The sequence below is a fragment of the Bombina bombina genome, chromosome 1 (genome assembly GCF_027579735.1).
Source record: "Bombina bombina isolate aBomBom1 chromosome 1, aBomBom1.pri, whole genome shotgun sequence".
NCBI classification, from domain to species: Eukaryota; Metazoa; Chordata; class Amphibia; order Anura; family Bombinatoridae; genus Bombina; species Bombina bombina.
The window spans coordinates 262,376,396-262,953,111 of NC_069499.1; the positions used below are offsets into that span (position 1 = coordinate 262,376,396).

The 576,716-nt window shown below is 39.4% G+C and overlaps 1 protein-coding gene and 1 long non-coding RNA gene across 2 annotated transcripts in view; both read right to left on the reverse strand.

The window, feature by feature from the left end:
• Window positions 1–11,939, reverse strand: part of LOC128637148 (uncharacterized) — a 38,062-nt gene extending 26,123 nt beyond the window's left edge. Inside the window, exon 1 of the long non-coding RNA XR_008399002.1 lies at window positions 11,861–11,939. This is a non-coding gene — a long non-coding RNA (uncharacterized LOC128637148). The remainder of the gene's footprint in view (window positions 1–11,860) is intronic.
• Window positions 11,940–255,315: 243,376 nt separating this feature from the next.
• GJD2 (gap junction protein delta 2) lies at window positions 255,316–261,677 on the reverse strand. Its single transcript, XM_053689774.1, has 2 exons — window positions 261,576–261,677; window positions 255,316–256,159 (listed from the first exon to the last, which is right to left on the reverse strand). The coding sequence occupies exons 1-2, from the start codon at window positions 261,644–261,646 to the stop codon at window positions 255,316–255,318; spliced, it is 915 nt and encodes a 304-aa protein (XP_053545749.1). The 5' UTR covers window positions 261,647–261,677.
• Window positions 261,678–576,716: the final 315,039 nt, after the last annotated feature.

Consider the following 576,716-nt stretch of genomic DNA (forward strand, 5'->3'; position numbering starts at 1 on the left):
GTAAAATATTGTTGGATTCAGAAGTGTCTGGATGAATTTGTGCGGAAAACACTTAATTTTGTGTGTATCTGTCTAAACTAGACATGGATCCGGTAGGATCTGGGTATTTTTCTGTAAAAAAAAAAAAGTGTTGGTTCTGAAAGGACCCAGAAACAAAGCTTTATTCCAGATTAAAACAGCAGGACATGTAGATAGAATTCAAAGCAGAGCATAGTCTGACCGGTTTTGGTCTCCCTGACTAATGCCTAACATATGGAGCTTCTATTTAAGTTACATGCAGCATCTCCTGATTGGGCTAAAAGAAAAGTATTAAGAAAGTTAACCTTATGTATTCAAACACAATTAAACACTGTAGAGTGATTATAGGTAATAGATAAATAAACTAACATACCATAGATGAATTCATCTAATCAGATCCCTTCAGGCATATTCATAAGGTGGGGTGTATATATTATAATCAGTTTAGACGTACGTTCAAGAGAACACTTTCCCGAAAATGAATATCTTATAACCTTGACATAATCTAGTGAGTTAAACGAATATTTGATCCCAGCAAATCAATGGTACCACATTATCATAACTTATTAATGCTCATATTGTTTACAATATGGCTAGATCTAGTAATTCAATATATTCTTTATACATAAATAAGGAATACAAATTGTTTTCAGATTATTTAGTTCACGTTAAACTGATTGGACCATAAGCTCTCACGTTAATTTACAATTGTTACTTCATAGAATTCAGTCATAACTAGATGGTAAAAAGTACAAAAAAACACTTTCGCCTAGATTACAAGTTGTGCGGTAACAGGGGTGCGTTGCTAACCTGCAGTTTATTCTCACCGCTCACTTTCCTACAATGCTGGTATTACGGGTTTTTATCAACCCGGTGTTAACAGGCAAGAAGTGAGCGTAGAGCAAAATTGCGCTCCACACTGCACTCCAATACCAGCGTTGCTTAAGTGAGCGGTGAGCTGGCTGTATGTGCTCGTGCACGATTTCCCCATAGACATCAATGGAGAGAGCCGGCTGAGAAAAAGCCCAACACCTACAAAAAAGCAGCGTAAAACTCAGTAACGCAGCCCCATTGATTCCTATGGGGAAACTAAAGTTATGTTTACACCTAACACCCTAACATGAACACCGAGTCTAAACACCCCTAACCTTACACTTATTAACCCCTAATCTGCCGCCCCGACATCGCAGACACCTACATTATACTTATTAACCCCTAATCTGCCGCCTCCAAAGTCGCCGCCACTATAATAAACATGTTAACCCCTAAACCGCCGAACTCCTGCATCACAAACACTAGTTAAATATTATTAACCCCTAATCTGCCACCCGTAACATCACCGCCACCTACCTACATTTATTAACCCCTAATCTGCCGTCCCCAACGTCGCTGCCACTATACTAAAGTTATTAACCCCTAAACCTAAGTCTAACCCTAACACCCCTTAACTTAAATTTAATTAAAATAAATCTAAATACAAATTCCTATCATTACCTAAATAATTCCTATTTAAAACTAAATACTTACCTATAAAATAAACCCTAAGATAGCTACAATATAACTAATAGTTACATTGTAGCTATCTTAGGGTTTATTTTTATTTTAAAGGCAAGTTTGTATTTATTTTAACTAGGTAGAATAGTTACTAAATAGTTAATAACTATTTAATAACTACCTAGCTAAAATAAATACAAATTTACCTGTAAAATAAAACCTAACCTAAGTTACAATAACACCTAACACTACAATACAATTAAATAAATTCCCTACATTAAATACAATTAAATAAATTAAATAAAATTAGCTAAATTACCAAAAAAAACCCCACTAAATTACAGAAAATAAAAAACAAATTACAAGATCTACACCTAATCTAATAGCCCTATCAAAATAAAAAAAGCCCACCCAAAATAAAAAAAAACCTTAGCCTACAATAAACTTCCAATAGCCCTTGAAAGGGCCTTTTGCGGGGCATTGCCCCAAAGAAATCAGCTCTTTTACCTGAAAAAAAAATACAAACAACCCCCCAACAGTAAAACCCACCACCCACACAACTAACCCCCCAATAAAAGCCTAACTAAAAAAACCTAAGCTCTCCATTGCCCTGAAAAAGGGCATTTGGATGGGCATTGCCCTTAAAAGGGCATTTAGCTCTATTGCCGGCCAAAGGCCTAACCTAAAAAATTAACCCACCCAATACACCCTTAAAAAATCCTAACACTAACCCCCGAAGATTCACTTACCGGGAGAAGTCTTCATCCAGACGGGCAAAGTCTTCATCCAGACCGCACCTTCTATCTTCATCCTTCCGACGCGGAGCGGCTCCATCATCAAGACATCCGGCGTGGAGCATCCTCTTCTATCGATGGCTAACAACGAATGAAGGTTCCTTTAAATTACGTCATCAAAGATGGCGTCCTTTAGATTCCGATTGGCTGATAGAATTCTATCAGCCAATCAGAATTAAGGTTGAAAAAATCCTATTGGCTGATGCCATCAGCCAATAGGATTGAACTTCAATCCAATTGGCTGATCCAATCAGCCAATAGGATTGAGCTTGCATGCTTTTTTTTAATTTTGGGTGGGCTTTTTTATTTTGTTAGGGCTTTTAGATTAGGTTTAATTAGTTTAAAGATCTTGTAATTTGTTTTTTATTTTCTGTAATTTAGTGTTTGTTTTTTCTGGTAAATTAGCTAATTTTATTTAATTTATTTAATTGTATTTAATGTATGGAATTTATTTAATTGTAGTGTGGTGTTATTGTAACTTAGGTTAGATTTTATTTTACAGGTAAATTTGTATTTATTTTAGCTAGGTAGTTATTAAATAGTTAATAACTATTTAGTAACTATTCTACCTAGTTAAAATAAATACAAACGTGCCTGTAAAAAAATAAATAAACCCTAAGCTAGCTGCAATGTAACTATTAGTTATATTGTAGCTAGCTTAGGGTTTATTTTATAGGTAAGTATTTAGTTTTAAATAGGAATTATTTAGGTAATGATAGGAATTTGTATTTAGATTTATTTTAATTATATTTGTTAGGGGGTGTTAGGGTTAGGGTTAGACTTAGGTTTAAAGGGTTAATAAATTTAAAATAGTGGCAGCTACGTTGGGGACGGCAGATTAGGGTTTAATAAATGTAGGTAGGTGGCGGCGATGATAGGGACAGCAGATTAGGGGTTAATAATATTTAACTGCTAACCTACTCCCAGCTGATGAGTGGCAAAAACCACAAAACAGCTGTCACACCTCAAAAACAGGTCTGAAGAATGGGGTTACCAGAACTGACTTGCAACACAGCCCAAACCCAGAAACTTATGCGACAACCAAGCTATGTGCCTAGTTAGCAGGCCGCCTGGAGTTGGAGTTACCTGAAAACTGCCATTTTCTTCATCGCATGACATAACCCACCCGCCTCTTCCAAAATTACTGAGGTGTGACACCCACCCTTACTCTACCCCTCGCTAAGACAGCTCCACAGACCACACTCGCAGACATGGAGGGGTTTAGCTACAAACTAGATGTAGCCTTTAACGATATGAAGCAAGATCTCCTCAACGTAATAGCACTTTATACCTCTCTCCCATGTCTTACTTGTGTACAACAACAGGAGCCAGAAATACAGCCTGCCCATGGCTTAGACAGCTGTGAATCCCAGATCCTGTAAGAGCAGCAGATAAGCATACCCAAAGTAAGAGAGGATGAGTCGCCGGTGGCATATGAGATCAGGCCCGAGCGCAGGTCACGTGGAGCTGCCGCAGATCCGCAATTGTCTATCATGGAGGCCGACATCAAGCACGATTCTCTTACTTCCCGATCAGCACCTGGGGAGCGAGGAGGTAATGTGAGAGGGCTGCAGGAAAGTGTCTCCGGAGCAGAAGCCGCTGGGGACCCAGAGAGAGGCTTCCCCAGGAGATCTAGCTTAGCCCCAAGAAGACGACAAGCCACGCTATTTAGCTTCCACAATGCAGCAGCAGAGATCAGCCTGAAACCTAACAGCCTTATTGTTGGCGGTGTTTATGCCATTTCGGGGGGCCCACTAGAGTGGATGTCACTGGAATCCGGGACATTTGCTGGAGATGAGGTAGCTGTAACAGGGGTTGGCTAACTTTCTTTATCTAATGGCCCCACTCCAATTTGCTTAGTGAAAAATACTAGAAACTGATCTGGAACATAGCTCTCTATACTGAACTGCCCACTCCAGTCTACTTAGCTTCACAAAGATGTTCTTAATCTGGGACGCTTACCTGTATGACGCTGTTAGGCTGAAACATAAGATAAAAACTCCCTCTTATGGTCATCTTATTGTTGGCACATAACATTATATACATAAAAATTTACAATTGTTATTTTAGTTTTATTAGAAAATTTGAGCTGGGTTACTCTGGTGCTGATGAACCTCTAGATTTGCACTTAAATGTTTTAGAAGTGAATTAGGCATATGTGTGTACATGAGTATAAAAGTTCACGTGCCTAGCATCCTAAGAAAAGACCGTCAGCTATACTACCCATTGTCAAACAATAATGTAGGCTGGCGCATTAATATTGGAACTTTAGCTTAGTTACCACACCGTGACACAGCTTACACAGTTACAGACAAATGTTTGTTCATGTATTCCCTGTCTTTCATAACTGTAAATAATGGTTCACATTAGATAATGCACTGTAATTTAGTACTAGGAACTGCATGAAAATAGTTATAATGGTTCTCATGCTAGAGAGTGTGAAAAGTTTTAAGTATCAGCGATACTAATACTGCAAGATGTAGCATTTAATCATAGCATCCATTAGCGAATAACAATATGTAACACGCTTGATGACTTGGCTTGTATGCAATGCTTAGACTCCCATATTATTTGTCTGCTATGTTATAGAAAAGAAGACCAAATTAACTCATTATAACTCCGTCCCCCCCCATAATGGGTCCTTTACCCACTTTCCCCCAATTCAAGCGGCTCTTGCCCGCTGCAATCTTTCATCTCTTTTACAGTATCTTCTTCAGCTATATCCCCCCAAGACCACAGATTTCATATACAATCCAATAGTCTCTTAGCTCTCTACTGTCATACTGTAACTACCCCAGTTTGCAAAGAGTGGTCTACCTAATCCATCTATATACAAAACAGAGATATAGCTGCAATAACCAATAACCTATATATATATACTACTTCTCATAATATATTAAAGAGACCCTATATTCACCCATGTGAAATCCCACCTTCATACCTATCTGACAACACAAAATTACGTATGCGTTAACTGAAAGATAATAATCATCACGTCTTTGCTTAAGATTTATTGTTTACTCTTAAATTGTAATTCTTAACTGCATACCCATGTGGGCTTGTACTGTACTGTATTGTACCGTCTTTTTCTTTGGTTTGTTTCAATAAAAATGTTTAAATAAAATAAAAATAAAAAAAATAAAAATATTTAACTAATGTTTGCAAGGCGGGAGTGCGGCGGTTTAGCGGTTAATATGTTTATTATAGTGGCGGCGATGTCCGGAGTGGCAGATTTGGGGTTAAACATTTTATTATAGTGTTTGCGATGTGGGATGGTTAATAGGTAGTTTATGGGTGTTAGTGTACTTTTTAGCACTTTAGTTATGAGTTTTATGTTACAGCTTTGTAACGTAAAACTCATAACTACTGACTTTAAAATGCGTTAGGAATCTTGGCAGTAGAGGGTGTACCGCTCACTTTTTGGCCTCCCAGGACAAACTCGGAATTCTAGTGCTATGCAAGTCCCATTGAAAAAAGCCTTTACGAAATTTACGTAAGTTGGTTTGCGGTAAGGCCAAAAAGTGTGTGGTACACCTATAACTGCAAGACTCGTAATACCAGCGGGCGTAAAAAAGCAGCGTTAGGACCTGTTAATGCTGTTTTTTACCTTAACGCACAACTCGTAATCTAGCCGAATTATATTATTTTTATTATACAGCACGCTCGAAATGTACATTAGGAGAAGGTGATATAATAATTTATCAAACAAGTGCAATTAAGAGATGTCATTATTTATACCCTCCAATTCATGCCATAGGCACACATCAGGGGATGGAAAAAAAGGTTCACCGCTGCCAGAAGTTGATGATATTAAATTCAGAGTTGAAGCTAGAGGGCAACAAACTCTGTAGCTTGAAGATCCAATATGTTTCCTGTTTGCAGAGTATTGGAAACTTATCGCCCCTCTAGGTAGTTTCTTGATTTGTTCTATTGCCTGCTACCTCAATGTTTTTATGTATTGATGGTTTATCTCAATGAAATGTTTGGAGACAGCAGAACACTGTCTTTCTCTCGAGATGTATGACAAGTGCTCCCTTATTCGTTTGCCAACCTCCCTCATGGTTCTTCCTATGTACTGTTTTTGACAGGCTGCACCAACTAGGTAGATTATGTAAGTACTCTTACAGTTTATACACCCTCTGGTAGAAAATTCCTGTCCAGTGACTATGGATTTAAAGGTTTCAGAACTATAAATGTGGTCACATGAGGTGCAATTTCTCCTTCCACATTTATATGTCCCATTAAAATGTAACCAGGAACTGGTCACACTCTTGTCACTTTTCAACATACTGGCTGCCAGTATATTGCCAAGAGTAACATTCCTTCTTGGAACAAACATGCAACCCTTATCAATAGTTTTTCTCAGAGTTTTTTCTCCCATCAAAATGGGTAGATTTTTTTTGACAATATCACAAATCTCATCATATTGATTTGAAAAGGAGGTAATAAACTTAGGTTTTTGTTTGTCTAGTGTGCAGTCCCGTCTCTTGGAAACACTATCCTCTTTAAGAAGTGACTCTCTATTTACTCCCTGAGTCTCATAAAAGGCCTTATTGATAAAATTTATTGGATAGCCTCTCTGAATCATCCTGTCCCTCAAATTCCTACTCTCCATCTAAAAAGCACCTTCCAGGGAGCAATTCCTTTTAGCATGCAAAAATGGACTCTTAGCTATGCCTTTAAAGACATGCTTCGGGTGTCTAGAGCGAGCGTGTAACACACTGTTCCCTGAAATGGGCTTTCTATAGAGGGTAGAAATGATTTTAGTACACCTCTCATCTCCAGACAGCGTAATGTCCAGGAAATGTATTTTTTCTTTTTGCCATTCAAAAGTGAATTGCAATACCACATCATTGGAATTGAGGGAAGCAACAAATTAATTGGCCTCAAAATGGCCTGAAGACCATACAATGAGCAGATCATCTATGAATCTCAGGTATTTGACAATATGAGCTATATGATCTCCACCACCTCCATAGACGTGGGGCCTCTCCCACCAACCCATAAACAGGTTGGTGTAGGAGGGAGCAAATTTAGCTCCCATGGTGGTCCCATGTCTCTGGAGGTAGTAGGACCCCTGAAACACAAAGAAATTGTGCTCCAGTAAGAACCTAATGACCCTGATGATAAAAATTCTTGCTTCATTAGTAAGGTCTGTATATAGACTTAGATAATAGAAAGCACCAGAGTATAAAAAGGTTGAGTTTTATTTAATCATTAAAACTTAGAGGGACAAACCCCTGAAAACAAACAAAAGACTAACATGTTTCGGCCGGAGCCGTATTCATAGTCCATAAAATCTTTCACACACTGTGAGTTTAAAAAGCCCTCACTGGGCCCTGATTGGTGGAATCATTTTCTTACAATCTATATTTAAAGGTACAAGGGGATAGTTTCATTGGAGATAATTATGTATTGCAATATACACGGTAAAAACCTAGAATATTTGTACCAATATGTTATAGATATGAGCACTATCCAGGTAACTTAACTTGAATTAATCTATTTGTTACAAAGTTCATCTCCGATATTTATATATGGATAGTGTTCATTTCAATATTGAGATAATCCCTTAAATTTATCTGAACAGAATTAAACATGGAAACGCTGAGCAATGTATCATAAAACATCAAATGTATGTTACAAGGTTGTTATTCCTCAACAAACCACTGACATAGTCAAAGCACGGTTAATCTATTTAAATTTCTTAGGATCAATTGTTAGATTATTCGCATTAAGGCCACTGTAAAGTTTATGAATATAAGTGCATTATAGTGACTGCTTTTATTCCTAAATTAAAAGGAGATGTTAAAATACATAAAAATATATACACAATTGTCTCACAAACTAGATATGTAATATATATATAAATAAATGCGTATTGCAAGTTATGCTGATGATTTAGAAGATAAAAATGGCTAACCCTAGCCATAGATGTTAATAATTTTCTAGGGCTGAGGGAATGAACATATATTTATACATTCATATGTCTCATTGATGGTGTACTCTTTTATTATTTTTTATTATTCATATACAATAAGCCTATATGTATATGTATACTTATGCATTAATGGTAGGTTACCTCATTCTGAGTGATCTGTTATATAGACAGATATATATGAAGGTATACACAGAAGAGGGGAGGGGATTGGCTTAACATCAATAGTTAATAAAGTCATACTCAGAATTCAGGCCAAGTGGTATCTTAGTCTGAAGTCTGAATATCCAATACATTTCTTGTCTGGATAATGTTTGAAATGTATCCCCTCCCCTCTTCTGTGATTGCACCTTTTCAATGATTATCCATTTCAGGGAGTCACAATTTTTACCATGTTTTTTGACTAAATGATCAACTATAGGGGTGCTGATCTTTCCTACACTAATGGTTGACAAATGTTCGCGGATACGCGACCGTACTTCCCTGGTCGTTAATCCCACGTACTTCAAATTGCAAAGTGAGCACCACAACAGATAAATACATTAGGTTGTGCGACAATTCAGGCATGATGTAATACTGAAGGTTTCACCAGTGACAAATGATCTAAAGGTTGTATCTACTTGAACATGTTCACAAGCCTTACATTGGGAATATCCACATTTGAATGTTCCTTTGTGCCTCAGCCATGAGGATGACTCCACCGCAGACACTGGTCTCTTTAGCTGAGATGGTGATACCATACTCCCTATAGATTTGTTCTTTCTATAGGAGAACCTACAGCCTTTTCTGACCGTATCCGCATGTGTGTAGTTTATTTTCTACCACTTTCTTATGTTCTTTACTATCTCTCAGAAGTACATCTCTGTCCATATTGGTTACCTCTCTTCTTGTTCTCATGATCACATTCATATTATATCCCCTGTCCAGCAGCCTCCTTTGCAAAGCATCTGCATGTTTCTCAAAGCTTCCTGTAAGAGTACAGTTTCTTTTCAAACTGACAAATTGTCCTTTGGCCACTGAATAGGGGACATGTCTGGAAAGACAGCTCTTGGCATGCAAGAGACTGTTACCAGAGATCGGTTTTCTATAAACCTCTGAAGTAATGAGTCCTGAGGACCATATTCTTAATTCAAGATCCAAATAATACACCCTTGAGCTGTCAAACTCATAGGTAAACCTTAGATTTAGATCATTCTGGCTCAATGACTCAACAAAATCTCTTGCAGCATCGCTGCTTCCCCTCCAAATGAATAGCAAGTCATCAATGAAGTGACAATCCAATCCAATGGATGGCCTAAATGTGTTACTATCTGCATAGATGTGGGACCGTTCCCACCAACCCCTGTACAAGTTGGCGTAGGTTGGTGCAAATTTAGCACCCATCGCAGTCCCACATCTCTGCAGATAGAACTCGATTTCAGATTGGAAGAAATTATGCATCAGTAAAAACTTAGTTACCTCCATTATGAATGATCTGAGGGGCTCACTGTGTGTTGTTTCTTTAACCAGAAAATATTCAATCGCTTTTAGTCCCATATCATGGGGTATAGATGAATAAAGGGCAACAACATCCACAGTGAGCCATCCTAAGTCTTGTGTCCATTCAATCTGCTCTACCACATTCAGGACATGTTTTGAGTCCCTAATATAGCTGGGAAGAATCTTAACCAAAGGCTGTAACACATCATCTAGCCATTGAGACAAGTGCTCCAGCATAGAGCCTATACCACTTATAATAGGCCTGCCTTGGACATTAATAGTCGACTTATGCACCTTTGGTAAATCATGGAATATCATTTGGAACGTATCATTATATTGGAATGTATCATTATCAATAAATCCCTGCTCCAGTGCCCCATCCAAAGGTGCATAAGTCGATGCTGAAAGATTCTGGTGGGGTCCTGACTAAGTTTCTCATAGTTCTCACTATTCCCTAATTGCCTGAGTGCTTCTTCAACATAGTGGGACCTATCCATAAGCACAACAGAACCCCCCTTATCAGCCTGTTTAATAACTATGTTCTCATTCTTGCCCAAGTTCTTTAAGGCTAACTGTTCACATTTCGTCAGATGTCTCTTAGATTGTATTTGGGTGTAAGAGAGAGTTCTCAAATCCCTCTCTACTCGCTTATAAAAGGTTTCAACTATGTTACCCCTACTCTGTACCGGATAAAAGGTAGAGGGGTTCTTAAACTTTTTGCTCACTACTGACATATCTCTGCCATACTCCATCATACTCTCCCTCTCACTTTGCAATTTGCAGTATGTGGGATTAACGACCAGGGAAGTACGGTCGCGTATCCACGAACATTTGTCAACCATTAGTGTAGGAAAGATCAGCACCCCTATAGTTGATAATTTTGTCAGAAAACATGAAATGGCTAATTATTGAAAAGGTTCAATCACAGAAGAGGGGAGGGGATAAATTTCAAACATTATCCAGACAAGAAATGTATTGGATATTCATATTTCAGACTAAGCTGCCACTTGGCCTGAATTCTGAGTATGACTTTATTAACTATTGGTGTTAAGTTAATCCCCTCCCCCCCTTCTGTGTATACCTTCATATATATCTGTCTATATAATGGATCACTCAGAATGAGGTAACCTACCATTAATGCATAAGTATACATATACATATAGGCTTATTGTATATGAATAATAACAAATTAAAAATAATAAAAAAGTACACCATCAATGAGACATATGAATGTATAAATATAGGTTCATTCCCTAGCATATTATTAACATCTATGGATAGGGTTAGCCATTTTGTCCTCTAAACCATCAGCATAACTTGCAATACGCATTTATTTATATATATATTACATATCTAGTTTGTGAGACAATTGTGTATATATTTATATGTATTTTAACATCTCCTTTTTCTTTAGGAATAAAAACAGTCACTATAATGCACTTATATTCATAAACTTTACAGTGGCCTTAATGCGAATAATCTAACAATTGATCCTAAGAAATTTAAATAGATTAACAGTGCTTTGACTATGACAGTGGTTTGTTGAGGAATTACAACCTTGTAACATACATTTGATGTTTGTATATGATACATTGTTCAGCGTTTCCATGTATAATTCAGTTCAGATAAATTTAAGGGATTATCTCAATATTGAAATAAACACTATCCATATATACATATCGGAGATGAACTTTGTAACAAATAGATTAATTCAAGTTAAGTTACCTGGATAGTGCTCATATCTATAACATATTGGTACAAATATTCTAGGTTTTTACCGTGTATATTGCAATACATAATTATCTCCAATGAAACTATCCCTTGTACCTTTAAATATAGATTGTAAGAAAATGATTCCACCAATCAGGGCCCAGTGAGGGATTTTTAAACTCACAGTGTGTGAAAGATTTTATGGACTATGAATACGGCTCCAGACGAAATATGTTAGTCTTTTGTTTGTTTTCAGGGGTTTGTCCCTCTAAGTTTTAATGATTAAATAAAACTCAACCTTTTTATACTCTATTTTACTGGCGCTTTCTATTTTTTTTGTTCATTAATTTTTGCCAGCAGCCAGTAAAATTAGCTGCAGTGCCGCCTGGATTTGTGGTAAAATCGTTGATGCGTAAACTGCACTTACCAGAGGAGAACCTGTAAAGAATTAGATCAGCCAACATATATTACTCCTGAACAAGACAGTGGAACCAAAGGAACGGAACTCCGTTAGCACCCCCCTCCTTTCATTCTGAAGGACCGGTAACATTCAGGAAGTGTAAGCCATTGGTTCAGTGACGTCACCGGCACCACGAGGAGCAGAGAGAGCGCTCAACCGCATTTGGTGGACAGACAGAGATCCAGGAGCAGCAACTGCAGAGGGGTGAGAAAGCCGGGTCCTGAACAAAAGGAACACGGTAACACATTCTTTGATTGTGGGGTTTCCGGAGTGACCAGGGAGAATATGAACTTAAGGAACTGAATGTGTTTGTGCATATCATATCTACTATATATCACCATATTTCTTTATGTGAATACCAGCTCATAAGGAACTGTCAAGCAGGAGTTTAACTCACAGTACATGTTTACAAAACTGTACCATTCATATGTTTGCCACATCCACGTTTTTACTTATTTGATACAGTGGTTGTCATATCTGGGTATCCATACACAGGCGAGCAGTTACTGTTTTTGTGTCTAAAGGAACTTTTGTTTGTTTTGAATTCGACTACATCGATAATCAACCAACTGTACCCCCCCCCCCCCCCCCATTTCCAAGACAGGTATTCCAGTTGTTGCAGAGCATGAGTGGTATCTCTAACATAACTGGGTAGTTGTTTTACTATAGATTGTAAATATTGATCAACCAATTTTGACAATAGCTCAAGTAAAGAACCAATGCCTGCAACTATGGGTCTCCCCTTAACATTTGTTACCTTGAGGAGGTGGTGAAAGATGGGAGTCACCGGGTTATCAACTAAAAGTAAATTAGCCATGGAAGAGTCCATAAGTCCCTCCTCCACCACCTCATCAAGTAAGTGTGATAACTCTTTCTTAAACCTAACCGTGGGGTCACCAGATAAAGTAAGGTAGGTGTCAACATCACTTAGTTGTCTATTGGCTTTATTGATATATTCAGCCCTGTCCATTACGACTACACTTCCTCCTTTATCAGATTGCCTAATGATTATCTTTTTCTGGAAGCTCAACAAGGCTTCACGATCTTTGCGCTCACGTTGTATCCTAGGATCTAGCAAGGGGTTTAACACATCCCTTTTTATCTGCCTCTATCAGGAAAGGCTATCAGGAAAAAAAATGGATAATATCAAGGTAAATGAAACTCCAGGTTCAGATAGAATACACCCAAAGGTTTTATGGTAGCTTAGTACTGTTTTAGCCTAACTTAATAATTTAAGACTCCTTGAGCAAGATTACATATGCAGCGTTGCCCGCAAAAGCCGTCAACGCCGGTTTTTAACGCGGTTTTGGTAACACATATAAAGTGCCGCATATAAATGTGGCACGTATATTTCACCCGTCGTCCACAATTTTTACTCCCATAAGCTAACGTAGAACCATGTCGCAAATCGGTATCACATATTCAGCGTAAGAACTTATGCGGCGAAAATGGAGAAATTTTACTCCATTTTCACCTCGCCACACATAGGCAGGCACAGCAAGCCTTCTGCTGAGTATGTGAGCACCGTAACTCCCATAACTGCCTGAAAATATTAACTAACACCTAACACATGCGCAATATTTATCTACCTCCTGAAAATAACTAACACCTAACGCATGCAAAATATCTATCTACCTGTCAACCGCAATCTCCTACCTCAATAACTAATAAAATATATTAACCCCTAATCCGCTATTAACCCACATCGCAATAAACCTAATAAAGTATATTAACCCCCAATCCGCCATTAGCCCACATCGCAATAAACCTTATAAAGTATATTAACCCCTAATCCGCCATTAACCCACATTGCAATAAACCTAATAAAGTATATTAACCCCTAATCCGCCATTAAGCCACAACTCAATAAACCTAATAAAACTATTAACCCCTAATCCGCCAAACCCACACAACGCATATAACTAATTAAATTACTAAGCCCCTTAACATAGCACCCCCTAAATTAACCCCAATTACCTAAATTAAAAAATACTAAGTTACAATTAAAATTAAAAAAACTAACATTACTTAAAAATAAAAAAAATAAATTTAAATTAATCTAAGATTACAAACATAAAAAAGTCTAACATTACAGAAAATAATAAACCAAATTATCAAAAATAAAAAAATGAATCCTAATCCCTATGAAAATAAAAAAGCCCCCCAAAATAAAAACACCCCCTAATATAATATTAAACTACCAATAGCCCTTAAAAGGGCCTTTTGTAGGGCATTGACCTAAGTTAAACAGCTCTTTTCCAGAAAAAAATGCTAAATCCAGTAAAACCCCCCACCCACCAAACCACCCAAATAAAAGAACCTAACACTAAAAAAATCCTAAACCCATTGCCCCTAAAGGGGTATTTGTATGGGCATTGCCCTTAAAAGGGCATTCAGCTCTTTTAAGAGTGCCCAGAAATCCCTAATCTAAAAAAAAAAAAAAAAAAGACTAACTCTAACCCCCAAATAGGTACTCACCATTCCTGAAGTCCAGCGGAGAAGGTCCTGTTCCAGGTGGTGAAGTCTTCTTCTAAGCAGCTGACATCTTCTACCAAGCAATGACCTCTTCTTTCTTCATCCAGGACCAAGGGGACACGGAGCGGAGATGAGGCAGAGCAGGAAAGGCGACCGCGGACCCATGGAGCCCGGAGGATCCTCTTCGTATGATTGCCGCCGAATTCAAGGTACGCGATTAAATATGGCGTCCCTTGCATTCCTTCAAATTCAAATCAGCCAATAGGATGAGAGCTACTGAAATTCTGCAAAAAGGAGTGCTAAACACCACAGTTTCTATGACAAGTTTTACTAGAGCAACAAAGGTTAACACTTGCAATGCTGTAGACAGGATACAAGATGCAGGCAGGAAACGTAGACACTTGGCAATCAGGACACTTGTGCATGCTACAAAAAGGAGTGCTGAACACCACAGCTACCAGGACAAAAGTTACTAAAGCAACCAAGGATAACACTTGCAGTGCTGTAGACAGGATACAAGATGCAGGCAGGAAATGTAGACACATGGCAATCAGGATACTTGGGTATGCTACAATAATTGTAGGACAAGTGTTACTAGAGCAAACAAGGTTAAAGGGACATTATACACTCATTTTTTCTTTGCATAAATGTTTTGTAGATGATCTATTTATATAGACCATAAAGTTTTTTTTTTAAATAAATGTATAGTTTTGCTTATTTTTAAATAACATTGCTCTGATTTTCAGACTCCTAACCAAGCCCCAAAGTTTTATGTGAATGCCGTCAGTTACCTTCTCCCGCTTGCTCCTGTTCGTGTAAAGGGTCTTTTCATATGCAAAAGAAGGGGGAGGGGGGAGTGTCTTATTTGCCACTTGCAGTGGGCTTTCCAGCTACCTTTTCAACAGAGCCAAACTGACAGCTTCTAAGTAAGTTTTTAAACAATTTTATACTGGATTTTTATATCAGTATCTGTGCATCTTATGGAAGTGGAGGGTCCTCTAGTGGGCCTGTAGCAAAATTAAGGGATAGCTGACTTGAAGTCTGGAGGTTTCTAGAGTGTGTGTATGCTACAATGTTGCAAGTGGGTGGGCGGGTGTACCTCTTGCCTTTATAGGGTCCTGCTCCAGTGGATCCGGCCTCTTCCTGCCTCCAGACTTCGACGAGAAATTTCTGCAGAGCTGGTCTTCTTCCACTTAGGCCTCAGCTGTCATGAAGCGTTCTAGGCGAACTTCTTTGCCTCCCAGGAGATACAGGGATGCTGTAGTTGAGCCTTCTAGGAGGAAGGGACCTGGAGGAGAAAAAGGAACATCAGATCCTGAAAATGTGGTACCCCCTACCCCCCAGAATAGGGCATCCAATAGGCCCACTATTGCTGCTAAGCAGGCTGCTAGAAGGGAGTTGAGTTTTCCCCCTAAGAGCAGGTGTGGGGCAAGGGCTGGCACTAGGGCCGGGGGGAGTGAGTCTAGGGCTGCGCAGGGAGGGGTTAGCAATTCATTAGCCCAGGCCTCTGCTAGGGCTCTAACAGGCGAGGGGACTGTGTCCACTAGGGAGAGTGAGGTGGCAGCATGGCTGCAGCAGGTTCCGGCGCTCCCGCCGGGTGCTCTGGCCGCCGTCCTGTCCCTTGCGCAATCCCTGGCTTCTGCCATGGGGCCGGGCGATGCGCTGCAGGGGCGGGATGTGGCTGGGGGGTCCGGTGGTAGCGGTGGCTTGCCAGGCCAAGCGAGCGTTGGGCCTTCTACGTCGGCGGGGCGTGGCCACGCCCCCGCACGTGACGCGCGACGCGACTCCTCCCCTTCTGACGGATCTTCTGTGGGTGAGGAGCGCGGTCGCACGCGAGCCAGACGCCGCCCTGCTTCGAGACCGGGGACGCCGTCCGGAGTAGCTCCAAGTAAGTTGGGGAGACTCCGGGTGGCGACGACGGTCGCAGGGGGCGGGGGGGCGGGTGAGGGCTCGGCAGTTCAGCGAGAAGGGGGCATGAGGCAGGAGCAAGCAGACCGGAGAGGTGCCATAAGCGGGGGCGCAGATGACGTCACCGCAGGGGTCAGTGCAGTAGTGGTCAATCGGGCACAAGGCCCAGGGCAGCAATCGATATCCAGCATTCAAGGGGGGTCCACTCAGGCAGGGGTTAATTTAGCTCAAGGGTCTGGTCAGCAAACTTTTAGGCAGGCTGGGGCAGCTGAGTTATCTGGTCTGAGGGGTATAGGCGCACATGACGCCGACATCATTGTGGCTAGGGAGGCGGTAAGGCCAGGGCCCAGCCAGGGTATGAACAGGAACAGAGGGCAGAATGGGGGCACAAATGACGCCGGTACCTCTCAGGGCAGGGGCCTCATGAGCATCAGGCAACAAGCAGAGGACAGGCTAGATGCTGGCAGGGGTCAGAATTTGGCATCAAGGCCAGAGACTAATAGGAATGGCCAGGGATCAAGTGGGTTCAGTGAATCAGCGAATGGGCAGCAGTGCCAAGCAGGGGGTGTGATTGTAAGCATGGATGGCACACAAATTGCTGCGACTGTGCAGCGGGAAGTGAGAGAGTGTGTGAGTCAGGCGCTGGGGGCTCAGGAGGACCTGATTAGGAGAGCTGTGGCGTCTGCATTGGGGGTGCATGAGAGGGCAAGGGTAGGCGAAAGGGAGGGCTGTTCCCCATCTGGGGCCCTCATTGCCGCTCAGAGTACTCCCCAGTCTGCTTTTTCTTCACAGGTCCCTACGGTTGAGGAACGCAGGATGCAAGCTGGCACAAGTAGTCAGATGGCAGCTTCTGGAGCCGTTGGGGGGTCTTCTACATCCACAGCAGTTGCTGGTCCATCAACACCTTCTAGTACAATGCAGCTTCCATCATCGGAGGGCGCATCGCTGACGCTACCACAGGCCGGTGAGTGTAACATCACTGACATCACACACACGAACATGGGTTCTTCCTCTAGTGACTCTGGCTCTGATAGTGAGGCAGGGCTGGGTTTAGTGGGAAAGGGACAGCAGCAGATGTTCAGGATGATAAAGAAGTTAGTGGCAGCTCAGGTTCAGGCGAAAGCAGGCGCACAGGGCGTAGTTGAGGGCGACTCTGCAACCCAGGTTGCGGAGGCGGCGGTAGTAGCCGCAGGCCAGGTAGCTCCTCGGAAAGTGGCGGTGCACGGGGACTCTTACCCGTGTCTTGTCCACTCGCTATATGGGCACCTGAAAGCGAAAGTTATCAAAAAGATACAGGAAGGTAGATATGTGAATATCTACGAGCTCTCTCCAGAAGCTTGCAGGGCCAAGGAGAGGGCGGCCGATGGCTCCGGCCCCAAAAAGGTGCGGCGTCAGGAGACGTACGAGGAGTGGCAAGCAGGTTATAGGATATTGGCGTCGTGCTACGTGGATAGGTGGCCGACTCAGGGGCATAACCTCTTTAAATATCAAGACACTATTGGCAATATTTACAAGAGATTTAAAGAAGGCGCATGGCGGGATTACGATGTAGCATTCCGCAAGAAAATGGTCGGCAATCCTATATTGCATTTTGGGACGCAGGATATGCACCTGTGGTCCAAATTGGGGCGCGAGAGGTCCACCTCGCCACCGGCGGTGGCTAGGCCTGGAGCCCAGCGGTCCTTACCCCGCCAGAAGAGACGCGGGAGGGAGTGCTGGAAATTCCAGGACAAGCAGTGTGACAGGGGAGCGAATTGCTCCTTTCGTCACATCTGCAAATTTTGCAGCGGACCACACCCAGGGTCTGAGTGCGCGAAAAGGAGGGACGCTAGCGCACCCTTCCAGAGTAGTAGAGGGGGGGCTGGGGTCAAGGGCCCAACTCCACTTCAAATTGAGAGGATGGCGCCTTGGTTGGCGCTATACCCTGATGGGGAGGCGGCGGTGCTTCTATCGTCAGGGTTAAGAGAGGGTTTTAGGATTCCAGTTAATACCCCGGTAACAGGGTCATGCATACACCGCAATTTGAAGTCGGCTTCCGAATTCCCCCACGTGGTGAGGGAAAAGCTGGCGAAGGAGTTGAGACTGGGGAGGGTAGTTGGGCCGTTCAGAGAGCGGCCTCTGCCGGATCTGGTGGTTTCTCCCTTGGGGGTGGTGCCCAAGAGAGAGCAGGGTAAGTTTAGGCTTATCCATCACCTTTCGTTTCCCAAAGGGGCGTCAGTGAACGACGCAATTGACCCAGACCTCAGCTCGGTGCACTACCAATCTTTCGATGATGCACTGGAGGTGGTGCGGTCACGGGGTCGGGGGGCGCTAATGGCTAAGCTGGACATCGAGTCGGCTTTCCGCTTGCTCCCGCTTCATCCTTCTTCCTTCAGGTTGATGGGTATGAAGTTCGAAGGCGAATTCTTCATTGACAGGTGCCTGCCCATGGGCTGCTCATTGTCGTGCGCCCTGTTTGAGTGCTTCAGCTCCTTCTTACACTGGGTGGTGCAAGAGGCATCCGGGGGCGGGGCTGTGGCCCACTACCTAGATGATTTCTTGCTGGTAGGGGGGGGCCGGTAGCGACGAGTGCGCCAGGTTGATGAGGGTAATGCAGGAGGTTACGACCGATTTTGGGGTCCCTCTTGCGGGAGAAAAAACCCAGGGCCCATGCACCTGCCTGACATTCCTGGGCATAGAGATAGACACAGTAGAATCCCTATGCAGGCTCCCGAAGGATAAAGTCGACCGCCTCCTGGAGGCGGTTCAATCCATCAAGGAGCTGCAATCGCTATTGGGCCTCCTTAACTTCGCAGGCAGGGCCATTCCCATGGGGAGGGTCTTCAATCGCAGGCTGGAGGCCCAATTGAAAGGGCCGCGGGGGTTCAGGCATAGACGCCGGGTGACGGACCAGATGAGGGACGACCTAAGAATTTGGGAGAAGTGCCTGGTCCAATTTAACGGGGTATGCCTTTGGAGGGCTGGGCCCATCTCTAACCAATCCCTGCACCTGTTTACGGATGCAGCTGGGGGGTTTGGCTATGGCGCATATCTGGACGGGGATTGGAGCGCGGAAGCTTGGCCAGGGAATTGGTTTGTCTCAGGTCTCACGCGTAATTTAGCACTGCTGGAACTTTTCCCCATAGTCGTTGCAGTCGAGCTGTGGGGGGAGAGACTGGCCAATCGGTCAGTAATATTCTGGTCAGACAACATGAGCGTGGTGTACGCCATTAACAGATTGTCTGCAGCTTCGCCGGTAGTGGTAACCTACCTGCGACACCTGGTCTTGCGGTGCTTGCAGCTCAATGTTCGCTTCACTGCTCGGCACGTGCCAGGGGTTAGCAATGTTATAGCTGATGCATTATCTAGATTTCAATGGGATCAGTTCAGGAGGGTGGCCCCGAGGGCAGCGGCGGAGGGTCTAACATGCCCTCCTTTTCTTTGGCAGCTGGCAGAGGTTGGGAGACCGTTCTCCCCCTAATCAGGGCGTCGCTCGCTCCTAAGACGTGGGCGGCGTACATGTCGCACTGGAAGGCGTGGGAGCGCTTCAGTGAACAGAAGGGTTTCTCAGTCCATCAGGCGTCTCAGGTACACGTTTTAGAATGGTTGGCGTGTCTGAAGCTAGAGGGTGTGTCGAGGTTGTCAACTCTCAGCAGGTTAGCGACTCTGTCGTTTTTCAACAAAGCCCTGGGCCTGGCAGATTACACTAGTGCTTTCTTAGTAAGGCAGATCTTGAAGGGGTGGGGAGAACTCCCCTCATTGTTACAGGATGCGCATAGGAGGTGGGGAAAGCCTCAAGTGATTGTTGTGCATTTGGGGGGTAATGACCTGGGATCCATCCCAGTGTTGGATTTGATACAGATTATGATTGCGGACATAAAGTGGGTGTGCACGTGGCTCAAGGACGTGCGGATTGGATGGTCTAACGTGGTTGCACGGCTGCGGTGGCGTTACATCGTCACGCAGAGGGCAGCGTATAACGTCCGCAAGAAAGTAAACAGGGAAGTGGGAAGAGCGGTCACGGCCGTTGGAGGTTTTGTCATCAGACATGACACTATCACGGCCGACAAGAAGGCCCTTTACCGACCTGATGGGGTTCACCTGGCGGACGCTGGGTTGGACATTTTTCTGGCTGACATTAAGAAAGCCATCTCATTGGTTATTTAAATTGGAAGTTGGCAATTTCAATAGTTAATTTAGTTGAAGTTCAGGCTATGGTTGGTATCTGACCGTGGTTATATTTAAAAAAAAAAAAAAAAAAAAAAAATTTTTGTATAATTGTTCAGGTTTTATATGGTTGATGTTAGTTAAGGGCTATGTTGGTTAAGGGTGGCGGCGAGAGTTGATGTTCTCTTGTGGCGGTCGGTCAAGGCCCTGGGAGCGGGTACAGAGAGAGCAGAGTGACGGCCCGAACACAGGGGGAGGTGTCGCCCACTAAGTGCCGGCTTAGGGGTTCCTCTCCCTTTAAAGAGCTGCAGGCCGAAGAGCTCTTCGTAACGAATCTCTCTCGCTGTACCAATGAGCGTGCGCAACCCTGTGCCACGCTGCAGACATCGGAGGGGCCTTGACCGGCAATCAGTAGGGGTTAGCTAGTTAGAAGAAGATGCCGCCACCAACTGGAATGAACTTGTTACAAGTTCATTCAGAGGTTGAAATTTGCTGCCTAAGTATTGGCTAATTTAGGCAGAATTAAATTTGGTTTATTTAATAAACGCGACCGTGACCGGTCTTTTCCCCAAGCAGTTGTGTTGTGTTTTTATTTTATTAGTAGAACGTAGGACGTAATAGGAGGTTTATCCCTTATGGAAGTGGAGGGCCCTCTAGTGGGCCTGTAGCAAAATTAAGGGATAGCTGACTTGAAGTCTGGAGGTTTCTAGAGTGTGTGTATGCTACAATGTTGCAAGTGGGTGGGCGGGTGTACCTCTTGCCTTTATAGGGTCCTGCTCCAGTGGATCCGGCCTCTTCCTGCCTCCAGACTTCGACGAGAAATTTCCCCGCCCGCCCGACCCTGGATGAAGGTATGTGGCGGCAGTTAGGTTATGGGTAAGTCTGCCCTCGGCGGGGGTAGGTTTAGTTGAACCAGCCCCATAAGCCCGAGGTTTTAAGATAGTCAACCACCTCTCTCACACGTGTTGGATGACTCGTTGGGAGGGGACGCCTTACCGGGTTGGTAGAATGGTGCCCTAGCTGTCGGTCGGTCAAGGCCCTGGGAGCGGGTACAGAGAGAGCAGAGTGACGGCCCGAACACAGGGGGAGGTGTCGCCCACTAAGTGCCGGCTTAGGGGTTCCTCTCCCTTTAAAGAGCTGCAGGCCGAAGAGCTCTTCGTAACGAATCTCTCTCGCTGTACCAATGAGCGTGCGCAACCCTGTGCCACGCTGCAGACATCGGAGGGGCCTTGACCGGCAATCAGTAGGGGTTAGCTAGTTAGAAGAAGATGCCGCCACCAACTGGAATGAACTTGTTACAAGTTCATTCAGAGGTTGAAATTTGCTGCCTAAGTATTGGCTAATTTAGGCAGAATTAAATTTGGTTTATTTAATAAACGCGACCGTGACCGGTCTTTTCCCCAAGCAGTTGTGTTGTGTTTTTATTTTATTAGTAGAACGTAGGACGTAATAGGAGGTTTATCCCTTATTCTTTATAGTATTGTCTATTACATGCAGTTATATGAAAATGAGTGTATACTGCCCCTTTAACACTTACAGTGCTGTAGACAGGATACAAGATGCAGGCAGGAAACATGGACACTTGGCAATCAGGATACTTGAGTATTCTGCAGCAAGGAGTGCTGAACACCACAGTTTCTATGACAAGTGTTAATAGAACAGAAATGGTTAACACTTGCAGGGCTGTAGACAGGATACAAGCAGGAAGCAAGCAAAAGTACCTAGGACAGTCCTTGTAGAATATCAGGAATCCAACCAGGGTTAGATGCCAGGAAATCAGTCAAAAACAAAGCACAGTGCCAAGAGAATATTCCAGTAGAGAAATCTCAAACAAAGCAGTAGTCAGGAACTAGGAAATCTAAACAGTTAAGTAGACAAGGAATCTGGAAGCAGGGGCTCAGACAGAGTATAACTCTTAATGTCAGGGTGCAGAACTCACAGGAAACCTTCCTTAAATAGCAACTGCTGATTTCATGATTACCTACAGTTGGCATGCAGCTGGAGCCAGAGGGCCAACGCTGCAGGTAACAGAATCCCAGAAACCTCAGCTTGTGAACAAGCCATCTGGTGGTGGAGAGGTAAGACAGCCAGCTGGGAAACAGCAGCAGACAGAGAACCAGGTCCAAGGTTCAAGTCCTGTCATGTTCATGACAGAAACAGGGCTGATTCAGGAAGCTATAGATCTGTCAGTCTGACATTGGTAGTAGGCAAGATACTTGAAGGGATTTGTATTGATTATATTTGTGTAAACAAGATTATGAGTTCAAATCAGCATGGTTGTATGAGGAATATATAATGTCAAACTTATCTAATTAGATTCTATGAGGAAGAAAGTAAAAATATAGATAATGGGGAATAAGTTAATGTGGTATATTTTGATTTTGCAATAAAACTGTCTTTAGATAAAGTGCCACATGAGAGATTATTGCACAAAATTAAAAGGCTGGGAATAGCTGAAATCATTAGTTCATGGATAAATAACCGTATAAAAGACAGGGAGCAATGACTAGTAGTAAATGGATCATACTCAGATTGGACAAAGGTAATCAGTGGAGTCTCTCAGGGATCAGAGCTTGGTCCTGTTCTTTTTAATATTTTTCTTATTGACTTGGAGCAAGGATTACATAATAAAAAAAATTGAAGAATGGGCTGTTAAATGGAAAATGAGATTCAATACTGGAAAATGTAAGGTTCTACATTTTGGAAGTAAAAATAGGCAACATATTATTTAAATGGGACTAGACGTAGCAAAACAGAGGAGGAAAGGGATTTGGGCGTACTTATAGATGGCAAGGACAGCGGCTTCTAAGGCTTGTAGAATACTAGCATGTATTAAAAGAGACATTGTTGCAAGGGAGGAAGGAATAATGATGCCATTATATAAATCCCTGGTAAGACCTCACCTTGAGTATGGAGTATAGTTCTGGAGACCAATCTCAAAAAAAGACATTGCAGAGATGGAAAAAGTTCAGAGAAGGGCCACAAAATTAATAAGGGGAAGGGAGAATTAAAATTATGAAGAGAGGTAAACCAAAGTGAGTCTGTTTTCTCTATAAAAAGGGCGCTTGAGAGGTGATAAGATTATTTTATATAAATATATTAAAGGCCCATATACAGAGGTGGCAGAAACTCTGTTTATTCCAATGAAATCGTTTGTGACAAGAGGTCACAATTTAAGGCTGGAGAAAAAGATATTTAATATCCAGCAATGTAAACGGTTTTTTCACTATAAGAGCAATAAAATTGTGGAACTCATTGCCTAAGGAGGTAGTGAATTCCAATACCTTAGATACATTTAAAAATGGCTTAAATACATTTCTGGCTAGAAATAGAATTCAGGGATATGATTGCTTGTGTTAAATGGGTCACCTTTTAATGGGATTAAGTTAAAGGGTCAGTCAACACCAGAATGTTTGTGGTTTAAAAAGAAATATAATCCCTTTATTACTAATTCCCCAGTTTTGCATAACCAACACAGTTATAATAATACACGTTTTGGGGAGGGCGGAGCTAGACCCCGAAGAGGAAAGTCGCAGACTAAGAAAGCTCTGGTCTCAATTAACTAATTCTGTGAATTAATGTTGCTCCTAGACCACCAATTTGTTTCTAACTATAAAATATAACACTTCGAACGGGAGAACATCTATCCCAACTGTTTACCATCATTTGCTTAAACCTACATTTTGACTTTGTAGATAAAAGTCAGGGAGCAATGACTAGTAGTAAATGGATCATACTCAGATTGGACAAAGGTAATCAGTGGAGTCCCCCAGGGATCAGAACTTGGTCCTGTTCTTTTTAATATTTTTATTAATGACTTGGAACAAGGATTACATTGTAACATCTCTATTTTTGCAGCTGATACAAAGTTGTGTAAGGTCATTAGGTCAGTGCATGATGAAATTGTTTTTGAAAGGGGATTTAGAAAAAATTGAAGAATGGACTGTTAAATGGAAAATGAGATTCAATACTGGAAAATGTAAAGTTCTACATTTTGGAAGTAAAAATAAGCAACCTATTATTTAAATAGGACTAGACGTAGCAAAACAGAGGAGGAAAGGGATTTGGGCATACTTATAGATGGAAGGATAGCGACTTCTAAGGCTAGTAGAATACTAGCATGTATTAAAAGAGGCATTGTTGAAAGGGATGAAGGAATAATGATGCCATTATATAAATCCCTGGTAAGACCTCACCTTGAGTATGGAGTGTAGTTCTGGAGACCAATCTAAAAAAAAAAGACATTGCAGAGATGGAAAAAGTTCAGAGAAGGGCCACAAAATGAATAAGGGGAAGGGAGAATTAAAATTATGAAGAGAGATAAACCAAAGTGAGTCTGTTTTCTCTATAATAAAAGGTGCTTGAGAGGTGATAAGATTATTTTATATAAATATATTAAAGGCCCATATACAGAGGTGGCAGAAACTCTGTTTATTCCAAGGACATCATTTGTGACAATAGGTCACAATTTAAGGCTGGAGGAAAAGAGATTTAATATCCAGCAATGTAAACTTTTTTTCACTGTAAGAGCAATAAAATCGTGGAACTCATTGCCTAAGGAGGTAGTGAATGCCATTACCTTAGATACATTTAAAAATGGCTTAAATACATTTCTGGCTAGAAACAGAATTCAGGGATATGATTGCTTGTGTTAAATGGGTCACCTTTTTAATGGGATTACGTTAAAGGGACAGTCAACACCAGAATGTTTGTGGTTTAAAAAGAAAGATAATCCCTTTATTACTCATTCCCCAGATATGCATAACCAACACAGTTATAATAATACACATTTTGGGGAGGGCGGAGCTAGACGCCGAAGTGGAAAGTTACGGACTAAGAAAGTTCCGGTCTCAATTAACTAATTCTGTGAATTAATGTTGTTCCTAGACCACCAATTTGTTTCAAACTATAAAATATAACACTTGGAATGGGAGAAAATCTATCCCAACTGTTTACCATCATTTGCTTAAACCTACATTTTGACTTTGTAGACTAACCAGATTCGGGTGGCGATACGCCATGTGGATTCCCAAAGCCATCAAATATACAAAGTTGATTGGGCAGATCGAACTCTAACATCAAGCTTACTTGCTTAATGGACACTCCAGAGGGTTGGGGATCAGCTCCAGAGTGAATTTCAATCACTGCGTCAGCCCGGGAGAATTATACATCTGCACCCACTTCTGTGGCCTACCCACCAGGAGACGCACAACCCGGCGCTATCAATTACAGACCCGCTTCTATTACAAACAACTTTGAGAGTTCCTCTGGAGGGTGGGAGATCTGCTCCAGAGGAATCTTTAGTGGAATTCACATCTCTTGCCACACCTGATCTGGCTACATTCCGGAGGGTCGGGAATCTTCTCCGGAGTAGGCTGCAACCATAGTAAGGGCAAATACAGCCATCAGAGAAGTGACCGATAGGCCTTACATCACATAACCCAGTGCAAACATATAGAGACTGTTAGTGCATCCTGACAGGCTAAAGAGCAAATATATAAAATTAAAGCCAGATATGGATCAGACATATAAAGCTTAAATAATTGACACTGTTCATAATTCTTCCATTGGGATCTATTAATCTTGATAATAGCATTCTCTGTCCATCATTTCCCACCTGAGTGCTGCAGGTGGGTCATATTCAATACCCTTTTCCCCACATCACCATAAGTTGGTAAACCTTCCCAGAGAGAGAAGCTAAATATCCCTAATCCTTGCTGAATAAGGTCTTATATACAAGATCAAAAGCAGACAGTTAATGTAAACACTACGTTAAAAATCTAATTCAACTAAGGTGCTAACAGATCTATAGAGGCCCTTTGGGACACGTTTTCTAATCACCTCTGATTCTATTATTTGCTAAGAGACAGGGATACTGTGCACAGAATTCATTGTTGGCCTATGCTAGTTGCACATTTGTTCTCTCATTTGCTTACTGAATTATACTTCTTCTCCCCATATGAAGTCTGAAAACTACATTTAAAATGTCAGCATAATAGCAAGATGACCTGGCAGATCCTACAGACCTAGCCCTCTATCTCCCATTTTTGAGGAGTATACAAAAATCAGGGGCCATCTTAAGCAGAAGTATTCTAATCCTCTAGGCTGTTAAACTGGTGTTATTTAACTGATACGCAGCATCATAATCATGAAAGGACGCACACAATCTGTTAAAGAGTGCCTCTCTAAATCGCAGCAAAAGAAAAAGGCAGTCGAGCCTGAATCACCAACAGACAAAGATTACACTTTGAAAAAAACCTTGGAGATGCGAGGGTCTCCAATTAATACATATAGCACTCAGAACGTTACAAGTTATTGGATATTTTCTTGTATGTGATCTTATAATTTAGGGACTTGGTGAGGAGTCAATGGCAACTCCTGTGTTTTAATAGCCACCCTGCCTTTCTCTAGCTATTTATCATAAACTTAAATAATTGACTCTCTTAGGCCTAGTTTCCATTGAAGTGGTAAAGTTTGGAAACCGTTGGTTAAAAACATTTATCTCCATTAAAGTCTATGGAGATATTTTATGTTACCACCAGTTTCCAAACTTTACCACCTCAATGGAAACTAGACCTTAGTGTGCTAACAGCAATGCTGGAAAATTAAGCTATCATAAGGGAAGCCTTTGAGAGAATCAAACAGGGGATTTAACCATTAGCATTAATATTAACAGAGCAAAAATAATGGAAACAATGCTGGTATAGATTTATTTAAACTGACTGTGTCTTATCATTGATAATAGTGGAAAGATTTGATTATGGTATAAAATTCTTTAAAAATATTTTAAGTTACGATACTCTATAATCTATGATCTTAAAATTGCCAAACATATATGATTAAAAAATCAGTGCACCTGCAAATGTTTAGGGGCCGTAATGTTTAACTTTACATTCATGCTCAAACTATATTATAGCCAATCTTGCAAATCAAACTAAAGGGTATTGAACAATATATACAGTTGAAATACCAAACCCAAACATCACTAGTAAATATTGGGGGACGGTAAGGATTAACTTTATTTTGCTCCAAACTATATCATACCTAACTTTCAGCTAGATTACAAGTTTTGCGTTATGAGTCAAATAGCATCGTTATGGCCCATATGCTATTAGTCTTGTCAGTATAGGTGTATCGCACACCTTTTAGCCAGTCACGCAACGTCAGTACCGCACTTTAAAAAAGTCCTTTTTCAATGGGACTCCCATAGCGCTGGTATTATGAGTTTGCCTGGGAGGCCAATAAGTGAGCGGTACACTTTATAACCACAAGATCCATATCACCATCTAAAGTCAGTAGTTATGAGTTTTACATTACAAAGCTGTACCATAAAACTCATAACTAAATTGTTAAAAAGTACACTAACACCCATAAACTACCTATTAATCCCTAAACTGAGGCCCTCCCGCATCGCAAACACTATAATAAAGTTATTAACCCCTAATCTGCGGCTCCGGACATCGCCGCCACTATTAAAATGTATTAACCCCTATTCCGCAGCTCCCCAACATCGTCGCCACTATAATAAACCTATTAACCCCTAAACCGCTGCACTCCCGCATCACAAACACTATTTAAATATAATTAACACCTAATCTGCCCACACCGCCGCTATAATAAACCTATTAACCCCTAAACCTAATGCCCCCTATCTTTATATTAAAATTACAATGTCCCTACCTTAAATTAAAGCTCAACTGTCAAATTAAATTAATTAATTTTAAACTAAAAACTAAACTAAGATAATTATTAAACTACAATTAAACTAACTACCAATTAAACTAAACTACATATAAAAAAATTCCAAAAAAAGTAAAATAACTAAATTACAAAAAACAAACACTAAATTACGAAGAAGAATTACATAATAGCCCTATCAAAATAAAAAAGCCCCCCCCCAAAAATTAAAAAACCCTAGCCTACAATAAACTTCCAAAGGCCCTTAAAAGGGCCTTTTGTGGGGCATTGCCCCAAAGATATCATTATTATTAGGATTCTATCAGCCAATCGGAATTAAGGTAGGAAAAATCTGATTGGCTGATTGAATCAGCCAATCAGAATCAAGTTCAATCCGATTGGCTGAACCAATCAGCCAATCAGATTGAGCTCACATTCTATTGGCTGTTTCGGTCAGCCAATAGAATGCGAGCTCAATCTAATTGGCTGATTCAATCAGCCAATCAGATTTTTCCTACCTTAATTCCGATTGGCTGATAGAATCCTATCAGCCAATCGGAATTCGACGGACGCCATCTTGGATGACGTCATTTAAAGGTACCTCATTCGTCGTTCAGTCGTCGGCCGAGATGGATGCTCCGCGTCGGAGGAGCGAAGAAAGCAGATTGAAGATGCCGCTTGATGAAAGATGCTGCCGGATGGAAGAAGACTTTGCTGCCGCTTGGATAAAGACATCGCCGGGATGAAGACTTCTTCTTTGCCGCTTGGATAAAGACATCGCCCGGATCGGATGAGGAGCTCGGCCCGGTTGGGTGAAGACAAGGTAGGGAGATCTTCAGGGGGGTAGTGTTTGGGTGGGTTTAGAATAGGGGTATGTGGGTGGTGGGTTGTAATGTTGGGAGGGGTGTTGTGTTCTTTTTTTTTACAGGCAAAAGAGCTGTTAACTTGGGGTAAATACCCCGCAAAAAGCCCTTTTAAGGACTTGTACAGAGCTGGGTATTTTATAATTTAGAATAGGGTAGGGAATTTTTTTTATTTTTGGGGGCTTTATTATTTTATTAGGGGGCTTAGAAAGGTGTAATTAGCTTAAAATTGCTGTAATCTTTTTTTTTTTTTTTGTAATTTAGTGTTTGTTTTTTTTGTACTTTAGTTTAGTTTATTTAATTGTATTTTTAGATAGATATTTGTAGTTTATTTAATTTATTGATAGTGTAGGTCAGTATTTTTCAACCAGTGTGCCGTGGCACACTAGTGTGCCGTGAGAGATCCTCAGGTGTGCCACGGCAGACTGACAACAGTGTGACATATTTATTAAACTTTGCTTGTTTTTTACTCCCAGTTCAGGGGTAGTTTGTAGGAGGCATGGCATAACAGCACAATACATACAGTATGTGTGTGTTTGTGTGTATGTGTTTATATATATGCTGTTTTAGGCTACAATGTGTGATTTTTTTTAAATTTTGGGATGGTGGTGTGCCACAGGATTTTTTAATGTAAAAAAGTGTGCCACGGCAAAAAAAAGGTTAAAAATCACTGGTGTAGGTGTATTTGTAACTTAGGTTAGGATTTATTTTACAGGTAATTGGGTAATTATTTTAACTAGGTAGCTATTAAATAGTTAATAACTATTAAATAGCTATTATACCTAGTTAAAATAATTAACAATTTACCTGTAAAATAAATATAAACCCTAACATAGCTACAATGTAATTATTAATTATATTGTAGCTATCTTAGGGTTTATTTTATAGGTAAGTATTTATATTTAAATAGGAATATTTTAGTTTATAATATGAATTAGATTTATTTAATAAGAATTTAGTTAGGGGTGTTAGGGTTAGATAGAGTTAATATAGTTAATATAAATACTATAGTAACTATATTACTATATTAACCCTAATATAATTAGGGTTAATATAGTTAATATATATAATGTAATAACTATATTAACTATAATATACTTAGGGTTAATATAGATAATATAGCTGGCGGCGGGGTAGGTAGATTAAATTAGAGGTTAATAATTTTAATATAGATGGCGGTGGTGTAAGGGGCTTACATTAGGGGTTAATACTATTAATATAGGTGGCGGCGGTGTAGGGAGGGCAGGTTATAGGGCAAAAGAGCTGTTTACTTTGGGGCAAAGCCCCACAAAAGGACCTTTAAAAGGGCTGGTAATAGAGCTTATTACTTTAGGGATATTAGATTAGGGGTTAATAATATTAATATAGCTGGCAGCGGTATAGGGGGATTAGATTAGGGGTTAATAATTTTTATATAGGTGGTGGCGGTGTAAGGGGTCAGATTAGGGGATAGATCAGGTAGATGGCGGCGGTGTAAGGGGTTCACATTAGGGGATAGATAAGGTAGATGGCAGCGGTGTAAGGGGTCAGATTAGGGGATAGATAAGGTAGATGACGGCGGTGTAAGGGGTCAGATTAGGGGATAGATAAGGTAGATGGCCACACTCCCTCCTCGCAAACACTAGTTACATTTTATTAACCCCTAATCTGCCGTCCTTAACATCGCCGACACCTACCTACATTTATTAACCCCTAATCTGCCGCCCCCAACGTTGCCGTTACTATATTAAATTTATTAACCCCTAAATCTAACCCTAACCCTAACCCCCCCAACTTAAATATAATTTAATTAAAACGAAATTAAATTACTACTATTAAATAAATTAATCCTATTTAAAACTAAATACTTACCTATAAAATAAACCCTAAGATAGCTACAATATAAATAATAATTATATTGTAGCTATCTTAGGGTTTATTTTTATTTTACAGGCAACTCTGTATTTATTTTAACTAGGTACAATAGTTATTAAATAGTTATTAACTATTTAATAACTTCCTAGTTAAAATAAGTACAAAAGTACCTGTAAAATAAACCCTAACCTAAGTTACAATTACATCTAATACTACACTATAATTAAACTAATTACCTAAACTACCTACAATTAATTACAATTAAATTAAATAAACTAAATTATGGAAACCCCCCCCACTAAATTATAGAAAATAAAAAAATAATTACAAGAATTTTAAACTAATTACACCTAATCTAATCCCACTAATAAGTAAAAAAGCCCCCCAAAATAATAAAATGTCCTACCCTATACTAAATTACAAATAGCCCTTAAAAGGGCCTTTTGCGGCGCATTGCCCCAAAGTAATCAGCTCTTTCACCTGTAAAAAAAAATACAATACCCCCCTCCAACATTAAAACCCACCACACACCCAACCCTACTCTGAAACCCACCCAATCCCCCCTTAAAAAAAACTAACACTACCCCCTTGAAGATCACCCTACCTTGAGCCGCCTTCACCCAGCCGGGCACAAGTGGTCCTCCAGAGGGTCCGAAGTCTTCATCCTATCCTGCCAGAAGAGGACATCCAGACCGGCAGAAGGCTTCATCCAGGCGGCATTTTCTATCTTCATCCTTCCGGAACAGAGCGGGTCCATCTTCAAGACATCCGACGCGGAGCATCCTCTTCATCCGATGACTGAATGACTGGTCCTTTAAGTGACGTCATCCAAGATGGCGTCCCTTGAATTCCGATTGGCTGATAGGATTGAGCTTGCATTCTATTGGCTGTTCCAATCTGTCAATAGAATGCGAGGTCAATCCTATTGGCTGATTGCATCAGCCAATAGGATTTTTCCTACCTTAATTCCGATTGGCTGATAGGATTCTATCAGCCAATCGGAATTCAAGGGACACCATCTTGGAGGACATCACTTAAAGGACCAGTCATTTAGTCGTCGGCCGTCGGATGAAGAGGATGCTCCATGTCGGATGTCTTGAAGATGGACCCGCTCCGCTCCGGAAGGATGAAGATAGAAGATTCCGCCTGGATGAAGCCTTCTGCCGGTCTGGATGTCCTCTTCTGGCCGGATAGGATAAAGACTTCGAACCCTCTGGAGGACCACTTGTGCCCAGCTGGGTGAAGACGGCTCAAGGTAGGGTGATCTTTAAGGGGGATTGGGTGGGTTTTAGAGTAGGGTTGGGTGTGTGGGTGGTGGGTTTTAATGTTGGGGGGTATTGTATTTTTTTTACAGATGAAAGAGCTGATTACTTTGTGGCAATGCCCCGGAAAAGGCCCTTTTAAGGGCTATTTGTAATTTAGTATAGGGTAGGGAATTTTATTATTTTGGGGGGCTTTTTTTATTTTATTAGGGGGATTAGATTAGATGTAATTAGTTTAATATTCTTGTAATGCTTTTTTATTTTCTGTAATTTATTTATTTTTTCCATAATTTCCATAATTTAGTATATTTAATTTAATTGTTATTAATTGTAGGTAGTTTAGGTAATTAGTTTAATTATAGTGTAGGTGTAATTGTAACTTAGGTTATGGTTTATTTTACAGGTACTTTTGTACTTATTTTAACTAGGAAGTTATTAAATAGTTAATAACTATTTAATAATTATTGTACCTAGTTAAAATAAATACAAAGTTGCCTGTAAAATAAAAATAAAACCTAAGCTAGATACAATGTAACTATTAGTTATATTGTAGCTATTTTAGGGTTTATTTTATAGGTAAGTATTTAGTTTTAAATAGGAATAATTTATTTAATTGTAGTAAATTTATTTAGATGTATTTAAATTATATTTAAGTTAGGGGGGTGTTAGGGTTAGGGTTAGACTTAGGTTTAGGGGTTAATAAATTTATTATAGTGGCGGCGACGTTGGCGGCGGCAGATTAGGAGTTAATAAATTTAATATAGTTGCGGCGACATTGGGGGGGCAGATTAGGGGTTAATAACTATAATGTAGGTGTCAGCGATGTTGGGGGCAGTGGATTAGGGGTTCATAAGTATAATGTAGTTGGCGGCGGTGTCCGGAGCGGCAGATTAGGGGTTAATAATATAATGTAGGTGGCGACGATGTCGGGGGCGGCAGATTAGGGGTTAATAAGTATAATATTAGGGGTGTTTAGACTCGGGGTTCATGTTAGAGTGTTAGGTGCAGACATAAATTTTATTTTCCCATAGGAAACAATGGGCCTGCGTTAGGAGCTAAAAGCTGCTTTTTTTGCAGGTGTTAGGTTTTTTTTCAGCCAACTCAGCCCCATTGTTTCCTATGGGGAAATCGTGCACGAGCATGTTTTGCCAGCTTACCGCTACCATAAGCAGTGCTGGTATTACAGTGAGATGTGGAGCTAAATTTTGCTCAACGCTCACTTTTCTGAGGCTAACGCCGGCTTGAAGAAAACCTGTAATACCAGTGTTGGCTTAAGTGAGCGATAAGAAAAAAAGGCTCGTTAGCCCCGCACAGCCTTACCGACAAAAACTTGTAATCTAGGCGAAGGTGCGTTACTATATAGTGAACATTTATGACGTTGAAACACAAAGTTGAATGACACTATACTGCAAATATAATAAAGCTGATACTAAAGTGTGGTAAAAGAAACAGCAAAATTCCAAACAATGTTCATGCTTGATAAACACTGTATTGAGTCACATTGCCCTGTATTATAAGCAGTTAAAAGATATTAACACCAAGAAATACTGCACCCGTGGTGATAAGCTGTTCTTTTTCAACAAGTGAATTTCACTAATTCGAGTCCCAACACATATTTAAAGAGACAGTCTCTGTAATTTGGACAAGAATATACCGACATTAATATCAGAGTGATTTGTTGAAATTACATCTAGACTGAAACTTGTCTAATCATATAGCAACTAATGTGTTCAGACCAATATCCAATTCTTGAAAAAGTAACCTTCCATTGTCTGCTATATATTGCGGATAATTTATTATACTATTTTGAATTACAAGCAAATTGTTATTCCAAAATATTATATTGACAGTGTTAATTTACTTTCCACATCAGGGAATAGCACCAACCCCTCTCCACATATGCATTTAAAGAGATAATCTCTTTTATCCTCAACCACGCCATTACTAATACCAGCACTCAAACAATATTGCCCAACCCTGCTCAGGGTTTCATTTGTACATTTGCTCATTTGACCCCCCAGACAACTATATCCCAGCATTATCACTGTTGGACACAAGAATATGACACTTTAGACAAAAGGGACAATAGCAGAATTAGACTTGTGTGTGTGTGTTAAAAGTCACATTAACCCCATTAAAAGTTAAATTTTAGAATTCATTCACACCCCCTTCTTTCTCTTTCTGAGATTTGACAATCACCATTATTAGTGATCAAATTATAAGATCACATAGGAGAAAATATCCAATAACTTGTAACCTTCTGAGTGCTATATGTGTATTCTTTAATTGGAGACCCTCGCATTTCCAAGGTTTTATTCGAAGTTTGTTCAATACACAGTACCACTTTGCTCAACACACATATACTAACAAATATTAAATTGTTAAAATACTTTGAGCCATAAGAAGTTTGAACAAGTTATTAAGTAGTGCCATTGGTTTTTCTGTTGCTTTTCTAAAAAGATTACACTTTGCCAACTACTCCTAGTTCTTCACCTTCAAGCATAAATTCTTCTACAAATGTAGAACTTTTGAAACAAATCAAACAAATATTTCATGTGAAATGAGAGCAGCACTAGCCGATCTCAAGCAAGGCATCAACAGTATAGGTGACAGAACAGCCTCACTTGAGGATAAAATGGATGATATATTTATTATCATTATTATTATACTTTATTTATGAAGCGCCAACATATTCCGCAGCGCTGTCCATGGATATCCGAAGAACTACCAGAGCTCCAGGCTACTGTGAAAGCACAACAACCCCAAATCCAGAAACTTGAAGAAAACTTAGAAGATATAGAAAACAGATTGAGGAGATCAAACATTCACATTAGAAATCTCCCTGAAACTTATAATAATCTGCAAGACACAGTACCACGAATATTTCAGCAACTACTACCAGAGGTAGAAGAAGACCAATTCCTAATGGATAGAGTTCACAGAGCACTTGCTAGACCTCCTGTACCCTCAGCAACTAGAGATATAACTCTTAAGCTACACTATTATCACATTAAAGAGCAGCTGATTCAAGCAGCCCGCAATCTACCTAAAGTGATATTCGAAGGACATCATATGCAACTATATGCAGATCTTTCTCCTATCACCCTTAGGAAAAGGCGAAACCTCAAGCCTTTTGTATCTACATTAATGAAAGCACAAATAAAATAGTGATGGGGCTATCCATTCAAGCTAATATTCGTAGCTGATGAAACATCCTATGCAAGCTCAACCTTAGAAGAAGGACAAGCCATCCTGGAGAAGTTCCAACTAGAAAATTTCTCTACAGAACTGAATAAGTCACTGAAACCCCAACGTAAAGCTCCTGCCAGATCATGGACTCCAGTTGGGAAACATGGCAAACCATACAGATCCGGAAGAGGCTCAGACAGCCCCATTTGAATTGACTCATAACCCCTGAAAAAAGCTCTTATATTCTATAATTCTACAAATATTTACATAAGGACACTACGGTAGGACTAAGGGTATTTTTTGTAAGCTTATGATTAGACATCCTTTACCTTATATATGTTTATTTACCCATCCCTTTCCATATCTGTTGAGTCCGCCAATTCTCCTTTACACCCCAATTTACCTTGATGTTAACTTAAACATGTTTTCATAAAGTTCATGTTTGTCTTGGCATTTTCGATGCAAGCTTGTTTTGATACAGTTTTTTGAGTTCTGGTTTATATTGAATGTTTACTATTTAATTGAAAGCTTTTCTTACAGGCCAAGAATACATATTAATACTATGTCAGAGATGATTTGTGGTTGCTATATATTAGGTGTTCAGGTATATAAATGTATAACCTCTTTTACATCTGCTTATTATCCACTTGGTAAATGTTGATAAATGTATTATCACATATGTTAAAGGACTCCACTCTAACATTAAAAGACGTAATGCCCATATAATTCTTATGCAAGAAGCTTACTTCACTAAAGCTAAAACACCTAAGTATTGGAATAAAGTGTACCCCACACAATTTTATGACACTAGTCAAAAGAAAAAATGCGGAGTTTCCATACTCTTACATGCAGATCTTAATTTAAAAGAAAATGAGACCATTATTGATAAATCAGGCCGCTATATAATAGTTAAAGGTAAAATACACAACACCCCCATCATAATCAGCAACATATATGCTCCTAATGAATCCCAAGCCACTTTTTTAGCAAAAATAAGTAAATTACTAACTGATTGGAAGAAATATAGACTGATCCTAGGTGGAGATTTCAATTTAGTAATAGACCTGGAATTAGACAGAACATCTCAACACACTCAAACCCCAACTAACAAACCTAAAAATATACTTTATGACTTCCTATTGGACCACAATCTAATAGACAGCTGGAGAACGCAAAACACATGAATAAAAGATTACACCTTCTATTCAGCTGTGAACAACTTATATGCTTGCATAGACTATATTTTAATAAGTCAGATTCTCTCCCCTCTGATTATTGCTTCTAAGATCATCACAGCCACATGGTCTGATCATAGTATTGCCCTTACATCATTTACAGGACTAATTGATCCACTTAGAAATAGGAGCTGGACACTCAATCCGACACTTTTCAGAGATAAACTTTGCCTTCAAAAATTTAAAAAGGAGAGCATAGATTTCCTCTGTATTAACCACAACTCAATAAATAATCCATTACATGTTTGGGGTGCCCTTAAAGCTTATACTAGAATACTAATCAGAGAATCAAAACACCAAAACAACAGATCAAATCAACAAATCTTAAAACTAAGGGAAGAAATTTAACAACTGCAAGACTCGCATAAAAAATATCAAGATACAAAGACACTTCAAATTCTTAACTCTAAGAAATTAACTTTAGATAACTTATTGAATGCAGAAGCTTCCAGATCCATAAAACTTATTGGCACACATTATTTTATTCATGCCAATAAACCTGATAGGATGTTGGCCAACAAACTAAAATAAATAACTAGACTAACTTCTATACCCTCAAATCCAAAAACCATCAGGCTTAACCACCAATCATCCACAAATCATTGCAGATTACCAGACTCTTTACACGCTACCAACAAATAATAATATCCCCAAATTAACTTCAGAAACATCAGATTTCATAAGAAGATGTAATCTACCCAAAATAACAACGGAAGATTTAAAAAAACTTAAATGACCTTATTTCCTTGCTAGAAGTCAAACACACCATCAGTAGCCTAAAAACTAACAAAAACCCAGGTCCGGACGGTTACTCAGGCTTTTTTTAAAAGACATTTATTGCTGAATTGAGCCCTACTTTAGTAAGATCCCCCACGAGTTCCTAATAGCACATATAACAGTTATACCAAAACCAGACAAGAATAAACAACATTGTAATAATCACAGGCCTATCTCTTTAATAAATCAGGACATTAAGATTTTCACGAAAATTCTAGCTGTCTGCTTAAACGATATTATGACCAAACTTGTCCATCCAGACTAAGTAGGTTTCATACACAATAGGGAAGCCCCAGATAACATTAGGAAATTAATTGACCTGGTTGATTCCGCTACGGTGAGGGGAGTGCCTTCTCTATTTCTTTCATTAGACGCAGAGAATGCATTTGATCATGTGAATTGGAATTATTTGCATTCTGTTCTGGAAAATATGGGGATTTCAGGGAAATTTCACGCAGCAATATCTTCTAAATACTCACATCCATCAGCATTTGTCAAAATAGCAGGTTACAAATTCAAACCTATCCACATCTCAAACGGAACAAGACAGGGATGCCCCTTATCACCACTACTTTTTGCCCTTAGTATTGAACAGCTAGCAGATCATATTCGACACAACAAAGATATTGCAGGGATTAATATAAATTCAAAGGAATATAAAATTAGTTTATTTGCTGACAATATTATACTCTCTATCACAAAACCAATGATATCCATGCCACTGATATACTCTACCTTACACTCTTTTGCTAAAATCTCAGGGTATAAGATCAACTAGGATAAGTGATAAGTACTGGGTTACCAAAGCACACTAAGAAGCTATTAGACCTTAACTTTAACTTTAGATGGGCAGAACAAGGAATGAGATATTTGGGTATAGAACAGATTCTTTATATAAAAATAATTACACTCCAATGATCTCAAAAATTAAAAAACTATTGGCGAAATGGTAGATTAATAGCGATCAAAATAGCAATACTTCCTAAATTATTATATTTATTCAGGTCCCTTCCCATTAATGTCAATTTAATTGGGTGTCATAATTTGCAAAAATATATTATTTCTTTTATCTGGAAAAGGAAAAGATCTAAGTTTAATAAAACCACACTATGTCGACATAAGAAGGGTGGAGGTGTGGGGCTACCAGACTTACTGGCATACTATTATGCTGCCAGGACAACGCAAACTTCACTTTGGCATAATACCTCTGATAATTTACAATGGGTACACATTGAATCAGATCTTATACAGATCTCGCCAATATACAGACTTTTATGGTTCGATAAACCATATAGACCACAAGCTTGGAGAACATACACTTCAATATCTCATACGGTTACACTATGTGACTCTCTAGTTCCTTAATACTCTCTGATCTCTAAGAAGTCCAGGGCAACTCAATTGATAACATTATCTACAAATTTTAGTCATATAATACAAAATAAATGGGCGAAAAGGGGCTTATATAGAATTGCAGACACATTACAAGGCCATATATTTCTAAGCTACACTCATTATACTGAATTGAACACCCGAGATAAATCAAGCTGGTTTCAATATCTACAATAACGAGCACGAGTAAACAAAGTTTTAGGCAAAGAACCACTTAAGACAATTACGCATCTAGAACACCTATGTCTCTCACCGAAACGAACAAAGGGAACTATCTCAAACTTATATCCACTATTTAATATACCCCCGAATACAGCTAAACTCCCCTTTATGATTAAATGGGAATCTGCGTTTAATTTTAATTGTAGGAAAGAAAAATGGGTCGAGGTATTGAATAGGGGCTCTTCATTTTCAATTTGTGCACACCTTAACCCCTTAAGGACCACAGCACTTTTCCATTTTCAGACCGTTTTGGACCAGGGCTATTTTTACATTTCTGCAGTGTTTGCGTTTAGCTGTAATTTTCCTCTTACTCATTTACTATACCCACACATATTATATACCGTTTTTCTCTCCATTAAATTGACTTTCTATAGATACCATTATTTTCATCATATCTTATAATTTACTATAAAATAAATATAAAATATGATGAAAAAATGGAAAAAACACACTTTTTCTAACTTTTTTTCTAACCCCCAAAATCTGTTACACATCTACAAAAACCCCACACGCCCCCGCCCCGTGCATGGGTGCCCCCACATGTGATCCCACCCCCTTCTGATGCACATCCCCCATCGATGGTCGCCCACCCGCCTCCCTGCAATGGCTCCCACCCACCAACGATCAAGACCATTGATGACTGATGCAGAGAGGGCTACAGAGTGGCTCTCTCTGCATCGGATGGCTAAAAATGTTTATTGCAGGATGCCTCAATATCGAGACATCACTGCAATAACATGAAAGCAGCTGGAAGAGATCAGGATCACTTCCACCACTTGAAAACACTAACGATGTACAGAGTATGTCCTTGGTCGTTAACAACCATTTTTTGTAGCACGTACCATGTGGTTGTTAAGGGGTTAAAGAAAACTATCTAAAAGTAGCATTCAGGTGGTATTTTCACCATACTAGACTACATCAGGTTGACCAAACTAAAACAAAGTGCCTTAGGGGCTGCGATTATCAGGGTACCTACCTACACATGTGGTGGCACTGTCCTTACGTGACTGACTTCTGGACTCAGACATTTAGATTACTGAGTGACTTATTTGAAAAAGATATTGAACTAATCCCTACACAAGCTCTCTTACATAAGCCTATCAAGGGACTACATTCTAGAGCTAATAAACTGGTTGCCTTTATCTGTACAATAGTAAAATTAGTAATAGCCAGATATTGGAAAACCATGATCCCTTCATATCATTCATATTATAAAAAACAAGATCAATTATTACTATCAAATGAGTAGTGCCTCAGCAGATCTCCTTGATACAAAAGATCTCTTTCTTGCACTTCGGGAATCATGGATTTTTTATATAGAAAATAGAAATAGAATTTAAAATGATATTTCAACGGAATTGCTTGAGGGATTGCCCCCAGTCTTGGAAATAAATGTATTGTAATCATGGGATACTGATGTAATGTACTTATATTACTGACATGGATTAGACACAATCTGTTTTTACATTCTTGTACCTTGACCAAATACTGTATTATGTTAGCATTCATTTTCATATGTATGCTCATAATTTTTTATAATAATAATATGTTTTACCTCTGTAATTACCTTGTATCTAAGCTTCTGCTGACTTCCCCCTTATTTCAGTTCTTTTGACAGACTTGCATTTTAGTCAACCAGTGCTCACTCCTAGTTCACTTCACGTTCATGAGCTCAAAGTTATCTATATGAAACACATGAACTAATGCCCTCTAGTGGTCAAAATGCATTCAGATTAAAGGCAGTCTTCAAGGTCTAAGAAATTAGCATATAAACCTCCTAGGTTTAGCTTTCAACTAAGAATACCAAGAGAACAAAGCAAAATCGGTGATTAAAGTAAATGGGGACGTTGTTTAAAATTACATGCCCTATTTAAATCATGAAAGTTTTTTTTTTTGGAATGGACTGTCCCTTTAAGCTCAATTGGAGTTTTTAGTGTAAATCTTCTTTCAACCAGATCCACTATGCTACTCTGATATGTATGTTAGATCCATGCAAATTAATGGTAATAGAAGTGAAACCCTACTGTATGCTAATTTATATGTTCACAACCCTTGGTTCCCTTTAAAGCTATTAAAAATTAGGATTAGAGGAAATTCTATGTTATACCTTTTGAATAGTCAGAAATTTGACTATTCTATAAGAGGATATTGAGAAATTAATTAAATTACTTTTTTTTACAAAGTTGCAACAGCTGTTGCATACAAAGATTGTTCTCCTCTTAGTTGCAAAACATCTTGTAGATACAGTTTATGACACATTTACCAATATCACTCATTACTATTCATATAAATGTATTAAGTTTCCTCACACACATATGTTATTAAAAACACTCACTCCACCAAATAATATTTATATAAATTCTGCCATCATAAAGACTCCATAAAATAAGGAATATAGCTAAACTTCCCTCTATCTTAAAGGGACAGTCAAGTCTAAAAAAACTTTCATGATTCAAATAAGGCATGCAATTTTAAACAATTTTCCAATTTACTTAAATCACAAATTTTGCTTTGTTCTCTTGGCATTCTTACTTGAAAGCTAAACCTAGGAGGTTCAGATGCTGATTTCTAAGACCTTGAAGGCTGCCTCTAATCTGAAAGCATTTTAATAGTCTTTCACCCCTAGAGGACATTAGTTCATGTGTTTCATATGGATAACATTGAACTCATGCACATGAATTTACCCTGGAGTGAGCACTGATTGGCTAAAATGCAAGTCTGTCAAAAGAACTGAAATAAGGGGGCAGTCTGTAGAGGCTTAGATACAAGGAAATTGCAGAGGTAAAAAGTGTATTATTATAACTGTGTTGATTATGCAAAACTGGGGAATGGGTAATTAAGGGATTATCTATCTTTTAAAACAGCAAAAATTCTGGTGTTAACTGTCCCTTTAAGGTACTTCTACAGCGGAAACTAAAAAGTAGCAAAAAGTAACTATTGCATCAAAAGCATAGCTTCAATATTTGCACCATGTTCACTAACTATATCACCAAATGGGTGGATGCTAATAGCCAATCCACAATAAATCCTGAGCATCCACACTCTGCTTGTTCTAAATGATTGATGAGTAAATATATGCAGTTCTTTTCACTTAAGAGTCATTAAGAGTATGAGGAGAACTGAACCTCAAGATTTATTATTTTCATTAACAGTGCCACTAAAATATCCTCTGTATCAACAGAGGCCACTGAGACAAATACACTCACCAACCACTTTATTAGGGGTGAAACTACCGGGGGTGCAGTGTCACGACTGTGACCGGGCCCCATGAGGTCCCCCTTAAGGGGGGATCCAGCTTCAGCAAAAAAAATATATATATTTTTTCAACTTTTTTTTTTTTTTTGCCTGCTCTGTTTACCCATTGGCCATCCATGATCCCTAGATTGAAGATTCCCTACCCTGACTGTGACTGGCTTTGCTGCTCTCTGCTCCTGACTGACCGCACATGTAGTCTGCTCAATCGGCTCATAACTGCACGTGTAGTCAGTCAGTGAAAGAGAGACTGGAGTGACTACTGATGCCTGAACAGGTCTGAGGTGGCACTAAGCAGATGGGGCAAATGCAGAGGCAGCAGAGCGAGGAGGGCTCCGACAAGGGCGGCTAGAGAGAGAGACCTCAGACCGACGACGGCTAGTGAGTATGAGTGAGTGCCTGTCAAGCAATAACATCTTGTGCAACTTTGGAAGTACTGCTTCTTTTTATTGTGAATAAGTTCTGTGGAGAAACACATTACAAGTATGATTGTGATATTTCTTTTATTTTGAATGCATTAGTTCCATCTCTATCTGCAGTGTGTATGTGAGGGAAACTTTTTCGTTTGAAAGAATATTAAATGCACTTTTTTACATAAGATCAAGGGTCAGGCTGATTATGGGTTATTAAAGGCTGCAGCTTCATGGTGAATAGATAGGTTTGACTCTCTATAATCAATAAACTCAGCTTGGCAAGTGACATTTCTAAACCTACTAGCCTGCTTTTGAGTAGATTATTTTTATATCATAGTAACTTTTTAAATTAGTATAAAAGCATTTAACCCCACAAATCATGTCTGAGATATCGGTCAATTCTACACCTACTAAACTGGTTTGTATTAGACTTTTATAGCATGCAAACTTTTTTTATTAGTATACAAGCCAATTATTTTCTATATAAATGTAAGTGTTCATAATGATACATGAATCATTTTTATCTGTAATACCTACACATATACAAAGGGTGGGAAAATATCAATATACTTTACTGATAAGGGGAAATTGCCAAATGATTAATTTCTGACTCGCCCAATGTTAGTGGATATATATAATAATATATATATATATATATATATATATATATATATATATATATATATATATATATATATATGTGTATGTATAAAAAATGTAAAAGAAATGTCATTTTTACACCATGACCAAGGGCAGCACAAAACATTAATATGCCACTGAGGATTCTCACCTCTACAGCCCTTATCCCCTCACTGCAGCCCCTATCCCCTCACTACAGCCCCTATCCCCCCACTACAGCCCCATCCTCCTACTACAGCCCCTATTCCCTTACTACAGCCCCATCCCCTAACTACAACCCCTATCCCCTCACTACAGCCCCATCCCTTCACTACAGCCCCCATCCCCTCACTACAGACCCTATCCCCTCACTACAGCTCCTATACTCCTACTACAGCCCCTATCCTCCTACTACAGCCAATATCCCCAATACAGCCCCTATACCCTCACTACAGCCCATATCTCCTCACTACCATCCATATCCTCCTATTACAGCCCCTATCCCCTCACTACAGCTCCTATCCCCTCAATACAGCCCCTATACCCCTATACCTCAATACAGCCCCTATACCCCACTACAGTCCCTATCCTCCCTCTACAGCTATCACTATTAGGCTATCAGTGAAATTGTGTTTGTCCCTTTCTCATTTTTCTCATTTTAAGTGTAATTTAATATGAATAACAGAATATTTTTTTTTACTCCTCAGACATTATGGTCCATATTGACATGATAGCATCAGGCAGTTGCTGCAGATTTGCCAGCTTCACATCCATGATGCAACTCTCCCATTCCACCACATCCCAAAGGTGTTCTATTGGATTGAGTTCTGGTGACTGTGGAGGCCATTGGAGTACAGTGAACTTATTGTCATGTTTAAGATGATTTGAGCTTTGTGACATGGTGCATTATCCTGCTGGAAGTAGCAATCAGAAGATGTAGTCATTAAGGGATGGGCATGGTCAGCAACAATATTAAGGTAGGCTGTGGTGTTAAAATTATGCTCAATTGGTACTAAGAGACCCAAAGTGTGCCAAGTAAATATCCCCCACACCACTACCACTAGCGTGAACAAGGCAGGATGGATCCATGCTTTCATGTTGTTTATGCCAAATTCTGACCCTACCATCTGAATGTCACAGCAGAAATTGAGACTCATCAGAGCAGGCATCCTTTTTCCAATCTTCTATTGTTTAATTTTGGTGAGCCTGTGAGAATAGTAGCCTCAGTTTCCTGTTCTTAGCTGACAGATGTGACACCTGGTGTGGTCTTCTGCTACTGTAGCCCATCTGCTTCAAGGTTCAACGTGTTGTGCATTCAGAGATGGTATGCTGCATACCTTAGTTGTACTTTATTTAATAAGTGTTTTATTAAAATAAGTGTTTTAAAATAAGTGTTTTTTTTAAATAAGTGTTTATTTAAGCAAACATTCTTCTTTTCTCTTATATTCATTCACTCTGCAAACCCTAAAAGACTCTTCTCCATTTTCAATTCTCTCCTCTACCCACCTGTACCACCCCCATCATCTGCATTCAGTGCTCAAGACCTTGCTGACTATTTTTTCAATAAAACACTTGCCATCCGAAGAAACATCCCAACACAAACCTGCAATCTCCCAACTTTGCTCCCAGTCACCCCCTCTGCCACTCTCTGCACCCTCCTCCCAACCACTGAGAGTGAAGTGGCTTCCCTTTTGTCTTCCTCACACCTCACTACCTGCCCACTTGACCCTATTCCTTCACATCTAATTCCCCCTCTGTCTCACACCCTCACTCCAGCTCTTACTCACATATTCAACCTATCCCTTTCTATGGCTCATTCCCTGCCTCCTTCAAACATGCAAAGGTAACCCCCATCCTCAAAAAACCCTCCCTTGACCCTAACTCCCCTGCAAACTACCGCCCCATATCACTGCTCCCACTAGCTTCAAAATTCCTTGAAAAACTAGTTTTCGATCACCTAACCCAATTCCTGTCCTCCAACTCATTGCTCGACCCCATGCAATCTGGCTTCCGTCCCCAACACTCAACTGAGACTGCCCTCACCAAGGTTACTAACAATCTCCTTTCTGCTAAAAACAAAGACTACTACTCTTTATAATCATCTTACTTGACCTCTCTGCTGCTTTTGACACTGTTGACCATTCCCTTCTCCTACGGACTCTCAGCTCTCTTGGGGTCTGTGACACTGCCCTCTCCTGGATCCACCCTTATCTCTCTAACAGATCCTTCTCCGTCTCTTTTGCAGGTGACTCCTCCTCTCTTTTGCCTCTGTCTGTTGAAGTACCTCAAGGCTATGTCCTGGGTTCTCTACTCTTCTCTATTTACACTTCTTAACTGGGTAAACAGCTATGGCTTCAGCTATCATCTCTATGCTGATGATTCCCAGATCTACCTTTCCACCCCTGCACTCTCTCCTTCTGTCAATTCTCACATCAGCGACTGCTTATCTGGCATTTCCTCCTGGATGGCCTCTCACCACCTAAGAATAAACATGTCCAAGACCGAACTACTTCTAATTCCCCCCTCTAACTCTACTCCAGTTTCTAATTTTTCAATCACTGTTGGCGGCACCACTATCTCCCCATCACCCCAAGTCCGCTGCCTCGGAGTCACGCTTCACTCAAATCTGTCCTTCATTCCCCACATCCAATTGCTCTCTTCAACCTGCCCAACCACCTACGCATAGCTCCAAAATTCGTCCGTTTCTAATTGCTGAAACTACTAAACAGCTAATCCACTCCCTGGTAATTTCCCAACTTTACTACTGTAACAACTTACTAACTGGCCTCCCTCTCTCCCACCTCTCTCCCCTCCAATCCATCCTAAATGCATCTGCCAGGCTAATCCACCTGTCACGACGCTCTGTTTATGCTGCACCTCTCTGTGAGTCCCTTCACTGGCTCCCCATTCACAACAGAGTTAAATTCAAAATTCTCACCCTGACCTACAAAGCCCTCACCAATGCTGCCCCACCCTACCTGTCCTCACTTATCAACAAATATACTCCTGCCCGCCCCCTAAGATCCAACAATGACCTGCTTCTTGCGTCCTCTACCATCACCTCCTCTCATGCTAGACTACAGGACTTCTCTCGTGCAGCACCAACCATCTGGAACGCACTTCCTCGTGCTGTCAGACTTGCCCCTAACCTCTCCTCCTTTAAACGTTCCCTAAAGACCTTTCTGTTCAGGGAAGCTTATCACCCTACTTATTAACAAACTAACTTCACTTAACTAACAGTTGCCCTCTATCTCCTCACTAATATCATTCTCACCTTTGCAGTCCCCACCTCCTGTTTCCCATCCTCCTACCCATCTAGATTGTAAGTTCCCACGGAAATAGGGCCCTCAATTTCCCCTGTATTTTGTCTGTAAAATTTTGTCTTTTATCGTATTGTTTCTCCATTATACTATTATCCTTGTACCCATGGGCAGCGCTGCGGAATCTGTTGGTGCTTTATAAATAAAGAATAATAATAATAATTTGAGTTACTGTTGCCTTTCTATCATCTCAAACCAGTCTGCCAATTCTCCTCTGACCTTTGAAATCAACAAGGCATTTTTGTCTACATGACTCCGCTCACTGTTTTTTTCTCTTTTTTTGACCATTCTCTGTAAACCCTAGAAATGGTTGTTCATTAAAATCCCAGTAGATCAGCAGTTATTTTTTAATTTTTCTTCCCCAATCTGATGCTCGGTTTGAACTTCAGCAAGTCATCTTCACCACGTCTAGATGTCTAAATGCATTGAGTTTTTGCGATGTGATTGGATGATTAGCAATTTGTGTTACCAAGCAATTGAATAGGTGTACCTAATAAAGTGGCCGGTGAGTGTATAAAGCTGTTAATGAGATGGTACTGCACTCTCAGGTACCTGCATTATATATTCCAAGGGTCACAGAATGGTATTGAAGTGATTGTGAGGACAGTGGAACTCTTCTATATATATGATGGGACTGTGATCTTATCTAGGAATAGTGGGGGAAGCATATGCATAAATGCAATAACTTTTTGTCTCTAAATTTCCCAATGTCTTGAAAACATAGAAAAATATATATATTTTGTATAAGCACAGAAATCAAATGATAAGATTTTAGCCTAATTCATAGATGCTTGTGAGGTTGCCAAGGGATTCATTGTAAAAGTGAGATCATGTTTAAAATTCATATGCAAGCGTTGCTTGTCCATATTTTTCACAGTTTCTTTAGTGGTGGAAAATTAAATGTGGAGCACAACATTGCGATTTCGCAAGTGCGATATTTGTGCTCCACTCAGTAATATCAGCACACGCAAATTAATTAATTATTACAAGTAAAGCGCAATGCGAAAATTGCCTGGAAGCATTGTGCTCATGAGAGCGCACTTCTATAGGCTCCAATGGGAGCCTCTTTCTGATGCCAGGGAGTAAGTCGGGCAGCAAATTTAAAATATATATGTATATGAATATATATATATTTATGTGTTTATATGTGTATATACACATATTAACACATAAATATATATGTATTAAAGCATATACATATAAATTTATAGTTTAAAACACAGTCCCCATAGACTGCTATGTAAAGGCACTTTTCAGTGACATTTTCTTTTAACACCCCACATCCCCTCAGTTTAACCCTTTATAACTGCTTTGTGCAGTTATTATTATTTTTTTTAAAAGATGCTCGTATTTTTTATTTTAATAAAGGAACTGTACCCTTTATTTGGGGGCAAATGGGGGATAATTTTTTTCAATTCACCAGAGATCTGACCTCTGGTTAATTGAGTGATACCGCAAGCTCGCAGGAGCATTAACCAGCTACTTGTAATGGCTGCTAATTTAACGTGAACCTGTAAATTGGCAAATTTGTCTGTCTTAGAAGAGGGTAAGTCTAAAAGGGGTAGGGGATTGTTTGTTTATTGTCATTTAATAGCATAGCTTTTTTTGTTATTTTTTTTTTTTAAATTATAATACACCAGTTGCCCTGATAGGGCTTTGCTCTGCAAAATTCTATTTTTTTTTTAAAACTGCCACTGATGACATATTTGATGGAGAGGAAGTGGTGTTGTCATGTAGTCAGATTATTATGTTTACCATGTTTTGTTATCAAGTTAAATCACATTATATTACTGCTATACAGAAGATATGTATGTGTGACATATGTACTTTGTAGTAACTGCCACTCAATATGATCATATTGAATTTTGATTTTTGTTACTTTCCATTCTTCTTTTTCAGGTTACAGTATAAGCAATACAGTATAAGCAATGAGTATTATTAATTAATTTATATTAACTTAAAAATCAAAATAAAAAGAATTCATATAAAAAGTATACTGCAATGCACTTTATGCATCCATTTACCTTCTCCTAAACAAATAAAAATGGTCAGTGACCCGATTCAGCAGTTTTCTAATATATTGTAATAGCTTTGAAAACAAATCCAAAAAACACCCAGGCTGCTGTATGATGTTCTCGCATGAAAATTTTAAATGTTTGGAGTGTGGACCTATATTTGTTACCTGCTAAGAAAGAAATTGTATTGAAAATTAAATTCTGCTAGTAAAAGACTTGTTTGTTGAAGTGAGCCAAATCTAATCTTCTCTGCTTTGTCTACATCTCATATGCATTTTGTCCAATGGCTTTGTTGACCTTGAGATGCAGTTTAATCCTCTCCCTTAACTTGACTGACTGCATCTCCTGCTCTTTGCAGAGAGTTGGTCCAGTTCCAGGTCATTGGTGATCAGAAACTACTGAGAAACTGAAATGAAAGAAAGCTAAAAGTAGATTTTATTAGAAAGATGTGTAATCTAGCCAAGTGGTGAGGTGGCAGGGTTTATGTGTCGGTCCTGCAGAAACTCACTGCGAGTGACTGTCTATTCCAATTAAAGCTGGTGTTTTAACTGGCGTTGTAGATCACTTAAGTCTTAATGGAACCAATGCTTTCTTTTGATACAAGTTTAACTAACCATTTTTTTTTTCAAGTTGATTTCCAGGGGGGCTTATTTGACACTCGTATTCAGAAATGTTTCAGATTTTCACGTAATTTTGGACTTTGCAAATTCAAAATTATTTTTTAAAGAGCAAAGCTTTTAACCTATTTTGAGTTACGTATCTTGGACTACTGCTTACCCAGAGTATTTCCACCCGCTTCTGCTTCCAAGTTGCTACACATCCTCTGCACTGCTGGTTCCACTGACTAAGGGCTAGATTACAAGTGGATCGCAAATATCTCTATCTCAAAAGTGATATTTGTGCTCCACTTAGTAATACCAGCGCACTCAAATGTGCGCTGGCATTACAGGTTGAGTGCAATGTGAGACACCGCATGAAAACCTAGCACAGCGAAGGGGGTAAGTAGCGCAGAGATGGGCAGCAAATATTAAATATATATGTATATGAATATATACATATGTATTTATGTGTTTATATGTGTATATACACATATTAATAGATAAATATACAGTATATAGTGCAAGAAGAAACAGAAACAATTGTCTGGCTCGCATCTCAGCTCAAGCTATAGGGGGCAATTATCAACTGTCGGGTGGACATGATTTGCTGTAGCGAATCATGTCTGCCCAGCATAGCTAAATGCTGACAGCATACTCTGTCGGCATTTAACATTGCGCAAGCATTTCACAAGAAATACTTGTGCAATGCCGCCCCCTGCACATTTGCGGCCAATCGGCCACTAGCAGGGTGGTGGACAAGTTAAGGAGCAGCAGTCTTATGACTATTGATTCTTAATTTTAGATTTTGGCGAGCCGGAAACTTCAGCCGTTCTGCTGTTTATTAAATCCGGCCCTTAGAATCCAACACATATATATTACACTATTCTGCTAGTAAGTATTAAAAATTGCAATAGCATATAAAGCCAGTCACGTGACTGAATCTCAAGTTATACATTCAGGTAAAGTGCTGAAAAACATCATATAAAGGCAGATGATACCGAGTCACACTACACCAATGCTGCACACATAACCCCTTTGGGGAAACCCCCAGAGGTATATCCTGGGCAGGTTCACAAATAGGTATCTAAGTTGACCGGAATCAACTGACACTAAATAAGAACACAAACATGAGCACTCTTCATAACAGATAATGAAACTGCAGAAAAATTTCATAAAGCACATAAAGAATTAGTATAGGTGCAGTAAAGTGAAGGGTTTGAATAGTAAGTATAAGCAGCTTTTATACGTTCATTGCTAGAAATCCTGGATGCAGTCCCATATCAGAGTTGCTGTCGTATTGTAACTTATATACTAATTGTAAGGAAATACATACACTCCAGGGACCAGCACAGAATTAATGACCTAACATACAAAGAAACATCTCTATGTTACTGCTAATAATAATAATGATAACATTGAAGAATTCTTTTTCTTTTTCATGATCAATCCCCTTTGCACTGTTGTGGATATAGTTTCACCCAGTTGCAAAGAAAATGCCTGTCTTGGCTACCATGCGAATGTACAGAAGATTTGCTGGACCTGCTGCGCAGGGAAATATCAGAAGTCCTAAATATTGCACATTGCAGAGTGCACACTGCCCAGGGCAGCACATTTCCTGCAGAATATGAAAGGCTGACAGAAATATTTACAGTACAATGTTGTCTATGCTGGGTGCCATGCTTTCTCAGTTTTCTGAGGCCTTCTGTTTGGAGAATTATGCACATGCCAGCCTATTTATCCCCACCTGGCCCCCTTACCACCACTTACAGGCATCTTGGGGGTCAATTGCCACCCTAACCCTAAACTCAATCTCTCCCTTGCAAACTTAAATTGCTCAATTTCCAAATTGCAATGTTGCAGCAAGTTTTTCTATTAGATATTATTTTACGACTGACTGTGTTTTATTGGATATAGGGCATTGTATCCCATTGTATGGATACTTAGATGCTTTATGGTTTCAACCAGCAGGCCATTTCAATCCATTAAACATATTGCTGCTTTTTATGTATACAGTATCACAGACAATGCTGGTTAAACATGCAAAAACTATAAGTCATTAATGGATAAATGACATGTTGTCAAAGTGAAAGTAAAACATGATGGCTTATTGGTACAGAATAAGTGATGACTGTCTATTTGTTTGCAAAGTGTGCAGTTAACAATTTTATATAGTTTTATTTTTATAATTAAGATTTTTATTTTAATCATCCAAACACATTCTTGCTTAATAACTAAGCATTCTGATAAAGGGGTATTAAACATTTCTTGCTTTTGTGGGGTTAAAGGTTAAGTTAGGGCCCCTTACTTAACCTTTAACCCCCCCCCCCCTTGACATGTGCAATTATTGACCAAGTGACTAAAATGTATATGCACTTTATTCTTAAGTGTAGTCAAATTTGGGAATGTTGTAAAGGTAGTGACACACAGACACACAGACACACTCATACACTGAAACACACATTCACACATAAGGATTCACATATAGACACTCTAGCTGTGATATTCTGTGTTTACTCTGTTACAATTATGAATATAGTTTTGGATCTCAATTGCAGTGTTGCATAAAATGAGTTTGTTCCACCTGAGTCTCTGTATTCAATGTGGATGAATACAGATTAACTATCAGTGAAAAGTTATTAAAGGTTAAAGTTCAACTGGGCACAATGTAACAACACAAAGGCTCTGGTGTTTCTGTTTGTTAGTTCAGGCAAGGTGCTACCTTGTATCAGATAGTGTAGAGATGGAAACAATCCTATTCAGACTTGCTGACAGGCTGCTGACACACTGAATCAGAGTAGGCTGCACTGAAGCTGAATGAACAGAGAGTGATGTCACAAAAGGGGGCGTGGCTAAGTTCCGGTTTTACAATCCAGTTTTCCTCTTTGTAATTGCTTTGGTTTTCTTCTGGTTAGTTGACTTGTACTCAGGAAACAACCACTAAGTGCCAGTGGAGTTGTGGCAAGAAGGAAGCGCAAGATTTTGTAATAGGAAGGTGTGCTGTGAAATATGTTGCGGTCCAAATGTAGCTTCAGAAACTGCAGGGACAATAAATACTGCAGTAGTAGAGAGGAGTTTTAATCCTTAGGTCAGATGTCCAAGTGGCTTAGAGAAAGGAGATTATGTTAGGTTTGTATCCTAAGAAACAACTGCACATACACCTGCTAGGAAGCAGTTTCAATACTAAGCACCTGTTTACAGGAAACATGATACTCTTAAAGACAAAGTGGGAAGGGCTATGAAATGACTGACAGGAGACCTGACATGACCCCCCACCTAAGCAAGCTGTCCCACAGCTTGAGGCTGGGGATGATCCGGATTTAGCCTATGGAATTGCGCCACCAACTTAGGAGCGGAAAGATTAGAGGATGGTTCCCAGGTGCCATCTTCCTCTGTGTAGTTCTTCCAGCGCACCAAATACTGGAGTTCGCCCCTGGAAATCCTAGAATCCACCAGACTTTCAACTTCATACTCCAGCAAATCGGAAGGAACTGAAGTGGATGAAGCATTTGGAGTAGATACTCTAGTTGGTTTTGCCGGTTTCAGTAGTGATACATGAAAGGTTGGATGAAGTTTTGATGACGGAGGCAATGTCAAAGTGACTGCATTCTGGTTAACGAGGATGGAATGAAGTGGAATATCTATGGTCTATTTGGAGTTTGTCTCACAATTTTCTCCAAAATTGAGAGGTGAATTGAGTCACACGATCAGTGGTGATTCTACGTGGGATCCCGTGATATTTGACAACATGTTTCATGAATAAATCTGCAGTTTCTGTAGATGTAGGTAATTTGTGGAAGGGTATAAAGTGACCCATCTTCGTAAAGAGATCTATGACTACCAGAATGGTGTTCTGTTTGCCAGAAGGAGGTAAGTCGACAATAAAATCCATTCCGATATGTTCCCAAGGTTTGGTAGATGGAGCGATAGGCATTAAGAGTCCCTAAGGTTTCTGTCTTTCTGGTTTGGTAGTAACACATACATGACAGGTGTCTACATATTCTGTAATGGACCTCCTCATAGCTGGCCACCAAAACTGTCTTGCTATGATTGCTATAGTTTTATTCACTCCGAGATGACCAGAGATGGGAGAATCATGGTACATTTTAAGTATAGGTTCAACTAAAATGTCAGGTAGGTAAAGTTGTTCACCATGATAATATAATCCATTGGTATGCTTTGTTACCAAAGAATGTGGAATCTCTTTGTCGTCGGTAAGTGCTTTGCGTAAAGATGTTATGAAATCCTGTTGTGTTGACAGATGGATAAAACGTTCTGCTGGAATGATAAAAGATGGATTTGTGCTTTGCGTTGGTTTCGTATCCTTTCTTGACAAAGCATCGGCTTTGCCATTCTTACTGGCTGGTCTATACATGATATGAAAATCAAAACATGAGAAGTAAAGGCTCTATCGAACCTGTCTTTCAGATAGTGTTTTGTTTTTTTTGAAGAAACTCTAAATTTCTGTGGTCAGTGTATATGAGTATTGGAGTAGAAGTCCCCTCAAGCAGGTGTCTTCAGTGTTCCAAGGAGTTTCTTATTGCCAAAAGCTCCTTGTCTCCAATGGAGTAATTCATCTCAGCAGCAGTCATCACCTTAGAATAAAAAGAGACTGGATGAATGGGGGAATCTATCGTTTCTCTTTGCGAGAGTACTGCACCAACTGCAAAGTCAGATGAATCCACTTCTAGGATATACTGCAGCTTTGGGTTTGGAGAACGTAATATAGGTACAGATGTAAAACAACATTTTAGGCATGAAAATGTTTCGGCAGCGCTAGGTGTCTAACGGAACGAAGTAGTCGAGCTGATAAGTTGTGTGAGAGGTCTTGCAATCTTGGAGTAGTTTTTTATAAATTTTCTGTAATAGTTTGCAAATCCCAAAAAACATTGCAATTCTTTTTTTAGTAGTGAGTTCTTTCCATTCTAAGACTGTCTAGACTTTGTTGTCTTGCATTTGGATCCCAGTTGGACTGATATGGTATCCAAGAAATGACACCTCCTTAGTATGGAACAAACACTTCTCTGGCTTAGCGTATAATTGATGAGATCGAAGTCTTGTCAAAACCTTCCTGACATCTTTAACATGTTGTTCCATAGTGTCTGAATATATAAGGATGTCATCAAGATAAATGACAATGCATACATCAAGTAGATCTCTGAATATTTCATTGATGAAATGCTGAAAAGTGGCTGGCGCATTACATAAACCAAACGGCATTACCAGATACTCAAATAAACCGTATCTGGTTCTGAATGCCGTAAGCCACTCATCCCCTTCTCGTATGCGGATTAAATTATATGCGCCACGTAGATCGAGCTTTGTGAATATCTTAGCATCTTGTAGGCGTTCTATGAGTTCCGGTATCAAAGGTAGCGGATACCTGTTTTTGATTGTTCTTTTATTGAGTTCTCGATAGTCTATAATAGGTCTTAAAGACGAGTCCTTGTTCCTTACGAAGAACATTCCCGCTCCCGCGGGTAAGGTAGACGGTCTGATAAATCCTTTCCTCAGATTTTCTTCAAGATATTCTTTCAAATGTGCCAACTCTGGCAGGCTGAGTGGGTATAGGTGTCCAAACGGTATGGATGACCCTGGTATTAACTCAATTGGGCAATCGTACTTACGATGAGGTGGTAAAGTTTCTGCCATCTTTTTGCTGAACACGTCCTGAAAATCAGTATATTGAGGGGGTAGTGTTGGAATAGGATCTGGAATTTGTATTAGTATATCCCTTGGGTAACAGGTTTGTTGACAATAAGTGGAGTTTAGTTCAACAGCTAGAGTTTTCCAGTTTATGCCAGGTTGGTGTAGCCGCAACCATTCTAAGCCCAGTACAATGGGAAACAAAGGTGAAGGCAATACATTGAAAACAATATACTCTGTGTGACCAGTGTGAGTTGTAACTAATAATGGAATAGTACTGTGTGTTATAGGACCTGTGGATATTGTAGTACCATCAATAACTCGAATTACAACAGGAGTTTGCTTAACCACTAGTGGAATTTTATTATTTACAGTGAAATCTATGTAGTTTCCTGTAGCTCCTGAATCTATGAAGGCATCAATCCTCGTTCGGTTTTGGTCCTACTATAAACATAGAGATAGATGACAGTAAGTTGGTTTTAGATCTTTAGGCATAACAGAATGTATATAAGTAAACTTACTTCTCTTTGTACGGATAAGTAGTGGGCAATCCTTCACACTGTGATTAGGGTTAGCACAGTACATACATAATTGTTGTGCTCTCCGACTGCTCCTTTCTTCTGCGTCAGGGGTCCTCGAATAACCCCGATGTCCATTGCTTCTGGAATACTTTTTGATATTGCTTGGGGATTAGGAGACTCTGAATAGTGAATTCGAGGTAACCGCGGCGTGTACTCTGAGGATTGACGTTCTGCCTTCCTCTCTCTGAGACGCCTATCTATTTGCACAACTAACTTCATTAAATCTTCTAGCGTCTTGGGAGGTTCAATGCGAGCTAGCTCGTCTTTTATTGGATCAGACAACCCAAGCCTGAATTGATTTTTCAGCGCTACTGAATTCCACTGTGAATCTGTGGCGTAACGTTTAAATTCAGTGATGTATTCTTCTGCATTTTTCTTTCCTTGTTTTAATGCTCTCATTCTTGTTTCAGCTGTGTTCTGGATGTTGATATCCTGATACAGATCATCCATTGCTTCATAGAATTCATCAAGAGAGCTTAAAATAGGATCATCATTTTCATAGAATTGGTCCGCCCATGTCCTGGGTTCTCCACGTAAAAAGGATATTACCGTTAATACCTTTATTTTCTCAGTATTATATGTTTTATTTCTTAAATCAAATAACAAATTGCAAGCATTTTTAAACTGTCTATAGAGCTTCCTGTCACCATGAAACGTATCTGGTTGAGATACTAGTGGTTCTGGGGTAGTTTCAGTATGACCTGATTTTTGTTGTATTGAATCCTTTATTATTTTATGCAAAGTTTGATTTTCTTGCTGAAGTTCCCTTAACCCTTGATTAAGTTGATCCACACGTTGAGAAAGTTAATAAACATACTGAGGCAGCTCTGCAGGATCCATTTCACTGTTTCTACTTAGTATTATGTGATATTCTGTGTTTACTCTGTTACAATTATGAATATAGTTTTGGATCTCAATTGCAGTGTTGCATAAAATGAGTTTGTTCCACCTGAGTCTCTGTATTCAATGTGGATGAATACAGATTAACTATCAGTGAAAAGTTATTAAAGGTTAAAGTTCAACTGGGCACAATGTAACAACACAAAGGCTCTGGTGTTATAGTAAACAAAGCTTCTGTTTGTTAGTTCAGGCCAGGTGTTACCTTGTATCAGATAGTGTAGAGATGGAAACAATCCTATTCAGACTTGTTGACAGGCTGCTGACACACTGAATCAGAGTAGGCTGCACTGAAGCTGAATGAACAGAGAGTGATGTCACAAAAGGGGGCGTGGCTACGTGCCAGTTTTACAATCCAGTCTTCCTCTTTGTAATTGCTTTGGTTTTCTTCTGGTTAGTTGACTTGTACTCAGGAAACAACCACTAAGTGCCAGTGGAGTTGTGGCAAGAAGGAAGCGCAAGATTTTGTAATAGGGTGGTGTGCTGTGAAATATGTTGCGGTCCAAATGTAGCTTCAGAAACTGCAGGGACAATAAATGCTGCAGTAGTAGAGAGGAGTTTTAATCCTTAGTTCAGATGTCCAAGTGGCTTAGAGAAAGGAGATTATGTTAGGTTTGTATCCTAAGAAACAACTGCACATACACCTGCTAGGAAGCAGTTTCAATACTAAGCACCTGTTTACAGGAAACAGGACACTCTTAAAGACAAAGTGGGAAGGGCTATAAAATGACTGACAGGAGACCTGACACTAGCAGACACGCAAATAAACACACAAACACACTCAGACACAGACACTTACCACTTGTTTACATTGACCTGACAAGTAGTGAGGTAGACTACAGTTTTGTCAAAAAAGGAGATTTACAAGACAAAATATGGAGTTCTGATTATTTTTTTGTCAAGGAAGATGCCAACTATATGATGACAACAGCATGCAATGGCTGAAAGGAAGAGCCTTAAACTGCCTAAACAATCATTTAAAGGTTAAGTGGTGGATTGGTGACTTCCGGAAAGGTCTCATTAGTCTCAAAGTCTGTAGAAAATGTGAATAATCAGTAATAAGGTCAAAATGTCCTAAAAAGCAACAGACAATGGACACACAAACTCAAACACAAACTTGCACATACACCCAAGGAAATACCCACAGAACCAGCCTCAGAAAACACACAAGGATATACACACTCACAGAAACCCAAAGAAAAGACACAAAGACATACATACACACAAAGAGACACACACAGAAAACACAAAGACATACATACACACACACCCTCACTGAGACATCCACAGAAAACACACAAAGACATACACACACACACTCACAGAGACACCCACAGACCACACACAGACATTTGCACAAACCATCACCGAGACACCCACAGAAAATACACAGACATATGCACACACCTTCACAGAGACACCCACAGAAAACACACAGACATATGCACACACCCTCACAGAGACATCCACAGAAAACACACAGACATACATACACACACACATACACACTCACAGAGACACCTGCAGAAAATGCACAAAGACATATGCACATACCATTACAGAGAAATCCACAAAAAACACAGACATTCTCACACACCCTCACAGAGACATCCACAGAAAACACACAGACATACACATCCACCCTCACAGAGGCATCCACAGAAAATACATAAGACATACATACACACACACCCTCACAGAGTCACCCAAAGAAAATGCACAAATACATACATACACACCCTCACAGAGACATCCACAGAAAATGCACAAAGACATACATATACACACACACCCCCTCACAGAGACACCCAAAGAAAATGCACAGACATACGCACACCCTCACAGAGACATCCACAGAAAATGCACAAAGACAGACACACAAATCCTCACAGAGAGACCCACAGAAAAAAATACATACACACTCATAGAGACACCAACAAAAGCACAGACATAAACACAGACACCCACAGAAACATTTACAGGAAGTAAAATTTCTGTACATTGCCATACCCTAAATCAACAGTGTGTGACATGCATGATAAAAAAAATAGCAGAAATTAAGAGATCAATTTTTAAAGAATCATATTTGTAAATGTGCAAGCAAAAATACTTCTGTGAATTCAAAATTGTACATTAATGATCTGTCAGAATGGGTAGATGAAGAAAAGTACTTTTTAAAGGTTGAGATATGTTTAGTGGGGGGGATTTCTCCCATTTTCCCTAACCAAGAGCACCACTTCAAATATGGTGTACAAATGTTCCCATCTGTCAGCTGTACATATGGATTTTGAAAATTATGTACTCTATATGGTCTTGGTGGAACCATAAGCTGTGGTACTCAGTCTCATACCATTAGATCTGGTTAAATGCAGGATTTAGGCTTGTTTGTATGTATTTCAAAATTAAGTCAGCTGTAGTGTAAACTGAACAGCATTAAGTTAACCTGACTCATTTCAAACAATGAGCAATCTTATCCTGAGAATATAACATTATATGCAGATTTAAACATCTTAGATAAAATGCCTCCTGGTATCTGGAAAGTCCTTGCATAAAGGGGCAGTAAACTGGAATGTAATATATATATATATATATATATATACATACACAGGTATATATATATATATATATATATATATATATATATATATATATATATATATATATATATATATATATATATATACATATATATATATATATATATATATATATATATATATATATATATATATATATATATATATATATATATCATATCTGCCAAAAGGACACCTACCATTTGTGTATTGAGGAGGAAATATTTCTGCATGGTTTTAAAAAATATAGAATTTCTAAAACATTGTCAAATAATTATAAATACACTGCTGCATATTTCTAAAAAAAGTGTGTTTTTATGGACTCCTGGCCTCGCCATACAAATACCACACTGAAGTTACAGTCTGAAATTGCACAAAGAAATACAAAATATTTACCACCGGCTAGATTTAGAGTTTTGTCGGTAACGACCCGCGTATCTAACGCTGGCTTTTTTCTGGCCGCACCTTTAAAATAACTCTGGTATTGAGAGTCCACAGAATGGCTGCGTTAGGCTCCAAAAAAGGAGCGTATAGCATATTTAACGCAACTTCAACTCTCGATACCAGAGTTGCTTACGGACGCGACCAGCCTCAAAAACGTGCTCGTGCACGATTCCCCCATAGGAAACAATGAGGCTGTTTGAGCTGAAAAAAAACCTAACACCTGCAAAAAAGCCGCATTCAGCTCCTAACGCAGCCCCATTGTTTCCTATGGGGAAATACTTCCTACGTCTGCACCTAACACTCTAACATGTACCCCGAGTCTAAACACCCCTAACCTTACACTTATTAACCCCTATTCTGCCGCCCCCGCTATCGCTGACCCCTGTATATTATTTTTAACCCCTAATCTGCCGCTCCGTAAACCGCCGCTACTTACATTATCCCTATGTACCCCTAATCTGCTGCCCCTAACACCGCCGACCCCTATATTATATTTATTAACCCCTAATCTGCCCCCCACAACGTCGCCTCCACCTGCCTACACTTATTAACCCCTAATCTGCCGAGCGGACCGCACCGCTATTATTATAAAGTTATTAACCCCTAATCCGCCTCACTAACCCTATAATAAATAGTATTAACCCCTAATCTGCCCTCCCTAACATCGCCGACACCTAACTTCAATTATTAACCCCTAATCTGCCGACTGGAGCTCACCGCTATTCTAATAAATGTATTAACCCCTAAAGCTAAGTCTAACCCTAACACTAACACCCCCCTAAATTAAATATAATTTTAATCTAACGAAATTAATTAACTCTTATTAAATAAATTATTCCTATTTAAAGCTAAATACTTACCTGTAAAATAAATCCTAATATAGCTACAATATAAATTATAATGATATTATAGCTATTTTAGGATTAATATTTATTTTACAGGTAACTTTGTATTTATTTTAACCAGGTACAATAGCTATTAAATAGTTAAGAACTATTTAATAGCTAAAATAGTTAAAATAATTACAAATTTACCTGTAAAATAAATCCTAACCTAAGTTACAATTAAACCTAACACTATACTATCAATAAATAAATTAAATGAAATACCTATAATTATCTACAATTAAACCTAACACTACACTATCAATAAATAAATTAAATACAATTCCTACAAATAAATACAATGAAATAAACTAAGTAAAGTACAAAAAATAAAAAAGAACTAAGTTACAAAAAATAAAAAAATATTTACAAACATTAGAAATATATTACAACAATTTTAAACTAATTACACCTACTTTAAGCCCCCTAATAAAATAACAAAGCCCCCCAAAATAAAAAAATGCCCTACCCTATTCTAAATTACTAAAGTTCAAAGCTCTTTTACCTTACCAGCCCTGAACAGGGCCCTTTGTGGGGCATGCCCCAAGAAGTTCAGCTCTTTTGCCTGTAAAAAAAAACATACAATACCCCCCTCCCAACATTACAACCCACCACCCACATACCCCTAATCTAACCCAAACCCCCCTTAAATAAACCTAACACTAAGCCCCTGAAGATCTCCCTACCTTGAGTCGTCTTCACCCAGCCGAGCCAAATTCTTCATCCAAGCGGAGCAAGAAGAGGTCCTCCATCCGGTAGAAGTCTTCATCCAAGCAGGGCAGAAGAGGTCTTCCATTCGATTGAAGTCTTCAGCCAAGCGGCATCTTCTATCGTCATCCATCCGGAGCGGAGCGGCAGCATCCTGAAGACCTCCGACGCGGAACATCCATCCTGGCCGACGACTGAACGACGAATGACGGTTCCTTTAAATGACATCATCCAAGATGGCGTGCCTCGAATTCCGATTGGCTGATAGGATTCTATCAGCCAATCGCAATTAAGGTAGGAAAATTCTGATTGGCTGATGGAGTCAGCCAATCAGAATCAAGTTCAATCCGATTGGCTGATCCAATCAGCCAATCAGATTGAGCTCGCATTCTATTGGCTGATCGGAACACAGTAGAGCACAGTAGTTAAGAGCTTTATAAACCTGCGTTAGCCCAGAAAGCTCTTAACTACTGACTTTTTTCTGCGGCTGGAGTTTTGTCGTTAGATTTCTAACGCTCACTTCAGACACGACTCTAAATACCGGAGTTAGAAAGATCCCATTGAAAAGATAGGATACGCAATTGACGTAAGGGGATCTGCGGTATGGAAAAGTCGCGGCTGAAAAGTGAGCGTTAGACCCTTTTTTGAATGACTCCAAATACCGGCGGTAGCCTAAAACCAGCGTTAGGAGCCTCTAACGCTGGTTTTCACGGCTACCGCCAAACTCCAAATCTAGGCCTAAGTAAGTTCTACCTCCTCTGCAAATGAAAGTGATCTGCTGTCTGACTCAGGGACACACTGTACAAACTGAAGTGCCAAGTTTGTCTCACACTGTGCATAGTGGTTTAGTGCACACTCAGAAATCCTCTCAAATGCTAATGATTTACTCCTTGTAATGACATTTCCAAACTCAGTAGCAGTCTGCTGTAGTGCCCTCTGGTGGCTGCCAACATTTTTTTAAAATTTGTTTTTAATAATAGTTGTGCTTGCCTCATGGGGCCCCCTGGCCCAATGGGCCCCTGACAGGAGTCACCCCTTTCACCCCATGATGGCAGCCTTGCTGGAGAGGTCAAAAAGGCATATTATGTAACTTAGGTTTTCAAAAGGCTGTAAATTGCCTAAACCATTTATATGATTTGTAGCATTTTATAAACCCTAGCTTATAAAATTTTACTTTTTGACTTCTCTAGAGAGACTTTGCTTATTTGCATCTCTAGGTGTCAAAGCTACAGAAGTCTATTCATTAAGAGGTGAATGCCCGGTGAATTGAAACATTTCAATTCCTGATGACATTAAATATGAATGATGAATGGCAAAACTCAATGAATATCTCCTGCAAGAAGAGCTTTGCATAGTGAATGCTGTGTACAATTCACCTACAATAGGCAAATTGCAGGTGAATTTTATGCAGCATTAATTTGAGCAAAAACTGGAATTCACACGAATGCATTTAACTTTTGAATAGAAGCATTTTTGCATTAAACATGAATTAACAAAAATGTTTCTAATAAAAGCTATAGCTGTTTCAAGAGGGTATTTACAGTAAGTGTGCTCTGTGCATCATAATTTTAAACACAGCACTTGCTTAGAGAGCCTTAGGTGCTTGTATCACCCAATAATAAGTTAATTGCTGACGCAATACAAGCCCCACTGGTGCTCTGAGCAGCTGCAGTATTTAAAATGCAGGTGCACTGAGAATATCTAGATATGCTTCACATACTTGTGCAGAGAAAAATGCTAAAGCTAAACAGCTATAACTTTTACTAGAAGCATTTTTGCCAATGTATGTGTATTGTAAAGATGTTTCTATTCACATTTGTCATTAATCTGTGTGCATTTCAGTTTAACTATGCATTGTACAGGGCCAACTCAGCTCTTCTCACTGGGTTACTCACTGGGTTTGGACCATCATAATACATAGTTAATGAAAGATTTCAAATCACCTACAATTCACCTAAAATTAACCTGCAATTCATCTCTTTGCGAATAGAGCCCTTTTTGAGCAATATATTTTTACCTTTTTTGTTACACCAGGAAATAATTATGCTTACTTACGTGTGAACTAAGCATGCAAATCTTAAATTGACAGTATACACCAAGTTTCATATTACTGTATGTAATAGACACTACTATAAAGAAGAATATGCACAGATACTGATCTAAAAAAATCCAGTATAAAAAACTTTTAAAAACTTACTTAGAAGCTACCAGTTTAGCTCTGTTTAAAAGGTTACTGGAACACCCACTGCAAGTGGGAAATAGCACCCCCCTCCCTTCCTCTGCATATGAAAAGACTCTTTACACAAACAGGAGCAAGCTGGAGTAGATATACATCAGTATTCTCATAAATCTTTGGGGCTTGGTTAGGAGTCTGAAAGTCAGAGCGATGTTATTTAAAAAAAAACTGTATGGGCTATATAAATGGATCATCTACAAAACATTTATGCAGAGAAAAATCTAGTGTAAAATGTCCCTTTAACATTAGACAAAATATGTATCAATGCTGCTTAAAGGGACATAAAATACTAAATAAATCTTAGATCGAAAAATGCATTAAAAGAAAAGATTAGTCTGAGAATAACATGCAGATGTATTTTTTTTTAAAGTTTTATTAGTTGTTTAAATAGTGACAAAGTGTAAAGTTTTAATGTCTATGAAAGAATAGGAGCTGCCATGATGTAACTTAGGTTATTTTCTCTGCTGTGGTCAGTTATGGTCAGTTGTAAATAGGTGACTAGTGTGGGAATATAACAGTGTTCTGCACTTCCATTCTTAACAGAAACCGAAATGCTCACAATTTCCCAATGGAATTACAGTAAAAAAGGGGAAAAATAAATCATGAAAGTATATTGTAGAATTTTTTTATATATATGATTTTATCTCAAAGTGTTTAATGTCCTTTAAAACAAACCACATTGGGTGTTGAATAGGTCCAAGTTATTGAAGTAAAAGGTGTTTTCTAATAGTTGTGGTACAATTTTTAAATTGTCTCAGTGCAAAGTATTATTCAAGTGAATGTAATGTGAAGCAACAGTAAACCTACATGATAGTTGCCTTTTCATTTTTCTAATGGATTGCCTTTAATTCGAAAACTCCACAAAAAGTCAGGCAAGAGACAGTTTTTCTAATGGTCTTGATAAGAATCTAGTGAACAAGAGTTCCAAACCTAATTTCCCATCACCCTTAGGGAAGCAAAAGTATTGTTAGTATAAGGAAGAACAAGATACAGGGGTATTTGGTTTGGACATTAGCTCTGTAGCTTGTTCTATGGGATGATGCTTATCCCGGATGCATATTTTTTACCCAGTTATACTTTTCACGCATAATATGTTTCCTGGCCTTTCTGACTCCATCCAAAAGGACAATCTCAACCTCTGAAATGAGAATTCTCAGTTGATCAGATTTATTAAATCTATTTCCAGATGCACATTATAGTCTGTAGGGAACTCATCCCATTTAGTATAGCTATATTCCTCTAGGAAGACTTGGCAAGGAGGAAGTGGATTTTTCTAAGGAAACACATATGGTATTGAATTGATAGGAACTGATAGTGGGACATGGGACTGCCAATTGTCCCCTTTGGAAGAGGAAGGTCATACTTGTTTCTGCTTTTAGATACAATTGGGGCTTTTGTCAAATATCAGGGGTGTGATGGTCTCAAACTGGGATGGGGAACCTTGGCCCTCTAGATGTTTTAGAACTACATTTCCCATGATGTTCAACTGGACTTCAAAGTGTGTAAGCATCATGGGTAATGTAGTTCTGAAACACCAGGAGTGCCAAGGTTCCCCATCCCTTGTTTAAAAGGATGCTGGGGACTATGTATGTTTGGAGAGGACAGGGATTAATACAATGTTGCAGAGTTTTCAAATCCAATGCCATTCAAATCCATACGAAAACCTGTTTCATGCATTGCTTTTCACTGCCTTCAGTTCCCACCAACTAAACTCAACAGGTCCTTGTATTGAGACAATTTGACAGCAGTGCACAGCACAACTTTCAAGGAACTTTTCACATGTTTTTTGGCCTTTTTTTTTTTATTGTCAACTTTGACCTGATGGAAACCCATTTACCATCTTTCAAATAACATATGTTGGACGTTAACACATGCTTATTTTACATATTAATAAACATGACCATTTATTGTTTTATTCAATTGTTAAAAATATAGCTTAAAGGGAAACCTTCATGTGCTTCATTCTCTTTGTATCCTTTGTTGAAGGAGTAGCAATGCGCTACTGGGAGTTAGCTGAACACATCAGGTGAGCTAATGAAAAACAGTTATATTTCAGCAGTCACCAATCAACAGCTAGCTCCCACTAATACATTGCTGCTCCTGAGCCTAACTAGGTAGGATTTTCAACAAAGGATACAAAGATAAGAAGGCAAATTAGATAATATAAGTAAATTGGAAAATTGTTTAAATTTGCATGCTGTATCTGAACCATGAAATACATTTTTTGGGTTTAATGTCCCTTTAAATAAAACTTTTAAACTATGAAAATGGGAAACAACTTAAATAAAATCAATCGACTGTTTGTTTATGTTTGCAAGTAGGTGTTTGAAATAATTAATTTTAATTAAGCATAATTTTGGTTGGTTTAAACCTCATTCAAACACATCTGGCTGTTTAGTTATGTGGAAACCCCTAAGTAAAACTTTAAGGTATTATAATGGGGGCCCTTTGTTTCTTATTTTGAAAGTGAAATGAAGCATTAAATCTTGCCAATGCCAATATCTGTCATCTCTAACCCTCCTTAGTATGATGTTTACTGTTACTTAAAGGGACACTGAACCCAAATTTTTTCTTTTGTGATTCATATAGAGCATGCAATTTTAAGCAACTTTCTAATTTACTCCTATTATCAATTGTTCTTTGTTCTCTTGCTATCTTTATTTGAAAAAGAAGGCATCTAAGCTAAGGAGCCAGACAATTTTTGGTTCAGTACCATGGACAGCACTTGTTTATTGGTGCTTTCCAATCAGCAAGGACAACCCAGGTTGTTCACCAAAAATGGGCTGGCATCTAAACTTACATTCTTGAATTTCAAAAAAACATACCAAGAGAATGAAGAACATTTGATAATATGAGTAAATTAGAAAGTTGCTTAAAATTGCATGCTCTATCTGAATCACGAAATAAAAAATTTGGGTTCAGTGTCCCTTTAAAGATAAAGCTCATATTTCTGATAATTGTTGATAAAAGCTGCTTCTGACTGCTGCCCTAGTGCTCACACTGCAAAGAGTTAAATGGCTTATCAAGCTTTCTTGAGAACTTTCCATCCCATTAATGTGTTAGTGATTAAGTAACTGCATTAAGACAACACTGAGTGTTTGTAAGGGGATTAGCTTCCTGCTGGGGAAAGCTTCAGCCAAGGAATAGGGACACTGCCTGTTTAAGCCTAGCAGACACATGTAAATTAGTGATATGTGGGGGAACATATTGTGACTTACAATTAACTAATGAGAAATAACATAATTTCTTTGACTAAACATAATACCTAGCACCAAGACCATTCTTTCTAATGGTCTAGAACAGTGTATCTATTCAGTTCCATATCTTGTTTTAAATGGAAGATATTCTAACCTCTACACCCCCCACCAGATAATTTAATGACACTGTAAGACAGGTTTACTAAAGCTTTTAATAACTTACTATCCCTTGATATGACAAATACATGAGATTTGTGCTCCTTAATAAAGCAGTGACTCACATTTATATCTTACCAGTTTGTGTCCTTTTATCAGCTTTTTAGTCATTAACAAAGAAGTAATAGCTTGTGTCATATCACAGTGACTCAATTTTTTATTATGCTCATTAAAAAAACAAGCAAAAAATGGCAGCTTTTCTTTCAATTAGAACTAAGATTCCCCAATGCATGGTTGACCCTTTTTTTCTTAATATGTCTGTCATTCAAAGGACTTTAGTTTTGGTATACAGTAATATAACATTAAAATGCTGTTAATGCTTATATATATATATCATGCTGAACCAAGCACTCATGTAAATCCTTCAATTATAGTGATGCGGTGTGCACTTTAAATCGATTACACATCTCAAAGCAGGAAATGTATATATATATATATATATATATATATATATATATATATATATATATATATATATATATTGTTTAACTTTAGAATCAATAAACTAACAAGGACATTGCTGTATATAGTTACTGAATAGAGTAAATTTGATCTTGATTGAGCTTTTTTATTGTCTAGTGTGAAATTTTGTTATTTACTATAATACACAAACACAGTATAAATCTAAATTATAGATACACATATGAAACTTTTTAATATATATGGCTGTCATGAAAACATAAAACATTCGACTGGATAGGGACTTTTCGACAAGTTATGAATCTCTCACACCCCAATGATCCTCTCCAACTTTCTAACCTTATTCAAAAACGCCTTCCCCACTCTTCCACGGTATCCTGCCCTGACCTTGCTACAAATCACTAAAACAATACTCTCTCCTCTGCACTCGACACCCTTGCTCCTCCAATAATATGCAAAACCCCACGTCGTCAGCTCCAGCCCTGGTACTCTCAGCAAACACGCTATCTACTAAAATGCTCCCATGCTGCTGAACATGCCTGGAGGAAATCCCGCTCTGAACCCGAGTTCATTCTTTATTCTTACTCCTCTGCCCTTCACTTAGCCAAGCAAAACTACTTCTCTTCTCTCATATCTTCTAACTCCTCAAACCCTAAATGTCTCTTCTCCACTTTCAACACTCTCCTCTATCCACTGCACCACCCCCTTCATCTGACTTTAGTGCACAAGACTTGGCAGACTACTTTTTCAACAAAACACTTACCATCCGAAGTAACATCCCACCACAAGACTGCAACCTTCCATCTCCGCCCCCAGTCACCCAGTCCAACACTCTCAGTACCTTCCCCCCAACCACTGAGAATGAAGTGAGTTCCCTAATGTCCCTAATGTCTTCCTCACACCTCACTACCTGCCCACTTGACCCTATCCCTTCACATCTAATACCTTCCCTGTCCTCTATCTTCACCCCAGCTCGTACTCACATATTCAACCGATCACTTACTACTGGTTCATTTCCATCATCCTTCAAACATGCAAAGGTCACCCCCATCCTCAAAAAACCCTCCCTCAACCCCAATTCTCCTGCAAACTACCGCCCCATATCACTACTTCTGCTAACTTCTAAAGTCCTGGAAAAACTAGTTTTCGATCGCCTAACACACTTCCTATCCTCCAACACATTGCTTGACCCCCTGCAATCTGGATTCCGTCCTCAACACTCAACTGAGACTGCCCTCACCAAGGTTACTTATGATCTTCTTTCTGCTAAAAACAATGGCCACTATTCTATACTTATCTTACTTGACCTGTATGCTGCCTTTGACACTGTTGACCATCCACTCCTCCTATGGACTCTCAGCTCCCTTGGCCTCTGTGGCATTGCCCTCTCCTGGATCTACTCTTATCTCTCTAATAGGTCCTTTTCTGTCTCATTTGCTGCCGACTCCTCCTCTCCATTGCCACTGTCTGTTGGAGTACATCAAGGCTCTGTTCTTATCGGTAGCTATGGCTTCAACTATCACCTCTATGCTGATGATACTCAGATCTACCTATCCACCCCTGCACTCTCTCCTTCTGTCCTTTCCCACATCAGCGACTGCTTATCTGGCATTTCTTCCTGGATAACCTCTCACCACCTAAAAATCAACATGTCCAAGACTGAGCTTCTTCTAATCCCCCCATCTAATTCTACTCCAGTTTCTAACTTTACTATCACTGTTGGTGACACCACTATCTCCCCATCACCCCAAGTCCGCTGCCTAGGAGCTACACTTGACTCCAATCTGTTCTTCATACCCCACATTCAATCGCTCTTTTCATCCTGTCGCAACCACCTACGCAATATCTCCAAGATTTGTCCTTTTGTGAGTGCTAAAACTACTAAACAGCTAATCCATTCCCTAGTAATTTCCTAGTTTGACTACTGTAACAACCTACTAACTGGCCTTCCTCTCTCCCACCTCTCCCCCCCCTTTCAATCCATCCTAAATGCCTCTGCTAGGCTAATCCACCTCTCTCCACGCTCTGTATCCACTGCACCCCTCTGTGAGTCCCTTCACTGGCTCCCTATTCACAGCAGAATTAAATTCAAAATTATCACTCTGACCTACAAAGCCCTTACCAATGCAGCCCCCCATACCTGTCCTCACTCATCAACAAATATACTCCAACCCGTCCTCTAACATCCAACAACGATCTACTCCTTGCCTCTTCTACCATCACCTCCTCTCATCCACCTCTCTCGACGCTCTGTATCCACTGCACCCCTCTGTGAGTCCCTTCACTGGCTCCCCATTCACAGCAGAATTAAATTCAAAATTCTCACTCTGACCTACAAAGCCCTTACCAATGCAGCCCCCCCATACCTGTCCTCACTCATCAACAAATATACTCCAACCCGTCCCCTAAGATCCAACAATGATCTACTCCTTGCCTCTTCTACCATCACCTCCTCTGATGCTTGTGTGGCACCAACCCTCTGGAACGCACTTCCTCGAGCTGTCAGACTTTCCCCCAACCTCTCCTCCTTTAAACACTCCCTAAAGACCTTCTTGTTCAGGGAAGCCTATCACCAAATCAGCAACTAATGAATTCCACTTCCTAATAGTTGCCCTCATCTAAGTCCACACTAACATCATTCCCACCTTTGCAGTCCCCACCTCCTGTTTCTCACCCTCCTACCCATTTAGATTGTAAGTTCCCACGGGAACAGGGCTCCCAATTCCCCTTGTATTTGTATGTTAAATTTTGTCTGGTGTCTCATATTGTACTAAATCCAAAAAAGCGATGATTTGAGCACTTGGGGGCAAATATTAAAAAGCAAATATCTTTATTGAAATATAGGTAAAAGCTGCATCTTAATGCAGGTGTACAAGGACAGCAATCTTGATGCGTTTCGCGCCCCCTAGTGGCGCTTAGTCATCGGAATGTATGCTGAAGGTACATACAGTGCACTTAAAGGGACAACCAGCCAATCATTGACCTGAAACAGGTGCAATTGGAAGCCGCCCCAACAGGACACTGACAGCACCTTGAAAATATTTAAAACAAACTTTGAATAATAAAATGGAGGTACAAAAAATCATTGTATGCATACTGACAGGCCATTAGAATTAACACATGAAAATAGAAGGTATATCTATATTAATATATGCATCCTGTATGTTACTTTAAAGATCAAAATAAATACCAAATTGACAATCTGAGATACAAATCCATAGCAAAAAAGAATATGTATTAAATTAAGCCTAGGACGATATGTGTCTGCTATAATTAGTCATGAAGGCATAATGATAAAGATCTGAACATTAAGAGTAATTTTTACAGAATTATGTATTTTGTATGTTAATCTAATTGTTAAATCATAAATTATTAACAACTAGTCCTAAAGCCCGTTCACACGGGCCATTTTTTGCAGGGTACAGCAGTCCCAACCCTTGCGCTCTCTCCCTGCCCCTCTCTTTTGCTCTCTCTCCCCCCTCTCTTTTGCGCTTTCTCTCCCCCTCTCTTTTGAGATCTCTCTCCCCCCTCTCTTTTGCGCTCTCTCTTCCCCCTCTTTTGTGCTCTCTCTCCCCCTCTTTTGCACTCTCTCTCTCCCCTCTCTTTTGAGCTCTCTCTCTCCCCCCTCTCTTTTGCGCTCTCTCTCCCCCTCTCTTTTGCGCTCTCTCTCTCCCCCCCCTCTTTTGCGCTCTCTCTATCCCCCCCTTTTGTGCTCTCTCTATCCCACCCTCTTTTGCGCACTCTCTCTCCCCCCTCTTTTGTGCTCTCTCTCTCCCCCCTCTTTTGCGCTCTCTCCCCTCTATCTCTCTCTCTCTCCCCTCTCTCTCCCCCTCTCTCTCTCTCTCCCCCTCTCTCTCTTTCTCCCCTCTCTCTATCTCTCTCTCTCTCTCTCCTTTCTCTCTCCCCTCTCTCTCTCCCTCTCTATCTCCCCCCTCTCTCTCTCACTCCCCCTCCCCTCTCCCTCCCCCTCCCCTCTCTCCCTCCCCTCCCCTCTCTCCCTCCCCTCTCTCTCTCCCTCCCCTCTCTCTCTCCCTCCCCTCTCACTCCCCCTCCCCTCTCTCTCTCTCACTCCCCCTCCCCTCTCTCTCTCTCTCCCTACCCCTCTCCCTCCCCCTCTCTCTCTCCCCCCCCCTCTCTCCCTCCCCTCTCTCTCTCCCTTCCCCCTCTCTCTCCCCTCTCTCTCTCTCCTCCTCCCACCTCTCTCTCTCCTCCCCTCTCTCTCTCTCCTCCCCTCTCTCTCTCCCCCTCCCCCTCTCTTTTTCTAACCCCCCTCTCTTTTGATCTCTCTGTCCTCTTTCTTTTGCTCTCCCTCTCTTCCCCCTCTCTTTTGTGCTCTCTCTCCCCCTCTCTTTTGCGCTCTCTCTCCCCCCCCCCTCTTTTGCGCTCTCTCTATCCCCCCTCTTTTGCGCTCTCTCTATCCCCCCTCTTTTGCGCTCTCTCTATCCCACCCTCTTTTGCGCACTCTCTCTCCCCCCTCTTTTGCGCTCTCTCTCTCCCCCCTCTTTTGCGCTCTCTCTATCCCACCCTCTTTTGCGCACTCTCTCTCCCCCCTCTTTTGCGCTCTCTCTCTCCCCCCCTCTTTTGTGCTCTCTCCCCTCTATCTCTCTCCCCCTCTCTCTCTCTCTCTCTCCCCCTCTCTCTCTCTCTCTCCCCCCTCTCTCTCTCTCCCCCTCTCTCTCTTTCTCCCCTCTCTCTCTCCCCCTCTCTCTCCTTTCTCTCTCCCTCTCTATCTCCCCCCTCTCTCTCTCACTCCCCCTCCCCTCTCTCTCTCCCTCCCCTCTCTCTCTCCCCCTCCCCCCTCTCTCTCTCCCTCCCCTCTCACTCCCCCTCCCCTCTCTCTCTCTCACTCCCCTCCCCTCTCTCTCTCTCCCTCCCCCTCTCTCTCCCTCCCCCTCCCTCTCTCCCTCCCCCTCTCTCCCTCCCCCTCTCTCCCTCCCCTCTCTCTCTCCCTCCCCCCTCTCTCTCCCCTCTCTCTCTCCTCCTCCCACCTCTCTCTCTCTCCTCCCCTCTCTCTCTCCCCCTCCCCCCATCTCTTTTGATCTCTCTGTCCCCTTTCTTTTGCTCTCCCTCCCCCTCTCTTTTGCTGTCTCTCCCCCTCTCTTTTGCTCCCTCTCTTGTGCTCCCTTTATCTCCCCTCTTGATCTCTCTCTCCCCTCTTGAACTCTCTCTCTCACACCTTTCTTATCTTTTCCCTACCGCCTCTCTCCCCTTTTTTGAGCTTTTTTGAGCTCTCACTGCACAGCCATTCACGGGCCGTCCGGCCCCGCCCCTTCACGCTTGGCCACGCCCCCTCACGGCCCTCGCGCTCGGCCACGCTCGGTCACGCCCCCAGCCACGCTCGGTTCTGCTCGCACTTCAGAGCAGAGACTTAGGGCCTCTCAAAGGCCAGGTGTGTTTGTCCTCGTGCTGTGCTGTGCTGTCTACTGCGCATGACAGCTTTGGACAAACACACTTGGCCTTTTATTATATAGGATTGTGAAAACAATTTTTAAAGTTAGAAAAGAACATAATGTGCTAATATATGAAGTAAATGTATGGAAAGAATACATTAATCTATAAAGTAAGAAATATCCCATTCTAAATTGATACCCTTAGGGTGTCTGGTGTCTAGCTTAAGAATCCAGAAGAGTTCCCTTTTTGTAAGGAGTTTATGTCTATCACCTCCTCTGGTAGGTTTGTGTACCACCTCAATGATGTGCACTCCAAAACTGGGAACACCAGTTAGGCGCAGGCCATTAAAGTGTTTAGCTACTGCTGAATTTTTGTTGAAGTTTTCAACATCTTTTAGGTGCTCTCTGACCCTTTCTCGAAATTCTCGAGAGGTTTGGCCTACATACTGCTGTTTGCAAAGATTGCAGTTGAGTACATACACAAACCATTTGGTTCTGCAAGTGGCATAGAAGTGAATTTCAAATGTTCTCAACGTAATATTGGAATAAAAGTTGCTGCCAATAATGATGGATTTACAAGCTTTACAGTTGAAATTATGACATTTGAAATTGCCTCTACGATTGCTGTGCAGCCATGTTGTAGAATTGGAGTGTGTTGTTTGTATAATTTATTGGTGACTGTGATAATAGAGGGTCATTTTTGAGTAGTGAGATGTGTTTCTTTAAGATATTGACTACGTCATTATACTGATTGGAATAGGGGGTACTGAACACTACTGAGTCTTCTGAAAATATTCTGTGCGATCTCTTAGGTTTGGCTATACATTTAACCTTTGCTTCATGCTGAGCTTTTTCCAGATGACTCAAATCATATCCTCTAGCTAGCAATCTATTTTTTAGATCATTGGATTGACTAATGTAAATCTTATCACTATTAGTGTTTCTTTTAAGTCTTAGAAATTGACTTTTTGGAATAGACCTAAGAAGGTGGGGTGGATGCGCTTACTTGGCATGTAGGATGGTGTTGCCCCAGTTAGTTTTCTCATATTGTACTATCCTTTTACCTTTGTTACCCATGGACAGTGCGGCGGAATCTGTTGGTGCTTTATAAATAAAGAATAATAATAAATAATAAAGTCCTCAACATTTTCTTTATCTCAAATATAAACCTATATCAGACCTCAGACCAGATGCATATCCAACCCTGTGTATGAAAGATTCATGTAGCCAGAATTTGCTTTATACCAGCTGTATTCTTAAGTCATCAGATGTGAGCTCAGGTGCAAGTCCCAATAAAATCATTTTCATCAGATCTAAGATTAGATGAATGTACCCAGAAAGATAGATGATAGGTAGATAAATAGCTAATAGATAAATAGATAGATAAGCAGGGGCTTATTTCTAAAAAAACACACACAAAAGTGGTACAGAAGGTAAACTATGTTACTTATTTAAGCTTCATAAATAAAATGGACACTTCATTTTTTAAATTTTCATATCTTTAACTAATTTAAACAGTGATGTTTTAATTGATTTTGCATTGAACAGAGAAGATAGTTTTTATTAAGCAAATTTTGGGCTAGATTAAAAGTGGAGCGCTAATTTATTGTGTGCCCGTAAATTAGCCCATTTACAGGTGCACGAAAAATAACCAGCCATTACAAGTGGCTGGTTAAGGCTACCGAGAGCTCACGGTAGCAATTAGCGCTCCAAAAATTAACCAGAGATCAGATCTCTGGTTCATTTTAAAAATGTCCCCCAATTGCCCCCAAACTTAAGAGTAAGGTTCATTTTTTTAGTAATCAAAAATGTAGCATATTTTATTTTGTAAAAATGAACTGCACAAAGTTTTAAGGGGTTAAAATGAGCATGTGGGGGGAGTTAAAAAAAAGGCACTAAAAAGTGCCTTTACATTGCAGTGTTTGGGGACTGTGTTTAAACTGTTAATATATATCTATATGCTTATATAAATATATATTTCTTTCATGTAATTAACAAGAGTCCATGAGCTAGTGACGTATGGGATATACATTCCTACCAGGAGGGGCAAAGTTTCCCAAACCTTAAAATGCCTATAAATACACCCCTCACCACACCCACAAATCAGTTTTACAAACTTTGCCTCCAAGGGAGGTGGTGAAGTAAGTTTGTGCTAGATTCTACGTTGATATGCGCTCCGCAGCAAGTTGGAGCCCGGTTTTCCTCTCAGCGTGCAGTGAATGTCAGAGGGATGTGAAGAGAGTATTGCCTATTGAATGCAGTGATCTCCTTCTACGGGGTCTATTTCATAAGGTTCTCTGTTATCGGTCGTAGAGATTCATCTCTTACCTCCCTTTTCAGATCGACGATATACTCTTATATTTACCATTACCTCTACTGATTCTCGTTTCAGTACTGGTTTGGCTTTCTACAAACATGTAGATGAGTGTCCTGGGGTAAGTAAGTCTTATTTTTTGTGACACTCTAAGCTATGGTTGGGCACTTTATTTATAAAGTTCTAAATATATGTATTCAAACATTTATTTGCCTTGACTCAGAATGTTCAACTTTCCTTATTTTCAGACAGTCAGTTTCATATTTGGGATTATGCATTGAATTTTCATATTTTTCTTACCTCAAAAATTTGACTTTTTTCCCTGTGGGCTGTTAGGCTCGCGGGGGCTGAAAATGCTTCATTTTATTGCGTCATTCTTGGCGCGGACTTTTTTGGCGCAAAAATTCTTTTCCGTTTCCGGCGTCATACGTGTCGCCGGAAGTTACGTCATTTTTTGACGTTATTTTGCGCCAAAAATGTCGGCGTTCCGGATGTGGCGTCATTTTTGGCGCCAAAAGCATTTAGGCGCCAAATAATGTGGGCGTCTTATTTGGCGCTAAAAAATATGGGCGTCGCTTTTGTCTCCACATTATTTCAGTCTCATTTTTCATTTGCTTCTGGTTGCTAGAAGCTTGATATTTGGCATTCTTTCCCATTCCTGAAACTGTCTTATAAGGAATTTGATCTATTTTGCTTTATATGTTGTTTTTTCTCTTACATATTGCAAGATGTCTCACGTTGCATCTGAGCCAGAAGATACTACAGGAAAATCACTGCCTGCTGGATCTACCAAAGCTAAGTGTATCTGCTGTAAATTTTTGGTAGCTATTCCTCCAGCTGTTGTTTGTAATAATTGTCATGACAAACTTGTTAAAGCAGATAATATTTCCTTTAGTAATGTACCATTGCCTGTTGCAGTTCCCTCAACATCTAAGGTGCAGAATGTTCCTGATAACATAAGAGATTTTGTTTCTGAATCCATAAAGAAGGCTTTGTCTGTTATTTCTCCTTCTAGTAAACGTAAAAAGTCTTTTAAATCTTCTCTCTCTACAGATGAATTTTTAAATGAACACCATCATCCTGATTCTTTGGACTCTTCTGGTTCAGAGGATTCTATCTCAGAGATTGATGCTGATAAATCTTCATATTTATTTAAGATGGAATTTATTCGCTCTTTACTTAAAGAAGTACTAATTGCTTTAGAAATAGAGGATTCTAGTCCTCTTGATACTAATTCTATACGTTTGGATAAGGTTTTTAAAGCTCCTGCGGTTATTCCAGAAGTTTTTCCTGTTCCTAATGCTATTTCTGCAGTGATTTCCAAAGAATGGGATAAATTGGGTAATTCATTTACTCCTTCTAAACGTTTTAAGCAATTATATCCTGTTCCGCCTGACAGGTTAGAATTTTGGGACAAAATCCCTAAAGTTGATGGGGCTATTTCTACCCTTGCTAAACGTACTACCATTCCTACGTCAGATGGTACCTCGTTTAAGGATCCTTTAGATAGAAAAATTGAATCCTTTCTAAGAAAAGCTTATCTGTGTTCAGGTAATCTTCTTAGACCTGCTATATCATTGGCTGATGTTGCTGCAGCTTCAACTTTTTGGTTGGAAACCCTAGCGCAACAAGTAGCAAATCGTGATTCTCATGATATTATTATTCTTCTTCAGCATGCTAATAATTTTATCTGTGATGCCATTTTTGATATTATTAGAGTTGATGTTAGGTTTATGTCTCTAGCTATCTTAGCCAGAAGAGCTTTATGGCTTAAAACTTGGAATGCTGATATGGCTTCTAAATCAACTCTACTTTCCATTTCTTTCCAGGGAAACAAATTATTTGGTTCTCAGTTGGATTCTATTATTTCATCTGTTACTGGTGGGAAAGGAACTTTTTTACCACAGGATAAAAAATCTAAAGGTAAAAACAGGGCTAACAATCGTTTTCGTTCCTTTCGTTTCAACAAAGAACAAAAGCCTGATCCTTCGTCCTCAGGAGCAGTTTCAGTTTGGAAACCATCTCCAGTCTGGAATAAATCCAAGCCTGCTAGAAAGGCAAAGCCTGCTTCTAAGTTCACATGAAGGTACGGCCCTCATTCCAGTTCAGCTGGTAGGGGGCAGGTTACGTTTTTTCAAAGAAATTTGGATCAATTCTGTTCACAATCTTTGGATTCAGAGCATTGTTTCAGAAGGGTACAGAATTGGTTTCAAGATGAGACCTCCTGCAAAGAGATTTTTTCTTTCCCGTGTCCCAGTAAATCCAGTGAAAGCTCAAGCATTTCTGAATTGTGTTTCAGATCTAGAGTTGGCTGGAGTAATTATGCCAGTTCCAGTTCCGGAACAGGGGATGGGGTTTTATTCAAATCTCTTCATTGTACCAAAGAAGGAGAATTCCTTCAGACCAGTTCTGGATCTAAAATTATTGAATCGTTATGTAAGGATACCAACGTTCAAGATGGTAACTGTAAGGACTATATTGCCTTTTGTTCAGCAAGGGAATTATATGTCCACAATAGATTTACAGGATGCATATCTGCATATTCCGATTCATCCAGATCATTTTCAGTTCCTGAGATTCTCTTTTCTAGACAAGCATTACCAATTTGTGGCTCTACCGTTTGGCCTTGCTACAGCTCCAAGAATTTTCACAAAGATTCTCGGTGCCCTTCTGTCTGTAATCAGAGAACAGGGTATTGTGGTATTTCCTTATTTGGACGATATCTTGGTACTTGCTCAGTCTTTACATTTAGCAGAGTCTCATACGAATCGACTTGTGTTGTTTCTTCAAGATCATGGTTGGAGGATCAATTTACCAAAAAGTTCTTTGATTCCTCAAACAAGGGTAACCTTTCTGGGTTTCCAGATAGATTCAGTGTCCATGACTCTGTCTTTAACAGACAAGAGACGTCTAAAATTGATTACAGCTTGTCGAAACCTTCAGTCACAATCATTCCCTTCGGTAGTCTTATGCATGGAAATTCTAGGTCTTATGACTGCTGCATCGGACGCGATCCCTTTTGCTCGTTTTCACATGCGACCTCTTCAGCTCTGTATGCTGAACCAATGGTGCAGGGATTACACGAAGATATCTCAATTAATATCTTTAAAACCGATTGTTCGACACTCTCTAACGTGGTGGACAGATCACCATCGTTTAATTCAGGGGGCTTCTTTTGTTCTTCCGACCTGGACTGTAATTTCAACAGATGCAAGTCTCACAGGTTGGGGAGCTGTGTGGGGATCTCTGACGGCACAGGGAGTTTGGGAATCTCAGGAGGTGAGATTACCGATCAATATTTTGGAACTCCGTGCAATTTTCAGAGCTCTTCAGTTTTGGCCTCTTCTGAAGAGAGAATCGTTCATTTGTTTTCAGACAGACAATGTCACAACTGTGGCATACATCAATCATCAAGGAGGGACTCACAGTCCTCTGGCTATGAAAGAAGTATCTCGAATTTTGGTTTGGGCGGAATCCAGCTCCTGTCTAATCTCTGCGGTTCATATCCCAGGTGTAGACAATTGGGAAGCGGATTATCTCAGTCGCCAAACGTTGCATCCGGGCGAATGGTCTCTTCACCCAGAGGTATTTCTTCAGATTGTTCAAATGTGGGGGCTTCCAGAGATAGATCTGATGGCCTCTCATCTAAACAAGAAACTTCCCAGGTATCTGTCCAGATCCCGGGATCCTCAGGCGGAGGCAGTGGATGCATTATCACTTCCTTGGAAGTATCATCCTGCCTATATCTTTCCGCCTCTAGTTCTTCTTCCAAGAGTAATCTCCAAGATTCTGAGGGAATGCTCGTTTGTTCTGCTAATAGCTCCGGCATGGCCTCACAGGTTTTGGTATGCGGATCTTGTCCGGATGGCATCTTGCCAACCATGGACTCTTCCGTTAAGACCAGACCTTCTGTCGCAAGGTCCTTTTTTCCATCCGGATCTGAAATCCTTAAATTTAAAGGTATGGAGATTGAACGCTTGATTCTTAGTCAAAGAGGTTTCTCTGACTCTGTGATTGATACTATGTTACAGGCTCGTAAATCTGTATCTAGAGAGATATATTATAGAGTCTGGAAGACTTATATTTCTTGGTGTCTTACTCATCATTTTTCTTGGTATTCTTTTAGAATTCCGAGAATATTACAATTTCTTCAGGATGGTTTAGATAAGGGTTTGTCCGCAAGTTCCTTGAAAGGACAAATCTCTGCTCTTTCTGTTCTTTTTCACAGAAAGATTGCTATTCTTCCTGATATTCATTGTTTTGTACAAGCTTTGGTTCGTATAAAACCTGTCATTAAGTCAATTTCTCCTCCATGGAGTTTGAATTTGGTTCTGGGAGCTCTTCAAGCTCCTCCGTTTGAACCTATGCATTCATTGGACATTAAATTGCTTTCTTGGAAAGTTTTGTTCCTTTTGGCCATCTCTTCTGCCAGAAGAGTTTCTGAATTATCTGCTCTTTCTTGTGAGTCTCCTTTTCTGATTTTTCGTCAGGATAAGGCGGTGTTGCGAACTTCTTTTGAATTTTTACCTAAGGTTGTGAATTCCAACAACATTAGTAGAGAAATCGTGGTTCCTTCATTATGTCCTAATCCTAAGAATTCTAAGGAGAAATCGTTACATTCTTTGGATGTTGTTAGAGCTTTGAAATATTATGTTGAAGCTACTAAATCTTTCCGAAAGACTTCTAGTCTATTTGTCGTCTTTTCTGGTTCTAGAAAAGGCCAGAAAGCTTCTGCCATTTCTTTGGCATCCTGGTTGAAATCTTTAATTCATCTTGCCTATGTTAAATCGGGTAAGACTCCGCCTCAGAGGATTACAGCTCATTCTACTAGGTCAGTTTCTACTTCCTGGGCGTTTAGGAATGAAGCTTCAGTTGATCAGATTTGCAAAGCAGCGACTTGGTCCTCTTTGCATACTTTTACTAAATTCTACCATTTTGATGTATTCTCTTCTTCTGAAGCAGTTTTTGGTAGAAAGGTACTTCAGGCAGTGGTTTCGGTTTGAATCTTCTGCTTATGTTTTTCATTAAACTTTATTTTGGGTGTGGATTATTTTCAGCAGGAATTGGCTGTCTTTATTTTATCCCTCCCTCTCTAGTGACTCTTGTGTGGAAAGATCCACATCTTGGGTATTCATTATCCCATACGTCACTAGCTCATGGACTCTTGTTAATTACATGAAAGAAAACATAATTTATGTAAGAACTTACCTGATAAATTCATTTCTTTCATATTAACAAGAGTCCATGAGGCCCACCCTTTTTTGTGGTGGTTATGATTTTTTTGTATAAAGCACAATTATTCCAATTCCTTATTTTATATGCTTCGCACTTTTTTCTTATCACCCCACTTCTTGGCTATTCGTTAAACTGATTTGTGGGTGTGGTGAGGGGTGTATTTATAGGCATTTTAAGGTTTGGGAAACTTTGCCCCTCCTGGTAGGAATGTATATCCCATACGTCACTAGCTCATGGACTCTTGTTAATATGAAAGAAATGAATTTATCAGGTAAGTTCTTACATAAATTATGTTTTATGTGTGAATATATGTATATACACATATAAACACATAAATATATATGTATATATTCATATATATTTTAACTTTTTTGACCTTCGCTGCGCTAGGTTCTGTGCCTTGATTATCACCATCAGAACAAGGCTCTCATTGGAGCCAATAGAAGAGTGCTTTCGTGAGCACAAAGCTTTCATACAATTGGTGCACTGGTATTACGAGTGGAGCGCAAATATCCTGCTGGCAAAAGCGCAATTTGCTCTCCACTCGTAATCTAGGCCTTTATTGGGTTGGAATGAGAGAAGCAATCAGCAGCTTTCTGCAGCCAGTAACTGTATTGGTGCAGGAATGCCTGCATGTGAAACCTTATTACTTTTGCAATCATTGATAGAGGCATTTTTGCAATCTTACTTGAATGCTTCATAAATCATGAGGGAGGTATTGCGGATTGCAGGTTAGTTGACACAACCTTTTCCCTGGTTCTTGCCCATTCATCAAACTTAAAACAGTATGCCTAGAAAAAGGGGTACACGTTGCATTATGGTTTCCACACTCAGATTATCCACAGGAATCTTAGTTACACTCACACACACAAATACAAACACATATACACACACACACATATGCACTCACACAAATACAGACACATATCCACACACACACACACATACACACACATATACACACACACACACACATATCCACACACACAAATACAGACACATATACACACACACATATACACAAACACACATATGTACACACAAATACACACACATATACACACAAAAACACACACACACATATATACACACACACACACAAACACACACATATATACACACACATACACTCAAAAAACACACACACATATATACACAAACACATACACACACATACACTTTTACATCTGCTAGTTTCATCCTTCTTCAAACTTCATCAATTGGACAGTGAAAAGACTTGTAGGACTCCATTTATCAAGCTGCGTATGCATGAGCAAGCCTGCAGCTGATAGTTAAGAAGCAGCAATCATTAGACCACTGCTTCCAAACCTTAAAATCATCCAGACACGTTCATCCGGGCTGATTGACAGCCCCTACTCGCGCTCTTTTGGGCTAGTGTGATCAAAGGGCAGCATTGCACAAACAGATGCTTGCAATATGCTGCCCACTGTCATCAATCCCAGATGGACAGGTTCATGGAAGCGAACCCTGTGTGTCTGGGCTTTTTTAAATGGGGCCCTTAGTATAAGATGTCTTTTAAAAACAAATTGATGACACGTCACATGATTGGGAGTTTTTCCAGAGTTAGATTTCAGCATTTGCTTTTTCTAGTACAGAATCTAGTTAAAGGAATGCTAGTCAAAATTAAACTTTCATGATTCCGAGAGAGCAGACAATTTTTAACAACTTTTCAATTCACTTGCATTATCTAACTGAACTCAATATTTTATATGCACACTTTCTGAGGGACCAGCTGCTACTGAGCATGTGCAAGAACAGAATATACGTAAATGCATTTCGTGCTGATGGTTCTCACATGATACAGGTGGAAGGAAAAATTAACTATCTTTGAAATTTGTCAGAATTTTTTTACTACACATATTGAATTCAAATTAACGCCTAGATTTAGAGTTCTGCGTTAGCCGTCAAAACCAGCGTTAGGGGGTCCTAACGCTGGTTTTGGCTGCCCGCTGGTATTTAGAGTCAGTCAGGAAAGGGTCTAACGCTCACTTTCCAGCCGCGACTTTTCCATACCGCAGATCCCCCTACGCCAATTGCATATCCTATCTTTTCAATGGGATCTTTCTAACGCCGGTATTTAGAGTCTTGGCTGAAGAGAGCGTTAGAAATCTAACGACAAAACTCCAGCCGCAGAGAAAAGCCAGGAGTTAAGAGCTTTCTGGGCTAACGCCGGTTCATAAAGCTCTTAACTACTGTGCTCTAAAGTACACTGACACCCATAAACTACCTATGTACCCCTAAACCGAGGCCCCTCCACATCGCCGCCACTCTATTAAATTTTTTTAACCCCTAATCTGCTGACCGCAAACACCGCCGCAACCTACATTATCCCTATGTACCCCTAATCTGCTGCCCCTAACACCGCCGACACCTACATAATATTTATTAACCCCCAATTTTCCCTCCCCCAACGTCGCCGCTACCTTACCTACAATTATTAACCCCTAATCTGCCGTCCGGACCTCACCGCTACTCTAATAAATGTATTAACCCCTAAAGCTAAGTCTAACCCTAACCCTAACACACCTATAATTTTTATCTAACGAAATAAAATAAATCTTATTAAATAAATTATTCCTATTTAAAGCTAAATACTTACCTGTAAAATAAACCCTAAGATAGCTATAATATAAATAATAATTATATTGTAGCTATTTTAGGGTTTATATTTATTTTACAGGCAACTTTGTATTTATTTTAACCAGGTACAATAGCTATTAAATAGTTAATAACTATTTAATAGCTACCTAGTTAAAATAATTACAAAATTACCTGTAAAATAAATCCTAACCTAAGTTACAATTAAACCTAACACTACACTATCAATAAATAAATTAAATACAAATACCTACAAATAAATACAAATAAATACACTAACTAAAGTACAAAAAATAAAAAAAGAACTAAGTTACAAAAAATAAAAAAATAATTTACAAACATTATAAAAATATTACAACAATTTTAAGCTAATTACACCTACTCTAAGCCCCCTAATAAAATAACAAAGCCCCCCAAAATAAAAAATGCCCTACCCTATTCTAAAATAAAAATTGAAAAGCTCTTTTACCTTACCAGCCCTTAAAAGGGCCTTTTGCGGGGCATGCCCCAAAGAATTCTGCTCTTTTTCCTGTAAAAAAAAACATACAATACCCCCCCCCAACATTACAAACCACCACCCACATACCCCTAATCTAACCCAAAAGCCCCTTAAATAAACCTAACACTAAGCCCCTGAAGATCTTCCTACCTTATCTTCACCACACCGGGTATCACCGGTCCGTCTAGAAGAGGGTCCGAAGTCTTCCTCCTATCCGGGCGATGTCTTCATCCAAGCGGGGGCTGAAGAGGTCCATCATCCGGCTGAAGTCTTCATCCAAGCGGGGGCTGAAGAGGTCCATCATCCGGCTGAAGTCTTCATCCAAGCGGGGGGCTGAAGAGATCCATCATCCGGCTGAAGTCTTCTATCAAGCGGCATTTTCAATCTTCTTTCTTCCGGCTCCATCTTCATCCCGCCGACACGGAACATCCTTCCTCCACGATGAACTCCCGACGAATGAAGGTTCCTTTAAGGGACGTCATCCAAGATGGCATCCCTCGAATTCCTATTGGCTGATAGGATTCTTTTTTTTTTTTTTTTTTTATAATCATTTATTTATATGTCCAACAAAAAGTACAATCAGAAATAAATTTCCACCTTTATATGCCACGCAGGGTCAGGTGTTAAGGAAACCAAAACGATATGAAACACAACACACAAAAAAAAAGAAAAACAGGATTACATTTCCTTAAATAAATTGGCAGGCAGAAAATAAAAGAAAATACTCTCGTATAGCCTATTTGTACGAAATGTTGGACTTTTATTTAACTAAATGGAGTACCATTTAATCTGCACACATACTATCAACATACATAGCAACCAACGCAAACAAAATCGGGAAAACAAAAGGAAAAGGAAAGAGAAAAAAAAAAAAAACCCTCCCTATCTCCTCCCCTCTCCCCTCCCCCTCCTGCCCCCTTCTCATCATTTTTCCCATTTCCTCTTATCCTATCGTCTCTTGTGACCTACTGATCTTCTTTCCAATTCTAACTATATATTACCCTACACCTCCATTCACTTCATACTTCTCTATAATTAGTTATCCATGCATGTGGGAAAAGATCTCTAGCCACAAGGTCCATAAAAGAATTTGAAGACAAAAATGGAGTCAGGATAACTTTTTGTATAGCTAGAGAGTAGGTTTTAATAATAGGTAACCAACCAACTAGAAAGGTTTTTATTCTCTTTTCTGATATGGTTTTTAAATGAAATGATTCATATATGATTTGGGTTTGAATCTCCTTCTGGATTTGGGATATTCCGGGGACTGTAGTAGATTTCCAATATTTAAGAATATGGTATCTGACAGTTAAAATGATAGTGTTTAAGGTGTTTACGTAGAAATCCCTATTACTGGGGACATCCAACCAGATTATCTCCTTAAGTGATAATGTAATAGATGTCTTGTAATGTACATTAAACCAATATTCCAATTTACGCCATAATTGCATAATTTTCGGACAATACCAAAACATATGTAAGGTATCTGCTTTTGGTTTATTGCAGCGGGGACAAGCCCCGCTGCAGGTAGGATAAAATTTAGCTAATCTTAAAGGGGATAAATAATAATTATTAATAAGCTTTAGATGGGATTCTCTCCAGTTCCTGGGGATTTCACATTTCTTTACACTTGCCATGCTGCGTTTAATTTTACCAGAGTCTATTGAAGGAAAAGAGGAGGTCCAGAATATAGTCAGCTTGTCTAAAAAAATTAATGTTTGTTTAGAGAGCATAATGTCATACATAAGAGAAATAGATGAGTTTCCGGTCGCAAATTTTTGAAAACATACATTGAGATCCGACCATGCCTTCAACCTGCTCACATCCCACTTTCGCGTGTTAATAAAATGGCGCACCTGCAGATACGCAAAAAAGTTGGATCTGTCTAACTGGAAGTGTTGTGAAAGGATTCCAAAGGAAATTATTTGACCATCTTGTGGGAGAATCTGGCTAATATACTTGAGATCTTTTTCAAGCCATTCTCTAAATACTAATTGTTTAAGACCTGGGGAAAATTGAGGATTTCCAGTGATCGGTAAGAATGCAGAGAATGTAAAATCTACTTCCATCATTGTACAGCACTTCTGCCAAGCCGCTACAACATTTCTGATAGAGATTAAGGAAGAAAGCTTATTTGGTAGAGATTTGAGAGGGCAGTGTAATATTGCTTTTAAGGCAAAGGGGGAGACCATAAAAGTCTCCATCTCTAAAGATGACACTAACTCCTTTTCTACGATCCAGTCCACCGCCGTTTTAATTATACAAGCCCAGTTATAGAACTTAAAATTAGGAAAAGCCAGACCAACTTCTTCAAAGTTTTGCATGAGTCTATTTAGAGAGATACGCGCTTTCCTGTTATTCCAGATAAATTTGGAACAGCAGGAATATAATTTACATAAATCTTTGCTGAGAATGAAAAGAGGAAGATTCTGGAGGGGATAACGTAAGCGGGGAAAAATAATTGTCTTAATTAAATTAATACGCGCTGTAATAGATAATGGGAAAACCATCCATAATTCCAAATCTGATTTAATCTTTAGAAGCAATGGTGCGAAGTTAAGGCGATACCAGTTTTTCGGATTTTTATGTAGTATTATCCCTAAATATGTAATTGCTTCTACCTCTCTAAATGGATGGTCTTGCAAACTGTTCCTGGTTTTATTAATCCACATGAGTTCACTTTTATTGAAATTAATTTTATAGCCCGCAAATGAGCTGAACTCGTCTAAGCATTGCAATGTAGTAGGAATTGAATAAAGTGAGTTCTTTAAAAATAAAAGTAGGTCATCTGCATAGAGCAGGATCTTAAGAGTGTAGGAGCCCATACTAATTCCTTCTAATACGTCTCTCAGACGAATAGCTAAAGGTTCCAGTGCCAAATTAAATAAAAGGGGTGACAATGGGCACCCCTGTCTTGTTCCCCGTCCTAAGATAATTTTTTGGGAAAGATGACCATTAACAATAAGAAAAGAGATTGGGTTTCTGTAGATTTTCCGAATAAATTGCAAGAATTGATTTTTAAAGCCAAATTCCTCTAAGACTTTAAATAAGTGGGCCCATTAAATAGCATCAAATGCTTTTTCGGCATCTAACAAAAGAATCGCACAATCATTTGTTAGATTCTTTTTTTCCTTTTCTTTCAAATAATGCGAGTAATCAAGAAAAGTCACAATTTTACGGATATTCTTTATGGACGTCCTGGATTTCATAAAACCCGTTTGGTCTGTATGAATAATATTACCCAACAATAAAGATAACCTGTCTGCTATAATTGCCATCAAAATTTTATAATCTGTGTTCAACACCGATATAGGCCTATAAGAGGCCGGGTCCTCTGGGTTTTTACCTTTCTTGAGAATTAGAGTGATATTGGCGGCTGAAAAGTAAGAAGAGATGGGACTATCCGAATAGAGATAATTGTTAAACAATTTTCCCAATATAGGAATTATTTCCGGAGCCAGTATTCTATAAAATTCAGCCGGAAGGCAATCTGGGCCTGCGGCCTTATTTAATCGCATCTTATCTATCATTTTTTTTATTTCCTCGTCCTCAATTGGAGCATTAAGGGATGTTAGTTCATCTTGGTGAATTTGAGGTAACTTTATTTTAGACCAGAATCTATCTTGATTACAAACATTACTTTCCTGGCTAGAATATAGTTTCTGATAATAAGCGAACAGCACTCTACTAATTCCCGTTGAATCCGTGTGGCATATCTCATTTTCTTTAATAGCCAAAATATAGTTCTTTTTCTTTCTATTTTTTATTAATTTTGCTAGGTATTTAGTTGAATCACCATAAAGACTTCTAAATTGAATATTGATTTTGGCTTCTTCATTTTGGGATTTCTGTTCTAGAAAAACATCTCTTTCTCTTCTCGCCTCCTGGTATTTATTCCAAGAACTTGAAGAGCGGTCCTCAGAGAATTTTCTATAAGAATTTCTAACTCTATTAGATAACTGGATTTCTTGAGCCCTAGCCTTCTTTTTACTATTTATTAGATAACTCTTAATTTCACCTCTTAAGACAGCCTTGGCGGCTTCCCAGAAGATCTCAATTCTATTAAGATAAGAGATGTTATGTGTACAATAGTCCTTCCACTTTTGCTTCAACCAATTAGAGAATCTAGGATTATTCAGAAGGTACCGTGGAAAAAACAGTGACTGCGTTCTCTCTGTGGAATTAGTCGGGGAGAGTAGAGTTAGATTTATTATTGCATGATCGGATATCAATATCTCATCAATTCCTGCGACAGTTTGGACAATCGATAAAGATTCAGAGATCAAAAAGAGATTGATTCTGGAAAAGGTTCTCTAGATTCACATGTAAATGTCAAAGAATCTGGATATTTAATTCTCCAGATATCGACCAATTTAAGCTTTGAACAAAAAGTTCTAAAATATTTGGCCGTTTTTTTTATATTCTTTGGCATCTATGTTACAGAATCTGTCTAATTCTGGGAATAATGTCATGTTAAAATCCCCGGCTAAGATGAGATTCTCCCCTATGAAGGGAAAGATTTTAGTTTTTATTTTTTCCCAAAAACTTCTGCTGTTTTTATTTGGACCATACACATTGCATAGTACATATATAACCTGATTTATCTGGATTCGGAGTATAATATATCTAGCCTCTGCATCTTTATCTATGTGTAAGATTTTATAATCAAGATCTTTATGGAATAAAAACGCTACTCCACATTTCCTATCTGTTCTTGAAGTGGCTATAACCTCACCCACCCATTTAATTTTAAGTTTTACAGCTTCTATATCAGTAAGATGGGTTTCCTGAATATAGACAATATCTGGTCTTTTTTTTGCAAGTGTTTTGACTATGAGTTTTCTCTTCATAGGGGAGGATATACCGCCCATGTTGCAGGACAGAATATTTACTTCAGACATTTAGAAAAAAAAAAAAAAAAAAAAGGTTAAAAATTTGTTTAATCCTTTCTCCCCCTTTTCTTTCCCCTTTTCCTTTGGGATCTCAAAACTTCCATCTGAGGATTTATCTACAATCCACAGTAATCTTCCCAATAGACTCGTATGCAAGACGGGGAGGGAGAGAGGGAAGAGGAGGAGAAAAAAAAAAAGGGAAAACAACAAACTCACATACCCATATTACTCACACACGTATACACTATACATAACCAAGCAACCATGAACATTGTCAGCATAGAACTTAGATCCGTTTTATCAATTCTTACATTGAAATTTTTAAGTTAACAAACTTTTGGATATCTATAACTTCCTGAAAGATAGATATTAAATCCCTCTCCTCCACTATGACCTTGGCCGGATAAACCATACGAGCCTTGAATCCGTTCTTAATTAACTGTTAGCAGTATGGAGCCATTAGCTTCCTCTTCATGGATGTCTCGTTAGAGAAATCCTGGAAGAGTAGGATCTTGTGATTACCCAGCAGAAGAGGACCATTCTTTCTAAACAGTTTCAATAGTTCCATTTTATCTTGAAATTTTAATACTTTAAATATGCACATTCTGCCCTTAGCTGCACTATCAGATTGAACTCTCTTAGGCCCTATCCTATGTGCTCTCTCTATTATTAAGGGTAAACTTTTTGCTGGCATTCCTAACGCTTGCGGTAGCCCAAAAGAAGTAAACTTCATCAGGTCCTCATATTCTACTGTTTCTGGTAATCCCACAATACGTATGTTATTGCGCCTGGAGCGATCTTCCATGTCCTCCAGGCGCAATTGCATATTTTGAATTGTGCTTTCCTGTTTACGGATCGTTGCTTCCTGTACATTAACACGATCTTCAAGATCCGAAATTCTGTCTTCTGCTTCACCGATTCTGGCAGAAAACTGCCTGACTTCGGTAGAGAGAATAGATAATTCAGAGGCCATACTAGAGATTTCATTTTTGATCATCTCAAATTGTGGTGAAAACACAGCTGAGAGCTGTGCTGTCAACATCTGAATGTCAAAAGAGGGGAGGGGCGATTCACTTAACGTAGTATCGAGACTAATGTCACTTGCTTTAGATTTTTTATCCTTTACTTTGGCAGGCATTGCGGGTGAATTTTTTTTCGTCTGTGTGACGAATTTTTCCATTAATTAAGTGCAACAGTGACAAATTAGAAAAAAAAAAACATAGAACAAATTACTAAGAGCCACGCCGCAGCATAGACTCAATAGGCTTCAATTGTGTGTATATTAAAAACAAACAAAATATATAAAAATATACGAAGGAAAAAAAGAAAAAGAAATGTGAGTGTAAGTCAAAAAGACCTTTTTTTTTTTTTTAAAGTGAATGTGTAGATATGTGTATATATAATTATATAAGGAATACCCCCCTGGCTTGGGGAAAAAAGTGAAATGTGAAAAAAACCTGTCAAAGCAGTTATGAAGGCACTATTTTCTCGATAAAGAAGTACCCCCCCTTAATATTTTTTTTTTTTTTTTTTGTGTATAAATCTGTATAATGGGTTTAGTACAAATAAGATATAATAAGCAACAAAAAAAAGTACTAATATATCTTTACATACAATGGAATCTCTATCACAATATTATCTAGTTTGGCTACTAGAGAAGACAGAATGCATACAATCTTTTACAGGCAAAGATCTCTACCAGAGATAGCAATAGCGGAACAGGAAAATACCTGGAGAGCAGAAAACTACAATATAAACTTGGAGGTCAACTTTTCTAGCATACTATAGTATAACTAAACCCATTGTTTAGCAAACATAAATTGTCAAGAAAAAATAAAAAAATACCAAATATTAATGGTTGCAACACATATAGACTTGGTTTAAGCAAAACCTCAGATTTCCACATGAAACAGGGAAATGCTCTTAAATCCTTTGAGGATACTAGTACTTGTATCCCTGCACTAGCACCCTGTTGATCTAAAAAGCAAGTTACTGGTTTTCCCTTTTTCTTTCTTCTTCCTCCTTGTTTCAAGCTTTATCCTTTGCTCCTTTCTTTTTCTCAAAAAACTCTCTTTCACTTAAAACACAGGAAAAAGTCACCTCCACAATAACATGTCCAGGGAGAAACAGCGCTTGTCAATTTATCAAACAACCTGGATCACAGTCGTGGTATTACAGTTTGTCTAGCGTCCAACATGAAGACAGGCCAACAGGGTGAACAATTGACCCTATAACATGAAAGGTCACAACTTCAGACCTGACAACCCGGCAACACTATGGGTAATATGAGGAAGCAAGCAGGGACAACAATAAATAGAAAGCGTGATACTTGCGGCTGTAACAGTCTCTGCTCAGCTTGCAGCGTCTTGATACTGGCGGTTGAAGTTTGCTGTCGAGCTGTTTCTGATTCCTCCCAGACCATAGGAACCCGGTCCACCACTTCGCTGGTTTGCCTGCGCCTAGGTGAAGTCGGACAGCCCAGCACGGATCCCTCCGCGATGCGACGTTCCACCTCACCGGCACTAGCTTCTGTGTTAGCTTCCTATCACATGATACAGGAAGCCGTCCTCGGGATAGCGGGTCCTCTCCTCTGGACAGAAACAGCCCGTGGGACAGTAGTTCCGGAACTCCGGTGTCAGGTAAGAGATGCTGGGATAGGTTTACCCCTGGTATGCTGTCACCAACTCTATGTCTCTGTTAGGTGCTTTCTCCCTCAAACCTCGAACTTTCATTCACATAGGAAATAAAGGCTTCCAGCTTTCAGCCAGGTTAACTTATCTGCGTGCACCACCACACTGGATACCCCACATAGATGCTGGGATAGGTGGTGAGAAAGCTTGGGTAGTAGTTTCAGCGATGGTTAGACACCGCACAGACCTGGAGCATGCTGTTTCCAAGCTCCATCCCAAACGGAAGCCCGGCTGATAGGATTCTATCAGCCAATCGGAATTAAGGTAGGAAAATCGGAACAGCCAATAGAATGCGAGCTCAATCTGATTGGCTGATTGGATCAGCCAATCGGATTGAACTTGAATCTATTAGGGTTAGATTTAGCTTAAGGGGTTAATACATTTATTAGAGTAGCGGTGAGGTCCGGTCGGCAGATTAGGGGTTAATAATTGTAGGTAGGTAGCGGCGACGTTGGGGGGGGCAGATTAGGGGTTAATAAATATAATATAGGGGTTGGCGGGGGTTAGGGGCAGCAGATTAGGGGTTCATAGGGATAACGTAGGTTGCGGCGGTGTATGGAGCGGCAGATTAGGGGTTAATAATAATATGCAGGTGTCAACGATAGCGGGGGCAGCAGATTATTGGTTAATAAGTGTAAGGTTAGGGGTGTTTAGACTCGGGGTACATGTTAGGGTGTTAGGTGCAGACTTAGGAAGTGTTTCCCCATAGGAAACAATGGGGCTGCGTTAGGAGCTGAACGCTGCTTTTTTGCAGGTGTTAGTTTTTTTTCCAGCTGAAACGGCCCCATTGTTTCCTAAAGGGGAATTGTGCACAAGCACGTTTTTGAAGCTGGCCGCGTCCGTAAGCACCGCTGGTATGTAGAGTTGCAGTGGCGGTAAATATGCTCTACGCTCCCTTTTTGGAGCCTAACGTAGCCCTTCTGTGAACTCTAAATACCAGCTGTATTTAAAAGGTGCGGGGGAAAAAAAGCATGCGTAGCTAACGCACCCCTTTGGCCGCAGAACTCTAAATCTAGCCGTAAGTGTCTTATTGTTATGCATTTGATTATGTAATTTAGTTCTTTAAAGCTTCCTTATGGCTGAATACCACCAGCACTGTTACCCCTTAAATCAATGTGAACTACAACTTTCTTACCTTAACTTGCTATATATTCTTTATATGCCTATATAAACCCTTCTAATCAAACTTCAAAGTTAAAAATATAGGTTGAATTAAGAGGTATAGGGGCCTATTTATGAAGGTGCGGCGGACATAATCCGATATTGCGGATCATGTCCGCTGCACATCGATAAATGCCAACAGCATACGCTCTCTGCATTTATCATTGCACCAGCAGTTCTTTTGAATCGGCCACTACCAAGGGGTGTCAATCAACCTGATCGTATTCGATCGGGTTGATTTCTGTCCGCCTCCTCAGAGCAGGCGGACAGGTTATGGTTCAGCGGTCTTTAGACCTCTGCTTCATAACTTCTGTTTCCGGCGAGCCTTCATAGGGAGCTTGATAAATATGCCCCTAAGGCTATCAGCTAGATAACACCTTCAGATGTATCTATGCTAGAGATATTAATATAAATGGTTCAATTACATGTACTAAAACAACTTTGCAATATACTTTCATTATTTATTTTGTTCTCCTTTCCTGTAATTTGATTCTGAATATTGTGGGCTTTCCAATTCATTTTAAACATGGAAGTACAGACACAGTTATATTCCACACAGTCATTGGTTGCACTCTCTAGTAAGCCATTTATAATCATTCCTAATTGGCCTCAGCAGAAAAGGTAACTTAAGTTAAAATATGATGGTGCCCACTGCTTTGTGGACATTAACGTTACCCTTATTTTTGGCTATGCCAAACGGGAATGGGTAATAAAGGGATTATCAATATTTTTAAACAATAACAATTCTGGAGTAGACTGTCCCTTTAACAGCCTGACAGAAAATGTGCTTTCTGATTAACAAAATAGGCAGACAGTAACAGCTTTCCTATTGTTACCCATATTAAGAGAGGGTGGGGTCCCCATATAGCAGCAAGGCCCATATAAGAGCACTGCCCACTGGACATTTGCCAGCTTTCTTGTTTGCAGTAAAGAATGCTCTATTTTATGATGTCTTGCTCTCTCTTTGGCATTTCCATCTCATTTCCACCATCTTAGATGTGAACCTGACCCCTTGTTGGTGTTATTAGGAAATATATATCTCATAACAAGGGTCCTGGAAATAAAGCTCTCACAATTTGCTGTTGCCTTGCAAAGTGTTGAAAGGGTCTTACTGCTCTTTGCCAGAGATCATTTATAATATTTTTTTATCTTTTAGAAGATGGTGAGAATCCACATGTGGGATTAAAGTCCAATACACTAGGAAGAGGCAAAATACCTAACATTGGACTTTAGTTCCAACAAAGAAAATGGGTAGGATACCCCTTTAAGCACTAAATTTGTTCATATGTGTGTATATACATGTAGGTGTGATCACTTAATAAAAACAAAAACTTTATTTAAACTTATTAAAAATGGGTCAAACACATTTAAAAACAGGTGGTCTGTGGTTAAATAGATTATAGTGATTAACTAGGCAATATCTGCCTTATAACAACATACTGATCAGGTAGTATAAATGTGTTAGATAGCTTGACTAGATTGGCTATCTCCACTAATTATACAGATCAGATATATTAATCTATGAGTCCATATAACCGTAAAGGGTGTTCAGTTTTGTGTTTATTTGTGCTTCAAAATGAAGTACTGTGGTCACAGTCAGCTTTGATAACATACCTGCTATAGGTTTCTATGTTTCTCTGTGTCAAGTGAGAGTATACATCCCAATAAATGACTTATGGTTGATAGTTTCAAGTATTCAGACAGATTATAGTTTATTGGTGGTATATAAAATTTAAATCAGTAACGGCTAGATTTGGAGTTTGGCGGTAGATGGGGTGCAATAGCAATGCGTGGTTTATGTCTAACGCACGGCATTGTTTTAACGCCGGTATTTAGAGTTAAAAAAAAACATCTAACGATACTCCTAACGCGTGTATTTCACACGCGGAATCCTGCCCGCGTTAGACAGTCTCCCATAGAGATCAATGGAAATGAAAACAAACACGCTTTTTTCATCTAACACTCGATCTCGCGAGAAATAGACACAGCTCGGTCAAATGACGCATACCACATCATGCACAACAATAACACGCCGCAAATGTCACAACAACAATCACTAAACAAAGCACATAAGCATTACACATTCAGAAGCGGGGGAATTTTATTTAAATAAAATACAGGAAATACGCATATACTTTAAGATGCGGAAATACGGAAAATAACAACAATGAAAAAAATACAAAAACATGCACTAGAAAAATAATCGCATTCAATATTACTATATATTAGGACAAACATACATATACAACACTTCACTAATACCACACCATTGCAAATTAACATTTAAACATAATACTATTGGACAATGTTTTAGAAAACGAGCACTATGACATCATTGCATTCTACACATTCCACAAATACTAACTCCAAATGAGCATGCGCAAATTCACACACCTAATACACATTGCACAAATAATAATTACTAATAAAGCACACCTGAACACAATTTACAACGCAAACCGGTACATCATTAAACATTTACACAGGGTATATAAGCACCACACAAGCATGGCTTCTTTCACTGTGTTGCTGGTGGGTTTTTGGAGATTGGAGCTTAGAGATTTTGTGCATTATTGTGAGTCAGTTAGTGGTAGTGAGAGTTAGTGGTAGTGGGAGTTAGAGAGTTAGTGGTAGTGTGAGTTAGAGAGTTAGTGGTAGTGGGAGTTAGAGAGGTAGTGGTAGTGGGAGTTAGAGAGTTAGTGCTAGTGTGAGTTAGAGAGTTAGTGCTAGTGTGAGTTAGAGAGTTAGTGCTAGTGTGAGTTAGAGAGTTAGTGCTAGTGTGAGTTAGAGAGTTAGTGGTAGTGTGAGTTACAGAGTTAGTGGTAGTGTGAGTTAGAGAGTTAGTGCTAGTGTGAGTTAGAGAGTTAGTGCTAGTGTGAGTTAGTGAAAGACAGTTGGTTTGGGTGAGTGTGCGAGTGCTTTTTCTGTACACTTAACACATTTACACGCAAACACATTCAATACATACATACACTTATCAATAACACTACATACACTCCATACCCCATACCCTCTCATACTACACTCCATACCCCATTCCCTGTAGTCCCATTCCCTTTCATCCCATTTACTCTTATCCCATACCCCATCCCCTAGTTACATTTAGTTTACATATCCTCCTTTTAGTCTTCTTCTTCATTTTGTTCATTTAAATACTCCTTACCCTCTTTTATTTATATCCCTTTCACACTTTCAGCACTTATTTTGGTCTTTTTAGTTCTTTATTTTGACCCCCTTTCATTTGATCACACTCACTTTTTGTTTGCTTAGTTGGGGTTTAGTTTAGGGAAGAGATGGAGGGCAGGCAGGGGAGAGGTAGAGGGGGGAGGAGAGGGAGGGGGAGAGGAACAGGACAGGAAGGGGGGCAGGAAGCGGGGGTGGAAGCGGTGGGTGGACCCAGCCACTTGGTTCAAGATGAACAAGTGGCTGGGCCCAGTGGCGGACAGAGTAGGGCTTCACAGTCCGGGAAACAGAGGGCATCGTCACAGGGGAAGGCCAAGGCGACTAGGGAGGCGAGGTTTTCGATGGAGGAGAAGGAGGCCCTCGTAGAAGCCTATATGGCCAGGTATAGGAGGCTGCAGCATCAGAAGACCACCCAGACTGAGAAGAGGAAGCTCTGGCATGAGATAAGGAATGCAGTCAATGCAGTGGGTGGCCGGAACAGAGATATGGACTCTATTAAACATCGATACCGGGACTGCAAGATGGATCTTAAGAAAAAGTTAAGCCTGGAGGCCCGACATGCCGCAGGAACCGGTGGCGGCCCTGCACTGGAAATCGATTACTGCCGATGGGAGGAAATGTTGCGTCCAAGCATCTCCGAGGTGGATATAGTCGGTATCGGAGGAATTGATACCGGGAAACTGCCATTCTCATCTGACGGTAAGCTCATTTAAGAATAAATTAACATACTAATGTATTTCAAGGGACACTATACGCAAACCTTTACTTTCATGATTAAGGTAGTGAATACAATTTTAAACAACATTCCAATTTACTTATATTACCTAATTTGATTCATTCTTTAGATATACTTTAATGAAAAAATAGCCATGCACACGGTGAACCAATCACAGGAGGCAGCTATATTCAGCTGCCAATCAGCAGCTTCTAAGCATATCTAGATATGCTTTTCAACAAAGAATATCCAGAGAATGAAGCTAATTAGATAAGAAAAGTACATTAGAAAGTTGATTATAATTGTATGCTTTGAAATCATGAAAGATAAAACATTGGGTTTCATGTCCCTTTAAGGATCAGATTAATGCTATTACGTTGTTTACACGCATTCACAATTACTTTGCGGTTACATCAGTATCTAGGCTATAGGTTAGGTGTGCATTTAAACAGACTGAAAACAAACGCTAAAACATTCAGATTGATCAGAGATATCACAAACACGGTTTAGAAAATGTGGAAATCGTATTGATTGTTAGATTTCAAAGTGGATTAATGAGGCTGCATTTGTAATTGTATCGTAAGCTAAGTAATTTAAACCTTTATTTTGAAATATGCTAATATATACATTTATTTCTTTTTCAAATATACAGAGTCTGGGGAGGAGGCAGCACAGCAACTACCGGCTCCTCCTTTTCCCCGGGATGAGAGTGGTAGCAAATTAAAATAAACACAGACAAATGATTAATTGGTGAGAAACCTTTGATATCATTGATATTACAAAATTGACTTTTTTAATAATGCAAAACATTATTTGTTTTCTAAACTGTCCGTTTAACATAATGACATATGCTAACATATAATATTTGCAGATTGTTGGTATATCTACATGTACTTGTTCAAACAATAAATATTCAAAACAGATTTATATTGACGTGTTAAATAAAGTCTATTTTCTTAAAGAGACATTATTGTGTTAATTTTTTTTTAGAAAGACATTTGTTTTAACAATGAATATGGTTTAAAGTCCTTTTAGGAGTGGGGGGGGGAATATGCTAACAATAATATATTTGGAGATTAACCAATGTGGAACTCTCTATTGAAAATATAGATGAACCCCCATTACAACCGTAAAACAAGACAATACCCCATCATTAACATATGAAAAGACCCTTTACACAAACAGGAGAAAGCTGGAGATGGTACTCACATGAAACTTTGAGGCTTGGCGAGGAGTCTGAAAATTACTTACATTTTATTTGAACAGAAGCAAAATGAGACGTGTATTTGTTAAACAATGGACTATATAACTAGAGACCAAATAAAATATTTTGGTTTTTAATGTGAGTGTCTAATGAACCTTTAATAAAATATACGACGAAATTACATTTAGAATAAGTCGGCATCATATATTTAGCATATGATAAAGATAAATGCATATTGATTACTTTATTCTAACACAATAGCACATATTTATGAATTAGATATCTTTAACATTAAACACAACAGTCATTTTTCATAAAAAGGAACATATTGTTGACAAACATATTAAACAACATGGACTATAGAGATTTGCACTTACCTCGAAATATCTTATGCATGAAAACATTTTGCTTTCGTTCGTTTATTCAACCAGACATCCAGCAAAAGAGAATGTGGTGGTCTTTATCAGCTATGGGTCAACAATGTAACATGATGCAAACAATCCATATTCGCCATGTTTTTAAACTTGTCTTCTCATTCACAAACGTGTTTAACGTGCACAAACAAATATTGCGGGACTACGTAATACAATCAGGCGTTTTTTTACCTTTGCATGTGACGTCTTAATTAACATGGCGCCTCCTTGATCACGTAAGAACGCAATCCAATAAAAGGCGCATTCTTGATCACGTAAGAACGCAAACCAAAAAAAGACGCATCCTTGATCGCGTAAAAACGTCAGTCAATACAAGGAATCATTGGACAGCCTGGCAGGTGACGTCTTAAGCAACATGGCGCATCCGAGATTGCTGAAAAACCGCAGCCAATACAAGGACTCAGTTGACAGCTTGGCATATCAATAAGAAACGTATTTATATTTTAGTAACTAGTATGTGTCTAGATTGCTATCTAGGAATGTCACGAAATCATGAATCATCTTTTCGGACTTGACTGTCCCTTTAACTATAGCTATGGTGTATATCTTTAACATTTAAAAGATACACATGATAAATACATATGCCATTGATGTTTTAAGATATGTTTAGATTGTTTTGTAATAACAATAATGACACATGTATTGATCAAACGTGTCATTTATTCAAGTTGAAATATGGTCAGCCTACCTATAGCCATATATGGGAGGAGAAGTATTTGTTTAAAATATTTTTAAAAACATATTCCTCATCTAAAATATGCGCATTACACACAGAGATTGATTTGGTTACACTTTTACAATAAGATAGAATAGAAAATGAAATACATGTGCTGTCAACATTACAATAAGATTGTTTATTAATAAGATTATATGTCCTTGTTCATGTAAAAAGGACAAAAACACTTTAGAAATGGAAATCCATTCATTAACAATTGTGCTCACCATCACTTAAAGGGACATGATTTTTATTTTTAAAAAGAGGATACACAGAGACAATACTATTTCAATAAAATGAACACTTTACAGGGATTATAGCATTGTATCAATCCTCAGATCATTTGTTAAAGGTGCATCAATTCATGCAGAGTTTATAAATACACACATGGATGTGAAATTTGAAATATACATATATATACACAAATAACAATCTATATATACATATATAAAAGAATTACTATGCTAATCATAATCATGCAATGATAAAGCTTTTAGAAAAATATATAAAGACAAATAATAAAATTACATTGGAGATGTTAATCTTAAAGTCATTTACAATTGTATTACATATATGATTCAGGAAACACCATTATTTTTGGTAGGTCCCTTTAAGGATCAACCAGATAAACTAGAGATTTCAATCAATGACATGAATAAGGAGGACAAAGAATCGTGCAATGACATGTCTTTTATTAGTATGTCAGAAAACATCAACAACGTTTATAAATAATCTGGTAAAGATCAGGAAAATTGGAGCCATATGACAAGGTAACAGAGTGCATCACAGTCCATGAAGAGAGTTGCCAAGGGCCAGCATAGCCCCATTGGAGCCATATGACAAGGTAACAGAGTGCATCACAGTCCATGAAGAGAGTTGCCAAGGGCCAGCATAGCCCCATTGGAGACATATGACAAGGTAACAGAGTGCATCACAGTCCATGAAGAGAGTTGCCAAGGGCCAGCATAGCCCCATTGGAGCCATATGACAAGGTAACAGAGTGCATCACAGTCCATGAAGAGAGTTGCCAAGGGCCAGCATAGCCCCATTGGAGACATATGACAAGGTAACAGAGTGCAACACAGTCCATGAAGAGAGTTGCCAAGGGCCAGCATAGCCCCATTGTAGACATTTGACAAGGTAACAGAGTGCATCACAGTCCATGAAGAGAGTTGCCAAGGGCCAGCATAGCCCCATTGGAGCCATATGACAAGGTAACAGAGTGCATCACAGTCCATGAAGAGAGTTGCCAAGGGCCAGCATAGCCCCATTGGAGACATATGACAAGGTAACAGAGTGCATCACAGTCCATGAAGAGAGTTGCCAAGGGCCAGCATAGCCCCATTGGAGCCATATGACAAGGTAACAGAGTGCATCACAGTCCATGAAGAGAGTTGCCAAGGGTCAGCATAGCCCCATTGGAGCCATATGACAAGGTAACAGAGTGCATCACAGTCCATGAAGAGAGTTGCCAAGGGCCAGCATAGCCCCATTGTAGACATTTGACAAGGTAACAGAGTGCATCACAGTCCATGAAGAGAGTTGCCAAGGGCCAGCATAGCCCCATTGTAGACATTTGACAAGGTAACAGAGTGCATCACAGTCCATGAAGAGAGTTGCCAAGGGCCAGCATAGCCCCATTGGAGCCATATGACAAGGTAACAGAGTGCATCACAGTCCATGAAGAGAGTTGCCAAGGGCCAGCATAGCCCCATTGGAGACATATGACAAGGTAACAGAGTGCATCACAGTCCATGAAGAGAGTTGCCAAGGGCCAGCATAGCCCCATTGGAGCCATATGACAAGGTAACAGAGTGCATCACAGTCCATGAAGAGAGTTGCCAAGGGTCAGCATAGCCCCATTGGAGCCATATGACAAGGTAACAGAGTGCATCACAGTCCATGAAGAGAGTTGCCAAGGGCCAGCATAGCCCCATTGTAGACATTTGACAAGGTAACAGAGTGCATCACAGTCCATGAAGAGAGTTGCCAAGGGCCAGCATAGCCCCATTGTAGACATTTGACAAGGTAACAGAGTGCATCACAGTCCATGAAGAGAGTTGCCAAGGGCCAGCATAGCCCCATTGGAGACATATGACAAGGTAACAGAGTGCATCACAGTCCATGAAGAGAGTTGCCAAGGGCCAGCATAGCCCCATTGGAGCCATATGACAAGGTAACAGAGTGCATCACAGTCCATGAAGAGAGTTGCCAAGGGCCAGCATAGCCCCATTGGAGCCATATGACAAGGTAACAGAGTGCATCACAGTCCATGAAGAGAGTTGCCAAGGGCCAGCATAGCCCCATTGGAGACATATGACAAGGTAACAGAGTGCATCACAGTCCATGAAGAGAGTTGCCAAGGGCCAGCATAGCCCCATTGTAGACATTTGACAAGGTAACAGAGTGCATCACAGTCCATGAAGAGAGTTGCCAAGGGCCAGCATAGCCCCATTGGAGACATATGACAAGGTAACAGAGTGCATCACAGTCCATGAAGAGAGTTGCCAAGGGCCAGCATAGCCCCATTGGAGACATATGACAAGGTAAAAGAGTGCAACAGGCACAACAATAAACAGAAAAAAAGGCCAAATGGCAACCATAAAAAAAACATCAACATGTGGACGGAGGATTCTTATCTGCGCCCTTGGAGCATCTCCAGATCCTCCACTTACTGGTCATCCCCTTCATCGTCCTGTGCATCGTCTAGCATTGAGTTCCACCGCCTCATCTGACGTAGAGTCATATGCTGAACCTGCTGGGCCTGCATGGTGTCGGCCATCCCTCTCAGGACAGCTGCTCAACACGGCCTGCTCTATGCGTGCTAGACCTTCGAGCGTGAGCCATGTTGAGTCACAGCCTAAAATAAAGAAAAAATCAAATATTAATGATAATTACACAACAGACAAAATAAAAAGCAAAGATACATTGTCATCATAAAGACAAATAATTATTTAAATTAATTTGTTGACATTGATTATTTACACATGAAATATGTTATTCAGACAGACCTAAACCATTAAATGGACATTTTATTCCAACATGTTGTCCCCTTTAATTGGTTTTTGATGATCCACTTTTACAGCTTGAGTGTCTAAAATCTTGTTAAAGGATTTACATTGTACTTACATTAGCAATTTTAAGATTTTAGTTATACTGTGGTAGGCACACCTATCCTTAAACATTTTGGCGTTGAGGACAAGCTGCGTAAACATAGCAACCAGAAGAAATTACATTCCCACTGGGTTATACAAGAGATAATGTATGAACATTTGTACATAAATTTTTGGATCCAAATAGTGGTGATTGGTATATGTAGTGATATCAAATTAAAGGGACAGTAAACCTAAATATTTTAGTTACTGATTCAGATAGAGCATGACATTAAATAGAATTATTCATTTACTCGTATTCTTTAAATGTTTGAATTCTCGAGCTATATTTTAAATGCAAGAATGTAAGTTTATAGGGCAGGCCATTTTTGGTTATCAACTTTGGTTGTCCCTGCTGATTGATGGATACATTCATCCAACAATAAAGAAATGATGTACAGATTTTTTTGGAAAGAAAAAAAAAAAAGGCATTTCTTTGTTTCAATAAAGATAGCAAGAGAATGAAGAATAATTGATAAGAGTAGTAAATTATAAATTTGATTAACATTGCATGCTCTATTTGAATCACAAGAGAAAAATTTTCATTCAGTGTACCTTTAAGTATCTTATAATGTTGATTTTGAATGATACTTACAGCTGTGCCTGGGAAGGACAATCCGACACCCAGGACAATGAAGGTTGAGACAGTGGGGAGGGATGGGATTGGGTTGGGGAGGGATGGGATTGGGTTGGGGAGGGATGGGCTGCTGCTCTGGGGTAGCCCGTACAGCTGGGGAGTGGTGAGTTGGGGGCTGGGCAGCTGGGGTAGCTGTACGGGCCAAAAGACGGGGAGAGCGGCGCAGGGGGATGAAGGGGCGTTTTTTGGGAGGGACAGGATAGGAGAAATGGGAAGGGCCGGGAGGGTCTGTGGTCTGTGGAGGGGCAGGGGACTGGGCAGGGGGCTGGGCAGGGGACTGGGCAGGGGGCTGGGCAGGGGACTGGGCAGGGGACTAGGCAGGGGACTGGGCAGGGGGCTGGGCAGGGGACTGGGCAGGGGAGGAACAATGATGACCAGAAGAGGAGGATCCATCTGAAATAAATATTATAAATATATTAACATCTCATACATCATGAAATCCAATCAACGCATTTCAACTTGATTATGTTTGCAATATACTTAGAAGTGTGTTTGAATTTATAAACAATGATGACATGAGGATATGGTATGCATATAGGCACTCAGATGAATATCAATAACTGTCTGCACAATTATAAAATTATTATTGTGGTTTGGCCTAGAATATGCATGTGACATCATGATGGCATGAATTTCAAATCCAAATATTTAAACAAATCCAAGTATATCTTCATGCTGCCTGATATATAAAGGGGGCAGTAGTGTATTTTAACAGACAAATAATATTCCTTTTTAAAGTGCAAAAGCTGTAGACTTTGAATGTCTTCAATAAAATGATTTCCAATAAAGCAACATGTTGGAAACATGTTAGATATATTTCACATACCATCAGACTTCAAGGGAGCCTCTTCCTCCTCCGTCCCACACGTTAAATCAATCTCTGTGAAACATAACATGTTGTGTACACGTTAAGATCAGATATTGTAATATATGTTACTGTTGCTCAAAGACACACATCAATGTTGCATTAAAGATATACACACCCAAAGTTATGATTTAGATCATTTTGATGGAGCATACAAATGACATTAGATTTGTTATTCTCAATGATTCACATTTTCAATTTATTGTTTGTATTAATTTTAAAATCATAAAAGCATAGTACATAGAACATTTAAGATTTCTCATGTGTGTATCACTTGATGATTGTTGTCAAAAATGAACATGGAAACAAACATATGCTATACATCTTCTGAATAACAAAGGTGTAGACTAAGAAAGTTTTAATTATTAATCTTTCAATATTCAAATAAAATTAATATATAATCAGAGGAGTAAATTATATGTTTGTTTCAAATGTTATGCTTCATCAGAATCATGCTCATAATATTGATTACCAATACACCTTCAATGACATATAAATGAGTCAATTGACTTACCAGAACACCGCAAAGGCAGCTCTGTGTCAGTGCTGGATTCCTCTGGGCTCCCCACACCAACTCTCTCTATGAATGATATAGATATATATTAGTGAACACATTTGGGATAGCACTAAATCACATCTGTATCGATTTATAAAAATAATCAACTTGAAAATATAAAGAATAGAGCAGTCATTAGCAAAAAAAATGCTTGATTGAATCAAGGGGATTCTGTCAAAAATGATGTATTGAACATATGTTTAATTTCTGACTATATTAGACATCAAACTCATCTCATACGATGCTATTGCATATCTAAATATACCCATTGATCAATGTTCTTAAAAGAATACACACAAACCACATTTTGAATAACAGCTGTTGACAAATATAAACAAAGACATGTGGCATATCGAGCCATTTGTGCAATGTACAGTAATCTTGTTTAGGACACAACACATATTGATCACAATTCCAAACCAAATTGATTAGTACAAATATGTAATCATGGTGCTGTTAGAGTATGCTTATATCTATAAAGTAACTCCAACAGTGAATATGTGAATTATATATCAATATTGTCTAATCCAAAGAATGTAAGGATTAATGAATCTATTGTTTATTAAAGGGACACTGACATGATTTATTTCAATCATTGATTTCACTGTTCAAACTGTTCCAAATGATTTTACATTGACTCCTATTATAATTTTAATGTTGCTACATTTTAATCTTAAAGGCAGATAAGCAATATTGGATTCAATAAATATTGTTTGTTGAAGGTATCCACCAATCATCAATAAAAACCCAAGTTGGTCAACCAAAATTGAGCTGCAGATAAACGTACATTCTTGATTTTAAAATACATTTAGCAATAGAATATTTCACATATGATTATAGTATTATATTTAAATGTTGATTAATATTGCATGCTCTATCTGAATGATAACATTAATTATTTTAGCTCAGTGTCCCTTTAATATAAAAATATATTGATTTGACAATGTTGGTGTTAATGAATTCTCTACTCCATATGTTGATGTAATGAATGGGATTGAGCATGCAATTCCAATCTGTTATTTAAGGATATCCTAAGAATTATTTAATTTTCATCTATTAAAGGGACATGAAGCTCTAAATGTGTAATTGTATACTTTTGGAAAATATGTACTACTGTTATCTGAACACATGATTTTAACTTTTGACAAAATGCAAATTTATGCATAAAAAAACAGCCGGATAATACCAGTAATGCATTGTTTAACCTAAACCAAAATCAATATGTTTTTAGAAGAACTAAAACAATAGACTGAACCAATGTAGCTCATAAAATGTTTAAACAAAACAATAAAATCACGTTTAAAAATCATTCAATGTAAAATTTAGTTGGCATGTCCCTTAAATGACGTGATCAATTTCAAAAATGGAATCTATATTTTTAAAATCAAAACATATGCAAAAGTGTGTGAATTTTTTAAAAATGTATACAAATAAGATTAAGCAATACACAAGGGAAGAATATAAATTGGACATTCAAAGTATCTTACATTAAAATTAAGACATCCAGAATAGATGGGATATCTTAAATTCGATAAAAATTCAGAGTAGTCTTACAATGTAATCCTATATTGTTTTTTTTTTATTCTTATTTGTAAATATTTTAATAATCCATTTTGCAGATACATATAAATATTGAACAATGTGGATTTAGTATGTAATGTTCTGCCCATGTTTCTAAGACAAATGTCAATTAAAATGAGACATACCATACTGTGACAAGCCCTGGCTTGAGGATCCAGCACCAACATCCAGATCTGTAATATATTAAATGAGGATTGGATATCATTAATACAAATCATGCCATGTTTAAAATCTTTACATTATTAGCAAATCAGTTAAAATCTATTAATCTTTTGGTAGTCCCATGATTTAATTGTTTCCTCAATTAAATTCATGATAAATATATCCTGTACTCTTATTTTCAATCAGTTGTGTTGTTTACTGTAGCTTTAATTATTTTTTTGTGTTATTTCATTCTCATCAATTGATGGGCATATGTTATTATTTATTTTGATTCTGCTATTTTTTTTTTTTATTATGTATAATATTGAAAATAAGAATACTGTATTCTTCACATATATAATAATTCACATTTCATTTTGACCAACATGTGTAAAGCAATGCCACTTACAGCAAACCCATGTTAACGTGTATGCGCAATTCTAATTTTCACGATCATTGCGCAATGATTCCAAGCAGAATTACGCATCCGTCATTTGACCAACATGTATAAAGCAATGCCACTTACAGCAAACCCATGTTAACGTGTATGCGCAATTCCATTTTCGCGATCATTGCGCAATGATTCCAAGCGGAATTACGCATCCGTCATTTGACCAACATGTATAAAGCAATGCCACTTACAGCAAACCCATTTTAACGTGTATGCGCAATTCCATTTTCGCGATCATTGCGCAATGATTCCAAGCGGAATTACGCATCCGTCATTTGACCAACATGTATAAAGCAATGCCACTTACAGAAAACCCATGTTAACGTGTATGCGCAATTCCATTTTCGCTCTGTGACGCATATTCTGTAGAGCGCAAGAAACATCATTCCTATTTCATGTGTCACTAATCTAAAATCATATATCTAAACATCATATGTAGTGTATGTTGTGAGATCTGTATAGGTTTAGTATCTGACTATATACACATTTTTTAAAAATATAATCAAATATTAAGATATTATATGAAGTTGGATAGTTACCTGGTTCAGATTCTCTATCAGCTCCTCCCAGGCCACCGGACGGAGAAGCAGCTGCCCTGGCCCCCGGGTCGGGACTTTCAGATCCAGCAGCTGGGAGGGAAGAAGAGGAGGCCGAGGATGGCGAGGATCTGAATCTTTTGGGGACCCGGAGAGTGAGGAGCTCGCATAAAGTCACCTCATAAGGGAGTAGGTAGAGTTTCTGCGGGGCCTCTCTTTTGCCCCCTCTTTTACGGGCTTGTACCCACTCCCTTATGAGGTTGACTTTTTTTGTCAAGCGCAACCTCATATCTCCGAATCTCCTCATGATCTGATCCTGGGTCCTCTGGACGCCACACACCAATTGAACCGCATTGGTGATAGACTCCCAGAGGGCCTTCTTAACAGGTGCATCTGTCGACCTCCTCTTGTTCCCAAACAGCTGGGGATAAAAGTCCTGGATGGCGTGGACCAGTGCAGCGCTCTCCTGCTTGGTAAACCTGGGAGGTTTCATGCCTGCCGAGATGTTTGTAGATAGAATAATATACCAGCAGGCATTAGAGAACTGACAAAGATGGCAACGTGTAATGGACTTTTATATGGTGAAGTAAACATGAGATGCACCATGGGACAAGTTATCTGTACATCTGATTGGATAAAAGTTTGAAATATTGTTAGAATGTCTGTGAGACCATCCTGACTCAAGTTGTGTTTGTGTGATGAACTCTGATTGGCCATTCCTTAATGTTTCATATCTTAGCAACTTCCATACACATACCTCCTGGTGGTGCTGTTACTTCATTTTTCATGTAGAAGTATTTGTAACTCATGGGCCTGTCATGCGGATATGTGTGACGCAGATTTAATATCCGTGATCCGTTAAATATTAATGTTTAAATTCTCTTTAAAATCTAATACTGTCACATTATTAAATGTTGTAGACATTTATCGGTTTCATAACGGTCTGTTTCTTTAATACAAATACACATTTAATATTGTATGTCTTTATTGTTCATAAATCAATTTGTTGACTTATTGTGAAGTATTGACATTGCTCTCTTAAATGTATTTATAATGCACATTGATTGTGTGCTATTGCGTGACATTAGACTCTAATGTTTAAAGATGCAAATCTGGTGTTTCAAGATCCGTTTCCCACGCAACATTTCTGAATGTTCAAATTCAGGTTATAATGTCAGTAACTTGGATAATCTGTTTATAGATGTTAAACTACAGGTTTGTTTGTTATTAGTAAATAAACCTCGAGCTTGTATTTGTCTGAACTGCTCATATATGTTATTGTGCAATGGCGTCTTTATTTTTAAATAGACATTACAAACAAACAATTGTATCAAATGATCTGTAGAGGTAGAAAATTGTTTAGACTTTAAAATGTAACTCAATTTATCTTTGTATTTAGATATCCTCAACATAAGAAATTTAAATGCACATGGTTGAGCCAATCACATAAGGCATCTCTGTGCATCCACCAATCTTCATCTACTCAGCCTATCTCGATATGCTTTTCAAGCAAAGTATGTCAAGATAAGAAGAGAAGTAAATACACTCTTTAAATCTCTTAAAGGGACACTGTCCAAACAAATGTAGCGTTCGTGATTCAGATTGAGCATGAAATGTTAAGCAACTTTATAATTTAATCCGATTCTCAAATGTTAAGAATTATCTTGTTATCTTTCTTTGCAAATCAATAATGATATTTTAGATTACGGACAATTTTGGCGAAAAACCTGGGTTGTCCTTGATGATTGTTGGATAAATTAATCCACCAAAAAAAAAAAAAATCTGTCCAGAGTACTGAAGCAAATAAATTATCAATTTAATGCCTTATTTTTAAAGTAATGATAGCAACATCACGAGGAACATTGATAATATGAGACAATTTATAAAGTTGCTTAAAATAGAATACTCGTTCTGAATGTATAAATCATTAATTTTTTAACTGTCTCCCTTTAAGTATATTTTGAGTTCATGTCCCTTTAAGGAGACATTTCACAATAATGCTTGAAAAATCATAAACCTAGGCACCTTCCTTTTGCAAAATTAGTATAACATATGAGTAAAGCATATTTAGATTAACTTCTGGATTGTTTTACACACTGACTGAAATATATATTGTAATGGATGTATTTCGCAGTCTTCAGCTTAGAGGGACATTAAGCTATATGTTATTTATGCTTTTTGGATAAGATTATAATATTTGAACAACTTAATATGTTTTGTTATTCAATCATTAGATTGTAATTATATATATTCTTGGATTAAATACATATCTACATAGGTTATTTTGAGGCTGATTGTTGGTTGCACATAGATGCCTTATGTAATTGACTAAGATATGTGCATTGATGTATCTTTTTCTAAGTATATTTAAAGACTGAATGTAATTCTATAGTACTTTCTAAATATGTTTAAATTCTTTTATGATTTTTTTAAAATTCAATACACTATATACTTTGTGAATGTCCCTTTAAGGACCAAAACATTCGGAATGTTGATTTAACATTGTCAAAAGAAACTAAAGGGGAATGAAAATTATATATAGATATGTGATGTCTAACCCAAGAGGTAAGATTTTAAAAACTACATAATATTAATAACTATAGTTAAATGTCCCTTTAAATGACTCCACTAGAAAATAAAATCTATTAACATGGCATCCAATAACTAGCTTGTGCAAAATATGAAGTTAAATGACCTACCATTTTTAAATTTATAAATTTAATAAAATAATGTTTTTAGATACCTAAGGAAGATACAAAATCTTATAAAATTAATTTTACATTCAACAACACTGTCACTTTAATGTAAGTGAACCACTTCCCCTTCTTAAAAGTGAAACTAAAAAATTTATGTCAAATTCTGACTACATATCCGAAATTAGTTTAACATCTAAGAATTTCACAAGAAAAGCATCGATGGATCTCACTCCCCAATTAATTTAAAAAAGATAGTTTAATTTAATATTCTCTGAATCAGTGGATTTTCTAAAATTAATGCATAATTTGATCTTATGCATGTGCTTGTCAAATAGACAACTACCAGTCATGGGAGTCAAATTGTTTTTTATTGACAGATTATATGGATATTTATTATTATCTGTTCAAAAGAGGGTATTTAATAATAAAATGTTGATTATTACCATTTAAAAATAAAAAGTTTTTTTAACAAAAACAAAAACAATAAAATATTCCTGGAAGTCATCAGATGACAATCTGAAATTAAAAAACAAAATTTTACAAAGTTAATACACACGTTGTAAAATATTCATAAAATACATTTACAATCATCTTGTGTCTATGCTCTAACTTTGTGCATCATTTTATCAAGATATATATGAATTAATTTTTTTGATTAAAAACCAAACCATACACCATTATATTATGTAATAAAAAGTAAATTTAAATATCAGAATTTCTAATTATACATAATAATGTATATCACATTTCAATAATAAATATATATGTATGCTGAACATAAATGTAATATTTCATGTCCATTAAAATACCTCTATATCAACTATAATATGTATTCCTTTTTCTGATTGTGATACCTAAATATCTAATTATGAACTAAGTATGACTAATGTATGTAAGCTACTAATATTCAACATTCTTGCTGTGATTCTTAACTAGCATGCATTGGTAAACCAACCTGGATAATGCATGGTCTTTGAAAGTCAATTCAGGGGTAAACAGTTGATCTTCAATAGGTGTCTTATTCATCATTTCAAAAATAGAGGACTGTGAAATACCATCTAAAAATTAGAAAATAATCTAAGTGTCTGATTGTGATCCCTAAATATCTAATTAGGAACAAAGTATGACTAATGAATGTAAGCTACTAATATTCGACATTCTTGCTGTGATTCTTAACTATCATGCATTGGTAAACCAACCTGGATAATGCATGGTCTTTGAAAGTCAATTCAGGGGTAAACAGTTGATCTTCAATAGGTGTCTTATTCATCAGTTCAAAAATAGAGGACTGAAATACCATCTAAAAATTAGAAAATAACCTAAGTGTCTGATTGTGATCCCTAAATATCTAATTAGGAACAAAGTATGACTAATGTATGTAAGCTACTAATATTCGACATTCTTGCTGTGATTCTTAACTAGCATGCATTGGTAAACCAACCTGGATAATGCATGGTCTTTGAAAGTCAATTCAGGGGTAAACAGTTGATCTTCAATATTATTCATCAGTTCAAAAATAGAGGACTGTGAAATACCATCTAAAAATTAGAAAATAATCTAAGTGTCTGATTGTGATCCCTAAATATCTAATTAGGAACAAAGTATGACTAATGTATGTAAGCTACTAATATTCAACATTCTTGGTGTGATTCTTAACTAGCATGCATTGGTAAACCAACCTGGATAATGCATGGTCTTTGAAAGTCAATTCAGGGGTAAACAGTTAATCTTTAATAGGTGTCTTATTCATCAGTTCAAAAATAGAGGACTGTGAAATACCATCTAAAAATTAGAAAATAATCTAAGTGTCTCCAATAGGATGCCTCCACAGCCTTATTCTATCAAATAGTTGGCACTTACCATGTGAATATGTCTTTGTATGGTTTTCAAGGTCAGCAGATTTGAAAGATAATGCCAGACATGATCCCATTGGTATTCTTCAATTTCAATCTTGTCTTTTTCCACTGTCAGTCTGGGAATTCTTCACTGTCATTCTTCGAATTCTTCCCTTTCAGTCTTTACATGAAGTCATCTCCCTAATGGCATAAAATTGTTTTTTAAAATTAAAATTACTACTACAAGTGTGTGAATCAGTTCTGTACCCCTCTCCCACCCCCCATGTCTGAATCAATTTCTGTCACTAGCTTACTAAGCGTGTGTAGCATCTTGTGTTATGTTCTATCAAGAAGTGTGAAGATGATTCATATTGAGCAGAACGAACCTCTAATGTGTGACATTGAACCATAGTCATGCTAGAGGATAGTTATGCTAGAGGATCCCTTTCTGAGTATTTAAATTTTAAGTAATGTGTAAACTAAATACTAGTTTAGAAAATGTATGCCATATGATGTATTTGTGTATAATTCATGCCAGCAACAGTCCATACATTTATACTTACCAGCTGATGTCCTCTTTAAAAACCAGGTGGCAAAGACTTGCTACAGGACCCAATGACCAGAGCATCACCTATATTAATAAATTAAACACATTTATAGCATTTGATGAACAATCATAACATGTTTGCGCAATTCTCTACTTGTCATTTCCCTAGAGTTCACATCTATTGACAATACTCCAGTCTAACTTCTATTATTTACCGTCTAAAGTGGCGGTTGATGATGTCTGCTCTGACATTGAGCCCCTCGTCCCAGAATGGCCCCTCTAGAACAGGATCATCCTCCTCATCTCTGAGGAGGTTTCAGTGCGCCTGGACGCCCTGCAGCATCCCAGCCCGCTGTGCAATATTATGCAGGACACTACAGACTATAACGATCTTAGCCACCTTCTTTGGGTTGTACTGGAGGGCTCCTCCCGACCTGTCAAGGCACCTGAACCTCATCTTCAGGAGCCCGAACATTCGTTCAACCACCGCCCTGGTTCTCTTATGAGCCCTATTGTAGCGCTCCTCAGACACATCAGTCGGGCTACGCAAGGGGGTAATAAGCCAAGGCCGGCTCATGTACCCAGAATTACCTATAAATTATGAACAGAACATAATTCAAAATGAATCTTCAAAATAGTATTTGGAGTCCAATAAAAGTTTTTGTACACGATAATCCACTAACAAATGTTTATTTTTTAAAAGAATAATCTAGTTCAATATTATTCTCTATCTTCCCATTTCAGCTAAGACATGCTACATATGCGTATTTCTCCTAAACCAGACCTTGTGTAAAATGGCAACTAAATGGTTACATTGCATTCTCTATCTGAGCATTTAAGGTAAGACATGCTACATATCTGCATTGAACTAAAAGTAGACATTAGCGGAAAGAGACAATGACATGGTTAAATTGCATTAGCTAATATCTTCCCATTTCAGCTAAGACATGCTACATATGCGTATTTCTCCAAAACCAGACCTTGTGTAAAATGGCAACTAAATGGTTACATTGCATTCTCTATCTGAGCATTTAAGGTAAGACATGCTACATATCTGCATTGAACTAAAAGTAGACATTAGCGGAAAGAGACAATGACATGGTTAAATTGCATTAGCTAATATCTTCCCATTTCAGCTAAGACATGCTACATATGCGTATTTCTCCTAAACCAGACCTTGTGTAAAATGGCAACTAAATGGTTATATTGCATTCTCTATCTGAGCATTTAAGGTAAGACATGCTACATATCTGCATTGAACTAAAAGTAGACATTAGCGGAAAGAGACAATGACATGGTTAAATTGCATTAGCTAATATCTTCCCATTTCAGCTAAGACATGCTACATATGCGTATTTCTCCTAAACAAGACCTTGTGTAAAATGGCAACTAAATGGTTACATTGCATTCTCTATCTGAGCATTTAAGGTAAGACATGCTACATATCTGCATTGAACTAAAACTAGACATTTGCGGAAATAAAAATAAATGGTTAAATTGCATCCTATAGCTGAACATTACGCTAACATTTTAAAACTACAGTGGCAATTGTCAAACTAATTAACCATGTTGTGCACAAATACTCACCAACGAGATAACCAGGGGGCATTTGTCTTTCCTCAAACGGTCTCCACAGGGACGACTGAGCGAGGATGCGGGCATCATGACAAGCTCCTCCAAAATTCGCACACACATGCATAATCCTCATCTGTGCGTCACAAACATACTGCACGTTGAGGCTATGAAAATGTTTGCGATTTCTGAAGGGCAAGTCATCAATTGGAGCACGCAGCGCAATGTGGGTACAATCTATGGCTCCCAAGACATTGGGCAATTGAGCAATAGCAAAGAATTCCCGCTTCAGGCGCCTCCAATCACCATCATTCTGTGGGAATCCTATGTATTGCTTACTGATACGTACCATGGCGTCCAGAAAGTTATCAAACACCACAGAGAATGTACCTTGAGACAGGCCATGCATGTACATTTCTCCGGATTGAAAACTCCCAGAGGCCTGGACGTATAGACAACTTAGCATCTTACTCATGGCGGGAACAGCAGTCCTTATTCTTATACGTGGCTCCAAATGAGGTTTAAGAAGATCGTAAAGGCCAATGAGCTGTTCGCGATTGAGCCGATACTTATCATAAACCTCAAAGTCGCTCATGTTTTCCAAGGTGGGTCTCACCCTGTAGACACGAAGACCTTGAACCAGACGACCCCTTCGTCTCAGTCTGAGCCGCCGAGGCTGCCTGATTCGATCAACAGCTAGTTCGCCAATAGCAGCACCAGCAGCGTCTACCATGTCATCGTCATCCATCTTTCAGAACAGCGTAACAAGGTATGCACTTGATCCGATGTGGATCACAAGTGATGCTTTGGCCATGTTGTTTGGGGGATTTATAGTACAATTAGTCCAATGGTAGTGAGTTTGTAATGATTGCTAATTGTATTCACTTGTTTGTATGTGAGCGGCGCGAATGCTTTCACAGTGGGCGTTTTTTTTTTGTTTGCTGAAATGTTGTTTTCCCCCAATGAATCTCAATGTCAAAGTGTCAAATATCACACATACAGTGCATGTTTGTAATGTTTGATCATATGCGTAATCAATATTTCTTAAACGCGATCTTATAGTAACAAGCACACGTCCAGGCTAACATGAATGAAAGTGCATAGTTGTGTATAATGTGCATCGAATGTGATCGATCAATGTTGCTGCAATATTGTTTGTAAACGATAAAGTAACAGCTGCCATCTGTAGTATTGTATATATAAGTGATTGCCGAGCTGTCAATATTGTATGCGTCCCTTTAAAATCGCAATAATAATTCAGAACTTCCCGTCTGCCATCTGTAGTATTGTATATATAAGTGATTGCCGAGCTGTCAATATTGTATGCGTCCCATTAAAATGGCACTAATACCGAATAACTTCCGGCTGTCATCTGTAGTATTGTATATATAAGTGATTGCCGAGCTGTCAATATTGTATGCGTCCCATTAAAATGGCACTAATACTGAAGAACTTCCGGCTGTCATCTGTAGTATTGTATATATAAGTGATTGCCGAGCTGTCAATATTGTATGCATCCCTTTAAAATCTCAATAATAATTCAGAACTTTCCGTCTGCCATCTGTAGTATTGTATATATAAGTGATTGCCGAGCTGTCAATATTGTATGCGTCCCATTCAAATCTCAATAATACTGAATAACTTCCGGATGTCATCTGTAGTATTGTATATATAAGTGATTGCCGAGCTGTCAATATTGTATGCGTCCCATTCAAATGGCACTAATACTGAATAACTTCCGGCTGTCATCTGTAGTATTATATATATAAGTGATTTGCGATCTGACAATATTTATTAATTGTCCCATTCAAATCGCCCTAATAATGCTGTTCCAAACTGTTGTTTATGTATATGTTGTATTGTAGTATTGAGTGTTACATTTCTGAAAGGGGCGGTACAGTTGTGAATCTGTAATGTGTATGGTTGAATCTTCTAATGACGTCATCATATTATTAACCTGCCTATGTAGTTCTGAAATCCTCATTGTGTTGTTGTATTTGACTACATTGTTATTGTGTGCTGAATAAAATCTAAATGTGTGCTTTGTGGTTGCGTGATGGGTGATGCGTGTTATGTACATGTACGTATATATTGTGATTGTGTCCCACATATGCTGACTTCTATATAGCGGTCTGGCATTGTTGTTCCTTCCCATAAAGTGACATCTGTAATCTGGTGTAATGATGTTCTTCTTGTACGTAATTCCTAATGGTTTATTGTGATGGAATCATGATGTTAAAAGTACAGTAAAATCCATATGTTCTGTTTTGTGATTCCTAGAGAGAATGTAATGTGTTTTTCCCCCATCATTTGAATGCACATGTATGAGTGAATGCTAAAAGTAATGTATGTGCATCCATGACTGATCATGTGTTAAGCCTATGTAGATATGCTGTTGCTGCAAGCATATGAGTTGAATAAATGAAATGCAATAATAAAGGTATATGAGAGGTGTTTCCCATTGTGTACTGTTTGTGAATCCTGAAATGTTGTAATTTTTTTTGTGTCCGTTTAAATGTGATTTTATTTGTAAAAATGTTTGTTACTAGTGATGTTGATTTGTAGTTGATGTAATGTAAAAGTATGAAACAATTTAATGCTGTTGTGAATATTCAATAAGTAAAATCCATAAGTCCACCATAGGGAAATAGTCATTTCTTGATCTATTTGTCATAGCTGGGTCTAACGCAGAAAAGCATTGATTTTTTTCCTATTTCTAGCACTGGTATTTGGAGTTTTTTTGTCTATGCTATTTGCGTGCGTTAGGGAAATCTGTCTGTCGCGTGCACGAGCACGTCTTCCCCATAGAAGTCAATGGAGGATCCAAATTTTGGTTAATTTTTTTTCAAAGACTGGTTTTCCTCGTAAAGTGAGTGACGTCATGAGCTTGTGTGAAAAAGTAACTAAATCGTGTTCATTTTGTAATAAATAACTTGTTTGTGTATGTAATGTGTTGTATATTGTTTGTATGCATCGATGAGTGTATGTTTGTGATAATCTTATTGGTTAGATGTAGGTATATGAGGGTCTTTTCCCGTGTGTCAATGTAAGTCAATGGCAAAATGGATTTGTGTTGTTTTTTTTCTAACACCCGAGATCTCGCAACTTTGATCCTTTGTATTTTGATGAAAAATTATTAAATCTCAAAAATAAATATAGTGTAGTGTTTGTACGAGTGTAAGTATAGTTTGTGTAATATTTGTTTTGTGATTCGTGGATGTTTATTTTGTCGGTAGATGTTAACTACTGGGTCTGAGCTGTCGGTAGAGATTTGTGCGTTGGGTGATTTTTGAGTGTCGGTAACTAAACTCTAAATACCGGAGTCCGTAAAAAACAAGCGTTAGGAGCCTCTAACGCTGGTTTTGACGGCTACCGCCAAACTCTAAATCTAGGCCTTAATTTCTTAGCTTGATTATAGGGATTTTACCCTCCAGCAATTAAGAAAGCAACGCCTCTCTCACGGTTACCATTAAGAGACGATTATAGAGTTTAATAAAGTTCAACTGGATAAGCAATATTTGCAACACTGTGTACTTATATAATAACCCTAATGTGAAAGGGTTGGAACAGACAGTTACATTTGAACATTATATGGGGAAAACAAAACAGAGCGCCTCATGGTGTAGAAATCAAAGGTATGCAGAAAATCTGATGACAGTGTAAATACTCACAAAATGATTGCACTATTTGTGAGTGCAAACAAACCAAGCTGGGTTTCTCAATCTCCAGCTGACTGTGCAAGGAAAACTCCTCCAAGGGTGTGAACACAAGAGTATTGATAGATGATTGGGATCTTTGTAAATAAAAAACAAATAAACCTCACAATGGTGCAGATAAACGTATGACCCCTCCACTTGGCACTCTTGTTCCATTAAAGAAATACACCACACCAGAAATGGGAAATAAAGGCTGCAGCTTGTTTATTAACCATACACTTTAACAATAATAATAACTTGAATTGTAAACAATAAAGAAGTAAATAACCCCAACAGAGCTTGCCCCTTAAATTCCAATATGCACCTACACCATAAAGGAGACACATCCCTATTAATAACCTCTCCTGTTAAAACCCAACAGGAGGTACACATCACTTAACCCATATCAACTCCCCCAAGGGCAAGCCCCCCACCATGACCCGACACTACCGCCGAGTTCCACCCAACAAGCCCACGGACTTTATCCCCCCCTTTTTTAGGTTAATATTAAACAATTGCAAACCAACTTCATTCAGATGGACACCATCCTTCAAAAAGAAACAACAACCAGATTCACCCTCAAACTCCACATGACTGACACCCAAACCCCCAAGTTTCACCACAAAACTTCTAACCACTCTGTTAATCTTCTTACAAGACCCATCCAATTGCTGACCATCCCAAGCAGCCCTCCATACAACTCTTGGCTCAATCTAAGACCATACCATGACCATACCTGTGCATAGCTCAATCAATCTCTCCAAGTCAAATCAGATTTTATCCATCATTTGTTTCTGAGACATAAATCCCAAGTCATTCCCCCCCCCTGCATGAATTACTAATACCTCAGGTGTACCAAACATTCTGGCATAAGCCACCACCCTAGAAAACACCTGGTCCCACCTCATACCCCTAAAGCCAAACTATCTAACCATCACCTTGCTTCGTACAAAACCCAGCTGCAACCCCTCTTCATTCACTGCCACTGCTTTCCTTACCCAGTAAATATATGAGTGTCCAATTACCCAGCAACGCACCAGACCTGAAAAGAAAGAGCATGAGGTAAGCTTAAGCCATCAAAGAAGGCCTCACATACAACCTGAAAGCATTCGATTGCCACCAACCAATCCTCTTAAACACAGACTCCCCTAAACCCAACCTGTCTGCCTCCTTTGCTGCTCCTATTCTGAAAGAGTGTGACCCAAACTCAGCATCCCCCATTCCCAAGTGCTCCAGGCACCGCCGAAATACAGCCACAAATTGAAACTTGGATAAGGAGGACCCATCCTGGTGTATGAGCAATGGGCCCCCAACCTTAGGCCGAACTCTCAAAAAATCCACTACCATCCCCACAGGGCAGCACGCTCCCCCAATAGCAAATAGTCAAATCATCCTCCCCTTCCCCCTTTGATACATTTTTTATTTCTGCAGCCACAGAAACAAGCAGTCCCCTTCCACCATCACATCAGCTCTTTGCAGCCCCCAGTATCCGTTCTACTCCTACCCACTAGCTCTGAAATGCGGAATGCTGCAAAAAATGCCAGACAGAAAGCTGTCCTAAAAAGCAGACTCTCAAATTGAAAGGCACATATTGAAGGCAGGGTTTCCCCAAAGCCCTCAATAACTAAAAAACCACAGGACATCCCGAACCCTATGTCCCCTGTGCAGGCCACAAACTGCCATACGAACCAATAATGACATCAGTTTGAACAAAAAGGCTAGTGCCATCATCCGTTTAGCCACTACTGACCTTGAGACCCTCTCGCTTATCCACTCCTGAATCCAGGCCAACAATGCCTCCTGTAAGCCCGCCCCCTCAGTCCTCCCTGGTTCCCACTGGTGTACGCCTCTCCCAAACCATTGCCACCACACTTCAGCGTAAGCCACCCATGTAGACTGAGACACAGACCTCCGAACCAAGTCTAAGATATCCATAAACCTAGTTTCCACAGCTCCTCCAGGCAAGAAGCACTGAAAAACTACCCTCCTATTCCGCAGTCCAGCAGCCCATACCCTCAATGCCACTACCAATGGAAAGTGCTCCAGAAAAACTAGATTTTTTGTCAAACCCACTGCCCCCCAACTAACTGGCCATTCTCCCACACACCATTTTCCAGCAAAGTAGGACCCGAAACCATGATCCCCAGGTGCATCTGTAAATAACTGTAAGTCGTCATCGGAAACAGCTCCATTCTGCATCAGGGTTCTACCATTAAACTGCCCAAGTAATTTGTGCCAAGCTTTGAGATCCTCTTTAAGTTTGCTGCAGAGCCTGATTCTATGGTGGGGTGCTTTTATCCCTGCTGTCGTCAGAGACAACCGCCTGCAAAAGACTCTCCGGCATGCAAAATTCAGTTTGCCCAATAGCGATTGTAGGGCTCTCAACGTGATCTTTGAGCACCCCAAGGCTTTAGTTAAGAAGTTCTTTAAATCTTGGAGCTTGCCCTCAGGCAAACAGCATTCCATCAAAACCATGTCAATTTGTATCCCCAGGAAACTCAATGTCGTGACCGGGCCCTCCACCTTTTTCTCAGCTATAGGAATGCCAAAATCACGGGCCACCAGTCGAAAGGTATTCATGATATGCTTGGATAATCCAGAAGATCCCGGGCCCACAAACAAGAAATCATCTAGGCAATGCACCAACAATGATGACCCCACACGGACCCGAGCCACTATTCTATGAAACTGCTAAATGTCTCAAAATACGAACACGAGATTGAGCAGTCCATAGGCAGGCACATGTCAACTAAAAAATCCCCATCAAAGTAACACCCTTACAGGTGATGGCAAGTCGTATGGACAGAAAGTAACCGAAAGGCAGCTTCAATATCCACTTTCCCTAGTATGGCCCCAGGGTCAGCCTCCCTCACCAGATCTAAGGCTCTTTCAAAAGATGTATACCTAAATATATTCTAAATTGGCCCTCCATTTTCTTGGGAACCAGCCCCAGAGGAAAAGGGGGCTGCTAAAAGGGACCCACCATCTGACCCAACTCCACTTCCTTGGCCAATTTACCTCGTACCACTTCCGGATAATACCTGTCCGACCTAAGGTTGCTCTGTGAACAGAATCCTAAACCCCAAACTGAATCCCGATAACAGAAGCCCGCCTCATAGCATACCATTTTAGCCAAAGAGCCATCCTTTCTGCTCTCAATAGCATCCGAGCTTGAAGCAGCACTCTCCCTCCCTGGGCTTAGCCCCAAACTTCCCTTTCTTGAGAGGGAAATGGCCTCCTCAACACCCCAAACACTTGTGCTTGTATTTACAAGCCCCCCAAATCTACATTGTCTGTGAATGAACAGAAAACACAATCCTTTATGAATCGTGACTACTGCAGTTCCATTGGTGGAAGAACCCCCAGCTCCTCCTGCCCCAGTATGAAAGGACTGCCCAGCCTGTAAAGGAGTCATAATCTCGAGCCATATTCCCATGTCACGGTCGGCCCACCGAATCTCTGGCCGCACCACCAACCTCTGCCTAAACTGTTCATTGTACCGCCACCAAGCTATCTCCCCATAAGTATGATATGCCCTAGCTATTTTGTCAAAATAGCAAAATAGTGATGATGCTTGATCAGGAAATCTTTCCCCAATAATACTTGCCAAAATGCAGAAGGCATGCGACCAGTTGCCAAAGGTCTTAGGTAACTTCCTATACCACTTTTTCCTTCCTCCTCTTTTTCTGTTGTTCTGAATTGGGGTCCTCCTTTACCTCCTTTGTTTGAGCCACTGGCAGTAGTGAAAAAAGCTCCAGAAATTCCCTCTTCCAGATTTTTTCCTTAACTTCGGAAGACAGATGAATCCCCAATGGACCGATGGAGCACAAGCATGACCTTCTGTATGCCTGCTCTGACACTTTTAACACTGCCCACTTCCCTTTCACCAGAAGCAGTAGCCACCCCAAGGCTTCCCCCACTGCTAGCCGACCCTTCTCCTGCAACGCCCTCACCACTGACTACTGCCCCACTGTTCCCCATAGGGGGATGGACCCATGCCCCTGCCACTGCAGGCCCTTGCCCCTTTCCTCTGGCTGCGTTACTAACACTTATCCCTCCTGCAGCCACCCCCTGGGTTTTTAAGCTGTGTAACCAAGTCCTTCAGTCCTTTAAGCACTACCTCATTTAAACCAGGCACACCCCAACCTGTACACCCAAGTCACCACCAGCCTCCTCACCAGAGGGCCATGACTCCGTCACCGGTGCTTGCTGAATGCTGGACAAATGTAGTATAACTGAAGCTGCTGCCTGAGCGTGGTCCCTTCCGGACGAACACCTCCCCCTGTCCAACTTCTGATGACCTGTAGAATGAACTAGCTCTCCTGGACGGAGATCTGTCCTATACATATCTCTACCTCTGGTCAGCTGGTCGCTCCAGTTGTGCCCATGATTGGGATCTGCCCCTATCTGGGCACCTTGACCTCCTCCTGGGGGATCTGGATCTCCCAGCCGACCATCTCCTTTGGTCCTAACCACCTGTCGGCCTGGGTGGCCCCGTCACTGCTCCCTGTGCGAGCTCTTCCCCCCTGTCCATCAGGACTCCCGCCCCCCCCCCCCACCACCTCTACCCCTACCCCTCCCCCTTACCTCTTTTTCCCCACCCCTCTCTACCTGTACAGGGGTAAGACATTGAAGGAGCTGCATCAGGACATTCAAGTCCCCTACCTGACCAGCAAATCCTGCCTCCACTGATGTGCCCTCCTGAGGGTCCTCCTCACTGAAGTCACTGTAAGAATCGAGGACCAGCAAAGGATCCTCCGTAATGTCCTGAAGAGATGAAGCATTACTGGGCTGGGGCCCCTCAGTATTGAGTCCTCCATCATTCCTTGTAGTTGGTGCTGTAGGGACCTCTACGTCCGGGACCACCTGAACCCGCCTCCTACTGATTATGTCACAGCTGGCCTCCCCGTGATAAGAGATCGCAGGCTGCTTGATGTCATCGACTTTTGCCTCCCAGCTACCACTACACAGGCCTCTAGGCCCCCACTTACCCCAGCACTCTGAACCTCATTCCCGGTTCTCGCCGCACGACTCCTGGTCCCTCCCCCAGCAGTCCCAGGGGCAGTCAGTGCCAGAATCAAGCATTCTGGTGGTTTGGAGTGCTGCACCGGCCTGGCTCTCTTGCTCCTCCTGGGCACTACCCCACCATTCCCATCCTGATCTTCTGTGCCAGAGCCGAGGAAGACCTCCGGTCCAGCTACGCTGCCATCATCCTCCTCTCCAGCTGTCACCTCTCCATCACTAGGTGAAAGCAAGGCTTCTCTTAGCCATGCCGTCCCTCTACTAGAATACAAAAATACAAAGTATAACAATAAAAACAGATTCATTTCTGCATACCTTTGATTTCTACACCATGAGGCGCTCTTCTTTGTTTTACCCAAAGAATTTTTCCAAGCAAGCCCAATCCGCCAGAAGAGGAGCTGACTTATGGACGTTTGATTATTATCCTATTCACTGTCAATTATTGATATTTTCACTTACATATGAGTGTATAATTTTGCACATTATTTGCACATATAGAGATATATAGTTATTTTATTTTATATTCTTATATTACATTACAATTCTCTATATTATATATATATATATATATATATATATATATATATATATATATATATATCTTTTATTCATAATTTTATGATTATTTATTCACCATATTTATAATAAGCGCCCTCTATTTTTTTTTCTATTTTTTTGGAAGAGTTTGAATTTATTTTTTGCATTTGAACATTACATCACACATTAATATCCATTGAGATAAGTAATGAATTGATATTTATATACCACCAATAAACTATAATCTGTCTGAATACTCAGACAAAAAGTATCAACCATAAGTAATGTATTGGGAAGTATACTCTCACTTGACACAGAAAAAACATTTTTTACTTTTAGCAGGTATTTAGGGCGTTATCAAAGCTGACTGTGGCCACAGTACTTCATTTTGAAGCACAAATAAACATAGAACTGAACACCCTTTACGGTTATATGGACTCATAGATTAATATATCTAATCTGTATAATTAGTGGAGATAGTCAATCTAGTCAAGCTATCTAACACTTTATACTACCTGATCAGTATATTGTTATAAGGCAGATACTACCCACTATAATCTATTTGACCACAGACCAACAGTTTTTGAAAGTGTTTGACCCATTTTTATTAAGTTGAAATAAAGTTTTTGTTTGTATTAAGTGATCACACCTACATGTATATACACAAATATGAAGGAATTGAGTGCTTAAAGTAGTATCCTACTAGTACCCAACTTCTTTGTTAGAACTGAAGTACAATATTCTCACCTAGATACACAGCACAAATTTAATCAAAACAAAAGCATGGCCATGATTTAAGCTTATGTATATTGAGATTGAAAAATACTCCTTCATTTGATACCAAGTAGTGCCATTGGTGTATAACCAAAAAAACACCCAACATATCCAAGCTTTTAAACCCTCTCACTTTCCCATAATTCCTCAGTCAATTTTTAACCTCTAGCAAGGAATGATGGTGAAACTTGAAGTGTTGATCTTCACATTGCTTGCACTGCCTCAGATGGGCCCATGTACTTGAAGAAGTCTTCTGCAGCTAAGTTGAGCACTGTAGACACAGGTGCTGACAGGTAAGTACCATGAATTTTCATAGCCCGAAGGCTATTAGCATGATCATGTACACGTTTCAAATAGCCTGGGCACAGTCATATACGCCAATTAACACTACATACAGTTTTAGGCACTTAAAGTGAATGTAAACTTTGAGGAATGTGTGCCCAGTTTCTAAAGATCCTATTAAAAACAGGGGCACTTTCATTCATCAAAGTTTACATTTCAGCAGTTTGGTTAAAATACTTACCTTTTCTTCTTACAAAGCCAGAGCAGCGCTCCCCCCGCCTGTAGCTCTTCTCTTCTTATGTCAGGAATGACAAATCCTCCGATCACGGCTCCCCCCCCCCCCCCCCCACAGAGCAAACATTGCCTGAGGCCATGCCGTGATTGGAGGAAGCCGGAGCCTTCATTTCTGACCTATGAAGAGACGAGCAACGAGTGGGGAAAGGCTGCTCAGGCTTTGCACGAAGAAAAGGTAAGTATTTTAACAAACGGCTAAAATGTAAACTTTGATGAAGAAAGTGCCCCTGTCTTTAATTGGATTTTTTAAAACCGGGTGCACATTCCTCAAAGTTTACATTCACTTTAAGAGACTTTTGTAAAAATGTTAAAACACTGAGGTACTGTCTTTTTTAAATTTACAACTGTTGGCTTTAGCACACACTGTAGATCTGATCCTTATCTGCAGAAGGCTCTCAAGAGATCAGGAGTATGTTTAACCCTTTGAGGCAGGGGCGAAACTACAGGGGGTGCAGAGGTCGCAGGTGCGACTGGGCCCCTGATCGTGGGGCCTTAATAAAAAACGTTAACCTACCACTGCCTGCACTGATATCATGTGAGTGTGACATGACTACAGGGGTTAGTGTTTCTGTTTTACCCACTGGTGTTTATGTGTGTGTGTATGGTGTGTGTGTGTGTATGTATGTGACTGTGTGTGTATTTATGCATGTATGTGTGTTTGTGTATGTTTGTGGAACCAGCAAATTACAGACCTTGTTACTACAGCATTGGGGGGCAGGGTGTAAACAGTGTCACTATACAGTACCACTATATACAGTATGGGGGGGTGGACCATGTCACTGACTACTGTGGTCACTTTATAAAGTACTGGGCGGGTAGGGTTAGGCCAGCCATCTCACCGGCAGCTACAGACTGTGTCACTAACTTACTATATACAGTACTGGGGGGTTAAATAGCGTCACTATATATATATACAGTAATATGGGGTCAGACCATCTCACAGTCTGTGGGACAGGGTACCTCCTTTTGCAGACATGTAATCTGATTCACATTTTTTCTGTGTTAAATGTAAAAAAAATAAAAAAATATGTATTAAATTCACCTTTTTTGGAGGGGGGAGGGGTGGTGGGGGCCCCTTCTTAGATTCTTGCACCTGGGCCCTGTGGTTTCTAGTTACGCCTCTGCTTTGAGGAGCATTTTTTTTTCTTTTAAAGCTGAAACTGCTCTTGAGATCTCTGGGGTTAATTTTTGGTGCCGAAATAGATTGTTTTCAATCTCTTTCCCTTCACTGACTGGTAACCATTTTGTAGACACACAGCTAGTATTCCAAAGGACATTAGAAACAATGAACACTTTTTATTCAACACAACAGTTTTGTCAAATTGTTATTTTTTTTTTGTTTTGTTTTTTTAATCACGTTTTACTTCTTAAAGAGACAGTATCCAATTATTCTGATTCCCTTCAAGGGACTTTATTATTGCATTGTGTCAACTATACTGTTTTTGCTTAGGAGTAAACTCTTTCTCTACCTTTTATACTGTATTTCTGTGCTGCTATTTACCTGTAAATACTTGACTGTTCTTACTAAATATTATATACTATGGAGAAAACTGGTGCAGCTCACGTCTTAGGACATTAATGCTGACCCCTTGGAAGGGTTCCTTACTGACAACCTAACCTCTTTTCAATAACTTTTGCTATGTAAGGATGTATTGGTGTGTCCCCTCAGTTTTGCCACTTATGCACTGAGTATATGTCCATACTACAGAGGGTCATGCACTATTGCATTTGCAGAAGAATGCACCAGGATTTACTATATACCAGGGTTATCCCTAGGACAACTTTATGGACCTGCTGCCTAATTTGAAGCAATATATCCAGTCTGCAATTTCAGAACTGATGGCTGTCATATCTCCACAAGTTAAACGCAAATGCATATAAAATAGGATTATCAGGGACATCCTAAGGAGCTACCCAAATAGGTACCCTGTACAGTCCAGGAATACAATGGAATCAAAATCCTCCTCTTTTGAAGACAATTGTTCAGAAACCCAAGACCCCCTGTTGATTAAATAGCAGAAGAAGTGTTCTTTACTCTCAGGTTGGAGCACATACAGACTCTCTTTTGGGACATTTTAATAGCTTTTGAGGTTGCGGTTCCTCCATCTTCAGACAAATAATCTGTTAAAAGTTATTTAAATGGACAGTATACACTCATTTTCATATAACTGCATGTACTAGACACTACTATAAAGAATAAGATGCACAGATACTGATATAAAAATCCAGTATAAAACTGTTTTAAAACTTACTTAGAAGTTCTAAGTTTAGCTCTGTTGAAAAGGTGGCCGGAAAGCCCACTGCAAGTGGGAGATAAGACACTCCCCCCCTCCCCCTTCTTTTGCATATGAAAAGACCCTGTACACAAACAGGAGCAAGCTGGAGAAGGTAGCTGACGGTATTCACATAAAACTTTGGGGCTTGGTTAGGAGTCTGAAAATCAGAGCAATGTTATTTAAAAATAAGCAAAACTATAAAAAATTTTAAAAAGAAAACTTTAGGGGCTATATAAATAGATCATCTACAAAATATTTATGCAAAGAAAAAATGAGTGCATAATGTCCCTTTAAGGGAGTTCAATAAAAGCCATCTATCTTCCCTTTACCTGATTCAGTTTCTGACCTAATCACTAAGGAATTGGACAAATCAGGATTTCCTTTTGTTCCCTGCATAAAAATATTCAAGAACATGTTCCCATTTCCCTCTGAAAAATTGAAGGTATAGGAGACTATTCCAAACATGGATGGTGGTATTTCCACTCTGGCAGATCAGACTACGATTAAAGGATCCAATAGAAAAATCTTGAAAGCTTTCACAGACAATCTTTCCAACTGCAGGCTTTGGGCCCGATCCGATATGCAGCGTCGCCCGCAAAAGCCGGCGACGCTGAAATTTGCGCTGGTTTGGTATCCTATGTACGGTGTAACCTAGAAGTTACGCTCGTATATTTCTGCCGTCGCCCATAGTTTTTTGGGCCATAGGCAGGTATACCAAACCAGCGCAGTTTGGTATCCAATATACAGCGTAAGGACTTACGTGGCGAAAATGGAGAAATCTTACTCCATTTTCACCTCGCCACAAAATGCAGCCGCAGTAAGCCTTACGCCGTCTATTGGAGCCCCGTAACCCCCTAAACTACCTGCAAAATACACCTAACACCTAACGCATACGCAATGTCTATCTACCTGTCAACCGCGATCTGCTAAATAATACCTAACACCTAACGCATGCGCAATGTCTATCTACCTGTCAACCGTGATCCCCCGCCGCAATCCCTAATAAAGTTATTAACCCCTAAATCGCCGCACTCGGACCCCGCCACCACCTACAATAAAAGTATAGCCCCCTAATGTGATCCCCCTACACCGTCGCAAGCTACATTACATACCCCCTAATGTGAGTCCCTTACACCGCTGCCATCTATCTTACCTACCCCCTAAAGTGAGCCCCTTACACCGCCGCCATCTATTTTAAAAATATTAACCCCTAATTGAATCCCCCTACACCGCCGCCAGCTATATTAACTATATTAACCCTAATTATATTAGGGTTAATATAGTTAATATAGTTATTATATTATATATATTAACTATATTAACCCTAATTATATATATATTAAGTATAATAACCCTATCTAACTCTAACATCCCTAACTAAATTCTTATTAAAATAAATCTAATTAATATTAATATTATTAATTAAAATATTCCTATTTAAATCTAAATACTTACCTATAAAATAAACCCTAAGATAGATACAATATAAGGAATAATTACATTGTAGCTATTTTAGGGTTTATATTTATTTTACATGTAACTTGGTATTTATTTTAACTAGGTACAATAGCTATTAAATAGTTAATAACTATTTAATAGCTAACTAGTTAAAATAATTACCAATTTACCTGTAAAATAAATCCTAACCTAAGTTACAAATACACCTACACTATCAATAAATTAAATAAACTACAAATATCTAAACTAAAATACAATAAAATAATCTAAACTAAATTACAAAAAACCCCCACTAAATTACAAAAAATAAAAAAAAGATTACAAGATTTTTAAGCTAATTACACCTATTCTAAGCCCCCTAATAAAATAATAAAGCTCCCCAAAATAAAAAAAATTCCCGACCCTATTCTAAATTAAAAAAGTTCAAAGCTCTTTTACCTTACCAGCCCTTAAAAGGGCCTTTTGCGGGGCATGCCCCAAAGAATTCTGCTTTTTTGCCTGTAAAAGAAAAACACAATACCACCCCCCAACATTACAACCCACCACCCACATACCCCTATTCTAAACCCAAACAAACCCCCCTTAAAAAACCTAACACTACCCCCCTAAGATCTCCCTACCTTGTCTTCACCCAGCCGGGCCGAACTCTTCATCCGATCCGGGCGATGTCCAATCAAGCGGCAGTGAAGTCTTCTTCCATCCGGGCGATGTCTTCAATCAAGCGGCAGTGAAGTCTTCTTCCATCCGGCGATGTCTTCTTCCATCAGGCGATGAACCAATCAGCCAATCGGATTGAACTTGAATCTAATTGGCTGATTCCATCAGCCAATCAGATTTTTCTACCTTAATTCCGATTGGCTGATAGAATCCTATCAGCCAATCGGAATTCGACGGACACCATCTTGGATGACGTCATTTAAAGGTACCTCATTCGTCGGGAAGTCGTCATGCCGGATGGATGCTCCGCGGCGGAGGAGCGAAGAAAGAAGATTGAAGATGCCACTTTGCTTGAAGACATCGCCGGATGGAAGAAGACTTCACTGTATCTTGATTGAAGACATCGCCCGGATGGAAGAAGACTTCACTGCCGCTTGATTAGACATCGCCCGGATCGGATGAAGAGTTCGGCCCGGCTGGGTGAAGACAAGGTAGGGAGATCTTCAGGGGGTAGTGTTAGGTTTTTTTAAGGGGGGTTTGGGTGGGTTTAGAATAGGGGTATGTGAGTGGTGGGTTGTAATATTGGGGGGTAGTATTGTGTTTTTCTTTTACAGGCAAAAGCTCAGAATTCTTTGGGGCATGCCCCACAAAAGGTCCTTTTAAGGGCTGGTAAGGGAAAAGAGCTTTGAACTTTTTAAATTTAGAATAGGGTAGGGATTTTTTTTTATTTTGGGGGGCTTTATTATTTTATTAGGGGGCTTAGAATAGGTATAATTAGCTTAAAAATCTTGTAATCTTTTTTTTATTTTTTGTAATTTAGTGTTTGTTTGTTTTTGTAATTTAGTTTAGATTATTTTATTGTATTTTAGTTTAGATATTTGTAGTTCATTTAATTTATTGATAGTGTAGGTGTATTTGTAACTTAGGTTAGGATTTATTTTACAGGTAAACTGGTAATTATTGTAACTAGGTAGCTATTAAATAGTTATTAACTATTTAATAGCTATTGTACCTAGTTAAAATAAATACAAAGTTACCTGTAAAATCAATATAAACCCTAAAATAGCTACAATGTAATTATTAATTATATTGTAGATATCTTAGGGTTTATTTTATAGGTAAGTATTTAGATTTAAATAGGAATATTTTAATTAATAATATTAATATTAATTAGATTTATTTCAATAAGAATTTAGTTAGGGATGTTAGAGTTAGATAGGGTTATTATACTTAATATATATATATATAATATAATAACGATATTAACTATATTAACCCTAATATAATTAGGGCTAATATAGGCCTAGATTTGGAGTTTGGCGGTAGCCGTGAAAACCAGCGTTAGAGGCTCCTAACGCTGGTTTTAGGCTACCTCCGGTATTTGGAGTCACTCAAAAAAGGGTCTAACGCTCACTTTTCAGCCGCGACTTTTCCATACCGCAGATCCCCTTACGTAAATTGCGTATCCTATCTTTTCAATGGGATTTTTCTAACTCCGGTATTTAGAGTCGTGTCTGAAGTGAGCGTTAGAAATCTAACGACAAAACTCCAGCCGCAGAAAAAAGTCAGTAGTTAAGAGCTTTCTGGGCTAACGCCGGTTCATAAAGCTCTTAACTACTGTGCTCTAAAGTACACTAACACCCATAAACTACCTATGTACCCCTAAACCGAGGTCCCCCCACATCGCCGCAACTCGATTAAATTTTTTTAACCCCTAATCTGCCGACCGCCACCTACGTTATCCTTATGTACCCCTAATCTGCTGCCCCTAACACCGCCGACCCCTATATTATATTTATTAACCCCTAATCTGCCCCCCACAACGTCGCCGCCAGCTACCTACACTTATTAACCCCTAATCTGCCGTCCGCATGCCGCCGCCAGCTACATTATCCCTATGTACCCCTAATCTGCTGCCCTAACATCGCCGACCCCTATATTATATTTATTAACCCCTAACCTGCCCCCCACAACGTCCCGCTAAAAATAGTTAAAATAATTACAAATTTACCTGTAAAATAAATCCTAACCTAAGTTACAATTAAACCTAACACTACACTATCAATAAATTAATTAAATAAAATACCTACAATTACCTACAATTAAACCTAACACTATACTATCAATAAATAAATTAAATACAATACCTACAAATAACTACAATGAAATAAACTAACTAAAGTACAAAAAATAAAAAAGAACTAAGTTACAAAAAATAAAAAAATATTTACAAACATAAGGAAAATCTTACAACAATTTTAAACTAATTACACCTACTCTAAGCCCCCTAATAAAATAACAAAGCCCCCCAAAATAAAAAAATGCCCTACCCTATTCTAAATTATTAAAGTTCAAAGCTCTTTTTACCTTACCAGCCCTGAACAGGGCCCTTTGCGGGGCATGCCCCAAGAAGTTCAGCTCTTTTGCCTGTAAAAAAAAACATACAATACCCCCCCCCAACATTACAACCCACCACCCACATACCCCTAATCTAACCCAAACCCCCCTTAAATAAACCTAACACTAAGCCCCTGAAGATCATCCTATCTTGTCTTCACCTCACCAGGTTCACCGATCCGTCCTGGCTCCAAAATCTTCATCCAACCCAAGCGGGGGCTGGCGATCCATCTTCCGGCGGCTGAAGAGGTCCAGAAGAGGCTCCAAAGTCTTCATCCTATCCGGGAAGAAGAGTAGATCCGGACCGGCAACCATCATCTTCCAAGCGGCATCTTCTATCTTCATCCGATGAGGACCGGCTCAATCCTGAAGACCTCCACCTGATCGGAACAGCCAATAGAATGTGAGCTCAATCTGATTGGCTGATTGGATCAGCCAATCGGATTGAACTTGATTCTGATTGGCTGATTCCATCAGCCAATCAGAATATTCCTACCTTAATTCCGATTGGCTGATAGAATCCTATCAGCCAATCGGAATTCGAGGGACGCCATCTTGGATGACGTCCCTTAAAGGAACCGTCATTCTTCAGTTGGACGTCGCCGGATGAAGATGGGTCCGCGGTGGAGGTCTTCAGGATGGAGCCGGTCCTCATCGGATGAAGATAGAAGATGCGGCTTGGAAGATGATGGTTGCCGTCCGGATCTACTCTTCTTCCCGGATAGGATGAAGACTTTGGAGCCTCTTCTGGACCTCTTCAGCCGCCGGAAGATGGATCGCCAGCCCCCGCTTGGGTTGGATGAAGATTTTGGAGCCAGGACGGATCGGTGAACCTGGTATGGTGAAGACAAGGTAGGATGATCTTCAGGGGCTTAGTGTTAGGTTTATTTAAGGGGGGTTTGGGTTAGATTAGGGGTATGTGGGTGGTGGGTTGTAATGTTGGGGGGGGGTATTGTATGTTTTTTTTTACAGGCAAAAGAGCTGAACTTCTTGGGGCATGCCCCGCAAAGGGCCCTGTTCAGGGCTGGTAAGGTAAAAGAGCTTTGAACTTTAGTAATTTAGAATAGGGTAGGGCATTTTTTATTTTGGGGGGCTTTGTTATTTTATTAGGGGGCTTAGAGTAGGTGTAATTAGTTTAAAATTGTTGTAAGATTTTCCTTATGTTTGTAAATATTTTTTTATTTTTTGTAACTTAGTTCTTTTTTATTTTTTGTACTTTAGTTAGTTTATTTCATTGTAGTTACCGACAAAACTCTAAATCTAGCCGATAGTTAATATATAGCTGGCGGCGGTGTAGGGGGATTAAATTAGGGGTTAATATTTTTAAAATAGATGGCGGCGGGTTAGGGTGCTCACTTTAGGGGGTTGGTAAGATAGATGGCGGCAGGGTAGGGGGCTCACTTTAGGGGGTAGGTAAGATAGATGGCGGCGGTGTAAGGGGCTCACTTTAGGGGTAGGTAAGATAGATGGCGGCGGGGTAGGGGCTCACTTTAGGGGGTAGGTAAGATAGATGGCGGCGGGGTAGGGGGCTCACTTTACGGGGTAGGTAAGATAGATGGCGGCGGTGTAAGGGGCTCACTTTAGGGGGTAGGTAAGATAGATGGCGGCGGGGTAGGGGCTCACTTTAGGGGGTAGGTAAGATAGATGGCGGCGGGGTAGGGGCTCACTTTAGGGGGTAGGTAAGATAGATGGCGGCGGGGTAGGGGGCTCACTTTAGGGGGTAGGTAAGATAGATGGCGGCGGGGTAGGGGGCTCACTTTAGGGGGTAGGTAAGATAGATGGCGGCGGGGTAGGGGCTCACATTAGGGGGTTATAGATTTAATATAGCTGGCGGCGGGGTCTGTGAGCGGCGGTTTAGGGGTTAGTGGCGGCGGGGTCCGGGAGCGGCGGTTTGGGGGTTAATACATATTTTATTGTTAGGATAGTGAGGGGGGATAGCAGATAGAGGGTTAGACGTGTCGGGCTATGTTTGGGAGGCGTGTTAGACAGTACGGGTGATTTTATAACTTTAGTCAGGTTTTGTAGGCGCCGGCAGTTTCTAAAGTGCCGTAAGTCACTGGCGACTCCAGAAATTTGTACTTACGCAGATTTCTGGACATCGCTGGTTTGTGAGACTTACAGCACTTTAGCCTCTGGCGGCGGGGGTTCCCTCACTTGCACCGCAAACTACGATCTTTATCGGATCGCGCCCTTTATGTTTAGTCCAGCTGTTAGTGTAGCATGCGTTTTTGCAGCTACTTCAGTCTGGTGTAACAACATTTCTGACCTTATTTCCCAAGAAGCTTCCCTTGAAGAAATTCAAGACTGCTTGAGGTTGGTCATTTGTGATGCAGATGTTGAAATGTTTCATATTAACATGAAAAATGCTGCTTTAAACTTTTCTGGTTAGAAGAACTTTATGGCTCAAGTCATGGTCTGCTGATTTCCCTTTCCAGGGAAGGATTTTGTAAGACAAAAAAGCTATGGGCAGAGCTAAGTCTGCTGGATGTTTTCACTACTTTTATCAATACAAGATACAGAGAGCCTCCTTGCCAGTGTCTCAAAAGTCAGGTCCAAACAAGCCAAAAAGCCTGCTGTTTATCCAAATCTGAATAAAGGTGTAGCCCCCATAGTTCTGATGGGGGTATATTAAACATTTTTTTTAGGAGGCTTGGAGAAAAGTTGATTCAGAAACCTTGAGTACTAAACATAATTCCCCAGAGGTACCACCTCACTCTCAAGGAAAAGCTACAGCAATTACCTTAGCAACTTAGCTTAAAGCTTTGGTTCACTAAGCATACTTGGTAGCAAAAAAGTCTTACACAGAGTGAATTACTGCTCATTCTTCTAGTGCACTTGCCACCTCTGGGGCTTTTAGGAATGAAGCTTCATTGTAACAAATTTGTAAGGCAGCTACTTGGACCAATTTTACATGTTGCTTCTTCTGAGGCTGTTTTTAGTAGGAAAACTCTGCAGGCCACTGTGCCTACTTAGTGCCATACCTGCCTTAACAGTTTTCCAATCTTATTTCATGGTGGTCTTGTGGACCTCACAGCTTGGAGTCCCATGTGAAAGAAAACAAAATGTATGCTTATCTAATAAATTAATTTCTTTCATGATGGTGAGAGAATTTTTTTTATCAGGTAATCATACATTTTGTTTTTATGTTACTTCAGCAATGTCTGCTATACTACAGGAAATTAAAAATGATTATTTAAAACTCCCAGACAGTTGGATATTAACATTTCCTCGATGACTAACTGACCTTTCTATGTATATTTACTGCTACTGCTACATATTGGTCCAGGCTTCTCATTTTTTTTTAATTCTTTTTATTGAGGAAAGCAAGGAATGCATCACATAAAAGGTTATCAATTATACATTTCAGAATCTAAAAGTGTCAATACAGACATCATGATACTAGGATGAGTCCATGTCCATTCTATTTGTTTAAATGTTGATGTCATCTCCCTCCATGTAGAGTATGGAATTCAGAGATGTGAAGGTAATTAGTGTCCACTATGAAAAGTCTGTGTCAATGGTGGAAAAGTCTCTTGAAAATTCCTTTGCCTTCCAGATTTATATCACAATTTTTTAAATGCACATAAACAAACACATACACATTACATAAATCAATAGAGTCAGCAATGTGTTACAAAGGGAAAGTACTGAGAATTGTTTGTGCTGGAAAGAGTGGGATAGGTAGGGAGGATGAGGGATAGTGGAGATTACAGAATATCTGTCAGTAATATCTCACCTCTATCTAGTTTTTCTAAGGACCCGCCCTGAGATTCGTATAGTGAAACCCATTTCCCTCGTAAGGAGGTGGTAAGTAGCAGTTCTGTCTGGGCAAAGGGCAAGAGTATCTGTTGTTGTAACGTGGGTGTAAGTGTCAGGAGGAATTCCTCCAACTTCAAGATAAAGGCCGTAGTCTGTGTGCGGTGTCGAGTTTCACATTAAATTGCACAGTGAATTGTTCTTTATAGAGTTTATATTTAAATTAAGTAACAGATGTGGCCCTTCTAAATGTCCAAAGACATAAGATACAGTTTCTAGCTACCAGCATAAATAGAGTGAGTAAGTAATATTTGCTGGGTATTCCATTCCATTTGAATAGACATATCTGCTCTATCTGTAAGGTAATTTTAATTCCTAGGGTCCGTTGTATCCTAGTCGATGCTTCTCTTATTATTTATATACCAGGCATTTTCAAGACTGTACACTATTCATTATTCACACATTAGTACAAAAAAGCTACAATTATGTATGTACAAATGTTTAAAATCAGAAATATAAACATAAAAACATGTAGCTGTCTGTATGATTATATAAAAAACATAAATATATCTAAAAACTATTATACGAGTGAAGCGGTAATTTGCATTCACGCTTTACCTTCGCTAGACTTCGGCTTTTTGCCAGCATCAGGTAGCGCGCATATTACAAGTTGAAAGTAAAAAGTTTTTCCTCGCGCATTAGCCCAACACGTGCAAAAAGCCAAACTTCAAATTTTGAAAAGGCAGTTCCCCATAGCCTTCAACCAGCGCGCAAACCCATTCGCATTTTCTGCAATTGCGCTAACCTGTATTTATTTTCTATATACATCTGATTTTTTTGTTAAAATATATAAAACTACTTCAAAAACCACTTCTACTGCTTCCTCAGAACCAAGACCTTCTACTGTTCCTGTGGCTATACCTAAAATCCCACTTTCGGACAAATTCGACTGAACTAGTATTGATTGTAGAGGATTCCCTAAATCAATGTATTTTACATTTTTGCAATGACCCAGCCACCTTCCAATCCTCTCAAGCTAAATTAACCTTCATTATATCCATTCTCAAGAACAAAGAGTTGTCTTGGGTTTCTCATTTGCTAGAGAAGAACACAGATGTTCTGAACAATTCTGATTCCTTTATTGACACTCTTACCTCAGTATTCGATATTCCTGGTCGTGCTGCAGAAAATTCCTTGTTAGATCTATGACAAAACAATAGACCAGTAGCAAAATTCCGTACCATGACTTATGAAACCTGTTGGGATTCTGGCACCCTTAGGGCAGCCTTCAGGAAAGGATCGAATGATAAAATAAAAGATTAACTTCCTTAATGAGATAAACCCTTTATTTCCCTTTGTATCCAATTGGATACCCGTTATCACACTACCTGTTTCTCTATCTCCTTCAAACTCTGAGGAAGAACATATGGATGTATCCTCAGTTAGGCTTTCAGAGTCAGAAAGGCAGCAATGAAGACAACAAAGTATTTGTTTCTATTGTGGCTCAAATTCCAACCAGCTTAAAGCTTGTCCTCTTCGTAAGAGAGTAAGAGCTTGGTACTACTAAGCAAGGTTCCTACAATAACTCCTCTACCACGGAAATTCTAGTTCTGTTTACTATAGAGTTCAACAAGCAGACCATAACTTCACAGGCCTTTGTTGACTCTGGGGCTACAGGCAATTTTCTTGATCCTCAGTTTGCCAAGAATTTTGGAGTACCTATTCTTTTGAAATTTCAGTTGCTTAAGATCACCACTTTAGATAGCTCCCCCTCGGTAGTTCTAGACTTTGAAGTATTATAATTTTATTTTATTGACTCCCCAACCAACCTGTAATCTTAGGACTTCTTTTGTTACAGAAACATAATTCTCAATTTAATTGGGCTATGGGTCAGTTGGTCTCCTGGGTAAAAGACTGTTTAGATTCCTGTCTTCGGAAACTGATTCTGCCAAATCTACTAATGGCTAAAGTTAATACATATCCCACCATACCAAAGACTTATTCCACCTTCTCAAATGTCTTTGAGAAAAAAGGGGCAGATATTTTACCTCCTTATAGCCCGTATGACTGCAAAATAGAGTTGTATTCTGGTGCCCCCATACCTAGAGGGCAAACATACCCTCTTTCAAAACAAGGATCCAAAGCAATAGAAGATTATATACAAGAAAACCTTGCCAAATAATTTATATTCTTCCTCTCCTGCCAGGGCAGACTTCTTCTTCATGACTAAGAAAGACAGAAGGCTACACCCATGTATAGACTACCGAGCATTAAATCAGATCTTGATTAAGAATCATTTAGCAGAACATTTTTTATTACTTACAAGGTGCTTGCTACTTCCCTAATTTAGATCTACGCAGACCTATAACTTTTTTTTTTTTTTTTTTAAATAACAACTTTATTAAAAAAAGTTTGAAAAGTTTATAAGTATGTGGAGGCGCAGCTCCACCACTTAAGGTATAACATAAGTTGTCAATTTTGTATAGATTACAATCAAAGAGCACAAAGTTTATCATTGCAAGTTATCTGATGTCTTCCCAAGTTTTATGTAGTCCTTTTTGTAAAGACTGTTAGGAAACTTATTTAGTCATGGGGGGACTCTCAAGATTGCTTCATATTGCAATCCTATTTATTGGAAGGAAACAAAATACATAAAATTCAAAGAAAACAATAAATAAAACAGAAAATAAGCAATAATAATTAATAAATAACAAATAATAACTCGTCTCATCTGCACCCCCATCCAAATCACTCGATTTATGAATTCCAGTCATCGATCCCCACATTACACTTAATATGTTACTTAATGCAACTAGGTTTCTTCAGTAGTAGTTTGTATATAGTAATTCCATGTATGTGAAATCTCTGCGTATATGTCCATTTTATTATGTTTAAGATAATAATATTCTTCTAGTTCTACCAGATCAGAGACCTTCTTAATCCACAAATCCATAGATGGGGCGTCTCTATGTCTCCAATTTTTTGAGATCGGGGCCTTAACACCATTGGTCATAATATTAAACAGTTTAAGATGATGCTTATATTTAATCTTAGGGGGTTTATTCAATAACCATATCAAGGGGTCTAGTGGGAACTGAGTTTCTAGTATTGTGTCGATCTCATTGTTTCGATCTCAGCGACCACTGATCTCCAAAAGTTTTGTATGGTATTGCACACCACCATATATGCGCTGCACCACTGTTTACATGACCACAGCGCCAACATTGTTTTTTCCATGTGTGATATAGACGGTAGGCGTGAGGTACCACCTATGCAACAATTAAAGGTTAATCTCCTGAATGGAGGAGGAGATCAAGGATCTCATTGTAGCTTGGAACATAGATACACTTGTTTGAGGAAGGATGATAACACCTAAATCTGTTTCCCAACTTTCTAAAAAAGGGGGTATATGCCCAGGAGGGTTCTGTATCAAGATTCTATATATTTTAGACAAAGTGTGCTTACTATGCAGGGCCTGGACACAAAGGGATTCAAACCTAGTCAGTGGACTAACCATATTAAATATTCCTATGCTCTCTATGCTTGAGAATAAAGTTTTTTGTTTGTCTATAGGTGAATCAATTTATGAAACATTTGTGTCTATCAAATCGGTTTGTGAGAGCAAAGATTTATTATTGGTCAATGAATATATTGTAAAATCTCTATTAGACGTATTTATCACACTCTTGTTCGTGAAAGGTCTAACCGTAAATTCCCCATTCTCTATCAGGGAAGTAAATGGGGATGGGATAGATGAGATAAAGTGGAACGTTTTTATAGATTTCTCCCACATTTGGAACGTCTCCTGAATCAGAGGATTTGTATATATTAATGTCCTACGTACAGTAGGGCTGCCCCAGCACAATCTCCCCAGATGTGTTTTATATAGCATGAGGTGTTCCAATGGTACCCAACGCTTATGATTAAAATGTATATTCTAGTTTACTATTCTTTGTAAGAAAATAGCCTCTCGATACAATGCTAGATTAGGTACCCTCAGCCCTCCCTGGATTTTGAGTGACTGCATTATGTGTTGGTTTATCCTCTGAGGTTTCTTGTGCCATATAAAGTCGCTAAATGCTTTTTGTATTGAGGGTAAATAAGATCTAGGTAGTGGGATTGGTAATGTCTGAAGAAAATAGAGTATTCTGGGAAAAATGTTCATCTTAATGACTTCTATACGTCCTAGCCATGTCAACTTTTTGGATCTCCATGATGAGAGGTCCCTAATAATAGGGTGCTTAATTGGTAAATAATTTAGATCAATTTTTTTTCGATTTTTGGGGTGAGTTTAATTCCTAAATAGCTTAAGGAGTGTGTGCACCATGTGAATGGGGTGACTTTTTAGTGTTAGCTAAGGAGATGTCGTTTAGGTTTATATTTAATATTTCTGACTTAGTCATATTAATAGTAAAATTTGACAAAGTGTGAAACATGTCAAATTCTGAAATTAATTGTGGGATTGATTCCTCAAGATTTGTTAGTGAGAAAAGCATGTCGTCTGCAAACAGTGAAATCACATACTTCTGAGGGCCTATAGTCACTCCAGTGATTTGCGGGTTTTGTCTAATTTTGACAGCAAGGGTCTCTATAGCACAGGCAAATAACAGTGGGGATAAAGGACATCCCTGTCGTGTCTCATTGAGTATAGGGAAAGGTGAAGAAAGTGTCCCGTTTAATAGGATTCGAGCATTGGGCTGGGAGTATAATGAGAACATTCTTTTAATTATTTGTGGACCCATATGTAGTAAGGTGGCTTTTAAAAAGTCCCAGGCAACACGGTCGAAGGCCTTTTCTGCATCTGTTGATAAAAGAATTGATGGTATATTATTGTTTTGCACATATTGTATCAAATCTAAGGCCCTGACCTTGTTGTCTTTAGCCTCCCTTCCAAGAATGAAACTGACCTGGTCTAAGTGAACAACGTCTGGTAAGATGCTACTAAGTCTGAGGGATAATATTCTCGCATATAATTTAACATCAGTGTTCAACAATGAAATGGAGCGATAATTTGAGGGAAGGTCAGGAGGTTTATTTGGTTTCGGCAGAAGAATAATATGAGCTTCTAGCGCTCTAGGGGAGAAGGCCTTAGATGTATCAATATATTGAAAGTATGTTAACATGTGTGGGATTAAAATGTCTTGGAATACAGTGTAATATTTATGACCGAAGCCATCCGGTCCAGGGGACCTTCCCGTCGGAAGATCTTTTATTGCCACTTTTAGTTCCTCCAATCTATCTTTTTGGTCTGAGGAGATGTGTTTCAATTTCAGGTCTCTCAAAAAGGTATCTATAAGCTGTGATCTCACTGTAGGGTCTTCTATGTGGTTGGTGTTTGGATTCCTAATATTATATATTTTTTTTAAATATGTCTTAAAAATATGCGCAATTTGTTCTGTGGATTTTTGAAGGGTAACCATTTTCATCTTTTATCTGTAATATATATTTCCTATGCGCTCTATGCTTAAGATATCTAGCTAGTAGACGGACAGATTTGTTACGGCCTTCATAGTATTTTTGTTGTGTATATAAATATTGTCTTTTATGTTCTTTGGCTAAGTGGGTTGCGAGTGTTTGCCTTTCGTGAATTAGTGCATTCAATGTGTCTTTATTTGATGGGGTTTGTTTGTGTCTTAATTCTAGTTGTTCAATATTGAGAAGTATCGATGAGATGTATTCCCATTTGTTTTTATTAATATGAGCATTTAATGCCATCAATTTGCCTCGTATTACACCCTAATGCGTCTCCCACAAGATATGTGGGGAAGTGTCAGGGTTAGCATTAAGTTGGTAATATTCAGTTATTATCTTTGATATTTTGAAAGTGTTCTGTTGATCTGTTAGTAAGTGTTCATCTAACTTCCATATATAATCTTTTAGAGGTTTTGATGGCCAAGTTAGGGAGCCTATAATTGAGGCGTGGTCAGATCACGTTATTGGCATAATTTTTGCTGAATTAAAAAGTGAAAGGCCACCTACATCCATAAATATGTAATCGATTCTAGTGTAAACCCTGTGAGGATATGGGAATAAAATGAATAGTCTCTTTTATAAGGGTGTAAGGAATTCCAGACATCCTGTGCAACTATACGTTTAAGGTGGGAGTTAATTTTTGCTATTTGCGAGAGTGAGGTGGAAGAATATCGCGTAGAGCAGTCTATTCTGTATTAAGTGCCACATTAAGGCTTCTGCACATTATTAGCACACCCTTTTGATAATCTAGTACATAATTAGATATTTTTTTCATGAAAGCATGTTGCGTCATATTAGGTGCATATATAGATATAAGGGTAACGGGTCTATTATAGAGCAGACCTATCAAAATAATATATTGACCCTCTTTATCTCTAATGGTCTGTAGTTCTACAAAGGGGATATCTCTTTTAATAATTATCCCTACCCCATGTTTCTTATTTCGGTTATGTGATGCCCAGTAGCATGTGCCATATGCCCGTGCAAAAGTGGAAGGTTCTTTGCCTTTTCTGAAGGGGGTCTCTTGTAGAAAGACCAAATCAGCCCTTTGAGTACGGAAATCCGTAGTTGCCATAGTTCTTTTATTAGGTATGTTCAAGCCCTTTGCATTGACATATATGTGTAGATCGTTGTTTGTGTGGGAACAACTTTGTGATTCATTCACTTTGTGCATAAGATATGGGTAAAATAAGCATTATATTGAAATTTATCTGAAATTATGTTTATTACCTTTAGGTGCAGGGGCGATGGACGAGACTGAGACAAGTTTAAAAATAAATTCACATAAAACAAAAACATCAACAAATAAAACATATAAATTCCAAGGTGTGACATATTGTCAAAAATAGGGTAGCATATCTCCAAGCTCACCTCCAACTATAATACCAATCTGCTGAGCACATAGGAGAGATAGCAATGTTAACATGCTCAATACCTACCAATTATATTTTCCCTTTTTCCTATCTATGTGTAGACAGTGATCATATTTATCGACACAGTTCTTTCATTATATGTCATAGAGGACAGGTGACCTTAGCCACCATGTATAGTTTCAGATACAGGTAATAGAACAGGGGCACCGTCAGCATAGCTTAAGTAGTTATCAATCATGACCCATGTGGTCAAACATGTTCAATGGTGTTTTAAGCAGAACATTTCAGCTATGTGTGTTCAATTAGTTAGTGATGAGTCTTTGCCGTATGGGGAGCAATTTCGGATTAGCACTGAGATATATTTACCTTTCAGGTATAGTTAGTTAATTACATGCTGTCCGATTACTATAGGGAAAAGCAATCTATCAGTTAGTGTCTTTAGCTGTAAACTGTGTTTACAGACTAATCCAATTGAATTGGTGCTTATTAGGTACCTGTCTGATATAGGTTAAACCAGATTTTGTCTCTATATCTATGTGACTGGTATTGATCATCTATTAAACAATTGAGTCCTGACTCTTACTACTCGTGTGCTGTTCCTCCTATTAGCTATTTTGATATTTAAACTTATATACTCAAAAACATGTCTTGAACCATATGGTAACCATAACAACACATCAACAAAGCATCACTGCACAAGTTAAGAATCTTGGGCAAGCCTTTTTATGCATGTCTAACTGCTACTTATATTGGTGCTACCATTAATATACCAACATATTCAAGATTTTGTTAAATTAACAGTTATTTACAAGTATCAAAAGAGAGCCGCATCATAGCCATGCTGCTGGCAATAAAATAAGTCACAAACAGTATTGTTAATACATATCAGTCAGTTTAAAGTTGTATGGGTTGTCCTTTCCCTCTTATTGGCGATATAGTATGAAAGTGTCCACTATTAGATTGCATGTCTCATGGGGTATCTGATGTGTCGTCAGATTTTTTTCTTCTTGTTATTTACTGTGATCTACTGCGATCTTTGAGGCTTAGGCGCCTGATCACTCCTATGGTTGGATGTCTTTGTCTTGGAGATAATTGGTGGAGAAAAGGTGATGTTCAGGCCTTTAGAAAATGAATCCAAATCTTCTGGATCTTTGTGGATATGTGTCTTGCCTTCTCTTTGGACTATAAGATTAAAGGGAAATCCCCAGCGGTACTTCACCTTTCTATCTTGCAAAGTTTGTGTAATAAAACGTATCTCCCTTCTCCTTTCAATTGTCGCAGGGCAAATATCCTGGAAAATCTGGATGCTGTATGTTTGGAAGTTAATCTCTCGTTGTAGTCTAACTTGCTTCCATATTGCCTCCTTGTCTAGGTAATTTGCGAATTTGATAATAATGTCTCTTGGAGGATTGGGTGCTTTTGGCATAGGTTTTAATGCCCTGTGTGCTCTTTCTATAGACATTTCTGTGAGCTTACAGTTGGAATAATGCATTCAAACAATTGTAAAAGATAGAATGGCAATGACTCCATTGTTGCCTCCTCTGGGACCCCTCTTATCCGCAAATTACTCCTCCTGCTCCTGTTATCTAGGTCTTCAACTTTCGATTGAAGAGATTGTATGAGATTTTTCTGACATGTCAGCTGGTGGTTGGAGTCTGATACCATATTATTCAGAGTATCTTGACCTTCTTCTAAGTACTCCAACCTAGCACCCATTTCAGTGATATCTTTTCTCAGAGAGGACATTTCCTTTTTAATAAATGACTTCAGGTCAGCCAGGTCAGATTTAGACGGTAACAGTAAAATGGTAGATTGGATCATAGTGAGTTGATCAGTTTGTGAGGAGGGTGTCTGAAGCTGAGGGTCTGAGTGGTGGGCCTCAGGGATTGTATAATCCGTTATTTGATCTGTATTCTCAGGCTCTTGCTTATGAAAAAAGGAACTCATAGTGCTGGAGTAGATGGCAGCTTTTTATCAGTTTTGATATTCCTTTTAGATGCCATTGAGTCTCCCCTTGTAAAGCCCTGTAGTTCCAATTGATACAGGCTATAATAGGCTTGACCAGGCTTGCAAGTATATGTTAATAGGAAGATATTCTTGTCTTAGTTGTATAAGCCCTTTTAAGTGGAAGTATGTAGCCATTGATCAGTGTGCCCCGAAGGTTATAATAATACTGACCAGCTTTCCAAATATAATTTAATATGAAGACGATCTTGTCTTAACCATAGTAGATTAATTGAGGGCCTGTTTTTCAAAAGTTTTCTTTTCTCCAAAAGTGATAAGTTTGTATGTCCCTTTTATTGTGAGCTATTTCCTTTAATTAATGTGCCTAATAAGTAAAACGTTTAGGCCTCTTCTGTATTTGCAAGTAGTTAACCGGGGGAGGTAAGTGTCAAAAACTTGTATTGCTTACCCTCTCAATCCTTGGTGTATCGATAGTTATATAAAGCTCTACGGTCTTCTCTTTCTTTCAGAAGTGAGTCAGAGCGGTTCAAGTGACCTCCACGTGGGCTGCGACTATGGCCGTAAGCGCTGTTCTAAGGTCGTATCAGTGACCCAGGATGGGTCTGGTCCCTCCAACAATGCCGCTACCCTCCAGGTGATATTCGGATGGCCCCTTGAGCCAGGATGATGTTTTCTCGTTATGGTCTCTGTCTCTTACTTCAGTGAGATCATCCGATACTAATGTTGTTGCGTAGTTTCCCTTTATTCTTCTGTGGCTCTGTTTTCTTCTTGTTTTAGCTCACTATCAGTTTGCAGTGCACCAGCTATCGTCAAAAGGGGCAATTATTCCCCTAAATCACCAGTTTGAAGGTATAAAGTCAGGACATGCTACAGAGCTTCCTCAAAATGCAGCCATGTTCTTGCACGGCTCCGCTCCACCACGCAGACCTATAACTTAATTCGAACACACCATGGTGATGAATGGAAGACTGCTTTTAACACAAGGGCAGGTTATTACAAATACTTGGTTATGCCCTTAGGCTCTGTAATTCCCTATCGGTGAATCAAACCTTTGTCAACAACATTTTCCGGGACTTGCTAAACAAAACTATTATCGTATACTTAGACGATATTTTGATATTCTCTAAATCTTTAAATGAGCACCGTAACCATGTAAAGCAAGTTCTTTGAAGACTATGTAAAAATTCACTATAAGCAAAATTAGGGAAGTGCAAGTTCAAAAAAGAACAAACACAATTTTTTTTAGATATATCATCTCAAAGAATGAAGTTGCCATGGATCCTTTTAAATTGGAAGCTGTTTTCAATTGGCCTCAGCCTACTGCCCTGAAGAAGAGCATACAACGTTTTTTTAGAATTTGCTAATTATTACTGTATATTTATCCAGAATTTCTCTAAAATCACTGCACCTATTTCTGACCTAACTGAGTGAAATCAGAATTGCAAAGAGCAGCCTGACCCGGCCATTGCAGCTTTTGAGAAATTAAAATTTGCTTTCTGCTCTGCACCTGTTCTGAAACCCCAAAGCCGGAGTTGCAGTTTGTTCTGGAAGTTGATGCCTCTGGAGCACTGCTTTTACAAAGAGATCCTACCACCTTTAAGTTTTTATCTATTGGCATATTTTTCCAAATGTTTTTCTCTACCTGAACCTAATTATGATGTTGTCAATAAGGAACTACTAGCTATGAAGTTAGCCGTTACTGAGTGGAGACACTGGTTGGACGGTACTGATACAGCAATACTCATCTTTACTGATCACAAAAACCTACCCTATTTGAAGTCTGCAGAACATTTAAATGCCAGACAAGGTCGGGCCTTCTTTTTCTCCCGCTTCAATTTTGTAGTCTCCTACTTCCCAGGGACTAAGAACAAGAAAGCTGATGCTCCATCCTGTTAGTTTAGCCGGACAACTGTTCCAGTTCTCTAGAGCCCAGAACCAATTCTGCCTCCTATCCACTTCATCTTCCAACTAAATACCTCCTTGCTAAGGAAGTTTAAAAATGCTCAGAACACTAGACCTATCAACATTAGAACCTTGTCTAGCACCCTCTATGTCCCACCAGATTTGCGCACAGCACTTCTGGCTTGGGATTACGACAGCAAAATATTAGGTCATTCAGGCTTACAAATTACTATGCCAACATGTCTGGTCGCCGTCAATGAAAAATGATACCAGAGATTATGTTAAAGCCTGTGTAAATTGTGCTACTGATAAAACATCTCCATCTGCCACCTGGTCTTTTGCAACTGCTGCCAGTACAGAAACAACCATGGACCCATGTTTCCATTGATTTTGTGGTAAATTTGCCTCCCTCTAACCAAAATACCGTGATTTGGGTCATAGTGGACCGCTTTTCCAATCAAGCACATTTCATCCCACTACCCAAGTTACTATCTGCTTAAGAACCTGCCTTGCTTTTCATACAGCATGTTATAGGCCTCCATGGCATACCTGAGGAAATCATTTCTGACTGAAGCCCACAGTTTGTCTCTGCTAATTATTAGGCACTACTATTTGTCTCTCTTACGGTTATCACCCTCAAACCAACGGTCAGATCAAAAGAACAAACCAATATTTAGAGGCTTAACTACGTGGCTTTGTAAACCTTCAACAAAATTTGTCTGACCTTTTACCTAGTCGAACTTGCCCAAAACGCCCACTGACATTCCTCAGTTTGTTGATTTCCTTTTATGGCTGCTGTGGGTTATCACAAGTTTTTTCTGATTGCCGCAGTAATGGCAACTTTTACTTTTGCGTTGGTGATCGTGTTTGGCTTTCCATCCATTACATCTGACTTCGAAAACGGTCCTTATCGTGTCCACAGACATATTCATTTGATCTCATATAAGTTAGCTTTATCTGGTACTCTGCACATTTCGCCAGTTTTCCATGTATCCCTTCTTAAAAATCTTTGCCTCATCCTGCACTTCTTCTTCCTCCGGTATTGATACAAGGAGAGCCAGAATTTGAGGTCTCAAAGATCTTTGACTCTAGATGCATGGGTCACCACTTACAATACCTGGTACACTGGAAGGGATATACTGTGGCCAACAGATCTTTGGTATCCACCAGGCATATGCATGTCACTTCATTGACTGCTAACTTTCATGCTTCTCATCCTAAGTCGGCTTAGGGTACCAGAAGTACTCTTTAATGGGGAGTAGTGTCATGACCAATTTGTTTATCTTTTTTACAGTCGGCGTCTTGCCATTTTTTAGTGTCACTTCATTGTGTCATTTTTAGGCATCGCAGTTGCGTCATTGGATTATTTTGTTGTGATTGCTGTTGCGTTTTCATCTCATTTTTGGTACGTACTTCCGGCTTTAAAAGAGGAGTCTGTTATTTCCTAATTGCCTGAGTATAGTTACTCAGTATTGCTAGTGCATGCACTTTCTACCTGTTTAACTTGATACCTAGCTTTAACCTCAGACTGTGTTTTGACCTTGGCTCTTCTCCATCCTCTGGTACTTTGCAAGCTAGTATCCTTGGCCTACTTTCCTTACTGGCACCTGTACTCTACCAGGTGATTTCTGGTATTTGTGTAAGAATTCCACATATCATACTACAGGTACCACCTTGTATGCTCTACTGTACTTTTCTAGAACCATTGTCTGCCAGAAGTTGTCTAGAGTCTTTTCTTGGTTACTTCTCATCCCTTGCTCAGTCTCTGGGTTATTTCTCACTTGGACACTAACTCGAGTAGTGGGATATATATGTCTGTAAATCATATATACACATATAAATACATAAATACATATGTACACACATATAAACATATTTAAGCAATATAAAACACTAATCCAGACTATAGTGTTTTATTTGGCTTCAAGCCACAAATTGCTCTGTAGACCATTGGAAATAGCTTACTTGTTATTTGTGGATTCTAGAGCAATGGCAGTGTTTATTATGGCTTATCATCTAAAGCAGGGGTGTTTATTGTTATTTTTTTCTCTCATGAGGGCCATATATATATATATATATAGTCTCCTTTTCTTCTGTTATGTGCGATCAGTCCACGGGTCATCATTACTTCTGGGATATAACTCCTCCCCAACAGGAAATGCAAGAGGATTCACCCAGCAGAGCTGATATAGCTCCTCCCCTCTACGTCAGTCCCAGTCATTCTCTTGCACCCAACGACTAGATAGGATGTGTGAGAGGACTATGGTGATTATACTTAGTTTTTATGACTTCAATCAAAAGTTTGTTATTTTACAATAGCACCGGAGCGTGTTATTACTTCTCTGGCAGAGTTTGAAGAAGAATCTACCAGAGTTTTCTACTATGATTTTAACCGGAGTAGTTAAGATCATATTGCTGTTCTCGGCCATCTGAGGGAGGTAAAGACTTCAGATCAGGGGACAGCGGGCAGATGAATCTGCATTGAGGTATGTAGCAGTTTTTATTTTCTGAATGGAATTGATGAAAAAATCCTGCTATACCGTTATAATGACATGTATGTATACACTTCAGTATTCTGGGAATGGTTTTTCACCGGAACTACTCTGTTAAAGGTCACTAATCCTTTTAATAAATATTGTCATGTTAAACGTTTTTGCTGGAATGTAGAATCGTTTACATTGCTGAGGTACTGAGTAAATAAATGTTTGGGCATTATTTTCCACTTGGCAATTGTCTGCTTTAAATTGTGACAGTTTCGTTTCTCCTCACTGCTGTGTGTGAGAGGGAGGGGCCGTTTTTTGGCGCTCTTTTGCTACGCATCAAAAAATTCCAGTCAGCTACTATTATATTTCCTGCATGATCCGGTTCACTGACAGATCTCAGGGGTCTTCAAACTTCTTTGAAGGGAGGTACATTCTCTCAGCAGAGCTGTGAGAATTTTTATTGACTGTGAATAAAAACGTTACTCTATATTTTTTATGTCAAATTTAGTTATTTACTAATGGGAACAAACCTTTGCTAAAAGTTGTGTTATTTTAAACTTGATGCTTTAACTGTTTTTCAGTTCATTATCTCAACTGTCATTTAATCGTTTAAGTACCTTTTTGAGGCACAGTACGTTTTTGCTAAAAAAGGATTATAACCAGGTTGCAAGTTATTGCTAGTGTGTTAAACATGTCTGATTCAGAGGAAAATATCTGTGTCATTTGTTCCTATGCCAAGGTGGAGCCCAATAGAAATTTATGTACTAACTGTATTGATGCTACTTTAAATAAAAGTCAATCTGTACAATGTGAACAAATTTCACCAAACTGCGAGGGGAGAGTTATGCCGACTAACTCGCCTCACGCGGCAGTACCTGCATCTCCCGCCCGGGAGGTGCGTGATATTATGGCGCCTAATACACCTGGGCGGCCATTACAGATAACATTACATGATATGGCTACTGTTATGACTGAAGTTTTGTCTAAATTACCAGAACTAAGAGGCAAGCGTGATCACTCTGGGGTGAGAACAGAGTGCGCTGACAATACTAGGGCCATGTCTGATACTGCGTCACAGCTTGCAGAGCATGAGGACGGAGAGCTTCATTCTGTGGGTGACGGTTCTGATCCAAACAGATTGGATTCAGATATTTCAAATTTTAAATTTAAATTGGAGAACCTCCGTGCATTACTAGGGGAGGTCTTAGCAGCTCTCAATGATTGTAACACCATTGCAATACCAGAGAAACTGTGTAGGTTGGATAAATACTTTGCGGTACCGGCGAGTACTGACGTTTTTCCTATACCTAAGAGATTAACTGAAATTGTTACTAAGGAGTGGGATAGACCCGGTGTGCCGTTCTCACCCCCTCCAATATTTAGAAAGATGTTTCCAATAGACGCCACTACTCGGGACTTATGGCAAACGGTCCCTAAGGTGGAGGGAGCAGTTTCTACTTTAGCTAAGCGTACCACTATCCCGGTGGAGGATAGCTGTGCTTTTTCAGATCCAATGGATAAAAAATTAGAGGGTTACCTTAAGAAAATGTTTGTTCAACAAGGTTTTATATTACAACCCCTTGCATGTATCGCGCCGATTACGGCTGCGGCAGCATTTTGGATTGAGTCTCTGGAAGAGAACCTTAGTTCATCTACGCTAGACGATATTATGGACAGGCTTAGAGTCCTTAAACTAGCCAATTCATTCATTTCGGAGGCCGTAGTACATTTAACCAAACTTACGGCTAAGAACTCTGGATTCGCCATACAGGCACGTAGAGCACTGTGGCTAAAATCCTGGTCAGCTGATGTTACTTCTAAGTCCAAATTACTTAATATACCTTTCAAGGGGCAGTCTTTATTTGGGCCCGGGTTGAAAGAAATTATCGCTGACATTACAGGAGGTAAGGGCCACGCCCTACCTCAAGACAAAGCCAAAGCTAAGGCTAGACAGTCTAATTTTCGTCCCTTTCGGAATTTCAAAACTGGAGCAGCGTCAACCTCCACTGCACCAAAACAGGAAGGAGCTGTTGCTCGTTACAGGCAAGGCTGGAAACCTAACCAGTCCTGGAATAAGGGCAAACAGGCCAGGAAACCTGCTGCTGCACCAAAGACAGCATGAACCGAGAGCCCCCGATCCGGGACCGGATCTAGTGGGGGGCAGACTTTCTCTCTTCGCTCAAGCCTGGGCAAGAGATGTTCAGGATCCCTGGGCGCTGGAGATCATATCTCAGGGATACCTTCTAGACTTCAAATTATCTCCCCCAAAAGGGAGATTTCATCTGTCAAGGTTGTCAACAAACCAGATAAAGAAAGAAGCGTTTCTACGCTGTGTACAAGAACTGTTATTAATGGGAGTGATCCATCCGGTTCCGCGGTCGGAACAAGGACAAGGGTTCTACTCAAACCTGTTTGTGGTTCCCAAAAAAGAGGGAACTTTCAGGCCAATCTTAGATTTAAAGATTCTAAACAAATTCCTAAGAGTTCCATCGTTCAAAATGGAAACTATTCGGACAATCTTACCTATGATCCAAAAGGGTCAGTACATGACCACAGTGGATTTAAAAGATGCTTACCTTCACATACCGATTCACAAAGATCATCAACGGTATCTACGGTTTGCCTTCCTAGACAGGCACTACCAGTTTGTAGCTCTTCCATTCGGATTGGCTACGGCCCCAAGAATCTTCACAAAGGTTCTGGGTGCCCTTCTGGCGGTACTAAGACCGCGAGGGATTTCGGTGGCTCCGTACCTAGACGACATTCTAATACAAGCTTCAAGCTTTCAAACTGCCAAGTCTCATACAGAGTTAGTTCTGGCATTTCTAAGGTCGCATGGATGGAAAGTGAACGAAAAGAAAAGTTCTCTTTTTCCTCTCACAAGAGTTCCATTCTTGGGGACTCTTATAGATTCTGTAGAAATGAAGATTTACCTGACAGAAGACAGGTTAACAAGGCTTCAGGATGCATGCCGTGTCCTTCATTCCATTCAACACCCGTCAGTGGCTCAATGCATGGAGGTGATCGGCTTAATGGTAGCGGCAATGGACATAGTACCTTTTGCACGCCTACACCTCAGACCGCTGCAATTGTGCATGCTAAGTCAGTGGAATGGGGATTACTCAGATTTGTCCCCTACCCTGAATCTGAATCAAGAGACCAGAAATTCTCTTCTATGGTGGCTTTATCGGCCACACCTGTCCAGGGGGATGCCATTCAGCAGGCCAGACTGGACGATCGTAACAACAGACGCCAGCCTGCTAGGTTGGGGCGCTGTCTGGAATTCTCTGAAGACTCAGGGATTATGGAATCAGGAGGAGAGTCTCCTTCCAATAAACATTCTGGAATTGAGGGCAGTTCTCAATGCCCTTCTAGCTTGGCCCCAATTAACAACTCAGGGGTTCATCAGGTTTCAGTCGGACAATATCACGACTGTAGCTTACATCAACCATCAGGGAGGGACAAGAAGCTCCCTAGCAATGATGGAAGTATCAAAGATAATTCGCTGGGCAGAGTCTCACTCTTGCCACCTGTCAGCAATCCACATCCCGGGAGTGGAGAACTGGGAGGCGGATTTCTTGAGTCGCCAGACTTTTCATCCGGGAGAGTGGGAACTTCATCCGGAGATTTTTGCCCAAATACTTCGACGTTGGGGCAAACCAGAGATAGATCTCATGGCGTCTCGCCAGAACGCCAAACTTCCTCACTACGGGTCCAGATCCAGGGATCCGGGAGCGGTTCTGATAGATGCTTTGACAGCACCTTGGAACTTCGGGATGGCTTATGTGTTTCCACCCTTCCCGCTGCTTCCTCGATTGATTGCGAAAATCAAACAAGAGAGAGCATCTGTGATTCTAATAGCGCCTGCATGGCCACGCAGGACTTGGTATGCAGATCTAGTGAACATGTCATCCTGTCCACCTTGGTCTCTACCTCTAAGACAGGACCTCCTGATACAGGGTCCATTCAAACATCAAAATCTAACTTCTCTGAAACTGACTGCTTGGAAATTGAACGCTTGATTTTATCAAAGCGTGGTTTTTCTGAGTCGGTTATTGATACCCTGATCCAGGCTAGGAAGCCTGTTACCAGAAAGATTTACCATAAAATATGGCGCAAATACCTATACTGGTGCGAATCCAAACGTTACTCCTGGAGTAAGGTTAGGATCTCTAGGATATTATCTTTTCTACAAGAAGGTCTAGAAAAGGGTTTATCGGCTAGTTCATTAAAGGGACAGATTTCAGCTCTGTCCATCTTGTTACACAGGCGTCTGTCAGAAAATCCAGACGTCCAGGCCTTTTGCCAAGCTTTAGCTAGGATCAAGCCTGTGTTTAAAGCCGTTGCTCTGCCATGGAGTTTAAACTTAGTTCTTAACGTTTTACAAGGTGTTCCATTTGAACCCCTTCATTCCATTGATATAAAATTTTTATCTTGGAAAGTTCTGTTTTTAATGGCTATTTCCTCGGCTCGTAGAGTCTCTGAGTTATCAGCATTACATTGTGATTCTCCTTATCTGATTTTTCACACAGATAAGGTAGTTCTGCGTACTAAACCTGGGTTCTTACCTAAGGTAGTTACTAACAGGAATATCAATCAAGAGATTGTTGTTCCATCCTTGTGTCCAAATCCTTCTTCAAAGAAGGAACGTCTTCTACACAATCTGGATGTAGTTCGTGCCCTCAAGTTCTACTTGCAGGCAACTAAAAATTTTCGCCAAACTTCTTCCCTGTTTGTCGTTTATTCTGGACAGAGGAGAGGTCAAAAAGCTTCTGCTACCTCTCTCTCTTTTTGGCTTCGTAGCATAATACGTTTAGCCTATGAGACTGCTGGACAGCAGCCTCCTGAAAGAATTACAGCTCATTCCACTAGAGCTGTGGCTTCCACTTGGGCCTTTAAGAATGAGGCCTCTGTTGAACAGATTTGCAAGGCTGCAACTTGGTCTTCGCTTCATACTTTTTCCAAATTTTACAAATTTGACACTTTTGCTTCTTCGGAGGCTATTTTTGGGAGAAAGGTTCTTCAGGCAGTGGTTCCTTCTGTATAATGAGCCTGCCTATCCCTCCCGTCATCCGTGTACTTTTGCTTTGGTATTGGTATCCCAGAAGTAATGATGACCCGTGGACTGATCGCACATAACAGAAGAAAACATAATTTATGCTTACCTGATAAATTTCTTTCTTCTGTTGTGCGATCAGTCCACGGCCCGCCCTGTTTTTTAAGGCAGGTAAATATCTTTTAAATTATACTCCAGTCACCACTTCACCCTTGGTTACTCCTTTCTCGTTGATTCTTGGTCGAATGACTGGGACTGACGTAGAGGGGAGGAGCTATATCAGCTCTGCTGGGTGAATCCTCTTGCATTTCCTGTTGGGGAGGAGTTATATCCCAGAAGTAATGATGACCCGTGGACTGATCGCACAACAGAAGAAAGAAATTTATCAGGTAAGCATAAATTATGTTTTTTGTTGCCCTATAGTGGGAGGACTTCATATCCCATTATTGCCAACAAGATGAAAGTGTATAGACACCATATCCCTTGTGTAGTCAGTGTTTCAAATATGCATGAGTAGAAGTGACTCCATCATGTCACAAGGCTCCCCTCATTGTAAATTTGTGCAGAAGGACACAATTGATTTACCACAAATTCCTTCTAATTAACCAAATATAATAGTAAGGATCTCCTATCGCAGGAAATACAAAGCTTATTTTTATAAGCACCATCTGTGCCTAACTTTTACCTTCTAGAAATATTTGATGAATTTGTGCAGTTTAAAAATAAAAATACAAATTTAAATAAAAAAAAGACTATAAATATGACATTGACAACTTACTTGTTTAACTCCCAAAACAGTCAATGCAGGAGTTCCCAAAATCACTGAGCCTATTTTTAAGCAGATGCCACCTGTCACTGAAATCTGCAGCTCACAGCAAGTGTGTCAGACAAGGAGGGGTTTGAGAAGTATAGTAAGAAAGGTTTCCTTATGCTGAACATAAGCATTGTACAATTTCAAAGCTGGTGCAATGAGATACAAATTCTGATAGCTAACATGCAATGTGTGAGTGCCACTGACTTTAAAACACGGCTGGTGGTCTTTGTGTTTTTGTGATTTGGTTCTAGAGCTATGGAAACTCTTCCTTCTTGTCAATCAAGACTTTGCTTGTGTTTACACCCAGGTATGGTAAGAGTTAATATGTGACATTACTGGAGACTGTAAGACTCTTGAGATGTACATCCCTCACAGGAAAGACTGCAGTGTGAGAGCTCCCTGGAGAGCGGCAGATGCTGGTGTCAGCACAAGATTAAATCCATTCACTGAAACTGCCAGAGAGCAAAGTCAGGAGGAAAGGACAAATGTATAAAGGGGCTTATTCAGTCAGCAGTGATATATTCATTTGAATCCAACTTCAATTTCACAGTAAGGGCTAGATTACAAGTGGAGCGCTAAATGATTGCACTCCCGCAAATGGGCAAATTTGCCCGTTTGCAGGCACGCAATAATTAGCCAGTCATCGCTGTAGCAATTAACGCTTATAAAATTAACCAGAGATCAGATCTCTGGTTAATTTTTATAAATGTCCAAAAAATGTCGACAAAAATCAATATTTATGTGTATGCTTATATACATATATATTTATGTGTTAATATGGGTATATATATATATATATATATATATATATATATATATATATATATAACACATATTAACACATAAATATATATGTATATCAGTATATACAGTATATTTATATTTGTTGCCATCGCTGCGCTAGTGTTCTGATGGCATCAGAACAAGGCTCCCATTGGAGCCTATGGAAGCACGCTCTTATGAGCGCAATGCGAACGTGAGCTAGCATTCGCATTGCTGACAACCCTGTAATACCAGCGCACATTAGCGTGTGCGCTGGTACTACTCAGTGGATCGTAAATATAGTTTTTCCTAAAGTAATATTTAGAGCTCCACTTGTAATCTGGCCCTAAATATATTTCAAATAATGATTTTGAATTTCATTGGTAGCACTTTATGGGATTGGTGCCCTGAAAATTCCAATATTTTATCACACCCGGTGCAGCCTGGTAAGAAATACTTCATTTTAACTACTGAGCTACCTAAGAAATGACACTAAAGACTGCAAAGTAGCACAATAGGATGTATTGTTTATGTATTAGTAAGCAAAATAAAACTTTTTATTAAATAAAATAAAACGGCAGAGAAGCAAAACAAAAACTCTGCTATAAAAGTTAAAAACAAATTAATATGATTCACTCTTATAAATCTGACAAGACTCCATATTACATATATTACATATATAGAAAAGGTAATTAAAGGGGCAGTAAACCCATAAATACACATTCATAATTCAGACAAAATTTTAAACAACTTTCCAATTTACTTCTATTGTTTAATTTGCTTCCTTCTCTTGTTATCCTTGGTTGAAAGGTTTATCTAGGTAAGCTCAAGAGCAGCAAAGCACCTGGGTGCTAGCTACTGATTGGTGGCTGCATATATATGCCTATTATCATTGGCTTACCCATGTGTTTAGATACAAATCAGTAGTGCATTGTTGCTCCTTCAACAAATGATACCAAGAGAATTAAATAACTTTTTATAATAGAAGTAAACTGGAAAGATGTTTAAAATTGTATATTCTACTTAAATCCTGAAAGAAAAAGTTTAAGTTTCCTATCCCTCTAAGGTAATTTGGAGGTCTGTAGGTTTGACAACAAATATATATATATATATATATAGCCAACCTTATACTTATGCTATTAACTGTTGACCAGGGTTCTCACAGAAAATGAAAAAAAGCCTTATAGTTTGTAGTCTGTTAAGTACTCATTTGAAAACATAGAGAGTAGTTAAAAAAAAGAGTAAAAACCCCTGACATGTTCTTATTTCACATAACACTTCCTCAGAGGCTTTACACAGATCTTTTAGCTTCCTTTATTTATAGTTTACCTAAACCCACCTTGGATCATTTATTGGATAGGAGAATAAGCACATATTTAATCTTATACATTGAAGATCATGTCAGTCATCCTATGTGGCCAATAATCTACAAGAAACAAATCAGCTAATCATAACTTACTTTGGATATATTGAATGTTTTCATTAATTAGTGTTCCTGGAAAACACGATTGTACCCTTGGCTGATGGCTGTCACATGATGCAGTGGGAAGGAAAACAGAACTAAAGGGACAGTCAAGTCAAACTTAAACTTTCATTATTCAGATCGGGCATGTCATTTTAAACAACTGTCTAATTTACTTTAATCATCAACTTTGCTTTGTTCTCTCGGTATTCTTTGTTAAAAGCTAAACCTGGGTAGGCTCATAAACTGATTTCTAAGTGGTTGAAGGCCGCCTCTTATCTCAGTGCATTTGACAGTTTTTTAAAGGTCACTGCTAGTTCATGTGTGCCATATAGATAACATTGTGCTCACTCCCGTGGATTTATTTATGAGTCAGCACTGATTGGCTAAAATATAAGTTTTTCAAAAGAACTGAAATAAGGGGTCAGTCTGCAGAGGCTTAGATACAAGGTAATCAAAGAGGTAAAAATTGTATTAAATATAACAGTGTTGGCTTTTCAAAACTGGGGAATGTGTAATAAAAGGATTGTCTATGTTTTTAAACAATAACAATTTTCAAGCAGATTGTCCCTTGACTGTCAGAAAGAAATCTACTACTTTTTTTTAATTCAAACTAAGTGCTTTTGCATTGTCTTTTTATTATGCATGTATTGATTGTGCTATTTCTCTGTGTTTAGTGATCCTTTAATTATTTTATAGCCTGTCCCACCACAACTCAATCACTTAAATTATAGGAAAACATTAAAAAATGTGATTCTTTGTAAAGCCCAAGACTCTCAAGTCTCTGGCCATAATTCAGCAGTTGGCAATGAAGAACCTATTGTTTCAGTGGAAAGGGGAAGGCTAGAAATAGCCGTATCTTGAAAAATGTTGGATGTCATTAAAGTTTAATGGTATATACATAGGGAAACATACATCCAGTGATATGGATTAGACAACCCTGCACATGGGAACATGCATCACAGTAAACAAAACACAGACTGAAGTTATGAGTAATGCAAAACAACCTCATCTGCTCCTAACTTGCCATTGTGCAGCACGCCACCTTGTTTAAAGGGAGTAAACAAAGATAAGTGGCTATATCAGTTTATAAGAAATGTACAAAAAATGTCCTCAGTTTTGTCTGCCGCCAGGGGAACCCCAATTTACTTAGAGGGTGCATAATGCATAGCAAGTGCTTGCATTGGCCCATTGCTTGAGTACTAAACAGCCTAATTGCGCTAGAAGTAACCTGTTTAACCTGCGTCGGGTTAACTTTTTGCTTTCAACTCATAATACTAGCACAACCCGACGTGCGCTAAAAGTTTACTTCTAGCGCAATTAACGCTATAGTGGAAGCAGTAAAAACTAGTAATCTGGCCCTAAATTTATATGTAAATTAAAGAGGAATAAATCATATTAAATATGCACAGTGTATATCGTAATTAAGTATGCCGCAGTAGTGGACCTACTCAACAGAGGGCCCTGGTGCAAAAAATGTTTGGTCCCTCCAAAGAGACTTCAGTAGTAAGCAATATTAACCAATATTAAGCAATCTGTATAATGATTATGAGGATGGATAGATAGGTGGACCTGCAATGTGCACTAATAAAAGGCTCCCCTGCATTAGAATTGTACATATTCTGCACATGCCCTATGTATAGACTGGCTTCTATGGGCCCCCTAAGCACCTGGGCTCTGGTGCCACCGCACTTGCTGCACCAATAGTAGTTCTGCCCCTGGTATGCCGTATGTGCAAAACAAAAAAAGCAAGACATTTTTACTTAAAAGTACAAAATACAAAGCTTAATTGTTGTTTTTTTCATAAAATGAGTCCTGACCATAGGCATTCCATGGGCGTGTACGAAATTTTCTCTCAAATCCCAGCATAATTTTGCAAACATTTTCGCCACTGTTTTTTCTTGCAATTTAAAAGGTGGCAAACGTTTAGCAAAATACTCAAGACACTACTTACTCTGAAAGGAGAACCTAGGAATACGAAAATAACAGTGAATTTAAGGTACAGTGCACTGAAAAGAGCGTCATTTGATTTGTATTAGGTGTAATATTAAAGTCTAAACATACGCCGAGGTCTTCCTCTGTACTTTGTACTCCATTGTGAACTTTTACCTAACAGAGAGCTATCATTATTTCTATGGGTGATATCTCACCACTCAGGGACAGCCAGAGCAAGGGTCATCATGGAAAACCATGTCTGGACTTGCAAATTTTATAGAATCGGCTCCTAGGTCAGGATACCTATAGGCACACTGTAATGTGTATTACTAAGATGAAGGGCAAACGGAATTCATAACAGCAATGACAAATGATCAAAATACATTAAAAAAAATTGTTTTGAGGTGGGCATCCTGAAAGGGTTATTTTAGTAGAATAATGCAGACAATAAAAGTATCTTTTAGCGCACATTCGCATCAACATCATGAAGGCTAGCTTTTGAAAAGAGCTAAAATTGAAACATTTTATAACCAAGCTGCAACAAACAACAAACCACTTTCCTAGCTGGGCACCAGTCTTCACCAGCGTCAGCTGGAATGCTGTTGTAATAAAACAGGCTGGAATCAATTGATGAGAGGCCCAGCTCACCACAAACCCTAACTGGGACACTGAAAGTAAATACAGGGATCCAACAAAGGCCAGGGATGAGACTAAACTTAGTAGCTGATCTCTCTCAAGAACTTTAATCAGCTCCTACAAATTTTTTTAGCAATTAAGTACTAGAAAGTAACTTTAAGTTTATTAATTAAAATATCAACAAAAAGCATACCTTTGTAAAAGTTTAGTCTCGCTATCCAGACAAAGACAAACTTGCATAAGTTACTTAAATGCAGATATCCTGATAGCAGAGGAATCCAGGGTAAAGGAAATAAAAAGTCAGACAGTCCAGGTCAAAGTCTTACAGCGAAAATCAATACAAAAATCATTAAACATATGCAGAGTCCACAAATAAGATAAAGAAATATACTAAGTCAGTCCAAAACAAAGGGTTCATTCATAAGAGTAGTAAGGTGTATCAGAAGTCAAGCCAGCATATCCAAGTAGTAAACTGCCAGTGTAAGAGGTAATAGCTCAATACACAAGCAATCTTATGCTGCAAACACAAAGCTTATAAAGACTACTACAATTAGGGCCTAAACGATCTTCTAGGCCTCATTAAAGGTAAAGTATGCCCTACTGCAGCAGGAACAGAAATCACTCTCCTGGCCAAGTATTTGTTATAACACAAGCAGAGAGGTTGTATTGTATATATGGTAAATTAACAATGTTCTGTCTATAGTGGGCTAGATTACAAGTGATGCATTAAAGTCAGCGTGTGCGATATAGCAATATTCTGCCCACTTTAACTTGCACGCATATTTCAAGTTAAAAGTAAATGCATTTGATTAAGCTCAATATAATGTAAAGCTCATCGGGTTAGAGCAACTGAGTAAAGAGTTACAGTTAAAAAAAAAAAAAGTGCACCGAACACAACATAAATACATTCAAAGAAACAGTTGGGGGTCAATGTATCAAGCTCCGTATGGCTCGCCGGAAACAATAGTCAACCCGAATTAATACGATCGGGTTGATTGACACCCCCTGCTAGTGGCCGATTGTCCGCAAATCTGCAGGGGGCGGCATTGCACCAGCAGTTTACAAGAATTTGATATACATATATACAGTATATATATATATATATATATATATATATATATATATATATATATATATATATATATATACACATATACATATTCTTTAGAGCCCTTTCAACTCAAATACCTTGAAACATGAAAAATAATTTGTATTCAATAATAATATTTCATCATTTGTTTTTAATGATTACTGTAAATATCATACATCCCAATGCTTGTTATCTAGGGGAAAATGTTCTCTGTATTTTTAAATTGATATTCCTATTCATATCTGTATATATCTATACCTGTATATATTTTTATATATATATATATATATATATATATATATATATATATATATATATTACAATAAAATGATCATATATATATTAAAATATATATTTTAAAATAAAAATAACATTTTATTCTATTTGAAGAACAATGGAATGTAAAATATGTATAACATGCTTCGAGTAACGGGTTTCATGCTGTAGGTCTAACACGGTGTCGGGTTAGCACACATGAAGAATTAGTTATCTTAAGGTGCATTATATAAATATAAAATATAAAATATTGAAATATATGAATAATAATCATTAATAATTAATATATTTACTGTAAAATATACTTATATATTTAAATCATTTTTTTAGAATTTTTAGAACATCTATAATAATTATTTACATGAATTATTAATACTTCTCTATATTTTGTATTGTCGGCTTAGTGTGTGAGCGATAAGTGTTAGTTTTTGTTTTTTTAAAGCATGCTCCATTGAAGTCTATAGTGAGAAGTTAACATGGTTGCGAGATCCAAAGTCCTTAAGTTAACATGCTTTAGGTTTCGCTCACACACAAACAGTTTTTTTTTCAACTTGTAATACAAGCGCTAACCCACGCAAGCAAAAACTTTAGTTCAGGCGGTTTTAGTGCTCGAGCGAAAGTGCTAAATAGCACACCACTTGTTATCTAGTCAGGCATGTGAAGCAATTTATTTATTTGGCACTAAAACACATTTCAAGAAATATAGGTTTTCCAAACCACACTTTGTCTCACAGTGTCCTATATTAAACTTCTGGTAAAGTGGGTGTAGATGCACATTCTTGTCAGTACTGAAAATGAGTGACACTTTAAACCTTGTGTAAAGAAAGCATGTTAGTGGCCAGGAACGGAACTACCGGTGATGCAGAATTCGCGACTGGGACCAGGCTACCGCCCTCAGAGGGGGCCCCAGCTGCCTTCAGCACTGCAGGCAGGTGATTGTTTATCCTGCAGGAATCGGATGTCGCATTGGAAAAGGCAGCAATTGCATGGTAAGTGAGGGCACAGCATGCACGCACTGCTCGGATCAAGGGAATCACTGTCAATAGCAGGTGCATTAGCAATAGTTACTGGGGGAGCCTGGAGGAGGGGGCAGCCCTACTCTGTAGGGCAGGGAACACTATGGATCCTCTGTATGTCATGATGATGACTTAGCCCAGTACCCTTGATTGTTTCCTTAATAGGACAAGGGGCACTATAGAACCTTTGCATATCAAACTGGTGACTTTGCCTAGCACAATTGCTACTTTTAGTAGGACAGGAGATGCAGTGTTTGCATGACAGCCTGTTGATTTTACCCAGCATCCTTGTTGCTACAGACAGTGTTTTGCAATATATTAACTGTAGTCCTCATACTTTCTGAAAATACAACAGCTTATTCCTCTAATATGTGTATGTGTGTATGTGTGTGTGTGTATATATATATATATATATATATATATATATATATATATATATATTTCAGCGCTGGACTGACCATAAGAGGCGGAATCAGACTGATATACTACTTGGAAAGTTCTGCTCTGTGAAAAGAATTACTGGGCTAAAGGAAGCTGCACCCAGGTGATAAATCGCCATAGAACAGGCTAACAATGGTATTGAGCCGGCTGTTCATTCCTGTGACTTTGCATCTCTCTATGTGTATTTAGTCTCCCTATGGGAAAAAGGGGAATCCAGACGTGGACTCCTTGCTCAGTGTGCTTAGAAGAACATGGCTACACCTCACTGACGAGGCCCAATGAAGGCCGAAACGATTGTCTGGGGTTGCTGTGTTCCGTGTTCAGAGGGGAATTGTCTGGTATTTTGGTGCTGGACTGACCGTAATAGGCGGGATATACTACAGCAAAGTTCTGCTCTGTAAAAAGCAAGACTGTGCTAAAAGAAGCTGCATCCAGGTGGTAAATCGCCATAGAACAGGCTAACAATGGTATTGAGCCGGCTCTTCGTTCCTGTGAGTGTGCTTCTCTTTGTGTGTATATATATATATATATATATATATATATATATGATACATGCCTTTTTTCTGACTGGGAGCCTCGCTGCACAGCTGATTTCAGATTATAAATGTCCTGATGAAGGCCTGAATGAGGGCCGAAACTTCGACCATGTTCTGTTGATACTATTAATAAAGCATAAATTGGGCTTATGTACAAATCCTGAGAGTGCCCTTTTCTACATGGATTCATATATATATATATATATATATATATATATATATATATATATATATATATATATATATATATATATATATATATATATATATATATATATATATATATGTGTTTGTGTGTGTATATATATATATATGTGCGTGTATATGTATGTGTGTGTATATATGTATATCAATGAATCTGCCCTCCAGGGTCAACCACCTGAGTTTACACTCTGGATATACACTGAACAAAAACTGTGAAGTCTCAGGATTTCTCCAAACATTTCTCCAAACAATATCACAATTTATTAACGTTTCGGGGATACTTCTCCTGAAGAAGGGGAGCAGTATGCCCGAAACGTTAATAAATTGTAAAATTGTTTGGAGGAATCCTGAGACTTCACTGTTTTTGTTCAGTATATATATATATATATATATATATATATATATATATATATATATATATATATATATATATATATATATATATATATAGTGTGTGTATACAGCACATTCAGCTATATATGTGTGTGTATACAGCAAACACAAATATTTTTTTTTAAATTCAATGGAAATTCAAGCAATATGAAAGTGTTTATTTCACCTTAAGGGCGGTATAACTCAGAACCAAATAAAAGGTCGGCATTAGGACCAGTAAGAAAGAAGCCGGATGAAGCCCTAAACGAGTAACCAGTAAGGGTGAAACGTGCATAGCTGCAAGATATTCAAACTGAGGGCTGCAGCTGAGCCCTCATGAACGGACCGGAATAACGGAAAGTAAAGACCGGAAAACATCAAGCGGTTTTGAGTAAGGTCCACTCGTTGAGGGTCGGATTATCACAAGCACAGAAGATAAGTGAGTAACTTTTCTACACATGGAGAATCAAGATATGCTGCAATCAAGGTAAAAACTGTTTTGTTACTAATATTGCCAAAGACAGCCTAGCGAGGTGAGCGGAAGTATAAAATCTCAGAAGCCATAATTCCTTGAGGCGTCGCAATGTTAAACATTTGCAACATAATAACCAAGGTCAATTCTAATGGACTTTGCAGCAGATAAGAAATTGTTACATTTGTTATCCTACCACTAGAGTGTCGAATAACCTTCTCATATAATACCACAGACAACATTATATTTATACGAGCCAAGCAAAAGCCCGTTTAATGGCTACAATTATTTCAACCTTCATGAAGTTAATATATGTTAAGAACAATATTCCGAGTATGATGAATTTGGAAATATAAGGACATTATCTTCATATGGACACAATAATAGTTATAATATTGGCCAATATTTAGCATATAAGTGGGCCCACGTTCGTATTATAATACTGTGTAATCCGGTTTCTTTTCTGAAGTTATTTCAGTAAAACATATTGCGAATGATAATTTCTCTATGTCGTTATTGCTAACGGTTGAATGTGAAGTGTATATACATCTTTTGAATTATTGCACATATAATTTTGTGGAATTATAATAGACAGTGTCCTATGTATGGAATACTAGTTTATTGGTTTATTAAATCCTAAAATATGGTGCTGGATACAGGGAACTAAGTGTGAGAACAAGTTTCTCACACATTTCTTGCTTAAGTATTACATTTAATACCCCTTTTCCCTCCGTGCACAGGGTGGTTATGATATTAACTTACAAGTCAGACCACTCGAATGATTTAGTGTGTTAATCAGATGAAGTGGTGCGAACCAAAAGAATAATATATATATATATATATATATATATATATATATATATATATATATATATATATATATATATATAGTGTGTGTGTATATAGCACATTCAGCTATATATGTGTGTGTATACAGCAAACACAAATATTTTTTTATGTGTTAAATGTTGGGGGGGAAAAAGTATTCAATTCACATTTTTTTTTGGGAGGGGGGAAGCCCTGCTTGGATTCTTGCACGTGGGCCCTATGGTTCCTAGTTTCGCCTCTGTTAGTGGCTTTAGCTACCACCACTCTCTTTTTTGAAATGCTTTGCCATGTGCCTGGAGATCCGTGGCATTGTCACTTGTTCTCTGGATGCTAAAAATAGGAGAACAATTATGAGCCAGAAGAAGTTCTCTTTTTTAAAAAACAACATTTAGTGCTTTGTATTTTAATACATTTTAGCAGTCTATCTGCTAGATTACGAGTTGTGCATTAGGGTTAAAAAGCAGTGTTAAAAGGTCCTAACGCTCCTTTTTAATGCCCGCTGCAGGTAGTCCTGCAGGTATAGGTGTACCGCTCACTTTTTTGGTCAGACTCAGAAATACCGCAAATCCACTTACGTCAATTGCGTATCCTATATTTTCAATGGGACTTGCATAGCGCCGGTATTACGAGTCTGACCAAAAGTGAGCTGTAGACCATCTCCTGTCAAGCCTGGTACCGCATTTAAAAGTCAGTAGTTAAGAGTTTTACACTACAACGCTGTAGCATAAAACTCTTAACTAAAGTGCTAAAAAGTACACTAACACCCATAAACTACCTATTAACCTCTAAACCAAGGCCCCCCAACATCGCAAACAATAAAGTATATAATAAATATATTAACCCCTAAACCGCCACACTCCCGCATCGCAAACACTAGTTAAATATTATTAACCCCTAATCTGCCGGCCCTAACATCGCCGACACCTACCTACATTTATTAACCCCTAATCTGCCACCCCCAACATCATCGCCACTATAATAAAGTTATTAAACCCTAAACCTAAGTCTAACCCTAACATCCCCTAACTTAAATATTATTAAATAAATATAAATAAAATTACTACAATTCACTAAATTATTGCTATTTAAAACTAAATACTTACCGATAAAATAAACCCTAAGATAGCTACAATATAACTAATAGTTACATTGTAGCTATCTTAGGGTTTATTTTTATTTTACAGGCAACTTTGTATTTATTTTAACTAGGTACAATAGTTACTAAATAGTTATTAACTATATAATAACTACCTAGTTAAAATAAAGACAAATTTACCTGTAAAATAAAACCTAACCTAAGTTACACTAACACCTAACCTAACCCTACAATTAAATTAATTACCTAAATTAAATACAATTAATTACAATTAAAAAAAATTATCTAAAGTACGAAAAAACCCCCACTAAATTACAGAAAATAATAAACAAATTACAAGATTTTCAAACTAATTACACCTAATCTAATCCCTCTAACAAAATAAAAAAAGCCCCCCAAAAATAAAAAAAAGCCCTACCCTACACTAAATTACAAATAGCCCTTAAAAGGGCGTTTTGCGGGGCATTGCCCCAAAGTAATCAGCTCTTTTACCTGTAAAAAAATTACAATGCCCCCCCAAACATTAAAACCCACCACCCACACAACCAACCCTACTCTAAAACCCACCCAATCCCCCCTTAAAAAACCTAACACTAACCCCCTGAAGATCACCCTACCGGGAGACGTCTTCACCCAACTGGGCAGAAGTGGACCTCCAGATGGGCAGAAGTCTTCATCCAACCGGGCAGAAGTGGTCCTCCAGACGGGCAGAAGTCTTGATCCAGATGGCATCTTCTATCTTCATCCATCCGGCGCAGAGCGGCTCCATCTTCAAGACATCCCACGCGGAGCATCCTCTTCTAACAACGGCCGACGACTGAATGAAGGTTTCTTTAAATGACGTCATCCAAGATGGCATCCCTTCAATTCCGATTGGCTGATAGAATTCTATCAACCAATCAGAATTAAGGTAGAAAAAATCCTATTGGCTGATGCAATCAGCCAATAGGATTGAACTGGCATTCTATTGGCTGATTGGAACAGCCAATAGAATGACAGTTCAATCTTATTGGCTGATCCAATCAGCCAATAAGATTGAACTGGCATTCTATTGGCTGTTCCAATCAGCCAATAGAATGCCAGTTCAATCCTATTGGCTGATTGCATCAGCCAATAGGATTTTTTCTACCTTAATTCCGATTGGTTGATAGAATTCTATCAGCCAATCGGAATTGAAGGGACGCCATCTTGGATGACGTCATTTAAAGGAACCTTCATTTGCGCCGGATGGATGAAGACTTCTGCCTGTCTGGAGGACCACTTCTGCCCGGTTGGATGAAGACTTCTGCCCGTCTGGAGGTCCACTTCTGCCCGGTTGGGTGAATACGTCTCCCGGTAGGGTGATCTTCAGGGGGTTAGTGTTAGGTTTTTATAAGGGGGGATTGGGTGGGTTTTAGAGTAGGGTCGGTTGTGTGGGTGGTGGGTTTTAATGTTGGGGGGGGAATTGTAATTTTTTTTTACAGGTAAAAGAGGTGATTACTTTGGGGCAATGCCCCGCAAAAGGCCCTTTTAAGGGCTATTTGTAATTTAGTGTAGGGTAGGGCTTTTTTTTTTTATTTATTTTTTTTTTATTTTGTTAGGGGGATTAGATTAGGTGTAATTAGTTTAAAAATCTTGTAATTTGTTTATTATTTTCTGTAATTTAGTGGGGGGGTTTCATACTTTAGATAAAAAAAAATAATTGTAATTAATTTGATTTAATTTTGGTAATTCATTTAATTGTAGGGTTAGGTTAGGTGTTAGTGTAACTTAGGTTAGGCTTTATTTTACAGGTAAATTTGTCTTTATTTTAACTAGGTAGTTATTAAATAGTTAATAACTATTTAATAACTATTGTACCATAGTTAAAATAAATACAAAGTTGCCTGTAAAATAAAAATAAGCCCTAATCTAGCTACAATGTAACTATTAGTTATATTGTAGCTAGCTTATGGTTTATTTTATAGGTAAGTATTTAGTTTTAAATTGGAATAATTTAGTGAATTGTAGTAATTTTATTTAGATTTATTTAAATAATATTTATGTTAGGGGGTGTTAGGGTTAGGGTTAGACTTAGGTTTAGGGGTTGATAACTTTATTATAGTGGCAGCAACGTTGGGGGCGGCAGATTAGGGGTTAATAAATGTAGGTAGGTTGCGGCGACATAGGGGGTGGCAGATTAGGGGTTAATAAATAAAATGTAGGTGTCGGCAGGGAAAACCAGCCAGGGTTGCACACAAAATGTTACAATATCCAAAATCGTTTGGGGGTATAGCCTCCCCTTCTGTCACCCGCTATTACGAAGCAGCTATGCTCACACACATCTCTCACTGGGGAAATAAGGGACTGACGAGTAGATGGAGCTCCCTTGAACAGGCATCCCTACCCAACCACATTTTCCTAAGTGATTTAATCTGGATCCCCCCGCACTGTAGACGCAATCTCAATATTGGAAATTGCATAATAAGGGAATGCTTACACTCCTGGGATAAATTGAGGCACTACTCTGGGATTGCCCCTCACCCATTCACTCCCTCACGGGTCTTCTCCTTGGTCTCCCTGATTCACAACCCAATGCCTGGTCCAGATGACAAAGCTTCTCATATTAAAAAATGGGAAGACATCCTACACTCGTGTTTCCCCCAGCTCATATGGATCTAGGGCCTTTAACCTCACAGCAAAAGCCATTCACTGAACGACCCTTTTTGAATCTTACTATAAACTACTCTCACATTGGTACTTCACGCCCATGAGACTTTTTAGGCTTAACCTAATTCCCACACCTCAATGCTGGAGACTATGTAGAAAATCAGGTGACGCCCTCCACATCTGGTGGGATTGTCCCAAACTCAAACCGCTTTGAAACATGGTGTTCTCCTTACTAGCCAGATTCAGTGTCCATATTCCCAAGTGTCCAGAAACGGCTCTACTACATATATGTTTACACTCTCTCCCCAAGTTCCAGAGCTACTTATGTATATACCTCTTTTCAGCCACTAGACTAGCAATCACTAGATATCATGGCTTATATCAATTCCATGGAAAGAAATTTGTTTTTTATCCTAGATAAGACAGACCTCTTTGAGGCGATCTGGGAAGATTGGACCAACCAATTTAGACTTAACTGGTACCCCAGAACAGACACCTAGGCTACCCTCCAAGTCCACCTAGCCTGATTTTTTTTTCTTCCCATAAAGAGCCTCCCTCCCCTATCTTTCCTAACCTCTCTCTTTCTCTCTCTATGCCTCCTGTAATCTCTTTCGTGCTCTCCTTTTTCCTCCTCCCCCTTCTCTTCTTTTCTTCACTTTCCATATCTTCTCTTGGGCTTCTATTGGCTTGCCTAGCATCTGGCCTGCATCCAACGCACCTGAGACTTTTACTTTTTCATCTGGTATAGATAATATGTTAACAGAATTTTTTTTTATTTTATGTATTACAACGGCTATTCATTTCCCACTGTGTTTGGGAATTTATTTGTAATTCAATTTTCATTACTAATAAAGCTTTGAAAACGGAAAAAAAAAATGTAGGTGTCGGCGATGTTGGGGGCGGCAGATTAGGGGTTCATAAGTATAATGTAGGTGGCGGCGGTGTCCGGAGCGGCAGATTAGGGGTTAATAAGTATAATGTAGGTGTTGGCAATGTCGGGGGCAGCAGATTAGGAATTAATAAGTGTAAGATTAGGGGTGTTTAGACTCGGGGTTCATGTTAGGGTGTTAGGTGTAGACATAAAATGTATTTCCCCATAGGAATCAATGGGGCTGCGTTAGGAGCTTTTTTGCAGGTGTTAGTTTTTTTTTAGCCGGCTCTCCCCCATTGAACCCTATGGGGAAATCGTGCATGAGCACAGTTTAGCATCTCACCGCTAACGTAAGCAGCGCTGGTATTGAGGTGAGATGTGGAGCAAAATTTTGCTCTTCGCTCACTTTTTTGCGGCTAACGCCGGGTTTGTTAAATAGCACACCACTTGTTATCTAGTCAGGCATGTGAAGCAATTTATTTATTTGGCACTAAAACACATTTCAAGAAATATAGGTTTTCCAAACCACACTTTGTCTCACAGTGTCCTATATTAAACTTCTGGTAAAGTGGGTGTAGATGCACATTCTTGTCAGTACTGAAAATGAGTGACACTTTAAACCTTGTGTAAAGAAAGCATGTTAGTGGCCAGGAACGGAACTACCGGTGATGCAGAATTCGCGACTGGGACCGGGCTACCGCCCTCAGAGGGGGCCCCAGCTGCCTTCAGCACTGCAGGCAGGTGATTGTTTATCAGGACATCTGCAGGAATCGGATGTCGCATTGGAAAAGGCAGCAATTGCATGGTAAGTGAGGGCACAGCATGCACGCACTGCTCGGATCAAGGGAATCACTGTCAATAGCAGGTGCATTAGCAATAGTTACTGGGGGAGCCTGGAGGAGGGGGCAGCCCTACTCTGTAGGGCAGGGAACACTATGGATCCTCTGTATGTCATGATGATGACTTAGCCCAGTACCCTTGATTGTTTCCTTAATAGGACAAGGGGCACTATAGAACCTTTGCATATCAAACTGGTGACTTTGCCTAGCACAATTGCTACTTTTAGTAGGACAGGAGATGCAGTGTTTGCATGACAGCCTTTTGATTTTACCCAGCATCCTTGTTGCTACAGACAGTGGTTTGCAATATATTAACTGTAGTCCTCATACTTTCTGAAAATACAACAGCTTATTCCTCTAATATGTGTATGTGTGTATGTGTGTATATATATATATATATATATATATATATATATATATATATATATATATATATATTTCAGCGCTGGACTGACCATAAGAGGCGGAATCAGACTGATATACTACTTGGAAAGTTCTGCTCTGTGAAAAGAATTACTGGGCTAAAGGAAACTGCACCCAGGTGATAAATCGCCATAGAACAGGCTAACAATGGTATTGAGCCGGCTGTTCATTTCTGTGACTGTGCTTCTCTCTATGTGTATTTAGTCTCCCTATGGGAAAAAGGGGAATACAGACGTGGACTCCTTGCTCAGTGTGCTTAGAAGAACATGGCTACACCTCACTGACGAGGCCCAATGAAGGCCGAAACGATTGTCTGGGGTTGCTGTGTTCCTTGTTCAGAGGGGAATTGTCTGGTATTTTGGTGCTGGACTGACCGTAATAGGCGGGATATACTACAGCAAAGTTCTGCTCTGTAAAAAGCAAGACTGTGCTAAAAGAAGCTGCATCCAGGTGGTAAATCGCCATAGAACAGGCTAACAATGGTATTGAGCCGGCTCTTCGTTCCTGTGAGTGTGCTTCTCTTTGTGTGTATATATATATATATATATATATATATGATACATGCCTTTTTTCTGACTGGGAGCCTCGCTGCACAGCTGATTTCAGATTATAAATGTCCTGATGAAGGCCTGAATGAGGGCCGAAACTTCGACCATGTTCTGTTGATACTATTAATAAAGCATAAATTGGGCTTATATATATATATGTGTGTGTGTGTTTGTGTGTGTATATATATATATATATATATATGTGTGTGTATATGTATGTGTGTGTATATATGTATATCAATGAATCTGCCTTCCAGGGTCAACCACCTGAGTTTACACTCTGGATATACACTGAACAAAAACTGTGAAGTCTCAGGATTTCTCCAAACATTTCTCCAAACAATATCACAATTTATTAACGTTTCGGGGATACTTCTCCTGAAGAAGGGGAGCAGTATGCCCGAAACGTTAATAAATTGTAAAATTGTTTGGAGGAATCCTGAGACTTCACTGTTTTTGTTCAGTATATATATATATATATATATATATATATATATATATATATATATATATATATATATATATATATATATATTGTGTGTATACAGCACATTCAGCTATATATGTGTGTGTATACAGCAAACACAAATATTTTTTTTTAAATTCAATGGAAATTCAAGCAATATGAAAGTGTTTATTTCACCTTAAGGGCGGTATAACTCAGAACCAAATAAAAGGTCGGCATTAGGACCAGTAAGAAAGAAGCCGGATGAAGCCCTAAACGAGTAACCAGTAAGGGTGAAACGTGCGTAGCTGCAAGATATTCAAACTGAGGGCTGCAGCTGAGCCCTCATGAATGGACCAGAATAACGGAAAGTAAAGACCGGAAAACATCAAGCGGTTTTGAGTAAGGTCCACTCGTTGAGGGTCGGATTATCACAAGCACAGAAGATAAGTGAGTAACTTTTCTACACATGGAGAATCAAGATATGCTGCAATCAAGGTAAAAACTGTTTTGTTACTAATATTGCCAAAGACAGCCTAGCGAGGTGAGCGGAAGTATAAAATCTCAGAAGCCATAATTCCTTGAGGCGTCGCAATGTTAAACATTTGCAACATAATAACCAAGGTCAATTCTAATGGACTTTGCAGCAGATAAGAAATTGTTACATTTGTTATCCTACCACTAGAGTGTCGAATAACCTTCTCATATAATACCACAGACATCATTATATTTATACGAGCCAAGCAAAAGCCCGTTTAATGGCTACAATTATTGCAACCTTCATGAAGTTAATATATGTTAAGAACAATATTCCGAGTATGATGAATTTGGAAATATAAGGACATTATCTTCATATGGACACAATAATAGTTATAATATTGGCCAATATTTAGCATATAAGTGGGCCCACGTTCGTATTATAATACTGTGTAATCCGGTTTCTTTTCTGAAGTTATTTCAGTAAAACATATTGCGAATGATAATTTCTCTATGTCGTTATTGCTAACGGTTGAATGTGAAGTGTATATACATCTTTTGAATTATTGCACATATAATTTTGTGGAATTATAATAGACAGTGTCCTATGTATGGAATACTAGTTTATTGGTTTATTAAATCCTAAAATATGGTGCTGGATACAGGGAACTAAGTGTGAGAACAAGTTTCTCACACATTTCTTGCTTAAGTATTACATTTAATACCCCTTTTCCCTCCGTGCACAGGGTGGTTCTGATATTAACTTACAAGTCAGACCACTCGAATGATTTAGTGTGTTAATCAGATGAAGTGGTGCGAACCAAAAGAATAAAAAAAAAAAAAATTAAAATATATATATATATATATATATATATATATAGTGTGTGTATATAGCACATTCAGCTATATATGTGTGTGCATACAGCAAACACAAATATTTTTTTATGTGTTAAATGTTGGGGGGAAAAAAGTATTCAATTCACTTTTTTTTTTTGGGGGGGGGGGAAGCCCTGCTTGGATTCTTGCACGTGGGCCCTATGGTTTCTAGTTTCGCCTCTGTTAGTGGCTTTAGCTACCACCACTCTCTTTTTTGAAATGCTTTGCCATGTGCCTGGAGATCCGTGGCATTGTCACTTGTTCTCTGGATGCTAAAAATAGGAGAACAATTATGAGCCAGAAGAAGTTCTCTTTTTTAAAAAACAACATTTAGTGCTTTGTATTTTAATACATTTTAGCAGTCTATCGGCTAGATTACAAGTTGTGCATTAGGGTTAAAAAGCAGTGTTAAAAGGTCCTAACGCTCCTTTTTAATGCCCGCTGCAGGTAGTCCTGCAGGTATAGGTGTACCGCTCACTTTTTTGGTCAGACTCAGAAATACCGCAAATCCACTTACGTCAATTGCGTATCCTATATTTTCAATGGGACTTGCATAGCGCCGGTATTACGAGTCTGACCAAAAGTGAGCTGTAGACCATCTCCTGTCAAGCCTGGTACCGCATTTAAAAGTCAGTAGTTAAGAGTTTTACACTACAACGCTGTAGCATAAAACTCTTAACTAAAGTGCTAAAAAGTACACTAACACTCATAAACTACCTATTAACCTCTAAACCAAGGCCCCCCAACATCGCAAACAATAAAGTATATAATAAATATATTAACCCCTAAACCGCCACACTCCCGCATCGCAAACACTAGTTAAATATTATTAACCCCTAATCTGCCGGCCCTAACATCGCCGACACCTACCTACATTTATTAACCCCTAATCTGCCACCCCCAACATCATCGCCACTATAATAAAGTTATTAAACCCTAAACCTAAGTCTAACCCTAACATCCCCTAACTTAAATATTATTAAATAAATATAAATAAAATTACTACAATTCACTAAATTATTGCTATTTAAAACTAAATACTTACCGATAAAATAAACCCTAAGATAGCTACAATATAACTAATAGTTACATTGTAGCTATCTTAGGGTTTATTTTTATTTTACAGGCAACTTTGTATTTATTTTAACTAGGTACAATAGTTACTAAATAGTTATTAACTATATAATAACTACCTAGTTAAAATAAAGACAAATTTACCTGTAAAATAAAACCTAACCTAAGTTACACTAACACCTAACCTAACCCTACAATTAAATTAATTACCTAAATTAAATACAATTAATTACAATTAAAAAAAATTATCTAAAGTACGAAAAAACCCCCACTAAATTACAGAAAATAATAAACAAATTACAAGATTTTCAAACTAATTACACCTAATCTAATCCCTCTAACAAAATAAAAAAAGCCCCCCAAAAATAAAAAAAAGCCCTACCCTACACTAAATTACAAATAGCCCTTAAAAGGGCGTTTTGCGGGGCATTGCCCCAAAGTAATCAGCTCTTTTACCTGTAAAAAAATTACAATGCCCCCCCAAACATTAAAACCCACCACCCACACAACCAACCCTACTCTAAAACCCACCCAATCCCCCCTTAAAAAACCTAACACTAACCCCCTGAAGATCACCCTACCGGGAGACGTCTTCACCCAACTGGGCAGAAGTGGACCTCCAGATGGGCAGAAGTCTTCATCCAACCGGGCAGAAGTGGTCCTCCAGACGGGCAGAAGTCTTGATCCAGATGGCATCTTCTATCTTCATCCATCCGGCGAGGAGCGGCTCCATCTTCAAGACATCCCACGCGGAGCATCCTCTTCTAACGACGGCCGACGACTGAATGAAGGTTCCTTTAAATGACGTCATCCAAGATGGCATCCCTTCAATTCCGATTGGCTGATAGAATTCTATCAACCAATCGGAATTAAGGTAGAAAAAATCCTATTGGCTGATGCCAATAGAATGCCAGTTCAATCTTATTGGCTGATTGGATCAGCCAATAGGATTGAACTTCAATCCTATTGGCTGATTGCATCAGCCAATAGGATTTTTTCTATCTTAATTCCGATTGGCTGATAGAATTCTATCAGCCAATCAGAATTGAAGGGACGCCATCTTGGATGACGTCATTTAAAGGAACCTTCATTTGCACCGGATGGATGAAGACTTCTGCCCGTCTGGAGGACCACTTCTGCCCGGTTGGATGAAGACTTCTGCCCGTCTGGAGGTCCACTTCTGCCCGGTTGGGTGAATACGTCTCCCGGTAGGGTGATCTTCAGGGGGTTAGTGTTAGGTTTTTATAAGGGGGGATTGGGTGGGTTTTAGAGTAGGGTCGGTTGTGTGGGTGGTGGGTTTTAATGTTGGGGGGGAATTGTAATTTTTTTTTACAGGTAAAATAGGTGATTACTTTGGGGCAATGCCCCGCAAAAGGCCCTTTTAGGGGCTATTTGTAATTTAGTGTAGGGTAGGGCTTTTTTTTTTTATTTTTATTTTTTTATTTTGTTAGGGGGATTAGATTAGGTGTAATTAGTTTAAAAATCTTGTAATTTGTTTATTATTTTCTGTAATTTAGTGGGGGGTTTTCATACTTTAGATAAAAAAATAAATAATTGTAATTAATTTGATTTAATTTTGGTAATTAATTTAATTGTAGGGTTAGGTTAGGTGTTAGTGTAACTTAGGTTAGGCTTTATTTTACAGGTAAATTTGTCTTTATTTTAACTAGGTAGTTATTAAATAGTTAATAACTATTTAATAACTATTGTACCATAGTTAAAATAAATACAAAGTTGCCTGTAAAATAAAAATAAGCCCTAATCTAGCTACAATGTAACTATTAGTTATATTGTAGCTAGCTTATGGTTTATTTTATAGGTAAGTATTTAGTTTTAAATAGGAATAATTTAGTGAATTGTAGTAATTTTATTTAGATTTATTTAAATTATATTTAAGTTAGGGGGTGTTAGGGTTAGGGTTAGACTTAGGTTTAGGGGTTGATAACTTTTTTATAGTGGCAGCAACGTTGGGGGCGGCAGATTAGGGGTTAATAAATGTAGGTAGGTTGCGGCGACATAGGGGGTGGCAGATTAGGGGTTAATAAATAAAATGTAGGTGTCGGCAGGGAAAACCAGCCAGGGTTGCACACAAAATGTTACAATATCCAAAATCGTTTGGGGGTATAGCCTCCCCTTCTGTCACCCGCTATTACGAAGCAGCTATGCTCACACACATCTCTCACTGGGGAAATAAGGGACTGACGAGTAGATGGAGCTCCCTTGAACAGGCATCCCTACCCAACCACATTTTCCTAAGTGATTTAATCTGGATCCCCCCGCACTGTAGACGCAATCTCAATATTGGAAATTGCATAATAAGGGAATGCTTACACTCCTGGGATAAATTGAGGCACTACTCTGGGATTGCCCCTCACCCCTCACCCATTCACTCCCTCATGGGTCTTCTCCTTGGTCTCCCTGATTCACAACCCAATGCCTCGTCCAGATGACAAAGCTTCTCATATTAAAAAATGGGAAGACATCCTACACTCGTGTTTCCCCCAGCTCATATGGTCTAGGGCCTTTAACCTCACAGCAAAAGCCATTCACTGAACGACCCTTTTTGAATCTTACTATAAACTACTCTCACATTGGTACTTCACGCCCATGAGACTTTTTAGGCTTAACCTAATTCCCACACCTCAATGCTGGAGACTATGTAGAAAATCAGGTGACGCCCTCCACATCTGGTGGGATTGTCCCAAACTCAAACCGCTTTGAAACATGGTGTTCTCCTTACTAGCCAGATTCAGTGTCCATATTCCCAAGTCCCCAGAAACGGCTCTACTACATATAGGTTTACACTCTCTCCCCAAGTTCCAGAGCTACTTATGTATATACCTCTTTTCAGCCACCAGACTAGCAATCACTAGATATCATGGCTTATATCAATTCCATGGAAAGAAATTTGTTTTTTATCCTAGATAAGACAGACCTCTTTGAGGCGATCTGGGAAGATTGGACCAACCAATTTAGACTTAACTGGTACCCCAGAACAGACACCTAGGCTACCCTCCAAGTCCACCTAGCCTGATTTTTTTTTTTCTTCCCATAAAGAGCCTCCCTCCCCTATCTTTCCTAACCTCTCTCTTTCTCTCTCTATGCCTCCTGTAATCTCTTTCGTTCTCTCCTTTTTCCTCCTCCCCCTTCTCTTCTTTTCTTCACTTTCCATATCTTCTCTTGGGCTTCTATTGGCTTGCCTAGCATCTGGCCTGCATCCAATGCACCTGAGACCTTTACTTTTTCATCTGGTATAGATAATATGTTAACAGAAAATTTTTTGGTTTTATGTATTACAACGGCTATTCGTTTCCCACTGTGTTTGGGAATTTATTTGTAATTCAATTTTCATTACTAATAAAGCTTTGAAAACGGAAAAAAAAAATGTAGGTGTCGGCGATGTTAGGGGCGGCAGATTAGGGGTTCATAAGTATAATGTAGGTGGCGGCGGTGTCCGGAGCGGCAGATTAGGGGTTAATAAGTATAATGTAGGTGTTGGCAATGTCGGGGGCAGCAGATTAGGAATTAATAAGTGTAAGATTAGGGGTGTTTAGACTCGGGGTTCATGTTAGGGTGTTAGGTGTAGACATAAAATGTATTTCCCCATAGGAATCAATGGGGCCTGCGTTAGGAGCTTTTTTGCAGGTGTTAGTTTTTTTTTAGCCGGCTCTCCCCCATTGAACCCTATGGGGAAATCGTGCATGAGCACAGTTTAGCATCTCACCGCTAACGTAAGCAGCGCTGGTATTGAGGTGAGATGTGGAGCAAAATTTTGCTCTTCGCTCACTTTTTTGCGGCTAACGCCGGGTTTGTTAAAACCCGTAATACCAGCGCTGTCTGCAAGTGAGCGGTGAGCATAAACTGCTCGTTAGCACCGCACAGCCTCTAACGCAAAACACGTAATCTAGGTGAATATTTTTTATCAATTTGATATATATATATATATTGGCGGTCTGCTTTCTCTCTCTCATCCTCAATCTCTCTCTTTCTCTCTCTCTCTCTCTCTCTCTCTCTCTCTCTCTCTCTCTCTCTCTCTCTCTCTCTCTCTATATATATATATATATATATATATATATATATATATATATATTATATATATATATATATATATATATATTGGCTGGCTGGCTGCTTTATCTATATCTATAAATCTATCTATCATCTATCTGTGTATGTATATATATATAAATATAAATATATATATATATATATATATATATATATATATATTTATATACGTACAGTATATACATATATATATTATTATTTTTTTCTTACTTTACATTTTTATTTTATAATCCAGAAATTGCTGAGCGGATTATCCCGGTGTAGATCGAGCCACCACCTGCTGTCTCTGAATAAACATTTCAAATATCCTGTTCGTTGTGATTAAATTCCAGCATATTAAATTTTCTGCCCTCTTTTATTATCTGGGACACTGTGTTCATGACTCTGAACTGGCTGAGCTGAACATAAATTAACCCTCTGATGCCAACTGATTACTGTTTCTAACTCTGCTCTCCTGCTTTTTAGTAAAATAAACAAGTTAATTAAATATGTCTGCATGATAGATTTCATGTGACATATTGGTTTGTGTACTAAAGTAGTAGGATGAAAAATAACCTGCTGCGGGACATACAGTTCCTTTAGTAAAAATGACCTTGGGAACGTACACTTATCATAAACTACCCTTTTATCACTGATAAAGCTGGCTTCTAGGAGGCGGACAAATAACACAGCAGGATATCTGGTAATCGTCCCTCTTGAATCATTTTCTGCTGTATTTCACTGATTTTTACTTTTAAAAACGTGAAGATTTATATTGATGTCCTTGCAAAAGATGTTTTGGTGCTAGTCTGGTAAATTGGTGAAGTTGTGCAAGTTGTGGTGTTCCAAAGTCCAGCATCTTGTAGCCCTGATTGTACAAGAGATTTAAATTGATATGAAAGTTATGAAACCCAATTTTTTTTTCTCTCATGGTTCAGATAGAGCATGAAATTTTAAGCAACTCTCTAAATTACTCTTCTTATCAATATTTCTTTGTTCTCTAGGTTCTTTGCTGCTCCTGAGCTTTCGTAGATAAACATTTCAGCAAAGGATAACAAGAGAAGGAAGCAAATTAAAAATAGAAGTAGATTTGAAAGTTGTTTAAAATCATATTCTTTTCAGGTAACGCTATCTACAACTTGGAGGGAATCGCACATTAAGATTCTGCATATGTCACATTTCACACCGAAAAAAGGCGCACAATGTCAGGTCAGTTTTAACAAGTGCCCAAAATGCCTTCTCCCCTCGGCTAACTTATTGCACATGTTATGGGAATGCCTTAAGACACAGTACTGGTTAAACACCAGCCTAGGCCTTCCCTCTCTGTCTCTCTCTCCCACAAATGTAGTTTTACTTATTCAGGATGAGGGTCTACCCTTTAAGGAGGCTAAAATTATTAACTTTACTATTTTGGCTGGTAGATATTTAATTTTAAAGAAATGGAAAACAAAAACAATCCCGAGTGTAAAAGAAATTAAAAATTGTTTAAAGAAGCAGTGTATTATTGAGCAAGTGGATACTGACTAGCAAAATGACGAAGATGTAAAGAAATTCTTCTCAAAGTGGTCTATATTTATAAAATCTCTCCCTGATAGTGAAATTGAATATATAATCTACCCGTTTAGAGAAACAGAATTAATTCTACTAGGTATATGGTAATCAGAGGTAACTGCCCCTCTCCTTCCCCTCCCCTCTCTTTTTTTTTTTTTTTTTTTTTTTTGTGTACAATGAGTGTTTGTTTGTTTTTTATGTTTAAAATTAGAAAAACACCAACTTGGTGTACAAATACTCCTTATAAGGGGATCAGTAATCTGGATTGTGAAATGTGAAATTTCTGACTTTAAATTGTTTTGCTCTCCATTATATTATGTATCTTTTTTGGCCCTGCGAGGCACAAAGAGGCTGAACCCATTCTGTACACGCTGTTGGTTATAAATAAATAAAAAAAAATAAAAATCATATTCTTTATCTGAATCATAAAAGAAAATATTTTGGTTTCATGTCCCTTTAAAGGGATATGAAATCCCCAAAAATTATTTTGTGATTCAGACAGAGCATTTAAAAAAAAGTTTACAATTTACTTGTATTTTTAAAATTGCTTCATTCTCATGATATTTTGTGGTGAAGAGCTACCTGGCTAGGCATTTGTAGCACTACATGGCAGGAAATAGTGCTGCCATCTAGTGCTCTTGCAAAAGGATACCATTCTTGCCAAACTGCTGCCATATAGTGCTACAGAAATGGGCGGGCTGCTAAGCATACGTCCCTGTTTTTCAACAAAAAATATCAAGAGAATGAAGAAAAGCTGTTAAAAGAAGTGAGTTAGAAAGTTGTTTAAAATAGTCTACATATTTGTTTAAAATCGCATACATTTTATATACATATATACATATACACAGTTGTAATCAAAATTATTTAACCCCGATTGCAAATTTGGGCCACGATCCGATATAAATCAGCGGCCGCAAAAGCTGGCGACGCCAAATTTTGCGCTGGTTTGGTATCACATATACGGCGTAACCTAGAAGTTACGCTCGTATATTTCTGCCTTCGGCCATAGTTTTTTGGCCCATAGACAGGTATACCAAACCAGCGCAGTTTGGTATCCAATATACAGCGTAGTAAGCCTTACGCTGAGTATTGGAGCCCCGTAGCTCCCTAAACTGGCTGCAAAATAAAACCTTACACCTAACGCATGCGCAATGTCTATCTACCTGTCAACCGCGATCCCCCTCCGCAATCCCTAATAAAGTGTTTAACCCCTAAACCGCTGCTCCCGGACCCCGCTGCCACCTACATTAAATGTCTAACCCCCTAATGTGACCCCCCTACACCGTCGCCACCTACATTAAAAGTATTAACCCCTAATGTAATCCCCCTACACCACCGCCATCTATATTAAAATTATTACCCCCTAATGTGAGCCCCCTACCCGGCCGCCACCTATTTAACTATATTACCCCCTAATCTAATCCCCCTACACCGCCGCCACCTATAATAAATGTATTAACCCCTAATCTAATCCCCCTACACCGCCGCCAACTATATTAAATGTATTAACCCCTAATCTAATCCCCCTACACCGCCACCACCTATAATAAATGTATTACCCCCTAAAATACTAAAATGTCCCTACCCTAAACTAAATTAAAATTAGCCCTGAAAAGTAACCAGCTCTATTACCAGCCCTTAAAAGGGCCTTTTGCAGGGCACTGCCCCAAAGTAACCAGCTCTATTACCAGCCCTTAAAAAGGCTTTTTGCGGGGCATTGTCACAAAGTAATCAGCTCTTTTACCTGTAATCTAATCCCCCTACACCGCCGTCACCTATAATAAATGTATTACCCCCTAATCTGACCCCCCTACACCGCCGCCACCTATTTAAACTATATTACCCCCTAATCTAATCCCCCTACACCGCCGCCACCTATATTAAAATTATTAACCCCTAATCTAATCCCCCTATACCGCCACCACCTATATTAAATTTATTAACCCCTAAAATACAAAAATTTCCCTACCAATAAACCTAAGTCTAACCCTACACATAGCCCTGAAAAGGGCCTTTTGCGTGGCATTGCCCCAAAGTAACCAGCTCTATTACCTGTAATCTAATCCCCCTACACTGCCGCAACCTATATTAAATATATTAACCCCTAATCTATTCCCCTACACCGCCACCACCTATATTAAATATATTAACCCCTAATCAGACCCCCCTACACCGCCGCCACCTATATTAACCCTAATTATATTAGGGTTAATATAGTTAATATAGTTATTATATTATATATATTGGAGAGAGAGACACCAGTGTTTCTAACTAGGAGAGAGACACATTGCAGGTGAACTGAGAAAAGATGATAAAACTCTCTCAAGGCCTCCGGCAGTGCTTAGAGACTGACATACTATGAAGGGAAGCTCAAGGCCTAAACACAAGCCCCCTCTGCTTTGTGTCACCTTCTTCTCCTGCTAAACTGATGTGCTTTCATGTGCAAGTCTTTGTAGATGGATATTTTGGTGAAGAAAAAGAAAACATACTTGGTCTTCTCCAGCTCCTGATATTCCAGTTGAGAGGCTACAAGGATCCCATTGGTCACATTGGTTCTCTTCTTCACCAGGAATTAGAAAATATTTTGAATCTACCGCCTGGTTGGGTTGTTTTCGCCAGGTATCAATGGCGTAGTGTTCTCCCTGTTGGCGTTCCTGATTGGTGACCGGCATCGGAAGTGGATCCTCGATCTAGATACCAGCAGCCACAGCCACAGAGAGTCAGCCGAGCGGCTCAGAAGCTTCGGCTCGTTCGTTATTGCACTGAATGTGCAATCTTGTTTGTGAGTACCTGAATTCTATCCTTTGTTGTTTTTTCTCTTCTTTGAACTTGCTGCACCAAGAGCGCCTCTCGCTTTTTGTCTTTTAGGACTTGATTTTATTATATATATTAACTATATTAACCCTATCTAACTCTAACACCCCTAACTTAATTATTATTATTAAAATAAATCTAAATAATATTAATAATATTAACTAAATTATTTCTATTTAAATATAAATACTTACCTATAAAATAAGCCCTAAGATAGCTACAATATAATTAATAATTACATTGTAGCTATTTTAGGGTTTATATTTATTTTACAGGTAACTTGGTATTCATTTTAACTAGGTACAATAGCTATTAAATAGTTAATAACTATTTAATAGCTACCTAGTTAAAATAATTACCAAATTACCTGTAAAATAAATCCTAACCTAAGTTACAAATAAAACCTACACTATCAATAAATTAATTAAATAAACTACAAATATCTAAACTAAAATACAATTAAATACACTAAACTAAATTGCAAAAAAAACAAACACTAAATTACAAAAAATAAAAAAAAGATTACAAGAATTTTAAGCTAATTACACCTAATCTAAGCCCCCTAATAAAATAACAAAGCCCCCCAAAATAAAAAAAATCCCTACCCTAATCTAAATTACAAAAAGTAATCCGCTATTTTGTGGGGCATTGCCCCAAAGTAATCAGCTCTTTTACCTGTAAAAAAAAAGAACAACCCCCCCATTACAACCCACCACCCACATACCCTTACTCTAACCCACCCAATCCCCCCTTAAAAAAACCTAAGTCTAACCCCCAAGTGCTCCTTACCTGTCCTGAAGACCGGCGGAGAAGGTCCTGTTCCAGGCGGAGAAGTCTTCTTCCAGGTGGCGACCTCTTCTTCTTCCAGGATCCAGCCGGCGCGGAGTGGAGGAGTTGAAGACCGATAACCACGGAGCTGAAGACCGTCCACCTGGAACTGAAGACCGGCGATGCTGGAACTGAAGATCGGCGACGCTGGAACTGAAGACTGGAGCTGGAGCGTGGAGGATCCTCTTCATACGATCGCCGCCGTACACTGAATAGGAATTCAAGGTACACAATTAAAAATGGCGTCCCTTGAATTCCTATTGGCTGATTTGAGCCTTCAAATTCAAATCAGCCAACCGGATGCGAGCTACTTTAATTCTATTGGCTGATTTGAATAGCCAATAGAATAAGAGCTACTGTAATTCTATTGGCTATTCTAATCAGCCAATAGAATTACAGTAGCTTGCATCCAATTAGCTGATTTGAATTTGAAGGCTCAAATCAGCCAATAGGAATTCAAGGGACGCCATTTTTAATTGCGTACCTTGAATTCCTATTCAGTGTACGGCGGCGATCGTATGAAGAGGATCCTCCACGCTCCGGCTCCAGTCTTCAATTCCATCGTCGCCGATCTTCAGTTCCAGCATCGCCGGTCTTCAGTTCCAGGTGGAAGTTCTTCAGCTCCGCAGTCATCGGTCTTCAACTCCTCCGCTCTGCACCGGCTGGATCCTGGAAGAAGAAGAGGTCGCTGCCTGGAAGAAGACTTCTCTGCCTGGAACAGGACCTTCTCCGCCGGTCTTCAGGACAGGTAAGGAGCACTTGGGGGTTAGACTTAGGTTTTTTTAAGGGGGTATTGGGTGGGTTAGAGTAGGGGTATGTGGGTGATGGGTTGTAATGGGGGTGGGGTTGTTCTTTTTTTTTTACAGGTAAAAGAGCTGATTACTTTGGGGTAATGCCCCACAAAAGGCCCTTTTAAGGGCTGGTAATAGAGCTGATTACTTTTTGTAATTTAGATTAGGGTAGGGAATTTTTTTTATTTTGGGGGGCTTTTTTATTTTATTAGGGGGCTTAGATTAGGTGTAATTATCTTAAAATTCTTGTAATCTTTTTTTATATTTTTGGTAATTTACTGTTTGTTTGTTTTTGTAATTTAGTTTAGTGTATTTAATTGTATTTTAGTTTAGATATTTGTAGTTTATTTAATTTATTTAATGATAGTGTAGGTGTATTTGTAACTTAGGTTAGGATTTATTTTACAGGTAATTTGGTAATTATTTTAACTAGGTAGCTATTAAATAGTTATTAACTATTTAATAGCTATTGTACCTAGTTAAAATGAATACCAAGTTACCTGTAAAATAAATATAAACCCTAAAATAGCTACAATGTAATTATTAATTATATTGTAGCTATCTTAGGGTTTATTTTATAGGTAAGAATTTAGATTTAAATAGGAATAATTTAGTTAATATTATTAATATTATTTAGATTTATTTTAATAATAATTAAGCGAGGGGTGTTAGAGTTAGATAGGGTTAATATAGTTAATATATAATATAATAACTATATTAATTATTAACTATATTAATAATATATATAATATAATAACTATATTAACTTTATTAACCCTAAAATAATTAGGGTTAATATAGTTAATATAGGTGGCGGCGGTGTAGCAGGGTCAGATCAGGGGTTAATATATTTAATATAGGTGGCGGCCGTGTAGGGGGATTAGATTAGGGGTTAATATATTTAATATAGGTGGCGGCGGTGTAGGGGGCTCACATTAGGGGGTAAAACATTTAATATAGCTGGCGGCTTTGTAGGGGGATCATATTAGGGGGTAATATAGATAATGTAGCTGGCGGCGGGGTCCGGGAGCGGCGGTTTAGGGGTTAATATATTTATTATTAGGAGTGAGAGGGGGGATTGGGGATAGAGAGGTATACGTGTCGGGCTATGTTTGGGAGGCGTGTTAGACAGTAACGGGTGATTTTATAACTTGGTCAGTTTTTTTTATGCGGCGGCAGTTTCTAAAGTGCTGTAAGTCACTGGCGACTCCAGAAATTTGTACTTACGCAGATTTCTGGACATCGCTAGTTTGTCAGACTTACGGCACTTTAGCATCTGACGGCGCCGTATATAAGATAGCTCAAGTTGCGAGCTGAAACTACGGGCGGCGCAGGTTTCCACGCTTGCGCCGAAACCTGCGCCATATATCGGATCGCGCCCTAGGTTTATTGGCAAAAGGTACAGACTTTTAGCTGTTTGCAATGAAAAAATCAAACAAAAGCAATTGAAATTAACTCAGCACAACGAATGCTACAAGTGGTTTCCCCACATTCAACTGAAAATGCAACTTTTAATGAATTCTGCAGTCTCAAAATTATTCAACCCCCTGAATAGAATCCCTCACAACAGCACAAATATGCAAAACAGGTGTTGTCTCACGCACACCTGATGCAGCTAATCAAGGGCTTTATTAGTAGGGATGGGCGAATGTTTCGCAACATTCAAAAAATGAAACGAATTTTAGCACGTTCGTTCGTTCGAATCGAATTTCGAATGTTTACATAACGTTCTAACATTCGATTTTCGAATGTTCGGTTTCGCATTTTACGATTTAATTCGAAAATATATGTTTAGAAAAATTCAAATTTATATTTGAAATAGTATTTCTAATGCTTTCTTTAAATGTAATATTCGAATTATGCAATATTCTATATAAAAACATTCAAAATTATATATCTATTATGTATCAATTTACTAGATTCCCTCCCTATCACATGAACTATTGAACTTCTGAATAGTATTTGTTAAATAGAATGTTAAATTCGAAATTTCGAATGTGGACATTCGATATAATTATAAACATTCGAATTCGAAAGTGACATTCGAAAACTGCAAATAGCATTCGATTATAGAATTTTTTATAATATTCGTTCTTATCAACATTCGGATTTATGATTCGAATTTCGGTAATAACATTCGTTCTAACATTCAAATTCGGAGATTTACACATTCTCCCATCCCTATTCATTAGTTGCACCAGGTGTGCTTGAGCTACAACAGATAAAATACCTGAACTGGCTAGGGTTTTGTTGAGTGTCACGTTTGACTGCATGTTAGAAATAAGTCAAAAGAATGGTCCAAAAAGTTAGGAGAAGAGATCATCGCCCTTAACAAGGAACAGGATACAAAAAGATAGCGAAGGCACTGAATGTTCCTAGAGACACTGTAGGAATCAAAGGCCTAGATTTGGAGTTCGGCGGTAGCCGTCAAAACCAGCGTTAGAGGCTCCTAACGCTGGTTTTGGCCGCCCGCTGGTATTTGGAGTCAGTGATTAAAGGGTCTAACGCTCACTTTTCAGCCGCGACTTTTCCATACCGCAGATCCCCCTACGCCATTTGTGTAGCCTATCTTTTCAATGGGATCTTTCTAACGCCGGTATTTAGAGTCGTTTCCGAAGTGAGCGTTAGAGCTCTAACGACAAAATTCCAGCCGCCTGAAAATAGCAGGAGTTAAGAGCTTTCTGGCTAACGCCGGTTCATAAAGCTCTTAACTACTGTACCCTAAAGTACACTAACACCCATAAACTACCTATGTACCCCTAAACCGAGGTCCCCCCACACCGCCGCCACTCGATTAAAATTTTTAACCCCTAATCTGCCGACCGCCACCTACGTTATATTTATGTACCCCTAATCTGCTGCCCCTAACCCCGCTGACCCCTGTATTACATTTATTAACCCCTAACTTGCCCCCCACAACGTCGCCGCCAGCTACTTAAAATAATTAACCCCTAATCTTCCGACCGCAAATCGCTGCCACCTACGTTATCCCTATGTACCCCTAATCTGCTGCCCTAACATCGCCGACCCCTATATTATATTTATTAACCCCTAATCTGCCCCCCTCAACGTCGCCGACACCTGCCTACACTTATTAACCCCTAATCTGCCGAGCGGACCTGAGCGCTACTATAATTAATGTATTAACCCCTAATCCGCCTCACTAACCCTATCATAAATAGTATTAACCCCTAATCTGCCCTCCCTAACATCGCCGACACCTAACTTCAATTATTAATCCCTAATCTGCCGACCGGAGCTCACCGCTATTCTAATAAATGTATTAACCCCTAAAGCTAAGTCTAACCCTAACACTAACACCCCCCTAAGTTAAATATAATTTAAATCTAACGAAATAAATTAACTCTTATTAAATAAATTATTCCTATTTAAAGCTAAATACTTACCTGTAAAATAAATCCTAATATAGCTACAATATAAATTATAATTATATTATAGCTATTTTAGGATTAATATTTATTTTACAGGCAACTTTGTAATTATTTTAACCAGGTACAATAGCTATTAAATAGTTAAGAACTATTTAATAGTTACCTAGTTAAAATAATAACAAATTTACCTGTAAAATAAATCCTAACCTAAGTTATAATTAAACCTAACACTACCCTATCAATAAAATAATTAAATAAACTACCTACAATTACCTACAATTAACCTAACACTACACTATCAATAAATTAATTAAACACAATTCCTACAAATAAATACAATTAAATAAACTAGCTAAAGTACAAAAAATAAAAAAGAACTAAGTTACAGAAAATAAAAAAATATTTACAAACATAAGAAAAATATTACAACAATTTTAAACTAATTACACCTACTCTAAGCCCCCTAATAAAATAACAAAGCCCCCCAAAATAAAAAATGCCCTACCCTATTCTAAATTAAAAAAGTTACAAGCTCTTTTACCTTACCAGCCCTGAACAGGGCCCTTTGCGGGGCATGCCCCAAGAAGTTCAGCTCTTTTGCCTGTAAAAAAAAACATACAATACCCCCCCCCCCCAACATTACAACCCACCACCCACATACCCCTAATCTAACCCAAACCCCCTTAAAGAAACCTAACACTAAGCCCCTGAAGATCTTCCTACCTTGTCTTCACCATACCAGGTTCACCGATCCGTCCTGGCTCCAACATCTTCATCCAACCCAAGCGGGGGTTGGCGATCCATAATCCGGTCCAGAAGAGGCTCCAAAGTCTTCCTCCTATCCGGCAAGAAGAGGACATCCGGACCGGCAAACATCTTCTCCAAGCGGCATCTTCGATCTTCTTCCATCCGGAGCGAAGCGGCAGGATCCTGAAGACATCCAGCGCGGAACATCCATCCGGACCGACGACTGAACGACGAATGACTGACGAATGACTGTTCCTTTAAGGGACGTCATCCAAGATGGCGTCCCTCGAATTCCGATTGGCTGATAGGATTCTATCAGCCAATCGGAATTAAGGTAGGAATTTTCTGATTGGCTGATGGAATCAGCCAATCAGAATCAAGTTCAATCCGATTGGCTGATCCAATCAGCCAATCAGATTGAGCTCGCATTCTATTGGCTGTTCCGATCAGCCAATAGAATGCGAGCTCAATCTGATTGGCTGATTGGATCGGCCAATCGGATTGAACTAGATTCTGATTGGCTGATTCCATCAGCCAATCAGAAAATTCCTACCTTAATTCCGATTGGCTGATAGAATCCTATCAGCCAATCGGAATTCGAGGGACGCCATCTTGGATGACGTCCCTTAAAGGAACAGTCATTCGTCGTTCAGTCGTCGGTCCGGATGGATGTTCCGCGCTGGATGTCTTCAGGATCCTGCCGCTTCGCTCCGGATGGAAGAAGATCGAAGATGCCGCTTGGAGAAGATGTTTGCCGGTCCGGATGTCCTCTTCTTGCCGGATAGGAGGAAGACTTTGGAGCCTCTTCTGGACCGGATTATGGATCGCCAACCCCCGCTTGGGTTGGATGAAGATGTTGGAGCCAGGACGGATCGGTGAACCTGGTATGGTGAAGACAAGGTAGGAAGATCTTCAGGGGCTTAGTGTTAGGTTTCTTTAAGGGGGTTTGGGTTAGATTAGGGGTATGTGGGTGGTGGGTTGTAATGTTGGGGGGGGGGTATTGTATGTTTTTTTTTACAGGCAAAAGAGCTGAACTTCTTGGGGCATGCCCCGCAAAGGGCCCTGTTCAGGGCTGGTAAGGTAAAAGAGCTTGTAACTTTTTTAATTTAGAATAGGGTAGGGAATTTTTTATTTTGAGGGGCTTTGTTATTTTATTAGGGGGCTTAGAGTAGGTGTAATTAGTTTAAAATTGTTGTAATATTTTTCTTATGTTTGTAAATATTTTTTTATTTTCTGTAACTTAGTTCTTTTTTATTTTTTGTACTTTAGCTAGTTTATTTAATTGTATTTATTTGTAGGAATTGTGTTTAATTAATTTATTGATAGTGTAGTGTTAGGTTAATTGTAGGTAATTGTAGGTAGTTTATTTAATTATTTTATTGATAGGGTAGTGTTAGGTTTAATTATAACTTAGGTTAGGATTTATTTTACAGGTAAATTTGTTATTATTTTAACTAGGTAACTATTAAATAGTTCTTAACTATTTAATAGCTATTGTACCTGGTTAAAATAATTACAAAGTTGCCTGTAAAATAAATATAAATCCTAAAATAGCTATAATATAATTATAATTTATATTGTAGCTATATTAGGGTTTATTTTACAGGTAAGTATTTAGCTTTAAATAGAAATAAGTTATTTAATAAGAGTTAATTTATTTCGTTAGATAAATATTATATTTAACTTAGGGGGGTGTTAGTGTTAGGGTTAGACTTAGCTTTAGGGGTTAATCCATTTATTAGAATAGCGGTGAGCTCCGATCGGAAGATTAGGGGTTAATAATTGAAGGTAGGTGTCGGCGATGTTAGGGAGGGCAGATTAGGGGTTAATACTATTTATGATAGGGTTAGTGAGGCGGATTAGGGGTTAATAACTTTATTATAGTAGCGCTCAGGTCCGCTCGGCAGATTAGGGGTTAATAAGTGTAGGCAGGTGTCGGCGACGTTGTGGGGGGCAGGTTAGGGGTTAATAAATATAATATAGGGGTCGGCGGTGTTAGGGGTAGCAGATTAGGGGTACATAGGGATAACGTAGGTGGCGGCGGTTTACGGAGCGGCAGATTAGGGGTTTAAAAAAATATGCAGGGGTCAGCGATAGCGGGGGCGGCAGATTAGGGGTTAATAAGTGTAAGGTTAGGGGTGTTTAGACTCGGGGTACATGTTAGAGTGTTAGGTGCAGACGTAGGAAGTGTTTCCCCATAGGAAACAATGGGGCTGCGTTAGGAGCTGAACGCTGCTTTTTTGCAGGTGTTAGGTTTTTTTTCAGCTCAAACAGCCCCATTGTTTCCTATGGGGGAATCGTGCACGAGCACGTTTTTGAGGCCGGCCGCGTCCGTAAGCAACTCTGGTATCGAGAGTTGCATTTGCGGTAAAAATTCTCTACGCTAGGGGGGTTAATAACTTTATTATAGTGTCGCCGATGTCGGGGATCAGCGGAATAGGGGTTAATATCTTTATTATAGTGGCGGTGATGTCGGGGAGCGGCTGTATAGGGGTTAATAACTTTTAATAGTGGTGGTGATGTCGGGAGCGACAGATAGGGGTTAATAACTTTATTTAGGTGGCGTGATGTCGGGGGCCGCGTATTAGGGGTGTTTAGACTAGGGGTTTACGTTAGGTTTAAACGTAAATTTTTCCCATAAACATCAATGGGGTTGCATTACGGAGAATTTTCATTCCGCACTTCAGGTGTTATTTTTTTTTCTAACACTCTCTCTACATTGATGTCTATGGGGGAAAGTGTGCACGAGCACGTATTCTCAGCCCTTGGCTTTTGTGCGGTATGGAGCTTAACGCCACCATATCGCATGCACAAGGAGGCTTTTCAGTAACTCGTAATGGCAGCGCTATGGGGGTGAAATAACGCAACTTTTGTTGCTTTCGTTTTGCACGCTGTTTAGCATAAGACTCTTAATCTAGTTGTCTGAGAAGACCAGGGCTTGCTATAAAAAGGTTACAATTTACATGATGAAAATTGCAACATGTAATTTATATATTCTGTTTAAAAAAAAACAACAACCATAGAAAGATATGTAGCTTCCTCCAGTTTCAGCTCCAGATAATAGTAGGGATTTTGACTCATAAAACACCTGGTACTGGAAGGAGGGCAGCACATTTTAGTTTTAAAATTGCCCCAACTCCAAAAAAAAGTGAAGCACAAATGGTGCTGTAGAGTATGTTAAAGTAAGGGTAAAAGGATATATATAATGTACTACTGTCCTGTATGCCCCTCACAGCCTGCACTCTGCCTTAATAGCTATTTTAAAGAACATTATGTAGTTGCCAATCTTTGTAGTAGTTTAAAAAGTCATAATTATTTTTTCTTTTTCTTTTTTCTCACTTATGTTTAGTTTTTACAGGCTTCTTTCCCTCAAATCTCCCATTAGGGTAGGGATTTAGAACTTTCACCCTATAATTGCCCAACTTACAATATCACAAACTTACAATATCACAAACTTACAATATCACGTGCACGATAACCTATCCCCCCCTAGAAGTCAATAAAGCAAAAAAAGTTGGAAAAAACCTAACACCCTACTCGCCTGCTAAATGGCCATAAGACCCCTACTCTCATAACCCCTAAACTGCCATGTAACCCACAGCAAAGTCCCCCCTACACTATTAACCACTAAACAGCCAGCCCCTGCAGCAAAGTAAGTTTCTACACTATTAACCCCTAAACTGCCACACACCCCACTGCAAAGTAACCCACTAACATCTAAACCTCCTAACATAACACCCCCTAAAAAAAACCAAAATAGACTAACCCTACCTTTACAAAACAAAACCTAACTACCTTTTAAAAAAAAAAAAAAAAAACTTACCTGAGAAATTAAAAAAAATCTAACCTTACCTTTAAAAAAAATACCATTACGGTAAAAAACAAACTAACATTCATTTAAAAAAAAAAAAAACTAACATTACTGTAAAAATAAAACCTACTCTAAAAAGTGTCCTGAAAAGGGCATTTAGCTCTTTTGCTGCCCAGAGAGAACCCTAACACTAAACCCCAAGATGGTAGTGAGCAAAGATGAATCCGGACGGGGCCCAATCTTCAGCCCGGCGGTGGTCTTTATCCATCTTCAGCTCTTCATTAACGATCCTCTTCCTGCGATCAACAGACGAACACTGAATTTTGAATGTGAGGTAGTCTTTTTATAAAGGGGTACCCTTGCATTCCTATTGGCTGATTTTATGTTTAAATTCAAATCAGGAAAAAGGTTATGTCATTGGCACTACGTGTGATAACTGGTAGAACGTCTAATTAGACCGGTGCTGCCCCTTTAAGAATTCAATAGTTGGATTTGGAAGAAAAAAGGGACCAGGGTTTAATATATATTATTTAAAATGCAGTTATAATAACTGCTATATACATTCCTCCCCATACAAACAGCTTTAAGTGAGTTAAAATACTGTGGGTCACTCCCCTGTTTCCTGGCCGATATCAGGAAGCGTCGGCTTCAGATGACAGGAGTGACACAACAGCAAAACCAATTACTAAACAACAGACGTGTTTCCGCCATAAACCGACCTTTCTCAATGTTGACTTTAGTGTAACTGATTCAAAATGAGCAAGCCGAAGTGTCCCAGGCTCTTGCCTTATAAACCGGCCTCTAAATTTCCTCAGCCAATCACTATAGCCTCACGTTACACACCCATAATTTCGTCATTCAGAATGGGCGTGTACTAGATTGCTAATGTTAATGCGATTGGCTAGTGGGCGCAGTAGTGTTAGCAGAGCTTCCTTATAGACACCTACCGTTATGACAAAGCATTAACCTGTTAAGTTAAAAAAAATTCAAAAAGGAAATAGAAATATCGTAGAACATTCCATATAGGAGGAGGACTTTAACTAGTTACCAATCTTATGTGTTTACATACAATATAAGCATGCCTATGAGAATAACTGTTGCTATACAGTACATGACATGATCCGAGTAGCGATGTCCTGAAATTATTATTCCCTTACATATGTGATTTCACGTTAGTATATCCTTAGATCATTATACACTTATCAGTAGGAGATCATTATAATTTCTCATTAGTATGTCTATTAGATAGTGTGTAGGAGATTTAAATATGCTCATCATGATTTAGGATTTACGTAGTAGCATGAATCTATTAGATATATGTCATTTCCTAAACTTTAATAGTCTTAAAATCTACATCATTTAGCAAGTATGAAAATATGTACTGATCTTATGGTATGTAGTCTGACTAAATGTCATTACTCGAGGTACACCATGATATCGGATTAACTGTTCCCTTAAAGTGATATTGTTACATTGTACACCCCTATAAATACATAGGAAGTGCACATTGCAATATTGTTCATCTTAGCTTATTGTTGACTTAAGTAAATTATTATTTTCTATAGTGTTACCTAGATTTCCTAACCCTTAATTTAGCTTTCTTATATGTATTTTATAAAAGTTATCAGTTTAGAAACTTTATATTGATATATAGGTATCATCTAATAAAAGGGTTATATGTTTCTATAGGTTTACCTACTGATAGATATACCAATAGTGATGTCGCAAACCTAAAATTTTGCGTTCGTGAACAGCGAAAGCAAACGTGAACTTCCGCAAAAGTTTGCGAACCGGGCGAACCGTCATTGACTTCAATAGGCAGGCGAAGTTTAAAACCCACAGGGACTCTTTCTGGCCACAAAAGTGATGGAAAAGTTTTTTCAAGGGGACTAACACCTGGACTGTGGCATGCCGGAGGGTGATCCATGGCAAAACTCCCATGGAAAATTACATAGTTGATGCAGAGTCTGTTTTTAATCCATAAAGGGCATAAATCACCTAACATTCCTAAATTGTTTGGAATAACGTGCTTTAAAACATCAGGTATGATGTTGTATCGTTCATGTAGTGTAAGGGTTCCGCCAGCTTCACAGTGACAGACCAAACTCCCCATTTAACGCACCGCAAAAAAAATGCAAACAGTCAATTTGCACAACCGCAAACTCCCCATAGATCAATAGATGCAATAGATATATTTGATGATAGATATGATAGATAGATAGATTTGATAGATAAATAGATAGATTTGATAGATAGATAATTTCCCAGACAGAGAATTACAAGACGGGCGGCCTGGGACCCATGGTAAGGTTCCCAGAGGCAGTTGCGGCACCCGAGGCTCTGATTAGAACAGAGCACTCTGTGTATCTGCCCTCGGCAGAAATCGGAACATTCTTTAGCTTTCTGCCTGTCGGCCAAATGTCTGTCTGCCAAATGTCCGTCTGCCAAATGTCTGTCTGCCAAATGTCCTTCTGCATTTTATCAGAGCACCGCGTGCAATCTACTGTGCCACCAGATAGGAGTGGTGTGTTAACTAGTACTATTCTTATCAGTGTAATCCCTGTTACGTCCCCTATCAGGGGACGTGTATATGGCATGGATTTTAGGAACCGGGAGATGGAAAAAGATGCTTGGACACCCAGTACAGGTCGTTCTCCTTCAGCCTTTTTATACGAGGCTCCCCGGCCCTCAACAGACACAACAGCATGAAAGACCCCATATGCCATGACTTCCTTTTGCACAATCGAGTACAGGTATGGCATCGTTTTTAGGAACCCGGAGATAATTTTTAGGAACCGGGAGATGGAAAAAGATGCTTGACCGGTCCTCCTACTTCAAATTTGGGGCACTGCGCGTGCAATCTACTGTGCCACCAGATATGAGTGGTGTGTTAAGTAGTACTATTCTTAGCAGTTTAATCCCTGTTATGTGCCTTTTTTTTGGTTTGGGTTTTGAAGCCACAGTGCAGCACCAATGGCCAGATAAATTAGGCATGTACACATGCCTGAAAAATTAGGTATTGTTGCAGCCGCTGCTGTAGCAGCGGCCAGAAAAATTGATATTTGTTTGACAGTTAGAAAGTGCCCTAAAACATTGCGGCTTGAACCCTATTTGTTGGCGGATAAGTCACGCAAGCCATCCGGCATTCGAAGACAAAATACAGCCATTTTTAGCCCAAGGCAGCTCATCTCATCAGGCCTTTTTTACTCGAATGTATCGCCCAATGTCAGTCCCTTCGGGATCCATCCCTCATTCATTTTAATAAAGGTGAGATAATCAAGACTTTTTTGACCTAGGCGACTTCTCTTCTCAGTGAAAATACCTCCTGCTGCACTGAAGGTCCTTTCTGACAGGACACTTGAAGCGGGGCAGGCCAGAAGTTCGATTGCAAATTGGGATAGCTCAGTCCACAGGTCAAGCCTGCACACCCAGTAGTCAAGGGATTCATCGCTCCTCAGAGTATCAAGATCTGCAGTTAATGCAAGGTAATCTGCTACCTGTCGGTTGAGTCATTCTCTGAGGCTGGATCCCGAAGGGCTGTGGCGATGCATAGGAGTTAAAAAGGTCCGCATGTCCTCCATCAACAACACGTCTGGAAAGCGTCCTGTCCTTGCCGGCGTGGTCGTGGGAGGAGGAGCAACTGCTATTAGATTACACTAGCAAACTGATGTAAATGGTTTTTTTTTTTTAAATTTACACTACTGTTACACCAGATATGAGTGGTGGTACTTAGCAAATAGGCACAGTATATGCTGTGAGCCTGACACACAGGCTGGCAGTGGCAGGCTGGCCTTCTGGCAACTGAAATTAGATTACACTAGCAGACTGATGTAAACATTTTTTTTTAAAAAAATTTACACTAATGTTACACCAGATATGAGTGGTGGCACTGAGCAAGTAGGCACAGTTTATGCTGTGAGCCTGACACACAGGCTGGCAGTGGCAGGCTGGCCTGGCAACTGAAATTAGATTACACTAGCAGACTGATGTAAAAGTGTTTTTTTTTAATTTACACTAATGTTACACCAGATATGAGTGGTGGCACTGAGCAAGTAGGCACAGTATATGCTGTGAGCCTGACACACAGGCTGGCAGTGTCAGGCGGGCAACTGCTATTAGATTACACTAGCAAACTGATGTAAAAGTGTTTTTTTTTAATTTACAGTACTGTTACACCAGATATGAGTGGTGGCACTGAGCAAGTAGGCACAGTATATGCTGTGAGCCTGACACACAGGCTGGCAGTGGCAGGCTGGCCTGGCAACTGAAATTAGATTACACTAGCAGACTGATGTAAAAGTTTTTTTTTTAAAATTTACACTACTGTTACACCAGATATGAGTGGTGGCAAAGAGCAAGTAGGCACAGTATATGCTGTGAGCCTGACACACAGGCTGGCAGTGGCAGGCTGGCCTGGCAACTGAAATTAGATTACACTAGCAGACTGATGTAAAAGTTTTTTTTTTACACTAATGTTACACCAGATATGAGTGTTGGCACTGAGCAAATAGGCACAATATATGCTGTGAGCCTGACACATTCAGGTGGGCAACTGCTATTAGATTACACTAGCAAACTGATGTAAAAGTTGTTTTTTTTAAATTTACACTACTGTTACACCAGATATGAGTGGTGGCACTGAGCAAGTAGGCACAGTATATGCTGTCAGCCTGACACACAGGATGGCAGTGGCAGGCGGGCCTGGCAACTGAAATTAGATTACACTAGCAGACTGATGTAAAAAAAAATTTTTTTAAATTTTGCACTACTGTTACACCAGATATGACTGGTGGCACTGAGCAATTAATCACAGTATATGCTGTGAGCCTGACACACAGGCTGACAGTGGCAGGCTGGCCTGGCAACTGAAATTAGATTACACTAGCAGACTAATGTAAAAGTTTTTTTTTTAAAATTTACACTAATGTTACACCAGATATGACTGGTGGTGGCACTGAGCAAGTAGGCACAGTATATGCTGTGAGCCTGACACACAGTCTGGCAGTGGCAGGCAGGCAGGCAACTACTATTAGATTACACTAGCAGACTGATGTAAAAGTTTTTTTTTTTTTTAAATTTACACTACTGTTACACCAGATATGAGTGGTGTGGCACTGGGCAAGTGGGTCTGGCACACGCGCTGGCAGGCAGTGGCAACTGCAATTAGATTATACTAGCAGACTGATCTTTCACAGTCAAAAAAGTTTTTTTTTTTTTTAATTTACACTACTGTTACACCAGATATGACTGGTGGTGGCACTGAGCAAGTAGGCACAGTATATGCTGTGAGCCTGACACACAGGCTGGCAGTTGCAGGCTGGCCTGGCAACTGAAATTAGATTACCCTAGCAGACTGATGTAAAAGTTTTTTTTTTTAATTTACACTAATGTTACACCAGATATGAGTGGTGGCACTGAGCAAGTAGGCACAGTATATGCTGTGAGCCTGACACACAGGCTGGCAGTGGCAGGCTGGCCTGGCAAATGAAATTAGATTACACTAGCAGACTGGTGTAAAAGTTTTTTTTTTTTAAATTTACACTAATGTTACACCAGATATGACTGGTTGTGGCACTGAGCAAGTAGGCACAGTATATGCTGTGAGCCTGACACACAGGCTGGCAGTGGCAGGCAGGCAACTGCTATTAGATTACACTAGCAGACTGATGTTAAAGTTTTTTTTTTTAAATTTACACTAATGTTACACCAGATATGACTGTTGGTACTGAGCAAGTAGGCACAGTATATGCTGTGAGCCGGACACACAGGCTGGCAGTGGCAGGCTGGCCTGGCAACTGAAATTAGATTACACTAGCAGACTGAGGTAAAAGTTGTTGTTTTTTTTTTTTAAATTTACAGTACTGTTACACCAGCCAGATATGAGTGGTGGCACTGAGCAAGTAGGTACAGTATATGCTGTGAGCCTGACACACAGGCTGGCAGTGGCAGGCTGGCCTGGCAACTGAAATTAGATTACACTAGCAGACTGATGTAAAAGTTGTTTTTTTAAAATTTACACTAATGTTACACCAGATATGACTGGTGGCACTGAGCAAGTAGGCACAGTATATGCTGTGAGCCTGACACACAGGCTGGCAGTGGCAGGCTGGCCTGGCTACTGAAATTAGATTACACTAGCAGACTGATGTAAAAGTTTTTTTTTTTAAATTTACACTAATGTTACACCAGATATGAGTGGTGGCACTGAGCAAGTAGGCACAGTATATGCTGTAAGCCTGACACACAGGCTGGCAGTGGCAGGCAGGCAACTGCTATTAGATTACAAAGGGAAAAAAAGACTGATGTAGCCCTAAAAAGGGCTTTTTGGGGTGCTGTCCTTACAGCAGAGATCAGATGAGTCCTTCAGGACTGTAGTGGACACTGAATACACTAGCCTAGCCATCGATTTCCCTATTAAATTAGCAGCAGCTACACTGTCCCTCCTCTCACTAACAATGCAGGATCAGAATGAATCTAAAATGGTTGCTGCCCAGGAGCTGGGAGGGTCTGGGAGGGAGTGTCTGCTGCTGATTGGCTGTAATGTGTCTGCAGACTGTGAGATACAGGGTCAAAGTTTACTCAATGATGACGAATAGGGGGCGGATCGAACATCGCATATGTTTACCCACCGCTGCGAACGTGAACAAGCTATGTCCGCCGGGAACTGTTCTCCAGCGAACTGTTCGCGACATCACTATATACCAATAGGTACTAATATGATCTTACTTATACTAAGGTAATAAGGTGAATAAGGTATAATCTTTTAATCCATTACCCTCTTATCCAGGATATAAAAAAAAAAATTTGATTGGCTGAGGAAATTTAGAGACCGGTTTATAAGGCAAGAGACCGGGACACTTCGGCTTGCTCATTTTGAATCAGTTACACTAAAGTCAACATTGAGAAAGGCCGGTTTACGTCGAAAACGCGTCTGTTGTTTAGTAATTGGTTTTGCTGTTGTGTCACTCCTGTCACCTGAAGCCGATGCTTCCTGATATCGGCCAGGAAACAGGGGAGTGACCCACAGTATTTTAACTCACTAAAGGCTGTTTGTATGGGGAGGATTACAACTGCATTTTAAATAATATATATTAAAAGTTACATTTTATAAAATAATCTTACATAGGTAGGTTTGAGTGCTAAAACCCTGTACCGTTTTTCTTCCAAATCCAACTATTAAATTCAAATCAGCCAATAGAATAAAAGCTTTTTCTATTGGCTGATTTTAATTTGAACATGAAATCAGCCAATAGCAATGCAAGGGTAGCCCTATATTAAAGGGGTACCTCACATTCAAACTTCAGTCTGCGGCTGGTGACCACATAAAGAGGATTGCTATTGAAGAGCTGAAGATGGATGAAGACCACCACCGCCGGGATGAAAAAAAGAAGATGAACCATCGCCGAGATGAAGATGGAGCCCGCCGCCCGGATTCATATTTGGAGAGTACCATCTTGGGGTTTAGGGGCATATTTATAAAAATGAGAGTGGACATGATACGATGTAGCGTATCATGTCCGCTGCACATCAATAAATTCCAACCGTATACACGGTTGGCATTTATTATTGCACAAGCAGTTTACCAGAACTGCTTGTGCAATACCGCCTCCTGCAGATTTGAGGCCAATCAGCCGCTAGCAGGGGGTGTCAATCAACTCGATCGGATTCGATTGGGTTAATTTCTGTCCGCCGCATCAGAGCAGGCGGACAAGTTAGGGAGCAATGGTCTTTAGACCGCTGCTTCATAACTTCTGTTTCCGGCGAGCCTTCGGAGCTTGATAATTCGGCCCCCAAGTGTTAGGTTGTTATTTTTGGGTGGCTTTTATATTTTAGATTAGTAAGGCCAATGCCCAGCCAAGATAAAGAGCTGGTTTCCTTTATTGCAATGCCATACAAAAGCCCCTTTTAGTATTTTAGTGTTAAAATAGTTTTTTTTATTTTGTGGTGTTTTTGTGGGGGGTTTATAAAAGGCATGACCGTTTTTTTATTTTTGGTAATTTCTTTGTTATTTTTTGTAGGTTTTTTCTTTGTAAAGTTAGGGTTGTTTTTTTTACAGTAATATCAGGGGTTTTTTACAGTAAATGTTAGCTTTTTTTTACAGTAATAATATTTTTTTTAATTTTTTTAAAGGTAGTTTTTTAAAGGTAGTTAGATTTTTTAATGTAAAGGTATGGTTAGTCTATTTCGGGTTGACAAAAGGGGTGTAAGGTTAGGGGATAATAGTGTAAAGTGGTAGTTTGCGATGTGGGGGGCGGTTTAGGGGTTCATATTGTAGTGAAAATGGAAAAACTCTTTATGCAACCTTTGCATTTGTGCAATCGCATTTACTTTCAACTTGCAATACGAGTGCACATTACTACTCAATGCTTCCCAAAGAAAATATGGAAAGTGGAAATTACCGTGAGTTTGCGCAAACATATTCGTGGTAATTTTAACAGCGTGCCCCTTGTAATATGGATTTCAGCGTAAAGATCATCGCGATCGCGTTTACTCTCCTTGCACTTATAATGGCGCTCTACACTCTTAATCTAGGCGTAAATGTTTATTTTAATACTGGCAGCATAAGTGAAAATAAAAAAACATCCTTGTCAAAATGTAAGCTGTGCATTTTTTAAAAAACAACAAAGGTATAGTTCCTTTAGCATCTTGCAAAGTCCACTTCTCCCATAAAGTACAGCTCTATCTGCTCCATTTAAGGCTTTATCACCCAGGTGTTTACTTTTTGTGGACAGTGAAACTCACCCAACACAGTTTTGCATTCAGTGTTTTCACAAACAGAACTACTAAAGTTTTGACAGATAAGCAGGTATTGGTTTTATATAAAATGTTTTTTATAAAAATTACACCGGCAGATTTTAAAGGAAAGGGACAGTCTACACCAAAATTTGTATTGTTTAAAAAGATAGATAATCCCTTTATTACCCATTCCCCAGTTTTGCATAACCAACACAATTATATTAATACTAGTCCTAAAGCACGTGTACAAGGGCCATATTTTGCAGTACAGCTGTCCCACCCCTTGCTCTCTCTCTATCCCCCTCTCTTTTGCTCTCTCCTTCTCCCCTTTCTTTTAGTCTCTCTATCTCTTCTCTCTCTTTTGCTCTCTCTCTCCCCCCTCTCTTTTACTCTCTCTCCCCCCTCTCTTTTGCTCTCTCTCTTCCCCCTCTCTTTTGCTCTCTCTCTTCCCCCTCTATTTTGCTCTCTCTCTCCCCCTCTCTTTTGCTCTCTTTCCCCTTTCTTTTGCTGTCTCCGAAGGCTCCCTCTCTTTTGGTCTCTCTCCCCCCCCCCACTCTTTTTCTCTATCTCTTCCCCCTCACTTTTGCTCTCTCTCTTCCCCCCTCTCTTTTGCTCTCTCTCTCTCCCCCATCTCTTTTGCTCTCCCTCTCTCTCCTTTTCTCTTTCTCTCCACCTTCTTTTGCTCTCTCTCTTCCCTCTCTTCTGCTCTCTATCCCCCTCTTTTGCTGTCTCTCTCCCTCTCTTTTGCTCTCTCTCTTCCCCCCTCTCTTTTGCTCTCTCTCTTCCCCTCTCTTTTGCTCTCCCTCTGTCTCTTTTTCTCTCTCTACTCTCTTTTGCTCTCTCTCTCCTCTTTTGCTCTCTCTCCCCTCTCTCTTTTGCTCTCTCTCTCCCTCTCTTTTGCTCTCTCTTTTCCTCTCTCTTTTGCTCTCCCTCTGTCTCCTTTTCTCTCTCTCTCCACTCTCTTTTGCTTTCTCTCTCCTCTTTTGCTCTCTCTCCCCTCTCTTTTGCTCTCTCTCCCCTCACTTTTGCTCTCTCTCCCCTCTCTCTTTTGCTCTCTCTCTCTCCTCTTTTGCTCTCTCTCCCCTTTGTTTTGCTCTCTCTCCCCTCTCTTTTGCTCTCTCTCCCTTCTCTCTTTTGCTCTCTCTCTCCCTCTCTTTTGCTCTCTCTCCCCCCTCTTTTCCACTCTCTACCCAACTCTTTTGCGCTTTCTCCCCCTATCTTTTGCACTCTCTATCTCCCCCTCTCTTTTGCTCTCTCTCCCCTCTCTCTTTTACTCTCTCCCCTTTCTTTCGATCTCTCTCCCCCCTCATTTTTGCGGTATCTCTCCATCTCTTTTGCTCTCTCTCCCCCTCTCTTTTGCACGCTCTCTCTCCCATCTCTCTTTTACTCTCTCCCCTTTCTTTTGCTCTCTCTACCCCCTCTCTTTTGCTCTCTCTACTCCCCTCTTTTGCTCTCTCTCTCCCCCCTCTCTTTTGCTCTCCCTCCCCCCTCTCTTTTGCTTTCTCTCTCCCCCCTCTATTTTGCTCTTTCTCTCTCTCCACTCTCTTTTGCTCTCTCTCTCTCTCTCCCCCTCTCTTTTGCTCTCTCTCTCCCCCCTCTCTTTTGCTCTCTCCCCTCTCTCTTTTTCTCTCTCTCTCCCTCTCTTTTGCTGTCTCTCTCCCTCTCTTTTGTGCTCTCTCCCCCTCTCTTTTGTGTTTTCTCCCCCTCTCTTTTGAGCTGTCTCCTCCTCTCTTTTGCGCTCTCAATCTCCCCCTCTCGTTTGCTCTCTATCTCCCCTTTCTCTTTTACTATATCGTCTTTCTTTTGCTCTCTCCCCCCTCTCTTTTGTTCTCTCTCTCCCCTCTCTCTTTTGCTGTATCTCTCCCTCTCTTTAACTTTCTCCTCCTCTCTTTTGTGCTCTCAATCTCCCCCTCTCGTTTGCTCTCTCTCCCCTCTCTCTTTTACTCTCTCCCCGTTCTTTTGCTCTCCCCCCCTCTCTTTTGCTCTCTCTCTCCCCCCTCTCTTTTGCTCTCTCTCTCCCCCCTCTCTTTTGCTCTTTCTCTCTCTCCACTTTCTTTTGCTCTCTCTCTCTCCCCCTCTCTTTTGCTCTCTCTCTCTCCCCCCTCTCTTTTGCTCTCTCCCTCTCTCTTTTGCTGTCTCTCTCCCTCTCTTTTGTGCTCTCTCCCCCTCTCTTTTGTGTTCTCTCCCCCTCTCTTTTGAGCTCTCTCCTCCTCTCTTTTGCGCTCTCAATCTCCCCCTTTCTTTGCTCTCTCCCCTCTCTCTTTTACTCTCTCCCCTTTCTTTCCCTCTCCCCCCCCCCTCTTTTGCTCTCTCTCTCCCCCCTCTATTTTGCTCTTTCTCTCTCTCCACTTTCTTTTGCTCTCTCTCTCTCCCCCTCTCTTTTGCTCTCTCTTTCTCCCCCCTCTCTTTTGCTCTCTCCCTCTCTCTTTTGCTCTCTCTCTCCCTCTCTTTTGCTGTCTCTCTCCCTCTCTTTTGTGCTCTCTCCCCCTCTCTTTTGTGTTCTCTCCCCCTCTCTTTTGAGCTCTCACTCTCCCCCTCTCGTTTGCTCTCTCTCCCCTCTCTCTTTTACTCTCTCCCCGTTCTTTTGCTCTCCCCCCCCTCTCTTTTGCTCTCTCTCTCCCCCCTCTATTTTGCTCTTTCTCTCTCTCCACTTTCTTTTGCTCTCTCTCTCTCCCCCTCTCTTTTGCTCTCTCTCTCTCCCCCCTCTCTTTTGCTCTCTCCCTCTCTCTTTTGCTCTCTCTCTCCCTCTCTTTTCTGTCTCTCTCCCTCTCTTTTGTGCTCTCTCCCCCTCTCTTTTGTGTTCTCTCCCCCTCTCTTTTGAGCTCTCTCCTCCTCTTTTTTGCGCTCTCAATCTCCCCCTTTCGTTTGCTCTCTCCCCTCTCTCTTTTACTCTCTCCCCTTTCTTTCGCTCTCTCTCCCCCCTCATTTTTGCGTTATCTCTCCATCTCTTTTGCTCTCTCTACCCCTCTCTTTTGCACGCTCTCTCCCCTCTCTCTTTTACTCTCTCCCCTTTCTTTTGCTCTCTCTACCCCCTCTCTTTTGCTCTCTCTACCCCCCTCTTTTGCTCTCTCTCTCCCCCCTCTCTTTTGCTCTCCCTCCCCCTCTCTTTTGCTCTCTCGCTCCCCCCTCTCTTTTGCTCTTTCTCTCTCTCCACTCTCTTTTGCTCTCTCTCTCTCTCTCTCCCCCTCTCTTTTGCTCTCTCTCTCTCCCCCCTCTCTTTTGCTCTCTCCCCTCTCTCTTTTGCTCTCTCTCTCCCTCTCTTTTGCTGTCTCTCTCCCTCTCTTTTGCTGTCTCTCTCCCTCTCTTTTGTGCTCTCTCCCCTCTCTTTTGTGTTCTCTCCCCCTCTCTTTTGAGCTCTCTCCTCCTCTCTTTTGCACTCTCAATCTCCCCCTCTCATTTGTTCTCTCTCTCCCCTCTTTCTTTTACTCTCTCCCCGTTCTTTTGCTCTCTCCCCCCCTCTCTTTTGTTCTCTCTCTCCCCTCTCTCTTTTGCTGTATCTCTCCCTTTCTTTAACTCTCTCCCCCCTCTCTTTTGCTGTCTCTCCCCCTCTCTTTTGTGCGATCTCCCCCTCTCTTTTGCATGCTCTCTCTCCCCCTCTTTCTTTTACTCTCTCCCCTTTCTTTTGCTCTATCTCTTCCCTCTATTTTGCTCTCTCTCCCTCTCTCTTTTTCTCTCTCTCTCTCCACCCTCACTTTTTCTCTCCTCCCCCTCTCTTTTTCTCTCTCTCTCCACCCTCACTTTTGCTCTCTCTCCTCCCCCTCTCTTTTGCACTCTCTCCCCCTATTTTGCTCTCTCTCCCCCTTTTCTGCTCTCTCTCTCCCCTCTCTCTTTTGCTGTCTCTCTTCCTCTATTTTGCTCTCTCTCTCCCCCTCTTCTGCTCTCTCCCCTCTCTCTTTTGCTCTCTTCCCCCTCTCTTTTGCTCTCTCTCTTTTGCTCTATCTATGCCCCCTCTTTTGCTCTCTCCCCCCTCTATTTTGCTGTCTCTCTCCCTCTCGTTATCCCCCCTCTTCTGCTCTGTCTATACCGCCTCTTTAGAGCTCTCTGTCACCACGGCATACAGCCACGGCATACGGCCCCACCCACGCCACGCATGGCCCCGCCCAGGCCCCACCTAGGCACTCCCCTCCCAGCTCACGTCATGCCCTGTCGGCCATGCCCACTCCACGCCAGATGCTAGGTGAGGTCAGTTGGAATAAGACCAGGTGTATTTGTCCTCACGCGCAGTCTCTACTGCGCATGACAGCTTCGAACAAACACACTTTTAATTATATAGGATATGATTTACCTGTAGCTGGACAGATAGCACAGCATGCTAAGGCACTGTGGCTGAGTTCTGTAGCAACCCAAGGGTTGCAGGTTTAATCCCCGGCGAGGTCCACTCAGCCTTTCATCCTTCCGAGATCGATCAAATGAGCAGCGCCTTGAGACCCTTATGGGTGATTAGCCGTGCTTTACAAGTACCACATACATACCTACTGTATGTGATTACCTTGTATCTAAGCCTCTGAAGACTGCCCCCTTATCTCAGTGCTTTTGACAGACATGTTGTTTAGCAGTCTCCATGGGAGTGAGAACAATGTTATCTATATGACACACATGCTCAAAATGCTCTGAGCTAAGGGGCAGTTTTCAACAGTTTAGAAATCAATTTGAGCCTTCCTAGGTTTAGATTTTCAAAAATACCACCAAGGGAACAAAGCAAATTTAATTATCAAAGTCAATTGGAAAGTTGTTTAAAATTGCATGCGCTATCTGAATCATGTAAGTTTAATTTTGACTAGACTGTCCCTTTAACATTATACATGTAACAACTTTTATGTCCCTTTGTTACCGGAAATTTCAGAGAAAAACTTGCCCAAAGTACTGGAGAATTTTTAGCATTTGTGTTATCACTCCATTTAAACAGAACAGGCTTTTTATTTACCTATATATTTTTAAAGTAGACAACCCAAGGTATTGAGCTAGACCCATTTTGGTATATTTGATGCCACTATTGGGCCTCAATGAAATGATTTACACACAACTACTGCAGTCATATGACAAATGGTTGTAAAAGCTTTTCTGGGATCCCTTTTGTTCAGAAATAGCAGATATGCATGGTTTTGCCATTTCTTTTTGGCAATTAGAATTCCGCAAATTGCAGCTATGCGCGTTACATGAAATACCTGGCAGCGAAGGTGTAAATCAGTTAGCTTGTAAGGTTAATTTTTGTTACAGAGTAGAGATTACCCTCCCAACTGACACCACCCACTCCCTGATTCCTCCAAAACAGTTCTCTTCCCTCCTTCCCCCACCCCACTGGTCACCACAGTTGAGGTACTAGCAGACAGTGTGCCAGTATAAAGTTTAGGGCTTTTATTTTTTTTCTGCAGTGTAGAGATCCCTCCTCAACCACCTCCCTGATCTCCCCCAAACAGCTCTTTAACCCTCCCCCCTACCACTAGTGACAGCAATCTTTATATTTTTTTCTGTAGTGTAGTGGTGCCCCCTACCTCCCCCTTCTCTGGTGATCTTTAGGTTGCCTCCCCTTCCAATTCCCATTTTTACATAGTGTAGATTCCAATCCCTTTCTCTCCCTTCAATTTTTTTTTCTGCATCATAGGGCCCCTCCTACTCCCTCTCTCCCCCTGCCTCTGCCCCTATGCCTCTGTACCACTACCAGCCTCCCTCCTTCCCTCCCACAGTGTCACTGTCTGTAACCATCTGGCATCCGCACCGATTGCGCTCTTTATGAAGACAGATGCCTACAGTTCTTGGGTGTTATTTGACAGCCACGACTGCTGGAGCTTCCTGAAGTTGTGACGTACAGTAGATCTACATTATGCAATACGAAGGGCTTCTTACCACATGACCTACATCTATGTCATTTTGGTCTAATGGGTTAAAGTCAAAATTAAACTTTCATGATTCAGATACTGCATGCAACTTTAACAGACATTCCAATTTACTTTCATTATAAAAAAAACAGTGTTTTTATATGCACACTTTCTGAGGCACCGGCTACTACTGAGCATGTGCTAGAGTTCACAGTGTATACATAGATGACTCTGTGATTGGCTGATGGCTGTCACATGGTATAGAGGACTGGCAAATTGAAGTCAATTTTGAAAATTATCAGAAAAAAATTCTACTGCTCATTTAGGGTGTTATTGCATTGTCTTTTTATCATGCACTTGTTGATTATGCAATCCAGCTGTATTTAATGGTCCTTTAAGATTTACTCTTATAGGACATTTATGACCTTGAAAGCTCGAATTGTGAAAAACAATGAATTCCCTAAGTATTTTCAATGTTTTTCCTAGAGCCCCATCTGTAAACATTATCTTAAAAACATCCCATTTTGAGCAGAGATTTATTCACTGGCTTAGACACTTTCATGTTCCCACAGGGATATCTTAAAAATCTAATCTGTCTCCAGCCCTGAAGAATAAATAATATCGGACAACTCAGCTATAAGACTACATTCGTAAAGATAGTTGTGTTCTTTCATGTTCTTTGACTATCTAATCAAACAGGAAATATACCGATATTATATACCATTACAGCTGATAGTTAAATCATTGTTTTTTCATGAACAAGTAAATATGAGCTAGGAAGCTATATGAAAAAGTACACTTGATTATTGTTGCCTTCATTTTTACCAGTGCAATGTGTGTACGTCTGCTGAAATGAGGTTTGGAAAGAAAGCTCTGCAAAATGTATTAACGCTTTATTGTCAGTCACCCATTTTTACATGAAAAAAGAGCTAGCTTTTGGGTACTGGTCTATATTGTTCGTAACAGTCTAGACAGTCTATTTAATAAAGTGTTTAACTATGTATGTACAGTAAATATTTCACATTCTAATGTTCTTCACATAGGGGAATATGTTCTATGTATTTTTAAATAGATTTTCCCTTTATATATATGTATATATCTATACCTATGTGTAATTATAAATATATAAAATCATCTATTTATACTGTATTAGCGCACATCCATTTTGAAAAGCACAACATGTTTTTTGAACTGCTGCAAAAAACATCAAGAGACAACTATTCTTTTTAAATAAAATTGGGGTCTTAGTCACACAATATGTCCATATTCTGCTTAGCCAGTCACCAACTTACAAGGTGCCCCAATATAGACTGCTCCTAACACTACAGTCCTTTGCCTCAGAGGGCAAAATCATTCCTGCTATATTGGGGCACCTTGTAAGTTGTTGACTGGCTAAGCAGAATATGGCCATATTGTGTGACTAAGATCCCAGTTTTATTTAAAAAGAATAGTTGTCTCTTGCAGGCATTTTTTTTTGCAGCAGTTCAAAAAATATGTTTTGCTTTTGAAAATGGATGTGGGCTAATACCTTTTTGTATTGACTAGGTCATATTGGCAGCACTCCCAAAGATGTGTATATAAACTTTTTGTAAGCTGTGCTAAACCAAATTTTGTAAATATATATATATATATATATATATATATATATATATATATATATATATATATATATATATATATATATATATATACAGGGAGTGCAGAATTATTAGGCAAGTTGTATTTTTGAGGATTAATTTTATTATTGAACAACAACCATGTTCTCAATGAACCCAAAAAACTCATTAATATCAAAGCTGAATAGTTTTGGAAGTAGTTTTTAGTTTGTTTTTAGTTACAGCTATTTTAGGGGGATATCTGTGTGTGCAGGTGACTATTACTGTGCATAATTATTAGGCAACTTAACAAAAAACAAATATATACCCATTTCAATTATTTATTTTTACCAGTGAAACCAATATAACATCTCAACATTCACAAATATACATTTCTGACATTCAAAAACAAAACAAAAACAAATCAGTGACCAATATAGCCACCTTTCTTTGCAAGGACACTCAAAAGCCTGCCATCCATGGATTCTGTCAGTGTTTTGATCTGTTCACCATCGGCATTGCGTGCAGCAGCAACCACAGCCTCCCAGACACTGTTCAGAGAGGTGTACTGTTTTCCCTCCTTGTAAATCTCACATTTGATGATGGACCACAGGTTCTCAATGGGGTTCAGATCAGGTGAACAAGGAGGCCATGTCATTAGATTTTCTTCTTTTATACCCTTTCTTGCCAGCCACGCTGTGGAGTACTTGGACGCGTGTGATGGAGCATTGTCCTGCATGAAAATCATGTTTTTCTTGAAGGATGCAGACTTCTTCCTGTACCACTGCTTGAAGAAGGTGTCTTCCAGAAACTGGCAGTAGGACTGGGAGTTGAGCTTGACTCCATCCTCAACCCGAAAAGGCCCCACAAGCTCATCTTTGATGATACCAGCCCAAACCAGTACTCCACCTCCACCTTGCTGGTGTCTGAGTCGGACTGGAGCTCTCTGCCCTTTACCAATCCAGCCACGGGCCCATCCATCTGTCCCATCAAGACTCACTCTCATTTCATCAGTCCATAAAACCTTAGAAAAATCAGTCTTGAGATATTTCTTGGCCCAGTCTTGACATTTCAGCTTGTGTGTCTTGTTCAGTGGTGGTCGTCTTTCAGCCTTTCTTACCTTGGTCATGTCTCTGAGTATTGCACACCTTGTGCTTTTGGGCACTCCAGTGATGTTGCAGCTCTGAAATATGGCCAAACTGGTGGCAAGTGGCATCTTGGCAGCTGCACGCTTGACTTTTCTCAGTTCATGGGCAGTTATTTTGCGCCTTGGTTTTTCCACACGCTTCTTGCGACCCTGTTGACTATTTTGAATGAAACGCTTGATTGTTCGATGATCACGCTTCAGAAGCTTTGCAATTTTAAGAGTGCTGCATCCCTCTGCAAGATATCTCACTATTTTTGACTTTTCTGAGCCTGTCAAGTCCTTCTTTTGACCCATTTTGCCAAAGAAAAGGAAGTTGCCTAATAATTATGCACACCTGATATAGGGTGTTGATGTCATTAGACCACACCCCTTCTCATTACAGAGATGCACATCACCTAATATGCTTAATTGGTAGTAGGCTTTCGAGCCTATACAGCTTGGAGTAAGACAACATGCATAAAGAGGATGATGTGGTCAAAATACTCATTTGCCTAATAATTCTGCACTCCCTGTATATATATATGGAACAGTACTCCCAGACTGGACCGGGGACACATCACATGACCCTGAAACACTGCTCAGCTATGGTGCTATAGCACTTTCAAAAAGCTGCACTATTTCTAGAGTCACATACAGTCTTGGCCCAGACCAGCCTGGAAGCAAGTCCCTAGGGAAAATTACTAAACAGACATTACAATACACACAAGAATAAAGTCTAGCACTCGCTCACAAGCTCTCAGATAAGTTTAAAAGAAACTGGGAGAGTCAATTACCGCATTTGGCCAAATGGGACAAGCCCAGGTACCAAGTCAAGGTCTCTTCCAAAACCTGGGACCCTAATACAGCCACACAAATGCAGACTCACACACAAATGCTGAGAGCATGTGAGCGAGTGGTAGACTGTATTCTTGTGTATTGTAATGTCTGTTTAGTAATTTTCCCTAGGGACTTGCTCCCAAGCTGGAGCAAGTGCAGCTTTTTGAAAGTGCTATAGCACCATAGCTGAGCAGTGTTTCAGGGTCATGTGATGTACAGTGACCCCGGTCCAGTCTGGGAGCGCTGTTCCGCTTTACTTGTTTTGCTTAAGGGTGATTACAAAAGTCTGTAAGCCCTAACTAGTTCCCAGTTTGTTTGAATATGAGCTTGCACCTGTGTGTGAGCCTGCATTTGTGTGGCTGTATTAGCGTCCCAGGTTTTGGAAGAGACCTTGACATCGTACCTGGGCTTGTCCCTTTTGGCCAAATGCGGTAACTGACTCTTCCAGTTTCTTTTAAACTTAGCTGAGAGCTTGTGAGCGATTGCTAGACTTTATATACCGGTAGGTATAGATATATTGTACCAAAATACCATTAGATATATGTAGAAATATGTATTTATGAAAAATAAAAAAACATATTCTGCTATGTGAAGAACATTGGAATGTTAAATATTCAAATTTTCCTGTCAGGTTAGCACATTTTAGAATATGCGATCGGGTTTGCGTGTGAGTAGGGTGTTAGTTTTCCCCCCCTCTTTTTTCTCCATTCACTTCTATGGAGGCATGAGTTAAGGCCTCCATGATATTCTAAGTTCGTCTTTTTATGCGCATCAGGTTAGCGGGCAAGCAAAAACTGTTTACTTTCAATTTGTAATACGAGTGTTACTCAATGCACACAAAAAGCTTACTTCTAGCGGCCATAGCACTCGAGAGGGAGCGTGAAATACAGTTCCATTTGTAATTTGGCCCTAAATCTAATATTGCAAAAGACACCCATACAGTGGATGATGTTCAGACCAAAAAGAAAAGATGTATCTGCCCTTGTCAGCTGTGGTGACAAGCCTTTTTGATGATTATCAAATCTTGACAAATAAAAAACTATACTGAACATGTCATCACCATCAAATAAATGTAAAACATGAAGAAAACATATCTACAAGATATCGACAGTTATGACAAGCAGAGAGGGAGGAGAGAACACCGGGCTAACAGAATAAGAATGAATGGCCTGGTTAGTTGTAATTTTTTGTGTATTGATACAGTTTTCGGGTGATCAACAACCTTTATAAGTTTAGAGAATTTTGGAAAGATTGGCCCTCATTAAATAGTTACAATCACTGATGTCATATAGTGCCCAAGACGTGCACACTCTTGAACCTACCTCAGTATGCTTTCATGGTGTTTTAATAAACAAATCTAAGAAGAAGAGACACATTTGATAAACAAAGTAAATTTTAAGATATTTATTAAATTGTACACTCTATCTAGGGTTCTTTGTTTTTGATTTTGTCTCCTTCATTAAGCTTGGAAATAACATGAAACCTAGCAAGGATTTCAAGCCAAAAATATTTTATAGTTGATCAATCTCAGCATATTTAGAGTAAAAGATTGTACAATAGTTGCCACCTCAAGTTCATGTCCCCTTTCTTTATCTCTGTCTAGTTATCACTGTGTGTTTATAATAGATGCAGCAACTATCCTGGAGATTTGGGAGCAATACCTGCCTGAAAACCTTAATGAATGGTGCATGAAATAATCTATATAATTTAATTGCTTTTCTTAATAATTGCTGTGTAGTTACATTATTTTTGTAGGAACAGTATTAGTTTAGACTGCTTGTGATTAGGGACCCTGAAACTTTGAAGCAAGTAAAACAGAATTTATGCTTACCTGATAAATTACTTTTTCCAACGGTGTGTCCGGTCCACGGCGTCATCCATAACTTGTGGGAATATTCTCTTCCCCAACAGGAAATGGCAAAGAGCACAGCAAACGCTGTCCATATAGTCCCTCCTAGGCTCCGCCCACCCCAGTCATTCGACCGACGGACAGGAGAAAAAAAAGGAGAAACCATAGGGTGCCGTGGTGACTGTAGTTAAAGAAAGAAATCCATCAAACCTGATTAAAAAAACCAGGGCGGGCCATGGACCGGACACACCGTTGGAGAAAGTAATTTATCAGGTAAGCATAAATTCTGTTTTCTCCAACATTGGTGTGTCCGGTCCACGGCATCATCCATAACTTGTGGGAACCAATACCAAAGCTTTAGGACACGGATGAAGGGAGGGGGCCAATCAGGTTACCTAAACAGAAGGCACCACGGCTTGCAAAACCTTTCTCCCAAAAATAGCCTCCGAAGAAGCAAAAGTATCAAATTTGTAGAATTTGGCAAAAGTGTGCAGGGAAGACCAAGTCGCTGCCTTACATATCTGATCAACAGAAGCCTCGTTCTTGAAGGCCCATGTGGAAGCCACAGCCCTAGTAGAGTGAGCTGTGATTCATTTGGGAGGCTGCCGTCCAGCAGTCTCGTAAGCCAATCGGATGATGCTTTTCAGCCAAAAGGAAAGAGAGGTAGCAGTAGATTTTTGACCTCTCCTCTTGCCAGAATAAACGACAAACAGAGAAGACGTTTGTCTGAAATCCTTTGTTGCTTCTAAATAGAACTTTAAAGCACGTACTACATCTAAATTATGTAACAAACTTTCCTTCTTTGAAACTGGATTCGGACACAAAGAAGGCACAACTATTTCCTGGTTAATATTCTTGTTGGAAACAACCTTTGGAAGGAAACCAGGTTTAGTACGCAAAACAACCTTATCTGAATGGAACACCAGATAGGGCGGATTACACTGCAGAGCAGATAACTCAGAAACTCTTCTAGCAGAAGAAATAGCAACCAAAAACAGAACTTTCCAAGATAACATTTTGATATCTATGGAATGTAGAGGTTCAAACGGAACCCCTTGAAGAACTGAAAGAACTAAATTCAGACTCCAGGGAGGAGTCAGAGGTCTGTAAACAGGCTTGATCCTGACCAAAGCCTGAACAAAAGCTTGAACATCTGGCACAGCTGCCAGTCGTTTGTGTAACAAGACAGATAAAGCAGAAATCTGTCCTTTTAGAGAACTCGCTGATAATCCCTTATCCAAACCTTCTTGGAGAAAGGAAGGGATCCTAGGAATTTTAAACTTACTCCATGAGAATCCCTTGGATTCACACCAACAGATATATCTTTTCCATATTTTATGGTAAATTTTTCTAGTTACAGGTTTTCTGGCTTGTACCAGAGTATCTATCACAGAATCCGAAAACCCACGCTTAGATAAAATCAAGCGTTCAATTTCCAAGCCGTCAGCTGGAGAGAAACTAGATTTGGATGTTCGAATGGACCCTGTACTAGAAGATCCTGTCTCAAAGGTAGCTTCCATGGTGGAGCCGATGACATATTCACCAGGTCTGCATACCAAGTCCTGCATGGCCACGCAGGAGCTATCAAAATCACCGAGGCCCTCTCCTGTTTGATCCTGGCTACCAGCCTGGGAATGAGAGGAAACGGCGGAAACACATAAGCTAGGTTGAAGGTCCAAGGCGCTACTAATGCATCCACTAGAGTCGCCTTGGGATCCCTGGATCTGGACCCGTAGCAAGGAACCTTGAAGTTCTGATGAGACGCCATCAGATCCATGTCTGGAATGCCCCATAATTGGGTCAACTGGGCAAAAATCTCCGGGTGGAGTTCCCACTCTCCCGGATGGAATGTCTGACGACTCAGGTAATCCGCCTCCCAGTTTTCCACTCCTGGGATGTGGATCCCAGATAGGTGGCAGGAGTGAACCTCTGCCCATCTTATGATTTTGGTCACTTCTCTCATCGCCAGGGAACTCCTTGTTCCCCCCTGATGGTTGATGTAAGCAACAGTCGTCATATTGTCTGATTGGAATCTTATGAATCTGGCCTTTGCTAGTTGAGGCCAAGCCCTGAGAGTATTGCATATAGCTCTCAGTTCCAGAATGTTTATCGGGAGAAGAGACTCTTCCCGAGACCATAGACCCTGAGCTTTCAGGGAGTCCCAGACCGCGCCCCAGCCCACTAGACTGGCGTCGGTCGTGACGATGACCCACTCTGGTCTGCGGAAGCTCATTCCCTGGGACAGGTGATCCTGGGTTAGCCACCAACGGAGTGAGTCTCTGGTCTTCTGATCTACTTGAATCACTGGAGACAAGTCTGTATAGTCCCCATTCCACTGTTTCAGCATGCACAGTTGTAATGGTCTTAGATGAATTCGCGCAAAAGGAACTATGTCCATTGCTGCAACCATCAACCCTACTACTTCCATGCACTGAGCTATGGAAGGTCGTGGAACAGAGTGAAGAACTTGACAAGCGTTTAGAAGTTTTGACTTTCTGACATCTGTCAGGAAAATCTTCATTTCTAAAGAATCTATTATTGTCCCCAAGAAAGGAACTCTTGTCGACGGAGACAGGGAACTTTTTCTATGTTCACCTTCCACCCGTGAGATCTGAGAAAGGCCAGAACGATGTCTGTGTGAGCCTTTGCCTTTGAAAGAGATGACGCTTGTATCAGAATGTTGTCCAAGTAAGGTGCTACTGCAATGCCCCTTGGTCTTAGAACCGCTAGAAGGGACCCGAGCACCTTTGTGAAAATCCTTGGAGCAGTGGCTAGCCCGAATGGGAGAGCCACAAACTGGTAATGTTTGTCCAGAAAGGCGAACCTTAGGAACTGATGATGATCTTTGTGAATAGGAATATGTAGATACGCATACTTTAGATCCACGGTAGTCATAAATTGACCCTCCTGGATTGTAGGTAAAATCGCTCGAATAGTTTCCATTTTGAACGATGGCACTCTGAGAAATTTGTTTAGAATCTTTAAATCCAGAATTGGTCTGAAGGTTCCCTCTTTTTTGGGAACTACAAACAGATTTGAGTAAAACCCCAGTCCTTGTTCCACAGTTGGAACTGGGTGTATCACTCCCATTTTTAACAGGTCTTCTACACAATGTAAGAATGCCTGTCTCTTTATTTGGTTTGAAGATAAGTGAGACATGTGGAACCTTCCCCTTGGGGGTAGTTCCTTGAATTCCAGAAGATAACCCTGAGAAACTATTTCTAGTGCCCAGGGATCCTGAACATCTCTTGCCCAATGAGCGAAGAGAGAGAGTCTGCCCCCTACTAGATCTGGTCCCGGATCGGGGGCTACTCCTTCATGCTGTTTTGGTAGCAGCAGGCTTGTTGGCCTGCTTACCCTTGTTCCAGCCTTGCATCGGTTTCCAAGCTGGTTTGGTTTGCGAAGCATTACCCTCTTGTCTAGAGGCTGCAGAGTTGGAGGCCGGTCCGTTCCTGAAATTGCGAAAGGAACGAAAATTAGATTTATTCTTGGCCTTGAAAGGCCTATCTTGTGGGAGGGCATGGCCCTTACCCCCAGTGATGTCTGAGATAATCTCTTTCAATTCTGGCCCAAAAAGGGTTTTACCCTTGAAAGGGATATTAAGCAATTTTGTCTTGGAAGACACATCCGCTGACCAAGACTTTAGCCAGAGCGCTCTGCGCACCACAATTACAAACCCTGAATTTTTCGCCGCTAATCTAGCTAACTGCAAAGCGGCATCTAAAATAAAGGAATTAGCTAACTTAAGTGCGTGAATTCTGTCCATAACCTCCTCATACGGAGTCTCTCTACTGAGCGACTTTTCTAGTTCCTCGAACCAGAACCACGCTGGTGTAGTGACAGGAATAATGCACGAAATAGGCTGCAGGAGGTAACCTTGCTGTACAAAAATCTTTTTAAGCAAACCCTCCAATTTTTTATCCATAGGATCTTTGAAAGCACAATTGTCCTCAATAGGAATGGTCGTGCGTTTGGCTAGTGTAGAAACTGCCCCCTCGACCTTAGGGACTGTTTGCCATAAGTCCTTTCTGGGGTCGACCATAGGAAATAATTTCTTAAATATAGGAGGAGGGACAAAAGGTATGCCAGGCTTCTCCCACTCCTTATTCACTATGTCCGCCACCCGCTTGGGTATTGGAAAAGCGTCGGGGTGCACCGGGACCTCTAGGAACTTGTCCATCTTGCACAATTTTTCTGGGATGACCAAGTTGTCACAATCATCCAGAGTAGATAGCACCTCCTTAAGCAGTGCGCGGAGATGCTCTAATTTAAATTTAAATGTCACAACATCAGGTTCTGCTGAGAAATTCTTCCTGAATCAGAAATTTCCCCATCTGACAAAACCTCCCTCATAGCCACTTCAGATTGGTGTGAGGGTATGACAGAGCAATTATCATCAGCGCCCTCCTGCTCTACAGTGTTTAAAACAGAGCAATCGCGCTTTCTCTGAAATGCAGGCATTTTGGATAAAATATTTGCTATGGAGTTATCCATTACTGCTGTCAATTGTTGCATAGTAACAAGCATTGGCGCGCTAGAAGTACTAGGGGTCTCCTGCGTGGGCAAAACTGGTGTAGACACAGAAGGAGATGATGTAGAACTATGTCTACTCCCTTCATCTGATGAATCATCTTGGGCAACTTTACTATCTGTGGCAGTACTGTCCTTACTTTGTTTGGACGCTATGGCACAATTATCACACATATTTGAAGGGGGAGACACTTTGGCTTCCATACACACAGAACATAGTCTATCTGAAGGCACAGACATGTTAAACAGGCTTAAACTTGTCAATAAAGTACAAAAACCGTTTTAAAACAAAACCGTTACTGTCTCTTTAAATTTTAAACAGGGCACACTTTATTACTGAATATGTGAAAAACTATGAAGGAATTGTTCAATTTTAACCAAATTTTCACCACAGTGTCTTAAAGCATTCAAAGCATTGCACCCCAAATTTCAGACTTTTAACCCTTAAAATGAGGAAACCGGAGCCGTTTACAGTTTTAACCCCTCTACAGTCCCAGCTCCAGCCTTTGCTGCGACTTTACCAAACCCAGGGGGGTATACGATACCAAATGAAGCCTTCTAGGAACTTTTTCAACTACTTCCAGACCCGCACACATGCAGCTGCATGTACTGCTCTCAAAAGTAACTGCGCAGTAATGGCGCGAAAATGAGGCTCTGCCTACTACAGAGAAGGCCCTTCCTGACTGGGAAGGTGTCTAAGCCAGTGCCTGATGTAAAAAAACGTTCCCCAAAGATATAAAGTGTGAATTTCAACATCAAACTGTATAAAATGCCCAAATAAAGCAATCGATCTAGCCCATAAAAGTGTCTACCAGTTTTATAGCCCATATTAAGCCCTTTATTCTGTTTGAGACTAAGAAAATGGCTTACCGGTCCCCAAGAGGGGAAAATGACAGCCTTCCAGCATTACACAGTCTTGTTAGAAATATGGCTAGTCATACCTTAAGCAGAAAAGTCTGCCAACTGTTCCCCCCAACTGAAGTTATCTCATCTCAACAGTCCTGTGTGGGAACAGAAAACGATTTTAGTTACTGCTGCTAAAATCATACTCCTCTCACAAACAGAACTCTTCATCCTTTTCTGTTTCAGAGTAAATAGTACATACCAGCACTATTTTAAAATAACAAACTCTTGATAGTAGAATAAAAAACTACAACTAAACACCACATACTCTTCACCATCTCCGTGGAGATGCTGCTTGTTCAGCGGCAAAGAGAATGACTGGGGTGGGCGGAGCCTAGGAGGGACTATATGGACAGCTTTTGCTGTGCTCTTTGCCATTTCCTGTTGGGGAAGAGAATATTCCCACAAGTTATGGATGACGCCGTGGACCGGACACACCAATGTTGGAGAAATTATGTAGGTTTTTAGTTATTACATTTTTTAGTATAAAACTGTCTATAAATCTTCATCAAGTTGACAGCAAAAACTAATTAATTGATTTTCTGGTAATTTGACTGAGTGGCAGAACATGAAAGCTGAGAGCGTCTATAAAGAAAAGATTGATCCATTATTTAGTTTCAGTACTGTTAAAGGGACATCAAACTAAATTCTTCTACATGCAGAGTATACAGACATTAGTATTTAAACTCTGCATTATAATCGTGTTTTATAAGTTCATATACAGGTACAAAACCCTTTATTCAAACTGCTTGGATCCTGAAAAGGTCTGGATTTTGGAATAGTTTGTTTTTAGAATACATTGCATTAGTAAAATGGGGCAGCTTGGAGAGACTATGGGACTGTCAATTAGATAATACAAAGATACAGGAAGAGAAAAGGGGGCGACAAATTGTAAGCTCCAGTCAACCCATATTTTCATCCTTGTGCCCCTAGGCATAAATACTCCACTCCACTGTCTGGGACACACAATTCATTTAGTAATTCCCTGAAATGCTGCTATAACACTCCTTTCTTCCAGTAAATGCATGTCTGTAGGAAGCAGAGATTAAAGGGATATGAAACCCACATTTTTTTATTATTCTTTACTTTTTCTGGATTTGTTTTACCAGCCTTTTAAAGAGAATGTCAATTTTATTTATTTTTTATTTAATTTTTTTTATTGAGGTTAAACATATGAATAACAATATGCAAAAGTTCAATATTGGAAACAGTAAGTACATCGTAAGTTATTTAGCCATTATATACAGAACAACCAATATCTAAGTACATTATATACGGCTGCACATATATATAGTACAGTTCTATGAAAGAGGCTACTACTGAACTAGATAAGTGAAACCTCATTTTATTTTGATATATGGGATGAATGCACCTCTAATGCTCCAACAGGCCACTCTTGGACCTATATAGACTAAATGGCCCAGATGAGGCGCTCTAATATGCAGTACGGTCACTCTTGGACCTTGGAAAATAAGTAAAATGATAGAGTGGGAATAGTTTGATTATTTGATAACAAAGGTTACATAAGAACCAACATATAATAATTGATTAAATAGCTAAGGCGCCTCAGGAGAGTGGCTGAGCACTCCAATCTAGGGACTGTGCCATATAATAGAGAACTATAAGACTACATTATAAATAATATCCTATTCTAATTTAGTGAGTCTCAGGTGTAAATACAACCTTCATAAAGTATATTAGATAAGGGATTATATCAGGGTTAGGGTCAACTAATGAGAATCTTTAACTTCCCTGGTAGTTGTGTAGAGATTACCATATTACACCCTAAAGAAAATGGGATATTAAAACTGAATAACAATAAGAGAGAAATAAAAATAAAATAAAAACTTATTTCCTCAACAGTGTCACAATGCATGCGGCATATTGGCAGACTCACTGAGTGTAACAAACATAACATCTACATTTAGAGACACTTATGCAATTAAACTATTATTCAAACATCTTTAGGACATTTACCATTACTATTCTCAGCAAGGCTCCAGAGGGGTGAGAGAGCCTACAAAGTGCTCACAGATAACATACCTGATAACCTGTTAAGCCAGTTAAACATAAATTCTAAACCATTATATGCTATATCTAAAACACTGGACTGGTTATAATAGTGGGGCAAAACATATGCAGATCTAGTCTTATTTGTACTGTGCAGGCTACTAAGTATCATGGTGGCATAGGCCCTTCCAAGCAGTCTATCCTACCCCCACCTTCCAAGCACTGATCAGTCTTTGGCTTTTAGAGTGTCTTACCACCGTGGGTATAAAGAAGGGGTACTGCAAGCAAGGCGAGACATCCAGGAAGTCCTTTTCAAGAGCTGCCTTAGTAATTAAGGATTGTCTCAAAACCGGAGTGAAAGATTTGCCACTTAAAATCTTGCAGCAGCTGTCCCTTTACCCGTTCAGGCCAAATTGTAGCGGTCAGGTAGAAAGCATCTCCTAAAGCGGCCTCTGCGCTGCTAGGCTGATAAGGATAATCCAGCTCCATATAGACTCCACATTGTTTCTCGCGTGCAGCCGCAACTGGTTCTGTGGCGTTCCCCACGATAGCGGTCGTCTCATTCAGGGCAGTGAACGTAAAGCATGGCTCCCCAAGATTTTCCTCTGCACATGCTGCGGCTGCCACGTTGTCCTCCTCATCCGACCGGAGTCCCGGCCAGCAACTAGAAGGTACCGCAGAGTAGGTTTCAGCTCCAGGGGTCTCATGGAGCTCAAATATAGGTGCCAGTCTGAGCAGGATCTTCGTTGGGCCTAGGCTCAATGTGGTTTGCGTTATGGTCGAGAGGGCCACCTCCCCATAGGCCCCCCCGGCCAAGCAGGTGTCCGGGTTCTCATCCACCACCGTGCCAGATTTAGCAGGTGTCTGAAGTGTCTCGGTCTGAGATCGGTCTCCCAAGAGAGTGTTCCTTCAGGAGGACATGTACTTGCGTCTCCCATCTTGCCAAGGCTTCCATTAGTTCACAGTGGGTTAGATGTAGTTAGTACAGCAAAGTGATCCCTTGAGGCGGTATCGCCTTGTTAGTGATGGTTTTCTCTTAGAACTATCCTGTTTCAGGATATCGGAACCCCGGAGTTCAGGGGGGGGGTAATATTGCAGCAGCCCCAGACCTACGCTCCAGATCTCTACCAGGAACTTCTGTGTCTAAACTTACTGCGTAGATGCAGAAGTTTGTTAAAATGGCTTCCAATCCTGAGAAGAAGTTTGTCGCATAGCTGCCTCAACAAACATAGGCATGAGCTCTGTCAAGACTTCCACCTTTTGAGTATAGTTATTAAGAGTAATAAATAACAGCTTCAGGATAAGAAATATCTAGATTAAGTATTAAAATCTCTTATGAACAATGTCTAACTCAGAGAGCTTCATTTAGACACGTCTTGCCGCATTGAGTGTAGGCTCCGCCCCCCATGAATGTCAATTTTGATGCTAAATTGCCCGGTTTTTAAAAATTGTATAAAAAATAGGGGCACTTTAATTCATCAAAATTTAAATTTCACGCCTGTTGAGAAAAAAAAAATGTACCTTTTAATCTTCACAGCAGCTCCAGCTTCCTCCGCCCATCGCAAAGCCTCTTCCTGGGTCTAAAATGAGGAATCTGGCTTCCTCCAATCACGGCGTTGAATCAGACACTGATTCCCCTGGGGGGGAAACCGTGATTGTAGGATGACCTATCCATCATTTCTGACATCAGAAATGGCTTGCAACGACTGGAGGAAGCTGGAGCTGCTGTGAAGATTAAAACGTAAGTTTTTTTTCTCAACAGGAGTGAAATGTAAATTTTGATGAATTAAAGTGCCCCTGTTTTTAATCGAATTTTTAAAAACCGGGCACTTTAGCATCAAAATTGACATTCACTTTAAAACTATGCAAAATTGTCTTTATTTACAATTAAATTAAAGCTGTTTTTGCTGGTGACTTTCCCCACAGCCAGGGCCGCCATCAGCCACCAGTGGGTACTATAGCAGAGTGCTAATTGAGCATGGGAAATGTTATTACAAGGAGTAAAGTATTAGCATTTGAGAGGATTTCTTAGTGTGCACTAAACCACTATGCTCAGTGTGAGATAGACTTGGCACTTTGTACAGTGTGTGCCTGATTCAGACGGCAGATCACTTTCATTTGAAGAGGAGGTAGGACTTACTTAGCAAATGTTTTTTATTTCTTTGTGTAATTTTGGATTGTAACTTCAGTGTGGTAGTAGTTGTATGGTGGGGCTAGGGGTCCATAAAAACACATTTTTTTAGCAGCAGTGTATTTATGATTATTTGACAATGCTGTAGAAATTCTATATTTAAAACCATGCAGAAATGTTTCCTCCTCAATACACAAATGGTAGATGCCCTTTTGGCAGATATGTATTTTATATATAGATATATTACATTCCAGTTTACTGCCCCTTTATTCAAGGACTTTCCAGATGCAAGGAGGCATTTTATCTAAGATTTTTACATCTGCATAAAATTTTATACTCTCAGACTAAGATTGCTCAGTGTTTGAAATGAGACAGGTTAACTTAAAACTGTTCAGTGTACACTACAGCTGACTTAGTTTTGAAATACATACCAACAAGCCTAAATCCTGCATTTAACCAGATCTAATGGTATGAGTACCACAGCTTATGGTCCCACCAAGACCATATAGAGTACAGCATTTTCAAAATCCATAAGTACAGCTGACAGATGGGAAAATTTGTACACTATATTTGAAGTGGTGCTCTTGGTTGGGGAAAATGGGAAAAAAACAAACAAACATATGTCAACCTTTTAAAGGTACTTTTCTTTATCTAGCCATCTACCCAGCTCATTAATGTACAATTTTGAATTCACAGAATTATTTTTGTTTGCACATTTACAAATATGATTCTTTAAAAAGTGATCTCTTAATTTCTGCATTTTTTTTATCATACATGTCACACACTGTTGATTTAGGGGATGCAAGGTGCATAAATGTTTCCTCCTGTGAGTGTTTCTGTGGGTGTATGTGTTTATGTCTTTGTGTTTTGGTTTGTGTCTCTATGTGTATGTATTTTTTATCTGTGGGTCTCTCTGTGAGGGTGGGTGTTACCGTGTGTATGTCTTTGTGCATTTTCTGTGGATGTCTGTGAGGGTGTGTGCATATGTCTTTGAGCTTTTTCTATGGGTGTTTCTGTGAGGGTGTTTGTGTGTATGTATGTATGTCTGTGTTTTCTGTGGGTGTCTCTGTGAGGGTGTGTGTATGTCTTTGTGTGTTTTCTGTGGATGTCTCAATGAGGGTGTGTGTATGTATGTCTTTCTGTGTTTTTCATGTGGTTGTCTCTGTGTGTGTGTGTGTGTGTCTTTGTGTGTTTTCTGTGGGTGTCTCTGTGTGTGTGTGTGTGTGTGTGTATGTCTTTGTGTGTTTTTTGAGGCTATCTCTGTCTGTGTTTCCTTGGGTGTATGTGCAAGTTTGAGTTTGTGTGTGTGTGTCCATTGTCTGTTCCTTTTTAGGACATTTTGACCTTACTACTAATTATTCACATTTTTCTACAGACTTTGAGACTAACAAGACCTTTCCAGAAGTAACCACTCCACCATTTAACCTTTAAATTATTGTTTAGGCAGTTCAGGGCCCTTCCTTTCAGCCACTGCATGCTGTTGTCATAATTTAGTTGTCATCTTCCTTTACAAAAAGATAATCAGAACTCCATATTTTCTTTTCTAAATCTCCTTTTTTTACAAAACTGTAGTTTACCTCATTACTTGTCAGGTCAATGTAAACAAGTGTCTGTTTGGGTTTCTGTGTCTGAGTGTGTTTCTTTGCGTGTCTGCTAGCGTGTCTATATGTGAATCCTTATGTGTGAGTGTGTTTGTGTGTTTCAGTGTATGAGTGTGTCTGTGTGTGTGTATGTTAATAACTTTACAACATTTCCAAGTTTAAATAGACAATTAAGAATAAAGTGCATATACATTTTAGTCACTTGGTCAAAAATTGCACATGTCAAAGGAGGGGGGGGGGCCCTGATCAATGGTTGAGTCAGGGGCCCCAAAATTTCTAGTGGCGGCCCTGCCCACAGCTGGGTGTTTTGCTTTCTGCTGCTCCTTATCTTACTTTTTCCATCACAATTAGGCTGTTTAGTACATCAGTTCCCTAATTTTAGAATGACAAAGAGGCCCTTTATCTGGTTTTTAATCAAGTATTATTTGTAAGTCACTAGTTTTATCAGATAGGCTGTTGTTTTACAATTTATTTTCAAGTTGATAATGAGTCTAAAATCTTATAATGATTCTTTGGATTGCTGGATTTACTCTGAAATCTATTTGGTGTGTAAGTTGAGCACCAAATCTTCTCCTTTTATAGGGACATTTATCTCAGAATAGAATCCCCCTCATTAATGAATTAATTAATTAATTAAAAATGAAACAACATTAGAATAAAAATGTATTATTTATTCATCTTTCTTTTGTGTAATATTGTTCTTGTCTCACACTCCCTAAAAGTTTAACTCTGTAACCTAAGTATGATGGAAAATAATGTAAATAATCTGAACCAGCTACATACTTCAAAGTCAACACACTTATTTAAAACTAGTGCTTCTTAAAGGGACAATAAACCCAAACATTTTCTTGATGATTCTGATAGAGGACACATTTTTAAAAAGCTTCCAATTTACTTCTATTATCAATTTTTTGTCATTCTCATGTGATTCTTTGTTTAAGAGATACCTAGGTAGGTAGCGTGCACATGCCTGAAGCACTACAGAACAGAAAAGTGCTGCCATCTAGTGCCCCTGCTAATGTATAAAATTGTTGCAAAACTGCTGCTATATAGTGCTGCAGACACGTGCACTCTCTTGAGCTTACATGTCTGCTTTTCCACAAAGGATAACAAGAAAACTAAAAACAATTGATAATAGAAGTTTATTTGATAACAGAAAATGTTATGTTCTATCTAAATCATGAAAGAAAAAAAATGGGTTTTATGTCCCTTTAACCACGATTCATGGAAATCAGATAAACATACTTACCAGGGGCGAGATACGATATACGGCGTAGTTTTTGGCGCAAGCGAGGGAACCCGCGCCGTCTGTAATTTCACCTTGCACATCGGGCTATCCTATATACGGCGCCGTCAGATGCTAAAGTAGCGTAAGTAGGACAAACTGGCGATGTTCCGAAAAGTGCGCAAATATACATTTTAGTCGTTGCAAGTACTTACGCCAGTCTTTTGTTCACGTAAAGTCTCAATAAAGTGAAGTTTTATGCAAATTTGGCTAAGACTCATAAAAATTACTCGATACTCCATCTAAAACTGCGCAACCTAATTACGCTATTCAAAAGTCATATATAAACCCATGCGCAGCCGCCATTTTCTTTAGTGTGTTTGGATGTTTCATTGAGCAACAGCACACTACAGTGAGTTTAGGATTAGTAAGAGTAGCGAGAGAGGCGCAGCATAATAGTTAAGTCGGATTGTTGTTTGGGTAAGCTTGTACATTTACTTACACTTATTTTCACATATTGCACACATATTGCATACATACATATACAAAATACACCACACTTTTTTTTTCTAACACCTCACACATTTTATTTCAATTTTACAGTGTGATAGGCTGAGTGTTTGGTTGTGATTGTGTGTGATTGAACTGGGACTGAGTGTGAGTGTGTGAGTGTGTGTAGTGTGAGAATGGTAGGGAGGTGTAGGGCGGAGGGGAGGAGGGGAGAGGAGTGGCAGGGAGAGGAGTATTGTAGCAGACAGGAGAAGCAGCGGGGTCCCCGTCAGGGAGTAAGTGGAGTGGGGAGAGGGAGAGCTAGAAGGGATGATGGGAGGGGAGATGCCCGAGAGCCCCAGAGACCAGGCACATCAAGGAGAGAGACAGAGGGTGCACATGTGGACAGAAGGGGGGAGGAGGGAGAGGATATGGAGGAACCCACACCAGGGACATCCCAGGGAGGAAGCCAGGTGGCCACAGAGGAGGAGCGCATGAGATGCCCAAATTTCTCATTTGATAAGAATGTTGCGCTAGTCCAGGCCATCATGGACAACCACAGTGCCCTCTTTGGCCAGGAGAAGGGCAGAGGCGTTGCCCGAAGGCGTAAGGAAGCATGGTCAGCGGTAGAGGAGGCTGTAAACAGTGTGGCCCCGCAGAGGAGGACTGTTGAGGGACTTAAAGAAAGGTGGGATGATTGCAAGAGGCGGGTGAAAGAGAAGATGGGCCAGGAAGCCATGCACCAGAGGGGAACAGGCGGTGGTCCACCCTTGGAAGCAGAATACAACGTATGGCAGGAGACGATACGCAACTCCCTGAGTATCACAGCAGTCCGTAGACTTCCAGGGGCTCGTGACTCACTGGTTGCAACCACAGCACCTCATGCTGGTGAGTAACATCCCACACACCAGTATGATATGTATTTGAGATATAACATCCTTTAATGTCACGCATTCATGTACACAATGAGGAGCATGGTATTTGGCCTACTAACAAAAACATCTACAATTATATTTGACATTAATGCTACTTAACACAATGCAATTCATGATATGAGGTGGAATAGTGCAATACTAACATGTCTCAGAGTAACACAGGCCACAAGCCACATGTTGAGTTTTCAGTAAATGGACACTATAGCCATCACAATACTTTTAGCTCAGAAAGCAGGTTCTGTGCCTACATCAGGCTAAAGTAAATTGTGTGACCATAGTGTCACTTAAAGAACACATTTTCTCCATCACTGACATCACTGACATGTACACATAACTCGTGTATGAAACACATACCTGTATACTGTGCAGATTAAAATTCCTCATAGAGAGTTTGACATGAGAATGAGTATTGTCCCTAGCATGTATCAATGTATATTGTATGCCCACATGGACATATATATGACTGTACTAAGCCACCTCCACCACCAGTCTTCAGGCAGCAACATGGACATTATGCTCCCGGGCATCAGCTGGGTTGGATTGTCTCCGTTGAGGACCCAGAAGTGATGCCACCACCATTGGCATATGACCCATGGCAAGATACCTGGCCTGAGGAACATCCTTTTGGCTTTGAGGGGGAGCCAAGTCAGCCACGAAGGGTCGATGTCTTTACCCCCCAACACAATATCAAGCCAGTCATGGCTTTTCCACACAGGGGATGCCGCAAGGTATGCAAACTGGACAGGCTGAGTGGTCATACACTAGTCGTCAATGGGACTACCAATCCAGCATGAGAGCTCCACCATCTGCTTCCCTTGGGAGAGCTCCACCATCTGCTTCCCTTGGGAGAGCTCCACCATCCGCTTCCCTTGGGAGAGCTCCACCATCCTCAGATGAGCATATAGCTGAGGTTGTCCCTGAAGCACCAGCAGCTGAGGTTGTCCCTGAAGCACCATCAGCTGAGATTGTCCCTGAAGCACCAGCAGCTGTGGTTGTCCCTGAAGCACCAGCAGCTGAAGTTATCCTTGAAGCACCAGCAGCTGGACTTATCCATGAAGCAGATGCAGCTGAAGTTGTCCATGATGCACCAGCAGATAGAGCAGAACCTGCACCTAGAATCACTGCTGCTCAAGAGCCTGTAGATCCACTGTATTCTCCCCTGGGAGAGGAATACATTTCACTCCATGGGAGGCTGATAACAAGCTGCAAAAGCATTCAAAGAGGCCAACAGAGGTTTCATAGGAGCCAAGAGAGGCTACTCAAGCGTAGCATCGAGCTGCAGAGGGACATTGCAGCCTCATTAAATGGAATTGTCCAAAATCAGTCTCAGATGTTGAGAATCCAGTCTGATATGCAGATGCAGATGGACAATAGATGGCGGGAACAAAACCAACTCTTGAGTGTGTTGGTTGAGCACTTCACACACCAGCAGGACACTGCCTCCAGCCTTTCATCTGTGGCCAGCACTCCAGCAGAATCATCTGAAGCTTCCCAAACCAGGAGAACCAGGAAATCCACTCCAGTCACCTCTGCCCCCTCATCCAAGAAGCCTAAAAAAAAGATTATTCTTATAGTTCACCATAAATCTTGTCCTCTGTTTTTTATAATATAATTGTCATCCACATCCATGTGAGGGGTGTTTTAGTACACTAATATTGTTAAAACATATAATAAGGCCTGTGTGGAAATGGCCCAAAAAAAGGTAATATTATCCTGTTTCTAACATATTCTTGTACTATAACTCCCATCCACAATATTTGTTTCTGAAGGGTACATATAGTAATATTCACTTGTAAGATGTAAATCAATGTATCTCACATTCAATATAAATTGACCCATTGGTATATATAGTAGTGATGTTACTGATAGGGTGGGTATTATCAGGTGTTTTAAGTCTGCAGGTGAGAGGTTGTGGTGTGTGTGATTGGTTTAACACAATTGCAAAGAGGCAGCCTTCAAGATGGTGTTATAAATGATCATATGAGCCATCCTAGGTTTTGCTTTCAACTAAGAATACCAAGAGAACAAAGTAAGTGTTCAAATTAAATCTGAAAGTAGTTAGAAATAACATGCCCTATTTAAAAGAAGAAGGTTTTCTTTGGAGTTGACTGTCCCTTTATATATTTTGGCATCAGTGCCAAGCTGTGTTAGCATTAGAATAAATTACACTCTAGTGGGTTCTAAAGAGATGAAGGTAATCCAATTAAAAGTAAATAAGCAAGTATATGTCCACAATGTGATAAAGTACCTACAAGCTCAATCCATTTGACTATTTCAAATACACAAATAAACCTTAAAAAAGCAATATCATAGTATACTGTCCCTTTAACCTTGAGATGCTGCTTAAATGTATGTGTTTGTTAAGGCTTCCAGGGAGTTACGTTGGATTTTTAGTCAGTGCAAGGGCTCCTGCGCGCTGCAATTTGTGGCGAGATGAGAATGGAGTAGATTTTCTGAAATCTGCACGCGTAAGTCCTTACGCTGTATATTGGATACCAAACTGCGCGTGTTTTGTATGTCAGTCTATGGGTAAAAATAATACGGGCGAAGGCAGAAATATACGCGCGTAAGTTGTATGCTATGCGTATATGTGATACCAAACCTGCGCAAAATTTGCCGTTGCCGGATTTTTCGGGCTACGCTGCATATCAGCTCAGGCCCCAGGCTCCTGAAGCAGTTTGTTAGTATTATTTCCAGAGCTTTGCAAACTGCATACTGTTCTTCATAATATTTTGGGCATCTTTTGCTCCAAACAATCATTCTTATATGAGTGGCTTTGTTGTATACGCTACTGCTACATCAGATGGATGTCAGCACAAGAGAAAACAATATTTATACCTTCTGATAAATCAGTGGATGATAAACAATATTTTTACTTGCTGATAAATCAATGGATGATAAACAATATTTATACTTGCTAATAAATCAGTTGATGATAAACAATATTATTACTTGCTGATAAATCAGTGGATGATAAACAATATTTATACTTGCTGATAAATCAATGGATGATAAACAATATTTATACTTTCTGATAAATCAGTGGATGATAAACAATATTTATACTTGCTGATAAATCAGAGGATGATAAACAATATTTATACTTGCTGATAAATCAGTGGATGATAAACAATATTTATGCTTGCTGAAAAATCAGTGGATGATAAACAATATTTATACTTGCTGATAAATCAGTGGATGATACACAATATTTATACCTTCTGATAAATCAGTGGATGATAAACAATATTTATACTAGCTGATAAATCAGTTGATGATAAACAATATTTATACCTTCTGATAAATCAGTGGATGATAAACAATATTTATACTTGCTGATAAATCAATGAATAATAAACAATATTTATAATTGCTGATAATTCAGTGGATGATAAACAATATTTATACTTGCTCATAAATCAGTGGATGATAAACAATATTTATACTTGCTGATAAATCAGTGGATGATAAAAAATATTTATACTTGCTGATAAATCAGTGGATGATAAACAATATTTATACTTGCTGATAAATCAGTGGATGATAAACAATATTTATACTTTCCTGAAAAATCAGTTGATGATAAACAATATTTATACTTGCTGATAAATCAGTTGATGATAAACAATATTTATACTTTCTGATAAATCAGTGGATGATAAACAATATTTATACTTGATGATAAATATGATAAATCAGTTGATGATAAAAAATATTTATACTTGATGATAAATATGATAAATCAGTTGATGATAAACAATATTTATACTTGATGATAAATATGATAAATCAGTTGATGATAAACAATATTTATACTTGATGATAAATCAGTGGATGATAAACAATATTTATACTTGCTGATAAATCAGTAGATGATAAAGAATATTTATACTTGCTGATAAATCAGTGGATGATAAACAATATTTATACTTGATGATAAATATGATAAATCAGTTGATGATAAAAAATATTTATACTTGATGATAAATATGATAAATCAGTGGATGATAAACAATTTTTATACTTGCTGATAAATCAGTGGATGATAAACAATATTTATACTTTCCTGAAAAATCAGTTGATGATAAACAATATTTATACTTGCTGATAAATCAGTTGATGATAAACAATATTTATACTTTCTGATAAATCAGTGGATGATAAACAATATTTATACTTGATGATAAATATGATAAATCAGTTGATGATAAAAAATATTTATACTTGATGATAAATATGATAAATCAGTTGATGATAAACAATATTTATACTTGATGATAAATATGATAAATCAGTTGATGATAAACAATATTTATACTTGATGATAAATCAGTGGATGATAAACAATATTTATACTTGCTGATAAATCAGTAGATGATAAAGAATATTTATACTTGCTGATAAATCAGTTGATGATAAACAATACTTATACTTGATGATTAATCAGTTGATGATAATATTTATACTTAGTTATTTTTGTGCCTCCTTGGTTCCTTTTGACCATGGAATATAATTGCTACTAGGAGTAAGACATTGTTTTTCTACTTTCACTCTTAAAATAGATAGTCTTTGTTATTTTCCAGTTGAAGAGAGGGATTTATTTTGATTGGAAGTTAGTTGACCTGTAATTTTCTGGATCTACAAGAATTACGTAGGTCGCCCACTGGTATCTAAATTTGAAAACAAAATGATTTACAATAATATGATGATGATAAATCAGTGGATGATAAACAATATTTATACTTGCTGATAAATCAGTGGATGATAAACAATATTTATACTTGCTGATAAATCAGTGGATGATAACCAATATTTATACTTGCTGATAAATCAGTTGATGATAAACAATATTTATACCTTCTGATAAATCAGTTGATGATAAACAATATTTATACTTGCTGATAAATCAGTGGATGATAAACAATATTTGTACTTGCTGATAAATCAGTGGAAGATAAACAATATTTATACTTGCTGATAAATCAGTTGATGATAAACAATATTTTTACTTTCTGATAAATCAGTTGATGATAAACAATATTTATACTTGCTGATAAATCAGTGGATGATAAACAATATTTATACTTGCTGATAAATCAGTGGATGATAAACAATATTTATACTTGCTGATAAATCAGTGGATGATAAACAATATTTATACCTTCTGATAAATCAGTTGATGATAAACAATATTTATACTTGCTGATAAATCAGTTGATGATAGACAATATTTATACTTGCTGATAAATCAGTTGATGATAAACAATATTTATACTTGCTGATAAATCAGTGGATGATAAACAATTAGTGATGTCTCAAACATAAAAATTTGGGTTCGCGAACCAGGCCTAGACTTCAATAGGCAGGCGAATTTTAATACCCGCAGGGACTCTTTCTGGCCACAATAGTGATGGAAAAGTTCTTTCAAGGGGACTAACACCTGGACTGTGGCATGCCGGAGGGGGATCCATGGCAAAACTCCCATGGAAAATTACATAGTTGATGCAGAGTCTGGTTGTAATCCATAAAGGGCATAAATCACCTAACATTCCTAAATTGTTTGTAATAACGTGCTTTAAAACATCAGGTATGATGTTGTATCGATCAGGTAGTGTAAGGGTTATGTCCGCTTCACAGCGAGCAGTGTAGGTGATATACCTGCCCTGACCATGCTTTGCAGACCAGGTATCAGTGGTCAGATGGACCCTTGCCCCAACACTGTGTGCCAGACATGCCATTATAGCAGACTTATATGACTTTGGCGCTGCTTTTTGGTAATTAGAAGGCTGCTAAATGCCACTGCGCACCACACGTGTTTTATGCCCAGCAGTGAAGGGGTTAATTAGGGAGCATGTAGGCAGCTTGTAGAGTTAATTGTAGCTTAAGTGTAGTGTAGTAGACAACCCATAGTATTGATCTAGGCCCATTTTGGTATATTTAATGCCACCATTTCACCGCCAAATGCGATCAAATAAAAAAAAAAATTCACTTTTTCACAAACTTTAGGTTTCTCACAGAAATTATTTACAAACAACTTATGCAATTATGGCATAAATGGTTGTAAATGCTTCTCTGGGATCCCCTTTGTTCAGAAATAGCAGACTTATATGGCTTTGGCGTTGCTTTTTGGTAATTAGAAGGCTGCTAAATGCCATTGCGCACCACACGTGTTTTATGCCCAGCAGTGAAGGGGTTAATTAGGGAGCATGTAGGCAGCTTGTAGAGTTAATTTTAGCTTAAGTGTAGTGTAGTAGACAACCCAAAGTATTGATCTAGGCCCATTTTGGTATATTTAATGCCACCATTTCACCGCCAAATGCGATCAAATAAAAAAAAAAAATTCACTTTTTCACAAACTTTAGGTTTCTCACAGAAATTATTTACAAACAACTTATGCAATTATGGCATAAATTGTTGTAAATGCTTCTCTGGGATCCCCTTTGTTCAGAAATAGCAGACTTATATGGCTTTGGCGTTGCTTTTTGGTAATTAGAAGGTTGCTAAATGCCACTGCGCACCACACGTGTTTTATGCCCAGCATTGAAGGGGTTAATTAGGGAGCATGTAGGCAGCTTGTAGAGTTAATTTTAGTAGACAACCCAAAGTATTGATCTAGGCCCATTTTGGTATATTTAATGCCACCATTTCACCGCCAAATGCGATCAAATAAAAAAACATTGCTCACTTTTTCACAAACTTTAGGTTTCTCACAGAAATTATTTACAAACAACTTATGCAATTATGGCATAAATGGTTGTAAATGCTTCTCTGGGATCCCCTTTGTTCAGAAATAGCAGACTTATATGGCTTTGACGTTGCTTTTTGGTAATTAGAAGGCTGCTAAATGCCACTGCGCACCACACGTGTTTTATGCCCAGCAGTGAAGGGGTTAATTAGGGAGCATGTAGGCAGCTTGTAGAGTTAATTTTAGCTTAAGTGTAGTTTAGTAGACAACCCAAAGTATTGATCTAGGCCCATTTTGGTATATTTAATGCCACCATTTCACCGCCAAATGAGATCAAATAAAAAAAAATTGTTCACTTTTTCACAAACTTGAGGTTTCTCACAGAAATTATTTACAAACAACTTATGCAATTATGGCATAAATGGTTGTAAATGCTTCTCTGGGATCCCCTTTGTTCAGAAATAGCAGACTTATATGGCTTTGACGTTGCTTTTTGGTAATTAGAAGGCTGCTAAATGCCACTGCGCACCACACGTGTTTTATGCCCAGCAGTGAAGGGGTTAATTAGGGAGCATGTAGGCAGCTTGTAGAGTTAATTTTAGCTTAAGTGTAGTAGACATCCCAAAGTATTGATCTAGGCCCATTTTGGTATATTTCATGCCACCATTTCACCGCCAAATGCGATCAAATTTAAAAAAAAATTAAATTTTTTCGCAGTTTTAGGTTTCTCACTTAAATTATTTACAAACAGCTTGTGCAATTATGGCACAAATGGTTGTAAATGCTTCTCTGGGATCCCCTTTGTTCAGAAATAGCAGACATATATGACTTTGGCGTTGCTTTCTGGTAATTAGAAGGCCGCTAAATGCTGCTGCGCATCATGCGTGTATTATGGCTAGCAGTGAAGGGGTTAATTAGGTAGTTTGTAGGGAGCTTGCAGGGTTAATTTTAGCTTTAGTGTAGAGATCAGCCTCCCACCTGACACATCAGACCCCCTGATTCCTCCCAAACAGCTCCCTTCCCTCCCCCACCCCACAATTGTCCCCGCCATCTTAAGTACTGTGGTGTAGCATCCCCCCTTAGCCCCCAACCTCCCTGATCCCCCCCAAATCAGCTCTCTAACCCTCCCCATCTGCCTTATTGGCGGCCATCTTGGGTACTGGCAGCTGTCTGCTATTATTTCACAGTCAAAAAAGTGTTGTTTTTTTAAATGTACACTACTGTTACACCAGATATGAGTGGTGGCACTGGGCAAGTAGGCACAGTATACGCTGTGAGCCTGACACACACGCTGGCAGGCAGGCAACTGCAATTAGATTACACAGGGAAAAAAAAAGCAGACTGATGTTCTAGCACTAAAAAGGGCTTTTTGGAGTGCTGTCCTTACAGCAGAGATCAGATGAGTCATTCAGGACTGTAGTGGACACTGAATACACTAGCCTAGCTATCGATTTCCCTATTAAATCAGCAGCAGCTACACTGTCCCTCCTCTCACTAAGAATGCAGCTTCCGAATGAATCTAAAATGGATGCTGTCCAGGAGGTGGGAGGGTCTGGGAGGGAGGGTCTGCTGCTGATTGGCTGGAATGTGTCTTCTGACTGTGAGGTACAGTGTCAAAGTTTACTCAATGATGAGGAATAGGGGGCGGACCGAACATCGCATATGTTCGCCGCCCGCGGCGAACATGCTATGTTCGCCGGGAACTATTCGCCGCCGAACTATTCGCAACATCACTATAAACAATATTTATACTTTCTGATAAATCAGTGGATGATAAACAATATTTATACTTGATGATAAATATGATAAATCAGTTGATGATAAACAATATTTATACTTGCTGATAAATCAGTTGATGATAAACAATATTTATACTTGATGATAAATATGATAAATCAGTGGATGATAAACAATATTTATACTTGATCATAAATATGATAAATCAGTTGATGATAAACAATATTTATACTTGATGATAAATATGATAAATCAGTTGATGATAAACAATATTTATACTTGATGATAAATCAGTTGATGATAAACAATATTTATACTTGATGATAAATCAGTGGATGATAAACAATATTTATACTTGAAGATAAATATGATAAATCAGTTGATGATAAACAATATTTATACTTGCTGATAAATCAGTTGATGATAAACAATATTTATACTTGATGATAAATCAGTGGATGATAAACAATATTTATACTTGCTGATAAATCAGTAGATGATAAAGAATATTTATACTTGCTGATAAATCAGTTGATGATAAACAATATTTATACTTGATGATTAATCAGTGGATGATACACAATATTTATACTTGATGATTAATCAGTTGATGATAATATTTATACTTTGTTATTTTTGTGCCTCCTTGGTTCCTTTTGACCATGGAATATAATTGCTACTAGGAGTAAGACATTGTTTTTCTACTTTCACTCTTAAAATAGATAGTCTTTGTTATTTTCCAGTTGAAGAGAGCGATTTATTTTGATTGGAAGTTAGTTGACCTGTAATTTTCTGGGTCTATAAGAATTACGTAGGTCGCCCACTGGTATCTAAATTTGAAAACAAAATGATTTACTGGAGAATATAAATATTATTAAAAGGTAGGCCTCATTTTACACTGATTCACAATGACAACTGTTACAGCATTGACAGCACTCACAAGTAGAACATTAGGAACAAAAATTACATATTGAACCTTATATGACCTCTCCTCAAAAGGATAAATTAGCACCAATTCAAAATTATCTGAGACTGAATGAGAGACTATTAAGACATTTTTACCCAGGAATTGAAGAGACTTGAAGGGACAGTATTTCAATATTTTGGGGTTAATCATAATATGGTGCTTATTTTGGGTAGATAACGACTTCTAACCATAAGCTTTTATTGACAGGGTATTTTTCTGGTGAGAATACAAAAATTAAATGTACACAATTAATGAAAAACAAAATGATGACATCAAAGGTTGAAGGTCATATGTGTTGATTGACCTCTTTTAATAGTGTGTAATGATGTTAATAGGGGGCATGAGTGAAATTAATATATTATGCTCCAAAACCATAGAGATATGTGTATATGCCTCTCTAAGGGATTTGAACAGTGTGTTTTTTGTGTTATTGATTAACTCTAGTGTAAAAGTAGTGTTTTTTAACAGGCAGAATTTGTATTTGGTGATGTTGCTTCCTAATGTCATCCAATATGGTGGGGGTAATGTTAGTATGCTTTGCATACGTGGAAAACTAATGTTAAATTAAAAAAAAACTTTTTTGGGGGTACTGGGTAAGTGGAAAAGTGCTGTCTGGATGGTTATCAAGTCATTAAAGCTGTTAGTTTTTAGAATGAGAATTTGGATTGTACTAAACCAAACATTTTTCAGAGAACCAATAATTACCAATAATCTACAATGAAAATGGCAGATTGTGATCACATTAACATCAAAAGGGCCCATCTGCAGCCGTTTCACACAGAATAAAAATGATAAATTGTGATTGACCCCTTAGTGTTTTGGGAGAAATAATATATTTTTTTATATTTTAAATTTATTTACAGTGTGCAAGTCTATTATAGTTAAAGGAATAGTGTATTTTAATTTGTTATTTATTTTACCTTGATTTTGTCATTTGAAAAAAGAATTTATACTTACTGATACATTTATTTCCTTCATAACATGTGGGATATATTCCAGCCTATCAGGAGGAAGTCAATAACTCTCACAGAGCTTTAGCCCCTCCCACCTCCTCTCCCTCTCTAGTTTACGTATAGCCGAGCAGAGGAGAGAGACAGAAAAAAAGGTAGGAAAGACATAAAGCAGAGTTACGAGGTGCAAATAAGAACTGTCACCCATATACAAAAATAGGGTGGGGGCTTTGGACTCTCATCAGCCAGAAGGAAATAAATGTATCAGTAAGTATAAATTCTGTTTTCCTCATCGAAAACTAAGGTTCCAAGATAGAAATGATTATACATAATTCATGATAACTGCATTCTTTATAACTCCAGAGTTAGCCAGATACCGATTGTTTGTAAATTGTGCTCCTACTAAGAGGCATTGCAACATGAAATATCCTCTTTGATGTATATTGTGCTTTGTTACTCGCAGTAGGCCTGAGTAAATCCTCAGATAAATATTCCATTTTTTTTTTAAAATAAACATAAGTACATATGTAAATCACTGGCTTTAGTAAATATAGAAGATAGCCGGTTTAAAGTTTAAATTGTATTGAAAACCGAGGTGTCAAGTTAGAAACAATTATACACAATTTATTTTCATTGTGCTCCTTTCAGAGTAACTAGAAGCATAAAGCTAAGTATGCAGGTTAATTTATTATCCTTTGTATAACGCTGAAGGTAATGTGGAATGAGGATCTCATTGTAATATAAAGAGCTATAAAATAAGGTATCAATAAGCTAAATTAGTCAGTCAGAGTTATTCAAGTTGAGAAATATGAGATAGCTTAAAGGGACAGTATACACTCATTTTCATATAACTGCATGTAGTAGACACTACTATAAAGAATAAGATGCACAGATACTGATATAAAAATCCAGTATAAAACTGTTTAAAAACTTACTTAGAAGCTGTCAGTTTGGCTCTGTTGAAAAGGTAGCTGGAAAGCCCACTGCAAGTGGGAAATAAGACACTCCCCCCTCCCCCTTCTTTTGCATATGAAAAGACCCTTACACAAACAGGAGCAAGCTGGAGTAGGTAGTCGAGCGTATTCACATAAAACCTTGGGGCTTGGTTAGGAGTCTGAAAATCAGAGCAATGTTATTTAAAAATAAGCAAAACTATACATTTATTTTTTTTAAAAACTTTATGGGCTTTATAAATAGATCATCTACAAATCATTTATGCAAAGAAAAAATGAGTGTATAATGTCCCTTTAAGGTATATAGATAATATCGGCACAGATAATACTGATACATTGGGAAACTGGCTCTGTTAACTAAAGAGGACTGAAGCAACAAAATTGTTGGAATAGATAATGAATTACGTTACAAATACCTCCAAATATAAGCAAGTAACTGTGAAGTATTATCTGTATATATAGCCTGATACTAGTTGTTTGCAGCTGTAGACTGTGCTTTCTCTAACAAAAGCTTTTTTAAGCATAGTCATGAGGTAAGAGCACAAGTAGATTAGAGGTAAAACCAGTGTTTAATTCATTCGGGGGGTTTGTGTTGTGTTTTTTTTTTTCTCACCCTAGTCTTTGCTCCAGTACATATCTCACAAGATAACCTCACTTCTGTGCACATTCGCTAATCACAGATACATTGGCTCACTCACACCAGGTACTTGAGCCCCTCCTTTTTCTTATCCCATAACACTAATCACATACACCTAGATTACAAGTTTTGCGCTATAGAGGGTTATTAACAATTTTAATTGTAATAAGCTTAGCAAAGAGTTTTTTGACCGCAATGCTCTGGTTGTTTCCTAAGGCTGAATACAATGTGATATGGAAACGGCCAGAGCATTGTGGCCGAGATATGCGTTGCTAAGCTCAGTAAAATTGTTTTATTTTTCTCTTACACGGATGTGTCTTTGCTCTTTTCAAACATCCTTCTGTTACATTTGGCAAAAATAATGGAGATGCTAGTGGCTACCTGTTGCAATTGCCCTTGTAACCCAAGCCTTCAACAAGACAGCGGGAGTCTAGACACCACACCGGAGGTGACGCACCTTCCATCGGCCCAAAGGGTTTTGTTTGCTGTGGATGTCCGATCAGCTTACCTGCCACAATAAGGAGACTGAGTTTTCAGCGTGCTGACTGCTTTTTAAAGGTCAGCCTCCTGTTTGCACATTTTTTTTTTGCACCATGAGGCGCTTTCTTTCTGTTTTTAAATTTTAAATACAAACTTACCTGTTAAATAAAAGTAAAACCTAAACTGGCTTACACTAAAACCTAACATTATAAAAAAACAACTAACATTACAAAAAATAACAAACAAAATTATCCAAAACAATAGAAATTATTCCTATTCTAATACCCTGTTAAAAAAAAAAAAAAAAAAAGAACACCCCCCCAAAAAAAAACCTAATGTATAATAAACTACCAAGGGCCCTTAAAAGGGCCTTTTGTAGGGCATTGCCCTAAATAAATCAGCTCTTTTGCTACAAAATAAAAACAAACACCCCCTAACAGTATACAAACCCCCACCCCCCAAACCCACAAAATAAAAAATAAAGTTAAATCTAATCAACCCATTGCCCTAAAAAGGGAATTTGTATGGGCATTGCCCTTAAAAAGGGCATTCAACTATTGCTGCCAATTAAAAATAAAAAAATGGATATTCTAAAAAAAAAAAAACACCCCAAAAAGAAAAAAACAATTACATAAAATAAGAAACAAATTATTCAAAAAAGGAAAAATTATTCCTATTCTAATACCCTGTTTTAAAAATAAATAAATAAAAGAACCCTAATCTATAATAAACTACCAATAGCCCTTAAAAGGGCCTTTTGTAGAGCATTGCCCTAAATAAATCAACTCTTTTTCTAAAAAATAAAAACAAACCCCCCTAACATTACAACCCCCCCAAACCCACAGAATAAAAAAACCTAACTAAAAAACCTAATCTACCCATTGCCCTGAAAATGGCATTTGTATGGTCATTGCCCTTAAATGGGCATTTAGCTCTTTTTCTCGCCCTTAAAAGGGCATTCAGCTCTTTTAAGACAAGCCCAAACCCTAATCTAAAAAAAAAAACCCTACCAAAAAAACCTTAAAAAAACCTAACACTAACCCCTCTTTAGGTACTCACAGTTGCTGAAGTCTGGCTTGAACGATCTTCATCCCAGCAGCTCCATCTTCATCCAGGCAGTTCCATCTTCATCCATCGAGGGACCGGCATCTTCTTCATCCCTGCGGAGGCGGAGTGGTCGATGCACAGAGGCGGAGGTCCAGGCGAAGTTTGCTTTTTAATTGTGTAACCACCATCTGTCCACAGCTTTGTGTGTTGAGCAGCAAATGTAACCCCCTTTTAACCCATTAAAGGGTACTTTGACTCCATTTTATGCAGTGCTGCCAATCCTGTGTTACCACAATTAGGTTTATTTTAATGCAGCTCGCTGATCAAAGTGCATTAGTTTGTATCATGAGAATATATTTAGCTGCTGTAAATTAACAATTCACATATTCATTCCTTATATATATATATATATATATATATATATATATATATATATATATATATATATATATATATATATATATCTAAGCTGCTTAAATTTGCATACAAAATGTATACATATAATATTACATATATGTCCTTGCTGCTAGAGTATAATCAATTATGTCAGAGAGTTTCTGTAGTGTTCTAAGGAATACAGATTTAAAATGGCATACTCCCCTTACAGTACATTAATACTATATATAGGTATACAATTGTAAAACAGGCATTATCTCTGCAGAGACTAGTTTTATATTACAGAGTGTACAAGATGTCTCCCTGCAGTGGCTCAACTTTGAATATTTATTCCTTCAAGCATGAATATTCACTATGTTATGGTTGCATGACTTTCACAGGGTGATGTACAAATAGGTCACATGCTTGTTTCTGAAAACCATATGTATGGCAGGTTTTTTTTTTTTTTTTTCAAGCCCATACCATATTTCAATTCCTGCATATCATTCATATATATATATATATATATATATATATATATATATATATATATATATATATATATATATATATATATATATATATATATATATATATATATATTAAAATTATGGGGGGGGGGGAGATAAAAAACTGAAATTAAAATCCTCCATGTCTCAAAATTAAATCAATGTAAATATTTGCATAGGAAATTAGTACATCTAAGCAAGTATCCCCGCTTGCTTTCCCCCAGAAATTCTTAATATGCAATGTTTCCAATGCACAAGAGAATTGTGGGTAAGATATGCAAATTAGTGATTTGTGATTTCTGGTTTGCTGTCATATTCCTGTTTAAAAGGATCGCTGTGTTAAAACAGTATTTTTGAAGCAAAAAAACTGAGAATTTGCATACCTAATTTGCATATCTTACCCACAATTCTCTTGTGCATTGGAAACATTGCATATTAAGAATTTCTGGGGGAAAGCAAGCGAGGATACTTGCTTAGATGTACTAATTTCCTATGCAAATATTTACATTGATTTAATATATATATATATATTTATATTAATATACAGTATATAAACTCTAAAGCACAGTATTATTCTGCAGTGAGACAATAACTTGGTTTTACATATCCAATGATTATACCACTGGGATTAAAATTGTTCACACCAGTACTCGCTCACACACACCTCAGAACATAAAAGAGCTAACAGAATGAAAATTAAGTAGCACAGTAAACCTTCTACACCCAGCAGCTCTTACCTACAGAGCACAGAAGGGATTACATTTGCCAGAATAAAACACCAAAATGCCTTAGAATCCACTCAATTAAATTCACAGTAGCTGAAGCTGAAGAAGAGAAGGGAAAGGTTGCCAAGGAGAGGGGGTGGGGCTTATCACTATAACAATTTGCAGGCCTAAGGCTTGTGCAGTATTTTGAAATAAACTGTCAAAATGTAAAATTGTGAAAAAAACACCTTTCCTAAGGCCTCAGTGTCCTCCTGCCCAACTGCACGGTGAGAGATTTAACTGATAACTGCACAAAACTGTCAAAATGCACTGAGATAAGAGGCAGCATTCAAGGGATTAGAAATTAGCATATGAGCTTGCCTAGGTTTAGGTTTCAACAAAGAATACCAAGAGAAAAAAGCAAATTTGATGGTAAAAGTAAATTGGAAAGTTGCTTAAAATTGCATGTTCTGAATCATGAACATTTAATTTTGACTAGACTGTCCCTTTAAGTATTGGTTATAGAAATGCTATGTAAACAATACATTTTAGAAACATATTATGCTCCCAGTGGGGGGAGGGGCGGAGAGGTACTTACATTTTTATGTTCTATTGTTCTCTCTAAGTGATAGTATTATTATGTATAAAGAGATAAGCTAATGAAGTCTACTCTATCTGCAAGATCAGCCCAATTAAGGCTAGATTAGAAGTGGAGCACTATTTAACGCTCCCGCTCAATCATTAACTACATTAGAAGTAAGCTTTTTGTGTTCACCAGGTTGCGTTCATATTATGAGTTGAAAGTAAACTGTTTTCGCTCACGTGCTAACCCGACACGCGTAAAAAGCTGAACTTAGGATATCACATGGATGATAACCTATTCCCCCATAAAAGTAAATGGAGCACAAAAAGTGGAAAAGTACCTAACACCCTACTTGCACGCAAACACGATACCATATTCTCAAGTGTGCTAACCCGACATGAAAATATCAATATTTCCCATTGCAATGTTCTTCACATAGATGAAAATGTTTTATTTATTCCTAAAACATATTTGTAAATATACCTGATGGTTTTTGCAAAATATATATATTTATAAATACACAGAACATATTCTCCTATGTGCAGAACATTGGAATGTGAAATATTTACAGTAAATACACAGTATAACACGTTATTAAATATGAATTTTGCATAAATATATTTTTACGTTTTCATCTACATGTGCATATATGTCTGTAAATACATATATACACATATAAATACATCTGTACACAGCTATAAACACACACATATAAATATATATATATATATATATATATACAGTATATACATATATATATATATATTTATATATATATATATATATATATATATATATATATATATGTGTGTATCTCAATGTAAAAGCTCTTTGCCTTCTTTTTTTTTAATACACCTATACACACACATATATATATATATATCCTATATAATAAAAGGCCAAGTGTGTTTGTCCGAAGCTGTCATACGCAGTAGAGAATGCGCGCAAGGACAAACACACCTTAGAGTCCCTACCTGGAAAGCTGGTGCGGGCGATAGTGGGCGTGGCCGTTGCGAACGTTGTGACGGGGGCATGGCCGGGCATGGCGGGGGGGTGACTGGACGCGGTCACGAGCGCAAGAGAGATAGAGGGGAGAGAGATAGAAAAAGAAGGGGAGAGAGATAGAAAGAGAGGGGGAGAGAACAAAATAGATGGGAAAGAGCAAGAGAGGGGGGAGAGAGAGCAAAAGAGATGGTAATGAGCAGAGAGAGAGAGTGCAAGAGAGAGGTGGAAGAGAGAGAGAACAAAGAGAAGGGGAGAGAGCGCAAAAAAGAGGGGGAGAGAGAGCGCGCAAAAGAGAGGTGGAAGAGAGAGAGCGCAAAAGAGAGGAGGGAGAGAGAGTGCAAAAGAGAGGGGGAGAGAGAGAGCGCAAAAGAGAAGGGGAGAGAGAGCACAAAAGAGAGGGGGAGAGAGAGAGCGCAAAAGAGAAGGGGAGAGAGAGAGCACAAAAGAGAGGGGGAGAGAGAGAGTGCAAAAGAGAGGGGGGAGAGAGAGAGCGCAAAAGAGAAGGGGAGAGAGAGAGCGCAAAAGAGAGGGAGAGAGAGAGAGTGCAAAAGAGAAGGGGAGAGAGAGAGCGTAAAAGAGAGGGGGGAGAGAGCGCAAAAGAGAGAGGGGAGAGAGTGCAAAAGAGAGGAGGGAGAGAGAGAGCGTGCAAAAGAGAGGGGGGAGAGAGAGAGCGCAAAAGAGACGTGGGGGAGAGAGAGCGCAAAAGAGAGGGGGAGAAAGAGCAAAAGAGAGGGGAAGAGAGAGAGCACAAAAGAGAGGGGGAGAGAGAGAGTGCAAAAGAAAGGGGGAGAGAGAGAGCACAACAGAGAAAGGGAGAGAAGGAGAGCGCAAAAGAAAGGGGGAGAGAGAGAGTGCAAAAGAGAGGAGGAGAGAGAGAGCGTGCACAAAAGAGAGGGGGGAGAGAGAGAACGAGAAAGAGAGGTGGTAGAGAGAGAGCGCAAAAGAGAGGGGGGAGAAAGAGCAAAAGAGAGGGGGTAAGAGAGAGAGCAAAAGAGAGAAGAGAGAGAGAGCACAAAAGAGAGTGGGAGAGAGAGAACGCAAAAGAGAGGGGGAGAGAGAGAGCACAAAAGAGAAGGGGAGAGAGAAAGAGCGCAAAAGAGAGGGGGGAGAGAGAGCGCAAAAGAGAGGGGAGAGAGCGCAAAAGAGAGGGGGGAGAGAGAGAGAACAAAAGAGAGGGGAGAGAGCGCAAAAGAGAAGGGGAGAGAGAGAGCGCAAAAGAGAGGGGGAGAGAGCGCAAAATAGAGGGGGAGAGAGAGCGCAAAAGAGAGGGGTAGAGAGCGCAAAAGAGAGGGGGGAGAGAGCACAAAAGAGAGGGGGGAGAGAGCAAAAGAGAGGGGGTAGAGAAAGCAAAAGAGAGGAAGGGAGAGAGGGAGCAAAAAGAGAGGGGAAAGAGCAAAAAAGAGGGGAGAGAGAGCAAAAGAGAGGGGGAATAGAGAGAGCCAAAGAGAGGGGGTAGAGAGAGCAAAAGAGAGGTAGAGCGAGAAGGAGCGCAAAAGAGAGGGGGAGAGCGCACAAAAGAAGGGGGAGAGAGAGCAAAAGAGAGGAGGGGAGAGAGAGAGCAAAAGAGAGGGGGAGGGAGAGAGCGCAAGGTGTGGGACTTCTGTACTGCAAAAAATGGCCCGTGTGAACGGGCTTTAGGACTAGTATATATATATTAGACATGTGCACGTCTGAAAATTTCGTTTAGTTTTGTATCGATTCAGTATTTTTTAATTTTGTGTTTGGATTCATTTGTTCTGTTATGTTACGTTGATTTGGATGGTTCCAACCAACACAAAAGGAATTATTTCACTGTTCTATCTCACTATATTTAATTGTAATATATTTCTATCCGTTTGTTTGTTTATAATAAATATGGAACGGTAAAGGATTTGTGATTAGTCCAGAAAGTTAGGCTATCGGGCCATGGCAATTCGAATAAAACAAATTAATCCAAACTAATTTGGATGTTTCGTTACAAATTAATTTGGATTAGTTTTGTTTCATTAGTAGGGTGATTCGGAGATTTGGATTCATCCAAGTCTCCAAATCACCCTAATTTCATGCAAATTTTGATTTGGAACGAATCGAATTGAACATGTCTAATATATATACCTGTATATACACACATATCCATCTTTAGACATGTATATGTATGTATCTCAAAGTTAAAGATCTTTGCCATCTTTTTTTTTCTAACACCTGGGACCTCATATCTTTGAGCCTTTATAACTTTATAATTTTTTTAATCATTTTTATTAGATGTTGTTATTATGAGTGTAAGTGTACTTTGTAATGTATTTTTGATGTGTTTTGTGACACTTTTTTGATTCACGAAACAGTTAACCAGAGTGCTAAGGATGCTGTAATCATTCTAGCGTAAATCGTGATTGCGCTCAAGCAGTCGTGTTTATTTTTAATTTGTGAAATAAACGTAAAACCTGACATGTGTAAACACCTGCGATAAACCCCTTATCGTTTGCGCATAACTGTTAACGCTTCACTCGTAATCTGGCACTTCATCGGCTTTTGGTTTCAATTAGCAGATACAGCTATTTCATAAACAAATATTTATTTATATATAGGGACAACCAATTTTACAGTACACTGACATTTTAATAGCTTTAAATATAATACCATATTATTTAGGTAAATTTTGAGATGGACTTAGAACATATTATACTGACTTACATTACATAACTAGGTTAATTTGAAAAATGATTTTTGCAGTTGTCCCTTCTGGAACAGACCCCCGATATAGATTGAGGGCTACCTATATTTTTATATATTTTGTGCATCTATACATTGACTTACATACAATTTTGTGTGTGTGCATCTGCATGCTCATATGTAAATAACAGGGGTTTTCAAACCTGTCCTCAACCCTCCCTAGCAGGCTAGATTTTCAGGATTACCTTGAGTGAAAGCAGGTCAATAACCATGTTTACTAATCAGCTGATTATTTCACCTGTGCTCCAGTTTAGATATCCTTAAAAAATCTGGCCTGTTAGAGAAGCCTGAGGACAGGTTTAAAACCCCCTGGTATATATGGATCTGTGTGTGTGTGTCTGTGTAATACATGTATGTTTTGTTATTTATATATATATATATATATATATATATATATATATATATATATATATACATATAGACTGTATATATATATATATGCAGTATATATATATATATATATATATATATATATATATATATATATATATATATATATATATATATATATATATATATATATATATATATATAAATATATGTGTGTGTATGTATGAATGTGTTTTTTTACTGCCGAGTATGAATATTTTTTTATTTGGTGTGTGCATATATTACTTTTTTGATGCCAATCAACCTCCATGTTTAAAATGATGTGCAACTAATGTGTTCACCAAGCAACACTCCCATGCTGCATATATTGCCACTGATATTTTTTTTTGTTTGGGGCATTTTTTCCCCCATTCTGGAAAAAAATATGTAGGTGCCCATGGACTAAGGAGTTTTAGAAATTAGAATGGGAAGGCCTTGTAATGTGGGAATTGGCTGAGGGTTTGTTAAAGATGAGAAACAGATCAGAGGGAGGTTTAGTTAAAGGGACAGTCTAGGCCAAAATAAACTTTCATGATTCAGATAGAGCATGTAATTTTAAACAATTTTCCAATTTACTTTTATCACCAATTTTGCTTTGTTCTCTTGGTATTCTTAGTTGAAAGCTTAACCTAGGAGGTTCATATGCTAATGTCTTAGACCTTGAAGCCCACCTCTTTCAGATTGCATTTTAACAGTTTTTCACCACTAGAGGATGTTAGTTCACGTATTTCATATAGATAACACTGTGCTCGTGCACGAGAAGTTATCTGGGAGCAGGCACTGATTGGCTAGACTGCAAGTCTGTCAAAAGAACTGAAAAAAGGGGCAGTTTGCAGAGGCTTAGATACAAGATTATCACAGAGGTTAAAAGTATATTATTATAAATGTGTTAGTTATGCAAAACTGGGAAATGGGTAATAAAGGGATTATCTATCTTTTAAAAAAATAAAAATTCTGGTGTAGACTGTCCCTTTAATGGGTGGTTTCAATATTTAAGGGGTTAATTGGGGTTCTAGGAGTTTAGTATATTAGAGGGGATCTTGAAGTTTAAGGGGTTATAATATCTGAGGTATTTACTATATAGGGTTACTTGTGATACTATATGAGGTTAATTTTGATACTATAAGCGGTCAATTGTGATGACACCTTTATATTTTAGGGACTATAACACTTACATAACAGCAAATTGGCCAAGGTTGTTCACTGTGATCGGCAGTCAAGTGCATCTAGTAAGTGGTGCTTACAAGCAGTTAGTGGTCTCTGAATAGCAGCAACCTGAGTGTGATCGTGTTACTAAAACAGAAGCACTACACCAAGGGAAGTACAACTTTTTTAATGTCCTTTTAGCACATTGCATGGGAGCTAGCCGTGAAGGTGCTTGAAAAACAGACTAATGTCTCAGCTATTCATTCATACAGTGCAAAATTACAAGCACCTGAAAAAGATTGAAGAACAGTCCAGCAATCTTAGTGCAGCTATAACATTTTAATATAAGTATTAAATATTATGTAATTACATTAAAAAAAAAGTGTATTTAGATATAATATTTTGAATAACCAATGCATTAGTATTAATTAATAGTTAATTGTGAACTTTGTGTATACAAATTGCTGGTGTTACAGAATATTAACATATATATTCAAGGCATTTCTTACTATGGGACAGATTCTCTAATGCTCTCTAGTCTGCCGAGATTATCTGTCAGTACTGTGAGGTCATTTAAAGAAGGTTAGAATAGCAAATTTTAGCTTTAGAGCTGATAATCTCACTATGCAGGGCTCAGAATGTGAGGAGAGACAGCAACATTCCAATATAAGGCTCAATATAAGGCATGATTTCTCTCCATGCTGGCGAGTTTTTGATAATTATGCCCTTTTGAGGGGTGTTATGCAAAGAGACAGCTAAGTAGCAGATTAATATTAATTTCGGTCTTTAATTTTGTAAAAACGTTTTCACAATATCTTATCCCTTTTGAAGGAATGTATTTTGTTTCTTGAAAAAACTGTGGTGTTAATCTATGAGTATTATATATACACTCTACATTTATATTCTTAACATGCAGAGAGAGTTAAATGTTACACTGGAGTGTACAATTTCTTCCTCAGATGCTTTATTATTTGTGGTTTTCAAACCAAGTGAAGAGTACAAGGTCAACGTGAAATTACTTCTCCAACAGACAGGACAGTGACACAAGCAACATGATCTGTTTAAATAAAATAACGCATTGTCAACTGGGATTTTTTTTTTTTTGGCAGTGTCTGCAAAGTTGTCACGATCAAGAAACGTTTCTATTTGTGTTCATACATTGTGAATCTAGGAAGAGCAGATTGCAGATATACAGTAAGGAGGAGGGAACTCTGAACTCAGATAATCCCCTCCCTTTATAAGTATCTTAGGTGACATGTATTAATAGGTACCTGCATGGAATCTGGGAGACTGGGAATCCTATCTACAACTGAGTATCTGTACTAATATGTGCCTGTGTAGAAGTGCTGAAACCTACCTTAAGTTCTGGATAGATTAATTGGACATTAAAGATGTATTTTCCTTTATTACTCCTTAAAGAGGATATTTAAAAATAAATACATTCAAAACTGGTGATCCCATACTTAAAATAAACATTTTTTTTTTCTTCTCTTGTGGAGCACATCATTATTCACCAATAGAGATGTAAGCCAGTAAGCTTACATCCCATGGAGCAGCTGTGTAATTCCTCTTAGTTTCAAAATAAACTTCTATAAAGGGACGGTCAAGTTAAAATTAAACTTCCATGATTCATGCAATTTTAAGCAACTTTCCCATGTACTTTTATCATTTGCTTTGTTCTCTTGGTATTATTTGTTCTCTTGGTTATTAAACCATAAACATTTTCAAGTAGACTGTCCTTTTAACTGACAGAAGTTTGTTAAAGAAACAGGGAAGTAACATTTTTTTTAATTATTTACTCCAGTTATCTAATTGCTTCATTCTCTTGGTTTACTTGTTAAAAATCATACTTAGGTATGCTCAGGAGCAGCAATACACTACTGGGAGCTAGCTGCTAATTGGCGACTGCTCATATATGCCTCTTGGCTCATACAATGTGTTCAGCTCGCTCCCAGTAGCACATTATTGCTCCCTCAACAGAGGAAACTAAGATAATTTATCAAATTTGATATTAGGAGTAACTTGGAAAGTTGTTTAAATTTGTGTGTTGTATCTGAATCATGGAAGAAAAATCTTGGGTTTTTATGTCATTTTAAGCTTAAAATAGATATATTTCAAAAAATATATACACACAAGTACACATGAATACACAATGCAGACATACATGGAGTTATTGACGGAAACAGATAAATATCATGTTTCACAATTCTGTACTCCTCCCAGTTTATATAAAAATACACAGATACAGACATTTATATATATATATATATATATATATACTGTATATATATATATACACGCATATTCTATAGGAAATGCACACATTAACAGACCCAACATACATATAAATGCCATAGATATCCACATACTCAAACTATTAGCATACTTTTACTCAGGACTGGACTGGGACCACATATAGGCCCGGGCATTTAAAGCTGGAGCCGCCCACATCAGTTAGACCTCTGTCAGCTATGTATCCATAATACACCAGATCTCTTGTTCTGCAGCACCTCTGCTTAACAGCCTGACAGAAAATGTACTTTCTACTTAAAATAGGAAGATTGTAACACCTTTTCTATTGTTACCAATATTAAAAGAAGAGCTTCTATAAAGCAGCAAGGCCCACAGAAGTGCACGGCCCACCAGGCATTTGCCCTGTATGCCCTATCGCCAGTCTGGGCTTGCTCATACTGTTACACAGACTAAAAGGCTCAATAATACACAGAAATACATAGCAGTAGCATACATGAGTGCAGTCACACGCATACATTTACATACATATGCAAACACACACAGATACAGGCACTTACACAGATACAATATACACATAACAGACATACATAAGCATGTCCTTGCAAAAACATGTATGAAGACAAAGATGTAAAACCAAATACATATTTTTTTTGTACACCAAGCAATCTTAGCACACAGTCCCACCTGGATAGTGTCTGTAAAAACAAATAAAAACAAGTTATTTATTATTTGCTGAGTGTTAAACATTTGCTTTATTGTATGAAACAATTCCATATTCAATATACAAAGGTGAGTAAAAAATGTCCTGTGACACTGAGACTGGATAGAGCTGGACAAGAAGGCTATGGCACTTAACCCTTTGCCTGCTCGAGTCGAGCATGGCTCTCATTAGCAGCCAAGGGATTAATGTTGTGGTATCAGAGAATAACAGGAAATGGACATTAGTTATCTAGAATTACAGAAAGATTTTGGACCATATTTACCAAGTGGATATTCTTCCTGTGAACAGGTAAAGAGTAAGGTATGGCATTGCTCTGCTCAACAGGAGTAGATTAGTTTACACTATAGCACACAGAGTGGCATTGCCTGAAAGGACAGAGTTTTAAGACTAAGGGGTCTATTCACTAAGAGGTGAATGGCAGGTGAATTGAAACAGTTCCCACAATTAACTATGCATTATGAAGGGCCAAACCCAGTGAGCACCTCCCGCAAGCCTGCATATTGCATAGTTAATGTTCTGTACAATTTATCTAAAATAGGAGAATTGCAAGTAAACTGTATGTAGCATTAACTATGCATTGTGCAGGGCTAATGCAGCTCTTCTTGCAGAGAGAAACTCACTGGGTTTGGCCCTTGATCATGCATAGTTAATTATTTTAATTCACCTGCAATTTATCTCTTTGTGAATAGAGCCCTAAATATTATCTCAACTCTTGGTAAAAGTAGACACTTTAAGGGAACTGTGCATTGATGAAATTTACCTCCGTGCCCTAGTGAGAAATGTGAGGGATTCCTTTAGATGTCCCTCTGATATTATGCCTCTGCTCATGTAAATATGTTTCATGATTTTTGTGCAAATCTCTGCCGATTTGCTCTACGCTGTGAGCACCATGTGTGATCTCTTTGCAGATTCCTCTGCCCTGCCTGAGATTAAAAAAATGTTGTTTCTCGCTGAGAATGTGCAGATTTATCCTAGTGCTGTGCCATAACCTGAGTGAGCACTGTAAGTTACCTTTCTACATATTACTCAGTGACATGCCTGAGTCTTGATTACACCATGCACGAACTTAGTACAGATATTAATCTGCCACTGATCTGGGAAAACTAAAGTGCTATATCCAAAGCATTTTAATTAAAGGAACATTAAAAAACAAATATCATAAAGATATTCAAACAAGTTAAAAGTATATTTTTGCATAAAAGGGTAAAGTTAAAGCTGATGTTGATTTTTTTCTAACGTTAACAGGCAATGCATGTTTGTGCACAAACCATCTGTCAAGTAGATTTCTCACTGATAATAAGAAAAACTTCCACAGCTTTATTAGTGGACAGTAACACAGCCCACAAGCATAAAAAGTGTTACACAAGAAACTGGAATACATTTTAAATTGCCCTTTTAGATACAACAAAGAAAAAAAATTACTTCTTAAAGAGACACTGAACCTAATTTTTTTTTTTCCATGATTTAAATAGAGAATGAAATTTTAAGCAACTTTCTAATTTACTCCTATTATCAATTTTTCTTTGTTCACTTGCTATCTTTATTTTAAAAGCAGGAATGTAAATCTTAGCAGCCAGCCCATTTTAGGTTCAGCACCATGGATAGCGCTTGCTTATTGGAGGCTTACATTTACCCACCAATAAGCAAGCATAACCCAGGTTCTCAACCAAAAATAGGCCGGCTCCAATGCATCTCATTTCTGCTTTTTAAATAAAGATAGCAAGAGAACGCAGAAAAATTGATCATAGGAGTAAATTAGAAAGTTGCTTAAAATTGCATGCTCTATCTGAATCATGAAATAAAAAAAATTGAGTTAAGTGTCCCTTTAATTTCCCTTTAAATAGAATTAAGTGGGGAGGGGCCCTGAGCTGACACAGGACTTAAAGGCTTTGTCATGTCTTTTAATCATCTTTCTAATAATACATAATATCAGCGCTAAACCTATGTTCCTAGAATCCTAGAGGAATATTTCATACAGCATAGGTATCCAGGAAGTAGGACTGAATAAGGGTTTTGGCAATTAGCACCAAGGTGTACACAAGTCACAAGTGTAAAAAATGAGATATGCCAGTGGCCACAAATATATTATACATAAGAGCTGCCTTGAAGGATCTCAGAAAAAAAATACTGGAAATCTAAACACTGAGGCAGCTTACATAGTTATCGAGAAGTTGGCAATGCATGGAATTTGAAATGTGCTGCTACCATGTGCTAAACTGTTCTATTCAACATTGCATAAGTAATTCAATTTAGGTTTCTGCGTTTATTTCTTCATACGCTAATCCCCTTCAGTACTGATCTTATAAAGGAATTGTGAGGGACGTGCATATGTCAGAACTCTGCATGACTTGTGAGTCAGTCACACACATAATGACCAATTCTCCTCCAGCATTACAGGTGCTTATTGAAGGTGATTTGATTACTACTGAAGTTTCATCCAATGGGTGATAAACAACTACCTTTTTGTTGGCTACATTTCAACATAAGTGTTGTTAAAAGTGCTTAATACACAAGCTCCTTCAGCATTAGTTTAATATGGAAACTTCATGATGGGATTTATGCCCATAATAGTTTCAGGGGCTTATTTCCATATATCAGTATTAGTCCTTACATTTTCCTAGAATAGCAAGGAATGACAAAGTGAGTGCTATTGCACATCAGAAACAGTGTATGTCCCTACTTAGGGCAGTGATTAATCAGTGACTCAGGAATAAAAGAAACGGTTTCATTTAATGTCTTTCTAATTTTTGCAATTATCTCACTGGTTGTTTATATGTTTTTGAGTTATGAAGCTAAAAGAGACAGAAGCCCTGAGTGTTATGTACAGCTGCAAGTATCCTCATGGCTACCTGTATATTGAATTACCTGCTAAATTACTGCAATTGTGTAGCAATTGCAATGTAGGGAAATACAAATGTTGGAGATATTTCCCTGGGCTTGTTCACTTTCCAGATCAACTTAAGTAAACATTTATCACGTGACATTAAACAGAGTTGAAATTCATGGAATAATATTTTGTTCCATCCTTAATTAAGATGTGTATATATATATATATGTGTGTGTGTGTACAATAAAAACATTGAATCTGAGTTTAGAACAAGAGTATTTTAGTAACTATGTACCCTAAATATATGCATTGATGTGTAATAGTGCTCTGTAAGTATCTGCATGACATCTTAATCTTACATTTTCTGATCAAACTGAAGTGTTCCCCCTCCCACAAAAATAGCCTGGTGTTCTAAACTGTCTTATCCAGTTAAAAATCTCCTGCTATAGTCTCAATAACATTTTAGCTCCAAGTGTCTCAATCAGTGTCAGGCAACCTGTGGTCATATGATCAAAACACCATTTTGTGTCTAGTTAGATGGTACAATCCTGGGACTTTGCAAATGAGGAGCTGAGCATCTGGCTACTCAGCAACATCTCAACAAGCTAACGGCAGTCACAGAATAATTCAGTCATGCAAAAGGCCCTAACATACTAAAAGATAACCTTTATACATTGTCTGACTAGGGAAACGTACCAAACCTCTGTTCAGCCTCCTTTTTGAGTTGTCCAGCACCTAAATTACTGTGTTAGAAGCAATAATAATAAAAATAAAAAAAATTTGATAAGATTTATCTAAAGAGGCAAAACAGTCTGCATAGCTTAAAATCTGCAATCAAACAAAATATTGCATTGCTTCAAAACAATTTTATCTGCCAGCTATAGCAGCTAAGGACCAATTATAAGCTAGTTTAAGAATAATCCTGCTTGAGTTAAGTGAGTATACTTGCAGCTCTTTAAAAGGACATTAAACTCAAAATTGAATCTTTCATAAAATGTTGAATTATAGAAAATAAAACAACCTTGCAATATAAACCTATTGTTTATTTTGCCTGCTTTCACTGAAAAATACCCCTGAAAATTGTGCTTATTTCATTCTCTACAGAGAAGCAGCAGAGCCTATATCATATTTAAGTAATGGGACATTTTCTGACCCTGCAGCGTTTTACATTGTGATTGTTTAGATAAGAATTGTTTCTGCTACTAATATGCTGCAGCAATAGAGAATCAGAAACAAGAAATCCACCAGCAGAGTGGTTCCCTGTACTGCTCTTGCAAAAAAGCAGTTACATTAAAATTAAGTTGCAACTAGTTACATGATTGTTAAACATATATTTTGCCCGAATTAAATGCTATACGTATATAAAAAATTACTTTAATACCCCTTTAAATTATTAAACCTCATTATTTGTCAAGGACTGGGTTTGGACAGCTCTTGAGTTGAGGTTTTTAGAGCAGGCATTTTTTGTGAGCAAATACATAATATAATTACTTAAATAGAAGATGGATGGCATTGAGATAGAATAGGTATGTATTAATTTTTAGGTTATTTTGTGGGGCTGACATACTCAGTTTCCCAGTCAGACAAGAACATATAAATTATAAATATGAGTATAAAATTTTGTGCAAGCAGAGTTGATCATGCATAAGGACAAACCCTGAGGAACCTTGAATTCAAGTGTCCTCTATATATGGGTATAATCATTTTATCTCTGAAATCTTCTCACCCACCCAGTGGGGAGAACCTTCTCACATTTCTAGGCAATTCTATGTAAGCTGAAACTGTCCTTACTTTTCTTATTGCTTAATCCAGGAGAAAGCTGTTTTTTGTTTTCAGAATATATTTAAATGAAAATGATTACAATGGAAATCCTTCTAAAACAAATACTGTGGCATTTTCAAAAAGTACACAATATGTTGAAAATAATATTAAAAAACAAGTAAATTGTTTTTCAGCCTACATAGAATCTAGCTGGCGTTTGTGTTTTATGATTGAAGGGGTATTTTTTTACAAGATTGCTCTAGGGTGCAAATGCAAATATTATACAGATGATGCTGAAAGAAGCTAATGCCTTCTAACCATTCATTAATTCATATCTCACAAGACTTGTCAATATGAGGAAAATAACACAGAATAAAAATATGTTACACTGCCTTGAAGTGATTATTTTTTCTGTGAAATCTTTTTTTACAAGACTGTATAGGACCTTGTACTGTCAAAGATCACTGTTAGGACATTTTGTTTTAATTAAAAGGGACATGAAACACAATTTTTTTTTTCATGATTCAGATAGACAATACATTTTTACAACTTTACAATTTACTTCTGTTATTAATTTTGCTTCATTATTTTGGTATCTTTTATTGAAGAAGCAGCAATGCACTCCTGGGAGCTATCTGAACACATTTGTAAGCCAATGACAATGGGCATACAAGTTCAGCCACCAATCAGCAGCTAGCTGGAAGCTTGTGAGCCTATCTAGATATGATTTTCAACAAAGGATACAAAGAGAATGAAGCCAATTAGATAATAGAAGTCAATTGGAAAGTTTTTTAAAATTGTATACTCTATCTACATCATGAATGAAAACATTTGGGTTTCATGTCCCTTTAAACAACTGTATTTCTTTTACTAAACAGTCAGTGTTATGCTCCTGGAACATCTATGCCACTCTAAATGAAGATGCTGTTAGTTCTTTGAGCATATATACGAATGTCTTCTCTTGAGTTTCTCATTGATCCCATCCTTATTTGGAGTGACATAGAAGAACTAAATTGACTATGTGTTTAACCTCTTTACATAAAAAAGGGGTAAAAATTAGTTTTGTTTAAACATAAAATAATAATATAAAATAGTGAATCTTATTTGTATACTTTAATCCATTCTTTAATAGAGGGTTACATAGGGCTAGATTACAAGTTAAACATTTTAACTAAAGCATCTTAACGCAGCCAAATCTTTTTTAGTGAACCCTATACCTTTAATGGGTAGCCAGGGATCACTATTAAGATGCTCATAGAGCACATATTACAATTGGTGAGTTAAGTTTTGTGCTGGAGTTCAATCCAAAATACAGCTGTAAAACATAATGCTTTTTAAGACTTGAAATCCACTATTATTAATAGTAATGTTTTAGCGCTTGAGTGGTATCCAACATGAATTTTGCTGCATATCCTCATAGAAGTCTATTATGTGAGGGATTTAGCGCACCTAGGCTACCCAACATACAAATGTTAGCGTGCCCTAGACCAGGGTTCTTCAAACTTTTTCCCCCAAGACCCAGTGCCATGATACCACATACCTTTGCGACCCTATTTTTGTGCTTGAAAATTTATGACATAATATACAAGATAGCTGCAATTTTTGGTAAAGTGATTAAATATGTGTACTTTATTCATGATTGTAGTCAAACTTTTACAGTGTTGTAAAAGGTAGTAACACACACACATACAACACACACAGACACATACACTCTCATACAACACACACACTACACACACTATCATATAACACACACACACACCACACAATCTCATACAACACACACTCTATCATATAAAACACACACCACACACTCTCCTACAACATACAAAACACAAGTCGCAACCCAGTAAACATGGTGTTGCAACCCAGTAATGGGTCCCGACCCTTAGTTTGAAGAACCCTGCCCTAGACTATTACTCCAGCAATAAAAAAATAACTTTGGACTTGATACTTGTTATTGATTGTGCTCAAGCAATGTTGATGCACGATGCCACTAATAATTTTATGCTCCACTTGTATTCTAGGCCATAGTAAAAAGAAAGGGGGGTTTTGTTTAAAAGTAACATGAGATAATAAAATAGTGCATTTTATTTTTACACTTTAATTAGTTCTTTGGTGGATGTGAAAGGCAAGTTGAGCAGAGAGATGATGGCTTCATAATCTTAAGAGATCTGAATCTTAGTTAAAAGTCAGTAGTTAAGAGGATTTTAAATATCAGTTTTTCTCTGTGATGTAATGTAACATTTTTACACCTGATTATTTCTGTTTCTCTAAAATCATATGTTTAGATCTCATAGTATTTATGTTAATAGTGTTAGGTGTCTCTTAGTCATGGGAGTTAGTTGCAGTGTTTGATGCATTCTGGGAGCAGAGAAAAAAGGTGATGAGGAAGATGGGAACCCTTTTGTAGCTTTGAGATAGATAAATGTGTCTGCATTTGTTCGAAGACAGAGGTCACTGAGGACTTTTCAGTTTTAATACCTGATGTGATTAAATGCATGTTTGCCACGTTTCCCCTATACAGACTTGTCCTCTGTAATTGAAATTCTCTGCAGTTCTTACAACCACACTGTTATTAATCATCTAAACTGGTTTTCTGCATAAAGTGCACATCCTGTTGGAACAATGTACAAGCAGAGCAAGAGCAACCAGGCCTTAATATTCAGTGCTCCTGGATTTGATAGAGAATGGGATGTCACAATGAGCAATTATTCAAAGAAACACATCATTCATATGTTCAGCATACTGTATATAGTGACCTGCCTACATACAGTAATATAACCACAGAATCAGGCACTCAAAGTGCTGAGTAGGAAAGTGCTCTGTTTTGCAATGCTGTACAAAAGGATCTGGTATCAAATGTGACGTTCACAAACATTATGAAGATTAGCTACAGGAGCCAGAAATTTCAGCCAATTATCACTGGCAGCTGCTACTGATTTGATATTAACTTTACCAGCCAGTTCATTCCTGCAATGCAATGGCAAACAAGTCCAAGGGCATTCCATGAATCAGACACCCTCCCTTCTCTCCCCATGCTGCATGGGCTCAGTTCTCAGCTGTTTTTCAGAAACATCATCAAACATAGGCTGAGTCACTGGACTGAGTCCTGCCGAAATTAGGCACCCCCATTCTGGGCAAGTCTTTATTCCTGATTTCGTAGATGGATTTCCTCTTGGCCTGCACTCCCCTGACTGCCAACTTGATCTTTCTCCAGCCCAGGTGGTTAAGCTCAGCCAAATTAAGTACAACACAGAGGCCACTGACAGCGAACATGAAAACCAGGAAAACTGTTTTTTCAGTGGGTCTGGACACATAGCATTCCACTTCTTTAATACAAGGATACCTGTCACATTCATACATTGAGGGGACATTGAATCCATAAAGGAAATATTGTCCCACTATGAAACCAATCTCTAAAGCATTTCTGAAGACCACCTGGATGATGTAAAACCTAGAGATTCCTTCCTGACGCTTTAACTTGGACTTGGGGGCTTTAATAGCTGGGTTAGGGATTTCTTTGATCTCCAAACAGTCAGGTTCATTCTCTTTAGTGGAGTTCTCTGTGTTCTGTAATACTCCATTAACAAGAGTATTTTTAATCTTCTTGCTATCCTCCCGTTTTACAGTGTCCTGCTCTCTTTCCAGGGTGAGAAAGACAGTTGAGTATCGCCTCTCCTTCTGCTTGGCAGACTGGTGAACTGAGTAGGTGATAAAACAGAGGCTTGGCGTGCAAACCATGATAATCTGGAAAACCCAGTACCTTATGTGAGAGATTGGAAAAGCCTTGTCATAGCATGCTTGGTTACATCCTGGCTGGAGAGTGTTGCAGACAAACATGGTCTGCTCATCATCATAAACAGTTTCCCCAACGATGGCTACAATAAGAATCCTGAAGATCACAACCACGGTCAGCAGAATCCTAAAATTAAAGACAGTAATTAATTCTCTAGTAACAAAAAACAAAAAAACTCTTGTTTGAACACTGACAAGGTGTTTTCTTCTCAGAAGAGAGATGCTATTGAGTTAAACAGTCTTACAGAAGTATAAAAAAAGAACAACTAAAAAAAATATTCTCTAAAGTGTTATAGCATTTTATTATTTTAATTTTTCTTGCATTTAATTTTATGTAACCATAAAAGGGTTAACAATATATAGTTAAAAACAGCTTTAGATCAGCAATGTACTAGCACTGGAAGTTAGCTGGTTATTGGTGGCATAGATTTGAAAAGTTAATTTTGTAGGAAAATGATTAGATCTTTTTTTTTTCTAAAGGATTATGATTGTCCTCACAGTTATATGATAGCAACAGTGCAATATTAAAATTCTTTAACACATAGTATTTTTTTCGGCACTTTATGTCCCTTTATGACTGTATGTCTGCAACAGGCGTAATCACAGCATCGGTAGATATCTTCCTACCCAAAAGTGCTAACCAAGAACCTATTTATTTTAAAACCTACAGACTTTTTCATGTGTCAAAATGGCATTTGTGCAACACACAAGGTAGTATTCTAAGTAAAAAGATGATGGCATAATATTTATCCAACTAACATATACAGAGTCCACAAAAATGTTACTATTGTGAACTATTGTAGACCTTTTACCTCACTTTTGTCCTAATCTTCAGCAGCAGGATGGTCTCAAAAAAAAAAAAAAAAACACAGTTCTCATGTCCATTTGTTGTAAGCTAACTAATGAGTCCACCTGTCCTGTTGATGATTTTATGTAAATATGGTTTACTGTTTACAGTGACTCAAGGGCAGGGCCCTCTACCCTTATGATTTATGTAAATGTCTTCTGATTATTGTACCCCATAACTTTATACATAATGCTGCGTAATATGTTGGCACTTTATAAAGAAACAATGAAAATAATAATATGAACAACATTTGACCCAAGATTGCTTGCATTAGATCAGTAAGTAAAAATGTAGTTTCCCAATTGTTTAGCATTTCATAACTTGGAAAATGTCAACTAAGGCATTCAATGGAAAAGAGAGGAATGCTGCTCTAAGTCTTAACTCACTCTGTAGTGCCTACAGCAACAGTGCTTTACTCCTTGCCTTCAGCTTCTCACTCATGTAGACTCTAGGACAATTTTCCCTTATGCTGTGATGTTAATCTGCTGTTGCCTTTAGCCACTCTCTGCCTTGCTATATGTACTATACATGGTTTATTTCATCCTCTCAGTTGTCAGTACAATGTAAATATGTTGAAAAATTCATATTGTGTTACCTTCCATATGATATGATTTGAAAAAAAAATCAACTGTGCACAAAATATAATTAAAAATGTTGTTATTGTCAGCAAAAAAAAAAAGCTTAAGGAGAGTATTGATTACAGCCCATGTTGACAATATTGTTATTCAACACACATACTGAAGTCGTTGGGGGGTAGGACAAGGTGACTGTTATGTGTAGGGACATTACTCAAGTTTTTGTCTAAATGTTGGCCATTCTGACAGCAATTTCATTAAGAAACCCTCCATTCATTCTACTAGTTTTCCATGAATATATTAAAAGCCTAATAATTTACATCTGTCAAAATTGCTTTAGATCAAGGGGGTTCAGAGGGATATATAGCAGACAACATCATCACACGTCACAAGGAGGGGCAAGCCTACTGGTGTATATATATATATATATAAATTTTGTAATTGTAGTGGTACAATTGCACATTTGCTACATATATAAATGTATTTATATAATAAACCATATATATATATATATATATATATATATATATATATATATATATATATATATATATATATATATATATATATATATATATATATATATATCAAAAGCAAGATGAGTGCCACAAACATTCATATACACACAAACCCAGAAACAAATACATGGGATCCACACAGAGTCCAACATGCACGAAAAGCATGCACTGTAAACATTGGTGCAAATCTGACAACGGTTCAGAACAAACTGTACAGACTACAGTGTAGAAACAGCAACACTCACCTCTAAAAAAAATTGAATTCAAGATCAGAAGAACAAGAGGGTGTTAGCCTAAAACATTATATTTGTGATGCTGTCTTTATATTGTAATCTATACAAAGAGGGCTAGTACAAGTCATTTCCAAGAAAGAGAAAGAGTCAATGTGTTGTAAAAAGGATAAGCTAGGGGAAAAGGAAAGTGTGAATCATTAATGCAATAGATGACTGCATTATGGCCTATTGACTTTGGGCTGGACAACACTGCTTCAGATAAAGGCTAATAAGAAAAAATTGTGTATTCTTCTTTACCAATTATTAAAATTATACAAACTGAGATTTGTCAATCCATCCGTAAATTAGCAGAAATATTGAAAATAGTATAAAAACATTCATTGTAATCTTCATAGTGTATGACATTTCATTTAATTAGTGGAAGTAAAGTAATAGATTGAGAGTTTAAGCTTGATTTATAAATGATAAATCTTATTTATGATTATCACAAGCCATTAAACATACATAGTAGAGAAGGACATCTATTTATTTTTAGGGTTAGAAAAACATTAATAGAAGTTGCTGGAATCTATTTTTCTGTCATTCAGATCAGATTGTTGCTATTAGAATATTTTGATATATTGATACCTTTATTTTATAGAACTGTCAGTAATGTCACTTATGATATAAGCAAGCCATGACAAATATATCCTGCAAATGTATAAAATAGAACATATAATCTGTAAGACATTTTGTATAAAATATAAAACAAAATTATAAGAAGGAGGTATGTAAACAAAGCCATCTGTTTTCTGTAATGAGAATTTTATTATAATGTTCTCTTTAGTGACTGTCTAAAATCAACTTCTCATATTATTTGTATATTAAAAACAACAATAAGTTCTGCATATATTAACAACCTCATTTAGTTAGGCTTGTTGTCTCAGTTTAATCACTGTGTTGTCACAAATGTCTGGAAACCAGCACCCTGAGGGTTAACAAAGGTAATTTCTATGTATTATTGTAATAGTGTGCATATAACTGACACTGTCAAGGTCTTTCTTGTTTTATAGTTTTTTTTTACTTTACAAACTAACACATTACAAAAAATCAAGATGTGATGATTTGCAATGAGGAAAAAATACTGAGTCTCCAGTTTCTATCATTCAAAATTTTAAATGTGTCTCATTTTGCAATTCTTTGCAGCTTCTCTGGCAATGAAGAGGTTAAGTAGTTCTGACAGCACTTCCTTGGAAAGAAGGAACCTCAGGGAAGGATTCAATCAATCAATTATATCAGGATGATTGTCCAGGGAACATTTATTCCACAGCCTCCTTGCAAGGAAGGTTGTCCATTCGCATCCATGTGAGGAGCTGTCCAGTGCTGAATCTGCTCCTGCAGGGAATCCCGTTGGGCTGCACATTCAGCACTGTATCCTTTCACTAACACATAGCAAATGAATATTCAGTATTTCCTGAAGTTCTGTAGAACAGTATGTAGTGTTTCGCTATTTCTATGAATCACCTTTATTTATCCTCATCATTCTACATTTCACTTAAAAGAGCTTAGTATATAAAGCATTACTCATGGTCTTAAATTAAAACCCAGTCTATCACAGCCTTAACGAGATACCTTTATATAAAGACAGCCCATGCAGGTCGAGTTACAATATGTATAAATAACACATTCTGGTTTTTAAAATGTGTTACTATTCTACTACGGTTCATCTGGTTTGTCACGTTATATGTGTCTCATACGAACGTGATTATAAATAACCTACTTCATAAACACTCAAGGTGATAATTAAAGGAATTTTAGTCGTCATTTAAATATGAATGCACAGTTTTTAACTTAGGTGTGCACTAGCAAATGGTGCGAATTTAGGACAATGTGTACCAGTTTATCTGCCCTTTGGCAGTACATGCCCTGCACCAGTTTGATAGTTATATGGGCTCACACTGACACTACAATTTACAAAATATTTACCTGTGTACTCATGGACATATTGATGCAAAATACGTTCCGCATAAAGTTGTTCAGTCTTGCATTCTTCTCTCATTTACTGTGTTGTGCATGTATGCATGAACTCGTATTTTTTCTGTGCAGCTTCCAATTACCACAATGTTTAGTAATCAGTATAGAAAAGCAGCCCGTCCCATCTAGTCCTCAGAGCCAGGTCTGATCTCTGCAGTCACAGGGTGGGGGAATCTCTTAAGATTTCTGTTCATACACTTAATTTATATAACATTATTTTCTTTGTTCTATATATATATATATATATATATATATATATATATATATATATATATATATATATATATATATATATATATATATATATATATATATATATATATATATATATATATATATATATATATATATATATATATATATATATATATATATATATATATATATATATATATATATATATATATATATATATACACACACACACACACACATATGGGTGTGTTACAATCCTTGAGCTACATTACACACATACATAAACACAAATTCACACACAATGGAGCCCATTGGCAAGCCAAGAGAGAACGAGCAAAGCATTATGAATCCTCTCTATACAGATAGGCTTAATTCCATATGTCAGGCAGAGTATCAGTGCTGTGTGAGAAAGTTGTATAATAATTAGTTGTGACATAGGGAGGAGGTGATTGAAATCTAAACCTTTTCATTGTAGGTTATCATAGCTTTATTTGGAAAATAACATTTCCATTAGAATAATAACTTGTGCACGTAATAGTGAATAACTACTATGTAACCGTTCGTTATATCCTTTTATCAGATAAAGCCTAGAGTAGTATAGTTAGTCAGGCAGCAAGATGATCATTCTAGGTGAGCATTAGGTCTTTCTGATCTCGCAAGATCAGATTCAGTGCTGCGTGAGTGACTCTAGGTGATTTATTTTGCAAAGTGAATAAACTTTCCACATTAAAGCTCTGCAGACACAGTCCCTGTGGATGCAAACTGGTACCCAGCACGTATATATCATGTTCCAGATACTAATGAGAACCATCAATCAATTGGCTGTGGGGGAGTACGACATTGCTCCTGCTTTACAGAAAGAAAAAAAAAACTGCTTCAATCTAACCAGCACATGGCAAGGTAAAATGGAAGTTTGCCATTTTTCATTATATTTATCGATACAGACTTGTAAGTAAAACCACCAATTAATTTGTGTTTTTAATAGCAGCGAGTGCATGGCTAGTCTGTAATCAAGCTAAAAGCCTAATCACTCTATCCTCAAGATAACTAAGCAGGTCACTGCCTAAGTATGTGTTATGTATGTGAGTGTGTTGTTTCAGAGGCAAGACCATGTGAGGAGGTGTACAGCCCCAAATACATTTGCACAATTAGGGTCACTTACCTTCCTATCATAGTACTGTGCTGTTGCACAGCTGCCTCCAAAAGTCTTTCTAATATAGTCCATTCTCCCATCGCTGTACATCCGGAGACCTAGTACTGTGGGAGGCTCTTCCACCTGCTCCTGGGAAAGGCACCGGTTGGAGGTGACCTGTGCTCAATGTAATCTGTTTGCTGATCTGAGATGTCCCTGCATGTGGAGCTGCTCACACTGTCTCACTGCCTGTAATCTCCCTTTAAGTAGTCTATGCTTACGTCACAGACAGGTCCATGGAAAGGAGCCAGAGACTGCCAGTGGCACTGTGCTAAATGTTATTATAGAGAGAGGAGGAGTGGGTTGTAATGCAGAGATAAAACATTAATTTGTGACAGAGTGAACCCATTTAATTGGTTCCTCAGACTAAGTACTGAAGCAAGAAGAACAGAGTGATGCTGTCGATGTGTCTGCATGAGTGTCTATGTGAATATATTTTTGTCTACTGGTCAGCATCTGTAGTACAAGTATTCTTATGACTACCTAAGGTGTATCCAAGTGTTTCTCTAGTGAAACTTAGCTTGTGCTTAACAGTGTGTGTATGTGCTTATATGTTTGTTTGAGCTTTAATATGGCATTGCATGTGTTTCTCAGTGTGTGAATAATTGTGTGCATGTGTGATGGTGTAGTTTATGTGTATATGTATATGTATGTTTTATAAATTGGTGTGTGTATCTGTGATGTGTAGATGCATGTAAAACAAATTGTATGTATAATATAGTTGTGCTTATTTCTGTATGTATTTTCTTTGTGAATAACTGTGTGCATGCAGAGGTGTATATGTGTCATTTTGCCTTTTATTTCTGTAATAACGTATTTCTCTGTGTAGAGAGATGTTTTTATATCTGTTTTTGAGTTTCTATTTGTTGTATGGTGTGTGTTAGTGTCTATGATCCTTTTAGCTTTGTGCTAGAGAATACATGAGAGGGGGGGATTAAGAGATAGAGTTTTTTCCTTCCTTTCATTGGCCAGACTTTTGTTTTGAGGCAGTCATAAAGCTTTGCATTTAAACCATTTAATCTACCTTTAATTTTCTTATGTATCACAGATGATTGTCTCAGTAAATATCAGCAGTAACTTTCTAATCTATTTATTTTTGTATTTAGGAATATTATTATAAAGGTGTAAGATCGATCATATATCATTTGTATCCTTACTACTGCTGTCTATTCTTACTACAACGCATCATCTCCTACTACATGCATTTCAAGTAGTCTGGTGAATATCTTACTGTGCCTTGTTAAATGCAATGAAGTAAAATGCTGTTGTGTTGGTTAAACTGTTTATAGAATATGAATATGAACATAAAGATAATTGTAAATCCTAACACTATTTTCCAGGTTTCTACTTTCATTTGGCAGAACCTGCCAGTTTACATAAAAAGCTTAATTAGATTTTAAGCAGGTACAGAGCCATGATCTATTCATGTTCCTGCTGACTATTTCTACTAAGTGCAATTAAAACATCAAATAAGTGCATTAAGAAGCAAGATTGTAGTTAATAACATTAGCCCTTGAAATAGAGAGATTCCTAAGCTAGTGATCCAATGTTATGAGGAGGTGGCCTACAGCGACTATGAGACGTATGAAAAATAGACCTATAGATTAGAAATTGTGTCTTTATTGAAAAGTCACTTTAATTACTTTATAAAAAGTATTATTATAACGACAGCTCCAGTCTGTTCACTGGGTAATGTAAACACATTTTGTGGAAATGCACACAATCCAAACAACTAAGGGTCTGTGGTGATTTTTACTCTTACGTGTAAGGGAAAAAGTGTTATGTTTGATGGCTTTAGGTTATATTTCAGTGCACCCTGAGTGTACGAATTCTTAAAAAACTTTACCAGAGTAAGAAATACAGTATGTTATGCTTTCTTTGCTTGGTGTGCAGTTGGAATCCCACAACACCTACTGATTGGGGAAGTAAAGATGGTTAAATTAATATAAGCAGGACTAGATCCAACATGGGCCAGGGCCTTTACTGGTTCTATTGGAAATGTAGTGCTTCATACCTGTATTAAAATACTAATTACAAAACAACACAAGGCAATCCCCTTTGCCCTGCCCATGTGTCAGCATTCTTACCCTTCTATCATTGCTTTGGTCAAAGTCTTTGATAGCACAGGTTATATATATGTTTGTATCAACTATCACAGTTTTTACTATAATGCATTGAAATGTTTTTTTAAGAGATATTGGTTTACCGTAAATAAGTGGGTGTGTATCTTTTCCTTCACCTAATTGGTCTGAAGTTTGGTCCATTTAGGATAAAGAAGAAGGTAGAAAAGGAGACACATTGTATCTCTTCCTTACTGATCTTGAAAAAGCCAGGGCGTACTCCAGGAGAAACGTGACAAGCTATTTTGTCCTATCTGGGCTTCTGTAGATGACTGCAGCTGTATTGTGTCAGTTTTTAGAAAGACGGATCAATCAGCTGTTCAGAATTTTTATCGGAAGCAGGACATTTTTGCTTTTATTCAAGGCATTAAAGAACTTACTTCTAGTAAGTAGTATTTTATGTATGCCTGATTGAATTTTAAATAAATTTACCTTGAATCCGGCTTTGCGCTATTCTCTTTTTTTTCCTATCTAACATTGTCCCGGAGATCTTTTGACACCCATAGTTGTTTGCCTCCGTTGCACTACCAGGGACTGAGATGCTCCAGGAAAGCTCTTTTCATGCTTAGCTAATCAATATGCCCACAGCTGATCACAATTGAAGGTCAAATGGCTTTGTGTGTGCCATTGAGAAGGTGATAAGCTACACCTGATTGAGTTTACAAGTAATTTTAGGAGGGGGTGATCCTTTTTCCAACTTAGTGATTCTGTTTTTGAATTGTCTTTATTTTTGCCTGACATGTTGGTATTATATCTTTCACTTAAATGTTATAAGTTGCACTGAGTAATTACAACTGGATAAACAAAAAAAATTGTCTGTCTTTATTTCATGCTGCAAAGCAACAAAATGTGATTCTTTTAAAGGGGGTGATTCTTTTCAATACCCACAGCATGTATACTGTATTGTTAATTATTTAAATATTCCAATTATTTTTTCACAAGGCAACATATTCAAAATAATACTTAAATGAATATAATACAAATATGCTAAATTACTTTAAAGTGATGCAGTATAACTGTAAAAAGCTGACAGGAAAATATCACGTGAGCATCTCTATGTAAAAAAGGAAGATATTTTACATCACAATTTCCTCAGCTCAGCGGAGTAAGCTCTGTGTAAAAAAAATTATACTTCAGCTGCTGCTTAGCTGCAGTTTTTTTTTTTTTTTAAAAAATGAAGAAATGAATGGCAGCCAATCAGCATCAGCAGTGCTGAGGTCATGATCTCTTTTACTGTGCTCTCATGAGATTTCACTTCACTCTCATGAGATTTCATAGTAAACTTCCTTAAACTGAATAGGGAAATAATATGAGTGTGCTCGAAGCTCACTCCCTTGGCTGTCCCGGGACAGACATACTGATTTGCTGCTTAAAGTCCTTTGCAATGGGGTTTGAATACTTAGGACATTTTGAGGTAAAATATCTTTCTTTTTTACATAGAGATGTTCAGGTGATATTTTCTAGTCAGCTTTTTACAACTATGCTGCATCACTTTCAGGTGTTCAACATTTGGGCATCATGGCCCTTTAATAGAAAATAATATAAATATAACATACATATGCATACAGAAATAATACAAAATGTTTAAAATAAAAAAAACACGTAAGGACAATCCTTATGTGTTTGGACCAATTTCATATGCTTGCATTAAAAAAAAAAATCTTTACTAGGCAATGACACATTCAGATATTTAAATAAATATAAATATATGTGTGTGTGTACGTATATATATATATATATATATATATATATACACACACACACACACTGTGTATATATATATATATATATATATATATATATATATATATATATATATATATATATATATAGATAGATAGATAGATAGATAGATAGATGATAGATAGATAGGTCTGTCTATCTATTTATTAAATATTTGTATAGAGCATTTATTTAAATAACTAGCAATTTGGCTTTGAACATACTCAGTTGTTTGTGGAGGAAGCGACCCACAGTTGCAATGAAAGTGAATAACAAACTAAAAGGAGAGATGCAACTGTTAGCCCTGCTTCCCTGTTCTTCCATGGAGCAGTGCTAGGACTTTTCCCTCTGAGTTTAGTAAGCATTTAGGTTTTTCTTTGCTATAATTATTTATCTTTAAAATATTTATTCGCAATGATAGTAGCATAAGTGCATGATGAAGGTGAGGAGACTGTGGAGTTCTTGTACGAAAAGGAAATGCCACCATTATTGACTCTACATGTCAGTTCTGGAAGAAGAAGGTAACACATATAGAAACAAGGATAAGCCATCCACACCCCATTCTGTATCAGATGTTTCTCTAGGGAAAGACTAAAACCTATTCCTGCCAGCCAGTACTCATGATATGCTGGACCTTACATTAAACCAAACTCCTCCCACTCAAAAACGGAAAATCATTATTGATATTTTCCTTTTTTCCCAATGTTCTTTTATGCCATTCAGAGTTTTTAATTCATACATTTAAGCAACCATTACTTGAAAAGGCAGCAACATGTCTATTATTAATTACTGAATGTTCTATGTGTACAATACATTCAGGGTCAGGACAATAATCACTGAAACAACAAATAGAAGAAGGTGCTCAAATGGCACAGTATCTCACCGCAGGGTTCCGTTCTGTACACTGAGAACTTACAGTTATGAGAGAATAAAGTGGAGGGCTTGTTTCAGTGATAAAAATGGCACTTTTTAATAAATGTTTTACAGTGTGAGAAATGTTTAAAAACTCACTACTGTAAACTGAACTATTTATTCATGCAAGATATTATTGTTTGTAGATTGAAACCTTGCAAAATTAAAAAACACCTTTTTTGCAATAAATAATAATAGAAAAAAATGTATATTGAACAATTTTATAGTATAATGCATATAAAAAACATCATACACACATGTACTGCATAGCCATAATCCCCAATTAACCCCTTCTTAAAATAGATGTAGATGTACGTAATGCTGTACAAAGCCCTTCTTATCACATAACATAGATCTACGTTGCAGCTTCAGGATGCTCCAGCAGTCTTGGCTGTCACTTGAAAAGTTTTGTAGGGAGTTGGAGGGATTGTAACAAGCTACATTATGGAAAATGGTAATTGGATGTTGGGGGCACCCTTACCAATTATAGCCAGTGGGGGAGGTAGGGGGCACCACTAAACTACAGAAAAAAATAATAAATGAATAAATAAATAAAATAATAAAAACATATAAAATGGGCACTGGCAGGCAGCTGGCAGTACCTAAGATGGCCACCACTATTATGAGGGGGACAATTTAAAGAGCTGTTTGGGGGGTATCAAAGAGGTGGGAGGGAAAATAGTGTATTTAAATATACCAAAATGGGCCTAGATCAATGCCTTGGGTTGTCTGCGTCTCCCAAATAACCAATCAGGGACAAGCATTAGAAGGGCCAATTGCAGACAAGCTTCCGTGGTATGCATCCCAATTTCACCAATGATTAGAATAAAAATGTGTGGGGTATATCACATGATAAAGCCTCATGCAAGAGAAAAGAAAGGGTCTTGGCTGCTGAATTTTGACTGACAAACTGTTGCCTTGGAACCCAGTCTCTGTAAAGCAAATCTGGGCATAACTTCCTTATCCTCTTACCTCTTTTAATTTATGAGGTAAAAAAAAATACCTCTTTTAATTTATGAGGTGAAATTGGACTTATTGGAGAAAGCTGAGATAATCATTTGGTTATATTGTAACATATGTCAGTGACTATAATTTAATATTTTAAAGCAAATACTTTCATTATTGCTACAGTAATTGAAGCTGGTAATTTTAAAAGGACACTTCGTATTTTATGCTTATATCCATAGTCTTGTGTAGTCTTAGCTAGTCATATAAATTGGCTGTTTGCATTAATAATATATACAATTTCTGATGTTTCTAATTGAAGTTATATAGAATCATTTGTGGGCTCAATAACTTAATTATACTTGTCTGAAAGTTACCTTAAATCTATTGAGACCCAGTAATATCTATGTGAAGTATCTTGGTATATTGTTTATCTAAACACTGTGAAGTTAGTGGTCCATATTCTTGTGTTTTATTGTGGTATTTTAATGTGATTCATTGTGAGTAAGGTTAATTTTAAAGGTATATTTTTATAATCTCTGTTAGAATATCATAACAGCATACGTGTATAGTTGATTCATAATCTAATCTCTTTTCTATATTTATATTTCAATGTGTTTATAAATATAACTAATCTCAAGAATTTAGGAATAATTTTTAATTTCAATTGTTTTGTATATGCATTTTAATTGGGGGTTTGTTTTAAAACATAATAACAAATATTATCTGGAGGCACTGCAGTAGATATTATATTTATTACATTGATATAATATATTTTGCAGTAAATAGAAATTATTATCTCGAAAAAATATATATATATTATTAATTTTTTTAAAAATGTTAAGATTAATTTTTTTTTTCTCTCGTTGGTAAAAATTGTATTAGCGTTTTAATTTATATTGTATTACCAAATACAAAGCCAAAATAATAATGTCTGTTACTAGAAGTGAATCAAATTAATCTATACATAGTATTGAAATATGTTCCCCAAGATTACCCTCACTCAGGACGATGTCCTTAAGATGGACATTATAGGCTACATTAAAAAGAGGTTTAATATTGCGGGTGATTTAAATGAGTATATGGATATGATTTCAATTAAGGCTAAAAATATTGCTATTGATGATGGAAGGTGGAATGAAAAAAAGTGAATTATTTCAAGAATTATTAAAAATAAATCAATGCACAAATCTCAAAAAACGGGATGAACTAATACCAAAATCTTGGCCCCTTGTAATATGCATTATTGAGGAAATGTTTACACTTCTTATATAAAAGGAATTGCAAATACAGGGGCTAGATGATGGCATTCGCTCATCACGCAAGTGTGAAGAGAGTTTAGAAATGGCCGAAAATGAAATTGTTACATTTAAAGGGCCATAATACCCAAATGTTTAAACACTTGAAAGTGATGCAGCATAGCTGTAAAAAGCTGACTAGAAAATATCATTTGAACATCTCTATGTAAAAAAGAAAGATATTTTACCTCAAAAGTTCCTCAGTAGCCACCTCCCATTGTAAAGGATTTCTAAGCAGCATTTTAGTGTGTCTGTCCTGGGACATCTGAAGGGATGAGCATCGTGCACTCTCATCTTATTTCACCAATCAGGTAAAGGAAGTTTACAATGAAATCTTATGAGAGTCAAGTCAAATCTCATAAGATCACAGTAAAAGTTCATGACCTCAGCACTGCTGATGCTGATTGGCTGCTGTTCATTTCTTCATTTTTTTTATTTTTTTTACCTGCAGCTGGGAGCAGTTGAAGTTTAACTTTTTACACAGAACTTACTCTGCTGAGCTGAGGAGATTGTGAGATAAAATATCTTCCTTTTTTACATAGAGATGCTCAGGTGATATTTTCCTGTCAGCTTTTTACAGTTATACTGCATCAGTTTCAAGTGATTTAGCATATGAGTATTATGTCCCTTTAAGCAAGACATGGCCACCTTAGATAAGCATAACCTAAATTTACTAGCCAAAATACAAGAGCTAAATAAACAACTCATGCAAAGCAAGAAAGAACTTAGTGAATTAAAAGACAATGTCACCATAATGAAACTCCCTCTCTTGATAGTGAAAATGATGAAAATAATAATGCAGGTATTTTAAAAACCTTTAAAGAATTAATGAAAAGTGAATTACAGAACTTTAGGGAAGAATTTAAACACATGTCACTGATTGGCTCAGAGATAAACTTCCCACATAGACAATCACCTCATGTTTTAAATTCAGAGAACTGCTACACTTCAGAGGGGAGGACAGTAATTATAGTGAGTCAGAGGGTGGAGCTAGCTACCCAAATAGCCCCCATAATGCTAATATGCATAAGGGTTCTCCCCATAGTAAAAGGGCAGATAAGGAATGCTCCAGTCCCAAAAATAAGGTCCATAGGAAAGCACAAGATATGTCTAATAAGGTATAGGACACCCCTAAAATAATTACTTTCTTAAAGGATGCAGTACCAAAATTTTGCAAAAATGGAACCACTTCTATTATTGACCACTTAGAGAACTATCAAAAATGTTATTTCTACCCTGGGCATTTGAGGTTAAAAATCACAAATTCTTTGCTTCACTCAAGGATATAAATATTCATTCCTGGAGTGAAACAAAAAATCAGTGCAAAAAAGAATTTGGTAAATATCGCACCAAAACTGCACCAAAAATAGCTGTATACGGTTTAAAATGTGGCACAAATCAAAGCCCTATAGAATTCCTTTCTGTACTGAAAAGTGCGTACAGTATGGCCGAAGATTACCCTATATTTGAAAGCTCAGAATTTGTAAATTTATTTTTCGAAGCATTGCCCGCGCACATCAAAACTATCGGCTAGATTTAGAGTTTTGCAGCCAAAGGGGTGCGTTAGCTACGCGTGTTTCCCCCCCCCCCCCCGCACCTTTTAAATAACGCTGGTATTTAGAGTTGTCTGAGGGGCTGCGTTAGGCTCCAAAAAGGGAGCGTAGAGCATAATTTACTGCCACTTCAACTCTAAATACCAGCGTTGCTTACGGAACTCTAAATACCAGCGTTGCTTACGGTAGCGGCTAGCTTGAAAAACGTGCTCGTGCACGATTTCCCCATAGGAAACAATGGGGCAGTTTGAGCTGAAAAAACCTAACACCTGCAAAAAAGCAGCGTTCAGCTCCTAACGCAGCCCCATTGTTTCCTATGGGGAAACAGTTCCTAAGTCTGCACCTAACACCCTAACATGTACCCCGAGTCTAAACACCCCTAACCTTACACTTATTAACCCCTAATCTGCCGCCCCCGCTATCGCTGACACCTACATTATATTATTAACCCCTAATATGCCGCTCCGGACACCGCCGCAACCTACGTTATCCCTATGAACCCCTAATCTGCTGCCCCCGATGTCGCCGACACCTACATTATATTTATTAACCCCTAATCTGCCCACCCAACATCGCTGCTACCTTACCTACACTTATTAACCCCTAATCTGCCGACCGGACCTCGCCGCCACTCTAATAAATGTATTAACCCCTAAACCGCCTCACTCCCGGAATTCGAGGGACGCCATCTTGGATGACGTCATTTAAAGGAACCTTCATTCGTCGTTAGTCCGTCGGTGAGGAAGGATGGCTCTGCGTCGGCTGCTTTAAGATGGACCTGCTCTGCTCCGGATGGAAGAAGATAGAAGATGCCGCCTGGATGAAGACTTTGGACCCTCTGGAGGACCTCTTCTTGCCGGATAGGATGAAGACTTCGGACCCTCTTCTGGACGGATCGGTGATACCCGGCTCGGTGAATACAAGGGAGATCTTCAGGGGCTTAGTGTTAGGTTTTTTAAGGGGGGTTTGGGTGGGTTAGATTAGGGGTATATGGGTGGTGGGTTGTAATGTTGGGGGGGTATTTTATGGGTTTTTTTACAGGCAAAAGAGCTGATTTCTTTGGGGCATGCTCCGCAAAAAGCCCTTTTAAGGGCTGGTAAGGTAATAGAGCTGTTAACTTTTTATTTTAGAATAGGGTAGGGCATTTTTTTATTTTGGGGGGCTTTGTTATTTTTTTAGGGGGCTTAGAGTAGGTGTAATTAGTTTAAAATTCTTGTAATCTTTTTTTTATTTTTTGTAATTTAGTTTAGTTGATTTAATTGTATGTAATTGTAGGTAGTTTAGTTAATTAATTTATTGATAGTTTAGTGTTAGGTTTAATTGTAATTTAGGTTAGGATTTATTTTACAGGTAATTTTGTAATTATTTTAACTAGGTAGCTATTAAATAGTAATTAACTATTTAATAGCTATTGTACCTTGTTAAAATAAATACAAAGTTGCCTGTAAAATAAATATAAATGCTAAAATAGCTACAATATAATTATTTGTTATATTGTAGCTATATTAGGGTTTATTTTACAGGTAAGTATTTAGCTTTAAATAGGATTAATTTATTTAATAAGAAATAATTTATTTCATAAGATTTAAATTATATTTAACTTAGGGGGGTGTTAGTGTTAGAGTTAGACTTAGCTTTAGGGGTTAATACATTTATTAGAGTAGCGGCGAGGTCCGGTCGGCAGATTAGGGGTTAATACTTGATGTTAGGTGGCGGCAATGTTAGGGAGGGAAGATTAGGGGTTAATACTATTTATTATAGGGTTTGCGAGGCGGGAGTGATGCGGTTTAGGGGTTAATATATTTATTATAGTGGCGGCGAGGTCCGGTCGGCAGATTAGGGGTTAATAAGTGTAAGTAAGGTAGCGGCGATGTTGGGGGGGGCAGATTAGAGGTTAATAAATATTATGTAGGTGTCGGCGATGTTAGGGGCAGCAGATTAGGGGTACATAGGGATAATGTATGTGGCGCCGGTGTGCGGTCGGCAGATTAGGGGTTAAAAAATTTTTTATTAGAGTGGTGGCGATGTGGGGGGACCTCGGTTTAGGGGTACATAGGTAGTTTATGGGTGTTAGTGTACTTTAGAGCACAGTAGTTAAGAGCTTTATAAACCGGCGCTAGCCCATAAAGCTCTTAACTCCTGACTTTTTTCTGTGGCTGGAGTCTTGTTGGTAGAGGGTCTACCGCTCACTTCAGCCAAGACTCTAAATACCGGCGTTAGGAAGATCCCATTGAAAAGATAGGATATGCAATTGGCGCAAGGGGATCTGCGGTATGGAAAAGTCGCGGCTGGAAAGTGAGCGTTAGACCCTTTCCTGCCTGACTCTAAATATCAGCGGGTGGTAAAAAGCAGCGTTAGGAGCCCTTAACGCTGGTTTTGAAGGCTAGCGCAGAACTCTAAATCTAGGTGTAATTTAGCTAGAGATTTTGATGAGCACTGCTCTTTGGACTGGCTAATCAAAGAGAGTACAAAGTTATACTCTATTCAGCAGTCCGGTGAACAGGGGGTTAAAAAGGAACCAAGGGCCAGCCTCAAAATTGTTGAGTCTAACAAGAAAACTTATGCGGAAGGGGCAGAGAAAACAGACCTTCCCCACAAAGTTTTAACTTCGCCCCTACCCCATCACGGGTCGAGGTGCAGAGAGGATATAATCAAAAATTGGGGGCATACCCAAACAAATAGTTATCCTCAAAAAGATGAAAACCCACAAGGTTATCGGTACCCCCGTAAAAATAAATACCAAAAGTGGCGAAAATAGTCTCAGGGTAACCAGACACCCAAAGTAAATAGTGCTCCCCAAGACATTAACGCTGAACAAGTTGAACCCTCAAAGACAACAACGTCAAAATAGGAACAATAGCTATGATTTTGAGGGATCCCAAGGATCCAGGAATCAATACCCTGGGACATCAAAAAATCAGTCCATGGGTAAAGATAGCTTGTCCATTCAAGTGGGCTAACTCAGTACGCAAGTAGGTAAATTATGTACACTATTTACTAATATGAGCCAAGCTTTTACAGCTCAGCACCCTAATAATCCTTTTTTAGGGGTACAGCCAGTGGCCAGCAGTGGGCCACAGGCACAGTCATAAATACTGCAGTATTACCTGAAAGAGAGGGGAGAGATATACCAAATAAAATTATAAAAGTCAATAATGGTACTAATCATGTTCTCTCCCTACTGACCGGAAATGGATGATTTAGCAGTGATGACGAGCAACATCAGCCTGGAAGCTCTAACAAATCTCTTCCTTTGCAGTATTCTCTTAACCTTATTTCCACAGATGCAGTGCACATGAGTCTATGATTAAGCGCCACTAGGGGGCGTGAAATGCGTAAGACTGTACTCCTGTGTGTGCCCTTGTCTGGGATTATTTCATGTTTTAATTGGAAATCAATACATTTTTGTTTTTTATTTTTTACTAACCAGTAGTGCTTGCAACCTCCTTTATTGATGCTTTGCACTAAGGTCTGATCCACCTCACGCTATGGCACTCCGGGTACTTTTGGGACAACAGTGGTTTTGAATTATTACCCTGCATGATCTAGAGCAGGGGTGTCCAAACTTTGCTCTCCAGAGGCTTTGGAACTACATTTCCCATGATGCTCAGCCTTTGCTCTCCAGAGGTTTTGGAACTACATTTCCGATGATGCTCAGCCAGCATTTTATCTAGCTGAGCATCATGGGAAATGTAGTTCCAAAACCTCTGGAGAGCAAAGTTTGGACACCCCCGATCTAGAGTCTTTGACCGTCCACCCGAACACCCCTCCTGCACTGCACAGGAACCCTGTCAGCAGAACACTGAATCTATCTGGAAACCTAAAAAGGTTACCCTTGTCTGAGGAATCAAATAACTTTTTGGTAAATTGATCCTCCAACCATGTCTTCGAAGAAACAACACTAGTTGATTTGTGTGAGATTCTGCAGAACGTAAAGACTGAGCAAGTACCAAGATATCGTCCAAATAAGGAAACACTGCAATACCCCGCTCTCTGATTTTATTTATTTTATTCCACAGGTACTACACACAGCTAAATGAGCTAACACCCCACAAGCCTAAACTAAAAGAATTTGATGGTTCACTAATAGGTGTTGGGGTGATTCTCTCAAAGCTTACGGTATGGCGTGGTTAAAATTAAAGCTGGAGAACAAGGTTATAAGGCACCCTGTCATTATAGTGGATCTGCCAACTGATCGCTTAATCATTGGTATTGACCTCCTCAAGCTATTAAGTACCATAATTGATTGCATAAATAATATAATTTGATCACAAGTAAAAAGGCCTATTAATTATTAACGGTCCAGTATGTTTCATACCCAACATAATTGTCATGTGGTGGAAGAGAAACCAGATGCTGTGGAGATTCATTTCAGGAATTACTCTATACCTGAAATCACTATCCTACATATAGATGATTAGACTCTTTTAAGTGGCTCTTATGGTAATACTTTTAAAATTTCGCCTGGAAAGATAGCAAATATTTCCTTAGACAGCGATGTATTAACCATATACCTCCACAAGAGCGACCCTAAATCCCCTAAAGGGGGAGATAATTCGCAATTCCTGTCAGGAATTGCAAATGTTAAGGACAATCTACGTATCCCTATGCAAGTGCATGACTTTGGTAAAACCAAATATGCTAAATTGAACTTATAACAGGAAGCTAGCTATATAAGTGAAGGTTTATTAGTGCAGATCGCTGAACCTAAGGTGATTAAATATCTTTCTCCCCAAGACCACTGTGTTCATGGCCTGGATGACAGGTCTAAAAGCTATAATATCACAGCTAAATGTTTATTATCTATCTCTATAGGTAATAAATCAACAAAGCACCTGTTTTTAGTTTTAAATACTCCCCATAGGGCGGAGTTAGCCACTGAACTGTTCAGACGTGCATGTGCTGAGCTCCTGAGCCCTAAAACCATAAAACGCTATATAAAGATTTATTTTTGGGTTCCTTTGCCCAACTTGCTATCAGAAGCACCGTGGACACTAAATAGGGGCAAAATATTATACCCAACTTGATCTTTTGGGCTCCCCTACGCAGAAACTCTCTGCTACACCGCTGCGGTATACAGACCAGCCTTTCACCGCTCATTGCCGAACTTGCCAGAGAGGTACCCCGAGTGAGACTGCCGACTCCCTTACCACCCAGACCAACTGGCCTGCCTCTCGTGCCACTAACGCCACTTACCACCAGCAACGGACAGACTCCTAACTGGTCCCGCAGCTAGTGCGGCAGCTCTCCACCTACTCCGGAGGGTCGGGGCTCCGCTCCGGAGTAACCGCTCAACCCGCCTTAGCCTGTCCAGCCTCTGATTGAGCCTCATCCTACCGCATCACTCCGGAGGGTCGGGGATCCGCTCCGGAGTGCTTCGCTGCTGTTCTCTCCCACGCGAGTGGGGCTGCCCGGCATTTGGGAGCTCTCCTGAACTACCTCTGAAATAACTGAAGTTACCGGACCTGTGGTTGACCGCTATACTGACCATCCTTAACTCCCGGTGGGTCCGGTGACCCTGAAGATCTGTCAGATTTCTGTGGTCCCTGGGGACCAACTGCGATCCTTTTCCAGCAGGCCTTAAGAAAAGGCGCGAAGACCCGCCATCTTGGGGCCCTCTCACCTTTACGGCTCCTCCGCAGAGTGCCCGGCTGTTTACACGGCTCACGGCCCCTGAGATATACTATCCATCAGCTTTTCCATAAGTGCTCCACTGCAAGACCGGGTAAGAGCCAGCTTGTTCAGCTGACATCCTTCTCTATCTCCTCTGACCCCGGTGAGTAGCCAGCATACATGTAACTTTGTCACACGGCAGCAGATACAATAAGAAGCACCCCTGCTATAGAGACTTTTTCTCTCAACCATACCTTCCCAAAGAAAGTAACTTTGTTGGGACTTACTCATTACCCACGCTAAACGGACCTTACAGTTGTACTCTCACATATACCTAAGGCCACACTTTATACAGAAGAACTTCCAACTATCAGTGTACTGTTGTTGTTCATTTATTGCTGCTGCGTCAGCACAGGTGTCCTTGAGCATCAGCTTAAGGTGGAGTGTTATTTTAATCTGCCTAACAACCTTAATCCTTTTCAGGCCCTCAGACATCGTAGATATACTGGACACACAAAATTGCAATTAATAGCTGCTCTGTCTTACTGCTTGCCTAACTGCTATTTTTCTTTACAGGTTGCTCTCCTCATAATTAATTTGTATTGTGTTTAGATATATACGTGTAGCTGAGCTAGAGAAATCCCTCAAGACTCACCCTTTCCGGCCTGGCTTGTCCAGGCTGGTCACCTCCACTTCCCTTTTCCCCTTCCCTTGGGTCGTATCCCTCTTCCCCGAGTCGAAAGGGAATATTGGTTTCTGGTGCAGTTAGCCCCACAACATTGCTGATGGAGTAGTGTATGCTAACTACCCCTCATAGCAGCACAGGCCACAACAATTCTGTTTTGATGTAAAATATCCTTTAACTATGTAGGTAGCTCCTTGATGCCGTGACCCCAGTCAGCCTGATTTAAGCAGACCACTATAGTGCTATCACTATCCTCAATTTTGCTGAATGTCCATGCAGAGCCGAAAAATGCCCCAAACTTTCAAAAGAAAACAAAAGCCCTCTAATACACCTAAACGTACAGTGGTGGATCATTTCAGTAAACCCCTCTCTAGATCCCTAGCTGGCACAGATGAAGAACTCACAGATGTCAGTGATTCTGCTGAAACCCCTAATGAGACTGCCCTGCTCCAATCAGTGGGGCGATCCCTACGCACTGGTCAAGAGGTTAACAACAACCTTATGGATTCTATTACCACACTCTTGGCCTCTCACCACGACTCCCTCTCTAAGAAATTCGAGAAGAGCCATGCAGATCTGAAACGTGATATAGCTTCTATTGGAGAACGCACTGACACCATTGAACGTAAGCAAGAAGATTTAATGATCGACCATACCAACCTGCTTGGCTACTCTCAGTGCCTAGCTGAACAAATCTCCGATCTAGAGGTCAAGCTAGCCGACCTCGAAGACCGCACCCGACGCAATAACATCCGAGTGAAGGGTATTCCGGAGTCTGTCCTCCCTCAGGACCTAGACAAATACCTACGAGAGTTTTTCACCACTATTGTTGGCCCAGAGGAAGGTCAGGAAATGCTGATTGATAGGGCACACAGGGCACTGAGACCCAGGTCAGCAGAAGGAGATAAGCCGAGAGACGTTGTAGCGCGGCTACACTATTACACCTTTAGAGATAAACTACTCCGAGCATTAGTAGGTGGCAGAAACCTCCCAGAACAGTACTCTGACCTACAAGTCTATCAAGACCTCTCCCCACACACTCTCCAACTAAGGCGCCACTATCAGCCCTACACTAGATTGTTGAGAGACAAAGCCATAAAATATAGATGGGGATTTCCTGTTAAGCTTCACGTCACTAAGGATGGCCACCAATATACAGTATCCACTCCACAACAAGCTAGAGAACTCATGCAGAGGTGGGAATTGTTACCACCAGATCCGCCTGGAGATCATCACGACAAAGATCCCACCAGAGGACTGAGAGCCTCGGCCCCTGAGTGGCGGCCCCTTCCCCAGAGACTAAACAACACCCAGAAGAAACATCAACAGCGATCGGGCCAGACCCCGTCTACCAGTAGTGCCACTGATGAGCCTCACACAACTTAAGATCCCCTTTACTAAGCTCTTCCTCCCGCACCCTGTGTAGGGAGTTACTGTACTTTCCTTTGAGAGTTTAGATATCCCCTCTAGGGGCTATCTTCCCCCTCTAAAGCCACCTTCACGACTGCTCATGGATAATTTCAGCAAAATTTTGTTTATCAGGTTTCTCTACCTTCATATTTCAATTACTGCCTTAGAGTGTCAAAATGATATCATTACTATTGATTGTGGATTGTTCCCTATTTTGATAACATATTCAAACATACTGACATTTTAGAGAGTTTGCTTTCCCTAAGCTTTGCTCTATCCGCAAGTTGACTGCCACGCATCGTAGGCGATGTGGGGCCTGGGGTGTAATTAGACGAAGCTTGACTATAATTTAGTCGTATCACCACCTAACTTTGTCCTCCCCATGCTCCCCTCGCCACGCTGAAGTGTCACTCAAGTGTTGATCTGTTGGGATACTACCCCTTCGTTGATTGTTATGTATTTACAGTTTTACCAACCGGTTCAGAAGTAACGTAATTTGCTATTATTCAGGATGTCCTTACCGCCACTGTTTATGACTTTTTCGCCATTCCCAAATGCATATTCAGATGTCCTGAGAACTTTGTAATGTCACTATTGTTTGTTTTTTTTTTCTTTTTTTTTTTTTTCTTTTTTTTTTTTCATTTTATGTTTCCTTTCTCTAGGAATTTTGCTCTTGTCATCTGAGGGCTGCCACACACTATGGGTGGTGGGGAATGCGGGGGGTAATCAGACGAAATTGGACTTTGGTCCACCGTTTGTTACTATCTGACTTCGTCCTCCCCGCCCTCCCTTCACCACGTTATAGGGTCTTGCATGAGCTCCATTCTTACCATATTACCTTTACCAATGATTGTTATTTGTTTATAGTTGGACTGCCATGTTTAGGTATATTGAATTTCACCAATGCTTGACCTATCTTGAGTTATGTATTTACTATGCTTGAGCCATCACACACTCCAAGTAATAAGATTTATTAGACGCCGGTAGAAGAACCCCAATGCTAGTTTAGATCAGAAGCACGAGCCACAAATGGCTGACTGGGGTTAGGCCTCACACTTGGCCTCCCCCCCCACCTTGATAGTTGTGTTCCCTTGCTATCGCTAGCAAGAGCACTCATTGAGATAGTGTAATATACACATCACACTAAGTCTTGACAGTCTTTGTGACACTATACATTACCCTTAAGTAGGAGAGCGAAGCTTATCTTCCTTTCAACACCTTATCTACCTCCTTCCCCACAACTACTCCCCCTCCTGCAACCTGCTTTTCCCTCCTTACCCCCCCTCCCCTCTCCTCTACCCAAAAGAGACCTCTACTCTGCGAACCCTATGGCTCCTATCACTGTAGCCACCCTGAATGTCCAGGGCTTAAATTCCCCTACTAAGCGAAGTCTCCTGTCCAATTTTTTGAATGCCCATAGATTACACATTGTTTTTCTCCAAGAGACACACTGGAATAAAGAACTTAGACCTTATCGTAACCCAGCTCACTATCCCATATGTGAAACTGCATCTTTCACTGAAAAAAAAAGAGGAGTAGCGATCCTACTTCACAGAGATGTCTGCTGTACTACGGAGTACATAGAACGTGACCCCGAAGGTAGATATCTGATTTTGATTTGTACCCTAAACGGTATCTTATATACCCTGGCTTCAATCTATACCCCAAACGTTAAGCAGATACCCTTTTTGAGAAAGTTTCTAAGGAGATTGAGTGAAGTTAGGAGAGGCCACCTGTTGATAGGAGGGGACCTGAACTTGGTTTGGGACCCCATCTTAGACAAAAAGACTCCTAAAGCTTATTCTACTGACCGCAACCTTAATACTCAATCCAATGCACTGCGCAAGCTCATGTACCAACATGGTCTCTACGACATCTGGCGCTGCCTCGCCCCAACTAACAGGGACTACACCCATCACTCTAAACCACACAACTCCTACTCCAGGATTGATTACTTGCTTTGTGACTCCTGGACGTTAGACCAATTCTGCACCCCACGTATACGACCGTGCCCATGGTCTGACCATGATTTGGTAAGTGTTGGATGCTTGGACTTGCGCCCCCCCGACAGTAGGCCCTCCTGGAAACTCCCAGACCACTTTCTCTCTGAAACAGAAATCCCTCAAATTATTGAGACCGTCTCAGACTTTCTAAGACTCAACGACACGGGCGACACAAGCCAGGAAATATTGTGGGCCTCATTTAAAGCCTATCTTAGGGGTCACTTTATTAAAATGAGCTCAATCCAGAAGGCTAAAAACAAACTCCCCCTTGCAAAATTATATGCTGAATTGAGGCAAACCGAATTGAGTAACAAAAATGCTCCTTTGCCTACCCTAGCTGAACAGATAGGTTCCATCAGAGAACAAATCAACAAGAGAGAGCAGCTTCGGGTCCAAGCCAATCTAGTGAGACTTAAACAGTTATATTTCTACAAAGGGAATAGAGCTGACAGGTTACTTGCCCGTAAACTTCGAGACCGTGCGGTTCAAGCTAGAATCCCCCGGATAACCACACCTGCGGGCGTAGTTCGTTCTCCAAAAGCCATAGGGAAGGCATTTGCTGCCTATTACACATCCCTATACAATTTAAAAAATGAATCCTCAAGGATTGAGGTAGACAGACTGGCTATCCAGCAGTTCCTGGCAAAATTAAACCTCCCTTCTTTGAATGTAGAATCAGTTGATGATCTACTCGCCCCGTTTGACATAGAGGAGGTAAAGGCGGCTATCCTCGCTTTGAAGCCTCATAAAGCACCTGGCCCCGATGGGTTCACGGGTCTATTCTACCGTAATCTTGTCCACCTCTTATCCCCGGTTCTACTACGCCTCTACCAGGAAGTTGCAGAAACTGGAACTTTCCTTCCCGAATACCTGGAGGCTAGCATTCTGGCCATTCCCAAAGATGGGAAAGATCCCTCGCTCTGCGAGAGCTACAGACCAATTTCGCTAATTAATGTCGACGTCAAGGTCTATGCCAAAGTCTTGGCAACTAGACTTGGAAAACATCTACCCTCACTTATCCATTTGGACCAAGTGGGATTTATCCAGGGCAGGCAAGGTACTGATAACACCCGTAGACTCCTAAATATATTTATGGAAGCAGCTGATATGGAATTGCCCCTCCTCACCCTGTCCCTGGATGCAGAAAAAGCGTTTGACAGGGTGAGGTGGGAATACATGTTCTGCACTATGGAGCGTTTTGGGCTCCCCAGAGTGTTCCAGACTGCTGTCGCAGCCCTCTACACCTGCCCGACGGCGGTGGTTAAAGGATTGGGTTTCTGTTCACCTAAATTTCCCATTAGCAACGGGACCAGGCAGGGGTGCCCCCTGTCCCCGCTTCTTTTCGCCCTAGTTATGGAGCCGCTAGCAGAGGCAATTAGGGAAAATATAGGAGTCCAAGGCCTTCAGATACATGATACCCTGCAGAAGGTAGCGCTTTTCGCCGATGACCTCACCCTCTTCTTAACAAACCCGCTAGACTCTTTGCCCCCTCTCCTTGAAATTATTGATACCTTTGGTAAAATATCAAACTACAAAATTAATGTCGCTAAAACAGAGGCCTACACGATATTTGTTGGAGAGAAGGAACAGAGACATCTTAGGAGGTCTTATTCATTTAAGTGGTCTACGATCGGTATCAAACACTTAGGGATATTTCTGTCCCATGTAAAGGACACAGTGATACAGGAGAATTATGCAACTCTACTAAAGAGATTAGACCCTAAGCTGAAGTCTAAGAAATACGAGGAAATCTCATGGATGGGCAGAATAGCTGCCCTTAAAATGATGATCCTCCCCAAATTAACCTACATCATGAGGTGCATCCCCATCCCAGTCCCAGAACGGATCTTACGCGGTTTCCAAACCTTATTCAACTCATATGTTTGGGAAGGCAAGAGACAGAGAGTAGCGGCAGCCACGTTGCAGGCCCCAGTAACCAGAGGTGGGCTGGGCCTACCTAACGTTCAGCTATATCATCAGGCGGCCATGCTTACGCATGTCTCAGCGTGGGGACCTACCTTACCTCCTACTAGGTGGAGGGAACTAGAACAAGCTTCCCTCCCGGCATACATTGATCTTTCAGACCTACTCTGGGTCCCCCAACATTTAGCTACTCGAATACCAGTCTCAAACCAGCTTATCAAAGGTTGCCAAACAACTTGGTTCCAACTGAGACACAACCAATTGATAGCCCCGCATCCGTCCCCCATTCATCCTGTCCTGTCACTCCTACGGGAACTACCTAATGTCAAGCTAGCTCTCTGGAGAACCCATGAGATTACCTCCCTGGGTGACTTTTACCAGAATGAAACCCTCCTCACAAACCAAGATATGATAGCCAGATTTGGCATCCCTCGTCAGCTAGACTTTGACCTCACGAGACTTAGATCCCTTATGAAGGCTTGGGGATTTCTGACTGACAAGATTAGGGCCCCCACCATCTGGGAGATAAGATGGAAAACTAACCAACAACTATACAAACCCCTGACTGCTCACTACCAATCTCTTCTAGGGCTCCCTACCCTTGTAAAGACAAGGCATATGATCTCCTGGGAAACTGAATTGGGATTGACCTTCACTCCGTTGGACTGGTCTAGGGCTATACAACTAACCAAAGCTGCTCTCCATTGTGTCACTCTATACGAACTTTACTTCAAGATCATTACCAGATGGCACCTGGTGCCGACCAAGCTTCGCACTATATACCCTAGCCACTCTCCCCTGTGTTGGAGAGAATGTGGCGAGATTGGCACACCACTACATGTGTGGTGGTCGTGTGATCGACTGAGACCGCTCTGGTCTAAGACCTCTGCGATTTGCGCAGCACTGGAGCTCCCGACACCTGATGCCCCGAGCCTAGCCCTTTTACATATAGGGATAAAAAAGATTCCGAAATATAAGAGATATCTGTTGGTCTACCTGCTGACATCTGTAAAGATGCTGATAGCCAGAAACTGGAAGAAACAACAGCCCCCACGATGGCAAGCAGTGGTTGACCACTTGCACTACATCAAATCAATGGAAGACTATGTCTTCCGCATACACAACCAATCTGCTATCTTTAGTCAGATATGGGAACCTTGGGAAACACTCCTTAAATTGGCTACGTAACTCCCCCTTCCCTTGGCCATTGTTGGCCTGTTCTGGCTGGGTCCCTAGTCGTCCTGCGGGATGTGCCCCGCTGTTACTGAGCTGAGATACCGAGACACAAAATTCCCCCCCCCCCCCTCCCACCTCTGATTCCTTCCCTTTCCCCTACCCCCCCCCCCCCTTTTTCATGTGAGGATATATAGAGTAGATCCTCGCACTCCACCTATCATACATATTTATTATGAACACCTATTAGTTTTCGCACATGACTGTCAGACATCTTAAGTATGGCATACACTGCGATACTTTAATTAAAATATGAAACTTTAATGGTTCCTTAGAATGACCAAAACATCACAACAGATATATTCGGCACGCATTAGGCAATATCTTTATTATGTTTATGAGTTTTATCCTAGATGCATTGTTCCTGATCGTAACTCATTCCTCCTCTACTTGACAGCGTGTAACCTCATTTCGATTTATGTCAAATGCTATTTGTGTTGTTTTTTGGTTTATGTACCCCACTTATTAATAAAAACTTATTTAAAATAAATACTCCCCATAATCAAATATATATTGGCAATGATCTCTTACATAGATATGCCATACAAATAGATTTAATTAACCTTTGCCTCTGGAGCAGGTTAAAAGGGGACCCTGAAGTATTTCAGGATGAAAATACAGCCCTGAATTCAAATCAGCAATTGCCATATGCTGTGATTATGCAGGTGTCTAAAAATATTGTAATCCCTGCTGGGGCTGATAAATTCCTCTTATCCTTACAGGTAAAAAGAGGTCAGAAATTAAAAACTTCTGAAACACTAATTTGCTTCTCCCATAGAATGCAAAATATGGGTATGACAATGACCCATACTCCTCTGGTAAATATTGGAACTCTTCCAATACATTTTAGTGTGCATAACATGACCCCACAGGATATAACCTTATCCAAGGGAACTTCCATAGGATATGCGCCGGAATCAAGTTATTACACTTTTGGATTCCAGAATAATATAATTGGGCTAATACCTGAAGAATACTTAACTGAAGAACAATTAATAGAACAATCCTTTGCATCTATGCCAGATGGACTATTTACCATTCATTCTATTTATCCCTTCAGCTTAGAGGAAGGCATCTGTAAAATTAAAGAAGCCTCTCTAGTATTTGATCAGCCGATCAAAGATCAAGAATACCCCAATACCCAGAGTCATGGGGGAAATGTAAATTATAATCAAGGGGATCCCACCTCTAGGTTGAAAGAAGCCTATGAGATAGGACACCCTGAAATCTTTCCTGGATTTGAGCAAATAGTTGAAGAGCAAATTTCCTTAGCTAATGGCTGTTCCAGTGATGATGAACACTGACAGCTACGATAACTCCTGATGGAGTACAAGGATATTTTTGCTAGGTATTCTTATAACTGTGGGACTACAGACTTGCACATTGCAAGAATCCAAACAGATCCCAAAGCACCACCTGTCTTTGTTAAACAATACAGACTTCCTTTAGCCTCATATGATTCTCTTGTAGAAATCATAAGAAACTTGGAAGAAAGAGTTATTATCCAACAGGTGCATAGCTCTATTCTAGGTATTCTTAAGCCCAATTGACAATGGCGTTTGTGTTCTGACTTAAAGGTACAGTCAAGTATAAATTAAACTTTCATTATTCAGATAGGACTTTTAATTTTATTGACTTTCCAATTTACTTTTATCATCAAATTTGCTTTTTTCTCTTGGTATTCTTAGTTTAAACTAAACATAGGTAGGCTCATATGCTAATTTCTAAGCCTTTGAGGGCTGCCTCTTATCACATGCTTTTTAAATCTCTTTTCAACACAAAGAGACAGAAAGTACACGTGGGCTATATAGATAACACTGTGTTCAGGCACAGAAAGTTATTTAATCAATACAATGCTAAATTTAAGAAAATAGATGATAAACAGTCACAGTCATGTGATCAGGGGGCTGGAAGAAGGTTCCTAGATACAAGGTAATCACAAAGGTAAAAAGTACATTAATATGACTGTGTTGGTTATGCAAAACTGGGGAATGAGTAATAAAGGGATTATCTATCTTTTAAAACAATAACAATTCTATGGTTGACTGTCCCTTTAAGACAGCTAAACAAAACATTGTACATGTCTGGCTGGCCTGTGCCATATATTGACCAGTGCCTAGCACAGATGCAGAGATCCAAAATATTCACTGCCATTGATTGTGTACAGGGATATTGGACCATAAAGGTACATGAAGAGGACCAGTAAAAGCTTGCATTCTCATTCCAAGAGGTCCAGTATGCATTCCAAAGACTCCCGTTTGGATACATAAATTCATGACATGATTTTGCTGTATTCATGCATAAGGCTATGCCTGATGCACTAGAAAGGGGTACCTTATCTTATGTTGATGATGTTTTAATCAAAAGCACAGACTTTGAAAAACACACCACAGAGCTTAAATATGTCCTCAGCCAACTTAAAAGGGCAAGTGTCAAATTATCCCTACAAAAAGCTCAAGGGTGCCAATCTCGTGTAAACTTCTTGGGACATGAAGTTACTTCTGAAGGGTTAAATCCTCAGAAGAAAAAGGTGGAAGCTATAATAAATTCTAAGAACCTAACTAACTTAAAGGAATTGAGATCATTCCTGGTATGACGTATTATTCTCGCAAATTTATTGATAATTATGCAGAATTAGCTAAACCACTGTTACTTCTTCTAAAGAAAGACGTGGAATTGCACTGGAGTGAGACTCAAGAGACAGCCATAAAAGAGCTGAAGAGAAAACTCACTCAAGCACCTTGCTTAGCTGACCCTAAGGGTGGTAAACCTTTCTGCTTAGAAACAGGTTACACAGATATAAGCATGAGTGTTGTTTTGTACCAAAAGCATGATAATTTAAGCAAAGTCATTACTTATGCGAGCAAAACTCTATCCCCAGTAGAAATAAAATTTAGCTATTGCAAAAAAGCCCTCTTATTAACTGTATGGGATCTATAAAATTTCTGCAGCTATATACAGGGTGAGAAAATTATTGTAGAAACGGCCCACCAGCCTATCTGAAAAGTGAGAGAATAAGAGATGGAAATTTGTCTAATAGTCCCATAACAGCTTGGACTCTTTCCTTACAAGGCTGGCCTTTAGAAATTTGCTACAAGCAAAACAAAAATAATCCAGTCGCACAGGGGCTTGCTGAGCTCCAGGACTGTATTGCTAAAGATCATGCGGAACAGTTATTAGAAGGTGATTTCCTGGAGTAACAATTGCTTTCCCTGTATAAAATATACAATGAGGGCCATTGGCAAACATTACCTTGGGTATATGTTGATGGTTGTTCTTACCATGTCACTATTGAAAATGAGTGCAGATTATTCGCTGGCATTGGTATAACTTGGGCAAATGGATTCCCAAACATTTCTGTAGGTTTCAACATTGGACCAAGATCCAGTCAAGTTGCAGAACTAACTGCTGTTCTAAAAACCATTGAGATGGCTATTGAACACGGTATTCATGAATTTGTGATAATTACTGACTAAAATTACGTGCGTAACAGTTTTGTTGAATACCTGCCAACTTGGAAAAGAAATGGCATGCAGAAAACTAACAACAAACCAGTCAAACATGGCAAGTTGTTCTGCAAGATTGATAATCTAGTGGTGTCCAATGATTTAACCATACACTGGAAAAAGACCAAGGGTTATTCCAGGGTTCTAGGTCCTGATAAGGAAGGCAATGATCTTGCGGATTCATTAGCCAAACAAGGAGCCATAACTGGAGAACTCCTTAATATCGACCACTTAATGGGTGCTATTCAGGTAGAAGCCATTACCAGAAACCAGGCCAAACAACAGAGTGAGCCTAACCTGGTACAATGGAGTCAGGATTTTCTTAGTGAGGACCTGATCACTAGTCAAAAGGAAGATCCTGAAAGCAACCCTATCTCAAAAGAGGATGGTATTGGCAAGGAAAACCTAGAATCTTAATGAAATTGAAATCACAATGCAAGTTACAGGATGGTTTGTTAATCAGAACCTCCAAAACTGGCATCCAGCAATGGGTGGTACTGACTAAGTTCAGAGGACTCATGCTTCAACATGCCCATGATGTTCCCACATCTGGCCATCGTGGTGCCAAATTAACATATGAAATATTGCGTGATTTCGCCTTTTGACCGCACATGTTGAAAGATGTTCAAACCTACTGTCTAGGTTATTTAATCTGTCCACAGTTCCAACCCACTGTGCCAACAAATAGAGCGCCATTGCAGAAAAGGGGGATGGTAATGCCATGGTCAGATATACAAATTCATTTTATTGCTCCAGTGACTAGGTCATCAAGAGGTAACAAATACATGTTGACAGTAACATGCCTATTCACTAAATGGGTAGAGTGCATCAGTGCACCTATCAATAGTGCTGAAACATGTGCAGCATTGCTCATCAACCATGTATTTTCCAGATTTGGTTTACCCCAGAGAATCGAATCCGATCGGGGAATCCACTTCACTAGCGAAGTGATGACCAAAATGTGGAAAATACTAGGGGTAAAAAGAAAGCTCCATATTGCATATAGAGCTGCCTCAAGTGGTGGCATAGAGCATTACAACCAGTCCATTGTAAAAATCCTCAAAAAGTTAGTAGTGCTACTAAGATGTCAACTTTTGAGTTGATGACTGGTAGAAGAATGGTTCTACCTAAGCATCTACTGTACCGTACATCAGACCAGAACTTGATAAACTCTGCCAATACGCATCAATATGTGGAGAATTTAAGGAAGCATCTGCAATATGCCTTTGCATTTACTCAAAGGAACTTAGAGAAAGCTCCAACTGCCACTTAAACCTATTATGATCTCAAAACGTCCAAAAGGGAATATAAAATAAATGATAAAGTTTATCTTTATGATTTTGGAAGAGTGTAGGTTAAGGAGAAGAAATTTCTTCCATCATGGAAGGGTCCTTTTGTCGTTACTGACAAAATATCTCCAGTTGCCTATAAAATTAGGATACCTAAAAATGATACTTTTATGGATAAATGGGTCCATATTAATCAGTTGTGAGTGTGCCATCCTAGGAACCAGCTACAAGTCATAGAGGGAGAATGAAGTGTCATATCCCCAAATGCACTAAAGAAATATTGTAGTTTAAAGATGCCTAGCTAATGAGCATAAGGGCTCTAAAATAAAAAAATAAAAAAAATAATGGACTCTCTTCATAGAAGACTGTCTATGATGCATACTGTCAATATACTCACCAAGTACCACTGACTTTAAGCCAATTCAAATACATGTGTCCTACATCTATTTAAAATTGGAAGGGGGAATTATGTCAGGGTACCTGTGAAGTAACCTTAAATAAACTACAGATGTATTATAGAATCTAATATTTCATTTTTAGCTAAAATATATTTTGACATGAATTGTGTGGGCTGTAGCCATGGCAGACCAACCCCCACTTCTTCTTGGTTGCACAGGAAAGAACACAATATTTAGCTTTGAAGCTCACAGCTCCGCAGGGGATAGCAAACAGGGACCTGATAATCAACCAAGCCAGCATACATCATATGATGTCGGAGACAAGAGTGTGAATAAGTCAGATAAGCAAACAGATATTCTTAGAATATAGTAATTAGCACAGACCTGCTAATTGCCCCTGAACCAACTGGATTCACATAAGGCATCTGAACTCAAGTTACCTACAGACATGTGGGAATGCTGTGACTAAGTCTTCAAAAGAAGTTATAGTGACAACATTATTAAAGGGACAGCCAAGTCAAAATTGAACTTTCAGGATTCAGATAGGGCATATAAATTTCAAAGAACTTTCCAACTTATTCTTCATATGGAAGGGCACCAAATCAGAATTAGATTTTTTTATGGAGGGCTTATATGAAAATGAATGGAATATCGATTTAAAATGGGAGTAAAGTCAAAATTCCGTTCTCTTTCTGGATTTGGAAATTTATGTTAAAGATGGTTGTATCCACTCCAGGAACTACTTTAAACCGGTAGATGTTAATAATTACATCTAATTGAATAGTTGCCACCTAAGAAGATGGCTGTTAAATGTACCTAAGATTCAATTTCATAGATTGAAGAGGAATTGTAGTGAAACTGATTCCTTCAACAACCAAGCCAAAACCTTTAAGCAGATAATTTTAGAGAAAACTTATATGAACACCTTCATAAATAAGATTATTAAAGAAGTATCATGCAAAGATAGATCAAAATTCCTCCAATACAAAAAGAATAAGCCCATATCTAAAAATAATCAAGAAGGGCCTATCATTTTAGATTATGGTGTGCAAAATAAAGAAGTGGTTGATATGCATTGAGAAGCCTTAAGGAAATATTCAGGTTTATGGCATGTACTACGTGATAAACCTAAAATAGTATTTAGAAAAGCATCAAGCAAAAAAGACAAAATCACTTCTAGTTTCTTAAGAGAAAGAAAGACCACCTGGCTAAATAGGGATATTAAAAAGGTATGGGTTGTAAGCACTTCAAAGTACAAAATAAAACCATTAAGGATTTCCAAGCCACAAATATAAGTAATATTAAAAATTACCTTGTAGAACAATTGATTACATGCCACTCTAATAATGTAGTGTACCTTTTGGAGTGCTCATGTCATCTACAATATGTATGTCGTAGAAGTAGAAGTCTGTCGAAGCAATTTCAAGAACATATATTTAATATTAAAAAAGCATACGACCCCCATACTGTATTGGATCACTTAAGAAGGATACATAATAAAGACCCTAAACATGTAGTAAAAAACATGGGTATTAAAAAACTAGAACCTTATTGGAGGGGGGAATCTAGCTAACGCATTGGGTAAATCAGAAATTAGATGGATTTTCAATCTGAACACTGATACCCAGTGGGTTGAACAAAGATTTCGAACTTACCCATTTACTGTAACCCCATCAAATTAGTACAGTTTCAAATACAAAATTATATATTGTTCTTTACATAAATGTATTTATTTGTATGCCTATCCATCACCTTAGAATTTAGCACATTGGTTTTGTGCTTACTTTGGAGAATTGTTACCCTCTTTTTTGATTCCATAGTTCGAATCCCTATTAGGGTTATCTATTATGATAAATCGGATTGATTTTAGAGATAATTCTAAAGATAATTTTATATTTTTACATAATTATTTATACAATGATCATATTATCATTCTCTATTTATAGAGAATTAAATTGTGTCTACGGTAGTTTATTGCATATTCACTTAAAAGGCTTTAAACCACTTTGTGAAGTTTCAATGACACAATTGTTTATTGTGCTTAGGTTTAGCATAGAGGTAGAATGTCTACCTTAGAGATTTTATTCTTTACCTTTTCCTTCTATCAGTGGATTGAATCCCTAACCTATTTGGTGGATTTTTATATTTTTTATGTTTGAAAAATGTTTATAAAGTGTCTTTAAATTTGATGTATTTTAAAAATATTATGTTTATAATTAAATAAATATATATATATATATATATATATATAGACAGGTAGAAGAAAGTGCACTCCAAAGGATTTACTTGTTGATCCACTTTATTGTGAATGTTTTCGAGCCTGACCGGCTCGTCCTAAGATAGACAAAACAACAACGACGTTGTTGTTGTTTTGTCTGTCTGAGGACGAGCCGGTCAGGCTCGAAAACTTTCACAATAAAGTGGATCAACAAGTAAGTCCTTTGGAGTGCACTTTCTTCTACCTGTCTATACATACTGTTTGTGCACCCAGGGCATCTGACTGACAAGCTTGGAGTGCACTTTGTCTATATATATATATATATATATATATATATATATATATATATATATATATATATATATATATATATATATATATATATATATATATATATATATATATATATATATATATATATATAGCTATTTTTGCCTGTATTGTCCTAAGGCTTTCATTGTGTTGATTCCTAAATTACTATTCAGATAAATAACCAGTGTGTTACAATCACGTGATTTGAATGACATCAGACAATTTTTTGACAAATCAGAGGATGGCTGGACATTTGAAAGACCCAACACGATGAAGCTCTTTTTCATTGAAAAAGTTGGCGTTGTACCAACGAAACGTACGTCAGATTTTGGACATTACATTGGACTATACATACTTTTGTATCTGAAGTCTGAACTCAGGGGCATCCTTTTCTGATCTGTCTCCCATAAATAGTAATGTAGCTCTCTGTGATGCAGATTCTCACAGAGACAGTAAAATAATTTGTATAAATAAATAGAGAAAGAAAGCATATTATTCTGTCACACAAAAGCTAATATAGCAGTGAACAAACAGGGGAGGGAGGGCAAAAAAATAAATAAAACTGTACAAAATAAGACGTTTAAAACATAAGTAAAAACACATATACACAAGAATCCTGTACCAGTCTAACACATTACCAATCACCGATGTTGAGCAAAAGTAGAATCACTTCAAATATTCAAATTTCCAAGATCAGCACAATCAGCACAAGATCATGGGTGATTATCCCTATCTCAAGAATACAGCAAGTACAAAAGATCCCTATGAATAGCTATTAAGGATAGTATGTTTAACAAGTCTTTCACTGTACACCTTGAGAGTTATTAAAAGGATGAGTATAGCCCATGCTTAATCTCCTAGAAAAATAACAGTAACCATATGCCTCTAATGCTCACTCACAAGTGCACAACGCCTGACGTGTGATTTGCCTACTGATTTGACAGTTATGTAGGTTATTTTGTGTAAAACCTTATGCTTTTTTAAATGTTTTGTGCACTTGTGACTAATTAGTGGCATATGGTTACTGTTATTTTTCTCAGAGAATAAGCACAAGGAGGTGTACAGCGAAAGAATAGTTAAACATACTATCCTTAATAGCTATTCATAGGGATCTTTTGTACTCACTGTATACTTGTGAATAGAGATAATCACCCATTTTGTGCTGATCTTGGAGATTTGAATATTTGAAGTGATTCTACTTTTCTCAAAACCATTGATTGGTAATGCGTTAGAGGTACAGGGTGCTTGAGTATATGTGCTTTTACTTATGTTTTAAACATGTCTTATTTTATACAGTTAGAATAAAGGTTAAGTTTTATTTTTATTTTTTGCCCCCCCCCCCATTGTTTCACTGCTACATTAGCTTAGATGTACAACAGAGCTTATTAGCTTCTATGTGCCAGAACAATGTGCTTTTTTTTCTCTATTTATTTATACTTGTGTTGCTTTAGGCACCGCCCCTTTCTCTGTTACTTGGGTTTAACCATTAGGGGAGTCTGTGGTTATATCCCTTAGTTCCAAGTTTCTCAACCTGTGGTACCCCTGGGGGTACTTGAGGCATTGGCAAGGGGTACTCCAGGGGATGGCCTTAATTATTTTTTTTCCGATGACATATCAAAGAAAGCTGTTTCTCATTTCTACCCTCGAGCTCTCCTAACAGGGCAGAGTGTGAGACATTTCCCTGCCTAGGTTGCACCACTGCTTAATCACTGATTCACCTCAAATGAGTAAAACCTTAGATTTTGGCTTTTTAGTGGCATATGAGGGCTGGAGTTGAGCTTCACTGATATGTACAGAGAAAGTGTATTACTGTGACCAAGTGTCAGAGACAAGTGCCAGATAAATGCGCCACTGTGTAATAGGTAAAGTGCATCATACTGTAGTGTACCACAGTAAAATGAGTAACTGTGTATGAAATGGTTACTAAAAAAGAAAGATGGTACCATAAATATTACTTTCCTCATTGTGCAGAAAAAAGTTCCTCTGTTTTAACCCCTTAACGACACGCGTCATACAGGGTACGTCTTGCACAAACTGGTCTTTAAAGACCAGCGACGTACCCTGTACGACGTTGGGGTTGAAAGCGGCTGGAAGCGATCCTGATCGTTTCCAGCCACTTTCCGGTTATTGTAGTGATGCCTCGATATCGAGGCATCACTGCAATAACACTTTTCCCCATCCGATGCAGAGAGAGCCACTCTGTGGCCCTCTCTGCACCAGACATCGATGCCGCGATCGTTGGTGGGTGGGAGCAGACGTGGGAGGCGGGTGGGCGGCGATCGATGGCTTATCGGTGGGCGGGATCGTGGGCGGGATTGCTGGGGGGCGCGCACGGACGTGCGCGCGTGCACAGGGGAGGCGGGCGGGCGCGTGCACGGGGAGGGAGCGGGTGGGAACCATTACACTATGGAACAGTGGTTTCTATTTAGAGGGAGGGAGGGGGGATAAATATGTTAATCAAAGGGATCTGGGAGGGGGTGGGGGTTTAGTCTTGGGGGGGGGAAGCTAAACTACAGAAAAGTGGGGAAAAAATAAAAAATATACATTTTTTTTGTAAACTGGGTACTGGCAGACAGCTGCCAGTACCCAAGATGGCTCCCAATAATGTAGAGGGGGAGGGTTAGAGAGCTGTTTGGGGGGGGATCAGGGAGGTTTGGGGCTAAGAGGGATCCTACACAGCAGCATATGTAAATATGCTCCCCAAAAAAGAAAAGAAAAAAAAAAGATACCTTTTATTTTAGTACTGGCAGACTTTCTGCCAGTACTTAAGATGGCGGGGACAATTGTGGGGTGGGGGAGGGAAGAGAGCTGTTTGGGAGGGATCAGTGGGTCTGATGTGTCAGGTGGGAGGTGGTGATCTCTACACTAAAGCTAAAATTAACCCTGCAAGCTCCCTGCAAGATCCCTAATTAACCCCTTCACTGCTAGCCATAATACACGTGTGATGTGCAGCGGCATTTAGCAGCCTTCTAATTACCAAAAAGCATTGCCAAAGCCATATATGTCTGCTATTTCTGAACAAAGGGGATACCAGAGAAGCACTTACAACCATTTATGCCATAATTGCACAAGTTGTTTGTAAATAATTTCTGTGAGAAACCTAAAGTTTGTGAAAAAGTTAACATTTTTTTTTATTTGATCGCATTTGGCGGTGAAATGGTGGCATGAAATATACCAAAATGGGCCTAGATCAATACTTTGGGATGTCTTCTAAAAAAAAATATATACATGTCAAGGGATATTTAGGTATTCCCGACAGATATCAGGGTCCCAATGTAACTAGCGCTCATTTTGAAAAAAAGTGGTTTTGAAATAGCAAAGTGCTACTTGTATTTATGGCCCTATAACTTGCAAAAAAAGCAAAGAAGATGTAAACATTGGGTATTTCTAAACTCAGGACAAATTTTAGAAACTATTTAGCATGGTTGTTTTTTGGTGGTTGTAGATGTGTAACAGATTTTGGGGGTCAAAGTTAGAAAAAGTGTGTTTTTTTCCATTTTTTCCTCATACTTTTTAATATTTTTAATAGTAAATTATAAGATATGATGAAAATAATGGTATCTTTAGAAAGTCCATTTAGTGGCGAGAAAAACGGTATATAATATGTGTGGGTACAGTAAACGAGTAAGAGGAAAATTACAGCTAAACACAAACACCGCAGAAATGTAAAAATAGCCCTGGTCCTTAAGGGAAAGAAATTGAAAAATGGCCGTGTCCTTAAGGGGTTAATGTAAGAAGCACATTAATTGCATATAATTATTAATATCAATGGACTATATATCTGTGTTTTATGTGTTTTATGTTATTCTCTGTTGTAATATTGCCAAATATTAAATTTTGGAAAACATAAAACAAATAGCAGATTGCTATATATTTACTTCATTAACATATCTGATACAAGCTTGTGAAATCAAGTGATACACATAATTTCCATGTTTGATTATGTAAAATATGCTATAGTTGGGGTACATAGAAATCAAATGAATGCCTGCAGGGGTACTTGCTACAAAAAGGTTTAGAAACACTGCCTTAGTTTACTCACTGTGCTGGACTTGATCCAGGACTTCCTCTTTTGTGCACTTAAATAATTTCTCAGTTTTCGACAAATACAAACTGAAATATTTTCACTTCAGGATAAAATGTGTTTGCTCCTAATTTATTAACATTATTTTTCTGTCAGTTAAATAAATATATTGTGAATTTTAAGCAAACCTCCCCTGCATAGGCAGCTTTCAAGATAAATCAGTGAGAACTACAGGTGTAAAATGTTTCTTGCATATAATAGACTGGGAGAGAACTTCAAACACATCTAGAGAACAACTCTTTCTTTCCTAAGATATGGTGAATCCACAACGTCATCAATTACTAGTGGGAATTTCTCTCCTGTCCAGCAGGAGGCACCATAGCAAAGCTGTTAAATACCACTCCCCTTCCCATAAACCCCAGTCAATCTCTTTGCCTCTGTCAATGGAGGCAGTGAAGTTTGGTGTCTGAAGAAAATAAATCCTTTATGGGGATAGTTTTCCCTGCAAGAAAGGATTTGGGTATAGCCGTAGTCCATGTGAATCTCTGCCGCAGAGTAGTGGTGGCTTTTAAGCAGTTAGGAAGTTGTAAGGTTGTGCTTACTTTCGCCTAGATTTAGAGTTTTGTCGGTAAAGACCCGCGGTGCTAACGCTGATTTTTTTCCAACACACCCTTAAGACAACGCTGGTATTTAGAGTTGTCTGAATGGCTGCGTTAGCCTCAGAAAAGGGAGCGTAGAGCATAATTTAGCTCCACTTCAACCCTAAATACCAGCATTGCCTACGGTAGCGGTAAGCTGGAAAAACGTGCTCGTGCACAATATCCCCATAGGAAACAATGGGGCTGAGCTGGCTGAAAAAAAACCTAACACCTGCAAAAAAGCAGCGTTCAGCTCCTAACGCAGCCCCATTGTTTCCTATGGGGAAACGCTCTCTAAGTCTACACCTAACACCCTAACATGAACCCCAAGTCTAAACACCCCTAAATTACACTTATTAACCCCTAATCTGCCGCCCCCGCTATCGCTGACACCTACATTATATTATTAACCCCTAATCTGCCGCTCCGGACACCGCCTCAACCTACATTATAGCTATGAACCTCTAATCTACTGCCACTAACATCGCCGACACCTATACTATATTTATTACCCCCTAATCTGCCCCCCCAACGTTGCCGCCACCTACCTACACTTATTAACCCCTAATCTGCCGACCGGACCTCGCCGCCACTATAATAAATGTGTTAACCCCTAAACTGCCGCACTCCCGCCTCGCAAACACTATAATAAATAGTATTAACCCCTAATCTGCCCTCCATAACATCGCCGCCACCTACCTACAAATATTAACCCCTAATCTCCCGCCTGCAACGTCGCCGCTACTATAATAGATTTATTAACCCCTAAACCTAAGTCTAACCCTAACACCCCCCTAACTTAAATATCATTTAAATTAATCTGAATAAATTTACTATCATTAAATAAATTTTTCCTATTTAAAAATAAATACTTACCGGGGGCGGAGCCTAGCCACAGACAGAGATGGCAGCTTTCTAAAAAAGCTCTGAGGCCCCTGCCGTGCAAACACTTAAACAAGTGCATCCACAATACAATGCTACACTAAATAATGCATTTTTCAAACGCCTAAATTGACATACAGTGGCCTGAGATGCTTTTAGAATAATTTGCCTGCACATGATACCCACGGAGCTGAGGACTGGAACAGTCGCGCCCGGGCCTGTCAAGACCTAACTACCGCAAGCAAACACCCCTATCTGTCAGCAGGCCTTACCGGTCGGGCGATAGATGTCGCATTAACAGAGCGGACCTCAGTGACATCCAAGACAAGTGGAGCTGCTTCGGTTCCGGTGTCGGCCTGAACCGAGGGGAGCCGGTGCGCTCCTACGCTGACTGCCTGAGGCCTAGCGCCGACACCGAGTGAGCTCTCCGGTATACTGAGCCTGAGGGGATTTACTCACCTCACCATAGGCGGCCACCTAACGATCCGGCCCAGGGGAATAACGAAGAGCGGATCCGGCTGGGACACTTCAACGGCCCCACGTGGAGATCGCACGCACAAGGGAAAGCTGACTACCGCTGACCCATAATCAGGTAGCGTGCACACTTACCCCTAATTGACCCACTTCTAGAAGGCCCCCCCTGGGTTATCTGACAAAGGGGCTGAGGAAACAGAGTCTACAGCACCTCCGCGACTGCCTGACAGGCTGACCACGCAACTGCATAGGCCACGTTACAAAATAAAGCCTTGATACTACTACGGATCTTGCAAACAGCACACACATTACCATAGGCTCTGGGGTAATAGCACACAGCTGCAACAAGCAACTCTCAAACACTAATGCTTTGAGCCTTGGGAATTCCCTGCAGTGCTCATTAAATACACAATAATTTGAAGTGTTCCCAATACAGCACAAAACAAGTGCCCCTCAGAGGAATAATTAACTGTGGGAATTTTGTGTTCAGGCCCACCACTCCACATTAGTAATACACTAAGCAGACCAACTGTGCATATGTGATGTCCAGTAGAAGACAGACCAGGCCTCCCAAAAACCCTCAAACTACTATGATGGACAGCTATTTGATAGCCACTGACCCAGCAACCCCTTCAGGGAGACCTGAAACGCACCATAAAGATATGACAGCACAGGCTCATGGCTCTAATACAGTACCTAATCATCAGAACTGTGTAACTAAAGAGGACCTTAAACTCCTTTCATCAAAAGCAGATATAAAAGAGGCTATGAGGGACTTTAAATCCATGTTCCAAGAGATAAAAAAAGATATCTCAGCTGTGGACCGCAGAGTAACTCAGGTAGAGGAAAAACATGTAACACTCAGCTCTGATCTCCAGCATCAAGCCAGCTTCCTTCAGGCGCAAGAGAGCACAGTGCATACGCTAATGGAGAGAATAGAGGATCTTGAGAACCGCAGTCGGAGGAACAACCTCAGGCTGCGGGGAGTTCCTGAAACAATAGAACCCCCAGACATACAAGAATACATCCAAGATTTTGTCAAATACCTCAGAAATGAAGTGGCGGGGCCTGAGATCCAGATTGAAAGAGCACACAGGGCGCTGCGCCCCAAACCTCCAGGGCGGGCGCCACCCAGGGACATCATCTTAAAGCTACTCTCTTTCAAAGAAAAGGAGGAAGTGCTGAAACTGGCCAGAAATAAGCAACAAATAATATTCAGGGGAGTGGAGCTGCAGGTGTACTCAGATCTGAGTCCAACTACCCTTCAAAAGAGGAGAGACTTAAGGTTCGTCACATCTGCCCTGAAAGCCAACAGAATCCCATACAGATGGGGCTTCCCCACAAGCCTCATAGTCACCAGGAATAATGCCACACATGTCCTCAAGACACCAGCAGACCTCCCGGCGTTCAACCAAGCACTGGGCCTTAGCATAAGACTTCCTACAAGGACCCCTGCGGTCCCAGAGGGCCCAGCTGATGGGGAACCCAGCGGCTTGCAACACATACAAGACTGAGCACAAGGGACAATCTTACGCCATCATTGGAATTTGATGACTCGCCTGATCCTAGCCCCAGGACCAGGCCTGGGAAACATCATTCTGGACTTTGGGAGTCGCTTCAGATAAGTTATTAACCTGTGATGTGGAATTTTGTTTCATTGCTTGGCCAGTGACAACCCCTAGGGTTGAATTACTAAATGTTTAAGATAATGATATTGGATAAATGTATATAGTTTGTGAATCACCACTGTTTAAGCACACCCTCACAGGTTTGGACAGAAGCATATAGCTTTCACACAGCTCAGACCCTGACGTCGACTAGTCCCCCCTGCTGACTGAACCCAGAATAACCTTTAGACTCCACTACAAAATAACAGACTTCCCGCCACTACACCTTAACAAAGCTGACGTCAAGCAAGACACCCAACTAATATTGACAGCCTATTGAGAATAAACTAACAGGGGAAAATTATAGGAAGATACATCCAATGTCCAGGAGATAGCCGACAGCAGAGAACATGACGCAACTACCACCCCCTTATTGTATACCCTGCTTCCAAGCAGTAGACGCCCCAATACAGACCACACCTATTAACCACTTGACCAACAGGTATTAGATGAGAAAACCATAGATATATTATACCACAACCATAGATGATACTGTGTTGGATAACATGTGTGATCCAAATACAACTGTGGTAGTTGACCTTCTATGTAAGGATATGTAGATGAAATACACCTAGTCTGCCCCGGGCCTTGACAATTTAGTAACAGGACTACTGACCCACGCCTGAGATTAAGTGACTAGTAGACCGTGGGGGTTGTTAATGTCAAGCTACGACTACAGTGATGCAGGAAAAGTCGTAAAAATGCACTTTCTAGATGCACTTGTTACTGTTAATGTTTATTCTAAAGAAAAGTTTTTATAGTGTAAGCCGGCAGGGACCACTACCCCTGCTTTAATTGTTTATTGTTTGCAATTGTTTTTTATTAGATTGTTATAAATTTGTGTTTCATAAGATACATCTCACCTTCATCATTAGGAGTGTGATACACAGGTTGGATCATCCTCAGACTCACCTCAGGGTGATATAATCTATATCTTTCCCTCCCCCTCTCCTTCCTTTGCTTCAACCCTATACTAACCTTCTTCTCCCCCCCCTCTTGCCCCCCTTCCCCTTACTCATCCACTTCCCTCACCTCTCCCACCCCCTTTTTTTTTTTTTTTTTTTTTTTTTTTCTCTTCCTCCCCCCTATCCTACCGCCTTTGATAATGGCGACCGCTCACTCGAGAAAAATGCCCCGCCCCATGGAGTTGATCTCCATAAATGTGAAGGGCCTAAATAGTCCAGCTAAGCGTTCCATGGTGTTTAGAGACCTACACAGACAGGGGGGTGATATTATCTACTTGCAAGAAACACATTTCGCACGGGGTCATGAACCTCGTTGGTTTAATCGTCACTACCCCTTAGCTTTCTTCGCCTCCGGCCCAGGGAAGAAAAATGGGGTGGGTATACTCTTCAGTTCAGACTTGCCATTCAAACTGACACAAGTACATAGCGACCCAGAGGGTAGATACCTGATCCTTACAGGCTCAATCCATAATAGACCAATAACACTAGTTAATATTTACTGTCCCAATCAATCTCAGCAGGTCTTCTTACACAAGGTTCTAAATAAAGTGCTTGAAGTACAGTCGGGCATTTTATTTCTGGGGGGAGACATAAATGCCTCCCTAGACCCAACTTTAGATACCTCTGACGGTGTCTCCAGCATCCCCCATAAAGCTCTCAAACGTATATCATCCTATCTCAGAGACGCAGCACTACATGACATTTGGCGATCACAACACCCCTCCTCTAGGAACTTCACTTTCTACTCCCATCCCCATAGAAAGTACTCCAGAATAGATTACTGGTTTACAGATGCGACAGGACTCACTATCACCACGGACAGTAACATACTTCCAATCACTTGGTCCGATCATGCCCCCGTCACCTGCACGGTGGCTTGGTCGGATACACCAGTTACGCCTTACATCTGGAAGTTGGATGATCTCATGTTAGATGACCCGGCTTTCAAGCGGGAAGTGGAGATAGCACTAACAGAATTTTTTCAAATTCACAAAGACTCGGGTTCCCAACCTGCCACAGTATGGGAGGCTCATAAATGCACGATTAGAGGTCTCTTCCTCAAACAGAAAGCCAGACTGGTCAGGATGAGAAGAGAGAAATACCGCAATCTGCTCCTTGAAGTGGATAAAGCGGAAAGTGCACATAAAAATGCGCCCTCGGATGATACACTAACTAAGAATCTGACGCAAGCAAGAGCTGCCCTCTTGAGATTTCTTCAAGTGGACCAGCAGAGGGCGGCATTAATCTTAAGACAACAGTTCTTTGAGCAGGGAGATAAAGCCGGACGATTGCTGGCCAGAGCTATAGCACGGAAAAAGAGGAAGCATTATGTGCATAGTATGATCCACCCGGACGGGGAAACTAAAGAAGATGGTAAATCTATCGCTGAGATCTTCGGATCTTATTATGGTACACTATATAACATACAGAAACCAGTAGACGTACGGGAAGACCCCGCCCCTCAAGCGCGCGAGACACAAAAAATACTTGACTATCTCGGGAAAGTGGATGTCCCCAAACTCTCGGTACAAGACTCAGAGGCCCTGGACTCTCCATTCACAATGCTTGAAATCAAGCAAGCCATTAAGGATTTAACACCTGGGAAAAGCCCAGGCCCGGATGGATTTGGGGCCAAGTACTATAAAGTTTACAAAGAAGCCCTGGCACCTGAAATGCTGATCCTCTTTAACCAACTATCTGACTCACCGGTCCTACCCAGCTCGATGCTAGAAGCCCATATTGCGGTGATCCCCAAACCTGGTAAACCAGATAATAGACCAGAGAACTACCGTCCCATATCGTTGCTGAACTCAGATATTAAGATCCTGGCAAAGATTATATCTAATCGCCTCAATAGACACCTCCCACAACTGATCTCAACGGACCAAGTGGGATTTGTCCCGAGGCGCGAAGCCAGAGATAACACCCTCAAGACTCTTCAAATAATAACCTATGCCCAAAACACTACTACCCCACTGGCCCTGGTCTCTACGGACGCCGAGAAAGCGTTTGACCGGGTCAGTTGGGTGTTCATGCAACACACATTGGAGAAATTTGGCTTCGGCCCTAAATTTATAAATGGGATCATGTCCCTATACTCGTCACCAAATGCGAGGGTCAGGGTAAACGGTACACTCTCCAATACCTTTTTAATTCGTAATGGGACAAGACAGGGCTGTCCCCTCTCCCCGCTCCTGTTCGCACTGACGATCGAGATCCTGGCGAGCAAAATCCGCACAAATCCAGAAGTAAAGGGTATTTCTGTGGGGGACTCTGTACACAAGCTGGCTATGTACGCCGATGATATCCTGTTAATGATATCGGACGTAAGGGGGTCTCTAGTGGCAGCCCTAGATGAGTTCACATATTTCGGAGAGGTATCGAACTTTCTTTTGAACCTCACAAAATCTGAAATTATGAACGTCACAATCCCTAGCGGGGAGTTCAGGTCACTGGAAGGTAAATGCCCACTCCAAATAGCGTGTGGCAAAATGAAATATCTTGGCATCTATCTGACACCAAGCATAAAGGAGACTGTGGATGCGAACTACAAAAGAATTAGAGATGAGATCCTTAAAGACCTGTCAAACTGGAAGAATAAAACCATCTCCTGGTTGGGTCGCATTGGGGTGGTCAAAATGAATGTTATACCACGTGTGCTTTATATTCTACAAACCATCCCATCGTCCACAGCCTCTCATCTTATCCACCAAATACAATCTGCCATAGAATCCTATATATGGAGAGATATGAAGCCGAGAATCAATAGGAAAACTACTTTCCTGCCGCGAAATAGGGGTGGACTGGGCATACCAGACCTACAGGTATACCAGGCCGCAATATCCCTCCAAAGATTGGTGGAGTGGTGCCACAACTCAGAGCAAAAGGCTTGGGTTCACATAGATAATATGATACTAGGAAGAGGGAACGTCGGAACCCTCGCTTGGATCACACGTGATGGAAGACCTTCCACGATTCGTCTATACCCCATGATAGCAGAGGTTCTCTCAGCTTGGGATAAATTGGTTAAAAAAAACCCACATATCTCTACCCCGTTCTCGCCGGTTACCCCGATCAGAGAAAATCCCGAAATGGAGTTTCTACCAAGAACTAGTCTCCCGAACAAGACCTATGGTCTTAGAGATTCAGCAATATACAACATACTCCATCAGGGTAAACTGAAACCTCAGACAGAACTAACTGAATGGGATAGCATAACCTTTAGTTCATGGTTTACTGTAGCTCAGGTCAAACACTATATTGACACACACGAAGCGAGATTAGACCTGACGAGACACAGAACATACTTTGAAACCCTATGCACAGCGACCTCGCACCCTACCCACTTGATTTCACAGCTCTACAAGTTATTACAACAGGGTGGAGACAATTACCTGCCAGGTTATACTCAGGCATGGCAAAAGGAGCTAGGTCAGGAGATAGGGCACAAAGAGTGGAATAAAATCTTCGATAAAACAAGGCGAGCCTCAGTATCTGCCAGGGTCCAGGAAACGCAGTATAAACTACTGAGTAGGTGGTACTGAACCCCCAAAGATTGAAACACATATACCCACATGCGAATGGGGGATGCTGGAGAGGATGCGGGGAAAATGGCACTCTCCTGCATATCTGGTGGTCCTGTCCCCTGCTGATCCCTTACTGGAATGATGTAATGGCAGAAATGAGCAGGATCCTTGAAATAATTGTCCCCCCCAACCCCAGCTACCTGATCTATCACCAATTACCAAAGATCACTAGAGAAGACAAATACCTCCTTTTTATACTAATGCTCAACGGAGCAAAGAACTTGATCCCCATTTACTGGAAGAAGCAGACCATCCCTAGTATTCAGGAATGGAAAAACAAAGTCACTGACCTGCTGAGACTTGAAAGATACCACTATCTTAAAATTGGGAAACTAAGCACACACGAAATGATGTTGCTAATCTGGGAGGGCAGAGGACTCTGATTAATTAGTAAACTAATTATGATAAATACCGTAAACCGTAGTAGCAACAGGCCCCTTTTTTTTTTTTTTTTTTTTTTTTTTTTTCTTTTTTCCCCATTTCTCCACTTGACCCCCTTAAACTGAGCCGATCACCTCTCCTTACCCTACACTAGCTTCTACCCCCCCCCACTTACCCTCTCGCGGAACATAGTTCTGCCCACGACTGAGCATTGTGGATCGATTACTAAACCTATATTATAACTGTAATCAATAACGACTATCATTGAACAGCTGAAGTTTAATGTTTATGCAACATAGTCAGTATACAATTCTATAGTGTCTGATGAAGTTTTTTATGCTGTTTGTTCTGAATCATTTGTTATTAACCGCGAAATGCTTAGGTGTGATACTGTACAAATATATAGACTCATGTAAAATTTATATGACACAAAGTACTTACATTATTGTTATGTATTTATCACATTTCGCCAATAAAGCTTTTGAAAAAAAAAAAAAAAAAATACTTACCTATAAAATAAACCCTAATATAGCTACAATATAACTATTAGTTACATTGTAGCTATTTTAGGATTTATATTTATTTTACAGGCAACTTTGTATTTATTTTAACTAGGTACAATAGCTATTAAATAGTTAATAACTATTTAATAGCTACCTAGTTAAAATAATTACAAAATTACCTGTAAAATAAATCCTACCCTAAGTTACAAATACACCTAACACTACACTATCATTAAACTAATTAAATAAATTAACTACAATTAGCTAATCTAAAATACAATTAAATAAACTAATCTATAATACAAAAAACAAACAAACACTAAATTACAGAAAATACAATTTTTTTAAAAGAAGTTTAAACTAATTACACCTAATCTAAGCCCCCTAATAAAATAAAAAAGACCCCCAAAATAATAAAATACCCTACCCTATTCTAAATTAAAAAGTAATCAGCTCTTTTACCAGCCCTTAAAAGGGCCTTTTGCGGAGCATTGCCCCAGAGTAATCAGCTCTTTTACCTGTAAATAAAAATACAATACCCCCCCAACATTAAAACCCACCACCCACATACCCCTACTCTAACCCACCCAAACCCCCCTTAAATAAACCTAACACTAACCCCCTGAAGATCTCCCTACCTTGAGTCCTCTTCACTCAGCCGAGCCGAATTCTTCATCCAAGCAGAGCAAGAAGAGGTCCTCCATCCGGTAGAAGTCTTCATCTAAGCAGGGCAAGAAGAGGTCCTCCATCCGGTAGAAGTCTTCATCCAAGCAGGGTCTTCTATCTTCATCCATCCGGAGCGGAGCCATCTTTCAGCCGACGCAGAGTCATCCTCTTCAATCGACGGACTAACGATGAATGACGGTTCCTTTAATGGACGTCATCCAAGATGGCATCCCTCGAATTCCGATTGGCTGATAGGATTAAGGTAAGAAAAAATTCAATCAGCCAATCAGATTGAAGTTCAATCCGATTGGCTGATCCAATCAGCCAATTGGATTGACCTCGCATTCTATTGGCTTTTTTTTGACGGTAGGAGTCTTGTCGGTAGTGGCTGTACCGCTTACTTCTTCCAAGACTCCAAATACCAGCATTAGGCAAATCCCATTGAAAAGATAGGATACGCAATTGACGTAAGGGGATCTGCGGTAGCCTGGAGTCGCGGAAAGAAAGTGAGTGGTAGACCCTTTCCTGCCTGACTCAAAATACCAGCGGGCGGTAAAAAGCAGCGTTAGGACCCCTTAATGCTGCTTTTGACGGCTAACGCGAAACTCTAAATCTAGCCGATAGTTTCCTAACACATTGCTGCCCAAAGTATAGAAAGCCAGAGTTGGTTACTCTGTTCTTTCTTTTTTTCCACAGGTCTCTGTTAGGAGTTTGTGTCTTTTCACGCCTTGTGAGCTGTCTTCCTGCTGGACAGCTAGACTGAAGGTAAGTGCTTTTTTTATTTTCTAGGTTTAGGAGACTTTGCACTTTTAAAACATTCATTATTTATTTTCTGCAGTTTTTAATTTATGTGATTTAGGAATCCCTTGAATAGGATTTGATAGGCAGTATGCAGGCACTATGTGATTTGGGATTTGCACATTAAGACCGTTTTTGGCAAATGTTTGTTTTGTTTCAATGGTAACGGTTTTTGCTATGTCTTTTTCAAATTGCGCACCTTTTTTCTTGTCTGCCAGATGTGCTGGTCATGTGATCCTTGTGTTTCAGTTATATGGAATGGATCGGAGTCTCTGTGTTGTTGCTGCAGTCTGTCTCAGTGTATATGCAGTTGTATATGCAGTTATGTAGCAGTCACTGTGTCCTCTTCAAGTCTCCTGGAATTGCAGTAGGCACCTCAGTACTGCTAAGGTGTAGAGGTTGTCAAACTTAGCTTTTTTTTTATAACGTTTTTGCTTTTTTCGTTTCTCTTAAAGTTGTCCTTTTATTCAAATTATTTACTGGGGCTGATTTTTCTTAGCTATGGACATGGATAATGATGATATTGTTTTTAATAAATATTTATTATGTTTAGAGGCGCAAATTGTTTCTCCTTTGCAATTTTGTACTACTTGTTTAGATAGAACGCTACAATGTAAAAAAATGTATTGCCTTATGAGCCTAATGTCTCTCAGGATGATGCTGTTCAGGCAGTGCCGCAGCCCTCTCCTCAAATGTCCCAAGCCTCTATGGCTTCACATGCAGTGCCCTGCAGTTCCTCTCAACCTCCTGGTAGGCTATATTTGCCTGCAGATTTTGCTACTCAGATATCTTCTGCGATATCTGAAGCTTAATCTGCTTTTTCTGTTTTAGGAAAACGCAAGAGGAAAACTAAATAATAGATTGTAAAGTTCCTGTTTCAGCAGCTTCTATACAGGTTAATCCTCATCATAATTCTACGGAGGATGTTACCTCAGTTCCTTCTGAGGGTGAAATTTCTGATTCTGACAGTGTTAATCTTTTGTCTGAGGTGGAAGAAGTAAGCTTTAGGTTTAAGCTTGAACACCTTCATGTTTTATTAAAACAGGTTTTGGCTACTTTGGATGATTTTGACTCTTCTGTTGTAGTTAATCCTAAGAAATCTAGTAAGCTTAATAGATTCTATGATGTCTCCCCCTCTACGGAAGTGTTTCCTGTTCCAGATCGTGTGACAGAGATTATTGTGCAGGAATGGGAAAAACCAGGGATTCCGTTTTCAGTTTTTAAGAAGATGTTTCCTATTGCTGATTCCATTAAGGATTCTTGGCGCACAGTGCCTAAAGTAGAAGGGGCTGTTTCTTCTTTGGCTAAGAGAACAACGATCCCTATAGAGGATAGTTGCTCTTTTAAGGATCCAATGGATAAAAAGCTGGAGGTATATTTAAGGAAGATGTATGTGCATCAGGGTCTTTAATGGCAACCTGCAGTTTGTATTGCCACAGTGACAAGTGCAGCATATTATTGGTGTGATGCTTTATCTGAATCTATTTTAGAGGAAACTTCATTGAAGGAAAATCAGGATAGGATTTTTTAAGGCTCTTAAGCTAGCTAATGCTTTTATTTCTGATGCTAATATGCAAGTTATTAAATTGGGGGTTAAGCTGTCTGGTTTCTCTGTCTTGGCTTGCAGGGCTTTGTGGCTTAAGTCTTGGTCAGCTGATGTTTCCTCCAAGTCTAACCTTTTGGTGCTTTCTTACAAGGGTAAGACTTTGTTTGGGCCTGGATTAGCAGAAATAATATCTGATGTTATTGGTGGAAAAGGATCTTTTCTACCACAAGACAAGAAGATTAGATTTAAGGGACATCAAAGTAATTTTCATTCCTTTCATAATTTCAAAGATCAAAAGCCCTCCTCCTTTGCTTCCAAACAGGAACCATCCAAGTCATCTTGTAGAAACAGTCTAAATAAACTAAGAAACCCTCAGCGGTCCGGAGTCAGGTCACATGGGGGGCAGACTTTCCCTGTTTTTTTGGGAGTGGTTACGAGATGCCCAAGATCCATGGGCTGTGGGCATTGTTTCTCAGGGTTACAAGATATAATTCAATTTTCTCCTTCCCAGGGGCAGGTTTTACCTCTCAAGGTTATCTGCAGATCAGGTAAAAAGAGAGGTATTCTTGAACTGAGTTCAGGATCTTTTCTCTCTGGGAGTGATTGTTCCAGTTCCAGTAAAGGAACAGTGTCTATGATTCTATTCAAATCTGTTTGTAGTTCCCAAGAGAGAGGGAACTTTCCGTCCCATTTTAGACCTAAAGTGTCTCAACAGGTTTCTCAGGGTGCCATCCTTCAAAATGGAGACCATTCAATCCATTCTTCCTTTGGTTCAGGAAGGTCAGTTCATGATGATCATAGACCTAAAGGACGCTTATCTTTATGTTCCTATTCACAGGGATCATCACAAATTTCTGAGATTTGCTTTTCTAGACAAAAACTTTCAGTTTGTGGCTCTTCCGTTTGGCCTTGCAACAGCACCCAGAATTTTCTCAAAAGTTCTGGGGGCTCTCTTGGCAGTGATCAGGTCTCAGGGAATTGCAGTGGCACCTTACTTAGACTACATTCTGGTTCCAGCACCATCTTTTCAACTAGCAAGCTCCCATACAGAGATCTTGTTATCTTTTCTACGTTCCCTCTGATGGAACGTGAATCTGGGAAAGAGTTCCCTTGTTCCAGCTACAGGGGTTGTGTTCTTAGGGACTATAATAGATTCCCTATCTATGAAGATTTTTCTGATGGAGGTGAGGAAATCCAAAATTCTCTCTGCTTGCCTCTTTCTTCAGGCTATGTTTGACCATCTTTAGCCCAATGTATGGAAGTAATTGGTTTGATGGTCGCTTTCATGGACATCATTCCTTTTGCTCTATTCCATTTGATAGCTCTGCAACTATGCATGCTCAAGCAATGGAACAGAAACCATTTGAATCTGTCCCAGAGGATAGACATGTTAACAAGAGACTCTCTTCCGTGGTGGTTTTCAGGACACATGCTTCCGGAGACCTTCTTGGGTGATTATGACCACGGATGCCAACCTGTTAGGTTGTGAAACAGTCTGGGACTTGTTAAAGGTGCAGGGATTATGGACTCGGGAGGAGTCTGCTCTTCCCATAAACATATTGGAATTAAGAGGGATTTACAATTCTCTGATAACATGGCCTCAGTTGGCTTTAGCCCGATTTATCAGATTTCAGTCAGACAATATCACCTCTGTGGCTTACATCAACCATCAGGGAGGAACTTGGAGTTCCTTAGCCATGAGGGAGGTGGCTCGGATTATTCAGTGGGTGGAAGTTTGTGATTGTTGTCTATTTGCAATCCACATTCCAGGAGTGGACAATTGGGAAGCAGATTGTTTCAGCAGACAGACTTTTTATCCCGGGAGTGGGCTCTCCATCCGGATGTGTTCTCTAGGTTAACCCTCAAATGGGGGATGCTGGATTTGTATCTGATGGCGTCTCTGCAGAACGGCAAGCTTCCAAGGTACGGTTCAAGGTCAAGAGATCCGCAGGCAGCTCTGATAGATGCTCTGACAGTGCCTTGGAGGTTCAGCTTGTTTATCTGTTTCCTCCATTTGCTCTCCTTCCACAAGTCATTGCTCGTATCAAACAGGAGAGAGCGTCGGTAATTCTAATAGCTCCTGCATGGCTTCGCAGGATCTGGTATGTTGACCTAGTGAACATGTCATCTCTGCCTCATTGGAGGCTGCCTCTGAGGAAGGACCTTCTAACTTAGGGTCCTTTCTTCCATCCAAATCTTGTTTCTTTGAAACTGACTGCTTGGAGATTGAATACTTAGTTTTGTCTAAGCGTGGTTTTTCTGAATCGGTCATTGAGACCGTGATTCAAGCTTGCAAGCCTGTTACTCTGAAGATTTACCATAAGGTATGGCGTCAATACCTTTATTGGTGTGAATCTAAGGGCTACCCTTGGAGTATGGTTAGGATTCCTAGAATTTTGTCTTTTCTCCAGGAAGGTCTGGAGAAGGGGTTGTCAGTCTGTACTCTGAAAGGTCAGATTTCTGCTTTATCTATTCTATTGCATAAGCGTTTGGTGGTTGTGTCAGATGTTCAATCTTTTTGTCAGGCCTTGGTCAGAATCAAGCCTGTGTTTAAGTCGGTTACTCCTCCTTGGAGCCTTAACCTTGTTCTTAAGGTTTTGCAGCAGGTTTCGTTTGAGCCAATGCATTCCATAGATATTAAATTGTTATCTTGGAAGGTTTTGTTTCTTGTTGCCATCTCTTCTTCGAGGAGAGTTTCGGAACTCTCTGCTTTGCAGTATGATTCTCCTTACTTTATCTTTCATGTGGATAAGGTGGTCCTACGTGCTTGGTTGGGGTTTTGGTTAGGAATATTAATCAGGAAATTGTTGTTCCTTCTCTCTGTCCCAATCCTTCTTCTCATAAGGAGCATCTGTTGCACAACTTGGATGAAGTGCATGCTTTAAAATTCTATTTACAGGCAACTAAGGATTTTCGCCAGTCTTCTGCCCTTTTTGTTTGTTTCTCAGGAAAGCGTAAGGGTGAGAAGGCTACTGCTACTTCTCTTTCCTTTTGGTTGAGAAGTATGATTAATTTTGCTTATGAGACTGCTGGACAGCAGCCTCCTGAGTGAGTTACAGCTCATTCCACTACGGCTGTCTCGTCTTCTTGGACTTTCAAAAATGAAGCTTCTGTGTTACAGATTTGCAAAGCTGTAACATGGTCCTCTCTGCGCACTTTTTCTAAATTTTCTAAATTTGATACTTTTGCCTCATCTGAGACTTCTTTTGGGAGGAAGGTACTTCAAGCAGTGGTTCCTTCTGTTTAGGCCCACCTGTCTTTTCCCCTCCCTAGTCATCCGTGTCCTCTAGCTTGGGTATTGGTTCCCACTAGTAATTGATGATGTTGTGGACTCACCATATTTTAGGAACGAAAACATAATTTATGCTTACCTGATAAATTGATTTATTTCCGGATACAGTGAGTCCACGACCCCACCCTTATATTTAAGACAGTTTTTTTTTTACTAAACCTCAGGCACCTCTACACCTTTGTATTATTCCTTTTTCCATTGCCCTTCGGTCGAATGGCTGGGAATTATGGGAAGTGGAGTGGTATTTAACAGTTTTGCTGTGGTGTTTTGCCACCTCCTGCTAAACAGGAGATATATTCCCACTAGTAATTGATGACGTTGTGGACTCACCATATCCGGAAAGAAAGAAATATATCAGGTAAGCATAAATTATGTTTTTCTGTCCAAAACTGATAGGCTTATTTCACATACTCTGACATATACAGTATAATCCTAATTTGTTAACATTTGACAGAAACATTCAAAGTGTAATCAGAATTTGCAAAATCACAATCCTAAATACACTGCTGTTTACAAAATCTAAATCAATTATAACATAAAATAGAAAATGAAAATATTCCATGTAATAAAACATAAAGGACAACATATGCAAGTAACATACAGTAAATTAGAATACAAATCAGAAAGTTTAAGTGCAACAAAACCCTCATGTCATGTAGTGTTATATTGTACTGTGCTTGTTTGTCCTTCACATCCAGAAATGGAGGAAATGCCCCTTAGAGAGAGTGATTATATTTTAGATAGTCTCATCTGAGGAGAAAGCTTTAGACAATCGGTCCCCATGTGAGGAAAGAATGAGAGGAAGGCTTTTTTTCGATTGAGCCCAATACAAATATGTGTCCCATAGAAAATAGAAGCCGAAAATAAAAATGTTACACCCAGTTTCCATTCAAGGTGCAAACAGGAAAATAACTGGGCCAGATTTTTCACTCATACGCAAACCCTGCCAGAAGTAAACTTTTAACGCACATGGGTCAGCGCACCTATTTCAAGTTGAGAGTTTATTGTTTTGTACAAAAGCAAAACCTGCAACATTTATACAGATTCCTAGTGATCTTATAGTTATATGGCAACAACCCTTTTGAATATATAATGGTTTTGTGTAGCTACTATGTAGCAAATACAGTTCAACACACTGAGCACTATGGAAAGCTCCTATGCAGCACAAATAATAAATTCACTTTATGGAAAAAGTAAATATCCTTAATGCAATAATGACTTATACACTAAGGAAAAAGTAAATAAACTTTAAACTGAGTTCAGGATCTTTTCTCTCTGGGAGTGATTGTTCCAGTTCCAGTAAAGGAACAGGGTCTATGATTCTATTCAAATCTGTTTGTAGTTCCAAAGAGAGAGGGAACTTTTCGTCCCATTTTAGACCTAAAGTGTCTATACAGGTTTCTCATGGTGCCGTCCTTCAAAATAGAGACCTTTCAGTCCATTCTTCCTTTGGTTCAGGAATGTCAGTTCATGACGACCATAGACCTAAAGTATTTGGTCACCTACAAACAAGCAAGATTTCTGTATCTCCCAGACCTGTATCTTCTTCTTTAAGAGGCTCCTATGTCCTCCACTCATTACCTGTATTAATGGCACCTGTTTGAACTTGTTATCAGTATAAAAGACACCTGTCCACAACCTCAAACAGTCACACTCCAAACTCCACTATGGTGAAGACCAAAGAGCTGTCAAAGGACACCAGAAACAAAATTGTAGACCTGCACCAGGCTGGGAAGACTGAATCTGCAATAGGCAAGCAGCTTGGTGTGAAGAAATCAACTGTGGGAGCAATAATTAGAAAATGGAAGAAATACAAGACCACTGATAATCTCCCTTGATCTGGGGCTCCACACAAGATCTCACCCCGTGGGGTCAAAATGATCACAAGAACGGCGAGCAAACATCCCAGAACCACATGGGGGGACCTAGTGAATGACCTGCAGAGAGCTGGGACCAGAGTAACAAAGGCTACCATCAGTAACACACTACGACGCCAGGGACTCAGATCCTGAAGTGCCAGATGTGTCCCCCTGCCTAAGCCAGTACATGTCCGGGCCCATCTGAAGTATGCTAGAGAGCATTTGGATGATCCAGAAGTGGATTGGGAGAATGTCATATGGTCAGATGAAACCAAAGTAGAACTGTTTGGTAGAAACACAACTCATCGTGTTTGGAGGAGAGAGAATGCTGAGTTGCAACAAAAGAACACCATACCTACTGTGAAGCATGGGGGTGGCAACATCATGCTTTGGGGCTGTTTCTCTGCAAAGGGAACAGGACGACTGATCCATGTACATGAAAGAATGAATGGGGCCATGTATCGTGAGATTTTGAGTGCAAACCTCCTTCCATCAGCAAAGGCATTGAAGATGAAACGTGGCTGGGTCTTTCAGCATGACAATGATCCCAAACACACCATCCGGGCAACGAAGGAGTGGCTTCATAAGAAGCATTTCAAGGTCCTGGAGTGGCCTAGCTAGTCTCCAGATCTCAACCCCATAGAAAACCTTTGGAGGGAGTTGAAAGTCCATGTTGCCCAGCGACAGCCCCAAAACATCACTGCTTTAGAGGAGATCTGTAAGCAGGAATGGGCCAACATAACAGCAACAGTGTGTGACAACCTTGTGAAGACTTACAGAAAATGTTTGACCTCTGTCATTGCCAACAAAGGATATATAACAAAGTATTGAGATGAACTTTTGATATTGACCAAGTACTTATTTTCTACCATAATTTGCAAATAAATTCTTTCCAATTCAGACAATGTGATTGTCTGGATTTGTTTCCACATTTTGTCTCTCATAGTTGACTTATACCTATGATGAAAATTACAGGCTTCTCATCTTCTTAAGTGGGAGAACTTGCACAATTGGTGGCTGACTAAATACTTTTTTGCCCCACTATATATATTTATATATACAAGCAAAGTCCAGAGCACAATACCTGGCTTAAGGGTATATTATGTGTCCAGAAAAAAGCAGGCAACACAGGAAACTTTGTAAACAGGAAAGGATGGCCATTAAGGCACTTTCAAAAGAAACAAATATTGTGATAAGGCCCGCCGATAAGGGTGGTGCCATAGTCATCCTTGACTATGACAAATATAGGAAAGAAGCCCACAGACAACAATATGATGGCATAACATATAACAAACTTTCAGGAAATCCAACCATAGGATTTAAGAGAGAGGTAGATGAACTTTTAAGTCTAGCACATACAGCTAACACCATAGATGATGATACTGGTCATTTCTAAATGTGGACAAACCCATATGTCCAATTTTATATCTGCTTCCCAAGATACATAAATCGTTAGATGATCCTCCTGGCAGACCTATATTTTTTGCCAGGGGTTCCCTCTTTCAGCCTCTTGCTGAATATATAGATTTTTTCCTCCAGCCCGTAGTTCAAGCCACTTAATCATACTTACAAGACGCATTTGAGCTCATTAAACTTTTAAAAACATTTGAGATTGATCACAACAGGGACTTACTCGTCACCATGGACGTAGTGAGCCTATATAAGGTCATTCCCCATAAACATGGCTTTACAGATGATTAAGGAGCAGCTGATCACCAGTGAACACTATGCTGGCCCCCCGATAGAATTTTTGTTGAACCTGATGGAGTTGTGCTTGGAAAAAAACTTTTTTCGTTTTGAGAATGATTTTTTTCTCCAAACATTAGGTACGGCCATGGGGTCGAGTATGGCCCAGTCTTAAGCCAACTTATATATGGCACAATTTGAACAATATAATGTGTTTAATCCACAGCACAACTCCATCAGATTCTACCGAGATCTACTTGTCTTGAATGACCCAGTGCACTGCTACGAACGTCAATCTTGGCTACCAAAGGCAAAATTGGGTTGTTACAGATGTGGCAGTTGTGCGACCTGTAACAACATGGTGACCTGTAACAGTTTTCATCCCTCGCACACCAACAAGCAATTCAAGATTCAGCACAGACTTACGTGCACATCAGATTTTGGGGTCTATGCGATTGTTTGTCCGTGTTCATTATATTATATAGGAAAAACGGTGACTACCTTCAGAGAACGGCTGGCAAATCATAAATCTGCTATACTCCAGGCCATCAACAAGGGCAGTTCGAAACAACCAGTCGCAAGACATTTTCTACAAGCAGGACATTCAGTATCTATGTTGAGAGTGATACTTATCAATCATGTTCCACGTTTGAGATGAGGGGGTTATATGGCTTTGGCCTTATTACGATCAGAAGCAAAATGGATTTTTGATCTCGACACTGTCAGTCCTAAGGGCTTGAACACTATGATTGACTTTGGATGCTGGTATAAATGACTGTCTTAAGGGAATCCCCTCTATGGGATTACAAATAGTTTCTACCTACTTCATAGGCATGAAGGGTGCTACCAAATTGCGTGGGCTTTGGGTGTAGTTTTCCATTGATACCAGGTGTATAGAATGGTTTCTATTTAGGGTTCACTAATAAGTGTGTGTCCCTTTAAGTATAGCTTATTACTCTCATGTACTTCGCCCCGCTTGATTAATTTAAAAGTAATTTTTTCTCACTTTATTAGGGTTGTCATTAGCGTAGAGTAATATATATTTAGGCAATCTAGCTATTGCTTTCAGTTTATATACACTATATCTTTATATATATATATCTCCCTTGTAGATGTATACCTTTTTTAGATACACTTCACTCTACTATATGCGTCCCCTCTCACTGCATCACCTCACTACAAACAGTTGTTTACTGTTCATATGCCAACACTCACGGCCTGCTCCTTGGTCGGCTGTGACTGATGACGTCAATATGCGTGGACACGCATGGAGTTGCAGTGGCATGCCAGGAGGCTTGATGTGGAGTGGGAACACAGTAATCAGGGTAATTATTCACTTTCATGTTAACATTTCACTGGGTATATAAGGTGGGTTTGTTTGTGAGTTATTTATGTCTTCCATGGGCTCCATTTGAGAAAGTTTTGTTCCAGAACCGAAACGTTATGGATTAAGGCCCCATTTCTTCACACTTTTTCTGGACACATAATATACCCTTAAACCAGGTATTGTGCTCTGGACTTTGCTTGTATTTACTTTTGTTGCAGAGCACCAGGCTGCTGGATAGATGGTGTGTGCCACTTTGCCTAATTCTATTTATATATACAGTATATATATATATATATATATATATATATATATATATATATATATATATATATATATATATATATATATATATATATATATAAAAATACTAACCACATTTTCTATTAAGTGAAGAACATTGGAATGTAAAATGATTACATATATTGATATATTTATTTAATATATATATATATATATATATATATATATGTAGTTGGGAAAGAGGAAATCAAGAGGGCGCACAGCTTGACACTAGAATAGATATTAACTATTTGTAAAGTAAGTATGTTACTTTCTAAACAATGATAGTTGTAGTAATGAAATACAAGAAGAGGGCATACAAATAATGTCCTTAGAATGTTATTGTATTCAAAAGTTCAGTCTTAAACTTTAGACTATTCGACACTTCTTTGTCTGAGGTAAGTGAATTTGTGCTTACCAGAGGTAACCTCAATCATATGAGGTAAGTTGTAGACTTGTTTGGGTTAGAGATGTTTCTTTGGCTCTTGTCCAGTCGATTTGGCTTTGTTCTTTACTGGAGGAATCTTTCTTTCAGTGGAACCCTTGGGATCTTTGTTTCCAGGAGACCCCTGGCAGCGGTGTGTTGTTGTGAATGAAAATCCTGGACTCTCTTGTGTTGGTTGTATGTGCCTGGTATCATTTGTTGAAAGGCAATGGAAAATCTTGGACTCTCTTTTTTTTCCTCTTGGTGATGAGAATCTGGGTTGTCTCAGGTGTTCATACCGGTTGAGATGAAATGAGAAAAGAAAACAAGAACATAGCGTAATAACGTTTATATAAAAAAGCTCTTTTTTTATTAGAACTAAGTAAATGTGCTTACATCAATTGCCCTCAATCAGAGTATGAGGTAAGTTATAGACATGGAATAAATATTTCAATATCCTGGTCAGTTCTCTGGTTTGCTGCAGCGCTAAGTTTGCCAAATGTAGTATGTGGTTCATTAATACAGTTCAACCTGCTAGCTGTATTTAGTGGTCAGTAAGACCAGTGTGTTTGTTGCTTTCAGGTTAAAGCGCCTGTGTTGTCAGTTTGAGAATTCAAATGGTGTGTATGTGATGCCCTCCGTTTTTAGGTATAATACACAGCGGGATATGCTCACAGAGGCATATGAATTACAAAGTGTACATTAGCTATAAGTTCAAGCAGTGATCAAGTGCACCTGGTGCACGAAACATGTCTGCATGGGGATCTGCTCACTTGCCTGATTGATAGAGTTATTTGCTGGCTCTGTACAGGACATTGTAATAGTGTCCTTTTTTATGCTTTTTGGAATAAAGTTGTACTTCACTTTTTAACTTGCTGCCTGGAACTCAACATCATTTGCTCTACACAGCATAGTGCTTTTTACAGCACTCACAGCATTATCTTCCTTTCTCCCAGAGCGCCTTTTCTACACTTTGTACTTAGCTATAAGTTCTGTTACCCGTTGGTTATGCTGTGATGCCGTGCCGCAATGGAGCAAAAGGATGTCCGCCCACCTTTAAATAATCCTTACGCGTTTCGAAGTGATCAGTCACTTCTTCATCAGAGGGTAAAAGTGGAATGGACAGAAGTCGGCATCGTTAAAATTTAAAGGTCTGAGGTGGGCGTATTTTTTCCTTATTGTCCAATTGCGGCTCAGTTGAAATGGCGTCAGGCGTGTCAGCGTGTCGGTTGTCATGGTAACCTGCTTAGTGGACTTATGGGAATTTATCGTCAGTGTCTGTCAGGTCCTAAAGTCTCTCATATTTAGTAGATCTTAGTAATGCTACTAGAGCGTATAAAAATAAGTCATAAAAATCTGCCATTAAATTTAGCCATACAAAAAGACAGATAATAAGTATTACACATAACTTATCATTACCAGCAAGTCTAAAATCTAAGGCTAATACATTTAACACTACTTCCCATACCTCCACTTTTGTCTAAAATAGATAACCAAACAAACTTCCAAAAAATCAAATACAGCTAAGAATAAAAAAGTGTTATTCCCACACAGGGCCATAAACATTATACCACGTTGTTTTTATACATAACTTTCCGTTTTCTCTATTATAATCAAAGCAAGAGAAAAGATCTAATTATTATATAGGTCTTTTTCCATACGCTCTAGTAGCATTACTAAGATCTACTAAATATGAGAGACTTTAGGACCTGACAGACACTGACGATAAATTCCCATAAGTCCACTAAGCAGGTTACCATGACAACCGACACGCTGACACGCCTGACGCCATTTCAACTGAGCCGCAATTGGACAATAAGGAACAAATACGCCCACCTCAGACCTTTAAATTTTAACGATGCCGACTTCTGTCCATTCCACTTTTACCCTCTGATGAAGAAGTGACTGATCACTTCGAAACGCGTAAGGGTTATTTAAAGGTGGGCGGACATCCTTTTGCTCCATTGCGGCACGGCATCGCAGCATAACCAACGGGTAACAGAACTTATAGCTAATGTACCCTTTGTAATTCATATGCCTCTGTGAGCATATCCCGCTGTGTATTATACCTAAAAACGGAGGGCATCACATACGCACCATTTGAATTCTCAAACTGACAACACAGGCGCTTTAACCTGAAAGCAACAAACACACTGGTCTTACTGACCACTAAATACAGCTAGCAGGTTGAACTGTATTAAAGAACCACATACTTCATTTGGCAAACTTAGCGCTGCAGCAAACCAGAGAACTGACCAGGATATCGAAATATTTATTCCATGTCTATAACTTACCTCATACTCTGATTGAGGGCAATTGATGTAAGCACATTTACTTAGTTCTAATAAAAAAAGAGCTTTTTTATATAAACGTTATTACGCTATGTTCTTGTTTTCTTTTCTCATTCCATCTCAACCGGTATGAACACCTGAGACAACCCAGATTCTCATCACCAAGAGGAAAAAAAAGAGAGTCCAAGATTTTCCATTGCCTTTCAACAAACGATACCAGGCACATACAACCCACACAAGAGAGTCCAGGATTTTCATTCACAACAACACACCGCTGCCAGGAGTCTCCTGGAAACAAAGATCCCAAGGGTTCCACTGAAAGAAAGATTCCTCCAGTAAAGAACAAAGCCAAATCTACTGGACAAGAGCCAAAGAAACATCTCTAACCCAAACAAGTCTACAACTTACCTCATATGATTGAGGTTACCTCTGGTAAGCACAAATTCACTTACCTCAGACAAAGAAGTGTCGAATAGTCTAAAGTTTAAGACTGAACTTTTGAATACAATAACATTCTAAGGACATTATTTTTATGCCCTCTTCTTGTATTTCATTACTACAACTATCATTGTTTAGAAAGTAACATACTTGCTTTACAAATAGTTAATATCTATTCTAGTGTCAAGCTGTGCGCCCTCTTGATTTCCTCTTTCCCAACTACATTCCTAACAGTGACACGAGTACACTGTATCAGTGGCAGCACGCATATATATCACTATTATTACTATTGTTGCAAAACAGCCATTACGAACAAAGTGTCAGAGTTTTTAGCGCAGGTGCTCCTCCTTTTTTCTAACATATATATATATATATATACATGTGTGTGTACATGTGTATATTTGTGTGTATATACATATATAAAAAGCAAGAAGAATGGGGAGTCCAGTTCCGTAAAATATCAAAATTTATTGGACAACATTAAAATTGCCAAATGGAAGAAACAACAGCATACAAAGTTCAGAGAAGCGTTCATCAGGTGGCTTATGCGTTTGGCTTTCAGACGTTATTATAGCCTGACTGGTTTAACACACACTATTTAAGAATTAGAGTCAGAGTATTAGAACATCTTAATAACATTAAAATGCAAACAAAGATGTACTGTAGCAAAACATTTCCAAAAAGTACATTCCAGTAAACAATCAGAATTAAAATATTCTGTAATTCAGCAAATTTCATTAGTGGTGGAAACCTGGAAAAAGATCTATTGCGTGCAGAGTGCAGATGGATATACTTATTGGACACTTTGAAACCCAAAGGGTTAAATGAAAATAACAATTATTTTGTTTATTTATAGATTCATTCACATTTTTATAATATACATTTTTCCCTTTACTTTGTGCTATTTTTTACTACTTAAAATTAAACTCTTCAGTTTCACATCACGTTCATCAATAATTATTTAATCTTGCCCGTATAGGGTACTATGAATTCTAGTTAATAACACTGAATATAACAGCACTTTAAAATATTATTTTTTTTGTCATCACTATCCATTTAATCTCCTTTTATTTCACTTTCACAAAGATCTCTATAATAATAATGTTTAATATAAATAATGGAACTGTACCGTTCCCTCTTCACTTTCTATCACAATTACTATATTTTATCTTAATATAATTAAACATTATAATATATAAATGATCAACAATGCAAACTCTCAGCTAGATTATGAGTTTGGCGTTATGAGTGAAAAAGCATTGTTATGCTTCATAACGCTTCTTTTTCCCTAACGCCGCCATTACAAGTCTTCTAGCTATAGGTGTACCGCACACCTTTTTGGCCATCACGCAATGGTATTACGAGCTTGCCTGGGAGGCCAAAAAGTGAGCGGCACACTCTATAACCACAAGATTCGTACCACCATCTAAAGTCAGTAGTTATGAGTTTTATAAAACTCATAATTAAAGTGTTAAAAAGTACACTAACACCCATAAACTACCTATTAACTCCTAAACCGAGGCCCTCCCGCATCGTAAACACTACAATAAATTAATTAACCCCTTATCTGCCGCTCCGGACATCGCCTCCACTATTAAAATTTATTAACCCTTATTCCACCGCTCCCCAACATCGTCGCCACACATATTAACCCCTAAACCGCCGCCCTCCCGCATCACAAACACTATTTAAAGATTATTAACCCCTAATCTGCCGACCGCCCACACCGCCGCTATAATAAACCTATTAACCCCTAAACCGCCGTCCTCCCGCATCACTATATAAATATATTAACCCCTAAACCTAACCCTAACCCTAACGTAACCCTAAGTCTAACGCTAACGTAACCCTAACCCTAACACCCCCTAACTTAATTAAAATTAAAATAAAGCTAAATAAAACTTATTTTAAAACTTAATAAAACAATTATTACCTAAATAACCTATTTAAAACTGAATACATACTTACCTGTAAAATAAAACCTAAGCTACATACAATATAACTAATAGTTACATTGTAGCTATCTTAGGTTTTATATTTATTTCACAGTTACGTTTGTATTTATTTTAACTAGGTAGACTAGTTAGTAAACAGTTATTAACTATTTACTAACTACCTAGTTAAAATAAATACAAAGTTATCTGTAAAATAAAACCTTACACTAAAAACTAACATTACAATAAAATAAAAAATTAAATTAATCAAATACAATGATCTAAATTACAAAAAAAAAATAAACACTAAATTACACAAAATAAAAAACGAAATTATCAAAAATAAAAACAAATTGGGGGCGGAATCAACCACTGAACGGAGTGGCAGCACAGTACAGAAGCTCCATAAAGATCCAACAGTTTACAATCCAACAGTTTAAAAAGTGGTTAAAAGTACCCAAACCCACAACTTTCCTGCATCCTCTTACTGCTTTGAACTTCTGAGACTCAACAAATCATCCGGCCTGCTTAACGCCAGGACCCACTCTCAACTCCTTTCCCCGCCACTACCCTGCTGAGACTAGGCCCAAACCCAAGTGATCAGCTGATCATCCACGGCTCCGGAGGGTCGGTGCTCCACTCCGGAGTCGTGCCCACTGCTTCAGTACCCGGGACGCACCACCAGACGCACCAAAGCTGGGGCCCCTTAGAGAAGTGCATCAATTGCACTGGGTTACTGACACGGAGACACTGAATGGCCTGCCGTGCTCCCTCACATTACCTCACTAGCCTGGGGAGCCCTTGCTGGCTCTTGGGAGCTACCGAGAGAGGAAAGGGACAATCTGCGCTACTCATTGATTGGCGCGAACGGTCGCCATATTGCCTTCACTGAGGGAGTGTTGGAGGCCTGAAGCGCCAGCACTTAGGGCTTACCGCTAGACTACTGCCGCATGGTTCCTGCAGTACGGAACCCTTACCTTGACCAGCGTGACAGTGTGATAGGGGTAAAGTACGATCCAGCCATCAGCCAATAGGCCACATCCCCACTTCATGTACGTGGCGCTCAAATCTCAGGTAACACCTCTGGGGCCCCAGGGGAAGATCTAGCCTAATATCCAAACCCATCACCCAGGCCCAAACCTATCTTGGGGGTCCCTCCTGCACCACACTGAGCCAAAACATCAACCTCCGGCCCACACCAAGAGCTCCAGTTATTGTGGCTTAGAGATACTGAAGCATTTTTTGACCCTGATTAGCCTACAATCAGACATTGCTTCTCCTAGCCCGCACCGGGGAGCTGACGGGGCCTTCAAAAGGCCTACACATACATAAGAGCTCTTAAGCCTGCAATCAGACATTGCTGTCCTCTCACGGGTGCTGCAAGCAGCGCTTCTGGCCACTGGAACTTTACCCCTAATCCCTACTTGTTGACTTTTGGCCTCCTGCTCACCCACATCCCACAGCAACCAGATTCGTGGATAAATAATACGTAATATTTAAACTTGCAAGAGGTCTGGGACACCTCTAGAAGTCACCTGAGGTTAAAATTCACATTACCATAGGTTCTGCTTGATCAGAGATACTCAGTATTCATACATAACCATCAATGACCACAACTTAAGCACTAAATCCCTTGCCCGCTCTCCTCCATTTCCCACCTGCCTATATAGGTGGGTCATATCCTCAGACCCTTGCCCAGCTTCGTCGATAGGAGACACGCCCCTGGGAGAGTGGGCTTAGGACACAGGCCCTGAGCCTACACTATGTCAGCCTAATATAAGAGGGTATTGATGGAGGGACCTGCATAAGTCACACCGTATTACCACATTGAGGTCTCATAACTCACTTATGAAGCACAGATAATCTTTCAGCTAGCTGCCGCCACAGTTAACACAGTGGCTAAGGTCATCATTACTACTAAGGCCATCACATCCCCATAATTACAATACTCCAGGATCCTAGCACCTAGAGCAATAACTAGGCAGAGTAGCAACACCATGTCTCAGAATCAGAGGAGGAAATCCAGGGTGCAGAACTTTCAAAAAAAGTTTGTCTTAGATCACTTCCACCCGGCTGCTTTAGCGCCACCAGACCCCTCAGACGAAGATATGTCTGACTCTAACATTCCATATGAGACCCTTCTGGGACCTGCACTAGGTAATAATAATTGCAGACAGTCTGAGGGGGACTCGGAGTCCTTAATTGATACCATCAAAAACTTGCTAGTGGGTCATCATGATTCCATGACAAAGAAATTTGATAGATCCCATGCAGACCTCAAGAGGGATATAGCCTCAATTGGTGAACGCAAATATGCCCAAGAGAGGAAACAGGAAAATCTATTAATAGACCATACCAATCTTCTCTCCTATTCCGAGAACTTGGCTACCCAAATCTCCTCACTAGATGCTAAGCTGGCTGATCTTGAGGATAGATCCAGGAGAAATAACTTGAGAATCAGGGGGATCCCTGAAACAGTCCCATCCCAAGACCTGGATAGCTATCTGAAGGAACTCTTTAAGGAACTAGTCCCAGAGGCAAAGGACTCGGACATCCTGACAGAGCCCACAGAGTGGCGCGGCTGCGCTCCCTTTCAACAGACAAACCTAGGAATGTGGTGACCAGGCTCCATTATTTCACATTTAAAAAACAGATCATTAATGTTGATATGAGATCTAAAACCCTCCCAAATACAGATCTTTCGAGACCTGTCAGCACATACGCTCTATCTGAGAAGGACTTATGCAGATTACACCAAAACTTTGAGAGCCAAGGGCATAAGATACCGTTGGGGCTTCCCTGTAAGACTCCTTATACCAAAGGACAGCCATTTACACACAATCTCAATGCCAGAGGAGGCAAGATTTCTTCTTCAAAAGTGGGGTCTTCTTCAGGAGGACTGAGAAGATCGAGAAACACCCTCCTCACGGATAACCCCACTGAGAGCTAGAGCTCCTGAGTGGCAACCTCTCCTGCACAGATCTGCTCTGACAGCTAGAAAGCACCCAAATAGCCACAGCAAACCTCCATGATGATGAACTCTCCATACTCTGGCTTCCTCCTTTGTGTCAGGAGACCCAATAAGATGCCAGCTAGGACTAGAGGTGGAGGCCTCTGTGGCCCAAAAGTATCCTTTACAGTATGCTCCCTTACTTCCTGGGGAAACCTCAGAACTCTGAGCTATGAATGTTGTGTTTTGATTTGCCCTTAGACAGTCATAAAGACTAGCAGCTCTGAGGTCTTACAGTTAGATCAGTAATTTGTGACCTGGCCGAGGACATCTGGTAGGTCATGAGAGACTTATGTTCCCATGTTCTTACATGTTTTGTTAAGTTAAATGTTGATATTTGCACTATTCATGTCTACCTTCCCTCACAGGTTTATACCCCGCAGGTCTAGAGCCACCACCCCACCATAAGCTAAGAACTCCCCTAGTGTTAAACGTTGCCCATCTGGCTAAATCCTGGTGATATGGCAAATAGGATATCTAACTATAAGCACCTTACCTACCTCTCTCTAATATTTTGGCTAAACTGACTTAACATCCCATGCTTTAGATAATGGCTTACCTTTTTTTTTCCCCTATAGTAGTGACCCTTCCTCAGGACTATGCAGGTTAGCTAAAGGTGGTACATAAAGGTTATGAAAGCCCTTCTGTAGATGTGGGCCCCTCCAAAATCCAAACCTCATCACACTCCCCCCCATTTATAAGCGCTTAAATAAACACTTATATAAGAGTAGTTCTAGGACCCTAAAGTTAGCACCCCTAGAGCTACCCTGAGTAGTGCTGTTACGCACTAATGATTCTCCAGTTTGTGAAAATGAATGTACGATACAGATATGTTTTTCTCTCTCTTCTACCTCTTTCTCTCTTTCTCCGCTCCTTCTCTACCTTCCCTCTTCCCCCACCACCCCAACATGTAAAATAAACATCCACAAAAACCCTCCTGAAGTTGACCCATGGCGGAGTTAACAATAGCTTCCTTAAACACTAAAGGACTGAATACCCCCATGAAACGGAGCCTACTGGTAAGGTACTTGAAAAAAATAAATCGATGATTGCATACATACAAGAGACACACTGGACTGACCTATCCCCACATAAACTCACATCCACCCTATACCCGATCTGTGAGACAGCCTCCTATACAAACAAAAAATGGGGTGTCGCCATACTTATAAGACAGGACGTCAAGTATACCCCTATTACCATAGACAGAGACCCGGAACTTACTTGTCTTACTTGATACTTGTCTGCTGCTTAGATGATACCCTATACACCCTAGTCAATATCTATGTCCCTAATACACACCAGATCCTATTTCTGAGACAGTTGGTGGAAAGGATGGACCAGATTAAAGGGACAGTCTACACCAGAATTTTTTTGTTTTAAAAGATAGATAATCCCTCTTTTACCCATTCCCCAGTTTTGCATAACCAACACAGTTATATTTATATATTTTTTACCTCTGTGATTATCTTGTATCTAAGCCTCTGCAAACTTCCCCTTTATTTCAGTTCTTTTGACAGACTTGCAGTTTAGCCAATCAGTGATAGCTCCCAGGTAACTTCACGTGCATGAGCACAGTGTTATCGATATGAAAAACATGAACTAACACCCTCTAGTGGTGAAAAACCTGTTAAAATGCATTCTTAAGAGGCGGCCTTCAAGGTCTAAGAAATTAGCATATGAACCTCCTAGGTTAAGCTTTCAACTAAGAATACCAAGATAACAAAGCAAAATTGGTGATAAAAGTAAATTGGAAAATTGTTTAATATTACATGCCCTATCTGAATCATGAAAGTTTGTTTTGGACTAGACTGTCCCTTTAAGGGGGGTAGTGTGCTCCTAGGTGGAGATTTTAATGCAGCCTGGGATCCGTCACTGGACAGGAGGACGGGTAGAGACTCAGACCTTTATAGAGGGACGTGCCTTTTATCTAAGAGATTCCGTAACCTTATAATGAGACGTAACTATTTTGACATCTTGCGTTTGTGGAGACTAGCTGACTTTCTGATTAAAAACCCCTGGACTCAACAGACAGCATCTGACTTACGAGACTTTTTCAAATGGAATGACACCAAACAAACGACGGATACTAACTTGTGGGCGACTATGAAGGCCTTCCTCAGAGGCACTTTCTTAAAAAGAGTGGCACGGCTGAGGCGGGACAGGGGTGCCACTTTAGCACAACTTTTTGGAGAGCTTAGACCACTAGAACTGCAGAATAAACGACGCCCTGACCCTACTTTGACTGGTCGTATTGGGCAGCTACGAGCTGAGATTACTACCAAGGAGACGGCACGCATGCAGGAGTCTATACTCAAATTTAGAAAACTGTTCTACTATCAAGGAAACAGGACAGATAGATTGTTAGCTACCAAACTCAGGGCTCGAACCAAAACTATGCAAGTTCAAAAGATAATTCACCTAGGCAAAACCCTCCATGCTCCTAGAGATATAGGAGAGGCTTTTATGGCCTACTATAGAGACCTGTACAATCTGGAAACCTGCCCACATACTCCTATAGCAGATTTACACTCCATCACAACTTTTCTTTCATCCCTAAGCCTCCATAGCTTTGATGCAGATAGGGTGGACCATCTTGTGAACCCCATAACCCACTCCGAAATTAAAGAAGCTATTAGGTTACTTAAACTACACAAGGCCTCTGGGCCAGATGGGTATACCCCCCTATTTTACAAAACTTATGCTAATGTTCTCATTCTATACCTGCAGCCCCTGTTAACTGAAACCTTTGAAAGTGGCTCCCTACCTCGGGAATTCCTAGAAACCTCCATATTGACTATACCAAAAGAGGGTAAAGACCCGACACTGTGCCAGAGTTACCAGACCATATCACTCATCAACCTAGATATAAAGATTTTCTCCAAGATATTAGCCACTAGATTGGGTCAGCCGCTCCCGGATGTAGTCCATAGAGACCAGGTAGGCTTTGTGATAAATCGCCAGGACACTGATAGCACACGCCGCAAATTGAATGTTTTCACAGAGGCTAATAGTTCCGAAACACCCCTTCTCACCCTGTCGTTTGATGCTGAAAAGGCATTTGACAGGGTGAGATGGGACTACCTTATGGCGGTCCTAAAAGCAATGGGCCTTCCTGAAGGCTACCGCAGAGCAGTGGGAGCTCTCTACTCCAGTCCGACGGGCAGAGTTAGAGGTCTGGGATTCTGTTCCCGTCCTTTTGACCTTAGGAATGGAACCCGGCAGGGTTGCCCCCTGCCCCCCTCCTCTTTGTGCTAGATATTAAGCCGTTAGCTGCAACCATTAGAGCTAAAAAGAATATTACAGGAATATGACGTATCAGAAGCTCAGCCTATTTGCGGACGACTTGACTGTCTTCCTGATGGACCCAGACCAATCTCTCCCTTGCCTCCTTGACCTCTTTGATCTTTTTGGTAAATTGTCCTATTACAAACACAATGTCACTAAGACAGAGGCCTAACCATTACATATCCCCATGACCCAACTATGCACTCTACAGAGTCAATAGAAGTTTAAATGGAATTTGAAAGGAATCAGACATCTAGGTGTCTTCCTCTCACATTGTCAGGGTTTTTTCCCTGTTGTTTGAAATGTGCAGCTGGCAGCCATTTTACTCACCTCTCTTCCTGACTATGGTGCATTTTGGGGGATGCTGCTCATTTCCTACACTTCCTTTTATGGCCAGACTGGTGTGCATCATCCATGTGAGACAGGATACAGTCTCAGAATTGTGATGTCATCACTTATTGTTTAAAGGACCTCTGTTCAGTATGCTTTGCCTTTGCGTTTTCTCAGACCTGTTTGTAAGAGTTCCTGTGTATTACCTGGCTGCCTGACGTCCTTCCTGGTTCCTGATCCCTGGCTTGTTCCTGACTCTGCTGTTTTCCTTGTTCCTGATTCCAGCTCGTCTGACTATTTGCTTTGGCTCCTGACTCGGCTCGTCTGACTACCAACTCTGGTTTTGACTCCTGGCTTGTTATTTGACTTGTGGACTTTTTATTATTTTTTTCTATGAATAAAGGTGTGATTATTTTTGCACTTCTCGTCTCAGTCTGATTCCTGGCACCCTGACATTACGCAAAGGCCATGAATCCTGATGGTGCTAATAATCCACCTTTACCTGCCATTATTTCCAGGATGGATGAACAGGATCACGGCTTGGATCAATTTGCACTAGCCCTGCAAACCCTGCTGACTCGCACTGCACATTTGGACCAAAGTGTCCCGCAAGTTATGGCTGCTCCTGTTTCCGCTGCTGCACCTATGCCTACCAGGAGCATGTCCAGTTCTGCACCTCTACCTCAGCGATATGGAGGCGATCCTATTCAGTGCAGAAGTTTTTTGAACCAGGTGGGCATTTACTTTGAGATGTTACCTCAGGCGTTTCCCTCTGACAGAGCTAAGGTGGGATTTCTCATCTCGTTATTCTCTGACACAGCTCTTGTCTGGGCTAATCCCTTGTGGAAGACTAATAAACCTGTGATTTCAAATTAGCCTGAATTTGTGGCCTCCTTTCCAAGGGTATTTGATGTTCCGGCTCGCTCCTCCTCTGCTGCTAAACGACTCATGTCCATTCAGCAAGGTACAAGATCTGTTGCTCAGTATGCTATTGAGCTCCGTATGCTTGTCGCAGAGGTTGGTTGGAACAATGAAGCCCTTGTTGCCGCCTTCTTTCATGGGCTCTCTGATGCGATTAAAGACGAAGTTGCTGCCAGAGATTTACCAGAGGATCTCGAGGCATTGGTGTCTTTTTTGATCCTAATTGACATCAGACTCAGAGAGAGACCCTCTTTCAAGGAGAGCTTGCGGAAGCCTCCTGTTCCGTTGTCTCCTACGTGTTCGTTCCCACCCATGCCTCCCTCTCCTCCCATGCCTCCTGGTCCCGAGTCACCAGGTACTGCTGAGCCAATGCAGTTGGGATTCACGCGTCTCTCAGCGGCAGAGAGGGCCTTTAGGAGGAGGGAGGGGCTCTGCCTCTATTGTGGATTACAGGGCCACCTTTTGAAGTCTTGTCCTACACAGCCGGGAAACGCTCACACCTAAGGTCCTGTCAGGGGCAGACCTTGGGTGGTTTATCCTCGTCCCCGGAACCGCTTAAGGAGAAACCTTTTGTCACGGTTGTCCTTTCCTGGGTGGACTCCTACATAGTCACTCAGGCTCTTGTTTACTCCGGTGCTGCGGGCTATTTCATTGACAGTGCTTTTGTATCAAAGCACTCCATTCCTGTTTTGCCTCGGTCCGTTCCGCTTGCTATTGAGGCCATTGATGAGAGGCCCCTTCAGCCCACACTCGTTACTCACGAAACTGCTCCGTAGTCCATGGCTGTTGGGGCTCTCCATTTTGAAACCTCCAGTTCCAGGTGACAAACTCTCCGCATTTTCCGGTTGTTCTGGGTTATCCCTTGCTCCAAAAGCACAATCCCAGCCTCGACTGGCGCAGGTCTGAAATTTTGTCATGGTCCCCTCAATGTATTTCCACTTGTCTTCGGAAACCAGTTAAAGTCTTGTGCACTTCTTCGGTATCTCAATTGCCAGAGGAGTACGGAGAGTTCCTAGATGTGTTTGACAAGGTGCGTGCCGGTACATTGCCTCCTCACCGGTCTTACGATTGTGCTATAGACCTGCAACCTGGAGCCATTCCTCCTCAGGGCCTGGTGTACCCTCTGTCTGTTGCAGAGAATTGTGCTATGGAGGAGTATGTTGCCGATACTCTGTCACGGGGAATCATCCGCAAATCTTGCTCTCCTGCAGGGGCTGGCTTCTTCTTTGTGAAGAGAAAGGGTGGCGAGGTAAGACCATGTATCGATTATAGGGGTTTTAATTGTCTTACCATTAAGAATACTTACCCTATTTCACTCATTGCGGAACTTTTTGACCGCCTCAAGGGAGCTACGGTCTTTACTAAACTTTATTTGAGAGGAGCGTACAATCTCTTTAGGATTAAGGAGGGTCACGAATGGAAAACAGCATTTAACACCAGGAGCGGGCATTATGAGTATCTTGTAATGCCCTTTGGCCTATGTAATGCTCCTGCTGTTTTTCAGGAATTTATAAATGATGTCCTATGAGATATGTTGCACCAGTGTGTTGTGGTGTACACAACAGTGTGTTGTGATGACATCCTCATACACTCACCCACACTTGAGGCTCATCTTTCTGATGTTACACAGGTTCTTCAGAGACTACGTGAGAACGGCCTGTTTTGTAAACTCGAGAAATGTGAGTTCCATCAGACTCAAGTAACCTTCCTAGGTTATGTTATCTCCGTTGCAGGGTTCTCCATGGATCCTGACAAGTTATCTGCAGTTCTGCAGTGGTCTCGCCCAGTTGGTCTTCTGTCTATTCAATGTTTTTTAGGGTTCGCCAATTACTATAGAAAGTTTATTAAAAACTTTTCTTCCCCGGGGGCGGAGCCTAGCCATGATTGCTAATGGCTGCACATTGAGAGCGCTCTGACACCCAAATACTCTCAGTATAAGGTTAAACACGACGTGCAGCACTAAAAATGACCATGAAGCAGCACAGTTGACTGGTGTGCATATATACACTGAAGCGGAAACCTAATCTAGCACGGACTGGATATAAACAAGAGCTAGGCCTACAGTGACGCCGGGAAGGAGTTACAGTCCGCATCTATCCGAATCCCCTCAATGCCGCGACCTACCTGTGAGGATCAACAGAGGATTGCACACTGAGTGACCGGAGCACTTGGCAACAACTGGGTAGCCGCCTTCTTGAAGCCCGGAATAGACTCAGTAAAGAAGCACTCATCGGCGCACACCTGACCGTGGCTAAGAACTTTCAGAGCTGTGGAGAGATCCCGGTACATACCGGTGACTTACCTACCACTGGCAGGCGGTATTAAAGATTCTTGCGAGGTGACCGCGGCAGAGAGGACCGACCGGAGAGGTGGTGAGTGGCGCCTTGGCGCGTAGTGAAAAACCAGGCCCGGCATACACAGAAGCGAAGAGGTAGCAAGAGACTGTCAGTACCCGGGCAATAGCGTGCACTTGAAGAAGCACGCGTCAGATATAAAAGCAATAGAATATGCATACATAAGTGGCCTGATCATGTAGATGCAAAGAAAACTGGGGGCATAAAAGTATTAACTAAGTGGCCAAGAAATAAACACTGCTAGGCCGCCACACTTGTGATTGACACGCACTTTCTGATAGCAGTTACTCATATACATAACCCTTAACAATAAAGGGAGATAGAGGCAGAAGAGAAAGGGGAAAATTGCATTACAGGTCCAATTCTGTGAGCAATATTAATATGACAAGCAAGAGAGGCCCCAAGGTACACAAGGCCCTGCATTCATCAAATATGGACAGTTATCTGATACCACCTGACTCAGGTCAAAATTCACAAAAAGACACAACAGAACCTGTAATTTTACAAGAGACAGCTTCCTCCCAAGGTACTGAGCCTAAACAATGTGATTATATCACAAAAGAAGATATAAGACATTTATCATCTAAAAAAGACATAAAGGAGGCCATTCTGGAAATGAAAAATATGTTTGGGGACCTAAAAAAAGACATTGCTACTATAGATCATCGTGTCACGCTAGCAGAGGAATCACAAGAGGCGCTGCGTGCTGATGTACAGCATAACTCTAATTGCATACAATCACAAGACATGACTGTTCAAAATCTATCTGAAAGGATTGAAGATTTAGAGAACAGGAGTCGACGGAATAACCTGAGACTAAGAGGGGTTCCTGAGACTGTGACCCCGATTGAAATAAATGAGTACATTCAGAAACTGTTTAAATACATCAAAAATAACCCTGAAGAGGAGGATATACATGTGGAAAGAGCCCACAGAGCCTTGCGACCTAAGCCACCAGCGAGGGCACCCCCCAGAGATATTATAGTTAAGCTCCTGTCATATAAGGATAGGGAGGAGATACTCCGCCACGCAAGAAACAGACAGCCACTATCATATGAGGGAACGGAGATACAGGTCTATACAGATTTGTGCCCTGCAACCCTTCAAAAGCGGAGGGAGATGCGCTTTCTGACACTGCATCTTAAGGAGCAAAGGATCCCATATAGATGGGGTTTTCCAACATGCCTCATTGCCACTAAGGATGGAGTCACAGCCACTTACCGCACGATGTCTGACCTGCCTGCTTTCAACCAGGCACTGGGAACACAAATCAGGCCTCTACACCCTGCAGCAGAACCTGCACAAGAAGGAGAAAATCACATAGAAGAGAGAGTCCCACAAAACAGAAGACTGCCTTAAACATCTTGCTCTCCCACTGGAATAATGTGCTGTGTCTGCATAAGTGAATATGCTGAGGCTGCAGTGCATAAGGATAGATGCTTCACCCAAGACATGGATCTTCATGTCTAGCAGCTAAGTATATAACTTATCTTGAATGCACATAATTAGCTTGTTAATGATAAAGTTATAATATGTCATATGTCCCACATTAAATATACAAAGCTAGCACCCAGGAACAGCAGAGCAATTGGCGGCCTACACATGGCTATAGTGGTCGCTATAAATGTTACTGACTGGGACACTTCATTTCTTTTCTGATTTATGTATGCCATGCTTAAGATCACAGACTTCTGAGACTGCATTTAGCCACAGGTGAACTGATCTGTTGCAGCATCCCCTTGGAAATCTTGCATGAACTTCCTCTAGCTGCAATGAAAGTGTGCGGACTACTTGTGATCAAGCATGAGTCACTTACCGTACAGATAATACTATAGAAAGAATGTTGTCACTGTTATTGCATATGTTACTGCACTGTTTAAATTCTCATTGTTATCACTAGATTTAAGAGCATACCAGTTTATTGTGTTCATCATTTTATGTTGCAGAATCGAGTCTGGGATCAGTACATTATTACTCACAGCCTTGTCCTATTTTAATTGTTTTATTTTTTCTTATGCTCCCTTACATGCTCTTATTGCCTATTGTTGGATGGTGCGGAATACTGAGTCACCCTGCGCCACTTAGACACCCTAACCTTTAAATCGCACAGACTCCTCATATAATTGCTATCTAAAAGCTCTATGATCACTCTAGTCCCCCATCACTAATAACTAGAACAGGAAAGGTGAGAATGAAAGAGGGAGTAAAGGAGAGGGAGACCTGGTCGAGCATAGCATAGCCTGAGGCACACTTGAGATTGTCTGGAATGCAAGAACTTCCTCACACGAGGTCACTAGCTCTTCAGAGAGATATCATGCGCAAGCGACTAGGTAGTCTCATATATTTAATAATATAGCACTGATTATGAATAGATCCCAATAGAGGTATGGAGTGTTGACACTAGGTAGGTGGAGAAAGGGATAGGTGTGCGAGACCAAAAAGGGAGCTGAGATGCCCAGCCCACCAGGGCGTATATAGGATACCCAGTAGCACACCTTAGACACCATAGTTGGGCTATGGACAGGACCTTACAAAGAGTACGTCCCTGACTTGATAAGTAAAGCTAAAGATATGTTTTGTTTATTGTTTGTCGTGTTTACCTACAAAATATAGAATTCTTAAGTATAAACCAATTGCTGAGAGTATAAGGGTTACTACCCCCTTTGATTTGTATTACTTGTTAGTAGAGATTCACTCTACACTCTTTACTCTATTCTCATTCCAAACTATCCCTGTTCTCACTACCCCCCTGCCTGAGATAGGGATAATTGTCTTCACCCCACCTTCATACCTATTTCTCTGAACCTTGCCTACTGCTTGTACCCCACATTGACCACATCTAGTCATCTACTTAGCTTACCCGCCTTCCCCGTCTTTACTTGACCTTTCCCCCCTTTTTTTTTTTTTCCCTTCATCTTATCACCCTCTCCCTCCCCTACCACCCCCTGACCAACACCTCTCTCCTACACACCCATTTGCTTTACTAACCGAACTAAGTGGCCCTTGAGTGCTCGCTCGATACGAGAGGCTCCGGGAATCTTACCATAGACCTTATTACAATCAATGTCAAAGGACTTAACAGCCCTGGGAAAAGATCAATTGTCACTAGGGACCTCCAGAGGATGGGCGGGGACGTTGTGTATGTTCAGGAGACGCACTTCTCTAAATTTAAAGAACCGAAATGGTATAATCAAAAATTCCCAGTAGCACATTTTGCATCTGGCCCGACCAAAAAAAATGGAGTGAGAATACTGTTTAGGGCTAGGGTGCCTTTCCGGATGGAGCAGACAATAAAAGACCCTGAGGGCAGGTTTCTGATGCTAATTGGGACTTTATATGGAAAATATGTAACATTTGTCAACATCTACTCTCCTAATGTGGCACAAGATGTTTTTTTTAAAAAGCTAACAAATAACATTCTGGAAAACCAGAAGGGGATTGTCTTTTTAGGTGGAGATTTTAACGTCTCATTCTGTCCTACACTAGATACTTCAGATGGTCTATCAAGTGCAAAACACAAAATTGTGAAACAAATAATTAAATGCATGAGGGACTTAGTCCTCCATGACATATGGCGTGTAATGCACCCATCCGCCAAAAACTACTCATTCTATTCTCATCCACACAGGAAATACACGAGAATTGATTATATTCTCACAGATCCAGCAGGATTATCTATTACTACCAGCAGCAATATAGGTCAGATTACCTGGTCTGACCATGCTCCTGTGAGATGCACTATCAAATGGCCGGAACTGCCAGTCACCCCGTTTGTGTGGCGACTTGATGAGGCCTTACTGGATGACCCACTATTAAAGCAGAAGTTAGACAGCGCCATTGAGGAATACTTCTGCATTAACTCAGAAGGTGACCTAGATGATAACATGGTATGGGAGGCACATAAGTGTGTCTTAAGAGGTGTCTTGATCAGACACACTTCGACCCTTCATAGGGAACATAGACACCGATATAACGTCCTCCTTAAAAAAGTTGAGCAAGCTGAAACTGCACATAAAGTGCGACCTGCAGATTGCGTATTGCAGGAGGACCTTGTTGAAGCCAGGGCAGCTCTTTTGACCCATATACAGGCTGAGCAGCAAGCTAAAGCCCTTAAGCTCCGACAGTATTACTTCGAACAAAGTAACAAAGCAGGCAAACTCCTAGCGCGAGCACTAGCGCGTCAGAGACTTAAAACATACGTATATGAGATCGTTGACTGCTCTGGTAACAAACACCAGGAGGGGTCAGCTATTGCTGATACATTTGGAAGCTTTTATGAAACCCTATATAATTTGCATCCTATAGTCCAAGAGGAGCAGGACCAAACCCTTGGGGATCTCCAGGAGAGAGCCATATTAGACTACTTAGATGGAATAGAGATGCCTGGGCTAACACAGACAGAGGCATCTAAGCTTGAGGCACCATTCACGATCAAAGAGATCCAATCAGCGATCAAGCTCCTGCCGGGAGGTAAAAGCCCTGGCCCAGATGGCTTTGGTATGCGCTATTACAAAGCATTCTCAGACAAGCTAGCACCACGCTTACTTAAGATATTTAATAAGCTGTCAGAAGGGACCTCACTGCCCGACTCTATGCTTGAGGCGCACCTCACAGTCATACATAAGCCAGGAAAACCTGAGACCCAGCCTAGTAGCTATAGGCCAATCTCGCTCCTTAACTCGGACATTAAAATTCTGGCGAAGGTCATCGCTAATCGCATTTCTAAGCTCTTACCACAATTGGTCCACACGGACCAAGTGGGGTTTGTTCCGGGCAGAGAAGCTCGGGACAATATCCTTAGGGTAATACAACTGATATCCTTCGCCCATAACAATTCAGCTCCGTTGGCCTTAGTGTCAACGGATGCTGAAAAAGCTTTTGACAAGGTCAATTGATCATTTATGAGACATGCCTTGGCTAAACTGGGTTTTGGTAACGGTATTATACACACAATTTTCTCGTTATACTCAGCACCGAGTGCTAAGGTGCGAGTCAATGGGATGTTCTCTAAATCCTTTAAGATCACCAATGGGACGAGACAGGGGTGTCCCCTGTCTCCTCTACTATTCGCAATAGTGATGGAGACACTGGCTTGCAGAATCCGCAATAATCCCAACATCTCGGGACTAGTGGTCGGGCAGAAAGAGCACAAATTAGCTATGTATGCGGACGACGTCCTTGTGATGTTATCTGATACGTCTGTCTCATTGCCAGCTCTACTGGCAGAGTTCGCGGAGTTTGGGAAAGTCTCGGACTTTCTACTTAATCTGACTAAGTCCGAGATTATTAACATCTCCATACCAGCTGATACTTTCAAGGAGACATGCACTCTCTGCCCACTTAGCGTGACAAAACACCGTTTGAAATACCTCGGGATCTATCTGACACCAGTGATCTCCGACATCGTCGACATAAATTACAAACTGCTTAGAGATGCAGTAACAGAGGATCTGACGAAATGGAAAAACAAGTCCATCTCATGGATGGGCCGAATCCATGCGGTCAAGATGAATGTTTTGCCTAGAGCTTTGTATATAATGCAGGCGGTACCTCTTTTATCGGCAATACCTATTATCCACCAGATCCAATCGGAAATAGAGGCATACATATGGAATGGTATAAGGCTGAGAATCAGGAAGAAAACAATGTATCTGCCTAGAGACGGGGGGGAGCAGGAGTTCCCCTGTTGAAAATGTACTTTAAAGCGATAAATGTACAACGACTGGTTCACTGGTGTCATAACAAACCGGATAAAGCATGGATCGACCTAGATTGTGAAATCCTACAGAGAGGTAACGTAGGCACCCTTGCGTGGGTCTCGGCAGAGAGCCGGACCTCATTGATCCATCAATACCCACTGTTGGAAGACGTTTTCTGTGTGTGGGATTCCCTGATCAAACAAGATAAATATATCTCTACCAAACCATCGCCAGTAACCCCGGTCTATGAAAATCCAGACAACGCCTTAGCATACAGAACACATGCCCCGAGACGTAAATATACGTTAGCAGAAGCGGCGGTTTCTAATGCTTTCTGTGACGGGAAGATCAAGGCCCAAGAGAACCTACAGGAATGGGATCAATGGCTATTCTCCTCCTGGTTCAGAGTAGCACAACTTCATCACTACGTTAATGGACAAAGAGATATGGCTGCTTTCACAAGAGAGAGAACGCCCTTTGAGTCAATATGTACAATGGTTCAACCGCCGGGCCATTTGGTTTCCCGTCTGTACAAATTACTGTCAACAGGCGATGAAGAGACGCTGCCCTCTTATACAGAGGCATGGCAAACGGATCTTGATTTAAATATCACCTCAAAAGACTGGTTACAGATCTTCAACAAAGCTAAGAAAGCATCAGTCTCTATGAAACTACAAGAGATGCATTTTAAATTTTTAAGCCGATGGTATCTGACCCCACAAAGGCTACATAAGATTTACCCACAGACAAATGGAGAATGCTGGAGGGGCTGTGGGGAACAGGGATCAATCATGCACATATGGTGGACATGTCCACGAATAGGTGTATTCTGGGAGGCGGTCTTCCGAGAATGCAGCCGACTCTTGCAAATGATCCTGCCCCCAAACCCACAATACCTGATCTACCATGCCATGCCTAAGATAGTGCTAGAGGCGAAACGTACCTTATTTCTTTTACTGCTGAATTGTGCTAAGGGCCTAATTCCAAAGTATTGGAAATCAGTAACCGTGCCATGCTTAAATGAATGGAAACACGGAGTTAGAGATCTGCTGGGTTTGGAGAGGTATCACTACCTTAGATCTGGGAAACTAGCTCTGCATGAACACATGGTCATGATATGGGAAGGCAAAAGCATATAATAGATCAAAGTAGAGACCAATACTCTAATTAATACACTGTTGCAGACCCTGGAGATACACAAACTGACTTGCTATAGAGAAAACATCTTGGATGAAAGAATTTGTGAGAACTAATAATGTAATAAATACGTCACGTTAGGCGATAGGAATAGCTTGCCTATAATAGTGGTTCCCTCCCCTGCCCATCTCCCTCACCCACTCCCGCACATTCATGCTCCCCTCCCCCCATCTTTTCCTTCCTCTCCCCCTCCCCCCCCACCCCCACCCCCTTTTTTTTTTTTTTTTTCCCTTCCTTCTTCCCCCCTTCATCTTTCTTCTTTCTTCCTTCTTATACTGTTCATATTCTGGGTATGACTTAATACCCAAGCTCAATTATAACTCTGAAAAGATTGATACACTTAAAACTGTAATGTATAATAATGCGCTGAAAGATGAGAACAATGTACCAGATATTTGAGCCAAGAGCATTGTTGAAACTACTGTTAATGCACTGTTTATTTGACTGAAACTCAGTTCAATGTTAAATATGCAGCTCCTGTTTATTTGCCAAAGATTGTTGGTTATTTTTATGCTGGACATTCAATAAAGCTTTTAAAAAAAAAAAACTTTTCTTCCTTGGTCAAACCTATCACAGAGATGACCCGTAAAGAGAATGATCCACTCCATTGGTCACCTAATGCCATTAAGGCCTTTGATAGTCTTAAGACTGCCTTTGCTGCCGCTCCAGTTCTGGCTCATCCTAACCCTGTCCTGCCTTTTGTTCTTGTGGTCTATGCGTCTGAGACTGGAGTAGGTGCCCTCTTGTCTCAACGTCCTACGCCTGACGGTTCCTTGCATCCGTGTGGTTTCTTCTCTAAGAAATTGTCTCCAGCAGATTGCAATTATGAAATTGGCGACAGGGAATTACTGGCCATAATTTTGGCACTCAAGGAATGGAGGCATCTTCTCGAGGGTACTAGCGTGCCAGTGCTCATTCTTACTGACCACAAGAATTTAACTTATCTATCTGAAGCAAAATGTTTGTTGCCCCAACAGGCCAGATGGGCGCTATTTTTGTCTCAGTTTAATTATGTGGTCTCCTAAATGCCTGGTAGTAAGAATGTTAGGGCTGATGCCCTCTCTCAACAATTTTCGCCTCTGTCCAAGGAGTCTGTACCTACTCCTGTTATACCTCCTGACCATATTTTGGCTACCATACGTAATAATTTGACTTCTCCCTTGTGGGAGGAGATCCTGGCTGCACAAACCAATGCACCTCCTGAGAAACCTAGTGGTAAGTGTTTTGTTCCTGAGAATCTTCAAACCAAACTTTTGCACACTTACCACTATACTAAAGCTGCAGGTCACCCAGGCAAGATCAAATGATTTGGTCTGTCACTCAACAATTCTGGTGGCCAGGTCTTCGTTCTGATATTGCTGCGTATGTTGCCTCCTGCTCAGTTTGTGCACAGAATAAGACTCCTCAACGTCTTCCTGTGGCTCTTCTTCAACCTATGGCTAATGGTGAGCGTCCTTGGACACATCTTTCCATGGACTTCATTGTTGAGCTCCCTGTTTCCAATGGCAATACTGTTATCCTTATGGTGGTTGAGTGTTTTTCTAAAATGTCACATTGCATTCCCTTGATGAAGCTGCCTACCGCTCAGGAGCTTGCTTAGATTTTTGCCCGGGAAGTCTTCCGTTTACATGGGTTACCCAAGGAGATAGTGTCGGACTGGGGTAGCCAGTTTGTCTCCAGATTTTATCGTTCCTTTTGTGCTCAAATGGGGATCCAGCTTTCCTTCTCCTCAGCATATCACGCTCAATCCAATGGGGCTGCGGATGGTCTAATCAAGCTCTGGAACAGTTCCTCCATTGCTATGTCTCGGATCACCACAATAATTGGTCTGAACTGTTACCTTGGGCAGAGTTTGCTCGTAATAGTGCTATTAATGCTTCCTCCAAGTTATCCCTGTTCATGGCGAATTATGGGTTTCAACCATCCTTGTTGCCCGATTCATTCATGTCTCAGGGTATTCCAGCTTTGGAGGAGCATCTCCGGCAACTCCGTTCCACGTGGGTGCAGATTCAGGATTGCCTTCATCGTTCTATGCAGCGCCAAAAGTTCCTGGCTGATCGTAGGCGTCTGCCCGCACCTTCCTACCAGGTTGGTGAGAGAGTTTGGCTGTCCTCCCGCAACTTGAACCTTTGTGTGCCTTCCAATAAATTGGCTCCCCGTTATGTTGGTCCTTTTTGAATACTCTGACGGGTTAATCCTGTGGCCTACGCTCTTGACCTTACTCCTGCTATGCGCATCTCCAATGTTTTTCATGTCTCCCTCTTGAAACCATTGGTTTGTAATCAGTTTACCACTGTGTTCCCTCATCCTCGTCCTATCTTTGTTGACAACCATGAGGAGTATGAGGTCAGCAGCATTATTGACTCTCGTATGTCCAGGGGCCGTGTACAGTTTTTGGTTCACTGGAGGGGCTACGGTCCAGAGGAGCATTCTTGGGTTCCCTCCTCTGATGTTTACGCTCCCTCCCTCCTCCGTGCCTTCCATGCCCGTTTCCCCAATAAGCCTTTTGTCCTCCCGCGGGGGAGGGGTCGTTGAGGGGAGTTTTCTCTTCTTCTACTATTTTCTCTTTACCTTTGATATTTGTTCAGAAATATCTAATAATGTGACCCAATGTTCCTTTTTAGTACTTCAATTGTACTATTTTTGCTCATGGAGCATTGGTATACAACTCCTACAAGTTTGTAATGGACACTCTTCATTGCAGAGACAGACACAAAAACTGTTAACAACCCTTATGAGGGTCCTGAAAATTGTATACCTATACTATTTGAAAAATGTTTGAGGTTTATGACTACTGGCTAGACTCCTGTGGGAGTCTAGAGACTTCATCCCGGTGAGATGTTTATTACACTGTTTTTTGCATACTTTGTATTATTAATAGGACTTCCTAAATACGCCTTACTGTTGTACCATTGATTATGTTGTACCCTCATTAAAAATTATATATATAAAAAAATAAAAAATAAAAACCAATTACTCCTAATCTAATAGCCCTATAAAAATAAAAAAGCCCCCAAAAATAAAAAAAAACCTAGCCTACACTAAACTGTCAATGGCCCTTAAAAGAGCCTTTTGCGGGGCATTGCCCCAAAGAAATCAGCTCTTTTACCTGTAAAAAAAATACAAACACCCCCCAACAGTAAAACCCACCACCCACACACCCAAACCCCCCAAATAAAAACCTATCTAAATAAACCTAAGCTAACCATTGCCCTAAAAAAGGGCGTATGAATGGGCATTGCTCTTAAAAGGGCATTTAGCGCTTTTTCATTGCCCAAAACCCTACTCTAAAAATTAAACCCACCCAATAAACCCTTAAAAAAAACTAACACTAACCCCCGACGATCCACTTACAGTTTTCGAAGACCGGACATTTATCCTCATACAGGCGGCAGAAGTCTTCATCCAAGCGGGCAGAAGTCCTCATCAAATCCGGCAGCAGTCTTCATCCAAGCAGGCAGAAGTCTTCATTCAGATGGCATCTTCTATCTTCATCCATCCAGCGCAGAGCGGGTCCATCTTCAAGACATCCAGCGCGGAGCATCCTCTTCTCACGATCTCCACTGTAAAATCAAGTCTCCCTTTAAGTGACGTCATCCAAGATGGTGTCCCTTACATTACGATTGGCTGATAGAATTCTATCAGCCAATAGGAATTAAAGGTGAAAAAATCCTATTGGCTGTTGCAATCAGCCAATAGGATTGAGCTTTCATCCTATTGGCTGATCCAATCAGCAAATAGGATTGAGCTCCCATTCTATTTGCTGATTTTCATGCCGTTAGACACAGCAAACCCCCTAGCGCAGCGCAGGGGAAAATCACGCAATGTTTGGCAGAATAAATAAATATTTATGTATATGGTTATATACATATATATGTATGTGTTTATATGTGTATATACATATATTAACACATAAATTTATATGTATATAACCTTTCACCTCCATGTAAAGGCACTTTACTGTTTTATTTTATATATATATATATATATATATATATATATATATATATATATATATATATATATATATATATATATATATATATATATATATATATATATATAAAATAGGTATAATAAGGAATAGCATCCCTAACATAACCTGAAATTTTCTTTGATCTCTGTGTACATTAGTTTTAAGCTTAAAGTCAACATATTTTTGGATATTGAGAGTATATTTATTCAGTGTTGCATACAGATTTTATTTACTATCCATTTGCCATAGACAGTTAGTTATTAACCTAACTCATATGCTCTAACCCTGACTAATGTGGGTCTGATCATTTATCGCCCTAGGTTGCTGAGTTTCAAAATTAAGAAGCTTTCAGTTTTATTGCTTTTTATTCAAAATTTTAGACAGATGCTGGTCCACTGTTATATTATTAGTTAGTTTTTTGTTTTTTTCAAAGCGCAATGGTATAATTTAGCTGTTTGTGACTAGTTTTCATAGATTAAAGGTACATGAAACAGAATTTTTTTCTATTATTATACATGATGTAAAACATTCTAAATAATCAATAGAATATACTATATATATATATATATATATATATATATATATATATATATATATATATATATATATATATATATATTCATATATCCTATAATATAAAAGGCCAAGTGTGTTTGTCCGAAGCTGTCATGCGCAGTAGAGACAGCACGAGGACAAACACACATGGCCTTTCAGTCCCTAGCTGATCTGTGGCAGAAGTGGGCATGGCCGGGCATGCACGGGAGTGTGGCTGTTCTGAAGGGGGCGTGGAGTGAATGGCCGTGAAGGGGGCGTGGCCGGTCGCGGTCGCGTGATAGAGAGGGGAGAGAGATAGAGAGGGTGGAGAGACAGAAAGGGGGGAGAGATAGAGAGGGGGAGAGAGAGAGGGGGAGATAGAGAGGGGGAGAGAGAGAGGGGGGAGAGAGAGGGGAGAGAGAGAGGGGGGAGAGAGAGAGAGGAGGGGGAGAGAGAGGAGGGGAGAGAGAGAGAGGGGAGAGAGAGAGGGGGAGAGAGAGGAGGGGAGAGAGAGGAGAGGGGGAAGAGAGAGAGGGGGGAGAGAGAGAGAGGGGGGAGAGGGGGGGAGATAGAGCACAAAAGAGATGGGGAGAGAGCTCAAAAGAGAGGGGGAGAGACAGCGCAAAAGAGATGGGGGAGAGAAAGAGCAAAAGAGAGGGGGAGAGAGAGAGCAAAAGAGAAGGGGGGAGAGAGCGCAAAAGAGAGAAGGAGAGAGAGAGCGCAAAAGAGGGGGGAGAGAGAGCGCAAACGAGAGGGGGAGAGAGAGAGAGCAAAAGAGAGGGGGGAGAGAGAGAGAGAGCAAAAGAGAGGGGGGAGAGAGAGAGAGAGAGAGAGAGAGCAAAAGAGGGGGGAGAGAGAGCACAAAAGAGAGTGGGAGAGAGAACGCAAAAGAGAGGGAGGAGAGAGAGCGCAAAAGAGAGGGGGAGAGAGAGGGGGAAGAGAGAGGGGGGAGAGAGCGCAAAAGAGATGGGGGAGAGAAAGCGCAAAAGAGATGGGGGAGAGAGAAAGCACAAAAGAGATGGGGGAGAGAGAGAGCAAAAGAGATGGGGGTGAGAGAGCGCAAAAGAGAGGGAGAGAGAGAGTGCAAAAGAGAGGGGGAGAGAGAGCGCAAAAGAGAGGGGGGAGAGAGAGAGTGCAAAAGAGATGGGGGAGAGAGATCAAAAGAGAGGGGGGAAGAGAGAGAGAGCTCAAAAGAGAGGGGGAGATAGAGAGTACAAAAGAGAGGGGGAGAGAGAGCACAAAAGAGAGGGGTGAGAGAGAGTGCAAAAGAGAGGGGGAGAGAGCGCAAAAGAGAGGGGGGAGAGAGAGCGCAAAAGAGAGGGGGAGAGAGCGCAAAAGACAGGGGGAGAGAGAGAGCGCAAAAGAGGGGGGAGAGAGAGTGTAAAAGAGAGGGGGGAGAGAGCGCAAAAGAGATGGGGGAGAGAGAGAGAGAGAGAGCAAAAGAGGGGGGAGAGAGAGCACAAAAGAGAGTGGGAGAGAGAACGCAAAAGAGAGGGAGGAGAGAGAGCGCAAAAGAGAGGGGGAGAGAGAGGGGGGAGAGAGAGGGGGAAGAGAGAGGGGGGAGAGAGCGCAAAAGAGATGGGGGAGAGAAAGCGCAAAAGAGATGGGGGAGAGAGAAAGCACAAAAGAGATTGGGGAGAGAGAGAGCAAAAGAGATGGGGGTGAGAGAGCGCAAAAGAGAGGGAGAGAGAGAGTGCAAAAGAGAGGGGGAGAGAGAGCGCAAAAGAGAGGGGGGAGAGAGAGAGTGCAAAAGAGATGGGGGAGAGAGATCAAAAGAGAGGGGGGAAGAGAGAGAGAGCTCAAAAGAGAGGGGGAGATAGAGAGTACAAAAGAGAGGGGGAGAGAGAGCACAAAAGAGAGGGGTGAGAGAGAGTGCAAAAGAGAGGGGGAGAGAGCGCAAAAGAGAGGGGGGAGAGAGAGCGCAAAAGAGAGGGGGAGAGAGCGCAAAAGACAGGGGGAGAGAGAGAGCGCAAAAGAGGGGGGAGAGAGAGTGTAAAAGAGAGGGGGGAGAGAGCGCAAAAGAGATGGGGGAGAGAGAGAGAGAGCGTAAAAGAGATGGGGGAGAGAGAGAGCAAAAGAGATGGGGGAGAGAGAGAGCACAAAAGAGAGGGGGAGAGAGAGCACAAAAGAGAGGGGGAGAGAGAGAGCGCAAAAGAGAGGGGGGAGAGAGAGAGAGCGCAAAAGAGATGAGGAAGAGAGAGTTCAAAAGAGAGGGGGGAGAGAGAGCAAAAAAGAGGGGGAGGGAGAGAGTGCAAGGGGTGGGGCCGCTGTACTGCAAAAAAAGGCCCATGTGAAAGGGCCTTAGGACTAGTGTATATATATATATATATATATATATATATATATATATATATATATATATATATATATGTATATTTACAGTATGTATAATCATTTTTAATAATTATTTTTTAATATTTCAATAACACACTTTAAGATTTCTAATTCTTCATGTGCACTAACCCGACACTGTGTTTAACCTAACGTTCGAAACTTGAGTCGCATTACACATATTTTAAATTATTACATAGATTTATTTTTTTTTAATTAAAAATGTATTTCTAGGATCCACAGCCGAACTTCGCAGAGAAATTGCATCATTGGGGGAACGGACAGATACCCTAGAGCACAAACAAGAAGATCTAACAGTTGATCATGCTCACCTGCTAGCTTACTCTCAGAATCTAGCGACACAGATATCCGACTTGGAGATAAAACTGGCCGATATGGAGGACAGATCCAGACGGAACAATCTAAGGTTCCGGGGGGTATCTGAAGAAATTGGATCACAAGACTTAGAGTCTCATATTCTGGAATTCTGTAAACTCATACTACCCTCTCCAGACCCGACGGACTTCATACTAGACAGAGTTCACAGAGTGGCAAGACCACGATCAGTATCACAAGATAAGCCAAGAGATGTCCTTGCTAGGGTTCATTTCTTCACCCATAAAGAAAAGATAATGAGGGCATTGGCCAATAAACCACAGCTACCAGACAAATTTCAACACATTTCGGTTTTTCCGGATATTTCTAGCTATACTCTGCAAAGGAGAAGAACCTTTAGAAATATAACTCAAATTCTGAGAACAGAGAATATAAGATATAGATGGGGTTACCCGACAAAGCTGATTGTTGCCAAAAATGGAGAAACACACACCATTATTACCATTCAGGAGGGCTTTGACCTACTAAAAGAGTGGGGGCTGGTGGCACCAGATCCTCGTTCCAGAAATGTTCCAACAACTTCCAATACTGGGTCTGACCCTCCTATCATGACCTCACAACCTAAAATCCGAGCTGGAGCCCCGGATTTCACTCCTAGGCCACAAAGACCTACTACTTAACTGCTGTTCTCTATGAATAATGTTTGTTTATATTGTTGTAACTGCTAAGATAATACCTGTTTTATTAACCATATATGTTCTCAATCTTGTCTACTTCTACCCTGCCTGGGTACCTGTTCCGCACAGGGGACGAGGAAACTTGTTAACTCCTTTGAGAGACAGTAACCTTGCCCCAAGCCATCTTGCTTCCATACGTTAAAATCCCCGGCTTTAGCCCAAATACCGGGGGATGTGGGCATCTCGCTTCCCCTGTGTGGTGCAGGAGACAGGTGGCCTAACTAACAATTGGTAAAACCTGTATCGCATAGTTTAATTTAGACATCCTTATACTTGAATTTATAGACGGGTATAGGTCAGTTCAATTGCACTCACTGTTACGTTATGTTTCTAAATCAAACCGTTAGAGTTAAATTTGTTTTCCTGTTGTTCATATTCCCCCGTAGATAGTCAATCTACTTATACCAGTTGGTATATTTATAACACCCCCCCCCCATATACGCTAAGTATATTAGTGACATCCCCTCTTAAGGGGACTGGAGAAGTCAGTCTATCTCTTTAGCTATACTTCTCCTTTTGGTGATCCGTAGGGTCACCAGACTTGCTTAGACAGTTTCAGTTGTACACAGATAAAAAGAAAAAATTTGGAATATTTTTGATACAAACTTGTCTCCACGGGTTATGTTCTCCCACCTTTCGCCTTTTTGTTTCCTAATTTGACACCTGTTTCTGAGTCCATATATCTTCACTTACCCTTATTTTTTCCTTAAAGTGATAGGTACAGACCCTTTGGAGACAGACTTCTTGTACTTTCCTGAGACATTGGCCTGCTCATACTGATTTGAAAATTCGGTGGTCGTATCTTGGTGTGCAGATCCAGGTGGGGTGAGTGTTTTTTTTTTTTTTTTTTTGTTTTTTTTTTTTTTTTTCTTTCTTTTTCCTAACCATCACTTCTCCTTTAGCTCTGTTTTCTCCTCCCACCCTCCCTGAACAGTAGATCCGTCATGTCGAAAATTCCCAGTAATATCTCTTTTGCAACGCTAAATGCTAAGGGGCTTAACTCCCAAGACAAAAGAAGTATGCTTACAAACACCATGAAAAATCTTAAAATACAAGTCATTTTCTTGCAAGAAACCCATTGGCTAACATCCTTACAAGCCCCATACAGAACCCCAGATTATCCCACAGTGATTCTGGCCTCCTACACTGAAAAATCTAGAGGTGTAGCGATCGCTATACACAAAACTATACACTATGAGACTATTTCTGTAGAGGCGGATACCCAAGGGAGATACCTATTACTTATCTGTAAACTTAACGGTATTCTGTTTACCTTGGTAAACATATATGCTCCCAACCAGGCGCAACCCAAATTTCTGAAAGCGATTTTGTCCAAAATTGAGAAATACAAAGTTGGAACCCTGATCCTAGGAGGGGATTTCAACATGGTATGGGATCCCCAAATAGACAAAAAGCTTCAGGAGGGGAAAAATATTGATGCGTACACTACAAATACGGCCAACAAATTCCGCCAATACATAGCCCAATACAATCTATATGATATCTGGAGGGCACAACACCACAGTGATAGAGATTATACTTATTTTTCTCGACCCCATCACTCCTACTCAAGGCTAGATCACTTTTTCTCCGACTCTTGGACTCTGAATAGAGTGCTAGAGTCGCATATCAGGGTTTGTTCATGGTCCGACCATGATATCCTCACTTTTTCCCTAGCCACTGACCTAACCAACACAACTAGACCTAGTTGGAAATTTCCGAAACAAGCACTTCATGATAAAATCTTCAAGACATCCCTCAAGAGCTCCATTGCTGAATTCTTGAAAATTAATGAGACCCCAGGTATGCCATCTCAAACAATATGGGCTGCCTTGAAAGCTTACGTAAGAGGGATTTGTATTAGGAGACAGGCGACACTGAAGCGGCAGTCAGGTGCACCCTTGGGCCTTCTTATGTCTGAACTAAGACAAGCTGAGCAAGACAACAAAAATTCCCCGTCAGCCGCTCTATCTGATAAGATTAAGCAGCTTAGGACTCAATTGGCAGACAGAGAGCTGGAAAGAGTTAAAGAGTCCTACATCCGATTTAAGAAGCTACTATACTGTCAAGGCAATAAAGCCTCAACGTTACTAGCTCACAAACTGAGAGGTAGGACAGCTGCAGCCAGAATCTTGGCTCTCCAACGGGGAACCATACTGGTCACATCCCCTAAGGATATTGGAGAAACTTTCGCGGCCTATTATTCGGAGTTATACAACCTCCAACCCTCAATGGCAGAGAAGGAGTCCTCTGTTTCGGAGGTGGTTGACTTTTTGCAAAGCCTCAATCTACCCAATCTATCAGAAGAAGATAGAGAAACACTCAAGGCCCCATTCTCCATATCGGAAATCAACCTTGCCATTAAGCATACTCAAAACAATAAAGCCCCGGGCCCTGACGGTTACCCGGCATCTTTCTATAAACTCTTTAAGGTGGAATTGAGTAAGATCCTCTTTGGTGTCTTCTCGGAAGCTCGAGAGTCGGGGTCGTTCGCTAAAGAATACTTACAAGCAACGATACTACCGATTCCTAAGCCTAATAAAGATCCCTCACAGTGTAGCAGCTACAGACCAATATCACTGATTAACGGAGATGTAAAGCTCTACGCTAAACTCTGGGCTAATCGTCTAAACACCCTACTTCCAGGGGTGATACATAATGACCAAGTTGGCTTCACCTTTGGCAGAGAAGGACCCGACAATACCAGAAGAACACTGGATATCCTCATGGAGGCTTCCAGACTACGGTTGCCCATGCTGGCCCTGTCTTTAGACGCAGAAAAAGCGTTTGACAGGGTCAGATGGGACTACCTATGGTGTACGCTGGCCCAATTTGGTATTCCAGATGAAGTGATAACGGCAATACGAGCCCTATATGCCTGCCCAACCGCGGTGGTTAAGGGCATGGGGTTTGCTTCCCCGGAAATACAGATTACCAATGGCACAAGGCAGGGTTGTCCCCTGTCGCCCCTAATTTTTACATTGGCCATTGAACCTTTGGCTCAAGCCATTAGGAACTCAAATCCAATACATGGAGTAAAATGTGGGAGTGTCACTGCAAAGATAGCGTTATTTGCGGATGACGTTACTCTATTTCGCACAAACCCACTGGGCTCCTTGCCGATACTGCTGGATCTTCTTTCCAAATTCGGAACATATAGCTATTATAAAGTTAACGTCTCTAAGACCGAGGCCTTGCCGCTTGACATCCCTGCATTTGAGTTGGATGTTCTACGAACATCTTACTCTTTTCAGTGGTCACGTACCACCATCCGGCATCTTGGGGTACAACTGGGCCCTGATCCGAAATCTGTGCTTGCCATCAACTATTCCGATATAATTCAAGAGGTCACTGAGCTCACCACTTCCTGGAGCCTCAAAGAATTGTCATGGCTGGGTCGTATCGCCTCTTTTAAAATGACAATTCTACCTAAAATTCTCTATTATTTCCGATGTATTCCCCTCAATGTACCCAGCGCTCTGATAGACACACTCCAATCTATTGGCCAAAAATACATATGGGGAAAGTCTAGACCTCGAATTGCTGCGAAAATACTGCAGAAAAAATATGAACGAGGAGGAGTGGCGATGCCTAGCATACGTGGGTATTATGAGGCAGCCAGATTATCACACATCACAGCGTGGGCAGACAAGGGGGAACCTCGGGGATGGAAGAATATAGAAAATTCTGAGCTGCCCAGAGGATTGACCTTGGCAGATTTGCCCTGGATCCCTGAATATCAACTAGACAAACTGGGAATTAAAAATGTTATTGTCAGGGAAAATCTTAAAATGTGGCGTACTCTTAGAAACCTACCTGAGGTGGCCCCCCATCCATCCCCTATACACTCCCTACCCGCTTTGCTTACAGCCTTACCAGATACCCATGTTCAGCAATGGAGACACTGGGATCTGAATTTGGTCTCGCAACTATACCCCTCGGGTACTTTGGCCACTCCAGAAGATATCAATTCAGTTATACAGGACCCTCCCATATGGGCTATATTTGAATACTCCAGGCTATATGCCTTCCTGATGTCTTGGGGGTTTTCTAAGGCTTCCCTTAGACCATTGACCAACTGGGAGAAACTGTGGCAGCTGCAGGTTAAGACCCCTAGAATCATATCATTCCACTATAACCTACTGCAATCATCTACTAACAAAGAAAGACCCTGGCAACTTAGAGCTTGGGAAGGAGACCTCTCCAGACCGATCTCTGACAAACACCTTCATCTTGCTATGACACTAACTAAAAAGACTCTCCACTGTGCGAACACTCTTGAGTCATATATGAAACTATTTTTGAGATGGTACTATACCCCCTCCAGACTATCACAGATGTTCCCTGCAGCTTCCTCTTTATGCTGGAGAGGATGCGAGCTGAGAGGCTCAGACTTGCACATATGGTGGGAGTGCCCTGCCTTGAAACCCTTATGGCTCCAAGTAGCTACCCTTTGCCTCAATCTGGGATTGAAAATACCGCTAACCTCTGACATGGCTCTATTGCACATATTCCCAAATAGTATCCCTACACCCTTAACTAAGCTGATAATTTTCATACTAGCAGCCACTAAACTGGCAATAGCTAGAGACTGGAAACAGACCCTGCCCCAGGGCCGCCATCAGGGGGTGACAGGGGTGACTCCTGTCAGGGGCCCAATGGGCTAGGGGGGCCCCATGTGGCAAGAACTAAAAAAAAAAAAAAAGTGGGTACCAGTGGGTACTACAGCAAAGTGCTAATTGAGCATGGGAAATGTTATTAAAAGGAGTAAAGTATTAGCATTTGAGAGGATTTCTGAGTGTGCACTAAACCGCTATGCACAGTGTGAGACAGACTTGGCACTTTGTTTGTAGAGTGTGTGCCTGAGTCAGACGGCTGATCACTTTCATTTGCAGAGGAGGTAGGAATTACTTAGCAAATGTTTTTTATTTCTTTGTGCAATTTAAGATTGTAACTTCAGTGTGGTAGTAGTTGTATGGTGGGGCCAGGGGTCCATAAAAACACATTTTTTAGCAGCAGTGTATTTATGATTATTTGACAATGCTGTAGAAATTCTATATTTAAAACCATGCAGAAATGTTTCCTCCTCAATACACAAATGATATATATTACATTCCAGTTTACTGCCCCTTTATGCAAGGACTTTCCAGATACAGGATTTTTACATCTGCATAACATGTTATACTCTCAGACTAAGATTGCTCAATGTTGGAAATGAGACAGGTTAACTTAAAACTGTTCAGTTTACTCTACAGCTGACTTAATTTTGAAATGCATACCAACAAGCTTAAATCCTGCATTTAACCAGATCTAATGGTATGAGTACCACAGTTTATGGTTCCACCAAGACCATATAGAGTACAGCATTTTCAAACTCCACAAGTACAGCTGACAGATGGGAACATTTGTACACTATATTTGAAGTGGTGCTCTTGGTTGGGGAAAATGGGGAAAATATCAAACAAACATATGTCAACCTTTTAAAAGTACTTTTCTTCATCTAGCCATCTACCCATTAATGTACAATTTTGAATTCACAGAATTATTTTTGTTTGCACATTTACAAATATGATTCTTTAAAAAGTGATCTCTTAATTTCTGCATTTTTTTTATCATGCATGTCACACACTGTTGATTTAGGGGATGCAAGGTGCATAAATGTTTTCTCCTGTGAGTGTTTCTGTGGGTGTCTGTGTTTATGTCTTTGTGTCTCTATGAGTGTGTATGTATTTTTTTCTGTTGGTTTCTCTGTGAGGGTGGGTGCGTATGTCTTTGTGCATTTTCTGTGGATGTCTGTGAGGGTGTGTGCATATGTCTTTGAGCTTTTTCTATGGGTGTCCCTGTGAGGGTGGGCGTGTGTTTGTCTTTGTGTATTTTCTCTGGATGCCTCTGTGAGGGTGGGTGTGTGTCTGTTCTGTGGATGTCTCTGTGAGGGTGTGTTTGTGTGTGTATATATGTCTGTGTTTTCTGTGGGTGTCTCTGTGAGGGTGTGTGTATGTCTTTGTGTGTTTTCTGTGGATGTCTCAGTGAGGGTGTGTATGTATGTCTTTCTGTTTTTCTGTGGGTGTCTCTGTGTGTGTGTGTCTTGTGTGTTTTCTGAGGCTGTCTCTGTTGGTGTTTCCTTGGGTGTATGTGCAAGTTTGAGTTTGTGTGTGTGTGTGTGTGTCCATTGTCTGTTCCTTTTTAGGACATTTTGACCTTACTACTGATTATTCACATCTTTCTACAGACTTTGAGACTGAGACCTTTCCGGAAGTCACCAATCTACCATTTAACCTTTAAATTATTGTTTAGGCAGTTCAGGGCCCTTCCTTTCAGCCACTGCATGCTGTTGTCATCATTTAGTTGGCATCTTCCTTTACAAAAAGATAATCAGAACTCCATATTTTGTTTTCTAAATCTCCTTTTTTTACAAAACTGTAGTTTACCTCATTACATGTCAGGTCAATGTAAACAAGTGCTAAGTGTCTGTTTGGGTGTCTGTGTCTGAGTTTCTTTGCGTGTTTGCTAGATTGTCTATATGTGAATCCTTATGTGTGAGTGTGCCCGTGTGTTTCAATGTATGTTACTACCTTTACAACATTTCCAAGTTTAAATAGAGACTTAAGAATAAAGTGCATATACGTTTTAGTCACTTGGTCAAAAATTGCACATGTCAAAGGAGGGGGGGGGGGCCCTGATCAATGGTTAAGTCAGGGGCCCCAAAATTTCTAGTGGCGGCCCTGCCCTGCCCCCTGACATGGCAGCTATCACATCTATAATACAGGTCTATGCCAAGATGGAACAGGGTTACTACTCCAATGCTGATAGAGAGGACCTTTACTGGCAAATCTGGGAACCCTGGTTCCACTACCAGGAAGATTGTAGACAGACGGTCTCAAGAGATAGGACCATCAATCGCGAAGAAATCTTGCCCCTAGAGTAGGGCTCTTCCTCTGCCCCCACAGATCTTTATTTGTTGACCACCATTCTTTCTCCCCCCACCTTGCTTATTATACCCTTCTCCTACTCTCCCTCCCCCCTCCCCTTTAACACTGAGTCCTACTGCCCTTCCCCTTCCCCCCCCCCCCTATTACCTCCCCCCCCCTTTTTTTTTTTTTTTTTTTTTTTTTTCCTTCTCGTGTGACTATCCGCCCTACCTGGAGATGCACGCTACAAAAGATCGGCTGGATTGGGGAATCGAACATGGTAATAATTTTTTCCAACAATTGAGGTTTGAAACCCCTCTGTGGTTGAGTCCATATCTAAAATCATCATAATATTTTAAGTATAGTAAATAGACCTTCAAAGAAGTAGGGTCGGATCCAGCTTTATGCAAATAAAATCCATCTTTATTGGCAAAGTTAAAACGCCAAGAGTGGCTCAGCGAACAGCATACAGAAAACCAGTGTGTGAGCGTGACACCACGGCTTACATGTTTCGGCACTCAGCCGTAATCATAGCCATAGGTGTCATGCAGGTGAATACAAGTTTAAAAAACTGTGTTACAATTGTGATTGGTTAAAAACATTAGATACAAAACACGCCCACACCAGGTAAAGGGTAATTTGATTAACCCTTAGTATCCAAACTACGCTACAGCAAGAGTACACACACTACAGTATATATAAAATTCGATAATTAGAAATATGAACAAATTTCTAAAATAGAAATTTCTAAAATAGAAAACTGCTAAGAGTAATTTGAGAACATTGAGGAAAGATTGCCCTGACTTTCACAAATTATTTTTGCGCTAAATATCATTATCGTTAGCAAGCACTAGAACATCATATGTATATTTGCAGAATTCTAAATGGCATAATTTAAACTTGGGTTGAGTAATAATAATATCAGTTAACTGAAATAGGTTCTCTTACAGTATTATCTCTCCAAGGTATGTACCCCAAAAAGGGATATGGTTATATACGCGCAAGTAAAAATACACATACATTAATACAGGCTATATACGTATATATGTTCATACAGCTAGCGGGGCAGGCTTAGAATGTAACCCTCAATACGTATGGAAGGATTGTTCAGAGAGATATTTAGAGAGTGAGACACATCTAAAATATATCTAGAAGTGTTAAAAAAGAGTTAAAGAAATAGGACAAAGGGATGGAATATAATAGAATAACAGTACCTGTAAATGAATAATGTGTATATATGTATGTATATGAGGTGATCTTGAATATGAATGTTGATATTGATATTTTAAAGTTATTTTGAAGTTATTCCCAGAAGTTGATCAAATCATATCTTGAGTTTAAACCCAATGGTAATCTGGTTTTTAGGGTGTATATCCAATATACTTCCCTTTTGGCAAGTATGTTATCCAGATTACCACCTCTCTTGGGCACTTTAGCTTGTTCTATTGCTGCCCATTTAAATGAATTTAGGCTACTATGATGTTTTGTGGCAAAGTGTTGCACAAGTGGTGTGCTAGATGTACCCTTTGTAATAGTCGAAAAGTGTTCTCTAATCCGGGAATTTATATCCCTAGAGGTTAACCCTATGTATTGAATATTACATAGGGTACATGTAATGATATATATAACATTAGTGCTTTGACAATTTAAGCAAGATTTAATGGGATATGTCTGTCCTGTTATTGCTGAAGTGAATTCTTTAATAACCCATGCAAAATCACATGGTTTGCATTTCTTATGGCCACACTTGAACATGCCCAGATGATGTAACCATGAGCTAGTATGACTTGGAATCTGTTTTAGTTCTGTGGGAGACAAAATGGAAGCCAAAGTAGGGCTCTTCTTGTAAGAACATCTAACACCTTGTTTTACAGTTTCAACCAACTTCTCGTCAGCTGCTAATAGCGGGAAATGTTTCCTGACTATGTCGCAGATTTGGGAATATTGTGTGCTAAAAGTTGTTACAAAATGAACACCTAAAAAATCCCTATGTGTATTAGCAGGTTTATCTACCAAAAGTTGGTCTCTGTCCAGTTGGTCAACAGCTAATCTAGCCTGTCTAATATGGCTGCGGGTATATTTTCTCTCTTTTAGTCTCTTCTCTAGACAAACAGCCTCCTGCACATAGTCCTCATTCTTGCTACAATTTCTTTTAAGCCGGGTAAACTGGCCTTTGGCAACAGCGTATGAGGTATTTTTAGGGTGGCAACTAGAGGCGTGCAGGAGGGTGTTGCCCGAGATGGGTTTACGGTATACTTTTGATACAATATTGCCACTTCTGTCACCTATAAGGCACAAGTCTAGATAATTAATGAAATGGCTGTCAGTGATGTATGTAAAGCTCAAGTTTAAATTATTTTTGTTTATCATGTCAATGAAATTCTTAATGTCTGCAGGGGGACCTGACCAGATCTATATGTGAATCCTTATGTGTGAGTGTGCCCGTGTGTTTCAATGTATGTTACTACCTTTACAACATTTCCAAGTTTAAATAGAGACTTAAGAATAAAGTGCATATACGTTTTAGTCACTTGGTCAAAAATTGCACATGTCAAAGGAGGGGGGGGGGGCCCTGATCAATGGTTAAGTCAGGGGCCCCAAAATTTCTAGTGGCGGCCCTGCCCTGCCCCCTGACATGGCAGCTATCACATCTATAATACAGGTCTATGCCAAGATGGAACAGGGTTACTACTCCAATGCTGATAGAGAGGACCTTTACTGGCAAATCTGGGAACCCTGGTTCCACTACCAGGAAGATTGTAGACAGACGGTCTCAAGAGATAGGACCATCAATCGCGAAGAAATCTTGCCCCTAGAGTAGGGCTCTTCCTCTGCCCCCACAGATCTTTATTTGTTGACCACCATTCTTTCTCCCCCCACCTTGCTTATTATACCCTTCTCCTACTCTCCCTCCCCCCTCCCCTTTAACACTGAGTCCTACTGCCCTTCCCCTTCCCCCCCCCCCCTATTACCTCCCCCCCCCTTTTTTTTTTTTTTTTTTTTTCCTTCTCGTGTGACTATCCGCCCTACCTGGAGATGCACGCTACAAAAGATCGGCTGGATTGGGGAATCGAACATGGTAATAATTTTTTCCAACAATTGAGGTTTGAAACCCCTCTGTGGTTGAGTCCATATCTAAAATCATCATAATATTTTAAGTATAGTAAATAGACCTACCTTATATATATCTACTGTGACCCCTGTCCAGAGGTCTATATCTGCTCTCCTCGGTCTGTGCTTCATGGCTTGGAGTCTTCTCCCCTACTATATGTTTTTCCCCTTCCTACTGTTCATACCCCCCTCCAATCTTTGCTTTCCCTTCCTTAGAGGTTCTCTACCTCACTCGGAGATATATGTCTCGAATGACCCCTTAAGTAGTTCAGACTAATTTGGTGAAGGATCTCATTCAGTTGATTGGTCAATGTTAATATGCTACCTGCTTCACATTTGTATTATGATACCACATCAATCGAAACAGTCAGGTATGGCTAAAACTGCTTGTTCATTGTGTTTTCCTTCATATCCCGGAAAAATATGTTATATATCTGATATTCCTTATAACTGTTCATGGAGATACTTTTATTATGACGTCTGTAATATCTGTATGTACAAAGTGAATTGATTACTCTATATTTGTCATTGTCAAGCTTACTTTAATTTGAAAATAAAATAAATATTATTTCAAAAAAAAAATAAAAAAAAATAAAATAAAAATGTATTTCTATACATATCTCTGATAATGTTAACGTACAATATATATCTATACCTATATATCTATATGAATAGATAAACAGGTAGAGGTACATATAGATATATATAGAAATATGTATTTATAATAAAAATTATTAACTATTAATAGCTTCTGTCGGGTTAGCATACAAGCGATAGCTGTTAAGTTAGGTGTTTCTTTTGTGCTTTCCATTTAAGTATATGGGGAGAACAAGTTAACGTGGTTGCAATATCCGAAGCGCATAAAAAGATTACTTCTAGCTACGTTTACTCTGCAGCACTTGTAATCTAGCCCATCTAGCAAGATTACAAGTGGATCGTTATTTAACTATCCCATTTGAGCATTAACTGAGCTAGAAGAAAGCTTTTAGCGCATCAGGTTGCGCTCGTATTATGAGTTGAAAGTAAACTGTTTTCGCTTACACGCTAAACTGACAAGCGCAAAAAGCAGAACTTACAATATCCCGTGTGTGATAACCTATTACCCCATAGAAGTCAATAGAGCAAAAAAAGTGGAAAAAACAGAACACCCAACTCGCGTCCAAACCCGATCGCATATTCTCAAGTGCACTAACCTGACATGAGAATATGGATATTTCAAAATATGTTCTATTTATTCGCTAACCAGAGACATTAGACTAGATATAGAAATATCTATTTCGAAATACAAAGAACATTTTTTTTCTAAGTGAAGAACATGTAAAATATTTACGGTAAACATATTAAAATATTAAAATTTAATAAAAAAAGATTTTTCATGTTTAAATGTATTTGAGTGGAAAGGGCTCCAAAGCGTATATATATATATATATAGTCGAAGAAAAAAAGCAGGCACTCTCCGTTTAAACTTGCAAAATTTACTAAGTGACGTTTCGGGGTTTCAATTTTGCAAGTTTAAACGGAGAGTGCCTGCTTTTTTTCTTCAACTGTTTGTAGCTATTTGCTGTGCACCCCGGACAGGATTTGAGAGTGCTTTACCGCTTGACTTTACCGCTTGACAGATATATTGACACACACACATACATATATATATATATTTATATACATGCACATATTTAGACATATATATATATATATATATACAGTATATACACTAGCCAGGACAAAAATGTTACTCACCACTTCTAATCCCACCCACACCACACCACACCACACCCACTACTTCTCCCCTCTGCATATGTTAAGCCATTGCGCAACATTTTTGTAATATTGTGTCTATTTAACACCATAACAAATTAAATAATGCTACACACAGTAATAAATTAACAAAAATAAGTTTATAGCAGTTAGAGACATCAACTAGAGGCTCTGGGGAAGACAACAGCTGGATAGATAAAGGAAGTTGTTGAACTGAGAGAATGCAGAGAGTGCTGACAGTCATGGAAAGTCCTAGCAGACCTGGAGTTTTTTTTTTTTACAATTATCTCTTCCTTCTCGCTCCTAACAATCTTTCTTGACTCCCTCCTCTCTTCAATCTCTCTTCTTACCCTCTCCCTTTCTCTCTCAGGCCATGGGGGGTAGTTATCAACGTGTCAACTTTCCTGCCTTCGCTGGCCCAATACGCCCGCCTAAGCTCGCCTCACATCGCCGCTGCGGACCTGAAAAATTCGCCTAAGTTATCAAGTAAAGCTGTCAAAAAGCCGCGGGGCAATGAGCAGCGGACTGTGAGAGTTATCACTCATCCGATCTCACTGCTCTTCGGCTGTTTGACAGCTTTCTTGCTAGCCTGTCACTAAGCACTCACACTAAACTACACTGTTCTACCCCCTATACCGGCGCCCCCGGAGCCCCCCGCAACTAAATAAAGTTACTAACCCCTAAACCGCCGCTCCTAGACCCCGCCGCAAGTCTTATAAATGTATTAACCCCTAAACCGCCGCTACCGGACACCGCTGCCACCTACATTATACCTAGTAACCCCTATCCTGCCCCCCTATACCGTCGCCCTTTATAATAAAGTTATTAACCCCTATCCTGCTGATCCCGCACCTCGCCGCAAATAAATAAATAGTTTAACCCCTAAACCGCCGCTCACTGAACCCGCCGCAACCTATATTAAATTTATTAACCCCTATCCTGCCCCCCCTACACCGTCGCCACCTATAATAAATTTATTAACCCCTATCCTGCCCCCCACTACACCGCCGCCACTGTAATAAAATTATTAACCCCTAAACCTAAGTCTAACACTAACCCTAACACCCCCCTAACTTAAATATTAATTAAATAAATCTAAATAATATTTCTCTTATTAACTAAGTTAATCCTATTTAAAACTAAATACTTACCTATAAAATAAACCGTAATATAGCTGCAATATAAATAATAATTATATTGTGGATATTTTAGGATTTATTTTTATTTTACAGGTACCTTTCAATTTATTTTAACTAGGTACAATAGCTATTAAATAGTTATTAACTATTTAATAGCTTACCTAGCTAAAATAAAGAGAAATGTACCTGTAAACTAAAAACTAACCTAAGTTACAATTACACCTAACACTACACTAAACTTTAATAAATTATTCCTATTTAAAACTAAATACTTACCTGTAAAATAAACCCTAAGATAGCTACAATATAATTAATAATTACATTGTAGCTATCTTAGGATTTATATTTATTTTACAGGTAACTGTATTTATTTTAGCTAGTTAGAATAGTTATTAAATAGTTATTAACTATTTAATAACTACCTAGCTAAAAGAAATACAAAATTAACTGTAAAATAAATCCTAACCTAAGTTACAATTAAACCTAACACTACACTATAATTAAATAAATTAAATAAATTAACTACAAATAACTACAATTAAATACAGTTACATAAACTAAAGTACAAAAAATAAAAAAAGCTAAGTTACAAAAAATTAAAAAAATAAGTTACAAACATTTAAAAAAATATTACAACAATTTTAAGCTACTTACACCTAATTTAAGCCCCCTAATAAAATAACAAACCCCCCTATTCTACATTAAAAAAGTTAAAAGCTCTTTTACCTTACCAGCCCTTAAAAGGGCCTTTTGTGGGGGCATGCCCCAAAGAATTCAGCTCTTTTGCCTGTAAAAGCAAAATACAACCCCCCCAACATTAAAACCCACCACCCACATACCCCTAATCTAACCCAAACCCCCCTTAAAATAACCTAACACTAATTCCCTGAAGATCATCCTACCTTTAGTCGTCTTCACTCAGCCGAGCCACCGATGGAACTGAAGAGGACATCCGGACCGGCAGAAGTGATCCTCCAAGCGGCGCTGAAGAAATCTTCCATCCGGGCGATGTCATCTTCCAAGAGACGCTGAAGAAGTCTTCTATCCGGGCGAGGTCATCTTCGAAGCCGGGTCTTGAATCTTCATCCCGCCGACGCGGAACATCCTTCTTTCCCGACGGACTACCGACGAATGAAGGCTCCTTTAAGGGACGTCATCCAAGATGGCATCCCTTCAATTCCGATTGGCTGATAGGATTCTATCAGCCAATCGGAATTAAGGTAGGAAAAATCTGATTGGCTGATTGAATCAGCCAATCAGATTCAAGTTCAATCCGATTGGCTGATCCAGTCAGCCAATCAGATTGAGCTTGGATTCTATTGGCTGATCGGAACTATTCTAACTAGCTAAAATAAATACAAAGTTACCTGTAAACTAAATATAAATCCTAAGATAGCTACAATGTAATTATTAATTATATTGTAGCTATCTTAGGGTTTATTTTACAGGTAAGTATTTAGTTTTAAATAGGAATAATTTATTAAAGTATAGTGTAGTGTTAGGTGTAATTGTAACTTAGGTTAGTTTTTAGTTTACAGGTACATTTCTCTTTATTTTAGCTAGGTAAGCTATTAAATAGTTAATAACTATTTAATAGCTATTGTACCTAGTTAAAGTAAATTGAAAGGTACCTGTAAAATAAAAATAAATCCTAAGATAGCTACAATATAATTATTATTTATATTGTAGCTATATTAGGGTTTATTTTAAAGGTAAGTATTTAGTTTTAAATAGGATTAATTTAGTTCATAATAGAAATATTATTTAGATTTATTTAATTAATATTTAAGTTAGGGGGGTGTTAGGGTTAGTGTTAGACTTAGGTTTAGGGGTTAATACATTTATTACAGTGGCGGCGGTGTAGTGGGGGGCAGGATAGGGGTTAATAAATGTATTATAGGTGGCGACGGTGTAGGGGGGGCAGATTAGGGGTTAATAAATTTAATATAGGTTGCGGCAGGGTCAGGGAGCGGCGGTTTAGGGGTTAAACTATTTATTTATTTGCGGCGAGGTGCGGGATCGGCAGGATAGGGGTTAATAACTTTATTATAGGGGGGGCAGGATAAGGGGTTACTAGGTATCATGTAGGTGGCGGTGGGCTCCGGGAGCGGCGGTTTAGGGGTTAATATGTATAGAGTAGCTTGCGGTGGGCTCCGTGAGCGGCGGTTTAGGGGTTAATCATTTTATTTAGTTGCAGCGGTGTAGGGGGGACAGATTAGAGGTGTTTAGACTCGGGGTACATGTTAGGGTGTTAGGTGTAGACAGCTCCCATAGAAATCAATGGGATGTCTGGCAGCAGCGAACTTGTACTTTCGCTATGGTCAGACTCCCATTGATTCCTATGGGATCCGCCGCCTCCAGGGTGGCGGTTTGAAAACCAGGTACGCTGGGCCGGAAAAGTGCCGAGCGTACCTGCTAGTTTTTTGATAACTAGCAAAAGTAGTCAGATTGTGCTGAACTTGTGTGCGGAACATCTGGAGTGACGTAAGAATCGATCTGTGTCGGACTGAGTCCGGCGGATCGAAGCTTATGTCACAAAATTCTACTTTTGCCGGTCTGTAGCCTTTGATAACTAAGGCGAATCAGCCTCACCACAAATACGCTGCGGAATTCCAGCGTATTTGAGGTTGACGGCTTGATAACTACCCCCCCCAATATCTTCGCTTTACCCTCTTTATTTCTCCATTCTCTCTTAACTTTACCTTCTTTTCCACTTCTGCTTTTCCTCTGCAATCTCTTTCTCTTTACCCTCTCAGAAGTAACAGTCTAAGCACTAATGGGGTCCCTACAGCCCTAGAGGAATACCATCCCCTTGCTCTCTTATGGCTATATAATATGCCTTTAGATAATAGTTTTAGCACATAGCCTAAAATGTGTGTTTGTCAGTGCTGCAATAGGAATGTACATTCTGCAAATACAATGCGCCAACTTTGCTACTTACAACATGCCACCAGGCATCAGACTCAACATTCCCTAACTTTCACTCGCCACCATTAAATTTCCACTCGCCAATGGCTAGTGGGCTAGTGGAAATGTTGAGCAATATATATATATATATATATATATATATATATATATATATATATATATATATATATATATATATATATATATATATATATAAAAATATATATATATAAAGAAAATAACTCATTTCGTAGTTCATTTAACAAATCTAAACAAGTCAGGAGGCTTGCTTTTCCCAGAAAACCTCTGGATACACTGTTTCCAATGCAGAAAAGGATTCTGGGTAAGATATGCAAATTAGGTTTACAATGACTCACTTTTTTACTTCGGTCTGCTTTTACGCAGACTTCCTTTACGCCATAGCATCACTGTATACATAGCTTTTAAGCTAAGCTAGGGTTAGTACAATGATTCCGACCATCCCAGGACAGCTGTTTTGTGTTTTTTGTCACTCATCAGCTGGGAGTATGTGAATCACTGCTGAGTGAAGTTAATTTTAACTAAATTGCAAGTACCTGTGAAAATGCTATGGAAATAAAGAATTTAAAGGGACGCTGAACCTAATTTACTCCTATTATCAAATGTTCTTTATTCTCTTGGTATCTTTATTTGAAATGCAAGAATGTAAGTTTAGATGCCGGCCCATTTTTGGTGAACAACCTAGGTTGTCCTTGCTGATTGGTGGATAAATTCATCCACCAATCAAAAACTGCTGTCCAGAGTACTGAACCAAGAAAAATGCTTAGATGCCTTCTTTTTCATATAAAGATAGCAAGAGAAAGAAGGAACATTGATAATAGGAGTAAATTAGAAAGTTGCTTAACCCTTTAAGGACACAGCTTTCAGTTTGCTCAATTGTTTTATGACGGAAAAATTCCGTCATATGTCCTTAAGAGGTTAAAATTGCATGCTCTATCTGAATCACGAAAGATAAAATTTGAGTTCAGTGTCCCTTTAAGTTATATTTAGACTTTGTACTTATGAAACAAAGGTTTAATAAGGAAAATAAAGTTTTGTGTAAGAATTAAAGATAGATTTGTATGTGTGCATATACTGTATATGTATGTATATACTGTATTTATGTATGTATATCTGTGTGTGTGTGTGTGTGTGTGTGTGTGTGTGTGTGTGTGTGTGTGTGTGTGTGTGTGTGTGTGAAATGTATGCTTAAGTTTAATTGAAATAGTATAGCACAGAAATAAATGAAGAAGTCCACTATTTGAGCTGATTTTTTTGCACACCATGGTCTTAGCCCTTGAGCATTATCTGTGCATCTCCATAGAAGAAATTAGCACCCATGCTGCCTGAAATTCAGACATTAGTATGGACTAGACTCTGGCTCTGGGGCAATAATAAATAACTTTGGATTTGTAAAATGAACAATAAGATAGCGGTATTGACAAATACACAATAGTTCTAATATTTTTGTACTCCACTTTATGGGGAACATAATTTAGGCCTAGATTTAGAGTTCGGCGGTAGCCGTGAAAACCAGCGTTAGAGGCTCCTAACGCTGGTTTTGGGCGCCCGCTGGTATTTGGAGTCAGTGATTAAAGGGTCTAACGCTCACTTTTCAGCCGCGACTTTTCCATACCGCAGATCCCCCTACGCCATTTGCGTAGCCTATCTTTTCAATGGGATCTTTCTAACGCCGGTATTTAGAGTCGTTTCTGCAGTGAGCGTTAGAGCTCTAAGGACAAAACTCCAGCCGCCTGAAAATAGCAGGAGTTAAGAGCTTTCTGGCTAACGCCGGTTTATAAAGCTCTTAACTACTGTACCCTAAAGTACACTAACACCCATAAACTACCTATGTACCCCTAAACCGAGGTCCCCCCACACCGCTGCCACTCGATTAAATTTTTTAACCCCTAATCTGCCGACCGCCACCTACGTTATATTTATGTACCCCTAATCTGCTGCCCCTAACCCCGCCGACCCCTGTATTATATTTATTCACCCCTAACCTGCCCCCCACAACGTCGCCGCCAGCTACTTACAATAATTAACCCCTAATCTTCCGACCGCAAATCGCCGCCACCTACGTTATCCCTATGTACCCCTAATCTGCTGCCCCTAACACCGCCGACCCCTATATTATATTTATTAACCCCTAATCTGCCCCCCTCAACGTCGCCGACACCTGCCTACACTTATTAACCCCTAATCTGCCGAGCGGACCTGAGCGCTACTATAATAAAGTTATTAACCCCTAATCCGCCTCACTAACCCTATCATAAATAGTATTAACCCCTAATCTGCCCTCCCTAACATCGCCGACACCTACCTTCAATTATTAACCCCTAAACTTCCGATCGGAGCTCACCGCTATTCTAATAAATGGATTAACCCCTAAAGCTAAGTCTAACCCTAACACTAACACCCCCCTAAGTTAAATATAATTTTTATCTAACGAAATAAATTAACTCTTATTAAATAACTTATTCCTATTTAAAGCTAAATACTTACCTGTAAAATAAATCCTAATATAGCTACAATATAAATTATAATTATATTATAGCTATTTTAGGATTAATATTTATTTTACAGGCAACTTTGTAATTATTTTAACCAGGTACAATAGCTATTAAATAGTTAAGAACTATTTAATAGTTACCTAGTTAAAATAATAACAAATTTACCTGTAAAATAAATCCTAACCTAAGTTATAATTAAACCTAACACTACCCTATCAATAAAATAATTAAATAAACTACCTACAATTACCTACAATTAACCTAACATTACACTATCAATAAATTAATTAAACACAATTGCTACAAATAAATACAATTAAATAAACTAGCTAAAGTACAAAAAATAAAAAAGAACTAAGTTACAAAAAATAAAAAAATATTTACCAACATAAGAAAAATATTACAACAATTTTAAACTAATTACACCTACTCTAAGCCCCCTAATAAAATAACAAAGCCCCCCAAAATAAAAAATTCCCTACTCTATTCTAAATTAAAAAAGTTACAAGCTCTTTTACCTTACCAGCCCTGAACAGGGCCCTTTGCGGGGCATGCCCCAAGAATTTCAGCTCTTTTGCCTGTAAAAGAATAAATACAATACCCCCCCCCCCCCAACATTACAACCCACCACCCACATACCCCTAATCTAACCCAAACCCCCCTTAAAGAAACCTAACACTAAGCCCCTGAAGATCTTCCTACCTTGTCTTCACCATCCAGGTATCACCGATCCGTCCTGGCTCCAAGATCTTCATCCAACCCAAGCGGGGGTTGGCGATCCATAATCCGGTGCTCCAAAGTCTTCCTCCTATCCGGCAAGAAGAGGACATCCGGACCGGCAAACATCTTCTCCAAGCGGCATCTTCGATCTTCTTCCATCCGGTGCGGAGCGGGTCCATCTTGAAGCAGGCGACGCGGATCCATCCTCTTCTTCCGATGTCTCCCGACTAATGACGGTTCCTTTAAGGGACGTCATCCAAGATGGCGTCCCTCGAATTCCGATTGGCTGATAGGATTCTATCAGCCAATCGGAATTAAGGTAGGAATTTTCTGATTGGCTGATGGAATCAGCCAATCAGAATCAAGTTCAATCCGATTGGCTGATCCAATCAGCCAATCAGATTGAGCTCGCATTCTATTGGCTGTTCCGATCAGCCAATAGAATGCGAGCTCAATCTGATTGGCTGATGGGATCGGCCAATCGGATTGAACTTGATTCTGATTGGCTGATTCCATCAGCCAATCAGAAAATTCCTACCTTAATTCCGATTGGCTGATAGAATCCTATCAGCCAATCGGAATTCGAGGGACGCCATCTTGGATGACGTCCCTTAAAGGAACCGTCATTAGTCGGGAGACATCGGAAGAAGAGGATGGATCCGCGTCGCCTGCTTCAAGATGGACCCGCTCCGCACCGGATGGAAGAAGATCGAAGATGCCGCTTGGAGAAGATGTTTGCCGGTCCGGATGTCCTCTTCTTGCCGGATAGGAGGAAGACTTTGGAGCACCGGATTATGGATCGCCAACCCCCGCTTGGGTTGGATGAAGATCTTGGAGCCAGGACGGATCGGTGATACCTGGATGGTGAAGACAAGGTAGGAAGATCTTCAGGGGCTTAGTGTTAGGTTTCTTTAAGGGGGGTTTGGGTTAGATTAGGGGTATGTGGGTGGTGGGTTGTAATGTTGGGGGGGGGGGTATTGTATTTATTCTTTTACAGGCAAAAGAGCTGAAATTCTTGGGGCATGCCCCGCAAAGGGCCCTGTTCAGGGCTGGTAAGGTAAAAGAGCTTGTAACTTTTTTAATTTAGAATAGGGTAGGGAATTTTTTATTTTGGGGGGCTTTGTTATTTTATTAGGGGGCTTAGAGTAGGTGTAATTAGTTTAAAATTGTTGTAATATTTTTCTTATGTTGGTAAATATTTTTTTATTTTTTGTAACTTAGTTCTTTTTTATTTTTTGTACTTTAGCTAGTTTATTTAATTGTATTTATTTGTAGCAATTGTGTTTAATTTATTTATTGATAGAGTAGTGTTAGGTTAATTGTAGGTAATTGTAGGTAGTTTATTTAATTATTTTATTGATAGGGTAGTGTTAGGTTTAATTATAACTTAGGTTAGGATTTATTTTACAGGTAAATTTGTTATTATTTTAACTAGGTAACTATTAAATAGTTCTTAACTATTTAATAGCTATTGTACCTGGTTAAAATAATTACAAAGTTGCCTGTAAAATAAATATTAATCCTAAAATAGCTATAATATAATTATAATTTATATTGTAGCTATATTAGGATTTATTTTACAGGTAAGTATTTAGCTTTAAATAGGAATAAGTTATTTAATAAGAGTTAATTTATTTCGTTAGATAAAAATTATATTTAACTTAGGGGGGTGTTAGTGTTAGGGTTAGACTTAGCTTTAGGGGTTAATCCATTTATTAGAATAGCGGTGAGCTCCGATCGGAAGTTTAGGGGTTAATAATTGAAGGTAGGTGTCGGCGATGTTAGGGAGGGCAGATTAGGGGTTAATACTATTTATGATAGGGTTAGTGAGGCGGATTAGGGGTTAATAACTTTATTATAGTAGCGCTCAGGTCCGCTCGGCAGATTAGGGGTTAATAAGTGTAGGTAGGTGTCGGCGACGTTGTGGGGGGCAGATTAGGGGTTCATAAATATAACATAGGGGTCGGCGATGTTAGGGCAGCAGATTAGGGGTACATAGGGATAACGTAGGTGGCAGCGTTTTACGGAGCGGCAGATTAGGGGTTAAAAGTGTAATGCAGGGGTCAGCGATAGCGTGGGCGGCAGATTAGGGGTTAATAAGTGTAAGGTTAGGGGTGTTTAGACTCGGGGTACATGTTAGAGTGTTAGGTGCAGACGTAGGAAGTGTTTCCCCATAGGAAACAATGGGGCTGCGTTAGGAGCTGAACGCTGCTTTTTTGCAGGTGTTAGGTTTTTTTTCAGCTCAAACAGCCCCATTGTTTCCTATGGGAGAATCGTGCACGAGCACGTTTTTGATGCCGGCCGCGTCCGTAAGCAGCTCTGGTATCGAGAGTTGCATTTGCGGTAAAAATGCCTAACGCAGCATTTGTTTGAACTCTCGATACCAGAGTTAAATTTATGGTGCGGCCAGAAAAAAACCTGCGGAGCGTTAACAGCCCTTTTACCGCCGAACTCTAAATCTAGGCCTTAGAGTTTAATGATTCAATAGGTAATTGTCACAAAGGTCAATGTGTTATGACATCAACTTGTGATAAATTGTGACTCTTGTATCCACCATATTATAAAAAGTGAATCATTTTGTAGAATAATTCCCAGCATGCCTACTGTTTTGTAGAAGGACATATCTGCTCTGTCTGCTGTTCTTAATGTCACCTTTGGCTTCCAGACACCATCCAAAGCAAGCTTAGGTGCAGTGAACTGGAGAGGAGCGCAAGAAGCTCAGTAATGCTGCTGAGAAAGTGATCTGATTTGGTCTACATTTCATTCATAGGCCTGGAGGATTACGGGAGCTTTATCCAGTCTGTCCTACATACATACTGCTTTCTAATGAGACAATATTGTTTGCTAACAGGGTCAAATAAGGGGGAGAAGGAGGAGGGATTGAGAACGAAGACAGAGTGCTCCTGGCGCAGTGATTCAAGTGTACAAGTCGCACATAAATAGAGGGTTATTAAGGGGTTAAAGTGTCCTGAGATAACCTCTGAATAGAAAAAAATAATAAAACAAGTGTAAGCAGTTCAATTTGCTTCAAATGTATAGATTATGATGCTTAAATATATTTTAACAGTTTCCACCATTGTTTTTTACTAAAGCGTATATGTAAATGTAAAATCTTGAATTATGTGCAGTAAAAAAAAAGTAAACCCATCTTGAAATATTAGTGTTATTTATTTTGCCCCTATTTCTCTAATGATATCATGAGAATTGACAGTGCATGCTGCATTTTTAACAAGCCTAACTCTGCTACATATCTATCTCTAATTGAGCTCAGCAGGGGTCATACATTAGTTAAGAAACTACAAAACAATCTAATCTTTGCTAACAAAATGACGATGGCTAGCCTTGTCTATTTCAGTAACACAATCTGATTGTCTCTTTCAAAGTGCTGGGTGGAGTTTAGCTATTGAATATTGCAGCAAACAAGGTTTTAATGCATTAGATATCTGATAATTACACAATAGTGAAATTATAGAAATGTAAAAATAATGAACACTTTCAAGGCTGAGAAAGGGTAACAAGAGGGTAACAATAAGTATTGATACATGGGGGCCGAGTTATCAATGTGCGGGCGGACATGATCCACTGTAGCGTATGCTGTCGGCATTTATCATTGCACAAGCATTTCACTAGAAATGCTTGTGCAATGCCGCCCCCTACTCATTTGCAGCCAATCGTCTGCTAGCAGGAAGTGTCAATCAACCCAATCGTATGCGATCGGGTGGATTGCTGTCATCCGCCTCAGAGGCAGAGGATGAGTTAAGGAGCAGTGGTCATAAGAAGGCTCGCGCGGAAACAGCTGCATACAGCTCCATACGGAGCTTGATGAATCGGCCCCATGGAGTTGTCTTCCATTGAAAGTGGTATTGGCTTAAAGGGACATTCTAATGTTAAAGAGACAGTCTACTCCAGAATTGTTAATGTTTAAAAAGATAGATAATCCCTTTATTACCCATTACCCAGTTTTGTATAACTAACACGGTAATATTAATATACTTTTTACCTCTGTGATTACCTTGTATCTAAGTCTCTGCAGACTGCTACCTTATTTAAGTTCAGTGCAGACTCATAAATAACTTCAAAGGAGTGAGCACACTCTTATCTGTATGAGACACATAAACTAGCTCTGTTAAGCTGTCAAAAACTGTCAAAATGCACTGAGATAAGAGGCAGCCTTCAAGGGTTTAGAAATTATCATATGAGCCTACGTAGGTTTAGCTTTCAACAAAGAATCTCAAGAAAACAAAACAAATTTGATGATAACAGTAAATTGGAAAGTTGTTTAAAATCGCATGCCCTATAATTTTGACAAAACTGTCCCTTTAAAACATAAAGCATTTTATTTTTAAACAAATTGTCTAAATCTCTTTGTATTTATGCAGAAAGTGACAGCAGTTAAAATCAGTTATGGATAAAAGCATGTCAAAGAGGGCTGCAGATGGGCTACGTCTGATGGGCTATGTCTAACCAGTGGTGTCACTAGGGTTGGTGTCACCTGGTGTGGTAAGTTATGGTGTCACCCCCCCTCCCCCCAGAAAGCAGACACAAACGCAAAAACACAGACACACACACATACAAACACTCAGACACACTCAGACACACTTAAAAACACACTCAGATGCACACACAAACACTCGGAAACACTCACACACACACACAAAAACACTCAGGAACACACACAAACACACACACACACACAAACACTCAGACACACACACACACACACACAAAAACACTCAGACACACACACACAGAAACACTCAGACACACACACACACACAGAAACACTCAGGCACACACACAAAAACATTCAGACACACACACACAAAAACACTCAGACACACACACACACACACAGAGAAACACTCAGGCACACACACAAAAACACTCAGACACACACACACAAAAACACTCAGACACACACCCAAAAACACTCCGACACACACAAAAACACTCAGACACACACACACACAAACACTCAGACACGGACACACACAAAACACTCAAATGAAAGATAAACAGAGCACTCTAAAAATAAATCACTAAAGAAAAGGTTTAGTCACGCAAACTATGAAAATTCTGCTCTCTGACTCTGTTCCAAGTCTGTCAGTGCACAGCCCCAGGCTGCGTGCCTACCGCTTCTTATGGTCAATCACCTCTGCACTCTGCCCACCCCTAGACCCCTACCTGCCCTCCCCTCCTACCTCTTCAGTGTGCACTTAGTGTACCGTAACCATACCAGTCTGGTGGTCATCTTATGTGGGTCCTTCACTTTAGAGACAGTGTCAGACAGTCATGCGGTCAGGTGCCAGGCATCCCCCTCACGATTTCCCAGTTCCCGTTTAGAGAGACAGCACAGCAGTGAGTGACTCTTCTGCTCCACACGTCACTGAGCAGTGAGCACAGATAGGCAGGCAGATTTAGGCTAGCAGTGCAACTTCACAAGCCCCACGGCACGCCCACAACACACAACATTCACATAGTGAAATTGGGCAGGGGAGGAGCAAAGTACAAACAAGCAAAAGCAGCCGGGAAAACTATTTGTGGAAATTGCAGCGCTGGCTCAAGGGGCAAAAAAATTAGTTGTCTACAACTTCCCCAGTCCCACTAATGTTCACAAATGCTGGCCCCTCTAAAAAAAATCAATACATCTCTACATTGTATTTCTTTGAATTTCAATAAAATTTTAAAACAAATTAAAAATAAAGATTTATTTTTTTCTGGTGTTAGGTGTCACCCGGGTGCAGCCCGCACTCCCCGCACCCCCTAGTGACGCCACTGTGTCTAACGTGTTTATATATATAAAGATCTGATGTGGTTTATATATATATATATATATATATATTATATATATATATATATATATATATATATATATAGAGAGAGAGAGAGAGAGAGAGAGAGAGAGATTTGCACAGAATTTAGAGTGGGCATCTTTTATAGGAATCAATGAGGCTACGAAAATATCCTTACTTTCACATTTAAATACTTGCAAAGGATCCAAATGCACATACCTATTATATATATATATATATATATATATATATATATATATATATATATATATATATATATACTGTATATACAACCTCATCTGAGATAGACAGTAGCACAGTGGAATTGTGTTTTGTGGTCCGACGAGTCAACATTTCAAATAGTTTTTGGAAAACACAGCCGTTGTGTTCTCCGGGCCAACGAGGAAAAGAACCATCCAAGCTATTATCAGCGTCAGGTCCAAAATCCAGCACCATTAATCAGAAAGATATGTATACATTTTTTAGCAACATATGCTGCCATTAAGACGTTGTCTTTTCCAGGGACATCCCTGCATTTTCATGCAGGACAATGCCAAACCACATTCTGCCCGGAATACAAGCGTATGGTTGTATAAGCAGAGAGTGCAAGTGCTAGCATGGCCTGCAGTCCTGATCTGTCTCGGATTGAGAATTTGTGGGACATTATGAAGCCCAAATTAAGGTAGGGAAGCTCCCCAGTACAGTTGTGCAGCTGAAGACATGCATAATGGATAAATGGGGGAAAATTCCACTTGCTAAACTTAACCAACTGGTGTCTTCAGTGCCCAAATGCTTAAAAAGTGTTATTAAAAGAAAAGGTGTTGTTACAGAGTGGTAAACAGTTGACTGTCTCAACTTTTTTGGAGTGTGTTGCTGTCATCAGATTTGAAATGAGTGTATAAAAATACATTAAATTCACAAAGTAAAACATCAAATAATGTGTTAATTATCAGCTAGATTACGAGTTTGGCGTTAGAAGCTGTGCAGTGCTAACGAGCAGTTTCTGCTCACCGCTCACCTACAAACAACGCTGGTATTACGAGTTTTTACAAACCCAGCGTTAGCTGCAGAAAAGTTAATGGAGAGCAAAATTTTGCTCCACATCTCACTGTAATACCAGCACTGCTTACGGTAGCGGTGAGCTGGCTGAACGTGCTCGTGCACGATTTCCCCATAGGAATCAATGGGGGAGAGCCGGCTGCAAAAACCTAACACCTGCAAAAAAGCAGCGTTCAGCTCCTAATGGGGCCCCATTGATTCCAATGGGGAAATACATTTTATGTGGTACACCTAACACCCTAACATGAACCCCCGAGTATAAACACCCCTAATCCTACACTTATTAACCCCTAATTTGCCGCCCCCGACATCAACGACACCTGCATTATATTGATTAACCCCTAATCTGCCGCTCCAGACACCGCCGCCACCTACATTATACTTATGAACCCCTAATCTGCTGCCCCCAACATCGCCGACACCTACATACTATTTATTAACCCCTAATCTGCCGCCCCCAATGTTGCCGCAACCTAACTACACTTTTTAACCCCAATCTGCCGCCCCCGACATCAACGACACCTGCATTATATTGATTAACCCCTAATCTGCCGCTCCAGACACCGCCGCCACCTACATTATACTTATGAACCCCTAATCTGCTGCCCCCAACATCGCTGACACCTACATACTATTTATTAACCCCTAATCTGCCGCCCCCAATGTTGCCGCAACCTAACTACACTTATTAACCCCAATCTGCTGCCCCCAACGTCGCAGCCACTATATTAAAGTTCTTAACCCCTAAACCTAAGTCTAACCCTAACCCTAACACCCCCTAACTTAAATATAATTTAAATAAATATAAATAAAATTACTATAATTAACTAAATTATTCCTATATAAAACTAAATACTTACCTATAAAATAAACCCTAAGCTAGCTACAATATACAGTAACTAAAAGTTACATTGTATCTAGCCTAGGGTTTATTTTTATTTTACAGGCAACTTTGTATTTATTTTAACTAGGAACAATAGTTATTAAATAGTTATTAACTATTTAATAGCTACCTAGTTAAAATAAAGACAAATTTACCTGTAAAATAAAACCTAACCTAACTACACTATAATTAAATTAATTACCTAAATTAAATTAATTACAATTAAAGGGACAGTAAACCTTAAAAATAATGTTATATAATTCTGCACATAGTGCAGAATTATATAACATTATTTAGGTGCTATAGCCATAAACGCATTTTTTACCTTTTAATTTGCTACAAATATGGCGCTTTTACAGACCTGCTCTCTGCTCTCTGCTGAGCGGGTCTGTTATTTTTAGTCAGCGCATCGGGCCAGCTGTATAGTCACAGCCCGGCCCGACCGCGCCATAAGACTGTATAGTCACAGCCCGGCCTGACCGCGCCATAAGACTAAGTGCAGCTCGCTCCTGTGACAATGCGTTTATGGCTATAGCACCTAAATAATGTTAAATAATTCTGCACTATGTGCAGAATTATATAACATTATTTTTAAGGTTTACTGTCCCTTTAAATAAAATAAACTAAAGTACAAAAAAACCAAACACTAAATTACAGAAAATAATAAAATAATTACAAGATTTTTAAACTAATTACACCTAATCTAATCCCCCTAATAAAATAAAAAAGCCCCCCACAATAAAAAAAGCCCTACCCTATACTAAATTACAAATAGCCCTTAAAATGGCTTTTTGAGGGGCATTGCCCCAAAGTAATCAGCTCTTTTACCTGTAAAAAAAAGTACAATACCCCACCAACATTAAAACCCACCACCCACACACCCAACCCTACTCTAAAACCCACCCAATCCCCCCTTAAAAAACCTTACACTAACCCCCTTGAAGATCACCCTACCTTGAGAAGTCTTCACCCAACCGGGCCGAAGTCCTCAACGAAGCGGGGCGAAGTGGTCCTCCAGACGGGCAGAAGTCTTCATCGAAGCCGGGCAGAAGAGGTCCTCCAGAGGCGCAGAGCCGCAGAAGTCTTCATCCAGATGGTATCTTCTATCTTCATCCATCCGGCGCCGAGCGGGTCCATCTTCAAGCCATCCGACACTGAGCATCCTTCCTGGCCAACTGCTAACGACGAATGAAGGTTCCTTTAAATGACGTCATCCAAGATGGCGTCCCTTGAATTCCGATTGGCTGATAGAATTCTATCAGCCAATCGGAAATAAGGTAGGAAAAATCCTATTGGCTGATCCAATCAGCCAATAGGATTGAGCTAACATTCTATTGGCTGTTCCAATCAGCCAATAGAATGTGAGCTCAATCCTAACACTAACACTTTTAAGGGCTATTTGTAATTTAGTATAGGGTAGGGCTTTTTTTTTTATTTGGGGGGCTTTTTATTTTATTAGGGGGATTAGATTAGGTGTAATTAGTTTAAAAATCTTGTAATTATTTTATTATTTTCTGTAATTTAGTGTTTTTTTGTACTTTAGTTTAGTTTATTTAATTGTAATTAATTTAATTTAATTTAGGTAATTAATTTAATTATAGTGTAGTGTTAGGTGTAATTGTAACTTAGGTTAGGTTTTATTTTACAGGTAAACTTGACTTTATTTTAACTAGGTAGCTATTAAATAGTTAATAACTATTTAATAACTAGTGTACCTAGTTAAAATAAATACAAAGTTGCCTGTAAAATAAAAATAAACCCTGAGATAGCTACAATGTAACTATTAGTTATATTGTAGCTATCTTAGGGTTTATTTTATAGGTAAGTATTTAGTTTTAAATAGCGATAATTTAGTTAATGATAGTAAAAAAACATTATATTTATTTAAAATATATTTAAGTTAGGGGGGTGTTAGGGTTAGGGTTAGACTTAGGTTTAGGGGTTAATACATTTAATATAGTGGCGGCGACATTGGGGGCGGCAGATTAGGGGTTCTAAATGTAGGTAGGTGTCGGCGATGTCCGGTTCGGCAGATTAGGGGTTAAAAATTTTATTTAACTTTTTGTGATGTGTGGGGGCCTCGGTTTAGGGGTTAATAGGTAGTTTTTGGGTGGTAGTGTACTTTTTAGCACTTTAGTTAAGAGTTTTATACTTCAGCGTTAGCCCATAAAACTCTTAACTACTGACTTTCAAATGCGGTACGAGTCTTGACAGGAGAGGGTGTACCGCTCACTTTTAGGAAGACTCGTAATACCGGCGTTAGGAAAATCGCATTGAAAATATAGGATATGCAATTGACGTAAGTGGATTTGCGGTATTTTCGAGTCGCACCAAAAAAGTGAGCGGTACACCAGACTCGTAATACCAGCGGGCGTTAAAAAGCAGCCTTGGGACCTCTCAACGATGCTTTTTAACCCTAATGCAAGACTCGTAATCTAGGCGATTGTGTAAGAAAACCATTACTACGCAAATGCCACAAAGTATCCCACTTACAATACGCCAAACAGCACAGAGACAAGCCTCAAACCTTCTGGCACAAATTAATTTAAAGTGATGAGACCAAAATTGAGCTTTTTGGCCACAACCATAAATGCTACATTTTGGAGAGGAGTCAACAAGGCCTATGATGAAAGGTATACCATTCCTACTGTGAAACACGGAGGTGGGTTGCTGATGTTTTGGGGATATGTGAGCTACAAAGGCACAGGAAATTTGATCAGAATTGATGGCAAGATGAATGCAGTATGTTATCAAAAAATACTGGAGGAAAATTTGCATTCTTCAACCCGAAAGCTGCACATGGGACATTCCAAAATGACAAGGATCCTAAACACAAGGCCAAGTTGACCTGTCATTGGCCACAGCAGAATAAAGTGAAGGTTCTGGAGTGACCATCTCAGTCTCCTGACATCAATATCATTGAGCCACTCTGGGGAGATCTCAAACGTGCAGTTCATGCAAGACAGCCTAAGAATTTACAGGAACTGGAGGATTTTTGCCAGGAAGAATGGGATGCTTTACCATCTGAGAAGTTAAAGAACCTCATCCCCAAATACCACAAAAGACTTCAAACTGTCATTGATATTAAAGGGGGCAATACATAGAATTAAAAAGTGGTGTATGTACACTTTGGATCAGGGTCATTTGGGTAGTTTCTGTTGTAATTATGATTTAAAAAGAGTAAACACAGTTGAATGATAATAAATGGCTTCAGCCAAACACTAACCATGAGTGAAAGAAAAGTTTTTGTGTTATCATTCATATTCTCTGAAAAATGGCCAAGAAATAATAAATTCTTCCAGGGTATGTAAACTTATGAGCACAACTATATATATATATATATATATATATATATATATATATATATATATATATATATATATATATATAAATATATACACACGCACAAATATAAATATATATATATACAGAGAATATATACAGATATACTGTATATAGGAATATATATTTAAAAATACTAAGAACATTTGCTCTTATTTGAAGAACATTGGAATGCAAAATATTTACATTAATTAAACAGTAAAAAAAACATAAAATATATAAAATGTTTGGTTCCAGACTACCTCAATATTGCGAATATTTGCAAAAATAAAGCATTTTTAGGTTTCACATTGCATGTAAAAGTAATGTTTAGTTTATACTATACTGTAGTCTATTCAGAAGTGATACAGCAGTAAGGGCAAACCAGTGAACGTGAAGACTAGGGGCACTATCTGTCCTCCAAGTAATAACAAATCACTGAGATGGTCCACAGCACCTTTGTAAAAGGTATTACTTTACAAAGGTGCTGTGGACCCTCTCAGTGATACTGTAGTCTATTAAGTGTGCAATAGCATTATGTCTAAAAAAAAGTACATACCTTAATTAAAAAATACTTTATTGCTAAATCTTTATGCTAGTGGTGTGTGTGTATATACAGTGGGGCAAAAAAGTATTTAGTCAGCCACCACCAATTGTGCAAGTTCTCCCACTTAAGAAGATGAGAGAGGCCTGTAATTTTCATCATAGGTATACCTCAACTATGAGAGACAAAATGTGGAAACAAATCCAGACAATCACATTGTCTGATTTGGAAAGAATTTATTTGAATATTATGGAGGAAAATAAGTATTTGGTCACCTACAAACAAGCAAGATTTTTGGCTCTCACAGACCTGTATCTTCTTCTTTAAGAGGCTCCTCTGTCCTCCACTCATTACCTGTATTAATGGCACCTGTTTGAACTTGTTATCAATATAAAAGACACCTGTCCACAACCTCAAACAGTCACACTCCAAACTCCACTATGTTGAAGACCAAAGAGCTGTCGAAGGACACCAGAAACAAAATTGTAGACCTGCACCAGGCTGGGAAGACTGAATCTGCATTAGGCAAGCAGCTTGGTGTGAAGAAATCAACTGTGGGAGCAATAATTAGAAAATAGAAGACATACAAGACAACTGATAATCTCCCTCGATCTGGGGCTCCACGCAAGATCTCACCCCGTGGGGTCAAAATGATCACAAGAACGGTGAGCAAACATCCCAGAATGACCTGCAGAGTGAATGACCTGCAAACATCCCAGAATGACCTGCAGAGTGAATGACCTGCAGAGAGCTGGGACCAACATAAAAAAGGCTACCATCAGTAACACACTACACCGCCAGGGACTCAGATCCTGCAGTGCCAGACGTGTCCCCCTGCTTAAGCCAGTACATGTCCGAGCCCATCTGAAGTATGCTAGAGAGCATTTGGATGATACAGAAGCAGATTGGGAGAATGTCATATGGTCAGATGAAACCAAAGTTGAACTGTTTGGTAGAAACACAACTCGTCGTGTTTGGAGGAGAGAGAATGCTGAGTTGCAACCAAAGAACACCATACCTACTGTACAGCATGGGGGTGGCAACATCATGCTTTGGGGCTGTTTCTCTGCAAAGGGAACAGGACAACTGATTTATGTACATGAAAGAATGAATGGGGCCATGTATCGTGAGATTTTTAGTGCAAACCTCTGTCCATCAGCAAGGGCATTGAAGATGAAATGTGGCTGGGTCTTTCAGCATGGCAATGATCCCAAACACACCACCCGGGCAACAAAGGAGTGGCTTCGTAAGAAGCATTTTAAGGTCCTGGAGTGGCCTAGCCAGCCTCCAGATCTCAACCCCATAGAAAACCTTTGGAAGGAGTTGAAAGTCAGTGTTGCCCATCGACAGCCCCAAAACCTCACTGCTCTAGAGGAGATTTGCATGCAGGAATGGGCCAACATACCAGCAACAGTGTGTGACAATCTTGTGAAGACTTACAGAAAACGTTTGACCTCTGTCATTGCAAACAAAGGATATATAACAAAGTATTGAGATTAACTTTTGATATTGACCAAATACTTATTTTCCACCATAATTTGCAAATAAATTCTTTCCAAATCAGACAATGTGATTGTCTGGATTTGTTTCCACATTTTGTCTCTCATAGTTGAGGTATACCTATGATGAAAATTACAGGCCTCTCTTATCTTCTTAAGTGGGAGAACTTGCACAATTGGTGGCTGACTAAATACTTTTTTGCCCCACTGTAAATATGTTGTGTATATATATATATATGTTTGTGTGTATAAATGTGAATTTGTATCAAATAACCTCATTGTTTAAATGTTGTGTTAATTTTTGTACCTTATTTATGCATTAGCTACAGATCATGGGGCATATTTATCAAAGTTTGTGCGGACATAATACGATGTAGCGTATCATGTCCGCTGCACATCGAAAAAATGCAGACAGCATACGTTGTAGGAATTTATCACTGCACAAACAGTTCACCAGAACTGCTTGTGCAATACCGCCCCCCCTGCAGATTTGTGGCCAATCGGCCGCTAGCAGGGGGTGTCAATCATCTCAATCGTATTCAATCGGGTTGATTTCTGTCCACCACCTCAAAGCAGGCAGACAAGTTATGGAGCAGTGGTCGTTAGACTGCTGCTTCATAACTTTTGGTTCCGGCGAGCTTGAAGGCTCGCTGGAAACAAGGGGCATTAAGCTCAGTTCGGAGCTTAATAATTCTGTCCTTATATCTGTATCTCTACATTCTAGATGTGTATATATGTGTATACTTTTATATGTGTATATATATATATGTTGGAAAAATGACACAGATAGAGTTGATCGATGCAACAAATCAGAATGGGCTAGATTACAAGTGAGGCGCAAACATTTTGCACAAGGAATATTGTGTTTTTGTGGGTTGTTTTAATTGCACTTATATTACAAGTTGAGCAATTTACGCTTCAGTCCTTACCGCAATCTCAGCGCTGTGGTTAACATTTTTCCGAAACTAAAAAGTTGCACCAAATACTTTAAAAATACATTACAATGTACAGTTATACTCATAATAACACCATATAATAAACATTATTTAAAAAAAAGGTAAAATCTGAGTTTAGCACGTTAAACTCAGATTTTACCAAAAAATAATATTGCACAAAAAAGTTCTAAGGGTTCAAAAATATGAGATCTTGGGTCTTAGAAAAATAAAAGCTGTGGGCGGCGGAGCTAACCGCCATACTGAGTGGACGTGTGTTGCAGGAGCTCTGTTGAGCTCTCCCACAAAAGTTCTTTAAAAGAGGATATTTTTACCTCAGAATCTTGTTTATTTGACACCAGCACACCCTGATCCGTTTGTGGACGTTATAAATATATTTTTAGAGGCGCTCCATAGAACCTGGACTGTTTATTTGGTGACGGCCCTTTTGCAGACCACGCACCCCACGGGCTGAAAAGGAGGAGGATTTGACTCTCCTGAGGGTTGGGGCTCTGTAGAGTAAAATTCATAACTACTGACTTTTAGTTTACGGTATGGATCTTGACGGTATAGGCTGTACTGCTCACTTTTTGGCCTCCCAGACAGACTCGTATTACCGGCGCTGTGAAAGTCCCATTGAAAAAGGACTTTTTAAAAGCTGCAGTAGTTACTTTGCGTTATGGCCAAAAAAGTGTGCAGTACAGAAATACCTGCAAGACTCGTAATACCAGCGGTAGTGAAAAAGAGCCTTAACGCTGCTTTTTCACTCTTACTGCAAAACTTGTAATCTAGCCAAATATTTGTATAGAGTATTTTATTTTCACACTAAAATTCAGCTTTAAAAACTAAAGTAAATTTCATTATACTCAAGAATGACAGGGTAGGGTTTGTGCAGCCATTATACAATGCTTTCTTCTTGATTTATATCAAATTGTGCTTGTTGTGAAGCAATACAGGTAGATTAGTGTAAAATAAGAAGCTATACTTAAGACTCATTGTCATAGCAGCATTAAACGTGCAACATTTTCCCCAGAGAGGTTGGAAGATATGATGTTTAAGCATTTGACCTCTCAACAATTTATTTTTAAACAAGAAGTTGTATTCTCTGTTAATACCATCACTATGGCAACTCCCAATGCTTTTTTGTTGGCAACATCTTGAACTTCTTTAGGTCACCCCTATTATTTTTGTTTTTTAATGTAAAAACCTTTATAGAAAAGAACACAGTAATTAGAATTAAGGGGGCCCTTTTAATCTAATATGTATTTCTAAGATTGCAGTATATAAAGCACAGATATGTGAACATGAGAACACAAATCACAATACAGTACGAAGCTCTTGTTTATTCCACAGTAGCTGCAGGTGGTACAGCCAGTCAGAGAGATACAGGGAGTGCAGAATTATTAGGCAAATTAGTATTTTGACCACATCATCCTCTTTATGCATGTTGTCTTACTCCAAGCTGTATAGGCTCGAAAGCCTACTACCAATTAAGCATATTAGGTGATGTGCATCTCTGTAATGAGAAGGGGTGTGGTCTAATGACATCAACACCCTATATCAGGTGTGCATAATTATTAGGCAACTTCCTTTCCTTTGGCAAAATGGGTCAAAAGAAGGACTTGACAGGCTCAGAAAAGTCAAAAATAGTGAGATATCTTGCAGAGGGATGCAGCACTCTTAAAATTGCAAAGCTTCTGAAGCGTGATCATCGAACAATCAAGCGTTTCATTCAAAATAGTCAACAGGGTCGCAAGAATCGTGTGGAAAAATTAAGGCGCAAAATAACTGCCCATGAACTGAGAAAAGTCAAGCGTGCAGCTGCCAAGATGCCACTTGCCACCAGTTTGGCCATATTTCAGAGCTGCAACATCACTGGAGTGCCCAAAAGCACAAGGTGTGCAATACTCAGAGACATGGCCAAGGTAAGAAAGGCTGAAAGACGACCACCACTGAACAAGACACACAAGCTGAAACGTCAAGACTGGGCCAAGAAATATCTCAAGACTGATTTTTCTAAGGTTTTATGGACTGATGAAATGAGAGTGAGTCTTGATGGGCCAGATGGATGGGCCCGTGGCTGGATTGGTAAAGGGTAGAGAGCTCCAGTCCGACTCAGATGCCAGCAAGGTGGAGGTGGAGTACTGGTTTGGGCTGGTATCATCAAAGATGAGCTTGTGGGGCCTTTTCGGGTTGAGGATGGAGTCAAGCTCAACTCCCAGTCCTACTGCCAGTTTCTTGAAGACACCTTCTTCAAGCAGTGCTACAGGAAGAAGTCTGCATCCTTCAAGAAAAACATGATTTTCATGCAGGACAATGCTCCATCACACGCGTCCAAGTACTCCACAGCGTGGCTGGCAAGAAAGGGTATAAAAGAAGAAAATCTAATGACATAGCCTCCTTGTTCACCTGATCTGAACCTCATTGAGAACCTGTGGTCCATCATCAAATGTGAGATTTACAAGGAGGGAAAACAGTACACCTCTCTGAACAGTGTCTGGGAGGCTGTGGTTGTTGCTGCACGCAATGTTGATGGTGAACAGATCAAAACACTGACAGAATCCATGGATGGCAGGCTTTTGAGTGTTCTTGCAAAGAAAGGTGGCTATATTGGTCACTGATTTGTTTTTGTTTTGTTTTTGAATGTCAGAAATGTATATTTGTGAATGTTGAGATGTTATATTGGTTTCACTAGTAAAAATAAATAATTATTTGTTTTTTGTTAAGTTGCCTAATAATTATGCACAGTAATAGTCACCTGCACACACAGATATCCCCCTAAAATAGCTATAACTAAAAACAAACTAAAAACTACTTCCAAAACTATTCAGCTTTGATATTAATGAGTTTTTTGGGTTCATTGAGAACATGGTTGTTGTTCAATAATAAAATTAATCCTCAAAAATACAACTTGCCTAATAATTCTGCACTCCCTGTAAGTCCAACCCTATACTAAGATAGCAGCCTAGCTACTGCTTCTTCTTACTAAATGACTAAAGGACAGGTAGCTATGTCAGAGAAGCATGTGCACAGCTGCTGTCCCTCTGTGAGTAAGCAGTAAGCCTTCTTCGGCTATAGCACACACAGAAAATGTAAAGAAAATAGAGCTTTATGCTTGGTGACTGTATGTAATCCACACCCACTAGGGTGCTAAAATTGACTTCTTGCAATAGTTTTACTTATACTCTCATATATATATATATATATATATATATATATATATATATATATATATATATATATATATATATACTGTATATATATTGTATTTGTTTCCAGTAATGTTGCAGGTGGTATCCAGGGAAAAGTTTCAGGGTTTGTATCTAAAGACTGCATGAAATGGAGAAGTATGGTGAGCTGGGCGATATAGGGAGCTATGAGGCAATTCGGCCAGTGGTAGAACTTGTAGCCAATCATCTTGGAATAAAATATAAAAGTAAAAAGAAGAAGCGCCAAAAAAGGCAGCTGGATAAAAATAAGTTCGGTAAAAAATGCACAATTTTATTAATCTGACTGGCAATAGAAATAAAAATGCAATAAAATACAATACCACCGGTGGTTAGTACGATAAAAATCAGTAAGTTATGTTGCTATAATATGTAAGATATGTTATTAAAATATCTAGCAGACATAGATCATGTATGTGAAAACATATACTGTATATATAACATTCAGAGGGATGAACTTTGATGAAGCAAACTTCTATAGTTTAAGTCCCAAATGTTGGAAAGATTATATGAAACTGGATGAAGATGTTAGAAGTCCTCAATAGGGCAGCTATATGTGATAGGATTGGGTTCTATATTTAACTCCAATAATTTCCACTTTGTGAGGAGTGCTAGTATCACAAATAGCACAAACGCAACAAGTCACAGTGTTAAGCTTAGTAAGTCTGGTGATATACACCGTTCAAATGTTCAAATATTTCAGGTGTATGTTGCCAAAATATAAAAGTAAAAAGAAGAAACGCCAAAAAAGGCAGCTGGATACAAATAAGTTCGGTAAAAAAATGCACAATTTTATTAATCTGACTGACAATAGAAATAAAAATGCATTAAAGTCAAATATTACAGGTGTATGTTTCCAGTCGTGAGTGGTAGTGGGAGCTGTCCCGTATGCCGTATAAATGATCAAACAAGAATGCGATAGCTGACGTATTCCTTCCTGAAAGGACTCACTGAAATTCGAAAGCTTCACTCTCTCCGCTTGCCTGTCTCCTCTCTGACACGCCACACACTCGGCATTCACCTCTTTCTCCTGGGGCGTGATTGTGACGTCCAGGTTACGTTGTGAGTATATTGACTAATGGCAATCATGGATTGTCGGGTTTTCGTCCTCAGCTTTTCCTTGGCTGTAGGAAATTTTTCAGCTAGTTGTTTCAGAGCGCTCTGTTATTCTGCAAATTAAGTAATAGACTGTGGTAGACTTAGTTGAATCATCAACGCGTTTCAGCTATAGAAAGCTTTTTTCAAGATGGATTTCCTACAGTGTGGTTCAGCATTTTATACAGGTGTCTCCGCCTCCCATTTGCTTTGATTGGTTCTTCAGGTTAATGGTGATATTTCTACAGAGAGGAATCAGACAAGCGGAGAGAGTGAAGCTTTCTAATTTCGGTGAGTCCTTTTAGGAAGGAATACCTTCAGCTACCACATTTTTGTTTGATCATTTATATGGCATACAGGACAGCTCCCACTACCACTCATGAGTGCCAACATACACCTGTAATATTTGAAAGGTGTATATCACCAGACTTACTAAGCTTAACACCGTGACTTGTTGCGTTTGTGCTATTTGTGATACTAGCACTCCTCACAAAGTGGAAATTATTGGAGTTAAATATAGAACCCATTCCTATCACATATAGCTGCCCTATTGAGGGCTTCCAACAACTTGATCTAGTTTCATATAATCTTTTCAACATTTGGGACTTAAACTATAGAAGTTTGCTTCATCAAAGTTCATCTCTCTGAATGTTATATATACAGTATATGTTTTCACATATATGATCTATGTCTGCTAGATATTTTAATAACATATCTTACATATTATAGCAACATAACTTACTGATTTTTATTGTACTAACCACTGGTGGTATTGTATTTTATTGCATTTTTATTTCTATTGTCAGTCATATTATTAAAATTGTGAATTTTTTTAACGAACTAATTTTTATCCAGCTGTCTTTTTTGGCGCTTCTTTTTACTTTTTATTGCATTTGAGAGGCTGGGATATCACCTCTCTTAAGGAGATAGCTAAGCTGGTCATAAGGTTTAACACATCATTTTTTGCTAGAATCATCTTGGAATGCTGTAAAATTATTTCTTAGATAAGCTTTCAGGTCATGGTTAACTCTTTCAGTCTGATCATTAGTTTGTAGTTGATAGGCAGAAGAAAGGGAAATAGATACCCCTAGGTTTTGGCAAACAACTCTACAGAATTTGGATATATACTGTATTCCTCTGACAGACACTAGATTACTGGGTAAATCATGTAGGCGTACCAATAAGAGATTAATAGAGTAGCCAGTTTTGTACAGGATTGTAGTGACTTTAGTGGAATTAAGTGAGTCTCTGTGAGAACGGTCCACTTTTACCCATACAATACCATGACCTTTGGAAGAGGAAAGATCTGTAATGAAATAAATGGTTGTTTTGTAACCTTTAGAAAGGTTATCAACCCACATGGATTTGAGCAAGGTGTCTTATTGACTGTGCATACATGAAAGGCAACTACATTGTTTAGCATCTCAGGTCAGGCCACTACATGTGAGACTTTAAAGGGACACCAAACCTAATTTTTTTTCTTTCATGATTCCGATAGAGCATGCAATTTTAAGCAACTATCTAATTTACTCCTATTATCAAATTTTCTTCATTCTCTTGGTATCTTTATTTGAAATGCAAGAATGTAAGTTTAGATACCGGACCATTTTTGTTGAACAACCTGGGTTGTTCTTGCTGATTGATGGATAAATTCACCCACCAATAAACAAGTGCTGTCCAGGGTACTGAACAAAAATATAGCTTAGATGCCTTCTTTTTCAAATAAAGATAGCAAGAGAATGAAGAAAAATTGATAATAGGAGTAAATTAGAAAGTTGCTTAAAAGTGCATGCTCGCTTCTCTCTTTTTATGTATGCAAATTATGACACTTAGGGAAGTCTCCCTAAGTGTGATGCGGGAACCCAGACGTGGAGCCATTGCTCAGTGTGCCTAGAGGGATATGGCTGCGCCTCACTGACGAGGCCCATAATAGGCCGAAACGTACGTCTGGGGTTTTGCTGTTACTCTTGTTCAGGGAAGGATTGCTTGGTATTTCGGGGCTGGACTGTACTGTGAAGTCAGGATCAGACTGATATGCTTCAGGTAAGTTCTTCTCTGTGAAAGGCAAATATTGAGCAAGAGGAGGCTGCTTCTTGGGTGGTAACTAGCCATAGAACAAGCTATTATGCTATTGTTCGTTCCCAGGTTGAGCGCTTCTCTCTTTTTATGTATGCAAATTATAACACTTAGGGAAGTTTCCCTAAGTGTGATGTGGGAACCCAGACGTGGACCCTTTGCTCAGTGTGCCTAGAGGGATATGGCTGCACCTCACTGATGAGGCCCATAATAGACCGAAACGTATGTCTGGGGTTTTGCTGTTACTCTTGTTCAGAGAGGGATTGCATGGTATTTCAGGGCTGGACTGTACTGTGAAGTCAGGAACAGACTGATATGCTTCAGGAAAGTTCTTCTCTGTGAAAGGCACATGTTGAGCAAGAGGAGGCTGCTTCTTGGGTGGTAACTAGCCATAGAACAAGCTATTATGCTATTGTTCATTCCCAGGTTGAATGCTTCTCTCTTTTTATGTATGCAAATTATGACACTTAGGGAAGTCTCCCTAAGTGTGATGCGAGAACCCAGACATTTCTTCCAAAATCTCCACCCCCAATCTCTATATAACTGTTGACAACTCTATCATCACCCCTACCCCACATGTTCGATATCTCGGGTCATATTTGACTCAGATCTTTCTTTCACTCCTCACATTCAGTCCTTGGCTAAAGCCTGCTGCTTCCACCTTAAAAATATCTCTAAAATTAGACACCTCCTTACACAAGACACAACTAAGATTTTAATCCACTCTCATTCTTTCCCGCCTCGATTACTGCAACTCTGTCCTCTCTGGTCTCCCCACCTGCCGCCTAGCTCCTTTACAATCCATAATGAATGCCTCTGCCAGACTTATTTTCCTTACACGTCACTCTTCATCTGCTGCACCTCTCTGCCAATCCATTCACTGGCTTCCTCTTGCCTCTAAGATCAAACACAAAATTCTCACTCTGACATACAAAGCCCTCAACTGCACTGCTCCTCCCTATATCTCAGACCTTGTCTCCAGATACTCTCCCACCCGTCCCCTTCGCTCTGCTCATGACCGCCTACTCTCCTCCTCTCTGGTTACCTCATTGCACTCCCATTTACAGGACTTCTCCAGACTGGCTCCCATCTTGTGGAACTCTCTGCCTCGCCCCACAAGACTCTCCCCTAGTTTTGAAAGCTTCAAGCGCTCCCTAAAGACTCTACTGTTCAGGGATGCATACAACCTATGCTAACCTTACTTTATACAAGTTCCACTCCTCCATTGCTATCCCCTGAACCCCCTTAGCATGTAAGCCTAAGAGTCCAGCTGTTTGTAGATCACCTTCTTAAGAGCTGACTACAACAGTGCAACACTTGGCAGGGCCCTCTACCCAGTTGATCCCTATAATTGTTTTGTTGTACTCCCCCTTTGTTTATAGCGCTGCAGAATCTGTTGGCGCTCTACAAATAACCAATGATAATAATAATAATAATAATAAAGTGTGATGCGGGAACCCAGACGTGCACCCGTTGCTCAGTGTGCCTAGAGGGATATGGCTGTGCCTCACTGATGAGGCCCATAATAGGTTGTAATTGAGTAAGAGGAGGCTCAGGATCAGACTGATATGCTTCAGGTAAGTTCTTCTCTGTGAAAGGCAAATATTGAGCAAGAGGAGGCTGCTTCTTGGGTGGTAACTAGCCATAGAACAAGCTATTATGCTATTGTTCATTCCCAGGTTGAGCGCTTCTCTCTTTTTATTTATGTATATTTCCTTTTGCAGACTGTCAGTTTTATATTTGGTTAAAAATATATTTAGGATATATTTATTGCGTCATTCTTGGTACGTCCGATAACGCAAATTCGTCATTTCTGGTGTCTTAGTTGACGCTGAGTTCCTTGCTCAAGGTTGCATCTACAGTGACGCAAGTGTGTCATTTCTGGATGTTGTTAGCGTTAAAAAAATTTCAGTTTGCGTTGTGCGTCATACTTGGCGCCAAATAATTTCATTATTTAAAACCCCATTCCTATATGCCTCTTGCCTTTTTCTATATCAGAGGGATATGCTGTTTGCATTTTTTTTTCCCATTCCTGAAACTGCCATATAAGGAAATTGATCATTTTGCTTTATATGTTGGGGTTTTTTTTTCTTACATTTGCAAGATGTCTCAATCTGATCCTGTCTCAGAAACCACTGTTAGAACCCTGCTGCATGATAACAGTTCTACCAAAGCTAAGTGCATTAGTTGTAAATGTGTGGAGATTATATCTCCAGCAATGGTATGTAATAGTTGTCATGATAAGCTTTTTTTTTTTTTTTTTTTTTTGAACTTTCAAAAGCTTTATTTATTTTTCAATAATATTTACATGAAGAAAGAGAATCAACTGAAAATATGAGGACCATGAGACCCAGAGGATAGACATATCAGTACATTTCAATCACATAAGAATAACAGGTCATTGCTTAGATAACCGATTCCTTTCTAGTCAAGTCATCATGATAAGCTTTTACAGGAAGAGAATGTGTCCATCAGTAATAGTACAATGCCTGTTGTTCTTTCAACATCTAATGTACATGATATACCTGTGAATATAAAAGATTTTATTGCTGATGCGATTCAGAAGGCTTTGTCTGCCATCCCGCCTTCTAATAAACGTAAAAGGTCTTTTAAAACTTCTCATAAAGTTGATAAAATTTCAAATGACCACAACATACTGAATTATCCTCCTCTAAAGAGGATATATCTGATCCAGAAGATCCTTCCTCAGATATTGACACTGACAAATCTACTTATTTATTTAAAATGGAGTATATTCGTTCCTTGTTTAAAGAGGTGTTGATTACATTGGATATTGAGGAAACTAGTCCTCTTGATATTAAAGGGACACTGAACCCAAATTTTTTCTTTCGTGATTCAGATAGAGCATGACATTTTAAGCAACTTTCTAATTTACTCCTATTATCAAATTTTCTTTATTCTCTTGGTATCTTTATTTGAAATGCAAGAATGTAAGTTTAGATGCCGGCCCATTTTTGGTGAACAACCTAGGTTGTCCTTGCTGATTGGTGGATAAATTCATCCACCAATCAAAAGCTGCTGTCCAGAGTTCTGAACCAAGAAAAAAGCTTAGATGCCTTTTTCAAATAAAGATAGCAAGAGAACAAAGAAACATTGATAATAGGAGTAAATTAGAAAGTTGCTTAAAATTGCATGCTCTATTTGAATCACAAATGAAAAAATTTTGGTTCAGTGTCCCTTTAAAACTAGTAAATGTTAAAATTCAGTTAATAAACCTCCTGTGGTTACTCCAGAGGTTTTTCCAGTTCCTGATGCTATTTCTGATATGATTTCTAAGGAATGGAATAGTCCTGGTACTTCTTTTATTCCTTCTTCAAGGTTTAAAAAATTGTATCCTTTGCCAGCAGTTAGATTGGAGTTTTGGGAAAAGATCCCCAAAGTTGATGGGGCTATTTCTACTCTTGCTAAACGTACTACTATTCCTATGGAAGATAGTACTTCTTTTAAAGACCCTTTAGTTATATTCTGGCTATCTTCTCAGGCCTGCCATTTCTATGGCTGATGTTGCAGCTGCATCAACTTTTTGGTTGGAAAGTTTAGCACAACAGGAAATGGATCCTGATTTGTCTAGCATTGTTTGCTTGCTTCAACATGCTAATCATTTTATCTGTGATGCCATTTTTGATCATCAAAATTGATGTTAAATCTATGTCTTTGGCTATTTTAGCTAGAAGAGCTCTGTGGCTCAAATATTGGAATGCTGACATGGTATCTAAGTCTAGATTACTATCTCTTTCTTTCCAAGGTAATAATTATTATTATTTGGTTCTCAGTTGGATTCGATAATTTCAACTGTCACTGGGGGGAAGGGAGTTTTTTTGCCTCAGGATAAAAGACCTAAGGGTAAATCTAAAACTTCTAACCTTTTTCGTTCCTTTTGACAAAATAAGGAACAGAAACCTAATCCTTCCCCCCAAAGAATCTGGTTCCAATTGGAAACTTTCTTCAAGTTGGAGTAAATCCAAACCGTTTAAGAAACCAAAGCCAGCCCCCAAGTCTGCATGAAGGTACAGCCCTCATTCCAGCTCAGCTAATAGGGGGCAGATTAAGATTCTTCCAAAACATTTGGGCAGATTCTGTCCAAAATAAATGGATTCAGAGTATTGTCTCTCAAGGGTACCGAATAGGATTCAGAGTAAGACCTCCTGTGAGAAGATTTTTTTTTTCTCTCACGCATCCCAGCAAATCCAGTAAAAGCTCAGGCTTTTCTGAAGTGTGTTTCAGACCTGGAGCTTTCAGGCGTAATCATACCAGTTCCGTTTCAGGAACAGGGTCTGGGGTTTTATTCAAATCTATTCATTGTCCAAAAGAAAGAAAATTAATTCAGGCCAGTTCTGGATCTGAAAATCTTGAATCGTTATGTAAGAGTGCCAACTTTCAAAATGGTGACTATAAGGACTATTCTGCCTTTTGTTCAGCAAGGGCATTATATGTCCACAATAGACTTACAGGATACATATCTTCATATTCCAATTCATCCAGACCACTATCAGTTTCTAAGATTCTCTTTTCTAGATAAGCATTAACAATTTGTCACTCTTCCATTTGGCCTAGCGATAGCTCCAAGAATCCTTTCAAAGGTTCTCGGTGCTCTACTCTCTGTAATCAGAGAACAATGTATTGCTGTGTTTTGTTATTTGGATGATATCTTGGTACTAGCTCAGTCTTTACATTCTGCAGAATCTCACACAAATCAACTGGTGTTGTTTCTTCAAAGACATGGTTGGAAGATCAATTTACCAAAAAGTTCTTCCTCAGTCAAGGGTCACCTTTTTAGGTTTCCAGATATACTCAGTGTCCATGACTCTGTCACTGAAAAACAAGAGATGATTAAAATTGGTTTCAGCTGGTCGGAACCTTCAGTTTCAATCATTCCCTTCAGTAGCTATGTGAAAGGAAGTTTCAGGTCTCGTGACTGCAGCATTGGACGCGATCCCCTTTGCTTGTTTTCATATGAGACCTCTCCAGCTTTGTATGCTGAACCAATGGTGCAGGTATAATACAAAGATATCACAATTAATATCCTTAAATCCCAATGTTTGACTCTCTCTGACTTGGTGGTTAGATCACCATTGTATAGTTCAAGGGGCCACTTTTGTTCGTCCAACCTGGACTGTGATCACAACAGATGCAAGTATTTAAAGTTGGGGAGCTGTCTGGGGATCTCTGACAACACAAGGAGTTTGGAAATCTCAAGAGGCTAGGTTTACCAATCAATATTCTCGAACTCCGTGCTAATTTCAGGGCTCTTCAGGTTTGGCTTCTGTTGAAGAGAGAACTGTTCATTTGTTTTCAGACAGACAATATCACAACTGTGGCATATGTCAATCATCAGGGTGGGACTCACAGTCCCCAAGCTATGAAAGAAGTATCTCGGATACTTGCTTGAGTGGTATCCAGCTCCAGTATAATTTCTGCGGTTCATATCCCAGGTATAGACAATTGGGAAGCGGATTATCTCAGCCATCAGACTTTACATCCAGGGGAGTGGTCACTCCATCCAGATGTGTTTTCTCAGATTGTTCAGATGTGGGGTCTTCCAGAAATAGATCTGATGGCTTCCCATCTAAACAAGAAACTACCCAGGTACCTGTCCAAGTCCAGGGATCCTCATTAAGGTCAGACCTTCTGTCTCAAGGTCCGTTTTTCCATCAGGATCTCAAATCATTAAATTTGAAGGTATGGAAATTGAACGCCTAGTGCTTAGTCATAGAGGTTTCTTTGACTCAGTGATTAATAGATTTATTATTGAGTTTGGAAGACTTACATTTCATGGTGTTCTTCTCATAAATTCTCCTGGCATTCTTTTAGAATTCCTAGAATTTTACAGTTTCTTTAGGATGGTTTGGATAAGGGTTTGTCTGCAAGTTCCTTGAAGGGACAAATATCTGCTCTTTCTGTTTTATTTCACAGAAAGATTGCTAAGTTTCCTGATATTCACTGTTTTGTATAGGCTTTGGTCCGTAGCAAGCCGGTCATTAAATCAATCTCTCCTCCTAGGAGTCTTAATTTGGTTTTGAAGGCTTTACAGGCTCCTCCATTTCAGCCTATGCATTCTTTGGACATTTTACTACTTTTTTGGAAAGTGTTGCTCCTTTTGGCCATCTCTTCTGCTAGAAGAGTTTCCGAATTATCTGCTTTTTCCTGTGACTCTCCTTTTCTGATTTTAAATCAGGATAAGGCAGTTTTGCGGACTTCATTTAAATGTCTACATAAGGTTGTGAATTCTAACAACATTAATAGAGAAATTGTCCCTTCTTTGTGTCCTAATCCTAAGAATTTTTTGGAGAGATCCTTACATTCTTTGGATGTGGTAAGAGCTTTGAAAAATTATGTTGAAGCTACTAAATATTTCAGGAAGACTTCTAGTCAATTTTTTATCTTTTCTGGTTCTAGGAAAGGTCAGAAGGCTTCTGCCATTTCCATGGCATCTTGGTTAAAGATTTTGATTAATCAGGCTTATTTGGAGTCGGGTCAGGCCCCGCCTCAGAGAATTACAGCTCATTCTACTAGATCAGTCTCCACTTCATGGGCTTTTAAGAATGAAGCTTCAATTGATCAGATTTGCAAAGCAGCAAATTGGTCTTCTTTGCATACATTTACGAAATTCTACCGTTTTGATGTATTTGCTTCTTCGAAAGCAGTTTTTGGTAGAAACGTTTTTCAGGCAGCTGTTTCAGTTTGATTCCTCTGCTTATGTTTGAGTTTTTTATTTTTGTTATGAGAATAATATTATATATTGGGTTGTGGATTTATTTTTTTCAGCGGAAAATGGTTTTTATTATTTTATCCCTCCCTCTCTAGTGATTTTTCTGTGGAGTTCCACATCTTGGGTATTGCTATCCCATACGTCACTAGCTCATGGACTCTTGCCAATATGAAAGAAATGAATTTATCAGGTAAGTTCTTACATAAATTATGTTTTTTGGTTGTATTAAATTAGTATACTACTTTATTATAGATCAATTGATCCAATATTATTTTGATCACCGGGTTGAATTTATTCAGACTATGTTAATAACCCTAAACCCAATCTACCATCTTGTATAATTGATAAATATATGTGCATAAGCTGCCATTTTAGCATATTTATGTTTAATCAAGATGATAACACCAACTGAATATTTGTAATCATATGTGTGGCAACTATGCTGTGCGAAGTTTATAGTACATACTCCCAATGTTTATACACCTAGTAGCAAGCAGTTGAGCTAGTGTTCAATTTAACCCTTGCACTAGTATATCACTAGTATATCACTCACTCAGTGTGAAGACAGAGTTATATTCTGTTATTTGGTCTAATGAGTCTTGACCATGAGGACAGTATAACTACTTATGATACTAGTGATTACTTGCAACTTTGTATCCATCATTATTTAGAGAGTTGAACTCAATGGTTATTTTGATCATGGCTGTTACTTTATATCCACATTGCTACAAGTGGTTCACATTATTATTCCTAATAAACCAGTATTGCATTACACAGTATCCTAATACATGTGTTCAAACATAACACACACTCTACTCCATAACTCATTACATAGCGTAATATAATATATCTGGAATAAGAGACATGAATTATCCTTATTCAGATTGACTACTACATAGTGTGGCTGCTTCACACAGAGTTTCTGGAGCCCAATTATCCAGTTCTTGTGGGGCCTATAGATCATTTAATCTTAAGGCCTACCCATATGAAATTTCACACCACATGAACGCACTGACTAACCTGTTTATTCCCCTTATTCTTTTAATTTTTTTTACCCATTTGTAATATTCTATTAAAGTTATGTTTTAACCATTTGTGGTATTTTCTGCCTTATAGTCTGGGCACAGAGTGCTACAATTGCATTCTTTCAGAGGAATCATTCTCTCCTTTTAACACTTTCTAATTGCTATATATTTTAATGCAAAGCACCACTCCCACAAACGATGATTATTTGGTAAATTCCATTTGGAATACTGGAATTATTAAGATGTATATAGGGAGAGAGGCCTTTAGTGCCATTCGGCTAGATTACGAGTTTTGTCAGTAAAAACTTGCGGGGCTAACGCTCCTTTTTTTTCAAGAGCTTACTTTAAACAACGCTGGTATTACAAGTTTTCTGAATGGCTGCAATAGCCTCAGAAAAGTGAGCGTTGAGCATAATTTAGCTCCACTTCTACCTGTAATACCAGTGTTGCTTACGGTAGCGGTAAGCTGGCAAAATGTGCTTGTGCACGATTTCCCCATAGGAAACAAATGGGGCTGAGCTGGATGAAAAAAAAACTAACACCAGCAAAAAAGCAGCGTTCAGCTCCTAACGCAGCCCCATTGTTTCCTATGGGGAAACACTTTCTAAGTCTACACCTAACACCCTAACATGAACCCCGAGTCTAAACACCCCTAACTTTACACTTATTAACCTCTAATCTGCCACCCCAACATCGTTGCCACCTGCATTATACTATTAACCCCTAATCTGCCGCTCCGGACACCGCCGCCAACTACATTATACCTATGAACCCCTAATCTGCTGCCCCTAACATTGCCGACACCTATATTATATTTATTAGCCCCTAATCTGCTGCCCCTAACGTTGCCGCCACCTACCTACACTTATTAACCCCTAATCTGCCGACTGGACATCGCTGCCACTATAATAAATGTATTAACCCCTAATCTTTATTATAGTAGCGGCGACGTTGGGGGCGGCAGATTAGGGGTTAATAATTTTAGGTAGGTGGCGGCGATGTTAGGGAGGGCAGATTAGGGGTTAATACAATTTATTATAGTGTTTGCGAGGCGGGAGTGCGGCGGTTTAGGGGTTAATACATTTATTATAGTGGCGGCGATGTCTGGTCGGCAGATTAGGGGTTAATAAGTGTAGGTAGGTGGCGGCGACATTGGGGGGGGCAGATTAGGGGTTAATAAATATAATGTAGGTGTCGGCGATGTTAGGCACAGCAGATTAGGGGTTCATAGGGATAATGCAGGTGGCGGTGATGTCCGGTCGGCAGATTAGGGGTTTTAATAATTTTATTATAGTGTTTGCGATGTGTGGGGGGGCCTCGGTTTAGGGGTTAATAGGTAGTTTATGGGTGTTAGTGTACTTTGTAGCACTGTAGTTAAGAGCTTTATGTTCCGGGGTTAGCCCATAAAACTCTTAACTACTGACTTTTTTATGCGGTAGGAGTCTTGGAGGTAAAGGCTGTACCGCTCACTTCTTCCAAGACTTGTAATACCAGCGTTAGCCAAAGCCCATTAAAAAGATAGGATACGCAATTGACATAAGGGGATTTGCGGTAGCCAAAAGTTGCGGAAGAAAAGTGAGCGGTACACCTGTACCTGCCATACTCGTAATACCAGCGGCCTTAAAAAGCAGCATTAGGACCCCTTAGCACTGCTTTTTAAAGCTAACGCAGAACTCGTAATCTAGGCGATTGTTTGTTGGTTTCAGTAGGTAACTGATATTTAATGGATAGATAAAAAGATTTCAAAAGCACTGGAAATAGAGGTGGGCAAAAAGTCCAAGTTGGACCGGTGCTTAAGTAAAAAATATATATATTTGCAAATACAAAAAGAAACTAGTACTTATTGTTAGCACTCTTGCCTTCAACCAATTAGAAAAATGTGTAGCTGAATATACTTCAGTGACCACACACTGACATAGACCTCACCAAGAGATAGGGAATAATTATATAGTAGCACAAATGTATTGATAACAGTTTTAAACAAAGAATAAAAGGAAGCTTATCAGTGAGAAATCAATTGATGCAGTTCCCTAAACCAGTCAACATCAGGAATACTCCCATTGATGCAAGTAATCTGGTGCTGAGTCTCACTTGAGGCAGTGCTGGGAGCACCAACTAAAGAATGCTAAACGACTCACTAACGGCTCTATGAATAGCCTTGCGGTCACCTCATGCTACAGCAGATAGTCAGACCGGGGGGCACTGTCTTAATAAATGATCGGTATAGTGGGATAAACCACCAGTCTTTTTGGAGAGAGTGTTCTGGATTATTTCCTCATGGACATTTTGGTATTATACTAAAGGTTATACCTGATTGGACATTGGGTGCTGCCTCACCCACTGTGGGACAGTTATTTGTAGCAATCATTTGGACATTTTTATTATATATTTTATATTATATTTATTTTAGTTTGGTGCCCTCTATATCTAAAGTTAGTTTTAGATAGCTGTAGTATGTTTTAACTTAAAGGGACAGGCTACTCCAGAATTTGTATTGTTTAAAAAGATAGATAATACCTTTAGTAACGATTCCTAAGTTTTGCATAACCAACACAGTTATATTATGATACTTTTTACCTGTGTGATTACCTTGCTTGTATCTAAGCCTCTGCAAACTGCACCCTTATTTCATTGTTTTGACAGACTTGCATTTTGGCCAATCAGAGCCCTCTTATAAGTAACTCCATGTGCATGAGCACAATGTTATCTATGTGGCACACATGAACTAACACCCTATAGCAGTTAAAAGCTATCAAATGCATTCAGATAAGAGGCAGTCGTTCGAGGTCTAGAATTGGAAAGTTGTTTAAAATTGCATGCCCTATCTGAATCCTGAAAGTTTAATTTTGACTAGACTGTCCCTTTAAGTTCCATCTAATCTGTTTTTCCTGCTCAATGTCAATTAGGGACAGATATAAAACAGACAATAGAAGAGAATGTCCAAACAGGGCTTTGTGGAACATATGGTTATTTAAAAGGGTTTCCACACCTCTTTGTTTGCAAAAACAGAAATAAATATAAAACTAGTTCAAACATGGCAGATAGCATTACTTAATAGAAACTAAACCTTTACACTTCTATATTTAATATTTAAACACCTAATATAATTATAAGAAACTAGTCGATAAGCCTGCCAAGAGGGCAGTCTAATTATTTTTTAAACTACAGATGTAGAAACAACCTATTTTGTAACTTCTTTTATATAAAAATGTACGCTACAGGGGCGCGATCCGATATCGATCGCAGTTTGCGGCGCAAGCGAGGAGACCGGCGTCGCCCGCAGTTTCAGCTCGCAACTCGAGCCATCCCATATAAGTCGCCGTCAGATGCTAACGTGCCGTAAGTCTCACAAACCAGCGATGTCCAGAAATCTGCGTAAGTACAAATTTCTGGCGTCGCCAGTGACTTGCGGCACGTTAGAAACTGCCGGCGCCTATAAAACCTGACTAAAGTTTAAAACACCCGCACTGTCTAACACGCCTCCCTAACATAGCCCGCACTGTCTAACACGCCTCCCTAACATAGCCCGCACTGTCTAACCCTCTATCCGCTATCCCCCCTCACTAGCCTAACAATAAAAAAGCTATTAACCCCTAAACCGCCGCTCCCGTACCCCGCCGCCAGCTATATTATATCTATAACCCCCTAAAGTGAGCCCCTAACACCGCCGCCATCTATATTAAAATTATTAACCCCTAATGTAAGCCCCTTACACCGCCGCCATCTCTATTAAAATGATTAACCCCTAATTTAATCTACCTACCCTGCCGCCAGCTATATTATCTATATTAACCCTAAGTATATTATAGTTAATATAGGTATTACATTATATATATTAACTATATTAACCCTAATTATATTAGGGTTAATATAGTTAATATAGTTACTATAGTATTTATATTAACTATATTAACTCTATCTAACCCTAACACCCCTAACTAAATTTATATTAAATTAATCTAATTCATTTATAAACTAAAATATTCCTATTTAAATCTAAATACTTACCTATAAAATAAACACTAAGATAGCTACAATATAATTAATAATTACATTATAGCTATGTTAGGGTTAATATTTATTTTACAGGTAAATTGTTAATTATTTTAACTAGGTATAATAGATATTAAATAGTTATTAACTATTTAATATCTACCTAGTTAAAATAATTACCCAATTACCTGTAAAATAAATCCTAACCTAAGTTATAAATACACCTACACTATCAATAAATTAAATAAACTACAAACATCTATCTAAAAATACAATTAAACTAACTAAACTAAATTACAAAAAAAAAACAAACACTAAATTACAAAAAATAAAAAAAAGATTACAAGATTTTTAAGCTAATTACACCTATTCTAAGCCCCCTAATAAAATAATAAACCCCCAAAATAAAAAAAAAATCCCTGCCCTATTCTAAATTCAACAAATTTCAAAGCTCTTTACCTTACCAGCCCTTAAAAGGGCCTTTTGTGGGGCATGCCCCAAAGAATTCAGCTCTTTTGCATTCAACAAATACAATCCCCCCCCCCCCATTACAACCCACCACCCACATACCCCTATTCTAAACCCACCCAAACCCCCCTTAAAAAAGCCTAACACTACCCCCCTGAAGATCTCCCTACCTTGTCTTCACCACACCGGGCCGAACTCCTCATCCGATCCGGGCGATGTCGTCCTCCAAGCGGCAAAGAAGAATTCTTCCTCCGGCGATGTCATCCTCCAAGCGGCAAAGAAGAATTCTTCCTCCGGCGACGTCTTCCTCCAAGCGGCAGCAAAGTCTTCATTCTTCCGGCGGCATCTTCAATCTTCTTTCTTCGCTCCGCCGCCGCGGAGCATCCATCCCGGCCGACTGCTAAACTTGGAATGAGGTACCTTTAAATGACGTCATCCAAGATGGCGTCCGCCGAATTCCGATTGGCTGATAGGATTCTATCAGCCAATCGGAATTAAGTTAAAAAAATCTGATTGGCTGATTGAATCAGCCAATCAGATTCAAGTTCAATCCGATTGGCTGATCCAATCAGCCAATCAGATTGAGCTCGCATTCTATTGGCTGATCGGAACAGCCAATAGAATGCAAGCTCAATCTGATTGGCTGATTGGATCAGCCAATCGGATTGAACTTGAATCTGATTGGCTGATTCAATCAGCCAATCAGATTTTTTTAACTTAATTCCGATTGGCTGATAGAATCCTATCAGCCAATCGGAATTCGGCGGACGCCATCTTGGATGACGTCATTTAAAGGTACCTCATTCCAAGTTTAGCAGTCGGCCGGGATGGATGCTCCGCGGCGGCGGAGCGAAGAAAGAAGATTGAAGATGCCGCCGGAAGAATGAAGACTTTGCTGCCGCTTGGAGGAAGACGTCGCCGGAGGAAGAATTCTTCTTTGCCGCTTGGAGGATGACATCGCCGGAGGAAGAATTCTTCTTTGCCGCTTGGAGGACGACATCGCCCGGATCGGATCAGGAGTTCGGCCCGGTGTGGTGAAGACAAGGTAGGGAGATCTTCAGGGGGGTAGTGTTAGGCTTTTTTAAGGGGGGTTTGGGTGGGTTTAGAATAGGGGTATGTGGGTGGTGGGTTGTAATGGGGGGGGGGGGATTGTATTTGTTGAATGCAAAAGAGCTGAATTCTTTGGGGCATGCCCCACAAAAGGCCCTTTTAAGGGCTGGTAAGGTAAAGAGCTTTGAAATTTGTTGAATTTAGAATAGGGCAGGGAATTTTTTTTTATTTTGGGGGTTTATTATTTTATTAGGGGGCTTAGAATAGGTGTAATTAGCTTAAAAATCTTGTAATCTTTTTTTTATTTTTTGTAATTTAGTGTTTGTTTTTTTTTGTAATTTAGTTAATTTAATTGTATTTTTAGATAGATGTTTGTAGTTTATTTAATTTATTGATAGTGTAGGTGTATTTATAACTTAGGTTAGGATTTATTTTACAGGTAATTGGGTAATTATTTTAACTAGGTAGATATTAAATAGTTAATAACTATTTAATATCTATTATACCTAGTTAAAATAATTAACAATTTACCTGTAAAATAAATATTAACCCTAACATAGCTATAATGTAATTATTAATTATATTGTAGCTATCTTAGGGTTTATTTTATAGGTAAGTATTTAGATTTAAATAGGAATATTTTAGTTTATAAATGAATTAGATTAATTTAATATAAATTTAGTTAGGGGTGTTAGGGTTAGATAGAGTTAATATAGTTAATATAAATACTATAGTAACTATATTAACTATATTAACCCTAATATAATTAGGGTTAATATAGTTAATATATATAATGTAATAACTATATTAACTATAATATACTTAGGGTTAATATAGATAACATAGCTGGCGGCGGGGTAGGTAGATTAAATTAGGGGTTAATCATTTTTATATAGGTGGCGGCGGTGTAAGGGGTCAGATTACGGGATAGATAAGGTAGATGGCGGCGGTTTTAGGGGCTCACAGTAGGGGGTTAGTTTATGTAGATGGCGGCGGGGTCCGGGAGCGGCGTTTTAGGGGGTAATAACTTTATTAGGGATTTCGGGGGGGGGGGATCGCGGTTGACAGGGAGATAGACATTGCGCATGCGTTAGGTGTTAGGTTTATTTTAGCAGATCGCGGTTGACAGGGAGATAGACATTGCGCATGCGTTAGGTGTTAGGTTTATTTTAGAAGATCGCGGTTGACAGGGAGATAGACATTGCGCATGCGTTAGGTGTTAGGTTTATTTTAGCAGCTAGTTTAGGGAGTTACGGGGCTCCAATAGTCAGCGTAAGGCTTCTTACGGCTGCTTTTTGTGGCGAGGTCCTTACGAAGTCCTTACGCTGCATATTGGATACCAAACTGCGCGGGTTTGGTATACCTGCCTATGGCCCAAAAAACTGCGGGCGACGGCAGAAATATACGCGCGTAACTTCTAGCTTACGCCGTATATAGGATACCAAATCCGCGCAATTATTGGCGTCGCCGGCTTTTGCGGGCGACGCTTTATATCGGATCGACCCCCAGGTGTAGCAATACTATAATTTTAATGGACTACTATCTTAAATATATCAAAAATATTTTCTATATAATAAACTACAGATATAGCCACACTCTAATTGGACAAACTACTGTCCTAAATAAATACAAAAGTTCTTCTCTTTAAATTATATCTACTTTAAATATATTTCTTTATATACAATATTTTTAGTAAAACAGGCATCACTTCCAGTTATTAATTTCCCTTGTTCTTGCGACCACTTAACCATCAACCACCCACATCGCAATACACCTAATTACCCTATTAACCCCTAATCCACAAAACCCCCACATCGCAATAAACCTATTTACCCTATTAACCCTTTAACCGCAAAACCCCTATATCACCATAAACCTATTTACCCTATTAACCCCTAAACCGCAAAACCCCTACATCGCAATAAACCTATTTAAATTATTATCCATTTAAACCACCAAAAACCACCATGAAAATAACTATTTAAATAACTAAGTACAGTACACTAACCTAACACCCCCTAACCTAACAACCCCTAACCTAACACCCTATTAAATAAAACCAAATTACCTAAACTAATACATTCTAAAGTTAAAAAAAAAAAATAAGTTTACAAAAAATAAAAAAGGTTAACATTATAGAAAATAAAAAAATCTAATTACCAAATTTAACAAAATTAAACCTAATCCCTATGAAAATAAAAAAGACTCCCCAAAATAAAAACACCCCCTACTCTAAGAATAAACTATCAGTAGCCCTTAAAAGGGCTTTTTGCAGGGCATTGCCCCAAGATAATCAGCTCTTTTACAAAAAACTACAAAGTCCCACCTAACATTAAACCCCCCACCCCCCAAAATAAAAGAACCTAACACTAAAAATCCTAAACTACCCATTGCCCTGAAAATGGCATTTGTTTGGGCATTGCCCTTAAAAAGGACATTTAGCTATTTTACTGCCCATCCCTAATCTAAATAAATCAAACCCCCCCAAAAAACCCTTAAAAAATACTAAATCTAACCCCCAGGTTGGTACTCACGGTTCCTGAAGTCCAGCGGAGAAGGTCCTGTTCCAGGCGGAGCCATGGAGCGTGGAGGATCCTCTTAGTACGATCTCTGCCGTACACTGAATAGTGAATTCAAGGTACGCGATTAAAGATGGCGTCCCTTGAATTCCTATTGACTGATTTGATTCTTCCAATTCAAATCATCCAATAGGATGAGAGCTACTCAAATCCTATTGGCTGTTCAAATCAGCCAATAGGATGAGAGCAAGTGAAATTTTATTGACTATTCAAATCAGCCAATAGAATTTCACTTGCTCTCATCCTATTGGCTAATTTAAACAGCCAATAGGATTTGAGTAGCTTTCATCCTATTGGCTGATTTGAATTGGAAGAATCAAATCAGCCAATAGGAATTCAAGGGACGCCATCTTTAATCGCGTACCTTGAATTCACTATTCAGTGTATGGTGGAGATCGTACGAAGAGTATCCTCCACACTCCATGGCTCGTGGTCGCCGGTCTTCAGTTCCAGGGTCGCCGGTCTTCAGCTCTGCGGTCTTCAGTCTTTAGCTCTGCTCCGCGCAGGATGTTTCTGGAAGAAGAAGAGGTTGCGCTTGGAAGAAGACTTCACCGCCTGGAACAGGACCTTCTCCGCCGGACTTCAGGAACCGTGAGTACCAACCTGGGGGTTAGATTTAGGATTTTTTAAAGGTTGTTTGGGGGGGGTTTGTTTTATTTAGATTAGGGATGGACAGTAAAAGTGCTAAATGTCCTTTTAAGGGCAATGCCCAAACAAATGCCCTTTTCAGGGCAATGGGTAGTTTAGGTTTTTTTAGTGCTAGGTTCTTTTATTTTGGGGGGTGGGGGGGTTAATGTTAGGTGGGACTTTGTATATTTTTTGTATATTTTTTGTAAAAGAGCTGATTATCTTGGGGCAATGCTCTGCAAAAAAGCCCTTTTAAGGGCTACTGGTAGTTTATTCTTACAGTAGGGGGTGTTTTTAATATTGGGGGGTCTTTTTTATTTTCATAGGGTAGGTTTAATTTTGTTAAATTTGGTAATTTGATTTTTTTATTTTCTGTAATGTTAGCCTTTTTTTATTTTTGTAAACTTATTTTTTTTTATTTTTTGTAACTTTAGTATGTATTAGTTTAGGTAATTTGGGTTTATTTAATGGGGTAATTTAATGGGGTGTTAGGTTAGGGGGTGTTAGGTTAGGGTACTTACGACTAGTTTTAGAGTTTTGTCGGTAAAGACCCGCGTAGCTAACGCTCCTTTTTTTCCTACCGCTGCTTCCAAACAATGCTGGTATTTAGAGTTGTCTGAAGGGCTGCATTAGGCTCCAAAAAGGGAGCATTGAGCCTAATTTGCCGCCACTTTAACCCTCAATACCAGCGTTGCTTATGGTAGCGGTAAGCTGGCAAAACGTGCTTGTGCACGATCTCCCCATAGGAAACAATGGGGCAGTTTGGGCTGAAAAAAAACCTAACACCTGCAAAAAAGCAGCGTTAAGCTCCCAACGCAGCCCCATTGTTTCCTATGGGGAAACACTTTCTAAGTCTGCGCCTAACACCCTAACATGAACATCCCTAACCTTACACTTATTAACCTCTAATCTGCCGCCCCCGCTATCGCTGACCCCTGCATTACACAATTAACCCCTAATCTGCCACTCCAGACACCACCTACATTATCCCTATGAACCTCTAATCTGCTGCCCCCAACATCGCCGACACCTACATTATATTTATTAACCCTTAATCTGCCCCCCCAACGTCGACGCCACATAACTACAAGTATTAACACCTAATCTGCCGACCGGACCTCGCCGCTACTCTAATAAAGTTATTAACCCCTAAACCGCCGCACTCCCGCCTCGCAAACCCTAGAATAAATAGTATTAACCCCTAATCCCCCCCCCACATCGCCGCCACCTAACTTCAAGTATTTACCCCTAATCTGCCGACTGGACCTCACCGCTACTCTAATAAATGTATCTAACCCTAGTCTAACCCTAACCCTAACACCCCCCTAAATTAAATATAATTTTAATCTAACAAAATAAATTAAATCTTATTAACTAACGTATTCCTATTTAAAACTAAATACTTACCTGTAAAATAAACCCTAAACTAGCTACAATATAACAAATAATTATATTGTTGCTATTTTAGGATTTATATTTATTTTACAGGCAACTTTGTATTTATTTTAACTAGGTACAATAGCTATTAAATAGTTATTTACTATTTAATAGCTACCTAGTTAAAATAATTACAAAATTACCTGTAACATAAATCCTAACCTAAGTTACAATTAAACCTAACACTACACTATCAATAAATTAATTAAATAAATTACCTACAATTACATACAATTAATTAAACTAATCTAAATTACAAAAACAAACAAACACTAAATTACAAAAAATAAAAAAAGATTACAAGAATATTAGGCTAATTACACCTACTCTAAGCCCCCTAATAAAATAAAAAAGCCCCCCAAAATAATAACAGCCAATAGAATGCAAGCTCAATCTGATTGGCTGATTGGATCAGCCAATTGGATTGAACTTGAATCTGATTGGCTGATTGAATCAGCCAATCAGATTTTTCCTACCTTAATTCCGATTGGCTGATAGAATCCTATCAGCCAATCGGAATTCGAGGGACGCCATCTTGGATGACGTCATTTAAAGGAACCTTCATTCGGCAAGTAGGCGTCGGTTGAAGAGGATGGATCCGCGTTGGCTGGAAGAAAATGGCTCCGCTCCGCTCCGGATAGATGAAGATAGAAGATGCCGCTTGGATGAAGATGTCTGCTGGTCCAGATGTCCTCTTCTGCCCGGATAGGATGAAGACTTCTGCCGGTCTGGATGTCCTCTTCTGCCCCATCGGATGAAGATTTCGTCCCGGCTGGGTGAAGACGACTCATGGTAGGGAGATCTTCAGGGGGGTAGTGTTAGGTTTATTTAAGGGGGGTTTGGGTGGGTTAGAGTAGGGGTATGTGGGTGGTGGGTTTTAATGTTGGGGGGGTTGTATTATTTTTTACAGGCAAAAGAGCTGATTACTTTGGGGCATGCCCCGCAAAAAGCCCTTTTAAGGGCTGGTAAAAGAGCTGATTACTTTTTAATTTAGAATAGGGTAGGGACCTTTATTATTTTGGGGGCTTTTTTATTTTATTAGGGGGCTTAGAGTAGGTGTAATTAGCCTAATATTCTTGTAATCTTTATTTATTTTTTGTAATTTAGTGTTTGTTTTTTTTGTAATTTAGTTTAGTTTATTTAATTGTATGTAATTGTAGGTAATTTATTTAATTAATTTATTGATAGTGTAGTGTTAGGTTTAATTGTAATTTAGGTTAGGATTTATTTTACAGGTAATTTTGTAATTATTTTAACTAGGTAGCTATTAAATAGTAAATAACTTTTTAATAGCTATTGTACCTAGTTAAAATAAATACAAAGTTGCCTGTAAAATAAATATAAATCCTAAAATAGCAACAATATAATTATTCGTTATATTGCAGCTAGTTTAGGGTTTATTTTACAGGTAAGTATTTAGTTTTAAATAGGAATACTTTAGTTAATAAGATTTAATTTATTTCGTTAGATTAAAATTATATTTAGTTTAGGGGGGTGTTAGGGTTAGACTTAGCTTTAGGGGTTAATACATTTATTAGAGTAGTGGCGAGGTCCGGTCGGCAGATTAGGGGTTAATACTTGAAGTTAGGTGGCGGCGACATTGGGGGGGTAGATTAGGGGTTAATACTATTTATTCTAGGGTTTGCAAGGCGGGAGTGCGGCGGTTTAGGGGTTAATAACTTTATTAGAGTAGCGGTGAGGTCCGGTCGGCAGATTAGGGGTTAATAATTGTAGTTAGGTGGCGGCGATGTTAGGGGGGGCAGATTAGGGGTTAATAAATATTATGTAGGTGTCGGCGATGTTAGGGGCAGCAGATTAGGGGTTCATAGGGATAATGTAGGTGGCGGCGATGTGCGGTCGGCAGATTAGGGGTTAAAAATATTTATTATAGTGGCGGCGATGTGGGGGGACCTCGAGCACTGTAGTTAAGAGCTTTATATACTGGCGTTAGCCCATAAAGCTCTTATACAGCCTTTCCATGAGCGGTAGGAGTCTTGTTGGTAGAGGTGTAACGCTCACTTCAGCCAAGACAATATAATACCAGCGTTAGGAAGATCCCATTGAAAAGATAGGATACGCAATTGGCGTAAGGGGATCTGCGGTATGGAAAAGTCGCGGCTTGAAAGTGAGCGGTACACCTTTACCTGGCCGACTTTAAATACCAGCAGGCGGCCAAAAGCATCGTTAGGACCCCTTAATGCTGCTTTTGACGGATAACGCAGAACTCTAAATCTAGGCGATAGTTATTTAGATAGTTATTTGCGTTTTGTTTTTGGTGGTTTAAAGGGTTAATAAGTTAATTAGGTTTATTGTGATGTGGGAGTTTTTCGGTTTAGGGGTTTATAGGGAAATTAGGTATATAGCAATGTGGGGTTTTTGCTGTTTAGGAGTTAATACTTTGTGTAGGATTTTTTTATTTTTTGTTATTTTTTTGCGGGCTGTGTTGTTTTTTTTAAATACTTGATGCAGGTGTTTTTTTTTTAATACTTGATGCGGGTGGTGACGGCGACGGACATTACAAATGCAATTATAATATAGATACATCTACATATTATGCTAAAGCTATACTATGCATTATGTCTCTCATGTAGTTACTGTTTAATATACTTTTAATAAACTTTCACCCAATTTAATTCAGGCTTTGTTCTTGATTTTTTGTTTGTTTTAATTATGTAAGCTGTGACTGTAAAAGTATGTCCCTACCCATCTTACAGACTTGTTTTAGATTCTAAATATGGGATTGTCTACAGTCATGCAGTGACACTTGCCGTGTATAAAACCTATTTTGAACCAGTAGTTTACATGTTTTGAACAGACCTCTTAGTGGTGGTTCACATATATCCCAACCACCTGGCACTGTCTGTTCTGAAACGCTTGTATTCCTTCATTCCCTTAACACTTTATATATACACACACAGTGGCGTAGCGTGGCTTCTCAGCGCCCAGGGCAAGGCAAGAATTGCGCCCCCCTAATCCATTAGCACTGACTGAGTCTCTTCCACTAGTACAGTAGGGATTGGCAAATTTGCTTTGAATCTAGGAGACAGCTCAACAACTTAGGAGACAGGTTTTTGTTTTAAAACAAACAAAGCTTTATTTTAACAACAAAAATATATACTATATATATATATATATATATATATATATATATATATAGATAGATATATAGAATTCTAAACTCTACATTCATCCTTAAAAATCAGGATTCAATATGGTTGCAGGCAGCCATTACTTTATTATATACATTAAGTAAGTACATTATATAAAACTTAACAATTACAATTTTATGGTTTAATATTTAAACATGGGATTTCATTTTTAAAATACATCTGAGCCAGCATGCCAGAGTGTGAGAGTGATCTCTTTAAAGTGAAAGCCAGTTATTATTATTTTTAAATTCATTTTTAACCTGGGTAAAACATACAAGATGTAGATCATCTACATCTTGTAAGTTTTATTTTACCCAGGTTAAAAATGAATTTGAAATAAAATAACTGGCTTTCACTTTAAAGCAGCATAGATCACTCTCACACTCTGGCATGCTGGCTGGCTCAGACTCTGGGTCCTTTGGAAGTTGGAATTTGGCTGGCTGGCTCAGTGTGACTCTGGGTCCTTTGGAACTTGGCTGGCTGGCTGGCCCTGCGACGTCACCTGGGTAACGATAGAGGCTAAGCTGCATTTTGCGTGTGTTGCCATTTCCAATCCCTATTACCCAGGGCCCAGGCAAAAACAGGGGCTATAATAATTTAATTATAATTCTGGCTGGCAGTGGCACTGGTGGTCTGGTTCTGATACGGACCCGGTGATGAGTTTGGTAATTTTTGTTGACACTACTTACCTTATCATTGTGGGCGTAGCGTGCTAGTCAGTCTGACTCCATTCTGGCTCTGCTGCTCTAACTTCTTCCTCCCTCCTGACATGCGCGCTGGGAGTGGTAGTGGACCGTGCTAACTAGTGGCGTAAACACTAGTCTAGCAGCAGGTAACGGTTGGATAGGATTACACTCATAAAATTATGATAATTAAATCATTACACAGCACGTCTTGACTTCAGAGTAGTAGACAGTTCACTTGAGAGACAGAACGGCTGGGCGCAGGCGCCTGTCAGATTTTTTAGCCTCCCTGTAGCGCCGCTGGGAGTGGGACTGTGACTGTCTACTGTCTTGAGATGGTGGGGACTGGGGAGGCTGGGAGCCAAGCATTTTGCGCCCCTCAGAATTTTGCGCCCGGGGCAACCGCCCCTGTGGCCCCCCCCACGCTACGCCACTGTACACACATATTGTACAACTATCACCTATGCATACTCCTTGTGCTTCATGCAATGCAAAGTTCAATCAATATACAAAAATCAAACTTTATAAAATATTTAATGAAACGACCATACATGAAGCGTTTTTCATTTCATGCCTTTGAATAAAGAGGCATCACTCTATCCACTGGTTCATTTTAATAGAAGACAAGGGTCCTGTGTTCTATAGCAGGATATCACATTTCCACATTATTATAATATCAATAGTGGCACGCAAACAGTTACGTGCGAGCGATTTTGGGTTTATCGCAGCTGTTTGCATGCGTTGAAAAGGAGCACTCATATTACAGGTTAAAAAGTAAATGCGTACGTGTGAGTGTAATCACGATTTACGCTACAATGGTTTGCGCAACCTCAGAGCTATGATCAACTGTTTCGCAATACAAAAAGGTGTCACGAAACACATCAAAAATACATTACAAAGTACATAAGGTTTTAAAGATATGAGGTCTCAGGTGTTAGAAAAAAAAAGCCAGACAAAGGGCTTTAACATAGAGATACATACATATACATGTCTAAAGATGGATTTGTATATATGTTTATAGGAGTGTACATATGTATTTATATGGGAATATATGTATTTGCAGACATATATACAGTACACATATAAACACATAAATACATATGTATACCTATATAGACATATGCAGTATTTAAGTGCATTGGAGCCCTTTGCAGTCAAGTAGACTAAAACATGTAAAAGCATATTTAGGCAATATTCAGATTTAGTAAATTGTTTAACTATGTTTCACATTCCAATGTTCTTTACATAGCAGAATATGTTTATGTAATTTTAAATAGATATTCATATATATCTATACCTATATATAATTATATATATTGGGCCAGATTAAGTGGAGCCCTAATTAACTCTCCTGCTAAAGTTGAATGTATACGGTTTTTGTTCGTGCTAACATGACAATCAAAAAAGCCTAAGTTAGACTATGGCGTGCGTGTTCATGTTCCCCTTATAAGTCAATGGACCAAAAAAAAGTGGAAAACACCCTACTCAAGCACAAACAATATTGAAATGATCCCAGACCTTTCTTTTCCTTTAAAATCAGCTCCAGAGCAGCTGGGAGCTAGCTGACGATCTTTTCATTGGCTCAGCAGTAGTGAATTGCTGATCTGGAAGCTGACTTTATGTGTTTAACCCCTTTGCTATTAGCATTTTCGCTCAAATGCAATCACCACTTGGCATAAACTTTTAAAGCAAGCAAATTAGCGCATATATTACAAATTGTAAGTAAATGGTTAGTGCGAGCAAAAGCCATCATGTGCTAACGTAAGGATTTCAGATAGCATGAACGCATTAAGTTCTTCTCCCCATAGACTTTAATAAAGCGTACTTACAAAAAAACAACTAACACTTATCACTCGCCCACTAACCCAACAACGCTTTAGACCAACTGCGCTCAACACGACGTGAGTTATTTATATTTTACATTCCAATGAAATTCAGATAGAGGAAAATGTTCTTTTTTTGTTATTCATATTTTACATTACTATGTTTTTCGCATAGAAGAAAATGTTCTTTTTATTTTTATATGTATACAGAATATTTCTATATATAAATATATATCTCTGATTATTTTTTTTTTAAATATGTATCTATACCTATATATAAATAATATATACAGGTATAGGTATATACATATATATATATTTGAATATATTTCTATATATATATATATATATATATATATATATACAGTATATATTTAAAAATACAAAGAACATTTACTACTATGTGAAGAACATTGAAATGTAAAATAAACCTGGCCTGTTGGGGAGGCCTGAGGATATGTTTGAAAAACAGTGCTCTTCAGTAAATACAAAGTAAAAACCGTTACACAAATTTTTATGTTTTAAGATATTTGAGTGAAACGGGCTTGGCGGAACGCAAGTTAGCACGCCACTTGTAATCTAGCCCTATAGTGTGTACAATGTTGCTCTGTGGCCACTTCCAACTCAAGACCAGCATGCATTGTGCCTCGGAGCACAATTATATCTATGTGATTAACCTTTAACACAATAATAATAATACTTATGAATTAGACCATTTATTTTTGTTGTTGACCTTATGTTGTATCTCTCTGAGGTCCTCATGATCAAAGCATTGTCTTTTTGGCCTTGTCAATCTCACAATCCGTGAGTCCGGCGATATATTCAAAGAAAAGGGAGCTGATCCTCTCTGTTCCAATGAGTGGCGATGTGTCTCCCTTAGGATATTATAGGGAATGCAGCTTCAGCAAAAGTCTGCCAACATCGACAGCTATCTCCGATTCCAGGGGAAGGGCTGGTTTTAAAGTATGTTAACACAACATAGACTGTGCGTTCACTAAAGCAAAAAATGGTTTCTGTTTAGGAAAACTTCAAATAATACAAATGTAAATTAAGTTTCACTGTACACTAGATTTCTCACAATGGAACCACTAAAAAGCTAGCGAGACTAATATAGCTAAAAAGGTGCATCTAACATGGCAATGTCCATTGCTAATACAGACCAAAAAAAGTATCTTACTATTAAACCTAAAGGAGCTGTGAGGATTTGGGTATATTATACATAATTTTATATCACCTAGATTACAAGTTTTGCGTTATAGAACAAAAGTTGCGTTATTTCACCCTCCATAGCGCTGCCATTACGAGTTTCTAAAAAGCCTCCTTGTGCATGCGATATGGTGGTATTAAGCTCAATACCGCATAAAATCCAAGGGCTGAGAATACGTGCTCGTGCACGTTTTCCCCGTAGACATCAATGGGGAGAGAGTGTTAGAATAAAACTATAACTTAGAAAAACACCTACAGCGCGGAATAAAAAGTTCCATAATGCAACCCCATTGATGTCTATGGGGGAAAAAAAATTACGTTTAAACCTAACACTCTAACATAAACCCCAAGTCTAAACACCCCTAATCCACCGCTCCCGACATCGCCAACACCGAAATAAAATTATTAACCCCTAATCTGCCACTCCTGACATTGCTGCCACTAATTAAAGCTATTAACCCCTAATCCACCGCTCCCCGACATCGCCGCCAATAATAAAAGTTACAAACCCCTATTCCGCCACTCCCCAACAACGCCACCACTATAATAAATGTATTAACCCCTAAACCTCTGACCTCCCACATCACCACCACTAAATAAACCTATTAACCCCTAAGCCACCATCCCCCCACATCGCAAAAAACTAAATTAAACTATTAACCCCTAAACCTAAAAACCTCCTAACTTTATATTAAAATTACAATATCCCTATCTTAAAATACATAAAAACTTACCTGTGAAATTAAAAAAAACTTAAGTTTAAACTAACAATTACCCTAACATAACTATTATACTAAAATTAAAAAAACTAAACTACACATTAAAAAAACAAGTCTAAAATACTAAATTACAAAAAATAACAAACACTAAATTAGGAAAAATAGCAAACGAAATTATCAAAAATAAAAACAATTACACCTAATAGCCCTATAAATATAAAAAGCCCCCCCCCCCCCCAAAATAAAAAAAAAAACCTAGCCTACAATAAACTACCAATAGCCCTTAAAAGGGCCAGCTCTTTTACCTGGAAAAAAAATACAAAAACCCCCCAACAGTAAAACCCACCACCCAACCAACCCCCCAAAATAAAAAACTTAAAGGGACAGTAAACCTTAAAAATAATAGCCAAAAACCCTAATCTAAAAAAAAAACACCCAAAAAAACAAAACAAAAAACTAACACTAACCCCCGAAGATCAACTCCCATCCTCATCCAGGTGGCGAGAAGTCTTCATCCAGGCGGCGAGAACTCTTCATCCAAGCGGCGAGAAGTCTTCATCCAGGCAGCGTTTTCTATCTTCATCCCGGCGGTGTGGAGCAGATCCATACTTGAAGACATCAGGCGCGGAGCATCCTCTTCATAATTTTGGCAGCCATCAGAGGGCGCTACAGCAGAATGCTATTGAGCACGGGAAATGTCCTTACAAGGAGTAAAGCATTAGAATTTGAGAGGATTGCTGAGTGTGCACTAAACCACTATGCAAAGTGTGAGACAGACTTGGCACTTCAGTTTGTACAGTGTGTGCCTGAGTCAGACGGCTGATCACTTTCATTTGCAGAGGAGATAGGACTTACTTAGTAAATGTTTTTTATTTCTTTGTGTAATTTTGGATTGTAACTTCAGTGTGGTAGTTGTATGGTGGGGTCAGGGGTCCAAGCATTTTTTTTAGCAATATGCAGCAGTGTATTTATGGTTATTTGACAATGCTGTAGAAATTCTATATTTAAAATCATGCAGATCCTGCATGGAGGAAAATGTAAGGTGCCCTTTTGGCAGATTATTGTTTTTATTTAGATATATATCGAGCCAGGGTGCTGTAGCATAGTGAATACAAATCTGTAGGAATAAGCACTAGCTGGTCTTCTGCCATCCGTGACAAACATTCTTTATTAAATACTGAAGTTTCAGGACCAAAAGCGTCCCTTCTTCTGACGCTTTTGGTCCTGAAACGTCACTATTTAATAAAGAATTTACAGTATATATACATATATATATATATATTTTCTTAATATTATTATTTAAATTACATTCCAGTTTACTGCCCCTTTATGAAAGGACTTTACATCTGCATAGAATGTTACACTCTCAGGCCAAGATTGCTCAGTGTTTGAAATGAGACAGGTTAACTTAACACTGTTCAATTTACACTACAGCTGACTTAATTTTAAAATACATACAAACAAGCCTAAATCCTGCATCTAACCAGATCTAATGGTATGAGACTGAATACCACAGCTTATGGTTCCACCAAGACCATATAGAGTACAGTATTTTCAAAATCCAAAAGTACAGCTGACAGATGGGAACATTTGTACACCAGATTTGAAGTGGTGCTCTTGGTTGGGGAAAATGGGGAAAAAAAACTTTCAAAAGTACTTTTTTTTATCTACTCATTCTGACAGATCAATAATGTACAATTTTGAATTCACAGAAGTATTTGTGTTTGCATATTTACAAATATGATTCTTTAAAAAGTGATCTCTTAATTTCTGCTATTTTATTATCATTGCCACTTTTGATTTAGGTGATGGCAATGAGCAGAAATTTTAGCTCCTTGTGAACTGCTTATGCAATGCCGCCCCCTGCAAATTCGCGGCCAATCTGCCACTAGCAGAGGGTGTCAATCAGCCAGATCGTATAGGATCTGGCGGATTAATGTCTGCAGCCTCAGAGCAGGTGGACAAATTATGGAGCACATAACTGCTGTTTCCGGTGAGCTTAAAGACTTGAGCGGAAACAGGGGCATCAAGCTCTATGTCTTTGTGTGTATTCTGTGGATGTCTCTGTGAGGGTGTGTATGTATGTCTTTATATTCTGTGGATGTCTCTGTGAAGGTGTGTGCGTATGCCTTTGTGTGTTTTCTGTGGGTTTCTCTGTGAGGGTGTGTGCATATGTCTTTGTGCATTTTCTGTGTGTGTCTATATGTGAATCCTTATGTGTGAGTGTGTGTTTCAGTGTATAAGTGTCTCTGTATGTTTATGTGTTATAACATTTCCAAGTTTGACTACACTTAAGAATAAAGTGCATATACGTTTTAATAACTTGGTCAAAAATTGTACATGTCAAAGGGGGGGTCGGGGGCCTGATCAATGGTTAAGTCAGGGGCCCCAAAATTTCTAGTGGCGGTCCTGCGGTCTTGCAGCCAGGGCTCTGGCAAGAAGAGGATAAGGTTAGCTCACTCTACTGAGCATGTTAAAAGGATACTAAACCCATTTTTTTTTTTCTTTCATGATTCAGATAGAGCATGCAATTTTAAGCAACTTTCGAATTTACTCCTATTATTAATTTTTCTTCATTCTCTTGCTATCTTTATTTGAAAAAGCATTAATCTAAGCTTAAGAGCCAGCCCATTTCAGCACTCTGGATAGCGCTTGCTGATTGGTGGGTACATTTAGCCACCAATCAGCAAGCACCATGAAAAATTGATAATAGGAGTAAATTAGAAAACATTTGGGTTTACTTATCCCTTTAAGTTTAGTATTAACCCCTTAAAAATAGTAAAGGAAATGATTGAAGACTGACGATTTTCATCATTATTTTTTTGTTTTCTTTAATTTTCTTTGGTGCATTCATTCAGATATTCATTTAGTTAAAACGAAAATAAGTTTTTTTCATCACTAATATGCATTCTTGATGGAACAAATGCACATTTGTACATTTAAATATAAAGCAGAAGTACTTTGTCAGTGATGCTGTTGTAAAGTTTTTCTTGTGTATAAGAGAGAAAAGTGATCTACACTATAGAACATTTCATTAAAGGGACATTAAACACTAAATACATGCTAGATAGAATGATGCATTCAAAGAAAAGATTAGTCCATGACTAACATGTAGATGTATTTTTTAAAGTTTCATTAGTTGTTTAAAAAGTGACAAAATAAGTGTAAAGTTTTAGTGTCTATAAAACACTGGGAGCTGCCATGTTGTAACTTGTGTTACCTTCTCTGCTGTGGCCAATTAGGGACAGTTATACATAGGTCATTAGAGTGTGCAGCCAATGGTTGTGCTGGATTTAACAGTGTTCTGCACTTCCATTTCTAACAGGAACTGAAAAGCTCACAATTTCAGAATGGAATTACAGGCAAAGAGGACAAAATAAATAATGAAAGTATATTGCAGAGGAGTTTTATTATATACAATTTATCATTTTATATTACCATCTCAAAGTGTTTAATGTCCCTTTAAGGCAAAATCTGTGTCCATGCCACAGCAATACAGGGTTAGTGGTTGTCTTGGGTACAGATATCTCCATGTAACACAGGTCTACACTATTCACTGTGTTTTATCTTGTTGCGAGGCAACTAACCGCACACGGCTCCCGTGCTGTCCAAATGATTTAACCTTTATCATAAATCTTATTTTAGCAACTACTTAGATCATTTTATAAATGTAACATTTTCAAACAGCAAAATCTTTTGCTGCAGACCCCTGGGAGTAAACATTGTTACTAGATGTAATAGATAGCATAATGCAGAGAACACATTTTTTACAGCTCATGTGTAACATTCCACAGAGCACTGCATATTTATAGAATTCCTGTAACGTACTAGTGAGCATAAGCTATTTACATGACAACATGCAATAGATTAGAAGCATGCCCTATGAAAACATTGTATGTAAAATAATCACACAACATATACATGATATATCACAGAACAAGGAAGATTAATTTAATTTGTAACATACCATAAAGCATTTATTACAAAACAGCTTTTTACATTGTGGGTAATATGCTGCAGACCATGTGGTATTCTGTTTAACACCATTTATACGGCTAGATTATGAGTTGTGCATTAGGGTAAAAAAGCAGCGTTAAGAGGTCCTAACGCTGCTTTGTTACTCCCGCTGGTATTACAATTCTTGAAGGTTTAGGCTGTACCGCACACTTCTTTGGCCTTACCGCAAAACAACTTACGTAAACTTAGTAAAGTCTTTTTTCCATGGGACTTCCATAGCGCCAGTATTACGAGTCTGTCCTAGGAGGCCAAAAAGTGAGCGGCACAGCCTACCCTGTCAAGATCATTTAAAAGTCAGTAGCTAAGAGTTTTATGGTACAACGCCGTAGCATAAAACTCATAACTAAAGTGCTAAAAAGTACACTAACATCCATAAACTACCTATTAACCCCTAAACCGAGGCCCTCCCGCATCGCAAATACTATAATAAAATTATTAATCCCTAATCTGCCGCTCCGGACACCGCTGCCACCTACATTATATTTACGAACCCCTAATCTGCTGCCCCCAACATCGCCGACACCTACATTATATTTATTAACCCCTAATCTGCCACCCCTAATGTCGCTGCAACCTACCTACACTTTTTAACCCCTAATCTGCTGCCCCCAACGTTGCCGCCACTATAATAAAAATATTAACCCCTAAACCGCCACACTCTGCCTTGAAAACATTAGTTAAATATTATTAACCCCTAATCTGCTGTCCCTAACATCACCACCACCTACCTACATTTATGAACCCCTAATCTGCCTCCCCCAACGCCCCCGCCACTATATTAAAGTTATTAACCCCTAAATCTAAGTCTAACCCTAAACCTAACACCCACTAACTTAAATATAATCACAATAAATCTAAATAAAAATTACTATTAATAACTAAATAATTCCTATTTAAAACTAAATACTTACCTATAAAATAAACCCCTAGCTAGCTACAATATAACTAATAGTTACATTGTAGCTAGCTTAGGGTTTATTTTTATTTTACAGGTAAGTTTGTATTTATTTTAACTAGGTAGAATAGTTATTAAATAGTTATTAACTATTTAATAATTACCTAGCTAAAATAAATACAAAAGTACCTTTAAAATAAAACCCTACCTAAATTACACTAACACCTAACACTACACTATAATTAAATAAATTAACTAAATTAAATACAATTACCTAAATTAAATTAAATTAGCTAAAGTACAAAAAAAACACTAAATTACAGAAAATAATAAACAAATTTCAGATATTTAAACTAATTACACCTGATCTAATAGCCCTATTAAAATTAGAAAAGCCCCCCAAAATAAAAAAACCCTAGCCTAAATTAAAATACCAAACTAACGGCTAGATTTAGAGTTTTGTCGGTAAAGACCCACATAGCTAACGCTGCTTTTTTTCCCAACGCACCTTTCCAACAACGCTGGTATTTAGAGTTGTCTGAGGGGCTGCGTTAGGCTCAAAAAAGGGTGCGTTGAGCCTAACTTAGCTCCACTTCAACTCTCAATACCAGCTTTGCTTACGGTAGCGGTAAGCTGGGAAAACGTGCTCGTGCACAATATCCCCATAGGAAACAATGGGGCTGAGCTGGCTGAAAAAAACCTAACACCTGCAAAAAAGCAGCATTCAGCTCCTAACGCAGACCCATTGTTTCCTATGGGGAAACACTTTCTAAGTCTGCACCTAACACCCTAACATGAACCCTGAGTCTAAACACCCCTAACCTTACACTTATTAACCCCTAATCTGCCGCCCCTGACATCGCTGACCCCTGCATATTATTATTATTAACCCCTAATCTTCCGCTCCGGACACCGCCGCCACCTACATTATCCCTATGAACCCCTAATCTGCTGCCCCTAACATCGCCAACCCCTATATTATATTTATTAACCCCTAATCTGCCCCCCCAACGTTGCCACTACCTAACTACACTTATTAACCCCTAATCTGCCGCCCGGACCTCGCCGCCACTATAATAAATGTATTAACCCCTAATCTGCCGCACTCCCGCCTCGCAAACACTAGAATAAATTGTATTAACCCCTAATCTGCCCTCCCTAAGATCGCCACCACCTACCTACAATTATTAACCCCTAATCTCCCGCCCGCAATGTCGCCGCTACTATAACAAAGTTATTAACCCCTAAACATAACTCAACCCTAACACCCCCCTAACATAAATATAATTTATATTAAACGAAATAATATTCCTAAAATTAACTAAAATAATCCTATTTAAAACTAAATACTTACCTATAAAATAAACCCTAATATAGCTACACTACATTGTAGCTATTTTAGGATTTATATTTATTTTACAGGCAACTTTGTATTTATTTTAACTAGGTACAATAGCTATTAAATAGTTAATATCTATTTAATAGCTACCTAGTTAAAATAAATACAAAATTACCTGTAAAATAAATCCTAACCTAAGTTACAATTAAACCTAACACTACACTATCATTAAATTAATTAAATACATTACCTACAATTACCTACAATTAAATAAACTATTCTATAATACAAAAAAAACAACACTAAATTACAAAAAATAAAAAAGAATTACAAGCAGTTTAAACTAATTACACCTAATCTAAGCCCCCTAATAAAATAAAAAAGCCCCCTAAAATAAAAAATCCCCTACCCTATTCTAAAATACAAAAGTAATCAGCTCTTTTACCAGCCCTTAAAAGGGCTTTTTGCGGGGCATGCCCCAAAGTAATCAGATCTTTTGCCTGTAAAAAAAAATACAACCCCCCAACATTAAAACCCACCACCCACATACCCCTACTCTAACCCACCCAAACCCCCCCTTAAATAAACCTAACAGTACCCCCCTGAAGATCTCCCTACCTTCAGTCGTCTTCACCCAGCCGGGCCGAAGTCTTCATCCGATGGGGCAGAAGAGGACATCCAGACCGGCAGAAGTCTTCATCCTATCCAGGCAGAAGAGGACATCCGGACCGGCAGACATCTTCATCCAAGCGGCATCTTCTATCTTCATCCATCCGGAGCGGAGCAGAGCCATCTTCTTCCCAGCCGACGTGGATCCATCCTCTTCAACCGACGCCTACTCGCCGAATGAAGGTTCCTTTAAATGACGTCATCCAAGATGGCGTCCCTCAAATTCCGATTGGCTGATAGGATTCTATCAGCCAATCGGAATTAAGGTAGGAAAAATCTGATTGGCTGATTCAATCAGCCAATCAGATTCAAGTTCAATCCGATTGGCTGATCCAATCAGCCAATCAGATTGAGCTTGCATTCTATAGGCTGATCGGAACAGCCAATAGAATGCAAACTCAATCTGATTGGCTGATTGAATCAGCCAATCAGATTTTTCCTACCTTAATTCCGATTGGCTGATAGAATCCTATCAGCCAATCGGAATTCGAGGGACGCCATCTTGGATGACGTCATTTAAAGGAACCTTGATTCGGTGAGTAGGCGTCGGTTGAAGAGGATGGATCCGCGTCGGCTGGGAAGAAGATGGCTCCACTCCGCTCCGGATGGATGAAGATAGAAGATGCCGCTTGGATGAAGATGTCTGCCGGTCCGGATGTCCTCTTCGGCACCATCGGATGAAGACTTCGGCCCGGCTGGGTGAAGACGACTCAAGGTAGGGAGATCTTCAGGGGGGTAGTGTTAGGTTTATTTAAGGGGGGGTTTGGTGGGTTAGAGTAGGGGTATGTGGGCAGTGGGTTTTAATGTTGGGGGGGTTGTATTTTTTTTTACAGGCAAAAGAGCTAATTACTTTGGGGCATGCCCCGCAAAAAGCCCTTTTAAGGGCTGGTAAAAGAGCTGATTACTTTTGTATTTTAGAATAGGGTAGGGAATTTTTTATTTTGGGAGGCTTTTTTATTTTATTAGGGGGCTTAGATTAGGTGTAGTTAGTTTAAACTGCTTGTAATTCTTTTTTATTTTTTGTAATTTAGTGTTTGTTTTTTTTGTATTATAGAATAGTTTATTTAATTGTAGGTAATTGTAGGTAATTTATTTAATTAATTTAATGATAGTGTAATTTATTTATTTAGTGTTTGCGAGGCGGGAGTGCGGCAGTTTAATTGTTAATACATTTATTATAGTGGCGGCGAGGTCCGGTCGGCAGATTAGGGGTTAATAAGTGTAGTTAGGTAGCGGCGACGTTGAGGGGGCAGATTAGGGGTTAATAAATATAATATAGGGGTCGGCGTTGTTAGGGGCAGCCGATTAGTGGTTCATAAGTATAACGTAGGTGGCGGCGATGTCCGGTCGGCAGATTAGGGGTTAAAAAATTTTATTAGAGTGGCGGCGATGTGGGGGGGCCTCGTTTTAGGGGTACATAGGTAGTTTATGGATGTTAGTGTACTTTAGAGCACAGTAGTTAAGAGCTTTATATTCATGCGTTAGCCCATAAAGCTCTTAACTACTGACTTTTTTCTGCGGCTGGAGTCTTGTCGGTAGAGGGTCTACCGCTCACTTCTCCCAAGACTCCAAATACCAGCGTTAGGCAGATCCCATTGAAAAGATAGGATATGCAATTGGCGTAAGGGGATCTGCGGTAGCCTGGAATCGCGGTAGGCAAGTGAGCATTAGACCCTTTCCTGCCTGACTCTAAATACCAGTGGCCTGCCAAAAGCAGCGTTAGGACCCCTTAACGCTGCTTTTGACGGCTAACGCAGAACTCTAAATCTAGCCGTAACTGTTTCTTCTTCAGTAATAGGTCCAGATTGACGATGCCAAATTCTCTAATAAAATTGGCGTTTAAAATGCTTTTTTAAATATGTATATTGCCTGTAGATCATTTGCAAAGCAGAGAGACATTTTTGATGAATAATAAAAAGTTGGTTTAATTGTCCATTTAACTCGTAATATACTTGGTACTCATTCACATTACGATGAATAGGCACCGATGAATAATATGTTCAGATAATATTATTTAGAATCACATACCCAGACTCAAAATCACACATGGTAATTTTGTCACAGTATCTTCTAATTACAGTAGCCTACACAGTAACTCTATACAGTAACTCTTTGATTATAGTATCTCTTTCAAGGATGTCACATGATTTCTGTAAAGTGCCATCCAATAATTTTATATCTAAGGAAGACATGATTGTAAATGTTTAAATATTTATAAATAATTGTAATACTTTCTAATTTATATTTCACATTCACCCAGTACCCTATTAAAACAACTTTGTAGTATCATTACTCATCCTGAAATCTGTATTTGTTTTACTCATTTAAAAAAAAAAATCTTGGAGCATAACTTTACAAGGGCGGCTCTGAATCCATTCATTATGAAGCCTATTATGACTCATTTTTCTGCATCTCACCCTTAAATCAAAATATTATTTTCTAATCTTGATTTAAGTCATTCTTCGCTTTCACAAAAATGTCAAATAAAATGTACTACTTTTTTTGTGGTGATTGAATGAAAGAGTAACCAGGCTTTTTGGCATTATAAGGCTGATAATAATTTGACATTTATTACAAAATTAAATAGAAATCCACACAATTTACAAATATGAAAGAAATTCAGTACTTGATTTAATCAGTCATAGATAGACAAGAAGTTTAAAAATATTCCCACCAAATCATCATCTTGTTTTCACTAATATCACTCTTCCCCCATCTTTCCCACAAGCTCTATATATAACTCTTTACATAACATTTTATTGATATACTTTTGCATTTTTGTAGCCTTGATTCATTTGATGAGTTTTAATTTGCATATATTCCTTCAGTTGATACAGCCCCTCTTCTATTATATTATATCTTTATATAAAACAAACCATGTTCTACTGTTCTGCTTCTCTATGTCCATTTTGCTTGAATTCATACATTTCTTGATGAAAATTATTCGATAACTCTGCATGTTTGCAAAATTGTTTTTTTTAACAGCATGTAATTGGTATTCTATTTCATTAGATTGGTCTGCCTGTTGTTAAATTGATCTACAAATAATAAGATGCTGATGTATCCTCTTAAATTGCTTGGGAGCCATTGGACTACTCTGTTGATGAATTGTTCTATAATAGTTTATTCTGTGTGTGAGTTTAGATTTGCATGTATGCCTCTAGATTGTCAGATTGTTCTGCATTTCTTTAAATTGCACTGAACATTGAAGGAATGTTTTACATATCTTTAGATTGTTCTTTGTGTCTTTAAATTGCTCTACATGATTTGCTTATTAGTAAAACTACCCTATGAGACATTAACTTATTCAGCATTTTTTTTTACCTGTCAGTCGATTGTTTGGAATGTTATAAAGTAATTCATCTTCTCTTCACATTGTCAGAATGTTCTGCATAATATTAGACCTGCTCTGTATGTCATTGTTCTGCAATATATTAGATAGCTATGCGTGTGTATAGAATGGTATGCACATTATTCAGTTGCTCTGTTAACCATCAGAAAGCTCTGAATATGATTTACAATAAAATGATTATCTTGCTCTGTTAACGTTTCATTTTCTTACATTTGTCTCCATTTTGTTAAATCAATGTGAGTAATATGTACATTAATAACTTGCTCTGCCCACTATTATATTGTTTTACATCTCATTAGGTTTCCCTCCTTGGGCGCTCATGAGCAACTGGTTAAGATGGTAGTTTGGGATTTTCTCTAGGCCAATGACTGTTATTGCTCTTTATGTAGCTATAAATTATGCACCTGCAGGGACATAATAAGAGTGACTTGGCCCCTATTATAGGACTTAAAGAACTAGCGTCATCACCAAGTGTTCCACGTTTTCACTGTAATCTTTACCTTTTTTTTTTTTTTTTGTAACTGTAACTGTAGCTGTAAATGTAGCTTCTTTCAGAATGTTACATGCAAAGAACCTATATTAAAGTCCCTTCAAGATGAAGTCAGACAGGAATAATTGAAAAAGGTTAATAACTAACGCCTAGATTTAGAGTTTTGCGGCCAAAGGGGTGCGTTAGCTACACGCGTTTTTTTTCCCCCGCACCTTTTAAATAACGCTGGTATTTAGAGTTCTCTGAAGGGCTGCGTTAGGCTCCAAAAAGGGAGCGTACAGGCATATTTACCGCCACTTCAACTCTCAATACCAGCGTTGCTTACGGTAGTGGCTAGCTGGAAAAACGTGCTCGTGCACGATTCCCTTATAGGAAACAATGGGGCAGTTTGGGCTGAAAAAAAACCTAACACCTGCAAAAAAGCAGCGTTAAGCTCCCAACGCAGCCCCATTGTTTCCTATGGGAAAACACTTTCTAAGTCTGCACCTAACACCCTAACATGTACCCCGAGTCTAAACACCCCTAACCTTACACTTATTAACCCCTAATCTGCCGCCCCCGCTATCGCTGACCCCTGCATTTTATTATTAACCCCTAATCTGCCGCTCCGGACACCATCACAACCTACATTATACCTATGTACCCCTAATCTGCTGCCCACAACATCGCCGACACCTATATTATATTTATTAACCCCTAATCTGCCGCCCCAACGTCGCCGCTACCTTACCTATACTTATTAACCCCTAATCTGCCGACCGGACCTCGCGGCCACTATAATAAATGTATTAACCCCTAAACCGCCGCACTCCCGCCTCAAAAACCCTATAATAAATAGTATTAACCCCTAATCTGCCCTCCCTAATATCGCTGACACCTAACTGCAAGTATTAACCCCTAATCTGCCGACCGGACCTCTCCGCTACTCTAATAAATGTATTAACCCCTAAAGCTAAGTCTAACCCTAACCCTAACACTCCCCTAAATTAAATATAATTTTTATCTAACGAAATAAATTAAATCTTATTAACTAAAGTATTCCTATTTAAAGCTAAATACTTACCTGTAAAATAAACCCTAATATAGCTACAATATAACGAATAATTATATTGTAGCTATTTTAGGATTTATATTTATTTTACAGGCAACTTTGTATTTATTTTAACTAGGTACAATAGCTATTAAATAGTTATTTACTATTTAATAGCTACCTAGTTAAAATAATTACAAAATTACCTGTAAAATAAATCCTAACCTAAGTTACAATTAAACCTAACACTACACTATCAATAAATAAATTAAATCAATTACCTACAAGTACCTACAATTAAATAAACTAAACTAAATTACAAAAAAATAAAACACTAAATTACAAAAATAAAAAAAGATTACAAGAATTTTAAGCTAATTACACCTACTCTAAGCCCCCTAATAAAATAACAAAGCCCCCCAAAATAAAAAAAATTCCCTACCCTAATCTAAATTAAAATAGTTAACAGCTCTATTACCTTACCAGCCCTTAAAAGGGCTTTTTGCGGGGCATGCCCCAAAGAAATCAGCTCTTTTGCCTGTAAAAAAAAACACAATACCACCCCCCAACATTACAACCCACCACCCACATACCCCTACTCTAACCTAAACCCCCCTTAAATAAACCTAATACTACCCCCCTGAAGATCTCCCTACCTTGAGCCATGTTCACCCAGCCGAGCAGCGATGGACCAAAAGAAGACATCCGGAGCGGCAGAAGTCTTCATCCTATCCGGGCAGAAGAGGACATCCAGACCGGCAAACATCTTCATCCAAGCGACATCTTCTATCTTCAGCCATCCGACGAGGAGAGGCTCCATCTTCAAGACCTCTGGCGCGGAACATCCTCTTCTCCCGATGACTAGACGACGAATGAAGGTTCCTTTAAGTGACGTCATCCAAGATGGCGTCCCTCGAATTCCGATTGGCTGATAGGATTCTATCAGCCAATCGGAATTAAGGTAGGAAAAATCTGATTGGCTGATTGAATCAGCCAATCAGATTCAAGTTCAATCGGATTGGCTGATCCAATCAGCCAATCAGATTGAGCTCGCATTCTATTGGCTGTTCCGATCAGCCAATAGAATGCGAGCTCAATCTGATTGGCTGATTGGATCAGCCAATCGGATTGAACTTGAATCTGATTGGCTGATTCAATCAGCCAATCAGATTTTTCCTACCTTAATTCCGATTGGCTGATAGAATCCTATCAGCCAATCGGAATTCGAGGGATGCCATCTTGGACTTAAAGGAACCTTCATTCGTCATCTAGTCGTCGGGAGAAGAAGATGTTCCATGCCGGAGGTCTTGAAGATGGAGCCGCTCCTCGTCGGATGGATGAAGATAGAAGATGCCGCTTGGATGAAGATGTTTGCCGGTCCGGATGTCCTCTTCTGCTCGGATAGGATGAAGACTTCTGCCACTCCGGATGTCTTCTTTTGGTCCATCGCTGCTTGGCTGAGTGAAGACGACTCAAGGTAGGGAGATTTTCAGGGGGGTAGTGTTAGGTTTATTTAAGGGGGGTTTGGGTTAGAGTAGGGGTATGTGGGTGGTGGGTTGTAATGTTGGGGGGTGGTATTGTGTTTTTTTTACAGGCAAAAGAGCTGATTTCTTTGGGGCATGCCCCGCAAAAAGCCCTTTTAAGGGCTGGTAGGGTAATAGAGCTGTTAACTATTTTAATTTAGATTAGGGTAGGGAATTTTTTTTATTTTGGGGGCTTTGTTATTTTATTAGGGGGCTTAGAGTAGGTGTAACTAGCTTAAAATTCTTTTAATCTTTTTTTATTTTTTGTAATTTAGTGTTTGTTTGTTTTTTGTAATTTAGTTTAGTTTATTTAATTGTAGGTAATTGTAGTTAATTGATTTAATTTATTTATTGATAGTGTAGTGTTAGGTTTAATTGTAACTTAGATTAGGATTTATTTTACAGGTAATTTTGTAATTATTTTAACTAGGTAACTATTAAATAGTAAATAGCTATTTAATAGCTATTGTACCTAGTTAAAATAAATACAAAGTTGCCTGTAAAATAAATATAAATCCTAAAATAGCTACAATATAATTATTCGTTATATTGTAGCTATATTAGGGTTTATTTTACAGGTAAGTATTTAGCTTTAAATAGGAATACTTTAGTTAATAAGATTTAATTTATTTCGTTAGATAAAAATTATATTTTTTAGAGTAGCGTCGAGGTCCGGTCGGCAGATTAGGAGTTAATACTTTAAGTTAGGTGTCGGCGATGTTAGGGAGGGCAGATTAGGGGTTAATACTATTTATTATAGGGTTTTTGAGGCGGGAGTGCGGCGGTTTAGGGGTTAATACATTTATTAGAGTAGCGGCGAGGTCCGGTCGGCAAATTAGGGGTTAATAAGTGTAGGTAGGTAGCGGCGACGTTGGGGGGGCAGATTAGGGGTTAATAAATATTATGTAGGTGTCGGCGATGTTAGGGGCAGCAGATTAGGGGTACATAGGGATAATGTAGGTGGCGGCGGTGTGCGGTCGGCAGATTAGGGGTTAAATTTTTTTATTAGAGTGGCGGCAATGTGGGGGACCTCGGTTTAGGGGTACATAGGTAGTTTATGGGTGTTAGTGTACTTTAGAGCACAGTAGTTAAGAACTTTATAAACCGGCGTTAGCCCAGAAAGCTCTTAACTACTGACTTTTTTCTGCGGCTGGAGTCTTGTCGGTAGAGGGTGTACCGCTCACTTCAGCCAAGACTCTAAATACCGGCGTTAGGAAGATCCCATTGAAAAGATAGGATACGCAATTGGTGTAAGGGGTTCTGCGGTATGGAAAAGTCGCGGCTTGGAAGTGAGCGTTAGACCCTTTCCTGACTGACTCTAAATACCAGCGGGCGGTAAAAAGCAGCGTTAGGACCCCTTAACGCTGCTTTTGACGGCTAACGCAGAACTCTAAATCTAGGCGTAAGTCTTGTTAACAGTTAACAGTGGTCACAGTGACGGTCTCTTGCTCCAAAGCAGCAGGGAATAAAAGCAGTTCTCAAGTATTAAGAAAATGCACTAAGCTAAAAAAAAAAAAAATACTGGAAGAATGTTAAAAAGAATGTATCAGGTTGATAAAGCATGCAACCCATATAGGAAATAATAGAAACATTGCTATATGAATGTTGAGGCATATAATTTTAAGGTTGCAGTCCAGGTTGATACCACTTAAAGGGATTAAAAGGATAATTCTAAGGTCACTTTTCCTGCTAGGGACCAGATTGGAGAAATATGTTTCATTGAGGAATCTTCAGGAATTTGAATAGTTTACTTTCCAGTCTTCAGGTCCTAAAGGAACATGAAACCCACATTTTTTACTTCATAATTCAAATAGAGAATACAATTTTAAACAACTTTCTAATTTTCTTATATTATCTAATTTGTTTAATTCTCTTGGTATAGTTTGTTGAAGGAGCAGCAATGCACAAATGGTTTCTAACTGAACACATTGGTGAGCCAATCACAATCAATATATATATATGCAGCCACCAATCAACAGCTAGAACCTAGGTTCTCTGCTGCTTCTGAACTTGCCTAGATAAACCTTTCAGCAAAGGATAACAAGAGAAGGAAGCAAATTAAATGATAGAAGTAAATTGGAAAGTTGTTTAAAATTGTATTCTCTATCTAAATCATGAATGAAAATTTTGGGGTTTCATGTCCCTTTAAATTACTTGTTCACGCTTGTGGTTGCGACTGCACACCTGTGTCATGTATGACTATATGAAGAGATAACTTGAAAGATATTTATGTTAAAAAAAAAGAGAAAAACAAGAGAGTTTTTTTAAAGATGCATTCTGATTTAGAATATAGTCAGACTTCAGTTTTCATTATTACACATTTAAAGAATTCAAAAAAGAGAAAAGACAGATGTATCAAAAATATTCCATGATGCTATAAAGAATATGTTAAATGCATTGTGGAAATTAAACTTAACATACAAATTAAAATAACACACAGATTCTAGCAGATTACAATCTAATGGGCAGTCTGGGTGATGTAGACACTTACTTGATTTATAATTTATGTACAGATAGGTGGAATAAACAGCGCTGAATAAGGTATTATAATATATCGTCTCACAAATAATTTGTTTAAAAATAAATTCTCCAACACTATCTCAATATATCATAGAATTTAATATAAAAAATGTCTAAAACACATAAAATATATCTCAGAATATCCGATAAAATATAATAAACAATAAACAATTTTGTATGTCTAAAACATATAACTCATAAAGTATAACTGTGCTAGTGTATACACAAGGACGTCTCCTCTTAAATGCGATGGATTATAAGGCAATGGATATATGCTAAATACCACCTTAGAATATTATCAACTTAAAAATAAGGTGATGTCTGTCCGCCTCCTCAGAGCAGACGGACAGGTTATGGAGTAGCGATCTTTAGACCACTACACCATAAGTGGTGTTTCTGGTGAGCCTTCGGCTTCAAGCGCCATACGTAGCTTGATAGATAGGCCCCTTAGTGTTTTTTCTTTCTCTGAATAAGTACATTTTTGTATAAATAAAATTTTATGAATATTTTTAATTCAATCCTAAGGTTCCCAAATCATACAATGTAAGTCAATTTGCATATTGAAATGTTAATAACACCTCTCTGGTGTGGAGTAGTCTCCTTCTTCCAGTTTCTAGCTAGTATCAATATTTTAATATTGTTTTAAGTATGAGAGTTTGGGAAAGAGAGATGCATAGAGTAGGTACAGTAATGGAAAGTATTGTAAGCAGAGATGGGAAGAAATATAAATTAAATAAGAGATATAAGAGGGAGAAGAATTGGTAAGGTCTTTACACATTATGGTCAGCATTCTGAACTTTCTTCTGCTGTATATGGGAAACTAAAGAAACTTGAAGGAAGTAGCTTATGTATGATGGGTGAGGTGTGTCATTTTGGCATAGGGAAGAAAGCTGGGACAGAGGAAGCTTGTTACATTGGATGTTGCTTTAAACATAGAAACATAGAATTTGACGGTAGATAAGAACCAAAAAGGTCCATCAAGTCTACCCATATTACATGTTACTTTTTCCTTAGGATAGCCTTATGCATGTCCCAGGCATTTTTGAATTCCTTTACAGTCTTTGTGTTTACCACCTCAAATGGAAGTTTATTCCATGAATCCACCACCCTTTCTGTAAAAAAATGCATCCTCAAATTTCTCCTGAATCTGCTACCCTCTAACTTTAGATTGTGACCCCTTGTTTTGGCATTTATGTTTTTGTGAAAAATGCTTTCAGCTTCTATTTTATTAAATCCCTTCATATATTTGAAGGTTCAGAGTCTTTCTTTGTACGTTTTATATTTTAGACCATGTACCATTTTATTAGCCCTCCTTTGGACAGCTTCTAGTTTTTTTTATATCTTTCTGAAAATATGGTCTCCAGAACTGTACACGGTATTCCAGATTTGATCTAACTAATGATCTGTAAACTGGCATAAGAACCTTGCAATTTCTGCTACTAATACCTCTTCCAATGCAACCAAGTATTCGACTGGCCTTACTGGCTGCACTGCTGCATTGTGTACCAAATTTTAAATCATCTGAAATAATAATTCCCAAGTCCCTTTCATCTTTAGTTACAGTCAGTACCATTGAGACTATAATTGTCCTTTGGGTTTTTGGATCCTATATGCATAATTTTTCTCTTGGTAATATTAAATTTCAAATCCCATTTATTTGAAAAGTCCTCTAGTTTTTTAATATCACAGTTCATTTGATCAACCCCTCCTGGAACATCTACCCTGTTACAAATGTTTGAATCATCAGCAAACAAGCAAACCTTCCTCTTAGCCCACTTCCAACATCGCTTATGAACATGTTAAACAAATCAGGCCCAAGAACTGACCCTTGGGCAACACCACTAGTAACTGATGCCTCATTTGAATGTACTCCATTAATTGAAACCCTCTGTTGTCTATCTTTAAGCCAGCATTCTACCCACTTAACAATCTTAGCATCTATTCCAAGGCAATATATTTTGTGAATAAGTTTGTTGTATGGGACAGTGTCAAATGCTTTGCTAAAGTCTAGATATGCAACATCTACGGCTCCTCCCTGGTCTATTATTTTAGTTACATGGTCAAAGAAATCAATTAGATTTCCAGCAGTGAAACCATGCTGTCCTTTGTCTTCTAATTTGTTTGTCTGAAGGACAGATACAAGTCTTTCCTTTAAAAGAGGTTTCATTAATTTCCCTGCAATTGAGGTCAAACGCACTGGCCTATAGTTAGCAGAATCTTCCCTACTACCCTTTTTATGAAGAGGGACTACAGTGGCAATTTTCCAGTCTTTTGGAACAACTCCTGTTAGAAGTGACTGATTAAATAAATCAGCTAATGGAGTAGCTATTACGGATCGAAGTTCTCTTAGAACCCTTGTATTAATATTATCTGGACCCCTAGACTTATTTACTTTTATTTTTGATAACGCCCTTGAAACCTCTTCCTCTGTAAAAAGAAAAGTACTACTCACATTATTATTTACAGTAACATCCCTTTAACAGAATCTCACTGTCTTTACCATCTGTTGTAAAGATTGAGCAAAAGTAATAATTTAAACAGTTTGCTATTTATTTATCTTCTTCCACTACTCTATCATCATTATTATATCTAACTATCCCTCTGTTAGTTTTTCTCTTTTCACTGAAAAGAAGGTTTTGTCACCATTTTTAAAGATTATGCTATTTTATCTTCTGCATCAGCTTTAGCCTTTTTGATTAACTGCTTTGTCATCTTTGATGGGTTCTCCATTTTTCCTTATCCTCTTCTGAGACAGTGAGTTTGAATTTTTTTTATAGTCTTTTTGTCTTAACTGCATGTGCTACTTCTCTTTAAAACCATATTGGTTTTCTTTTTCTTTTACTTTTACAAACAAGCCTAAATAGTGTTTAGTTGCATCTAGAATAGCATTTTTAAAATATTCCCACTGTTATTGTACTCCTGTAATCCGTGCCATCCCTTTTAGAGATTCATCTAGGTATCTGCCCATGTAAGAAAAATCAGTTGTTGTAAAGTCTAGCGGCTAGATTTAGAGTTTGGCGTTAGCCGTCAAAACCAGCGTTAGAGGCTCCTAACGCTGGTTTTGGGCTACCGCCGGTATTTAGAGTCAGTCAGGAAAGGGTCTAACGCTCACTTTGCAGCCGCGACTTTTCCATACCGCAGATCCCCCTACGCCATTTGCGTATCCTATCTTTTCAATGGGATCTTTCTAATGCTGGTATTTAGAGTCGTGGCTGAAGTGAGCGTTAGAAATCTAACGACAAAACTCCAGCCGCAGAAAAAAGTCAGTAGTTAAGAGCTTTCTGGGCTAACGCCGGTTTATAAAGCTCTTAACTACTGTGCTCTAAAGTACACTAACAACCATAAACTACCTATGTACCCCTAAACCGAGGCCCCCCCCACATCGCCGCAACTCTATTAAAAAATTTTAACCCCTAATCTGCCGACCGCACACCGCCGCCACTTACATTATCCCTATGTACCCCTAAGCTGCTGCCCCTAACACGGCCGACCCCTATATTATATTTATTAACCCCTAATCTGCCGCCCCCAACGTCGCCTCCACCTACCTACAATTATTAACCCCTAATCTGCCGACCGGACCTCACCGCCACTATAATAAATGTATTAACCCCTAATCCGCCTCACTAACCCTATAATAAATAATATTAACCCCTAATCTGCCCTCCCTAACATCGCCGACACCTAACTTCAAGTATTAACCCCTAATCTGCCGACCGGACCTCACCGCTACTCTAATAAATTTATTAACCCCTAGAGCTAAGTCTAACCCTAACCCTAACACCCCCCTAAATTAAATATAATTTAAATCTAACAAAATAAATTAACTCTTATTAAATAAATTATTCCTATTTAAAGCTAAATACTTACCTGTAAAATAAACCCTAATATAGCTACAATATAAATTATAATTATATTGTAGCTATTTTAGGGTTTATATTTATTTTACAGGCAACTTTGTATTTATTTTAACCAGGTACAATAGCTATTAAATAGTTAAGAACTATTTAATAGCTACCTAGTTAAAATAATTACAAAATTACCTGCAAAATAAATCCTAACCTAAGTTACAATTAAACCTAACACTACACTAGCAATAAATTAATTAAATAAAATACCTACAATTATCTACAATTAAACCTAACACTACACTATCAATAAATAAATTAAATAAAATACCTACAAATAAATACAATTAAATAAACTAACTAAAGTACAAAAAATAAAAAAAGCTAAGTTACAAAAAATAAAAAAATTAATTACAAACATAATAAAAATATTACAACAATTTTAAGCTAATTACACCTACTCTAAGCCCCCTAATAAAATAACAAAGCCCCCCAAAATAAAAAAATGCCCTACCCTATTCTAAAATTAAAATAAAAAAGCTCTTTTACCTTACCAGCCCTTAAAAGGGCCTTTTGCGGGGCATACCCCAAAGAATTCAGCTCTTTTGCCTGTAAAAAAAACATACAATACCCCCCCCCCAACATTACAACCCACCACCCACATACCCCTAATCTAACCCAAACCCCCCTTAAATAAACCTAACACTAAGCCCCTGAAGATCTTCCTACCTTGTCTTCACCATGCCAGGTATCACCGATCGCTCCAGGCTCCGAAGTCTTCGTTAGCTACGCGGGTCGTTACCGACAAAACTCTAAATCTAGGCGTAAGACTTTTGTTTTACTATGGTTGCACAGTACCTTTGCCTGAACATTAAACCATACAGACTGATGATCACTAGAGCCTAAGTTCTCGCCCACAGACACCTCAGATACTATATCACTGTTTGTAAGTACTACATCTAATATAGTTCCTTTACGTGTTGGTTCTTTTACTAGTTGCTCAAGAGATACCCCTTGTAAAGATTCCAGAATATATTTACTTCTGATTTGGCAACAGGTACTTCCCAGTCTACATCAGGCATATTAAAGTCCCCCACTACTATAACATTGCCCTTCATTGTAATTTTGGCTATTTCATCAATTAATAAATTGTCTGATGCTTCATCTTGTAATGTGGTCTATATACTACTATTCTAAACACCCTTCAGTTTCTATAGTTACCCAAACACTTTCTACATTGTTATTTTTTTCTACAATTCAGTTACTTTAATATTTTCTTTCACGTACAGAGCAACTCCGCCCCCTTTTTTTCCTACTCTTTTTTCTTAAACAAGATGTAACCAGGTATGACTGTTTCCCAGTCGTGAGAATCATTGTACCATGTCTCTGTTATAGCTACTAAATCCAATTTATCTTAAATCATTATTGCAGTAAGTGCAGGTAATTTACTTACTAAACTACGAGCATTTGTGCACATTGCACGTAGAACATTTCTAGAATTCTCAAATCCTTTTGCATGGTCATCAATACAACCCCTGCCTACATTATTCAAAGGGGCCCATTTATCAAGCTCCGAACGGAGCTTGTGGGTCCGTGTTTCTGGCGAGTCTTCAGACTCACCAGAAACAGCAGTTATGAAGCAGCGGTGCTGCTCCATAACCGGAATCGCCGGAATTCAACCGGATCTAGTATGATCGGGTTGATTGACAACCCCCCTGCTGGCACCCCTCTTGTGAGCTGCTGGTACAATGCAGAATATGTCGGATCAGGTCTGCAAGACCTTTGATAAAAAGGCCCCAAAGTCTTATTCCTAAAAGTAATATTTATTTTCTTAAATAAACAAGAATGTAAATATTGGTTGACTGTCTTGTCATGCTCGGGGGGACAGATGGGTATGTTAACACTGTCCCCCTTCTTTAGTTTAAATTGCTGCTAATAAAGTCTTTAAATTCTTTACTCAATACTCCTGTCCCTTTATTATCCAGATGCAAACCATCCTTCTTATACAAGCTACTATCAAGCCAAACAGGGCTTTGATGGCTAACAAAACCATATCTTCTCTCCCTGCACCACCTCTCTAACCAAGAGTTAAATTCTATCATACGCTGCATTCTTCCTACTTCCTGTCCATACACAGCACAGGTAAATCTGCAGAAAAGGACACAGATGCAGCCACATGATCTAAACAACTTCCTAGTTTAAAAAAATCCTTTTGCACAGCAACAACATCATTGCTAGCCAGATCATTTGTACCTAGGTAAACAATAACATTTAACTCACTGTCCTTTCTAGCTGCCTTAACAATTCTTGAAATACGATTTAAATCTCTGTGAGTGGTAGAGCCTGTAAGACATCCAATCTCTTTCAAATCTCCTTTATCATCATCTATTTGTACATTTCTTAAAATGGAGTCACCTATTAACAAAGTCTTACAGAAATTTACATTTGCAGTTCTTACCTTGGATTTCTTGTTTACAGAGATAGCAGTGTTTTTTGTTTTTGTCTGGTGTTAGAGGAGAACAGTTCTAACTGATGTTGTACATGTGATAGATGCAGAATTGTGTAAGTAATTGTATGGAGATGAACAAAGCAGAGCAAGTTACAGCCACAAGGCACTAAACCTTATGGGTTGTTGTGATTCTTAGGTCTTCAAGAGCAAGGAGTCTGTCCGTGAATTCAAAATAGTAAAATAAAGACGATATCACTGGGTATTTCACTTGGCAGAGAATAATGATATTTTATGGACCTAGTGGCCTAACTTATTCTCCAGCAATAATATCTATTTTTACCCTGCATTGAATCACCACAAGGTTTCAATTAATTCAATTAATAGGAAAGTTCCCACTAAAGAAAGAGGCCTTTGTTTTTCCATGGTTTGTAAGAGAAGGGCTTCATGGTTTCTGAACCTGAATTACCCACCAATCAGCAAGCGCTATCCAGGGTGCTGAACGAAAAAATGGGCTGGCTCGTAATCTTACATTCCTGCTTTTAAAAATAAAGATACCAAGAGAATGAAGAAAAATTGATAATAGGAGTAAATAAGAAAGTTCCTTAAAATCGCATGCAATATCTGAATCATGAAAGAAAATATTTGGGTTTAATATCCCTTTAATGTTACAATTAAAATTCAGGTGTAAATCACATATATAGATTTACACATACGATGGTCATTTAATATTAATATTTCCTCTAAGTAAACTGTATTTTATTTAAAGATCCCAAAAATCTACTTAAATTAGTAAGTTCGTGTCTACTAGTATTTGTAGACCCTGATAGATTTTATACTGAAACCTGATATTCATAGGCCTGAGTTAATGGCCAGAACAGGATCAAAAGTACAAAGACCAGAATTTAACAACCTTGTTGTGTGGTAATCTAGAACAGGCATTGTCTACAATATAGAAGCAGAAGTGGACTTGGCAATATCACAGTGCTAAATGGCCTAAACCAGCCGAACAGGACTTGAGAATCTCTAAACTTAGAACATAGTAGGTAATTAATTCGAATTTAGCAATTTAGCGCTGCAGAATCTGTTGTACTTGGACATTATGATGCATGGAAGGCAAGCAGAAATGTTGTTTTAATATTTCCAGAGTATAACAAACACCAGGATGAGGAGATAGTTTGAATTAGATTTAGATTTAAATCAGCCAAAAGCAATAACTTTTTTAAATTTAAATTCTAATTATCCTTTTCTATTAGATGATTAGAATTTAGGTTTAAAAAGTGCTTGCTATTGGCTGAATCAAATCAGCCAATATGAATTTACTGAATTAAAATCAACCAATAGGAATTAAGTAGTACCCCTATGATTTGGGGATCCGCGCTTCTAGGATTTCAGTGTGCGGAGGTGACCGCATGAAGACCAGGGCTCCACAAAGAGAGGTAGAGGCTGCAAAGATGGGCCCCTGGTGCGTGAAGCCTGGATGAAGAGGGCCCCCAGCTTGGAAGAAGATTGCGGAGCGGGGCGTCAGCATTGCTCAGACATGCCCCCTTTCTTAGAATATCTCAACAGACCGTCTGACTCTGAGGCCAAGGAGACCATCAAAGCTGTTTCCCGACAGTCTGTTGATGCTTTGAATATCGGGGCCCTAGTCTTCAGCCACTATTGTTCTGCATCCCAGTTTACTAACTACCCATTCCCACTCTCCCACCAGCATCTCTTGAAATGCAACATCACTACACCAACTGGACACCCACCACCTAACCCTTCAAATAGGCTCCTACTCCTCCACCCTCAACCTCTCCACTTTGCAACTCTCATTTAATTTATGTCTTACAATCCAAAGTATCTTTTCTCCACTTTTAATACCCTCCTGTGCCCTCCCTCTCCTCCCATTAACACTTCTCTCACAGCAAATGACTATTTAATACATTAAACTAAAATTGACTACATCTGACATGAAATAACCTCCTGCCACAACCACAATATCCACTCCTCACAAATCACTGCAAACCTTCATACCTACCCAAAAACTATGCACTTTCACTCCTTTTACAGAAAAGGAGGTTTCTTCTCTCATTTCATCTTCCCATCTTACTACCTGTTCCCTTGATCCTATTCCCTTACAACTGCTACATTCCCTTTCCCCTACTGCTACACCCATCCTCACACATATATTCAACCTCTCCCTTAAATCTGGTATATTTTCATCATACCTTAAACATGCTCTAATTACACATATTCTTACAAAAACATCACCCAATCCAGCATCCCGTTGCAACTGTCCCTCATTCTCTCTTCTTGTCTCTAAACTTATTGACCGGATTGTTTATAAACACTTATCATACTATCTCTCATCTAATCTTCTCTACTCTTTGCATTCTGGTTTTCACCCCCAACACTCTACCGAAACTGCCATCACCAAGGTGACAAATGACCTGCTTACTGCCAAGTCTAAAGGTCACTCCATGCTAATCCTCTTAAACCTCTCTAAAGCCTTTGTCATTGTTGACCATCCATTGTTGATCCACACACTTAAATCCATGGGTATTTGCAACATAGATCTACTGTGACTCTCTTTCTACCTTTATAACCGTACATTCAATGTATCCTTCTATGGCTCCTCCTTCCCTCTCTGATGGGGCACCTCAAAGTTCAGTTCTAGGTTCCCTTCTGTTCTCAGTATACACATCATCTCTAGGCTCTTTAATCAAGTCCAAGTCAGTACCATCTTTACGCTAATAGCACCCAAATCTACCTTTCCGCAACCAGACATTTCCTCTTCTCTGCTGACTCACGTCAACAACTACCTAGCTAATATCTCATCCTGTGCCGCTTCTCACCACCTAAAGCTGAACCTCTTTAAAACTGAATTCTTTCTTCACACACTTCTTCACACTTGACTCAGAACTTTCTTTTGCTCCCCACATTAAGTCCTTAGCTACCTCCTGCTACTTCCACCTTAAAAATATCTCTGAAATTCGTTACTTCCTCACTCAAGACACACACAAAAAACTAACACCCTACTTGCACAAACAACCTCACATTTTTGCATTCCCCACAGAAGTCAGAGGAGAAAAAAATGTGAAACAAAAAACTACCATAAGCCCCTAGCCTAATAACCCCTAATCCGCCATCCCCCCACATTACAATAAATAATACTATTAACCCCTAAACTGCCATCCCTCCACATTGCAAAGTACTTAAATAAACTATTAACCCCTAAAGCATCATCCCCCCTCATAGCAAACACTAAATAAAACTATTAACCCCTAAACTGCCATCCCCCCACATTGCAAAGTACCTAAATAAACTATTAACCCCTAAACCGTCATCCTCTCACACTGCAAAATACCTAAATAAACTATTAACCTAAAGTAAAATACCCCTAAATTAACTAAAAAAAATACTAACTACCTTAAAAAAAACTACAAATACAGAAAAAAATAACAAATTACAAAAAATAAAAAAATAACATTACAGAAAACAAAAAAAGAAATGACCAAAAAAGAATTAATTAATAATAATAATAATTAGTCCTCTTCTAATAAACCTTAAAAAAAAAACAACCCCAAAATAAAAATAAAAACTATTGTAAAAATAAACTACCAATAGCCCTTAAAATGGCCTTTTGTAGGGCATTACCCTAAAGCAGTCAGCTCTTTTTGTGAAAAACCCCCCACTAATCTCTCTAACATTACAGCCCCTCAAAATAAAAAAAAAACTCAACTACCCATTACCCATTGGTACTTACCGATGATGATGGGTGGCGCTCTATTTTCATCACGGCGCTCCATCTTCATCCCGGCGACGGTCCATCTTCTAACTTCATCCCGATGACGATGGCGATGGTGGTGATGGCGTCGGTGACGTGTGTGTGTGTAAATATGGATGTTTGTGAATGAATGTGTGTAGTGTTTTTAACTTACATTTTAATACAAACCATAGTTTTAAAGGAAGTGAAGAACTTCTCAATTTGACCTTCAGCTTAGTGCATCATTGCCTTAGAGTTTGAGCAATAACCAACATAAGTTTTTCAGTACGTCCCATAGAAGTTTATTTGATATGCAGAATTTAGCACACCCTAGACTTTCACTTGATCACTAATATACAGTATTACTTTCAACTTGTAATATGAGAGCAAAAATAAAAGCGCTATTGATTGTGCTCAATCAATGTTAGTGCACAATATTGTTAATATTTTTGTGATCCACTTGTAATTTATGCCCTTATATCACGCTCTCAAGGTGTTCTGTTTATTAGACACATGCATTTGTCACTTCCAATTAAACGAATGCTGAATATGTCCACTGCCATGGATTTGCACAGATCTTTGTATCTTGCACTTTCACAAGAAGAAAACTAGCTCCGAAAAGATCCGAATGCCATTGGTGGCGGCCATATTCAGCATTCCTTTTAAAAAAAAGAGACAAATGCACATGTTTAGTGTATTTTGTACCTTAAAATGATAAAAGCATAGGGTTACACAACACCTGATAGAATTTCTATGCACTTGTAAAGTGAAAATTAAGAAGTATGTAAACCTGATTGACAAAGTTTAATAGCTTCAGCTGTCATCCAGCTCCAAGTTGTGATCATTCCAGCCAATCCCTGGGCATTAGCCCAACCTGCATATATCACTGTATAGTTTAATGATTATGCAGTGCTGAGAAAAAAACTGATTACATAAGTATTACAGAAATGTGTGGTGGTTTAACCATTCATGTATAGCAGGTACGTGTAGTGTAATTCCAGGGATAGCCACAGTGGCAAGCATCCATATTGTTAACATAAATATCTGAAATTACTTAGATGACATAAAAATCTGTGTTAATATTATGTTTACATAAGCTCATAGTGCTGAAAGAATACATATATGCTCTCTTCACTGGGAAGACAGCACCTTCAGAACATAAGTAACATTTTAAATACAATAATACATAAGGTATACAGTATAAGCTGCTGTCAGAGGTCTGTCTGGGCCCTGGCTTTCATCTTAATTCCACCCCATTTTACTAGAATTTCCTTGCATGTAGAATTCTAAGTTCTAACATTGTGTTGTTTCTAGTGTACAAGTTAACAATATCAGGCCGTGATGGGTGACCAGTATAACTGAAGGAGCTACAAATGTTCCCCCCAAACCCTCAAAAGGGGCTGCACTCTGTTGTAGCCCTTTCATTGAACAATTTTGTGTATGTGAGAGACTGAACTGGACTTAATTAAGGTAGGAATGGGGTGAAGAATCAGTCTATGTTTGTATGGGATAAAACAGAAAATCTTAGCATACTTTAGTATTCTTGGTTACACATGTAACTTTCCTACTTCCAGAAAAAAAGGCTAATTGCCATAGTAGAAGGGCATCCAGTTGTCTATTTCTAAATTATTATTACTACACTGTTGTGACATAAATTTACTTGTCATCAATTCAACCTCAGATAATCCAGCATTAAATTATGAAGAGATACTTTTCTGATCTTCAGACAGGGATTTGTGCCAGTTGAAACTTGATAAAGCAGAGATATTCGTTGAGGTCTGATGCTGTCTGATGAATGCAGCATGACTAGCATATTGACCTGGAAGGAATATGTATGAATGCTATTTCAGTGCAAAAGCATAATTGTAAACAATTTATAAAATATCATGTGTCTTTTACAATCAAGACCTCATTGTTTCCTCTATGAAATATGTGTGTATTAGCCACTTGATTATCTCAAACCTGGATTAGTGAAGTTCACTGTTCTGGGTTATTCTAAATAATCAAAATTCAAATGTTGCATAAAGCTGCAAAAATGTAGTTTACTAAGTAGACATAGGTCTGTAACACCAATCATATATTCCCTACAAAGGGTGCCGGCAGATCTGTAGCGCATAAACAGGGACCCAGCTACTGAAAGGAACTCTTGGTGCCTTTTGCTTCTTGATTAGCAAATTCTCTGCAAATAAATGCACTGAAAGTTTACCAAACATGTGGTGCCTGATTCTTTAGTTCTCCTGAAAAGTTATAGTTACATGTTCTCCAAAGTTATGAAAAAAGACTAAGGGGCATATTTATCAAGCTCCGTATAAATATGCCACTTAGCTAAAGCTAAAGACTGCTGCTCCATAACCTGTCTGCCTGCTCTGAGGAGGTGGACAGCGATCACCAGAAATACGATGAATACGATCGGGTTGATTGACACCCCATGCTAGCGAATCTGCAGGGGGCGGCGTTGCACCAGCAGTTCACAAGGACTGCTGGTGCAATGCTGAATGCGGAGAGCTTAATGCTGTCCGCATTCAGTGATGTCTGTCGGACATGATCCGTTGATCGGATCATGTCGGATAGACATTTGATAAATAGGCCCCCTAGGGGACTATTTATTAACGGTCATATTGCCCCCAATGCATTTGTTTCTGCATGAGCCTTCAGGCTCGCCGGAAACAGGAGTTAAGAAGCAGCAGTATTGCGACGTACAGCAATCAGCCCGATCACATACGATCGGGTTGATTGACACTCCCTGCTAGAGGCCGCAAATCTGCAGGGGGCGGCACTGCACAAGCAATTCACCAGAACTGCTTGTGCAGTGATAAATGCCAACAGCGTATGCTGTCGACATTTATCGCTGTGCGGCAGACATGATCGCTACAGCGGATCATGTCCGTTAACACAATAGTAAATCTACCCCAATAGATCAATTTACTTTAAATAAACTTAAACAAAAACTCATATAGCTTTGAATACCATATCTTTTGACTCACTTATTCAGATGTAAAACTTTAAATCTCTTTGAAGCACTCTAAGAAAAATATATATATAAGTATTTATTATAATTTTGAATTGACTAATAAAATGAAAATAATAATAAACAACACACACACACATATATACACACACACCTACACACACACCTACACAGGCACATACACACATACATACATACATACACATACACAAACACATACATACACGTACACAAACATACATACACACACACATACATACATATACACGTACACAAACATACATACACATACACAAACACATACATACACACACACACGTACACAAACACACAAACACATACACACACATACATACACACACACATACATACATACATACATACGTACACACACACGTACATACATACACACGTACACAAACACACATACACATACACACACGCACATACATATACATAGATGCCTGATGAAATGGTTATCACCGAGAAACATGCATGGTTGCATGGTTTCTCTACATCTATGCTAGAGATTATACTATATCAAGCATGAGCTGTTTTTAAACTGTGTGTTTTTAAATAAATCACTTTGATGTTTTTAACTCTCATTGCACAGTATTTTTCTCTGAGCTTACGCTACCTATAGGGTTTATTCGCTTCATTTGGTCACCTCCCTCTGTTCCTGATCTGCTGTGGCCTTGCACCGTGGAGATCCATCTGGATGGTGCTCAGCTAGCTGGACTGCTGTAGAAATCCAGCCTGCTTATATGGGCATGAGTGAATGCCTTCTCTAAATGTGAGTACCTTGTGTGCATTCACGCTGCTTAAATCACACATTGTACTATTGATGTGCACAATTGGCGCCTCTTTCTGTTTCATATTATATCGTAGATCTTCCATTTCCTGATGAAGTAAGAGAGCTGCCTACTTATCTTCTATACCAAGCATATCATCTGTTGTATATCGTTGAAGCTGGAATTTGGAGTATTAAGTCTTTGGCTCATTAACTTTATATGCTATTTCTTATAATGGGGTTATTTAAGCGTAACTGGAGCTTTTTGTAAGTATTTTAGATTTGTATAGGTTGAACTCGATGGACTTCAGTCTTTTTTCAACTTTATCTACTATGTTACTATGTTATAGCACTATTTATCTCATTTATTGGATAATGGGACATTAAGAAATCCTTTCACTGTAATACCATAAGCACTCCTGTGCCCTATTTACCAATATATTGTGTTATTATTCATTTATATTTTGTAATTATATTTTATGTCATTCACACCTGTGCTATTAAGTTTTGAGCGCCTCCTAGAGGATTTTTATATTCATATATTTATGTTATATTTTATCCTTTGGCTTTATACTTTTATATTTGTTCTTCTATATTTCTGAGTATCACAAATCTTTTTTCAACATCCCTTGTTTTCACACAAACTTCCATGACATTCACAACAAGTTTGCTTATTGTTCTCCCTGTACCTGAATTTTATAACAGTAATTGTTTGGCAAGATGTTTCTTAATTTGCTGGTGTTATTTTTGTCTCACCTCTAAGTTGATTATGATTTTTCTTTGGTGTGCTATTAATCTTCCTGTTTTTGACTTCGGCTTGATTCCTACTTAGGGTTGTCTGCTGCCCTCCACAAAAAAACTGGACAAACTTTAGGTGACTGGGCAGGACGGTAGGTTGGGATCATAAAATGTCCTCCCTCAAAAACTGTACCTTAGACACCACTTATGATCCTGCCATGTATATTTTTCACATCTAAGTAGTCATTGTACCCCTTGACTGTGAGTAACATACAAATCAATAATTGTATCTGTTTGGTTGCCAGTAAGTCACATAAAGAAAAGTAATTCAACCCCTTTGGCTGTCCACATTTAAATTTAGCTAACACGCACTTGAAAAAAATGGACATTTATCTGTCCTGTATTTTTTGTGAAGATTTTACTGGACAGCCTGATAAAATACTCAACTGTCCGGTTGAATACTAGACACCTGGCAACCCTATTCTTACTATTTCTACTATTGATACTGATACCCTCTGTGAGACTCTTTTGGAACATGGACAGTGCTTTATATTACATTTTTTGTTATTAATACCAACTTCTTGCTCATGACCCTGCTTGAACTTGGACTGTGCTTTGAGTTCTGATTCACTGTCCCTATTATGTATATGACCTTGGCCTGTCTGATTACTTTTCTGCTTTCTTGTTGTAACATCTGTGAACTTCAGCTTTAATAGTCATATAATCCTTTACTATGTTATTCCTGTGTTCTAAAGTCACATACAAGACCTATTCCCAAGGTTTTTAACTCAGTTTACTAATTTCCTAATTACCAATTTACTAATTTTCTAAGTCAGCATGTGGGTATTTTCTTTTCCCTCTGGGACTGTCAAATTATCTGTGTATGTTTTCTACGTACCAGTCCATCAGAAAAGCTGAGCAAAAACTGGATTGGATCGACTTTTCAAAGCTATTACAAACTATTAGGAGAGCAACTGTTCAATATAGTAGACTGCTTGAATAACATAAGCAATAAAATGGGAAAAAATGCTTGAAGGGACATTAATCTGCTGACCACAGCTACAGTAGCACGGTTACTATTTACCATGATTTTGTTTTTCCTCCTGTGTTTGCAGCTGTCTTCAAAGTCATTCTCTTATTTTAAGCCCTTACAATTATCAGTTATTGAAGCACTGCATCTTCACAATGGGCGTCGCCATCTTGGAGCTTATATTTGTTATGTAACTTTTAAACTGTAAAAATGTAACTCTTCTGCTCTCTATTATGTGAGCTAAACCAAAGTATAAGGTACAGCTTTCAAAAAGCCAGTAACATCACATATGTGTAAAACTGCCCTGCTTCTGTCATGGGATGCAACAATACACATGCTACAAGATGGCAGCTCCCAGTATAAAATGCAGAGTTTTACCAACTGGATTTTTAATACGTTAAAATAAGAGAACGACTTTAAAGACAGCTGCAGGTACAGGAGGGAAAACAATACAATGGTGAGTAGTAAACATTTAGTTGTATCCAGCTGTTTAATGCTTCACAATTTTCAAGGTACTTTCCCATAGCTTTTACAAACCTTCTTTAAAGAACAAAATTTGAAGTCAAAGCCAAAGAAAAAAAAATAAATGAAAATGTTAATGGAATATATATATCTATACCTATATATCTATATGAATAGATATATAGGTGTCGGTATATAAGGATGTATAGAAAAATTTATTTAAAATAAAAATAAAATTTCCCTGTATGTGATAACATCAAAATGTTAAATATTTACAGTAAATACACAGTAAAACATATAATTAATATTATAGAATTATTATTTAGACATATATATATATATATATATATATATATATATATATATATATATATATACAGATGGCCCTCGTTTTACAACGGTTCAATTTACACCGTTTCAGAATAACAACCTTTTTTTCCAGTCATGTGACTGCTATTGAAAAGCATTGAGAAGCAGTGCATTTATTAAAATAGCCAGTAGGTAGAGCTGTCCGCTTCTGTTGCAGCAAAGCCAAGCAAGCTGAAATTAATCAGTTTAACCAGACTTGAGCTATCGAGCAGATTTCAAAGGAATAAGATCTTCCTGTCTATAAATCAGTCTAGATTGGAATGCATAGAAAGAACTGTTTGCAGAAAAAATGCAAGTGAAGTCTGTTTTGTGTGATTATTTTATTAGGTTTCTAATGCTATTCAGCAAATGTTTTTGATAATTTAACTTAGTTTAATTATATATTCTGTGTTTTGTGATTATTTTATTAGGTTTTTAATGCTGTTTAGCATTTAAAGTGTTCATTTTAAAGCTTTAAAAATAATGTATTAGGTGTTACTTATGACAATTTTGAGAGGGGCCTGGAACCTTTCTCCCTCACTCCCCATTGACTTACATTATAAACTGGGTTTCAATTTACAATGGTTTCGATTTACAACCATTCCTCCTGGAACCTAACCCCGGCGTAAACTGAGGGCTACCTGTATATATATATATATATATATATATATATATATATATATATATATATATATATATATATACTGTATATAATAAAGCCATTTGAAGTAAAATATACGGCCATATACCATATACCTTTGAACCCTGATAAATATTTTGTGTTAATATATCTATGAATATTTTTTATCAGATAGTGTTTATATGATGGTAACATTTTATTTTACTTGTGTTGTGTTTGGTGCAACTTTTTTGTTATCCCTAACCCTTTACGCTAGGTCTTCAGTCACACTAACCTGACATGCATTCAATTTAAATGCGCTTGAGTGAACACGTTTAATTTAAACTTGTAATCCGCATGCAAATTAACACGCCAGCGATATTTCAATATTGCGCATAAATTGTAATGTATACCAATATCAATTTAGAATGTATGCAGGGGTGTAACTACAGGGGTCTAAGGGGGCAATCTGGATCAATCACGAGCAGTGCTGCTATAGGAGTACTTGGGAACTCTGCATCCAAAGTCCAAACCAAGTGTATGGATTTGCCTTTACAAATATGGTGGCATAATTTCCAAGATTGTCACCACAGTGTTGTTGTACAGAAAAACCTGCTACTGTATTTGTACAGGAAAGCTACACAAATGTATATTCTCTGGTACAGACTAACCTATATAGAGAAAAAGACACAGTTAAAAAGAAGCAGCTCCTCTTGTTCTCTGTGCCTGCAGATCAAATATACGGCGCAGGTTTCGGCGCAAGCGTGGGAACCTGCGCCGCCCGTAATTTCACCTTGCACATCGGCGTATTACATATACCCCGCCGGCAGTTCCTAAAGTGCCATAAGTCGGATAAACTAGCGATGTCCAGAAATGAGCGTAAATACAAATTTCTGGAGTCACCAGTGACTTACGGCACTTTAGAAGGGACGCCATCTTGGATGATGTCATTTAAAGGAACCTTCATTCTTCAGTTGGACGTCGAACGAAGAGGATGCTCCGTGTCGGATGCCTTCAAGATGGAGCCGCTCCTCATCGGATGGAAGAAGATAGAAGATGCCACTTGGATGAAGACTTCTGCTCATCTGGAGGACCTCTTCTGCCCAGATTCGATGAAGACTTCTGGCCGGATCGGATGAAGACTTCTGCCTGGCTGGGTGAAGACGGCTCAAGGTAGGGTGATCTTCAAGGGGGTAGTGTTAGGTTTTTTTAAGGGGGGATTGGGTGGGTTTTAGAGTAAGGTTGGGTGTGTGGGTGGTGGGTTTTAATGTTGGGGGGGTTGTATTTCTTTTTTTACAGGTAAAAGAGCTGATTACTTTGGGGCAATGCCCAGCAAAAAGCCCTTTTAAGGGCTATTTGTAATTTAGTATAGGGTAGGGAATTTTATTATTTTGGGGGGCTTTTTTATTTTATTAGGGGGCTTAGATTAGGTGTAATTAGTTTAAACTTCTTGTAATTTTTATTTTTATTTTCTGTAATTTAATGTTTGTTTGTTTTTGTAGTTTATTTTATTTAATTGTATTTAATTTTAGGTAATTGTAGTTAATTAATTTAATTTATTTAATAATAGTGTAGTGTTAGGTGTAATTGTAACTTAGGTTAGGATTTATTTTACAAGGTAATTTTGTATTTATTTTAACTAGGTAGTTATTAAATAGTTAATAACTATTTAATAACTATTGTACCTAGTTAAAATAAATACAAAGTTGCCTGTAAAATAAAAATAAATCCTAAAATAGCTACAATGTAATTATTATTTATATTGTAGCTATCTTAGGGTTTATTTTATAGGTAAGTATTTAGTTTTAAATAGGAATAATTTAGTTAATAATAGTAAATTTATTTAAATTTATTTAAATAATAATTAAGTTAGGGAGGTGTTAGGGTTAGGGTTAGACTTAGGTTTAGGGGTTAATAACTTTATTATAGTGGCGGCGACGTTGGCGGTGGCAGATTAGGAGTTAATACATTTAATAGGCTATGTGGGCTATGGCGGTTTAGGGGTTAATACTTGAATAGGTTTATTGCGTTGTGGGTTAATGGCGGATTAGGGGTCAATCATTTTAAGAGGTAGTTTGCGATGTTGGGGTTGGCGGATTTAGGGGTTAATAATTTAGTTATTATTTGCGGTGTGGGTTTGATGGCGGATATAGGGGTTAATAGACTTTATTAGTTATTGCGGTGGGGGATTGCGGTTGACAGGTAGATAGACATTGCGCATGCGTTAGGTGTTAGTTTATTTTTGCAGGCATTTTCGGGAGTTACGGTGCTCTCATACTCAGCGCAAGGCCTGCTACGGCTGCCTTTTATGGCGAGGTAAAAATGGAGTAAGATTTCTCCATTTTCGCCACATAAGGCCTTGCGCTGGATATTGAATACCGATTTACGACGCGGTCCAATGTTAGCCTATGGGAGTAATAATTGCGAGTGACGAGTGAAACTGGCAGCGGAGGATTTTGCGGGCGACGCTGCATATGTAATGGAGGCCGAAGTTTGCAAACAGTTAAAGGGAGGACCTATCATTGCCTTTGCCCTGGGGCTCAGAGAGTTCTAGTTATGCCCCTGTCCAAACAATTCTTATTATATATTAACATTCTGATTTCTGTTTTCAAAATGTGTAAGAGCTAAATAGTTATATTGTGATTTAAACTTTTTTTTTTTTTAACAATAGAAAATATCATGTTTATTAAAGAGACTGGTATATTTAAAGCATAGATGAGACTGGGAATAATATGCACATGTTTTTATTACATTAGACGGTTAAATATTAAAAAAAGAAATTTAAAGTTTTAGGGGCCTATCTATCAAGCTCCGAAAGGAGCTTGACGGTCCGTGTTTCTGGCGAGTCTTCAGACTCGCCAGAAACTGCAGTTATGAAGCAGCGGTAACAAAGACCGCTGCTCCATAACCCTGTCCGCCTGCTCTGAGCAGGCGGACAGGAATCGCAACAATTCAACCAGACCGAGTACAATCGGGTTGATTGACACCCCCTGCTGGCGTCCCATTGGCCACGAGTCTGCAGGGGGTGGCGTTGCACCAGCAGCTCTTGTGAGCTGCTGGGGCAATGTTAAATGTGGAGAGCGTATTGCTCTCCAGATTCAGCGATGTCTTGCGGACCTGATCCGCACTGTCACATCAGGTCCGCAAGACATATCGGTAAAGCAATGGACATTGTCATGTTGAGGCCAATAAGTGACAGCTGTAAATGGGTCACTAGAGTGAGCAACCAATGACTGTGTAGAATGTAACAATATGTATTCTTTCTTGAGTGTGCATTTTTAACCGGAATGGCCCAGCCGACAATTTTCAGAAACAAATTACAGTAAAATGAAACAAACATAAATAAATAATGAATGCATACTGCACGCTATTTAGTGCTTTTTCTCCAGTGTAATCTTCAATAGAATTAAGTTTTTTGCATGCGTTGGGTTGTGTTAACATATTCTCGCGCAGAAGAAAAAAATTTAACACCTGTTGCTTGAACGCTAACCCGACAGGAGTTATGAATATTTCACATTTCAATGTTCTTCTTATACAGAACAATGTAATTTTTATTGTGAATACATATTTCTATATGTAAATATATATATATATATATATATATATAGAAATATATATTTAATAATAAAAATATTTTTTTTTCTATGTGAAGAACAGAGGAATGTAAAATGTGTGTATCTTGCTTCCCGTTTTTCAATTTAGATCTACCATGGTGTCGGGTTAGCGCACATGAAGAATTGCTAACTTCAAAGTGTGTTATTATAAAAATATATATATAAAATATTAAAAAATATTAATAGAAATTATTAAAATTATTATACATACTGTAAAAAAAAATCTAAATAATCCATAGAATATATTTTTTTCACAGTATGTATAATAATGTTTAAGAAGTATTTTTTTTATATATTTAATATTTCAATAACACAATGTAAGATTAGTAATTCTTCAAGTGCGCTAACCCGACATCGCGTTAGACCTAAAGAGGCCTACTTATCAAGCCATCAACTGTGCTGCATTCGACGGCACCAATACGCTCGCCTAACATCCCAGCCACGGACCTGAATATGCTCTCCATATTTCTAAAAAAAGCTGTCAAAAAGCCGCACACCAAGTACGGGGCGATGAGCAGCGGACTGTTGATAACTAACAGTCATCGATCTCGCTGCTATTCAGCTTTTTCACAGCTTTATTTATCTCCTGTCACTAAACACTGCCACTATACTAAAATGTTTAACCCCTATCCCGCCGCTCCCGGACCCCGCTGCAACTAAATAATGTTATTAACCCATATCCCTCTGCTCCCGGAGCCCACCACAACTCTAATAAAGTTACTAACCCTTATCCTGCTGCTCCCGGAGCCCACCGCAACTCTAATAAAGTTATTAACCCCTATCCTGCCACTCCCGGAGCCCACTGCAACTCTAATAAAGTTATTAACCCCTATCCCGCCGCTCCCGGAGCCCACCACAACTCTAATAAAGTTACTAACCCCTATCCTGCCGCTCCCGGAGCCCACCGCAACTCTAATAAAGTTATTAACCCCTATCCTGCAGCTCCCGGAGCCCTCTGCAACTAAATAAATGTATTAAACCCTAAACCCCTGGCCTCCCACATCACTACCACTTACTAAACCTATTAACCCCTAAACCTCCAACCCCCCCACATCGCCATAAACTAAATTAAGCTATTAACCCCTAAACCTAACAACCCGCTAACTTTACATTAAATATTAAACTATTAGTGTTTGTTTTTGTAACTTAGTGTTTTTTATTTTGTGTAACTTAGTTGTTAATTTTTTGTAACTTAGTAATTCTTTATTGTAGATTTAAATAACTTGCATAGGGTTAGGTTTTTAAATATGTAATAAAGTTAATTTACTTTGTAGTTTAATGTAATTTTAGTATAATAGTTAGGGTAGATTAATTATTAGTTTAATATAGTTTAATGTCATTTTAGTATAATAGTTAGGGTAGGTTAATTATTAGTTTAATATAGTTTGTTATTTTAGTATAATAGTGCAGGTTAATTAATAGTTTAATATAGTTTATTTTAATTCTAAAGGTAAGTGTAAATTTATTATAAGATAGGGATGAGTTAATATTTAATGTAAAGTTAGCGGGTTGTTAGGTTTAGGGGTTAATAGCTTAATTTAGTTTATGGTGATGCTGGCGGTTTAGGGGTTAATAGGTTTAGTAAGTGGTAGTGATGTGGGAGGCCAGGGGTTTAGGGGTTAATACATTTAGGCCTAGATTTGGAGTTTGGCATTAGCCGTGAAAACCAGCGTTAGAGGCTCCTAACGCTGGTTTTAGGCTACCGCCGGTATTTGGAGTCAGTGATTAAAGGGTCTAACGCTCACTTTTCAGCCGCGACTTTTCCATACCGCAGATCCCCTTACGTCAATTGCGTATCCTATCTTTTCAATGGGATCTTTCTAACGCTGGTATTTAGAGTCGTTTCTGAAGTGAGCGTTAGAGCTCTAACGACAAAACTCCAGCCGCCGGAAAATAGCAGGAGTTAAGAGCTTTCTGGGCTAACGCCGGTTTGATAAAGCTCTTAACTACTGTGCTCTAAAGTACACTAACACCCATAAACTACCTATGTACCCCTAAACCGAGGTCCCCCCACATCGCCGCCACTCGATTTAAATTTTTTAACCCCTAATCTGCGGACCGCCACCTACGTTATACTTATGTACCCCTAATCTGCTGCCCCTAACCCCGCCGACCCCTGTATTACATTTATTAACCCCTAACCTGCCCCCCACAACGTCGCCGCCAGCTACTTACAATAATTAACCCCTAATCTCCCGACCGCAAAGCGCCGCCACCTACGTTATCCTTATGTACCCCTAATCTGCTGCCCCTAACACCGCCGACCCCTATATTATATTTATTAACCCCTAATCTTCCCCCCTCAACGTCGCCGACACCTGCCTACACTTATTAACCCCTAATCTGCCGAGCGGACCTGAGCGCTACTATAATAAAGTTATTAACCCCTAATCCGCCTCACTAACCCTATAATAAATAGTATTAACCCCTAATCTGCCCTCCCTAACATCGTCGACACCTAACTTCAATTATTAACCCCTAATCTGACGACCGGAGCTCACCGCTACTATAATAAATGGATTAACCCCTAAAGCTAAGTCTAACCCTAACACTAACACCCCCCTAAATTAAATATAATTTAAATCTAACGAAATAAATTAACTCTTATTAAATAAATTAATCCTATTTAAAGCTAAATACTTACCTGTAAAATACATCCTAATATAGCTACAATATAAATTATAATTATATTATAGCTATTTTAGGATTTATATTTATTTTACAGGCAACTTGGTAATTATTTTAACCAGGTACAATAGCTATTTAATAGTTACCTAGTTAAAATAATAACAAATTTACCTGTAAAATAAATCCTAACCTAAGATATAATTAAACCTAACACTACCCTATCAATAAATTAATTAAATAAACTACCTACAATTACCTACAATTAACCTAACACTACACTATCAATAAATTAATTAAACACAATTCCTACAAATAACTACAATGAAATAAACTAGCTAAAGTACAAAAAATAAAAAAGAACTAAGTTACAAAAAATAAAAAAATATTTACAAACATAAGAAAAATATTACAACAATTTTAAAATAATTACACCTACTCTAAGCCCCCTAATAAAATAACAAAGCCCCCCAAAATAAAAAATTCCCTACCCTATTCTAAATTAAAAAAGGTAAAAGCTCTTTTACCTTACCAGCCCTGAACAGGGCCCTTTGCGGGGCATGCCCCAAGAATTTCAGCTCTTTTGCCTGTAAAAAAAACATACAATACCCCCCCCCCAACATTACAACCCACCACCCACATACCCCTAATCTAACCCAAACCCCCCTTAAATAAACCTAACACTAAGCCCCTGAAGATCTTCCTACCTTGTCTTCACCATCCAGGTTCACCGATCCGTCCTGAAGAGCTCCTCCGATGTCCTGATCCAAGCCCAAGCGGGGGGCTGAAGAGGTCCATGATCCGGTCAAAGTCTTCATCCAAGCGGGGCAGAAGAGGATCTTCCATCCGATTGAAGTCTTCATCCAGGGATGTTTAGACTCAGGGCTTATATTAGGGTGTAAACGTTACTTTTATTTTTTTATTCTAGCATAGAAATCAATGGGATATAGGGCAGCAGCGAACATAAGCTTTCGCTGCTTTCAGACTCTTATTGATTCCTATGGCATCCGCGGCCTCCAGGATTGCGGATTGAAAAGCAGGTACGCTGGGCCGGAATAATGGCAAGTGTACCTGTTAGCAGTTTGATAACTTGCAAAAGTAGTCAGATAGTGCCGAATTTGAATTCGGAACATCTGTAATTACGTAAGCATTGATCTGTTTCGGATTGAGACCGGCGGATCGTATGTTACGTCACAGATTTCAACTTTTGCCAGTCTGTAGGCTTTGATAACTAGGGCGAATCAGGCTCTCCACAATTACGCTGCGGAATTCCAGTGTATTTGCGGTTGACAGCTTGATAAATAGGCCTCAAAGAGCGAGCCCCAATACACGTTATGCATATTTTACATTCCTAATATTAAATATATTTTTCTATATATATCTGATAATGTTAATGTAACATAGATATCTATACCTATATATCTATATGAATAGATATACAGGTATAGGTATACATAGATGTATATATAAATATTTCTTTCATGTAATTGGCAAGAGTCCATGAGCTAGTGACGTATGGGATATACAATCCTACCAGGAGGGGCAAAGTTTCCCAAACCTCAAAATGCCTATAAATACACCCCTCACCACACCCACAATTCAGTTTTACAAACTTTGCCTCCTATGGAGGTGGTGAAGTAAGTTTGTGCTAAGATTTCTACGTTGACATGCGCTTCTCAGCATTTTGAAGCCCGATTCCTCTCAGAATACCGGAATGTCAGAGGGACGTGGAGAGTATTACCTATTGAATGCAGTGATTTCCCTAACGGGGGTCTATTTCATAGGTTCTCTGTTATCTGTCGTAGAGATTCATCTCCTACCTCCCTTTTCAGATTGACGATATACTCTCATATACCATTACCTCTACTGATAACTGTTTCAGTACTGGTTTGGCTATCTGCTATATGTGGATGGGAGTCTTTGGTAAGTATGTTTTTATTTCTTAAGACACCTCAGCTATGGTTTGGCACTTTATGCATTTATATAAAGTTCTAAATATATGTATTGTACTTATATTTGCCATGAGTCAGGTTCATGTATTTCCTTTTGCAGATTGTCAGTTTCATATTTGGGAAGTTAATATTGAGAAATATTTTTCTTACCTGGGGTTTAGTCTTTTTTTCAATTGACTACTTGTTTTAATTTGCGGGCTGTCTTAGGCTCGCGGGTGCGCTAGATGCTACACTTTATTGCGTCATTCTTGGCGCGAAAAAGCATGTCCGTTGACGCTAGTTCGTCATTTCCAGCGTCGTAGTTGACGCATGGGTTCACACAGGGTTGTGTTGGTAGTGACGCGAGTGTGTCATTTCCGGACATGCAGGAACAGCAAGAAAAAAACGCATAGAGGAAGAAGAGGCAAAAGTAACAACAAGAAAAACAATAATAAAGCCCAAGAAGTCCGGTCAGGTCAAACAGGGATACAGGGGCAAGTCCTTCCACACGAAATATGTGACAAGATCACAAGGACAGAAAAAACAGACCTGAATTTAAATGTCATAAATTTGTCTACTGTTCCTTTAAATGAAACTCAAATTTCTCTCTTATCCAAAGGTCTCAATTTTGTTCCCTCCGCACACTTTAACCTTTTTGAAACTGTGTTAGATGTGAATAGATATGTGCGCAAGCTCACTCTACAGAAACACTTTTATGGGATGAGTGAGCAGGAGTCTAACAAAACTGAGACCAAAAAAACAACAAATAATGAAATCTCTGATAATTTGTTTTCTTTTTCTGAATTGTGCACTATCAATGATTTAAATGAATTAATGGGGGAAGGTGATACATCCAATAGTGATTTTTCTAAAGAATTAGAGGCCAGATGTGATCATGTAAAGAAGAAAAGCTCTTTTTACCCTGTACATGCCCGTCCAAAAGCTTTGGACATCTTTCAAAAAACAATTGAGGAAAAACTCACTATACTTAGTGAGAAAAACTTAAAGAAATCAAATAACTCCTCTAACTTAACAGCCAGTGAAAAAAATGCATTAAAAAGTTTGTCTGATAATGAATCAATCCTCATTAGACCATCTGACAAAGGGGGGAATGTCGTTATTTTGAACAAAACAGACTATATAATGGAGGCTAGGAGGCAACTGGATGATAAAGAGGTATATAGCAAACTTCAGAATAATCCCACGAAGTTATACAAACATGAATTGGTGGGTATTGTTTTGTTTGCAAAACATAACAATATAATAAGTGCTGCTACTAAAGATGCACTTATACCCTCTCATCCAGTTGCCCCTATCTTCCATTATTTTCCCAAAATACATAAGGATCCTGTATGTCCTCCAGGGCGTCCCATCATCGCAGGGATTGGTTCTCTTAATGAACCTCTCAGTGATCTGATAGACACCTTTTTACAACCCCTAGTCAAAGGACTCTTAACCCATATACAAGACACAACTGCTATCTTGACAAAATTAGATAAAGTAAGATGGGAATCCAGTTTCAGATTTTTAGTGGTGGATGTCACCTCTCTTTATACCTGTATTCAAAACAATAAAGGCATGGTTGCAATAGAATTCTTTCTTGACTCATACAGTGAATATGACTCAGCCACTAAGACTTTTATTTTAAGAGCTATTGAGTATCTCCGCATAATTTTTTTATGTTTGGCACTGAATTCTTTCTCCAGAGGCGTGGTACAGCTATGGGGGCAAAGTTTGCCCCCTCCTATGCCAACCTCTTTATGGGGTGGTGGGAGCTGCGCCACGTCTTTGGAGAAAGAAATCCATTCAGGAATAAAATTAAGCACTTTTATAGGTATATTGATGACCTGTTTTTTGTATTTGAGGGCAGTGAATCTGAAGCAGATTCCTTCTGTGAGTTCATGAATCACAATGACGATGGAATCAGACTTGTAGGAGAGAACAATGCAGAAACCATTAATTTCCTAGACTTAAAAATCTCTGCCAATATGACAGAGAATAAAATTGAAACCAGCCTTTACAGAAAGCCCACTGCAGGCAACACACTGCTGTCATTTAAATCTTGCCATCCCAAACATGTACTTAAGGGCATCCCTAAGGGGGAGTACATTAGGGCTAGAAGAAATTGTACCAATGAAGAACAATATGAGGAAAACAGCAATTTAATCACCAATAGATTAAGACAAAGAGGCTACACTGATGATATTCTAGATGAAGCAAAAGAGAGTATAAAAGATATCCCTAGAGAACATTTTCTCAGATATAAAAAGAAAGAAAAGCAAGCCATGACTACTGCACCTAAATTTATAACCACCTACAGTACAGATTACTACAAAATCTGTGATATAATAAGGGAAAGTGTTCCTATTTTGTACACAGATCCCATTTTGAAGGGGATAGTGCAGCAGGGAATAAACTTTATACCTAGGAGAGGTAAAACCTTAGCCAATCATCTATCACCATCTGATATAATGAATATGAATAAAACCAACACCAATTGGCTCCAAGGAAAGAAAGGCTTTTATAAATGCAGAAGAAAGGATTGCACTACCTGTGAACATGCTTTAGAGGGTAATACTTTTCATTCTAGTACAACAAATAATGATCACAAGATAAATTTTTTTATCAACTGTAACACCACACATGTGGTTTATCTTTTGACATGCACAATTTGCAATTGTCAGTATGTTGGTAAAACGAAGCGCCCTATCAAAGATAGGTTCTTAGAACATTTACGTTCTGGAAAAGATGAGAAATCTGACACTCCAATTTCAAGACACTTTAAAAGTCTTCATGATTCAGACATGTCTAGTTTAACCTTACAAGGAATTGATCATGTACCCCATTGGAGAAGAGGAGGCAACAGGGAGGATAAACTAAATAAACGAGAGGTCTATTGGATTTTTTCACTTAAGACAAGTAACCCCTTAGGTTTAAATATGAGGAGGGACCTTGATTTATTTACTTAAGAAGTGCATTTCTTCTTTTGCATGTAATCACAGTCCTTTATAAAATATCCCCTTATAGGATTTATATATTCCTCTTATTGTCAATAAATTCCAAAGGTTTAAAGTAGGACTAATTTTCTTTTTGATATATGTTATAACTGGTAAAACAAAAATAATTCATACAGAGGGAGAGATATACATAAATTTTATAACTGCAAACAGCAGTAAACATCCTCTCTATAAACATTTAATAGAAGCATTTAACTATCATGAATGATAGGTTTACATTTTTGTTTGCTTTACATCTGTTTGATATATAGTGTTTATAAACTCTAGTATACTGTTTAGGGTCCATAGATAATTATACCATGATATAAATTACTCTAAATCATACTGTGTCTTTAAAATCATGGTATAAGTAAAGGTGTGTCAGACTAGCCTAACATGCAGTGAACAAGTGAGCATGCTCACGAAACATGTCTGCTTGACTATCTGACACACCTGTGTTATGTTTTTACCTGTGAGCCTGCTGGGCCTGCGTGCCTAACTATATGCTTTTACACTTGTGCCGAAATAAATGAATAGTAACTTTTAAGTTGGACTGAGTGTCTCTGTGGTGCGCCCTTACACTGGATATCTTTACACTTGCTCTGTAAGTTGGCAGACTTACTTTTTGGGCTGCATAACAGGACAAACTGAAATTACACCCACTCTCCATTGAGCCGTTTGGAGGACTGATTACTCCACCCCCTGCAGTCATCGCATAGGGAGCGGTGAGTTGAGCGCTACACACACAGAACAACTGTGTACATTTCCGGACATGGTTGGTGCCAAAATATTTTCTAGTTACGTTGTGCGTCATACTTGGCGCCAAACTTTTTTCATTATTTATTGCCCCATTGCTTTTGCCTCTTGCTTTTTTCTAAGTCAGAGGGCTATGCTATTTGCATTTTTTTTCCCATTCCTGAAACTGTCATATAAGGAAATTGATAATTTTGCTTTATATGTTGTTTTATCTTTTACATTCTGCAAGATGTCTCAACCTGATCCTGCCTCAGAAGTATCTGCTGGAACTTTGCTGCCTGACATCGGTTCTACCAAAGCCGTTGTAAGATTGTGGAGATTATATATCCTAATGTCATTTGTATTAGTTGTCATGATAAACATTTACATGCAGAGGGGGACTTCCGGGCGGCGGCCATGCTTGGACGCAATATTTTTAGCTGCTCCAGTTATCCTACTAATTCCAACTAAATTCTCAGTTTAGGAACTCCGTCTGAACCTCAATTGATAGTATTTTGAACTGCGGAGGATTCCCTTTCAAGAGATACTCATATTTTCAGGATTGCTGCCTTCTCTCAGAATCCGGAGCATAACTCTGAGGTTTAGGCCTCAATACAATCCCCCCAGTGATTTTCACTGTCGAGCGGTGCCTACTGTATGCTGAATAATTCAGACATACCTACATAAAGTCTACCATAGTAGAATACTACTTGCATCTTAACAGAACTGAGTCGCTTGCTTGCTGGCTATCAAACCATATGGGAGGAGAGGCTACAGATGGCGTCTAACCCATTTAGCACTTACACCTTTCAGAGACCTCCCCAACAGGAGCCCGTGTGCGCGGAGGGGGAGAGTGATGGAGTGTCTTATCTCCGGTGCATATCACCAGATACTGGTCTTACCTGGAGAGTCTGCAAACTTCCCGCGCTGGATCTCAAAGTCAGAAATAGCGGAGACACACATGAGATCAGTGTAGAGCTCGGGGAGAAAGCTTTGGAGGAGACCCATAGCTGCCTTACCACTAGAGAACAGTTGGCCCCTGCAGCGAGTCCAGAGAAAAAAGTGTCATCACATATGGGGATCGCGGCTGCATCCCCTGCCAAACCGAAGAGGGATATTTTCATACAGAGATATGGGGCCACGCAGATTTTGCGAGATTCTGTCGCTGATTTTTTGGTCTGTCTGCATCTGCTTTCCTCCCTCGTGCACATGGAAACGCTAAGAATATACCGGGACTCAGCTGTATCTACATCTCCCCAACTGCCTGGACTTGAGCTGGACGCAACCGACTCGGCATCTGCAGGTGCCTTTTTCCCATCCACATCGCTCCCACTTGACCAGGTACTGGGTTGCCTGAATGATGTCCCACACGGGAGATCTGTTACACGGTCATACATAAGCCTGCCTCCTTCTGCGCTGAAATGGTTTGCAAACTCAACTGACAGACACGGAGTGTGGTAAATATGATGGACGATCCGGGAATACAGACTTATAACCTAGGCATATGTTATGTTTGTCAGTAATCCCGCTTTTGAGTCTGGACCTTTAGTAGTAAAAACACCGTATACTGTTGACAAAGTCTGCTCAGTCTCCAACAAGTCTCTTACAAGCTTGAGGGGCAGATATTGTATTAGGGGGATCTCAGTGCACGGGACTCATCTGTTGTTTGGTGACTTCTCACTGTACTAACGGAGACCTTTCTATTTAAAGACATTGAGCCTGTGAGTCCACTAAAGCTTAGAATGGGTTTGTGTTTTTATTAACAGTACTCAAAACATATATATGCCTTAAGTTTATTATCTTTTTTTTTTTTACTACACTTGTTCTTTTCCATGGGCTGGTTGTTCCAGTATTAATTCTAAGATGTTATGTATATACAGTAATAATATAGCCATGTTTCTACCCATGTGCCTCATGCTTGCAGGTACTCTGATACCTTCCTGCTGGCAGGATGTACTATTAAAAGTATGTTTCTAGTAAGCTTCTCCTTAAATGTGTGTTGTCAATCAAAACGTAAAACTTTCACCTTTATATTGTTACGTGATATGCTACTTGTTTCAAGGTTAATCCCCTTGTAGTAATACACTAGGGATCAGACACCTCTGCTGCACTTCGCCTACTTAAGCTGTTATGTCTATAATTTAGATTGTTCTCCTATATATTTATATTATACTCTCCTTATAGGTTTATCTTATAGGTGCCTACGTAAATGGGTGGCCTTGATCTGTCTATGGCCGGGACAGAGTGAGTCTTCACTTCCCTAATAGCTAGAAACCATTCCCATTGAGTAGCAAACTATATTTGCACTAACACTGGATTTTTCTATAGTATACATATATGGGTAATATTGCATATTGTTCCCTGATCAATTAAGCCCTTGCATGTGGCGTGTGAAATGAGTACATATATCTTTAATCCCTTCAGTTGAAGCTGGATATATAGTAAAGCATACTGGTACACCCTATATTTGACCTTAAGGTCTTTAGGCCTCATACTACTAATTAATGTCATGATCTTCAGAACTAAAGGTGGGAGTCTAATGTTTGCCAAGGTTATCACAATACCCCAGAAGTTCATTATACCCATTTGAATGGGACACTGTTGTACAATTTGTTGTTGAATTTATATACAGTTACTGTTTTCTATATAGTCACTGTTTTTTCGCTTTATGAAGCCCAAAAGTGGCTATAGGTTTAACAAACCTACCTCCATTAAGTTCTGTCCTCTCCCATGGCCCAAGAGTGGCCTATCTTTTTTAGAGGAGGTTCCTTATTTATAAAAATGAGATTACAGTTATATTTGCCTACTCAATTTTGATTGTCTGTACTATTTCAGTTTGGCATTTCTGTATTTATTGTATGTGTTTATTTAAATCTCAATAAAAAAAAAACTTTTACATGCAGATAGAGTTTCCATCAGTAATAGTACATTGCCGGTTGCAGTTCCTTCAACTTCTAATGTACATGATATACATGTGAATTTTAAAGAATTCGTTACTGATTCTATTTTGTCTGCATTTCCACCTTCTGATAAGCGTAAGAGGTCTTTTAAAACTTCTCATAAAGTTGATGAAATTTCAAATGACTGACAACATAATGAATTATCCACATCTGATGAGGATCTTTCTGATTCAGAAGATCCTTCCTCAGACATTGACACTGACAAATCTACTTATTTATTTAAAATAGAGTATATGCTTTCTTTGTTAAAAGAAGTGTTAATTACTTTGGATATTGAGGAAGCTAGTCCTCTTTATATTAAGACCAGTAAACGTTTAAATGCTGTTTTTAAACCTACTGTGGTTACTCCAGAGGTTTTTCCTATTCCTGATGCTATTTCTGACATGATTTCTAAGGAATGGAATAAGCCAGGTACTCCTTTTAATCCTTCTGCAAGGTTTAAAAAATTGTATCCTTTACCAGCGGTTGCAATAGAGTTTTGGGAAAATATCCCCAAAGTTGATGGGGCTATTTTTACTCTTGCTAAACCAACCACTATTCCTATGGAAGATAGTACTTCTTTTAAAAATCCTTTAGATAGGAAGCTTCAATCTTGTCTAAGGAAAGCCTATTTATATCCAGGTCATCTTCTTAGGCCTGCAATTACTTTGGCTGATGTTGCAGCTGCTTCAAATTTTTGGTTGGAGAATTTAGCGCAACAAGAATTGGATTCTGACATATTTAGCATTGTTCGCTTACTGCAACATGCTAATCATTTTATTTGTGATGTCATTTTTGATATTATCAAAATTAATGTTAGATCCATGTCTTTAGCTATTTTAGCTAGAAGAGCTTGGTGGCTTAAATCTTGGAATGCTGATATGACATCTAAGTCTAGATTATTATCTCTTTCTTTCCAAGGTAATAATTTATTCAGTTCTCAGTTGGATTCTATTATTTCAACTGTTACTGGGGGGGAAGGAGTTTTTTTGCCTCAGGATAAAAAACCTAAGGGTAAATCTAAGGCTTCTAATCGTTTTTGTTCCTTTCGTCAAAATAAGGAACAAAAACCTAATCCTTCCCCCAGGGAATCTGTTTCCAATTGGAAGCCTTCCTCAAATTGGAATAAATCCAAGCCTTTCAAGAAACCAAAGTCAGCCCCTAAGTCCGCATGAAGGTGCGGCCCTCATTCCAGCTCAGCTGGTAGGGGGCAGATTAAGGTTTTTCAAGGATGTCTGGATATATTCTGTCCAAAATCAATGGATTCAGAGCATTGTCTCTCTGGGGTACCAAATTGGATTCAGAGTAAGACCTCCTGTGAGGAGATTTTTTCTCTCACTCATCCCAGTGAATCCAGTAAAAGCTCAGGCTTTCCTGAAGTGTGTTTCAGATCTGGAGTTTTCAGGGGTAATCATGCCGGTTCCTTTTCAGGAACAAGGCCTGGGGTTTTATTCAAATCTTTTCATTGTCCCAAAGAAAGAAAATTCATTCAGACCAGTTCTGGATCTGAAAATTTTGTATCGTTATATAAGAGTACCAACTTTCAAGATGGTAACTATAAGGACTAGTCTTTGTTCAGCAAGGACATTATATGTCTACAATAGACTTGCAGGATGCTTACCTTCATATTCCGATTCATCCAGAACATTATCAGTTCCTGAGATTCTCTTTTCTAGACAAGCATTACCAATTTGTTGCTCTTCCATTTGGCCTAGCAACAGCTCCAAGAATCTTTTCAAAGGTTCTGGGTGCCCTACTCTCTGTAATCAGAGAACAGGGTATTGCAGTGTTTCCTTATTTGGACGATATCTTGGTACTAGCTTGGTCTTTACGTTCTGCAGAATCTCACACAAATCAACTTGTGTTGTTTCTTCAAAAACATGGTTGTAGGATAAATTTACCAAAAAGTTTTTTTATTCCTCAGACAAGGGTCACCTTTTTAGGTTTCCAGATAGATTCAGTGTCCATGACTCTGTCTCTAACAGACAAGAGACGTTTGAAATTGTTTGCAGCATGTCGATACCTTCAGTCTCAGTCATTCCCTTCAGTGGCTATGTGCATGGAAGTTTTAGGCCTCATGACTAGCATCAGGCAGCATCGGACGCAATTCCTTTTGCTCATTTTCACATGAGACCTCTCCAGCTTTGCATGCTGAATCAATGGTGCCGGGATTATACAAAGATATCACAATTAATATCCTTAAATCCCAATGTTCGACACTCTCTGACGTGGTGGTTAAATCACCAGCGTTTAGTTCAAGGGGCCTCTTTTGTTCGGCCAACCTGGACTGTGATCACAACAGATGCGAGTCTTTCAGGTTGGAGAGCTGTCTGGGGATCTCTGACAGCACAAGGAGTTTGGAAATCTCAAGAGGCAAGATTACCAATCAATATTTTAGAACTCTGTGCAATTCTCAGAGCTCTTCAGTTTTGGCCTCTGTTGAAGAGAGAACTGTTAATTTGTTTTCAGACAGACAATATCACAACGGTGGCATATGTCAATCATCAGGGTGGGACTCACAGTCCCCAAGCTATGAAAGAAGTATCTCGGATACTTGTTTGGGCGGAATCCAGCTCTTGTCTAATTTCTGTGGTTCATATCCCAGGTGTAGACAATTGGGAGCGGGAGGCGGATTATCTCAACCGTCAGACTTTACATCCAGGGGAGTGGTCACTCCATCAGGATGTGTTTTCTCAGATTGTTCAGATATGGGGTCTTCCAGAAATAGATCTGATGGCCTCTCATTTAAACAAGAAACTTCCCAGATACCTATCCAGGTCCAGGGATTCTCAGGCGGAAGCAATGGATGCGCTGACACTTCCTTGGTGTAATCAACCTGCTTATATCTTCCCGCCTCTAGTTCGTCTTCCGAGAGTGATCTCCAAGATCATCATGGAACAATCGTTTGTGTTGCTGGTGGCTCCAGCATGGCCCCACAGGTTTTGGTATGCAGATCTTGTTCGGGTGTCCAGTTGCCAACCTTGACCACTTCCGTTAAGGCCAGACCTACTGTCTCAAGGTCTGTTTTTTTATTAGGATCTCAAATCATTAAATTTGAAGGTATGGAAATTGAACGCTTAGTATTAAGTCATAGAGGTTTATCTGACTCAGTAATTAATACTATGTTGCAAGCTCGTAAATCTGTCTCTAGGAAGATTTATTATCGAGTTTGGAAGATTTACATTTCATGGTGTTCTTCTCATAAATTCTCTTGGCATTCTTTTAGAATTCCTAGAATTTTACAGTTTCTCCAGGATGGTTTGGATAGGGGTTTGTCTGCAAGTTTCTTGAAGCGACAAATCTCTGCTCTTTCAGTTTTATTTCACAGAAAGATTGCTAAACTTCCTGATATTCACTGTTTTGTACAGGCTTTAGTTTTTATTAAGCCCGTCCATTAAATCAATTTCTCCTCCTTGTAGTCTTAATTTGGTTTTGAAGGCGTTACAGGCTCCTCAGTTTGAGCCTATGCACTCTTTGGACATTAAACTACTTTCTTGGAAAGTGTTGTTCCTTTTGGCCATCTCTTCTGCTAGAAGAGTGTCTGAGCTATCTGCTCTTTCTTGTGAATCTCCTTTTCTGATTTTTCATCAGGATAAGGCGGTTTTGCAGACTTCATTTGAATTTTTACCTAAGGTTGTGAATTCTAACAACATTAGTAGAGAAATTGTTGTCCCTTCCTTGTGTCCTAATCCTAAGAATCCTTTGGAAAGATCCTTACATTCTTTGGATGTGGTAAGAGCTTTGAAATATTATGTTGAAGCTACTAAAGATTTCAGGAAGACTTCTAGTCTATTTGTTATATTTTCTGGTCCTAGGAAAGGTCAGAAGGCCTCTGCTATTTCCTTGGCTTCTTGGTTAAAGCTTTTGATTCATCAAGCTTATTTAGAGTCGGGTCAAGCCCCGCCTCAGAGAATTACAGCTCATTCTACTAGATCAGTCTCCGCTTCATGGGCTTTTAAGAATGAAGCTTCAGTTGATCAGATTTGCAAAGCAGCGACTTGGTCCTCTTTGCATACATTTACTAAATTCTACCGTTTTGATGTATTTGCTTCTTCTGAAGCAGTTTTTGGTAGAAAAGTTCTTCAGGCAGCTGTTTCAGTTTGATTCTTCTGCTGATGTTTTAAGTTTTTCTTTTCTTCATGAGAATAACTTATATTTTGGGTTGTGGATTAATTTTTCAGCATATGGCTGTTGTTTATTTTAATCCCTCCCTCTCTAGTGACTCTTGCGTGGAGTTCCACATCTTGGGTATTTGATATCCCATACATCACTAGCTCATGGACTCTTGCCAATTACATTAAAGAAAACATAATTTATGTAAGAACTTACCTGATAAATTCATTTCTTTCATATTGGCAAGAGTCCATGAGGCCCACCCTTTTTTATGGTGGTTATGATTTTTTTGTATAAAGCACAATTATTCCACATTTCTTTGTTGATGCTTTTTACTCCTTTCTTTATCACCCCACTACTTGGCTATTCGTTAAACTGAATTGTGGGTGTGGTGAGGGGTGTATTTATAGGCATTTTGAGGTTTGGGAAACTTTGCCCCTCCTGGTAGGATTGTATATCCCATACGTCACTAGCTCATGGACTCTTGCCAATATGAAAGAAATGAGTTTATCAGGTAAGTTCTTACATAAATTATGTTTTTTTTTGTATGTAAAGAACATTGGAATGTGAAATATGTGCAGTAAATATACAGTAATACACACAAATACATAAATGTATCTGTACACACATATATACATTTATATAACATACATACAAATATTTAGGGCTAGATTACGAGTGTCGCGCTCTGGGCTGCCACTAGAAATTTTGGGGCCCCTTAACCATTGATCAGCCCAACCCCGCCTTTGACATGTGCAATTTTTGACTAAGTGGCTAAAACGTATATGCACTTTATTCTTAAAGGGACAGTTCACCCAATTACCAATGATCAATTTTACCTGCTGGAGTGTTTTCAATTGTTTAGCCCTATTTTGGCTTGATTTAGCTTGTGGTTTCCCAACCTATACTGAAAGTTTTGATACTGGAGTCTCAGCTATTGAATAGCCTAAGTAAACACAGCCAGCAGAAGAAATTACACTCACAGTATTGTTCTCTATATGTATTGAGCTTTAGTTTTCCAGACAAATATAAGATAAGGAAGCAAGTGTGTGTACACAAAGTGATAAGATAATGACATCTGATATTACTTGAGGCTCAACCCATTGTAATAGGCTGTGGTTTAAAAGCACATAATCAGCTACTTCATATACACAAATAAACCTGAAAATGTAATGTCTATTACATTTTATACTCTGCAGTTGGTATAACAAGTAATTGAAAATGAAAATAGATTAATATAAAAACAATTTTACTGTCATTTTAAGTGTAGTCAAACTTGAAAATGTTGTAAAGGTAGGAACACACAAACACAGAAACACACAGACACACTCATACACTGAAACACATACTTACACATAAGGATTCACATGTAGACACTCTAGCAGACACGCAAAGAAACACACAAACACACTCAGACACAGACACCCACACAGGCACTTAGCACTTGTTTACATTGACTTGACAGGTAATGTAGACTACAGTTTTGTCAAAATAAGGAGATTTACAATACAAAATATGGAGTTCTGATTATCTTTTTGTCAAGGAAGATGCCAACTATATGATGACAACAGCATGCAGTGGCCGAAAGGAAGGGCTCTGAACTGCCTAAACAATAATTTAAAGGTTACGTGGTGGATTGGTGAGTTCCGGAAAGGTCTCATAAGTCTCAAAGTTTGTAGAAAGATGTGAATAATCAGAAGTAAGGTCAAAATGTCTTAAAAAAGAACAGACAATGGACACACACACACAATCTCAAACACAAACTTACACATACACCCATGAAAACACCCACAGAGACAGCCTCAGAAAACATACAAAGACATACACACTCACAGACACCCACAGAAAACACACACAGACATACACACACACACACACCCTCACTGAGACATCCACAGAAAACACACAAAGACATATACACACACCGACCCTCACAGAGACACCCACAGAAAATCCACAAAGTCATAAAGCTTAGCTAAGCAAACCTACTTCTCCTCTCTTATATCCACTCACTCCTCAAACCCTAAAAGACTCTTCTCTATTTTCAACTCTCTCCTCTACCCACCTCTCCTCTACCCACCTGCACCACCCCCCTCATCTGCATTCAGTGCTCAAGACCTCGCTGACTATTTTCTCAATAAAACACTTGCAATCCGAGGAAACATCCCAACACAAATCTGCAATCTCCCAACTGCGCTCCCAGTCACCCCCTCTGCCACTCTCTGCACCCTCCTCCCAACCACTGAGAGTGAAGTGGCTTCCCTTTTGTCTTCCTCAGACCTCACTACCTGCCCACTTGACCCTATTCCTTCACATCTAATCCCTCCTCTGTCTACCACCCTCACTCCGGCTCTTACTCACATATTTAACCTATCCCTTTCTACCGGCTCATTCCCTGCCTCCTTCAAACATGCGAAGGTCACCCCCATCCTCAAAAAACCCTCCCTCGACCCTAACTCCCCTGCAAACTACCGCCCCATATCACTGCTCCCACTAGCTTCAAAACTCCTTGAAAAACTATTTTTCAATCGCCTAACCTACTTCCTATCCTCCAACTCATTGCTCGACCCCCTGCAATCTGGCTTCCGTCCCCAACACTCAACTGAAACTGCCCTCACCAAGGTTACTAACGATCTCCTTTCTGCTAAAAACAAAGGCTACCACTCTATACTCATCTTACTTGACCTATCTGCTGCCTTTGACACTGTTGATCATCCCCTTCTCCTACGGTCTCTCAGTTATCTTGGTCTCTGTGACACTGCCCTCTCCTGGATTCACTCTTATCTCTCTAACAGATCCATCTCAGTCTCTTTTGCTGGTAACTCCTCCTCTCTATTGCCCCTGTCTGTTGGATTACCTCAAGGCTCGGTCCTGGGTCCTCTACTCTTCTCTATTTACACTTCTTCACTGGGTAAAATTATCAACAGCTATGGCTTCAGCTATCACCTCTATGCTGATGATACCCAGATCTACCTTTCCACCCCTGCACTCTCTCCTTCTGTCAACTCTCACATCAGCGACTGCTTATCTGGCATTTCCTCCTGGATGGCCTCTCACCACCTAAAAATAAATATGTCCAAGACCGAACTACTTCTAATTCCCCCCTCTAGCTCCACTCCAGTCTCTAATTTTTCTATCACTGTTGGCGGCACCACTATCTCCCCATCACCCCAAGTCCGCTGCCTCGGAGTCACACTTGACTCAAATTTGTCCTTCATTCCCCACATCCAACTGCTCTCTTCATCCTGCCACAACCACCTACGCAATATCTCCAAAATTTGCCCGTTTCTGAGTGCTGAAACTACCAAACATCTCATCCACTCCCTGGTAATTTCCCGACTTGACTACTGTAACAACTTACTAACTGGCCTCCCTCTCTCCTGCCTCTCTCCCCTCCAATCCGTTCTAAATGCATCTGCCAGACTAATCCACCTCTCTCGACGCTCTGTTTCTGCTGCGCCTCTCTGTGAGTCCCTTCACTGGCTCCCCATTCACAACAGAGTTAAATTCAAAATTCTCACCCTGACTTACAAAGCCCTCACCAATGCTGCCCCACCCTACCTGTCCTCACTCATCAACAAATATACTCCTGCCCGTCCCCTAAGATCCAACAACGACCTGCTTCTTGCGTCCTCTACCATCACCTCCTCTCATTCTAGACTACAGGACTTCTCTCGTGCGGCACCAACCCTCTGGAACGCACTTCCTCGAGATGTCAGACTTGCCCCTAACCTTTCCTCCTTTAAACGTTCCCTAAAGACCTTTCTGTTCAGGGAAGCTTATCACCCGACTTATTAACAAACTAACCAATTAACTAACAGTTGCCCTCTATCTCCTCACTAATATCATTCTCACCTCTGCAGTCCCCACCTCCTGTTTCCAATCCTCCTACCCATCTAGATTGTAAGTTCCCACGGGAACAGGGCCCTCAATTCAACCTGTATTTGTCTGTAAAATTTTGTGTCTTATCGTATTGTTTCTCCACTGTACTGTTATCCTTGTACCCATGGGCAGCGCTGCGGAATCTGTTGGCTCTCTATAAATAAAGAATAATAAACTAATAATAATAAACACACACACACTCTCACAGAGACACCCACAGAAAACACAGACATATTCACACACCCTCACAGAGACATCCACAAAAAACACACAGACATACATACATACACACACACACCCTTACAGAGACACCCACAGAAAATGCACAAAGATATATTCGCATACCCTCACAGAGACACCCACAGAAAACACACAGACATACATACACACACACACAACCTCATGGAGACACCAACAGAAAATGCACAAAGACATATGCACACACCCTCATAGAGACATCCACAGAAAACACACAGACATACATACACACACACACACCCTCACGGAGACACCCACAGAAAATGCACAAAGACATATGCACATACCCTCACAGAGACATACACAGAAAACACAGATATACATACACACACACCCTCGCAGAGATATCCAAAGAAAACACACAAAGACATACACACCCACCCTCACAGAAGCATCCACAGAAAATACACAAAGACATACATACACACACACACTCACACACACCCTCACAGAGACATCCACAGAAAATGCACAAAGACATACCCACACACCCTCACAGAGACATCCACAGAAAACACACAAAGACACACACACCCACCCTCACAGTAGCATCCACAGAAAATACACAAAGACATACATACACACACCCTCACAGAGACACCCAAAGAAAATGCACAAAGACATACTCACATACCCTCACATAGACATCCACAGAAAATGCACAAAGACATACACACACAGAATGGGTAGATGAAGAAAAGTACTTTTGAAAGGTTGATGTATGTGTGTGCTCCCCCCCCCCTCTTTCCCCAAACAAGAGCACCACTTCAAATATGGTGTACAAATGTTTCCATCTGTCAGCTGTAATTACGGATTTTAAAATGCTGTAATCTATATGGTTTTGGTGGAACTATAAGCTGTGGTACTCACTCTCATACCATTAGATCTGGTTAAATGCAGGTTTTAGGCTTGTTTGTATGTATTTCAAAATTAAGTCAGCTGTAGTATAAACTGAACAGTGTTAAGTTAACCTGTCTCATTTCAAACACTGAGCAATCTTAGACTGAGAGTATACAATTGTATGCAGATGTAAAAATATTAGATAAAATGCCTCCTGGCATCTGGAATGTCCTTACATAAAAGGGCAGTAAACTGGAATGTAATTAAAAAAAATTATATATATATATATATATATATATATATATATAATTCAAGGTGGAAACGGAACACTTCAATAAGACAACCACCTGGTGCACTGTTGTATAAACATACAGCAATCATACGTGATGAATCCAAACTGATGATATCCGTGTTCCAAGAGACTTCACAAAACAGGCACAACAGAAATTTTCAATCCGTTTAATGTAACAGGAAAGAACCAAATGTTTCAGCCCTCACATGGGATTTCTCCTACCATTTGTGTATTGAGGAGGAAATATTTCTGCATGGTTTTAAATATAGAATTTCAACAATATTGTCAAATAATGATAAATTGCTAAAAAAAAAACTGTTTTATGGACTTCTGACCCCACCATACAACTACCACTCTGAATTTACAATCCAAAATTGCACAAAGAAATAAAGAACATTTACTAAGTCCTACCTCCTTTGCAAATGAAAGTGAATTGCCGTCTGACTCTGGTGGGTGCCAAAATTTTTAAAAAATAATAATATTTTTTTTAATAATAGTTGTGCTTGCCTCATGGGGCCCCCTTGCCCAGTGGGTCTCTGACAGGAGTCACCCCTTTCACCCCCTGATAGCTGCTCGATTTGCGCTAACAGTGTTGAGCAAGCGAAAAGGGGTTTATTGTGGCTCTTTGCACGCATCAAATATAGAGCACATATTACAAGTTAAAAGTAAACGTGTTTGCTCGAGCGCAATTGAATTTAACGGTCGTCAGGATAGCTCAACTTCAGAGCTCTGGCGAACAGAAATTCTTGACCTCAACATCAGAAATACATTTAAAAGTACAGTTACACTCATAATAATGCTTTCTAATAAAACATATATATTTTTTTAAATTGCAAAAAAAAGTTAAAAGGGCACAAAGATATGAGGTCTCAGGTGTTAAAAAAGGACTACAAAGGGTTTTAACATAGAGATACATACATATACATGTCTAAATTTGTGTGTGTGTATATATATATATATATATATATATATGTGTGTGTGTGTGTGTACATATGTATTTATTGTGTATATATGTATTTTAAAAAATATCCCCCAATTGTCCCCAAAATAAAGTGGGAGTTCTTTTTTTTTTAAATAAAAAATATTATCATTTTTGTTTAAAATAAAATAAAACTGCACAAAGCAGTTTTTAGGGGTTAAAGATGGAGGGTGTGGTGTACTTTAAAGATATATGTATATGTTTATTTACATATATATATATTTATGTGTTAATATGTTTACAGGGAGTGCAGAATTATTAGGCAAATGAGTATTTTGACCACATCATCCTCTTTATGCATGTTGTCTTACTCCAAGCTGTATAGGCTCGAAAGCCTACTACCAATTAAGCATATTAGGTGATGTGCATCTCTGTAATGAGAAGGGGTGTGGTCTAATGACATCAACACCCTATATCAGGTGTGCATAATTATTAGGCAACTTCCTTTACTTTGGCAAAATGGATCAAAAGAAGGACTTGACAGGCTCAGAAAAGTCAAAAATAGTGAGATATCTTGCAGAGGGATGCAGCACTCTTAAAATTGCAAAGCTTCTGAAGCGTGATCATCGAACAATCAAGCATTTCATTCAAAATAGTCAACAGGGTCGCAAGAAGCATGTGGAAAAACCAAGGCGCAAAATAACTGCCCATGAATTGAGAAAAGTCAAGCGTGCAGCTGCCAAGATGCCACTTGCCACCAGTTTGGCCATATTTCAGAGCTGCAACATCACTGGAGTGCCCAAAAGCACAAGGTGTGCAATACTCAGAGACATGGCCAAGGTAAGAAAGGCTGAAAGATGACCACCACTGAACAAGACACACAAGCTGAAACGTCAAGACTGGGCCAAGAAATATCTCAAGACTGATTTTTCTAAGGTTTTATGGACTGATGAAATGAGAGTGAGTCTTGATGGGCCAGATGGATGGGCCCGTGGCTGGATTGGTAAAGGGCAGAGAGCTCCAGTCCGACTCAGACGCCAGCAAGGTGGAGGTGGAGTACTGGTTTGGGCTGGTATCATCAAAGATGAGCTTGTGGGGCCTTTTCGGGTTGAGGATGGAGTCAAGCTCAACTCCCAGTCCTACTGCCAGTTTCTGGAAGACACTTTCTTCAAGCAGTGGTACAGGAAGAAGTCTGCATCCTTCAAGAAAAACATAATTTTCATGCAGGACAATGCTCCATCACACGCGTCCAAGTACTCCACAGCGTGGCTGGCAAGAAAGGGTATAAAAGAAGAAAATCTAATGACATGGCCTCCTTGTTCACCTGATCTGAACCCCATTGAGAACCTGTGGTCCATCATCAAATGTGAGATTTACAAGGAGGGAAAACAGTACACCTCTCTGAACAGTGTCTGGGAGGCTGTGGTTGCTGCTGCACGCAATGTTGATGGTGAACAGATCAAAACACTGACAGAATCCATGGATGGCAGGCTTTTGAGTGCCCTTGCAAAGAAAGGTGGCTATATTGGTCACTGATTTGTTTTTGTTTTGTTTTTGAATGTCAGAAATGTATATTTGTGAATGTTGAGATGTTATATTGGTTTCACTGGTAAAAATAAATAATTGAAATGGGTATATATTTGTTTTTTGTTAAGTTGCCTAATAATTATGCACAGTAATAGTCACCTGCACACACAGATATCCCCCTAAAATAGCTATAACTAAAAACAAACTAAAAACTACTTCCAAAACTATTCAGCTTTGATATTAATGAGTTTTTTGGGTTCATTGAGAACATGGTTGTTGTTCAATAATAAAATTAATCCTCAAAAATACAACTTGCCTAATAATTCTGCACTCCCTGTATATATATATATATATATATATATATATATATATATATATATATATTTATATGTGTGTGTATATATTCATATACATATATCAGTGACGTGCAGTGAAGTCAGAGGCTGGTGAGGCACTTGCTATGATATGCCCGACAAACCCATAGTGCAGAAATGGCGTCTGACTGTCATCTGTCACTCTCAGGCAATTATTTTATTTCTTTTTACCATCAATACAATTACACAGCCAGTGACACAAATATTTATATGTAATTTATCCTCTCTAAACAGCAAATAAAATATAGTTAAAGTGACATGCTCTATTAGAATCATGCAAGTTTTATTTTGAATTTCCTATCCCTTTAAAGGAATATGAAACCCATATTTTTTCTGTCATGATTCAGATAAAGCAGCAGTTTTAAGCAGCTTTCTTATGTACTCCTATTATAATTTTTCTGAGTAGTACATTAGAAATTTGCTTCAAATTGCATGCTGTATCTGAATTATGAAATAAAAAAATATTGGTTTCATATCCCTTGAAAGTTTTAAAGACACAAATGCTGCTGAGCATATCTAGATATTTTTCTTTCAACAAAAATTAACAAGTGATCAATACTACAAACACTACTGCTGCCACTCAAGACACACATGTGCTCTATCCCACTAGGTATGCTGTTCAACAAAGGATTAAAAAAGAGTAAATGAAATAATAATACAATTACATTAGAAAGTTTGCAATTTTTATCAGAATCATGGAAGTTTAATACTTTAGCCCTGCTACTCATTTTTGCCAAGACAGTTAGCAAGCACGTGGCATGCTAAGTTATGTAAACAGTGCTACTGTTAACCCAAAATGTACCAATGAATATCATTAATATGGAATGAATACAACATCTCTAATTTGGATTGTACATTAGAAATGCTATTCCTCATTTTCAGTCCCCTATTTCAGTGATATGGGTCTCTTTTATGCTGTTAGTGTCTGAGTTCAGAAGCTTAACATTAAACAGAAAATAAACACATAAAGGAAGTTGCATCTGAAAGGAAGATGTCTTTAAAATGGCAATGTCCTTTACATTATAGATGCATGAGCCATAAGTGGTCACATTTATATTACATAACTCACAGAAATGTGTATAGAAAGATTATATAATCTATTAAAGGCAGTTAAATACAGTGCTATATTTTAAGTATACATCCTTCCTGGCTTAGTTATCTCATGAATACTAGTTGTACTGTACTTAATCCAGTCAAGATTTTATGTGCTGTTTTACTTGGGTTAGAGAAACATGTGGATTCCACCTATGGAAAATACTTGACCAATGCCCACAAGTGCTAGATTAGGTTTTAAATTAATAGTGCAGAGCTCCTACCTTTAAGATTGACTTCTAGATCTGGCATCATTGTTTTATAAACCCTCATAATGTTTGAAAAATGGAAGGTGTTAGGGGTCCTAACAATGATCCAAATATTATTTCTGCAGTACACATTTATTTTATTATTCTATGATCCCTTGATCATCATGTCAGTCAGGACTAGTCTCTCTCTGGACCTGGTATATTAAAAAAAAAGAAAAGCAAAACGGACCAAAAGCATCATTACATAACTATTATTTGTGCACATTATTTTTTATTATAATATACCTTGATTCATGATCAAGGTATATTATAATAAAAATAATGTGGACAAATAGTAGTAAAAGTGCGTATTTCACTAACTCCCCTGCTGCTGCCTAGATGCGCTTTAAAACTTTAAGCCTATCCAGTTTCTTTTCTGCCTTACCGGTCCGTTTAGCAGCTGAAGATTTTTAAATAGGCTCCAAGTCCAACTAGTAGATGTAGATGGCTCTGTCCGCGTCCAGACAGTGACCCAGATGGGATGACACTGATCAGGTGGCAACAGTCCTTCCTTCCCAGTCTTTGCCGCCAGACTCCAGTACTACTGCTCTGCGCTCTGAATCCTGTTATCTTGCGCATGCGCAGGGAGCCTCCCCTGCCTCCTATGACTGCACGTCCTTGACATATATATATTACATAATACATGTATTATATAAACATATACATATATATATATATTACATAATACATTTTTAGAATGTCACCATCTACATAGCATAATTTGTGGGGAAACATACACTCCATTTTACACAATCCCCTTAGCTCTGTCACACTGTAAACAATCATATATACTGTATATATATATATATATATATATATATATATATATATCAAAATAACAAGAGTATTGCATTGAGCAATGATACTTTTTTTATTGGACTAACTATACATTTATAAGTTGACAAGCTTTCGGAAGAGTTCCTTCCTTTATCAAGTCTGAAGGAGTATTGCTTCAGACTTGATAAAGGAAGGAACTCTTCCGAAAGCTTGTCAACTTATAAAGGTATAGTTAGTCCAATAAAAAAAGTATCATTGCTCAATGCAATACTCTTGTTATTTTGATATCTAAATCTCTGGACTAACATGGCTACTGCAATCAACGTATATATATATATATATATATATATATATATATATATATATATATATATATATATATATATGTGTGTGTGTGTGTGTGTATTTATGAATAAATAGAACATATTCTTCTATGTGATGAACATTGGAATATGAAACATTAATATTTCATGTCGGGTTAGCACACTTGAGAAAATGTGATTGGGTTTGCATGCGAGTAAAGGTAAAAGTTTTTTTTTCCACTTTTTGTCCTCTATTAAAGTTCATGGGGGGATACGTTAATGTGATCTCAGTGTTTGTACTTCGGCTTTTGTGCGCGGCGGGATAAAAAAAAAAGTTTAATCTAGCGGAGTTAACGCACAAGCAGAAGCAATAAATAGCGATCCACTCGTAATCTAGCCCTTTAGACATGTATATGTATAAATATATACAATCTAGCCATTTGCCATCAAACACCTTGTCATATACCTTATACCTTTTAACCCTTATAACTTTTTTTATTATTTATATGAATCATTTTTATCAAATAGTGTTTATATAAGTGCAACTGTAATTTTTAATGTATTTATGTTGTGTTTTATGCAACATTTTTTAATGCACTACACTTTACGTTTCAGTCACACTGGCCAGATGAGGATAAAATCTGATTGCACTCTTGAAATCGAGTTTAACCTGAACTTGTAATACGGGCGCTATTTCCATTATACAGTAAAAATAGATATTGTTTGCGCACAACAGTTAGTGCGCCACTTGTAATCTAGCCCAAAGTATATAGATCAGATTAGAAGTGACGCGCTAATGATAAGCAGTATCACGGCACCGCGCTAACATTAGAATGCAAATTGATATTACAAGTCCATGGTAAATCCTATTTACAAGAGATGGGTTAGAGTGGCCGACATAGCTCTAGCACAACCTATTTTTTTAACGGATATCGAGATTGCGCTAAAAAGCACTGATATAACAAGTTGAAACATAGTTTGCGCTCGAGAGAAAGCCAAAAGTATGTTAGAATATTTAGCATGGCTTGAGACCTAAAGTAAAGTGCAAGGACTAAAAATATATTCACAAAACACATCCAAAACATATTAAAATAAAATATTACACTCAAATATATACTTTTTAATAAAAAATATAATTTTAATATTAATAAAAAGCGTCGAAATGGATATGGTATATGGAAAGGTGTTTGATTGGCAAGGGCTCCAATGTGTGTATATATTTATTTATATATATATATATATATATATATATATATATATATATATATATATATATATATATATACAAATAGGTTGATAGCACACTCCCACTCGCTAGTAAGACAAATACCAAGGTGTAAAAATATCACAGTAAACACAATCCAACAATTGCACTGTATGGATTAAAACCACAGCAACTTTATTGTGTGACTTTTCAGAGCATTCGCCCCTTCATCAGACAACCATAAAGTGAACAAAACAGTGCTTATATATTCAAACAGACTCCTCCCACTTCCTCTACAACCAATCATAAAGGTATCATAATTGATACTAATTACATATAGGTGATAATATATACAAAGCATCATGTGAATGCAAATACAGCATGTCATAATATGTGCCATATATCATATATCACTGCATATTCATTTATGCAGTGAGTTCTTGTAAGTATATAGCTGGGTACATTATGATTGTTCTTGGGAATAGCAAGCATTAGTCTCCAGGTTTTAATTTTTAATGTTAGTGTTTGATAGTTTAGAATATTTTTTCACTAGAGATATGCACTATATGCACTTTTGATATATATAATATGACTAAATGTTATGCACTAATGAAATATAGCACATGTCCTGACATGGCTGTATTTACAGTCATATGATGCTTTGCATATATTATCACCTATATGTCATTAGTATCAATTATGATACCTTTATTATTGGTTGTAGAGGAAGTGGGTGGAGCCTGTTTGAATATATAAGCACTGTGTTGTTCAATTTATGGTTGTCTGAGGAAGGGGCGAATGCTCCGAAACATCACACAATAAAGTTGCTGTGATTTAAATCCAGAGCGTGCAATTGTTGGATTGTATGTGTATATAAATATATATATATACTGTATATGTGTCTAAATATGTGTATGTGTGTATACATATGAATTATTGTGTTTATATGTGTAAATCTGTGTATACTGTATATATAATAATATAATATAATTTTTACTTATTTTTAATATGATTTTAATATGATTTAATGTGTTTTAATAGGAGAAGGTTATTTAGAAAAAAAAATGTTCTTTTTATATACAGGGAGTGCAGAATTATTAGGCAAATTAGTATTTTGACCACATCATCCTCTTTATGCATGTTGTCTTACTCCAAGCTGTATAGGCTCGAAAGCCTACTACCAATTAAGCATATTAGGTGATGTGCATCTCTGTAATGAGAAGGGGTGTGGTCTAATGACATCAACACCCTATATCAGGTGTGCATAATTATTAGACAACTTCCTTTCCTTTGGCAAAATGGGTCAAAAGAAGGACTTGACAGGCTCAGAAAAGTCAAAAATAGTGAGATATCTTGCAGAGGGATGCAGCACTCTTAAAATTGCAAAGCTTCTGAAGCGTAATCATCGAACAATCAAGCGTTTCATTCATAATAGTCAACAGGGTCGCAAGAAGCGTGTGGAAAAACCAAGGCGCAAAATAACTGCCCATGAACTGAGAAAAGTCAAGCGTGCAGCTGCCAAGATGCCACTTGCCACCAGTTTGGCCATATTTCAGAGCTGCAACATCACTGGAGTGCCCAAAAGCACAAGGTGTGCAATACTCAGAGACATGGCCAAGGTAAGAAAGGCTGAAAGATGACCACCACTGAACAAGACACACAAGCTGAAACATCAAGACTGGGCCAAGAAATATCTCAAGACTGATTTTTCTAAGGTTTTATGGACTGATGAAATGAGAGTGAGTCTTGATGGGCCAGATGGATGGGCCCGTGGCTGGATTGGTAAAGGGCAGAGAGCTCCAGTCCGACTCAGACGCCAGCAAGGTGGAGGTGGAGTACTGGTTTGGGCTGGTATCATCAAAGATGAGCTTGTGGGGCCTTTTCGGGTTGAGGATGGAGTAAAGCTCAACTCCCAGTCCTACTGCCAGTTTCTGGAAGACACCTTCTTCAAGCAGTGGTACAGGAAGAAGTCTGCATCCTTCAAGAAAAACATGATTTTCATGCAGGACAATGCTCCATCACACGCATCCAAGTACTCCACAGCGTGGCTGGCAAGAAAGGGTATAAAAGAAGAAAATCTAATGACATGGTCTCCTTGTTCACCTGATCTGAACCCCATTGAGAACCTGTGGTCCATCATCAAATGTGAGATTTACAAGGAGGGAAAACAGTACACCTCTCTGAACAGTGTCTGGGAGGCTGTGGTTGCTGCTGCACGCAATGTTGATGGTGAACAGATCAAAACACTGACAGAATCCATGGATGGCAGGCTTTTGAGTGTCCTTGCAAAGAAAGGTGGCTATATTAGTCACTGATTTGTTTTTGTTTTGTTTTTGAATGTCAGAAATGTATATTTGTGAATGTTGAGATGTTATATTGGTTTCACTGGTAAAAATAAATAATTGAAATGGTATATATTTGTTTTTTGTTAAGTTGCCTAATAATTATGCACAGTAATAGTCACCTGCACACACAGATATCCCCCTAAAATAGCTCAAACTAAAAACAAACTAAAAACTACTTCCAAAAATATTCAGCTTTGATATTAATGAGTTTTTTGGGTTCATTGAGAACATGGTTGTTGTTCAATAATAAAATTAATCCTCAAAAATACAACTTGCCTAATAATTCTGCACTCCCTATATATATATATATATATATATATATATATATATATATATATATATATATATAAATATATATATATATATATATATATATATATATATATATATATAAAATTATACATACAATCTTTTTTTTTATAGTGTGCCCAATAGAAGTCGGAGAGAAGGAGTTAGCACAGTTGGGATATCCGAAGTTCTGAAGTTAACACGTCTGAGTCTATCACTTGCGTGCTAACTTTTTACTTTCAACTTGTAATACTAGCTTCAACCTCCGCGCGTGAACAAAAAATAATAATTTAGAGCACCACTTGTAATCTGGCTCTTAATGTCCCTTTAACATGTAAATGACTCAAAAATCAAGCAAAAGCCTATTGAAAAGTGTTTTTACATTGATTTAAATTCGGCTGTCAAATTCTTACATTGCAAAGTATTAATGAATTTAACTTGATGGAAAGCCACTAGAAAACTATATGGTTTCTAAATGGTCTTGATTTTGAGAACCAAAAGAAAACAATGTATGATAGTTCATACAACTATTTTGTCTTATCTGAACCCCATAGGATGAGAAAGTGTGTCATATTGTTATTATATTGAACATTATTCCACATGGCTTATAAAATGACAATGGTGATATATATGAACAGATGGTAATTATGATTAATTGATATTGCCATGTGTGATGTCAGTGCTGATATCTCAAAAAAATTCAAAGGGGGTGGGGAGGCCACTGGACAAATTGTATGGTCACTATGGTGACCTGGCATGTGGCACATGTCAAGAAGTGTAAAAGCTGATATAGAATTTTTGTTGTTGGTTTTGGGAGATGCAATGTCTGGCATGTAGGAACAGGTTTAGCAGTCATAGGTAAGAGGGATCTAACTTTATTTAAACCATAGCAACAAGAATTCTGATTCTCTTTACCTTTGCCTGAATCTCTCCCTCCTCTGGTAATATGGATTCTCTGGTGTCCGTTCCAGTGGTTCCTCTCTTATGATTTATTTATTTTTTTAAGATACTGATTGTGGAATTGAGGATCTCCTGTTAAAGTATGTCTCTTTATTATGAATAGCAATGAAGGCTTTTCTTATTTGTCTCTTGTCATAGGGCTGATTAATCAATTAGTCCTGTAGTGTTGAGTAATTACCACAAAGCATGTTTATTTTAGTCACTTCAGGGTCTTCAAGGATGCGTCAGACCAGAATGCTTTGCTCCTCTAGTTTATAATATTTTTATTTTATTAATATTATTATTATTATTATTTAAGGGTTAAATATTGAATATTTTACTCCAGTGCTATTTTTTTGCAGCAGACTTAAACAACATTTTTATGGCTCTATCTGAGAAAAGGCCTCAGCTAGGGGAAGGGTTATAGATGTCATGGAGAGTTTAATGAGTAAGCCGGGGTATGCAAAGCAGATAAAGAGGGAAGGTCACCATGTGATAGAATGGAACCTCAAGGAGTGACTTAATCAAGTGGATATTTTGGTCAGTATAGGTAGTGGCTCTGAATCAGTAATACAATTGATAAATACCATAATGCATTTACCAGTCATTGTATTAGTGCACATTAAAAAGGAATATTCCATGGTGATTCTATTCATTTATTGGGCTTACTCACACTTTGTTTAACAATATATTTTTACTTCCTCCTTTTTTCGTATTGAGTACCTGTCCAACTCACCAAGACAAGCACCCAAACACGAACACATGCACAAACACACACAACACACATACACACAAATATAAACACACATGGACACATACACACATACACATTTAAACACACATGCACATACACACACATATAAACACACATATGCACATACACATATAAACACACATACACACACACACACATATAAACACACACACATATAAACACACATGTACACACACACACTTACACACACATATAAACACACATATGCACATACACATATAAACACACATGCGCACATACACACACATATAAACACACATGCGCACATAAACATATACACACACAGATAAACACTCATGCGCACATAAACATATAAACACACAGATAAACACTCATGCGCACACTCACATATAAACACACATGCGACCATACACATATACCCACACATATAAACACACACATATAAACACACATACGCACACTCACATATAAACACATACGTACACACACATATAAACAAACACGTACACATATAAACACATGCACACACACATATAAACACACATACGCACATATAAACACACATACGCACATAAACATATACACACACAGATAAACACACATGCGCACTCTCACATATAAACACACATGCGACCATACACATATACACACACATATAAACAGATACATATAAACACACATGCACACACATATAAACACAAATGCACACACTCACATATAAATACATACGTACACACACATATAAACAAACACGTACACATATAAACATACACACACGCACACAGACATATAAACAAACACGTACACATAGAAACACATGCACACACATATAAACACACACACATATAAACAAACATGTACACATATAAACACATGCACACACACATATAAACACATACGTACACACACATATAAACAAACACGTACACATATAAACATACACATACACACACATGCACACAGACATATAAACACACATGTACACACACATATAAACAAACAAGTACACATATAAACATACACACACATGCACACAGACATATGAACACACATGTACACACACATATAAACAAACAAGTACACATATAAACATACACACACACGCACACAGACATATAAACAAACACGTACACATAGAAACACATGCACACACATATAAACACACACACATATAAACAAACATGTACACATATAAACACATGCACACACACATATAAACACATACGTACACACACATATAAACAAACACGTACACATATAAACATACACATACACACACATGCACACAGACATATAAACACATACGTAAACATACATATAAACAAACAAGTACACATATAAACACTTGCACACAGACATATAAACACACACGTACACACACATATAAACAAACACGTACACATATAAACATACACATACACACACATGCACACAGACACATAAACACATACGTACACACACATATAAACAAACAAGTAGACATATAAACACTTGCACAAACACATATAAACACACACATACACACACATATAAACACACATTAGCTAAACTGCAGAGGTTTTGCTTTTCTAGGGCTTCAGAACTTAGACAGAAGACACTGCTGAGGCAGCATGTCCGGCGTAGGAAGGAAAGCATTGATCTGTTTAAAAGGAATGGCTTGTCCCTGTGCCCTTTACTCGATGCCTGTGGGATATCCCTGGATCTGGTTGCGCTGTGCTAGCTGAGTTATCAGCCAGCCTATGCAGCTTTTTCACAATCCTTATTCTGTTTAACTCATTCAGTGGACAACACAGGAACAACGAGAGTGGGAATAGTTCTGGTTCTGGACCGACATCCTTTCTGTAAATCATTATTTGTGCACTTTTTGTCATTGTATTTCTTTCTCTTAATACTCAAAACAAAAAGGTTAATTATTTCATTCTTTCACAGTTCATTTTCAAATTTTGCATAATTAACATTTGAAAAAGTTAATATTTTTTAATCAATGGTGTCATGTATCATGTAACTGAAATTACAGTAACATCTATTAGCAGATTCCAATGAGAAATTATAGATTGCTTTACAAACTACACCATTATTATTATCAGTTATTTGTAGAGCGCCAACAGATTCCATAGCTCTATAAACATAGGTATGATATGCAGCTTAGCATTTATAGAAGACAGCATGAAAACAAAGCCAGATTTTTTTCATATTGTAGAATTTATGTCATACACAATGGGGTGACACACTGTAAGAACTTTTTATGGAGTATATTAAATGCATTAGTGTATTATGGACAATTATGTAAAACAAATAATATGATCAAAGTACAAGATGCTGATATTACCCTTAAAATGAGTGTCCTTGGAGGTCAATTTATTAAGCTGTGGCGGACAGGGGTGCATATACATGCCCCTGTCCGCCGCAGTTAGCCTCTTTAGCCTATTTTTTTTACCCATAGACTAACATAGAATGACGCGCAATTTGGTATCCAATATACAGCGTAAGGACTTACGCACGCAGAATTCAGAAAATCTACTCCATTCTCATCTCGCCACAAATTGCAGGTGCAGCAACCCTTGCACTGACTAAAAAAAACAACGTAGCTCCCTGAAGACCTAACAAACGCATGCGCAATAACATACATATCAGCAGCAGATTTTAAACCTCTTCTAAGCATTCATAATTCCTGCCCCTGCAAGTGTGTCAAACCAATCACAAACAGCACAACCTCTCACCTGCAGCCTTAAAAGACCTGGCAATGCACACCCTCATTAGCCACCATGTTTCCCCTGCATTATCTGCAATACATACAGAGACAGCATTGTGGGGCACAAGGGGTTCTGGAAGCCCTACAAGCCCCTGTTGTGGAGGATATAGTTTCTGCTGAGGTCCCTGGTCATGGTGCTGTAGCCGTCCCTGCTCCTGCTGCTGCTGTCCCTGCTCCTCATGCTTCTGTCCCTGTTCCTGGTGCTGCCCCTGCTGCTGTTGTTGCTGCAGCTGGTCATAGGCCAGCAGGGTCTATAAGACGTCAGCATCAGCAGAGGGGAAGAGCAAGGGCACCAAGGATACACAGGGTTATGGTCATCCTGTTTGGGATGACAGAAGGGGAAGTCAGGGAAAAGTATCGCTTGACTTCTGCAAGCCTCATTGACCTATATGAGGTCTTGAAGGATGATATTGACCCTCAAGCGAATAGGAACCGAGCTCTGACTGGTATGCAGAAGCTGTGTTGCACACTTCCTGGCATCCGGCTCATTCCAGTCAACAGAGGGGCTTGTGTCTGGCCTAGCGCAGTCCCCCTTCTCCAGGATTCTAGGGGAGGTTTTGACTGCTCTAGATAACCAGACACAGCGATACATTCATTTCCTCCGTACCCCCTAGGAATGGAACAGTCTTAAACAAGGCTTCTATCGACTGGGGGTATTCCCAATGTCATGGGGGCAATTGATTGCACACATGTGCGTATCGTGGCCCCACATGAGGAGCCATTCCTCTATATTAACAGGAAAGGGTTTTACTCCTTGAATTGCCAGATGGTCTGCGATACCACTCTGAAATTCACACATGTGTATGCAAGCTTTCCAGGTAGTGCACATGATTCCTACATCCTGCGCCAGACCTCCTTATTCCAGCTTTTCGAATCTGGCACACTCTCGGGAGGTTGGCTGCTTGGTGAGTATGCACTACCTTCATTCTATCTGTATATTTCTGCTAAAGGGACACTAAACACAAAATAATTTTCTCATGTCTCAGATAGAGAATACAATGTTAAACAACATTACAATTTACTTCTATTATCTCATTTGATTTATTCTTTAGATATCCTTTGTTTAAGAAATAGCAATGCACATAGATGAGCCAATCATATGAGGCATCTATGTGCAGCCACCAATCAGCAGCTAATGAGCATATCTAATTAGTGATGTCCCGAACTGTTCGCCCGCGAGAACGGTTCACAGTGAACATAGCTTGTTCGTGTTTGTGGGCGAACACATGGCGATGTTCGATCCGCCCCTATGTGTCATCATTGTGGAAACTTTGACCCTTTATGTCACAGCCGCCTGACACATTAGAGCCAATCAACATCAGACACTCCCTCACAGACCCTCCCAGCTACTTGGAATCCGCCATTTTAGACTCATAACGACCTTGCTTTCTTAATGAGAGGACGTGTTGTGTTTTTGCTCCTGACATTAATAGTAAAAACATAGCTAGGCTAGTGTATTTACAGTCCAGAAGGACTCCACTCATCTCTGCTGCAAGCACAGCACCCCAAAAAGCCCTTTTTAGGGCTATATTTTGTGCCTTTTTTTTTTTCTTTTTTTTTTATTAGCATTTGCTTGGCTTTCAGGCTGTGTGTTTAAGGTTCACAGCATATGCTGTGACTACTGCCACCACTGATATCTCCCTAACAACATTAGTTTAAATTTAACTAACCAAAAAATGTAATTATTTTTCTAGTGTAATTTTTTTTCATTTTCTATCAGGCCAGTGTCACACAGCATATACTCTGGTTCATTGCTCTGTGCCAGCCAGCAGCCACCAGTGTTAATATCCGTTTATAACATTATTTTAAATTTAAAAAAAAAAAAAAAAATGTTTGCTAGTGTAATCTAATTACATTTACTATCAGGCCTGTGTCTGTCAGGCTCACTCAGCATTGGTTAATTGGTCTGTGCCAGGCAGCCACCCAGCACTCATATCTATTCTTCTTCACCTTAATTTTAATATAAAAAAAAAAAGTTTAAATTTGTTTGCTAGTGTAATCTAATATAATTTTTTATCCGGCCTGTGTGCTTTGCTGACATACAAAGCCTACTGTGTTTACTTGCTGCCCTCCCTAGTCTATGAGCCATGACTCATATGTGTTTAACCTTTTTTTAATTCCCCCCCCCCCAAAAAAAAAAATAATTTCAATCATTTTTCTAGTGTAATCTAATAGTATTTTCTATCAGGCGTGTGTGTATCTGACTTACAGAGCCTACTGTTTTTAATAGCTGCCCTTCCAAGGCTATCAGCCACGACTCATATGTATGTGCTTAACCTTTTTCTTTAAATTGCCAAAAAAAAGTCTTTAAATCATTATGTTAGTGTAATCTAATTGTATTTTCTATCAGGCCTGTGTCTAACTATCTATCTGACTTACACAGCATACTGTTGTTAATTGCTGCCCTACGTAGCAGCCAGCCAGTGTGACCACTCATAGAGTCATATGTGCATTGCACTTCTTAACATAATTTTAATATTAAAATCTAAAATTTTAAAATATTTTGCTAGTGTAATCTAACTTAATTTTCTATCAGGGCTGTGTTTTTGTCACTTACACAGCATACTGTGTTAAATTGCTGCCCTACCTACCATCCACGACTCATATCTGCCAGCCTGTGTGCCAGGCCCAACTAGCCAATTAGTGGCACCAATCACAATTCTTGTAACAGTATATAAAAAAATAAAAATCATAATTTTTTGGACTGCAAATATTCAGTCTCCTAGTGCCATTGAATTGCATTTACCCCCTGCCTGCCACTGCCAGCCTTTTGTGCCAGGCCGTCTAGCCAACTATTTACACCAATCATAATTGTTGTCACAGACAGTATAGTTACTAATTAAAATTAAAAAAAATTTGATTGTTGATCTTAATCCTCAGTTTGCTCGTGCCCTAGAATTGCACTTTTCTACTGCCTTCCAAGCCTGTGTGCCAGGCCTACTTGAAAAATATTTACACCAATCATATTTGTTGTGACAGTATTCTTAATAATTAAAAATTAAAATTGTTGGTAATAGTTGTTGAGAATCCTCAGTTTGCTGGTGCCATTGAATAGCACTTTCCTGCTGCCTTGCAGCCTGCTGTGAGCCAGGTCCACCTAGCCAATTGTTGCCATCAATCATATTTCTTTTAACAGTATTGCAAAAATTGTCAATCATCACTGTTTTGACTGTCAGTAATCAGTCTCCTTGTGTCCTTGAATTGCATCTACCTCCTGCCTGCCAGCCTTTTGTGCCAGGCCGTCTTGCCAACTATTTACACCAATCATAATTTTTTGTCACAGTATAGTTACTAATTAAAATTAAAAAATTCTTGATTGTTGATGATCTTAATCCTCAATTTGCTTGTGCCCTAGAATTGCACTTTTCTACTGCCTTCCAAGCCTGTGTGCCAGGCCTACTTGAAAAATATTTACACCAATCATATTTGTTGTCACAGTATTCTTAGTAATTAAAAATTAAAATTTTTGTTAATAGTTGTTGTGAATCCTCAGTTTGCTGGTGCCAGTGAATAGCACTTTCCTCCTGCCTTGCAGCCTGCTGTGTGCCCGGCCCACCTAGCCAATTATTGCCAGCAATCATATTTCTTTTAACAGTATTTCAAAAACTGTCAATCATCACTGTTTTGACTGTCAGTAATCAGTCTCCTAGTGTCCTTGAATTGCATTTACCTCCTGCCTGCCAGACTTTTGTGCCAGGCCGTCTTGCCAACTATTTACACCAATCATAATTGTTGTCACAGTATAGTTACTAATTAAAATTAAAAAATTCTTGATTGTTGATGATCTTAATCCTCAGTTTGCTCGTGCCCTAGAATTGCACTTTTTTACTTCCTTGCAAGACTGTGTGCCTGTAATCTATTATTCAAAAGGATGACATATGTCCTCTTTCATGCTGTTGTTTCAGTTGAGGCTCCGGGACCCTCTTATTAAAAAGGCCTGAGGATAAATAAGTGTACTGGGTGTCTAATCAATGTTTTTTTCTATTTCCCAGGTCATATAAATGATCTCTGGGATTCTAAAATCAATGCCTTAACTGTAATCAATTGTTCACAAGGATGTCATATGTCCTCTTTCATGCTGTTGTTTCAGTTGAGGCTCCGGGAGCCTCTTATAAAAAGGCCTAAGGATAAAGAAGTGTTCTGGGTGTCCAATCAATGTTTTTTTTTATTTCACAGTTGCAAAAAAATGATCTATGGCTTTGTAAAATCTATGCCTTACCTGTCATCTATTGTTCAAAAGGATGCCATATGTCCTCTTTCCTGCTGTTGTTTTTGTTGGGGGTCCGGAACACTATTCTAAAAAGGCCGAAGGAGAACAACCTGTACTGTACTTGGTGTCCAATCATGTTTTTGTTTTCAATTTCACGGTTCATAATAAATATCGCCGTGTAACTAAAATCAATGCCATAACTGTACTCTGTTGTTCAAAAGGATGGCATATGTGGTGTTTCATTCTGTTGTGGTTGTTGAGGGTCGTGGCCTTGGGACAGCGTATAAAACGGCTGAAGGAGAACAACCTGTACAGCCTTGCTCCTCTTTTTAGGCAGGCCAGCTCTTTGCATACATGCCAACAGACTCTGTAACTCATGCCTCTTTTAGGGAGAGGTGCAGCCATAATGCAGGGTCAGAACCTCTGCCTGCAACTGTTATACTCGATTTTGCGAAAGGAAGTAATCTTACCATGGTTCCCTGCACGCACGTATTATTGTTATATTTTGGTGAGGGTAATCATGATGGCCATGTAGACCACCACCACTGAGAGTCCTGGAAGTAACAGGGATGAGATGAAAGAGCTAAGAATAGTAGAACTTGAAACAACAGAGTTAGCCATGGGTGTTAGTGCAAAACCGTTTGGCTTTTTTTTGGCCTTGGGTGCGGCTATTCATGCAGGCCATATAGAGCTGCCACTATTCGGTGTCGTATCAGCTATTAAACTAATAAGAACAGTACTACCAAAATACAGCCAATGAAGGGCCTTAGGAAGACTGAGCCAAGGTTGGATTGTAGTTGTAATGGTAACTCACACTGTATTTAGAGGAACACAACTGCAGATTGCAAATGATAGATTGGTTTCACAGATGTTATTGATTCCTCTATGGAAAGAGGGGAATCTGTTAATCGGTGAAATTAATATATTCTTAAGTTCTGTGTATCAGTACACAGATTTGGTGGAGTAGTAGAAATGGTGCTTTATTCCCACTACCTTTTATGTTAGTGAGTTCTAATAGGATGTAGCAACTCAGAGAACCTCAGAGTGAGCTCAGTGATACAGTGGTAGCTATTAACAAGTTTACTTAGTTCAATCCAATAAAGCTTAGCAATTGTACTTAAGCACTGTTCATTATAGGTAATGGTTAAACACAGAAATTGTACCTACGTCAAGCCAGATCAACCCCCTCTTACTTCAGATCTCAAGTCCGAATCACTCTTTGCTTTCAGCTGCAAAAGAAGTCTGACCGCTGCAACGGATCTGTCCCTCTGCCTGTCAGCACAGTGAAGCAAGCACTGTACGCGGAGGACAGGAAGTGACGTATCGGCAGGTACGGAGTTGTTCTCACGGAGACGACTGGTAAGATATAAAGATGTTAAAGTCAGATCTTACCCAGTTGTAAATCCCAGATGATCGTCCCAATGGTAGTGAGTGTTGAGTTATCCTGATTATGAGTTTTGAGGTGGCGGTCAGTTGAAATGTACACGGCGTTGTACAGAGAGCAGAAGTGCTTCAGAACTTAATGCTGAAATAAAGCAAAACATAATCAACAGACTTGAAATATTTCATTTAGATTCTCTTGGCTTGTATTACACCTAACTTGGGCTAGGTTCCAAAATACTGAGCAAGGTGTGTTGAGAGAACAGGTGTTTTAAAGGAGCTGTGACCAATCAATCTCCACGATGATGTCACGTTAAAGAAATAGTACTGCAAAACAACTTAAAGAGACAGGAAACCCTGACATGACCCCCCACTCAGGATCGCTGTCCCACAGCGAAAGGGCGAGGACGGTCAGGAAATCTATGATGATACAAGGATATTAAACGAGGTGCACTCAAGTTAGATACAGGTTCCCAGGAATCCTCATCCGCTGAAAAATTCTTCCAGCGTACAAGATACTGCAAGGTTCCATTGCGAAATCTGGAATCCAAAATGGACTCCACTTCATATTCATCTGAAGCAAGTTCGGGGGCGATAGGAGGCAACAATATCTGGTCATCCCTGGTCCGTGCATAAGGTTTAACCAAGGACACATGCACGGTAGGGTGTATCTTCATGGTTGGTGGCAGTTGCAACCTTACAGCATTTTCATTAACCACCTTTTGTACAGGGAAAGGTCCGATAAAAAGAGTGGCTAGTTTCTTTGATGGTATCTGAAGTTTTAGATTCCTGGTGGAAAGCCAAACTAGGTCACCTACAGCATACAGCGGTGGCTTCCTTCTGCGGAGGTTGTAATAGTGTTTCTGTACGTCTTGGGCATGTAATATATCCTCTTTTATAAATCTGAAGTTTTCCTGCAAGGTGTTACATAGATCGTCCACTAAAGGTGAATCCGGAGAACCATTTGGTGATAGAGGGAAGTCAGGGTGATAAGCATAGTTTGCGAAAAATGGAGTGAGCTTGGTAGAAGAATTTTCTGAGTTGTTATATGCATACTCGGCCATTGAGAGATACTTAAGCCAGTCGTTTTGATGATATGAACAGTAACATCTGAGATAATGGTCAAGCCATTGATTTAACCTTTATGCCTGGCCATTAGTCTGTGGGTGAAATGCAGTGGTATATCTATGGTCCATTTGGGTCAACTCACAGAGTCTAGTCCAGAATTTCGAAGTGAATTGACAACCTCTATCAGTTGTTAAGATGGGGGGAATACCATGCAACTTCACTATGTGGTCGAGGAAAAGTTGTGCTGTTTCGGATGATGAGGGGACCTTGTGAAAGGGAATAAAATGTGCCATTTTAGTTAATAGATCGATGACCACAAAAATAGTTGTTTGTTTGCAGGATTCTGGAAGATCAACAATAAAATCCATTGACACATGTTCCCATGGTCTGTGTGGAACAGGCAAGGGCATCAAAAGACCGTATGGAGCTTTCCTCTCTGGTTTGGATGTGGCACAAACCTTGCAGGTTTTGATGTAATTTTGTACGGTTGTTTTCATTCCAGGCCACCAGAAGCTGCGTTTTATTCGTTCTATAGTACGTTGAACACCTGGATGTCCAGCAAGAGGTGAGTCATGTGTGGTCTGTAACAGTCAAGTTCTCATATGGAAAGGTAAGAAAAACTTGTTTCCATAATAGTATATCCCAGAGGATTTCTGGAGATAGGGGTCTGGAGGAACAGGAACCCTGTTACAGTAATCCTTAAGTTCCTCAAGCATTGGAACAGATAATCCGATGAATGATTCAGGTGATATGATAGAAGTCCTGGGGAATGAGTTTGTAGGTTTCTCTGGAATGCGTGATAAAGCATCTGCCTTGCCATTTTGTTGTGCAGGTCTGTAGATAATGTTGAGATGGAAGCGATCAAAATAAAGACTCCACCGTACCTGCCTAGCTGACAGAGTTTTATTCTTTTGAAGGTACTGCAAGTTTTTGTGGTCAGTGAAAATATTGATGGGGAATATAGTACCCTCTAGGAGGTGGCGCCAATGTTCTAAGGAACGGCGAATTGCAAGTAACTCCTTATCCCCAATTGCATAATTCCGTTCTGCAGTAGTCATGGTCTTTGAGTAAAAGGATATCGGATGTAAGGGTTCTTTTGGGGAATTCTGCTGGGATAGGACAGCACCAATAGCATAGTCAGATGAGTCAACTTCCAATGTATACTGGAGTTGTGGATTAGGGAAACGAAGAATGGGGGCACTTGTGAACCTGGTTTTTAAGAGATTGAATGTAGATAGTGCTTCAGGAGTCCATTTAAACACTGAGTTAGATCCAGTTAATTTTGTCAGAGGTTTTACCAGAGTGGAGAATTTTTTTATGAATTTTCTATAATAGTTAGAAAACCCTAAAAACCTCTGCAAATCTTTTTTTGTTTTAGGTTCTGGCCAATTCTGTACAGAATCAACTTTTTCTGTCTGCATTTGGATTCCTTTAGGGGAGATATTGTAACCTAGGAAAGAGACCTGGTTGGTATGAAATTTACATTTTTCAGGTTTAGCATAAAGCTTATGGACTCGGAGTCTTGAGAGTACCCAACGTACATGTTTTATGTGTTCTTCCCTGGTTCTGGAATAAATGAGAATGTCATCCAAATAGACAACAATGCACACATCCAACAAGTCACGGAACACATCATTTATGAAGTGTTGGAATGTGGCAGGGGCATTGCATAGCCCAAACGGCATTACTAGGTATTCAAATAGGCCGTACCTGGTCCTGAAAGCCGTGAGCCACTCATGTCCCTCTTTTATCCGAATGAGGTTGTAAGCCCCTCTTAGGTCTAACTTTGAAAAGATGGTTGCTTCGGAGAGTCTTTCGATCATCTCTGGTATGAGGGGTAACGGGTATCGATTTTTTATCGTGCACTTGTTGAGTTCACGATAATCTATAATGGGTCTTAAACTAGAGTCTTTGTTACGGACAAAGAAAATTCCTGCACCAGCAGGAGAGGTGGAACTTCTGATAAAACCTTTTCTCAGATTGTCCTCTAGATACGTCTTCAAATGCTCTAATTCTGGATGGCTTAAGGGATACAAGTGACCATAAGGTATACGAGCTCCAGGTTGAAGGTCTATGGGGCAATCGTAAACCCTATGAGGAGGAAGATTTTCGGCCTCAGTTTTACTGAGACGTCCAAAAAATCGTTATTCAATGGGTAAATCTTCCATTTGTGGGTTAAGATTGAGTAATAAGAGGTCATGGAAACAGGTTTCTTTGCAATAATCCGAGAGAAATTTTATTTTGAAAGGAGACCAAACAATAGTAGGATTATGGAGTTTTAACCACTCCAGGCCTAGAACTAAAGAAAAATGAGTAGAGGGTAACACATCAAAAGAAATCATTTCTATATGTCCAGATATGACAATGAATAGGGGTACAGTCTCATGGGTAACAGGTCCTGAGGTCATAGGAGAACCATCGATGACTTTAATTGGTATCGGGAACTTCTTTGTAATCAAAGGAATCTTGTTAGAACGACAAAAGGCTTCATCAATGTAGTTACCAGAGGCACCGGAGTCGATAATAGCGTCTTCAATCCTCAGACGGTTTTGATCCAACTGCAGATGGAGAGAGAGGGTACAATAAGAAGAAGTTGCTTTAGGCAGAGAGAGTATTGAGCTATTAACTAATAGCAACTTACTTTTCTTGTTTTTCAAAAGCACTGGACAGTCCTGTACCATATGTGAGGGGCTGGCGCAGTACATGCATAAATTTTTTACCTTACGGCGCAGCTTTTCCTCAGAACTAAGGGGACCCCTTAAGAACCCTATTTCCATGGGTTCAGTCTGGGGTTTAGGATGACTGTATGAGCTGTATGCTGTATTTGTTGGATTAGCCTTAACCTTGGGTTCAGAAGTGAACCGTTCTGCCTTCCTCTCTCGTATGCGACGATCAATTTGTATGGCTACCCTCATGAAGTCATCCAGAGTTCTAGGTAATTCAATCCTTGCGAATTCATCCTTCAGTGTGTCTGAGAGGCCCAGACGGAATTGATTCCTCAATGCTATGGGACTCCAGAGATTATCTGAAGCATACTGCTTGAAGTCGGTTATATACTCCTCCACAGGCCTTTTGCCCTGCCTGAGGTTCCTCATGGAGTTCTCAGCTGTTAATTGGATATCTGTGTCCTGAAACATTTCATCCATAGCAGAGAAAAAATCAGTGAGGGAGCCTAAAATGGCGTCTTCGGTCTCAAAAAACCGATCAGCCCAATTCCTGGGTTCGCCTCTAAGGAAAGAAATGGTCGTAAGGACCTTTACTCTCTCAGTGGAGTAGGTACGTGGCTTCATTGAGAAGAGTAAGTGACAAGCATTCTTGAATTGCCTATAACCTTTCCTATTCCCAGAAAAGGTGTCTGGCAGGGAGACTTGGGGTTCAGCTAAGATTTCCAGCTGAGCGGATCTAGCTGTTATGGAGTCTCTTATGACACTCTTTAAAGAGGCGTTCTCAATTCGCAAGTCATGCAAACCTTGGGATAACTGATCAACTTTCTGTGATAAATTAAAAACAATCTGTGGCAACTCTGCTGGTTCCATTCTTTTTTTTAGGGCTCAGTATTATGTAATGGTAACTCACACTGTATTTAGAGGAACACAACTGCAGATTGCAAATGATAGATTGTTTTCACAGATGTTATTGATTCCTCTATGGAAAGAGGGGAATCTGTTAAACGGTGAAATTAATATATTCTTAAGTTCTGTGTATCAGTACACAGATTTGGTGGAGTAGTAGAAATGGTGCTTTATTCCCATTACCTTTTATGTTAGTGAGTTCTAATAGGATGTAGCAACTCAGAGAACCTCAGAGTGAGCTCAGTGATACAGTGGTAGCTATTAACAAGTTTACTTAGTTCAATCCAATAAAGCTTAGCAATTGTACTTAAGCACTGTTCATTATAGGTAATGGTTAAACACAGAAATTGTACCTACGTCAAGCCAGATCAACCCCCTCTTACTTCAGATCTCAAGTCCGAATCACTCTTTGCTTTCAGCTGCAAAAGAAGTCTGACCGCTGCAACGGATCTGTCCCTCTGCCTGTCAGCACAGTGAAGCAAGTGCTGTACGCGGAGGACAGGAAGTGACGTATCGGCAGGTACGGAGTTGTTCTCACGGAGACGACTGGTAAGATATAAAGATGTTAAAGTCAGATCTTACCCAGTTGTAAATCCCAGATGATCGTCCCAATGGTAGTGAGTGTTGAGTTCTCCTGATTATGAGTTTTGAGGTGGCGGTCAGTTGAAATGTACACGGCGTTGTACAGAGAGCAGAAGTGCTTCAGAACTTAATGCTGAAATAAAGCAAAACATAATCAACAGACTTGAAATATTTCATTTAGATTCTCTTGGCTTGTATTACACCTAACTTGGGCTAGGTTCCAAAATACTGAGCAAGGTGTGTTGAGAGAACAGGTGTTTTAAAGGAGGTGTGACCAATCAATCTCCACAATGATGTCACGTTAAAGAAATAGTACTGCAAAACAACTTAAAGAGACAGGAAACCCTGACAGTAGTATTTGGTTAGGCTAATCATGATGGCCATGTAGACCACCACTGAGAGTCCTGGAAGTAACAGGGATGATGAGATGAAAGTGCTAAGAATAGTACTACTTGAAACAACAGAGTTAGCCATGGGTGTTAATCCAAGACCGCTTGGATTTATTTTTGTATTGGGTGCGGCTAATCATGCAGGCCATATAGAGCTGCCACCATTCGGTGTTGTATCAGCTATAAAAATAATAAGAACTGTACTATCAAAATACAGCCAATGAAGGGCCTATGAAGACTGAGCAAAGGTTGGATTGTAGTATTTTGTTCGGCTAATCATGATGGCCATGTAGACCACCCGTAACAGGGATGAAAGTGCTAAGAATAGTACTAATTGAAACAACCGAGTTAGCCATGGGTGTTAGTCTAAGACCACTCGGCTTTTTTTTGGGTTTGGGTGCAGCTAATCATGAAGGCCAGATAGACCTGCCACCATTTGGTGTTGTAACAGGTATTAAACTGCAAAGAACAGTACTACTTAACACAACCTACTTACCATGGGTCCCAGAGCATATGTTTGGTTATTATATTTTGTAAGGGTAATCATGCAGGCCATATAGACCTCCACCGATAGGGTGAGTATGAGTAACAGCTATTAAAATGCGAAGGACATTACTAATTAACACAACATAGTTACCATGGGTCGCAGACCAAGAGCAGATGTCTTATTATTATATTTTGTATGGGTAATCATCCAGGCCGTATAGACCTCACCAAATAGGGGGAGTTACAGAGATTAAAGTGCTAAGAATGGTAGTACTTAAAACACAACCTAGTTAAAATAGGTACCAGACCGCATGTCTTATTATTATATTTTTTCAGGGTAATCAGGCAGGCCATATAGAACACCCCCGATAGGGGGGGGGGACAGGGATTAAAGTGCTAAGAAAAGTACTAATTAACACAAGCTAGTTGGGTCCAAGAACACATGTTTAATTATTACACTTTATTAGGGTAATTATATATCTAACAAATCTATCTATTTCTCTTCTATCGATTCTATCTAACTATCAATCTATGTATATCTATCTATCCTATCTATCAATCTATCTTCTGTCCGGGATGTTTTGAGACAGCCACTTTGGGAATGTTAGTTGATTTAGGCCCATTATGGCTTAAAAGCAGACTCTGTATAAACTATGTAATTTTCCATGGGAGTTTTGCCAGGGATCCCCCTCCAGCATGCGACAGTCCAGGTGTTAGTACCCTTGAAACAACTTTTCCATCACTATTGTGGCCAGAAAGAGTCTTTGTAGGTTTTAAAGTTCGCCTGCCTATTGAATTCAATGGCGGTTTGCGCGGTTCGCGGGTTCGCGAACAATACCGGAAGTTCGAGTCCGCCGTTCGCGAACCGAAAATTTTAGGTTCGCGACATCACTATATCTAATATGCTTGTCAGCAAATGATATCAAGAGAATGGAGCAAATTACATAATAGAAGTAAATTATAAAGTTGAATAAAATTGCAGGTTCTTTTTAACTCATGAAAGAAGAAATGTGTGTTTCATGTCCCTTTAAAGGGTCTGTATACTATAAATAGTTTTTCACTTAAAAGGACATTTTCTTAAAATGGAATGTTCTATCTGAATCATGAAAATAGAATTTAGTCTAGACTAATCCTGGCATAAAAGTAGATTGCTTACAATGCACCAATTTAATGTATTTGAACAATATATCTTTTAAATGAAATCCATGTTATGTCCCTTTAAGCACATGATGAACCTGTAGTAATCAGAATATATATGTTACATGACAGGTGACGCAGGGTACGGCTGCAGACCATGGCTGTTAACCCCCTTGGTACACCCCCTTACAGAGTCTCAACTCAGGTACCAGGAAGCCCACATATGGACCAGAAATGTGATAGAAAGGAGCTTTGTCCCACTCAAAACCAGATTCAGGTGTCTGGATTTGACAGGCGGAGCTTTACAGTATAACCCCAACAAAGTGTGTTCCATTGTCAATGCATGTTGTATTCTACATAACATTGCTGTGGACACACGTATATTGGGGGACATAGAACCAGAACAAGATCAGCAGCTGGTTCCTGTACCTGCGGATGTGGACAGGGGGATACTGAGGGGGAATGAGGTAAGGGACCTTGTTATCCGTCAATACTTCACCTGTAAGTTACTTGTTCATAAGTACAGTAAAACGTAACATTCACATGTATTATGATGTTTGACTGTACCTCACCAACCATTGCATGTGTATATATCATGTCTTGCAGAATTACATACTGCGTATTTCCACTGCATGTAAGTGAAACTACTACATCCCACCCCCTTCCCTTAACCACCCTAATTACTGAAAATGTCTCATTTGCTTAATTCATGTTTATGTCACTATGATTTATTGACTATCATTAATAAGAATGAAAATGGATGTTTATACCTTATGTTCAAACCTTCTGTAAATACATTATTATTTATATATATACCCATGTGTCACTTAGAAGTGAATATTACTATATGTACCCTTCATACACAACTATGTGATGGGATTTATAGAACATGAATATGTCATAAACATGATACTACTTTTGTTTGCAATTTCCACACAGGTCATATATGCTTTAACAATATTAGTGTACTAAAACACACCTCACATGGATGTGGAAGACAATTATATGGTAAATAACAGAGGACAAGATTTATGGTGAACTATAAGAATATTTATTTATTTTTTGGCTTCTTGGATGAGGGAGCTGAGGTGGCTGTAGTGGATTGCCTTCTTCTCCTTGTTTGAGAAGATTCTGCTGTTTCTGCTGGTGTGCTGGCCACAGATGATAGGCTGGAGGCAGTGTCCTGCTGGTGTGTAAAGTGCTCAACCAACACACCCAAGAGTTGATTTTGTTCTCTCCATCTATTGTCCATTTGCATCTGCATATCAGACAGAATTCGCATCATCAGTGATTTGTTATGAACACTTTCACTTAACAATGCTGCTATGTCCCTCTGTAGCTCTATGCTATGTTGTTGTCTCCTCTGTTGGCTCCTGAAGAACCTCTCTTGGCCTCTTTGTATGTTCTCTGTGCTTGTTGTGAGCATCCTCTGGAGTGCAATGTATTCCTCACCCAGGGGTGAATACAATGCATCCACAGGCTCTTGAGCAGCAGGGCTTCTATGTGCTTGTGGGGCAGGGTCACCTGCATCTGCTGTTTCCTGAGGTTCAGCTGCATCTGCTGGTTCTGTTGGGACAGGTTCAGCTGCCTCTGCTGGTTCTGTTGGGACAGGTTCAGCTGCATCTGCTGGTTCTGTTGGGACAGGTTCAGCTGCATCTGCTGGTACTTGAGTACTTTCAGCTATATTTTCATCATCTGCAGATGGTGGAGCTCTCCCAAGTGATGAGGATGGGGGAGCTCTCCCAAGTGATGAGGATGGTGGAGCTCTCAGGGTGGATCAATAGTCCCACTGATGACCAGTGTGTGACCACTCAGCCTGTCCAGTTGGCACTTCTTGTGACATACTCTGTGTGTAAAAGCCATGACTGCCCTGAGATTGTGTTGGGGGGGTAAATACATGGACCCTTTGTGGCTCCCCCTCAAATCCAAAAGAAATATATTCCTCTGGCCAGGAATCTTGCCAGGGGTCATATGTCAATGGTGGTGCATCACTTCCGGGTCCTCAACTGAAGCCATCCAACCCTGCCCATGCCTGGGAGCATACTGTCCATGTGGTTGCCTGAAGACTGGTGGTGGTGGCTGCATGCCTGTGACTGGTGGTGGATGCTGCATGCCTGTGACTTGTGGTGGTGGTGGCGGCATGCCTGTTTGTATCCTTGTGACAGGAGGTTCTGTGGAGGAGTCAAATGATGAGAGGGATTAGTACAGTCATATATATATGTCCATGTGGGCATACAATGTACATTGATACATGCTAGGGCCTATACTGATTCTCATGTCAAACTCTATAACATGCATGTGCACATTGTGATTTGTGATATGAGGGATTTTAATATGCGCAGTATACAGGTATGTGTTTCATACAATAGTTATGTGTACATGTCAATGATGGAGAAAATTTGTTCTTTAAGTGACACTATGGTCACACAATTTACTTTAGACTGATGTAGGCACAGAACCTGCTTTCTTGAGCTAAAAGTATTGTGATGGCTATAGTGTCCATTTACTGAAAACTCTACATGTGGCTTGTGGCCTGTGTTACTCTGAGACATGTTAGTATTGCACTATTCCACCTCATATCATGAATTGCATTGTGTTAAGTAGCATTAAAGGGACACTGAACCCAAAAATTTAATTCATGATTCAGATAGAGCATGCAATTTTAAGTAACTTTCTAATTTACTTCTATTATCTATTTTTCTTCATTCTCTTGCTATCTTTATTTGAAAAAGAAGGCATCTATGCTAAGGAGCCAGCAAATTGTTGGTTCAGTAAAATGGACAGCACTTGTTTATTGGTGATGTCCAATCAGCAAGGACAACCCAGGTTGTTCACCAAAAATGGTCCGACATCTAAATTTACATTCTTGCTTTTCAAATAAACATACCAAGAGAATGAAGAAAATTTGATAATAGGAGTAAATTAGAAAGTTGATTAAAATTACATGCTCTATCTGAATCAAGAAAGAATAAATTTTGGTTCAGTGTCCCTTTAATGTCAAATATAATGGTAGATGTTTTTGTTTGTAGGCCAAATACCATGCTCCTCATTGTGTACATGAATGTTTGACAGTAAAGGATGTTATATCTCAAATACATATAATACTGGTGTGTGGGATGTTACTCACCAGCATGATGTGCTGTGGTTGCAGCCCCTGAGTCACGAGCCCCTCGAAGTCCACGGACTGCTGTGATACTCAGGGACCTGTGTATCATCTCCTGCCAGGTGTTATATTCTATGTCCAGGGATGGACCACTGCCTGTTCCCCTCTGGTGTATAGCTTCCTGCCCCATCTTTTCTTTCACCCGCCTCTTGAAGTCATTCCACCTTTTTTTAAGGCCCTCAACAGTCCTCCTCTGCGGGGCCACACTGTTGACGGCATCCTCTACCGCCAACCATGCTGTTTTACGCCTTTTGGCAACGCCTTTGCCCTTCTCCTGGCCAAAGAGGGCACTGTGATTGTCCATGATGGCCTGGACTAGGGCAACATTCTCATCGAATGAGAAGTTTGGACATCTCATCCTCTCATCCTCCATGGACACCTGGCTTGCTCCCTGTGATGTCCCTGGTGTGGGTTCCTCCCTATCCTCTCCCTCCTCCCCCCTTCTGTCCCCATGTGCACCCTCTGTCCCTCTTCTAGATGTGCCTGGTCTCTGGGGCTCTCGGGCATCTCCCCTCCCATTATCCCTTCTAGCTCTCCCTCTCCCCACTCCACTTACTCCCTGACGGGGACCCCTTCTCCTCCTGTCCTCTACAATACTCCTCTCCCTGCCACTCCTCTCCCCTCCTCCCCTCTGCCCTACCTCTCCTTGCCATCCTCACACTACACACACTCACACACTCACACTCACTCCCAGTTCAATCACACACAATCACAACCAAACACTCAGCCTATCACACTGTAAAATTGAAATAAAATGTGTGAGGTGTTTAAATAAAAAGTGTGGTGTATTTTGTATATGTATGTATGCAGGCTGCAGGGGCGAAACTACAGGGGGTGCAGAATACGCAACTGCGACTGGGCCCCTGTGGGTGGGGGCCCAGATTAAAAAAAAACTTTTTTTCCCCAATAAAAAATGTTGACCTGCCACTGCCTGCACTGATATCATGTGAGTGTGACATGATGCTTTACTAGTGTCTTTGACTACAAGGGTTAGTGTTTCTATTTTACCCATTGGTGTTTATGTGTATGTGTGTATGTATGTATGTGACTGTGTGTGTATTTATGCATGTATGTGTGTGTTTGTGTGTGTGTGTGTGTGTGTGTGTGTATGTTTTTAGGAACCAGCAAATTACAGACCTTGTTACTACAGCATGGGGGGCAGGGGGTAAACAGAGTCACTATACAGTACCACTATATACAGTTAGGGTTGCCACCTCAGCCATGTTTTGCTGGACACTTATGAGTTACACATGCTGCAGGGTGTGCAGTGAGGAACATGTATTGTGTTTCTGGACAGCTCTATTCATATTCCTCCCTGCATACCCTGCAGCGTGTGTAACTTATAAGTGTTTTGTATTTTAAGGGACGGGTGGCAACCCTAATATACAGCATGGGGGGGCTGGACCATGTCACTAACTACTGTGGTCACTTTATAAAGTACTGGGACGGGTAGGGTCAGGCCAGCCATCTCACCGGCAGATTACAGACTGTGTCCCTAACTCATTCTATACAAAACTGGTGGTATAAACAGTGTCACTATACACAGTAATAGTTTTTTTCTGTGTTAAATGTAAAAAAAAAAAGATATGTATCAAATTCACCTTTTTTTTGGGGGGGGGGGGCTGGGGTAGGGGGGGGGGCTTCTTAGATTCTTGCACCTGGGCCCTGTGGTTTTTAGTTACGCCTCTGACATGCTGATCTCCCTAAATAATTGCACAATTTGCCTCTATTTTGTATTATATGGGCAGAGGATGTAGGACAAACTGGCCAATCTATACACTCACTGAGTAGAATGTCTTTCCTTTTATCCTTTTTGCCTTTTCTACCATATTGGGCAAGAGTGTCCTATATTTTTTTGATTAACAACTTCAACTTGCCATCAACTTACCTCACATGCAAAAGGACTTTATAGATATCAATTAATTGTAGCAGGCCGTATATAACTAAACTGCACTTTGTACTGGGGGTTTATCACAGCGTCGTAATATTACGATTTGAAAGTAAACGCATTTGCTCGAGCGACTTCAGAACTCTGGTTAACTGTTAACCTGGACTAAAAAATTTTTTTTTTTAAAAATTGCAATAAAAAGTTATAAGTGCTCAAAGATATGAGGTTTCACGTGTAAAAGAAAAAAGGCTGCAAAGGGCTTTAACACAGAGATACGAACATACATACATACACATGTCTAAATATGTAAATGTTGGTATGTATGTACTGTATATATATATATATATATATATATATATATACACATATATATGTGTGTGTGTAAATATGTATATAAAATAAAAATAAAAAATCCAAGCCAATGTGGCTAAATAAAAATGCGTTAAGGAAAATTAGGAAAAAACGTAGGGCATTTAAATTATACAAAGAAAATAGTACAGACTCAACATGCCATATTTATAAGGAATGTAACAATGCATGCAAAAAAGCAATTAAATTAGCCAAAATTGAAAATGAAAAATGAATTGCAAAGGATTCTAAGTCTAACCTTAAAAGGTTCTTTAAGTACATAAATAGCAAAAAATCTAAGAAGGACAATATAAGTACATTAAAATGTGTGGAAAGTAGCATGATTAATAGTGACAGGGAGAAGTTATTTTCTTCAGTATACACAAGACGCAACCTATGGAGGCTAGAACTAGAACATGCCAGCACATACCATTAACTGGGATATGTATAGTGATGTCGCAAATTGTTCGCCGGCGAATAGCTCCCGCAACGGCGGGCGAACATATGCGATGTTCGATCCGCCCCCAATTCGTCATCATTGAGTAAACTTTGACCCTGTATCTCACAGTCTGCAGACACATTCCAGCCAATCAGCAGCAGACCCTCCCTCGAACAGACCCTCCCAGCTCCTGGACAGCAGCCATTTTAGATTCATTCGGAAGCTGCATTCTTAGTGAGAGGAGGGACAGTGTAGCTGCTGCTGATTTAATAGGGAAATTGATAGCTAGGCTAGTGTATTCAGTGTCCACTACAGTCCTGAAGGACTCATCTGATCTCTGCTGTAAGGACAACACCCCAAAAAGCCCTTTTTAGGGCTAGAACATCAGTCAGTGTTGTTTTTTTTCCCTGTGTAATCTAATTGCAGTTGCCTGCCTGCCAAGCCCACTTGCCCAGTGACACCACTCATATCTGGTGTAACAGTAGTGTAAATTTAAAAAAAAAAAACTTTTTTGACTGTGAAACATCAGTCTGCTAGTGTAATCTAATTGCAGTTGCCTGCCTGCCAGCATGTGTGCCAGGCCGACTTGCCCAGTGCCACCACTCATATCTGGTGTAACAGTAGTGCAAATTTAAAAAATAAAAACTTTTTTGACTGTGAAACATCAGTCTGCTAGTGTAATCTAATTGCAGTTGCCTGCCTGCCAGCATGTGTGCCAGGCTCACAGCGTATACTGTGCCCACTTGCCCAGTGACACCACTCATATCTGGTGTAACAGTAGTGTAAATTTATAAAAAAACTTTTTGGACTATGAAACATCAGTCTGCTTGTGTAATCTAATTGCAGTTGCCTGCCTGCCAGCGTGTGTGCCAGGCCCACTTGCCCAGTGCCACCACTCATATCTGGTGTAACAGTAGTGTAAATTTAAAAAACAAAAACTTTTTTGACTGTGAAACATCAGTCTGCTAGTGTAATCTAATTGCAGTTGCCGGCCTGCCAGCGTGTGTGCCAGGCCCACTTACCCAGTGCCACCACTCATATCTGGTGTAACAGTAGTGTAAATTTAAAAAAAAAAAATTTGACTGTGAAACATCAGTCTGCTTGTGTAATCTAATTGCAGTTGCCTGCCTGCCAGCGTGTGTGCCAGGCCCACTTGCTCAGTGCCACCACTCATATCTGGTGTAACAGTAGTGTAAATTTTAAAAAAAATACTTTTTTTGACTGTGAAACATCAGTCTTCTTGTGTAATCTAATTGCAGTTGCCTGCCTGCCAGCGTGTGTGCCAGGCTCACAGTGTATACTGTGCCCACTTGCCCAGTGCCACCACTCATATTTTGTTTAATAGTAGTGTAAGTGTATATTTAAAAAAAAAAAAACTTTTTTTACTGTGAAACATCAGTCTGCTTTTTTGTCTCAGGCTCACAGCGTATACTGTGCCCACTTGCCCAGTGCAGCCACTCATATCTTGTTTAATAGTAGTGTAAGTGTACATTTTAAAAAAAAAACTTTTTGGACTGTGAAACATCAGTCTGCTTTTTTGTGTCAGGCTCACAGCGTATACTGTGCCCACTTGCCCAGTGCCACCACTCATATCTTGTTTAATAGTATTGTATGTGTACATTTAAAAAAAAAAAAAAAAATTTGGACTGTGAAACATCAGTTTGCTTTTTTGTGTCAGGCTCACAGCGTATACTGTGCCCACTTGCCCAGTGCCACCACTCATATCTTGTTTAATAGTAGTGAAAGTTTACATTTAAAAAAAAATGACAGGCAGAGGAAGGCCACCCCGCAGGTGCCGTCGTGTTCGTGGTGCTGTGATTCCCTTTGGCCCTAGAATAATGCCCAGTGTTCAGAGGCCACGTACCATGAACTCAAAAAGTTCTGAGGACATAGTTGACTTTTTAACACAGGACACCCAATCCTCTATAGCTTCCGCTCCGAACCTTGACGCACCATCCTCCTCCAGCTTATCTTCGGGCACCTCTCAAGTTACCACCACCAACACTAGCACCACAGCCGCTTCACTTGATCTGTCAGAGGAGTTATTTACACATCAGTTGGAAGAAATGAGTGATGCGCAACCATCATTGACAGAGGATGTAGATAGCAGTGATATGTCTCAGTCAGGCAGCATTACAGACATGGACGTACGGTGTGATGATGATGATGTTGTACCCGCTGCTGCTTCCTTTGTTGATTTGTCAGATACAAGTGAAGCGGTTGATGATGACGATGCGTCCGTGGATGTCACGTTGGTGCTCGCTAGAAGAGAAGAAGAACAGGGGGAAAGTTCAGATGGGCAGACAGAGAGGAGGAGGAGGAGACGAGTTGGAAGCAGGGGGAGGTTGTCGCAAGGAGCTAGTGGCACAGTCAGACAGCATGCATTGGCACCCGGGGTCAGCCAGACAGCACGCCAATCAACGAATGCTGTTGCCACCACCAGAATGCCATCATCGCAGAGCTCAGCAGTGTGGCATTTTTTGTGTGTGTCTGCCTCTGACAACAGTGATGCCATTTGCAACCTGTGCCAAAAGAAACTGAGTCGTGGGAAGTCCAACACCCACCTAGGTACAACTGCTTTGCGAAGGCACATTATCGCACATCACAAATGCCTATGGGATCAACACATGAGTAGAAGCAGCACACAAACTCAAAGCCGCCATCCTCCTCCTGGTCCAGCATCTTCAGCCACGTCAATCACTGCTGTCCTCCTTGCCCTCTCTCAACCATCCGCCACTCCGTCTCTCTTCCGGAGCTTTACCTGCTCATCTGCCCACAGTCAGGTGTCTGTCAAGGACATGTTTGAACGTAAGAAGCCAATGTCACAAAGTCACCCCCTTGCCCGGCGTCTGACAGCTGGCTTGTCTGAACTCTTAGCCTGCCAGCTTTTACCATACAAGCTGGTGGAGTCTGAGGTGTTCAAAAAATTTGTAGCTATTGGGACACCGCAGTGGAAGGTACCCGGACGAAATTTCTTTGCACAAAAGGCAATCCCCAACCTGTACTCGATTGTGCGAAAGGAAGTAATGGCATGTCTGGCACACAGTGTTGGGACAAGGGTCCATCTGACCACTGATAACTGGTCTGCAAAGCATGGTCAGGGCAGGTATATCACCTACACTGCGTATTGGGTAAACCTGCTGACGGCTGCCAAGCATGGAATGCGTGGCTCTGCAGAGGAGTTGGTGACACCGCCACGACTTGCAGGCAGGCCTGCTGCCATCTCCTCTACTTCTCCTACTCCATCCTCTTCCATAACCTCCTCGGCTGAGTCCTCTTCTGCTGCTGCGTCTTGCTCAACATCAACGGCACCCCCCCAGCTCCCCAGGTACTATTCCACATCCCGGATACGGCAGTGTCACACCGTCTTGGGGTTGACTTGCCTGAAAGCAGAGAGTCACACCGGACCAGCACTCCTGTCCGCCCTGAACGCACAGGTGAATCAGTGGCTGACTCCGCAGCAACTGGAGATCGGCAAAGTGGTTTCTGAAAATGGAAGTAATTTGGTGGCGGCATTGAAATTGGGCAAGTTGACACATGTGCCGTGCATGGCACATGTGTGTAATCTGATCGTACAACGCTTTGTGCATAAGTACCCAGGCTTACAGGACGTCCTGAAGCAGGCCAGGAAGGTGTGTGGCCATTTCAGGCGTTCCTACACAGCCATGCCGCACTTTTCAGATATCCAGTGGCGAAACAACATGCCAGTGAGGCTCTTGATTTGCGACAGCCCGACACATTGGAATTCAACACTCCTAATGTTCAACCGCCTGCTCCAACAAGAAAAAGCCATTAACGAGTATTTGTATGACCGTGGTGCTAGGACAGCCTCTGCGGAGCTGGGAATTTTTTTTGCCACGTTACTGGACGCTCATGCGCAATGCCTGTAGGTTCATGCGTCCTTTTGAGGAGGTGACAAACCTAGTCAGTCGCACCGAAGGCACCATCAGCGACATCATACCATTTGTTTTCTTCCTGGAGCGTGCCCTGCGAAGAGTGCTGGATCAGGCCGTAGATGAGCGTGAAGAGGAAGAGTTGTGGTCACCATCACCACCAGAAACAGCCTTATCAGCATCGCTTGCTGGACCAGCGGCAACGCTGGAAGAGGATTGTGAGGAAGAGGAGTCAGAGGAGGAATGTGGCTTTGAGGAGGAGGAGGAAGACCAACCACAACAGGCATCCCAGGGTGCTCATTGTCACCTATCTGGTACCCATGGTGTTGTACATGGCTGGGGGGAAGAAGATACCTTCAGTGAGTTCACTGAGGACAAGGAACGGGACATGAGTAGCTCGGCATCCAGCCTTGTGCAAATGGGGTCTTTCATGCTGTTGTGCCTGTTGAGGGACCCTCGTATAAAAAAGCTGAAGGAGAACGACCTGTACTGGGTGTCCACGCTACTAGACCCCCGGTATAAGCATAAAGTGCCTGAAATGTTACTGAATTACCGCAAGTCGGAAAGGATGCAGGAGTTCCAAAATAAATTAAAAAGTATGCTTTACACAGCGTATAAGGGTGATGTCACAGCACAACGGGAATCTAACAGGGGAAGAGGTGAAAGTAATCCTCCGACTCCCGCGACCACGCCGGCAAGGACGCTTTACAGACGTGTTGTTGATGGAGGACATGCAGAGCTTTTTAAGTCCTATGCATCGCCACAGCCCTTCGTGGTCCACCCTCAGAGAGCGACTCGACCGACAGGTAGCAGACTACCTCGCCTTAACTGCAGATCTCGACACTCTGAGGAGCGATGAACCCCTTGACTACTGGGTGTGCAGGATTGACCTGTGGCCTGAGCTATCCCAATTTGCGATAGAACTTCTGGCCTGCCCCGCTTCAAGTGTCCTGTCAGAAAGGACCTTCAGTGCAGCAGGAGGTATTGTCACTGAGAAGAGAAGTCGCCTAGGTCAAAAAAGTCTAGATTACCTCACCTTTATTAAGATGAATGAGGGATGGATCCCGAAGGGACTGACATTGGGCAATACATTCGAGTAAAAAAGGCCTGATGAGATGAGCTGCCTTGGGCTAAAAAAGGTCCACACGCTGCTGTATTTTATCTTCGAATGCCGGATGACTTGCGTGACTTATCCACCACCAACTAGGGTTCGAGCCGCAATGTTTTAGGGCACTTTCTGCCTGGGAAACAAACATCAATTTTTCTGGCCGCTGCTACAGCGGCTGCAACAATACCTAATTTTTCAGGCATGTGTACATGCCAACTGTTTCTGGCCTCTGGTGCTGCACTGTGGCTTCAAAAACGAAACCAAAAAAAAAGGCACGTAACAGGGATTAAACTGATAGGAATAGTACTACTTAACACACCACTCCTATCTGGTGGCACATTAGATTGCACGTGCAGTGCCCCAAATTTGAAGTAGGAGGACCGACCAAGCATCTTTTTCCATCTCCCAGTTCCTAAAATTCATGCTATATACACGTCCCCTGGCGCCGCAACTGCCTCTGGGAACCTTACCATGGGTCCCAGACTGCACGTCTTGTAATTCTCTGTCTGGGAAATTATCTATCTATCTATCAAATCTATCTATTTATCTATCAAATCTATCTATCGTATCTATCAAATGTATCTATTGCATCTATTGATCTATCTATCTAATCTATGTATTTATCTATCAAATCTATCTATTTCATGGCCGGACTGTTATCTGACAGCCACTTGTGTTTCGGCCAAATGTCCGTCTGCCAAATGTCCGTCGGCTAAAGTCCGGCCACGATTGCACGCGCAGTGCCCGAAATTTGAAGTAGGAGGACTGACCAAGCATCTTTTTCCATCTCCCGGTTCCTAAAATCCATGCCATATACACGTCCCCCGATAGGGAACGTAACAGGGATTAAACTGATAGGAATAGTACTACTTAACACACCTTATAATAACACAGAGAGAGGCAACGCAGAGAGAGGAGTCTGAAGAAGAGGAGGAAGGTGGCTTTGAGGAGGTGGAAGACCAAACAGCAGGTGTCCCAGGGGGCTTGTTGTTACCTTTCGGGGACCCTTGGTGTTGTACGTGGCTGGGTGGAGGAAGAGACCTTCAATGACATCAGTGAGGACAAGGAACGGGACATGGCTAGCTTGGTATCCAACCTTGTACAAATGGGGAGTTTGCGGTTGTGCAAATGGACTGTTTGCGGTTGTTTGCGGTGCGTTAAACGGGGAGTTTGGTCTGTCACTGTGAAGCGGGCATAACCCTTACACTACCTGATCGATACAAAATCATACCTGATGTTTTAAAGCACGTTATTCCAAACAATTTAGGAATGTTAGGTTATTTATGCCCTTTATAGATTAAAACCAGCAACCTTGAAACAACTTTTCCATCACTATTGTGGCCAGAAAGAGTCCCTGTGGGTTTTAAAATTCCCCTGCCTATTGAAGTCAATGGCGGTTTGCCAGGTTTGCCCATTAGCGAACATTTGCGGAAGTTCGCGATCGCCGTTCGCGAAGGAAAATTTTAAGTTCGCAACATCACTAGTTATGTATAGAGGATATCAGGAAAAAAACTATATTAAGGTAAATAAAACTCCAAGCCCAGATGGAATTCACCCAAGGGTGTTAAGGGAACTTAGCACTGTTATAAACAAACCTCTACTCTTAATTTTTCAAGACTCATTATCCTCAGGCATGGTCCCCCAGGATTGGCGTAAAGCTGATGTGGTGCCACTCTTCAAAAAGGTAAGCAGGGATGATCCAGGAAGCTATAGACCAGTTAGTCTGACATCAATAGTGGGTAAGATATTTGAAGGGATAATAAAGGAGTATATTAATGAGCATATTCGTGTAAACAAGATTATGAGTTCAAATCAGCATTGTTTTATGAGAAATAGATCATGTCAAACTAATCTAATTAGATTCTATGAAGAAGTAAGTAAAAATATAGATAACGGGGAATCAGTTGATGTGATATACTGGGATTTTGCAAAGGCATTTGATACAGTGCCACATGAGATATTAATGCACTAAATTAAGGGACTGGGAATAGCTTAAAATGTTAGCTCATGGATAAATAACTTGATGAAAGATAGGGAGCAATGAGTATTAGTGATTGGATCATACACATCCCGGATACGGCAGTGTCACACCGTCTTGGGGTTGACTTGCCTGAAAGCAGAGAGTCACACCGGACCAGCACTCCTGTCCGCCCTGAACGCACAGGTGAATCAGTGGCTGACTCCGCAGCAACTGGAGATCGGCAAAGTGGTTTCTGAAAATGGAAGTAATTTGGTGGCGGCATTGAAATTGGGCAAGTTGACACATGTGCCGTGCATGGCACATGTGTGTAATCTGATCGTACAACGCTTTGTGCATAAGTACCCAGGCTTACAGGACGTCCTGAAGCAGGCCAGGAAGGTGTGTGGCCATTTCAGGCGTTCCTACACAGCCATGCCGCACTTTTCAGATATCCAGTGGCGAAACAACATGCCAGTGAGGCGCTTGATTTGCGACAGCCCGACACATTGGAATTCAACACTCCTAATGTTCAACCGCCTGCTCCAACAAGAAAAAGCCATTAACGAGTATTTGTATGACCGTGGTGCTAGGACAGCCTCTGCGGAGCTGGGAATTTTTTTGCCACGTTACTGGACGCTCATGCGCAATGCCTGTAGGTTCATGCGTCCTTTTGAGGAGGTGACAAACCTAGTCAGTCGCACCGAAGGCACCATCAGCGACATCATACCATTTGTTTTCTTCCTGGAGCGTGCCCTGCGAAGAGTGCTGGATCAGGCCGTAGATGAGCGTGAAGAGGAAGAGTTGTGGTCACCATCACCACCAGAAACAGCCTTATCAGCATCGCTTGCTGGACCAGCGGCAACGCTGGAAGAGGATTGTGAGGAAGAGGAGTCAGAGGAGGAATGTGGCTTTGAGGAGGAGGAGGAAGACCAACCACAACAGGCATCCCAGGGTGCTCATTGTCACCTATCTGGTACCCATGGTGTTGTACATGGCTGGGGGGAAGAAGATACCTTCAGTGAGTTCACTGAGGACGAGGAACGGGACATGAGTAGCTCGGCATCCAGCCTTGTGCAAATGGGGTCTTTCATGCTGTTGTGCCTGTTGAGGGACCCTCGTATAAAAAAGCTGAAGGAGAATGACCTGTACTGGGTGTCCACGCTACTAGACCCCCGGTATAAGCATAAAGTGCCTGAAATGTTACTGAATTACCGCAAGTCGGAAAGGATGCAGGAGTTCCAAAATAAATTAAAAAGTATGCTTTACACAGCGTATAAGGGTGATGTCACAGCACAACGGGAATCTAACAGGGGAAGAGGTGAAAGTAATCCTCCGACTCCCGCGACCACGCCGGCAAGGACGCTTTACAGACGTGTTGTTGATGGAGGACATGCAGAGCTTTTTAAGTCCTATGCATCGCCACAGCCCTTTGTGGTCCACCCTCAGAGAGCGACTCGACCGACAGGTAGCAGACTACCTCGCCTTAACTGCAGATCTCGACACTCTGAGGAGCGATGAACCCCTTGACTACTGGGTGTGCAGGATTGACCTGTGGCCTGAGCTATCCCAATTTGCGATAGAACTTCTGGCCTGCCCCGCTTCAAGTGTCCTGTCAGAAAGGACCTTCAGTGCAGCAGGAGGTATTGTCACTGAGAAGAGAAGTCGCCTAGGTCAAAAAAGTCTAGATTACCTCACCTTTATTAAGATGAATGAGGGATGGATCCCGAAGGGACTGACATTGGGCAATACATTCGAGTAAAAAAGGCCTGATGAGATGAGCTGCCTTGGGCTAAAAAAGGTCCACACGCTGCTGTATTTTATCTTCGAATGCCGGATGACTTGCGTGACTTATCCACCACCAACTAGGGTTCGAGCCGCAATGTTTTAGGGCACTTTCTGCCTGGGAAACAAACATCAATTTTTCTGGCCGCTGCTACAGCGGCTGCAACAATACCTAATTTTTCAGGCATGTGTACATGCCAACTGTTTCTGGCCTCTGGTGCTGCACTGTGGCTTCAAAAACGAAACCAAAAAAAAAGGCACGTAACAGGGATTAAACTGATAGGAATAGTACTACTTAACACACCACTCCTATCTGGTGGCACATTAGATTGCACGTGCAGTGCCCCAAATTTGAAGTAGGAGGACCGACCAAGCATCTTTTTCCATCTCCCAGTTCCTAAAATCCATGCTATATACACGTCCCCTGGCGCCGCAACTGCCTCTGGGAACCTTACCATGGGTCCCAGACTGCACGTCTTGTAATTCTCTGTCTGGGAAATTATCTATCTATCTATCAAATCTATCTATTTATCTATCAAATCTATCTATCGTATCTATCAAATGTATCTATTGCATCTATTGATCTATCTATCTAATCTATGTATTTATCTATCAAATCTATCTATTTCATGGCCGGACTGTTATCTGACAGCCACTTGTGTTTCGGCCAAATGTCCATCTGCCAAATGTCCGTCGGCTAAAGTCCGGCCACGATTGCACGCGCAGTGCCCGAAATTTGAAGTAGGAGGACTGACCAAGCATCTTTTTCCATCTCCCGGTTCCTAAAATCCATGCCATATACACGTCCCCCGATAGGGAACGTAACAGGGATTAAACTGATAGGAATAGTACTACTTAACACACCTTATAATAACACAGAGAGAGGCAACGCAGAGAGAGGAGTCTGAAGAAGAGGAGGAAGGTGGCTTTGAGGAGGTGGAAGACCAAACAGCAGGTGTCCCAGGGGGCTTGTTGTTACCTTTCGGGGACCCTTGGTGTTGTACGTGGATGGGTGGAGGAAGAGACCTTCAATGACATCAGTGAGGACAAGGAACGGGACATGGCTAGCTTGGTATCCAACCTTGTACAAATGGGGAGTTTGCGGTTGTGCAAATGGACTGTTTGCGGTTGTTTGCGGTGCGTTAAACGGGGAGTTTGGTCTGTCACTGTGAAGCGGGCATAACCCTTACACTACCTGATCGATACAAAATCATACCTGATGTTTTAAAGCACGTTATTCCAAACAATTTAGGAATGTTAGGTTATTTATGCCCTTTATAGATTAAAACCAGCAACCTTGAAACAACTTTTCCATCACTATTGTGGCCAGAAAGAGTCCCTGTGGGTTTTAAAATTCCCCTGCCTATTGAAGTCAATGGCGGTTTGCCAGGTTTGCCCATTCGCGAACATTTGCGGAAGTTCGCGATCGCCGTTCGCGAAGGAAAATTTTAAGTTCGCGACATCACTAGTTATGTATAGAGGATATCAGGAAAAAAACTATATTAAGGTAAATAAAACTCCAAGCCCAGATGGAATTCACCCAAGGTTGTTAAGGGAACTTAGCACTGTTATAAACAAACCTCTACTCTTAATTTTTCAAGACTCATTATCCTCAGGCATGGTCCCCCAGGATTGGCGTAAAGCTGATGTGGTGCCACTCTTCAAAAAGGTAAGCAGGGATGATCCAGGAAGCTATAGACCAGTTAGTCTGACATCAATAGTGGGTAAGATATTTGAAGGGATAATAAAGGAGTATATTAATGAGCATATTCGTGTAAACAAGATTATGAGTTCAAATCAGCATTGTTTTATGAGAAATAGATCATGTCAAACTAATCTAATTAGATTCTATGAAGAAGTAAGTAAAAATATAGATAACGGGGAATCAGTTGATGTGATATACTGAGATTTTGCAAAGGCATTTGATACAGTGCCACATGAGATATTAATGCACTAAATTAAGGGACTGGGAATAGCTGAAAATGTTAGCTCATGGATAAATAACTTGATGAAAGATAGGGAGCAATGAGTATTAGTGATTGGATCATACACCGATTGAAAAAAGGTAACCAGTGGAGTCCCCCAGGGTTCAGTACTGGGCCCTGTTCTTTTTAATATTTATATTAATGACTTGGAGCTAGTATTAAATAGAGACATCTCTATTTTTGCAGATGATACTTTCGTTACAAAGAGATATGCAAAAATTAGAAACATACTAGTTCGCTATTTCTAGCAAGTCAACGTGAAATAAAGACTTGGGCTATGCATGCTTTTTAGGGAATGTATTCACAAAGATCTGAGAGCATTTTTCTGCACTGCAAACAACGTTAACAAAAACGGAACCGGGACAAATAATATGATTGATGCCGCGTATATGAGTTGCGCTACGTTATCCTCAATCTAAATATTATTAAACCGATTTTTACATTAGAGTTTATGTTGAGGAATAGCATGTAGCTGTAATTGTACTTGGGTTTTTTTCCCAAACTACCGGATTGAGCCATGAGCCGGAGGGGCTGAGCCGGAGGGAGGGGGGGGGGGCTGAGCCAGAAGGGGGGGCGATGCTGTGCCGGTCCATAAAAATTTCCAGGGCCGGTCTGATTTCCCAGTCCGGCCCTGCATTCCCCTTATTAGCTTATTAGCGGCCCTTCTCTGAACTTTTTCTAGTTCAGCAGTATCTTTTTTGCAATCGGTCCTCTTTTAATACATGCTAGTAACTTATTAGCCTTTGAAGCCGCTGTCCTGCATTGTTTACACATCTTTAGCTTGTTATCTATTACTGCTACCAAATCCCTTTCCTCCTCTGTTTGGCTAAGTCTAGTCCCCTTTAAATAATAAATTGCCTGATTATTTTTACTTCCAAAATGTAGAACCTTGCATTTTCCCGTAATAAACCTAATTTTCCATTTACCTGCCCATACCTGCCCACGTTTCACTTTTACAATTCGTGAAAAACGAGTCTTGTAAAACTTTATCAGAACATTTCTGATAACCTACCTCTATCGTGCACCCAACCAGCATGCTCTATTCTCGATCCATGATCGCATGAGTCCCACATGATGCCACTCACAGTTGAACAGCCGCACAAATTAAAGAAGTGGCCTACAGGTTCTCAGTGTTGGCGGGGCTAAGGGAACCGGTGGTGCACTGACTTGCCCTTTGCGCAGAATACAGTTAGAAGCGGTGCGTGCATGGTTTGTGAGCGTGCACGTCCCTCACAACTGTGCTTTTCTGCCCAATCTGGCCCTGGGAGAATGGAGAATTTAAGCTATGAGGAGAGGCTGGCCAAATTGGGTCTGTTTTCTTTAGAAAAAAAGCGCTTGAGAGGTGACATGATTACTTTATATAAATATATTCAAGGCCCATATAAAGAGATGGCAGAAGCTCTGTTTATTCCAAGAAAATTGTTTGTGACAAGAGGTCACAATTTAAGGGTGGAGGAAAGGAGATTTAATCACCTGCAATGGAAAAAATTTTTCACTGTAAGAGCAATAAAATTGTGGAACTCATTACTAAAGGAGGTAGCGAATGCTAATACCCTAGATACACTTAAAAATGATGGCTTGTATTAAATGGGTCATCTTTTAGTGGGATTATTTAATCTTAACTGGAGCTTTTTGTAAGTATTTTATATTTGTATAGGTTGAACTCGATGGACTTCTGTCTTTTTTCAACCTCATCTACTATGTATATACACATTTTTGATTTTGCTAAGGCTTTTGACACAGTGGACCACGACATACTACTGCTCAAACTAAAAAACTCTGGTATTGCTGATCGTCCATTAACCTGGTTTAGATCATATGTATCGGATCGATCACAATATGTCTCTGTTTCTAACAGTGACTCCCTCCCTCTCCCAGTCATGTGTGGTGTTCCCCAAGGTTCCATTCTCGGCCCTCTACTATTCACATTATTTATAAATAATTTGCCTTATGTCTGCAAATCCTCAACTGTACACATGTACGCAGACGACACAGTAATCTATGCAAACAAATCTGATCTGCCGCAGCTTGAGGCAGTGCTCCAAGACCAGTTCACAGAGGTAGAAAAGTGGATCTCAAAAAACAAACTCTTCCTAAACACTGACAAAACTGTCACAATGATCTTTGGAACTGGGCCTAAATTACACAAATTACAAAATTCCCATCTACGCATCAAAACAAAATCCAATTGCACGCTGACCGCAGTCCACTCTTTCAAATACTTGGGTATGTTCTTAGACCCTAATCTATCTTTTGGCCTCCACATAGAAAAACTTGCATCTAAACTTTATCCAAAATTAGGTGCCCTGTACAGAAACAAATCTTGCCTGATACCTATCATGGATTATGGGGACGTAGTATACGCACCTGCACCGCAAACTCACCTTAATAAACTTAATACATTGTATAACTCGTTCTGCCGCTTTGTGCTACATTGTAACTACAGGGAGTGCAGAATTATTAGGCAAATTAGTATTTTGACCACATCATCCTCTTTATGCATGTTGTCTTACTCCAAGCTGTATAGGCTCGAAAGCCTACTACCAATTAAGCATATTAGGTGATGTGCATCTCTGTAATGAGAAGGGGTGTGGTCTAATGACATCAACACCCTATATCAGGTGTGCATAATTATTAGGCAACTTCCTTTCCTTTGGCAAAATGGGTCAAAAGAAGGACTTGACAGGCTCAGAAAAGTCAAAAATAGTGAGATATCTTGCAGAGGGATGCAGCACTCTTAAAATTACAAAGCTTCTGAAGCATGATCATCGCACAATCAAGCGTTTCATTCAAAATAGTCAACAGGGTCGCAAGAAGCGTGTGGAAAAACCAATGCGCAAAATAACTGCCCATGAACTGAGAAAAGTCAAGCGTGCAGCTGCCAAGATGCCACTTGCCACCAGTTTGGCCATATTTCAGAGCTGCAACATCACTGGAGTGCCCAAAAGCACAAGGTGTGCAATACTCAGAGACATGGCCAAGGTAAGAAAGGCTGAAAGACGACCACCACTGAACAAGACACACAAGCTGAAACGTCAAGACTGGGCCAAGAAATATCTCAAGACTGATTTTTCTAAGGTTTTATGGACTGATGAAATGAGAGTGAGTCTTGATGGGCCAGATGGATGGGCCCGTGGCTGGATTGGTAAAGGGCAGAGAGCTCCAGTCCGACTCAGACGCCAGCAAGGTGGAGGTGGAGTACTGGTTTGGGCTGGTATCATCAAAGATGAGCTTGTGGGGCCTTTTCGGGTTGAGGATGGAGTCAAGCTCAACTCCCAGTCCTACTGCCAGTTTCTGGAAGACACCTTCTTCAAGCAGTGGTACAGGAAGAAGTCTGACAAAAAAACGAAAGGGTTAACTGCGCAAAAAGGAAACTATTAAACCTGTGATGATAAAGAGGAAACTCCCAACCTCAATTGCTAAAGTGATTTAAATAGAATATATATGGACTCTGAAAAGAGACCACAAAATTCAAAAAACACAGGCGCTAAAACAGCTTAAAATAGACAATGAAAACGTGATTTTTAAACCATATAATGCAATATATATATATGCTTGCAAATAACAACACCCAGTGCGGACTGAAACAACAAAAGATGTGTGAACAACAAAAGTGTATAAAATATATGTTTAATTACATAAGTGAAATGGAGATATTATAATATTAAAATATTTGTACATATAAAAGCGCTGATCAGGCGCAATGTTGAAGTGTAGCATACATTTTAACAATAATGTGATACAAAAAAATAATAATAGAACAACGTGAGAGGTTTAGTATTTTCCAGTATGCGATTCGATGCGATGATTTTTCCAAATAGCCCAGATTTTGAAGAAAGATTTATGTCTTCAATGGGAGCTGGAACGAGATGAGGAAGACCAATAAACGACAGAAAAGGCAACAAAATAAGGTTTTCACTTTTACTTACACCGGAGGTCGGTGGTTGAATCCTGAAAGTTCCTTTTCGTGGCGTGAGACTCCAAACCGCAGCGGGCAGCAAAAGTTAATCCAGCAGGATATGCAAATACCTTTGCACAGGTGGCTGGAAAAGATGCACCTACGGAGGCCGGAGAGAGACAAAAAAAGAGCACTTTTTTTGCTCTTTTTTTGTCTCTCTCCGGCCTCCGTAGGTGCATCTTTTCCAGCCACCTGTGCAAAGGTATTTGCATATCCTGCTGGATTAACTTTTGCTGCCCGCTGCGGTTTGGAGTCTCACGCCACGAAAAGGAACTTTCAGGATTCAACCACCGACCTCCGGTGTAAGTAAAAGTGAAAACCTTATTTTGTTGCCTTTTCTGTCGTTTATTGGTCTTCCTCATCTCGTTCCAGCTCCCATTGAAGACATAAATCTTTCTTCAAAATCTGGGCTATTTGGAAAAATCATCGCATCGAATCGCATAAAGGAAAATACTAAACCTCTCACGTTGTTCTATTATTATTTTTTTGTATCACATTATTGTTAAAATGTATGCTACACTTCAACATTGCGCCTGATCAGCGCTTTTATATGTACAAATATTTTAATATTATAATATCTCCATTTCACTTATGTAATTAAACATATATTTTATACACTTTTGTTGTTCACACATCTTTTGTTGTTTCAGTCCGCACTGGGTGTTGTTATTTGCAAGCATATATATATATTGCATTATATGGTTTAAAAATCACGTTTTCATTGTCTATTTTAAGCTGTTTTAGCGCCTGTGTTTTTTTAATTTTGTGGTCTCTTTTCAGAGTCCATATATATTCTATTTAAATCACTACAGGAAGAAGTCTGCATCCTTCAAGAAAAACATCATTTTCATGCAGGACAATGCTCCATCACACGCGTACTCCACAGCGTGGCTGGCAAGAAAGGGTATAAAAGAAGAAAATCTAATGACATGGCCTCCTTGTTCACCTGATCTGAACCCCATTGAGAACCTGTGGTCCATCATCAAATGTGAGATTTACAAGGAGGGAAAACAGTACACCTCTCTGAACAGTGTCTGGGAGGCTGTGGTTGCTGCTGCACGCAATGTTGATGGTGAACAGATCAAAACACTGACAGAATCCATGGATGGCAGGCTTTTGAGTGTCCTTGCAAAGAAAGGTGGCTATATTGGTCACTGATTTGTTTTTGTTTTGTTTTTGAATTTCAGAAATGTATATTTGTGAATGTTGAGATGTTATATTGGTTTCACTGGTAAAAATAAATAATTGAAATGGGTATATGTTTGTTTTTTGTTAAGTTGCCTAATAATTATGCACAGTAATAGTCACCTGCACACACAGATATCCCCCTAAAATAGCTATAATTAAAAACAAACTAAAAACTACTTCCAAAACTATTCAGCTTTGATATTAATGAGTTTTTTGGGTTCATTGAGAACATGGTTGTTGTTCAATAATAAAATTAATCCCCAAAAATACAACTTGCCTAATAATTCTGCACTCCCTGTATAAGACCCACCATTGTGACATGCTAAAAGAACTAAACTGGCTGACGCTGGAATCCAGATGCACCCTCCATCTTTCCTGCCTTGTGTTTAGGTGCCTTTCTGGAAAGCTCCCACCCTACCTGAGCAGAATGCTCTCCCCGGCTATTCCCACCTCCTATAACCTCCGATCCAGTACCAGCACATTATTTAGCTTGCCTCAATACAAAAAGAAAGCAGCTCGATCCTCCTTTTCCTACAGAGCACCACAATTATGGAACGACCTCCCGCAGACTTTCAAACCTTCCCCATGCCTAATATCCTTTAAGAGATCCCTCTCTACATATCTCAAAACAGAATGCACCTGTCATGGTTGATTATATATTTCTTACCTGTTCTATGTAAAAATTTTGCATCTATTGTGTATTATTATTGTTTTTGAATTTTATTGTACCCTATTGTATCAATGCAAAATTTTGTGGACCCAGGACATACTTGAAAACGAGAGAAATCTCAATGTATCCTTCCTGGTAAAATATTTTATAAATAAATAAATATAAACACATAAATACACATGTATAGACATATATATAACTACATTGGAGCCCCTTGCAGTCAAGTAGCTGCAAACATGTAAAATCATATTAATGCACTATTCATATGTGTGTATAGATATATATTTCCCCCCCCCCCAAAAAATAAATAAATATATATATATATATATATATATATATATATATATAAACACGGAAGGGGACTGCACTCTCAGACTGGACTGGGTAAACATCCTATGACCCTGCAACATGCTCAGGAAGCAAAGCCTATAGGGAAATTACAAAATAAATTAATAAAACACACAAAGAAAGTACAACACTTGCTTTCAAGCTCTCAGCTAAAATTAAAAGAGTTAGTTACCACATCTGGCAAAATGGGACAAGACCAGATACCACGTCAAGGTATCTCCCAAAACCTGGGTCCCTAATACAGCCATACAAATGCAAGCACTCAATCAAAAAAACTGGGAACAAGTGAAGGGTGCACAGGCTTATGTAATCACCCTAGACATAATCAAAACACGGAAGGGGACTGCACTCTCAGACTGGACTGGGTACACAAGTCTATGTTGTTACTCACCATGAAAAAACAATGTAGATAAAGCATGGAGCATATACATGACCCCTTTATGGGTACACCTAATCAGATCATTTATTTTTTACTCGTCCTTTATATTGGGAATGGGTATTGTTTGCTTTTTTTGTGCTGTACCTAAATGCACGACAAAAGCCCAAAGGGTGAAATGCGTTGAAGGCAGTAACAGTCTATTTGAAAAAGATTTGACGAACTTGATTGGCAGCAACAGCAGTATTTGCGAGCACTGCAACCTAGATAAAGCTACAAAAGGAGGACCAGCCCTTGTGTACCTAAGTACTAAAGTGCAGGGGACCCAGGTCACTCCGTAGTAAAAGTGAAAGATTTCCATTAATCCAGATACTTTCGCAAGTGAAAGAGGGTACTATGTCATCAGATACGGACCATCAGTGAGACGCCTGTGAGCTGTAAATCAGGTAATACTTAGCTGCCACTCAAAGAGGTGATTGTGACACACAGAGACACAGTAACCGGTTTGAATGTAATACTGTTAAACTGCACATGTGAATTGGGTCTTAGAAGGAGATATTGGAGACTATGGGGACTATTTATCAAGCTCCGTATAGAGCTTGATGCACCATGTTTCTGGCCAGCCTTCATAAAGACCGCTGCTCCATAACCTGTCCGCCTGCTCTGAGGTCCAATACGATCGGGTTGATTGACACCCCTGCTAGCGGCCAATTGGCCACAAATATGCAGTGGGCGGTATTGTACAAGCATATGCTGTTGGCATTTATCGATGTGCAGCGGACATGATCCACAATATCGGATCATGTCGGCTTGCATCATGATAAATAGGCCCCATAACACTACTAAATATATGGCTTACTAACACTACTGACTAACGGCTTACTAATGGCTGTATGATTGCCACACTTTAGACAGTGTTACTTTGTTATGAGATTGCGATCAGGAGAGACTTTCTTATTTTCTCTAGGAGGTATTCATTTGGAACTAAATAGAACAACAACTCTATAACGCCTTATCAGCTCTACATCGAAAAGGCTTTTCTTTTATTGTGATTGTTTGGGGAGACGTCCCCATTTTTATGCAATTTTATATGTAAATTGTACACAACTTTTACTTATCGTCACCAAGTTGTGTGCTAAACCCGGTGCGTAAATAACGCAAAAAATTAGCTGTATCGCACTCTCCATAGTGCTGCCATTACAAGTTACTGAAAAACATTCTTTTGTTGTGTGATATTGAGCGATAAGCTCCATAACGCACAAAAGCCAAAGCATAGTGCACGTTTTTCTGCATAGACATCATTGGAGAGAAAGTGTTAGAAAAAAACTAACACCTGCTATCACGGAATGGCGATCGCTGTAACGCAACCCCATTGATGTCTATGGGGAAAATAAAGTTATATATAAATCTAACACCCCAACATAAACCCCTAGTCTAAATACACTATTCCGACACCCCCCGACATCGCTGACACTAATTAAAGTTATTAACCCCTAAACCGCCGCCCTCTGACATCGTTAACACTAAATAAACATATTAACCCCTAAATCACCGGCCCCCCACATCACTACTAATAAAATAAAGTTATTAGGGGGCGGAGCCAACTACAGAAAGAACCAGACGTGTTTCTATGAAGCTCCTGGCCCTTGGATATAAGAATATGATTTATTATAACCATTAAGGGCTTAAACTTTTGCTTACTATATCAGGGAGTAACTGTGAACTATTGTGCCTCTAAAGACCCTTAAGACAAGTTGGTGGCTGAATGTCTAGCGGTCATTTCTACTTAAGCTGCGCCACGTGGGGTTTCCCGACGCCATCTGCTATGGATAACATGACTGTTATAGAGGCCCTTAACTCTTGGGAACGCAGCGCTCTACAACTCTTAAAGAAGCATCATCTGGGCTTGAAAGAAGATTTAAGGCTGCTACTTTCCGCCTGCGCCCCACCGTCAGAATACCGAGCTACGGACCCTGACCCCGTGCATTACAGAAGAACCCACACTGCATTTACATCTGGGGCCCAGGGAAAAGCACGGAAACCCTCTAGCCAGCTTGCATTGCCCTCTCGGCATTGTAAACTAAGCCAAAGACTGGACCAGTTCCCTGAGATGACTCAGCGGTCGGAATTTGAGGCTACGGCGACATCGCACTCTAATGCCGTGTACTCGCAGGCTGTCCTTCTCACTAAGAAGATATTGGCTCCTTCCGTCCTCTCAGCCCGGCCTCAATCTACATTAGAGCATGGAGCGCGAGATCACCGGCTAGGTAATATATACCTTGGGCCGCAACAGGCTAAAGTGCACTATACTTTGAGCGAGTTGGATCGCTTGGAGAGCAGTGGTGACAGTAGTAGGTCCGACCAACAATCAAACCAGACTTTACATCTGTATCCCTACTTGCCTACTAGGACTGATCCTGTAGCGCTCCTGGGACATGCCTGCCGTCCTGTATTACAGCGTGCCCTGCAGGTTCCTTTGTGTCGGTCATCAGACCTCAAGACCGGAGTGGGGTAAATTCTTTCCAGCTAGTATGATATGCTTGAGTTTGAGCAACGTTTGGTTGTACCTGGCCATATAGCCATTAACTTATTGCAGACTGTAAAAGATCTTACCAATAACGGACTAAATGACGGTTCTCCAGGGAACCTGAGAACATGGCCTACGAACTATATAAATGTGGCTCAATTGACTCTGTTTTTCTATTACATTACTTTATAGTTTGTTTAGCGTATTTAGTCCTTGGTTCACAACATTTTTAGTTACGATTCTGAAAGGATGCTAGCTCGTTGCTTATATTATGTATTTATCCTTTGCCTTACACATTTTACAGCAGTACATGTTTATATTAAGTAGAGGGTATATCTCCAAGCTCCTAACTTCTCCTATAGCACAAATCACCCACACACCTGCCTTCCATTCCAGAGGGGTTATTTGCTATTAGGCTCACTGTGTAATGGAGATAACTGGAATATTGGTAAACCTATTTGCTTAACACTGGCTATGCATTCTCACTTATCCTCTATATGAGTCTCCCCTCATAGAGTAACTTAAGGGTTATATATTAGATTCAGACGCACTCCTCTGCTTGTCCCTCCGGTAGAGCGTGATTTAAGATGTCTGTTTTTAGTTTTTCAGATTTCATATTAAGTTAAGGATTCTGTTATGAAGGGGGAATGTACTTATTACTAGATATGCCTAATGCCTAATGTCTGGGATCTCATGTATATACTTTGGCGACTTCTTCCTATTGCGTATTATTTGGAACCACCTCAGTTCATTAAAAGGAACTGTTGCAAGCTTTATGTTTATTCCTACACAATGTAAGGCCTCTATGCTAATTCCCTCGCAACAACATGTAAGCTAACTATGTAATCTAGCCCTAAATAAGGAGACCTATTTAGATAAAGCTGTATTAGCCTGATGTTCAGCTGTCCTGTATTTACCTATCCCTAACTGATTGTGCAGCTCTGTTAATTTACCCCCTTACTATTAGGTACATTTAATGTATTCTGCTGGACTTATGGGTTTATATTTGGCTAGACAATATATCTCAATATAGAACTTTATTTCTGGGACACTGATTTTACACCTAGCGCATAGATGAACTTAACATCTCTTATTATAAGGTCTTCCTTAACTCTACTCTCAAAATGCTTGACCTAGCGCAGGAAATCCTGGGCTACATGTTATATATATTTTGGAAATACCTAATATGATGTTGTCAGTGTCCTGTGTCACAATATGTTTTATTTAGGTAATGTTCAGATAGCGCTTAATGTTCTTTGTCCTATAATGTTTGCAGCTAACGTTAACTTTGATACATAATCCTATCTTACTAGGTCATATTCGCCTATAGTCCTTTGAATTGCCAATATTACTGCAATGTGCTAGTATTACATGTACTGAATATCCTTATTCCTAGTTGTTGCAATCTTTGGGGCTACTAATTTGTTTGGGATCAATGATGGTACATGGTTGCATCCTTATATTACAGGGGATTATAGTGGAAAGTGTTATGTTACATTACATTAGAATTTCTGAGACCCCAGTATATCTTGGCATTTTTCCGCACTGCCAGCGGCCGAGGCAGTGTGACGTGTTAATAATTCACACCCTGTTACTGTTGGGTTCCTCTCCTCCCTTTCCCGCCGGTACTGGCTGCCTGCGGGTCATATCCCTTTTCCTTTATCCCGCATCGTCTATAGCTGACATCTCCCCAGGAGAGGAGCTCACCCAGCGACCCTGTATAATTCATACATACTAATTTCTTCCCTCTCCTTATAACTTTCTTAAGAACTTCCCTTATTTATCTTATTGAAAGCCCCTAAACTATACATATAAATTCCCATACCCTTAGTAACCCATGTTTATAAATTTGACATACTAACTGGCTCCGCCCTCCACCACCCCCCCCTTCTACATGTTTAAGCGGCTTTTGCCCGCTGATAGTCCCCCCCCCCCCCTTATATATTTCGGCCCAAGAGTGGCCGTCTCATATGCTAACCCTCCACAGGCAGATACCTTGATTCAGATATGTCAATAAGTGTTTCCTATCAGGTAGTGGAGATCATTTGCTAGTATTATAATATAAAATGAAGTTCTAATTCCTTTCACCTAAGCTTTTGCCTAGCACCATGTTAATCTTTGATATGTATTTCTCTTACTACAGGCACATTCTGTGTTGTCACTAATATTTGCTTATAGGCATTGTAATACTTTATTGGATGTAATATTATCTTAAAGGTGAATACTGTTTGTCAATCTTTGTTTCAACTTCAATAAAAAATTTATTTGCAAAAAAAAAAAAAGTTATTAACCCCTAAACCGCCGGCCCCTCACATCGCCAACACTAAACTAAACCTATTAACCCCCACATCACAAAACACTAAATTAAACTATTAACCCCTAAACCTAACATCCCCCCTAACTTTAAATTAAACGTACAATGGCAAGCTCTGGAACTGAGCGGTTGCACATTACTTTGGCTCCAGAAGGATTTTATCCTTATACATCAAATTGACGACTTTATTGACCAAATACAGAGACAAAAGGGAGGCAGAAAACCTTGAAGACTGTACCTAATGGGCTGTATATTCAGAAGATGCTAAAATTACCGAGCTGTACCCTCTGCTAGCGGGACATATTGTGCAAACGCCACTGTGTAATGGCCATCTTCTCGCCCACGTGGCGCACCTTAATAATCTTTGCCCCGGCACATACTGCCTGTCTGGATTTCTGTGACACATTGGAAGAGCCCATCGCCACGATAGAATATTGAATCCTCTATACTTACCGTCATGGAAGAGCTTCACAAAACGGTGATCGCAGCGTTGAGAGGCTTCAAGAGAGAGCTTTTTTCTATGCTAAGAGATTCCGCTTTCCTCCACCACTCCTCCAACTTGAAACAAAGGAACACCTGTATTGATGATCTCTTGCTGGAAGATGATTGGAGATGCAACATATCGCAAAGTGACCAGCACCAAAGCGGGAAGATTTAAGTAGTGGCTACCAGGCATAGATGTCTATTTAAGCAGCAAGAGGAGGTTCTGACACCCTGGAGAGACGCAACACTACCAGAGGTATATTCCCTGGGAGCAGAATATAGAGGCATAAACGGAGGTCTCACTCCTGAGATTAGCCCGTTCCTGGGAAATGCACCTGACGAGCTCCAAATTGAAGAAACAGTTTTGGAAAAGTTCTTTTCAGATCCAGTGCAAATATCCAACGCGACAAAACAATTTTGCTGTGCCCCTCTGTGTGGGTGAGACAGTCTTGGGAATACCATCTGGACTGTGCAGGCAGTTGGGGTAGGCTAAGTTCCCTGGCCAGAGAAATCTACAGGTATGTATTAAACAAGCTCTTATGGACCAGATTTCTGCTGGTTAGAAAGGTCTCCACTGCAGTGAATTATGATGTTTCTATCTCCTTAGATACTAGTTACATTAATATGTTTAATTTTATATAGAAGAATAGTTCAAATTATATATAAAAATTGTTTTATATGTTTTTACTGGTGTGAGAAGAGTGTTCAAACTGAATGTGCAGATGCTGTTATACAAGGTTTGCTAATCTAGGAGCTGTGTGCCCTTTTGGAGTTCCCCAAATCTACTATACACTCATGTGTCACATTACACTAAATCTGTTTGCATTGCCATTTTAAAGATTCCATCTATGTTTATAAAGTATCTGACAAGGCTGATATATATGTGGAAATATGGCTGGTAGAGGTTTGGTGTTCACCTAAGTGGACCTATATTTTTTAGGTGGCTACTATCTACTAGTATAATATCCATGGCTACCTTCCTACATAATATATGGCACTCCCTCTCTAAAGTTGCTATTTTTATTGTCTATATGGTTTCTGCCACTACATCTGTTTTCATGATATAAACTGATGGCCATTATTATTTTTTGCCATATAGGATGATAAAGGTTCTTGAAACCACAGGTAGAACAGCTAACATTTGATATTGACCTGCAATGGACATTAATGTGTTTTTCACGGAGTGGGTACTATATTACAATGCCAATGATAGCATGCCATGATATGTTTCTTAACCTTGATTCTTCCCTACTAGTTAATAAGTGAAAAACTATATCTATGGTAATTACAGTTGGCTTTGATTTCTAGAGTCATAGGGGTCAGTATTAGATAATTATTAGTCCCTCCTAATACTATTTCCCAGATGTATTCGCTGCCAGCTATTGTTTTTTAACTTAAGAGTTACTTATATCTGCTTTCCTATATCTATATATATATTATGTTTGGCATACTATTTTCAAACTGCTTATAGACAGAACTCCTCAAGGTTTAACATCTAAACTGAGCTACGTTGTCAGCTGCCGAGACGACAAGGCTCCCCCAGTATTTGATCCGAGGAGTGCATCTAGAGATAACAAAATAGACTTTACCTTCTGTTAAAAATAACTCTTGATAGGCTGTAGATAAATAATATCTGCCACTTATTTTTTTATAGCTTTTGAAGCCCCCCTTAGCTATCCATCTAGATACACAAATATGTCAATATAGAACCATCAGAAATGTGAACATAGATTGGTTTAAAATTATGTCTAGTGGTTTATACCCTGTTTTTTGTCACATACCCCTGATAGATTGCCATTTGGCTATAAAATAGGTTTTACATACTTTTAACTAAAACCAGAATTGATGTCCCCACACGTTTAGTAAACAACTTGGTTATGGAAATATGCGAACACAAGAGAGGCGCCCATCTTGGTATCCTTGGTGAAAAGTCTGTTTGCATTTTTGGACTTTATAAAGACTTTTAAAAAGACTTTATAATTGTTGTATATACATCACAGATCAGATGTGCCAATTGCTATATAGCTGATTGTTCTATTCTTAGTCACTATCTATTTTACAATTATTTAGAAGATTATTATTTTGCAATTGATTGATATACCAAGTATTACTTACATATTGATCTCTGTATACAGCGCCCTCTAGTGAATAAAAATCTTTTTCTTCACATTTTAACTTGGTTATGGAGGATGGTCCAATATTAGTTAATTTTACAACTTCCCTCCCTACTCTCGCCCAAACAAAAATCACAAGCTTCTACCACAAGCTCCTCCCCCCCACTATAGTTTACTTTGTAAACTTGGGAAAATATATCCTAAGATCTACATCCCCAAATAATTATTTGCTCTGGCTTATTATAGAAGCAATTGATTAGATTCTACCTTTCAGGTGACTAGATATAATGGATATTCATAGCTACACATCCATTTAATACTATACCCTGGGTACAGAGGATTTATGTAATTGAGAAGTAATTAATGTTATTGTTATATCCTCATGTGACATAGACAACTTTCAATATGGAATACACAAGATATATTCTTAGTCTGCTATCGGATGGTAACAGAGTAGCCCACAGGGCATATATCAATTGTTTTATTTAGTTTTTTTCTATCTGTCTGTATCACCAGAAATTGCTAACATTCTATTATATTATGCTTCCTTAATGTTAACTATATCCCCCTACCCTATTAATCCTGATTAGTATATGTTTATCTACATACCCATAGTAATTATCAGGCGGAAAAAGTAAGGTGTGATATTAAGTGATGCATTTCTTTGATATATGTAAAACATTACTCTGATGTATACAAGTTCTAGTCTTATTTTGAGCTTTTCAAGTAATCTGTAAAAAAAACTATGTACTGAATATCTTTTCTTCTATGTATACTTGTAATGTTTGCTTGAACACCTTAATAAAAATTATAAAAAAAAAAAAAATTAAATTAACAATATAACTATCTTAAAATAAATAAAAACTTACGTGTGGAAAAAAACAACCTAAGATTAAACTATAAATTAAACTAACATTACTATTTTAATAAAATTAAATTAAATTAAAAAACCTAAATTGCAATATTAAAAATCCTAACCATATGAAAATTTAAAAAAAAAAACTAAAATTACAAAAAAAATCACTAAAATCACGAAAATTTAAAATAATCTAACATTTCAAACAAAAACAGAAACATTACGAAAAATAAAAAAAATCTAAGATTACAAAAAATAATAAACGAAATTATCCAAAATAATAAAAATTAAACCTAATCTGATAGCCCTATAAAAACAAAAAAGCCACCCCAAAATAAAAACACCCCCTAATCTATCAATAAACTACCAATAGCCCTTAAAAGGGCCTTTTGTAGGGCATTGCCCTAAGTTAAATAGCTCTTTTACCTACAAAAATTACAAAGTCCCCCTAAAAGTAACCCCACCCCACCCAACCAACCCCCCAAACTAAAAAGACCTAAGTCTAATATAAACATAAGCTACCCACTGCCCCTAAAGGTGCATTTGTATGGGCATTGCCCTTAAAAGGGCAATCAGCTCTTTTGTGTCCATTAAAATAAAAAATGCCCTAATCTAAAAAAAAAAAAAAACACCCAAAAGAAACTAACACTAACCCCAGAAAATCTACTAACTGTTCCTGAAGTCCGGAAGTCCAGACAGGGTGAAGTCTTCATCCAGTTGGCAAAGATCTTTTTCCAGGGCGGCACCGTCTTTTTTCTTTTTCCCCGGAGGTGCTGAGTGGTCTTCAGTGATGCAAGAATCTGGAGCGCTGGTCCTCATCTGGAGCTCTGGTCCTCATCTGGAGCTCTGGTCCTCTTCAGAGGCGATGGTCTTCAGCGACATGGATCCTCCTCTTCATGCGATCGTCCGCTGCACACTCAAGCTTCAATGCAACGGTACCCCTTTTATATTGGGGTACCGTTGCATTCCTATTGGCTGAAATATTCAAATCCGCCAATAGGATGAGAGCTGCTTCAATCTTATTGGCTGATTTGAACAATTTTTTCGTAGTGTTTTTTAGGATTTTTTATTTTTATTTAAATAGTAATGTTAGGTTAATTTATAGTTTAATCTTAGATTTTTTTTTCACAGGTAAGTTTTTATTTATTTTAAGATAGTTATATTGTAAGTTTAATTTAAAGTTAGGGGTGTTAGGTTTAGGAGTTAATAGTTTAATTTAGTGTTTTGCGATGTGGGGGGCCAGAGTTTTAGGGATTAATAGGTTTAGTTTAGTGTTGGCGATGTGGGGGGCCGGTGGTTTAGGGGTTAATAGATTTTTATAGTAGTAGCAATGTGGGGGGCCGGTGGTTTAGGGGTTAATAGGTTTAGTTTAGTGTTGGCAATGTGGGAGGTTGGCAGTTTAGGGGTTAATAGGTTTAGTTTATGTTTGCGATGTGGGATGTCAGCGGTTTAGGGGTTAATATGTTTATTTAGTGTTGGTTATGTGGGTGGGCGGCGGATTAGGGGTTAATAAGTTTAATAAAGCATTTGCAATGCGGGGGTGGCAGTTTAGGGGTTAATAGGTAGTTTATGGGTGTTAGTGTACTTTGTAACATTTTTGTTATGTGTCTTGTGAAACATTTTTGTTTCACAAAATTCATAACTACTGGTCTCAGATAGCGGAACAGGTGAACTGCTTGTGCAATGCCGCACCCTGCAGATTCACGGCCAATCAACCCATATCTGATCGGGTTGATTGCTGCCCCCCACCTCAGAGGCGGCGTATGAGTTAAGGAGCAGCTTCTTAACTTCTGTTTCCGCACGTAAACAGGTACATTAAGGGCCATTCGGCCCTTAATAAGTCGGCTCCATAGACTTAAGATTGTAAGCTCATTTTACGCAATTTGACGGCTAGATTTAGAGTTGGGCGGTAGCCGTCAAAACCAGCGTTAGAGGCTCCTAACGCTGGTTTTTACCGCCCTCTGGTATTTGGAGTCAGTCAGGAAAGGGTCTAACGCTCACTTTGCAGCCGCGACTTTTCAATACCGCAGATCCCCTTACGTCAATTGCGTATCCTATCTTTTCAATGGGATCTTTCTAACGCCGGTATTTAGAGTCTTGGCTGAAGTGAGCGTTAGAAATCTAACGACAAGACTCCAGCCGCAGAAAAAAGTCAGTAGTTAAGAGCTTTCTGGGCTAACGCCGGTTTATAAAGCTCTTAACTACTGTGCTCTAAAGTACACTAACACCCATAAACTACCTATGTACCCCTAAAGCGAGGCCCCCCCACACCGCCGCCACTCTATTAAATTTTTTTAACCCCTAATCTGCCGCTCCGTACACCGCCGCCAGCTACATTATCCCTATGTACCCCTAATCTGCTGCCCCTAACATCGCCGACCCCTATATTATATTTATTAACCCCTAATCTGCCCCCCCAACGTCGCCGCTACCTTACCTACACTTATTAACCACTAATCTGCAGACCGAACCGCACCACTACTATAATAAATGTATTAACCCCTAATCCGCCTCACTCCCACCTCAATAACCCTAGTATTAACCCCTAATCTGCCCTCCCTAACATCGCCGACACCTAACTTCAAACATTAACCCCTAATCTGCCGACCGGAGCTCACCGCTATTCTAATAAATTTTTTAACCCCTAAAGCTAAGTCTAACCCTAACACTAACACCCCCTAAGTTAAATATAATTTAAATCTAGCGAAATAAATTAACTCTTATTATATAAATTATTCCTATTTAAAGCTAAATACTTACCTGTAAAATAAACCCTAATATAGCTACAATATAAATTAAAATCATATTGTAGCTATTTTAGGATTTATATTTATTTTACAGGCAACTTTGTAATTATTTTAAACAGGTACAATAGCTATTAAATAGTTAATAACTATTTAATAGCTAAAATAGTTAAAATAATTACAAAATTACCTGTAAAATAAATCCTAACCTAAGTTACAAGTAAACCTAACACTACACTATCAATAAATTAATTAAATAAAATACCTACAAATAACTACAATGAAATAAACAAAAAATAAAAAAATATTTACAAACATTAGAAAAATATTACAACAATTTTAAACTAATTACACCTACTCTAAGCCCCCTAATAAAATAACAAAGACCCCCCCAAAAAAATGCCCTACCCTATTCTAAATTAAAAAAGTTCAAAGCTCTTTTACCTTACCAGCCCTGAAAAGGGCCCTTTGCAGGGCATGCCCCAAAGAATTCAGCTCTTTTGCCTGTAAAAAAAAAACATACAATACCCCCCCCCAACATTACAACCCACCACCCACATACCCCTAATCTAACCCAAACCCCCCTTAAATAAACCTAACACTAAGCCCCTGAAGATCTCCCTACCTTGTCTTCACCTCACCGGGTTCAGCGATCGGTCCAGAAGAGGGTCCGAAGTCTTGATCCTTGCGGCGGCTGAAGAACTCCATCATCGGGCTGAAGTCGGAAGTCCATCATCGGGATGAAGTCTTCTATCAAGCCGCATCTTCAATCTTCTTTCTTCCGGAGCGGAGCCATCTTCTTCCCAGCCGACGCGGATCCAACCTCTTCAAGCGACGCCTACTCGCCGAATGACGGTTCCTTTAAATGACGTCATCCAAGATGGCGTCCCTCGAATTCCGATTGGCTGATAGGATTCTATCAGCCAATCGGAATTAAGGTAGGAATATTCTGATTGGCTGATGGAATCAGACAATCAGATTCAAGTTCAATCCGATTGGCTGATCCAATCAGCCAATCAGATTGAGCTCGCATTCTATTAGCTGATCGGAACAGCCAATAGAATGCGAGCTCAATCTGATTGGCTGATTGGATCAGCCAATCGGATTGAACTTGAATCTGATAGGCTGATTCCATCAGCCAATCAGAATATTCCTACCTTAATTCCGATTGGCTGATAGAATCCTATCAGCCAATCGGAATTCGAGGGACGCCATCTTGGATGACGTCATTTAAAGGAACTGTCATTCGGCGAGTAGGCGTCGCTTGAAGAGGTTGGATCCGTGTCGGCTGGGAAGAAGATGGCTCCGCTCCGGAAGAAAGAAGATTGAAGATGCGGCTTGATAGAAGACTTCATCCCGATGATGGACTTCCGACTTCAGCCCGATAATGGAGTTCTTCAGCCGCCGCTTGGATCAAGACTTCGGACCCTCTTCTGGACCGATCGCTGAACCCGGTGAGGTGAAGACAAGGTAGGGAGATCTTCAGGGGCTTAGTGTTAGGTTTATTTAAGGGGGGTTTGGGTTAGATTAGGGGTATGTGGGTGGTGGGTTGTAATGTTGGGGGGGTATTGTATGTTTTTTTTTTTACAGGCAAAAGAGCTGAATTCTTTGGGGCATGCCCTGCAAAGGGCCCTTTTCAGGGCTGGTAAGGTAAAAGAGCTTTGAACTTTTTTAATTTAGAATAGGGTAGGGCATTTTTTTATTTTGGGGGTCTTTGTTATTTTATTAGGGGCTTAGAGTAGGTGTAATTAGTTTAAAATTGTTGAAATTGTTTTCTAATGTTTGTAAATATTTTTTTATTTTTTGTAACTTAGTTCTTTTTTAATTTTTTGTACTTTAGTTAGTTTATTTCATTGTAGTTATTTGTAGGTATTTTATTTAATTAATTTATTGATAGTGTAGTGTTAGGTTTAATTGTAGGTAATTGTAGGTAGTTTATTTTATTAATTTATTGATAGTGTAGTGTTAGGTTTAATTGTAACTTAGGTTAGGATTTATTTTACAGGTAATTTTGTAATTATTTTAACTATTTCAGCTATTAAATAGTTATTAACTATTTAATAGCTATTGTACCTGTTTAAAATAATTACAAAATTGCCTGTAAAATAAATATTAATCCTAAAATAGCTACAATATAATTATAATTTATATTGTAGCTATATTAGGGTTTATTTTACAGGTAAGTATTTAGCTTTAAATAGGAATGATTTATATAATAAGAGTTAATTTATTTCATTAGATTTAAATTATATTTAACTTAGGGGGTGTTAGTGTTAGGGTTAGACTTAGCTTTAGGGGTTAATACATTTATTAGACTAGCGGCGAGATCCGATCGGCAGATTAGGGGTTAATTATTGTAGGTAGCTGGCGGCGACGTTGTGGGGGGCAGATTAGGGGTTAATAAATATAATATAGGGGTCGGCGGTGTTAGGGGCAGCAGATTAGGGGTACATAGGTATAATGTAGGTTGCAGCGGTATACGGAGCGGCAGATTAGGGATTAAAAAAATATGCAGGTGTCAGCGATAGCGGGGGCGGCAGATTAGGGGTTAATAAGTGTAAGGTTATCGGTGTTTAGACTCGGGGTACATGTTAGAGTGTTAGGTGCAGACGTAGGAAGTGTTTCCCCATAGTAAACAATGGGGCTGCGTTAGGAGCTGAACGCTGCTTTTTTGCAGGTGTTAGGGTTTTTTTCAGCTCAAACAGCCCCATTGTTTTCTATGGGGGAATCATGCACGAGCACGTTTTTGAAGCTGGCCGCGTCCGTAAGCAACACTGGTATTTAGAGTTGCAGTGGCGGTAAATATGCTCTACGCTCCTTTTTTGGAGCCTAACGCAGCCCTTCTGTGAACTCTAAATACCAGCTGTATTTAAAAGGTGCGGGAGAAAAAAAGCCAGCGTAGCTAACGCACCCCTTTGGCCGCAGAACTCTAAATCTAGCCGTCAGTCTATATTAACTTAATGATGAATATATGTTCACATAAAACTATGTTCTGAGTGTTTACACCTCTAGCTGTTTAGCGCCCTCACACCACACGTTTTTTCAGATTGTCTATTCTCTCTCTGTCTAGGAAGGAGACTGAGTACTGTGTGTTGCTATAGTGGTATTAGATTCCTTGTTGTTTTGTGCTTTAATCAAGTTGTCTGTGATTGCATTTCACCATATAAGTTTTGACCTATTTGAACAACGGTATATTGACTTTTGAGCAAACAGACATTGCTTAATAACTGTGCTCTCACCTGTTCATCCCCTCCCTGTTCCTATCACCTTATTTGCCCCTTTGACATGCACTCTCCCCTTCACTATCCCTTCCCCAATATGCCATACAGATAACAAGCTGTAGTAGTCTGATTAGAGTATTTTTATTTCTGTTTTTTGCTTGTTAGGATACTAGCTTTGACTATATTGTATTTTATGACTTCTGTTAAGTAGAAACATCCAAAATCCTAGTGTATGCTACTACTGGTGCATTTTTAAATTGGGTTGTTACGAGCGGGAAGTGCACAAGGATTTCTGGCTGAACTGTTAATAGCTGTTCTAGCGCATTTAAATATTTTATTATTAATTCCCTTTTAACCTTTTCTTTCCCCATCCCCCCTTTTTTTTTTCTAGATTTGTTCATATGATCCTTTGTTAATAGGCTACTTCTATTACTTCTAAAATGAACAGACCACTAGTCTATCCCCTAAGCCTTACTACAATGAATGTTAAAGGCTTCATTAACCTGGGTTAAGAGGTCTTTAGTGTTTTGAGAACTAAACAAACTAAACAGTCAAATCTAAATCCTCCAAGAAACGCCACACAACTAGGCCAGGTGAAAGACATGGAGGCGGTGTTGGGATCTTACTCTCCCCCTCCAGCTCCTATCAGCACTTGCATCCTCATTCATCTCTCTCCTTCTCCTCCTTTGAAGTCCACTGCATCCACCTGTTCTCCCCCCTTTTCCTCAGAGTGGCAGTTATCTATCGCCCCCCTGGACCTACCTCCCAATTCCTTGACAACTTTTCTGCCTGGCTTTCTCACTTTCTGTCTACAAATACACCGCTCTAATCCTTCAACATCCCCATTGGTAACCGATATGTCCCTGCTGCCTCTAAACTTTTCTCACTCGCAAACTCCTTTGGTCTCTTACAATCCACCCTATTCTCTACTCACCACGATGGTCACTCTATCGATCTGGTATTCTCCTACCTCTGCTCTCTCTCTGATGTCACACCTGTCACAAATTTCCAATCTTAAACCACTATCTGCTAACCTATAATCTTAATGTACAAGCTAAACCTACTTTTCCCCCTCGCCCCCGCACCTGTAGAAATCTGCGCATTGTGGATCCTCTTCAACTCTCCAACCTTATTCAAAAGTGCCTCCCCCACACTTCCACGATATCCTGCTCTGACCTTGCTACAACCCACTATAACAATACTCTCTTCTCTGCACTTGACACACTTGCTCCTCCACAAATACGCAAAACCTAACGTCGTCAGCTACAGCCCTGGCAATCTCAGCAAACACGCTACTTGCAAAAAATGCTCCTGTGCTGCTGAACGTGCTATAGGAAATCCTGCTCTGAACCAGATTTCCTCCACTATAAGTTCATTCTTTATTCTTACTCCTCTGCCCTTCACTTAGCCAAGCAAACCTACTTCTCTTCTCTTATATCTGCTCATTCCTCAAACCCTAAACATCTCTTCTCCATTTTCAACTCTCTCCTCTATCCACCACCCTCCTCATCTGCCTTTAGGGCTCAAGACCTGGCAGACTATTTTTTTATATATTTTATCCCAACACTGCAAACTTCCATCTCTGCCCCCGGGCAAGCTCCTCCACCACTCTCTGCACCTTCCCCCCAACCACTGAGAATGAAGTGAGTTCCCTATTGTCTTCCTTACACCTCACTACCTGCCCACTTGACCCTAACCCTTCACATCTAATACATTCTCTGTCTTCTACCCTCAATCCAGTTCTTACTCAGATATTCCACCTATCCATTACTAACGATTCGTTCCCATCTTCCTTCAAACACGCAAAGGTCACCCCCATCCTCAAAAATGCTACTCCTACTGAGAGAGGCAAAGGAGCAGAGGATATGCTGTTAAAGGAAACTGTTAAAGCAAACCAGGAGAGGGCTGTGTCTCGGATGCCAAAAGAAAGGGAGAGGATGGTCAACTGCATTGAAAGAAGCAGATAGATCAAAAAGGATTAGTAAGGAGTAGTGTCCCTTTGCTCTAGCTGATAGCAGATCATTTTTTATTTAATACAGATACAAATCCCCAAATCCAGAATTCCAAAATCCAAACTTTTTAATTAAAATTATGAAAAATTCCTATTTTCCCACCTGTAAGTCAAAATCTTCTCTTTTTTGTGTTCTAAAATGCAAATAATGGTCTATATTTTTTAAAAAACAACAAATATTACCTTTCTGATTAGAGTACTGTATTATCTTTCTGGGGGTACTATGTGTACAAAAGTATTAATAATGATAACTGCCTTTAGGTTGAATGTATAAGTTGCATTATGACATCTAAATATTGCCTAAATTACATAAGATATTGTTATTTACACTCGGTTCTATCCCTTCTCCAAAATGTCCCATTTTAAAGATGCAAATATTCCAAAATCCAGACTATTCCGAATTCCAAACTTTTTCCAGCCCCAAGCAGTTTGAATATAGGGTTTTGTACCGGTAAGAGCGGTTTCTGTTGGGTGCAAGGCAGAGACCAGGGCATCAAGGAAGGAGTTAGTTGAGAGAAATTGAGTTAGCCAATTATAGACTAGTTGTTCTAATATACAAGAAACTATTGGAACTAAGTTCCACAGAAATAAATGCTATAGTAGCACTCTGTGCCCAGACTAATATACAGGAAGGAACTATTTTAAATAAAATATAACTTTTATTATTCCATTTAAAAGATAGGAAACACCATACAAATTAAAATCCCTATCAGAAAATCCCACTGTTATTCCAAATGTGTCTCCTTGATTATTCAGATACAGCCTTTTTGTTATTGGTATAGTATATCAGAGACAGTATATTTAATACATCATGTTCGCCGCTATATTGTTGCAATACTTATAAATCCAGGTTTCTTCAGGTTCTGGGTTTAGAACCATGATTATAATTGGGGTTAAGTAATCAATACTATTTATTAATATTCACTTGCACTCATAAAATGCAGGGATATATAATTCTTGATTTACTATATGACTCGATGACTGATTAGCTTATTTGTGTTCCCACTATCTTAATCGTGAGGTATAAGTAACATATATCTAGATTTTACCTTACATATAAGTGGTTATTGATGAAATATGTTACCTCATTGTACTTTTCACTCCTAATGTGGGTACTTATATTATATATCTTGTCAACAGTGTGACTTGTTTCCTTATCTATAGGTACTTCCTTTGTTATTCATCCACCACATTATTTATCTATATTTGTGTGGTGGCTAGTTCAATGGCTTATATATGGATATCCCCTTGTTATTTATCCACAGCACTTGTTTCTCTGAATTTATATTACCATTGAATATTTATTACCACTGTGTGTATATTTTCGGTCTAAGTGAATCTATCGCCCCACTAGGGTATATTTAAATAACTCAGTGTTAATCCACCTGTATATGTGGATACAGTTGCATTGTCAGCAACTACTATTATTTGTGACTCATGGGAATTTCCACTATTTTTTTTTATATATGTAAGCAAGCATTGGTCGCCACCGTGCTTATCGTTATATGAGCATAAATATAAATAAATACATTTTGGTTGTAGAACCAGGTTATATTTCAAATTATCAAGCAAAGTTCTTTCTGTCTTGTATATATATGATTTTACTAACGGATTCCAATCATACTACTGTTTAACAGTTCTGGCGGTTTCCATTTATTTCTAGTATAAGCCCCCTTCCCTTATGCAGATGATAGTCAGTTTTATTCAATTTAATATTATGTACAGTATGTGCATTGAAGCTGGTTGTCACATGCAGACGATAGTCAGATATACTTTATTTAGTATTTAGTTATCATTTTATGAACATGCACTCAAACTTGTTGTCACACAATCACGTTTGTGTATGTACTCAGTTATATGTATTGTTAATCTTGTATCCTTACTGAATAGTCATTTGTTTCTCAGTGTTTAGCCAGCCGGTCAATATAACTTTAACTGCAATGCAATTATCAGTGCTGTTTATATTTTTCGATATCGCAGTTTCTACTGCTTATCCGTGTAAAAAAAGAAATTTGCAAGAGACGAACAGGATTACTTACAAGGTAATGTTTACCGTTGGCAGAACTCTGAAACTGGGACACCGTGTGACGTCACTTCTGGTGATCTCAGAGAGATGGCGAAATAGAGCCGGGAACACAAGTTTCAATACCTCAGGGGCGTCTTTTTCCGAGGACACCAATGGAGGAAGCAACACAGGGGAGGGAGGAAACACCAGAGGAGCAGAACGGGTAATCCACCCAAAGAAGAAATTTACACCACGCAGCGGCGGCGGAATGAAGACACACAACAAGAACCACTAACAGGTAACATGCCAACACTTGGTTAATCCCTCAGGGAAAGAGTTGAGCATTGATGAACTGAACCTACTTAATAAGGGACTCTCCTTTAGCCCTACCACAAGGACTGACACCTTTGAATTGGAGATGGATTTACATAGATTCTTTAGAACTTTACGTTTAAAGGGACATTTTGGTAGCATGAATAAACTAAGTGTGCCGCATCAACAAGTGAGTAATGTATTTTTGGCTAAAGAATTAGGATTAAAAAAGAAAAGCAAGTTTATGCCTCCACATAACAACAACTCTATTGAGACCTTTACTAATTTAGTATTAAATTATTTTGGGGTACTTAAAACACAACTTAAGTGTAAGCCTATTGTAGCACATAATTTGAGTAAGGATGAATTTAACGCATTAAAAACATTAAAAAAACATAATTTTGAAGGCTGCAGATAAGGGCAGGGCTACGGTTGTAGAAAATAAGGGGAATTACATGCAAGAATGTATGAAACAATTAGGAGATATACAGGTTTATTCAATCTTAAATTATGACCCAACGCATAATATACAAAAATAAATAAAAAATGTATTAGCAAATGCAGTTAAATTAGGATTGATTGATTCTGAACTAAGAGAATATTTAACAATTGATTGCCCCATTACCCCTGTATTTTATACATTACCCAAAATTCACAAAAATACCAATACCCCTCCAGGGCGTCCTATAATAGCCAGTACAGACTCCATATTAACAAATATAGCAAATTTTATTTCTTTATAAAATTCTCCAACCTCATGTGGAAAGTTTATCTTCCTATATTAAAGATACTGGAGACTTTATAAAAAAATTGAACAATCTTGAGCTGGGCACAGATAAGTATATAGTCTACACACTAGATGTTCAAAGTCTTTACAAGTATTGGTATTTGGTGTGTTAAAAAAAGTCCCGTTAAACACAAACACCTACAGTATTGAACAGATATTATTCTTAGAAGAACTATTGAGAATGGTCTTATTTTGTAACTATTTCTTGTTTGTAAATACTTGGTATCTCCAAAACCAGGGTACGGCCATGGGATCGAAAATTTCCCCCTCATACGCCAACATATTTATGGGAAACTTTGAAGAGAAGTTTGTATATGAACATGAATTGTTCTTACAATATGGAGCCACATGGTGGCGTTTCATAGATGATGTGTTTGGCGTATAGGGGGGCAACCTAGATACCCTGTTGCAGATCTAAATCAGGCAGTAAATGGTATAAAGTTTACTTTAAACTGGCATGATGTTTCTGTAGTCTTTTTAGACACCAACGGACAGATTACGAGTTTTGCGTTATGAGTGGCTCAATAATAACTTGTAAGTTATTTCCACTGCTCACCTTTAATAGCACTGCTATTACAGGTTTGCAAAAAAACAGCACTGCTTTGAGCTGGTTCTACGTGCTCATGCACAATTTCTCCATAGACATCAATAGGGAGAGCCGGCTAAATAAAAGCCTAACACCTGCAACAATGGAGTGTAAAGCTCTGTAACGCAGCCCGATTGATTCCTATGGGGAAATAAAATGTATGTTTAAACACCCTAACATAAACCCCGAGTAAAAACACCCCTAATCTGCCACCCCCGACATCACCGACACCTACATTACACTTATTAACCCCTAATTTGCCGACCTCGACATCGCCGACACCCACCAACACTTATTAACCCCTAATCTGCTGCCCCTGATGTCGCCACCACCCACCTACACTTATTAACCCCTACTCTGCTGCCCCAACGTCACCACCACCTACCTACACGTATTAACCCCTAATCTGCCGCCCCCAACGTCACTGCCGCCACTATACTAATGTTATTAACCCCTAAACCTCTGGCCTCCCACATCACTAACACTAAATAAATATATTAACCCCTAAACCTAAACCTAAGTCTAACCCTAACCCTAACACCCCTAACTTTAATATAATTAAAATAAATCTAAATAGAAATTTCTATTATTACCTAAATAATTCCTATTTCACACTAAAATACTTACCTGTAAAATAAAGCCTAAGCTAGCTACAATATAACTAATAGTTACATTGTAGCTATCTTAGGTTTTATTTTTATTTCACAGCTAAGTTTGTATTTATTTTAACTAGGTAGACTAGTTAGCAAATAGTTATTAATGATTTACTAGCTACCTATAATAAATAACAATATCGGTCCTGAATACATCAACCACCGTGTCAATTTCTATACCCCCTCCAGACAACTCCGCTCTGCCGACCAAGCACTCGCAGTCATCCCCCGCATCAAGAAAAAAACAGTTGGAGGGAAATCCTTCTCCTATATGGCAGCAAGGTCATGGAACTCCCTCCCGCTGCACCTCAGACAATCCACCTCCCTTACAAACTTCAGGAAGGACCTCAAGACCTGGCTCCTCGACTGAATCGTCTTCCCTTAGCCCCCCTCTCCCCCCCTCCCATAGCGCCTTGAGACCCTCACGGGTGATTAGTTTGCACTTTACAAGTACCCAATAGATAGATAGAAATACAAAGTTACCTGTAAAATTAAATCAATTAAATTAACAAAATACATTTATCTAAATTACAAAAAATAATAAACACTAAATTACACAAAATAAAAAAGAAATGATCAAATATTTAAACTCATTAGACCTAATCTAATAGCCCTATCAAAATAAAAAGCCTCCCAAAATAAAAAAAAAACCCTAGCCTACAATAAACTGCCAATGGCCCTTAAAAGGGCCTTTTGCGGGGCATTGCCCCAAGGAAATCAGCTATTTTATCTGTAGAAAAAAATGCAAACAACAGTAAAACCCCCAACAGTAAAACCCACCACCAACACAACCAACCACCCCAAAAAAAACTACCTAACAGCCTAAGCTCCCCATTGCAATCAGCCAATAGGATTGAGCTTGCATTCTATTGGCTGATTGGAACAGCCAATAGAATGCAAGCTCAATCATATTGGCTGATTGGGTCAGCCAATAAGATTGAAGCTCAATCCTATTGGCTGATTGCATCAGCCAATAGGATTTTTTACCCTTTTATTTCGATTGGCTGATAGAATTCTATCAGCAAATTGGAATTCAAGGGACACCATCTTGGATGACGTCATTTAAAGGAAACTTCATTCTTCAAGACCCATCAAAAGAAGAGGCTGCTCCACGCCGGATGTCTTGAAGATGGAGCCGATTTGCGCCAGAAAGATGAATATAGAAGATGCCGTCTGGATGAAGACTTCTTGCCGATTGGATGAAGACTGCTCCCGGATTCGTTGAGGACTTCTTGATGCTTGGATGAAGACTTCTCCCGGCTGGATGAGGATGAATGTCCGGTCTTCAAAACTATGTCGATCTTCAAGGGTTAGTGTTAGGTTTTTTTAAGGGTTTATTGGGTGGGTTTTATTTTTAGATTAGGGACTTTGGGCAACGTAAAATAGCTAAATGCCCTTTTAAGGGCAATGCCCATCCAAATGCCCTTTTCAGGGCAATGGGGAGCTTAGGTTTTTTTAGGTAGGTTTTTTTTGGGGGGGGTTGGTTGAGTGGGTGGTGGGTTTTACAGTTGGGGTGGTTGTTTGTATTTTTTTTTACAGGTAAAAGAGCTGATTTCTTTGGGGCAATCAGCCCTAGGGGTTTTATTATTTGGGTGGGGGGGGCTTTTTATTTTGATAGTGCTATTAGATTAGGAGTAATTAATTTTTATTTTTGCTCATTTCTTTTTTTATTTTGTGTAATTCACGTTTATTATTTTTTGTAATTTAGATAAATGTATTTTTTTTATTTAATTTATTTAATTTTAGTGTAACTCATGTTAGGTTTTATTTTACAGGTAAATTTGTATTTATTTTAACTAGGTAGCTAGTAAATAGCTAATAACTATTTACTTACTAGTCTACCTAATTAAAATAAATACAAACTTGCCTGTGAAATAAAAATAAAACCTAAGATAGCTACAATGTAACTATTAGTTATATTGTAGCTAGCTTAGGGTTTATATTACAGTTAAGTATTTAGTCTTAAATAGGTATTATTTAGGTAATAATAGTAATTTGTCTTTAGATTTATTTTAATTATATTAAAGTTAGTGGGGTTAGGGTTAGGGTTAGACTTAGGGTTAGGTTTAGGGGTTAATATATTTATTTAGTGTTAGTGATGTGGGAGGCCAGAGGTTTATGGGTTAATAACTTTAGTATAGTTTTGGCAGATTAGGGGTTAATAAGTGTAGTTAGGTGGCGGCGATTTTGGAGGCAGCAGAGTAGGGGTTAATAACAGTAATGTAGGTTGCAGCGATGTTAGGGACAGCAGATTAGGGGTTAATAAGTGTATGTAGATGGCGACGACATTGGGGGCAGCAGATTAGGGGGTAATAATATTTAACTAGTGTTTACGATGCGGGAGTGCGGCAGTTTAGGGGTTTATATGTTTATTATAGTGGTGGCGATGTCCAGAGGGGTTAATACGTTTATTTTAGTGTTTGCTATGTGGTTTAGGGGTTAATAGGTAGTTTATGGGTGTTAGTGTACTTTGTGACACTTTAGTTATGAGTTTTATGGTACAGCTTTGTAACGTAAAACCCATAACTACTGACTTCCAATTTACGGTACTGATCTTGTAGTTATAAGCTGTATCGCTCACTTTTTGGCCGGACAGAAAAAATACCGGCGCTATGAAAGTCCCATTTATAAAGTGCGGTAGTTACGTTGCGTGATGGCCAAAAAAGTATGCGTACAGCTATACCTGCAAGACTCGATAGCAGCGGTAGTGAAAAAGCAGCGTTATGAGGCTTTTTCACTCATAAAGCAAAACTCGTAATCTAGCGGCAAGTTAGTTAAGAATACTGCCAAAAACGACTTAGAATGTGATATACATATTAAATCTACTGACAAAAATAATCTTTTACACTTCAGCAGTTTTCACCCCCTAATCTTTTGAAATCCTTACCCAGGAGTCAGTTAATTAGGGTAAAAAGGATTGTTAATATGGAGGGAAACACTACAGACAGACTACATGATATGGGTAAAAACAAACTGGACAGAGGATACCCTGGGGAATTAATAAATCAAGAAATTACTAAGGTAAATTAAATTAAAAGATCCAAGCTGCTTTCACGGACAAAAATTCAAGATAAGGATTATCGTTTGGTGTTTGTCTCTAAGTATGGTAGCCACAGGAAAAATTGAGTAGAATCATACAGAAACATTGGCACATACTTAGAGACTGCAACAAAGACCTACCCTGCTTTAAAGACCCTCCTATGATGGCATACAAAATAAATCGTAATATTAAAGGTATTCTTACAAAAGCTGATATAGGTAGCCAGTCTAAAATGGAAACAGGCTACATAACCAAGAAAATTTTGGGTTTCTATCCCTGTTTGGGATGCTCTAATTGTAATTCTTTAATTAAAGGAGATAAGTTTGCACACCCTAGAACTGGTAAATTGTATAATATTAGAGATTTCTTCACTTGTAATAATTCAAGTTGTGTGATTTATCTGATAAAGAGCCCGTGTTCCAGGATATATTTAGGAGAGACCACAAAGAAGATACGTGACCGTATCAATGAACATAAATCAAACATTAGGCGCAATCATAAACATGCGCCTGTTTCATCTCATTTCCTGGAAGCAGGGCACTCTATCAGCCAATTAAGATGGCAGGTTATTGATCACATTAAACTTCCTAGAAGAGGGGGCAATAGGGAATTATTATAAAAAAGAAAATAATTGTTTTGGATATCTACCCTTAACTCAATGAGGCCTTTTGGAATGAATAAAGATTATGATGTATCAGTATTTATATAGTTCATTCAATTCAGTACAGTGTACAAAGGTATTTTTCTTAATGTTTTTAAACTGCTTTTTTGTATATATTTTCTATTTGATAAATTGAGCTTGTAGTACTCAGGATTTACCATTAGATGGGGTAGGTGAGTGGTTACCTGGCCTTAACATGTATTATAATTGATTAAACACCTACAGGTGTATGTTAATTATGTAACCTGTGTGGCTACAAAACAGCTATTTTTGTACCTTTAAATTCTTCCGTAAATAAAGAAAAGATTTGGAAGCTTATGTAGTGGACACCTTTGTTTATTGGATGTACTATGGAGCTAGCAGTGACCTCCTGTCTGTGTTTGCATTTGCATTGCATTGCTTGAAGCTATTGCTGGTTTCCCTATACTGGATTGTGAATGCAACTGTATCCACATATACAGGTGGATTAAAACTGATGGCTAGATTTAGAGTTCTGTGGCCAATGGGGTGCGTTAGCTACGCATGCTTTTTTCCCCCGCACCTTTTAAACAACGCTGGTATTGAGAGTTCTCTGAAGGGCTGCATTAGGCTCCAAAAAGGGAGCGTAGAGCATAATTTACTGCCACTGCAACTCTCAATACCAGCGGTGCTTATGAACGCTCGTGCACGATTCCCCCATAGGAAACAATGGGGCAGTTTGAGATGAAAAAAAAACTAACACCTGCAAAAAAGCAGCGTTCAGCTCCTAACGCAGCCCCATTGTTTCCTATGGGGAAACACTTCCTAAGTCTGCACCTAACACTCTAACATGAACCCCGAGTCTAAAGACCCCTAACCTTACACTTATTAACCCCTAATCTGCCGACCCCACTATCGCTGACCCCTGCATATTATTATTAACCCCTAATCTGCCGCTCCGTACACCGCCGCAACCTACGTTATCCCTATGTACCCCTAATCTGCTGCCCCTAACATCGCCGACTCCTATATTATATTTATTACCCCCTAATCTGCCCCCCCCCAACGTCGCCGCTACCTACACTTATTAACCCCTAATCTGCCGACCGGACCTCACCACTACTCTAATAAATGTATTAACCCTTAAAGCTTACCCTAACCCTAACACCCCCCTAAGTTAAATTTAATTTTAGTCTAATGAAATAAAATAAATCTTATTAAATAAATTATTCCTATTTAAAGCTAAATACTTACCTGTAAAATAAACCCTAATATAGCTACAATATAAATAATAATTATATTGTAGCTATTTTACGATTTAAATTTATTTTACAGGCAACTTTGTATTTATTTTAACCAGGTACAATAGCTATTAAATAGTTAATAACTATTTAATAGTTACCTAGTTAAAATAATTACAAAATTACCTGTAAAATAAATCCTAACCTAAGTTACAAATAAACCTAACACTACACTATCAATAAATAAATTAAATAAACTATCTACAATTATCTACAATTATATAAACTAAACTAAATTACAAAAAAACCCACTAAATTACAAAAAAAACAAACACTAAATTACAAAAAATAAAAAAAGATTACAAGAATTTTAAACTAATTACACCTACTCTAAGCCCCCTAAAAAAATAACAAAGCCCCCAAAATAAAAAAATGCCCTACCCTATTCTAAAATAAAAATTGTAAAGCTCTTTTACCTTACCAGCCCTTAAAGGGCCTTTTGCGGGGCATGCCCCAAAGAAAACAGCTCTTTTGCATTTAAATAAACATACAATACCCCCCCCCCAACATTACAACCCACCACCCACATACCCCTAACCTAACCCAAACACCCCTTAAAAAACCTAACACTAAGCCCCTGAAGATCTTCCTACCTTGTCTTCACCACGCCGGGTATCACCGATCCGTCCAGAAGAGGCTCCGAAGTCTTCCTCCTATCCGGCAAGAAGAGGTCCAGAAGAGGGTCCAAAGTCTTCATCCTATCTGGCAAGAAGAGGAGATCCGGACCGGCAAACATCTTCATCCAAGCGGCATCTTTCTATCTTCTTCCATCCGGCGCGGAGCGGGACCATCTTGAAGCAGCCGACGCGGATCCATCCTCTTCTTCCGGCGACTCCCGACGAACAAATTCTATCAGCCAATCGGAATTAAGGTAGGAAAAATCTGATTGGCTGATTGAATCAGCCAATCAGATTCAAGTTCAATCGGATTGGCTGATCCAATCAGCCAATCAGATTGAGCTCGCATTCTATCGCATTCTATTACGATCAGCCAATAGAATGTGAGCTCAATCTGATTGACTGCCCCCTGCAGATTCGCAGCCAGTCGGCCGCTAGCAGGTGGTGTCAATCAACCCGATCGTAGGGGGAGGGGTCAAGTGAGAGCTTTTTTTAGGATAGGTGTGATTGATACATGCTTGAATGTATGAGGAAATACGCAAGTGGTGAGAGACTGGTTAAAAAGATGAGGGCATGAGAGGGGCGAAGCCGGCAACAGCCAATATGGCAGCGTAAATCCAGAGCTCCGCAAATAGAGCCTCTAAACCTACCATCCTGGAGTTAATTGCGCACTATTTATAACCTGAGATTCCCTCAAGAAATAGATTCTATGAATATTTGCCCTCAATTCCATATCGTGAGCTCCGATAACAGACCTGAAGAAAATGCTCCTGGCAGAGTAGTAGGCGTGCACCATTTTGCAATATGCAGCACCGCTCCTTAGCTCTGTACATTCCCCTGTGAATTACCGGTGTCTCATCGGAGATATATACCTCACGGTGGAAGTAGAGATGTCGACCCTTGACTACGGTTGCAAGCCTAGGGTCCCCAAGATTACACATGCTCTGAAGTTCAGGCTGTGAAGACAGAGATTGTCTAGCCACAGATTACAGATTAGATCTAACAGATAAGAACCTCCTCTGACATTAGAGGAATACTCATAGGTCCTACAGAATATATAGTATCCCTCTATGTGGACAATTTCATTGCTACACTAACGGATCTAGAGATCACCATGCCATCCCTAATGCCCCTTCTACAAAAATATGGAGAGCGCTCTAATTTTCAAATTAATGTCATTAAGTCAGAATTTATAGGCTTAGAAATTTCAAAAGAAAACCTAGCACTCCTTAAATCATACCAATTCTGTCACCAACTGTCAGGATCCTGACTCATCTTTAGGCCGTCTCCTACTGTCCCTTTAAATTTTGGACACACTCTCAGTCAGGTGCTTAGTATTGTGTAGTTGTTGCTGTAAGCCACTACTGAATTTCTGAGCTCTCGAATTTACTTTGTGGAAATCTCCTGTACCTTTGGAAATAGTTGTTTTTGCTGTTCATTGTCTTCACTGACTTTTCTTAAACTGAATAATAACTACCTTCATTTCCTGAAGTGTTACTCTTATGTCAGAACATCTTGGCTATCATTGCCTGTACCATCCGGAACCTGAGCCTGTTTGTCCACTGCTGCAGCTTTTCACTATGTAGCGCTCACAACACAGCAGGAGTTCTAACAGCCTCCGTGAATTGCTGTTACTTTCTGTCCCTTGTCAAGCTAAGGGGCTAAAGGACTTACTTAGAAAGGATCCACTTCTCGGATATTCCACAAGCCAAACTTGCCTGATTAATCTGTGCCTTCTGCGCTAGCTATACGGTACTACTGACACCCCTTCCAAGTCCGACGTCACAGCACAGTACAAAATCTGGACTTCACACCGTAGTAAACTGAACTTGTCTCCACCTCCTGTTGAATGGTACACTACTGGAATTACCTGGTATATACACCATAGCAAACCGGAACTTGGCTCCTCCTCCAGCAGTATGCTGTACAGCTAAGATTCTTCAGATCTCTCTTTTCAGAAGCTGTCTGACAGAAGTGATACTATTTTTTATTTCAGACAGTGCAACCACCTATTATTGCTTACACTGTAAAAGATCATCAGGCCATTCTGCAGTAAGATTTATGTCAAATTATTACTGCTCTTTACTAATCTCTTTCCAGAGATTTACTTTATAACAAAGTGACTAAATTCACTAATAACTGTTGATACTTACTTCTACTTAGTAACAATCACAGCAATAGTGATACAAACCAACTATTTAAAAAAGAATTCAAATATTAACCTATATCTGCAGTTGTGATCCACAAAGGATACCTCTCCTCATGACATAATACTAAGCCACTATATGGATCCAGCAGATTTACCACAAGTTGTATATAACCTCTCCCAAAAGGTGGATCAATTGGGACAAGGCCTTAGGGATTTGCAGGTTGAGAACCAATTTCTACGGAATATAATCAGAAATTCTATAGCTGTAAAATCTAATCAACCTGAACCTACTCCAGAACCACAGGTTTCTCTCCCAGATACTTTTTACTGTAATAGGAAATTATACAGGCAGTTTAAAAACGCCTGTGAGCTACTCTTCTTTCTCAAACCAAGAACCTACCCCACTGAGAGAGTGAAGGTATTAACTACAATCTCATTCCTGAGAGGAGAGCCTAGGGTTTGGGCTAACTGTTTTTGTGAGACAGATGATCCCATACTTGGATCTCTGGATGATTTTTTTCCAACCATGGATGAACGGTACCAAGACACAAATCTCCAAATGACCGCAGAGGCCACTATGAGGAGCCTAAAGCAAGGGAAATGGCCTGTTGAAGAATATATAACTGACTTTAAACAGTGTGCCACAGACTCCCAGTGGAACCCCATAGCATTGAGAAACCAGTTCAGGTTGGGACTGGCGGAAATTATAAAGGACGAACTGACCGCACTGAATTATCTAAAATATTAGAAGCACTAATGAAGTTAGCAACACAGATAGACCGAAGACTTAGGGAGAGAAGATCTGAACGCTATTCCTCTGACACTCATTACAAGAGTTACACTAACACCAGTACATCCCAATCACCTTCTCCCTCCAGAAGCCCCACTGAACCTATGGAGATAGGAGTTATCAGGGGCCCTCTGACAGCAGAAGAGAGGAGCCGTAGGAGGAATAAATTACTCTGTATGTACTGTGCTAATCCTAGGCATACAGTCAAGGACTGTCCCTTACTACAGAAGTCTAAAAAATGTAAGTACATTTCTATACATTCTTCTCAACCAACTGATAACATACCATCTTATTGTCTTTTGTCTCGCCTTTTACAGTGGGACCTAAACCAACTGAATACTGAAGCAATAGTCGACTCCATAACATATGTGAATTTTATTGATAACGCTATTGTTAGAAATAATAAAATTCCAATAATATTGAAGCAAAAACCAGTGTCTATTCAAGTCATTGATGGGTCTACGATCAGCACAGGACCTATTACTCACCACACTATTCCTTTGCTAGTAAAAACTAAATCTGGGCATACTGAATATGTGTAGGTATTCAATGGCTTCAACTACATCAACCAGTTATAGACTGGTCTACACTCCAGGTACCTCTAGATTCACCATACTGTCAAAATACTTGTTTTCCACAACATTTAATCCTTCATACTCCAAAAACGAAAGTATCCTTCCCGATGAATATAGAGATTTCACTGATTTTTCATTAAAAAAGAGGCAGAAACCACTCCACCACATCAAATTTACAACTGCCCTATTGAATTACAGCCAGGAGCAACCATTCTATATGGCCACCTTTACCCACTCAGTCAACCTGAACTCGGCCATCTAAAGATTTTCTTGGAAGAGAACATTTGTAAAGGCTTCATTAGGCCTTCCACTTCCCCTGCAGGAGCAGGAATCTTCTTCGTGAAGAATAAAGATGCTTCCCTCAGACCATTTATTGACTACCGCGAGCTTAATAAGTGAACTATCAAGAATAGGTACCCCCTACCGTTGATTCCAGAGCTTATTGAATGCTTATACCAATCAAAGATCTTTACCAAACTCGATCTACGAGGGGCGTATAGCTTGGTCCGAATACAAGAGGGAGACGAGTGGCTAACCACTTTCAGGACAAGATATCTGTTGTACGAGTATTTAGTCATTCCTTTTGGCCTCTGCAATGCCCCAGCAACTTTCCAACATTTTATCAATGATGTCTTTAAGGATCTTCTAGACATCTGTATGGTCGTATAATTCGACAATATCCTCATCTATTCCAAAACAAGAACATATGAAACATGTGCAATGGGTGTTATCAAGGCTTAGAGTACACCACTTATATGCAAAACCTGAAAAGTTTGTTTTCCATACCAATGTAATTTACTTTCTTGGTTACAGAATAACACCATCTGGAATCCAAATGGAAAATGAAAAAGTGGAAGTTGTGAAGGACTGGCCTATCCCCAACAACAAGAAAGACCTCCAACGTTTCCTAGGTTTCTCTAACTACTATAGGAAATTCATCAAGGGATTTTATAAAATTACTAATCCTCTCACCCGACTCACCAGTTCCACCACACCTTTTCACTGGACTCCTGAAGCTACAACTGCCTTCAATGTACGAAAAACTTGTTTCACTACTGCTCCCATTCTTCGGTTCCCAGATCCTACTCTCCAATATATCTTAGAAGTTGACTCCTCAGATTATGCCCTAGGAGCAGTACTATCTCAAAGAGCATCACTTACCGAACCAATTCCTCCAGTCGCTTATTTCTCAAAGATGATGAGTTCAGCAGAAATGAACTACCCCATTGGGGGAAAAGAGCTTTTAGTTATAAGATGCTCTCTAGAACACTGGAGACATCTCCTTGAAGGAACTGAATTACTGTCAGAGTAGATTTGAGAATGTTAGTTATTCATTGGAAAAGATCAATTTAAACACGAAAGCATAAGAACCCAACAGTGGCATTGGTTTTGTACTAAGTATATACCTATAAAAGTCTCAATAAGAGTTTGTGGGAGAGATATTGCTTCTGGTAAGGATCTTTTAGTAAATAATGACAAGTAAGAAGTATATCATTAGGCAGCAAGATCTCTTCCATTAATTTAAGGTGTTACAGTTCAGTTTTACCTCTATGGCCGTTAGGTGGCAAAAAAAAGAGAAACGGCAGAGGAAATAGGAGTTAACACCTTGCTAAAAATAACTTGTGCACAAATATATCTAAGTTAGGATATATACATAATTAATATGGCTTACTGTTTAGTGAGCAAAGTGGAGGCGGACTGGCCTGAAACTGGATGGCTGAATTTGCTCACGTCGAGGTATGGTGCTTGTAAATGGAGATATCTTTGCAGCTCCTTGTGAACTCCGGGCGACTTCAGTGAGACTGAATCTTCAGCGTGTGACATCACCGCAGATGTTTGTAAGGATCCAGAGAGAAGGCAAAGTTCAGAGAGAGCAGGTAGCTCAGGAACGGACCTGGATAACAATAGTTCCGTAGTAGATTCAAAAAGAGAAGGTAAGCAATGAAGCTATTAGAAAGGCTTGAAGTAACTACTCTCAGAATTAGGGAATTACCAAGCATAAAAAAGAGCATAATTTGGGCTTAAATACAGGTGGATTATTAGTATAGAAACTTTCCCTTAAAGGTAACGTGCTGAATGAAGAAATACATATGACAATTATGGCAGAACTCCCCCTCAAGGATTCACTCCGAGGATCAGGGTCTGGGTCTATCAGGATGTCTGCGGTGGAACTGGGAAACCAACTGCGGGGCAGAGAGATTAGTCACTGGTTACCAGGAGTCATCTTCATCTGGGTACCTCTTCCTATGGATAAGATACTGCAAGCTACCCCTACAACGTCTAGAGTCTTTGATAGAATGGACCTCATACTCGTGTCCGAAGTCCTGGAGGTCAAGAGAGTTGGGGGATACAGAATCCATATTATGAATAAAGTGGAAAGGTTTAAGTAGGGAGACATGGAAGGTCGGGTGAATCTTCATGCCAGATGGGAGGTTCAAGGTGACCGCATTTTGGTTAACAGTTTGGTTAACAATGGATCACCTACAGCAAATTTAGGTGACTGAGATCTTTTTTTATCAAAGTAGATCTTCTGAAACCTCTTAGATTGATTAATGTTCTCTTGGTTTAAAGATTGAAATAGTGCCAGTGGTGAGTCTAAAGATGTAATCAAGTGGTATAATTGTCGTAATATTCCTATTTACAGAGGGTCTCTCATAGATTCTGGACAAAGCATCTGCTTTCCTATTTTAATTGGAGGGTCTGTAGGTGATGAGGTAGTTAAACCTGGTAAAGTATAGGTTCCTTCAAACTTGTCTATAGGTGAGAGTACAGTTTGTTTTTAAATATTGTAGATTCCTGTGATCTGTGTATATTAAGATTGGAATAGTGGTACCCTCTAGTACAGAACTTTTCATAAGACACTTTTTAGACCTACATCATTTCGGGACACAGTAATTCAGTTGTACTAGCAAACAGGAGGTTAAACTAACTTGTTTTAAGAGATATGACACATACATAAATAATATAATAACGAAATGTATTTACAAGTAACAGTACATAAGTATGTGCAAGAATTAAAAAGCGTTTAATAACATCAATAGCTACTTACTATTTTAATGTGGTGTATGAGGTTGATGGCCTGAACAAAGTATCTGAATATATGGTGGAATATTGGCTAAAGACACTTGCATTTCATCATCAAACATTTTTTAGCTTCCCCTTCCTATCCATATATCAAGAGCAGGAGCAGCAATGCACTACTTGGAGCTAGCTGCAAAAAAAAAAACAACACTTTGACTTCTGACTTCAGCTCATCATTTAAGCTGCCGCCCTCAGAGCTCTGCGTGTCCGACTGACTACTACCCGTGCTGCAAATACACTGCTGTCCCACTCACTGACTACACATGCAGTCACAAGCTGATTGAGGAGACTACACGTGCAGTCAGGAGCCAATTTACCCACCAAAGCCGGCAAAGGGAATAGTTTCAGTTCCCGCTGAGCTGTGCCAATCGGTCAAGATGATCTGTGACCCACTAGGTATCAATCACGTGTCAACCACAAAAAAAAGTCAGAAACCAAAAAAAAAAATGTAAAAAAATGTTAAATTAAAAAAAAATTGTGCTGAAGCAGGGTTACACCTACACACTGCTGCACGACACACAGTTTGGAAAGCACTGCACTAGCCAGTGGTGAGTCTAAAGATGTAATCAAGTGGTATAATTGTCGTAATATTCCTATTTACAGAGGGTCTCTCATAGATTCTGGACAAAGCATCTGCTTTCCTATTTTAATTGGAGGGTCTGTAGGTGATGAGGTAGTTAAACCTGGTAAAGTATAGGTTCCTTCAAACTTGTCTATAGGTGAGAGTACAGTTTGTTTTTAAATATTGTAGATTCCTGTGATCTGTGTATATTAAGATTGGAATAGTGGTACCCTCTAGTACAGAACTTTTCATAAGACACTTTTTAGACCTACATCATTTCGGGACACAGTAATTCAGTTGTACTAGCAAACAGGAGGTTAAACTAACTTGTTTTAAGAGATATGACACATACATAAATAATATAATAACGAAATGTATTTACAAGTAACAGTACATAAGTATGTGCAAGAATTAAAAAGCGTTTAATAACATCAATAGCTACTTACTATTTTAATGTGGTGTATGAGGTTGATGGCCTGAACAAAGTATCTGAATATATGGTGGAATATTGGCTAAAGACACTTGCATTTCATCATCAAACATTTTTTAGCTTCCCCTTCCTATCCATATATCAAGAGCAGGAGCAGCAATGCACTACTTGGAGCTAGCTGCAAAAAAAAAAACAACACTTTGACTTCTGACTTCAGCTCATCATTTAAGCTGCCGCCCTCAGAGCTCTGCGTGTCCGACTGACTACTACCCGTGCTGCAAATACACTGCTGTCCCACTCACTGACTACACATGCAGTCACAAGCTGATTGAGGAGACTACACGTGCAGTCAGGAGCCAATTTACCCACCAAAGCCGGCAAAGGGAATAGTTTCAGTTCCCGCTGAGCTGTGCCAATCGGTCAAGATGATCTGTGACCCACTAGGTATCAATCACGTGTCAACCACAAAAAAAAGTCAGAAACCAAAAAAAAAAATGTAAAAAAATGTTAAATTAAAAAAAAATTGTGCTGAAGCAGGGTTACACCTACACACTGCTGCACGACACACAGTTTGGAAAGCACTGCACTAGCCGATGTCTCCAATGTTCCAGGGGGGACTTAATAGCTAGTAACTCTTTTTCCCCTATAGCGTAGTTAATTTCAGAATCGATCATTACATGGGAGTAAAAGGCCACTGGATGTAAGGGATGTTTTAGTGATACCCTTTGAGATAATACAGCTCCAATAGTGAAATCAGAAGCATCTACCTCCAACATGTATTGGAGAGCTGGATTAGGGAAGATGAGTATTTGTGCTGTAGTAAATTTAGATTTTAGGTCATCAAAGGCTAACTGTGTTTGGTTAGTCCAAGAAAATTTGACATTGCTTTTGGTGAGTTTGGTAAGAGGGTTGGTTAATTGAGCAAAATTCTTTATGAACTTTCTATAAAAATTGGCGAATCCCATAAATCTTTGTATATGTTTTTTTGTAGAGGGAGTGGGCCATTGTAATATGGCTTGAATCTTACTATCTTCCATATAAATTCCATCTAGTGTGATAACATATCCTTATAAAGTAATAGTATTTGTATTAAAAATACATTTCTCAGGTTTTCCATATAAATTATTTTCCCTCAACCTTGAAAGTACTGTTCGGACATGTTTTACGTGATCTGAATGGGTTTTTGAGAAAATCATAATGGCATCATGGTAGATGACAACATATATATCCAATAGATCTTTAAATATATCATTGATTAGATATTAGAATGTGGCAGAGGCATTACAAAGGCTGAATGGCATCACAGTGTATTCGTATAGGCCATATCGAGTAGGAAAAGCTGTGAGCCATTCGTCCCCTTCTCTTACACGGATGAGGTTGTAAGCGCCTCTTAAGTCTAACTTGGTAAAATATGTGGCACCTTCGAGACGTTCAATGAGCTCAGGAATAAGTGGTAGGAGATAAATATTTTTTGTGTGCGTCGGTTGAGTTCCCTATAGTCCACAATTGCTCTGAGACTGTTATCTTTATTCTTTACAAAGAATATACCCACACCTGCTGGTGAGGTAGAAGGTCTTATAAACCCATTCCTGAGATTCTCTTCTAAATAAGCTTTCAGGTGATCTTATTCGGGTTTGGAGAGAGGAAAATATGACCACAAGGAATATCTACCCCGGGAATCAAATCAATAGGACAGTCATACTTTCTATGAGTAGGTAGATTTTCAGACTCATTTTTACTGAAAACTTCTTGGAAATCAGAATACTCATGTGGTATAACCTTATCTGTGGTATGGAGTATATGGTGAGTAGAAAAACATGTTGAATTACAGTAGTCTGAATTGAAATCTATTTTAGAAGTTTCCCAGGATATGATTGGTTATGTAATTTAAGCCATGAGTAACCCAATATTATAGGGTACAATGGAGAGGGGATCACATCAAATGATATGTATTCGTTATGATTAGAGGTTGTAGCTATTCTTAGAGGGTTGGTGTCATACTCTGCAAGGGAGCAGGTTCAGGAGTAAGGAGCTGTTGCGCAGAGGTGTCAGGTTTTGGGGTTAATGTTGTGTTTTGTCTGCGTGAGTCTTTCCTTTTAGGCATGCTAAACAGGTACAAAGTTTTAGGAAATAAAGGAGATGGTTTTATTTATAGGATAAAGCAATTAGAGATATGCAATTAGATAAGACAAAGTCTATAGGTTGTAGTATAAGGCAGGAATACAGTTCTTTGTAATAACAGGCAGGAATGCAGAGCTTTGTAATAACAAACAGGATATTTACATATGCTGTAGACTGGAACTGTGTAATAACACTCAGGAAAGCAGGATACTTGCATATGCTGTAGAACTGGAACTGTGTAGTATCAGGCAGGAAAGCAGGGCTTGTATAACAGACATTATACTTGCATATGCTGAAGACTGGAACTGTGTAATAACATGCAGGAATGCAGGGCCTTGTTATAACAATCAGGATATTTGCATATGCTGTAGACTGGACACAGTTGTAACAAACTGGAAACTTGCATAAACTGTAAACTGGTACTTTAAGGAATCTTGAATAAACTGCAAACTGGTACTTTAAGGAAATTTGCATAAACTGCAAACTGATACTTTGTAGAAACAAACAGAAAACTTGCATAAACTGTAATTTGGAACTTTGTAGAAACAAACAGGATATTTGCATAGACTGCAATTTGGAACTTTGTAAAAACAAACAGGATATTTGCATAAACTGCAATTTGGAACTTTGTAGAAACAAACAGGATATTTGCATAGACTGCAATTTAAAACTTTGTAGAAACAAACAGGATATTTGCATAGACTGCAATTTAAAACTTTGTAGAAACAAACAGGATATTTGAATAGACTGCAATTGGAACTTTATAGTATCAGGAAACAAGCAAGCAAAAGTACCTGAGTCAGTCCTTAGGAAAGAGAGTTTTAGGCAAGATCAATTGCCAGGAAATCAGTCCCAAAATGAAACACAGTGCCAAGGATTATCCAGAAGAGTAGTCAGTATTTGAAGCAGAAATCAGGAACCAGGAAATCCAACAAATCTGTATTTCACACAGGAAACAGGAGCAGAGAGTCTTTCAGAGTATCACTCTTAATGTCAAGTCACACAATTGCAAACAACCCTCCCAGATAAAGCAGGCTGCTGATTAAGGAACAACTGGGAAGGAACAACAGCAGAAATAGAGGCAGGTCCCAGGTTCAATTCCAGGCTGAACCATGACAGTTGGTTTGGTACTGAATAGGCCCTGAAGAAATCTGACTGCCGTCAATGACACGGGTGTATTTTTTCTTATTAGTGGAATTTTATTTACAAGTGTGAAAGTCAAGTCAATATAGTTGGCACTGGCACCAGAGTCAATAATTGCCTGGGACGGGATTTGATGTGTCTCCCACTGTGAAACAATCAGAAGTGAGCAATGGTTGGATTGAGATGTTTGTAAATTGAAACAAGAGGTAATTGGATGCATCTTACCCTTCTTCTGAAGAGCTAGTATAGGACACTCCTTTACTGAATGTTCACTGGCTCCGCAATACATACACAGATTGTTAATTCTTCTCCTTAGCTTTTCTTGAATGGTCAAGTGGTCTTTTTAGAAATCTGATGTCCATGGGTTCAGTGGTAGATTTGGAAGATGACTTAGTGTATTGTGGTGTAAGATTAGGTGTAACTGAACATTTAAAGGGATAATCACTCAGGTTACGTTCTTGTCTGCGTTCCTTTAAGCGCCTATCCAAACTAATGCTTAAATTAATTAAGCCTTCTAAGGTATCAGGGAGATTAACACATGCTAGCTCATCCTTCATGGGGTCAGAGAGGCCTAGGCGAAATTTATTTTTTAATGAGAGGTCATTCCACCCACTATCCTTAGACCATTTTTTTAAATCAGTTATGTATTCCTCTATGGGCCTTTTAAACTGTTTGAGTGATCTCATTGCATTCTCAGCAGTGAGCTGTTTGTAAGGATCATCATAAAGTTGAGGCATTGCTGTAAAAAATATGTCTAGGGAATGTAGGATCGGATCGTTATTCTCAAAGTAAGAATTTGTCCAAATGCGTTCCTCTCCCTTAAGGTAGGATATGGTGGTGAGAACTTTAATATGATCTGTGGGGTATGTTTTAGGTTTTAGGGTGAAGAAGAGATAACATGCATTCCTAAATTGCCTGAATAGCTTGAGTTCACCAAAGAACTTTTCAGGGGGACTAATCATAGGTTCTAATAGATTATCATTTTTGTTTATCAGCAACATCGTTAATATATGCTTTTAGAGATGCATTTTCATGCTGTAATGCATTTAATGCCTGTGTTATGGTTTCTACCCTTTCTGTCAGTGTTTGTACATGTGTCACTAAGTCTAATAGGTTCATGATTTTAAGGCTTGGTAATAATGTCAGAGTAGATTTGAGAATGTTAGTTATTCCCTGGAAAAGATAAAATTAAACACGAAAGCATAAGAACCCAACAGTGTAATTGGTTTTGTACTAAGTATATCCCTATATAAGTCTCAATAAGGGAAAATTTGAGAGTTTGTGGGAGAGATCTTGCTTCTGGAGGATCTTTTAGTAAATAATGACAGTAAGAAGTATATCATTAGGTAACAAGATCATGAAACTCCTTTGCAGATGGCATTACACACCAGATAAACTAAACATTATTATACCGGGATCCCCAGCAGAATACTAGCAGGGCCACAGACACAGGGGTACGTTTACATATATTTGGTGGGAATGCCCCATAGTAAAGCTATACTGGTCAGACATTAAAAAAGTAATTAAACAAGTCCTGCAAATTTCCCTATCCCTAAGCCCTTGGATTTTCCTCTTTACCAAATCCCCCCTCCCTTTGAAATGCTCCTTATAGTTAAAGCTACTGACTATCATGATAAACACCGCTAAACACTATACCCCCTCCCATTGGAAAAAATCATCCAAATTCTGGAAAGACAGGGTGTCCTCTTCCCTACAAATTGAAAAATACCACTATACCAGAAATGAAAAGTTTACTGACTACTTATCCCTATGCCTTATATGGGACGAATACACTAATTCAGAACGCCCCTCTGCCAACATAATTCAGACTAACTTTCTCCCCTAGAAATACTCACTCCTAGGGAACCCCTGATGCCTTCTCCATTTTATAATATACACTCTCTCATGAATACACAATATATTTTGCAAACACACCAAATCCTTTGTTAGCATTATTGATTAGCATTGATCTGTTATGAACTGATGCACTGTGATGCTCCTTTTTTCTTTGTTTTTTTTTTATCTCCCTTGTACTATTGTTCAAAATTGTATCCCTTGATACTTATGGAACATTGTTTTCTTCATTCTATCATCTATTGAAGTTTTCAATGGAAACAAAAATAAAAAAAGATGAGGGCAGGTGTTAGAGAAGCAGAGAAAGAGGGAAGAAGTCATAAAGGAATAGGGTTAAGTGGACAGGTTGTTAGATGAGCAGAAAATAAGAGTATGAAGACTTCTTCCTCTTTTACAAGAGGAAAGTAACATATAGTATTGTTTGGAAGGAGTGGGTAGGAAGGCTGGGTTTAAGGGGGTTGAGGGAGAGATGTATTTTTTAATTGTCTCAATTTTATTTTTGAAGTGATCAGCAATAATCTGAAGACATCAGGTCTGTTGTGCCATGGTTGTCGTTGAGTGCATGATGCACGGCAAATAGTGGAGGGTGCAGCTTTGTCGAGTGTTCATTTTAGTGAAGAATTATACTGTAAGGCCACAAGGTCAAGGCAAAAGAGGGATACGATGCTAGAGATTAGAGGTTTCAGTTGAGCAGAAAGTCTGTGAGATACAAGTTATTTCAATTTCTGTAAGGTAGGGCTTGTGAGTATTCTGTAGTTATAGTAAGAGAGAAAGTTAGTAAAACCATGTCAATTGAGTTGCCTTCACAGTGGGTTGGAAATGTTGTCCACTTGGACAGGCCAAAAGAAAGAGCTTTTAAGAGATAGAAGTTTGAAGCAGCAGGCCTTTTAGGATTGTCAATGGGTTTGCTGAATTCACCTAAGATGAGAAAAGGGATGTTACAACAGAGGAAGAGTGGGATCCAGACTTCAAAGTGGTCTACAAATTGTGATGCTGGGCCAGGAGGATGATATAACATCAAAACAGAGAGCTACAGGAGAGAAGAGGTGACTAGCATGAACTATAAAAGATGAAAAAGAGAGTGGTACAATCATCTACTTAATTGTATCTCTCAAGTTAGAACACCCTTACAAGAATGACCCCAAAAACAGAAACACCGAACGTCTACTAGCACAACCTAGATCAGACCTTAAGCAGTATTTTTCTGAAGAGCATGAGCACAAGGCGGTTCAAATAAAACATCAATTCTTTGAACGGAGTAGAGGGCAGGGATACTTGAACGTGTGACTCGCCAGAATCAGTTCAAATTTATAGTACACTACATAAAGAATGAGGGCGGGTTGTCTGCTTCAGATAGTATGAATATTCCTAGCTCCTTTCACAAATATTACACACGCAAGAGCAAATAAAAACACAAGTTAAAGCTCTTTAGAAAGCCGTATGATACGTTGAAACGGATTTAGGGGCAAATTTATCAAAGTGTGAGCAGACATGATATGATGTAGCGTATCATGTCTGCTGCACATCAATAAATTCCGAAAGTATACGCTGTCTGCATTTATCATTGCACAGGCAGATCACCAGCACTGCTTGTGCAATACCGCTCCCTGCAGATTCGTGGTCAATTGGCTGCTAGCAGGGAGTGTCAATCAACCCGATCATAGGGGGAGGGATCAAGTGAGGGATTTTTTAGGATAGGTGTGAATGGACATTAGCAGGTGGTGTCAATCAACCCGATCATATTCGATCGGGTTGATTTCTGTCCGCCGCCTCAGAGCAGGCGGACAGGTTATGGAGCAGCGGTCTTTAGGCTCACCGGAAACAAGGGGCATCAAACTCTATTCGGAGCTTGATAATTTGGCCCCTTAGCCTTTTATTTGTGCAAGCTTTTATTCTACTTTTTAAACAGTAACTTTTATTTTTATATACACTGTGTCCCAGTCTTGTGAATATAGAAATTATTTCACGAATCCCAGTGAGTAACTTTCATTTAGTGTTTTACGTTCGACAAACTGTATTGCACTATTATGTGATCTTTTTTCCTGAGTTTCATTGTGCTGAAAAACGAAGATTCACCCCCGCCTTGAAAATAATCACATATTGTTGCTTTGCAGCCTGAAATAAAGACGGACACAGTTTTTGTTTATCCAGTTGTAATTACTCAGTGTAACTTATAACATCCAAGTGAAAGATATGACACCAACATGTCAGGCTAAAATAAAGACAATTCAAAAATGCTCCATTGACTTAATTAAGGGTATATTTGTGATGAGAGTGTGAAGTGACGTCACTGGATGGGGGCGGGGCTTAGGTCCGTTATTGTCTATGTCGCAGTTGTTAAGTGAGATCTATAGTACCAGATGTATATTATCATGCTCATCAATAAAATAGTGTTGTACCCTCTCCGCTGTGCCCTGCATCTGATGACATGCTGTCAGAAGGTCTTGCCTGTGCTTCTGTTTCCTGATTAATGACGATGTCAAAGTTTACCCCACCTGAGCCTTTTGATTTCTCTCAGCCTACAACTTGGCCCACATGGGGTCAGCAGTTTCAGCGCTTCAGGATTGCTTCTAAGCTGGACAAGGAAAGTGGTGAAGTACAAGTTAATTCTCTTTTATACTCTATGGGGAAAGATGTGGAGCCAGTGTTCAATGCCTTTACTTTCCAAGAAGGGGAAGAATTTGACTTTGAAATAGTTATGAACAAACTCAGTGCCCACTTTGTGCCCAAAAGAAATGTGATTCATGAGATAGCTTGTTTTCACAAACGTGCCCAGCGTGTGGGAGAATTTGTGGAGTCATTTGTGTGCAGCCTGTATGAACTAGCTGAATTCTGTGAGTTTGGAGTTGCTAAAGAGGAACAAATCAGAGACAGAATAGTCATAGGAATTGCAGATGCTGAAGTCTCACTGAAGCAACAGTTGGAGGCTGATTTAACTTTAACTGGTGAACTGGTGAAAAAGCAAAGAGCTGATCTGAGGTCTGAGAGTATTGTGGATGAAGTGCAGCAGTTCAAGAGGGCTGCTAGTGAAAGGCACAGTGTGAGCGGTAGACCAAAGGCAACATATAGGCCCAGAAGCTGATGGGCGCAGCATGCCCGCTGCACACGGTGCAACCGTGCCCATGATCAGAGTGTCATATGCCCTGATAAAGACAAAAGATTTAGAAAATGTAACCAAATGGGCCATTTTGAAGTGGTGTGTAAAACTTAATATATCAAGGAGATGCAGGTGGATAGCGACCAGGAGGGTCAAGAAGTGTCCTTTGTAGGGTCTGTTGTTGAACGGCCGGGTTCAGAAGAAGATTGGAAGGTTACTCTTACTGTAATGGGAGCCAAAGTTGCCTTTACGATTGACACAGGAGCAGACATCACTGTTATGTCCCTTGCAGCATTAAAAAAACTGCCTTGACAGCCTCAGCTGGTGAAAGTTACAACAAAAGTCCATAGTCCTGGTGGCCGCATTGATTGTGCGGGGAAATTTCATGTGGGTGCACGTGATTAGAGGTCAATGTGTTAACAATTTATTGAGCAGAAAAGCAGCCTCTGGTTTGGGCCTAGTAGCCAGAGTGAATGAAATCTCAGAAGATATGTTTGGTGAATTGGGCCTACTGAATTGCAACCCAGTCCGTATATCACTTAAAGGTGACGCAGTCCCATACAGCATTACCACTCCCTGTAGAATTCCATTCACGCTCATGCCTCAAGTGGAGAAGGAGTTTCTGTGCATGAAAAATATGGGAGTTATTGAAGAGGTTGTTGAAGCAACTGACTGGTGTGCCCCCATTGTGCCTGTTGCAAAGAAAAACGGGAATGTACGCATCTACGTAGACTTGAAAAGGCTGAATGAGGCGGTGAAGAGAGAAAGATATGTGCTGCCGACACTTGAAGACATAGCTCCGAAAATTGGCTGGGGCGAAGTTCTTCTCTACACTGGATGCTTCCAGCGGCTTCTCGCAGATACCTCTAGATCCAAAGTGCCGCAAACTGACTACCTTCATTACACCGGTAGGTCGGTTTTGCTTCTGCAGACTCCCCTTCAGGATATCCTCTGCTCCTAAAATCTTTCAAAGAGAAATAAGTTCTCTCCTAAGAGACCACATGGGCACGGCAGTCGTCATGGACGACATCTTGGTGTATGGGTCTACATTGGAGGAACATGATAAGCGATTGAGCTGTGTGCTGCAGACTATTAGAGAGTCTGGGCTGAAGTTAAATAAGGAGAAATGCCATTTTAGAAAAGCTGAGTTATGTTACTTTGGGCATATCATCAATGGGGATGGTATCAAGCCAGACCCCGAGAAAATTTGTGCCATTGAACAGATGAAAAGTCCTTCTGATGTACATGAACGGAGACAAATATTGGGCCTTGTAAATTATGTGGGCAGGTTCCTTCCAGATTTATGCACAATACTACACCCAATCACAGAGTTGCTAAAGAAAGATGTTGCCTGGGTCTGGGGACCTTCACAGAAAGAATCTTTTATGCAGGTCAAGTCCCTGCTGGGGTCTGCCCCAGTGTTGGGGTTCTATGACCCTTCCAAAAAGACTGTGGTTAGTGCTGATGCAAGCAGTTATGGGTTAGGGGCCGCCTTCCTGCAGTTGAATGAGAACAAACTACAGCCCATCGCCTACTGTTCCCGCACACTGATGGCTGCTGAGTCGAAATACGCCCAAATCGAGAAAGAGTGTCTGACTGCAGTTTGGGCCTGTGAGCGCTTTCAGCGTTACCTAGTGGGTTTGGAGAAATTTAGTCTGGAGACTGACCATAAACCGCTAGTTCCTCTAATCAACTCCTATGATATTGACAAAACACCCCTAAAATGCCAGAGACTTCTAATGAGGCTGCTCAGGTTTAACGTTCAGGCAGTGCATGTGCCGGGGAAACAACTGGTTGTGGCAGATACACTTTCCAGGCTCCCGCTGGCTGCTGCTGAAGAATCTTCAACGGAATCAGATGTGAAGGTGTATGTAGCTTCAGTTCTGGCCTCCAAATCCATTTCTTCAGGGAAGCTAGAACAAATAAGAAAAGAAACATATTTAGATAAAGACCTTCAAGAAGTTATAAAGTACATAAAAGAAGGTTGGCCCGAGAGTCGGGCAGCCTGGATGTCTTTAAGTTCTTACCAGTCAGAAAGGTTGCAGCTCACGGAGCTGGATGGGTTGGTGCTGTTCCAGGACAGCATTGTTATTCCTGTTAGCATGCGGCAGGAGATGTTAAACAGGATTCATGATCGCCACTTAGGCATTACAAAGTGCAGAGAAAGGGCAGCTATGGCAGTATGGTGGCCTGGGATCAGTTCCAACATTGCAAGCCATGTGTCAAAATGTGCCTTTTGCCAGGAACGCCGGCCTACTCAGAGAAGGGAGCCATTGATTTCTACTCCGCTGCCTGCAGGCCGGTGGCAGAAAATAGCTGCTGATTTGTGCGAACTGCAATGGGACTACTATTCCAGGTATGTGGAGATTGCACCCCTGAATGAGATCACAAGTCAAGCCATTATCATTCGTCCCAAGAGTTTGTTCGCCCGGTGAGGCATACCAATGGAGTTGGTGAGTGATAACTGAATGTAGTTTGTTTCCACAGAGTTCATTTTTTTCAGTAGAGAATATGATTTTGTACATTCCACGTCAAGTCCACATTACCCGCAGGCCAACGGAATGGCTGAAAGGGCAGTTCAAACAACAAAGTTAATTTTGAAGCAATCTGAGCCGTACCTGGCCCTCTTGTTCAATAGGGCAACTCCCATTCAAGCCACGGGTTTTTTGCCTGGCACAGCTTATGCTAGGACGTCAGATTCGCACCACCTTACCCTCTGTGGGTGTCTTCCCGCCAACTGGCTCTATTACTCAGGACGAGGTCCTTAGGAGGGATGAAGAGGCAAAAAGGGGCTATTGATTCTTCTACGACAGGAGACACTCTGTGAGGCCCTTGCAGGAGCTGAATGCGGATCAAAGTGTCAGAATTAAACTGGATGATGAGAAGAAATGGAAAACGCCTGCTACAGTAATTGGACGCTCTCCAGAACCTAGGTCTTATGTAGTCCTTACTGATGGAGGGACAGTCACACGTCAAAATCGAAAACATCTTCAGCCTGTACCTGAGAGTTTGGAGTTGGATGCCTCTGTGCCACCACCGGTGGGATCCCCTGTTTTGGGAGGGGTGCCTTCCCCTCAGCAAGATCACAGCGGGGATATGTCTTTGCCTCCAGCAGACTCTCAATCCCCTTCTTCTGTATCAGAGGACAGTTCATGTACAATTACATCAAGCGGAAGAGTGGTGAAACTTCCGGCCCGATATCGGGATTAGCACTAGTTAGAACAGTGACCGGAAGTATGGGCAGAATAATCCCATGGTCACTGTGGATTAGGGTAGTCTACCCCGATGTTCAAGTCAGGATGTAATTTATGTTGTTTATACAGATATTCTCTTTAACCTGTTATTTGTTACATACTATACAAAACTGTTGTTGTATACTTCTTGTATACCTTGTTATTTGTTGTATTCAAATGAAAAAAAAATGTATACTTTGTCCTTTGAAAAGGGGGAAGATGTGATGAAAGTGGGAAGTGACGTCTTAGGTCCATTATTGTCTATGTCGCAGTTGTTAAATGAGACCTATGGTACCAGCTGTATATTTCCATGATCATCAATAAAATAGTGTTGTACCCTTTCTGCTGTGTCCTGCATCTCATGACAATATTTATATGTTTTTTATAGTCCTCTGTTATTGCATTGTCCTGAAATGTAAATATTTAAATATATTAAATGGCCCGTTATATGTTATCTTGCACAGCACACAAGAACTAATATAAACACAAGAATATATAAATCCGAGTCACAACATTCAGAGATAAATGTTGTTCAAACACCTTTATACGATGCTTGTTTGTATTAAAGGGACACTCAGGCTTTATTAAGTTTTCATGATTCAGATAGAGCATGTCATTTCTAACAACTTTCCAATTTACTTCCATTAAAAAAAATGTGCACAGTATATTATATTTACACATTTTTGAGTCACCTGCTCCTACTGAGCATGTGCAAGAACTCAGATTATACGTATATGCATTTGTGATTGGCTGATTGCTATCACATGGTACAGGGGGAGTGGAAATATACATAACTTTAAAATGTGTTAGAAAAGAATCTACTACTCATTTGAAATTCAGAGTAAATACTATTGCATTGTCTTGTTATCTTGCATTTGTTGATTATGCAAATCTGCTGTGTTTACTGGTCCTTTAAATTGTTGTGTTATACTAATACCAAGTTACAGTATTTTCATTTTTCAGAATGAGATTGTTTTCCATGTTCATACTTTGGCAAATGGGCTCTTATACATTGTGCTTAAATGAAGTATATTCACGGTCAAGATTCGTGGTACAAGTTTACAAAAATTAAAAGATGAAAGCTGTGTGTAAAAAATAGAGTATCTCATGCCATTAATTGGTGACAATAACTGAAATATTTAGAATTATTGAAATTAATGATATTAAAAAATGAATAAATGAATCCATTTGACCTGAGTCATGCTTGTAGGAAGTGCTATTCATACTCATACTGTAAAGTTGCTTGTATGCTTTTTAAACTTAGTTTATTGTAAAAAAGATTAAATTGTTTTTAAAGTTTGTAAGGTTTTGTTCTAGAATGAAGAAAGTGTGGGAAATTAATATGAAACTAATAAGCCTCTTCAATCTCGGCAAACTGTAATTTCTCACTGCACAAAATGGGGCTGACTTGCAGGATCCTGTACTCTACAGTGAGTAATTACAGTATTCCATGATTGAAGAGGTTCAGTAGTTTCGGTGTTGGAAATCTCATTATTTTGCCAAAACGTGATTTACAGTTTGAGAACTGTTTAAAGTCCGCTATTGTAAATGGGGACACATTCTTCTGAGAGATATCAAAATTGGGTAAATGAACAGTAAAGACAAAATTAAATTGATTGGATAGAGCATGGAGTTTTAAACAACTATCCAATTTATTTCTATTATCAATTTTGCTTAGTCCTCTTAATATATCCTTTATTAACCCCTTGTGCCTATTGGACGTAGCTTATACATCACAGAGTACATTGCTCAGCTTACCCTGTTGACATAGTCGTTACGTCCTACCTTCTACCTTCTACTGTGGTCCCAGCTGTAAGCTCTGACCGCTAAGCCCGCAGTCAGAGGCAGAAGGTATCTGCCTTCATATGACAAGGGGGCGCTGATCATGCTCGCTTTACCATATGAAGTCAGATTGCGGATGCAAACAGTGACACTCTTACAACACATACAACTGTACTGTTTTGATTAGCTGTTTAAAATGTAAGACAATGGGTGAGTGAATTGTAAATGTTTATCATTTGGTTAGACAGGAAGATGCCTAACAATACACCCAGCTCTGCCAGTGAGTTTTGGGAACCAACCACTGCTTAAACCTGTGTCTATCTGATCATTGCTACTACTTAACCAGCACTCTAATTTCTGCTCCATGCTGCCCCTATTGCTTCAGACATCCACTATAATTGTTTTATGTTTTTTTCCCATGACCATTACTGGCTGTAAAACACCTTGTTGTACATTGATTCATATTCCTTTCCTGCTCTTTGCTTCTATGTGATCTCCCTGTTTGCACTCCTTGTTGCTGTTGTCTCAGCTCTGCTGCTGTTTCCTCCTGCTGTTGGGCACTTACTTAGCTTCACTGTTTATCTCTAGATTCTACATTTTATCACCAAAATTATTTTCTCAGCTGATACCTACATCTTCTCTTACATGCTGACCTCACTACTCTCTTACTCATATTATTTATTGTCTTGCTTGCTTATTTCCGTATGACCGAAAGCTGCCCTCTTGCTGACTGCTGAAACATTTAATTGCATTCCAGTTTAGAGTTTAATCTCCTGTTAATTCCAAGCAAACAAACACTTGCTGATAATCAGTGTAATAGGTAATGAATGGTGCCCTGAGTACAGTGTATTTTGTCCAGACATAACATGGAATGAAGGGTTAATATCATGCGAGTGCTAAACCACATATTTGGAAACTGAATTTGTGCCCATGCGCAGATCATCAAACCTCAACTAGCTACAGGCAAACACCAGCTGGAATATGCTTTACTGGCTCAATTAAAGACCGCAATTTCCAAAATGCATCTTCCTGTAGTGGCCGCTGGCATCTGAAATGGACTGTGTTTTCGCTAGAATTACATTAACTCATAGTTGGCATGTCCCAGACATCAAATTGGACAGACATACTGTGTTCAGCTAACAGGAGAACAAAAAAAACTTAATGAATGAGATACTGGTTTTAGGCCAAGACAGCTGTGTGCAATGTCAGGGAAGAATCACAGCCATATATATCATGACACAGAAGCTCAGCGGGGAAGGGGGGAGAGGGGTGCAGAAAGGGTGTTGAGAAGTAGAGAGGGAGAGGAGTAAAATACAAATGTGGTGTGAAAGGATGCAGAGGAGGCCAAGCATGGAGATTGAGAGGACTATAAAAAAGGGAGAAGATTTACAGACAAAAGTGAGAAAAGGGGAGGACACAGGACAGTGATTCTGACTAATATGGAAAACTGGGCAAAAAATATGAGTGATATTGGAGAGAACATAACATATGTATATAATCTAAAAATTACCCACAATTCCTAACATTATACTTAGTGCTCCACAGCTGTACATATATTACCATATAAAGGGGGTGGAGGCATTTCTTGTAAATAAGACTGTGCTACAGCCACACCCTATGAGTCACTGATTCAGACTCTTGTGTGGGAGGCTTCTGCACGGCTGGTGCCACCCACCATATTTTCTTAGACATTAGCCTGGAATCCAATCAGTATGAATTCTCACACAAAAATAGTTTGGGTGTGGCTTTGTTTCCATCAATTTCAAAGCTACTGCAAAATAAAGTATTTGAACCATAAAGCAATATAACAGCAAAATTCAATTAAACCAAAAAAAATGTAAAAACAGGAGTATTTCAGATTTTCGAGAGTTTTCTGGCAAGCATTTTCACAGACCTTACCTATCAAAAGATAAGACATACCAGTAAATTTATTCCGTATAAATGATGACTACACAATATGTTTATTAAATGCAATGTTCTAGCACTTAAAAATTAACAATTCATGATGTATACATTTAGTTACATATAATTGTTGCTAATAGGAGCAAGCTGGTGATTGGTGGCTGCACATGAATGCCTCTTTTCATTAGCTCACCTGGGGCAAGATTACATATGCGGCTTCGCCCGCAAAAGCCGGCAACGCCAGTTTTTACGCGGTATTGTTATCACATTTACTGCGCCGCATATAAATGCGGTGTGTATATTTCACCCGTCGCCCACAATTTTTACTCCCATAAGCTAACTTAGAACTGTGTCACTAACACCTAACGCATGCACAATATCTATCTACCTGTCAACCGCCAATCCCCACTGCAATAACCAATAAAGTATATTAACCCCTAATTCGCCATTAACCCATATCGCAATAAACCTAATAAATGTATTAACCCCTAATCCGCCATTAACCAACATCGCAATAAACCTAATAAATGTATTAACCCCTAATCCGCCATTAACCAACATCGCAATAAACCTAATAAATGTATTAACCCCTAATCCGCCATTAACCCACATCGCAATAAACCTAATAAATGTATTAACCCCTAATCCGCCATAAACCCACATCGCTATAAACCTAATAAATGTATTAACCCCTAATCCACCATTAACCCACATTGCAATAAACCTAATAAATGTGTTAACCCCTAATCTGCCATTAACCCCCATCGCAATAAACCTAATAAATGTATTAACCCCTAATCCGCCATTAACCCACATCGCAATAAACCTAATAAATGTATTAACCCCTAATTTGCCATTAACCCAGATCGCAATAAACCTAATAAATCTATTAACCCCTAATCCGCCATTAACCCATATCACAATAAACCTAATAAATCTATTAACCCCTAATCCGCCATTAACCCACATCGCAATAAACCTAATAAATCTATTAAACCCTAAACCGCCAAACCCCACAACGCAATTAACCTAATTAAGATATTAACTCCTAAACCGCCAACCCCCACAACGCAAATAACTATTTAAATTACTAAGCCCCCTAACCTAACACCCCCTAATTAAACCCCAATTACCTAAATTAAAAAATACTAAGTTACTATTAAAAACCTAACATTACTTTAAAAATAAAAAAACGAAGTTTAAATTAATCTAAAATTACAAAAAATAAAAAAGTCTAACTTTACAGAAAATAATAAACCAAATTATCAAAAATAAAAAATTTTAACCTAACCCCCATGAAAATAAAAAAGCCCTGAGGGGCGGAGCTAACCGCAGCACAGCTAGGACGTGTGTGTACTGAGCTCCTGAGATTTACAACAGATAAATCTTATATATGCTTGAAAATTTAACTTTATATCCTAAATTGCAGTAAGGATATGTGAGATTTATTCATATATCTCACTGACAGCCTCTCTATTCATATATTCTAAAAGCAGCACTGAGGATTTTAGCGTAATATCCCTGCTTGAAGGACATATCTATCGCACCCAGCCGGAGGCGACTACTATTTATCCCGTTACAGAAGTGGGGAGTTTAGCCACAGGAACAATTCTAACTGTCGCCTTTACTACGGCTACTTTTGCAGGCTGCTCCACGGATACTCTGAGAACCGGAGACACAGCAGACACTGACAGCCAGAGAACTATTTAACCGGTGTGGACTCTTCATGCGCCTGGAAGGGTGAGAGTTCAGGCAGTGGCGCCAAATATCTCCTCTCTCTGGTATCACCAGCTCCCAGATAGCAGCCTGTCGCATCGCTCCGGAGGGACGGGGACCCGCTCCGGAGCGCCTACCCTTGCAGCATTTACTGGAGGAGGAGAACCCGAGTCATCGGGTGAACCACTGAGCTCCCTGAGAGGATTCCGGCTCCTTGTGCCAGACGCTGCAGTCCACCTACTTCTTTTCACACAGCTCCGGAGGGTCGGGGATCCACTCCGGAGCACTTACGCTGAGACCCAGTCATTTCACAAGAAGAGGATCACTGACCGGACTCACGGTGTACGGGACGCCTGAGCTCCCTTAAGGTTAGTGGGCATTTGTGAAGTAGAGACCGGGAGGAGAATAACCAACCTTCCGTTTGGGTGTAAGAGCCAACATAAAGCCTCAAAGCCCACAAGGTTTTCTACAGGGCCTCCTTGTTACCAGTAGCGATTGAAAGGCGCGAAAACACGCCATTTTGGGCAGAGCTCCGGTGGCAACTATGGTCATTTTTTTTTGCCCTGAACTCTAGCTCCCAGGTGTTGCCTTACTGGATCACAGTTTTCATTTACCTAACAAGTAAAGGGGAATCATGACAAAGTGCTCCTAATAGTCCAAATAGAGGTATTAGAACAATAACAGAACCTAGAGGACTATTAGCATTAATATAGCTGTAAGCAAGTGATATCCAGGCTACACCCACGTGGCTATTACAGTGCAATTTTCATAACGGTTTATACCACCTCTTATTTTACATAGCCCTGAACAAGTTGCCCTCTCCCCTGATAGAAACCTCATATAACAGCTGAACTGCTTTCCCACACTAACTGCATCTTTAGTAAATACTACAACTTTGCTTTTCAATTAAGAACCCATCTACAATAACTGAGTAAACTATTACTTTTAGCAACTTCAGCTCCCAACAACTGCAACATAGACTCATATTTGGAAACTGTGAGCACTAGATATTACTATCACAAATTCAGAAAATATAGGCTGCTGCGTCAGTCTTACTGTCCTCAGGCCCATAACCTGAGGTGGAGTGTAATTTAATACTGTGTTCTGATATTGCGCTTTTTACTTCCTCAGGGTTCCAGAGTATTATTTTGCTATATGTACATATTGGATTGGTATTTACTGTTTATATTTGAGTATACCTCTAATGTAAATCTAAATAGCTGCAGGTTCTACTTCACTATTTTCCTTACAGGTACATACATTCTCACCCTTACTTTAAACCTGCTCTCTGCAATTTCCAGGTTAGAAATTTTACTATCTGATTTTGTTTGTCTCTGCATAAAACGTTGTGTTGCCACTGTACTGTTATTGGTTGATTAGATTTATAACCACTGACTTAGGCACACTGATATAGGGGGGGGCGGGGGATAGGGGCTGTTTTTTCGGGCTCCCCTATTGCACCTCTCCCGCTCCGATCCAGCTTGTCTGGATTGGTCATTTCCCATACCCCTCTCCCTTCCTCTTGGTCGTATCCCACTCCCTGAGGTGCGTGGGGGGATCCTGGGACCTTCCCCCTTCCCCCCCCCTCTTCATCTCCTCTAGGAGGCTACTGAACTAATTTATACTGAACAGCTTGCTTAAACAACCACTGTCATGTATTAAGTGTAAATAACTCCTATGGGTTATGCCTGGCCCCGCTCTCTCTATCTCATCTATGTATTACAATGTTGAAACACTAATCCTTAGTGATTGTAACTTTTCCTAGTCAGTTCCTATGTGTTAGCAACTTTTCTTTCAGGTTCCACAGTGGTTAAGGTGGTCAAGGTGGTCAAGGTGATCCATCATTCAAATCAACGACTACTCCCCAAAGAAATACTAGTCATGCCTCACGCATCTAAAAGAAACCCCAGAACTCCCGCCGCACTCAAGAAAACGGTGCTCGACCATTTCTCTCAACCCCCTAAAGACTCTCTCCCTTTGCGGAAGGAAATGAGCGACCCAGAATCACAAGATGAGGACTCCCAGTCAAGCTCCCACTCAGGAGCCCACTTAAATCACTACATTACAGAGAGCACATTACAAAAGATGCTAGCAGCCCAAACCAAATCCATCACAGCTGAAATTCAGAGGAGCTCAGCTGAACTCAGGAAGGATATCGGGGAGATGGGTGACAGGATCGACACCTTAGAGAGACAACATGATGACCTAGCCACAGACAATTCCAACATCCTTGCGTACGCTGAAAACCTTGCAGAACAGATCTCCCAACTCGAATTAAAGCTGGCAGATGTAGAAGATAGGGCCAGAAGAAATAATATACGATTCAGAGGTATACCTGAGTCAGTCCTGCCGGGGAACCTACAGGAGTTTCTCATAAACCTCTTCACTGCTTTGCTTGGCCCCCTGGAGGGCGATAGTCACAACATGGAGCGAGCACACAGGGCCCTGAGGCCGAGATCAATGTCTTCTGACAAACCGAGAGATGTGGTGGTCTGCTTTCATAACTTCAAATTCAAAGATCGCTTGATGCAGGCATCTTATAGCAAACCCAGCCTATCCGATGACTTCAAAGATATTCAACTCCTGCCCGATCTCTCATCACATACGCTACAACAACGCAAATTGTATGCTCCTATCACTACACAACTTAGGAAGGCCAACATCAAATATAGATGGGGATTCCCCACTAAATTAATAGTGACAAAGGACAATCAATCTCATGTTGTCTCCTCTCCTTCGTTAGGAAGTGCACTTTTAGCTAACTGGGGACTACAACCTGCGGCTGAACCTCAGACAGCTACCCAATCCAAGCTTCGTGTCTCAGCCCCAATTTGGTCTGTTAAAGAGCAGAGACCCAAACGCCAAAAACCTAATCCACCTGACCACATCCCGAGGCCTCAAGCCTCACCTACCTGATACCCCACTGGACTCATGCTCATATGCTAATCAGTTTTTGCTAACGCTTATTATCTATATACAAATGTTTGTGTTAACTTGTTCAGAACAATGCAGGTTGGCTGGCCTCTGGTTAGACCGCCAGACTTGAAATTGACCAGCGCCCTCATGGAAAACTTCCATGCATGTTGTGGCGGTCCGGGCAGGTGGCTGGCCTCCCTGCATTCTTTTTAGAGAGCGGGGCTATACGTTTAATAGCCCATTCTGTTGATTTGGTTTAGCTCCCCCCCCAGACTTTGGAACCCACGCTCGGGTCCCACTTAGGTGGACTACTTCCACCAGTCCCCTTTCTTTTACCTTCCCTTTCATTCTCCTTCTCTCCTTTACCTATTCCCCCATCTACCCTATCCTTACGAGTTTAGAGTGTACAAATGACACCCCTTAGGTTCCTGACACTGAATGTTAGGGGTCTAAACACTTTTGGTAAACGCAGTTTGCTTGTTAGAACACTAAAATTTCATAAGGCGGATATCGCCTTTCTTCAGGAAACACACCTTTTAGGAGATGTCTCACCTAGCCCGTCATTCGGGATTATCCCGTAGTAAAGACAGCCTCTTACTCTAAAAAAGCCAGAGGTGTCGCTATCCTCATTAACAAAAGAGTGGCCTTCGAACCGATTTATGAATTCAGAGATCCACAAGCAAGATTCCTTATCCTGATATGCAACCTCGACCATGTCACCTACACCTTAGTATCTGTATATTTACCTAACACCCTCCAGCCCAGATATCTGAAGAAAATCTTACATAGAGTTGACCTAGTGAGACAGGGCAGAGTGATAGTGGAGGGAGACCTGAACATGGTGTGGGATGGTGGTCTTGACAGACAACCAAAACCTGCTAAAAAAAAGTCCCTCTTACCCAGAGTCTGTTAGTCGCAGATTCCGAGAGCTTATGTCACAATTTAATTTTTTTGATGTTTGGAGATCTCTGCATCCTCTGGACAGAGATTATACTCACTATTCTATACCCCACTCCACTCACTCTAGATTAGATTACATGTTTTGTCACCCAGACTCCTTGGACATTATTCTTCGCACAATGATTTGTGCGTGCCCATGGTCAGACCATGACATGGTTTTAATGGACATAGAGTCACAGAACACCATTAGGTCCAGACCCAACTGGAGACTACCCCACACCCTTCTCTCCGACATCCCCCTTAGAGAGGAGCTTAGGAAAGAGATAAACTTCACCCTACGAACTAACGACACGCCCGGAATCCGGGCGGATACTCTGTGGGGAGCCTTTAAGGCTACCACTAGAGGCTTCTTTATTCAGAAACAAGCCCATTTGAGGAAACAGGCAGGCCTTTCTATGTCTCAAGCCCATCGTAAACTTCGGGATCTTGAATCCCAAAGTCATACAGCAGATAACATACAAATCATGGAGGAGATCAGAAAGGTAAGGAGACATATATGCAAGCTAGAATACACCAAAACCCAAAATAATTTGCTCAAACTGAAACAGCTTTTCTACACTAAAGGTAATAAAGCTGACACAATCTTAGCGAATAAATTAAGACACCGCACTAGCATCTCTCGCATTCATGAAATTAAACAAGACGCACAATCCTACAAACTTCCGTCACAGATAGGCCAACAGTTTAGCAAGTATTACTCAACACTATATAACATCCAAAAGGATACCTCATTCCACCCAGCCCCATCAGAGGCTATAGGCCCTTTCCTGCGCTCCCTAGGATTACCCACACTAGATGAAGCTTCCGTTGATAGCTTAGATGGCCCGGTCACGTCCCAAGAGATTAAATTCGTTATTAAAAATCTGAAATCCCTGAAAGCCCCTGGACCAGACGGCTTTACCGCAATATTTTATAAAACGTACCCCCGGGAGATTGCCCCCGTCCTGACCAGATTCTTCAACCTGACTAGAGACGAAGGACAATTTAAAAAAGAGTTCCTAGAGGCCTCCATCACCACAATTCTCAAGCCCAACAAAGACCCAACACTGTGCGCTAGCTATAGGCCCATATCTTTGATTAATACTGATGTTAAAATATATGCAAAAATCTTCGCGAATAGACTCGCAAGACTCCTCCCCTCACTTATTAACCCTGACCAGGTTGGCTTCATCCCTGGAAGAGAAGGTCCCGACAATACAAGAAGGCTCCTTAATATTCTTCTAGAAGCCAAAAGACTCAATAAACCAATTGCAGTGCTTTCTCTCGATGCTGAGAAAGCATTCGACCGGGTCAGATGGGACTTCCTATGGGAAGTTCTAAAGATCTTTCGCTTCCCGACCTCCATCATTCAAGCAATACAAGCTTTGTACTCGGCCCCTACGGCCTCAGTTAAGGGCCTAGGATTCCATTCCTCCCCCTTCCCCATTTCAAATGGCACCCGGCAGGGTTGCCCCCTATCGCCCATCCTGTTTGCGCTGGCCATTGAACCGCTCGCTGCTGCCATTAGAGCTGACAAAGAGATATCTGGAGTTATCTTACACGGAACGGTCCACAAAGTGGCTCTGTTCGCAGATGACACCACCATACTCTCCGCAAACCCCCTCAGTGAGATTCCTAAACTTTTATCTACACTGGAAGTATTCAGTAGCCTATCCTATTACAGGCTAAATCAATCCAAAACCGAACTTTACACTCAGGGTTTCCCGGACTCTGTCACTAATTCGCTACGAGACACATACAAATTTGTTATCAACAATACGTATGTCTCCCACTTAGGAGTTAAACTCTCTAACTCCATCCCCAACCTCATCTTAAATAATTATAAGCCCCTTCTGACCGAATTACACACCTTGTCCAATAGATGGAATTTCCGTTCCATATCTTGGCTAGGTCGGATAACAGCCCTTAAGATGAGCTTTCTTCCAAAATTAACATACATCATGCGCTGCCTCCCTATTAGAGTACCTAGAGCCCTGCTCACTCAATTTCAGGGCGCCTGTACCAAGTATATATGGCAAAACAAACCTCCACGGGTGGCCCACAGACTCCTACAATACCCCAGAATGCATGGAGGAATGGCCTCCCCGTCCATACTTAGATACTATGAGGCCGCCATGCTCACACACATTACCCAATGGGTTATAAAAGATTCTGATAGCAAATGGAGGTCAATTGAACAGGCCTCCCTACCCTTCGACCTTACCCTGAGGGACCTGATCTGGACCCCTCCACATTCCAGAAAAACCTTAGGCATTGAGAATCAGGTGATCTGAGAATGCCTAGCCTCCTGGGAACTCCTGAGACATTATTCCCAGGTGGCCCCCCACCCATCCCCTATCACTTCATTAACTGGCCTATTATCTGGCCTCCCAGACTCCCATCCCTCAACGTGGCTGAGACTTGGTGTTGCGAAGGTGGCTGACCTATGGTCCTCATCTTCCCGAGATTCGTTTATATCCTTTGCCCACATTGGCGGTTCAGTACCCCCCCCCGCGCTATATGCGCTTCGAATATACAAGAGTCCTCAGCTTTCTGACTAGCTGGGGCTTTAAATCATCCCTCTCCAGACCACTAACCATTTGGGAAGCCAGATGGCAACAGGGGTTGAGACTGGGAAAGCCACTATCTTTCCACTATTCCATTATGGAGGGCGCATCCCCCGCAGACAAGGCTACTCATGTCATTAAATGGGAACAAAAACTCGAGTTCTGTGCCCCTACCAAAGAGTGGCACCGTACATTACTCCTCACAAACAAAACTCTCCACTGTGTCACTATGCATGAGAACTATATCAAACTCCTCACACAGTGGTACTTTGTGCCTGCTAGGCTAGCCACAATTTTCCCTGGTGCATCTCCTGTCTGCTGGAGAGATTGCGGCAGAGTAGGAGACATGACACACATTTGGTGGACTTGCTCCAAATTGAGGCCCATTTGGAATAAGTGTTTCTCAACTCTTAGGACTATGGGCATCTCCCTTCCCAATACACCAGAAGTCGCCTTACTACACATAGGTACCTGCAAACTCCCTAGACACTATGCTTCCTTGAGCATATATTTTTTTTCAGCTATCAAACTCAACATAGCTAAAGCTTGGAAAAGAACTAGCCCCCCATCCTGGTCTGACATCACCCAAACCATGGCCTACATCTACACCATGGAAAAACCTATCTATTATTCCAAGGGTAAAGTTGACCTTTTTGAACTGATTTGGGCAGAATGGAAAGATAGATTTGACACGACTTGGCTCCCTAGCTTTAAGACTTAGCCTATTATACCCTCACTCAATAATGTCAGTACAACATCCCACACCCATCTAGGTTTATTTGGTGACCACGACAGGTCTGTTCCCTTGGCCTTAGACCCTATCCTTCCCTATCCTTCCCCTTCCCCCTCCCCTCTCACAAGGATGAACCCCCCCCCCCCTCCACCCCCTCTCTCCCCTTTCAAGGATGATCCCCCTCCCCCCCCCCCTTTCTGTCTCTCTCTTCTTCTTTCCTTTTCCCATTCTCCCTTTTTTCAGTTACTTCTGATATAAGTGAACAATTTTGTCATACCCTTATTTTAGACACTGAGGTTACAGATGTTTAGTTGATCTATTAATGTATATACTGTGTCTTCTTATGTATCTATTTCCTTTGTCATTATTATTGAAATAGTACGCTTTGGTCGTACTCATGTTGTACATCTTTATCTCATATGAAAAATCTAATAAAAATTACTTTAAAAAAAAAAAAAAAAAAAAAAAAGACAATTTAACACCTACTCCGAATTTCAAATAAACAGTAGATTTTTTTTCTAAAAAAAAAAAAAAAAAAAAAGCCCCCCCAAAATAAAAACACCACCTGTTCAAATCAGCATTTCAGTAGCTCTCATCCTATTGGCTGATTTGAATTTGAAGAATTAAATCAACCAATAGGAATGCAAGGTACCCCATATTTAAACGCGTACCTTGAATTCAATCCTCAGTGTGCAGCGCTAATCGTACGAAGAGGATCTCCACGCTCGATGGCTCTGCAGTCGCCTGTCTTGTGTTTCGCGCTCATCTCTGCTCCGCGTCAGAGCCATGGAAGAAGACTTCACCGCTTAGAAGAGGACCTTCTCCGTCGGACTTCAGGAACGGTGAGTACCTATTTGGGGGTTAGAGTTAGGATCTTGTTTATTTTTTGGGGGTTTGTTTTTTTTCTAGAATAGCCATTTTGGGCAGTGGAAAAGAGCTGAATGCCCTTTAAAGGACAGTAAAAGAGCTGAATGCCCTTATAAGGGCAATGTCCATACAAATGCCCCTTTAGGAGCAATGGGTAGTTTAGGATTTTTTTGTGTTAGGTTTTATTATTTGGGGGTGTTTGGTGGGTGGGGGGGGTTACTGTTAAAGGGGGACTTAGTATTTTTTAAGGTAAAAGAGCTATTGATAGTTTAGTATTAGATTAGGGGGTGTTTTTATTTTGGGGGGGCTTTTTTATTTTCATAGTGATTAGGTTTAATTTTTTTATTTTTGATCATTTGGTTTATTATTTTATGTAATGTTAGACTTTTTTTATTTTTTTGTAATCTTAGATTAATTTTTTTTTTAATAAAATATAAATATAATTGTAACTTAGTATTTTTTAATTTAGATAATTGGGGTTAATTTAGGTGGGTGTTAGGTTAGGGGGTGTTAGGTTAGGGGGCTTGGTAATGTAATTATTTATTTGCATTGTGGGGGTTTGGCGGATTAGGGGTTAATAGATTTATTAGGTTTGTTGCGATGTGGGTTTGGCGGATTAGGGGTTAATATATTTATAAGGTTTGTTGTGATGTGGGTTAATGGAGGAGTAGGGGTTAATCATTTTAATAGGTACTTTGCGTTGTGGGGGTTAGCGGATTAGGGGTTAATACTTTTATTAGGTAGATTGCAATGTGGGTGAATGGCAAATTAAGGGTTAATACATTTATTAGGTAGTTTGCGATGTTAGGGTTGGTGGGTTTAGGGGTTAATACATATATTAGGTAGATCGCCATGTGGGTGAATGGCGGATTAGGGGTTAATAGTTTAATTAGGCATATTGCGTTGTGAGGGGTTGTCGATTTATGGGATAATACATTTATTATTAGTTCTGATATGGGGGTGATGGCGGATATAGGGGTTTTATGTGTCGGGTTTATTTTTGGGATTCATGTTAGCCTTTTACAGGAGATTTCTAATGTGTCACTGGCGACTCCAGAAATTTGTATTTACACACATTTCCGGACATTGCTAGTTTATCTTTATGAACTTCCGGCGCTGGATATGTGATTCCCCGATGTGCGAGGTAAAATTACGGGTGATGCAGGTTTCAGCAGTTATGCCGCATATGTAATCTTGCCCCTGATGTGATCAGCTAGCTCCCAGTAGTGCATTGCTGCTCATAACACAGAATATCACAAGAATTAAGTAAATGTGATAAAAGACGTAAATTGGAAAGCTTTTTAAACTGTCATTAAACTGGCTAGGCTGTATTGATATGAATAAAGATATATTTATGTGGAAAGACAGTTTGTGCAGAAAACTATTTAAAGTAAATGTAAATATTTAAAGAAAATTTAGAAGTTGGCAGAAATCACTTGAGCTGCGCTCCACTCCACTTATCTGCT

Bases quoted from the DNA above. Each gene is read 5' to 3' on its own strand.
- GJD2 (XM_053689774.1), bottom strand. From the start codon at position 261,646: ATGGGAGAATGGACTATATTAGAAAGACTTTTGGAGGCAGCTGTGCAA. The intron at 256,160-261,575 runs GTAAGTGACCCT...CTTTAATTTTAG, and splicing joins CACAGTACTATGATAGGAAG to GATTCTGCTGACCGTGGTTG.